The 576,716-nt window shown below is 44.4% G+C and overlaps 1 protein-coding gene across 3 annotated transcripts; it reads right to left on the bottom strand.

Moving 5' to 3' along the window:
* Window positions 1-45,668: 45,668 nt before the first annotated feature.
* SLIT2 (slit guidance ligand 2) lies at window positions 45,669-399,398 on the bottom strand. Of its 3 annotated transcripts, XM_056855201.1 has the most exons (37): window positions 399,327-399,392; window positions 398,138-398,209; window positions 345,564-345,635; window positions 181,789-181,860; window positions 165,970-166,041; window positions 154,509-154,580; window positions 150,620-150,783; window positions 147,845-147,983; window positions 135,743-135,814; window positions 135,057-135,128; window positions 132,871-132,942; window positions 129,718-129,861; window positions 129,404-129,567; window positions 128,666-128,689; window positions 123,715-123,865; window positions 118,373-118,447; window positions 116,935-117,078; window positions 109,396-109,539; window positions 105,878-106,044; window positions 104,131-104,263; window positions 100,980-101,048; window positions 99,742-99,813; window positions 99,505-99,576; window positions 97,068-97,139; window positions 95,518-95,681; window positions 87,356-87,480; window positions 86,375-86,472; window positions 82,504-82,643; window positions 71,403-71,496; window positions 61,002-61,139; window positions 60,660-60,900; window positions 59,417-59,547; window positions 52,970-53,124; window positions 51,751-52,039; window positions 47,548-47,759; window positions 46,814-46,902; window positions 45,926-46,140 (listed from the first exon to the last, which is right to left on the bottom strand). In XM_056855201.1, the coding sequence occupies exons 2-37, from the start codon at window positions 398,200-398,202 to the stop codon at window positions 46,048-46,050; spliced, it is 4,272 nt and encodes a 1,423-aa protein (XP_056711179.1). In that variant the 5' UTR covers window positions 398,203-398,209; window positions 399,327-399,392; the 3' UTR covers window positions 45,926-46,047. The 3 variants fall into 3 exon arrangements, with proteins under 3 accessions (XP_056711180.1, XP_056711183.1, XP_056711179.1); XM_056855202.1 differs by lacking the exon at window positions 46,814-46,902 and having other exon boundaries at window positions 45,669-46,140; window positions 399,327-399,398; XM_056855205.1 differs by lacking the exons at window positions 46,814-46,902; window positions 128,666-128,689 and having other exon boundaries at window positions 45,669-46,140; window positions 399,327-399,398.
* Window positions 399,399-576,716: the final 177,318 nt, after the last annotated feature.

The raw sequence follows: 576,716 nt of genomic DNA on the forward strand, positions 1-576,716 counted from the left end.
CCCCCTGCCCCTGGGTCATGTATAGGAGTCACAAAACAAGTTTATTCTGCAAAAGTTTATTACTCAAAGAAGCACCAGTTAAATCTCTGAGCTTTATCTTTTAATACTTGAAATCTCACCATAGTTTCAATTTAAAGAGGGAAGCAATTTTAGCACATTAATGTAAAACTTAGTAGACACCTTGAAGTGTTTGCACTAAGTTTAACACACTTCATACATTTTTTCTAATCCTTAGGGAAAGAAATCTTTCTATAACCTGACAGAATAAAAATACATTTCTCTCTGAGCCGTAGGCAGGGAGTTTCTGCTTCAAAATAAATTAAGCACGGCACAAACCAAGCAGATTCAAGCGCTTTCAAGTGACTTTGACCTATTTGATAAGATTTAAGTGCCTGGTGACACTCTTCTACTGAATCAACAAGTCTTAAAAGTACTTAATTTGAGTTGGACTATACCCTCAACATTTAATGCATCACATTTAGACAACATACTCCAATTAAAAAACACGTAAATACACAGCAAATATGTTTTCTTTATAGTTACATTTGACAAAGACACATGACTCCATTATCCCATCTAATAAAACAGATGAGCTGATCTGTAACTCCTGCTAGAAGCACTGAAGAGCAAAGATTATAGCACTGCTGGTGCTTTTCATAATTATGCTACTTGAACATATCTAGTCTTCACGTGAGCCTTGATCATTCCTTGTCCCCCTCGAGAGATGACAGAACAGTGTCCAACAGACAAACAAGTCACAACAGAACTAGACAGCTCCAAGGGAAGCTCTTCTTCACACCTCTCTTCAGGAAGCAATTGAACAATAAGTTGGAATTTTAGATTTTATGACAGCCAAGCTTTCCTGGTGATAAAATGAGAATTGAACATGGTCAGTTCTGTATGTACACTGGGGGGGGAACTTTATCTCTAATCATTATCTGATATACAGTGATAAACAAAATAAATTGACCTCTCTTCCCCCTCCCCTGATACTAGGAATAGCACTTTGCCACCAGAAAGAAGCAAAATAGTCATGTACACTGTGAATGTTGGACAGACAGGTATTTGGAGGTATTTGGGCTCTTCTTTGTCACATCATTAATCTAATCTTACTGATTTATATAAAATGCTTGTCCTGTTCCATTAGGAGTAGGTTTGGAATTAACAAACTTTTAACCCATCCTTCTTTGGAACAAGAGCTACTCACAGCTAAGGAAATTGCGTGGACCGGAAAGTGAAATTGTAACAGGAGATGAAGAGAGGGCAGAACTCCTCAATTCCTCAAGGGCTGCCCTTGAGACTGATCTGGCGGCTCCACCTGGTACAGAATGCGGCAGCGAGACTCCTTACAGGTGTCTCGCCCCGACAGCATATAAAGCCAGAGCTCCGTCAACTGCACTGGCTCCAGCTGGAGTATCGGATCAGGTTCAAGGTGCTGTTATATATATATTAGTTGCTTTTAAAAATATAGGGTACAAAAAAAGGAGGGGGGGAGAGGGGGAGTCCACCCTACCCAAGAATAATCCAAAAGGAAAAATGTTGCTACAGTCTGTTTGCTTTCTTAGCTTATACTAGTATACTTTTATTTTATAACTGTATACTTGTTCTCATTTTATACATTAAATATCTGACTTCCTAATAATTACCTTCCGTATGATTCTTCACATATTGTTAATACTCAAAAGAAGAGGGATAAATAAACATTTGAAACTGTGAAATCCGATTCATTTTACAGCTTGTGCTTATCTTATATCTTTTCCATTAAGTAATACTTATATTTAATATTATATTTAATTTCCAATATACTCCGTCTTATTTTCCCCTCTTAATTCTATCTTTTTTAATGCTGGTACAGCCATTAACATTTCTTTCCCCTTTGAAATTTTTTGTCAGTAAACCTTATTGCTTAAATAATCCATAAGAGGTATAGTTAATCTTTTATTTATTTTGGGTCATGAACCTACGGTATGGTTCCCAACTGTTTTGGTGCTGTTCAGCTGTCTTGTTATTAACATAATCTGTCAGTTTGGCCATTATTGCGTAGTCAACCAGTCTTTCCAACCAGGTTTGCTGATCAGGTATTGCATCTGTCTTCCACATGGAGGCTAGTAATAATCTGGATGCCGTGACAAGATATTTGACCATGTCATGGAAATCTTTGCTTATTGCTTTAGGCATCATATTTAGAACAAAATGTTTTGGGTCAAATTCAAAGTGATTATTAAGGATTTTTTCAAGGGCTGAATGTACTTTTTTCCAAAATTTTTGGACTTTTTCACAGGTCCACCAGCAATGGTAAAATGTACCTCTAACTTTATGGTATTTCCAACACAAACCTGATGACTTTTTGTTTACATGCTGAATATCATTAGGAGTTATATACCACCGAAAAAATATTTTGTGCCAATTTTCTCTGATTCTTTGGCAGGCTGTAAATTTTAGTCCTTTCTGCCAAAGATGTTCCCAGTATTTCATAGTTATATTTTCTCGAGATTTTGCGTCCACTTAATTGCACAAGTTTTAACTTGTTCCTCTTCTGTATCATATTTAAGGAGCAGTTTATAAATTTTCCCTAAAAGATGTTCATTTGAGCCTTTTATCATTTTTTTTCAAATTCCGTTTCTTCTCTCATTTTACCAGCAACCATACAATCGTTTTGAAGTCTGGAGACTAGTTGGTAATGTGCAAGCCAGATTAATTTAGGATTCTCTTCTGCCATCTCTTGCCATGTTTTGATTTTTCCTTCCTTATTCAGTAGGTCACGGTATCTGATATGACCATTTTCCTTGTTTAAGGTGCTGGTTTTGATCTTTAAAGCCTTACACGACCTGGGACCTTCGTATCTGCAGGACCACCTCTCCTGGTATACCCCCCCCCCGAAGATCTTTACGGTCATCAGATAACAACTTACTGGTGGTCCCTGGCTCTAAGAGCATGCGGCTGCCTGGTGGAATGCTCTGACTGTTGACATCAGGGCCCTGTGGGACCTTAAAGAGTTCTGCAGGGTCTGCAAGACAGAGCTTTTCCGCCAGGCCTATAGTTGAGGACAGCTGCGGGTATCATCCTCTGCTGGCCTCCCTATTCCCCCCCCCCTTTGTTCGATGTTACTCTCATTATTGGGGGGGCAACCTACTGCTTTTTGATTCCCCACTCCTCCACATGAGAGGCGGACTCTAATCTGGTGAACTGGTTTGATTCCCCCACTCCTACACATGAGGCCAGCTGGGTGACCTTGGGCTAGTCACAGTTCTCTTCTAGCTCTCTCTGCCTCACCTACCTCACAAGGTGCCTGTTGTGGGGAGAGGAAGGGAAGGAGATTGTAAGCTGGTTTGACTCTCCTTAAAAGGTAGAGAAAATTGGTGTATAAAAACCAACTCTTCTTCTTCTTTGCCCAGCAAGACTTCTGATTGCCCAGCCAATCAAATCTCCGTTGAGCAAATTTTTAAAAAACATTGTTTTGGTAGTAGCTGCCACCAGAGCACAAGGATATTTACTGTGTGAATGAAGGTAAGATGCGGCAGCCATTTTGTGTCTGCACCCACCACACTGTGTCAGAATTCCAAAGGTGCCCACCGGCCCCAAAAGGTTGGGGACCTCTGGTCTAGGAAACCCATGAGAAGGGCATGAAGGCAACAGGCCTTTTCTATTCTTTATCTCCCAGTGACTGAAATTTCCTTCTAAAGATGGAGGCTCTTTTAGCTAATGTAGCTCAAAGCCATTGATTGACTGATATTCTGTTAATCTGTCTAACCCCCCTTCCAAAGCCATTTAAGGCTGGTGGCCATCACCATATTACATGGCAATAAATTCCAATAATTATGTGTTTGAATAAATACTTCCACATTCACTTCTAATCAGTTAATTTCATTGGATGATCTTGAGTCCTTATATTATGGAAGGGGGGAAAAAAGGGTTGGATCCAACCAGCTTTTCTACTAGCAAAATAAGCAAGTGAGATTCCCCTATGCCAACCAGAAAGGCTCTGCTGGGGATCATGGGACCTGAATAGTCAAAAGCCACATGGGATGGGGTCTGTAACAAGGAAAGAAATTGGTTAAGTACTAGTGAAAGGCTGGTAGGATCCAATCCAAAATTTCTTAACACCAGGTATCGTTTTCTTCATTTCTGTCATGTTCCTCCTAAGCCATCTTTTGTGCAAATTAAAGAGCTTCACTGTCTTTTGTTAGAGGGGAGGTGTGCCAATGATCATATTGATTACACTTTGCTGAACTTTTCCCCCCAGTGCTACAATTTCATTTTGGCAGTGAGTGACCAGAACAGTATCGAGTACTTCAAATGCTGGCCTGTCAAAAATTTATATTTTATAAGAGAGCCAGTGTGGTGTAGTGGTTAAGAATGGTGGACTCTAATCTGGAGAACGGGGGTTGATTCCCCACTCCTCCACATGAGCGGCAAACTCTAATCTGGTGAACCATGTTAGTTTCCCCATGCCTACTCATGAAGTCTGCTGGGCAACCTTGGGCTAGTCTCAGTTCTCTCTGAAATCTCTCTCAGCCTCACCTACCTTACAAGGTGTTTGTTGTGGGGAAAGGAAAGGAAGGAGATTGTAAGCAGGTTTGATTCTCCTTAAAAGGTTGAGAAAATCGGCATATAAAAACCAACTCTTCTTCTTCTATATAAAGATAAATTTATATAAAGAAAAGGATATTTTATAAGGTCATCTTATTTTCAATACCTTTCTTAGCACTATATCCATTCCTTCTACTACCAACACTCCTGGAGTAAAAGTTTTCATTGTACTGTGAAACCTTGACTCGAAGACCCCAAATCAGATCATGCCATGGAGGAGAGGACTACAGGGTACCAGGCAGAACAGAGGGCAGGAGTGACAATTTCACCCCAGCTCTCCAATGGGGGTCACCTCAACCGATTCGGCTTACCTTCCCACCGTACTGTTCCAGCTTCTGCAAAGCATCTGTTGTTTGTTCTTTGAACCTCTTGCTCATCTGTCTCTTGGAAAGCTGTCATGAAAGGAAAATATACAGTGGGTTTTTCTATTTCAAACCATCCAGATCTTTGCATCCCATATTATTTACCTACAGAAAGGTCTATCAGAGTATAAACAAAGCCATGATGACACTGGCTGATAATGGGAAATCCTGCACACCATACATTTGGAGGACTGGAAGGATCTGAGTCTGGTTCAGGTCTCACCAACTAGGTCTGATGCAGCCCCAGGAGCACAATAAGGCTGCACAGGACTGCAGAGACCGGGTGGTGGAGGTGGTGGTGGCTGTGAAGAACCTGGAAGGGTGCTGGGCTGCACTGCCTTGGTGGGACTGGTGTACGAAGATCAGTCAATCTATCAATCATTGATTATGGTCACAGAGCAGCAGAATAAAACATACACTAGCAGAAAGGAGGAGGAGGAGAGTTGGTTTTTATATGCTGACTTGCTCTACTTTTTAAGGAGAATCAAACTGGCTTACAATCTCCTTCCCTTCTACTCCCCACAACAGACACTGTGAGGCAGGTAGGGCTGTGTGACGAACAAGGTGTTAATCTGCAGAAATAGCTGAGAGACCTAGAGTGGGCAGAGCCAGAAAGCTGACACTCTGAGCTCTGAGGGACAGAAAGGGATTGGAAGCTTGTAACCAGCCTGAGGTGAGGCTGTGAGAAAAGTCTAAGATTTGTAACCAGCCTGAGAGGAGGCTGTGATAGATTCTGAGCTGGGTGACAGGACTGAGAAGAAGCGTGTCTGTACTCTGAGAACCTAAGGGTTCCGCATTGGCCTATGCTGGTGGAGAACAAATCCTGTGTAGTGACAGGAGGAGACTGGGAGGGAAAGGGCCCTTTCTCAAGTCACTAGGAGGGAGTAAGCTTGAAAGGAGCTATTCCAAACACAGGGTGTGTTGGAGATATAACTGCCACAGAGGTGGGGTTTATCTTTGTGAGGATGGGAAGCGTGATTCAAGGGGGAATCACCATACTTCTGCGTTTTTCTGGGGAATAGAGGCTGAGGTCTCTCCCTTCCCTGATAGCTGGGCGGCAGAGTGACAACACCAAAGGATAATTCACAGTGGGTAGCCGTGTTAGTCTGTTTGCAGTAGTCAAAAAGGGCAAGAGTCCAGTAGCACCTTAAAGACTAACAAAAATATTTTCTGGTAGGGTATGAGCTTTCGTGAGCCACAGCTCACTTCTTCAGATAAAGCTAGAATGTGAATCCATCGGTCTTTAAGTAGAGGAACAGTATGTAAATGTGAATAGCAGGCTTGATGGGATTAGGTGTGATATGCAGAAGAGTCTGTGATGTCCAGGGGAGAGATGGGTGTGGAGAAATCAGCATTGGTAATGGGCCATGAATGCAAGGTCTTTATTCAGCCCAGGTAAATGCATTGACTTTAGTTTGAATATCAACTGTAATTCAGCAGTTTCTCTTTCCAATCTCCCTTTAAAATTCCTTTGTAAGAGAACTGCTACTCTTAAATCTGCAACAGAATGTCCTGGAAGGTTGAAATGTTCTCCCACTGGTTTTTGAATATTGTGGTTTCTGATGTCAGACTTATGTCCATTTAATCTTTGTCTAAGAGACTGACCTGTTTGTCCAATGTAGATTGTGGAAGGGCATTGCTGGCATGTGATGGCATAAATCACATTAGAAGATGAGCAGGAATATGAACCTGAGATAGTATGGCTGACGTGGTGGGTCCAGAGATCTCTACTTAAATACCAATGGATTCACATTCTAGCTGTATCTGAAGAAGTGAGCTGTGGCTCACGAAAGCTCATACCCTACCAGAAAATATTTTTGTTAGTCTTTAAGGTGCTACTGGACTCTTGCCCTTTTTGACAACACCAAAGGAGTTCTGGGGATCAGAACTGAGTCTGTGAAACCGAATCTGTGAGGGTTCTGAGGGACAGAACTAAGCTTGAAAACTAAGAACGGAAGGAACTTAACTTGTAAAAACATCTAAGCTAAAGACAACTTGAGTAATATCTGAACGAAGCCATCTATTTGAAGAAATCTTGTGTACATATGTGATTTTGTGTTTTCCCTCCAATTCAGCCTTTTCTTCAAAAATCCATCTTGTGAATACTGTACAATAAACTCCTGTTTTGTTTGTTATCTTTAAGAAGCCTCTTCTGTCAAATTTCTCTCTGAGGTAAAAACTGGTGTGGGACTGGAGGAGGAGAAAAATAATCTCCTCACAATACACTTAGGCTAACGCTTTCCCTCAGCATACACAGCCAAGCTGAGAGAGTGGGTACTAAAAAGAGTGAAAGGGGGTGCATCATAGGCTGAGAGAGTTCAGAGAGAGCTGTGACTAGCCCAAGGTCACCCAGCTGGCTTCATGTGTAGGAGTGGGGAAACCAACCCGGTTCACTCGACCGGTGAACAATATATATGCAACCTAAGTTGTGTGTGTCTGATCCGATCCAGCAGTGCCCAGTGTATTTGCTCCGGATTATAATGTGCCAAGGGGTAAAAACACGTGCTTTGCAAAGCCCTGGGAGAAATGCAACCGCAATATGTTTGCTGTACTCACACTTGAAAGCAGATTCTTGAGATGATCGTTAAGCGCAGGGCCGACCACAGCACTCAGTTGTACCAAAGCAGTCAGCCCCCTTTCAAAGACTTCACCGTCTGAATGGGCCTTTAAAATAAAAGGAAAGGGGGTGGTTATAGCCAGTTACATGCTAAGGGACATTGCAGTCTCCTGACTAGACCATTCCTTTCTTTCTTTTTTTAATTTGCCCTCCCCCGCACTCACACACAGTTCAATGCAATAATTCTTAAGGTCAAGAAAACAAAATAAAATGCAAAACCGAAATAAGAAACAGGTAGAATACACAACAGCCAATGAAGCCAAATAGAAACAAATTAGGGCACATTAAATGGGCTTTGCTGTTCAAAGGGCCAAGATCTGTAATGCGAGAGACCTGAGCTAGTCCTGATTTCCATCATATGCGGGTCACCACTGGGGAAGCCCTTGCCACAGTGGCCACTAGCTTAAGAAGAGGCAAGTTCAGCAGGACCTCAATCAGCAACCTCAGGGAGAGGAGATACCCTCAAACATCCCAAGCCACAAAAGGACTTTCAAGGTAAGAACCACACCTGGAATTTAGCCAAGGGGCAAACTGGTAAGCGGAAGAGCTCAGGCCAATCAACGTTCTATGCTCTGATCAGATGCAGCTTCCAAACACCCTACGAGGCAGCCTCATTTGCACCATTCGGCCAACCCCGACTGCTGCCTCAACCTCGTTGTCCACGACAAAGCCTGGATTCAGAAGCACTTCCTCTTCCTGGTGAGTGCGAGGTGAGGAGTCCCTCTGCCACATCACCAGGCCCAAGGTGGCTCACCAGAGCAACTCCATCCCCCATGGATTTGTTCATCCCGGTCTGGGAGGGTGACAGGCAGAGGTTTCTGAGCTCACGACTCCCCCGGGCTACAGCTTGATCCTACATGCAGAAGCTTTTAAGCAGCATTCTGTGTCGACCCCCTATCTGTCCCAGCAACCTGGTATGCCATGAGATCGGAGCTACCAGGAAAAGCAGGGCACTGCTATACCAAGGTGAGCCAAAGAGTCCAGGGCTCTGGACTCCATCCTGGTGACCTGTGCAAGCTTTTGGGATCTGTCAGGCAGAGATGGGTTGTTTGCACTTCTCTGATCTTGAGATGGAAAAGCTGGAAAAAAAGGGAGTAAATGAGACTCCCTCACATCCTTAATGAAGCGCTCCAAGTAGACATCTGGAACTGATAGAAAAACACCTTAATCCCATCAGCAAGCAGAGTTCTATTTTTTCAATAAAAATAGAACTCTGACCAGCCCTTTTGCATAGCTAATTTACCCTCCACCTCCATCTAACTTGCAGAGTAAATTAAACCAAGACATCTCCTGTCCACTCCTTCCTACCTGGGAAAATCTCCCAAACATCTTCACACATCTGAAAATCTATACTAAAGTATTTACCGGTACCTAATCAGGCAAACTAAGGTATTTTTCCATGATGCCATTACCTCATGCCGTTTTATACTTTAATATCACAGCCACCAGAGAAGTAATTCAACCATTTTTTCCCTGGCGAAGTCCATTGTTTTTGTCAGCTACCTCAAGCTGCCTCAGGGCTCATTTTTCCTATAAGTAGTGGCCTTTTTGTCATTCAAACGTGTGTGCATTTTCTTGGATTCGAGACATCCACCCTTTATTTGTGTATAAGGTCCTTTAATTTCCGAGAAATGCCAGTCCGTTTCTCTGCCCATCAGCACTGCTATCATTTGCACGTCAAATTCTTCTGATTGCTACATTTCACCCTCAACCCCTCATATCCTTTGTGCCCAATCCCTCTTCCTTTTTGTTTCTTAGGCTCTTGTGTATATCAGGTGTTTTATTTTGTTGCTGTGTGTGTGTGTTATAAAATTATTTTTCAATAAAATCCCTTAAAAATGATAAAAAACGCTTCTTTAAGAGTTTTCCAAGGAGGCTTATGCCCATAAAAATTGGTAAAAAGGTCCTGTGCCCTGCCCTCTCGCTAAGCTAAGTCTCCAAAAGCTAATTCCCTCAACTGAAATGGAGACGGTCTGACTGGGGTAACAACTGTGCATACATTTATCTGCTTCCACACATATGCTGGAGACGGTGGCTGAGACCATTTGGAACCCAAGTTGGTGAACTGTACAATAAATGGAAGAGACATACCAAAGCGGCCTTTAACACGGGAACGAGGCGAGGCAGCAGCGGGACTGCCTTCTGGGCCGCTCCTCTCACCAACAGCAGTTCTCTAAAGCCCTCCTTGGATACGAACGTGTACGGATGCCTCGTCTCTCTCAGTCCCTGCCACAATGGTACGACACTGTTACACTACATAGCCTTTGTATATTTAAAAAAAAAACATTTTTAAAATCCTTAGACTCTATGCCATTAAGGGTTTTTGTATTGTATTGTAACCCTCAGACAACACTAGATAACTGAAGTTGCACGAGGGATAGATATTCCAAATGCACTGATGCCATCTGGTGGGCCCATGAAATACAAGACTAGCCAGCAAGATTTTGTCTAGTTTTACATATCCAAACCATACAAGCCCCTCAAAAACAGTTGATTTTACAGATATATTGCATTTCTCATTTTCATAGAATCATAGAAACAGAGTTGGAAGGGGCCTCCGGGGTCATCTAGTCCAACCCTTGCACAATGCAGGAAATTCACAACTACCTCCCCCGTCACACTCCCAGTGACCCCTGCTCCATGCCCAGAAAAAAACCTCCAGGATCCCTGGTCAATCTGGCCTGGAGGAAAACTGCTTCCTGACCCCAAAGTGGTGATCAATACTACCCTGGGCATGCAAGAAAGGGCTACGAGAGCCAAGAACTGACACAACCGTTCCTGCCCTCCCTCCCATGATCTGACAGGGAAGGGAGGCGTAGAGACACAGAACACTGCTTGCTAGCTGTTCGTTGCTTCCCTCTTAATTACATACTTTAAAACCAACGGTCATTTTGGTTTTTCTTCAGTGGACTACTTAATATGATAATCCCTATTTATCCACTAAAAATTGTCTACCTCTTATTATCAGTAATTTTGCCTTTTTAAACTAATCCCAACCCCTGCCCCCCTGACTTTGCTCTCTTGACAAAACCAGCCAAAGAATTCAGGCTGTAGGCAGGGAAAATAAAAATCAATGTTTTTTAAAAAAACAAATTTAAAATCAGATTTTTAATTTAAATCAGATTTTTTTATTTAAATAGATTTTTTTTCTCAAAAAATGTTATTAATAAAAAACCTATCTTAAGATAGTTTTCTATTTAAGATACATTGTAGTCTAAAGGTTATTATGAAACAAGGATTAGTTTTTAATTATGTAGCATGAGGCTGTTTGTTCGTGCAATGTTTAATTTTTTTGGTAAATGAATTCCATTAATCCATTCACATTGTCATGCTCTTCCAGATTATTTTGTAAGATTATTTTGGGCAATTTTTCTATCTAGAAGATATTGTCACTGATGCTTGGTTTTGCAGTTCTCAAAACTCTGAATTTGTATCTGCCGAGATAACATGCCTCTTCTTTACAGCAAAAATGTTATAAAATAAACGTAGAGTTCAGAAAAATACCTTAATCTTATTGTTCCTTTGCAAATCTATCTGCATAAGGAGCTCAGTGTGAAGAGGAAGGGGCAAGCAGTAAAAATGAAAGTGAAACCTTTTGAGCAGAATACTCCACAAATCTTGGGATTTTTGTGAGTACAGTTTGAGATTTATCAAATTATACCCTCTCTGGAGAAAATCTGTAATGGCAGTAGGCCATAAAAGAGACCCAGTTTGGGAATATTTTAATGAAGTTTCTCCACCTAGGGGTAAGACAGGCATGTGCGCAAAATGCAAACACTGAAACAAAGAAATACAAGGCCTGGTGGCCCGAATGAAACTGGAGATAGTTCACCTCACAATAATTTCATCATTATCTATCTATGCATTTCTAATAGTACAACAAAATCAGTAAATTTTTGATATAACTGTAAAACTAATTAGAAAAGTTATTATTCTAAAAATGAAACTTTCATCTGGTTGTAAATATTAAAATTATACCAGCAAGAATGAGTCTTGGTGTTGAAAACCATGATTTAAATCTAGTCATACTGACTAGTAATTTAAATCATGATTTAAATTGACTTGATTAAATCAGGGGTGTTAAACATATGGCCCTTCAGCCAGATCTGGCCCCTTGAGAGCTATTATCTGGCCCACAAGCCAGCTGAGGCAGCCACCCCCCACACACTCTTGATCTGGGCTGGTGAGGAATGGCCCAGCCCAACCAAGTGACATTTATGTTATATCCAGCCCTCGTAACAAATGAGTTCGACAGCCCTGATTTAAATCAGTTCCACCCTGGCTGTAGACGACCCATATCTTTGGAAACAGCATAATTCGAGCTTCGCATTAACATGGAGAATAATGCTGCTACCACAGGCAAATATAAGGACCAACCTCTGCTAAAGTTATAAGAAGGGGGTCAAATGGAAGGGTTTCTGGGTGACAATCCCACTGCAGTTTGTGTTTAACAGAGCCATGAACCAACCTGAAATGAAACAGAAGATTAAGACACATCAATGATAAGACAAGGCTGCTTGGATTGTTACCTTTTCACTATATGCTAAAAGATGGCAAAATATTTTTCCAGTTACTAGAGCTGTGCGAGTACAGATATACGTTGCAGGACCTCTCGACATGTAATACACAACCATATTTGAAGAATTTACATAGCAAAACGGGATTTACATAGCAAAACGAGATGTTGACACTTTTAAAATAAACTGTCTTCTATCAATACCTATTACTCAACAACAAAAAAGGTAGCAAAAGAAAAGCTGCAAGTGCTAATTGATCTCTTATCAGTATTTATTAATGAACAAGAATTGCTACATGTATGCTTTATGAAACAGCAAAATAGATGTTTACTGACAGCAGCACGAAAGGTATTAATTGTAGAATAAATTGCCATGAAGAATTACAGTATTTGATCGTACTGTAATAGATCCCAATCATGTTTTTGGCAGAAAGTTAACAGGTTTTAAAGGTGATTCCTTTGAAGTCAAAACTGACCAACAGCATTCTGAACAAGAAAGCACCAGTGACAGTTTCACAGCTGCCTGACCTGGGGCAGAGTCCATGCTGACTGCAGAATTTGGAGGGAGGGGTGCCCCAGCATTACACAAACTCTTTCTGGATCAGCCCTGTCGGTTATGGACAGCCTTAGTCAAATTTCCTCTCTCTTTAAAGCAATCATTAGTTTATCTGAATTACGTTAGAAAGTGAAAACATCTTTCTTTCGTGTAACACAACCAATTCAACGATTATGTAACATTGGGGCCAGACCACCATGACAGCTGCATCAAGTGGGGGGGGGGGTTTAAATGCATGAATCAGTTGTCACAGATCAATAGGGTTGCCAACCTCCAGGTAGTACCGGGATATCTCCCACTATTACAATTGATCTCTGGATGACCAAGATCAGTTCCCCTGGAGAAAATGGCTGCTTTGGAGGGTGGACTCTATGGCATTATACTTTGGAGAATGGACTGTATGGCATTATACCCTCCTGAGCTCCCTCCCCCATGATCCATTTATCTCTGGCAAGAACATACTTTTTACAATCAAACTTGAAGAGGGGACTCATTGGGCTGCAGGAGGAAGTGGGAAAGACAACACACACACCTCGGTCACAGTCCACTGACTTGAGGATATCAAATTTATTTAATTCATTTATACCCACCTTTCTCCCCAATGGGCACCCAAGGCAGCTGGCATCATTCTCCTCTCTTCCATTTTATCCTCACAACAACCCCGTGAGGTACGTTATGCTGAGAGACTGTGACTGGCCCAAGGGCACCCAGCGAGCTTTCATGGCAGAATGGGGATTTGAACCTGGGTCTCCCAGATCCTAGTCCAGCACCCTTAAACACTATACCACATGGGCTCTTTTCCTTCGACACATTTACCCCCTTGTGGCCCCCCAGCCTCACCTGCAAGGAATGCCTCCTTTAAAATAAATGGCAGCAAAGGCCGAGGGAGCTTTGGACGGGACGCCAAACTGCAAGGGGAAGAGGAAGGACAGGTGAGTTCAGTAGTAACTACTAAAATAACAATTATCATAATATTGCTAAAACAATTTGGGCATGGCCCGGTCAACTTTAAACACTTCAAGCTCCATTTCACTCAACAGAAGAGTGAAATTGGCGCATACTTAAATCTCTAATAAAATCAGTGGACCTGAAAGTGCCAAACTTTGGCTGGATCGGGCCTTTTCTATAGTACAAATGAGACTCCCTAAAGCAAAGTGTACAGGAGCAGTAGAGACCATATTACACTTTAATGGAATATTCCATGTTGAATGCTGTGAAAGAAGCAGTCTAGGGTGCGCTTGAGGAATAGAAAGCTGTTTCAAATGCTTGTAGCAGCTGCGGGGAGGGGGAAGCAATCTCAAGGCCAATAAGCAGATAGAGCCAAACTACATGTTACATCTCCCACGTGATCACCCCAGAGACTTGTAGCAGGACACCAGCTTCAGGTTTCTCAGGAAGCACCACAGGGGATCCTGCCTCCCCCACCCCGTGCCATTTTCCCAACCCAAAATGTCCCATGTGGCATTATTTGCCTCATCCGGGAGGTGGGGAGGTGCACACGCACTAAATATTTGAATATGTAGCCCTACAGTAAAAATTCAACTGTCATTATTTTTTTAAAAAATAATTTCACAAGATGCAAACTGTTCTTATAGGGGCAGAAAATACTGGCCTGATTTTACACATTAGCCCGGGCAGTTCTTAAACCTTTTGAATTTGGAACTCCCCCCTCTAAACTTACTTTCTGGGAGCCAATTGCAAAGTGATCCCACACTAACCTCTCCCTGCCCAACATAAAACACAGCCATCTCGTAACAGTTAACACTCAACAAGTTTATGTTATATTTTGCGTGTCTATTATAACACATTCTAATTTGTACTGAACAGGGCAGTTCTCCCCCAAATGTAAAGAGTTCCCACTAAAGAACAGCATTAGTCACATCTCTATATTTACTATCAATCTTAATATTCTATATATATATACTATCATTCTTTCCAAAGCAACCAACAAGAAAACAGCCTGCTACCGTAAGAGAAGGGCTTCCTACATTATTCACAAACACTACAAGGGTGCGCTGGAAAATCATACATGGATTAAGAATTTATGGCTTGCTTTGAGGAAGAAAGAAGAGACAGTATCCTAAGGCACTTTGAAATTCGACCTGTCACTCAGCACCACACAGTTCAGAGAAGACTAGAAACGTAATGTGGCTCTAGTGTCAGCAGGACTCCATAAACAGGGACCACTGCCGTGTTAGCAGGATACTGGAGTTGAGCCCAGTGAGTTTTTGCCTTTTGCACCAGAGGAGATCTCTCGGCAGTTGGAAAGTGTGTGTGTGTTGGGAAAGAGTGCTGCAATAAAACAGCAGGCCATGAAGGGAGGTAGGAGCTCAAGACACTGCCCTTCCTTCCCACACGACTTCTGTCTTCACTAAACAACCTGGTGTGACAAGGACTGGGCTTATCTATCCATTGCAGCATTAAAAAAATGTTCTCTGATTCACTCGGTCCATATGTTTATGCATCACACACGGAAGACACGGGGCAAGGATCCATTTCACCACTCCACTACTATGCAGACTCCCCAAGTGACACCTGTACGTACCGGATCAATTGTTTTGGGATTAAGCCGGTCGCTGGGCCGGGGCTGTGGCTTAACTACAATATCAGGAGCAGTAGGTGAGGAAGAGAGCGTCTTTCTTTTCTGTGTCTCTTCTGTCTTTTCTTTCAGCCGAGAGCCTGAAGACATTCTTTTACCACTGCTTCCTGGGACACAACAATAAAAAAAATAGACAACTGGTAATAGAATTTACATCTCTCCTTAAAAATGAAAATGACTGAGCCAAGCACAGCAAAATGTAGCCTGGTGAAGACACATACCAGTTGCTCTGCGTTCACATTTCTTTGCTTCCTGCATACCTCTTTGGAGTGCTTTGTATGGACACCTACAGCCAAGAAAAATGGATTCTGGTTGGTTTCACTCAGTGTTGAGACCCCTGGTAGCATATTTTCTCAAAGAAGGTTTCGAAGGCTTGTTAATGAGATGAAATGCTTAGGGGGGTGGGCTACATCAGGAACACTACAGAAATCTGAGGAAGCTGACCAAAGGAAGTCTTCGTTAACAGATGGGTCTGGGGGAACTTTAGCAGGCTCTACACATTGTAGAGCCGCCAGAGCAAAATGAAATAAGCAAAGCTGAATGCACTACAAGCCTACCCACAGGTAAATGAGTTGTAATAACTTTTCTCATCCTGCTTGAGCTTAGGGTAACCCAGTGAAATTGATAAGATAGTAGACTCAGGCCTGACCAAAAAGTGATGCGCACAACTCATAACAAATATCACTGCCACATGATATGGGGGTAGCCACAAGTTGAGAGGGCTTTAACAATGAGATAAAGACATGGAGGATATTGCTAGAACAAGGGTTAGTTTTTATGTGCTCACTTTCTCTACCTTTTAAGGAGAATCACACCAGCTTACAATCTCCTTCCCTTCCTCTCCCCACAACAGACACCTTGTGAGGTAGGTGGGGATGAGAGTTCAAAGAGAACAGTGACTAGCCCAAGGTCACCCAGCCGCCTTCATGTGGAGGAGTGGGGAAATCAACCTGGTTCACCAGATCAGAGTCTGGTGCTCTTAGCCATTACACCATGCTGGCTCTCCCAGAAGGAACTTTCCTGTTAAGTCACTGTAGCTCTAAGTAACAGTTGCTGACAACCTGATAAAGGGAGCTTTGACTCTCAAAAGCTTATATCCCTAAAATCTTGTTGGTCTCTAGATCTCCTGGTCTCAAATCTAGCTCTTCTACTGCCGACCAATGCCCTCTGAAACTGAAAAACTACCATGTGCAGATGGTCTTTCACTCTGTACGTGGACAAGGTGGACTCATCTAGCAAAGCTCTTCTTGTGCTCTTTTTGGAGGGAGCCTTACTGAATTTACTGGGCTTTACGACTAGGTAGATGTGTGTAGTTGTGGGTTTCCTCTCCCAAGAGTTGCCAGTGTTCAAGGCTGCCAGGAATGGGCACGCTCTTCTTGCCTCAAAGCCTTTCCCATTAATTTCAAGTGTAATGAGGTCTGGCTACAATTTACTCAGCAATGGGGGGGGGAGGCTTTCTGCCCACACTCTGGGCAGTCTTATAATTCATACATCACCAGCTAAGACTTTGTTAACACCTGGCTTAGATGACAGCACTAGGGTGGGCTACAACCCACAAATGTTTCACCTTGTGGCCTCAGCTGGGCCCTGCAGGCAATACCACTGCTGTTGTGTCCTGCATAAAAAAAAAGTTTATTTAATTGATTCATTTATTCCCTGTCTTCTTCCCCAATGGGAAACATCTTACATCATTCTCATCTCCATTTTATCCTCGCAGCAACACTGTGAGGTAGGTTAAACCAAGAATACTTGACTGGTTCAAAGTCACCCAGCAAGCTTCCCTAATGGAGTGGGGACTCAAACCTGAGTCTCCCAAATCCTAGTCCGACACTCTAACCACTACACCACGTCATAATATATTATACACACACAGGTGCTCATTTTAAAAATCAAACTTAGGTAGTTTTAAAACGTGAGCACGCAAACGCATGGATACAGGGGGGAAGTCACGGGTTCAAACCTGCATTAAACCATGAAGCTTGCTGGGTGTGGTATAGTGGTTAAGGGTGTTGGATTAGTATCTGGGAGACCCAGGTTCGATTCCCCACTCTGCCATAGAAACTGGTTGGGTGACCTTGGCCCAGTCACACTCTATTACCCTAACCTACCTCACAGGGTTGTTGTAAACAGACTACGGAAAGGAGATTCCGGTTTACCATATGTACACTGCAGGGAGTGCATGGCTGTCCTGCCTTTGCCAGACTTTGACGGTGGGGATTTGCCCTGTGGAACCGTAGAAGGTTTGGTTCTTGTGGGTTATCCGGGCTGTGCAACCCTGGTCTTGGTACACAGCCCGGATAACCCGCAAGAGCCAACGAACTCTGACCGTGAAAGCCTCCGACAATATCAGAAGGTTTGCTGGTGCTGATCTCATTACGTGGCTTTAGGTTTTAAAACCAGCCGGGGTTTTTATTATTATTATTTTGTCGCCAGCCACCTTGAGTCACAGCTGCACGGCACCTAGAAATCCGGGACGCAACATCTGAATGAGCAAAAACAGAATAATGTTAGGAATTACAAATAATTCCCCCCCTTGCATGGGTTAATTTTAGAGCCATGGATAACACATGATAACACACCCAAAACCACTCCAAAGGCCTGCCCTCGTTTTCCTGTTCCAGGGAAGGAAAGCCGCGTTTGCAGCTTGTAGGCCCTTAAAATAGGACCGGGGGGGTGAAAAGGGGGGGCACCGGGGTGGCCTGAAGCCCCCCCCCCAACCGTGAAGCCCACCGGGTGACCCAGGCACAGGCCGGCGCGCCCTTCCTCCGCTAAGCCCACCTCACAGGGTTGTTGTGAGAATTACAAGGACAGAGGGTCACGCGCTCCGCTCGGGGGACTATTCTGGGAGCGACGCAGGGAGGCTTATTATGGGATACCCCTTCAGCCTCCTTCCCCTTCCCTTACCGATTCCTCCGAGGGGAGCGGGGACGGCGGCTGAGGCTCCGGGCCTCCGGCACAGCGACCGGCTCTCCGCGGGCCTTGGCGACGCCGCTCGCAACCCGTTGCTAGGGAAGGTACGGCAGCCGAAGCGGCCAAAGGTCTCCCGAAGGCGCGCGGCAGGACGGGGGAGGGAGAGACTGAAGGCTCTGGCGCCCCCTGGCGCTGGCGTCCTGCCATGTTTCGGTCGTGGTCGCCCAGAACGTAAGAACAGAAGAGCCCAAGAGAAGCCCTGCTGGATCAGACCCAGGCCCATTGTGTCCAGCAGCCTGTTCACACAGTGGCCAATCAGGAGCCTCCAGGAAGCCCCCAAGCAAGACCACAGCACCTGATAGAATAGGCCTGCTCCTCTGATCCTGGAGAGAATAGGGATGCATCATGACTAGGGTTGCCAGGTCCCTCTTCGCCACCGGCAGGAGGTTTTTGGGACGGAGCCTGAGGAGGGGCAGGGTTTGGGGAGGGGAGGGACTTCAAGGCCATAGAGTCCAATTTCCAAAGCCGCCATTTTCTCCAGGTGAACGGTTCTCTCATCGGCGGGAGATCAGCTGTAATAGCAGGAGATCTCCAGCTAGTACCTGGAGGTCAATAAACCAAAGTACAGCACGAGGCTCAAAAATATTAGAAATAGAAATGATGACAATACTTATGTCGGTGTGATAACAATCACTTCAATATATTGTGCGTGTAAACTTCATAAATGTATTAAATGTTCTTAGCATGGCATTTCCAAGTAACAACAATTCAATAAATTTCATAAATACAATAAATATTCCCATATATAATTAATGGCAGTACAAATTACCAGCATCTGTTGTTAATTGTGTGCAAAAATGCTCTAATATATAACCACAGACTGTACCAAACAGCAGCTAATATTAATGGTAGAATGCAGTTGTGAACATCCCTGTATACATGAACACATGAAGCTGCCTTCTACTGAATCAGACCCTTGTTCCATCAGAGTCAGTATTGTCTACTCAGACCGGCAGTGGCTCTCTAGGGTCTCAGGCTGAGGTCTTTCACATCACCTACTTGCCTAATCCCTTTAACTGGAGATGCCATGGATTGAACCTGGGACCTTCTGCATGCCAAGCAGATGCTCTATTGAAAGAACAGGCAAAATCACTAATAAGGCTTTTTCAAAAAGCATAAAGTAAATGATACCAATTGAAACCCCTCCACATGCTTGTATAAGCATATAAAGCAAAGGGGCCAGCTACGCTGTGAACTGAACTCTCATTACAAAGGCAATAATGCAGCTGTATTAAACGCATGCACTTGGGTGTGCCACTTGAAGCGGAAAGGAGCATGTGTGTAAGGCGTTACAAAGTTGAAATCCCCCAGCGGGGGGGGGGGGGGTCGGGAGCGTCAAAGGTGGATCAGTGACAGGCTGCAATAACAAAATAAATCACAAAAAAGGTTCGCTAAAGAAAATAAATATGGCTGCGTAGCAAAGCTGCACGCAAGAGTCCAGTAGCATCTTAAAGACTAACAAAAATATTTTCTGGTAGGGTGTGAGCTCATACCCTACCAGAAAATATTTTTGTTAGTCTTTAAGGTGCTACTGGACTCTTGCCCTTTTCTGCTACTGCAGACAGACTAACACGGCTACCCACTGTGAATTATACACAAGGAAATGTCCCGATATGAGAGTTAGGAGCTGGAAAAAGGTTGTAAATTGAAGGTGTGAGCCCGGTGAATGGTTGAAAAGCCCAAAGCAATGCTAAAGGAAGACGGAAAATGTAACAGTCTGTTGTACAAACTCTCACTTCCTGGTGGTAGAATTCTTGTCCGGGCAGTGGCAAAGCTCGGCAAAGCCGGGAATCCAGGAGGGATCCCGGGAGAAGTTGTAATGATGGAGAGTTGTGCTGGTGGAAACGCTTTTTCCGGAATAATCTTGCGCTTTCACTAAGAATTTAGCTTCATCAGCCTATGTAATAAATATATGATGCATTTAGCTATATTAAATGGTCTCTAATTATAAGACTCCTCCTCCCATTAGTTGAACAAATCATTATACATACCAATAATTAAGTTCAAATTCTCAAGAGGAACCACTCTTCCTTCTGACAAGTTTTGAACTGGTGTTCTACTAGTACTATTCTGTGTATCTTTTATATAGGTTTCAGATGAGTAGTTAATTGGTAACAGGTATGTTCTCATTGATTCAAGTTTAAAGAGCAAATGACCCAAGGTATATATAATATGTATAAACTCAAGAATAAAGAGCCTAAGCATATGAAACGATCAAAAACAGTTATACATAAATGCTATGTGTGATATTTTAACATTTTTAAGATTTTAAATATATTTTAACATATTTTTGGATTTTATAAAAAATTAAGTTTAGGATTTTTTAAAAAACACTTTTTGCAATTATTATAACAAATACACTTATACATAATAATACTACATGCCAATGTTATTTACAAATTATATTGCACATTTTCAAACATTTTAAAATATATTTAAATGATTAGGAACTCATAATAACTTTATGGAACTGCATGAGTCATAAAAAACAAGACAAGTCAAATTCTGTATTAAGTCCAGATGGATGTAATGTTTTAAATCAGGGGTGGGGAACCTCCGGCCCCCGGGCCGGATCCGGCCCGCGAGATCATTTTGTCCGGCCCCCGGCCCGCCTGCCAAGGCCGGGTGCTCCACGGCCCACCTGCCGAGGCCGGGGAGCTCCACGGAGCTAGCTGTCGCTAGCCAGGCCCTCATCGCAGCACTTCGGGCTTCACTGGGAAGCCGGAGCGCGTGCACACAAAGCTGGAGGTTGATTGGGTGATTGTGGGGGCGTTTCCTCCAAGTCTCCCTGCTTCCTGTTCCTTGCGCGCGAGAGAAAACACGTGCCTGGCCAGCTCTCTCAGCAGCCCAACTGTGTTTCCTTGCCCCCCCCCCTTCGCCCGTGCCCTACCGGCTTTTTCCAGGCGAGTGAGTGGCTTACCTCGAGTTCTTGCTGCGGCGAAGCCCCTGCCTCCATCCCCCCCCCCCGCTGCCTGCGCACTTGCCCCACCACGGCCTCGAGTTCTTGGGGCGGCAGAGGCCCCTGCCTCCATCTCCCCCCCCACCGCCTGCGTGCTTGCCGTGCCACTTGCTGAGGGTCCCTGCCCAGCGCTCCCTCTGCTTGAGCCCCTGGCCCGTGCGCTTGCTGCGCCGCTGCCGAAGGGTCCCCCGCTAGCCCTCCCCGTGCTCCATTCCCCCGGCCTGCGCGCTTGTGTATGTGCGTGTGTGCGCAAGATCCCCGGGCCGCTGGTGAGTGTGTGGGTGTGTGGGGGGGAGGCCTCCCACCCTCCCTTTTTTTTCTTTCTTTTTCTTTCTTTCCCTCCCTTCTTTTCTTTCCTTCCTTCCTTCCCTCCCCTCCCTCTTTCTTTCCCTTCCCTTCCCGCCGCCGCCAAAGGGTCCAGCTCTCCCTGTGCTTCATTCCCCCGGCCTGCGCGCTTGCTGCGCTGCCACCGGAGGGTCCCCTCCCCAGCCCTCCCCGTGTATGTGCGTGTGTGCGGAGATCCCCGGGCTGCTGGTGAGTGCTTGTGTGTGTGTGTGGGAGAAGCCTCCCACCCTCTTTCCTTCCTTCCTTTTTTTCTTTCTTTCCTTCCTTCCCTTCTTACTTTCCTCCCTTCCCTTCCCTCCTTCCTTCTCCCCTCCTTCCTTCCCTTCTTTTCTTTCTTTCCTTCCTCCCCCTCCCCCCTTTCTTTCTTTCTTTCTTTCTTTCTTTCTTTCTTTCTTTCTTTCTTTCTTTCTTTCTTTCTTTCTTTCTTTCTTTCTTTCTTTCTTTCTTTCCCTCCCTTTTCTTTCCTTCCTTCCCTCCCCTCCCTCTTTCTTTCCCTTCCCGCCGCCAAAGGGTCCAGCTCTCCCTGTGCTTCATTCCCCCAGCCTGCGTGCTTGCTGCGCTGCCGCGGGAGGGTCCCCCCTCCCAGCCCTCCTCGTGTATGTGCGTGTGTGCGGAGATCTCCAGGCAGCTGGTGAGTGCTTGTGTGTGTGTGGGGGGAGAAGCCTCCCACCCTCTTTCCTTCCTTCCTTTTTTTCTTTCTTTCCTTCCTTCCTTCCCTTCTTACTTTCCTCCCTTCCCTCCTTCCTTGCTTCTTCCCTTCTTTCTTCCCTTACTTTCCTTCCTTACCTTCTTTTCTTTCCTTCCTTCCTTCCCTCCCCTCCCCCTTCTTTCTTTCCTTCTTTCCTTCTTTCTTTCCTTCTTTTCTTTCTTCCCTTTTCTTTCCTTCCTTCCTCCCTCCCCCCCTCTCTCTTTCTCTCTCTCTTTCTCTCTCTCTTTCTTGCAAACCTCCAGGTGGTGGCTGGAGATCTTGCAACCCTAGCCTCTTTCCCCCCCTCCCCCACACCGGGAGATCTATGCCTGGTATGACCCCCGAACAATGTTATAAATGTGAAAATGGCCCTCGGCAGGAAAAAGGTTCCCCACCCCTGTTTTAAATAAATATATAAAATGTGTTTCTTGTCTGAGTAGAATTTGTTGGACATTACATGCAGTGTGAGGATGATTCTTATGTGTCCAAATGACAAAAAATCTTCAGCTTTGTGGCCTTTGGCTAGAAAATGTAAAACTAATGGAGCGTCCATAATCTTGGTATTGATATGTGAGCGGTGTCCTCCAACTCTGACTCTAATGGCCCTCACTGTATACCCTATGTACAAAAGCCCACAGGGACATACAATGGAATAAACAACTTTGCTAGTGCTACAATTGGAGAACTGTCTCAATTGAAATCTAAACCCTGTACTCAAGGAACTCATGTCTTTCACCAGGAGACATAAATTGCAAACTGAACAAGAGCCACAATGGTGGTGGCCGTTAATTGGTACAGAAGAGCTTGAAGTTGTCAAAGATTGTCTAGAATATGTCTTGAAATCAAAATGGACTAGTATGTCGTTAAAAGATCTGGTCTTGCATAGTCCAAATGTTGGAATAGTCTCGCATCCTGGAATGTATTGAATGACATGCCAGTGTCTGCGTATAATATTTTGGATAGTTAGTGTATATGCATTATATTCTATGGAACAAAAGATTTTGTTATTCAAATTTTGTGCTGAAATTTTAGGCTTGCTCTTAAGTAACTCTGTACGTTCATGTGATTCAGCACGAATTTTAGCAGCTGTGACTATGTTTAAAGGGTAGTTTTTTGTATCAAAATTGTAACTGACATGCAGCAACTGTATAGTTATCAATGTAAGTGGAATTACGTCGTAATCTTAATAAATTACTGTGAGCCAGGTTCTTCTTTAAATGTTGAGGATGAAAAGATTTGTAATGTAGACCTGATTCTCTGTGCATAGGTTTACGATATGGTTTTACAGCCAAAGTGTGTGTTGGAGTAATGAAAATTTCGACATCTAAATAAAGAATACTAAATTCATGTTTTAATTTTTGTATTTGATTCCAATATTAAATTTCAGGAATTTTGTACTTGGATTAATACTTTAGATACCCATTTATCTATTTCTGGTTGTCACAATGAATTTAGTATTCCTTACAACTTTGATACAAAAAAACTACCCTTTAAACATAGTCATAGCTGCTAAAATTCGTGCTGAATCACATGAACATGCAGAGTTACTTAAGATCTCCTGCTATTACAACTAATCTCCAGCCAATAGAGATCAGTTCACCTGGAGAAAATGGCCACTTTGGCCATTGGACTCTATGGCATTAAAGTCCCTCCCCTCCCCAAACCCCACCCTCCTCAGGCTCCACCCAAAAAACCTCCCGCTGGTGGCAAAAAGGGACCTGGCAACCCTAATGTCAGCTCTGGGCTCGCCATACATATCCCACAAACAGACTTCCAGGCAGGTTTTCCTACGAAAGCTGGTTTATTAGAAAACATACAGCAAATTGCAGAAATCGACTTGGAAACTTAGCAAGGGCACTAATGGAAGGGAAACTACAGAGATGGGTGCTATAAAGATGAAAGTGCACTTTCAGGACTAACGCTGGTTGCTAGGGCAAGAGAACATATTTTCCAGAAGCGATCAAAGTCTAAACAGAGCTAGCACTGAACAACAGTGAGACCTTGAAACACCACCTGGCCTCCCCCTTTCTCAGGCCGGTGCCTGACATTCTGCCCCCCTCATGTCAGAAGGGGAGGGCTTGTCTGGGTATAACACATGGAATTGACGGGTTAGCCGGGGGGGGGGGCGGAAACATGGTGATGAGCAACCCATTCATCGTAAGCAGGACCAAAATGTTTCCAACGAACTAAGTACTGCAGCACCCCCCAGTGAATGCAGGAATCGAGGATTTTGGAAACCTCGAAGTGCTCTCTCCCCCCCCCACCATCCTAGGCACCTCTGGGAGGGGTTCTGGATGCCACCTGAGTGAGGGTACATATTGCTTCAAAAGACTAATATGGAAAAAACCGGATGGATCCTCCTCAGTGATTTGGGGAGGCATAGTTCTACAGTTACTTCGTTAATGACTCTGGAGATGGGAAAAGGTCCTATAAACTTTTCACTGAGTTTCTTGCAAGGACGGAGGGAGCGCAGGTTTTTGGTGGACAGGTACACCAGATCCCCCACTTTGAATTCCCAACCAGGTGAACGATGTTTATCTGCCTGCATCTTGTATTTTCGCTTGGCCCGTTCTAAATTCTTCTCTAGGCTAGGCCACGTGGTTTGAATAGTGTGGACCCAATCTGTGATTTCGGCACCTCCCTCCTCCCCTGAAATATCTACATGGCCTATGGGTCCAAATTCTTTCCCATGTACTATGTAGAACGGGCTAAAACCAGTGGACTGATGCACAGCATTATTGTAAGCATACTCCGCAAAGGGCAACATGTCTACCCAATCATCTTGGTGGTAATTTACATAACAACATAAATAGCATTCCAATACAGCATTAACCTGTTTGGTCTGTCCATCCGTCTGTGGTGGAATGCACTTGACAACCCTTGCTCCACCCCCACCAATTTGAGAAAAGCTTTCCAAAACTTGGCTACAAACTGAACTCCGCAGTCACTAATTATCTTGCCCAGGAACGAGTGATATTTAAAAATCATGTGACACAAAGAAGAGGCGGGCCAATTTCGGGGTGGAGGGTAAGCTGGTGAAGGGAACCAGATGCACCTGCTTGGAAAAGAGATCTGTAACCACCCATAGTATCGTTTCCCCCCGGCTGAGAGGGAGATCAGTCATAAAATCCATAGCGATGACCTCCCATGGCCCTGCAGCCGTTTCCAAAGGCTTCAATATTCTGGGCGGCTTCCCTGTGGAATGTGTGGCGGCAGCACAGGTGGTACAGCTGCGGATGAAAGAGTCCAAGTCCGATAGCATTCCCGGCCACCAAAATTGTCTGCGGAGCAGGTGCAGCGTTTTCACAAAGCCAAAATGTCCTGCCGTTTTTGCCCCATGAGCGAGACTGAGCACCTCCCCCCTTAGTACTTCCAGCACATATAACTTAGCGTTTTTGAACCACAGCTCCCCCTGTCTAATGAGGTCGTGGGGAAAGGTATTGGCTGACTACTCGGTTTGATAGCCATGGACCAGAGTGTCTCTGAATGTATTGGGGAGTCCCTCCAGAACAAGACCGACGGGCTGTGCAAGAAAGCTTGGACGGTCCTTCGGATGTTGGTCTTATGGGAGATTCTCTTGAAACTTCAGCCGGCTGCTGTTGGGGTGGGGGGGCGAGCACTTCAGTCGGCCGTGGTACTTTTGTGACCCCAGGGGACAGCTGTTTCTGGGCGTGGGTTTGCACGGCTAAAGTAGGCAGAAGACCTCTTTGGGCTGGAGTGAAGAGGGACTCTAGGGGTGCTCTAGGTTGCTGGGGTATTGGGGGAGCTGGGATAGAGCATCCACCATCTGATTTTGTTTCCCAGGGACATGTTTTAACACAAACCGAAACTTAGAAAAGAAATCCGCCCATCGTACTTGTTTGGCTGAGAGTTTATGAGTCCCTGTCAAGGCTTCCAAGTTTTCATGATCAGTCCAGACTTGGAAGGGGGTGTCAGCTCCCTCTAGGAAATGTCTCCAAACCTCCAAAGTGTGTTTCACCGCTGCAGCCTCTTTTTCCCAAATGGGCCAGCTGGGAAACTGGGACTGGGACTGGGAAAATTTCTTAGAAAAATAAGCACACGGGTGTAACTGGCTGTCTTCCCCCAGCTGCAAAAGGCCCCCCATGGCTACCTCGGAAGCGTCTACCTTAGTGGTTCTCAACCTGGGGGTCAGGACCCCCAAGGGGGTCGCGAAGTGTTTTCTGGGGGGTCGCCGCCACTGTCCTGGGACAGCCCCTATCCCGGGCTGTCCAGGACTAACCCAGACGCCCTGTAACCCTGATCCATCCACGAGGGCAGGGAAGACCCCAAGCAGAGAGGTGAGGAACTGGCCGACCGACAGCCAGAAGGAGCCAGGCTGCAGAGACACGGCGGCATGCCGCCGCACACCAGCTGTAGCCCCGCTGCCCAGCTGAGAGGTGGGCGGGCCAGCCCTGGGCGCGGTCGCACCTGCGCTGGGCGGATGATGCGGCAGGATGTGTGGGAGGCCGAGGAAGCTCCCCTGGCTCGGCCAGTTCAGGTCTCGGAGGAGAAGAGGGCGGTCCCCCTTGAGGCCGCTACAACCACATTGTTTTTACTTTTAGCTGCGCTCGGGTGGGGCGGGAGCTTCAGCCTAGAATCCAAGTGCGCATGTCTGTAGTGTGGCTTCGCTTTTCTGCCCTGAGTCATCAGTTCTGCTCTGGCAAGGCCAAGGGGGAGAGAGTCGAGGTGCATGCGCAGTTCGGGATTTCCCCCTCGAGCACGCAGGTTCGGTGAGGCGCAGAAGGAGCGGTGACTGGCGGAGGGGAGAAAAAGGCACGAAAAGTCAGAGCGGGATAAGTGGCCCTCGGCTCTTTCCTGGCCCTTCGCTCTCGTGAGGTGATTAAATGGAGCTCCGCTTTGAGGGATAACTGCAGTTCTGTGCACAAGCAGTGTCCCAGTCACAAGAGAGGGGGTTTCTTCGCGAGAGCCCCAGCCTGCTTGGAAGAGTTTTTGGGGAGAGAGGGGAGGACAAGGAACGCAGTGCATGCTCAGAGGCACTCTTTCCTCCGTGCCAGGAAAGGTTGCCGCGCCACACAGTCACAGCCGCTGCGCAACAGGTGGTAGTACCGTTTTCTTGTTTGTTTTAAACTTTAAAATTTAAAGTAATTATATATATGGATACCTTGGACTGCCAAAAAACAAATGTGTTTTCTTTATCCTATTGAAAATGTCATTTATGCAAATTTATGCAAATGTGACGAGGGTCGCAGGTTACTTGGCAATTGTAAAAGGGGGTCGCGACTCGAAAAAGTTGAGAACCACTGGTCTACCTGAACAATGAACAGCCGCTCACAATCTTGATGCTTTAGCACGAGTTCCGGGGGGGTGCTGGAAGCGCCACTGGGTTCCGCCGCCATGGCAGGCATTTTCACTGTTACCTCTCTTCGATGGCGGTCGCATTGGGGTTGGGTGAACTCAATTGTCTTGGCAGCACAGTCTATAGTGGAACTGTGCCCACATAGCCAATTCGCCCCCAGGACCACCGAATAACGAATGCCTGGTACTATAGTGAAGTGTATTTGTTCTCAGTGATGGTCCACTCCCATGGCTACTCTGCCGGTGTGCCAGTCTACTCCCCCCCCCCCGAATGTCACTGCCATCCATTTGGGCAAACTGGATGGGCTGGGGCAGGCGCACCGCTTTAACTTTTAAGGCTTTGAACATATCTTCATTAATCAAGGTATGAGCACAACTGGAGTCTACTAAGGCCTTTACAGAAATTTGCGCCCCCCCCCCTTGTAATGTTGTAAGATAATGTCCAGGAAAACCATTTTCCCCACATCGCTCACCATTAGAGGAGCTTCGGGCTGCACGGGTGCAGTGGTCTGCGGTGTTGCTCCAGTTACCGCAGACCCAGTCTGTTTTTTGACTGGTCGAGAGTTGGGACCAGATTCAGCGCTGAGATCCCCCACGTTCCCTCTTCCTCCAAAGATGCTGTGCTGTCCTTGCTCGGGACAGCGGCATTTGTAATCCGGGCCCCCGAGGGGGCAAGTAATGGTGCATTTGTAATCCGGGACCCCAAGGGGTCGACCAACGGGGCGGTAGGACCCATTGAAGCCATCTCCGCATCGAGATTGAGAGTGGGGGGACCCTTGCGCCCGGCGGCGGCACTGCGTTTGGCAGCCGCGCTTCTCCGATGGCTTCCTCCACCTGCCCAAGCCGAGCTCTCCGGGCGGGGACTCGGGGCTGGCCATTCGGTCGTGACAAGAAGGATGCAGTGAAATGGCCCATAGCTCCACAAACGAGACACGCTCCCCTCTGGAATCATTTGGCTTGGTCTGTCGCAGGAGCAATGGGTCTCAGGGGTGGTGAAGCGGGTACTCTTGAGGCAGTTCGGTCCTATAAAAAAGGTGGTAGAGCAGCTTTTAAATTGAACCTGGGGGGAAAGCCGACAGGAGCTGAGAAGCATCCGGTTCGGGCAAACTCCATGCATACGGACAAAGGGAAAATTGCTTCAGATTGCCCACATAGAAATTACTTAGACATGAAAGGAAATGGGAAAAAAATGATGGATAGCCACTTAAAGATGCCCAAAGGCACATGCCAGGCAAGTCGAAAGAGAGAAACAGTGTGGAGGTGTTTCTATGCTAATACTAAAAGCCTGCAAGCAAAAATGGGGGAATTAGAGTGCATGGTTTTAAGGGAAAACATAGATATAGTGAGCATTACAGAAACCTGGTGGAGGGGAAAGAACCAGTGGGATACAGTCATCCCTGGTTACAAATTGTATAGAAATGACAGGGAAGGGCGTATTGGAGGGGGTGTTGCTATGTATATCAAGGAAGGCTAATAAGCTAGAGACCATAAAAAGGGCAGACTCGTCCACAGAATCCTATGGGTGACGATTCCGGGCCCCAAAGGAGATTTAGTACTGGGGATGTTCTACTGGCCCCCTGACCAAATGTCTCAGGGTGATCTTGAGATGGAGAATGAAATTAGGGAAGCATGTAAAGGAAACGAAGTAGTAATAATGGGAGACTTCAACTTCCCTCATATTGATTGGATAAATGTATGCTCCAGACAAGCCAAAGAGATAAAATTTTTAGACATCCTAAATGACTGTGCCCTCGAACAGTTGGTCATAGACCCAGCCAGAGGGGAAGCAATCCTGGATTTAATACTCTGTGGTGCTGCCGGTGACTTAGTGCGGGATGTGGATGTAGTTGAGCCAGTTGGCAATAGTGATCACAATGGCATCAAATTTAATTTAGATGAAAGTGGAAAAATGACTGGGAAATCTCGTACAATTACCTTTGACTTTAAAAGAGGGAACTTCCCTAAAATGAGAAAACTGGTAAAGAGGAAGTTGAAAGGAACAGTTAAGAGGGTTAAATCTCTTGAACAGGCTTGGGGGTTACTCAAGTCCACATTACTAGAGGCTCAGCTAGCTTGTATACCGCAGGTCAGGAAAGGTAGTAATAAGTCCAAGAGGTCACCACCATGGCTAACGGGTAAGGTGAAGGAAGCAATTAGAGAAAAAAAAGTCTTCCTTCAGAGACTGGAAGGTTTGCCCAAACGAGGCGAACAGAAGCAAACACAAACTTACACAAAGGAAATGCAAGCAGATAATTAGAGATGCAAAAAAAAAAAAAAGATTTTGAGGGGCTTATTGCTAAACACATCAAAACAAACAATAAGAAATTCGTCCCGGGTAGACAAATTAAGGATAATGTCAGAATACTTTTGGATGCATTGGAGTACTATGAACAGAATATACAACACAAAGCGGCTTTTGTTTTTTTGGATGCAGAGAAGGCCTTTGATATGGTTTCATGGGACTATATGAAAAAAAAACCCTGGAAGTAATGAATTTTGGTGAAAATTTAGAAGAGGTATTGGTGCTATATATACCAAACAATACGCTAAAATATTGGTCAATGAATCTATGTTAGGGGATTGTAATATACAAAAGGGGACAAGACAAGGATGCCCATTTCACCTTTACTTTTCATTTTGGTTTTGGAGTCCCTATGTTGTAAGATTCATGAATCAAAGGATATAAAAGGCCTAAAAATCAACAAACAAGAATTTAAAATGAGAACGTTTGCTGATGACTTATTATTGATTTTAGATGATCCTAATCAATCTATAACTAAACTGACAGAGATATTGGATTCCTACAGTAAAGTTTCAGGATTTAAAATTAATCAAGAGAAGACACAGATGATTTTTAAGAATGTTTCTGGTGTAGAACAACAACAATTTATTGCTGTGACAGGCTGGCAGAAAGCAACTAAAGTGAAATACTTGGGAATTTGGATTTCTATACAAAATGTAGACTTGTTAACCAATAACTATATTAAACTATGGGAAGAAATAAAGAAAGATATGACAATTTGGACAAATAAGAATCTGTCTCTGCTGGGTCGCATTTCAACAATACAAATGAATGAATTACCAAGAATTTTATTTTTGTTTCAGAATCTTCCTATTATTTCCCAAGTCAAGTATTTTAACATCTGGAAAAAAGACTTATTGAATTTTATTTGGCAAGGTAAAAAACCAAGGATTGCATACAAATATTTGGTTGATTCAAAAGAGAGAGGTGGACTTGCGCTTCCTAATTTTAAACTATATGCTGAGGCGGCTGCTTTAGTGTGGTTAAAAGACTGGATGGATTTAAAAATACACGATTGTTGGATTTGGAGGGCTATGACAATAGAAGCGGGTGGCATGGTTATTTGTGGTACGATAAAGTTAAAACTCATGCAACATTTCAGCAACACATGGTTAAATCACCTCTTTACAGGATATGGACTAGATAAAAACATATATTAGAAACAAGAACTCCGTTATGGATTGACACTATGCCCATTAAGACCATCTCAATGACACTTTAAAGTCTAACAAAATTTTATTCCAGTGAAAGTATATCATGACAAAGGTCCCCCACGAAAGACTGCTAAGCAAACTTCATAGTCATGGGATAAGAGGACAAGTCCTCTTATGGATTGAGAGCTGGCTGAAAAATAGGAAGCAGAGAGTAGGAATCAATGGTCAGTTCTCACAATGGCGGGATGTGACCAGTGGGGTTCCTCAGGGATCTGTGTTGGGACCGGTGCTTTTCAGCCTGTTCATCAATGACCTGGAGTTGGGGTTAAACAGTGAAGTAGCCAAGTTTGCAGATGACACCAAATTATTTAGGGTGGTTAAAACAAAATCGGACTGTGAAGAGCTCCAGAAGGATCTCTGCGTACTGGAAGAATGGGCATTAAAATGGCAAATGAAATTCAATGTGAGCAAGTGTAAAGTGGGGCAAAAAAATCCCAACTTCACATATACACTGATGGGATCTGTGCTGGCAGCGACAGACCAAGAAAGGGATCTTGGGGTGGTAGTGGATAGCTCAATGAAGATGTCAACCCAGTGTGCGGCTGCTGTAAATAAGGCAAATTCTATGCTGGCCTTAATTAGACAAGGAATATAAAATAAAACTGCTATCATACTGCCCTTGTACAAATCTATGGTGAGACCACACTTGGAATACTGTGACAAGTTCTGGTCACCACGCCTAAAAAAGGATATTACAGAGCTTGAGAAGGTGCAGAAAAGAGCAACCAAAATGATTAAGGGACTAGAGCAACTGTCCTATGGGGAGCAGTTAGGATGCTTAGGGCTGTTTAGCTTGGAAAGAAGGTGGCTAAGGGGAGACATGATAGAGGTCTATAAAATTATGCATGATTTGGAGAGAGTGGACAGGGAGATGTTTTTCTCCCTCTCCCATAATACTAGAACACGGGGTCATCTGCTAAAGCTGGAGAGCGAGAGATTCAAAACAGATAAAAGGAAGTATTTTTTCACACAATGCATAGTTAAATTGTGGAACTCCCTGCCCCAGGATGTGGTGATGGCTGCCGGCTTGGAGGGCTTTGAGAGCGAAGTGGACATATTCATGGAGGAGAGGGGTATTAATGGTTATTAGTTAGAATGGATACTGGTCATGCTGCATACCTATTCTCTCTAGTTTCAGAGGAGCATGCCTATTATTTTGGGTGCGGTGGAACACAGGCAGGATGGTGCTGCTGCAGTTCTCTTGTTTGTGGCTTCCTAAAGGCACCTGGTTGGCCACTGTGCGAACAGACTGCTGGACTTGATGGGCCTTGGTCTGATCCAGCAGGGCCTTTCTTATGTTCTCTCGCGGCCCCACCTCTTTCGCCCTGCGCTTGGAAAGGGAGAGGAGTTGCCGGCGACTCTCCACTTCCTCCGCGAGCAGTATCCAGTCTTCGAGGTTAGGCGGGTCTCGTTGCATGAACGCCCAATACAGAATCTCGGGGTTCAGTCCCTCATGGAAGTACTGTACTCGTGAAGCCTTGTTCCAATCTACGATCTTACTGGCAAGTCGTTGGAACTCGCTTGCATATTCCCTGACAGACTTTGTGCCTTGGCGCAGTTGAAGAACGGCAGTCTTAGCCTTCTTGCTCCGGAATGGGTCCTCAAAGCGTCTTCATAGCGCCCACATAAAATCATTCAGTCTGAACGGATCTGGCCCGAAGATCAAATTGTTGGATCATCCACTCCGCCGCCTCTGCCCGCAGTAGGGATGACACACACCTGACCCGACTGTCTTCAGTGGGAAAGGTCTGTCCCTGCTCTCTCATGAAACTATCCACCTGATGTAAGAAGTAGGGAGGTTCTTCTGTGGATCCATCAAAAGTAGCTCATAACTCTCTTTGGGGAGCATACGTGCGGGGCGGAAAAACGGGCCCTATAGGTTGTCTCGGCGGCACGGGCGCACTTAGTTGCCCCGGTGGCGCGGGTGCACCTGGTAGCCCCGGTGGCGCGGGGGCACCTGGTTGCCCTGGCGGGGCGGGCTGGCCTGGGAGCTGCCTTGGCGGTTGTGCTGGAACTGGCTGGACAGTCGTGGGGGGCCGAATCTGTTGCAGCCTCCCCAACTCCCACCACAAAGAACTCATTTGGTCTTGCACCTGAGTCAACTGTTCCTGCAAGTCCTGATTCCGGTACCTCAGGCGTTGGATCTCGTCCTCACCCCCCCCCCCGGCACGCCAAGCTTTGGACGCTCAGAGATTTGTATTCCATTCCCTCGTATCCCCCTCGTCCGGGTACTCCCCAACATCCTGCACAAAACTGCTACGGCCATCGGCTCCAGCCAGTCTCTGCCGGCGAGCCGTCTCCCTAGTAGTGAGAGAGGAAAATTGGGGATAGGGGGAGAACGAAGGAAGCGTCCAATCCTCCCCCTCCATGTCCGGTATCCTCACATTTTTGGGTCGTGCTCCGGATGCGACCGCCTGGGCGGCCTCAAATGCCTTGGCCTGAGCAGCCTCCAACTTCTGCAGGACGATGGCTTCAGTAGCCATATCTGCTGGCAAGTCGAGCAGACACAAAACCGCCTTGGCGGCGGCATTCTCTGCCTCCAAGCAAAAGCGGTGTCGATCAGGACTCGCCTCCCCCAACTGTTCCGCCATGAGGGGACGGGGTGCAGGATCCTGAACGTGCGGACTGTCGTCCTCCAGCAGCTTTTCGCTCCCACTTAACACACAATCTCTGGCGACCTGCCGGGTAAGCAGAGTAGCGTCCTGCTGGGCTAGGCGTGCCTCTTCGAGGAGAACGGCGAGCCAGCGGGTTTCCTCCCGGGCATGGTGCATGGCCTCCTGCGATTCCACGGCCATCCCTCTCTCAAGGGCGACCCATGGCGAGGCAACTAATCCCGCCAGTCGATGGGACTCCTGATGAGCACGGCGCGCTTCCTCCAGGAGCGATCGCTGGAGGTTCCTTCTGCGGACCCTTCCAGGGCGTGGGTGGTAGCGGGAAGTACAGCGGAAAGTTGAAAAGGTAGGGATTAGTGCCCTAATGTCAGCTCTGGGCTCGCCATACAAATCCCACAAACAGGCTTCCAGGCAGGTTTTCCTAAGAAAGCTGGTTGATTAGGAAACATACAGCGAATTGCAGAAATTGACTTGGAAACTTAGCAAGGGCACTAATGGAAGGGAAACTACAGAGATGGGTGCTATAAAGATGAAAGTGCACTTTCAGGACAAATGCTGGTTGCTAGGGCAACCCCCCAAGATAACATATTTTCCAGAAGCGATCAAAGACTAAACAGAGCTAGCGCTGAAAAACAGTGAGACCTTGAAACACCACCTGGCCTCCCCCTTTCCCAGACCGGTGCCTGACACCTAAGTCCCTGTCCTCCCCGCCAGGTGCCATCCCCAAATCTCGTTTTCTAACCTGGATCTAGCAACTCTACCCCCCATCCCCCACCAGTAGGGTTTCCAGCTCTGGGTAGGGAAATACCTGGTAATTTGGGGCTTGGGAGGGGGGATTTGTGGAGGGGAGGGACCTCAGCATGGTATAATGCTAGAGTCCAATCTCCAAAGCAGCCATTTTCTCCAGGAGAATGGATTTCTGTTGACTGGACTGGAGGCCATTTGTAATAGTGGGAGATCTCCAGGTACCACCTGGAGGTTGGCAGCCCTACCAACTGGTGGCCAGGGGTCACCTGGCAACCCTATCTCCAGGTGACCAAGAGCAGTTCCCCTGCAGAAAATGGCCCCTTTGGAAGGTAGACTCTATGGCAGGGGTCCTCAGACTTTTTAAACAGGGGACCAGTTCACTGTCCCTCAAACACTGTTGGGGGCCGGACTATACTTTGAAAAAAATATGAACAAATTCCTGTTCACACTGCACATATTTTATTTGTAGTGCACAAAAAATAAGAGAAACAATGCAATATTTAAAATGAATAACGATTTTAATCAACATAAACTTATAATATTTCATAAATATTTCAACATAAATACTTATAATAATATTTCCTAACAGGCAGCTTCCTGCAAGCTTTACTAGTCAGGAAAAGTAAGGCCATTTATGCATGGGAGGTTTTGCCTTGGATTTGCCACTCTCCAGATGCACATTTTCCCCATTCAAATTCTCAGAACTGGAAATGGAGGCTTATTGTTGAGTTTTGAGAATTTGGATGGGGAAAATGTGCCTCTAGAGAGCGGCAAATCCAAGACAAAGCCTCCCAGGCATAAATGGCCAGACATTCATCCTACCCTGTACCCCCGCTCATTTCCAAAAGCTCCAACAGCGTTTTAGCTGCTTGCATCGAACACAGGCACATAAAATTACTCAAACTTGCAGGACTGCCTGTAAAATCAAAATTTTCCCCATCCACCTTTTCGTTTAAAAATAAAATAAAAAAAAACTGTTCCGTTTTTCAGGACCCAAAGTGGATGCCAGACCAAGGAAGCGGGATTCGACACCTCACACAAAGGGGGCTGCGCTCAGAGGAGTAACTGACCTAGTAACCTACATAAATGCATATTATTTCTCCAAACGCCAGGAGGGCCTCTTCCTCCTGCCTAGAACGCGGCGCCCAGGCAATAAGGAGCTGGGGGGGTGTCTCCCCGCTTGCCAACGCCCGGGCGGGAGGAAGGGCAGGGTTGTCCCCGGCCAGCCCCCTCTCCCGTCCTGTCCCCCCCAGCTGCAGCTTCCCCCCAGGAGGCATCTCTGCTCGGGGACTCGACGATGCTCTTGGCGCTGAGCGCGGGGCACCTACCCCGGGGCAAGAGGTGGTGGTGGTGGAGGAGGCGGCTCTTCTGGGCAGCGGCGGCGGGCAGTGGCAGGCAGCCCGAGCTGGTGTGGTGGTTGGCCCGGGCCAGGGAGCACGCCCACGGCGTCTCTCCTCCTCCTCTGCCGTGCCTGAAACTGCAGCAGCGGTGCAAGGGGGGCGGTGGCAGTGACTGCAGGCCGGGCCAGAGCGCCGCCTGGCCCCCCGCTGCGGCTTCTGCTGGTCCCCAGCAGCCCAGCGCGGCTCTCTTCCACGCCTTCAGGCGGCCCAGCTTCAGCTGCCCGGCGCTGAGGGTGTGCCAGCTGCACACCACCGGCCCAGCAGCTTCCGATGGCGCCGCTGATGCCACCTCTACCTCCTCCTCCTCGGGTGGGCCGAACACCTCTCTCTTCACCAAGGTGACCGAGATGCAGTAGAGTCGGCGCGGCTCTCCTGTCCTCGCGGCTTGTCTCTCTTCCCTCCTGTGTGTAGGGAGCTGGGAGTAACTGGCCGGTTGTCACTTCCTCCCAGCATTACCTTGAGGCTGCAATTTTTTAAAGGGGCCGGGTTCAGGACCCTGACGGGCCGGATCCGGCCCACGGGCCATAGTTTGAGGACCCCTGCTCTATGGCATCAAATCCCCATCCATTTCGGTGGGAGATAGATTTGAAAGTGCTTAGCTTTGGCTGGACTCAGGTGGTTTCATATATGTTGATGTATCTACTTCATAAGTTAAAACCTTGGGACCCCTAGGAACATTAATTCTGTGAGGAGCTCGAGAGCTCTAAAATAGAATCTGCATCATCCTCATAGGGTTTTCAACATCCAGATGGGGCCTGGAGTTCTCCCAGAATTACAACTGATCTCCAAACTCTAGAGATCAGTTCCCCTGGAGGGGAACCTCTATGTTACTATACCCTGCTGAGGTACCTCCCCTCTCCAACACCCACCCTCCTCAGGCCCCAGCCTCAAAATCTCCAGGAATTTCCCAACCTGGAGCTGGCAACCGTACAACAAACTACAATTCCCAGAATTCTTTACAGGAATCAGTCTCCGTGTCTCCGTTAAAAATGGTATAAAATCAAGGTGACTACATATTAACTTTTTGCATTGAGGGCGGTGTTGCTAATGGCCATAAGTCAGCTGCGACTTGACTGCAAAAAAAAAAAAAATGTGGGAGAGAAAGTGGAGGAAAAATTAACACAAATCTGAATTGGTGGAAGTTTTACTTCCTCATTAGGAGCTGACTAAAAGTGGATTTCATTCCGTGTGGAAATAACCTTTGCTTAACTCAAATTCAAGAACCAGAAAGAAAGTAGCTAGAGCGCTTTGTCTGTTTATTCAGTTTTCAGTTTTGTCCTCTGGATGGAGGTGCAGATTCACTGTCTTATATTCGCTTTCATGTTGGTTCTCTTGTACTTTTCTATCTAACTCCTTCCTCATGGTTCTGTCAAAAGCCCTCTTACCCCAATACCCAAAGGGCAAGAAATAGAGGCAGGAGGACCAGGGATAAAAGTTTTAAATAGCTTTATTGCAGTAAGTGGAGCAACGTTTTAATCCAATGTATGAGCTCAAGGCAACAGTGCCTGGCACAAGCATTTTAAAGTCCCTCACCCCCAATTCGCTTTTGCCCTCTCCCTTTCCCCACTGGCTGAGGTAATCAGGAATTACAACTTCCCAGCCCGCCTAGCACATACATCTCTGATAAGAGCCCCCCCTCCCTCTACATACATCACATGTCTAATTAACGGCTCGTTATGCTGCCCCTGGGTGGTAAAGATAATATACATGAGCTCATTGAGCTTGCTCTGTAGTTCTTGCCTACGTAAATCTGTCCTTGACTAGCAACTAGCTACAATAAGTTTTATGGCTTCAGCTTATTTGGGGAGGAAAGGAACTGTGAGTTATTTGTGCTCCCTGCCTCATTACTATGGTATCTAGCCCTTCAAAGAAATTCTTTCCAACTATAGATTTGTGTCTGTTTGACCTAAGTTACTGATTTGTTTCCCACAGTTCCATGCCTGCTGTCAGGATACAGACTGTTAAGGGAGAAAAGAGGTTTTAAAAAATTAATTTACATATTTCAAATGTCTGACAAAGTGCTATGTGGAAAGCACATTCTGTCCCCCTTAAGACCCCCCCGGGCTTTAGGGGGTAGACCTCCTGGAACTCACGAACAAGACGTGGGGCAGAGACGTCACACTCAGCTACCCATTCATCATGGTCAGGTCCCAGGTGTTTCCAACGCACCAGGTAAAAGAGCCCCTTCCCCTTGATCTTGGAATCTAGAATTTCAGCTATTTCGAAGTGTTCCCCGGCAGACCGGGGTTGTTTTTTGACGACTGGTTCCAAGCCTCCTCCTCACTGGAAGTGCTGGAAAAGCTGTCACGGTGGGCGTTTGTAATCCGCGGCTCCGTTGAGCCGGAGGGAGATGAGTGCTACTCCTTCTGACTGGGCCACTGGAGGTTGAGAGCGTTGGACTTCCCTCGCCATCCTGTCACCTTTTGTCAACTGGGAACCTAGGAGGGGTAATCCAATCAACTCCGCCCCGAGAAAAACAGTATATCTGTTTTTAAACAGCCCATAATGTTACCTTAGGTCTTTCCTGGCATACTCGCCGTTACTCTGTTGGCTTGGTTTTGAGCAGCCTGACCACGCTCCCCTCCCGCCTCGCTGGCCGAGTCTATGGGAACACCTTGCCCTCACCTTTACTCTATTTTCTGCTATCTTAGCCTACTGGAATATGGGACAACTCCTCTACAAGATCAGTAAAGTATTCCCTCACCAATGATCCCTGCCACATTGGCAGCTGTCGCTACTCTACTGCCTTTTTATTTCTTAGACTCTCTGTATGTTTGTATTGCACCATTGAATGCTTGACTACATAAACACTATTAATTTGGAATCCTTTTGCCTCTGTCTTGATTTCTAAGGTCACAGATTACGGGCTTTGGTATAGTTGGTTGATCTCGCTATATAAATATTGTAGTTTCCAATTGCTCAAGCTAATTTCCCCATGGTGTTAGCTCCCTGAGCCCTTTCAGCATGGGAATGCCCACATTTGCCGGCGCAAACTTACACTGGCAAAAACGTAGGCGCAGCCCATGGAGCTGCATACAGCAGCTCTACAGGGGTTGGGAGAATGTCTCTTTTGGATTGCTGGCTGTGGTGCAGCAAGCTGCTTAGGAGGCGGCTTGGCTGCTCTGTCCCTGGCTGTGGCGCAGCCACCCCCCATATTGCACTGTAAATCTTTATTGCTAGATAGAAGGTTAGGTCATTAAAGTGATGCATTTGTCAAGTGTGAACTTGTTTGCAGTTTGTCCCCTCTTTGTGCCAGCACAGTTGGACTTCCCCTTTAAATGATCAGCACTGGATACATTGCTTTGCCTACTTCTTACTCCTGTGCAGTCAGCAGCATTTAGTTTTGAAGGGATTGTGAGAACTGATCACAGGATCATCTAGATTCTTGGGCAGACACCAAAGTCAAAAAAAGACATCTAAGTAGTAAATCTCAACTAAAAAAAAATCTTAAAGCAGATTAAAATCCTGTCTTTGAAACCAGTGGTAGAGGATGAGGAGTGTCAGCTGTATTAAAACAAAAACAAATTAATTCAGACACATCTAAATAGTTTGGCCAACAATCAGCTCCCTCACAGAGACCTGTGAGCAGGATGCGAACTGAACAGGCCAAGTGATGGAGCATAACTAGCACTAACCAGATCCATACCTACTTAGTTTCAGCAAAGTTGCTGAATCGTGTCTTCCAGCCATATATCTTATTTATGTACAAAGTTGAACTGGCAGGAAGCAAAGGCATGTGGGAACAACCCCAAATGCATGCAGCAGGAACACCTTTATTTTGTCTCACTGGTTCTACGTGTCGAACACTTATTATTAGAAAGAAGCTTGTGTAGCAGGGATGCAGAACAAAGCACTAATTCCTTTGGCTAAAAAAAGGTTCTGTCCCCTCCGCAGTTTCCTTCCCTAAATCAATTCTCACTGCCTATTAAATATATACTCATGAAGCTTTGCATTTAAATCTAGATCAAAATACCAGTCTCTTCTTTCTCTGTCTTAGGTAGGGGGAAATGCATCTCATAAATATCTTGCTGTACATCTTTCCCCTATCTGTATCCTCCCTTGTTCCTTTTCTGTAGCTTTTATCTGGAGTGCCCAGCTCACTATGATCTATAATGTAGTAATGTGTCAGGCACACCAAAGTAGTTTTACCTGCTGTAAAGAAGAGAAGCTGAGCACCTTCATGCTTAATTGATTTGAACGTTCCACAGAAGGTGTGACATCAAAGAACAACCTAATGGGTTTGTTACCCTCGAGACAAAACAGTCCACTTATACTAGGAGGCTGATCTTGAGCAGCAAGCCAGCAGGCAGTTCATTTTCCAAATCAATTTCTCTTGCTTAGATTAGGATTTTTTATTTTTTTATTTTTTGTTTAGGAATGGGAATAAGGGTTTTTGCATATTTTGTGGTTATTTATAGAGATATTTTCCCTTTTTTGCTTGTTTTAGTTACTTTTACTTCATATGTATTTTAAACTATTTTTATGATAAATCCTCTATACTAGTAAGGTTCTCAATATGATAACTTTGTAACTTTTCTATAACTGAGGAATTGGGCATTATGGATTGGATATCATAGAATCATAGAGTTGGAAGGGACCTCCAGGGTCATCTAGTCCAAATCCCTGCACAATGCAGAAAATTCACAACTACTGTACCTTTCCCCCACATCCCCAAAGACCCCTACACCATGCCCAGAAGGTGGGGGGGGGGAACCCTCCAGGATTCTTGGCCAATCTGGCTGGAGGAAAATTGCTTCCTGACCTCAAAGGGGTGATTGGCATTTCCCTGGCCATGTAAGAAAGGGCCACGAGAACCAATAACTGACACAACCCTTTCTGCCCTCCCTCTCATGATCTGGCTAAGTTCACAGAACCAGCATTGCTGTCAGACGGCCATCTAGCCTCTGCTTAAAAACCTCCAAAGGAGAGCCCACCACCTCCCAAGGAAGCCTGACGAACCACCCTGTCCGAAAGTTCTTCCTAATGTTTAGCCGAAAACTCTTGATTTAATTTCAACCCATTGGTTCTGGTCCGACCTTTCACACATTAACAGATCACTTCAGGATACAATGGTTCCATATTAACATACCACACCCTCATTAGCACATTATCTTGATACTTAGGACAGGACAATGATTAGCACATTACCTTTGATACTTTTTGCAGGACAATGATTCAGCTCAAACCCAACCCCTTTCTGACTATATATTACTCTTCCTACACACTTGACACTGAGAGACACTGTCCTTCAGTGTTACTCCTCTGAAGATGCCTGCCACAGCTGCTGGCGAAATGTCAGGAAACAAAATACCAAGACCACGTTCACACAGCCCGGATAACCTACAAGAGGCAACATTACAATTTACAAAATGACTTTACAGCTTCTGGTGAATGGCAACATTTACAATTTGTAATCTTGGACCTTTAAAAAAAAGTGTCCTCCTAACATAAAACAACTCCACCCCCCAGACTGCTGTTAATAATTCATCAATGTTTAAGATATTTCCTGCTAAATGAAAATACATTATAACCACCAACCGTGCCTTTTCTCCTTTCTTGATAGAAGTCCTTACAATGACTTTTAGAGTGACTATTCCCATCTTAATTCTCTTCCCCCACTCTTCCATGGGGCTTATGCCCAGGAAAGTGTTTGCATTGATTGACTTAACATTTCACTTCTCCAAAGGTAAGGAAGCAATTTTGTCTCTATCTCATTTACTTCCATTCTTACCTGCTTTCCAGTTCACTCCACAATGTGCTCATATATGAGTCACTAGGTGTTGATCTGCTTTGGAGAACGTGGTTTCAATGTGCCCTTGTAGATTTTCCCTCTCTGACATGATGTTGCATTTGTAGTTTTGCCACCCATAGGGTACGTGTTGTGGGCGGCGAAAGAAAACATCAAGACAGAACATGTACTAAGGAAGGAAGAGGAGAGACAGATGCAGGACAGTTGGAGTAAGCCGGAAAGTTGGGTGAAGGTTAGGATTTGTGAGAGGAAGTGGGATTCTAGGGTACAAGGAAGGGGGAAAGGTTATACAGGTGTAACTTGGAGATTTCAGACCATTGCAATAAAGCAAGTCACACAATTGTTTTTTGTTTCCTAGTGCATATAAAAGTTATGTTTACACTATACTGTAGTCTATTAAGTGTGAAATAGCATTGTGTCTGAAAAAGTATGTACCTTAATTAAAAATATGTTAGTCCTAAAATGTGATACAGAAACATGAAGTGAGCACATGCTGTTGGAAAAATGGCGCTGATAACTTGCTAAATGCAGGGTTGCCACAAACCTTCAATTTGTAAAAAAAAAAAAAACCCGATATCTGTGAAGCGCAATAAAGCGAACCACAATAAAATGAGGTATGCCTGTAGTTGGGCTACGATTGTGAAGGACTGAAAGGTGACTAGAGGCAGCAGGAAAGGAAATTCTCTAAACTTTGTTGGGCATGGGTGCCTGTGTGCCCTGCTATTTATCAGTCCATACCTTGATTGTACACTTCTAAGTTTCACAGATTTTTTTTTCACTTAGAGCTAGAATTTGATGCTTGCACACTTGACAATTTGTTTAGTTTAGTTGTGCTTGGCTGAGGAGCCAATGGGGCGAAGCTACCATCTGTGGGATTATGACTGAACACCTCTAAATCAGAATCCCCCCTAAGCGTAACGATACCGCAGCGCCGAGGAGCCTCGGTTGGCCTCGGATAGCTGGGCCGCCCGGCCAGATGCGGAGAGCTGTCCACCTCGGGAGTGAAGCGCGGCCGGAAGGGGGCCGCCTCTCGCCCGTAGCGCACCGCACGTTCGTGGGGAACCCAGGGCTAAATCATTCGTAGACGACCTGATTAGGGAACATTTAGTTACTTTATCTGCATAGCTTCCCGGTTCCAGTGGTGAGATCTTACTGTAAGAAGTGGATTACAAATTGATCTAATAACAGTCAAACAATACCTTTCTACCCGAGAGTCTTACAACGGAAGACCTTCACAAATGACCAAAATAACAACCCCTCCACTTCACACCATGTTACTGTGCCTCTAAGTTTGGCAACACACATGGAGACTGCACAGTATTGGAAGACTGCTAAGTCCCCAGATGTGAGTTAATTTTTAGAACTGCAAATTTAGAACAATGGGTGATCAGAAAAACTTGCATACCAAATCCAAGTATCAAAAGAATTAACAAAACCAAATGCATTTACGGCAAAACAATAATGTAGCAAAACAGTACTCCTTTGTGACATATATTAATAGGCATCTTATAAGTCTCCCTCACCATTTTAGAAAAGCCATCATTACTTTTCCTTGGAGCTAGTTTATGAAGATAACATATGAGTAAAAAACACACACACACCAGAACATTGGTCTATCATTCCCAATATTACTCACTCTGTTTGGTAATGGATTTTCAGGGAATCAGGCAGGAGTCAATCCCAGCCCTGGTACTCAAGATCTTTTTGTAACTGGATTTTTATACAGTTGGAATTAAAGCACTGTGTTGTGTATCCAACCATGCACAGACTTCAAGGAAGCAGAACTCATCCATTTCTCCCTACTGCTGCTGCCCAACGACACCCCCCCCCATTTTGTTCCTGGGAGTCAGCGGACCTTCAGGAAGAGCAGAGGAGGCAAAGTGGGAGGGGGGAATTGGCAGAAATCAGTGACCCCCTCTTCCACAAGTGGAGATGCTCTTCCATCAGAGGGATTGTGTGGCTGGATACACAGCCGCGCTGCATTTGAAACTCTTTCCCAAGCGGGTCTACTCAGCGGGGATTACTCCCAGGAAAGTGTTCTTAGGTTTGTGCTGATAGTCATGTAGGATCAGATCAGTGCTCCATCTAGTCCAGCATCCTGTCTCACACAGTGGCTGAGGAGTAACTCTGGAGGGCCAACAACAGGGCACAGAGGCCGAGGCCTTCTCCTGAAGTTGCCCCCTGGCAATAGTATTCAAAGGTTTGCTGCCTCTGAAGGTGGAGGTTCCCTTTAAACGCTATGGTTAGGAGCCATTGAGGGATCTCTCCTCCATGAATCTGTCTAATTCCCTTTTGAAGCCATCCTTGTCTTTGGCTGTCACTACATCCTCTGGCTGTGAATTCCACATTTTAAGCACTCATTGAGTAAAGACGTATTTCCTTTTGCTCGTTTTGAATCTACTGCCCATCAACTTCATTGCATACCTCTGAATTCTACCGTTTTGGGAGAGGAAGAAAAGTTATCTCTCTACTCCATGCATGATTTTATAAACCTCTATCACATTCCCCCTCAGTCTTTTTTTCAAATCTGATGACTTGTGTGGACTAATAACTGAAGCTGAAATATACCTGTGAGAATTCGTCTTCCAGTTTTTCAGCAACATATATCCTTGAATAGGGAAAATTTGTCAAATTTGATTTTTTAAAAAGTTGATGGTGTTTACATACAAGCACAGTAAATGGGTTAAACTTCCTGGAAGAATACAAATAAGAACTGGCACCGAAGTAAATATCTGTTTAATTTACAAACATCAGTAAATTTACTGATATCAGTCCAAATCAGACAAAGCCACACGGTATAACACATGTACATCTAATATTTTTCTTTTTTTTAAAAACTGGGGGGAAAACACCTTTTCACAGGGTACCCCAAGATTTACTGAAAGAAGAACACAACCCAATGTGAAGAATTTTTACCAATTTTATATTGTGATTTAGCAGCAACATAGTTAACAAAGGGAAACATTAGGGAAATAAAGTAGTTTTAATGTTTTTTGGGGGTGGGGAATCACAGTTCTTGGTAATACAGCCTCTCTCTTTTTAATTTTAAAGGTAAGGAAGTCCAAAGAAATATTAGTTTGTAAAGATCTACTTCCTAGAGTCATTTTCTACACACCAGTTCATTTGCTGTAAAGTAACGTATATTTAGGGGAACGCTCAATTCTATACACTTGCCATCTACGGTAAAGACATTTGTTCTTCTCTCATACATTACAGGGATGTAAGAGGTGACTTACTCTTTGCTACCATGAAAACTACAACTGGTAGTTGTTTCCAGTTCTGTCTGTGATACCACATGATAGGTTGATAGGGGGAAAAGAATTAAAGAACCCAGACCAAATCTATTTTACCCCAAGAGAATATGCTATGTTAGTTCTATTGCAAATATCCTGATTTTATGTCTTTTTTAAAAAAAAAACAGGAAGTACAAAAATATCAGGACAAATATAAATTAATATATATTAAAGCACTGAAAAAAAAAACAGTAAAAGGGGGTGGCCTAAAATGTTAAGTACAGTGTACTTTGAAACAATAAATATTTCTCAATAAACTGAATACTGTATAGAGCTGTTCAAAATTCATAGAAACCAAAACTCCATATTATACCTAATTTTCTCAACAATAATCTATATTTTTACCCTTAACATTTATAGTACAAAAAATTAATACTGGAAAAGGATGGATAAACACTTGATTTCTTCTTTTGCCAACATGCCCACATAAAAGTGTACATCAGAAGATTTCAGGGTTGTGGGGGGATCCTCTTCTGTCCAGGAGGTGAGATCCCCCATTTCCTCTCCAACTTGCATATCGAACGCCATACAAAACACATCACGTATATTTGTTAAACTTGCACAAGTGGATTCTTTTCACCTGCCATTCTTCTTCCTACCTCCTGGAAGAGTATGATATGGTGTTGTCAAAAGAATACAAAACCCCGCCAAAAACTACTGTTAAGAAAGTAAAAAAAGAAGTCTCTTGTTCTCGTTGATCGGTAAGAATGGAAGGGTCAAAAGTCACGTGGAAGGTGCCTGTTTATCTTCAGCATGTTATAAAGGACTGATGTTAAAAGCAGTTAAGTTTCCAATCGCTGTAGAAAGGTTACTAGGTCTTTATTTTATTTTTCTTCAATGATCCTCTTGGTCAGAAGAAGTCTCGCAGTTCAAGCACATGATTTCAATTTTTTTTTTGCAAGTGAAGAAAAAAATGAAGTCTTTATTCTCATAATAAAAATAAGTCTGTTCTGTATTTTACAATATATTTCAAATCTTTCCACTATGAAGCGTTAATTAGTCCGACATGGTCAATAAGTATACACCATTTAAAAAAAATAGACGTGGGCAAAATAGAGAGCGATTAGGAGGGGCACGTTGTACAGCCACACTTCACCACTTTCTCGACCTCATCCACAAACGACGACCCGTCCGTGCATTCAAAAGAGTATTTCCTCCTCTTGCTCCTCAGTGGCCCACAGCACTGCCCAACTGAACACCCTCCTCGGCATTCTAGTCTCGATACCTTCTTGGTCGTCTGGCACGCGGCGTAGCCTTGCTGCTTTTGGAAGTGATCTCGGATTCGTTCCCCTCGACAAGAGATTTCTGAAACAAGAAGGAAAAGAACGCTCATCAAATTACATACCTTTTAATGATATTAGTCCTACAATGGCTTCTAATGTCCACTTCTAATAAGAGGCTTCTAAATATGGTTTTGGGTGTGCATTGTGATTGCATTACGCAATGGAAAATAATGGTTTTGATACGCAGAATTAAAACCGGACGACACTTCTTCAGATCAATGTATTTTGCAGTGATGATTTATATCTAAACCATAAATATAGTATTATTACAACAAGAAAATTGGAAATGTAAATCTTTTTTTTTTCTTTATTACAAAAATACGCCTCATCTATCCTTAATGGCATAGGCAGCTGGTTCCTTTTACTGGTGGGAAGTGCTTGAGACTATATGCAATTTCATTTATTAGACCTGGAGTTAAATATTATTCAATCTGTTATTTAATAGAAGTTACATTCCACTAACTGCATAAATTACCAAGGCATAAAACCAGTTTAAATAGAAGACATCTGGTTTAAAGGCTTGACCTCCCCCACCCATTCTATTCTAGTCACATTGATGCAAAGAACGAAATAAATAAATGCCTGCTCATGAAAGAAAGACAGCAGGAGAGGAAGGAAGACAGCCTTGATAGACAAGGGGAGAAAAGAAACAAGACAATGGAAGGAAAAAGTCATCCTGTTTTCATCTATCTCACCTGTATAATTCGCTGTGATAAATCAGCTGAAGATGGGAGGTCAAAAGTAGAGTTTGTGATAAAACTAGGAGCAGAATCATTGGATTTGGCTTCTCAGTTGCAGAAGGCAGAGAAACAATAAATACAGAAAGATACAGCAGGTAAAAGGCAGCAGTTTAAATATAGCAAAAAGTCGCTTTTGAATAAAGGAAAAAAGGGGTGACAGCAAAATATTTGACAAAGAGGAAAAATCTTCCAAATGTCATAAAATGCAAGGAACCTTTTTTAAAAGGGATTTCCCCCCTCATTCTTCATAATAACGTAATAAAAAGTTTAAATTATATTAAAAAATATTTTTTCTTAGGGAAACAAGCTCTGTACAGTTTATAAAAGGTAAAAAAAGAAATGCAAAAACAAAACACACACCCTGGGACAAAGAAAAATGTACTTAGCATGAGCAAGAATGGAATGAAATGTTTTATCATCTTAAATCTCTGGATGATAAAAATGACCATTTCTATGTGAATCGATGACAAACAGAGTGGTTGTAGAAAAGAGCAAGAGTCCAGTAGCACCTTAAAGACTAACAACATTTATGGCAGGGTATGAGCTTTCGTGAGCCACGGCTCATTAAAGCTCATAGCCTGCCAGAAATTTTGATAGAGTTTAAGGTGCTACTGGACTCTTGCTCTTTTCTACTGCTACCGACAGATTAATATGGCTACCCGTTGGATCTAAACAAAGTGGTTATCTACCTTTATCGCAGCTGTCCCCGGTGTATCCGCTGCTGCATTCGCAATACGGTTTCCCAAGGCCTGAAAGCCTACATTTACCATGTTTACATCGGATGGACTGGCAGGGGTTAAACAGTTCTTCATCTTCATCACAGAGGACTCCCCCATATCCCTGCAGGCATTTACAACTGTATGAAAACGCATTGATTGGCAAGCAGGTACCATGCACACATCTACAGGGGAAGACAAGCCCAAGAGAATAAAAAGAAATTATTTATCCAATGAAGGCATCGCAAAATTGGCTATAAATGCTTTGGACTGTATTCAAAAAAGGAGATGGCGTATAGTTTTGGGTCCCCCCCCTTTTTTTAGAATGTACTTTTCCAGAAAGCCATGGCGAAGCAGTTTTGTGGGTTACTTGGTCTGCGAGGTTAGTACAAGCGTATGGCACCGCACAGGACGTTCTTTGGTTAGTGCTGGAATACTGCCACTGTAGATGTGTTATGGAAGACCTGAGCAGCATGTCACAGATACCAGACTGTGCATTCCTCGAGAAATAGGGCTTCCCCCACCCATTTGTGAGATACTGTGGGAGCACGGAATGCATAATCTGGCTGAAAGTGACTCAACTTGAAAAAAAGATATTAAAGTTTGCAAGGAGCAAAAGCCACAACTTACCTGTATTTTCCGCCCACTTCCCCACCCCCACAGAGCCTTCTATTTCAAAACAAAACAGAACAGGTCGTTTCATGCTCAACTGAAATTGCAATTCATTCATACACTATGAAGATGCCAGGGCTAGGAGAAGCTCTGATGGTTTTGGAGTTCACTCCAGGCTCTTACAACAGACCACTGCTCGCTAGTCCCCCCCCCCAAACAGAATTCAAGGTTTTTTCACAGTATTATATGCTTTTGAGTTAAAGCAAATCTGCTATATTGTTCGACATTTTGACCTGTAGCCAAAGAAAAGATGACATTCAGAGGTGGTCTTAATAATTTTGGGGTGCAAAGCAAAAGTTCAGGATGGGACATTTATTTATTTATTTATTTATTTATTTTGTGATTTGTAGCCCACCCTTCCCAGCTGAAGCCAGCTCAGGGCGGGTAACATCCATATAAAAGTATTAATACGTCAGTAATAAAAATCTAAATTTAAAACAATAAAATCTCAATTAAAACTTAAAAATACAAAATTACAGATTGTGTCTAACCACAACTAATATTGCCGGATAATTCCTGCAGGTTATCCCTCTGTTGACATTAATAATATGACAGGAGGGGGGAATAATAGGGAGGCCAGCAGATGATATTTGCGGCTGTCCTCAGCCATAGGCCTGGTGGAAACGCTCTGTCTTGCAGGCCCTGCGGAGCTCTCTAAGGTCCTGCAGGGCCCTGATGTCACCAGACAGAGCATTCCACCAGGCCGGTGCCAGGGCTGAAAAGGCCCTGGCTCTTGTCAAGGAGCACATTCTTAGGGCCAGGGACCACCAGTAAGTTGTTGTCAGATGACCATAAAGATGACCAGGAGAGGCGGTCCCGAAGATATGAAGGTATGGGGTGGCCTTCATGCTGTGCGAGGGGGTGTGGGAACCCCCACTGCTGCTGGAAGCCAGATGTCTGAGCCTCAGATGGAGCTGGTGCAAGTGTCGGCAGCAGCCTCCTCTCCCTCCTCCTCCTCCAAGGGAACAAGGCTGTAGGGGATTGGGGCCCCCATGTGCGGGGGGCCCTGGGGTACCTGCCTCAGTTGCCCATTGGCTAAGACCACTCCTAATGACATTTACTTTAGACTCAAGATTCAATTTAAGAACCAGAAGATGAACAGAATTAAAGGACTTCCAGAGTGGTGCAGTAGTTAGAGTGTCAGACTAAGACAAGGGGGAGGCCATTTGGTCTCCAATTAAAATAAGGGTAACCAGAGATTCAAAGGCTGTGCCCCCCGAAAAGCCATCTCAGTGTTCCCATCCTGTCTAGCTTGGCCTTGATTAGGATGCAAAGTTATCTCCAGATGTTTTAATCAGTCTCAAAACTGTCTTTCCCAAAGTACTGAAGAAAGATACAGTGAATGCCGAGTTTCCCCCATGAGAGTTTAAAAACAGCTTGAGGGAGGTGATTTTGAGCTGGAAAAGGACTAGAAGTTGTTACCATAAAGCCTTCATTCCCCCTCCAATCTTGGCAATTCAGCAGAGAAGGGCAGGCTTAACTGAAATTCTACATAATTTCATCAAACCTCAGGAAAGAAGGCAGACTCAGAAACAGACATTATCCTTTACCTAGTCCCTGAAAATTATCCACGACCACTCAGTAATCAATCGAGGTACATTTAGAAAAGAAGGATCTTGTTGTGTTAACATCCCTGTCAACTAAAAAAAATTCCATTCACGCTGACTTACAGCGCATTCCTGACATGCGCCGGCGGCTGTGCCCAAAGGAGGCCAGTGTAAGCCTACGCTGGTGCAAGGGCCTACAACACTGGTGTCTGGGAGGCGCACACTGGCGTTTGTGGCCCCAGTGCCGGCGTGGAGGGCTGGAAGCCAGTTTCCGGCCACTGCCACAGCAGCGCCAGGCCCGAACGCCGACGGAGCCTGCTACCGGTGTCCTGGGAGGTGTTCCTGGGGCATCACAGTGCTAGCCAGAGGGCAGGGCCGCTGTGACGGCTCAGGAACGCCCCTCGGGAACACCCTTTTAAATGGTGTATCTCCTGTGCAACCCTATGAGGGTTGCACGGGTTTTTTGCGCCGGGTGGAGGTTTCGGCAGCTGCTGCGTTGCCTCCTAAACCTGGCGCAAGCATTCCGGTCAGGAATGTGCTGTTAGTATGGACCCTGTTGGAATTAAGGACATAAGAAAAGCCATGCTGGATCAGACCAAGGATCATCAAGTCCAGCAATCTGTTCACATAGTGGCCAACCAGGTGCCTCTAGGAAGCCCACAAACAAGACGACTGCCCACAAACAAGACGACTGCAGTATTATCCTGCCTGTGTTCCACAGTAGACAAGCTCCTCTGATCCTGGAGAGAATAGGTATGAATCATGACCAATATCCATTTTGACTAGTAGCCATAGATAGCCCTATCCCTCCATGAAAATGTCCACTTCCCTCTTACAACCTTCCATGTTGGCAGCCATCACCATATCCTGGGGCAGGGAGTTCCACAATTTAACAATGTGTTGTGTGAAGAAAGACGTCCTTTTATCAGTTTTGAATCTCTCACACTCCAGATTCAGCAGACCCTGCATTCTGAGATTATGAGGGAGAAAAGCTTCTCCTTGCCCACTCTCTCCATACCATAATTTTATATACCTCTCTCATGTCTCCTCTTAACCGCCTTCTTTCCAAGTTTAACAGCCCTAAGCATTTTAACCGCTCCTCATAGGGCAGTTGTTCTAGCCCCATGCTCATTTTTGTTGCTCTTTTCTGTGTGTGTGTGTAAAGTGCCTTCAAGTCACAGCCGACTTATGGCGACCCCTTTTTGGGGGGGTTTTCATGGCAAGAGACTAACAGAGGTGGTTTGCCAGTGCCTTCCTCTGCACAGCAACCCTGGTATTCCTTGGTGGTCTCCCTTCCAAATACTAACCAGGGCTGACCCTGCTTAGCTTCTGAGATCTGACGAGATCAGGCTAGCCTGGGCCATCCAGGTCAGGGCTGCTCTTTTCTATACCTTCTCAATTAGAAGAATAGAATCATAGAGTTGGAAGGGATCACCAGGGTCAATTAGTCCTGCACAATGCAGGAAATTCACAACTACCTCCCCCGGCACCCCCAGTAACCCCTACTCCATGCCCAGAACGTGGGGAAAAAAACCTCCAGGAGCTCTGGCCAATCTGGCCTGGAGGAAAATTGCTTCCTGACCCCAAACGCGATCGGCATTAACCTGGGCATATAAGAAAGGGCCACGAGAGCCAAACACTGACACAACCCTTCCTGCCATCCTTCTCATGATCTGCCTATGTTTACAGAATCAGCATTGGCTGTGAATTGTCTGTGAATATCCTAGCCTGTTGAGGAAACAAAGCCTTTGTCCAATTTACATGTCTCCAATATATCCTCACAATAATCCTGTGAGGTAGGTTAGGCTAAGAAAGAATATTTGGTCCATGGTCACCCAGTGAGATTCACAGTTCGTGGGCTTTCAGCGTGGATTTTCCAGGCCAACTCTAGCACTCTAACTTCTACACCATACTGTCTCTCCAATAGGAATTAGAAGGCATTGAAAAACAGACTTACTTATTTCCTAGACAAGGATCATTGGTTTGCTGATCACAAAGTTGGCCAGTCCATCCTCCGTCACACTCACACATAAAGCCTGATTGGCTTGTCACGTGGCATGTTCCATGGATGCACACCTTCTTGTGACAGGGCTCACAGCCTGGGAGAATTCCAATTGGCAGCGGGACATTCCTAAAGTCTTGCAGTTCACTATTGATATACAAATTACGGATGCAGCCTTGGAAGCTGGTGCCATTTTGACCCGGGGACTGTTGCAAAGCAGCAACGTTGTTCTTCATAGGCATCCCTGGAAAACAAACAGGCTGGCCACTCCCTTGAAATGAATCATCATCATCATCAGAAGAAGAAGAAGAAGAGGAGGAGGAGGAGGAGGAGAAGTTGGTTTTTATATCCCAATTTTCTCTACCTTTAAGGAGTCTCAAAACAATCGCCTTCCCTTCCCCTCTGAAGGGAACTGAGAGAGTTTGGAGAGAACTGTGACTAGCCCATGGTCACCCAGAAGGCTTCATGTGGAGGAGTGGCGAAACCAACCCGGTTCACCAGATTAGAGTCCACCACTCATATGTAGGAGTGGGTAAACAAACCCAGTTCTCCAGATTAAAGTCCGCCACTCATGTGGAGGAGTGGGGAATCAAATCCGGTTCTCCAGATTAGAGTCCGCTGCTCTTAACCACTACACCACGCTGAAGACTGTCTTGTTTATTCCAAATAATTAACTGTAAGATAACCATTAGCAGCCATGGAGGTTGGAGCTACAAGCCCAGTTTTCTAAGAGTTGATTCAGGCAACTGGGCTGAGCAATATTTTCCCTAATCACATCATGTAATCTCCATGGACCTGGGTTGGCTGAAAGATGTAACACGGATATAACATGGAACAGATAATGGAAATTACCACCCTTTTATCATACTACGTTGTTTCATCTTGCATATCTTTTGACACATACTGAGTTTGTTATACATCGGGTCACCTGGAAAAAGAAATTCTCTGACTCCACACCCTGAAAGCGGCCATGCATCAAATCTGAATCAGCAGATTTTGACCAACCCCAAGCCTCAGTTACATTGTCAACGTACCACTGTGAAATTACTGCTGTCCAAAAGTTCACAAACAATACTGTTATTAGTTTCACTTGGAACATTATATTATCATTCATTTTCTCCCAGAATCCACGAGCTATTCCTATCTACCTTTATAAAACAATGCGTTCTCTTACCTCCTACATACAGAGGTGAGTCGAAATTCAGAGTAGATTGATAAGACAAGTTGGTGATGACTTTGGGACTTCCTCCATCAACAGACAAAGACAGAATCTGATCCATAGCCAGTAACTCAACTATGTGGAAGTGACCATCATTGATTGTCTCCACACTGAAAAAAGAGTGATGCTTAATTTTTTAAATATGTGGGTCACTGTGAGAAGATTTAAACATATTATAGCTGCACAACTAATTTACTTCAGGCAATTTGCACTCTGAAAACGTGAAGGAATGGACAATGTGATAATTCCTGGTTCCTGTCAACAGTTTTCAATTGCATACTTTATTTTTTGCAGTGAACAACTGTGGACTGTGGGCAAGGTGTTAGATATCATGAGCTGTGGTAGCCCAAGGGATTGCATTTCCTAGTTGACCAACATACTTGTCAATGAACAAATTCACATGCAGTTAAGGTCCCTGAAGCAGATGAGTTGTAGCCCTGACCCAAAGAATGTTGCTAAAGACACAGGACAGTCTAGACTCCTTCTTAGAAATGTACAGTTTTCCTGCTCACTTGGCACTTCAGGGTCATGAGGAAAGGGGGTGGTGGATTCAACCTTCACAACACCACTAGGTTTTGCCAGTCGAAACTGGGCTCCCTTGTGCTTTTATTAGCTTAAATGTATCCTTCAAAACCCCTTTGAAATGCTAACAAAAACACTGTTTTTTTTTTAATTACTAAGACTGAGCAGGTGTTCCAGACCCCTTCCAGACCCCAAAACTCCGGACCCCCTGACCCAATCTTTACCAAACGTGGGGGTTCTTGCAAGGAGAGTCCCTTCTAGCTATCCTGAAAAATTGGGACCTCTACCTGCAAAAATGCCCCCCATAAGCCATGGAAAGCCGTGGAAAGCCCCCACGGGGTTTAAATGGCCGAATCTTTAGGGAAACCCAAATTTAAAGCCGAATTCCTACCTTTACCGGTATAGGAAATTAGACATTCGGGTTTTCCGGGGGGGGGGGGGAATGGCCAATAAACCCAAACCCGAATTTCACCAAAAACAATTTCCCAACAGCCCTAGTGCCAATCACCAGGCCAGGCCTAGTTGCAAAGTATAGACTTGTGAGAGAACCTGATTTCCTCCTGTATCACCTTCCCCATACTATTTCCTCTTCCCCTCCTCCTGGTAACCTTAGGGTTGCCGGGTCTCCCCAGCCACCAGCAGAGGGAAGGGGGTAATATTGCCATCTCCATGTTGGGAACTTCCTCAAGATTTGGGGGTGAAGCCAGGGGAGGAAACTCAGTGGGGTACAATGTCATAGAGTCCACCCTCCAAAGCATCAATTTTCTCCAGGAAAACTGATCTCTGTAGTCTGGAGATGAGCAGTAATTCTGGGAGATTCCCAGGCTCCACCTGGAGGCTGGCATCCCTAGGTAACCCCCATAGCCTCACCTTTCCCTACTTCCCTGAAATATATTAGGCTGAGAATGCATAACTGGCCCAAGGTTGCCTAGTTGGTTTCCACAGAAGAGTGTTGATTTGAACCAGGGATTCCCAGATTCTAGTCTGAATTTCTAACCACTACACCACACTGGCTTCTGTGGGGTGGCTGCTGTTGAGCAGTAGCAAGCAGCTAGGCCTGGGTGAATCATGTGGTAATGAGTCACCCAATGGTTGCTGCCAGGCCTGGCCCCAATGAGTCCTCCTAGACACACATGCAGAAATGACCTTTCCTGACTACCAAACTGTCACATATAGAGCACAAATGTAGGGACATCTCTTTTAGGAACAGAAACCTTCCATGGTTGTAGAATTTGTGGATGCATGTATTTATTTAAATAAATGTATGCCTGCTGTTCTCCCAAACAATGGGTTCCAAAGTGAGGGGCAATGGGAAGTAAAATCAAAGAGTTTCACAATAATAAAACCACAATATATAAGAATAAAAACTAGACCATTAAATCAGCCTCTAAAACGTAACTCAGCACAATATCACTACCCTCCCCGCAAAGGAAACATAGTTCCCTGCTCACACCAGAGCTTCTGAATTAGGACCTTGGCCTTCAGGGGAAAAGCTAGTCCTCAAGCCAAAGCCCCTCAATGTATTTTGAAACAGGGGCTTCAACGTCTTTGGCTAGGGTCCAAAGAGCCGTGTGCCCAAGCACTTCCATGTGCACATGGGACTTCCCTGATTTCTTTTTCTAACTGCCAAGGTATGTGGTATGGGAGCTGGGGGAAAAGCAGGAAGGAGGGAGGGGCTCAGAAGTCTCATAGTGCATTCAGAAGCTTCCCATTTGGTTCTTTGGATGCTGGGTTTTCTGTGGAAGACTTAACAGCCCATTCCTGAAGGGAGGGTGTTACACAGCGGCAGGAGGCACTGTCTCCTGAGCAGCTTGCTGCCAGTACAGCAAGCAAAAATATGAATTAAAAATTATGTTTAGCAAAAACAACCCCATGGCTCTCCCCATAGAGTTGACATGGGGCTGTGCCACGATTTTGTAGGCGTATCTTGCCGACTGCACAATGGCGCATATTCGGGATGAAAGGGGTTAGGAAGCTGCCTAAAGGCAGCTCCTCCCCTGGGAACGCCCCAGGAATGCCTCAAAGGACGCCGGCATCAGCACTTGTGATGGACATATGCCACTGGGGAGGCAGCGCAGGTGAGGGGACTCACACTGCAGCTCCCCCGGGGCCAACATGAATCGCCCTGCACTGGTGTCCGTGCCAGTTTGCATGATGCATGCGGCACAGACACTGGTGTAGGGGTCACGCTGGTTCCTATGCAGCTCTGCCCCTCCGCTGCCCAACAAGAATAATACAGCTGAAGGAAGTTTGCTTTGGTTTCTTAAAATCAATCAGGAAAAGGAAGAGAGAGAAAAACAACAACCATGAAATGTCTGAAATAAATTAGAAAAGGGTGCAAGATCTGACCGAGATTGGATAGCCTGGGCCATCCAGGTCAGGATAATGAGGGAAGCCAGAATGGAGAAAGAGAGAATCAAAATGCAGCACTGATTGCTCATTGTTTCCCTAAAAATAGTTGGCAGCAACCAACCTAAATATAAATTCAAGAGGAATAATCTTTTGAGTGTTTCCAGTTGTTCAAATAAATGGATCTAGCTTCAATCTTTTATATTAGAAAAATGTGACTTGTCAACTTCTGGTGAATGGAAATATTTACATTTGCAACTAAGGATTAAGTAAAGGGTCTAACTGTTGGCACTGTAACTCACAGGAACGTTCCTTAAACGTATGCTTTGGCCATGTCCAGTCATTTGGTTTTTCTGGGAGGAAATTACTCGTATCAATTTTGTATTAGAATATTCATTGAGTTTTGAAGATACTTATACACTTCTAAACTATTTGCTCATCTCTTGGAAGCTAACAGACAGTCAATGAAAATGGACCCTCCGTGCCCTTTACAGCCAAAATATTTTTACTAAAGCACTGGAGAGATAAATGCCCACCTCCAATAAATCAGTGGATTGAGGACCTTGGAACTTTATCAATATCTGAACATGTGGCACATAGGGGACGGTTGCATATAGACTTATTTTGAGATATTTGGAAACCTTTCATTAAATGTTATGTGTAGATCTATCACCATTGTTGTTATATTTTTGTCTCTAATACACTTTTTTCATTTTCTGTCTTTTTTATTTAGTTGCTGGATTTGGGTTTTTCCCCTCATTTTTTTTTTTGCTTTTTTTTTAAGAAAGAAAAAAAAGAAAAAATGTCGAGTCACTCAGGGGGCCTAGTGCATGTGTGAAATAAACCACTCAAGACATTGATACCCATAGGAGATGGTTTCCAATTTCTCATTCCTGTTGCTCTGATCAAAAAGTCCTCTCCTTTTGGTGAAAGTAAATGAATAACTTTTTAAAAGAAATTACAAGTTTTATTTAACATTAAAGAACAATATCTTTTTTTTTGTGCACTTCAGTGTTTTTACTGGCTCTTTCATACCATGATAATGCTTTTATTCCATGTGACTGCATTTATGCTTGTGGAAAAAGAATATAGTAGCTGCACAAATCACAGTACTTTTTCAGAACTATAAGCAAAGGTATCATAAAGATGAACAGCATCTCTGAAAATACTATCTAAAGAGAATGTTAAAAGGGTGCTGTTACTGTACAGATAATACTGGATTTTGCAGAAACATTTTTTTAAAAATTCATACATATTTTCTTAGCAATCTACTAACATCTGGGGCCTTTAATATTATTGCCTAACAAAGTTTAGCATTATTTCCCCAGGGTAAGGATTTAGGCTTTTAATTCCGTTTTGCTGTTTGAAGGGAATTATTGGAAAAGCTTATTTCCAACGGGCAGGCAGCTGCTTCTAAAGTTTCAAAAATACTAGCCAAAGTGCTGACCCTTCAGGCAAGTGCAGGGTGATGGTGGAAAGATGTCGCCAACTTGCCACCCCACACACACCTTTTTCCCCCTCCCAGCAATAGGGAGGCTTGAGTTGGGGTGAGGCATGGCGATTGACCGAGGCTTATGAGTGCAAACAGAGCTCCAGATTAATCCTGCTCTGGCAATTGCCCTCCCCTCCTCATCTCCTTACTTGCTCCTTCTCTCCCTCCTCAGCTGCCCTGGTGCTCAGGATTGCTGTCCCATTCATACACTCTATCTGCCAGAGAATAAGGCGCTTGCAGGCGGGTCCTGGAGAACTACCTGACCCTTTCTTTGGCCAACTCATGTTCAAGACAGCAGCAGCCCTCTAACTGCAGTCCTTCCTTCTTGCTTTTTCTCTGGTCTCCCCATCAGCCCACAGAGTCAACTATCCGTTTCCTCCCGCATCCCAACCCTTCCAATTCCTTGGTTCCCCCCTTCGCCACCTTCCTCACCCCTCCCCATCTCCCTTAATTGCTTATATTCCCCCCCCTCGTTGCTTTGGGAGGATTTTAACCCCAAATTTATTTATTTCTTCCTTCCTTTCTTTTGCCTTGCCTTGCCTTTTATTTTATCTTTGGATTTATAACCTGCTGTCAGAGCAGCTAACATCGGGTAAAAAACAATATACACACAACAAAATATACAGGAAAAATTTAATCCTAGTTAAAATCACTAATTTCTGAAATTAAAACAGTAGTTCCTTCCATCCATCCATCCATCCATCCATCCATCCATCCATCCATCCATCCATCCAGGGGATTTTTTTTGCAAACCCAAGTTTGCAGATAATCCCCTGAAGAGTTTTTTTGCATATGAATAGTGGGGGCCACCCATGGGAATCAGATGCAGAATCTGTTAGTATTAAACACTTATTTCATTTTAAACCAGGTTAGTCTTTTTTAATATATAGCTGAAACTTAAAAAAAACAAAACACTTGATCTTTAAAATCTGACGTTCAGTTACTGGTGAACCTTTTACTGTCCATCCCAGAATCAACAATCTGAACCTGCTTCAACTTGCTTCTGCTACAGCCCAACACGAATGAGGTGGTGGCCTCTGCCCAGCTACACGGCTCTGCCCCCTAAACCTGCACTACTAGATGGTGGAGTTTGCTTTCATGTAGCTTACATGCATACACACAAGTTATCAACCCACCTACATTTAACACTAGGGCTGTGCAAAAAAACCCAAATTCAGTAAATTTCAGGTTCGGGTTTATTGGGCCTGAATTTTTTTGGTAAATCTGAAATAAGCCAAATACTCATACCGGTAAATGGGTATTCAGCTTTATTTCCAGGTTTCCCCCCAAAAAACTCTTCTCGCATAAACCCCAAAGTTTGGTAAAGTTTGGGACAGGGGGGCAATTTTATCGGGTTCCAAAGGGGTCAACTCCCTCCTCCATAGAAACACATTATTCTATGGAGAATGGGGGAAACCCCTTTGGGGGCCCATAAAATTGGACCCCCATCCTAAACTTTAGGGCTTATGCAAGGAGAGTCACCTGCAGCTATGCTGCGAATTTGGTGACTCTACCTTAAAAAGTGTCTCTCCCAGAGGTCATTAAAAAATCCCCATAGGAAAAAGCCTGGGGGAAACCGAATTCCAAAAAAGCCAAATCCCCTTTTTTTGCAATAAGCTATCCGGCTTAGGCTTGATTCCCAGTTTTAATATTTGGATTAAATTAAACCTGAAAGAAGCCGAAAAAGCCTTTTTCGGGTTTATTTTCGGTTCGGGTTTATCAATATGCACGGCCCTCTATAACACCAGTGCATACTCGAGCTCCTGAAATCATCACTGCCAGATGGGCAAAGGACAACTGAAGTCAGAAGTACCTGCTTAAAACTCCAAGAGACGGCTACAAACAAAAGCCTTTCATTCTAGGAGTTTGGCATCTAGTGCTTGAAAGAAGCCAGACTAGGCAAGCGGCATCTTCTCTTTCACTCTTGGTAACAAGGGGCTGGCTGGCCAAAATGACCAATAGCTACTAGCGTTTGGCTTCCATTTGGGCTCTACAGGCACAGACAGATGTGTTCAATATTTATATATATATAGTCTCACCTATAGATGGCAGACGTTGGATACGACCCCGTATCATAGCTGACCCTCACTCGCCCCCGATACAGTTCCACGGCTATGTGATCTTGGTCACCTTTATACAACAGGATCCCACTGTCCTCATTTGTAGCAATCTGACGATGAATCAAATTTTATGTTAGACGAAAATGAAGCTACTCACAGAAGTTTCACTGTTAAAAAAGATCTTCCTATACTATGAATGGTTAAGACTTTGTCAATGAGCAATAAAGATTCATTCAAAAAAGTTCTTCACGCTGTAAACCACTTCTGTTTTTTATCTTTATTTCATCCTGTTGCTTTGACAAAAAACAAGCATTTCTTTATCCTAGTGCCATCAATAGCTTTATATAGCAAGCTCTCTCTCTCTCTCTCTTTTTTGCTGTCAAGTCACAGCTGATTTATGGCGACCACGTAGGGTTTTCAAGGCAAGAGACATACAGAGGTGGTTTGCCATTGCCTGCCTCCGCGTCACGACCCTGGTATTCCTTGGAGGTCTCCCATCCAAATACTTGCCAGGGTCGAGGCTGCGAGTGTGTGACTGGCCCAAGGTCACCCAGCAAGTTTCTGTGAAAGAGTCGGGATTCGCACCTGGGTTTCCCAGGTCCTAGTCTGACACTTTAACCGCTATACCACACTGGCTCTCAAGTTCTCTAAACATTAGAAAATTACAGTAGAAATCCAGCAGAGTGGCAACCATTGATGGTGCACCATCAGAGACCATTTCATGTAGCACATGGAGGCAATCCTGGGTTTGCCATCAAGTATACACTCAACAAGAGCCAATCAGAGATTCCTGATTAATGTAGCTGTAGCCAAGCAGGGATCCCCGATTGGTGTAACCCTTTCTTCCCTTGCTGCTCTGCTCCTGAACTATCCCCCTTAGCCACAGCTCCACTTGAATTAGAAAGCATACACCTGGAAACTCCAATGGAGGGGCAAATCAGCAGCAGGGGAAAGAGTTAAATGCCACCCATCTCCCACTTCTCTCTTGATAATTGTCCTCCTGACATTCCTACCACTTGGCAGTGGAGAAGCGAAGGCTGGGTTCTCAGGCCCACATTCTTGGAGCCTTGAATCCAAGTTGTGGTTAATGCCACCTTAAACCCATTTCCCAAATGGTGTCAGAATGGGCTCTCTATATTTATATTTATTTATATATATAATTGGATGCGCTTGTCATACTAAGTATTTCATCCTCCGTTTGTTTCAGAGCTTCCTGTATTACCTGGAGAGTGATATTTGTCTGAGAACGAATCTTGGCTGAAGGAATCTGCAAATAGGATTCTTTGTTCACAAAGTTTATGCTGACCAGCTTTTCGCATTTATCGCCCAGGTAACCTGACAAGCACTGACAGACAGGCTCATTGGTTTTGGTGATGCACTGAGCTCCATTTTGACACTCATAGTTATCACAAGGACTGGTGCGAGGCAAAACCATCGGTGGCGAAAACTCACAGAAAAGACCGCTGGATGCAAACAAAGACACAATTATGTCACAAAAAGTCACTCTTCAGATGTAGGGGCAGGTTTGTGGCATTGCCGGTGATGCCCGCAAATTTGCTCTCACCTATACCCTTCAGGGCATATGCACGTATAACCATTCACCGCATCAGTACAGTGCGCTCCATTTTTACACTTATTGTCTTGGCAATCATCGAAGTCAATATCACAGTGTTCTCCTACGTAGCCGGGTGTGCAATCACATCTACAGGGTGGAAAAACACAAAGGTAAATGCAAGGCTTAACAATTAAGTAGCAGGCTTAAGAGCAAGATGACAGGGACATAATTCAAAACGCAGTGGTGTTTAGGGAAAAAAATAACGAGTTTTCAGGATGGATTGTGCCACTCTGGTCTTTAAACAAAAACCCTTCAGCAGCTTGCTTCTGAAAGCTGATCTATTGATTGAAGGCCTTGCTTTACATGAGAGACCACAAGTTAATGTATGTATGTTATGTCTTGTTTGCTATTCTGTCTGATTATCTGACATTATATCAAACATTCAGAAGGTACATCTTGAGGGCTCCCATTAATCATTCTGACAGCTCTTCTTGGAATTGCACTTACACACCAAATTTTCAAAATGAGCAAATGTGTAAGCCCTAAGTTTGGGAGACCCAGACAAATATAACCTGATTTTTCTTCGGGGGTTAAACATTTTCACATGCAAACACAGCTGGAACCAGCAAGATACTTTACATTAAGTTAGCATGGTCAGAAATTCTTCATCCAGAAGAAAGATGAAAAATAAGATAGAAATTCTGAGGAAGTGAGCTCTGACTCAATATAAGAACATAAGAAAGGCCCTGCTGGATCAGACCAAGGTCCATCAATTCCAGCAATCTGTTCACACAGAGGCTAACAAGGTGCCTCTAGGAAGCCCACAGACAAGACAACTGCAGCAGCATTGTCCTGCCTGTTTTCCAAAGCACCTAATATAATAGGCATGCTCCTCTGATCCTGGAGATAATAGGTATGCATCATGACTAGTATCCATTTTTACTAGTAGCCATGAATACCCCTCTTCTCCATGCACATATCCACTCCCCTCTTAAAGCCTTCCAAGTTGGCAGCCATCACTACATCCTGGGGCAGGGAGTTCCACAATTCAGTGATGTGCTGTGTGAAGAAATACCTTCTTTTATCAATGTGAAGAAATACCTTCTTTTATCAGTTTTGAATATCTCACCTTCCAGCTTCAGCAAATGACCCAGTGTTCTAGTATTATGAGAGAGGGAGAAAAGCTTCTCCCTGTCCATCCTCTCCATACCATGCATAATTTTATAGACCTCTATCATGTCTCCCCTTAACCGACTTATTTCCAAGCTAAACAGCCCTAAGCGTTTTAACCACTCCTCATAAGGCAGCCGCTCTAGTCCCGATTATTTTGGTTGCTCTTTTCTGCACCTTTTCAAGCTCTGTAATATCCTTTTTTTAGGTGTGGTGACCAGAACTGTACACAGTATTCCAAGTGCGGTCTCACCATATTTTTGTACAAGAGCAGTATGATAGCAGCAGTTTTATTCTCTATTCTCTAATTATGGCCAGCATGGAATTTGCATTTTTTCACAGCAACCGCACACTGGGTTGTCATCTTCATTGAGCGATCCGCTACTGCCCCAAGATCCCTTTCTTTCAGCCCATTCCTGAGCTGAGGCGTACAGGGATGGCGGGGAAGAGGCGCAGCGGCGCCTCTTCCTAAGCCGTTTCCCCGATGCCGTTAAACAAAAAAAAAAGCCATTTTGCGGGGTTTTTTTTGTTTAACTGGGGCTTTTCGCCCCACTGAAAATACCAAGACTATTTGAATGACAGGTTGGACCTTCCCTTCCCCAATGTAATCAACTACTGTATGTATTGTGTACGTTTACCCCATTCTTTTTTCTGTTCTAACTATGAATAAAAAGAATTTTTTAAAAAAGAAAGAAAACAGCGAGGCTGCGCCTGCTAAATAACAGGCACAGCAACGCTGTTCTGGCCACCAGTGCAAATGGCCGAAAGGGGATAGGGAGCCGCCTAACCGGCAGCTCCTCCCCCCAGCCTGCCCTGGAACGCCCCCCTGCGCTGGAGTGGCCTCTCCACGCATTGCCGGCGCCTTGGAGAGGCCATGCCAGCAGAGGGGGGAGGCGCAGTCCCGCGGCGATCAGCCGCTGCTGGGACTGGCCTTGCTGTTGGCGTGAATGCGTGTAATCATGTGATTACACGCATTTACACTGGCGGCCAGGTCACACCGCCTCCTATAGACTTTCGGCCCCATTCTCAGGGCTGTTGGTCTTTCACTGCCAGCACAGATCCCATCCCCCTGACCGGGATGGCCCAGGCTAGCCTGATCTCGTCAGATCTCAGAAGCTAAGCAAGGTCAGCCCTGGTTAGTATTTGGATGGGAGACCACCAAGGAATACCAGGGTTGCTGTGCAGAGGAAGGCACTAGCAAACCACCTCTGTTAGTCTCTTGCCATGAAAACCCCAAAAGGGGTTGCCATAAGTCAGCTGCGACTTGACGGCACTTTACACACACACACACACACAGATCCCATCAGTATACATGTGAAGTTGGGATTTTTTGCCCCAACATGGATCACTTTACACTTGCTCACGTTGAATCTCATTTGCCATTTTAATGCCCATTCTTCCAGTTTGTAAAGATCCTTTTGGAGCTCTTCACAGTCCAATTTTGTTTTTACTGCCCTAAATAGTTGCCTTGATATTCTTTTTTTTAAAATAATTCTCTTAAAATCCCCCAGAACCCAACTTCTTAATTATTTTAACTACATGATGGACATATAAACACCACTTTATACCAGAAACCCACTGACCACTATACATATCTGCATGCTTCCAGCTATCATCTGAAGCGCACCAAGCAATCCATTGCCTACAGTCAAGCATTATTCTACAACTAAATTTGTCCCAGTCCCTTAGATAGGAATTCTCCATCTGAAGAATTTACAACAGGCATTCTTGGGATTACAGTTACCCACCAAATTAAGTAAAGAACATAAGAAAAGCCATGCTGGATCAGACCAAGGTCCATTAAGTCCAGGAGTCTGTTCACACAGTGGCCAACCAGGTGCCTGCAAACAAGACGACTGCAGCAGCATTATCCTGCCTGTGTTCCACAGCACCTAATATAATAGGCGTGCTCCTCTGATCCTGGAGAGAATAGGTATGCATCATGACTGGTATCCATTTTGACTAGTAACCATGGATAGCTCTATCCTCCATGAACATGTCCACTCCCCTCTTAAAGGCTTCTAAGTTGGCAGCCATCACCACATCCTGGGGCGGGGAGTTCCACAATTTAACTATGCGTTGTGTGAAGAAATATTTTGTCTGTTTGAATCTCTCACTCTCCATGTCAGAGACCTTTTCATCATCCAGAAACCTAAGAAATTCCTCCAGGACTTCAACAATTTCCATTCCACCATCAATCAAAGCAAATCAACAAAGCCAAAACCAAACCCAGAAACAGCTTACTACAAGACCAGACCAAAGGAAACACCACTGGCTGTCACCTACAGATTGGCGCTCAAACAAGTCCAATTAATCATTCATGACCTTCACCCTACCATGGCTAATGATATTTCTGTCTCACAGGCGTTAGGTGGCAGAGGCTTTTCTTTGCTTTTATAGTCATCCCCTAACCTAAAACAATTTTTTACCTACACTGATGGTCCACCTAACAGAGATGCAGACTCAGGAACCAGACCTTTCAGCAAGCCTAGATGCCAACTTTGTCCTCCTATAGTCTCAAGCAAGATGATCACACCCTGACCTGGATTGCCCAGGCTATCCCAATCTTGTCAGATCTTGGAAGCTAAGTAGGGTCAGCTCTGATTAGTACTTGGATGGGAGAACACCAAGGAAGTCCAGGGTTGCTACATACAGGTAGGCAATTGCAAACCACCTCTGAACGTCTCTTGCCTTGAAAACCCTACGGGGTCACTATATGTCGGCTGCAACGAGACAGTCCTTTCCACCACCAACATGATCACAGGGCCTAATAACTTCAGCTATATCATCTCAGGCTCATTCCCTTGCTCATCCTCCAGCATAAATAAATGCCATCAGTTGTCAACAATGTCCTTCTGCTCTGTACATCTGTACACCAAAGAATAAATGGATACAAATATGATGTTAGCACAACTAGATACAAGTCCAGTAGCACTTCAGAGACCAGCAAGATTTTCAGTGTATGACCTTTCGAGACTCCAACCTCCCAATATCAGATATGTAACAAAGGGAGCTTTGACTCTCAAAAGTTCATGCCCTGAAAATCCTGTTTTCTCTAAGGTGGTACTGGACTTGAATCTAGCTGTTCTACCAACATGGCTGTCCACTGGGGAAAAATCTGATGTTAAAAACTGCAATATTCGGAAGCCAGCTGGGGAATATTTTAATCTTCCAGGGCCTTCTGTTGATTATTTAAAAGCAAGGAGGAATAAAAGGAGATAAAAAAAATAAGGCCAAAGCCGATGGTGCAAAATAGGTTACAATATTTTTTATTACTCAGATCAAATTCCCTACGTGTTTCACCGACAAGGCTTCTTCAGAGGAATCTGTTAGTCTTGCAGTGGTTTTTCAAAGAAGATTGTAAGCCCAGTAGCTTAAGTTCAGTTCGCTTATTTTAAAGTCGCTGTTCTTCTACAAAAGAACCTCAAAAGGGGAGTCCAACACAAAACAGCTAAATTCGAATTCCTTTATAAATTTAATACTACTTTTCCTCCACCAGGTCTTAACAAGGAAATCACATATCTCACTCACTACAGCTGATAATATCTTGCATATTCCACCCTTGCAGGTGTTAACCAGTTCAGCAATACCTCTGTAACTCCCTACTGGATCATCTTATCTTGTTTTTACTATGCTGTTTCCTAGATTAGATTGCACGTTAATCCTACTTCAGCCATCTAACAGCAGTTTCACCCGCTCTGAGTGAACTGGATACTTTTTTTGCCTGGGTCTTGTTTTAACCCTGTCTCTCTTTGTAGTTTCCCCCTGCCCTGTGCTGAAATGGGTGGGCTATTTTCTTCCACAACTGACTGTGCGGTTCTTTGGACTGTAGTAGTGTGTGTGAAAAGGATCTTGGGGTCTTAGTAGACCAAACACTGAACTTGAGTCAGCAGGGTGATGCGGTAGCTAAAAAGGCAAATGCAGTCTTGGGCTGCATCAACAGAAGTATAGTGTCCAGATCACGCGAAGTGATGGTATCACTTTACTCCGCTCTTGTTAGACCTCAACTAGAGTACTGTGTTCAGTTTTGGGCACCACAATTTAAAAAAGATGTAGACAAGCTGGAACGTGTCCAGAGGAGGGCAACAAAGATGGTGAGGGGTCTGGAGACCAAGTCCTATGAGGAAAGGTTGAAGGAGCTGGGTATGTTTAGCCTGAAGAGGAGAAGACTGAGAGGGGATATGATAACCATGTTCAAGTACTTGAGGGGCTGTCATATTGAGGATGGTGCCGAGTTGTTTTCTGTTGCCCAAGAAGGTCGGACCAGAACCAACGGGTTGAAATTAAATCAAAAGAGTTTCCGTCTAGACATTAGGAAGAATTTTCTAACAGTTAGAGCGGTTCCTCAGTGGAACAGGCTTCCTCGGGAGGTGGTAAGCTCTCCTTCTCTGGAGGTTTTTAAGAAGAAGTTAGATGGCCATCTGTCAGCAATGCTGATTCTGTGACCTTAGGTAAATGATGAGAGGGAGGGCATCTTGGCCATCTTCTGGTCACTAGGTGTGGGGGGGAGGTAGTTGTGAATTTCCTGCATTGTGCAGGGGGTTGGACTTGAAGACCCTGGTGGTCCCTTCCAACTCTATGATTCTATGATTATTTGATTGAAGTGTTTTATTTAGAAATTAGGGTCCACTGTATTGTCCTAGACTGGGTCCTCACAACAAGCTTTTTGCACTGCTCATTTGTTCATTTTCTGTGTTTAGCTGCAAGTGGAATTTATATATAAAAACAATGACCACTGGTGAAAGTCAGAACCCCTCAGAAACTCCTCCTAACCATCTCCAAAATATCAGCTTATATCATAACCCTGGAAATGCTACAATAGGGCTGTTGAATTTAATAGGGCTGTTGAATTAAAAAAATGGTTTTAATTCGGATTCGGGGTTAAATGGCCTTTTTTCCCCCGGGGAACCCTGAACCCCCCTATATCGGTGTAAGTAGGAATTCAGGTTTAAATTCGGGATTACCGAAAAATTTGGTCATTTAAAGCCATTTAAACCCATTTGCGGCTTTCCGTGGCTCGGGGGGGGGGGCATCTTTTGAGCTGGAGGTCCAAACTTTTCAGGGTAGCTTGGAGGGACCCTCCTTGCAAGAACCCACAGGCTTGGTGAAGTTTGGGTCAGGGGTTCCGAAGTTATGGGGTCTGGAAGGGGTCCCCCCATCCGCCAATTAGAATGAATAGAAGCCGGTTTCATCCCATGCAAGATTGGATTTTAAAAGGACATTTTCCTGTGTGCTTGAAGCTGGCTCAATCTGCATATGAATCACAAGGAGATTGCCTATTTTGCATTTGTATGTCTCCAGCTTACCCTCTGCAACTAGCTATTGAGAAACTGCCTTCCAACTAGCTGAAGAAAGGCTAGGCCATGGGTCTGCAAACTGTGGCTCCAAAGCCGCATGCGGCTCTTTGGCCCGTTGAGTGCGGCTCTCCGAACTTGGTTCGGAGCCCCTGCTCTCACGCCCGCTTGCGCCGGCAGCCGGCTGCGGAGCCGGCGCACCTGAGAGCGCGAGAGAGCAGGCGAGCGGGCGCTCTGTCTCTCCTCCCCCCCCCCGCCATGGAGAATGGCCGGGTCCCCCTTTCCCTTGCCCTCAATGGTTGGGAGGCTAAAGCCTCCCCTCCCCTCTAGCCGCGCGATTGCTGGGCGGGCGGCTCGGCGGTTACTGCCCCCCCCGCCTATCAGCTGTTGGGTGGGGCGGGCTTCCTTTGGTAGACCTGGCCTCCGTCTGAGTCCCATTGGGAGGCCATGTCTACCCACTGGCTTTCTTGGCGGTAGACCTGGACTCTGAGGAGGGGGGAAAGTCCCCCTTCACAGGCTAGGTCTACCAATTGGCTTCTATGGGCCTCCGGAGGCCAGGTCTACTGCCAAGAAAGCCAATGGGTAGACCTGGCCTCCCAATGGGACTCAGACGGAGGCCAGGTCTACTAATAGGTTTTTATGGCGGTAGACCAGGCCTCCAGACAAGGACTCTGGATGGGGAGGGGGAAATGGCAGGGACTTAATTTAATTTTTATCAATAAATAAGATCACTATTAAGTATGATATCAAGTTTTATTCAGTGTACCTATAGTTTAATTAAGACTTAAAACTTCAATTAAATTTTTTAAAGTTACTAAACTGTGTACCTATCTATATAGTTTAAGTTTAAGAAATTTGGCTCTCAAAAGAAATCTCAATCATTGTACTGTTGATATTTGGCTCTTTTGACTAATGAGTTTGCCGACCCCTGCCGCTAGGCAAACAGATCTCCCTGCAGTTTTAACACACTGCAACTTTTAAATCAGAAGAAGAGACCACAGACCAGGCCTAACTCTGGCCTATGCCAACTCCAGGCCACAGCAGGGATTAGAAAGCCAGAAGTCTTCTTCAGAGACCAGTGCCCACTGCCCAGCCCAGAGAAGTTCAAATCGTAAATTGCCCTGGAGGGGAGCTTTCAAAGAAAGCTCCCCTCCAGGGCAATATACAATTTGAACTTCTGACCTGGCCAGCAGAAAGAACTTAACTCCCTGGTGTCAAAGAAAGCAGGAAGGTGTGGGGGATTCCCCCGAACTTGCATAATTTAATCAGTGTTTCCTTGAAGCTGCTTAGTTCGGCTTCGGGAATCTCCAGCGGTTTTTGCCGTCGGTTCATCCCAAACTTGGAAGACACAAATCAAACTGATTTCTAGTTCGGGATCAACCGAATCGACAGGCCTAGTCTTTAATGTAGCTGCTAAACCTCTTGGAGTTTTATTCATTTACTAATTTTACAAAACTTCTATTCTGCCTTTCTGCCCTCACAAGGGCACCAAGGCAGCTGACAAATTAAAGGCAGTTGACAAAATAAACAATTGCCCTGACCTGGAAGGCCCAGGCTAGCCTGACCCTCATCAGATCTCGGGAGCTAAGCAGGGTCGGCCCTGGTTAGTACTTGGATGGGAGACCACCGAGGAAGTTCAGGGTCGCTATGCAGAGCCAGGCAATGGTAAACCACCTCTGAACATCTCATGCCTTGAAAAACCCTATGGGGTCTCTGAAAGCAGGCTGCGACTTGATGGGAAAAATAATAGTAATAGTTAAAAATAATGATAGTTATTTGAGTAACTGTGCATAGGACTGCACTGTTGACTTGATGCAAAGTAAAACTAACACCCCTTCTCCAGTTCTTAATCTTTCATCCCTGCTGATAATCAGCTATTTATTCAAACTCCAGCAAAAGAAGTAATCACACTTGAAGGAGAAGAAAAAGATGACTTTATTTATTTGTTTATTTGTTTTTGAAGGAAAGCCTCAAGAGACCTTCAGTTGTCCACATGGGACAACCTGGCACTGCAATTGCCTTTTTAGAAAAAGTGAACTACCCACAAATTAGGACTTTATTTTTTTTAAAATGGGGAAAAACAACACAGGAAATATTGGAATGCCATGGATTTCACAAAGTTATCTGGATGGTCCATAAAAAACAAGTGAACAAATCACTGCAGACAAAATGGTTTGTATGGAACCAGCTTTAGCTCCTTATGCCTAGAGGCTTACTGGTTTGTGAGTTGCCTTGAACCTGTCGGGAAAGACATAACATGTGCAGTTTAATAGACATCATACATTTGAGCCTGCCCTGAGTCTTTGTGAGAAAGATGGATCAAAAATGAATTAAACTTCATTTTCAATCCTCCCCCCCTGCAATTCCCAATTTTCCCAGCAAGTAAATGTTTTTCAAATACTTTTTGGAGGGGGCGGAGAGAATGATAATGATTTCCTACAATATTTTTAGGCTGAGATGGGCTGTGTTTGCTTTGGTGAATCCTCTCACCGGTTGTGTCCATCTCTGATGCCTTGATGGACAGAAAGTAACCACAATTTCAGAAGGTAGCTGTAGGGTTGTGCAAAAAAAAAAAAAATTCAGTAAATTTTGGGTTTGGGTTTATTGGGCCTGATTTTTTTTGGTAAACCCAGAATAAGCCAAATACCCATATCAGTAAAGGGGTATTTTGGCTTTATATCCGGGTTTACTGGAAAATTTTTTGGGTCCACTGTAATCTATGGGGATTTTTTCAAAGCTCCTGTGGGGGCATTTTTGGAGGTAGAGGTAGGAGACAGAAGCCGGAGTGACCCTTGAGCCAGCGTTAGTGCCACTTGTGCTGGCTAAACTGGCACTAACGCCGGCGCAGGACCAGTAATGCTGGCTCTGAGGAGTAGTGCGGAAGCACCAGCTGTGGGCGCCAGCACACCCTCATCGGCAGCATTTTCCCAGCGCGATGGCTTGCACTGGAATCAAAGGGAGTATTCCTTTTCAGCCTGGGAATGCTCCTTTTTGCAGGCGCTGAGTTACATCTGTAAAAGGCAGGCTTAGCCAAGTGAAACTCTATGGACGAGTTTTCCAGGGCTTGGGGGGGTCATTTTATTTGAGCTACTGTGCCACTGCAAGCTGCTCAGGAGGTGGCACAGCTACATCATTCTTGAGCCTGTCATAAGTAAAACACCCCTCCTTTTAGGACTGGGCTGCCTGGTACTACTGGCCTTGAATCTAGAAAGTAACCTTGGTTATTAGAATCCATCAAAATACAAGTTGTGCAGGTTCCCACACAAGCACAAATTAACACTCACAATTTAAAAGAGAAGCTGGTGTTTAAATGTACTCAGAATGACAACTCACAATTAGCCTAATATAATTTTGGCCACACAAAACCCAGCACATGAAACAGGTGCAGATCAGAACAGCAGGTTTCCTAAATCTACTCATCTAAAGTCCATTAAAACTCACTTTTCAAGTGTGCATACTAATTAATGATAATAAGGATGTCATTTAATTAAAGATTAGTCTTCCTGGTGATGAACCTCCTTATTGTATAATGGTTTCCAATGTGTCTTGCTAAGAACCCATCTTGTAATTACAGCTTCATAATCCAGCTTTAATTTAACATGATTATTCACTTCCTAGTCCAAGTCACTGAAAGGATTTTGCAAGGATTGACACAGAGAATAAAAACTCTCCATTCTTCATTGTTCCCACTTAATCCACACTGCTAGGAAACCGGTCACTCAACAGAGAATCTTCATGTTATTACTTGGGGAGGGGGCCGGGGGGGGGGGCTCCATGCAAGCAGAGGGAGAAATCTATTGAGCCATTCTTTGGTGATCACAACTCTCTTGAATGAGGACTGACAGCACAATTCACCCACAATGAAAACCCAGCCCGTGGCCATTCAGGAGAACAAAGGCACGATTAAAAACACAAACAAAGTAGGCAACAGAGATGCAGGGCTCACTTGTATCCTTTGGGTGTCAGGATGCACTTTGAGTCATGCTGACAGGGGTTCAGATCTTGGGCACAGAAATCCAGCTTCTCTTCACAGAGCTCACCTGCAACAAAGTAGATCCAGTCAGCAGAAGCAGAGCCCACCACAGGACCTAAGAAGCCAGATGGGGCTGCCGTTTAGTTCTACAGCAAACCACAGCAGTGCCAAGCGGCTCTTGTGACATCAGCTGGTGAAGCATTTGGCAAAGAATAATCTCTCTTGCTCTTGGGTGTAATCTTGCTTTTAACAACTTTTTAAAATTATTTTTGCAGTGACTTTTTTTTAGAATACACAACTGTCCTTTAACTTGTTTGTATGGCTCTGAGCTATCAGGTAAAGCCGGGCCAGCAAGTTCCAGACAAGGCAACCTATGCACTATTGTCCCCAAACAGTGATGATCAGAGATATGATAAATGGTCAGCCGACTTGGCTTCCTGTCCTGAAAAACTCCACACTAACAAAGGCTACAGTCCACAATAGCCATGCAGATTAGCTTTGGATTCCACATGTTAACAGATCACTTCAGGATACAATGGCTCCACATTAACATAACACACCCTAATTAGCACATTACCTTGATATTTACAGGACAATGATTAGCACATTACCTTTGATACTTTTGCAGGACAATGACTCAGCTCAAACTCAACCCCCTTCTGACTATATATATATATTACTCTTCCAACACACTTTGACACTTAGAGGCACTGTCCTTCAGTATTACTCTTCTGAAGATGCCTGCCATAGCTGCTGGTGAAACATCAGGAAAGAAAATACCAAGACCACGGTCACACAGCCCAGATAACCTACAAGAACTGGTCAGCCTACTGCTGGGCTGACCAACCGACCAATACAGCTGGATGATAAAAGCTCTCCTGATTAAACACAAATATGATGATGAAGAAGAGTTGGTTTTTATATGCCAATTTTCTCTACCTTTTAAAGAGAATCAAACTGGCTTACAATCACCTTCCCTTCCCCTCCCCACAATAGACACCTTGTAAGGTAGGTGGGGCTGAGAGTTCGGAGAGAACTATGACTGGCCCAAGGTCACCCAGCTGGCTTCGGGTGGAGGAACGGGGAATCAAACCCAGTCCTCTAGATTAGAGTCCACCGCTTCATGTGGAGGAGAGGGGAATCAAACCCTCCCCATTACCTTAAACACACAGCATATATTAACTTTTTTTTACAGATGGCTTCTTGTTTTGTTTTGTTTTTTGCAAATTTGCCATATCTCCAATCAATTTTTAAGTGACACCAGAGTCTTTCCCCTACGGCTTCTCCCCCACCCCCTTCTAGTTGCAATCTTCAGTGTAAACCAGAGGTGTCAAACATACAGCCTAGGGGCTGGATGCAGCCCCTTGAGAACTTTTATGCAGCCCGTGAACCAGGCGAGGCAGCCCCCCCAGTCCCGATCTGGGTTGGCAAGACATGGCCTGGCCCAACCAAGTGACCCTCGTAACAAATGTTCGATGCCCCCAGTGTAAACGGTCAACTGCCCCCAAGCTATTGTCAGGTATACCTTAAGTCAACAAAAGGAGAACCACCGGCCCTGTTTCAAAGAACTGTGCAGCTAATTCTGTGAGCCCGAGGGAAATTTGGCCTCAAACATTTTGAGCTGCGGTTGCCCCGTACCACTTTCTTCATAAGTAGTTTGAGATGTGACATTGCATTGGGGTGTCTGTCATTAAAGCGGGAAAAGGCCCAAATTCCACTGCACATCTATGGTATTCAGCACAGTTAAAATTAACTCTTTGGATCCAAAACCGTTACCATAAGATACTAACATAAGTCTTCATTCAAATGCATTCATAATTTATATTCAGGCCAAAATGATTCTTTGTAAACCGTAAATGAAGAAGTGCTTTCCTTAGGAGATGGTGCTCACAGACATTAACCAGCTTACAACAGATTCTGAAGAATATCTTTAGAAATGTAAGTATTAGGAACAGGGAAGGCCATAGAATCATAGAGTTGGAAGGGGCCATATAGGCCATCCAGTCTATCCCCCTGCTCAATGCAAGATCAGCCTAGATCATCCCTGACAAATGTTCATCCAGCTGCTTCTTGAAGACTGCGAATGAGGGGGAGCTCAACACCCTCCCTAAGCAGCTGATTCCAAGGATGAACTGAACTTACTGTAAAAAAAAAATCCTAATGTCATGCCAGTACCTTTCCAACCATAATTTATACCTGTTATTGTGAGACACAGGGCATGGATCATCACCTTTTAGGGACTCCTTGTTCCTTCCTATTTTAGGGACGCATTGCTCTTTCCCCTCTGATGCTATTGAGGCCAGGAGGAATCAAATGACCAGCTGGACACAAGAGGAGCCCCGTGGCACTGAGTGGTCAGCTGCAGTTCTGCTGTTAAAAGCTCTGCTGATGACCTGAAACCAATGGAAGTTGGCTATTCATTTTACCCACCCAGGAAGGATGGAAGGCCGAATCAACCTTGAGCCGGCTACCTGAAACTAACGGAAGTTGATTTCAGGTAGCCAGCTCAAGGCTGACTCAGCCTTCCATCCTTCCAAGGTGGGTAAAATGAATACCCAGCTTGCTGGGGGTAAAGTGTAGATGACTGGGGAAGGCAATGACAAACCACCCGGTCAACATAGTCTGCCTAGTCAATGTTGTGATGTGATGTCACCCCATGGGTCAGCAATGACCTGGTGCTTGCACGGGGACTGCCTTTACCTTTACCGAGGACAACCAACCCAACAAAACCACAGACCCTTCATAGCACTGGATGTCAAGACCTCTGCATCACGACAACGTCATAAACAGAAAACACAGTCTAAAGACTAGGGGTGTGCATTTTGGGGGGAAATCAGTAAAATTCAGATTTGGAATTGGGGCGGGGCACCAATACTGGTTCAGGTTTATTTCAGCGGGTTCAGGTTTATTTCCCCCCCCCCCGGATTTATGTGTGTATATTTCCTATGGGGGAACAGGGGATCTTTCTGGTGCTCCAACTATTTCTGGGTCTGGCATATTTCTGGAAATATTTAGGAATATCTGGTGCCAGCATTTTAAGGACCCCAGGCCTGTTTCCCCTCCCACCCCCTTAACAGGTTTCCCGGGCAACAGGAGGGAGAGGGAAGGGAGGCAGCTCTCCTGGCCCGGGGAAGATGGCTCTTGGCTGGCGTGAGTCTTGCCTGGCCCAGGGAAGGCAGTTCACAGCCAGCACAAGCCAAGCGCAAGGCTTGGCACAATGGCCAGTCTGGCTGGCTCCTTCTCCCTCTCTCCTTTGTGGGGACAGGTTCTTTTTCATGGGTCCAGAGAACTGGACCCGTTTTTCCAATTTTCTTGAACCCTGGGCAGTTTTTAGTGGACAGGCAGGTCCCCTGCAATTTTGGTGTCATTTGGTTTAAAAACAGCCACTTCACCCACCCACCCTTAAAAGTCCTCCTTAGGGTATAATGGAACCCAAATAATCCCAGAAAGAAAGAAAAAACAAACCCTGAAACGTGTATGCAAAAACCATTGATGAATGGTATTTATGTCCTTCCTGAAATACTGTGGTGTTGTTGTTTCAGGTGCACATCCCCAGTTCTGTCTACCCTGGGGACAGTGATAATGACATCACGGGAGCAGGTTCCAAGCCTGGGGATTCTTTGTTTCCAGAGAAAACAAGCAGTGGCCAAGAAAGCTTTTGGTGGGCCTCATTGTTGCACAAACTACGTTCCCTTAAGGAACAAAAAGGGATCTCACCATGCTTATTCCCGCTTCTGTAAGCTTAAGGATGGAGACAATGTTCTTAAAGCAGCAGCATAGGGCACAGAACGCTCACCTAATGAGACACATGAGGAGGCAAGAGCACTTTCAAACACTTCTGTGCCGCTTGCATTGGCTGCCTGTGCTTCCAGGTCCGATTTAAGCTGTCGGATGGTTACTCTGAAAGCCATTCATGGAATGGGGCCAACGTATCTTAGAGACCACCATTCCTCGCATTCTGGTATGTTTATAATAGAGATTTTAATTGTTTTGTGGATCATTATGGCTTTATATTTTAGGATATTTTAATGTGTAGGTGACATATACATATTTTAATTATATAAATATTTTAATTAATCTTCAATCAAGTACAATGATTACAGATTAAATAGTACTACTCTGGCTTGTATAATTCTAACATTATTTTTAAAAACATAAACAACAGCAAAATGCACCCCCCAATTTTATGCCAAAACATTCACTTTAAGCCATGTTCACTAATTTCGAAAAAACAACAACAGTAACTCTACGAATGCTGAACCCTTGGCATGAATACTCTGTAAAAGGACTCGTTTCTACTGCTTGAACTATCATAATATCCAATGCCTCTGTGACTGACATAATGCCTTTTTTACTAAGCAATAGGGACCCCAAGGCTACATTGTCAGTGGCAAGATTTGTTTCAGTCCTTATATCCCTCCAACACTAAATATATGCTGCTCAAGATCAATTGATCAAGGAGCTTCTAAGGAAAGGAAGGATAAACTATCATACTGGTAGACTTCAGACAGACTTGTTCAGTAGATCAGACACATTTCCATTAGTTTTGAAGCAATCTGTGTTAGAATATCAAGATCCACATGCAGAACTCTGACTGCAAAACAGCACCAAGACACGATTAAAAGAACTGGAATAATTTGGGACCAAGTGGAACAAAACATCAGCTCTTGCTGGCCATTTCAGGAGCTGAAATGTAGGCAAGTGACGTAAAATGGAAATGAGAAACCAAGGTGGTGAAAATAGGCTTAAAAAAGGCAACTGACCTTTTTCCACTTCATTCAGATTAGCAGCTTGTGGTGACAAAGACAGAAGAGACAAAGAGGCTGTTTACGTTGCCGTAAAAAAGCACAGCACAAGTAAGTTAATGCACAATCAGAGCAGCAGAAGTGAAGCAAGCTTTTATTCCCCCCCCCCCATAGCAGAACAAAACAGACACAAGAAATATGTACCGCTCCTGGCCAGAGAAAGACCGTTATTGGTAGACCAAAGGTATCTGCAGTCTTAATGGTGGATGACAATGAATAGCAGGAGAAATGATTAGATAGTCTACAGACTGTACACTTAAATGACCCTGACATTCATAAAGATTGAGGATTAAAAATGTGACTTATGTTAAGAATGTCAGACAGAGTTTTAAGGCAGCAGGAAATAATGTTAGTGGACCTGCAAGTGTTTCATTTCCAAATGTTTCACCTATGAATCTGCTCTATATGTTTTCTATGATTTTGATCTACAGAAGATTCACACAGCAATATGTTGTTCTTCACAGCTCTGAAACAGAATTCTGATAGTTCAGACCAAACGGAAGCCATGCTTTTCAACCCAACACCAGACGGTACTCTAAAGGTGTTGGTTTTTTAAAAAAAACCCACAAAAAATACAGACACGTGTATTTTTTATGAATGTATCCAGAATACAGACACATGTATTTTTTTACACATGTATCCATTTTAGCCGGAGTTCCTTGTTAGTTCTTTGCACATTCCCCGCTAGAGGGCACTAATGTTTTTCAGAAACTAAAAGAAAAAGTCTGCCAAATCTATTCAGCTAGTGTTGGAATATGAAGGAATAAAGAAGATATATGATTGCCCAGGCTAGCCCAATCTTGTCAGACCTCAGAAGCTACGCAAGATTAGCCCTGGTTATTACTTGGATGGGAGACCACCAAGGAATACCAGCATCACTACGCAGAGGCAGACAACGGCAAACCTCCTCTGAACTTCTCTTGTCTTGAAAACCCTCCGGGGTCGCCATATGTCTGCTGCGACTTGATGGCAAAAACAAACAAATAAATGAAACTTCTTATAACCCACCTCTAACGGGTCTCCCAGTGGTCTTCCATCCTAGGCATGAAGTTCCTTGGGATGAACCAAATTTATACTTATTCCGCTTTCAGCAGTACTACTGCATTAGATAATTCCAGACCATTCACTAGGCCCTTTCATTTACAATGCATATGGTCAATCTCCAGCTACCCTTTCCACTGCAGAATAGAAATAGTCCCTATGATATGGGATTAAAAACACTCTGTAGTCCTAAACACAGCTACAAAGACCCCAAGATCCTTTTTGCACACACTACTGCTAAGACAAGTCTCCCTCATCCTATAATTATGCATTTGATTTTTCCTACCTAAATGCAGAACTTTACATTTATCTCTGTTGAAATGCATTTTATTGGTTTTAGCTCAATTCTCCAGCCTGTCAAGACCATCCTGTATCCTGGCTCTGTCTTCTACCGTATTTGCTACCCCTCCCAATTTAGTATCATCTGCACATTTAATAAACATCCCCTCTATTCCGTCATCCAAATCATTTATAAAGATATTGAACAACACAGGGCCCAGGACAGATCCCTGAGGCACTCCACTATCACTCTTCTCCAAGCGGATGAGGAACCATTGTCAAGCACAGAGCCGGCTGGGCACGCTGGAACGACGCGAGCCGGCTCTGTGCGCCCCGTTCCAGCGCACAGAGCCGGCTGGGTGCGCTGGAACAGCGAGCCGGCTTTCCCCACCCGCCTCCCAGCTGGGAGGCGGGCGGGACGCACAGAGCCGGCTCGCATCGTTCCAGCGCGAGCCGGCTTTCCCCGCCCCAACGGCCAGCTTGTTCCAGCTGGGACGCACAGAGCCGGCTGAGCACGCTGGAGCAACGCGAGCCGGCTTTCCCCGCCCGCCTCCCAGCTGGGAGGCGGGCGGGACGCACAGAGCCGGCTCGCATCGTTCCAGCGCGAGCTGGCTTTCCCCACCCGAACGGCCAGCTGGGTGTGTGTGTTATGGTCAGGTGCGTGCTATGGAGCGAAAAATACGGTATGTCTACAGCACTCCCTGATCCAGCAAGGTAGTAACTTTCTCAAAAAGGGAGATAAGATTAGTCTGACATGACTTGTTCTTGAGAAACCTGTGCTGACTCTTAGTAATCAGATCCATCCTTTCTAAATGCTCAAGGACTGTTTGATGATTTGCTCAAAAACATTTCCTGGTATAGAAGTCAAGCTGATGGGTTCTCCAAGAATTCTCAAAAATAATGGTAAGAAGCTCAGAAATTACATCTGCAAGTTCTTTGAGTACCCTTGGATGCAATTCTTCTGGCCCTGAGGACTTAAAGAAACCAGGTGTTTGTGCACTACCCCAATGCCAATCCTCGGCTGCAAATCACTTCCCTCATCACGTGTTCTTTTTATGCCATGTTGAGCACCATTTCCCTCACAAGAAAAGACTGAGGAAAAGTAGGAATTGAGGAGTTCTGCCCTCTCTTCATCTCCCATTACAATTTCACTTTCTGTTCCCCACAATGGGCTTATCTTGTCTTTGTTCTTATTCTTACTCTGTACACAGGGAAAAAACCCTTTTTTGTTGTGTTCAGCATCTCTCGCTAGCCTAAGAACATACTGAGCTTTAGCTTTCCTAACACTCTTCCTACAAGCACTAGTTATTTGTTTATATTCCTCTTTGGTTATAAGGCCCTCTTTCCACTTCCTAAATGAGTCTTTTTTATTTCTCAACTCTTTAAAAAGCTGTTTATGGAGCCACCCTGGCCTTTTTAGGCTACTCCCATCTTTCCTTCTCATAGGAAATGGTTTGTGATTGCGCCTTCAGTATTTCATTTTTAAGAAACTCCCACCACTCATGAACTCCCTTCTCCTTAAGTATTTCTGAGCATGGGATTCTACCCAGCATCAGTTTAAGCTTGTTAAAATTTGCTTTCCTAAAGTCCAACCTGTATGTCTGACTACGTACAGTTTTTCCTTTCGCCAAGATTGTAAATTCCAAGATTACATGGTCACTACTACCCAGGGTGCCTACTACTTTAACCTCATCAATCAGTTCTTCCCTGTTGGTGAGAATCAAGTCTAAGATAGCAGATCCCCTTGTTTCCCTGTCCGCTTTCTGGAATAGGAAGTTGTCAGCAAGACAAGTCAGGACATGGTTTCTATTTTTCCTGTCATGGGATGAGACTTGAAGGCCAACTAGATGCCATTGCATCACTCAGTTCACCATGGGGTCACCTCTGCCAACTTACGGATTCAATTCACTTTGTGGACAAAAACCATGGGGACTCAGATCCTGATGGGGGCAATGGCACAGGGGGAAGGAGGTACCTGCCCCCCATTATTGTATGAAGAGGACCTTATTCTTAGAAGATTGTTCCCAGCCTTGCCCTCTCTACTGATGGTATCATGAAAGTCTGGGTAGAGGTATCAGGAGAGGAAGCAGCAAGGGACTAGTTGGTTGGGGGCTATCCTCTGCCTTAGACAAACCTCAGATTATGCAGTTATGGCAAGAAGGAGCTCCAATATTAGTACCCCCCCCCACTGAGCTACAGATTCTGATTAATGATTGCTAAATCATTTTCTTTTTCGTCATCCCTCTTGCCGCTTCATTTTCCAGAGGTATAGAATCTCTACAAAACAAGTCAGCAAATTTACAACAAAATGAAAACACAGAGAACAATTTTAAAACCATTCTGCCCAGCAAAACCTCACAACTTTGTGCCGACAGGCAACTAATTAAATTATGTGTCTCCAGCATCAGTGAAAGCAGGCAATCTGGCTGTGGCTGTTAATGGCATGATGAGGGGGAAGCTATTGGTGAATAAAGGGAGTGATAATACTGTGACCAGTCCACAACACTGCCAGTTTGAATAAAGGCTCACTTGAATCGCCTGCTGCCACATGAATTGGGAAACCCAGGAAGAATTCAAATAAAGTGGGCAATACCACAGGGATCATTTTGTGTTGTGTGCCAGTTAAAAGCAGGGATGTCAAACATAGGCCTGAGGGCCAGATCCAGCCCCTTGAGAACTCTTTATCCAGGTCGCGAGCCAGCTGAGGCAGCCACTCCCCCCCACACACTCTCAATCTGGGCTGGCGAGGCATGGCCCGGCCAAACCAAGTGGCATTAATGTCATATCTGTCCTCATAACAATTGAGTTTGACACACCTGGTTTAAAGACTTCATTCATAGTGTAGTTTCTCCATATGTAGTTTCATTTCGACTATTCACTTATGATTTGCCAGCAGATTGTCAAGGGCAAGGGATCCTGTGATGTTTAAACTGATTGAGATCATAGAGCAGGGCACTTGTGAAAGCAAGGGACCAGCTAAGACACAGGAAAGTATCCAGTATCTGCCATTGACCGGAAAACATATACTTAAAAAACTTAAGTCTTCAGTAGACAGAGCGTGTGTGCATGGGAGATCTCATACAAAACCAGAAAATACTGAGAGCTTCCTATATAAAAAAGGCTTGCTATCAATTATTATAGATTATCCACTAAAACCTTTCATATACAGGAGACCAATTTTTTCCATCATGTCAGATCCTCAAGATATATCCTCCCTTTGCCAAGGAACAGAACATCAGTATGTGCAATACAATGAGGCACATTTTTGGTAGACTTATACAGTGAAACCTAAACACAGCTTCAATCCACAGGGGTCCAGGCCGACAATCTTTAGAACGTACACACAGCACATGCAAGGTAGGTGAGCTGCAAGACCAGCCATAAAAGAGGAGAAGTGTCTGGCTGTCCTCAACCATGGCCAGGGCTTTTTTGACCCTGGCCCCGACCTGGGGGAACTCTCTCTCTCTGATGAGACCAGGTCCCTGTGGGATCTTAGTTGAGCAGGGCCAGCAAGACTGAGATGTTCCGCCAGGCCTATAGTTGAGGACATTTCCCATCAGAGCTGGCCTACCTATCTCCCTCCCCCGCACACCTTTTTATTATTCAGGTGGGGGAGCCTGGCTTTCCTTTCCGAGTTGGCCCAAGACCCTGAGCACCTAAGCTGAGCGCCATAAGGAAAGTCCAAAGCTGTTCAACGCCTTTAATAGGAACATGGAATAGGACATTTTGGAGGACATTGATTCATAGGGTCATCACGAGTCGGAAGCGACTTGACGGAACTTAACACACACACACAACCAAGAATTGTTGGTTTTAACCATATTGTATGGATTTGGATGTTTTTATTGTATTTCTATGATATGCTGTTACCTGCTCTGAGCCCGGCCTTGGCCAGGATAGATGGTAGGATATGAATAAAATAAATAAATAAAATAAAAAGAAACAGATTTAAATATTAATCTTAATATTAAATATAAATCTTTTTGGTAACTGTCAAACTGTCAAACGACAATCAATAAATTACCAGTGCTATCTGGATTTCTCACTGGGTGAGGATTCTTTAACTTCTGACCATTTTCTAGCTGCTACATCCCATGTGGCTGTGATTAATCTGTCACTCAGACACATGATCAAAGCACTCCTGCTGTGAGTGAGAAACCTGCTCTCTGATATCCAGACTCACTGAGGAAATGATGGACTCTTGGTTCAGATATGGACCTAATTATCTATACTTTCGCCATGTCAGTTATTGTCCTGCCTAGTACATATTTCCTAACCAGAACCACATACAGCCTTGATAAATTAATGTAAAAAGACTAACAGAACAGTATTATTAGCTCAATTAGGGCTCAGTTCCTTTAGATTCTGTATGGATAGGTGAAGTAATATGTTACAATGGAACTGGTACTTTTTTTAAACTTTGATTTATATCTTCAGCTTAGGTGCCTTTGGTCATAATTAACCAAACCTGCATACTGTGAGGGCTTTATTCCCGATTAAACAGCAGCATCCTTGCAAAATGCAAAATAATAATTACATCTATGAAAAAAACTATTATTTGGTGCAGAAGGATAACATAAGTGAAAAAAGAAAGTAAACCTGTGTGTGTGTGTGTGTGTGGGAACTCATGGGACCAGTGGCATGCATCATGGCCATTTGGGGAGGTCAACCCTGAACCTTTCCAATGGCCAAGGCAAAGGTTTAGGCCAAGATTGTAGTGAAAATGGGGCTCTTTGGAAGTCATTGTTCCGCTTTGTCAAGTTGTGCATTTTCTCACTAACCAACACGTTGAAGGAATTCAGAGGCAGCAGCTAAACAAGAGTTAAATCCTGAAAGACACTGAAAAGGCCCACTATGCCAATGACATCACAGCCATAAGGAGTCATCGGTTATAATATTCTGGCATGGAATTAAAGAGCTTCTTGAGTGTTACTCTTTTTCTTCCCTACCTGTATATTCAGGTGGGCAAAGGCAAGTGTAGTTGTTAATTCCATCTACGCAGGTTGAATTATTTTCGCAATCATTGTCTTCACAGTCATCAATATTCACTTCGCAGTGTTCACCTTCAAACCCGTCTGCACAGGCACACCTGTAAATGAGGACAGACTGCTCATTATCCAAACAAGGGGATTAGCCAGATGTAAAACCAAGAGAAAAGTGAATTCTTAAACATTACATGAAGATGTTTAAACAGACTGCACACCTTGCCAGATTACTTTGATTGTCTAATTTGCTGGACCCTTAGTCACCCTTACTTGCAGCTTTTCCTGATACCTGGTCTGCTTTCGATCAGACCTGTGCCCCATCTTTGTGACCTCTGGCTTAGTTCTTGCTGAAGTGGTAAACCTCTACCTCGTCCATTCCATTCAAGCAGGGGTAGACTGGCCCTTGACCTTACTGGGAACAGTCCTGATGGACAGTTGTCCTGGAGAGCCCTGGGTGGAAAGAAGCAAGCTCAGCCAACAGGCCCTGTGGGGGTGACTGCCATTGTAGGGTCTGGCAGGCTCCTATCCAACCTGAGGTGGTGATGATGGCGGGTGTCAGCTAGCTCTGCTGAGACCACTTGGCTTAGCTTGCACTGGTGCTGTTTTAATGGCCCTTTTACTTCAGATTGCACGTGAGGGCTCAAAGGATGGAAGGCTCCTCCACAAATTCCCCACAGATCGAAAAACAGCATGTCAGGGAGACAGCCAGGATGGAACTCTAGTCCATGACATGCTAGCTTTCCATGGGAAGGGATTTTTTTTTTTGTATGGAAGAGTAGTAGAAGAAGAGTTGGTTTTTATACCCCCAGCATGGTATAGTGCAGGGGTGTCAAATAAGGCCCGGGGGCCGGATCCAGCCCCTTGAAAGCTCTTATCCGGCCAGCGAGCCAGCCGAGGCAGCTACCCTCCTCACTTTCGATCTGGGCTGGCGAGGCATGGCGCGGCCCAACCAAGTGACATTTATGTCATATCCGGCCCTTGTAACAATTGAGTTTGACACCCGTGGTATAGTGGTTAAGAGCGGTGGACTCTAATCTGGAGAAACAGATTTGATTCCACACTCCTCCTCATGAGTGGCAGATTCTAATCTGGTGAACCAGGTTGGTTTCTCCACTCCTCCACATGAAGCCCACTGGGTGACCTTGGGCTAGTCAAAGTTCTCTCCGAACTCTCTCAGCTCCACCTACCTCACAAGGTGCCTGTGGTGGGGAGGAGTGGGGAGAAGAAGAAGAGTTGGTTTTTATATGCCGACTTTCTCTACCACTTAAGGGAGACTCAAACCAGCTTACAATCACCTTCCCTTCCCCTCCCCACAACAGACACCCTGTGTGGTAGGTGGGGATGAGAGAGCTCTAACAGAGCTGTAACTTGCCCAAGGTCACCCAGCTGGCTTTGTGTGTAGGAGTGGGGAAACAAATCTAGTTCACCAGATTAGCCCCCGCTGCTCATGTGGAGGAGTGGGGAATCAAACCCAGTTCTCCAGATCAGACTTCACCGCTCCTAACCACCGCTCTTAACCACGACACCACGCTGGCTCTCTGACACCCCTCTTTCTCTCTCTCTGCCCTTCATACTAGACATTTTCATTGCCTATTTATGTCTCTCTGCAATACCTGTGAGAGAGCCAGCGTGGTGTTGTGGTTAAGAGTGGTGGACTAATCTAGAGAACCGGGTTTGATTCCCCACTCCTCCAAATGAAGCCTGCTGACCTTGGGCCAGTCAACGTTCTCTCTGAACTTTCTCAGCTCACGTGGAGGCAGGCAAAGGCAAACCTCTGAGTGCCTCTTGCCTTGAAAACCCTAGGGGGTCGCTGTAAGTCAGCTGTGACTTGACGGCACACATACTCACGCAGTACCTGGGTAGCTTCCAGTACCACAATCTTGGGACAGGACTATCAGACAAGTATTGGATTTTTAAAATATGCCACAAAGGAAGACTTAAAAAAAAATGGAGCATTTACTGAAATAGTGAAAACTAGGAACTAAAAGAAGCTTTGTTTCAAGTCCTTGCAGAACCAGAACAGGGTTACAATGGACTGGTTCAGCCTTCCCCTTTCCTGTCCCTTTTTTCTACCCTCCCTCCTTTTCCCCTTCTCTTGTTCCTTCTCCATCCCCGATAATGTTGCCTTCCCCTGGCCTTGGGCTGGTGGGCCTCCTGGAGGTTCGGCCTTTTCAGATCTCAATCTTTGGCCAACCTCATGGCTGAGGATATTTTATAGGAGCTAGCCATTGTCAGGGCGCCATATATGTCTAAATTGGGTCCAGTTTTAAGCTTTTACTTGTCTGTTTTATAGGGCTTCCAGGTCCCTCTTCGCAATTGGTGGGAGGTTTTGGGGGCGGAGCTGAGGAGGGCAGCATTTGGAGAGGGGAGGGACTTCAATGCTATAGAGTCCAATTGCCAAAGCGGCCATTTTCTCCAGGAGAACTTATCTCTATCGGCTGGAGATCAGTTGAAATAGTAGGAGATATCCAGCTAGTACCTGGAAGTTGGCAACCCTAATGTTTTAATGTGTATATATTTATTTGTTTTTTATCTGATTTATTGTATTCGTTTGTTGGAAGCCATCCTGAGCTGGGCAGTGCCAGGGAGGGTGGGGTATAAGCTCAAGAAAAAATAAATAATAATAATCTAGTCTATATTCATGCAAGTATGGATTTTCAAACATTATAGACTGTTGCAGAAGAAATCTGTGACAGTGGGATGATAGACAGATAGACAGATAGACAGATAGACAGATAGACAGATAGACAGACAGACAGACAGACAGACAGACAGATAGATAGATATAGATATAGATATAGATAGATGTAGGCAGACAGATAGATAGATGTAAAAAGCTGGAACCTTAGTACTATAAGATTTTAGCTACTTTGGGGCAGAATCTAATTTTTAAATTGCATAACTCTTAGGGCTGTGGAGGTGTTACATGATTTAATAGTGAACAATGTTATAACCTGGATCTCAGAACATCCTTATAACATTGTCCTGCACAAACCCTACCAAAACAATGTGTTTTTGAGCATTTTTCTCTCAGTTAATTCCCCTGATACTGCGATTAGAACATTGCCTTTCCTTGCTATTTAATATGTATCAGATTAATTTCAAACAGGAAGCAGCCAAACCTTTGCCCCCAAATTTAGATGTAGGAAAATAAGGATAATTTCTTAATGAACAGGAGGATTCAAGAACATTTCTAACAAGCTTGAGGAGCAGATTAGCATGCTTACTTGAAATTATTAGATCTGTTTTATTAAAGAACTCTGTTTCATAATTCATGAAGTACATCTGGGGTAATTGTACTGTGTGATTAAATAACTCTAGATTAAAAATGCTCACAGCATGTTTATCCACTGGTGTGCTGGTTTGGCAATGAATCATTAACTCTGTTTCGCTGGGATTTACGTCTGATCATTTACAGGCCGTCTGTTGATATAATGCACAAAACAACAGCTGAATGGAGAGACTTTTCAGCAGGGATCTGAGAAGCTATTAATTAGCATAATGGAGTCAACACCATGTTGTCGTGCCCTGTTATGCCTTGACGAATAACAGTGTATTTAAAAAGAGGGAACTTTCCGAGCTTGTGAAGCTGATTGACGTTAGTTAAAGTTCCCTGAATGCTACAGAGGCCTTAAAGGAGCCTCCACTTTGAGTACCTCTGTGCTTATCAGTGTCCGTATTCCTTTTATCACTGCTTTGCTCAATCAAAGATTCATAGGATGCAGGCTTTTGTGGGGTCTCTCCCCCACCCCAGTCAAACCAGCCTTTCTAAGGCAGCAGGACTTTCTTTTCTGTGTTTCCAGATTTTTAAAAACAACAACAAACAAAAACCTACCAAAATCCATCTTTTTCACCTTCTTTTAAGTGACAGGTGCCCCCGTGTTTACAAGGGCTGCTAATACAGGCATGAATCGGAACGTCGCAGTCCTGGCCCTAGGAATAAAAGAGCAAAGTTACAAGATGGTGTGGAAGCACAGCTAACTCAATGCTGTGCATGCAAGAAATCTCAGGTTTGGTCGTGGGCATTTCCAGTTCTAAAGGATCGCCAATAACGAGGCAGGGAAAGGCCCTTCTATGCCTGAGCACTCCCAGTCTGAATACCTACTGCTGGGTAGGGGGCCTGGCTCTGATTCATATGCTGTTATTGGGGAAATGAAGTTTAAGGAAATTTAAAGCACATACAAGTTACAGAAATCATATGCCTCTGTCTCTCTTAAGAGTCAGATATTAGCTGTCATTTAGCTATCGGCAACCTTTGATTTACACACCTACAGTAGCTTTTAAAATGCTTGAATATCAAGAAGCAAGTATTAAAAATTAATGGGTCAGCTGGCACTCTGATACCCCAAACTTGAAGCAAACATGAGTTGGGTAAATGACAGCTTTTGGGTTAGTTTTAAATGTATTTAAGTTATATTTTAATATTTTATTGGTTTTATTCTTCTGGATTTTGTAAGCTGCCCTGAGCCCAGCCTTTGGGCTGGGGAGAGTCAGGTAAAAATGTAATAAACAAATAAGTAAATAGTGTAAACATTAGAAAATGCTGATTTTCACCGACATGGACATGATGATTTTTGCCAAACTGTCACATGTTATATGTTGTCAGGATTTTTGCAAAATGCCACGTCACCTTTAACTGTCTATATAAGTCTTACAAGGACTAAAAGGATTTGAGAACTCAGGAAACTGACTTCTCCATGTATCAATACATTAAAATCTGATTTTTCTAAAAGGATCTCTCTCTGCGTACTGTTTGGGTATGGCTCTGGCTCTCTCGGACCTGGGAAAATCAATACTTCTCCTTCACCGTCCATACCTTGAAACCGTAGGGGCAGGTGCATCTATAGAAGTCCACGGGGTCGTTATTACAGGTCCCATCATTTTTGCATGGATTTGATAAGCAGGGACTACATTTGGCAAGGATGGTGACATCCACTGGACCTTCAAAGAAACACAAATCCACCGTCACAAAGACACAAAAGCGGTTTCAGTTTTTTTCCGAGCCGCCTTTTCGGATTCCACAAAAGAACGCACAGTTGGTTGTCATGGAAGATGGCTAAAACTTGCTGCCAAACCGAAAACAGGTAAAGGAAGACCTCAAATGTCAGAAAAATGGAGCTACACAGTACTAGATGTCAACAAGAACTCAAAGAAAAAAGAACGTTGCAAAAAATGTGTATACAATTTATGAAAAATGAAATCCAAAATAACATTTATTGACCCAAGGACAGGAACCAGGATGCTTCTCATTGATGACTTATTCATACTTTGAATCTGCTGAAATTTTTTGGTTTCAGTAGCTATGGGCTGTGTAGATGATGAAATCGATATAGGAACTATCAGTTGGCATTCCTGTCTTTGTATTGGAGAATTATTTGCTTGTATTGAAGAATTCTTTGTAATTTGGCTGTGTGACTCTGCTTATATTTGTTAAGAATCATCACTTACTGTGAATTCATTTCTTGATGTGTGACTTTGTAAATAGCTGTTAAGTATTTTCACACATTAGGTACTGGTGTACTGAGGAACTGTCTGTCATACTGTGACACAAATTATTTTTTTATTTCACTTTTCATAAATTTATACCCAGTTTTTGCAAAATTCTTTTCCCTTGGAATTCTTGTTGTTGACCTCTGGTACTGTGTACCTTTGTTTTTCTAAAACTTGCTGCCCTCAACTGGCATGGAATAAAGAAGGCACCTAAACCCCAGAGCCATTCATGACTGTGGCAGAGCAGGGATGCTGCCGATGAATGGAGAAGAGAAGCCCTGGACTTGTCAAGACCAGCAAGCCTGAATTCTTATTTTACTCTGCCAGTTGCAATCCCAGTATATCAAGTTTACTAGAAACATTAGTTGGGTGAGGGGGAGCAATGCCTAGATAGTTGGGTCTGAAGCCACATTAATTTTAGTTCATTTAAAGCATTTGTGAGCTTGCCTTTCTCCAGGCAACGGGGATGCAACTGAATCCTCCCCCCACATTCAATAAGCCTTTCAAACTCAGTAGAGTTTCCCACATTCAGTGAGAGTAGATGCTACTGAACTTAGCAGTGTTAGCCCTCATGTTATCAGAATGGAGAAGGTGCTTCTGCATAAGGGGAGCTTTCAGTCAGCAGAGAGCTTAAACTTTAATAGGTTGTAGTTAAATGGTATTCTTTATATTTAAAAAGCCATAGACCCTTCAAATTCTGTGCATAATTAGCATATTTGACAAAGATGCCCAACTGGAATTTTCTCCTGGATGTCAAAATCAACAGAACAAGTGAGTCTGAAATGGACTTTCCATTAACCCCCCACCCACCCCAAATAGATCCATAAGGAGCCCATGAAAAAATGATGGGGTTAATCAAGAATACATTAAAAAGATGAGCAAAACTGATTTAACGATTTAACAGAAATTTTAATAAAATTCCTTAGGACCAAACACCTCTTGTTTCTCTGATTAAATATTTTTCACAAATAAAACTAGATTGCACAATATGTCTGTGGGGGGAGGGTGTAATATATTTTTTACTTTATATGTGTATTTCAAAACTTAACCACAGTGATAAGCAGGGGCAGGGTTTTCATGATCAGTACCAGGGCTTGCCTGTTACTCAGATGTCATGATTCCATTCCAAAGCTGCTAGACTGGGAGGGATATTAAGTGCAGCTTTGGGTCAGATATGATAGGGGCATCCACATTCCTTTATTCGCACATTTGTCCCCTTTCATATTGAAAGTGGATACCTAGGGTATGTGTTACTGTCACACTATGCAGCTGAGGAAAGTTGACCCTTCTTCCTACCCCTCCCCTTCATTGGGTCAGACACTCTTCTGTCCAGACCTGATCTTCCGTGGTACCACAGAGAAATTCTCGAGGCAGGGGTCAGATAAGGTGGGGCCAGGGTAGGTTCAGCTCTTCTCACTCACACACCTCTTTCAGTGTAACAAGCCCACCCCAGCCCACCCACACGTTTTATTAAACTAGAGCAGGCACACAAGCAGGCAAACGTTTCTGCCTCCATCACACCGTATCACCGTAAGAAAGGAAAAAGCTCTTAATGTTTTCTTTTCTCGATTTGCACATTTAATTTTTGCCACATTATTTGTGCTTAAGCAGACATTTGATTATTTGTGACAATCAAAGGCAGGAAAAGCAAGACTTGCAGAGGAAAACCACAAGCATTTGATTGTAAATTTCTATACCAGTAATTGTGACAGTTTTGTGCAATTTTGGGGGGCCTCTAATGCCAGTACTTCTGTCTTGTACTGATGAGTAACACAATATTAACACAATATTAAAGGAGAGATGCTTCAAAACAGCATATATTTGCAATTCTGGATCATAAATAACATGGGGGTCAGGGCCTGGTATAGTGTTCCACCAGAGAAAGATATAAAATACAAAACCAGTTTAAACAAACAAGTATTCGCCAATGGAGAGAATTCTTATTTCACAGGAATCATGTTTACTAGTCCAGAGAGAAATTAATGTTCTACGGTTTTATCTTTAACTTGAGGTGGCAAACTTTTCCTATATAAAGCACAAAGGAAGCAATCCACAATCCACAGAGCTGTGCTGTATTCACAAAATCCTGTGCAAGTTTGTCATGTGGGAAAAATCAAGCGCAGGCCATTACCCCAGGCAGGGCACCTCCACATGAAAACCAGTCCACACAGCCACAAAGATGGTTTTCTGGATCAAGATCAAAAGTCCATTTGCTTTATAAGCAAAATGCAACTGATTGTGAAAAGCAACTTCTTACCATCTTTAGCCTATCCTTTAAATGTCAGACATTTAAAAACACTCACAAAAACACCTAAGAAATTCTCACAAGACCAAAGAGACAAAAGGAAATGGAAGGGAAGGGATTTGATACAGGAGCAAGAAGGACAGATATGGGTAAGGGTAACTTACAGTGGGAAGCACAAGCCAGGTGAGAACGCAGCTGTCCATGAAAGGTGCTGGAGAAATAGCAGATTTTAAATGAGAGTCAGAAGAAAAAAGGGAGATAAATGACCGGCTGCATGTCATTGTGAAAATGTCGAAGGCAAGGACTGAAGTTAACTAAATCAAAGTCGGGAAGATCAGCATGAGACAAAGCGGGAAAAGAGGAAGAAGGAGGAGAAAGCACAAGAGAGAAAGGTTTGGGGCAGAGTTGTTGTGGTAAGATTTATCAGTAAGGATTAAGGGCTTGAAGCTGAGGTAGAAAAAACAGCCTAAAAAGATACAGAGTTAAGAGGAGAGAATGATAAATATTATCAAAGACAAGAAGCCTTTGTTGAAAAGATTTAAGAGGGCCTTTAAAGGAAAAGGTAATTGGAAATGTTGGAAAGAACTATGGTGTGGAATGGATGAAAGATTGCTTGGAAGGTGACTGAGAAAAACACTGCAGGACCAGCTAGCTTGGCTAGTTTTTCTTGTTCCTGGCTTGCCCAGCCTCCCCAAAAGGGACATCTGCTTGATAGCACCCCAGATGGGGCCCAAACCCACAACTCCTTGCTTAGGCCTTGTAGAAAGGAAAAACACAGACATAAAACATCCACTTATGAAGCCTCTAACGGGAGGGCCCTAAACTGATACCGTCTCATACCAGGGATGCAACTATGCCTTAACTATGTGCCTCATGCTAGTGATGGAATGACCTCTTATTGGTTGATGTATGGGGTTGAGGTGAGTACTCGCCTAGAGAACTTCACCTCAAGTGATGCAGATGATGGCCTGGAGTTACTCTTTGGGATGAGATAACGGAAGAGCTTCTCCCCCACTGGGGCAGAATTGACTTTGGCCTCTAAGGTTTGGATCCCTACTGTTGGGTAGATTCTACTAGGAAGGAGAAGATGCTGTTCACTGATAACTGTAAAAAGACTCCTCTTCATCATGAATGTGCAAAGGTACCTATCACTGTAATTCTTGCAAACAGCCCTGAGGCTGAGGTGCAGAAACAGCAATTTGGAGAGTAAGGAGGAGTGTGATGATAAATTAAGCAACGTAGTCTCAGGAGCTGGAGCTCTTTGATTAAGCATGCCCTGAGGAATTTGGAGATTTTGCTTCCAAGGAACTTTACTGATGATCTTGCCAGGTGGAACTGTGTCTTATGGGACATTGATGTTTCAGTGGAAAACTATGCTGCACAGACTGCATCCTTTTAGTATTGCAAAATGCGACTGACATGATCTTTAGCCCATATTTAGCACGAGGGGGAACTTTGGGACTTGTGGTAAAGAAAGAAATTACATCCCCTGGAAAAGGCTACTGTTTCCAATGGCTGCATTGATTTGGTTCCTATGGGCTTATATTTGGAACTGTTCCCTAAGCCAGTAATACTCCAGAAACAAGTAATGGAGATGCCTGTAGTTCTGCACTTTTACAGCTAAATGGTATGGGCTAACTAACTGAGAATCTCATCATAATGCTGAGATGGAGGATTTCAGAAAATTTTCATTTTGCTATTCCTTCAGAAGATCGTGGCATGCAAAGCAATTCTTAAGAGATGATGTGTTATGAGAACTTTGAACATTGTTATAGTGTAGATTTTGGTCTTAAGAGAAAGTAGCCTACTAATGAGATTATCGCTGACCACCTGGCTCTACAGCCTAAACAAAGCTGTCTGTTTTAACCATTAATGTTAAGTGTTTCTGTCTTTGCCTTTCCACAAGGGCAGACTCTCTGTTCAATAGGACTATCTAAGAATCTGCCACAGAATTCATTGCGGGCTAGGGCCTTATGTTTGGCCAAGAAGAAAAGTCTCCGAAATGCTGGGGTAGTTAAAAATTTTACATAATCTGGAAGCACTGGAAAAGTTGGAGTGATCTGCCCCCAGAAAAAGGGTGCACATTTCATTTTGGCATCACCACATAATTCAAGATGGTCCCTATGTTCTAAATCTGTGAGTATCTTACTCATTACTAAAGAGAGGTCTGAAGGAAAACTTGGATAGGGAATCTGTAAACTTGAAAGTCTTTTGTCTACTATCTTTGTCCAGGAAGACACAAAAGGGTCAAGCTCAGTCCATTTTAAAAGATCAGGAAGAAAATCCTGATCTAATAGGGAAAATATGCATTTCACCACAGCTTTCCACACTAACAGGGAGATTTCCAGTGCTGAATTTGCATTTGCCTCTTTTAACTGGAATTATTGCTAATTTAAAGGATCTGCAGATCACTCTATTTCATACCTCTGGTCTTAAGGGGAGGATACGGGTGGAAGTGGAACATGAGAGGTACGCACTGAAAAGGAAGAGCCAGCATGGTGTAGTGGTCAAGAGCGGTGGACTCTAATCTGGTGAACGGGGTTCAATTCCCCCCTCCTACAAATGAAGCCAGCTGGGTGACCTTGGGTTAGTCACGGTTCTCACAGAACTCTCTCAGCCCCACCTACCTCGCAAGGTATCTGTTGTGGAGAGGGGAAGGGAAGAGAAGCAGCTCTAAGGCTCTTTAAAGGTAGAGAAAAGCGGGGTATATGAACCAACTCTTCTCTTCTTCTTCAGAATGTAAATACTCTCAGAGGATGAACTGCAATTTTCCCATCCAAAAGGACACAGACAATGAAATTCAGTCCACATGCTCTGTGATGCGCTTTATTATGAGTTTGTTAGATGCATTCTGTCCACTTGCCCCATTACAGGAGCAAAACATTTGGCCCAAGAAAGCACTCATTTATTGCCATAAAGAGAAATGCCAGGCACGAGCTAATTGTCATTGAAAAGGACAGTATCAGGACTGTCAACTGCTGGAGTAGTCGAAGATCAATATGAGCGAAGAAGGGATTTAGGGAAAGGATCTAAGGAACCAAACAACCAGAGATTCCATATTCTTCTTCTCCAACACAAAGGAAGAGGAAAGGAAAGAAGGAATACAGATACCAAAACAACTGCGGTTACTAAAGAATGGAGTTGCCAATGGTCTGGAGAAAAAGAAGAAGAGTTGGTTTTTACATGCCGACTTTCTCTACCACTTAAGGCAGAATCAAATCGGTTTACAATCACCTTCCCCTCGCCACAAGAGACACCCTCTGAGGTGAGTGAGGCTGAGAGAGTGTGACTTGCCCAAGGTCTTCCAGCTGGCTTCATGCATAGGAGTGGGGAAACAAATCCAGTTCACCAGATTAGCCTCCGCCGCTCATGTGGAGGGGTGGTGAATCAAACCCGGTTCTCCAGATCAGAGTCCACCGCTCCAAACCACTGCTCTTAACCACTACACCATGCTGGCTCTACCTCTCCGTTTAATAAAGTACCCTCTCCCTTTAATAGAGTCTTAATTGGCTATTTAATAGGTGATGTTATTTATCTCCATGCCATAAAAACATTCAGGTGCCCATTTCTGCACATTAAACCTCCATCAAAGGGACAGGATGTTTTTCTGCAGGACAGCTGCCAACTCTAGTGAAGAATATAGCAAGGTGGTTGCAGATGTCATTTCAACAGGGTAATTAATGCACAACTTCAAGAGAGCAACAGGTCATTTAATGCTTCAGGGTGAGGGTAAGAATAACCCACAAAAATCCTCCAAGCAAACAGGGGAAGGACCAAAAGATACATGCGTGTGTAAGGGAAATTGTTTTGCTTGAATAACATGTAGGGTAGGTCAGAAGGTCTTGTCTCAAAGCAGGACATCCAGTTAAGGGCACTTTACAATCTTACCTGGTACAAGAAAACCACAAGGCCCTGGAACATCTAGACGAAGGGTACGGGTTTTGAAATGCCAGAAGTAAAAAGTGAAAGCCTGTTAGATGTGACGCTTTAAAAGAGATACTGCATATGGAATTAGGGTAAATACTCTAGGGAAGAAATTAGCCATGGAAGTACGTTCTTCACCCCACAATATTTCTACTGAAACATTTGAAACATTTCTAAAATGGGCAAAAAATAATCTGTTTAAGATCGCAAGGGGTGAGAGGAAAGAATGTCCTATCTCTGCACTATTGTTTGTCACTGCATTAAAGCCATTAGCTGTTCTAATTAGGCAAACAAAGGAAATTAACGGGATTGTAGTGGGAAATTTACACCTTAAACTCGATCTCTGTTGATGACGTTGCTGTTTTCCTAATGGATAATAAAGAACTCAAGCAAAGACTCTGATACAATTATTAAAAAATACAGTCAGGTTCATTTTCATTTCTACATGGCTGCCCTTGATAGTAAGAGTTTTCATTCTTAAATTTGAGCTTGGTGAACCCCAGGGATTCAGCATTCAACACAGTGGAAAGAAACATGTCCTGCTAGATCCCAACTGTTAAAAACACAAAGACTCTCACAAATATCTCCACCATGAACCTCTTTGCAGATTTATCATATGATCAACCAAAAAGCAATAAATGATATCAAAACAATGCATTTTCTTCATGGGGCTATCAGGAGAATGTACGGTAAAAGGATGTTAAGAAGCTATTAGTGCAAATGGCCACAATTGTAGAATGAGGACAGCTGTGAAAGCCCCCAAAGACACCCATTCCAATAAATATGGACATTTGCATATGATGTCACCCCTGGTTTGTTTGCTTTTTAAAAAAGGAAGGAAACAAAATACCATTGAACGATAATTTGGAAGAGTTAATTTCCTAGCATCTCAACTGTTAGGCACGCTACTTTCTAGAACAAATGTTTAAGTATGTGAAAGCCACGCGACCCACTGCATTTAAGCAAATGTAAATACACACAGTATTCACACAACAAACCTGTTCACAAATATGAGAAGAACTGATCAGTGATTAGAAATAGGCCTTCCCTGTTTATGGAGGATGCAGCATCCTTCAGAACAGGTAATTAGCTGTCATGAGAATTTTGGGTGAGACCGGTCCATGTATAAAGAACGTCTCTGCTTTGCCGACAAGCAACACTGTGCTGAGCATGTAGCCAAGACAACTGCTTTTGCATTTAAGCACTGTTACTTAGTAAACTATCACCACTAATTCTGGATTGCCGGGTGCGATTTAAACTTTGAAAACATGCTAAAGCAGGAGAATTAAATTAAAACAAAAACAAAAATCAAGCTGTACCTTGACAAGTAAATTTTTTTGATGGAGTGGTAAGAAGCAACTTGTCCGCCATTTCCCCAGGACCAGCGCATCGGGCTATACCTGGTTCTTTGTACTCTGATTTTACCCAGTCAGATAACCACTGCATGTTGCAGTCACAGTGCAGTGGGTTCGCTCCAATGGCGCTGCAGACCATAACAAGAAAAACAACCATTAAAAAACCATAAAAATAAAATAACCAATAATAATTTCACAGCCACACTCTGAGAGCTTAACTTAAATAGCAATGTAGAAGAAAGCATTCCAAAGCTAAGCATACATTAATTTATAAGGGAATGTGGGACTTTGGTTCACAACAGGCTTCTAGGAAAACTTTATTGCCTGTTTGATATTGTTTTTAACTGGAAAGGGTGGGACTACACAATTGAAAAACAATGCGGGAGTTCCCACGGGAGCTAGCCATATATTAAGAAAGTGAGTTTCATTATTTCATCAGAAAAAGTAGTTATGTACTGAACTGAACTACGCATGAGCTTTGGGACAGGTGGATGATATTTGATTCTACAGCTACACAGGATCTTAAACACCAAGTGATGAAGATAGAAGGACAACATGAGATAATAATACAGCATTCCTTTACATGGTAAAAAAAGAAAAGTAATCCCCTAGAACCTTTCTATGCAACTGAAGAAGTGGACCTTCTTCCAGCCATTAATCAGTCTTTCCCCCTATTTGTTTGCCTGTTTCTCATGTGACTAGGCATCTCTGTCCTCTTACACTATCAATAGAATTATGAAAGGAGCAGATCTGAGACACCAAGTAGGAAGATCAAGAGACCTACTAATCAGGGAAAAACAGATTCCCCATGCCAGGTACTATTTTGCTGCGAACTTCAGTAGAGGCTTAATGCAAGCCCATGACAGTGTGGGCTTTAAACTGACTTGAATGAATGAACAAATTATATATTGTGAGATCACTATGGAAGCCCCTACTCAAATTTTAGCAGTAAGCTCCTCCCACAAAGCATAAATGTACGAGGTTTGACATCTTATCTAAAGTCCCATTAAACTGTTTAGGTGGGCTGTGGGAGACTTGAGATGCTAATTTCAGCTTTCATTTACCACAACACACTCTGTGCATGCCCAGATATGATCTGCCCAGTTAGAATATTAACATAAATGTAGGCTTATGAACTCACAGATAGATGAATGATGAAAATTTATTTTTTAAAGGGCAGCAAGCAGATAAATACTTACCAAGGATGTATTTTTCAACAGGAAGTTACACAATAATTCAAACTCTGAACCCCTCTAATTTATTTCTTGCAGCTGTGAACATTTAGCTCAGCTTATAGACCAAATGTAAGATTTACTGCAACAGGAAGTACATTCTCACAACACAGGCAACCAGTAGCACAAGCACACAACTGCACAGCACAAAGTTATGGAGTCATAGTAGACCCATCAGACAAACTGTTTCCAGGAACAATACAAATATAAATAGTTGGAGTCTGGATGTTAACTGCACAATCAGAATATTAATGTAAATATTGGCTTAGAGACAATACTCACAGATGGGATAATGCTGAAAGATCATTAAAAGCACCTTCCGGTACAACAGAAATATCGTTGCCATGCAAAGACCTAAGCAAATGAGAACATTTTTTATTCATGGATACAAATGAAGATGAACTACTTTAATTTACAGCATCAAATGCACCCCAGTTGCTCTGCAAGGGAGCTTGAATGAGCTCAACCCCCCCACCCCACCCCCAAGAATGCTCGGGCACCTAACAAGACACCCTTCTAAGCCCACAGACTTTAATGAACTCTGCTTAGGATGGCACTATAAATCTCTTCAATCTGGGCAGGATGACTCTCAGACCTTTTAGCCACCAAATGGTGCGTCTGGGTGGAAGAAGGGTCATGTGGGAAGTTGCCATTCAAACAGCCCATCTCCCTCAGCTTCTGCAGCATGGGTACTGGGACTTCTCAAGTCATTTTGTCATTTGTGTAATTGGAGTAATGTGGGATGAAGGCACAGGGAAGGAGAACCCCATGCTGCTCAGATAGCACAAGCGGTCTGGGACCTGCGTACCTTTGGGACCGCCTCTTTTGATATGCCCCTCAAATAGCTTTATGCTCATCAAATAACCATCTACTGGAGATCTCTGGCCCGAGAGATATCTGGCTGTCCTCATCCAGGACCAGGGCTTTTTCAACTCTGTCTCTGGCCTGGTGGAACTCTCTGTCAGCTGAGACCTGGGCCCTGCAGGACTTAGCTTAGTTCTACAGGGCCTGTAAGACAGAGATGTTCTGCCAGGCCCATGGTTGAGGGCAGCGACAGTTCCACCGTCACCGGCCTCCCTGTGCCTGCTGCACCACCTGCCTATCTTCTGCATTCCTTGCATTAGCCCATCTCCACCTTTACACCTGGTGAAGACTCCGCCAGAATCAATTTTAACGGCGCCATTGGACTCTTCGGTTTAATTATTAAGATGTACAATGTTTAATTATTAAGATGAACATTGATTTTAATATATTTATTTATGATGAGATGCTTTATTTTATTTTTATCTATTTTTTGATTTATAACCTGCCCTCTATCCCCGGCCAAGGTCAGGCTCAGAGCTACTAACATCATCGACAAACATACAATATAATAAAACCATATACAGTGAGCTTAAATTTCTTAAACCAGTTCCTAGTTGCTAATTGATGAAATAATTAAAACAGTTAAAACAAGTGGTGCTCATCACAGGAGTCTAGGGCTGCAGTAGGCCTGGAGAAGCAGTCAGGACCCCAAATGTAAAATTGATAACAGCATAAAGGGGGTAGGGAGGCCAGCTCTGATGATAAACCGTTGCTGCCCTCAACTATAGGCCTGGCGGAATATCTCCGTCTTACAGGCCCTGCAAAAATCTTTAAGGTCCCATAGGATCCTGGTCTCGCTAGTAAGGGAGTTCCATAGGGTTACCAACCTCCAGGTACTAGCTGGAGATCTCTCGCTATTACAACTGCTCTCCAGCCGACAGAGATCAGTTCACCTGGAGAAAATGGCTGCTTTGGCAATTGGACTCTATGGCAGTGAAGTCCCTCCCCTCCCCAATCGCCACCCTCCTCAGGCTCTGCCCCCAAAACATCCCACCGGTGGTGAAGAGAGACCTGGCAACCCTAGAGTTCCAACAGGCCAGGGTCAGGGCAGAAAAAGCCTGGTCCTAGCTGAGGACAGCCGGACACTCTTTGGGCCAGGGACCACCAGTAAGTTGTTGTTGGTGGAGTGTAGAGCTCTCTGGGGGGTGTACCAGGAGAGACAGTCCTGCAGATATGGTGGTCCCAGACCTTGTAAAGCTTTAAAGGTTAAAACCAACACCTTCAACCTGATCCGGTGTTCCACCTGGAGCCAGAGCAGTTGAGGGAGCACTGGCTGAATATGAGCCCTCAGTGGGGTCCTCATGAGGACTCTCGCTGCAGCATTCTGTGCCTGCTGGAGCTTCCAGATCAGTCTTGAGGACAGCCCTACGCAGAGTGAGTTACAGTAATCTACCCTGGCAGTGATTGTCACATGGATCACCGTGGCTTTTTTAACTGATGTAAGCTGCCCCTTGGTTGGCAAAGGGTGAGTTTAAAAACCTAACAGAGGAACAAACAAACAAACAAACAAATAATGAGGTGGGTCTGCCTCTCCAAGTGCTACACACCAATGAATGAACTGTATTAAAACAGCACAACTCCTTGCGAATCCGATGAAATTAAATTGGAAAACTTACTGTCTGATAAAAATCCCTGGGCATCCAGACAAGCTGCTAATTTTGCCTCGGGATATGTAAGACTCGGGGAACGATAGTAAAGCCGTTGTAAAGCTGTAGACTTTTATTCTTCTGTTGTACTGAATCATTGTTTTAAATCTGGAACTTTTGTTAAATCCTGTGATAACTTTTGTTATACTGGTCGAAGACCGCAATAAATTTATATATATATATGTATATATATAAACAGCCCTACTTACAGCAATCTAAGTGATTTCAAGCCATCGAACGTTCGGGCTGGAATACATCGGAGACGATTGTAACTGAGAATTCTGAAAGCACACAAACATTACACTGTCAAACTATATATCATAAACAAACAGTTTTGAGTGCAGCATTCCAGTTCAGATATCACTGTCACACAGCCAGGTCAGCCAGAAGCCTTGTTATTAAAAATAGCAAATACAGTATCCCATAAACCTTTGTTATACACTTACAAAGTAAGCAGCTGAGTCATGTTGCTGAAGCTCTGGTTAGAAAGAGTGCTGATTCGGTTGTTACTTAAATCACTACAAAAAACAAAGTCAGAAATTCAGTCCTTCAAGACAAAACACAAATTTTAAGACATCAAAGCTTATCAGTAAATGTAGTAATAGGGTTGCCAAACTCCAGGTGTAGATCTCCAGGTGACAAAGATCAGTTCAATAAAGATTATTCCAATATTCAGTTCACCTGGAGAAAAACGGCTGCTCTGGAAGGTGCACTCTATGGCATTCTACTCTGCTGAGGTCCCTCCCCAGGCTCCACCCCCAAAATCTCCAGGTATTTTCCAACCCAGAGCTGGCAACCCTATGTAGTAATATGTAGTAATGCAGTACAACCTTTCTCAAAACATCGTTCAATTCAGACATTTACATGCAGGGTACAAACTGAGGAAGCATTTAATTTGTTTGGACAATAGCAAAAGAAATCATTGTAGTAAAAGGGGGTGAGGGAAAAGTAATCCTAAAAATGGGTTGCTCAAGGCCTTATAAACATTATTGGAGGCCAACACTTAAGTGAAGACCAGTGGTTTATTTTTTACATAAAAATGAACATTTGACCACCTGAACTCTTGACTGAAGAGAGAGAGAGAGTGTGTGTGTACAGATTTGTTGTGATGCAAATTAGTGGAAGACTGACTTTTTAAATGAAAAAAAAGTTTTGCTAATGTTGCTACATGATGTCATCTGGTGAACTTGCTTACTACGCTTATGGCTGAAATTACTTTGTTAAAAGAACCAGTAAGCTTTTCACAAAAGCGCCTGTAAAGAAGATAAGTGGTGATTCTCTTTCCCACTGTTCTCTCACCGTAACATCATTATTGCCATATAACCTCGTTCCACACAAATTGTGCCAATTTCTTTTGGTAGCGGAAATCACTTAAACACCTTGATGCAATCTAATGCTGGACTCCATCCATGCCTTGAACAAATGTGGCCAGCCATATTCCACAGTGTGTTTTGTGGGAGTCTGCAACTTTGGGAGTGGGTAATGGGGATTTCTGTCTCCATAATTTCTAATGAATTGTGCTGTGATCAGTGAACTAAAAATATATAATTTCTAAAATGCACACTATAGTTATACTTGGTAAAAGGTCCACTACATTTTTTGTTTTCCTTGAAACTATTTCATTTAACGGAAGAACAGATTTTAAATAACATCAGCAGAGGGAGATGCTCTGAAGGTTACTTACATAAGAGTTAAGTGCTTGTAGTTTGAAAGTTCTTTGGGGACAAGAGTAAATTGGTTTCCGTCCAAATATCTACAAAAGAAAAACAGAATGCAGCTTTAGGTTAACTGAAATTAATAATAGATCCTTCCACGACTACAGTTTGCAGAAATAAAGCAATAAAAGGCCCAATGCCGGATACTTACAAGTTAATAAATAAAATATAGATTTTACCCTTAACCTACAGTTTTTCTTCTTTGTTAGGATAACATGACTGCTGGGGAACAGATGCGACCAATGCCGAGTAAATCGCCAGATGCACACCTGCATACTCGGTTAACAGAAATAATTTTACCATAGTGTACCACAATTTTTTTTTACTTGATGCTCACACATCTGCTCCATCCCAGAAGGGTATTTGTTGGAAGTCAGTATTAGGGGTGTGAGTAACGAACTTCCCAAGCTGAAGATATACATGGAAATCGCTGTTTTGGGTCATTAGTGTGATTTTCTGGGATGGTATTAGGAATCCTGGATTCAGGCAGCCCATTCCTGAAAGGGGGGGGGGCAGTTAGGCTTTCCTTTATTTCAAGCATATATGACCAAAGATCTTGAGCACAGCACACATAAGATAAAAACAAAATTTACAACATTACAGAATATTAAAATATTGTAGACAATATGACTTTAAAATCTTGGGATTCATAAATCATTTTAAAATTACAAATATAACAATAAATAAATAGCTTAAAAGGGTTAGTGGTATAAATAGTATGTTGATAATATCTCTGTTTAGCACATAGTTTAACTTTATCGTGTCTTTAAAGATAGAACTATTGTCAAATATCTGGCGACCCCTCTAGTAATTTCTGGGTCTGAGTCTTCCATCAGTATTGAAACCACCCAGGGGTCAGCAGGAAGATGATGTTTTGATAGAACAGGGGCAATCCAGAGGGCCCTGGGTGCAGACCACTGATCACAAAGGGGGGGGGCAGTTAGGCAGTGGCTGGGAGCGGCTCAGCTGCACCGCCTCCACAGAGGTTTCCCAGCCGCCACACAAAAAATAATAGGCATTTTAAAAAGCAAAACAGCAAAAATTTCCCCATTGAAAACAGCGAGGCTACGCGCCCCCAAAAGGTGGCATAGCCATGCTGCAGCTCAAGGGGTGTTCCCAGGTCCAAAGGGGTTAGGAAACTGCCTGAAGATAGCTTTGCCCCCAGAAACACCCCAGCAATGCCCCCCCCCATGCCGGTGGTGGAGCCCTGCGCAGCAGCGTAGCTTCCTGGCACCGGTGTGTTTGCCCCCTCGCCAGTGGAGGTGCCACTTTATTCTGTGATAAAGTGGCACCAATGCCGGCATATGGTCACGCTTTTTGCTAAAGAGCTTCAGCAGCCCCCCCTTCAGGATTAGTGACACAAAACTACCATCCCTGACGAAATCCATGTTGTTTTTGAGTTCCCATGTTGCTAGCTGGCTACACCATTTTTATGCTGCCTTTCCACCTGATCTGGGTCCACAAGATGGCAAACATAAAAAAAAAAAACATTTAAGCAATTAGAAATACAGTTAAAAGTATAAAATAATGCAATTAAACACATAAATAACACTAGAAATAGGGCCAGTAACCATTACTTGGGGTATGCCAGACAAAACAAAAATGTCTTTAGCTGCTGGCAAAAGACACCAATAGAGGGAGACAAATGAATCTCCCTGGGGAGGGAGTTCCAAGGTTTTGGTGCCACAACAGAGAAGGCCCCCTTTTCAAGTTACCACCCATCTAGCTTCAGAGGGTGGGGGCTCCAAATGGAGCCTATGCAAGCCAACTGGCATTCCTGGCTCTCGTCACATCCTGTCCTCTCCTATTGCTCCTCACAGGGATTCCTGTCATTCATTTTAGCACACCCCATTCTGGCAGACCAGCAGAAAGGGATGGTGGGGGGGCAGTCTGCAAAAGAAGCCACTTCTAACTTTGAGAAAGGATCAAACAAAGCACAACAAGGAAGAATCATAAATAAAACTGTGAAAAGGTAAGAAATGTTCATTGTCAGTCACTGTAAGAGTAGGAAAAAGCTGACAGGGTTTTTGTTTTCTTTAATGAGCCGGAGCTCTCCTGCTAGGCTGCCGCTTGACCACCATTTTAGGAATCAGCAGAGAGAACTGAGTCTGTGCAGAAAGGCATGAAGCTGCCTTATACTGAATTGGACCTTTGGTCCATCAAGGTCTACTCAGACTGGCAGCAGCTCTTCCAGGTCTCAGGCAGAGATCTCTCACATTGCCTACTGCCAGATCCTTTAACTGGAGATGCCAGGACCTTCTGCATGCAAGGCAGAGGCTCTGCCACTGAGCCATGGCCACTCCCCTAAGGCATCTGCTTTGGGGCTCTGTAAAAGTGACCTGGAGCCAGCATGGTGTAGTGGTTAAGAGTGGTGGACTCTAACCTGGAGAACCGGGTTCAATTCCCCACTCCTCCTCATGAAGCCTGCTGGGTGACCTTGGACCAGTCACAGTTCTCTCAGAACTCTCTCAGCCCACGTCGAGGCAGGCAATGGCAAACCACCTCCGAGCGTCTCTTGCCTTGAAGACCCTACAGGGTTGCCATAAGTCAGCTGTGACTTGATGGCATTTTCCACCACCACAAAATTGACCCACTTGGTCCAATTCACTCAAAATTTTGGGTGGATGTCTTTAGATTACAGGGAAGAGTACGTTCTGTGCAAATTTGGTGGCATTATCTTTATAAATAACTGCCCCAGACCCTCATATACATTCCTCATTGAAAGTAATGGTCCTGAATTCCAAAGCACATGGATTTAAATCCTGAACCAGGAACGTCTTATCATAAAATAAGCAATCACACTACTCCCCGCCCTTCCGAAGCCTGGATCTGAAGTTATAATGAATTTTTTTTCTCAGAGCACATCCTTAATCAGTATCACTTCATGAAGTATGGTTTGGTATTTGCAATACCCATGCAGTGTGGAAGAGAAACGAATAGCTACGATTAATAGATAACTCTGATCTTGACTGTGAGGCAGTGGCTGGATATCATAAACTCATGCAGGACAGGGAGTTACAGGCAGGAAGCCAAGCATGAGCAGAACAGGAATTACCCAGTCACCCTTACCACACACATAATTACTGGCGTTTAATTCAAGGAAAAGCTTGCACTACTTACAGCTCAGTAACGTCTTTTGGGATGCCTTTGGGCAAACTCTTTAGACCTTTGTTGCTGCAACGGACTACGGTATCTAGGCAAGTGCATTCTACAGGACAGCGAGAAAGTGGAGAGCAACTGTTGTCGTCATTTCCTAGTTCATAAAAAAAACAAAAACACGTATAAGCCTTGCTCATCTGAGAGCATTTAGAGCACTTGGCTCAACCACTGTATTGCATTCTAGATTTATATGAGAGTTCTGCTTACAAGTATCCTGGCAAACAGAAAGCATAAACCCATAACTTCCAAGCCTCTATAATGTCAATTATGTTTTCAAGGACATAATGTATTCCAGCTTCCAGTATACGTATTTGATTTTATTTAGAACCTTTTAATTCCACCCTTCCTCCAAGAAGTGGGCAGGGGAGTGCACGTTGTATTTCCCTGCTCTATTATATTTGAACCTGGATCTCTTAGATCCTAGCCAACCTAACATCCACTTGATGCCACAACTGCTAAAGAAGAAATGTTTTAGCATGAATAACACTACCATACTGTTCACGGCAAGAATACTTAAAGGAACTGTACTTAAAGGAAGCACTTAAAGGAATTCACTGCCAGAGGATGTAGAAATGGCCACAACCACAGATGGCCTTAAAAGAAGATTAAACAGATTCACGGAGGGCAGGCCTATCAGCGGCTACCAGCCCTGCTTGCTGGCCCTCCAGAGGAACTGGCTGGCCACTGTGTGAGATGCTGGACTGCAAGGACCTCTGTTCTGATCCAGCAGGGGTCTTCTTAGACTCTTAGGCCAGCACAAGGGATTTTCTATGGTTTTGCTTTGAACAATTATGCATGCACATACATTCATGCCATATCACAAACTGATTAGAAATCGCCTTAATTTTAAAAGCTATTTGCTAGGTGACATGGGGGGGGGGGTGGTGGTTCTGGAAAAGAAAATCAAAAGCCTCCTGGGGCTAATTTCACAGTTCTTTTAATCAAAGTCCAGGTGGTTCTTATTACAACATATTTATGCAGTATAATACACAGTGACCCATAAGCACAGAAATAAGAGTTAGCTATGGTTAATAAGCCAACTTAAAATCCTGGCTTTCTGGCTCCTAACCAGCCATAGTTAGTTGAATGCCCTGTATTCAGAGTCACACTAACCGTATCTTAATTAAACCATGGTTTCGTGTAATGTATGAACCAAAGCAAAGACATGTGGGTTTATTTGTACTATTAGCTGCACAATTAAGTGTGAAAGGGAGATAGTTTCTTTCCATCCTGTTTCTGAATAGAAATTCTATACATCTTTGCTCAGGTGGAAGTCACACATGGTAATATAATGGTGATAGACAGGTGGAACTAGAGACAGGCCTTGGGATCACACCCTTCCTGTCCTGCTCCTGAGAAAATAAGCCATTTTACCTACTAGGGCATAGCCATGTGACCTCTGATCACAGATATTACTGGAGCAGCACAGGAAGGAAACATGAAGGTAACACTGAAAGAGGCTTTAGAAGACCACAGTAATATTTTATTTTATTATGCATTTATGTTATTCCTAATTTGCCTTTCTCATATGGACTCAAGGCAGATTACACATAGTGAGTCAGTAGAGTGAACATAATGAGACATTCGGGAACTCATGCATTAGGATATTAGAAGTCTGGAACCACCAGAAACAGAAGCATATATAAGAGATTAAAGTTCAGATCTTTGTTTCTTCATATGATATTAAAACAACGACTGCATTTCTCACCATCATCACAAGTGAAATCTTGAATGGCAACATCCTGTATTGGGATTTCTTTTAGGAAGTATGGCTTCTGACAGCGAGGGTTCCCCGTTACGATGCGCTTCTTCCGTAACCACTCTCCAAGCCATGCTAAGTGGCAGTTGCAGTTGAAAGGATTGGCTAAGAGGTTTCTGATAAGCACGTGAGAATACAGTAGCTCAATTTCAAGTAAGGAAAGCATTTAAATAAACAGGTTTACATAATAATAAAGATAGGTCTTTTTTGGCAATAGAACTGGTCTAGGGAGAAATACCAGGATACTTTTCACTAACTCTCTCGTTTCCCCTTCTTACACAAGCACATTTGTATTTTCCGCACCACAAACAATGATGATGAAATTCTCCCTCTAAAAACCTTCATGCTCCATGAAAGTTTGGGATAGCAATTCTCGGTCTGAGCTGAGAAATCTGAAATGTCTTATTTAGAAATAATTCAGAGGTGTCACAGATCTGACTTGCTGTCAGGCTACCAACTCTCGATAATACAGTAATTTAATACAGAGACGAAGGCTGATTACTTGATATTATTAGCTTTAACCTGACAACAGCTCTTTCATTAATTTGCCTCCTTGAGATGTTCATCGTTTATTTGCTCCAGAGAATAGGTTTCCCATCTAAACTGACAGCTGAGTGGATTGCATGCCAGTTATAAAAATGAATCTACCTCTACAAGTCTCAGTGCTTTTGGCATCTCCCTATTTCGGCGCTGGCCTCCTGGCAATTTCGTTATTTATAAACATGCCATCTTTAATATGTGCAAATTAGTCACTCGGTGTAATGTGTCACACTTTAGTTCTCCTCTAGGAAATTCCTGAATAGGTACCAGACATCACATTTCTGAGCATCCTGACCCTTCTGTTTTTTAATTTGTTAAATGCAGAAGATTCTGTTATGACCCAAATGGATCTACCTCAGTGGCCACATCCTATAAATGGCGTCGGGAATGCAGACCTCAGACAGCTTTGAGGCTGCTGTACTGAAACAGTCAGCTTTATTTCACCAGGCCTTCTCTTTAAACAGCTGCTTGACAAGTGATATATGTCCTGTCACCTTCTCTCTATCCTTCACCTGCCTAATTTTGCATGTCAAGCTGCCAATAAAGGTACAGGAACACTGTCATTACAAATGCGGCAATCCTCTGCTGCACGATGGGAAGACCACAACCTCTAATGTTGCTTTTCTACCTGTGTAAGTATTTGGGGTTCAGGCACCCAGCTTTCTCTTGAAACACTCTCAAAGATTCACCCACTCACATTAACTTCAGGTGCATCAAAGAGCCCCATAACCATGTAAAGAAGAGTTGGTTTTTTTATACCCTGCTTTTCTCGATCTTTAGGTATCACAAAGCGGCTTACCATCACCTTCCTTTCCCCACAACAGACATCTTGTGAGGTAGGTGGGGCTGAGAGAGTTTGGAAAGAACTGTGACCAGCCCAAGGTCACCGAGCAGGCTTCATGTGGAGGAGTAGGGAATCAAACCTAGCTCTCCAGATTAGAATCCACTACTCCTAACCACTACACCATGCTGGCTGAACATATTTTGGTTTCTTTGGAGCAGCCACATTCAGTGTCAGAACTGATTTACTGTTACTATTTGTGTGACAGAAGAATTGAGGGAAATGCAGCTTCTCGCATCATAGTGGAGAAAAGGCTATACATGACCTTTTTTAGGAAGCAGTTACCAATCTACCCAACCAGTTACATAACTCTGTCCAAATATCTGAAAATGTAAGGCATGAAGTGTTGATGTATATCTCTGGCTTCCCTCAGCTAATCTTTGGATCTGGAACTATTGGCCATTATATATCTTCTCAGCCAGACAGCAGCTGTGGGGAACTCATTTCCTCAAGCATCGCTGGGCCCAATTCTGATTGGGATTGTGGTGTGGCAGAAGGGCCTCTTTCTTCCCCACCCCATGTAGTATTTTCCGGGGACAGGAAGGGTGTTATTTGGCCAATTGTGAGGTTGCATGTACACTATTCAGCGGCCCTTGGGGCTATTTCAGCTCAGGAAAACAGTGTGTGTGTGGGGAAGCCCCTCCTCCCTCAATGCCATGGTCCTACTCCTCATCAGGCCCTGCGGTGCTAGGGGAAATAAATTCGCTACAGCTGCTGCCTGGTTGTGGGGAAAGCAAGTTGTGTCAAGGAATCCCCAACCCATTAAAAAAGAAGAAGAAGGAGGAGGAGGAGAAGGAGAAGAAGAGTTGGTTTTTATATGCCGACTTTCTCTACCACTTAAGGGAGACTCAAACTGGCTTACAATCACCTTCCCTTCCCCTCCCCACAACAGACACCCTGTGAGGTGAGTGAGGCTGAGAGATTGTGACTTGCCCAAGGTCACCCAGCTGGCTTCGTGTGTAGGGGTGGGGAAACCAACCCAGTTCACCAGATTAGCCTCCGCCGCTCATGTGGAGGAGCGGGGGAATCAAACCCGGTTCTCCAGATCAGACTCCACCGCTCCAAACCACCACTCTTAACCACTACACCACACTAGCTCATACTGTGGGGTTTGGGCCTAACTCCTCACAGTAGGTATCCATTAGTACCTCACTTCCAACTTTGGCCCAGATTTTGTCCACTCTTGCTCTGCCTGTCATCCCTGCCATTTCATTGCCCCTAGCGCCTCAGAAAAACCAGCGGACTGCATGGGCTCTTATTTATGGGGCAGGATGGTCTGGATTTATTACCCAGATCATCTTCCCATTCCAGATGTCGCTATGTAGGCATATTTCCGTACTTGTGACTTAGAAGGCAGTTATGAGAACAGCATGGGAACTGGGGTGAGAAACAAAGTATCATTGCTCGCTGATTTTTGACTGAGCCTTGTCTAGTTTCTAAGGCTGCAATATTGTTGCTCAATGCATATGTTTACTCACATTAAGGCAATGGGCTTCCTCATTCACTCCCATAACGGGAGCACCTAAAAAAACACCCCCTTCCCCATTGTGCATGCTGTGCAGCCACCTAACACTGAAGGGAAAAGGGGAAGTATATAAAGAAAGACGCTCCACGAGAGTAGCCAAGCTCTTGTTCTTTGTAGGTCTGTGGGTTACACATGAGGTGCCCCAAACTCTCCTCAAAACACATGTGTGAACCTCTGCTGATTCCAACCAGAATAAAACCACCAAGAGGAAGCAGTGGCTGTACCTGGAATGTTGTTTACAGGCTACAGCTTTTCAAGGGAAGGTATTGCCACATATAAAAATGGTGTCATGTATCTCTTTAGCAGAAAAGCGAGCCAATGAATATTCAGCAGAGATGGTTCCAAAATCCACATTTTGCCCGTGTGCTAATTAATTGGATTTTCATTACATTATGAAAACTGCTGAATAATGTGCCTGGCTTTTTTCTTTGCTAGTGGAATCTTTGTGTTTTGCTGATTGTAAAATTATATTTTAAACAGCTGGTCTTTGTATTTCCCAAACAGACAGAAAGAATGAATGGATGTTCATACAAATGTTGACAAGTACGAAGAAAAACTTACAGCGTCGAGAGGGAATGGAGGGTGTCAAAGGCACCTGGCGCAATGGTAGTGATTTGGTTGTCGTATAAAGACAGCAGTCGGACAGAACTCAGGCCAGTGAAGCTATCGTTGCTCACACAGCTAATGCGATTGCTCCTTAGCATCCTGAGAGAAAAGAATGAACTGATTAGTTGGTTAGCCTGTGGAGCAGTCAACATCATACACAACTCTTTCTATATATCTATGTATCAACCTTTAATGGCATAGGAATTACAGCTGCAATCATTAAAAATAGTTGTATCCAGATAAAATACAGTTTATATGATAATGAAATCAATCAATCAATCATAACAACAATGAAATAGGTTTACACTTGGTTCCTCGAATCCTCAAAGCAGATAAAAGAAACTTTGCTGCCTCCTCTGTAATACAGGGGCACTGATCAGCCAGGCGGAAAGCCACTTTGTCATTTGCAGGGAGACAGACAATATCCTGCATCAGCGGATCAATGTAGGTTACCCGTAAGGGCACGTAGAAAGCACAATGAAGCAACACATGAGCCGCTGTTTCTGGTTGGTCCTGCAAGCACGGGCCTGTCCTATTACAGGTAGAGATGTTCTTAAATCTGCCTCAAACAATTTCAGTCAGGAGGATGTTCAGGCGAGTTAACATAAAAACCCGACGAAGTTGTGGAGATGTTAAGCAAGAAAAATAAGTTGGTAAAGCTGTGAAAGTAGACACCAGAAGGGAAAAAAGGTGTTCTGAATACCACAGTGGCGCGCATATGAAATCTTGAATTCAGAGAGCTTAGCAGATGCACTGCTATGATTTCCTTAAGGCTCCCTAAACCTTCTTAATAGTGAGAAGAGCTCATTAAGAGCTCACTTCTTGGACTCCAAGGAGCTCTTCTGGCACACTAAGAAAAGTTTCCTACAGGAGCTCAAACAATTGCTCACTACTGCACTGAGAAAAATTTTTTCCCTTTGTGTATAGGAGCACAGTTGTGTGCTGCTAACAAATGTGCTCCCATGACTAAAGTCAGCTGGATGCTGGAGAGCCTTTGGGAGAACCCACCCGAGCTCATATGCCTTCAGCCCTAAATTGTGAGATTGTGGAAGGCGGTTCTTTTTCTCCCTGTCAGTCGTCTCCACAGACCTTGGGGAGGAAAATAAGTGGTTTACAAAATTAATTTTTTGCCAAACTGCTCATCAGGAGTCCTGCAGAGGTGGCTCTGACCCAACGGCCAGGAGTCGAACTAACTGCAAAATCCAATCTAATCAGGCGTTACAATCATCCATAGTTTTACACTACCCCTCCCCCCATTCAACAGCTTTCTACTTCATGCCAGCTCCAAAAGTACATAAAATTATGGCCTATAGTATAGCTGATTATACAAGTATGCTGGGTGTATAGTTCTTTCTAGTACACCTGGTGGGAACAATCTTTCCAGATGGAGTAGTGCCATTCAATCATTTCAAAGGATCTTAGAAGCTATCAGCTCTGCCTGCTGAGACCACAACCAATTTGATCTGAAGTCTGTCTCTTGAACCAGGACTCAGTTGTGGTAGAGAAGGGCTGCTCTTCTTTCAATGGTTCTCACTCATTGGATTGAACCCAGAGAGCCTACCTGTGCTTTCTCATGAATAGGCACCTATATGAAAACTTCATGTGTTATTAGAATCATAGAGTCATAGAATCATAGAGTTGGAAGGGATCACCAGGGTCATCTAGTCCAACCCCCTGCACAATGCAGGAAATTCACAACTACTTTCCCCCACAGTGACTCCTACTCTATGCCCAGAAGATGGTCAAGATGCCCTCCCTCTCATGATCTGCCTAAGGTCATGGAATCAGCATTGCTGACAGACAGCCACCTAGCCTCTGCTCATTTTACTCATGGGAGTCAATTCCGAAGAGCACGTTTCCCTGTGTAAATTACAAAGCATGAAGTCACTCTAAGAATCAAGATGCCCAGAGGCAATAAGGCAGACTTCTGCTTTTTATTCAAGCCCTTTCATGTCTGCAAAGGGCTGTCAAGTCACAGCCGACTTATGGCAATCCAGTAGGGGTTTCAAGGAAAGAGATTTAACTGAGGTGGTTTGCCATTGCCTGCCTCTTCCTAGAGACCCTGGTATTTCTTGGTGGTCTCCCATCCAAGTACTAACCAGGGCCGACCCTGCTTAGCTTCTGAGATCTGACAGATCAGGCTTGCCTGGGCCATCCAGGTCAGCAAGCCCTTTAAGATGAAGGCAACCCCCCCAAAAAAAACGAAAGATGCAAAATATGTCTCTCAACATCCAGCTCCAAAGAACTTGGCAGTTCAGTGCTTTTCCAGCTGATTAAGAGACCAAGGGGCAGCTACCCAAATTTCCTTTCCCCTTGAACAACTCTTGTTTGAGTTTCCATTCCCACAGCTACAGTTCCTTAGCCTAATCCATTCTTCCAAACGCTGTTTATTGTATGGAGGGATACTAGGTTTGACTTGGCTGATGATCAGAAGCGGATTTCCACACTGCAGCGATGGTAATCTCAAGACTTGTTGCCTCTATGTTGCAGCTGATGTGTTTGCTGTGTGCCTGCGTCAATAAGGCCCAGGAAAAACAGCACATTTTCACTGCAGCCAGGAAGGGGAGGGAACCGGCTTGTTACCAGAAGTTGCCAACAAATAGGAAGGCAGATTTTTTAAAAATGCTGTTGATATTTTCTCCGCTGAAAATCACACCACTTCCTCTTCTCCCAGCAGCTGGAGTATAAAGAATAACACAATCCATTCCAAAGAAAGATGGGACAGTGTAGACTGTCCAATATCCATGTCCCTGGAAAAGGTGGTTATGCAAACAGAAACTAGCACTGATGACGTTATAGTGTTATGCATGATATAGTATACGTGTTACAGGTTGAGTATCCCTTATCCGGACTGCTTGGGACCAGAAGTGGTCCGTATTTTGGATCTTTCGGTATTTTGGAATATTTGCATATACATAATGGTGAGATACCTTGGGGATGGGACCCAAGTCTAAACACAAAATTCATTTATGTTTTATATACATTTTAAGCACATAGTCTGAGTGTAATTTTAAACAATATTTTTAATCATTTTGAGTAAATGTAACCATCAGAAAGCAAATTGGCATGCTGCTGAGGGCCTGTGAGTAATGCATGCACACTGGCTGAAAAACTCTGGTTTTCACATCAGTCAGGATATCGGATGTCCGGATAAGGGATACTAATCCTGTATATAGTGAATGAGTGTATGCGTGTACATCTGTTTGTAAGAAAAAGTCAACATACATCCACTGTACAAATCAAATAGGGGACCAGCGACATGAGGTGAGTAATTCAGCAGCCACATGATGCGTCAGAAGCTATGGTCTTCTGCTAATTAGCTGATCCAAACTACAGCCCAAAGCCATTGTGGTTCAGCACAGCCTAGGAAGGTCCAACCCTCCCCCCCGCCGCCCTGAGAAAAGAGACAGGGAATCTGATCAGTGCCATCAAGTTTGAGGTACACCTGCCCTTTTTTCAGCCTGATAGTGTCTGCTGGGACTCAGCACAGTGCAATATATACATAGAGGGAGCGGCAGGGAATGATGACACATGAACACATTGTCCCGAGTTGGAGGCCTGAGGCCGGGACTCTGCCCACCCTCCGGGACGGATGCCAACAGCCCGGGAGGACCCAAGCTGCCCACTGCGAAACCCCACTAACCTGGCCAGCTGGGAAGCTGGGAAGTGACAGGCGGCATCGGGCGAGGCCGGGAGGACGTGGGGGTGCATCCTGGCCCGACGAGGGAACAGGGGGTGGCAGTTGGGCCAAGGCGCAGAGGGAGAGGCGTGGAGGCCGAGAGGGCCTCTGCTGCAGCCATGGCCGGGGAGACCATGGAGGTTGGCCTCGCTGCCTCCAACGCCCAGAGGAAGGGGGTGGGGCTTGGCACCTGGCTGCCCGCGGCGTCGCAAAATGTCACCACCCGACATGGAGGGGAGAGCAGGGTTGAAAAGCCAAGCCCCGGGAAGGGAGAAGGAAGGTAGGGTGACCGGGTGTGAGAGAGGAGATCTGTGGCTGAGTGCTGACAGCACGGCCCAGATGGGGGATAGACAAGTGGGACGAGCACGACACTGAGGGGAAGGACGGGGGGAGGAGCCCTAAATGCCCTCGGAGGGCTGGGCTAGAGGGAGGAGTACCGGGGAAACAGGCCCATAAAGGCAGAATGGGGGCAGAGGCCGAGGAGGAAGGAGGCTAAGGTGTGCTAAGCAGCTGCTGTAACACCTTATGCCAGGAGAGAAAGAGGAGAAAATGGTTCAAAGCTTTCATTCTCTAATTCTGAGGCCTGTGAAGCTAATGCCTGCTGAGGCCAGGGGCCAAGGTGGACCCGCCAATGATAGGGTGCGCTGTGTCAGGGTGCCACACACATGAAGCTGCCTTATACCCTTGGTCCATCATTGTCTACTCAGACTGGCAGCGGCTCTCCAGGATCAGAGGCTGAGGTCTTTCACATCACCTACTTGCCTAGTCCCTTGAACTGGAGATGCCAGGGATTGAACCTGGGACTTTCTGCATGCCAATCAGATACTCTACCACTGAGCCACGGCCCTGTCATTTACATCAAACAATTCCTTTCTTGCTGGCCCATGAGGTTCCTAACAGACATACTGCTCGGTTCCACTGGAAATAATGGTTTGGCATAATCAAACCATGTGAGGTGAAAGCTGTATTGTTATACCAAGCCCCTATGGGTTTTGCCATAAAAGCTTCGTTGGGGGGGGGGGATCTATAAAAACATAATTTTACATTACATGCAAATAATAAAAAGCCCCCAGAAGAAAAATTATTACACACTATTAAAAGTTAATTAAAAAGAAGGAATAAAATTAAACCAAAAAACCAGACATATATTAATTAGAATGTAGAATGAAATGCATAGTCTATACATTGGACATGAAGCAAGACAACACCTTTGTATCATCTAGCATTACATATAGCATTTATATAGCATTTTAAAAATTCGAAAGTGCAAGCTCTGGGCAAGCTGTACAACAACTGGGGGTGGGTGGGAGACTAACAGGCCTTAAGTACTGTTATGTAGAAAACGATTGTGATGGAACTGAACAAGGGAAGGGAGGGCTCAAGCCTTCCCTCTCTACAGTTTTCCTAACTTGAAACAGCCCCAGGGAGCTGAGATTTGCCCCTTTAGGGAAACACACGGGAACTGGGTACACACGGGTACATGTATGTTTTCCCCAGTGGGGCAAACAGTGGCTTCCTTGGGCCATTTCAGGTCAGGAGAACCACATGCAGGGAAAAGCTGAGCTCTGCCCTCTCCTCCTGCCAAAGTCCCTGTTGCCCTTGTACCTGATTTTTAGAAAGAAAAAAGATATTTGCTGCAAGGCCCATTCATCAGATTCCCATCATCACATGGTAGGGTTGCCAGCTCCAGGATGGGAAATACCTGAAGATTTCGGGGGTGGAGCCTGAGGAGGGCAGGGTTTAGCGATGGGAGGGACTTCAATAGAGCATAATGCCATAGAGTCCAATTGCCAAAGTGGCCATTTTCTCCAGGGGAACTGATCTCTGTTGCCTGGACATCAGTTGTAATAGTGGGAGATCTCCACCCACAACCTGGAGGTTGGCAACCCTATCACATGGTGATATAAATCCCACATTGATGCAGGTTCTGGTCCCCCATTTTAATTGTAAAGGGAACGCCCCTCTTTCAGGGCTCTTTCTTACAAACAGATGCATGTATGTACATGTACTCAGTGTAATAAGGGTCTTTCTTAGCACCTCTTCAACAACAACAACAACAACAACAACAAAATATCAGCAAGTGGCTTCCTGTAGAAAACATAGACCTTTGGGTGGCTGTTGGGCTAGCTATGAACAGCATGGTATTCTAGTTTTTGCTGTTTTTTTATGTCCAAAATACAGCATTTAAAATTCATTTGGAAGCTTCTGACCCCCTTCCCGAACCCACTTAATTATTAGATACTGAGTCTTTTGATTGCAGAAGTGTTTGGTTTTGGAACAAAGTGTCATGAGCCATTCTGAGCCCACAGGATAACAATCAAAAGAACAAATAAATACATGTCCTAAAGTAGACACCATCTGTACCGGTTCCAGTGTTATTCAGATTAGAGATGTAAAAATGGATTAAAAAACCCTTTCGCCCTTCTAGGATTGTTAAAAGAAAGTTTCCAGGGGGAATCTGGCCATTCTAGGGAGCACAGGAAAAACCTCAAATGAAATATATTCTCTTCCAGAATAAATTCAATGCTTTTAAAGACAAGGTTTTACTCACTGAAAATGTGTAATATGAATATGTTTATGTAAGACAACCTACAGCATTAGATAATAGTCATTCCTAAGGATACTGTACATATAGCCAACATATTTTCAAGGTTATGCTCAAATGTAACTAATTTTATCCACCATTAATAATCTGCAATGTGTGTGCAGATAATTAAGTATGAAATAGTTCGATGTTTTCAGTGTTATAATGTTTATCTTTTTATCCAAATATGTTGTTAGACATGTTAGATTGTGGCTAGACAGGACTTCTGTCCAAATAATTTGTGTTTTTCCTAATGTCAACAGTTATTTTTTCTTTGTCTCTCAGATGTGAAAAATTAAGATACAGGTGCTAAAGGTAACACAGGGTGAAGCAGACAGCAGCGCTCTCTCTCTCTCTCTCTCTCTCTCTCTCTCTGTAACAGGCATATTCATATACAGTTTTACTTTTAACAGGATTTGTATATTTTAAATTTCACCAATATGCCAAATAGTATAATTTTCTGTGCTGAATTATAAATGATGCTGCTAAATAAAATAAATTGAGTCATAATTGGAAAACATTACATATGTTTTAACATTACATATTTTTCCAGTTTTTTCTCCCCCCCACCCCCCCAAAAAAGAATTCCTAGGAAAAGATCATTTTGTTCATGGTTTCAAAATCTGAAGTAGTTTGAATCTCTGATTCAAATAGCTATTGTATTGGGAAGGGGGAAATGATAAAAAACATTGCATTCAAGTTTGCCTCAGAGTTAAAGAACAGATGGAAGGACATGTGCAAACCTCCATTCAAGGAGAGCCAAAAATCCAGAGCCACATCTGGTCTACATCCCACTTCCACCCTTGTGAACAGAATTGGCTTCATTTATTATACACCAAAGGCTTACACAAAATCTCTAAACCAGTAACTACAGAGATTAACTGCAAGTAGACCACATACATGATTAATGTATTTACACTACGTACATGAGAAGGGCTAAAACAAAGCTCACGTCTAGGCTATTCCCCACCCCTTAACAGAAAATTTACAAGACTGCAAATAAAAGATGCCCAAACATAGAAAGTGGGAAAGAAAAATATATAGACTAGAAAAATATATATAGAGAGAGACACTGTCCTTCAGTGTTACTCCTCTGAAGAGGCCTGCCACAGCTGCTGGCGAAACGTCAGGAAAGAAAATACCAAGACCATGGTCACACAGCCCGGATAACCTACGAGAACCAATGAACTCTGACCGTGAAAGCCTTCGACAATATATAAACTAGACTTACAATGTTTTCAGACTTTCTAGTCCTTTCAACATTTTGTGCCGGACGTTCTCTAGCCGGTTGCTGGTGAGCAGCAGCTCGTTTACACCAGACGCACCTTCAAATGCTCCTTCTTCAATATCTGTGATTTTGTTATTGCTCAGATTTCTGTTGCATATTCATGGGACCGAGGGTTAAAAGGAAAAAAATATTGTGGAAATATTTTTAAAACATACAAAAGGCAAGATTGGGCTCTGTTCTAACAACAACATTTCAAGACAGCACTGTTAAGTTTATTTATTTATTTATTTGGTTCATTTTTTTACCCCAGCCTTTCTTCCCAATGGGAAGCAAAATTAGCTAACGTCATTCTTCTGCCCTCCATTTTACCCTCACAACCACCCTGTGAGGTAGGTCAGGCTGAGATTGTGTGACTGGCTCAGCATGATTCCATGGCAGAGTGGGGATAATAAGCTAGGTCTTCCAGAACTCTGTCCTACACTCTAACCAAAGGCAGCCAGTGTGGTGTAGTGGTTAAGACAGGTGGACTCTAATCTGCAGAGCTGGGTTTGATTCCCCATTCTTCCTCATGAGTGGCGGACTCTAATCTAGTGAACTGGGTTGGTTTCCCCACTCCTCCACATGAAGCCAGCTTCCATTGAATTCTGATGGCATTTAAATGCTTTGCTATTGTGAATCCCATGGATTCGGCATTTTGGACAGCATCTTCCAGGGCCGTCACAGGCAATCCTCATTTGGCTGCCCTGGAAAGACCCTGTTGCTGATTTTTCACCCCCGGTAGATGTGAACAACACAATACAATATGATAATAATACCTTGTGCCAATACATTGTAATTGATAGTTACAGGCTGGGGATTTTTACAAATCTGAAGATCTGTACATTTATATAAAAGAGAGTTCTTTTTCATTACAGTTATTCCTGCTTTAAAAGGTTTTTTTCCCATGTAACTTTTAACAACTAGCTTCCAAACTTTCTTTGGAATAAGAAATGCAGTGAAATTAATTGGAACACATGGGATACCAAAGCAACAAACTCACTCTCACCCACCCTCCTCCATGAAAGTTTAATGAAGGATAAAGTGAAAAGCATACTTCAAATGTGATCCAAGAAGCAGGACCCGCATTTTCAGGGCAAAAGCTAGGGGAGGCTATGAAAGGTCTGGCGGCCCCTTTTTGTTTTTGGTTTTTTTGCGGCTTCAACGGCTCCATCCCTGCTATAGCCAGAGGTCACAGCTGTCCAAAACAGACTGCAAAGTGCCAAAACTGCACAGCAAAAATATCATTACTGACTGTGGGAAAGTTGGCATCAGTGGGGAAGTTGGCAGCCTCCATCTCCCTTAAGTACCTTTGCTGGTCTCCTATGGAACATGTTTCCCAAAACCAAATCACACCGTCAAAAGGAGCAAGTTGCCAATACAAGAAGATAACATACAAACTTACATTTTACGCAACTGAGGAAGCTTCTTAAAGATCCCCGTAGCCTCCAACACTGTGAATTCATTGTTGTTGAGTCGCCTGTATGAGTGGCATGCACACACACACACATATGCTGGGGTTAATGTTAAATGGTCCGGTGATTGTGGGGAAAAAAACCTTGGCAATTGTATATATTCTCATGAAGGTGTGCATAAAAATACACAGTGTGGTCAAGAGAGTTTTGCACAATGCTTTACTGAGAAGGTTAACAGTTGCTAGAGAACATAAAGTGATTGCAGATGTTTCACCAATGTTAATACTGATAAAATAATAACAATAATAACAATAACAATTATAGTCCCTAGAACCCTCAGCCTCTTAACAACAACAACAACAACAACAACAACTATTATTATTATTAAGAGGCTGGGGGTTCTAGGGACTATACAGTAGTTTAAAAACATACATAAGGCTCTGACGTCTGGTTTACATTTTAATATTTCCAGAAAAATGAAACTATTCATTTACTTCTTTTATACCCTACCTTTCTCCCGAAAATGGCTTACATTATTCTCCTCTCCTCCATTTTATCCTCACAGCAACCGTGTGAGATTGTTTAGGCTGAAAGTGTGTGTCTGGCCCAAGGTCATCCAGCAAGCTTCAATGGCAGAGTGGAGATTTGAACCAGGGTCTCCCAGATCTTGCCCGACACTCTAACCACTACACCACACTGGCTCTACATTACGCAAGGGAATTAAACATAAGAAGAGAACCAAACCAATGGGCCATCCAGTTTAGCACCCTATTTCCCACAACAGCCAATCAGATACCCCATAAGGTCCAGAAACAGGAGCACAGAGGCTAATGTGCCCCTTGTTGCTGCCTTCCAGCAACTGGACCTCGGGGATATACTGCCTTTTAACATGAAGGTTGCATTTACCCCTTGAAGCCAATAGTCATTAAAAGGCTTGGTTGCCAAACCACAGAAGGACTTGTCCTCTCGTCCCATGACAGTTTCCTCAGAAGCCTTTGGTGAGGGGCCTTGTTGAAAGCTTTTTGAAAGTACGCATCTACTGACTCAACTTTATCTCCGCGGTTATTAATACGCTCATTTAACTTCAAATGGCTCATGAAGCAGCACCTCCCTTTGCAGAAGTAATGCTGATTTTTTCAGCATGACTTATTCCTTTATATGCTTAATAACTCTATATTCAGTCATGGTTTCTACTAATTAGTGCATAAGAGATATTAGGCTAATGGGCCTGTAATTTCCTAATCTTTTTAAAGAAATGGGTGGTATTTTTTCTACTTTCACGTCCTCAGGCAGGGAGATTAATTTTAGTGACTTTACATGTTATTGCTTTACAAATTCATATTTGAGTTCCTTAAGAACCTTTTAGAATATGTCACCTGTCTCCAGTGACTTGTTAGCTTGCCCTTTGTCCACCCACTCTACAACAGGGATGTTGAACTCATTTGTTACGAGAGCCAGATATGACATAAATGTCACTTGGTTGGGCAGGGTCATGCTTCGCCAGCCCAGACTGGGAGTGGGGGAGGTGGCTGACTCGGCTGGTGACCGGCAGCGGGGTTGCCAACCCAAATCGGGACTGGTGTGTGTGTGATTGCCTTGGCTGGCGACTCCACAGCGGGTTCGCCAGCCTAGATCAAGACTGGTGTGTGTGTGACTACCTCGGCTGGTGATCCCGCAGTGGGCTTGCCAGCTCAAATTGGGACTGGGGGGATATGTGACTGCCTCGGCTGGTGACCCCGCAGTGGGTTCACCAGCCCGGATTGGGACAGGGGGGTGACTGCCTTGGCTGGCTCGCGGGCTGGATAAGAGGTCTCAAGGGGCTGGATCTGGCCCTTGGGCCATATGTTTTACACCCCTGCTCTAGAACTTTAACTCTGAAACCCTGTTTGATTCACTTCTTCAAACACCACCCAGCACCTCAAAAGGAAGGGAAGGGCAGAATAGAACAACAGAGGCTCAAGGCATTCAGGCATTGCTTAAAAAGAGTTTGGTAGGCAGAGCCTCCACATATATATTTTAACCTAGCTCTGGAATAATGCATTCTCTGACATCATACATGACCCAACAGTGGGTGAAATTGTCACTTGTGTGTCCTCACTGTGTTGGTTTTTTTTAATCCTTTTCAGCACGTGTTTTGTTCCCTCTAGTGGTTGCTTTGATATTTCATCACTGTATTTCTGGATTATTTATGAGCACTTTTAAAAGTATGGGAATGTATGGGAGAAGACAGTTCTTCAGAAACCCCAGTCCCAAGTAGGGCTGTGCAAAAAAAAAAAAAAAAAAAAGAATTTGGTAAATTTTGGGTTCAGGTTTATCGGACTCTATTTTTTTCGGGAAACCTGAAATAAGTCGAATACCCATTCTGGTAAATGGGTATTCTGGCTTTTTTTAGGGTTCCCCCCAAAACAAATTGGGTTGATTTTTGCCTATGGGATTTTTTCGAAGTTCCTGTGGGGGCATTGTCAGAGGTAGAGTTTCCAAATTGTCAGGGTAGCTGCAAGAGACTCTCCTTGCATGAACCCCGAAATGTGGTAAAGTTTGGTAAAATTCAAAATGTTTTTCTATGGAGAAGGGGGTGATCCCTTCGAGGGCCCATAACATTGGACCCCCTAACCCAAACTTTACCAAACTTTGGGATTCATGCAAGGAGACTACCTTGCAGCTACCCTGAAAATTTGGTGACTCTGCCTTTAAAAATACCCCCCAGAGCTCCTAAAAATAGTTCCAATAGAGAAAAGCCTTGGGGAAGCCGAAGGCCGAATCCCTATTTGGCTGATTCGGCAATCGGCTATCCTGCTTAGACTTTATTCTCTATTTCAATATTCAGCCCAAAAAAATCTGGAAAAAGCCGAAATGCCTTTATTGGGGTTTATTTTCGGGTCAGTAAACCCGATATGCACAGCCCTAGCCCCCAAGCCATGTAGGGCTTTAAAGGTCAAATCCAACACCTTGAATTGGGCTTGAGAGTGGATGAGAAAGCAGTGTTATTCCTTTAATATTGGGGTCATATGATCCCAGTAACTAGCCCTGACCAGCTGTCTAGGCTCCGCATTCTGCTCTAGCTGCAGCCTCCGAACAATCTTCAAAGGCTGCCTTAAGTCAAGCGCATTACAATAGTCCAGTCTAGATGTAACTAATAAACCACTATGGCTAGATTAGATTGAGCCAGGAATGGGCGCAACTGGCGCACCAGCTGAAGCTGAGCAAAAGCACTCCAGACCACAGCAGCCACCTGATTTTCTAAAGCGTCCACCGTGACTAGAAGCACCCAAGCTGTGTTCCTGACTTTTCAAGGAGAACGTTATGCCATTCAAGACAGGGGAGCTCTCCAGTCCCAGGCCTGCCTTGCGACTAATCCAGAGCACCTCTGTCTTGTCAGAATTAAGTTTCAGCTCGTTCACCCTCATCCAGCCCACTACTTACTTCAAATAATTCTAGCAAATGTAAATGCAGAAAGAAAATATAAGTAGCTGTAATCCAGAGCTTCTTTTATCATTTAACAATGTGGTGTTTTCTACATTAATACCTGATGGGTTTCCTCATTTGGAAAGGCTCTTCCAACACAGTCCCAGGGCTTGCATTTTCCTGCTGCCCTCGCCCACTAATGCTTGAGAAGAAGTGATTCACTAATGGAATGGTCACTGTTACAAAGCATACTTGCTTTCTGGTGGAACTTCATTCCCAAGGTGGAAAAGGGTTAATCCACTAGGGACTAGCAAATGGATGGTTCAACCATCTGCAAAGCTATGTTTTTTTGACACTTGCAACTGTATTTTATCAATCCACTGTTATGGACTTTCATTTATAAGACACATAGAGCATATGGGAGCATACAGAACAGATGAATGTGTAGGATTTTCCTATTTGAAATCCTTGGTAAGCCTCATAAAAATCCATTTAGAGGCTTGAGACTCTTTTATTTCATTCAAGAAATAGATCTGAGTTGTCTTTTGCCTTCACAGAAACATTACTGCAGTCCTTCTAATTAAAACTGTGACGACCTTGAGAAATGCCTTTGGATGCCAAGTCTTTGGTCAGAAGACTGATTAGTCAACTTGAAGCTGGAAGTTAGCACAGCAAAGTGTGCACAGTAAAATATCCAAAGAAAGCTTTATTGAGGATATTGGGATGGTATTGGTTTTATACATTATAGGGATTTAATAGAATATTGGTATACTCATTTTTACCAGCGTGGTGTAGTGGTTTTCAATCTCAATTTCAAAACTTTTAATGGCATAAAAAACAAAGAGAATGGTGTAGTGGTTAAGAGCAGTGGGCTCTAATCTGGAGAACCGGATTTGATTCCCACTCCTCCACATGAAGCCTGCTGAGTGACCTTGGGCCAGTCACAGTTCTCTCCGAACTCTCTCTGCCCCACCTACCTCACAAGGTGCTTGTTGTGAGGAGGGGAAGGCAATTGTTAGCCACTTTGAGACTCATTACGGTAGAGAAAAGCAGGGTATAAAAACCAACTCTTCGTCTTGTTTTCTTTTTTTAGAAGTCACAAAAAAATTCAGAAAGGCCGAATCCATCCATTGACACCAGCTCCCAGAAGGGAGATAAAAAAATTTTTCTCTCCCTTCTGAAACTTACTTTTTGAGGAGGGAGGGAAATCAGTAGCAAGGAGGCCTGGCAACTGTGGAAGCCTCATGCTTAAACTCCGACTTCCAGGCAGCTATGGAGGCTGAGGAGACTGCAATGCCTCCAGTAGATTATTGTTTTCAGTTCCACCTTGCTCAATCTACTGGGTCAGGAGAAACTGAAAACAACTAGCCTGTATCCTACCATTCTTTTGTTAGAGGAAGCCTTCAAATCGCCAGAGCAGAGAGGTAGGATACTAGTCATAGTTTCCATGCTTCCTGGTGGCAAGACATATTATTGAGGCCATTTGACTGAGGCCTCCACCACCACACAAAGCTATTCTAATGCCATCCTTTCACTGAAAGGGTAAATTTGGGTAGTAAAACAGGGAGTGCCAACTTTTTAAATGTTCTATATTACCTAGCTTGCTGGGGGTAAAGTGGGGGAAGGCGATGGCAAACCACCCCGTAAACAAAGTCTGCCTTGTAAACGTCGAGGTGTGATGTCACCCCATGGGTCAGTAATGACCCAGTGCTTACCTTTTTATATTAGCATTTTAAAATACTTTTCTTCCCCTTTTTCTTAATTGTTTAGTGCAAATTAAGCTTTAAAAATCCAAAACACATGAGCTGCAGCCTCATAAGGTCTATAATGAGCATTCCCAAATCATCATGTAAGGAACACTATTTACAATGATCATTGTGCTGGTGGTAATTCCCACTTAGGGTGCCTCTGTGGACTCCAGACTTACAGTTCGGCTGTATACTGAGGAATATGATCAGGAAGTTTGGTAAACTTTTGATTGGAGCAGTCAACGGTTGTCCCTTCACAGCGACATTTTTCAGGGCAAGCCAGGTCTGCGAAACAATCTCCACTAAGTTTGGATCTATAGTCTTCTGTGCCTGTGGATACAAAAAAGAAATCAAAATAATAAAGTCCACTGAGAGAGCAATGAAATTATTTTCTTGCAAAAGAAAAGAAAAGAAAAGAAAAGGAACAGACCAGCAGTACACACATACAAGTAATCAGGGGAAAGGCTCGGTAAATTTCATGATAACAAAAGAACACTGAGGTTTGAGAGAGGGTTAAATTTCAGAGGGCTTGAAATTTGCTGGGTGGGGGGGGAATTCATACGGTGGGATAACATTAACTGCTTGAGCTTTTCACAGCCATACTTCCTGCTGATTTAAGTTGTCAGCCAATCTATTCCATTTTACAGCTAAACACACAAAACACCACTAATTCTTGTTCAAGGTATCTTTTTCCCTGTTTCAGGATTAAGTAGATCCTTGCATCCCATTTCATTACCCTTCTTCCTCCCTCCCTTTTATTTCACTGTCCACAACCCTCTCCATAATCTCAGTACCATAAAATTTAAAGCCCTGTTTTCTTCTTCAATTTTTTTTTTTTAGAAGTGTATAATCTTGATTTAAGCCTCAGCAGCCTGCCATGCTGTAGAAAGCTGCGTGACGTTCCGTGGTGCTTGACAGAACCATGTTTTACTCATACCTCGCAACCACATGGTTAGATCAAGCACAACAGAAAATCTCGCTAAGTTATCACAACTTCATCCACTTAGGCCAAGGAAAAGCAGCCAAAGGAGAGAGAGAGAGAGAGGAAAGGAGCGTGCGGAAGTAGGAAAACTGTTGACGGATTGGCTTGGAATTCTTCTTACAGAATGTCCACACTCCCACTGCAACACCAAGGAATTGGAAACGAGACAAAAAGGGAACGCAGGAAGAAAGAGGTCTTCATCATCCCTCACAAGTTACAGAACAGAAGTAACGTTCTATACAGGAAGAAACATCTAGAAAGGACCTTGGGGGTAGGTGATAGGGGAGGAAAAAGAAAGAAAAAGACTGGTGAGTTCTTCTCGGGCAGAAGGTGCAAAGGACTGAAACTGGAAGGGACATTAAGGATTAGGAAGGATTCCGTTGTTTAGTTCACACACTGCACTTTACTTACAGCCCAAATGGTGAACTCCTGAAACAGGAAAGACAGCCAAAGAAGGAAAGAAAGATAGAGTGATCGCAGTGAAGATAAAAACCACAATGCTCATCCTTGCTAGCTTTCTGCTTAGGATTGCCAGTTCTGAGTGGAGAAACACCTGGAGATGCTGGGGGTGAAGCCTGAGGAGGGCGGGGTTTGGGGAGGGACCTCAGAGAGGTATAATTCTATGATTCTATAATCCTACAATGCCATAGAGTCCACCTTCCAGAGTAACGATTTCCTCCAGGTGAACTGATCTCTGTTGCCCGAAGATCAGTTGTAACAGTGCGGGATCTCCAGTCACCACCTGGAGGCTGGCAACCCTATCTCTGCTAGGGTTTGGGTAACCTCCAGTCTCCCTCAAGGCCATTCCCACACTCCCAACTGAAATCAATGAAACTGGGCTTTGCTCTCCATTTCCTTGATTATATGATATCCAGAGCATAATTTATCCCTTGGGGGACCCTATTTGGGTGGAAAGGTGGCACAGAAACATTTTAAATAAATAGTTTCTTAGAAGTAGCAAAGTAAAACAAAAGCATAAAACATACTGTGAGGCCATATAGTATGATGCTCTCATTTGCATTCTTCAATAGTTCACCAGACATAATATAATTTGAGGCTTCTGTTACCTTACTGACAGCCCATTCCTGAGGATTGGGCTGAAAGTGGAGTGGAGGCCACGTCACCCCGCTGCCAGCATCACGGCCCTCTTATCACAGAGTAAGAGGCACTGATGCTGGCAGCGGGGGCAGTTCCGTCGGCGCCTGTGCACTGCAGAGCTGCACAGTACTCCTCCGAAGCCGCAGCCTCTCCGGGACCTAAATCCCGGAAGAGAAATGTGGTGCCGGTGGAGGGGGGGGCGTTCCCAGGGCAGAGCTGACTGTAGTCAGTTTCTTAGGCCCCTCCAGCCCGGGAATGCCCCATCCAGCAACAGCCTTGCTGCACCAGGTTTTTCTTGGTGCAGTATTACTGTTTTCAGTGGGGCTATTTTCCCCATTTTCTATTTTTTTGTTTTTTAAAAGGCCTTTTTTAAAAGAAAAAGAAGAACAAGAACAAGAAGAAGAGTTAGTTTTTATATGCCGACTTTCTCTACCACTTAAGGGAGAATCAAACCGGCTTACAATCACCTTGTGAGGTAGGTGGGGCTGAGAGAGCTGTGACTAGCCCAAGGTCACCCAGCAGGCTTCATGTGTAGGAGTGGGGAAACAAATCCAGTTTATCAGATCAGCCTCCGCCGCTTATGTGGAGGAGTGGGGAATCAAACCTGGTTCTCCAGATCAGACTCCACCACTCCAAACCACCACTCTTAACCACTACACCACACTGGCTCTCTTTTAGCCTTGCAGCCATTGCCTGCACCTGCGAAGCAACCATGATTGTCCTTGGTGGTCTCCTATCCAAAGACTAAGCAGGGCTGACCCTGATTAGCTTCCAAGATCTGATGAGATCAGGCTAGCCTGGGCCCTCCAGGTCAGGGCTCCACTGTCTTAGACCAGAATATCTGTGCACAAGATTGACACCGTCAACTCTTTTCATTTTAGTATTTGGGTGAACCTGCAGGTTTTATCAAGTAACTTCCAATTCACAAGTTATATTCTTTCCAATTTTTAGCTGATGCAGAAGAATAACACAGGGATCCCACATGAGGACAGCTCCCTGAGATTCCTGTACTCTTAGACCCTTCATGTCTGCCCGTTAAAAGGTAAAGGTAGTCACCTGTGCAAGCACTGGATTATTACTGACCCATGTAGTGACATCACATCCCGACGTTTACTAGTCAGACTACATTTTACCGGGTGGTTTGCCTTTGCTTTCCCCAGTTGTCTACACTTTACCTCCAGCAAGCTGGGTATTCATTTTACCCACCTCAGAAGGATGGAAAGTTAAGTCAACCTTGAGCCAGCTACCTGAAACCGACTTCCGTCGGGATTGAACTCAGGTCGTGAGCAGAGCTTTGGACTGCGGTACTGCAGCTTACCACTCTGCACCATGGGGCTCTTATGTCTGCCCGTTTGTGAAATCCAAATATTATTCTTTTCACATTACCCTTTTTCTATGGTGCATACAATACAAACGTAAGAATGTAAGAAGTGCCTGCAGAATCAGACCCAGTGGTCCATCTAGTCCAGCCTCCTGGTTCACCCAGTGGCCCTGGAGGTCCACACAAACAGGATACAGAGGACAAGGCTTTCCCCTGCTGCTGCTGCCTCCCAGCACTGGTATCCAGAGTTTTGCTGCCTCTGTAGATGGAAGCTTCCTTCCACCACCATGGCGAGTAGCCATTGATGTCGCTCTCCTCCATAAATCTATCTACCCCCCCCCCCCTTTTAAAGCCTTCTATGCTCATGTCCATCACATCCTCCACTGGGACTGAATTCCACCATTTAATTACTTATCGAATAAAGAAGTATTACCTTTGAGTGCCATGCCTGTTAAAAAAATGTGCAACCCTAAACAGTGTTATACCTTTCTAAGCCCACAGACTTCAATGGACTAAGAAGGGCATAATGCTGTTTAGGATTGCAATGTAAAACTGTATACTCAAGAATAGGGAATCGCCAGTTGCGAATTTTGTTCCTTCTACCCTTGGCTTGTATTATGAAAAGGGCTTACAAAAAATTCACAATTCCTCCAACCTAAAAACTGTGTTATTTTACAGTCAAAAGCGTCAAAAGAGACTGAGTTAAACACGCCAATATAAAAGGCTGTAGCCGAGACGGATCGATAGATCACAACACTACCTGTAGTTCTTGAAAGAACAATTTGTACCAATGGCACTCAATTATTCCAGTGGGTTTTCTAGACAGCAAATTATAATTGATTTTTTTTTGTCAGTTCATGCATATGCTGTTCAATCGAAAGCTTCGTTAGACTTTTGAGTACTTTAGCCAATCAATTATGTATCACCAGTTAGGGATATCATAATGTAAGTGTATGAATCTATTGGTTTGGGGTCCCCCCATTAAGAAAGTACTGCAGTCTTTTGTCAATGGCAAAGGGGACAAAAGAAAGCTGTTTCAAAGAGCTAGAAGGCAATTTCAATCATCCATGTGGAATATGTCGAGAGAATTAGTATAGCTTGAAGTGAGATATGAGTGTGTTAACTTTTTAAAATCTCTCCCTCTTTATCAAGCATATTTTCACCTGAGATACCTACAGCCACTGGATGCTTTTGCAAAGGACATGAACATAGTTTTTGCTTGGCATTTGTGTGTGTGCGTGTGTGTGATGTCACAAACACAGGGATCAAAGGTCACAAGTGAGCAAGCAACAGTACAGACAGTCAGCAGGAAACCGTGAGTTTGGTGCATAAAAGCAAAGCAAGAACAGGTATTCCCTTTGAAAGGGTCTTTGGAGTATAGTAGCTCTTTGATCATAGTCAGATTCTCTTCATTTAAAAGCAGCTCGGGAGCTACATTTTAAACAACAAGATTAGGAGAAAAGTGAGTAGGATAAGCAAAGTGGAGAGAGAGAGAGATCTCTAAACAGCTGGTGCAACCTAGCTAGAGTGAATCAAGTCCCACTTGGACAGCCTTTGTGCTCATGGGTGAGTTGGATCTCAAGAGCTGCATGCATAGCCCAAGTAGAACTACAAACTAAAGCTATTTTAGGAGGTTTTCATTAGCGTCAAAATGCATGCATTGGTTCTATGCTTTTGGCAAAATGGGAGAAAGGAGCCTGTAGTTAGTTTACTGTACAGCCAAACCTACCTGGAATGAAATACTGTTCTTTAGCTAAATAAAAAAGAGAAAAAATAGAATATGTACCTGAATGTCAGCAAGTAAAGAATTAATTCTATTAGACTTGAGAACAATCTATGGTTAATTGCAGGTAATTACGGGTAGGGGGATGGGCTTTCAAAGCAACTGCTGATACAAGCATGGCTAGACACAAATGTACTTCGGGCCGAGATTATCCAACCCCCCCCTCGCTTTGACTGAATTAATGGTATAATACAACATGCACTGGGTACAGCTGGACACCAGATGAGAGAGGTTAGGCTGCAGAAACATGTAAGGAGGAAATGGAGTAAGATTAGAAAAAAAGCAAACAGGACATTTCAGATTGATATAAGGTTCCCTGTGTAATATGAATGTCATGTTTTCACATTTGGTTATGTTTTGAAGATTTTGCTCATATTCCAGATTGGGCTTTTGTTTTTCTTTCTTTCTTTTTTTGCTTTTAAAGAAGGTGACTGACAAGAGGAATACCTCACACCGCGTATTCAACTCCTTGCCCCACATTTTGTGCCTGGCACAAACTGCACAAACTATGGGAGCATCATGGCATCAAACGGTTCTGTTTGGGCCAGAAATGCTACAAAGGCTAAACGATTCAAGCTAAAAAAACCCGAGTTTCGCTTTTTGTTAAGAGCATCGGCGACTGCTTTTTATATGTGGAGGGAGAGGGGAGGGAAAGAAAAGGAGCGGTCAAACTACGGAAATTACCTGAACAGCGAAATTTCTTGCTTTTGATCTGGCCAATCCTTTTGTTTGCAAGACGGCGGGGGCTGGTGCAGCGAGCACCGCTGGTTTCAATGGGGTTTGTGTGGAGATAATCCGCCAGCCACTTCAGATGGCAGTCACAAATAAATGGGTTCTGAGCCAAATGCCTTTCACAAATAAAAAAGAAAAGAACGCTTTTACATGTTTGTGGTTGGTCTCTGCAGTTCCCAAAGTTTTCCCCTGTCTATTTGGGAACAGACCCCCACCCCCCAAAAGCCTGAAGCACATGGCAACCGATGGAGAATTCTAATACATACAGGGTCTGAATTGCTCGAAGTGGGGAAAAGGTGCCCTTTGCAATGGTCTGCAGCTTATTATCGTACAGAGACAGGAGGTTCAAGTTGTGGAGGTCTTGAAAAGCATCAACTCGCAGGCAATTTATCTTGTTAGCGTTTAACAATCTGCGAAACCAAAGACAATGACAACACAGATTAAGAGTTGGTTTACTGCTTCTGAAGCATCAGCGGTTTGAAAAACTTTATTTTATAGAGTTCCCAGAATTATACGAGTTGCTAAGGCACCATAAAATACATCTGTACCCAACATATGCCATCTTTCTTAAAGCTTCAATATTAGGTGTGCAATGAATGCACATAGAGAATTGCACGGGCAAAGGAAATGAGCAACATTACTATTACACCATTTTTACATGTTAAATTACCTAATCCCCTAGCTGAATTTGATTAACTAAGCCTGGTTTTAAAGCAGCTCTATGAAATTTCTGAACTGGTCATTTTTTGTTCCATAGAATACAGTGGCAACCAAGACAGCCAGCATGGTATAGTGGTTCAAGTGTCAGACTGGAACCTAGTAGATACAGCATCTGGGTTCAGGCAGGCACCTGGGGCAACAGGCAGTAAGCGTGGTCCAAGTCACAATCCAGGCTCAGCACACAAGTAGTTAGAAGTCCAAGCACCAAAGAGAAGGGCAAATCCAGAATGCACAAGACAGGTCACAGTCCAAGGTCAGGGGTAAATCCAAGAAACAAAGTCCAGATCCAGTCCAAGGTCAAACACATAGTGTTCCAAGACACAGAGCAGCGGGTACACAAGAGGTGCGGACAAGCTGCTTCCACGTTGGTTCACTCTTTGGCTGCTTTTATCAGGGAAACCCTGATCAGTAAGAGATGCAACTCCGAAAACTGTGAAGGCATCCACAGACAGCTGCCACTCATCACTGGCGGAGCAGCCTCAAGCTCTCAGGTGGAGGTTGACAGGTGCTGGGCTGCCAACAGCGTGCTACTGCACTGCTCCTACGCCTCCCTCCGAGCCCGCCTTCTCTGGTGCTCCACAGGCTCTGGTGACCCTGGAGATGAGGCTGGTGGCTGCAGTGCTGCTGTTTCAGCCTTGGGACCCGGGCTATGAGAAGGAGGCTGTGGCGTGCTGACTTTAGCCCGAGATTCCCCTTCTTCACCAGACGGAGTCTCTACCTTGTCTGGTGGGTCTTCCTGCAGCCCCCTAGGGCAGGGGCCGCCTTCCTCCATCTCCTCCTCGTCCGAGGAGGCGTTGGAAGGCCAACTCACCACATACTGGTTCAACTCTCCACTCAGCCATGAAGGTCACTGGGTGATCTTGGTGCTCTTATTGTCGTGTAGCCTAACCTATTTGGCAGGATTGTTTGCAGGAGAGTCACATGAACACATGAATCAGACCCTTGGTTCATCAAGGTCAGTATTGTCTACTCAGACCAACAGCAGCACTCCAGGGTCTCAGGCAGAGGTCTTTCACATCACCTCCTTGCCTAATCCCTTTAACTGGAGATTCCGGGGTTTGAACCTGGGACCTTCTGCATGCCAAGCAGATGCTCTGCCACTGAGCCACAGCCCCTCTCCAAGAGCTCCTTGGAGGGCAGCATAAAAATGAAATACTTAGGGAAAATGCTTTTTCTTTGGAAATCCATCTTTGAAATAGCCAAGTGGGAATCAAAAGGGAATCAAGAATTCACACTGATTCTTAGTTTCAACAACAGTCTCTCATTTTGACACTCACTTTGGAAGCAGTACGTTAAGCACAGTTGAACAGATTCCCAGAAGAAAAGAAGTATTTACCACATCCACAGTTCATTGCTGTTTGATTCCCTTCGGTATTCTGGCTGCTGTTTCTCTTCTGCCCTCAGAGTCCGCGGCCTCTTGGTTGGATCAACCCTCACTTCACTTAGAAGCACCCATGATTCACCACATCCATGGAGAGAATGGAATTAAAGGGCTTATCGGGAAAATGAGGCCAAGGGCCATGAGGGAAAAGGAGGAGGAACATGGCAGCACTAAAGCTATCTCCACCAATGCAGAACCCAGTCGAAAATAGGAGGTGCTTTTGATCACTTTTTGGAACACACACACACACACACACACACACCAGTGGGATGATGGAATGAAGCATGATATTTCAGCTGGACCCTACTTTTAGCACAGTGGGATAGATTATTATTGTTGTTGTTGTTTACAAAATTTCTATTCCACCTTTCTGCCTTCACAAGGGCCACCAAGATGACTAACAATATACACATGATAAAATCACATTTTAAAACCATTAAAATCAACTCCCCCCCCCAAAACATCATTAAAACAAATCAGAGTTTTTAACAGAGTATTTTAACAGAGTTAAAATACGTTTAAAGACATAAAAACAGCAATTAGAACATTGGTCAGGAAGGAGGGATCAGTGAAGGAATGCCAAATGAAACAGACAAAGTCTTCACCCGCTGGCAGAAGACAGTAGCAGAAGGGGACAGACGGAATCTCCCTGGGGAGAGAGTTCCAGAGCTTTGGCACCATGACTGAGAAGGCCCTCCTGGGTTGCGACCTGCTTAATCTCAGAAGGCAGGGCACCTGAAGCAGGGCCTCCGAAGATTGCTGTAGTGGTTGGGTGCGATCATAAGGAAGTACACAGTCCTTGGGGTATGCTGGTCCCAAACCACACAGAACTTTGAAGGTCAAGACCACACCTTGAATTGCGCACAGAACATATAAAAAAACTTACATTTATCTTACAAAATGTGCCTTCACTAGAGAAACAGATCTGCATGATCCAATCCACAGTTATAGGTAAACAACCTTATTCATAGTTCACTGTGTTGTCGGAATTAGACTACTAACACACCAATTAATACAAATGTTAATAAAATGTTATAAATATTAATACAAATGAAAGTGAGATATCCGTGGGGATAAAGTGTATGGACTCCGGAGAAATATATTGCAATACACAAGGGTTGTTTTTATTGCTGGCAAAGGGAGGGACTGTGTATCAAGCATATGGATGAGAAGTCATAAAAAGCTCCTGATCTTCAAAAGGCAGGTTTTCACCACCACCCAAAGTTTGGATATTCCCTGGTACAAACTACGTTTAATTCAAAGATCCCTTCTCAGTGTACAAAAAAATAAAGTCAGATTTCAGAGGATAAATACTCACAACAACTGCAGCGAGAAGAGTCCTTCGAACAGGCCTTTGGGAAGTTCTGTGATTTTGTTCCCATAAAGAACACTGTGACAAATAATAAATCCGAAAAGGTGACTGACTGGAAATGGACATATATTCATCTAGAACTGCTCTAAAATTTTACAGAACTGACACAAGCAGATCAAATTGACATGAACCACAACATGGAATTTTCATTAAAACACCTTCTATATCCACAGCAACGGACTATCCATTTTCAATCCCATCTCTTTTTATCTTGCTTTTGTTCCGATCAGTTCCTCAAAGTACTACAAATGGACTATCAGTAAAGTTTCCTAAACAACCAAATAAGATTTCCATGTATTCAACTTACATGAAGCCATGAGGCTAACGGTGAAGATGAAAATAAGTGGGGGGGGGGGGGAACCTAACTGTCTTAATCCATGTGCAAATGTTTATCCCATACAGATATGAACTTCTGCTTGATGAGCCAGGCTTGTGCCTACTGCTTCCCTATGCATGATCTCTGCATTTCCTCCGATTACAAACTACACATGAGCTTGTGCACATGATCCTACCTATGGATGTGATCTTGATACCTTCCTTCAGATTCACAAAACACAGAATGAACATTTGCACATGACTCCATGTCTGAATTTTCAGATCTTGGCAGATGTGAAATGTGGGCCAGTAGCCAAACAAAGAATTCAACAAGGCAGCGAACACACAAACTATACAACTTAATGTGTTTCTTCTTCTGTTGTCCAGACCTATACATAATTATGCAGAATGGGACAATCCATAAGACTGTGACATGAAACATCAATTTCATTACGATCAAAACCTTAAGATCAAAGCCATAAACCCCATAGGGATTGGATCTGCAATGAAGCTAAGGCAAAGGACTTGGATTTGAAAAAATGAAAACTTGTTAAAATGAAAGGGATTAAACTGATTGATATCAAAATAACTGGTCGAGGATTAGGGTACATGGGCTGTATAAAGTGCAAACACTTGTTAGAGTCACATGAACACATGAAGCTGCCTTATACTGAATCAGATCCTCAGTCAGATCCTCTCCTGCAGAAGCCGCCGGCCATGCCGAGTGCAGGCACTTGGCTTCTGTTCCCCACTCGCACGCTCCAGCGGCGGCAATGGCGGCGGCTTCTGCGGAGAGTCCACTAGCCCCCACCAATGATGTCGTGGGCTGTATACGGCTTGTGGGCCGGAGGTTCCCCACCCCTGACGTAGAACCATGAACCAATGGAGGAATACATGCATACAGATGAGGATTATGTATAATTGCTGAAGGGTTTTTTTGAAATAAAATTGTCACAGCAGTACTGCCAAAAAGACAAGCCACTGTTTCTTTGGGAGAAAAGGAAAGAACACACCTTATTATTTTTTTTAGCAGAAACAACAGAGGGAGTTCCAAAATTCTGCACAGTAGATAAATCTATTTGTGTTTCATTGGGGAAGTAGTTATGCTTTATTGTATTAAACAAAAAATTTTACTTGGGGTTTTTAGCATTTGTAAACCATGTGATCAGAAATGATTTTTTGGGGAATTATTGTTATCTGTCTATATTTAATTTATGCTGGTCGTTGACCATGATAATAAATACTACCTACCATATGATAGCTAGATACCTAACTGTATTTGCTATTTCTTTGCTGAAAACTGCAAATTCTCGAGCTATATATCAAAAAACTAATCCCTACTAGGGTTGCCAGCTCCATGTTGGGAAATACCTGGTGAGTTTTGGGATGGAGCCAGAGGAGGGCTGGGTTTGGGGAGGGGAGGGATATGCCATAGTGTCCAATTGCCAAAGCAGCCATTTTTTCCAGGTGAACTGATCTCTATCGGCTGGGGATCAGTTGTAACAGCAGGAGATCTCTAGCTAATACCTGGAGGTTGGCAACCCTAGTCCCTACCCACATACGCTTGTCACATGTGACCTGTTGTTAAATGCAATAATATCTTCTTGTGGGCTTCCTGGAAAGTATCTGGCTGAATACTGAATGCCAGACTAGATCAACCTTCAGCCTGATCTAGGAGAGCTCATCATAAGTGACTGAAGCTATTGTATAATATCAAACCCCCAAGCCAGAAGACTGATATCAAACCCACTTGCCACCTGAACCCCAGGAGAGCAAGGAACGCTGCCTTTCTTCTGAGAGATGGGAGTCATACTCACAGTGAATTGAGTGAGCGCAGGCCCTGGAAAGCATCTGGTGCAGCCTCTGAGATCTGATTATTGCTCAGATCACTAAAATGAGAAATAAGATTGCATTAAATTAATCCAAGCATACTCTCAATGCTGTCAGGCTTCATCTTCAGTGAAACAGATAAACAGCTATTTATTTTATCTTGTAAGGCACAGTTAACAGATTTAATCGTAAAAATGAAGGAAAGCTTTCTCACGTTATTGTAAAAAAAACACACACAGTTCAATACACTAGAAGCAATGCTGGAACAATGTCTTAAATGCTGACAGTAATCCAAAGCTTTAACATGTTTTACGTTTCTGGAATGGAGAAGGTTAAACGAGCGCTGAATGTTGCGCTAGCAGCAATATTGCATTGCAGGGCCATGGCTTCCAAAATAAACCCCTCCATTTAAAAGATTGCTTTTGTTAACTGAAACATAATGTACGGGCTCAGAATAATTTGTATAATAAATTGTCATAAGTGGCAGTTGTTAATACGACAAAAGAACTGTGTAGACCCAACAATCAGACACCAGCCATATCAACCAATCTGTCAGCTGTCAGACTTTCTTAAGTAGTCATGCGCTGATGGAAGGTGTTTTATACAGCCATGACCTTTAAAAAATATATATCCAAATTTGTTTTATCTGAACTCTAAAATATTTCTCACTCACATTCTTCTCAGCTTTTTATATGGTGAGAAAGCTCCAGGGGGGATGACCTTGATTGAATTTTGCTCCAACCGTCTAGCAAAGAAAAATAATATTATGAAAAACTCCAAATCATAACATAAGAGCAATCTAAAAAAATTATAACTCATGTTGATATTAATGAAAAGGAATGCTTTTTAAAAACATAGGTAATCCCCCTCCCCACAGCATGGTGAAAGATTACACCATGGGATTCAAGGGCTAGCAACTGGAAAAAAAAAACAAGAAAAAAACCCCAACAATCCTGAAACACATTTTATCATCCTGACATTCAGGCTGGTGAAAGCTTAAATTAAGCAATAATCTTATTTTACATATGCAACATATCTGAGTAGCAAACAAGAAACACAAGCTAAATCACTGGGCCTTTCTAAGGCAACTCGATTTTTAGTAGAAAACTCAAGTAAAAAATTCAAGCACGTAGTGTTGCAGACATTAATTAAAAAGTTTCCATTATCCAACTGACATGGTTTCAAATTCCTGACATGTATACTAGGCAAATTTATGATTAATGAAATGGGTAACAAAATTAATGCTTTTCATCCCCAAATGCACATTACAGTATCTCTTTTGTTACCCTTCTTGTAATACTGATACTATCGCTAGTTTCTCATGCACTCTAGTATTCCACTGGTGTTCACATGGCACATTTACTAGAGGTTTCATATTGTTGTTGGGCCACCCAAATGATAGTGGCTTGTTACAGAGTTTAGGACATCCCACAATTTAGTGTTGCCCCTGAAATACCATAAGGACATGACCCACCTACTCCAACCAGGGAATAATTGATCTTAGTTAAAATTTGAAAGTGGGTTCTAGATCATGGCACAAGTGGGGATTCAAAACCGTGTCTCCCAGATACTAGTCTTAACCACTACACCAAAGCACACCATTGGACCCTGAAGAGTAGACCACACAGTGAAGAGCTGTGTCCCTGTGAGCTGAGTAACTGACAGCGAGTATGAAGCAATGGAAAGGTGAGGGTGAGCCAGAAGTAAAACATTTTGGATAAGGTTGATCCATAGATAAAATAAAGACAGAAAAACTCAGAAGTATGAGAAGAACCCAACTGAAGTGAATAAACATTATCAATGCCATACTCCAGGGGTGCTGAACTCAATTGTTACAAGGGGTGGATATGACATAAATGCCACTTGGTTGGGTCGGACCATACCTCACTAGCCCAGATTGAGATTGGAGGGGGTGGCTGCCTGTCAGGCGGGATAAGAGCTCTCAAGGGGCCAGATTTGGCCTGCAGGCCTTATGTTTGACACCCTGCCATACTCTGTATATGTGGGGAAGTATGTATGTATAAGTTCAGATTTTCAGAAGAAATTATTGTTTGAATGCCTGTAAACTGTCAAAAAGATTGAACTGATAAATCCGTCAAAAGTTATCTAATCCTTCATTATTTCAACACCCCTAAACAAATTGCCCCTTTTCCTCAAGGCACTGTTTGTGCATTGGGCTCCTACGACACACACTGACAGGGTTTGAACACCCTTAAGACAAAGGAACCTGAAGTCATAAGAAAAAATATTACACAGCAATCCAATATTCCTTCAGAGCTATTAAGAATTTGGTTTTCTTCCTATCTGTTCTGAAGTTAAGAAACTTTCCAGTTCTATTCTGCAGGAAAAATTTGGAACCCCTACCCCCATATGTGTCTATATACATAGAGAAAGCGCTAAAACCCAGGAAAAAGAATAAAAGTTGGAGGAAGCATCTGGCAGTGTCTGCTTCTATGATTTGCTCATAAAAAAAGAAAGTACTGTGTCTGAAAATTTGCAAGACATCCTTTGCAATTTGATATTCCCAGACAGCTGATGTCTACAGGATGGAGATGGAGAAATTGTTTTGGTCAAAACAGGCTGATTTTTTTTTAAGCGAACAATTGAAAATTAAACATTTTACAATTCTCAGTGGGCTTTTGGGCTGTTTAAGGCTGTTACCGCACTAGGTATTCCCAGCGATGTATTAAGAGTTTGAAAATGTTATAAAAAATACTGTTTGCACTTTCTATGTATTCCCACCGATGTATTAAGAGTTTGAAACGGTTATAAAAAAATACTGTTTGCACTTTGTTTGGCCCCTTTAGCTGTGAAGACGTCTTCCAACCATTTTTTAGCCGTGGCATCCAAAAACCCTTTTAAAGCGATGTTTTTTATAACATTTCCAAACTCTTGATACATCGCTGGGAATACCTAGTGTGGTAACAGCCTAAATATGCATAGGTAGGCACATGTGCAAACTCTCACACGTATATAAACAGAAAGGCAGGCACATTGACACCCACGGTTACTCGGATAAGTGCTCATTTGCACTCTCTTTGATGATCTCTCTCACACTGGTATGCAACATGCAAAATTGTGGAGAGGCTTTGGCTTGGTGGTAAAGCATCCACTTGGCATGCAGAAAGTCCCAAATTCAATCCCCAGCGTCTCCAGTTAAAAGATCTAGCAGGAGATAACATGAAAGACTTCTGCCTGAGACACCGGAGAACCACTGTCAGTCTGAACAGACAATACTGGATGGACCAAGGGTCTGATTCAGCATAAGGCAGATTCATATGTTCATGCTCAGGGTATGCATATAATTCCCTGCATCCCACATAACAAATAGAGACCCATGCATTCTTTTAACTATATTTTCAGATACAACAACAAGAAGAAGAGTTGTTTTTTATATGCCGACTTTCTCTACCACTTAAGGAAGAACCAAACCGGCTTACAATCACCTTCCCTTTCCCTCCCCACAACAGGCACCCTGTGAGGTAGGTGGGGCTGAGAGAGTGTGATTAGCCCAAGGTCACCCAGCTGGCTTCATGTGGAGGAGTAGAGAAACAAATCCAGTTCTCCAGATTAGCCTCCGCCGCTCATGTGGAGGAGTGGGGAATCAAATCCGGTTCTCCAGAACAGAGTCCACCGCTCCAAACCACCGCTCTTAACCAGTACACCACACTGGTATCAGCTGGCAGCATCAGAACAGAGAAGAGAATTTTTTTTCTCCTTTCTGATTCAGACATGTGGTTGCTTGCCTGAGAACATGTGTGAAGCCAATGACTGGTTCTTACAGAGGACCATAGTGTGAACTAGTAGCTCCGTGTGGGGACTCTAAACATGAGTGGAACTGTCTATTCATTAAAATTAACAGATGCCATACTGGGAGGGGATTTAACTCAAAGACATTGGCAGAGCAATCCTAAGTAGAGTTATTCAAAGTCCAGTGAAATCATTGGGACGTAACTCTGTTTAGGATTATATTGCTAGTGTCTTTTCTGTTGCAGTGCAGGACCATCCTGCAAAAGGGGAAAATCAAAAGCGGAGAAGCAGAAGTTATGGGAATGTGCATAATACCTGCAAAAGAATGCCATAACACTTTGATAGCTGTGTTCTCTTTTCATTACCTTTTCATCTACAGATCAAATAGAAGGTGATGTGAAAGACTTCAACCTAAGATCCTGGGAAGCTACCGTCAGTTGGGGTAGGCAAAACTGACCTTAACAGACCAAAGAGCCAATTCATTATAAAACAGATTCATGTGCTCATCTACTATGCATCTCTCGTTCGGCTGGACCAAACTTGGTAACTCCACTCTATATTAAACGGATTAAACCGTAACACTTTTGGCTTAAGCGGAATCACACCCAAGACCACTTTGACAAGAAAAAGTAAACAATTGCTTACACACACCTCTCATTTAATTAACTGGGTTTAAGTACGTGTCATGCATCATGGAAACCATCAAATTAAATAATGGTCTCTTTTAGTTTTAATAGCCTCAGATACTACTGGGGAGTATTATTAATTATGAAACGGACATGCTTGGAGAATTGATTATGTAACCACTGTTTGGAGTTGGAGAAATTATTTTAATATGAAATAAATGTGGTGCAAAAAATTAATCAACTTCCACTTCCCTTCTCAACCAATCAACACGATTATTCCATTCCATTTATTTACTAGCTCCTTTGACCAAAGGTCTTGAGCTTAAGACACGATTATTTGTTATTTCTATTATGACACTGCCATTGCTATGTACAGAAGTGTCAGCTCACCTTGAAATCAATCCAATCTGTGGATCCCAACATTTATTTACCATCAGTACCTTGCTAGTCTCTCTCCATGGAAGAACAAAGTGATGTGTGCCCTGAATTTGCTTCCAGGCTTTGGAAAAACCTCCCAGATGATAGACTGGTTTGTTCCTTCATCCTTGTCTTCCAAAAACCAAGAACGTCATTCTAGCCAGCCCCAGGAAAAGTTGTTGAAAATTGCCAGATTTCTAATGTAGAGTGTAAAAGAGTAGGTGTGTGCAAATCGATAAGCCCCAACTGAAAATAAACCCGATATTAGCCAATTTGGTAAATTTCCAGTTCAGGTTTGTGTGCGTTTGTGTGACTCATGATGACCCTATGAATGAAAGTCCTCCAAAATGTCCTATCTTTGACAGCCTTGCTCATATCTTGCAAACTGAAGGCTGTGGCTTCCTTTATTGAGTCCATCTCTTGTTGGGTCTTCCCCTTTTCCTGCTGCCCTCAACTTTTCCTAGCATGACTGTCTTTTCCAGTGACTCTTGTCGTCTCATGATGTGACCAAAATACGATAGCCTCAGTTTAGTAATTTTAGCTTCTAGGGTCAGTTCAGGCTTGATTTGATCTAGAACCCACTGATTTGTTTTTTTGGCAGTCCACGGAATCTGTAACCCTCTCCTCCAACACCACATTTCAAAGGAATCTATTTTCTTCCTTTCAGCTTTCTTCACTGTCCAGCTTTCAGGTTTACCGAATGCACAAACCTGGGGAGAAAGCTGAAGCCGAATAGGTCCTGGGGGGTGGGTCATTTTTTGAGGTACAGCCCCTAAATTCACAGTGTAACTTGAAGGGACTGTTCATGGACAAGCCCCAAAGTTTGGTGAAGATTGGGTGAGGGGGTCTGATTTTATGGGGTTCGGAAGGGGTCACCCCCTCCTCCATTGACAACCATTGCAAAGTTTGTAAATGGTTGTCAATGGAGGAGGGGGGCAGCCCCATCTGGACCCCATAAAATCAGACCCCCTGACCCAATCTTCACCAAATTTTAGGGGTCATGCAAGGAGAGTCCCTTCAAGTTACGCTGCAAATTTGGGGGCTCTACCTCAAAAATGCCCCCCCAGGAGAATGTTAAATGTACTGACCTTTTCAGACTTGTTGTCTCAGTAATGGCTGCTGTCTGCTTCCTTCCTCCCTCATGGCGATTGCAAGGTTGCTGTTCATCATGGGAAATTGAGTTCTTAAGGAAGGAAGGAAGCAGCCATTACAAGTGTGGGAAAACTCAATTTCCATTATGAACAGCAACCTTGCAATCCACCATGAGGGAGGGAGGAAGCAGACTGTATGTGCCCCAATGGATTCAGTGTGCCCTTTACAATGTGTTGTATCCAGGCTAAACTGGCGATTCCCACCAATTCCCCCTTTCTGCTGCATACCATTCCTCTGGGTCACCTGTTCCCCAGAAGCAGATCAGTAAACAGCAGTGGGAAGGGGGAGCCAGGGAAGTTCCTTTCTACAACTAAAAAAAAATTAGACTGGATCCAACCCAATATCTTGTTTCTGCAGTAAGTGTTTCCTTTGCTACTTTGCTGCTGGGATCAAATACGGCTTTGATGACATCATACCGATGCAACGCCAATATTACCACACTGCAGTGGTTTTCAGCATACTGGGATCACAGGATAGTTCTGGCCATTGCAAAAAGAAACAAGACCTCCATAACAAGTGCAAGGATTAGCAAAGACGATACATCTAGTAGACCAGTACAGGTGATGATTTTACACGGCAATAAAACTGGTAGCATATCTCATGAGTATTTCTCATCTACTTTTAGTACAAATTGTAAAAACAGATGTCAAAAAATAAAGCAGATCTTAGAGAGGAGAATCACAACTGCACTGAGACAGATAGAAAGACCATTTTTTCTGTACCAAATATCTGTCAATCTTTTGACAAAGTGGGGAGGTCTCATGTTCTGCAAAAGCTTTGGGGAGCCTCCAAAAGATTTACAAAAGCCTGTTCCTCCCTCCCCCTTAACAATGAGAAATTCCTGCTTATACCCTCACTGTGTAGCACATAAAAAGATGTTTTCTGAGGCACTGTCACGAACCGCCATTCCAGATTATCGTTGGCTGCTTGTTAAATAAATTTGACCGGCATCGCTCTGTTAGGAACTTGTAACCACAGCCATCCAACCTATTTAGTTTTTAATATCCACACAAACTGTTCCATCAAATGCTACCTCAAGGGACCAGCTGTTAATGACACAAATGCCTCCAGATGCATTTTATCAGTTAAAATGACAAACACTGTCGTTACACAATTACAGAATAATGTATCATCTTTAGTCAGAAGAAAACTGTGGTTTTAACAAGAGGGACATGGCTCATCTTCTGCCACTTAAAAACAACATTTCTACTCAAAATCTTTCTGATTCTGGCATTGGGATGTGGCTGCTATAAAACACAAAAAAGGGGAAACTTGCATCCCATACTAATTGAAGTTTACTGAAAAACTAACTAGGAGTCAATAACACAAGGAAAAAATAGTATTAAGAATCCTGCTACAGAATACCTCATGTGAGGGTGTCTCTGCTGCAGCTCTCTACAGTGATCAAAACAAAATTAAGAGGAAATCTGGGGTGGCCAAATGCATACTCCATGGAGTTACAGCAGCCCACTCTAGCAAAAAAACCCTCTTGCTGTCTCTTCTTTTGATGGTTAGATTGGCTATGACCTGTGCCGGGGCTTGTTTGCTGAATGGAAAGGTCCATCAAAAGGAACCTCCATTTTCAGAGGCAACACACCTGTGGATCCTGGTGCTAGGAGCCAGCATAAGGGAAAGGCATTAGGCCTCTCTGTTTCTCTGGTTGACCACTGAGTAAAAACAAGATGCTCATTTAGATGTGCCAGTGGGCAGATCCAGCAAGGCTCTTCTTGTGTTCTGTGGTGGCTCTACTTCGGTGTAATGGACTGTCAAGTAAGGTGAGGTGGGCCCACTACTTTCGCTCTCCTTCAGAATAGCCCATAAAGCAGTGCTGTTTCTGAGGACCTTCCCCTTATTGAGTTAGTTTTGCTGTAAGCCCTGTGTTTGGCTCAATTTTATAGTAGATACGTATTGTCACACGGTATGGAAACTGTCTTCATCTGTAAGGGAACAGTGGTCGACAGACAGACAGACAGATCCTTTCCTTTTTATTTCAAGCTCATCTGACCAAAGATCTTGAGCACAAAGATAGATAGATCAGGGGTTCCCAATATGGCGCTCATGGGCACCATGGTGCCCACCGACACTTTTTCTTACGCCACCAAGTGTTTTTAGGAAATGGGTTGAGCCAGGTAGGGCTTTTGCCCAGAAAGTCTTCTGGATATTTGATTGGCTGTAAAGATTTTTTAAAATGTTGCTTTGGCAGCAGCTGCTACCACAACACAAGGATCAACACTGTCTTACTGAAGTTAAGCTATGGCAATCGTTCTGAGGCTGGATCTGCCTTCTGTGGCAGCCATTTGGTTGATGTGCCTACCATGCTGTGTTAGAACTGCAAATGTGCCCAAAGGCTCAAAAAGGTTGGAGACCCTGGAGACAGACAGGCAGGCAGGCAGGCAGGCAGGCAGAAGACATTAGCAGGAGTGCCTCCAGTTTCTATTGGACCTGCATGTGTGCTATATTCACATGTACGATTACAAAGATGTTACAAGAAATCAGAAATAATCTCCTAAAGCAGGAGTTGTACATTAATTTACGAAACCAGAGCAATAATGTTGTTGGGTTCTGAACTTCCTGTGTTCCTAAGACTTTTTAGACCAATATATAAAATAGACAGGTGATGCTACCAGGGCTACGTTAAAAAACACACACCCAGTTCTAGGGAGGATGGGTGACCTCCTGAGATTCCTGTCCACAGTGCCTTGAATACTATGGTGAAAGAAAGGCATCAGGTGAGATATTTCCTTACATCTCACACTCATAATACGGTATCCTTGAGGTACCTTAGAAATTACCCACACACATAAAATAACAAAATCAGCAGCACTGATTTATTGAACATAATTTTAAAAGAGCTGATTCTGTCTCAAAATGCCCTTCAAGGAAAACTGCTATCTGATATGTTTTCAGTGAATCTGAAAGTTACAAGGTTAAGTGGAAGAAATAGAACAGAAACCCATGAAACGACACAGCTGGTTATGTGAACATGGGTGCCCACTCCTTACCTTAAATATGTAGCAAGCTCAGTTTAAAATGCATCTCTGAACCCTGATTTGCCACAAGAGTATAAGATGCATAACTTCCCCATGCCTCCTAAACCTCTGCAGTGCTTACGTGTCACAGTGGACTATAAACAAACTAAATAACTAGTTAAAGACACTGCTGAATCTAGAACACACACTTCCAGTACTAAACCCTATCCATTAAAATGAAAAGTACTTCTAGATTCTCGAAGAAAAAACAAACCAAGTCTTGTGGCACTTTAAAAAACTAGCACATTACTGAATACGCTTTCATAAGCCAGAGCCCACTTCTCCAGATCTCCTGCAGGGTCTGTCTAGATTCCATAGGGCCTGTAAGGCATTCTGTTGAGGACGGCCAAAGCCAGTTTTCTATCACCTATTAGTAGTGCTGCCTGTTTTTGACAGCTGTCTGGGAAGACTGATTGTCAGGTGCCAAATGATGATGATTTATTCTGAAGCCTAAACTAGGATACTATTTTACGGATTGTACTTTAAGACTTTGTAACTATCAGTGCATTCCTGAAGGGGGGAGGCGAATGTGTTTAGGAGACGGTGTGATCCCTATGCGGGTGACCGTGCCACTTGCGTCATGCAAACTGATATGGACACTGGCGTAGTGCTACTTACAAGCGTTTTCTTGGCGCAAGTCCCTGCGCTTGCGTTCCAGGGGCGGAGCTGCTGTTAGGCAGCTTCCAAACCCCATTCACCCCAGGAACACCTCCCAGGACGCCGGCACAGGTCTGCTTTCCCCTATGGGGGGGAAAGGCCTTTTTCCTGGTTTTATTTTGGAGAAAAGGCTTTTTCCCCTCCGTGGCGGCTGGGAAGCCTCCGAGAAGGCTTCTCAGCTGTGCCGTCCTGGCCACCGTGGTTCGCCCCCCCCTTTAGGAATGCAATGTATGTCTTATCTCTATTGGTTGATTGTTTATTGAATGTTGTGAGCCACCCCGATCTCTGTGACCCAGGGGAGGAAAGGGGTATAAGCCTAAAATAAATAAATAAATAACTAAACCAGATGCATTAAATATTACATTAGTTAGTAGAGAGATTTATTTCTAGCAGAAGGGTGTGCATGGATGGGAAAAAGTCTTTTATATAGAGAGGCCAGGTAAAAATGAGATTTTCTCAGAAGAGTTAACGATCTACCAGGAGTAGTTGAGGACCACTGCCAAGTATCAATGAGCTGGCAATGTAAGAGGAATTGGAACTGCACAAAGAAACCTGTAAGAAGGAACTATTACTTTTTTGAAATGAAACCAAGTCCCTATTGAATCTGTCTGATATTATCTTATATATGAATTCCAACTCAACAATATCTTGCTAGTCTCCCTTTGAAAAATTTCTGCTGAAAAACAGCAGCATTCAAGACTGTTATTAAACAGCCAGGAACACTGAGATGCTCCTACAGAAGTTCTTGAATGTTTTAGTTTTTATTGACAGATTTGCATCATTGGTTCTTGTAGGTTATCCGGGCTGTGTAACCGTGGTCTTGGAATTTTCTTTCCTGACGTTTCGCCAGCAACTGTGGCAGGCATCTTCAGAGTAGTAACACTGAAGGACAGTGTCTCTCAGTGTCAAGGGTGTAGAAAGAGTAATATATAGTCAGAAAGGGGTTGGGTTTGAGCTGAGTATTGTCCTGCAAAAGTATTGTCCTGTAAGTATCAAGATAATGTGCTAATGAGGGTATGGTATGTTAATATGGAACCATTGTATCCTGAAGTGATCTGTTAATGTGTGTAATCCAAAACTAATCTGTATGGCTATTGTTGAATGTTGTCTTTGTCTGGAGGTGTTTCAGGGCAGGAAGCCAAGCCTGAAACACCTCCAGACAAAGACAACATTCAACAATAGCCATACAGATTAGTTTTGGATTACACACATTAACAGATCACTTCAGGATACAATGGTTCCATATTAACATACCATACCCTCATTAGCACATTATCTTGATACTTACAGGACAATACTTTTGCAGGACAATACTCAGCTCAAACCCAACCCCTTTCTGACTATATATTACTCTTTCTACACCCTTGACACTGAGAGACACTGTCCTTCAGTGTTACTACTCTGAAGATGCCTGCCACAGTTGCTGGCGAAACGTCAGGAAAGAAAATTCCAAGACCACGGTTACACAGCCCGGATAACCTACAAGAACCAATGAACTCTGACCGTGAAAGCCTTCGACAAGATTTGCATCAGTTTATTAGCCTGGACTAGAGTATTTCCAAGGATGCAAGCATTCCATTCAGAGTGTGACTTTCATGCCTCTCCCCTTCCACTGCAGCCAACCCCCCCCCCCCAATACTGTTCTCCAAGAAGCAGAATTTAGGGAGACATTTGGGGCTGGAGACAAAAAAAAAAAGCACTCCGCAAGAGGAAATCCTTCTGTTCATGGAAATGCTCCAGTGGATCCAAGCCATCCTCTTGTACAGAGACCGTTCAGTTTGGCCAGTTTGGCAAATGGCAGAAGAGCCATTATCACATGAGTAATGTTATTGGGTCCTGTGATGTTGCAAGTTCCTGCACCGGTGTCCCAGGAGGTGTTCTCGGGGGGTGGAGCTGCCCTTAGGCAGCTTCCAAACCCCTTTCGTGCTGGGAACGCCCCCTGATGCAACAGTGTTGCTGTGACACCATTTTTGGTGGCATAGGATCGCTGTTTGCAATGGGGTCTTTCCCTCATTTTCAGGTTTTTAAAATTAAAACTCCCTTTTTTCCCCACTTCAGTGGCCGTGAAACCTCACTGGAGGTCCCACAGTGGCGCTGCAGCCACACCATCCCCGGCTGCTGTGGCTCACAGGAATGGGCTGTTGGTCTTTAAGGTGCCACAAGATTCTTTTGTTATTTTGACTGTAGCAGACTAACGTGGCTATCCCACTGGAATTACATCTAGAAGGTACACATATGGTTGAGTCTAAGGGGGCACCCCTTGCCTTGAAAACCCTATGGGGTTGCCATAAATCAGGAGTGACTTGACGGCACTTTCCATCAACAGCAAGGGGACATCCCATGGTTGCAGAGAAGGCACAATAAATTCTTCTGTATCATGAACACTTGAACAGGTGGCAGAAATAAGAGGTGCTCTTGGTAGATCTTAGAGAACATAATGAGATAAGAAAAAAAGCTGCAATCTTAACCATACTTACCTGAAATTACAATATCCTTAAATTGATAGCATTTTTTAAAATATAAAAAATTTAGAAGAACCAGGGAACAATGTGTAACTGTTATTAGTAAGTGGAGTACAAGACAAATTAGGTTGGTTCATTCTTTGATATTCACAGAGATGATCAGCTTCCAGAGCTATCTTGTGATATTATCAGTAAATCTGCTGGGCACCTTCTCAATTGTTTTATGACCAACACAATGATTTGCAGGCATCTTCTTTCACCATGAGAACATATGGTACACCCGAGGTGGCCAAAGTTGGAGGGGAAACTAACTAAAATTTCTTGAGTATACTGAAATCTAATTATTTCACACACGTTCATTTAAATTAGCCTCTATCTAAATTAGAGTCTATGCGCCCCTGGGGTGGACTATAAATTTAATAGCAGTAAATCAACATATTTCCATTCTAAATCTGTTTTAAAGATTTAAGTCTACAACTGTGTGTTGCTGTAAGAACAAAAAAAGATTAAGTTAATCATTTGTTGGTTAACTCATACCAAATGGTGTTACTAGGACTTGGCAAATGTTGCTGCATGCACCCACGTTTGAAATGTACAATCCTGAAAGCAAACAAACAAAACTAAGGCAAAAACCAGATAAATGCAATTAATAAATATAAAGGGGAAGTAACCTCTTACGTACATTTCCGTTATGGTTTCTGGTAGATTGGTCGGGATCTCAGTCAGGCCTTTCCCACGGCAGTCGACAATGTTGTTGCTACAGGTACATGCGGCAGGGCAGTGTAAAACGCTACAGGAGGGAGCCATAAAAGACTGATGACCTGGAAACAGGAACAGATTGCTACTTCTAAAACTGCAGAATGTGATTAATGAGAAAAGGCTAACTCACAGTAATTCTATAAAGGATTGCAAAGATTACTGCTTTTTCTCTATTCCTTCCCCCCCTCCAAAGACAAATCTTAAATGTGCCTTTACAGAGCATATCAAACATACTACTACAGGAGTTTTAACATACTGTACAGTAGAAACTTGGGTCAAGGTGATCCAGATTCCACCATTAACACATTTATTTATTTATGTATTTTTAAATTTGTACTCCACTCTTTCCCAGCCAAGGCTGGGCTCAGAGCGGCTCGCATCAAATAAAATTGCAAAACAATCCGTTATACAATAAATACAAAATATAATCCTACAATTAAAACCGTAATTTATAAAATCTACAATTCAACTGGCACTCAATTTCTCGGCACTCTGGTCAGGAGCCAGACAGCGAGGGAGGTGGGGGAACCATCAGGGTCCCCAAAGCAATTAACCCAAAGAGGGGAGGGGGGAGGGGAGGGCAGCTATGATGGAAACCATTGCTGCCTCAACCGCAGGCCTGGCAGAAAATCTCCGTCTTACAGGCCCATTGGGTCATAACTGATACCTTTTATCTTCATTTGTCTTTAGCTATAGGCCTATATCTTGGCTTATAAGAAAACAAACACTGCATAATTGCTAAAATGCAGCTTTTAATTTGATAACACCAATTTATACCCATATTTGACAAAATGTGAACAGTTTGCATGCTTTAAATCTTTTGCAATCTTCAGCAACTCAATTTAGCAAAGCAACTTACTCCCTCAGATAAGCCTATAGAGTGCTTGCTGCATCCTTTATAGAATGCATGGGACCAGTGCTTGCCATATTCAAGAAATATATATAGAGAGGTACTTTGCCATTGCCTGCCTCCGTGTCACGACCCTGGTATTCCTTGGAGGTCTCCCATCCAAATACTAGCAAGATCAGGGCTAAGAGTGTGTAACTTGCCCAAGGTCACTGAGCAAGCTTCCATGGCACAAGTGGGGATTTGAACATGGGTTTCCCTGGCCCTAATGCAACACCTTAACCACTATGTGGTTCCTCAGTGGAACAGACTTCCTCGAGAGGTGGTAAGTGCTCCTTCCCTGGAGCTTTTTAAGCAGTGGCTAGATGTCTATCTGTCAACAATGCTAATTCTATGGCCTTAGGCAGTTCATGAGAGGGAGGGCATCTTGGCCACCTTCTGGGCATGGAGTAGGGGTCACTGGGTGCGTGTGGGGGGGGGAGAGGTAGTTGTGAATTTCCTGCATTGTGCAGGGGGTTGGACTAGATGACCCTGGTGATCCCTTCCAACTCTATGATTCTATACGCCACGCTGGCTCTCAAGAAATAATAAAAAAGAAGCAGCTATTCTTCTTGAGCAAATTTCTGTCTCTTCACAAATACTCCTTTCAAAAGATTTAATAGGACATAGGCAGTTGCTAGTGTTCTATACACAAACTTTGGTGAAGCATGACACTAACATTTACTGAAAATCTCACTTATAGTGCAAATATTTTTTTTTAAAAAAAGATAAACTTGCCTTCTTCCTCATCTAGTGGGTATGAATGCAGAAAAGACAATATCAGTAACAAACATTAGCTGTATTCTTATTTCATTGTAAACAAGCAAAGATAGACACAGATATGATAAAAATGTAGCAAAGATATTCTATTATCTATTCTAGTGGAACTCCTTTGAGTGAGAAAGCTTTTAAACCATAGAAAATACCAGAGCAAGAGGATAAACAGTATATAAAACAGTATATATGAAGGTCCCAATACTCATTTATATAAATTACTCTGGCACATCTTCCTGTAAACGTGATTGTTCATAGGCCTCTTCCTTGATGGATATTTATATTTTGCTACATAAAGTATGACTACTATTATGAAAATAGACATTTGATAAGAGACAACTTAAAACACTAGATGCACAGGGCAGGCAAAATTGCCGTATCTGAGGGATACCGAAGGATTCCCACAAGGCAGTGGAGTCCCCTCTGCTATCTACACGCAGGCAGGAGGAGTAATTTGCTCTTTGGGGGAAGAGGAGGCCTGGATGTGCTTCCCAAATCTAGACTTCCCTCTCAAGCCAAGACCATTAACATACTCTGCAGTATGCATAACATAACAGGTGGTGAGGGAAACCTGGATGTGGGTCTGAGAGGTGCCTCCCATCCTCCCAAATTCCAGTTGTTCTGCCTGCATCTGCTCAAGCAGGGGTGGTGAAAGAAACAGAGCTTCCTTTAACCTTTCACATGGGCACTGTGAAGAGACTGAGCCCATCTGTGCATTGTGTACTTAGTAAAGCTTGCACTAAGCATGTGTCACTGCTAGGGTTGCCAACCTCCAGGTGGCGGCGGGAGATCTCCCGGAATTATAACTGGTCTCCAGATGACATAGATCAGTTCCCCTGGAGAAAATGGCTGCTTTGGAAGGTGTACTCTATGGCATTATACCCCACTGAAGCACCTCCCCTTCCCAAACCACACCCTCCTCAGGCTCCACCCTCAAAATCTCCAGGTACTTCCCAACCCAGAGCTGGCAAGCCTAGTCACTACCAAGCTGCCTTTAATTGCAGAAGGATGCTGCTCTGATTATCCCAATGTTCTTACCACTGCAGACGAATTCTCGTTTTTGAACTTCAGCCACATTGTGACCCCTTAAGTGTGATGGGCCCATGCACTGCGTGTAGAGTCCAACCCGTGGTCGCTGTCGCAGCCAGTCCGATAGCCAAGCCAGATGGCAATCACAGTAGAGGTTGTTGGAGTGAAGTCGGCTGAATGAGTGGGGGGGGGGGGAAGCCGACATGTTTCAATTCTGAGTGGCAGATTGCTACAGATTATGCCTAAAATGTTATGCACGCTTCTTTGGGAGTAAGTCCCAGTGAACTGTAAACCTGCCTATTAAGTAAACATGCATCATAGGATCAGTATAGAAAGTTATAGTGAAATAGTTCTCATAGAAGAAATTATTTTTAACAATTTGTCAACAAATAACTCCATACTAATTTTATATTTCACCCGAAATAATGCAATGAAACAATAGGTTTGCCAATGCAAAATGTGCCTGTGACTTTCCTCTCTTTCCATGGGCAGCACATTCCTAAGGGGGGGTATTTCCATGGCAGCTGGGAGTGGCGCAGCTTCAACACCTCCTAAGAGGCTTCCTGGCTGCCGTGGAGGGAAAGAAATGTTGTAGGAGGAGTAAAAAACAAAATGACGCTGAAAAGTCCCCATAAGGGAAAGCAGGCCTACACCACCAAAAAAGGTGGCGTGGCCATGCGGTCTCTGGGAGGGGGGTGTTGCCAGGGCAAAAGGGGCTAGGAAGGTGCCTAAAGGGAACGCCTCCCGGGATGCCACCACAGGGACTTGCGCCGGTTGGACGCCAGCGAGAGGCTGCACTGGCAGGAGAGGCTGGTGCAGCTCCACGGTGCTCAGGTGCCAGTGGAAATGACCCCCGTGTCGGCATAAGTGCCCATTATCACAGGATAAATGGTCACTTACACCAGCACAAGGTCACGTCAGCTCCTAAACTGATTCAAGCCCACCTTAGGAATGCGCCCTTAATGATAAAAGCAATATATACAACTTGAAAGACAGAAAATGAAATGAAAGGAGGTTGTGTAGAGATCAACACACTGACAAGGAGATGGAAAAAGTTAATAAAAGATCTGGTTTCTAATTGAAGATTCAAGTCTGCCAAGTCATAATTAATCTCTGCAGTAACTGCCTGCAGACATCCTTCCCGTAGCTCATATTTGATTTTTGCTGAACAAGACAAAACAATTCAATACAAAACATATCCTTTCACATTCCCCCCCCCTGCTTCTTCTCTCTTTTAGTTCAATTACAGCAGAGGGGGATTAGCTGTTTTGGGCTTCAAGGGACTCAAACTGAAAGAAATGCCCCAAATTAAAAACCAAATGGAAGAGAGTGAAGGAATTAAGTCTTTTTTGGTGGGGACTTGTGCAAGGCGCATGGCTCCTGGCCAAGTTGCAAAAAGCACTTTCCCTGTGATATGGCACCAGCCAAATATATTCACTAACTTTAGTGGGGGACTTTTCCTACATTTTCATGCTCTCTCAAACTAAAGGAATACGGGGCAACTTGAGATATAAATCAACATTTATTTTCAGAATCATTTGTTTATTTTCAATAAAAGTGTTAGTCTGTTCCAAATGTTGACCGATTACAGGTTTCAGCGCCTTCTTCACACGCTAATATCCACTTGTATTATTCAAAGACAGCCCCCCCACAAAAGCCAAAGGGATGTTTCCTTTCCCGAAATGCTATTGGCTGGATGTCTTGAACAGACTGAAGTGAATCTAATGATCACCCTCCTAAATCCACATCTGCATAAGCAACATTAGAAGAAATTTTGTGACACAATGACAAGGGTGTTGTTTTGTCACAAATGGCTAATCCTGAAAACCTCTCATGGGGTCCTATCTGTCCGGAGTATATTTTTATCCCACCTTTCCTACAAGACACCTTACATGATTCTCTCCTCCCCATTTTACCTCAGTCTTGTGAAGTAGGCGAGGCTGAGATGAAGTGACTGGCTCCAGGACACCCAGTGAGCTTTATGACAGAGTTAAGAACCACTGCCCCATGTTGGCCAATCTGCTATTCATATTTATTTATTTTATTTAAAATATTTTATGCCGTCTTTCCTCCTGATCAGGGACCCCAAGGAAGTGCACATAAAACATTAGAACAATTAAAAAGAACATTACAATTATAAAATAATTCCATTAAAACATGTAAGAAAACAACACTAGAAGCAGGGAGGAGGGCAAATAACTGTTATTGGGGTATGCCAAATGAAGCTCTGAGCCCAGCTTTTGCTGGGGAGGGCGGAGTAGAAATTTGATAATAAATAAATAAAGTCTTTGTCCACTGGTGGAAGACACCAATAGAGGGAGACAGATTAATCTCCCTGGAGAGGGAGTCCCAGAGTTTTGGTGCCACAACCGAGAAAGCACTTTCTTGGGTCACCGTTAGTCTACCTTCAGATGTCAGGGGCAATTGAAGCAGAGCTTCTGAAGCTGAGAGGAGTGAGTGGGTAGGCTCATATGGAAGAAGGTCGTCCTTAAGGCATGTTGGTCCCAGCCCGTACAGGGCTTTAAAGGTTAATACCAGTACCCTGAATTGAGCCCAGAAGCAAACTGGAAGCCAGTGCAGATGGAACAAGACTGGAGTGATATGGTCCGTACAACGCATTCCAGTCAACACTCTGGCCACAAGCTGGTAAAAGGCACCCCTGGCCTTTTACCAACAGGAGGCCTGGGTCCAAGAGCACCCCCAAGCTATGAACCTTCTCTTTTTTGGGGGTGCAACCCCAACCAGAACAAGGGCTAACCCCATTTCCTGGGTCAGCCCTTCTCCCCCACATTAGTGCCTCTATTTTGTCAGGATGGTTTCACCTTTTTAGCCACCACTGAACAACAATGCCTCCCAGTCCCAGTCTCAAAAGGCTTATCTAGAAGGATACCATGATTGGGGGTTTCAAAGGCCACCAAGAGATCCAGGAGAATTAACACGGTCACACTCCCCCTATCCATCTCCCCACAGATGACATCCACCAGGGTGACCAAGGCCATTTCAGTCCTTGAAAACCAGATTGGAATGGATCCAAACAATCTGCTTCATTCAGGAATCGCTGAAGTTGGCCAGCCACCACTCACTCCATCACCTTGCTCAAGAATGGTACATTTGAGATGGACAGTAGTTATTCAGCTCTCCTGGGTCCAGAGTAGGTTTCTTTAGGAATGGACATACCACTGTCCGCTTTAAGGCAGGAGTGCCCACCCCCTATCTCAGGGAGGAAATTACTGTCTCCCAGACCCAATCTACCAACCCCCTTGGGAGATATTAGGTGCCAGAAGGGGCAAGGGTCATACAAGCAGGTGGTAGGTCTCAACCTCCCAAGAATCTTGTCCACATTCTCAGTCTGCACAAGCTGAAAGGCATCCCATACAACTGGACAAATTGGGACCAGATCATGTTGGTGCTAATACAGAGTTCAAGTTGGAATGGATGTGGCGGTATTTAAGCAAAATGATTGCAGCATCCCTCCAAAGATTTTTTTTCTGAAGGCAAACCATTGTGAAATTGCCCTTCTAGTTATCTAAATGCCCTTCCATTTCCCTTTGTGTTCATCATCTCATCTTTAGGAGGCACCTACAGCACAAAAATGGAGGAATGATTTGTTTATGTAGGAAATTAATAGCTTCAGGCCACTAAATCCCATCTTGAAGGAGTACTGAGTATTACCAAATGGTCAAACCTGCAAAATATGTTCCCCACAATTTAAGATATAATCAGATTATTACTTTATTTAGAGGAATATACTTTGGTCACATTAATACTAATATCACTACTACTAACAATAATGCTGTAACAGGTGTACATAATTTGCAAGTATATGTTGTGGTTTCTTTGTCATCTCATCTGACTAGATTTTTTCAAACTCACAAGAAAGTGACATACAACTACTTACAAGGTTCTGAGTTTGGGCATGTGGTTGAAACTTGCCACGGAGAGTCGTGTGATGTTGTTATTGTTGAGAGTGCTGCAAAACATTAAAGAGAGACACAAATGGTTCAAAGTACTCAGTAGTTCTATCAGAATCCAAATACGCAACATTCTCTGTAGAATACTGAGTTCAACTACTGTAGGTACCAGTATCAATCAAAACAGGGAATAACAAGGCACTGCAATAGAAGAAGAATGTGGCACCATACTTTTGAAAGTAAATTTAAAGGTACTGCTAAAGAGGCCTGGCCTACTTAGATTAACATTTAACCTTAAACAGATAAGTGAACATGCCATTGTGTTTGGAATCAAGGTTGTGAGCTAATGCTCAATGATGCAATAATGTTGAGGCTGCTGGATACAAATGAGGAAAATTAATTTAAGCAGTTAAACTTCAGCTGAGGAAATAAGGGCAGGTCACACACCTCTGTACTGGATTACACGAACAGCCTTCAGGAAGCTGTTTTGGTGTTAATAAATTCAGCAGCAAACATTAGTAAGAGTGCATTTATCCACAATTTAGAATGGTGTTTGCATTGTGTGTGTGTTAAGTGCCGTCAAGTCGCTTCCGACTCATGGCGACCCTATGAATGAAAGTCCTCCAAAATGTCCTATCTTTGACAGCCTTGCTCAGATCTTGCAAATTGAAGGCTGTGGCTTCCTTTATTGAGTCAATCCATCTCTTGTTGGGTCTTCCTCTTTTCCTGCTGCCCTCAACTTTTCCTATCATGACGGTCTTTTCCAGTGACTCTTGTCGTCTCATGACGTGACCAAAATACGACAGCCTCAGTTTAGTCATTTTAGCTTCTAGGGTCAGTTCAGGCTTGATTTGATCTATAACCCACTGATTTGTTTTTTTGGCAGTCCACGGAATCCGTAACACTCTCCTCCAACACCACATTTCAAAGGAATCTATTTTCTTCGTATCAGCTTTCTTCACTGTCCAGCTTTCTTACCCATACATAGTAATAGGGAATATGATGGCATGAATTAATCTAGTCTTGGTGGCCAGAGTCACATCCTTACACTTCAAAATCTTTTCTAACTCCTTCATGGCTGCCCTTCCCAGTCTCAATCTCCTTCTAATTTCTTGGCTGCAGTCTCCCTTTTGGTTGATGGTGGAGCAAGGAATAGAAAGTCTTGAACAATTTCAATTTCCTCATTGTCAATCTTAAAGTTGTGTAATTCTCCTGTAGTCATTACTTTTGATTTCTTGATGTTCAGCTGTAGTCCTGCTTTGGCACTTTCTCTTTTAACTTTTAGCAGTAGTTGTTTCAAATCTTCACTATTTTCTGCCAATAATGTAGTGTCATCAGCATATCTCAAATTATTAATGTTCCTCCCTCCAATTTTCACTCCACCTTCATCTAAATCTAATCCAGCTTTACTAATTATATGTTCTGCATATAGATTGAAGAGATAGGGAGATAAAATACATCCTTGTCTGACACCTTTGCCAATTGGAAACCATTCCGTTTCTCCATATTCTGTTCTAACTGTGGCCTCTTGTCCAGAGTACACGTTGCGCATCAAAACGATCAGATGTAGTGGCACACCCATTTCCTTTAAAACCAGCCATAGCTTTTCATGATCCACACAGTCAAAAGCTTTGCTGTAATCTATGAAACACAAGCTGATTTTCTTCTGAAATTCTCTTGTACGCTCCAGTAACCAGCGTATATTTGCAATATGATCTCTAGTGCCTCTTCCTTTTCTGAAACCAGCTTGAACTTCAGGCATTTCTCGTTCCATATATGGTAACAGCCTTTGCTGTAAGATTTTGAGCATCACTTTACTTGCATGAGAAATTAATGCGATGGTCCGATAGTTGCTGCAATCTTTGATGTCTCCTTTTTTGGGAATTGGAATGTAAATGGATTGTTTCCAGTCTGTGGGCCATTGTTTTGTTTTCCATATCTGTTGGCATATTCTTGTCAAGATTTTGATGGACTCCGTTTCTGGGGCTTGGAATAGCTCTATTGATATCCCATCTGCTCCTGGTGATTTGTTTCTCCCGATTGCTCTCAATGCAGCTTTCACTTCACTTTCTAAAACTGTAGGTTCTTCTTCAAAAGATTCTTCTTGGAAAGAATCTTTTATCCTTTCATCTCTTCTGTATAGTTCTTCAGTGTATTGTTCCCACCTTTTCTTTATTTTGTCCTGTTCAGTTAATGTATTTCCATGCTGATCTTTCAGCATGCCTAACCGTGCTTTAAATTTCCCTTTGATTTCTTGGATCTTGTGGAACAGATCTCTTGTTCTTCCTTTTTTGTTGTTCTCTTCCATTTCTTTACACTGGTTATTATAATAGGTCTCTTTGTCTCTATGTGCGAGTCGCTGGAACGTTGCACTTAGACTTTTGATTCTATTTCTGTCACCTTCTACTTTTGCTTCTCGTCTATCTCTGGCAATTTTAAGAATTTCCTCAGACATCCATCGAGGTTTTTCTTTTCTTTTGGCTACAGGAATAGTCTTTGCACATTCTTCCTTGATAATATCTCTAGTTTCCACCCATAGTTCTTCAGGTTTACATTCACTTGAACTTAGTAATGCAAATCTGTTCCTTACATGGTCTTTAAACTCTTCCGGAATATTGCTTAGATTGTATTTTGGTGCTATGAATGTTTTGGTGTTTTTCTTAAGCTTTATCTTGATTTTTGATATTACCAATTCATGATCTGTACCGCAGTCGGCTCCTGGTCTTGTTTTGGCCGAGAATATAGAGCTTCTCCATCTTCTGCTTCCAATTATATAATCTATTTGATTTCTATACTGGCTGTCTGGTGATATCCATGTATACAATCGTCTAGTTGGTTGCCTGAAACATGTGTTTGCAATGAACAGATTGTTGTCTTCACAGAATTCTACGAGGCGTTCTCCTGCTTCATTCCGTGCTCCTAGCCCAAATCTGCCAACAACATTTGATTCTGCTTTGTTTCCTACTTTTGCGTTCCAATCACCTATGATTATCAGCATATCTTGTTTAGGTGTGTGATCAATTTCTTCCTGAACACTGGCATAAAAACTTTCAATTTCTTCCTCATCAGCATCTGTAGTTGGGGCATAAACTTGAAGGATGCTTATGTGGATAGGCTTTCCCTGAAGTCTGATTGATATTATTCGGTCAGACTTTGCATTACCGTATATACTCGCGTATAAGCCGAGTTTTTCAGCCCAAAAAAAGGGCTGAAAAAGCCGAACTCGGCTTATACGCGGGTAAATACGGTAGGGGAGGGGAGGGGGGAACTTACTGCCATCACCGCCGCCATCGCCCGCACACCTTTCCCCGGCCGGCAGCAGTCTTCCTGGGCCGGCAGGAGGCCGCCGCCCAAGCGCCCGGGCGCCTTCCTCCGGCCGGCAGGGGCCTTCCTGGGCCATCAGGAAGCCCCTGACAGCCGCGCTGCCGCCACCCACGCGCCCGGGCGCCTTTCTTCAGCCGGCAGGGGCCTTCCTGGGCCGGCAGGAAGCCCCTGCCGGCCGCGCCGCTGCCGCCCACGTGCCCGGGTGCCTTCCTCCGGCCGGCAGGGGCCTTCCTGGGCCGGCAGGAGGCCCCTGCCGGCCGTGCCGCCGCCGCCCACACACCCAGGCGCCTTCCTCCGGCCGGCAGCGGCCTGGAGGGGCCTCCTGCCGGCCCAGGAAGGCCGTGCAGCCGCCGCCGTCGCTGATTCACCACCTCTCTGGGTGAGTAGGGGGTTCAGGGGCTCTTCCCCCTCCCCCCCTTGGATGGCACTGGGGTCGGGTGAGTTGGGGTGGGTCGGGAGGGCCCGGGAGGCCAGCGGGAGGGCGACCTGGGGCAGGGGCCCTGCGCTCTAAAATGGCGGCCGCCATTTTAGAGCACTGCATTGCCGGTAAAGGGAATTTCTTATTGACCCTCGGCTTATATGCGGGTCAATAAGAAATTCCCTTTTCTGGCCTCAAATTTGGGGGGTCGGCTTATACCCAAGTATATACGGTATAGCTCCTGCCTGCCTTTGCTACATCTTGCCTCACTATTAAATCAACTCAGTTTCTTCTCTTTTTGTCATTCCCTGAATAAAACACTTTGTAATTTTCTGATTGCATTACTGTGTGACAAATAATTCAACAGGTCACTTTGTAGGCACTTACTTGCTAGCGCAGCTAGCATAAAGGATGGAACACAAAGGTAGGTTGGGTCAAGGCCTGCAGAACAACATGAAGTAGCCTGGAGCGAACACAACGAATCATCGGAGGATGGAGGAGTGTTGCTTCTTTTAGAAAGGGCTTAAGTGTGGTCTAGTGGTTAAGAAAGGTGGATTGGAGCAGTGGACTCTGTGCTGTGGTTAGCCACTCCTTCCTACTGTCCGATGTGGTATTGGAGGCTCCCAGATTGGTAATTTTGGAGGACTTCAATATTAATGCCAATGATACCTCACCAGGACCCTTCCTGGTGTGCCTGTGTTACAACTGACATCCAGATCAAGGCACATTCTTGATACTTCATCAGCAAAAAACTTGGCAAGAATATCACAGCTAACTGTCTCTTCCTGAGACAATAAAGACTCAGATTTTGGCGTCAGTAGTTTCTGAGCTATCTTGAACCATGGGAATTGTTGTGAACAAGCTGATCCTTACATGGTTTTAGCAGCTAAGATCCAGAGTACTAGTAGTGGTCTTCAATGATCTTGTCAGCATCCATCCATTTTGACAACTGGGTTAAATGATGCGGGCCTCTCTTTGTTGACCCAAACCTAGAGCCAGCATGGTGTAGTGGTTAAGAGCAATGGACTCTAATCTGGAGAACCGGGTTCTCTTCCACACTCTTCCACATAAACGGCAGACTAATCTGGTGAACCAGGTTGGTTTCCCCACTCTTCCACATGAAGCCTGCTGGGTGACTTTGATCTAGTCACAGTTCTCTTCGAGCTCTCAGCCACACCTACCTCACAAGGTGTCTGTTGTAGGGAGAGGAAGGGAAGGACATTGTAAGCCGGTTTGATTCTCCTTAAAAGGTAGAGAAAATTGGTATATAAAAACCAACTCTTCTTATTCTTCTTCAAATCATTCCTCACAGATCAGACTCAAAGGGTTGCTATTGGAAACAAGTTATCATAATGTGGGACCTATCTTGTGGGGTTCTGCAGGACACAATTCTATCTCCTATGTTTCTCTGTCTCTATTTAAAGCTCTTAGGACAAATCATTTGGACCTTTGGGGTTGGTTGTCATCAATATGCGGGCAATATCCAGCTCTATAAATTCTTATCCAAATCCCCTGGTGATGTGGTAGAGGTCCTGAATAACTGCGTGGTTGCTGTGGTAAATTGGCTTCGAGTGAACAAATTGAAACTAAACCCTGAAAAGACAGAGGTAATTCTGGTTGGGAAGGCAGAGAGGAAATTGTGCTCCACTCTTGATGGAGTCCAGCTGACCCTTGCTGACTTACTTAAGAGCCTTGAGGTTATACTGGACCCAACGTTATTACTGGAAAAGCAAGTTAATGCAGCTGCAAAAAAGACTTTCTTCCAACTCAACCTAGCCAAAAAGATGGCCCCTTACCTTGATACAGCTGATCTGGCCACCTGGATCCACGACTGTAATGAACTTTACATTGGTCTCCCCTCAAAATCAATTTGGAAACTCTACTTAGTGCAGAATTCTGTGGCTCAGCTATTATCGGGAGCTACTTGAAGCATGCATAATACTCCTCTTCTGCACCCACTCCACTGGCTGACCATCAGTTACCAGACTCAATTTAAGGTATTGGCTATCACATACAAAACCCTTCATGTCCTCGGTCTCTCTTATTTGCTGGATCATCTCTTCCCCATGCTCTGCCATGTCTCTTTCACTCATGTCAGCAGGGTGTTCTGCGGGTACCAACCTGCAAATGGGCAAAACCAACAACTGCCCATACTCGTGCCTTCTCCTTTGTGGTCCCCACCTTATGCAATGGTCTACTTGAGGAAGTCAGGAAGGCTCCCACTCTCCCGGCTTTCTACAAACTATGCAAAGCTGAATGATTCAAGAAGGCTTTCTACGCAGGCAAAAGGGTTATACTGAACAAAACAATTCATAAAGTTACTTGGATAATTTATTAGAGACTGGTCTACAATACTCTGTATAGCTTGGTGAAACTAGGCTCCTACTATGTACGTTTTGCATTATTTAATGTGTTATGTTAATACTTATGCTTTGCTTCAGTTCTGTTTTTTTACTTCTGGTTGTTTCTACAACCCTAATCTTATTGCATTGGTTATTGAATTTCCTATCCTGTCAACTGTATTGACTCATTCTTTGTAATCCACCTTGACTCCAAGTGAGAAAGGAAGACTATAAATAATGTAAATAAATATTGTTATGCTTGGAGGATGTTATTTCCCAAAGTTATCTGACATGCATCCTAAGCAGAAATTTAAGCAATATCAGCCATTTTTATAAGTGAAATAGTCATGGTAAATTACTGGAGTTAACTGTAGTTTATACTTAAGATTTCAGAATACAACATAAAGAATAAAGGAACAATCCCAGCCTGTGCACTGAAAATCTGTAACAAAGTGTGCCTTAATTTTGAAAGTGACAGAATTATTTATTGCAAATAATGGCACCAAATTAGGCTGCTGAGACCTAAGTTTTAGAAGACCTCAAAAAAGATTGACTATTGAGAGAATGATGGAGGGAAGGTGGCATGATATAGCCCAATCACATCAGATCCCGGAAGCTAAGCTGGGTCAGCACTTGGGAAGGGAGACTTCCAAGAAAGACTCTGCAGAGGAAAGCAACAGCTAACCACCTCTGCTTCTCACTTGCCTTAAAAGCTCCTTGATGGGGTCACTATAAATCATCTGTGACTTGATGGCACTTCATTGAGAGAATGCATCCAAAACCGAAATTAAGGGTGTTTGCTAGCCTCTGCTGATGCTTACAAATGTTGCTCGTCTGCAAATAGCCCATGTTGTTCATAGGTGCTTCAAAGAAAAACATTTGAAAAGTTTCCCAACCTAATAATCTAGAGCAGAGGTGTCGAACTTAATAGTTACAAGGGCCAGATATAACATAAATGACACTTGGTCGGGCAGGGCCATGCCTTGCCAGCCCAGATCAAGAGTAGGGTTGTGTGGCTGCCTCAGTTGGCTGGATAAGAGCTCTCAAATGGTGGGCCTTATGTTCAGCACCCCTGATCTAGAGACTGCAGTGGATCAACAAGGGGCGCTGCCTAAGGCTGCTGTCCTTGGCCATCCCCTACCCCACACTACATCACACCGCATTGGCCAAGACCTAGAGTAGAGAACACTCCTTCCCTTCTCATGGACCAAGTACATTTAAATACAGTAGAGCAAGGTGGTCTTATATAGTGGTGCTTCCCAAAGATGTAAGAGTTTGGGAAGCCTTACCCAGCATAAGCAGATTGCTGTTTAAAGGTCCTGGACAATGAAGAGGGAAGGAGCATTATCTGCTCCTCTGGATGGGGATGGAAGTACGGGCAGAAACAAGGGAGCAGCAGTCACCCCGAAAAACCTGCTGCTTGAAGCCACTGCCTCGCTAAAGAGCCAGCCGTGACAGGCTATTTAACTGGCCCCCAACTCACCAGAACGTTTGCTTCATGTTCAGTTGACTTCCAGGCTGATCTCTATGAAGGGGTTTTTCTCCCTTATCAGCTAGCCCTGGTCTTTTTAAGATTCCTTCCCACCTTCAGTGTGGGGAGTGGTTAAGGGCGGTGGACTCTAATATGGAGAACCGCGTTTGATTCCCCACTCCACCACATGAGCGGCAGACTCTAATCTGGTGAACCGGGTTGGTTTCCCCACTCCTACACATGAAGCCTGCTGGGTGACCTTGGGCCAGTCACAGTTCTCTTCGGGCTCTCTTAGCCTCACCTACCTCACATGGTGTCTGTTGCCGGGAGAGGAAGGGGAGTGTAAGCTGATTTGATTCACCTTAAAAAGTAGAGAAAATCAGCATATAAAATCAACTCTTCTTCTTCTTCTCCTGTGGCCTATAACTCTGGTCATTCACCTCTAGCACATCTAGTTCACATTTGTGACAAGATTATCTACTGAAAGCTTGTGGTGGGGAGCTGGCAGAATGAGAAAAGTCTGCTTTGTGGTGATTCTTGCTTTGAGTGGGCTTGATAAGCTTCTGATCCCCTTGTAGCACTAATCGTCCCTGATCATGCCAAATTGCAGCAACGTCTGCAAGCCTCAGGAGATATGGCACACACTGCATGCCCTAGTTTGGGATGAGCGAACTTGTTGCTATGGGCAAGAATTTTGAAAGAAAACATAAGTAGCTAACTATTAAAGTTAACTTTAATTAATATGAGAGTTGCAAATTAATGGAACATGCTTGTGATTGTCACAAGCCTAAGCTCTTAATCAAAATCTTTCTTATTAGAAGAGCACAGAGAGCAGTTACAGTGGTTTGCACTTACGAATGTCCCTAGCTTAATGAGCACAACTTCGTATCATTCGGAAAATCTAAACACAACTATCTCATGACCAAATATGCAAGATTTGTTTTCTCAGGGCATTTTGCTAAAGAAAAAAGGAACAAAGAGTTATTGAAACAATAATCATTTACAACTGACTTGGATGAAACAGCATTTTGAATTAATTTCAGTGGTTCTGTGAATCATCAGTACAACTTGAGTATCCCTTATCCGGACATCCGATATGTGGACTGACCTAAAAACCGGACTTTTTGAGCCGGCATGCATTACTCACAGGCCCTCAGCGGCATGCCAATTTACTTTCTGATGATTCAGTGTACACAAAATTTTTTAAAATATTGTTTAAAATTACAGTCAGGCTATGTGTATAAAGTGCATATAAAACATATATAAAACATAAATGAATACTGTGTTTTGACTTGGGTCCCATCCCCAAGGTATCTCATTATGCATATGCAAATATTCCAAAATACGGAAAGATCCAAAATACGGACCAAGCAGTCTGAATAAGGGACACTCAATCTGTACGCCTCAATTTTACATTGTATCTGCCTAAATCGTTTTTTCCTTAAGTTCAACTGATGTATCTGAAGTGAGGAAACAAACCCAACACACAGTAACTAAGTGAAGAACTCCAAGAAAATAAAAAAAGAAAACAAAACAAAAACAAGTATGTGTTGTGAGAACTAGGGAGCTCTCTGTGGCAGAAGTCCTATTGAAGTCTATGGGATTCTTCAACATGTTTTGTGAAAGAGGTTTTATCTGTTTTCACGAGGCCGGTCTAGTCCCGCAAACTGGTTGCAACAGAACATGGAAACAGCAGTGAGATGCATGAGACAACAAGCCTTTTTCTCAGTTAACCTGTTTCATTCAATTCAATGGATAATGTTTACCTCCGCTTCCACCCCCTCTCGCCACATATTCCTGTAATGTGTTTAAACTTACTGAGTGTAAGCAACCTCACATTTATGTGCCTCGAAATATATTTCCTTTTCATCATTTTCAGTTTGGCGGGCGAATTTAACAGCATTGTGACAGTTGCAGAAGAGTTATTTTTCTCTCTGCCATTTTTCTACTGTATGACTGATTTTTCCCATACAGAAGCAGCAGCAGTGGGGGGAAGGAATGATTCTGAAACACAATGGCATGCACAGGAGAGATGCGCTGGCAGAACCACCACCGAAAATCCTTCCGAGTCATCATTTTCAATTTCACTGAGAGGAAATACTCTCCAATCCAAAACCATTCCTGTTTCTTCTTCTTTTAAAGAAATATACAAAGTCTGTACTAATAATGACACTATTAAGCCTTCAGGGAGCTGCAGATAATGTTTAAGTGAATTTAGAAGGTCCACAACCATGTTACAAATGCCCAGAAATGTAAAATACAGATATTCCAAGCACACTGCACTATACTGTCTTTATATCAATAATACTATCTGTCAAACAGAAAAACCAAAGAAATGTAACTTTTCAGGGACAAACTTCAAACTGTTTATCAAACCCTTGTGAAAACACGATGGAAAGGCCTTACTTGATTTCCCATATGTAGGATTGTGTGAACAAGTTCCATTAACTACCATAAGGTTAAAGTTTTATATAAGCAAGTGAAAGTGTAAATTTGTTTAACATCGTTTTCTAAGAGACTATTACAGTTTTTGGAAAATGCTGGCATAACAATGTGGAACACAGAATATCACCATTCATATAATCCAGGTATTTTTACATCAAACTATTGTTCTTAATTGTAAAATACTATCCTGCCCTTGAATAAAGTTCAGTTATCATATACAATTATCTTGAAACATTAATGGCAATAACTGGGCTTTACCATTCTTCTTGAATGGTGATTATCTCTTAAATTGCTAAACAATTATCAAGCGTTTTCCCTCTAGCTGAGTATTCTGGTTCCTTTTACTAAAATAATGACTTTCTTTTTTTAAATGGTTTCCTGAGCTTCCAAGCTAACAACAAATAAGCAAACTGAATCTTTTTTTCTACAAAATTAATTTATTTTAATGCCTCTTGATTATATAAAAGAAGGGTAAAGCACACCAATGAACAAAGTACATGCCGGGACTGTTACATACTGACAGAGAACATGCAATCTTGGTTGTTTGAAAAGATGCTCCAAAGGAACAAGCAACTGGGACTGTGAAATATTGCATGATTCCATCGTGTGTCTCCATAAAAATAAAAATAAAACATTTTCTTCACCATACTTACTGTTTGATGTTGATGTGCAACTAGAGATTGTTTTGCCATCACTGATGTTCTATTAATCGACACTGGAGAAGCACATATAAAAGGGCAGTACCAGGATAGTAGGCTTTTTACACCAAGAGACAGGTGGCATCTCATTGGTACTGAGATCTGAAAACCACTTACAATGCCATCCTATGCAGAGTTACTCCAATCTAAACTCACTGATTTCAATAGGTTTAGACTGGAGTAACTCTGAGTAGGATTACAGTGTCCTACCTGCTTATGTGGAGAATAGTCCTGTTGGCTTTCCTCAAGGTTATTGTACAGTGAATAGCTTGCTGACAGGACTTTAGGAACCAAAATCATTAAAAGAAAGAAAGAAAAGAAACTGAATATGGAAAGTCACATATATTGAAAACACCACATTCTGTTCTAGAAAGTTAGCTTAGTGGAAGCTGCTAATATGTATTCAAGGTTATGCATTGTGTTCAGCAAAATATATGTTTGAAAGCAGGAACAGAACTGTGTGGCATATGAACAATGGAAACCTGGTTTTGCAAGAACAATAATAAAAGCTTTTATTTTTTATTTTTAAAGAGAGTTATATGTCCTTAAATTGTATCTGGTGAATGTGGTGTTCTTGTTAAATATGGAAAATCTTCCCTCTCTCCCCTTGCATTTGTAACACATTGAAGTGCATGGATTCTCAGGAATCTTTTCATTAGAGCATTTTGACAGTCAGAGCTACAGTACCAGATTAGCTTCTGCATTTGGACTTCCCTGCTTAAAAAGTAAGAGAGACAAGCAATTACTTACAGTACTTCCAGATCGCGGAGAGCCCTAAATGCCCCATCTTCAATACAGCTGATCTGGTTGTAATCCAGTTGCCTGTTAAACAGATTAGGAGGTAATGCATGAAAGAGATGAAGGGCTGGCAGTATTACGGGTAAGAAAGGTTCCTGAAGAGATGAGGCTTGAGAGCTAGGCCACACGGACTGAAATGTACTCCCCAAATACACTCATCTGCTTAAGAATGTCACACGCCATTCTGGTCTTGATGCTGCCACAGAAATCTCTTTTTGTTCTGAACTGTGTGCGCAAAAAACACGACAGCTCTGGGAAAGCTCCAGTAAATAATAACCGCACCTTATATTAAATGCCAAAGGAATGCAATTTCATTACATCAAGAAAAGCTATCCATTAAAAGCTCTCAGCGTCATCTCGCTGAAACAATTTCATTAAGGTAAAGGGCTGTAAATCACTTAATGTCACATGCATCCCCTCAGTGACCTAACAGAATCCATTTATCAGAGAAGCTCAGCTGCATGTTAATTTCACTATCCTTGGCAAGAAAGAGGAGGAGAGACCACCCTTCCTTCTTTCAAAACAGCTTCCTTCCAGAATGCCACATTCTTGAGCATGTACAGATGATGTGTTACATTTTCCCATAACTTGCAGAACAAAACCAATGCATATTCTAGTTCATGAAAACAACCCTTGGCCGGCAATTTTTGCACAATTTGTGTTCTTTCTGATTCTATGCAGATCGGACGTAATAAAAGGAATTCTGCACATTAAGATCAGCAGTGCTATCTCCATACATTATTAATCTTCAAGTATTAAGATATGAAAAATTTACACTCTGTGTTCGGAAGAATATTATTACTTTCTCCAACTTAAGGCAATGGTGACAGCTTCATTTGTAATGGAGGGGTAGGTGTGTGTGCGCAGCAGCCGATACAAAAAAAAAATTATTGGCCATCTGAATGAATGAATGAATGAATGAAAAACCTTTAATGGCATAAGTAATATTACAATTGTTACAGAAGGTACATAAAATATGCAGTCATTAAGATAAAAACATAGGCCAGTAAATTCCAAAAATAGAAATTACAAACTTTGGGCTTTTTGAACTTTCATCACATCCACTAGAAAATTGGCAACATCTACAGTAACCTCCGGATCGGAAGCATTTAATAAAAATTGACGTTTTCATTGACGGGGTGTTTCATATAGAGGGCAGACCAACAGAATATGATCAATTGAGTCCAGGGAATAGGTATCACAGGGACAAGTCCTTTCCTGGATTGGTATTTGTTGATACCTTCCATATAGCATCCTTGAAGGAAAGGCATTAACCCTAGCGAGAGAGAAGGCTCTGCGGAGGGGTGGGATGTCCAGAGTGTGAAAATCATGGGGAATATTGTTGGTTAAATTCTTGAGACCCAACATTGCTGGGGAGCAGACCAAGGGTTGAGTGGGGAGTAACGTCTGACGCTCCATATCCAAGAAACGCTGTTTAACAATTTTAAAAATATGGGCCTCAGTAGTTAAAGCCAGGTCTTGCTCAGAGACTTCAGATGATCTTATTTTAGACAGAATTAGACAATCCCAGGAGGTATTATGAAGTTCTTTTAGCAGCAGAGACATCAGAGATCCAAGCTCTGTTCTAAAAAACAGTCTAAGCCAATAACGAACGATTAGCAGCCATGCCTTGGTTTCACACAAGCTTTGACCAATTTCAGAGGTAATAGCATAATAAGAGACACAGCGAGGGAGACCAAGAATTTTTCTAAAAAAGTTAGCTTGAATGGATTCTAAGTCCCGATTGAACGCATTGGCCCAGATAGGTACACCGTACAGAATCTGGGGTAAGATTTTGGAGTTGAATGCCTTAACTGCGGTGGGGACATGCTGGTTACCCTTATAAAGAAAGAAGGACATCAGTTGGTTTGAAGAGATTCTCCCTAGTTTGGTAATCCTGGATCTATGAACTGCCCATTTAAGGTTATCCGGGCTGTGTGACCGTGGTCTTGGTATTTTCTTTCCTGACGTTTCGCCAGCAGCTGTGGCAGGCATCTTCAGAAGAGTAACACTGAAGGACAGTGTCTCTCAGTGTCAAGTGTGTAGGAAGAGTAATATATAGTCAGAAAGGGGTTGGGTTTGAGCTGAATCATTGTCCTGCAAAAAGTATCAAAGGTAATGTGCTAATCATTGTCCTGTAAGTATCAAGATAATGTGCTAATGAGGGTGTGGTATGTTAATATGGAACCATTGTATCCTGAAGTGATCTGTTAATGTGTGAAATCTGCATGGCTATTGTGGACTGTAGTCTTTGTTAGTCTGGAGGTTTTCAGGACAGGAAGCCAAGCCTTATTCATTCTTAAACTCTCTTCTTTTCTGTTAAAGTTGTGCTGTTTATGAATTTCAATGGCTTCTCTGTGTAATCTGACAAAATAGTTGGTAGAATTGTCCAGTCTTTCAGTGTCTTGGAATAAGACCCTGTGTCCTGTTTGTGTCAGTACTTGTTCAGCCACTGCTGATTTCTCAGGTTGGCCAAGTCTGCAGTATCTTTCATGTTCTTTTATCCTTGTTTGTATGCTGCGTTTTGTGGTCCCGATGTAAACTTGTCCTGAAAACCTCCAGACTAACAAAGACTACAGTCCACAATAGCCATGCAGATTAGCTTTGGATTCACACATTAACAGATCACTTCAGGATACAATGTTCCATATTAACATACCACACCCTCATTAGCACATTATCTTGATACTTACAGGACAATGATTAGCACATTACCTTTGATACGTTTTGCAGGACAATGATTCAGCTCAAACCCAACCCCTTTCTGACTATATATTACTCTTCCTACACACTTGACACTGAGGGACACTGTCCTTAAGTGTTACTACTCTGAAGATGCCTGCCACAGCTGCTGGCGAAACGTCAGGAAAGAAAATACCAAGACCACGGTCACACAGCCCGGATAACCTACAAGAACCAATTAACTCTGACCGTGAAAGCCTTCGACAATACCTTCAACAATATTTTGCCCATTTAAGGTTATAAATAATTATAATTAAAAGTAATGCCGAGATATTTAAAACTCTTCCCCTGTTGGATTTTGGTCTGACCAATACGCCAGCTGGTGGGCAACCATTTTTTTGAAAAAACCATGACATTAGTCTTAATTAATTTTAAGAAGATTTAGATGACAGTATTCCTCAAACGCACTTAAGTAGCGTTTGAGTCCAATTTTAGAGTAGGATAAAATAGTGGTGTCATCGGCATTTAAAAGAATAGGAACGGCTTTGCCTCCCAATTTAGGAGGGTGTCCATTAATAGGCTCTAAAGAACAAGCCAGGTCCGACAAAAACAGATTAAAAAGAAGGGGAGCAAGTATACAACCTTGCTTCACACCCTTATTAAATGGGATCTTATCAGTAAGGCCATCTAATCATATTGCTGCTTTTTTTTTTTTTAAGTCCCCGTGGGACTGGATCTTGCTGGCCTCTAAGTGCCCAGAGCACAGATACACACTCACACATAAGAATTAACCTGTTTTCATCTATTTGTGTATTTATCCTACACTCATAAATTTATTATCAAAAATGTACACCAATGAGATTGAGAACCTTTATAAACCCACAAACAAGGTACAATTCCTGAACATTCCTCTAAGAAAGCCTGAAATCTATTTATACTCAGTACTAAAAGCCACTAGCTTGAAAGGTCCTTTCTCCCTAAATAAGGGTGTAAAAGACTGTATACTGAGTTAGTGTTACCACTGCAATCTACAACACTGCTAAACTGAAACGCTTTGATATATTCTGGTTTAAGAAGTGACCCTATTCTTGCTTCCAAAAAATTGCCCATAGAAGCAATAGGATTTACTACCAAGTAAATCTCTTTTGGACTGCGGTATACTTCTCATTCACTTCATGGAGAAAAAATTCGCCCTGAGTACCTTAGCAACACAGCGTCTGCTACTCAGACATCACAATCGATCCTCAGTTTATTAGTGATGGGTACAAGACTGGTTAAATGTCCAGTTTGCTTCCTTTGCCTTGAAGATGGTAGTCTCTAACTCACTCCTGTTAGCTGTGACGTCTAAATGTACTCTTAACAAATTGGGGTTAATCCCCCCCCACCCCAGTAACGGAGATACTTAAAACAATCGGACCAGAATGCAGCCTTAGGCAGTATAGTACCTTAGGTTATTGCCCAGAAAAATGGTACCTATATATGATTGTAAGGCTCAGTTGATATAGCCCGTTATAGAAGTGGGTTATACATCAGCTTAAAGCCAAATACATCAGTTATACATCAGCTTAAAGCCAAATATCCCAGTTTAATTTAAAGGAACAATATTAAAATCAGATAGATAATATGAAGCACTGACCCGCTACTTTCACTTGCCTAGCTCCCCTACCCCACAGTGATCTTAGTATCTCCTGTTTCCCTCTTCTTATTTTTTCTCTTGCTTCTCCTTCCACAAATCTGTTCCACCAGTGTTGGCAACTTCCTTCTGGTACAAAGTCTACGACAGCACCTTGTACCAGAAGGCAGGGATCACTGTTAGTGGAACAAATTCTTGGGATCTAACCCTATACTTGGAACTTCATTCCAGAACACCAGCGTAACACTGCCTGTCTTTTTCCTATTCAACCCTGTCCTCAAAGCTCATCTTTTCTGTAAAGACTTTAGCCAGCCCCCTTCATCCTCACTGCAGTGTGATGGAGTGATGAGTTGAAGAATGTGGAGAGCTGTGTTTGAATCCCTGCTCAGCTCAGTTACCCTCTCTCGGCCTAACCTACCTCACAGGGATACTATCACGATAAAATGGAGGAGAAGAAGGGAACCATATATATTGCCCGGAGCTCTTTGGAGGGAGAAAATTCAAATACAACAGGTGGGCAGGGAGATCCCCTTTTGCAACTCAACATAAATATGTCCAGGTTGTAAACTTCATGGAGGCAGGTGTTACCCTAAGTAAACAGTCTCCACTTTGGTTGGGGGAATCAGCTGGAGACAGAAAGTGAGAGGGGCTAACTAGGATCGATAACCTATGTATACCAAAATAGTCCTGAGTGAAAACTTTCAAATGAGCAGGCAGTTGTATAATAAAAAAATGGTTTTATTAAAAAATAAGAATAGTAAAACAAGAACTATATTTTAAGCAATCAATATATGCACACAAAACATACAAGAGCTGACTAACAGAAAAGGGAGGAAGTTGGATAGGGTTTCAGGGATGGATGATAGTTACCAGTCTTGAAGCGATGTCCAGGGAAAGCAGCACAGGAGAGGAAATCAACCAGCATTTCCAGGAGCAAAAGGAAGAGGCCACACGCACGTGGGGGTGGATGCAAAGATCCAGAACACCATGAATGGCCAAAGAACCAATTATTTATAACCCAACATGGGTCCTGGGGCGGTATGAGGTAAGCTGGCAGGAAAGCCAGAGAACAAAGAATTGATTGCTTTTCTGAGATTCCGACAAAAGGGTAGGAGAAGCTTGATGAGACGTCAGGACCCAAGGGAATGCCTGGACTGTTCTCCTGAATACTGGCTGATTGCTGGGCATGGTACAGAAAGGGTAAGTAAGGGTCTGCTCGGAGTGCTGATTAAAACACCTTAGGGTGGCACAATGGGTAGGGTTGCCAACTGCCAGGTAGTAGCAGGAGATCTCCTGCTAATTCAACTGATCTCCAGCCGATAGAGATCAGATTGCATGGAGAAAAATGCCCGCTTTGGCAATTGAACACTATGGCATTGAAGTCCCTCTCCTCCCCAAACCCCGCCCTCCTCAGGCTCCGCCCCAAAATCTCCCGCCGGTGGCAAAGAGGGACCTGGCAACCCTACACAATGGGGATTAGCTAGCCCTATTGTCCAGCCAAGCACACCTTAGGGCCAGGGGAAAAGTTCAATGGCCTTTCTGCCCTGGCCTGGCACACAAGATGGTTCCCAAAACCCTCTGAGAGACATCCATTTTGTGTCTTGCTCTTATGTCGTGTCTTGTTCTTATGCCAGTCTTTGGCCCCTGTGCCTCCATGGCACCCCTTAGTGGGAGGAGAGGTCTGACTGCTTACACAGGGACCAGTGTCCTTGTTTTGCGCTGTGCCCAGTGAATTCTATCCTCCTTGCTTCTAGTTGTAACCAGCAATCAGAAGAAATGAAGTTCTTAATAGTGAACTAAAGGAGACACTTTGAATGGGAGATAATCCTTTACTTGGCTGCATTGTATTGTGAAACCTGAGTGGCCTTGGCGGCTGGGGGAAGAGAACAAAAACAAAGCTTTTCTTTCATACAGGGAGGGAAAGCATATGTCCAAGGACTATCTGGTTTATAAAAACACTCTAACATGGTCAGTACGATCCAGAAGTTCTCCTGCAAATTTCACTGGGACTTTATATGATAACTTCTTTTTTCTTCACTGTACCATATTATTTGTCTACAAGAAACAATCATTTTCTGGACAGTACAGTTAATCACTCTGGCACAATGTTTGTGTTGCAAAGCATTTTTTTTGTAAAACACACACACACACAAACCCAAATAACATTCGGAAGCACTTTCCGTTTTAAGTAATTAAGGGCATTTAACAATTAAATTAATAGGCTTTTTATTTTAAGGGGACAAAAATAATATCTCCAGTACAGTTCTCTAACCTCCGGAGCAATTTATCAAAGCCATTTAAATTAGTACAATGGCATGAAATGTTATCCCCTGACACAACACAAAAGAGAAATTGTTTCCAGACAAATTGGTAAAATCTTCTAATGCCATCAAATTTGCCTAATGCAGTCTGCAGGTTAATCCGTAAAAGGGTGAGCTGTATGTTGGCCCATATCTTATTATCCTTAGCTGTCAATGTATAAATCAGTGCTGACACGGCTCCTCCTAAATCATCCATATTATACACAAAGGGAAAGATTTAATGGCATAGAAAGCACTTGAGCAAATCTTGTCCTACAAGACCTGAAAGGAAGATCGCCCCCCCTTAAATTGGCAGGAGTTCAGGTGCATCTGACAAATAGGGGGAGGGGTCTTTCTTTTAATGGTGTTCTCCAAACACTGCTGTAGTTTGAGCTGGTTAGCAGTTCTCAAACTTGCTTCTTTCCCATAGTTATTTTTTCTATTCACCCTGGGATAAAACTTGGCACAAATGGTTTTCCTGGCAGCAGGGGCACTGATTAAAGGGCTTGTTCTTTGTTTCACATTCTTTGAAGTAGTGCAGAATACCGGCCACAGGTCGTCCCCCCCCCCCCAAAAAAAAAAGTCTGCAGAAACTGAATTAGTCAGAAAGGGAATTATTCTTGCAAAATCCTGGCCGCTTTCACATGCCTCTGTGACATCCTGATTAGACTACTGAAACCCGCTATATGTGCCAAACTAGACATTACTTCTGATGCGAGTTGGGTCAGGGGTTCCTGTAGCATGTGCAGCCCTGTAGCGTGTGGAGGCCTCCTGCAGCCGTTTCAGCTTGGGAAAGTCATGCAGGAGGGAAAGCTGAAGGCCCCCCACACACACACACACACACCGCTTCAGACTGCCGAGCCAAATCTGGGCCCAGTGCTCTTGGGAACATAAGCTCCCTGACATCAAGTCTATGTGTAAAAAGAGCACAGCCAGATTAGGGGACCTCTGACCCAAACTGCATCAGAGATAACATCCAGTTTAGCCCTATATGGGACCAGTATGAAAGCAGGCTGGAAAATTTGACTGGTGCAAAATACGGCAGACAAGAATGACAGAAGCACTCAATGGGGTGAATTTACAATACCAGTAGTTCACAAACTGCACTGGTTTCCACTTGGTTCTGGCTGGGCTTGCTGGGATGTGTAAGTTTTTGTCTTTAAAGTCCTAAATGGGGAGCCAGTGTGGTGTAGTTGTTAAGAGTGGTGGACTTTAATCTGGAGAACTGGGTTTGATTCCCCACTCCTCCACATGAGCGACAGATTCTAATCTGGTTTCCCTACTCCTACACATGAAGCCTGCTGGGTGACCTAGGGCTGAACACAGTTCTCGCTGAACTCTCAGCCTCACCTACCTCACAAGGTGTCTGTTGTGGGGAGAGGAAGGGAAGGCGATTGCAAGCCAGTTTGAGACTCCTCTAAAGGTAGAGAAAATCAAACTCCTCTTCTTCTAAATGGTTTTGGGCCAAAGTTCATCTCCACCCGCTTGAATTGCCCAGAACCCGACTTCAGCCAACACTGCCCAGTTGCAAAAGAGTCTTCACTACCAGAGAGGAGACTGGCAGGCACACATGCCAAGGTCTTTCCTGCTGTTGCCACCATGCCATTCCTGTCTGGGAAGTGAGGTCATCCTCTTTGCTTTGGATCTTGGTAAGGAATCTATAGAATTCTTCATTCTTGGCTGTATAGAAACCGACAGATACTTTGTTTACACCCATCTTCTGAGATCACACTTCTTTACAACAGAAGAGTGTTATACTCTATCTTCACTGCTTTTAAATTTATTATTTGCTAGACCGTTGATACTATATGTTTCACTTGATTGTACGATTTTTTATTTTTATTTTTTACTTTCTGTTCTTTTAACACTTATTAGTCCACATCTATCACAGGATGGCTCTTTGGGCCTGAGGAATGCTTAAAAGTCTGCTGAGTGGAGGGGCAGGAATACAAGCCAGCATGTCGTGGTCTTTGTTGTTTCCTTCTCCTTGCAAGTTACTTAGCATGTTCTGAAGAGCAGAAAGATGCCACCATCCTAAACTATCCAAACAAGCAAATAAGAGTTATTGGACCTATCTCTGGGAATGTTGCCAGAAGGCCACTGCAAGCCTGGCCCATGCTGAACCAAGCGGCCCGAGGACAACTCAGTTCAGACCAACATAGCAACAGTGGGGATGGATGGAGGTGAGTCTTCATCCATTGCCATCATCATCATCGAAGTCTGGCTCTCAGTACCTGAAGGGCTGTCATATAGAGGATGGTGCCGAGTTGTTTTCTGTTGCCCCAGAAGGTCGGACCAGAACCAACGGGGTGAAATTAAATCAAAAGAGTTTCCGTCTAGACATTCAGAAGAATTTTGTAACAGAGTAGTTCCTCAGTGGAACAGGCTTCCTCGGGAGGTGGTAAGCGCTCCTTCCCTGGAGGTTTTTAAGCAGAGGCTAGATGGCCATCTGTCAGCAATGCTGATTCTATGACCTTAGGCAGATGATGAGAGGGAGGGCATCTTGGCCATCTTCTGGGCATTGGGTAGTGGTCAATAGGGTGTGTGGGGGAGGTAGTTATGAATTTCCTGTACTGTGCAGGGAGTTGGACTAGATGACCCTGGTGGTCCCTTCCAACTCTATGATTCAATGAGGACCCTGTGGCATTGCCAGAACCACAGGGGTCACTTGGCTTAGCTGGCTTCAGGGCTATTTGATGCTCCTGAAAGTGATTTACCAAGCCCCTCTTGGTGGTGGTGGAAAGTGCCGTCAAGTCTCAGCTGACTTATAGTGACCCCTGGTGGGGTTTTCAAGGCAAGAGGTGTTCATTTTGTTTTGATACTGTAAATGCCAATAAAGGTTCTGTATTCTGTAAGAAGTGTTTGAAAAGATTGCCTCCGCATCACGACCCTGGTATTCCTTGGAAGTCTCCCATCCAAATACTAGCCAGGGTCGACCCTGCTTAGCTTCTGAGATCTAATGAGATCAGGCTAGCCTGAGCTATCAAGCCCCTCTTACATACCATAAAATGTTATGTTTTACAGGTTGAGCAAAGTATGTATCACTACAGTGTCAACCAATGCAAGCACTACAAAATTTCAGGCAAATATAGTCAGAGGAATCACAGCACTGTTCTCATCTGTGATCCTGGCTCGTCTACCGAACTAGCAATTTCCTGCCAAATAGCAGCCAAGACCAGCAGTGCTCACAGAAGGGGACTTCGGACTTCTGATCTCCCACGGCAGCCTACCATGCCTTTGGAACTCCTGCCCTCATGGATTGATGAGGGTGACGTGGGGGTTGCCAAAGGGGTAAAGGTCTGGTAACAATGAAGTGAGGGTACTAGCCTGAATCTTTGGGGATCCCTGTCATTCTGTATGACTAACATGCAGTCAAGAGTCTGGATGTGATCCTGGACGCCTCCTTAATAGTGGAGGCACAGGTAGTAGCGGTAGCCAAGGTGGCCTTTTACCACCTCTGCCATACTAGACAGCTGGTGCCTTACCTTTCCCGTCCTGACCTAGCCATGGTGATCCATGTGACGGTCATCTCCTGTATTCCAATTGAGTTCTAATACGGGTTCTTGACTGCTTCCCCCAGGCTGTTCCTGGTCCTGTGCACTGACAAGTGATCACCCATTCGATTTTAGCTTACAAATTACTCATTTTAAACAGTATATTTTGTTTTTTGTATATTCTTCTGTATATTAATAATTTTTAATTATTAATTGTTTTTATGGCTTTTATTGATGTTAGCCGTATCTTCGGATGGGATACAGAGCAGGTTCTAAGACCAATAAAATGTTATATATATTATATGTTATATAAATATATATTATAGTTTCAGGAGACAGAAAAATCTGGAGTTAGAGTCAGCTTTTCTTGGCTCTTTTAAGAACCTATTATGATTATCTGTTCAATATTTCAGATCCCAAAAGTTAAAATGCCTGCAATCCTAAGGACACTTTCCAGAGAGTAAACCCCATTGAATAAAATGGAACATTGGACTTGCTGTGAAGATTCATTATATCGGGGAATAGAGGAGAACATTTTGGAACATTTAGGAGGATTGCCCAACTTAGAACTCACTACCAAAAAAGCCACATTGGCTGAAGCAATAGAATCCATCTTGTCATGTCTAGATGTTCCAGAATTTCCTCCTCTTCTTAAGAGAAACTGGGACTTTCTTTTCCATAAGACAGCCAGAGTGGTGTAGTGGTTAAGAGCGGCAGACTCTAATCTGGTGAACCGGACTGGTTTCCCCACTCCTACTCATGAAGCCTGCTGGGTGACCTTGGACTAGTCACAGTTCTCTCAGAACTCTCTCAGTGCCACCTACCTCACAAGGTACCTGTGGTGGGGAGAGGAAGGGAAGGCGATTGTAAGCTGGTTTGAGACTCCTTAAAGGCAGAGAAAAGCAGGGTATAAAAACCAGCTGCTTCTTCTAAGATTGATGCACGGTTTTCAGTGCACTGCCACCATCTCAGGTGGCAAGTTATGCACAACAACATCCATATATGCAAACACCACTGAAATCAGCAGAACTGATTGTCGTGTGGTTGCAAGCAGAAGCGCAATTTTGCTTGACATTCAGCTCAGTCCTAAACAGTTATCCCACCAAAGTCAGTGGGGTTAAAAGTGTATAACTCTGCTTACGCTGGCACAGTAAAAAAAAAAAAAATTCTGATGGGTAATGACTGTGGCATTTCCTTGTTTTCCTTCTCTATCTATATGTACAGTAACATGATACTGCGGTAAAGATGTATCTTGATCCAAGTAGGATAAGCTTATTTCATCAGATCTGCATTTTGAGACCATGTATGCAAGGGAGAGAATCGCCTTCAATCTTTTCAAAGTTTCAAGAATACCTCTGGCAGCTTTCCTCAAGGACTGTGCAAGTGAAAAGAAATTCACTCATGCCTGGCACTGCTCACCATACTTCTCAACAAACAGTGTCATCTGTTCAAAACTAGGGATGAGAACAAATTTCAAAGGCTGCCTCTGCAGGACTGCCTTTCTCAATGTACTCAACTGTGACAGCTTCATTCATCTGAGCAAGGCCTTTTGAAGGAGCTGCCCAACAAGTAAGTTGGATGTGTGCCCATTCCTGAATGCTCTGGTGTGCCCCCCCACACACACACCTGGCGGAACAACCTGTCTGAAGAGGTCAGGAACGCTTGCACATTTAGTCTCATTCCGCAGAATATGCAAAGTCAAACTTTTCAGGAAGGAATTTCCATGAAGGGGACACTGCTGTAGTTTGTAATGTTTGTTCCACATTTCAAAATGGTTTTTATTGTATTAATCACTGGCTTTTAATTTCTGTAATCTGCCTTAAATCTCTGTTGCAGTTTCTCTTCCTTCTTATCACACCTTCCCCATTAAAACTGACACCCTTTTCGAAGTTATAATTGTGGTCAGTGGTATACAGATGAAATTAAAACTGTGTGTATTAAAATGGGATAAAACTATGAACAACAGGTATGAAAATTAGGCAACATATGAAATCAAAAGGTAGCCACATGTCCATATTACCTCATCCCTACCCAAAACATCATGGGGATTTTTATTCCATTGCTCTGAATGGATCAGTAATTTTGTCATATAATTCCTGACTTTAATTTCACATTTCTGTCCCCTAATATTGCTGTATATTCAGAGGTCCATGGAGTTTATAAACACTTGGCATGCCACAAATAAAATACTATAATTACTGTACAAAAGCTAGTATTTAAAAGAAAAATGTAAGTGAGGCACAGGTGTACTTTTAATCTTTGTTTTTGTAACTCAGGAGTAACTAGGTATCAATGGCAGTAAATCCATCAATTTGGTAACCTTGATTTTTCTATTTCTTAATTAAGCTTATGCCTACAATTCCACATCTCATGGGGAAAGTGGGTACGAGCTTGAACCTGTAAATTGTAAATGCAGTTCTCACAGCAATTCTGCCATGCATTCAAGGACAGGAAAATAAAAATCAACCAGCCTCTCATTTTGTTTATTCTGCAATGACTATCGTTAATGTCTATAATTTCATACTAACACACACTCACACACTGTGTTGTTATAACTCCATGACTGGGGGTGGCACCCCTATAGGACTCCTCGGGGCTGCAGAATGTGGTGCGGCCGCAGGAGCAGCCACGGGGAACAGTGCAGAGGCTGGTGGCAGTGGGGGAAATGGTGCTGCTGTGGAGGCAAGCCCCACAGAGCAGAGGGAGGAGTGGATGATGGCTGGGGAGGTGGGGGCAGGGAAGTCAGGCCAAGGTCCCAGTCTCCCTACCGGAACACAATGGGGGGGTTTGAGCTGCGGCCTTCTTGGGCACAGCTGGGCTGACCACAGGGTTATTTGAAAGTTGCTGGGAGGGGAGGAACAGCAAGGGAGGGCCCACAGTAAGCCCCTCCATTGGCCCAGGGGCATGGCAAACTGGAAGCCCTGACCCAGTGGCCAATGGGATTGGAGAACCTGGGGCTGTCCCATCCCTGGGATGGACTTTTAAGAGTGAGCCTGAAGGGCGCGGAGGAGGAATAGTGAGGTTCCTTCTAGGAAGCTGGTGGAAGGACCAACATGGTGCTGGGGAGAGAGAATCAGGTGGAGACAAACCCCCTCCCCCTCGCTTTATTGAGGCTGCTAAAGGGCCAGATCAGCAAGAAAGGAGACCCTGGAGAGGGCAGCGGCGCCAGACCCCGCCCCAGAGGACCTGAACATGGACACTCCCAAAATGAGTTTACATTATTTAGATAACAGCTGGTCTCTTGAAGCCTATCTTCTTGATTAAGAGCATATGTATACACATGAATGGCATGTTACTCCCTTATTCACTCTAACCCTAATCCTGTTGGTTTACCAAATATTCTCAAGTATCTTAAAGTCAAGTCTGGTTTGCATTCCTGCCCACCGATGTCCAGGTACAACAAAGACAAGCAGGCTAAATCTGAAATGTGAGTTTCCTGAGGTAAGTTTCACATGGTTTAATATGAACTATGCATTTTCTGAAGAAAGACGTTAAAAAAGAGAGAAGTGAGAGGCCTTTACCAAATTAATACCAAAAGCTACATATGAAATACTGTAATGATGATAATAATATTATGTGAAACAGCGAAGTGTGAAATGTGTATCAATGAAATTCATAAAGAAACATTCAGTATCAAAGGCCAAAGATGAGAAGATCCTGACATTCACAATAAGGAGAACAGAGGAAAATGAATGGTTACTCCAAAATAGTAAGGTTGGTGTTCCAGCTGGGCAATTTCTCAGAACCTTAACTAGCAACTCAGGTAATAATAGTGGTGCCACCTTCCACAGCCTTCAGATAGCATTAAAACTGTATCTTGTTGGACATGAACAAAATGGAGTACTGTCAGTATAAGAGTACCCAGAATCACTACTTATTGCTGCTTTTTCTTTATTGTTAGGGGAAAAAATCTGAGTATCTGTAAATTCAGATGGATAAAGAACTCTTATACAGCTCAAGACGCAAAGGGTCCAAGATTGCCACCAGGATTTGTAAGTCACTGGTATGTGTCTGTTCTACATACTACATGCAATACTGTGATTTCTCCCCCCAACTTAAAACAAAACAACACAAAACACCAGAATGCATTCACAGGAATTGCAGTTTAAAGGGGGAGACAGCCACGGCAGGAGAAAGGGCTTTTCAACCTTTTCCTCTTATGCTGCTTTCTGCCACTCCAAATCACCACCACCAATCTGCTTTTACCTATGCTAGAGAAATCTTGTGAGTATTCATTAGAGGTCTCTAGCAGACTTGGAAATCAATTGGAGCAGCAGTTTTCTGTGGTAAAGAGGCAAAGGAATTCTAGTCTCTGTTCCTGTATGCAGGTTTCCCCCTTTAGTCACAGCTCCTATGGCTGCATTTCTCTTAAAGAATATCTGGACAAATTATCCCTGAGCTCCACCCTTAAATAATACCAAAGGTCATTTCCCACTAAGGTGGCAAACCTGCATCTCAGTTGTACCATTTCATTCTGCAAGTGGGGAAAATCACAAAACGCCTTCTTACACATAGCCCCCCCAAAAATTCTACACAGAGAAAATTATCATGTCAATGAGAAGGCTACAGGGAAACATTTCTGATATTTAGTTTTGTACGTACAGGGACAAAACTACGTACGTACAGCTTTTTTTCTGTGGAGGAACTTTTAATCATGTGGAGCCCCCCTCCCCCCGTATATACCTTTAGTCTGAAATAATTACAGCCCAGAAATTTGGCTATCAGCTCAGCCCCAGGGCGTCTGGAAGGCTGGTAGCCAGAATCAGGCTGAAGCTGGGTGGACAGAGGTATGGTCTTTGGGATCACAATCTAGGGGACCCTCAGAGATAATGGGGCCAGGTTGTGTTCATGGTCACAGGAACCCACTGAGGAAAGAACAAAACATAATTTCATAGGGCAACAAAGTGATTCTAAGAGTTCAATTATAGTTCAGAATCTGTGCCCCCTTCACCTGTTACACACCTATAAGTGTAACTATCTTGTTTTAAATATCAATTTACATTATGAAACCAAAGTTATGAATGCATAGTCGTGGGGCACACCAGATGTCAGTATCAGGCAAGGTGGCAAAACTTCTTATTCCGAAAGGCATATGTCTATGTATTATGTTTTGATGTAATAACCCGTTCTGATTGGTAGCTGGGGCTTTTGAAGATGTCATCAAGATGACCAAAGCCAATTTTTCCTACCTTCACTAATTTGAATGATTAACTTGTGAACCATGTGACCAATTTAAAATTTTAAAGCACAGTTGGTTTAACGCTATTAAATTCTATTACAAATGAATAATACAAATAATGCCTCTATCTATTACCGTTTTTGTGATATAAGACATAAAATAAAAGAAAAAGTCAATTTTTCCACATTTTAGTAAGTTTATGGCATATAGTGCTTTACCTAATCCAGATAGTCACCTGGAGTATATTAGGCAATTGCAGCTTATTCTTTTGCCTTTCCAATGAGCCAGAGAATGAAGAAACTCATTTTGAGCTCCCACAGTTAGGTACATGAGAACAGGTCCATTTTTATGTCATTTCTATCAGATGTAACTGGATAATAGATAACTCTGTGCTACTGCAAAGAAACATAACAGAGTATGTACCTAAGGATACCCAAATTTATAATAAAAAGTGAACCATCTGAAGTCAACAATGGTACTTACAGGTTTTTAATGTCTACAGCGCCCCGGAAAGCCTTCCTTGGAATGGCATGAATCTGGTTTTCACTGAGGTCTCTAATTAAAAAAAGAAGAGGGGAAAATAGAGGATTTAAGCTTGGTTGCTTCTTATACTTTTACACAGCATTAAAAGGATCTTCTGTAAAGGACTCTGCTTCAAGAAATTGTATTCAAGTTAATCCAAATCACTGTAATTCATTCTCCATTTCAAATTATATTAATTTTCTTACAATGAAGTATTTGTTATCCACTACAAAGAAACAGCCACTTCTAAAAATATTGTTTAAGTTATATAGCAACAAACACTTCCTTTAAAAAAATGCACACATTCCAGGTAATCCTTACTCAGAATAGCACAGTTGGAAAGGAATGGGAATTTCAGAAAATGCTCAAGAGCTTGGGTTCAAACAAGTATTCAGTTTTTTTTTTCATGTCTGTATTGTGCAGAAAGAGACTTCAAAATAAGTAAGGGGAGAAAAACACTGAACCCAAGTGAGAATTAAGTTTGGTTTGGCAGTGTGCCAGACTTGATTATCCAGAACTAGCAGATAGACAACAGACAGGGAGGGGGGGAATCTATGTTATCCACCTAACAAATTCCGTTGGGGTTTTTAATTTATCTCCAAAACAGTAGCTACCCGAATATACACTACATTCTACTCCATGCTATAAGGTTGCCAGCTTCCAGGTGGGGCCTGGTTATCCCCCAGAATGATATCCAGACTACAGAAATCAATTTCCTCGGAGGCAATGGCTGCTTTGCAGGGTGGACTCATAGCATTATACCCCACTAAAGTCCCTCCCCTCCCCAAACCCTGCCCTCTCCAGAAATTTCCCAACCTGGAGTTGGCAACTCAAGAGACGGTCCATGTGTAGCCCCAATCTTTGGTGTGATTTTTCTTTTACTTTACTGAGCTAGGCAGCAAGCTCGATTGAGCACCCTTGAGGTCTTATACTCCAACCCAGGAAGGACACCAATGTCCAGTCCTGGTGACCCTTTGTGGCATCCATGTCTTAAACTGACCATTTAAAGTTTTAAAATATGAGGGGGGGCACTGTACATTTTGCTCGTGTTTTCCATATTCTTGCTAAAGCAGCACCTGGGAAACACGGGCGAAACATGCGGAAACATGCGGGGAGAGTGAGGCAACCCCTGACAGTCTGGAAAGGCATGCACAATCAAAATGAAGCACTGGAGCAGTCGGCAGGGTAACCGCAAGGGAAACAGCCCTGCGTAAACGGCCAAGGTCTCTTGCATGCATTCAGCAGGACTACTAATATTTCTTTCCCGACGGCAGCTGCTTCTTTTACTTCAAAAACAACTTCTGAAATTTACAGTGCAATCCTGTGCAGAGTTACTTCGGACTAAATCCTTTGAGGTCAATGGGCTTAGACAAGCGTAATGCTGCATAGGACTGCATTGTTAAATCTCCTACTTTTTGGAAGTGGCTCATTGGGCGGCACAGCCATCTGCTTCTGACACGGTGCTTGCCATGTGATCCTTTGGGTGTTGACAGTTTAGTTGTAATTAAGTGAAATTAGATAGTAATTGTCCTTTGTAATCCACAGGATAAATGGGAGATTTGGGATGCAGTCTGGTGTTTGGGGATTAAGCCTCACTGAATTTGATGGGACTTACTGCCAAGTAAATATACCCAGGACTGGTCTGAATGGCTCAAATCTTTATTGAGCCATCTAAGAAAAGAGAGGGCTTTTAGCTACCCATTATTTCTCGCCCTCATTTTCCCTTACAAATGGGAAATTTAACAACTCAACTTGTTGGTATGGATACCACAGAGGATTCTGCATATTTAGAGTGATATGTGTAATTAATGATACATCATTGCTGAGCACCCCCCAATTAATTTATAAATTGCCAGTGAAGTATTAGAACTGTGTACGTGTAGAAATACTTTTAACCTCTAAACCAGGGATCTGGCCCCTTGAGAGCTCTTATCCAGCCCGTGAGCCAGCCGAGGCAGCCACCCCCGTCCCGATCTGGGCTGGCGAGTCTGCTGCTGGTCACCAGCCAAGGCAGGCCCCCCAGTCCTGAGGTGACAATTATCAAAGACTGTTAAATAAAATAAAATACTAACAGCATGTTCATGAGTCTTAAGGGTGAAAGCCCTTACGAGGCCAGGAAGGTGCTGCGCTGGCGTTTGGGTCCCCTGCGGCGGCGTCCAGGCTACTTGCGATGGTGTTAGTGGCCCGAACGCCGGCAGAAAGGCCCAGACATTGGTCTCTGGGGACTGCCGTGGCAGAGCCACCCTGGGACGCCGACGGGGCCTTCCGCGTTTTCTCCAGGTTGAATTGATCTCTATCAGCTGGAGATCAGCTGTAATAGCAGGAGATCTCCAGCTAGTACCTGGAGGTTGGCAACCCTAGGCCCAGCCCGACCAAGTGACATTGATGTCATATCCAGCCCTTACTCCAAATGAGTTTGACACCCCTGCTCTAAACTGCTATCTTTTAAAATTTGGAATGTCCAGACCCTGTCTTTAGGAAACTCTTTTGACCAATATGACACTCCAATATTTCTCTGACAGCAAATAATGGAAGAGGAAAGCTTTATTTTATTGGTAAAATGATAGCAGTTGAGAAATCTAAGCCAATGCTCTCGAGAAGATACATACGCCACAGATACAGCTTAGTTTGTACTAGGACTGAACAGAAATTTCAGCAACATGCTGGTGAGTTGTGATTTAACTTCTATCGTACTTAAGTAACCCTGCAAATGGAATATAACTTACAATACATTAAATTCCTTTGGATGAAACTGCCACATAAAAGCCATTTGATTTAATATGCATGAATGTAAGTGCCATCAGTTAATCTCCAGACAGGTTTTCAGGCATACATTTTTATTTACAGGGAAACTCTGCTGATCTCAGCACAAGGCAAATCATCCTGTCACAGGACCCAAGGGTAAGCATGATGTTGAACCCGCCCTCCACCACACCAGCACTGATTCACACAAAGCAAGCTCATGTTTATTTTATTAGAAGTCCCTGATAACATCAAAATGTAGGGTGCTTAACCTCACCTGTACCTTGTGCCCTACATTCTTCCGGGAATTGGTCCTCAGCACCCCCTATCAATCACCTGCTCTGACTGCCCTTCAAATCCAGAATGTCCCATCTGGCTCATCCCCCTGCTCCCAGGGCTCTATCTGGCTCACCCACATCTCTCATTTGTTTCCGTCTCCTCCTTCCATCTCTGGGAACCCCGCATTGGCCACTGTCACCTGGCCTCCACCTAGGGTTGCCAACCTCCAGGTACTAGCTGGAGATCTCCCACTATTACAACTGATCTACAGCCGATAGAGGTCAGTTCACCTGGAGGAAATGGCCACTTTAGTTATTGGACTCTATGGCAAACCCCAGCCTTCCTCAGGCTCTGCCCCAAACATCTTCAGATACTTCCCAACCCGGAGCTGGCAACCCTACCCCCTCCTCCAGATTTATGCCATGGTGGGAAAGTGAATGTTGATGCCCACTAGCAAGGCACAAAGAGTTGCTGGCATCTTTGCTATCAGAGTGCAAGGGGATCGAGAATTTTTGCATTAGCCTTCTGTCCCCTTCAGACTCCGGCAATTCTTCTTCCCTGTGCCATCAGGCTGGGAACCCGCTCCTCACATGCAGCCACATCCTATCTTTTGAAAGTGGAAATCAGGCATCAATTTGTGAAAAGCTTAGCCAAACGCTCCTAAAAAACCAAATATGGTTTGAAAATGTGAATGCAATATAACATTTTAATCACTTAATTCACGTATATGCTTCTGCCAATGCAGTAGAGACAGTTTACAACAGAAGATACTAAAAATAAGTAACAGAGACAGAAGGAAAGACAATAAATCGGCCAAATCTTCTCAAGCCATTGGTTGAATTGACTCTGCAAGAAGTAAAGGTGTGAGCCCACTGACCTTGGTTTCTCTTCTCCTCATTAATCTAATTAGGATTTGAATTTTGTTCATTTCAGTCTACGTCCAGATAGACATTACAGAACCAAAATCCTTAAAATGATTGAGAGCCTTGGAGTGTAAACATAAACGGTCAGAAAGAAATTACAGTGCCTCTAGAAAAACTGTGTTCTTCTCTACAACCCTCCAAACACGATGATACATTTCTCCTCAGAAAACACCCCCAGATGGCAATTTCTGCTTAGGTGACAGATCTGCGGGACACATCCTGAGCTATCTTATTTATTTATATCACTTATTACAGTCCTGTGTGCTGAGAGTAAGCAGCAATCCAAAAAAGCTTGATGCAATCCTGGGAACTGCAGCGGTGCCACGGCACCTCCACAGAGGCTTCCTAGCCACTGCGCCGGGGTGTGTGTGTGTGTTAAAAACAATAAAATCTTACAATAGGGAAAACATCCCATTGCAAACAGCGATGCTGCACCACCAACAATGCTGGCGTAGCAATGCCGTTGCGTTAGGATGCGTTCCCAAAGTGAACGGGGTTAGGAAGCTGACTAAGGTAACACCTTCCCCCGGAACGTCCCGGAAATGCCTCCCAGGACACCAACGCAGAGACTTGTGCTGGAAGAACGCCGGTGCGAGGACGCGCTGACATCTGAGGGCCACACTGCCGCCACAGTCCAAGGGGCCCGTCGTAAGTGGTCCTAAGCCGGAGACCGTGCCACTTTGCACGGCACAAGGGGCACACACACTGGCGTAGGGGTTATGCTGGCTCCTAAGAGCCAGGATTACACAGGAATAGTGATTTATTTATCTTTTATTTAAAATATACGTAAGCTCACCCTTCTTCAACTACAGCTAGAAATCAGCTGTTTAATAGAATTCTAAAGGGTTCTGTGTTCATTGCTCAACAATCCATGCCTACTTATTAGAAGATATCCAGATTTAGACGTTGGTGGACTTCTGGGGAACGGTTGTTCATGGCAGCTGCTCCCCAGCTTCTGAAGAATGTTTTCCTCCTTGCCTTGTTCATTTTTTTCCTTAATTCATGAAGGGATCTATTATGAGGCTATGCTTGGTGGACAGCAGAGATCTCAGTTTTGAGTAGAGGACGCAGTGCACAGTCACACAGTAGGATCCCAACATTGAAAATATTTCTTTAGATCTAGGAAATTCAGATCTGAGAGCTCATATATTCCATTGAGATTTAACATCCTCCTCTAGCCATGGCTAACTGGGCATTTCTGGGAATTCCACAAACAGGGCTTAAAAACTAGAACCTTCTTCCACCATCCGCCCATTCCCCATCTCTTTGAATTTACAGGTGTGCTGAATTCCTTATCTTTAACTCATCCTCACTGAGTTTACTGGCAACGGCACAGAACATTTTCACCCTCCCGGCCATTTACGCTGAGGAAGACTCAGGAGGCAGTGTGCCACAGAGTTGTAGTCACCTGTCTGCAGTAGGCTGGGTGCTAATTCACCTATGAAACCTTGTACAGGGGGTCTCCTTTTTACGGGGAGCCAGAGATGTCGTAGTCACTGCAGTTTTCTCCCACACTCCTTGGGTAATCCAAGAAGCCCATATGGGATGTGTCTCTGCCGAAGCACCGAACCCTGCTGGCACTACCCTTTCCAGAAACTGAAGCAACACTGGTATGGTTAAGTGCTCCACAGGGGGTTCAGTGTGGTGTAGAGAGCCAGGGTGGTGTAGTGGTTAAGAGCAGTGGTTTGGAGTGGTGGAGTCTAATCTGGAGAACTGGGTTTGATTCCCCACTTCTTTACATGAGCGGCGGATGCTAATCTGGTGAACCGGGTTGGTTTCCCCACTCCTATACTTGAAGCCAACTGGGTGACCTTGGGCAAGTTACAGCTCTCTTAGAGCTCTCTCAGCCCCACCTACCTCACAGGGTGTCTGTTGTGGGGAAGGGAAGGCAATTATAAGCCAGTTTGATTCTTCCTTAAGTGGTAGAGAAAGTCAGCATATACAAACTAACTCTTCTTCATCTCATCCCATCAACCTATGGCTTCTCACGCCACTTCAGTAGCTATCTTACTACCAGAATATTGTATGAAAGCTACAAATAAGGAATTTTTGGGATTTCCCTAGAAGGGACACAAACAGGTCAGGAGGGGTTCTGAATCAGCTTGCAGGCCTCACTGCTGGAAATGCTGGCTCCCATTTTCTCCTCATATGAATGATGAAATTAAGGCCAATTTAACTAAATAGCAGAGAGCCAGTGTGGTGTAGTCGTTAAGGTGTCGGACCTGGGAAATCCAGGTTCAAATCTCCACTTGCGTCATGGAAGCTTGCTGGGTGACCTTGGGCCAGTCACACACTCTCAGCCCTGAACCTGGCTAGTATTTGGGTAGGAGAACACTAAGGCATACCAAGGTTGTGACGCGGAGGCAGGCAATGGCAAACCACCTCCGACAGTCTCTTGCCTTGAAAACTCTACAGGGTCACCGTAAGTCAGCTGGGACTTGATGGCAACCCTCCCCCACCACCACCACCCCAATTTAATATCAAGAGCCTGGATGTACGACCAGTTTCCTAAGCCAGTTTGATTTGTCCTTTTTTTCTAATGAAATACAAGCAAGAAGATGTTAACACTGCTGTTTTACAAATTAATTAGTTAATAAATAGAGATGATACAAAGGTTTTGCATAAAAACTACTTTGTATTTGGATTAATGATGATACTGTTTTGCATTTAAACTATTACTGCATAGTTTGTAAAAGGTAGTATACATTGTTTTATAGCAGTACTGATATCTTTCTTATTAGAGCAACCTACAAGCAGATTAAAAAGGCACAATTGCTAGATGTTATATATGATTTAGTAGATGTACATATCTGGGTATTTCTACTGTGAAATAAACAGTAATGTTTTAAATCAGGATTTTATATTCTGTACTCATTCAATATATACAGGGTTTGATGAACACATTGTGCACATTTCCATATGTATTTTTATAAACTTTATGTGGAGCGTAATAGTAGTGAATCACACGTAATGCACCAGCTCTTAGCAAATGAAGCCAGGCCTGCATTGCGGCTATTTTATTACTCACCACTGAAGACTTCCAGTTGAATATGCCATTTACCTCTCAAAGCACAAAGTGTTATTATTTTAATTGTATAAATGGAAATTGCTGCATGCAATAACTATATCATGCACTACTAAGGTTGGATCAGTATTCTTCGTCCTGTATAGCTAAACCATCATTTACTTTAAGGCAATAAATCTTTTGTAGAAGGCAAACCGGCCTTTAAATTTAATTACCGGTAATTTTATTTTTCCTCTATGGTTTAACCTCTCTTAGAGTCTGATCAGTTGTATCATAAATCTATAATGCCATCCAATGCTTCACATCCTCTATGGTGCAGTGAAGAATGAATAACATTCCTTTGTTTTCAGAGGGAAAAGGTAGAAAATCAGAGGCAAACTGTCAGCGCAGAATACACACTTTGAATAGTTATTTCATAATATGTAGAGTATAAAGTAATAAACAATACACCCGTCTACATTAATCAGCCAAATAAAATGCATCAAATTACTCCCCTAGGTCGAGTGGCATCAATTTACACAGGCTAATACTGACAACAGTAAGACTCTTAAAGTTTTCCTTATTCTTCATTGACCCTGCTCTGTGTGTTAAACAAGAAGAGTTGGTTTTTATATGCTGGCTTTCTCTATCACTTAAGGAAGAATCAAACCGGCTTACAATCACCTACCCTTCCTCTCCCCACAACAGACACCCTGTGAGGTGGGGCTGAGAGAGCTCTAAGAGAGCTGTGACTAGCCCAAGGTCACCCAGCTGGCTTCATGTGTAGGGGTGGGGAACCAAATCCAGTTCTCCGGATTAGAGTCCACCGCTCCAAACCACTGCTCTTAACCACTACACCATGCTGGCAACACTTGCAGATACAACACGTACAACCCCCCCCCCCCAAGAAGTCAGAATACAAATGGACGGGGTCATATGTTTAAATTTTGTGCACCTCCCAACACTTAAAAAAATCCCCTGCTCTGTCAATTATGACAGAGAGATTATGTCACTGATGCCAGATCTCTCAGGAATATGCTGATTGTCCTCTCAGGTAATACTTTGTTTAGAATAAATGGTATGAAATGAATGAATGAATGAATGAATGAGAGAGACAGAGAGAGAGAGAGAAAGAGGGAAAGAAAGAAAGAAAGAAAGAAATCCCACTACATCCCTTTATAGCAGCTTGCTGAGGGGTGGGTGAGACATAAGTAAACAGTAAGTAGTATGGAACTCCTCCAGATTCTGGTACCCTGGAACTATACTAAGACATGGAATGGACTTCTCAATACATCATGTGTCTCACCTGCATTCTAAAGCGGAACTGTTGCAGGAGAGCAAAATACATGATCTATCTGAATATGCGCCTTGAGTGCAATACAATTGCTGCATTTAGACTGCAAACTTAACTGTGGGCATGTCAGCATGTGCACAAACCCATCTTGCTGGGTGCGCACAGAGCATGATCAAAGGATTCCAGTTAGAACCAGTGGCTCATGACATATGAATACCAGAACTGGTTTCTCACAAATAACCAGGATTATAAACTTGGAATAAATTCTGGTCTAGAATTCTAGCTAAACCAACATGCCTGTATTTGTACATCATGAATAGACAGTTTGTTTCTAATCAAGATTTGTTCATTAGAATTTAGCTACCTGTTTTACCATCTGAGCATTTCCTTTCCAAAAGAGACTCTTGGTTCTCCCTTCCTCTGAATTAGCTCTGATTTGACTGAGTGGGGGAATGATTAGTTTACGACGTACTTCCTCATAAAAAGAGCACCTGACAAAACATGTTCTATCGACTCCAGTTCGCTGGACTTACAAAGGCACACCCATTCTGTTCCTGGAAGCCTCTTAAATCGACCTTCTATAATCGCCGATGGTAAAGCGGAGCATCTTGCTAATGTAAAGGCTTTCCTTTGCTTGGTCAGCTCGAAGAAAGATAGCTAGTCAGCTGGTGCTTGAATATATCTGCTTCTGGCGGGAGCCATAAACACTGGGGAATTCGTGAGCTCATTTTGGCATTCCATATCAAAGAGCCTTTGCCTAATTATACACCTTGCTTGATTACTATTTAATTCCAACAAGGAGTGAGGAAAGAAGCCAAGACCTTAAATTTTCTGTTCGGTCTGTTTCCACCACCTAGATTTAAAATTATCATGGATAATTTTAATTTACATGGTGTAGTGGTTAAGAGCAGAGTAATGGTAGGAGCCCCTCTGTTGCCCCATGCACCTTCAACCAGAGATAGATGGAAGAGAGGCCAATCCTGGATTCCATCTTTAACATGCCTGTCTCTGAGCATATCCACGAATTCGATATGCAACTAGGAACTTGAAGTACTGCCCTAAGAAACTTAGACTGAACTCGCTCCAGCGGTGTATAACTAGATGAAAGTGAACTCAGAAAAGTCCCATATAACATCTGCGCCACTGACTTGGCCTGAAACAGTCTTAGGGCTGCAGGAACAAAGCAGACTCTCCTTGCGCAAAAGAATGTTAATATATTGTATGACAATTTTTCCGCAAGGTTTGCCACCTGTTTATAGTGTTCCGACCGTAAACCATTCGCCTGAAAAGTTACCCCTTGGGATTTGATGGTCCTTACCTGCTCAATTCTTTTGCCATCTATAAACCAGGCTCCTATCCTTCTGTGCGTGCCAAAGGCCACCACCTTGGTTTTTCTATCATTTATCGTAAGCGATTCCCTAGCACAGTAATCAGCTAAGCTGGCCAATGCTCTTTTCATACTGACCGGGGTCCTCGATAAAATCACAACATCATCTGCATATAGGAGGATCGGAATACTTTGGTGAGCCAGCTTGGGAGGATAATGAATAACATTTGGACTACAATGTATTTTAAACAGAAAACTATATTTAGATAGATTTTTCCTCAAAAAGCATTTTATTTTTAAAAATCCAATCTAAATAAAAAAATCCAATTTAATTTAAAAAATCTGATTTTTAATTTTTTTAATCATTTTTTTATCCACCCTGCTTTCTTTTGATGCAAAGAGCTTTCCCCTGCCCTGACACGGGAGGCAATTTGAGAAGGAAAAGCGATTTGTGCTGGTGGAAAGTGCCGTTACCAGCAGGGCAAACCCACAGGATTCAGACCATTCAATTTCAATGTCAAAACCTTTATTGGCATAACATTCAGACCATTCTCTACCCTGCAGACGCGTGCCTCAGAATGAAACAATTGTGTGTTTGAACCAATGCCACCACACTTCCATTATGAAGAAAGGAAAGGAATGATGGGGTAGGGGGTCTGGAAAAGAACAGAGACAGACAACATAGAAATGGGGGAAGAAAACTATTTTAAATACGTTCGTATAAGAAGCGTATCTTGGCCGTAATATCAGTTTCCCAAGATGAAGTACATTTGGAATAAAACAAGTCCAAACGCTTACATCAGCGGCTGCTAATTTTACTGGCTGCTTTTCCAATCCAGAGCAGTGACAGGCCAACCTCTCTTATTCACCTCTGCTCATATCTGGCTGGTATGGTGAGCTGCAGACTTGTGCGCTGTCTTGCTGGGGGTGGGTGGGGGTGGAATTGGCATGTTCTCCTTCCTACTTAGTTCTAAAAAGGGCTGGCTAAGTTTGAAAGGTTTCTCTTCAGCTATGAGAACAGCAAAGGATGAGGGGCTATGATAACCATCTTCAAGTACTTGAAGGGCTGTCATATAGAGGATGGTGTCGAGTTGTTTTCTGTTGCCCCAGAAGGTCAGACCAGAACCAGAAATCAAAAGAGTTTCCATCTAGACATTAGGAAGAATTTTCTAACAGAGCGGTTCCTCAGTGGAACAGGCTTCCTTGGCAGGTGGTAAGTGCTCCTTCCTTGGAGGTTTTTAAGCAGAGGCTAGATGCCATCTGTCAGCAATGCTGATTCTATGACCTTAGGCAGATCATGAGAGGGAGGGCATCTTGTCCATCTTTTGGGCATGGAGTAGGGGTCACTGGGGGTGTATGGGGGAGGTAGTTGTGAATTTCCTGCAGTGTGCAGGGGGTTGGACTAGATGACCCTGGTGGTCCCTTCCAACAATATGATTCTATGATCTACTGGCCAAATCAGTCCCACTGACCACAGGTACCTAGCAATATTTCACAATGCACAAGAAATAGACAACAGGCAGTGAAACCAAAGAGGGGCCATGGCAATAAAGAATTGATGTTACAAAGTGTAAGGAGGGTAGCTGTGTTGGTCCACGGCAAAAGAGCTAGATTCAAGTCCAGTAGCACCTTAGTGATCAACAAGATTTTTGGTGTATTAGCTTTCGAGAGACAAAACTCCCTTGTCAGATACCTGATGAACAAAGATTTAACTCTCAAAAGCTTATACTATCAGAGCCAGCATGGTGTAATCTGGAGAACCAGGTTTGATTCCCCACTTCTTCACATGAACGGCAGACTCTAATCTGGTGAACCGGGTTGGTTTCTCCACTCCTACACATGAAGCCAGCTGGGTGATCTTGGGCCCATCTACCTCACAAGGTGTCTGTAGTGGGGATAAGAAGGGAACAAGATTGTAAGCTGGTTTGATTCTCATTAAAAAGCAGAGAAAGTTGGCATATAAAAACCAACTCTTCTACTTTTCAACCTAGCTCTATTAATGATACAGTTATCCTGGAAGCGAAGAAGGGTTTGCCATGGTCAATACTTGGATGGGAGACCCACCAAGGAAGATTGGGGTTGGTATGTGGAGGAAGACCTCTGCTTGTCTCTTGCCTGGAACACTCCATGGATGGTATCATCACAAGACAGTTGTGATTCGACAGTACATTCTTCTTCTTATAGAAAAGAGCATCTTCTAAGGAAGGTGCAGAAGGCAAATCTCCGCTATGCCAGGGACCAGGCATGATAAAACAAAGCAAGCCAAGCTACAAACAATAGAGACAGAAGTTTATATGGGGGCACTCTTCCCATCAATCCAGTTAAGCTCTAGGAATCCAGTGCTATGCTCGCATCACAACCAGTCTTTGGCTCTGGAAGCCATGCTTTCTACAGCCAAAGCACAGCTCTGCACAGCAGGAATGATTTAGGATAGTGTTGTAGTAAACAAAACCAGTGCTCATAATGGAGCAATGCAAGAAACATGTACAAAGGTGGGGGAGGAGGAAAGGCAGGGACAACTCTCTAACGGATTACACAACACATGATGGATTTTAAAAGAAGAATTGATTTTTATATGCCGACTTTCTCTACCTTATTTTTTAAAAGGAGAATCAAACCGGCTTACGACCCCCTTCCTCTCCCCACAACAGACACCTTGTGAGGTAGGTGTGGCTGAGAGAGTTCGGAAGGAACTGTGACTAGCCCAAGGTTACCCAGCAGACTTCATGTGGAGGAGTGAGGAATCAAATCTGGTTCTCCAGATTAGATTCCACCGCTCTTAACCACTACACGAAGCTGGCTCTCTACCTTGTTTGCTCCCCAAAAGAAGCAGATACCATAATGTAACAAGACATACTGCTTTTTAATACAAATTCAATTCATTTAATTCGTAAATAACCAAGTCTGGACAAGAAGGCAAGAAATGTTGTACCTTCTCTGAAATACTATTATTTCTCATAGTAAAATATTTGAATCTTCATTTGTCCTGTAAATAAATTTACAAAGTACACAGCACACCTAATTTTAAGTAGGACTTTGAACTCTGAATTAAACCTCTTGGCTGGACCATTGAGGGCCCCACTAAGTGCCCCATAAGCAGCTGTTTGCTGCTTGTTCCTCAGTTCACAAGTCATTCGGTTGTCAGGCCTATTTCACAAGCCCACCTGAGACGTGGATAGGAAGTAGCACCAATTCCAGCATCTCTAGAAGACTCCAAAACTGTGGTTCTAGAAGACTTTGAATCTAGAAGACTCCACAACTTTGCTAGGCTGTGTTCTTTGGGTGAGTCCTGTTGTATTCCTTGCTGCCTTGATTGCTTTGCCAGAATGCTGATTGCATTTATCTAGGAATTTTTTCTGCCCACATTTTGAAATCCTACCTGCTGCTGTATTGCAGCCATATCTGTTTGCATCCTTGGAGTGCTGGTTTCCTCTTTCATTTCTTCTGCCCCCTTGCCATCAGCCTTGATTAAAGCCTGTTTTGCAGCCTCACGGTGCTGATCCAGGATTTGTAGAAAGGGCTAAGCATTACCACTATACTCATAAAACACACAGTTCGTTCTCAGGACATTTATACTCACTGAACAATTTTCATTTCATATACATTGTGTGCATCCTTTTTTTGCCTCCTATCAAGTCATTTCTTGATTTGTTTGTTCTATTGTTTGCATCTACCGTATTTTTCCATGTGTAAGACGTTTTTTTTCTTTAAAATTTTGCCCCAACATTGGGGGTTGTCTTATACATGGAAGCCAGCCATTGCCGCTGGCCCTGCCCATCAGCTGTCGGGCGGGGCCAGCAGCAACCGGTTTGAACGCCAGATGCCGGCTGGCCAGGGCGACAGGACTCTTTCACCCCCATATATAAGACGACCCCTATTTTTTCTTAATTCTGGGTTCAAAAAAATAGGGGCCATCTTATACATTGGGGCGTCTTATACACGGAAAAAATATGGTATATATCTAATAGCCAAGTGTTGGGTGATTTGAAGGTATCTAAAACCAGTGTGGTGTAGTGGTTAAGAGCAGTGGACTCTAATCTGGAGAACCAGGTTTGATTCTCCACTCCTCCACATGAAGTCTGCTGGGTGACCTTGGGCTAGTCACAGTTCTTTCTGAACTCTCTCAGCCCCACCTACCTCACAAGACCCCTGCTGTGGGGAGAGGAAGGGAAGGAGATTGTAAGCCGGTTTGATTCTCCTTAAAAGGTAGAGAAAGTTGGCATATAAAAACCAACTCTTCTTCTTCTGAATAGATTGGGCCTACACTGACAGAAAACAGATTTTCCTGCAAATTTGAGAAACACAGGTTTTGAGAAAAACTGAAAACACTGAAAAAATACACTGAGGGGTTTAAATCCCCCCTTTCAAGAGCAAGCACAGAACAATGCACCCACCTCCTCCATTGATGCAGGACTTGCAGAACCCCCCCCCCCCCAGGGTTGCCATCCGCCAGGTAGTAGCTGGAGATCTCCTGCTATTACAACTGACCTACAGCCGTTAGAGATCAGTTCCCCTGGAGAAAATGGCCGCTTTGGCCATTGGACTCTATGGTATTGGAGTCCCTCCCCTCCCCAAACCTCGCCCTCCTCAGGCTCCACCCCAAAAACCTCCCGCCAGTGGTGAATAGGGATCTGGCAACCCTACCCCATTTTGCTGCTGAGTCGGCTTCTCCCCCACCATCACCGGAGTCACTGCCAAAAGCAGGTGGCCCTCCATGGCTGCCAGGCCCAATGCAGCTGCCAGCCCGCCTCCCCACAACATCGCTGCCGTGCTACCTGCCCCCCCACATCGCCGCTGTCCCCCTGTATTATCACTTGTATTATCTACGTCTAAATATGCCAAGAAACAGAACCATCTGTAACTCAGTTAAACTGATTTACCAGGATTTTAGATGAAATCATGCTTAAATTTGAATACTTTGGCTGGGCAGATGCAAAGAATCTGCCAACTGACATTTGCAAGCCAACTGACATTTTTCGTCTTTTCTCACAACCTTTAAATCACATATTACCTTTATTGAGTGATACTGGATGCACACTTGCGTGTTTGGGCACAGCTACACACAAAATTTCAAATTACTTTCATAAATATACATTCACTGTTTTTCAGTTAGCTACAAGCCCATCAAATTTCATGCTGGGGGATGGGGGGAGGAATAAAGAGGACTTAACCCTTTTCCAAACCCATCAACTCTATACCCCTCTCATATCCCCAGCAGTAGAAACTGGCTTTACTCATATATGGTCTGCAACAACAGTTGTAATGACTAGAGTAAGGGCTGAGGTCAAGCCTGCTCATCCATTTGGGGAGCAATCTTGTGTGATGGTGGTACCAACATTATTGCTACTAATGAAGCAAGGGGTAGAAGAGACACTGCTTTGTCAAAGTTTGCCCTGTGTGTTTGTGTGTAAAGTGCCATTAAGTTGTAGCCAACTTGTGGCAGCCCTGTAGGGTTTTCCATGCAAGAGATTAACAGAGGTGGTTTGTCGTTGCCTTCCTCTGCATAGCAACCCTCATGGGTTGGGTATAGCTCCCTTTGCTCTGTTGGTTTCAGCCTTCAAGCTCAGGCAAACTCCTTTCCCAAGTGGCGTCCAACCCAGTCCCTTCTCCACTAGTAAAACTGGTTTGTGCGCTGCTCCTCTGCTGCACGGAGTTGTGGTCCTCAACCTGTGGAGGGTTCCACTGTTTGGAGGGGAGGGTGAGAACAATGTTTCAGAGAAGGAGAAGATCCTACAGCAGAGACAGATTTTCTACCTAGCTGGGGTATCATAGCCATTCCATGCCTGAATCTGGAAGCTGAACAGAGGTAAAAACATGTGGAAGCTTCTGGTCACAACAATTATTTCTCCTTTCTCCTTCCTTGGCTGGTTGGTTTTAGGAGGGAGGCAGAGGCCTTGGTCTTAAACAGGATCCAGGACTTCAACACTGGAACCCAGCTTGAAACCATCTGGGTAAAAATTAAGGGAGAGAAAAATAGTGATGTCATTGTGGGGGGGGGTATGTTATAGACCCCCAAGCCAAACTGAAGAGTTAGATGATGCTTTCCTGGAACAGATGTCCAAACATTCAAAAAAGAAAGATGTAGTAGTAATGGGAGATTTCAATTATCCTGACATCTGTTGGAAGGCTAAATCTGCCAAAACAACTAGGTCCGACAAATTCCTCACTTCCCTTGCAGACAACTTTATAGTCCAAAAAGTGAAAGAAGCGACAAGGGGAACAGCCATTTTGGATCTGATTTTAACCAATTATGATGACTTGGTTTATGGGGTAGGAGTGGGATCTTTAGGTGGGAGTGGCCATGTTCTCCTAGCGTTTGTTATACAGCAGAAAGGAGAAGCAAGAAATAGTCAAACATGTACTCTAGACTTTAAGAAAGCTGATTTCAATAAATTTAGGGAACTACTGGGGGTGATCCCGTGGGTGAGAATATTGAATGAGAAGGGAGTACATGAAGGATGGGAAATTCTTAAAAGGGAGATATTGAAGGCGCAATTTCAATCAATTCCCACGAGGAGAAAAAAAGGTAGAGGTTTGAAGAAACCAGGATGGATGACTAAAGAACTTTTGGTTGAGATAGAATTTAAGAAGGGCACGTACAAGAAATGGGAAAAGGGAGAAATCAACAAAGAGGAATTCAAACATGTAGCCAGTACATGTAGGGAGAAAGTCAGGAAGGCTAAAGCGCAGAATGAGCTCCGGCTAGCCAGGGAAGTTAAAAACAACAAAAAAGGTTTTTTTGGTTATGTCCATAACAAGAGGAAGATCAAGGTAATGATCGGGTCATTGCATGGAGAGGACGGTGAGTTATTAACAGGGGAGGCAGAAAAGGCAGAATTACTTAACCTCTTTTTTGTATCAGTCTTCTCTCAAAAGGGGAATAGTGCTCAACCTGGGAATAATGGAGCAGAGGATGCAATAGGGGAATTACAGCATAGTATAGACACTGGGATAGTACAGGAATATCTGGCTACTCTTAATGAATTCAAGTCTCCGGGGCCGGACGAACTGCATCCAAGGGTGTTAAAAGAACTGGCTGAAGTGATTTCAGAACCACTGGCAATAATCTTTGAGAATTCATGGAGAACAGGAGAAGTTCCAGCAGACTGGAGGAGGGCAAATGTGGTCCCCATCTTTAAAAAGGGGGGGAAAGAAATCCCAAACAATTATCACCCAGTCAGCCTGACATCAATACCAGGTAAAATACTAGAGCAGATAATTAAACAGACGGTCTGTAAGCACTTAGAAAGAAATGTCGTGCTCACTGACAGTCAACATGAGTTTCTCAAAAACAGGTCATGCCAAACTAATCTCATATCTTTTTTTAAAAAAGTGACAAGTATGGTAGATGAAGGGAATGCTGTAGATGTAGTGTACCTTGATTTCAGTAAAGCCTTTGATAAAGTCCCCCATGATCTTCTTGAAACAAAGCTAGTAAAATGTGGGCTGGACACTGCTACTATTAGGTGGATTGGTAATTTTGGTTGACCAACTGAACCCAAAGCGTGCTCAATAATGGCACAACTTCATCCTGGAGAGGAGTGACCAGTGGGTTACCACAGGGGTCTGTCTTGGAACCAGTACTATTTAATATTTTTATAAATGACTTGGATGATGGAATAGAGAGCATGCTAATCAAATTTGCAGATGACACCAAGTTAGGAGGGGTAGTTAATACCCCGGAGGGTAGGGTCAGAGTTCAGAATGACCTTGATAGACTGGAGAGCTGGGCCATAAGCAATAAAATGGATTTCAGTAGGGAGAAGTGTAAAGTTCTTCACCTAGGCAGAAACAACATAAGGCACAGGTACAGGATGGGATAGAGTTGGCTTGACAACAGTACATGTGAAAGAGATCTGGGAGTCTTAGTGGACCACAAACTGAACATGAGTCAACAGTGTGATATGGCGGCTAAGAAGGCCAATGCAATTCTGGGCTGCATCAATAGGAGTATTGTGTCTAGATCAAGGGAAGTAATACTACCACTGTATTCTGCATTTGTCAGACCTCACTTGGAATACTGTGTCCAGTTTTGGGCTCCACAATTTAAGAAGGATGTTGACAAGTTGGAGCGTGTCCAGAGGAGGGCGACCAGAATGATCAGAGGTCTGGAATCCATGCCTTATGAGGAGAGACTTAAGGAGTTGGGTTTGTTTAGTATGGAGAAAAGAAGGTTGAGGGGAGACATGATAGCCATGTTTAAATATTTGAAGGGATGTCATGTTGATGAGGGAACTAGCTTGTTCTCTGTTGCTCCAGAGACTAGGATACAGAGTAATGGATTTAAACTAATAGAAAAGCGATTCCACCTAAAACTTAGGAAGAACTTTCTGACAGTGAGGGCTGTTCGACGGTGGAATGTGCTGCCTCAGAGGGTGGTGGAATCCCCACCTTTGGAGGTCTTTAAGTAGAGGCTAGATGGCCATCTGTTGGGAGTGCTTTGATTGTGGGATCCTGCATGGCGGGGGGAGGGTTGGGGTCATTGGGATGTGGGGGGAGGAAGTTGTTAGTTTCCTGCATTGTGCAGGGGGTTGGACTAGATGACCCTGGTGGTCCCTTCCAACTCTATGATTCTATGATTCTATTGCCCCTAGTGGCCCAATACTCAGATCCTTACACACAGTGGGATATACATGCATACTGGGAGATATTGTGGGTGCGGTTTCCAATAAAGCAAATATTGCAATAGAGTGAGTGACGTGATTTTTAGATTTCCCAGTGCATATAAAAGTTATGTTTACACTATACTGTAGTCTACTGTGTGCAATAGCATTTTGTCTAAAAAAAACCCAGTGTACATACCTTAATTAAAAACTACTTTACTGCTAAAAAATGCTAACCATAATCTAAGCCTTCAGTGAGTCGTAATCTTTTTGCTGATGCAGGGTCTTGCCTCAATGTTGGTGGCTGCTGACAGTTAAAAAAATGCAATATCGGCCAAGCGCAATAAAGTGAGGCATGCCTGTACGATACATGTGTGGGGGGAGGTGGGAGGATTCTGTGCTCTTGCCAGAAGAAATGACCGCTACAGAGCTAGGAAGCCTGTAAAGTAGAATGAGTTTAGAAGGGTGGCCCAGCTCAGGAAGTTATTGAGAAACACTGCTGTAGGAGATTTCTATATCTCAAGGCCATAACTGGGGGAGGGGGTGAGGAGGCATGCAGAGAGGGCGACAGAACTGCCTCTCCTGCCTGGCCCATTCCTCTTGTAGGAGACACAGTTCTGCCGCCCTCTCTGCATGCCACAGGGGTGGCTGCCCCCCCCCAGTTATGGCCCTCCCATAACTCTAAGCAGCCATTAGCATGGCTGCTGCCCACCACTGTCTGCTCTCAGCCATGACCCAAGAGACACCATTTGCCGAACAAAACACTAAACTCTGTTCTTGAATTTTGGAGGGTTTGCTTTATTTTGTAGTCTTCACATAGCAAAGTTGCTACAAGAATACTAAGTCTTTTATCTATTGAAGGGTCATGTTTAATCCTGGTATAAACTAAGGCATCAACACTAGCGATTTCCAGAGCAAGAATAAATTCTAAGCTGCAACGCATCCAAAAATGCACTTACAGTAATTTGCTCGGCATAATATTAGGCAGACAGAAAATATTTTTCATTATAGGAAATTAATTTCCTGAGCAGATTCACCACTCATATTACGAAAGAGTACAATGGTTCAGCATAACAAATGGTAATTAGAAAAAATAAAATGGAAATACATCAGGAACTCACATGTACTTCATTCAAGTTCCTGAAATCATGCTGTAAAAAAATGCGTGACCTTCCTTAGCTACCTTTCTTACTTATTTAATGTGCAATTATAAACAACTATTAAGTTAGAGTAGCCAAAGGTTATCTATGGGGGGCGGGGGAGTCCAGATCCTTTAGGGATATTCCAGGAACCATTCCTAAAGTTTCAGTTTGTACTAAGTTGTTTTCCTTTGGGAGATGAAAGAAAGGCAGTCAGACAGTATTTTAAGCAAAGTATTTTAAGCAAAGCACTGAAGAAAAAATTAACTCGGGTAATTCACTACTCTGAGATGTGGTGTTGACCGACTCACTTAGACGGCTTTTGCCCTGCAGCACACATAAGCCTCACAGCCTGGACAACTAAAATGGAAATAACTTCAGCACGGCTTCTAAGTGTAGCCCCAAAGTAGTTATTTTAAAGAAAACTGCCCTTGAAATCCCTGGGAAGAAAAACAAAATGAATGCTACATCTCCTGCAGAAAAAGTCAAGCTGACAGCGGCAGTTGAGTGACAACTATTGACTTATTGCTGTCTTGCTACTGTACCTGCAGTTCCTCTGATGATTAGTAAGATAACAATGTGGTGGTGGAAGTGAGAAATACTGTTAACCTATAATTGTGTGTATGGTAGGAGATAACTTTGACCTTTGTGGACAGAACCTTAACATTAAAAGTTTCAAACATTGCTATTCTAGCCAATGTATCCGGATGTTTACAGGCTTCAGTCTTGATGTTACTACTATTCTAATGACAGAATCGCTGAGGGGTTCACAATGGCTTAAATGTCTGTGCATTAGAGGTATTAGAGGTATCAGAGGACATTCTGACACAGGATACTAAACCAACAAATCACTTGTTCGAATAGGACTGCGCTTGGGCCTAGATAATGACTGCAATCATGGAGCCTAGGAGCTGGGTCAGAAACATTAGGTCCATCGACCTTGAAGCAATGACCAGATTTGCTAAACTCTTTATCTTTGCCACTTTTCCCAGTGGGAAGAAGAGCTCAATGTGGATGGAGTCCTCATTCACTCCTAAGTGAGTCACCACCTGTGACCGGATCAACTGGCTCTTTTCGATGTTCATGTGGAAGCTGTGTGACAACAGATGCTGAATGGTGGACTGCACATCCTGGGACACCTTCTCCACTAAAGAAGACCTGATGAGAAAGTCATCCAGGCAAAGATGAACATGAATACCTTGGGATCTGAGGCTTGCTACAAGGGAAATCATCACTGCTGTGGAACACCCTTGGGGATGATGCTAGTCCAAGGGGCAGGACCTTAAACTGGTAGTTAAACCAGGCCTTCCCATCTCTAGTCTGATGAGGTAGAGGGGTGCCTGAAGAGCCATGCCTCTTTCTGCCCTGAGACTGGTCTCTTCTGATCATCTTGTTATGAAAAATGTTGGTCGGCCACTCCTGAAAAGCCACCAGGGCAACAAAGGCATCCCCAACCCCGTCCTGAGGGGCAGACTAACCACTTCCTGATCAGTTTGCATTAATGCTGAAAGGGAAGTGGTAGCTGATGCAGACTGCTGGAAACTGCAAAAATAAGGCATGGTGGTTTTGGCGCCAAAATTCTTCTCGCAGCTGACAGCAGCACTTTTGGTTTCAGCCTGATGCTCTACCGCATTGCTCCCAGCGGCAATTTTCTCTTCTGTAGCCCTCTGTTGTTGGGCATGACACCCCTAAATCACCTTCTAGCATGCTGGCCATGACGGCCGCTGGCCGTTTAAAATCCAGTCAATTGAGATACCAATGACATCGCTGCAGGGTTTTCCGCGTGAGTCACTCCAGCAGAGGTGGCAGCAGGAAGGTCGAACAGCGAGGGGTTGTATTTTTTTTAAATAAGACAACAGAGGAAAACACACTATAAAGGAACATGGAAAAGAAAGATTACCTGTGTGGCGAAGAAAGCCGAAAGACAATCGGAGCTCCTTCTAAGTCCCGCGCTAGCAGAGAAGGCAGGAAAAGAACTGCAGAGGGGCAAAATCCACACAGGCTGGAAGAAAGTGACCTAATGGAGTACCCGGTGTCCGGATGTCCTCCTCTCTTCAAATGAAATGACTGGATCAGTGTCAGATATATAAATTGAACTTATAGTGTGGGACTAATTAGGGTGCAGCGAAATGGAGTTCACAAAAGAGGTCAGACTGGAACTGTGTGCTGATAAAGCTAGCACATAGAACATCTGGGATCTGGTCAGGATGATGCCTGCTAGCCCTGCTCCTTTATCCCATGCACCCCCTGTAACATTTTGGGTCGTTCATGAAGAGAAGCCAATGTCCGTTGGCTCCAAACAGAATTTTTTAAAAAAATTAAGGATAGGGATTGTGTGTTTAGGATGAGTTGATGGGATGTGTGAAAGCTGAGTACAGTGAGGAGGTGGGGCTGGACGATGCAATTATGACTCGTGAGACCAGTGGTCCATCTAAGTCCAGCACCTTGTTTAACACAGTGGTCCAACTGGCTTTCCTGGATCAGGGCATAGAGGTAAAGGCCTTTTCCTGATGTTGCCTCCTAGCACTGATATTCAGAAGCTTGCTACCTTGGACTATGGAGTTTCATTTTAATCGCCATGGCTACTAACCACTGATGGACCTATCCCCCATAAATCTGTCAAACCCCCTTTTAAAGACATCCATGTTCATGGCACTCACTACATCCACTGGTAGTGCAATTGGTGCAGACATAAGTAAGAATACTATAAAAGAAACAAGAGGTGTTAGAGGTGGGCTCCAATGTGTGTGTGTTAAGTGCCGACAAGTCATTTCTAACTCATGGCGACCCTATGAATCAATGTCCTCCAAAACCTCCTATCATTAATATCCTTACTCATGTCTTGCAAACTGAAGGCCACGGCTTCCTTTATAGAGTCAAGGCATCTCATGTTAGGTCTTCCTCTTTTCCTGCTGCCTTGGACTATTCCTAGCATTATTGTCTTTTCCAGTGGCTCTTGTCTTCTCATAATGTGACCAAACTACAATAACCTAAGTTTAATCATTTTAGCTTCAGGCTTGATTTGATCTAGAACCTACTGATCTGTCTTTTTGGCAGTCCACAGTATCCATAAAACTCTCCTCCAACACCACATTTCAAAGGACACTACATTCTTCCTGTCAGCTTTCTTCATTGTCCAACTCTTACACTTATACATAGTAATAGGGAATACGATGGCATGAATTAACTTGATCTTGGTTGCCAGTGATACATCCTTACACTTCAGAATCGTTTATAGCTCCTTCACGGCTGCTCTTTCCAGGGCTCCAATAAGGTGTGGAATATGGCAGAAGACAATTGAGGGGAAGTACCGTATATACTCGCGTATAAGCCGAGTTTTTCAGCCCAAAAAAAGGGCTGAAAAAGCCGAACTCGGCTTATGCGCAGGTCAATACGGTAGAGGGGGGAGGAGGGAGGAGGGAGGGGGGAACTTACCGCCATCACCGCTGCCGGGCCCGCGCACCTTTCCCCGGCCGGCAGCGGCCTGGAGGGGCCTCCTGCCGGCCCAGGAAGGCCGTGCCACCGCCGCCGCCGATTCGCCGCCTCTCCCAGTGAGTAGGGGGTTCAGGGGCTCTTCCCCCTCCCCCCTTGGATGGCACTGGGGTCAGGATGGGTTGGGGTGGGTCGGGAGGGCCCGGGAGGCCGGCGGGAGGGCAACCTGGGGCAGGGGCCCTGCGCTCTAAAACGGCGGCCGCCATTTTAGAGCGCAGCATTGCCGGTAAAGGGAATTTCTTATTGACCCTCGGCTTATACGCGGGTCAATAAGAAATTCCCTTTTCGGGCCTCAAATTTGGGGGGTCGGCTTATACTCGGGTCGGCTTATACCCGAGTATATACGGTATGTGAATTCAAAAACTCAGGAATAGGTCTTTGTCTGATATAGCAAACCATTTTTGAAATCTCTGGATTTAAGCTTATTAAGCAGAGCAGTGTGAACAATGTTGGGGGGGACTGAGAAATGGAAGAGTCCTCAAAAGCAATATTGAATATGGAGAATTAAGTTCCATGGATTTCAAAGGATTGAGGACATAGAAGAGAAAATGCTGAAATTTCTCCCACATTCAAGTTTCTATGGTACTTTCTATCTTGTACTCACCATTAATTCTAAGCCTTATCAATCTCATGCTTTTCACATGTGCAGTACACGGTTCTTGTCAGACATGCACAAGCCAAAGGAATGATATAAAAGTGCCCATAAACTGATCTAGAGGGTGTAGTACAAACTTACTCAGTTCTATTTTGAAAATTGACATATGGTCCCCACATGCTCTTTTGATAGCATGAACCTGCCCAGCACAGATGTAGGCTTAGATTTAGCCCTAGGGAGATACAATCGAATGATGGATAGGAACAAACTACATTCATGTCTGTATTTTTAAGCTCCACACAAGACAGTACTTCTACATTTCCCTGCCACATTTCTTAAAAGATATCAAGATGCTGCAGGATTGTGACAAGCATATGATAAAATCTAATAGCATAGGACAAACTGCTTTTCGACATTCAACACTCAGTGGATGGAACGTTTTGAGAATTAATTGATCTTCTGGCAAAACCAAAAGAAAATTAAATTACAAATTGGAACTTTTTCATTGTGGGGAGGATTTAGAAAAATAAAATGGAAAGAGATGGAAAGCTTTGTACAATTAGAAGCAGCAGGAGCGCTGCTTTCCCTGTGCCGTTAAATCACATCAATAAGCTTGATCTGTCAGAAGAGTTAGCAAAATGCACTGGTTAAAACTGTTCCCAATTTACTTAGCTTCCATAAAAGAAAATACTTTAATATTATTGAACTCATAAAAACGCAGCCATAATACTACTGCTGCAAATGGCTACATTTTCTAAAGAGCCACATATCCAATATGCCTAAGAAAGTATTCATGTCCCATTTCACACACTTCATTTCTTGGCATGCAACTTCCTATTTTAATGTTTAACTAATGTGATTTTTCCCCCCATTTCATCTAAGCAGTGGTTTTTGATCCATCATTCTAGGTAAATTCTTGCAACTACCACGTATTTGTGTTTTAATATCATTGGCTGTGAATTCAGTATTTTGATTGTGGGCGTTACACTCAATTACATTCTGAAATGATTGAATACTACCACAAAAGTAAACTTTTAAGAACACCAATGGCTGCATGTAGAGAATTATCCAAATACATTTTCAGCCCTGCTCCCCTTTCCCATTTACTACATTTTTACTACCTTTACCTTTAATTATATTTCTAACTTGCCTGTCTTTCACTCAAGGCAACTTGCATAGGATTCTGAGGTCATCTCCTACCTAAGTCCTGTTCAGGCCCATTCAGCAGGTTTGTGACATTATTTTCTGTCCAACCCTGCCCAGGGACCCAACGTTCAGACACAAACAAACCATCAAGAAAAAATAATTCCAAAGAACTTATTTAATTTGGCTGACAGGGCACTGTACATCCAAGGATACAAGACAGGTAAGCAATATGCTCTCCCCCTCACCATCCATGGTAACCAAAAATTCAGATGGAAAACAACATGAGAACAAACATTTACAATGTTGTCATTTTAGGCACTATGATATAGCCACTCCAAAAGCAAGTATGAGGCTGCCGATCAGCAAAGGACCCCCACTCCTACAGGTCTTCCAGTCTTGCTTTACATAGGGCACATAAGAGGGGAGTTCCAAAATCCTAGGCCCTATGCTTTTCTATCAGGTTGGTTTTCTCAGTCAACAAGGGAGGCCAAAAGATGTAAATACCCAAGGTGTTCAGGGTTTAGGAATCCTCTATGCCAGGGGGTGTCAAACTCATTTGTTATGAGGGCCGTATATGACATAAATGTCACTTGGTCGGGCCAGGCCATGAGTACCATAAAATTTAATGCGATGTACAGGAGATACAAACTTTATGGAAGACACAGGCAAAACCAATTAATGATATTATTTTCTACTTTATTTTTTACTTAAAATACAAACATGCTTAAAACAATAACACTCTTACAGTATTTTCTTTTATTTAACAGTCTTTTATCATTGACGGGGGGGGGGGGCAGCTGTCTTAGCTGGTGAATCCACTGTGGGCTCGCCAGCCCAGTTCGGGACTGGGGGTGGGGGAGGTGGCTGCTTCAGCTGGCCCGCAAGGCCATATGTTTGACACCCCTGCTCTATGCATTCCATTTTTACTGTATTTATTTAAAATGACTTTTTTTCCTTAGCAATTGCAATTCTTTAGCAATTCTGTTTGATTAACAGAAGGGAATAGCATGGAGTGAAAAGGGAATAGCATAGACCTTAACCATTTCCTCACCTGCCAGGCCTGAGCTCTTTTCCTCTTGCTGGGAAAAACTTAAAAGGCACGTTAAAAAACATAAAAGAGACAGCTTCCTTCAATGGGAAAATGGAAGGGGGGAATAGTTAGGGTTTCCCTTTTGCCACACCATTCTGCTCCTCAATCAAACTAGTAGAGTGGCTGTAATTCTAAAGGAAAGAAGCGTCATTTAAGATAAACACAGGGCTGTGCAGTTGAGCTCTTTGTCAGTACTGGGTACCATACCACGCTCTTTAGTAAGACAGGATACAGCACTGGGCTACATGACTACTCATGGCAGGCCGCCTGCGTTAAGCAGAATGCATTACAATAGGCAAGGAATAGATGGTTAATGTGCATTTCTCTCACTAGGGGGAGCTGTTGAAAAATATTATTCATAACCTCATTAGCAGGACCTGGGTTATGTCTGTAATTGCAAAAGTCACATAATTTATGTAATTATATTAATAAATTTCTTTAATCTTTTGGAACTGAAAATCCAAAGAAAATCCTTGCAAAAAAAAACAGAGTAAGCCCAAATGGCAAAAGGCCTATGAGAGACATAAATTTTGGATACACAGAAACTGTTTCTAACATATGTGGATAGCTCCATATGTATGTGGAAAACAGCTAATGTACGGCATAGAGTAAAAAGCTGTGAAAGAAAAGGAACAACACTAGCCTAATGAAACACAAGTTCCTTCCCCAGCTTGTTTTGTCCATCTGCTGCCGACAGCTAATGCTCTGTCATACCCAGCAGTACACATTGACATCACATCACAGTTGCTGCTTCTGAAAACTGACAAAGGACTGCTCCATTTTGTACTGAATACCTGCATGCCTGAATCAAAAAAATTTAAAATGGCCCCGTTTCCCAAATCCATCTTTGCTTCTCAGCAAACCTAGAAGGAGGGAAGGGTGAACAATCTATGCTCTTTGATGCATGGCTGTTTCACTTACTGTCACCCCTCCGACTATTTCAGGACTTTGTGTTGATGATGCATGCCGTTTCTGACCATCAGAGATCACCTCGGTGTCCCCTTGCGTTTCCCCGCCTTTTTGAAATCTGAGATAAAACAGGCCTCAGAAAACGCGGGCCAAATGCGAGGAAACGCAGGGGGAGAGCGAGGCGACCTCTGACGGTCAGAAACGGCAGGCATAATCCACACAAAGACCTGAAATCATCAGAGGGTTGACAATTAACACATGGGTGGGACAGAGGAGTTTGCTGGGAAGAGACCAGTGACATTGTGAAGGATAATGGTGTGTGTGTGTGTGTGTGTGTGAGTGAGGAGACAGCCAGAAGCTGATGCAAAGATCCATGCAAAAAAGAAACTGAATGATATCCATTAAGCACAAGCCATTTTCAGTGAAAGTGAGGACTCAAAAACGAAGATAGAATACCCAGTACTTATAGTTTTCAGCATCAGCAATGGAGTGTTTTGATCTACTTTTATACTTTTGTTGCATAGTGAAACCAAGTGGTAACTGATAGGTTAAATCCCCTTCTTCCTTCCCTGCATGGCCCCAAGGCAAACTGAGGTTGCATGAGCCTGCAATTTATATATTATTCTCTCTCTCTTTGGTTCCAAACATCACTTAATAAAAATTTAATAATATATACATTAGTGTTTAATTCGTACAGGCCTTGCTCGCTTATCTAATTATAGCTATTGTATGTAACAATGTAACAATGAAAGCAATGGGACTTCATTAATGAACTCTAGCTGAGTGGGGGCCACACATGTTTGAGTGGCCACATTTTACCTGTTTTTTGTTTTTTTTGCAGCATGGACTACAGGGCTGCCTCCACCAGAGACAATTTTCTGTGTAGCTCTCTCTGCTGCTGCGAATGCAGAGAGGCATTTGCTCCGACAAAAGAGCATCAGCAAAGCAGTTTCCCCTATACTTTACTTGAATCAGGCCCTTCAGCTGCCGCAGCACTGGAGGACTTTTTTTGTTTAAAAATTGCTAGATTTGCTAGATCACCATAACATTAGAATGTTATAACAATCTAATGCAGCAATGTACTAGTTCTCAGCTTTCATTTTTTTAAAATAAAAATGTTAACTCTATAGTCCTTTCTTGTTGTGTTGTTGGGAAAAATGTGCCTTATAGAATCATAGAGTTGGGAGGTACCACCAGGGTCATCTAGTCCAACCCCCTGCACAATTAACTAGATATAACCTTATAACTCCAGCATGAAAAGGGCTGTAGATTTACTTTTTATGAAATGAACTCTGGGAACTAGTACATCAGTGAAATAGATTGTTACAGTGCTACAGCAATTTAGCGATTCCCATTTAATTTTTTTTTGCAAAGCCTAATTTTTTAAAAAACGTTGCTTTGGTAGCAGCTGCCACCACAGTGCAAGGATCTTCACTGTGTGCATGAAGGTACGTTGTGGTACGCTGTGGTAGCCATTTTGTGGCTGGCTCCGCCTCCTTTGGCAGCAATTTTCCTTTCCCAAGATTTAACAGCCACTGGCTATCCATCAACCACATCACACCTGAAAAAAAGGGGGGGAATAATTTTTTCCCCTTATTTTTACCCTATGGTGCTAACTTCTAGGAAAGTCTTCTTAGGATTGGAGCCTCAGACATCGTCATACGGAAGTAACAATTATGTTTTGAATGAACTTTCTGTCCACTAATACCTACTATTCTGTCGTGGTTGCAATGCTTGACCTGGGTCAGGAAGACCAGCACTTGAAGCAGGACCCTTACAGGGTGGCCTTGGGAAGTACCTTGTTCTCTTTTAGCACAACCTGCCCCACATGGTTGTTTGGAGGGGGGGGACTGGATAACCAGCCTGAGCTCGTTGGAGGAAGGGTAGGATATAAATATGAGGAATGAATGAATGGTTCTTTGCAATCTGTGCCTGATCTAGTTTCTCACACTCCAGTACTTTCAAAATACCACATAACCAGCCAAGTGAAAGCATAAAGATCCTTTTCATACAGCTTAACTGATAAGAGAATAAATGTGCATTCAGAATGCCACTTGTTCCAACTTTATATGTACATTTCAGCTTATTTAGATCATAATAAACTTTCTCTTACATAGGCTTACAGTAGATCAATAGCTGAAATGCACAATTTGCCCCAACAGAAAAAATGTCTCCCAAGATACATTTTCCAAAAATATTACGGTAGGATTGCCAGCTATTGGCTGGAAAGCTAAGTGAATGCAGCAAGCACAATTTGGTTTGTGCAATAAAACGGCATAGCCCAAGACAAAAGAAAAAGTTCTATTAAAGACATTGTGCAGAGGACATTTTTCAGTCCCTTGTTGGACCCAGTCTAGTATCAGAAATGTTCAATGTTGACTACTTTGGGCCTACCTGGCCCGAATTTTATTTGCACTAGAGCAAAGAGGGCAACTTTATAAGAGACAGCTGGCTCCGTGGTGTCTGCAAGGAGAAACAGAACTTTCTCCATTACAGTACGGTGATCTACTTTGGCCAGAAGTGTCCCTAAAAATCACTGCCTGAGAACTAGATATATACGCTTTCTCTCCAACAGACAGATTTCGTAAGAGGCTAACCCATTGGCTTTGTCAGCGTTCGGCCCACCCAGGCTCCAAGCTCGACGTGGCCTCAGACCAAGACTTTGCTCTTTCTCACCCATACCAAACTTGCACAGAGAGATGCTGCTCACCAACCCCATCCTTCCACATTGTACAGTGCCATGAGATTAACTTCTCCCAAGTTCTGGGACTGTGTAGCCAAGCAACTGGTGATGGGATGCGTGGCTGGTGCCCTCCCAGTGAGGCACAGACTGCCAGTCATTCTCTCGACCTCCAGAGCAGGCCGCTGCCCCTGAGGACATGGAGGCTGGAAGCTCCTCCACCTTCCTCGTCCCCTCCCTGTATGGGCTCCAGCCTCTCAAGGGGACGTGGCCTCCCCAGACAGGGCCTGCCCTGACATCCAGGGTGTCCAGAGCCGTGTCTTGGTGGCAGTGGAGCTGGCGTGGGGTGGAGGTTGCCCCGCCACTGTGTCCACTTGCTCCCGGGCCCTGACTCTAGCCCTAGCTGCCCAATGGCCTCTATTGTCGCCGTGTCGAAGCTGGCCAGCACCTGGGAACATTTCTCCTGGGAGAGTGCGCTTCAGCTGCTGACCAGCTCCCACGGTGGCCGCATTGCGGAAGGAGAGGTGGAGAGGGCATGGTCTGGCGTCGCTTTGCGAAAGGGAACTTCCGAACTGCAGAAACTGGGACAGTTTGGAGCTGTTTGCCTGGCTGTTTGCCAGGGTCAGTGGCAAGCAGAAACATCCAAATATAGAACCAAGGTGAACTGAGAGCAAAAGACATATGGAGTCTGCCAAGCAAGGTACAAATGACTATTGGGAGATCTGAGACTCAGGGTATACAGTATGGTCAGATCAGGTAGGCAGAGCAAAGCACGCCACACAATCTGGGGGGAAATTCTGGCTTCCAGTGTAGGGCTTGGAACTGTATATAGTACAAATACTCCTTTTTTCCGTCAGCCTTGGAAAAGAAGAGATTCCAGGTGACCTCAGTGGGGGGTTTCCTGATTGGCTGGAGGTATGGCAGAGAGAATTCCCAGAGCCTAGGAAAAGGACAAAATAAGGAAAGGAGCTCTCAGAGGAAGAAGGAGGTGAGTTGGGGCTGGTTATCTAATCAGAATGCGGAACACTAGCCGTCACTCTCCGCTGTCCGATCTTGAGTCATGTCAGAAGAGGCTTATAAGCTATAAACACTCATGTAACCTGAGTTGTTCGTTTAAAAGAAATGTTAACGCTAAAAGAGTCGGTGTGTCAAAACGCCCCTAGATAAATTGCTGGGAAGTCTTGACTAACAGACTAAAATCCTGGGTGCTAGATGGATCTGCATCTCTCTGGGCCGTCATTGTGTTTCCTGTGAGTTATGATAGAATCAGACTGGATATACCCTGCCTCCTGACAATTCTGTGCCTCTGTGCAGAAAAAGGCATGAAGCTGCATTTTCTGGGGCCCCAAGATATATAAGTGACAGAGCTGAGCTGGTTGGGGAGGAGGCGAGAGAAAGGCCAGTAATTTTTTTTCCATGCAGGTTGTTTAATGAGGGGAGGCAAGAGCTTTGAAAGGTCAATATCAGATGACTAACATTCAGATGAGACAGGACATTCCTGTCACAGGGGATTGGGTGTCTTGCCTAAGGTTGTCAAGTAAGCTCATGGTTGAGGTAGAATTTGAACTTGGGATTCCTGATTCACTGGTCATCAGTTTAGCCACTACACATTCACAGTGAACTTTGCAAAGATGAAAAGGGACAGACAGGCGCAATTTTGCTTAGGATTGTGCTGTGTAATACTGTATTGGATTCTGTTTTCAGCATTTCAACCACAGCAGTGCAACTGTCCAAGTCCAGGAAAAAAAGTCCAAGATATTCTACACTCCTACTACTTTACTTAAATCCCTTAGTACTTCTTTTTTATTGTGTTATTATTCTGTATAAGTTACAGAGGCATCCTAAGCAGAGTTAACATGCTTCTAATGCTATTGGCTTCAACAGACTTAGAAGAGTATAACCCGGCTTAGGATGGCACTGTTACAAGCAGTATTTAAAAACTAAAAGACAGGGTTTTCCCAGACCTATTTTTAAATACCTGAAACAGAGTTTTTGGTGTCCCAGAAATACTCCCACTTGCTTATTTTCTTTCCTTGACATCCCTGGTGGCCTGGTTGAAAAAATCTAATAGTCTGAAGTAATGAATGAATACTGTAGGACCTTTTCATAATGCAACAGTTGATTGAGGCCCTGTTGATCAGCCTTAGCTAATTTCCCACACATTTTGTCACTCGTTTTGTCCATATTTTCTCAGAATGGTTTTGCAGGCTATATTGTGGGGATAAGTGGTTTAATAATTATCTTGTTTAAATCCCCTTACAACACTTCTAATCCTATTAGTTATAAGAATGTGTGAATGCTGATTGCACAGTTGTTGTTGTTGTTGGTTTTTTAAAAAGGAGAGGGAGGAGGAGGAAGAATCCCAAATGGTGTAATATTCGAGCGCCTCTGGTTAATTCATCTGACCAAGACTTATATGAACATACAAGGCCCCCGACAACCTCAGTCTATCAAAAGAAGACAAGATTTATGGTTTATGGTAAGATCTTGTTTTCCTCGGGATAGTCTTAAATGCTATCGAAGAATATCCAGGCTGCAGCATATACTGCTAAGCCCTGGCGTTAATTTACAGCTGGAACTCTCTCGCCCCCTCTTTTTGTAATCGGCAGATTAATGAACAGAGTGGCACCAGCACAATGCCACAAAGAAGCCATACTAACGACAGGAAATGAACTAATATTACAGCCCAATTCTATAGATTCTTCCAGTCCCGGCCCCTTTCATCAAAAATCCTCGCAAGTCTTATTCAAGGCCTCTCACCCTCACTCCATCTGCTGAAGCTACTGGAGCGGTTGCCTCCTGCTGTCCAATGTTGAGTGAACTTTAATCTCTTTGCCTATTTTGTTCACGCAAAGGAAGGAGCCAGGGTCCTGCTCGGGTGGGTGGGGGGAGCCAGTAGTCACAGTTGATGTTAAAGAGCATGAAATTCATCTGACTTTCATAAAAGATGAGCTTGGCCCTTCCATTCCCAGTTTTCCTAAACCTGCTGCTCTGGGGACAGCTATTCTGTCTTCCAAAAACAAATATTTGCTTTCCTGTGGATGGATGCAGCTTCCTAGGAGCATTCCTTCTTTTTGCCTTTTTTAAATTGTAAACCCAGTTGTTTCTGCCCAGGAAGAAGTGTTGTGGTCTTGGGAAAGAAACACAAAGTTTTGCAAAATAAAGGTTTTACAAATGTAAATAGATACTGTTAACATTTGAGTAATGCACTCTGCCTAAATGGTTGCCATAGAAGCAGTTCTCTGGAATTCTCTTAGAGGGACCAAGAGATTTATCTCAGACTTTCTGCAAAAATGTGACACTGAGATGCTAAAAATCAGACTTTGGTGTGACTGCAAAGAGTAACCATTACTTCCCTACTTCATTGTTTTTTGGCTTTTTCTCCAGATGATACACATTGAAAATTTAATTTTCTTATCAACAGCTGCCTCTTCTTTGTGATTTGAAACCATGTTTCCATCTATTTAGAAAAGGTACTTAAAAACAACACCTCCATAGGGTGCAGCAGTTTGCAACTTGCTTTCTCTCTGGTATTGGGCATACTTGAGATTTTGCTTGAATCAATCTAAGAAATTTATCATTCTAAATTCCATAAATATGCCCCAAAGTATAATTTTATATTAGCCACATTATAAATTATTCATGTTATGCTGTCAAAACAGTAAAATAAGCTTAGGTTTCATGAAAACGTATTGTGTACATATTTATTTAAAGTATTTTTTATGCCCAATCTTTCCCCCAACACGATATGCAAATATTCCGAAATACGGAACGCCTCTGGTCCCAAGCATTCCGGATAAGAGATACGCAACCTGTATCATTCAAACAATTATATTTTAATTTCTCACAACATGTACTGAACAATAAGACCTAGCCCCAATCTGCCATCTTCTCCAATGGTCCTGGATACTCTCCTCAAAAGCACACTTCTGAAAACTCTGTAATGCCACCAAGCTTGGTCCCCTGTCATTTTGGGGAGAATATTCAATTGTGTAAAAACCCACAATCCTAAAAGCTCTGGTGTGAGCCACAGCTCTTTCCACTACAGTAAAGGGGCGACAGTCCTTCAGGTACGGGGGCTTTAAATGCAAGCAAGCGGCGGCAGCAGCTTCATTTGAACTTTTAAAAAGATTATGTGCACCAGAGGGGGAAGCTGCTCCTCTTGTTATACTTCACTGCTTCAGACATTTTTCTCCCAGCCCCTTTCTGTGAACTGGGCTGAGGACAAAAGAGCATGAAGCAATGTAGCCTGGTGGTTCAATCTCCCTGTTGCCCACGCTCCCCTTTAGATGTAAAAATTAGACCTCCCACCCACCCCACCTGCCCCTTTATGCATCAACAAGACAGACACAGACAGAAGCAAGCAAATGTGATGGTCACCAAGAGCCAGCGTGGTGTAGTGGTTAGGAGTGGAGGACTCTTATCTGGAGAACCGGGTTTGATTCCCACACTCCTCCACATGAGCGGCAGACTCTAATCTGGAGAACCAGGTTTGATTCCCCACTCCTCCACATGAGCGGCAGACTCTTATCTGGTGAACCAGGTTGGCTTCCCCACTCCTTCACATGAGCGGCGGACTCTAATCTGGTGAACCGGGTTGGCTTCCCCACTCCTCCACATGAAGCCAGCTGGGTGACCTTGGGCTAGTCACTGAACTCTCTTAGCCCCACCTACCTCACAAGGTGTCTATTGTGGGAAGGGGAAGGGAAGGCAATTGTGAACTGGTTTGAGTCTCCTTAAAAGGTAGAAAAAATCGGGGTATAAAAATCAACTCTTCTTCTTCAATCTAGTTTGGTTCCCAAACTACCCGATTTTAATTTGCAATGGCTCAATAAAAATAGGAATATTAGTTCATATGCTGAGAGTATAGAAACCTGCTTCAGAACATCATTTTTAAAATCCATAATTTATATTTTAACATTCTAATCAGCCACACAAACAAATGGGGAAAGTTCCAAAAGGACAGTTCACCCAGGAAATTAGCATGCCAAGGACAGAAATGGTTATCTGTCCCTTGTTTACAAAGTTGTATAAAGGCAATATTTTGGTATACAAACACTATGCAACTTCAGATAAATGCTGCAAAACATTCAGAGAATCATCAAGCCTTAACAGAAACAACAATCAGAACAACAACAGCAACAATTTTATGGGGTGGTTAAATTGTTTTATTTTTATACTGTGATTTTACTGTATTTTATGCATTAATTATTATGTTGTCATATATAATAATAAATAATAATAATAATAATGGTATAGAATGAAGGCACACAGGCCAATAGCTCTGCAAGCCATAACCCGATCTAATCCTCAACAGATCAACCAATTTTTATTTGTTGCGATCACAGATCACCCAAGGCTAACAATCCTCAATTGATACTGACAAACGGCGAGGGCTAAATTGGAGTCATTAAGTGGGAGTAATGATAGACCGGCCACTTTAGAATGGCAGCAATTTCTAGATTAGACTTAATGCCACACAAACACTCTTCTGTTAAGGAGAGACCTCCCCAAAGCAATGCAAGCGCTTGTTTGGCCCCAGTGCCTCCTGAAAATGTGGCAGGGAGCCTGAGAACAGGGACTCGTCAACAGCCAACATTAGCAGTCTGTCAGAAAGACAGAGATTAATATGAGAAAGCTGCTAATGCTGCATTTTTTATTTTGGCCACCTAGGGGCACTCAAAGGCTTGGGAATGCTGTAAAAATGTTCTGTAACATTTATCCATAAATGAAGGGGGGAACACTCTCTAAATGCCACGTTTTGTTACTATTACTTAACTAGTAAAGTAACATATTTTATCAGCTATTTGCAGTTATGAATGTTAGCAGTACATTACCACCCTCTGTCAATTTTAGTTTATACTCCAATCTGCCAATGGTTCCCTCATATCAAGATGGGTTTCAGAAAGCTTGAGGAAGTGAACTCTCTATTCCCAACTTAGCATCTTACTTTAGTTCATTTTAGGTTTTCCTCTCATCACAGTTGTACCACCTCAGATTTGACTTGTGGGTGGCTGAGCAGAGACACGCACACCTGAAAGTATTGCCACCTCAAAACTGTGCTCCTCATCAGAAGCATACAGTACAGAGGGGAGTCTGTGCTAGCGTACAGATATAAAATTGTCCTGCAGGAAGCAATCTTCATTTGAACCCCTGCCATAGATTGACGTCTACATTATTGAAATCACCTAGAAAATCTTCTTCCTGTTTCTTCCAACTTTCTGAGGACTGACCGATTGGAAGCCTACCCTGTCGTCCTAGCTGTGGCCCAGCCCAGCATTAGCAAATCAGTCTCTACAATGGTCATGCCTAGTGCAGGGGAAAAGGAGGATTCTCACACAAGGACAAGGGACCGTTTGCTCAGTGGTAGAACGTCTGGTTGGAATGCAGAAGGTCCCAGGTTCAATCCCCAGCCTCTCCGGTTCAAAGAGCCAGGCACTAGGTGATGTGAAAGACCTCTGCCTGAGACCCTGGAGAACTGCTGCCAGTCTGAGTAGACAATACTGACCTTGATGAACCAAGGGTCTGGTTCGGAATGATGCAATTTCTCACGTGTTCAAGAGCCCTGTATGCAAATTACTATGAATATGAGAGGGCCTGTCCCCACCATTAACCTGCATGCATTCAAGTCAATGTCTGTATGAGATCAGGAACACTGGTTCCAGGGTCCCCAAACATACAGGGACAGCCATATACATGCAGATGCTCACCCAAATGGGTGGATATCAGGAGAGGAGAATGAATGTGCAATACTGCTCTCAACACATGCAGCCATATGTGAACAGGGCTACACTTACATACACAAATGTAACATGTGTTAAGCTTCCCTCATATCTAACATAAATGTATGCATGTGAAAATTAGGCATCCTGCTCTTCAAAGTTCTTTCCCATCTGGATGTCACTGTACTCATGGTTTTGCAGATTGGCCAGTTTGGAAGCTCAGGTATTACACCCAGGATTATACTACAATCGACTGACTTTAAGTGATTATTTTTGCAGGCAAATTCACCCACAGGTTCTATTGCAGGCTCTCTTCCCACCTTATATTATATTTATATTTAAAGTACCATGATCAATATTAATCAAGTTGTAATGCTTAATCCTAGTTCACAAGAAAACCCTGTTTTATACTCCTTCATTTAAGGCTTACACAGTATGCATATTTTGCCCTTGTTCTTCTTCCCTCCCTGGTTAGTTAAATAGCAGAAGGCAGAGCTCTACATTCCCATGTGGTCAGCCTCACTTGCTCAAAGTCTCAGCGAATTCTGAAATGCTCCAATAGTTTTTAAGAGAACTTTGCCCTGTGGCTGTTATTAACTAGCCTTGGATGCACGGACCTTTGCTGACAAGTTCTTCATGTATTGAGGCTAAAAGAATTGCTACCATATGCTTTCGGCTTTTAAAACTTGCAATGCAAATGCTTTCGATCTTTTGCTACTTCACTTAGTGCAAAACTAGCCACACATAAACTTACCACATAGCCATCACCTATGCACTAGGTCTTTTCTGCAGTATTGATTGTTACCCCTGTAGTTCCGCTGCTGCTCATTTGTTGTGAAAGATTCATACTGACTTTCTTCTCAGTAGTATTTCTGTTGCAGGGGAGTTCCACTTTTCAAGCATTAAAGTCAGAGAAGAAAGAAAAAAATAGCATGAAGCCAATAGCTGCCAGGAGATTTATTGAAACGGCAGCTTGCATATTTTCCTTTCTTCATTCTTTGGTTCAGCACTCCTTCTAACTCCAGCTCCAGCTCTCAACTTGAATAACTTAGGAAAATGTGATTTCTCACCACCCCTTTCCCCAGAACTGTGCAGCTTAGAATACTGTAACAAGGTCGTACCATTTCAGAATTGTGCCATTTTAGAATGTAACTCTAAATTTAATCTTTTACTTTTAAAAATCCCCTTAAAGAAGAATGTGGGTGTTTGCCATCAAGTCACAGCTGACTTATGGCGACACTTGTAAGGTTTTCAAGGCAAAAGTTCAGAGGTGGTTTGCCATTGCCTGCTTCCAAGTGGGTTGAGAGAGTTCTGAGAGAACTGTGACTGGCCCAAGGTCACTCAACAGGCTTCATGTGGAGGAGCGTGGAATCGAACCTGGTTCCTCCAGATTACAGTCCACCGCTCTTAACCACTACACCACACTGGCTCTCTAAAGAAGAATGACGAGCCGTAAACAGGAGCAGGGTATTCAACTAAGAGCAAGGCTACCTGCCTCTTCCGGTGTATCAAATGCGATATAAGATACTGGTTAAAAAATCAATGCTGGGACAGTTATTGGAAGGTCCTCACTCAACACTATTACCTAAATGCCCCTGTGATGGTCCCCCCCACCCGGTGTATAAAATGTGTGTGTGTGTGTGTGTGTGTGTGTGTGTGTGTAATTTTTTAATTATTTTTTAGGGAATACAAAAGGGGGAAAAGGGAAAAGGGGAAGTTTAGCATCTGTTTGCAATAAACAATGTTATCGCAATCAATAATAAACGTACTTAATACAGAGATTTGCTGCTGCTAATTCAATATATTGGTTTCTAATCTATTTTTGTTTGATGAAAAAATAATCAAATATATTTTTAATGATGTCATTGAAAATAAACTATGATATATTTCTCTAAAGGTTATCATGATTAAGGTAAACCAAATATGTTTATAGATATAAGAAACATCTACTCATATAGAAGGGAAGAGAGATTAACTGGAATCAAGTATTGAGGACATATACATGTACCATGGTAACCATTTTTCATTAAATTGTTCAACACTTTGAATGTCATCTAAATTCATCAGATAAGTCATTTTAGCCATGTTTGCATATTCCAGCATCTTTTCTTTCCATTCGTCTACTTCTGGTAAAGTCGTTTGTTTCCATCTCCTTGCAAGAACAACTCTTGCTGCAGTTGTGGCATATTTGAGCAGGTCTCTGTACTTTGTTGATGAGTCTGATGGTACTATGCTCAGTAAGAAAAGTTTAGGATCCAAGCTAAGTTTTATGTTGAGCATTGCCTGTATCTCACCTCGAATCTTTTTCCAATATATTTGTAGTTTCGGGCATGTCCACCAAACATGAAAAAAAGAGCCATCGGTTTCTTGACATTTCCAACATGCCCCATCTTTCGCTTGTTGTATATGGGAAATCATGTTGGGGGTGATGTACCATCTATAATACATCTTGTACCAGTTTTCTTTTACTTCTTGACTTGCTGTATATTTTAGTTCTTGGGTACATTGTTTTTCCCATGTTTCCATAGTTATCATTTCACCAAAATTCTGCATCCATTTTATCATGTTGACTTTGACCTGTTCTGTTTCTGAATCATATTTCAGAAATAACTTGTAAATTTTCCCTAAGAGATGTCTATCGTTCTTTGTTATAATTGTTTCAAACTCCATGAGGTCTCTCATAACTCCGGTTTTTAAACTGTCTTGTTTGAGACAGGATTTTAATTGAAAATATGTCAACCAATTGATATTCTTATATTCCTTATGAAGGGCTTGGTAGCTTTTTATCTCCCCTTGAGAGTCCGTCAATTCTTGATAGGTTACATAAGGCATGTTTGGAACAACATCATCTAAGTATGCTTCTGTTGGGGACATAATTGATGGCGGAGAGTGACTTATTCTCTTTTTATATTTATTCCAAACTTTCAAAAGTGCTGGTTTAATGTCACAATCTTCTAAGGGTTTTCTTGATTGAAGATAGAATGTTGAGGTCCATAACACCTTGTGAAAACCTTGTTGTAAGTCAGCTCTTTCTAGTGTAATGTTTCTGTTCTTTTGTTGTTTGATCCAATCTGTTACCCATGTTAAACACGCAGCATAATTTAAGATTTGGTAGTGCTAGTCCGCCTCTTTTCTTGTCATCCTGCAAAACTTTAAATCTTACCCTTGTTTTTTCTCAATTCCAGACAAAGTAATTTAATTGTCTTTGCCAACCCTCTATCGTTTTGTCTGTGAGACTTAATGGTAAGAATTGAAATAGGAAGTTGAGTCTTGGCAAAACATTCATCTTGATTGTGGATATTCTTCCTAGCCAAGAAATATTCATCTATTTAGGTCTTTGTCTATTTGTCCCCAGACTCTCTCATAGTTTGTTTTCAATAGCAGTTTGTTTTGTGATGATATGTTTATTCCTAGATATTTTATCGGATCTTTGGTTATTTGGCAACCTATTGTTTGACAGATTTGTATCTCTTCTTGTTTTGAAAGATTAAATGACAATATCTTCGTCTTTTTTATTTAGTTTGTACCCAGAATATTGAGCAAATCTATTGATGTGGCAATGTAGATGCATAATCGAGTCTGTTGGATTTTGACAGATTAAAACGTCATCTGCGTAGTTTTTGATCTTGTGTTCTTCTTTTCCACTTAGGAGACCTCTGATTTTTGAGTCAGTTCTTATATAGTTTGCCAAAACTTCCATTGATAGATCAAATAACAATGGAGAGAGCGGACATCCTTGTCTGGTGCCTTTTTCTATTTTAAATTCTGATGAGAGGATTCCATTGATTAAAAGTCGTGCTTTTTGTGTAGAATATATGACCTTGAATATCTTTAGGAAGGTGTCCCCAAAACCGATTTGTTTTTAAAAGTGCATTATAAAGTCCCAAGAAACATTGTCAAACGCCTTCTCTGCATCTAGAAAAATCATTGCCGCCTTTGTAGATTTTAATTTTATATGTTGTATGGCGCTGAGAACTAATCTGACGTTATCTGTATAAAATGTATATAGATGTATTCTGACCCAGCTTAGGAACCTGAGGAACTGAAAAACCCTTTGTTGGTATATGTCAGAAGATGACACACAAGAGGCTGGTATTAATTCAGAACACATATACTGTTTTATTTCACTTTTATGGGGAAATGGTCAAGTCAGACTATCAGGGAGCAAAAGAAATGAGAAAAGCTTCCTATAACTGTATGCACTACAAAGTTTGCACAAAAATGTAGCTATTGTATTCTATCCACATATATTTATAACTGTTAAGAAAAATCATTTAGCTGTCACTCCTTAGATACAGAGACATACGCTTGTTTGACACAAAATTTCTGAAATTTGTAAAGGCAGGAACATGCCCACAGGTTGCAATTTTCCTTCTTTAACACTTGATAGGGGTCATCCCTTTCCCAAGGAGCTATCTCCATCAGGGAAGGGCTACCGATTTAACGTCCCTCTTTCAGGATCATCCTGGATCCTATACTCTTCTTCTCCACTCCCCTCACCTTCCTTCCTAACTGCTACTCTCAGATGCCACTCTCCCAGGTCAACAGTAAAATTCTTTTTTGAACCCCCATCAATCAGGGTTCTCAGACCGGTATAAGGGCATCTTCCGTTAGCTGCCCCCTTTCAAGATGCAGCCACAGCAAGGCCACTGGGGAAAATCCTCCAGTTACTGAGAAGAATTTCATGAGAAACTGGATATATGATGTAGTGCAACCCTGAGCTCACTCACTAATCTAAATCCATTAATTTTTGTGGGTTTGCAGAAGAAAATTAAAAGGCAAGACGATGAGATAACAGACTGCAGACTAAATATATCATGAATGTTAAATTTAAAAGTTAACCTATGAGGCTCTATGGACTTATCATTGAGCAGTGAAGTAGAATGACTTAGTGAAACATATTGGATCTTTACAGATTAAAATATAATTAAGCAGCACTCAGGTATTTAATTAGATGTTTAAGAATCAGTATGTCATGGCAGATTCAATTAACATGTCAATAATATTTAGCGGAATGATAATTGGTAAATTGATATCAATTTGAGTGAGATTTGAGATAGATATGAGGTATAATTAAAAACTTGATGTTACATGGATATTGGTTCATTATTATTTTGTTTATTTAGGACATTTATATACCGCCTTTTACTTGCAAAAAGTACCCATGGCAGCTAATTCAGTGACATGTAGGCCCAACCTGAGACGCTGCTGCATTAATCTGGAATAACAAATTATTTCCTGGAATACTATGGGCATCCCGAAAATCCTTAGCACTTGCCTCATGCTAAAGACTTTATAGTTGCATGTCACAGCCCTCCCATTCATAGTCTTGAATTGGGAGTACAAATGTTCTTATAAATCAGGTGTCCCCAACATGGTGCCCACTGAAACCCATTCTGGTGCCTGCCAAGTGTTTTTAGGAAGTGGATGGAGCCAGGGAGGGCTTTTGCCCAGCGAGGCTTCTAATTGACCACTGGCGATTTGATTGGCTGTGCAGATTTTTTTTAAATGTTGCTTTGGGAGCAGTTGCCACCATAACACAAGGATCTATACTAGGTTAGTTAAGGTGTGACTATCATTTGGTGGCTGGCTCTGCCTCCTGTGTAAGGTTGCCAGCTCCAGGTTAGGAAATATCTGGAGATTTGGCGGGTGGAACCTAAGGAGGGCAGTGTTTGGAGAGAGGAGGGACTTCAATACTAAAAAGTCCAATTACCAAAGCGGCCATTTTCTCCAGGAGAACTGATATCTGTCGCCTGGATAGCAGTTGTAATAGCGGGAGATCTCCAGCCACCACCTGGAGGCTGGCAACCCTACTCCTGTGGCAGCCATCTTGTGGCAGCCATTTTCTTGCCACGCCCATCGTGCCATCTCAGAATTCCAAATGCGTCCACAGGCTCAAAAAGGTTGGGGACTCCCATTCTAAATGAAGGACACAGTCAAGTCTGAAAATTTGGAGGACAACCTTGTGGGTTTGTTGCACCCAAAGAAAACTGGGAACAATGGGACTGCCCTCCTCAAAACACCTCTGCAGTAAGGTAGGCTGCAAAATAAGTGACTTTTGTTCAAGGTCTTCATACACAGTCCCTGCTTTCCCAAAAAAATCTTTTAAATCAGGGCATTTGTTAAATCTTAGCAGTAAATATTCATTTTTTTTTTCAAATTTCAGGCAACACAAAATACATTCTTCACAAATTAGTACTGGTTGTGTTGACTTGTGTCTCTTTCCCTGTGTTTTATGTTCCATGTGTGTGTTCATGTTGCTGTACCTTAAAAATTGGAAAAGTTGTTTTGCTGGGTGAATTGCCGACAGCAATATTCATTAATACCCACCACCAGCAATGAAACATACCTACTTAATCTGTGAATTGATCAGGACTTCCCTTGAGAAATCTGGTCAAGATTTTCTTCTGGGGTTAGGCTGAAAGTGAAAAAATTGCTAGTATCGACTCAAAAAATCTTTAAACAAAAAAGTTTTTAAAATTGGGGAAAATAAATAATTAAAACACACTGGTTAAAACAGTTTTTAAAAAGAACACAGATCAAAAAATCTAGTCTATGCATTAAACCCCAAAGCAAATACATATACGTGATGAGTATAGTGATTGAGTTTACCTAAGAAATATTCATCATACTGATCTCATTTCCACGCACTCTATGGCTGCAGCATACAATCCCATATCAACTACATCATTAGGTTGTTGAGATTAGATACAAGACCAGCACAATTAAAAAGAATTAGTATCTACAGAGGAAAGAAAAGCACCCACACAGCAGAATTCCTAAATCGTATATATGCACATATATCCTGCAAAATATCGAATGTAGTGGTACTCATGAAAGCCAGCATGGTGTAGTGGTTACAAGTGTTGGACTAGGACTGGGGAACCCAGGTTCGAATCCCCACTTGTGCCATGGAAGCTTGCTGGGTGACCTTGGGCCAGTCACACACTCTCAGCCCTGACCCTGGCTAGTATTTGGATGGGAGACCTCCAAGGAACACCAGGGTTGTGACGTGGAGGCAGGCAACAGCAAACCACCCCAGAATGGCTCTTGTCTTGAAAACCCTACAGGGTTGCCATCAATCAGCTGTGACTTGACGGCAAGAAAAAAAAAGTGGTCCTCTCTCAGTGGCTTGCAGAGAGCCACATTCACATTGACCGTCCACCGAAAGAGCCACATGATTACTTAATGCCCTGAGCATTACGTGCCCTAAAGCAGGGGTGGAGAACGTCAGGCCCGGGGGCCGTTTAAGGCCCGTGAAATTATTTGGTCTGGCCCTTTGTGCGTGCTGGCAGATCTCTAGCTCAGAAGGATCTAAGACTGGTGATCCATCCCCTCCCGCAGACAGGAATAGCCTCTATTCAAGGCAGATGTGAGTTTGTTTTGCCAAGAAAAGGAACCTTTTCCCCCCTTGCAGAAGAGTTGTTAGCTATGGAGCTGCTAGGACTGCCCAAGAAACTGTTGTAACCCTTTCTCACCCGGGCCATGTAGAAACGTATTGGTTAGCTAATATTTAAGTTGATAATTTTGTATGGCCCACAATTGATGTTATAAATATCCAAATGGCCCTTGGCGGAAAAAAGTTTCCCCACCCCTGCCCTAAAGAGTACAATAGGCATATCATTATAGCCTTTTTAATTACCAGAGTACCTCTGAGCATGGAGGGTTACCATTCTTGAACCTCATGTAGTCTTTGCACATCTTAAGCAAGGGGAAGGGCTTCCCTCTCCAATGTCCTGGTCTCTCAGTTAACCTGTGGAACTCCCTGCCCCAGGATGTAGTGATGACTGCCAGCTTGGAAGGCTATAAGAGGGGAGTGGACATGGTCATGGAGGAGAGGGTTATTCATGGCTACTAGTCAAAATGGATGCTAGTCATGATGCATACCTATTCTCTCCCAGGATCAGAGGAGCATGGCTAGTGTATTAGGTGCTGTGGACCACAGGCAGGATGACGCTGCTGCAGTCGTCTTGTTTGTGGGCTTCTTGGAGGCACTTACCTGGTTGGCTACTTTGTGAACAGACTGCTGCACTTCATGGGCTTTGGTCTGATCCAGCATGGCTTTTCTTATGTTCTCATGAGGTTCAGTAGCTCAGGGGAGAGAGGTGGAAAGCCAAGGCACCTGGTGGAGAATAACATCTCCACCATCCCACCTGGCCAGCTTGCTCTTTTCCCAGGTGGCTGCCACATGATGGTGGTTTTACTCTCTCTTTGTAGCCAGTGTGCTCTCTTCTTAACAGCCACCCGGGTGACTTTGCCATAGCCCAGGCAAGGTCACAGCTTGCTTGTCCTCCAATCCCTCTGGCAGCAGCTATTTCAAGGTGAGAACCACCTACCAACCACAAGCCCTACCAAACAATGGCCCTGACCACGTTCCCAGAACATGGCAGAAGGCACATATTGGAAAAGTGTGCTGAGGAGAAGGAGAAGAAGCAGAAGGAGAAGAGGAAGAGGAGGAGCAGCAGGAGAAGTTGGCTTTTATATGCCGACTTTCTCTGCCCCTTAAGGGAAACTCAAACCGGCTTACAATCACCTTCCCTTCCCCTCCCCACAACAGACACCCTGTGAGGTAGGTGGGGCTGAGAGAGTGTGACTTGCCAGAGATCACCCAGCTGCCTTTGTGTATACGAGTGGGGAAACCAACCCGGTTCACCAGATTAGCATCTGCCGCTCATGTGGAGGATTGGGGAATCGAACCCGGTTCTCCAGATAAGAATCCACTACTCCAAACCAACACTCTTAACCACTATACCATGCTGGCTCTCTTGTCCTCCAATCCCTCTGGCAGCAGCTGTTTCAAGGTGAGAACCACCTACCAACCACAAGCTCTACCAAACAATGGCCCTGACCATGTTCCCAGATCATGGCAGAAGGCGCATATTGGAAAAGAGTGCTCAGAAGAGCCACTGGTGGCATGTTAAGGAGCCCCATGTGGCTCCCGAGCCCCTGAATATCACTAATCTAATGTTTTATTCTTTTGCAAAAACCAAACTGCAGAACTTTTTCCAGATATTAATTTAAGTAAAAAATGCCTCTAGCTTCAAAAGCCAAAAACCAGTGCATTTAGATAGATAAAATAGATTAGATAGATAGATAGATAGATAGATAGATAGATAGATAGATAGATAGATAGATAGATAGATAGATAGATAGATAGATAATGGATGGAGAGATTCTTGAGAACAGGTGGGGTCTATTACAGTGTTATTCAGTGTGTTTTTGCTTTTTATTGCATTTTATGGATTATATGCTGGAATGCACTTCGAGCATAAGTAGAAGCTAGGTCTAAAATTTTGAATCAAAACCAGTTCTTCTGAGGTTTTAAAAATGTTTCCTTTCTTGGAGACTGTACCAGTAAGCAAAAAGAGACGTGATTTCCAAGAGAAGAAAGCTTTTTAAAATTTTGAATTGTTTATTTTTGTATGTTGAAATTGTGGATGGTGCTGCTGCAGTCGTCTTGTTTGTGGCTTCCTAGAGGCACCTGGTTGGCCACTGTGTGAACAGACTGCTGGACTTGATGGGCCTTGGTCTGATCCAGCAGGGTCTTTCTTATGTTCTTAAATTCCAGGCATAAAATCAGAAAGCTATGGATCCAGCATTTTCAGGTTCTGTGGTTCATTAACCCCCTTTCCCCCCTCCCCCACACATTACTGTATAATTTTATACAACTCTGGCACCATTGCCACATCAATTAAGTATGTGTTTTGCAGGCCTGTGTCAATTAATTTTGGCTTTTTGCCTATCAATTAATTATATACCACCTGCCCGATACCAATTAATTCTGTTCTTCTCTCCAACCACCACATCTGTCCCATTTTCACTGCAATTTTATATTGCTCCCCTGTGCATAGTTACTACACCTGAAACGCCAGTGATTCTATTCTGCTCTCTCCTAATCTGGGAAGAAGGGACAAGCTGCAAGGAGTGAATGTTTTGCTTTCTCCTGAAATTGCATAGAAAGAGGTAGAAGTTCAAAACAGAAACCCCAACAATAGTTGATCAAATAGAAGGTGAGGGCAACGCTGAACCTTTCCAAAAACGTGTTCTCTCTGTCACACATACACACACTTCATGGATCCCAGCTCTCCTCTTCCTTCTGGAAGTGACAATGGTAAGATTTTCTTGTAATGTTCTTTATTAATTCTGCATTTTTAATTGGCTGTTGGAAGCCACCTTGGCCTCTTGGAGAATGGTGGCGTATAAGTTTTTTCAAGTAAATCAGAAAGTTTGGGCTGGAACATTATGGGAGAATATTATGTAGGAAACGGGTAATCAGAAAGCCGATTCTATAGGACATAAATTGTTTGTCCTTCCAGATCCCTGAAAGTAAGCCATGAAGGTCTGAGAGATTTATGAGATTTAGGAAGGCCCACGTTCTGATCTCATCTGTGCCAAGTACTCAATGGAGTCCTTGACCAAATCACACTCAACCTCAGCCTCACCATCTATAACATGGTGGTTGGATCCAGACTACATTTTCCATCAGTGGAACAGAACTCTCCTGCCTCCCAACTCCCCTGTCAGAAATGCTACTCCTTTAGCATAGGAGACCTGAGAAATGACACAACAGGAAGGTCTGCAGTGGCAATAGGTGGAAATTGTCAATTTAGTCTGGATCCAAACTAGGGTTGCAAGGTCCCCACGGTCACCAGTGGGTGTTGGTGGGGTAGGGTTGCCAGATCCAGGTTAGGAAATTCCTGGAGATTTGAGGATAGAGCCTGGGGAGGACAGGGACCAAAGCGTCCGTTCTCTCCAGGGGAACTGGTTTCTGTAGGCTGGAGAGGAGCAGTAATTCCGGGGGTTCCCCAGGCCCTACCTAGAGGCTGGAATTCCTAATCCAACCCTAAATGTGGAGCACTTAGAACAAACTAAAGTGCAAGTGTTATTTTATGCAATATGTTTTGGTATTTCATTCTACAGCTAGGCAGGGAGCTATTATTTTGACTGTGTGTTTTGTTTTTCTTGTGATGGCTTGAATAGAAGCAATTCCATCTTATCTGCAATACTGTGTTTGTAGTTCCTAGACAACTGAGGTTGCCACCAAGAGCAAACTGAAATCCAGAACACACCAGAGACTTTTAAAACATGTTTTGCAACTTTCATGCTTTTAAGGGGTAATTTATAGTTCAATTAAATCCATTAACATATTCTTTGTAACATGCTTATTTACAGAGTCCAAAGATAAAAACAGAGACAAGAAGAAAAATGGAAAACATCCCTTTTTTAAATTAAAAAAAATCTTCAGAGATAAAAACAAGGCTGAGCAGAAATATAAGTGCCACGGGCCAATTTAGATGTACTCCTCAATGTCTGGAGCATTAGAAATATGCTGCTGGCCTTCACAGCCCCCACATCTATTTCCATTCCTTTCCCCTTCTCTCTTATTTGGCATTGTTTCCTGTGATATCCAAAATAAGTGTAATTTGCATATAAGTTGCAGGTAGACAATAGTTCTCCTGAGACACATTTAATGGCTTGCCAAGAAAAGGAAATTTGGGAGTGAACCCTAGAGTGCAAGAGGACAAACAGAGGGAGGAGAGCCCAAGGTTCAGGCACAAGCCTAGGAGAGCGTGGTTTAGTGGTTAGGATCGGCAGACTCTAATCTGGAGAACTGGGTTTGATTCCCTGCTCCTCCCCATGCAGCCAGCTGGGTGACCTTGGGCTAGTCACAGTTCTCTCCAAACTCTCTCAGCCCCACCTACCTCACAAGGTGTCTGTTGTGGGGAGAGGAAGGGAAGGTGATTGTAAGCCGGTTCGATTCTCCTTAAAAGGTAGAGAAAATCTGCATGTAAAAACCAATTCTTCTTCTTCAAGTTAGTTCCTTAAAGACTGTGCAGATTAAGTTTTCTGCAATGGAAAAATATACTGAAAGGTGATTATGGAGAAGTTTGTGTTTTCCATAGTTTGGAAAGAGTGCCTAAGAAAAGAATAAATAAGAGAATCTTGGGGACACTAAAAATCATATTCTTTCCTCAGGGCTACATTACTGTTCAGCCACTCTCAGCCCTGACCCTGGCTAGAATTTAGATGGGAGACTTCCAAGGAATACCAGGGGCGTGACGTGGAGGCAGGCAATGGCAAAACCACCTCTGAACAGCTCTTGTCTTGAAAATCGAACAGGGTTGCCATAAAACAGCTGTGACTTGACGTAAAAAAAAAAAGAATGTAAAGTGTATAGGCTGTTTAGAATTTGCTCCTGGACCACAAAACTGTACTGTTGGGGGAGGGGAGGAGAAGAACAGCAGACAAATCCATGCCATTGCCCCAAAATAAGTGAAGTGTGCGTTCAGTGAAGATTAATACTATTAAGATTAATACTACTAAGCCCTACTTTGCTTGTGGTCCACTTACATGAGGAATGTAGGAAAACTATATTAATGAGAGACCACAGCTATTTCTGTGAGCATGCTTTACTTCAGATTTACAAACTTCTTTTCACAGAGGTAGGTCAAAGGCTTTCCATGAGCACCCCCTTCCTAGTTCCTCACATGAACTGCATAAGCAAGCATGAAGGGAGGTGACATCAACAGATAAACCTAATGACTAAAAGGAGGAGGGGAATCCAAAATGGTGTGAAATAATAATGATGAAAGTATCCCCACTCTCCACTCCCACTGAGTGAAATTTAGAGCTGATTCATGATATGCGAACTTTGAATATACCTCCAATGGCGAATATGGAGACAATCACAACCCCCTTGTATTATACTGTTTGGGAAAACACCAGGGCGCTGTCTTAGATCGACCACTACTCCCCAATAGCACCAACCCAAACAGTAAGCCTTGTTCCATGTTCTGAGTTGCAACTACTTACAATAAAGACGGACAAATCAATTGTAAGAGTAAACATTGTAAAGACAGAAACTTTTATGAACAGGAGACGAACATAGCCTCCTTCAGATGGAATGAACAGGAGTCTCACAGCACCTTGAAGTGCAGAACAGGTGAGTGAAGAGTACATTAATACACCTTATAAGTGGATGAAGAAGAGTTTTCACCAACATGTGTTGGGGATTGGTGGGGGCCTGAGGCAATGATCCCTGGTGTGATAACAGGGGCATTACAAGAATTACAAATACAACACTGCTTTCATGTGCAAAATGTAGGAGAGCGTGCTTCTGTCCAAATTTTCCATTAACTTAATACTATAATTGGCTATAAGCCTGTATTGCTTCATAAGCTAAGCGACAGGATAAACAGCTGTCTCAATCATCCAAAACAAGTAGCAGTCTTTTGAAGGTTATACGACTTCTGACTTTTAGTTCCTCTTACTTGAGATGGGGCACCACTGATCCAAGCAATTCCTTAGTCAGCAAGCACTTGACTTTGGAAACAACCATAAATCTGTTGCTAGCAGAATAAAACTGTTCATCTGCTAGGCCAAGGTACCAAAGCAGATGAAATATATCCAGTTTGTGCTGAGCTTTCAATATTAGGATTGCCACGTACCAAAGTTTCTTCAATAAAACAGGATAAAAACTTTGCATCAGGGCTTCAGAGTAACATGCCGTAAAAACTCAAAAAGGCATAATGCAGCACTATCAAAGACTTTAAATGCATACTCTTCTTACAGGTATCCATGCAAACATGAACATGGAATAAAGTTTCAATTAGTTAGCATACCACCTTGGCTGCCTTTTGAGTACCGATATTTCAGCACAGAAAGCAAAACAAGTGAGCCAAATAAATATAAAGCAAAGTGACTTTTGAACAACTTTGTGATGATTTAAAAATCCAAACTGAACATGCTGTTTGACTACTTTAGATTTAAGGGTTGTGCTTCTAGCCTTCAAACATTAAACCCAGGCACAGCATCCCCACCCCCCCAGAGCAATTTTCAAGGCAGAGACTTGTTCTGATATTTATTTGACACACATATCCTGTTTGTTCAAAGAAACATTCTTGAAACAGCTTATAATGTTCAGTAAAACAATACCACTGCATAAAAAACAAAATAACAAGTGTAACTAATAAATACATGCTGGAGCAAAAACCATTAAAAGCCACTAATGAATGTGCCATAAAGTATAAAACCCTTAAATGTTTAAAAAGCATAAAAGCAGAACAGCAATAAACACTATTTATTGAATCGGCAAAGACGAGAAAAGGTTGAGGAAGGCAATGACAATTTATCAAAAAGTTGGTAAAAATCAATCAACCAAAAACCAAAACAACAAAAGCTGGGGGAAATCAACAAAAAATCATCTGTTGCATGAAAGGTTGGTAGCTGATGAACCTCTCAGGAGCTACAATATAGGCCCTGTCCCTGGAGCTCAACCAACTCACTTATGAAAGGGGGAGGGGCATACAGAGTATTCTCTGAACAATATCCTACAGGCAGGCCAGTTTATAAAAAAGAAGATTAAAGTACCTGGTCCCAGACTTTTTTTTTTTACATCAATTCACAGCTGAATTATGGAGACCCTGTAGGATTTTCAAGGCAAGAGATATTGGGAGGTGGTTTGCCATTGCCTGCCTCCACACCACAACCCTGGTATTCCTCGGAGGTCTCCTATCCAAATACTAGCCAGGGTCAGGACTGAGTGTGTGTGACTGGCCCAAGGTCACCCAGCAAGCTTCCATGGTGGAGTGGGGATTTGATCCTGGGTTTCCCAGGTCTTAGTCTGACGCCTTCACCACTACACCATACTTGCTCTCTGGTCTCAGACTATGTAGGCCTTTATAGGTAATAACCACTACTGTGCAAACTGACGGTCAGTGTAACACTTTTAAACTGGAAAAAATATGGTCATATCTTACGCCTGCAAGCAGTTATGCTGCCTTATTTTGAACCAGGTGAAGCATCCAGATAGTCTTCAAAGACAATCGCACATAGACCACATTACTGTAGTACAACCTGCATGAGTATCTCTGGGGAAATCATACCCCAAGAAGCTATGGCAGCAGCTAATGCTGGCTATAGGTGCTCAGCGCAACATAGAAAACCTGCATCTCTACCCACAAGCTCCAATCTAAAAGCACCCCAAAGCTGCACACATGCTCCCTCGGAAGAAATTAAATCCCGTCCAGAACACAGAGATTTCACAACATCCCCTCAGGCCTTGTCTACTAACAGCACCTTAGTATTATCTGGAATAAATTCAGTGACTCTCCACCACCACATTCAGGTTTTGGTTCAGAACATCTACTGTCTTACCTGACTCAGCTGAAAGAAAAAACAGCTGAATGTTATTGGCATACTGATGACAATTCATCCCAAATCCTATGCCAACCATTAAAAACCTTATTTTTTTAGAGACTTGATGCCAATCAGGAGTACAGTCAAATACACTGACCACCAGATGATTTTTAAAAAATTGCTAACTATTTGTAACTTAGAAGAATGACATTTATTGTCCAGGCTAATCCACTGGGATAGCATCTGAATGCAACTGCTTAGCCCACCTTCTACTAGATTTACCAGTATATACTCAAGTATAAGCCGACCCGAAGATAAGCCGAGGAACCTAATTTTACCACTGGGAAAACTTATTGACTCGAGTATAAGCCTAGGGTGGGAAATGCAGCAGCTACTGGTAAATTTCAAAATAAAAATAGATACCAATAACACAGTAACACAGTGTGTACACAACGCAGTGTGTATATTATGAGCCCTAACACGTGCTCCCCCGCCCCCAGCCACGCCCCCTCATCCTACGCCGTGCGTGCGCTCCCCCACGGCATCGGGCGCCTCCATTCTTCCCCCCCCTCCTCCTCTTCCATCCTCGCCGCTCCGTCTTTTTTCCCCCTCAGCGGCGGCGGCCGCCGGAACTCTCTGAGGAGGAGGAGGAGGGGGTCGGCGGAGCCCCTCCCCCCACACTGCTTTCCCGCCTCATAACCGCCGAAGCCCCCCCTCCCAGCTGGAGAACACCCGCACTGCACCGGAGAACAGGTAAGTGGGACCCTCACTCGAGTATAAGCCGAAGGGGGCTTTATCAGCATAAAAAAATGTGCTGAAAAACTCGGCTTATACACGAGTATATACGGTACCTGAGGCTAATGCTTTTCCATTAGGTATGATCTTATAACGTTGTTAGGATGGATTTTGCAACTGAATCTTGGTTCTCCCCACCCTCCCATTCAGACCACCAGGTGGACTGAATTCCAGTCTAGGGGGCTTCCAATATGCCAAAAGGGTGTAGGGATGTGAAAGAGATGCATTTAAATTCCCCGTCTTCTTGAGACTGAGAGGGAATCCTTCTTCCTAATAAAAGTTTTGTTTGTTGATTTTATTTATTGGAGCAGCTTTAAGTCACTTTTCTCACCAAATGGACCCAAAGTAGATCACTGATATTTTCAGATTACAAAAGTAAACAAAAACAAAGAAAACCAGACTGGCTATGTTACCTGAATTAGAGTGTCTCCACTTTGGTTGGGGGAATTAGCGAGGAAACAGGTCTATGTGAAAGGTTGGGTAATCAGGATCTTTGCAGCCTTTGTATACTAGGATAAGCCCTTATGGAAAAACCCCAATAAAGAAAAAGTTTTTTTCCTAATGAAATAGAGTTTCATTACAAAATGATTTCAAGCACACAAAATAGCCCGCACTCACAATTCATACAAGAGTTCAGAAGAAAAAAGGTGGAAGGGTGGGATCCTAGAGTTAAAGTTCAGGTGATAATTACCGATCTCAAAGAGTGATGTCCAAATCAAAGCAGCGGTATAGAGGGGGAAACAGCCCGAGTCTCCGGAAAGCAGGCGAGGGACTTACCCGCAAGTGAGGGATGAGTGTTTGAATCCAAACACACACACAGAATGGACGGCACGAGAGCTAAATTTATACCCAGAAGTGGGTCCTGGGGCATTATGAAGTAAATGGCAAAGAAAATGTTACCAGGGACAAAGAACTTGATTGCTCCTCCGGGAGTCTGAACAAAGAGTTCTCATTTGTTAATGCTTGTTTTTCCTATCACTTGCCTCTCTGTCAGATTAAGTTCATCCTTCCTTTCCCACATTTCAGACATGACGTGCCCAAGGCCTCGCTGCCCAAATATTAAATTGTATTCTTTTTTTAATTCAGCAACTTGCCATGTTAGATAAACAAATTATATTTGGTTCTAAATTTTCTCATTGGTTCAAGCAGCTTAAAAAAGAACCACAAAAGAGCTTCCTATTTGTCCAGTATTACATTCCACAAACTTAGATTAGGTTAGCCTTTACAACATTTGTTTTCAATCCATGCTAACAAAGCAATATACCCAAATACCTGTGACAAGGCGCTTATGTATCTGCGGAACTTACCAGGCATGTCTACATAAAAAGAGAAAGCCACCTTTTCCACCATCAGCTTTAAGTTGCTGTGGGGAAGGACTGGACAATTCTAGATTACACTCTAAACTCTCAAGGAAGGCAAGATGAAACCCAACAGGCCCAGTCAGGATCACAAAGAACATGCTCAGAACCATCTGTATGGACAAGTCAACGTGGGAAGAATTCCTTGACAGGAGAACAGCTGTGCAATAGATCATACAGTTTCTGAATTTTGACTGCACAGTATTCCTGATCAGCCATATTGTGTTCTCCCTCTACAATTTCCCATCACATTATAAACCGAGTTCCCCTTAAACCAGAATTCGAATTATTTGAATAACTTGGCTATTTCCCAAGCTGTTCTGTAAGGACACTAAGCCACCTGACAGAAATATGTGAAACTTTCAGAATTATCTTGACAACTCAAATTAGCAGCTGAAGAATTTGGGAAACGATCAACATTAATGTCCACCTCTGACAAGGATTAATTAAGATTGAGTACTTCGCTCAGGAAAGGGAAGACCAAAACAATGGAAAAAGCAGAACAGACACCTCAGGATTTCTAACAGACCCCTGGAGAGGTAAATGTAACAATTAAGGGAAGTGAATAATTGATAAAAGGACGAAATGGAATCATAATTAGATTCAGTCCCTGAAACATGAAGACAGAGCAAAAATATTTCATTAATGTGGGATATAAACCATTCATCTATTTACCAGGGAGAATTCAATCAGCCAAGTAGCAACTTCCTGAGTGCTGTTTTGATATTTAGCACTACAGGCTACCTAGTAGCTAAAATTTGTGATTAGGGCAAAGTTTTAAAAGTTGTTTAGTACAGAATATTAAAGCCTCCACAGATTGCACAGAACGAATGTTCTGAGCATATGAAACAGCTACTTGAACTTGTCCTGGACTGGAATTGGAAATAAAGGTGGTTAGCTCAGGGATTAGTGTGACTGAGGCAAGGCAGGTTCAGAATTTGTGCCCGAGTAGATATCAAGACAGAGTTGCAAAAGAAGAGCCCCTACGATACTACTTTTTTTATTCCTACAATTCCTAACTTCACATATGTGAATTTCACTTTGATTGGGTTTAATCAGCTTCCAAGACAGCTTAGAATTCTTGGAAGCCTGTTTGACACTGAAATTTTGTGTAAGGGCTATAAGGAGATGGGAGTCTGAAAATGTAGCCTCATTTGACTCTGTTCATAGACTGAGGCTCCATCAGTGCTTTTCTCCTGGAGAGAAACAAGGAATCTTGAAACACAATTGTGGTGAGCTTATTTCATAAACTTTGGAGAGCAGATACCAGAGTTCATTGTGGCTTCACTGGACCCAAGAAGTAGAGCTGTTGATTCGGTAAAAACCGAACTAGAAAAATACCCAATAAATGCAAATTCGGTAAATTTCTGGTTCGGGTATACCGAGTCAGTAAAATCTGGGAGGTTGGCAAAGCCAAATTTACCATTACCAAATATTCGGCTTTCCGCAGCTCCTGCGGGGGCATTTTTGCAGGTAGAGGTCCCAAATTTTAAGGGTAGCTTGCAGGGACTCTCCTTGCAAGACCCCCAAGTTTGGTAAAGATTGGGTCAGGGGGTCCAAAGTTATGGGGTCTGGAAGGGGTCGCCCCCTTCCTCCTCCATTCAAATGCTTTGGCTGATCTTTAATATGATCTTTCCACTGTATCTGAATGGAGAAGCTGGGCTTTAAACGGTGGGTGGGAAAGTTCGCCCGGTGCCTTCATAAAGATACAATGTGATACACTTTGTCTCTATGGAGGTGTGGGGTGAACTCACCCACCCTATAAAGCCTGGATTCTCCATTCAGATACATTGCAAACATCATATTAAAGAGTCTGAACACAGCCACTTTGCCAATGGATTTGAATGGAGGAGGACGGGGCAACCCCTTCCAGACCCCATACCTCCAGACCCTCTGACCCAATCTTTAACAAACTTGGGGGTTCTTGCAAGGAGAGCCTCTTCTGGCTACCCTGAAAATTTGGGGCCTCTACCTATAAAAATGCCTCCCAGGAGCTGTTGCCACCATTGAGAAGCATAAGAAAAAAATTTTTTTGCACAGCTCCTTTGGAGGCATATTTGCAGGTAGAGGTCCCAAACTTTCAGGGTGGCTTGCAGGGACTCTCCTTGCAAGAACCCCCAGGTTTGGTGAAGATTAGGTCAGGGGGTCCGAAGGTATGGGGTCTGAAGGGGGTGCCCTTCCAGACCCCATAACTTCGGACTCCCTGACCCAATCTTAACCAAGCCTGGGGGTTCTTGCAAGGAGAGTCCCTGCAAGCCACCCTAAAAGTTTGGGACCTCTACCTGCATAAATGCCTCCCCAGGAGCTGTGCAAAAAAACCCCATTGGATAAAATAGGTGGGAGGGGAAGCTGCTTCTCACGCCTAAGTATGATACCATGGGAGGTTTTGCCTTGGATTTGCCACTCTTTAGACTCACATTTTCCCCATCCAAATTCTCAGAACTCAACAATCAGCCCCATGCAGAGTTTTGAGAATTTGGATGGGGAAAATGTGCATCTAGAGAGCAGCAAATCCAAGGCAAAACCTCCCATGCATAAATAGCCAACGAGAAACAGTGGACCCCCTGACCCAATAACTCTGGACCCCTGACCCAATCTTCACCAACCTTGGGGGTTCTTGCAAGGAGAGTCCCTTCAAGACACCCTGGAAGTTTTGGACCTCTACCTCAAACCCCCCCCCCCAGGAGCTGTGCAAAAATTTCCCTATTCTTTTCAATGGTGAGAAAATCTTGTTAAATACTTCCTTGTTTGCGGTTTCACACTGTGGGCGCGGGAAAGTTCCCATGCCTACAGTGGTACCGCAAACAAGGAAGTCTTTTAACAAGATTTTCTCACCATTTAAAAGAATAGGGAAATACTTGCACAGCTCCTGGGGGGGCATTTTTTGAGGTAGAGGTCCCAAATTTTCAGGGTAGCTTGGAGGGACTCTCCTTGCAAGAACCACCACATTTGGTGAAGACTGGGTCAGGGGGTCCGGAGTTATGGGGTCTGAAGGGGGGCTTCTCCCATACTAATGAATAGGAGCCGGCTCCTGTTCTTTCTAATGGGAGGATGGGGGCGACCCCTTCCAGACCCCATACCTCAGGACCCCCTGACCCAATCTTCACCAAACATAGGGGTTCTTGCAAGAAGAGTTCCTCCAAGCTACCCTGAAAATGTGGGACCTCTAGCTCAAAAAATGCCCCCCGAGCCGTGGAAAGCCGCAAATGGGTTTAAATGGCCAAATGTTTCGGGAATCCCGAATTTAAACCCGAATTCCTACCTATACCAGTATAGAGGGATTCGGGATTTCCCGAATAAAGAAAGGCCATTTAAACCCGAATCCAAATTATACCGAATTTTTAAAAACTCAACAGCCCTACCAAGAAGAGCAACTGATTGCCAGTCTTAGCAAGAGAGGCTTAAGCAATCTTTTTTTTCTAGTCAGGAAATTAAGCAAGTTATTACAGCTTCCTTCCCATGTCCTTCATAATAGTGATTCTCACTCATTAGCTGGAACAGTGGAAAGCAGCTGACTTTTTACTCTTTTTAAAAAACTTTTACTGAGCAGTTGGGTAGAGCAGTGGCTGCACACTTAAGAACATAAGAAAAGCCCTGCTGGATCAGACCAAGGCCCATCAAGTCCAGCAGTCTGTTCACACAGTGGCCAACCAGGTGCCTCTAAGAAGCCCCCAAACAAGACGACTGCAGCAGCATTATCCTGCCTGGGTTCCACAGCACCTAACATAATGGGCATGCTCCTCTGATCCTGGAGAGAATGACTAGTATTCCTTTTGACTAGTAGCCATGGATAGCCCTATCCACCATGAACCTGTCCACTCCTCTCTTAAAGCCTTCCAAGTTGGCAGCCATCACCACATCCTGGGGCAGGGAGTTCCACAATTTAACTTCCCCATAGTTTTCTGAAGACCTACTTTGAAAAATAGAAGAAAGCTTAAAAGCACTAGCTGGCTTCATATTCAGACCATACCCTAATTTCTAAGCAACCCTATTGTTCTTTGTCATCTTTAGCTGATGGGAAGCATCAGGCCAGCAGACACTGATTTAGTAAATTGGCCAAACAGATACATAGTTTTAAAAACGAACGAAACTAGAATATATAATGCTCTCCACAGATCAAGTAGTAGTACTTACAGAATGGATGCAATTCAAACGCATTAGTCGACACATCAGGAGGACAAATGATCATCATGAAGGAAGAGAAGCTAGTGCACCTTCATTTACTGCAAGAGTATACCAAGCAAGGCACTATTTTAGAAGGCATAAAGTTCCTCACAGGCACTGAAGAAGTTGCGATTTTTTAGCAGAATGAAGCATTCTGCCTTCCAGATGGAAAATTTCTCTTGTATTAATATTGGCTCTGGGGGTTTAATTACTAAAGCACTCTGATGTAAGGCAGTCAAGTCATGTTGAGGAGTTACAGACCTGAGAGACATTAAAGAGGATTGTTGAGGAGTCTGGGCACCCAGGATTTTAAATAGTCAAATGAGCCCATAAGGCTATTACAGACTGCCTGGATTAACCTAATTTCCTAATACCTGGAAAAAATACCCATGGTGCAGAAAACAGTTGCACTTACCTGTAACTTCTGTTCATTGAGGTCTTCTGTGCAGACACACATGGGACTGCGCCTGTGCGCAGGCCTGCCACCGGCCTGATTTTTCTAGCTAAATTGATAACCACTAGGGGGAGCTCCCCTCCCATCGCCAGTATGCTGTACCCCCCCACGTCACATGGCTAAGGAAGGAGTCTCCCCCTGCCCTCCCAGTTCTTGACCGCCGCTGTGAACACTCCTTCCTTGATGCTGTTACCAGTAAGTGAGCTCACAGCAGGGCCGGAGGGAGGGATGTGTGTCTGCACAGAAGTTCTCAATGAACAGAAGTTACAGGTAAGTGCAACTCTGTTTTCCTCTTCGGTCTTCAGTGCAGCCCCACATGGGATTATAGCAAGCTTACCCATGAAGGAGGTGGGTAGCGATCTTACTGGAACAGTGCATGCAGCACAGCTCTCCCCACCTCTGCGTCCACTCTTGTCTGTAGATCCACAGCATAATGCTTAACAAACGTCTCTTCTGACGCCCAGGTGGCCACTCTGCAGATGTCCCGGAGCGGCACCCTTCGCTGGAACGCCGCTGAAGAACCAAGGGCTCAAGTGGAATGCGCCCTGACCCCCAATGGGCAAGGCTTCCCTGAAGACCTATATGCCCCTAGTGCCGCTGACACCACCCATCTGGATATCGTCTGTGGTGACGTTGCTTTCCCCTTCTTTGGGCTCCAAAAACAAATAAAGAGTGATTTAACCTTTCTGAAGTGATTGGTTCTCTCCAAATAGTAAAGTATTGCCCTCCTAACATCAAGGGAGTGCAGAGCTCTCTCTGCCTCTGATGTGGGCTGGGGGGAAAATACCGGAAGGGATATGTCCTGGGCCAAATGAAAACTTGACACCACCTTGGGAAGAAACTCCCAGTTAGGGTGCAAAGTAACCTTGTCTTGAAAAACCTTTAGGAATGGAGGATCAATCCTGAGAGCTGCCAATTCCCCCACTCTCCTGGTTGATGTGATTGCGACCAGGAACGCCAACTTCATGGAGAGATGGCTCAAAGAACAGGATCCCATGGGTTCAAACGGGGCCGAGATCAACTTTGACAATACCAGAGGTAATGACCACTGTGGGGCTAGTTTTGGCCTTGGGGGGGTGAACATTCAATAGGCCCTTTAAAAAACGCTTCACAAACGCATGGGAGAATAACGTCTTTCCGTCAATACCCACATGAGAAGCTGAAATAGCGGCAAGGTGTATCTTTACTGATGACACCTCCAGGCCTCTTTGCCAATGACAGGAGGTAGTCCAAAACTTCTCCTATCCCACATGTAAATGGGGATAAACCATGCCCCTGAGCCTATACTTCAATTCCCTTCCACTTTCTCTCATAGGATTTTCTAGTGGAGGGCTTCCGAGACTGCAAAAGTACTTGATGTACTGATGCCGACAAACCTATTGTCTGAGGTCCACTAGCCATGCTGTAAGGTGTAGGTGGGCTACCTTGTGATGCCCCACTCCCTCATTCCAGGAGGTCCGGCGATTCTGGGAATTCCCATTTGTTTGGCCCTGCTAACTTCTGAAGCAAGGGGTACCAAACCTGTTGAGGCCCTAAAGGGGCTACCAGTATGATCCATGAGTGGTCTGCTATAATCTTCCCTAACACCCTGGGGAGTAGGGGAAATGGAGGGAAAGCATAAAAGAGCCCTCCCTGCCAACTGATCTGGAATGCATCGCCGAGCGATCGCAGGTCGTGCCCCGCTATGGAACAAAACTGCATAGCTTTCCTGTTGATCCTGGACGTGAACAGGTCCACCACTGGGAAACCCCAAGAACTGAAAATTGGCTCTAGGTAATGAAAACGGATAGACCATTCGTGATTTGTTTGGAAACACCAGCTGAGGCGATCTGCCAAAATATTGTGTACCCCGGCGATGTGAATTGCCCTGATAAACATGCAGTGTGACAATGCCACCTTCCAGGTGGCTAGCGCTTCCCTTGCTTGTTGATATAATACACCACTGATGTGTTGTTTGATTGAATTAAGACACACTTGCCCCGAAGCATATCTGCAAAAGAAGTTAAGGTAAACCTTACAGCTCGAAGTTCTAACACATTAATGTGGAGGTTACATGCCTCTTCTCCCAATTGTGCTTGAACTGAATTGTCACCCATGTGACCTCCCCAACCTAGTCTTGATGCATCCATCGTCACCATTACCTGTGGGGACCAACAACCAAATTGTCTGCCTGAAAACAAATTGGTATCCAACATCTACCAGTCTAGTGATTTTACTACTGATCTGGGGATGGAAAAATGTGATATTGTGAAAATCTCCCAGTTCAAGAATCAAACTTTCTGATGAACCAGTTCTGGAGATCCCACATAGCTAACCTGGCCATCTCAACCACCGCTGTTGTGGAGGCCATCACACCCAGTAGGCACTGAACTGTTCGGGCTGACTGCCATCTAGATCTCCTAGCAGCACGAATCAAACCCCTGATAGCTATGGCTCTTTCTCTAGGTAGGAACGCCCTGGCCTGTCTAGAGTCCAGGACTGCACCCACATATTGAACCTTCTGGAGGGGATGAAGCTTTGACTTTTCCCAATTTATCAATAGACCAAGATCCGCGCATGTGCAGATCACTAAGTCCATATGCTCCCTAAGAACTGTAGCTGACTCTGCCATCAGCAGCCAGTTGTCTAAGTAGGGGAATAAACAGCAACCTTGAGTCCTTAGGTGTGCCATTACTACAGTCATACATTTGGTCAATACCCATGGGGCTGTAGCCAAACCAAAGGGTAGTACTGTATACTGGTAGGCATCTTGTCCATATCTAAACCTTAAGTACCTTCTGTGGTCTAGATGGATGGCTATATGGAAGTATGCATCTTTTAGATCAACCACTCCAAACCAAGAACCTTCTGGAAGTAGCTCAATAACTTCAGGAAGGGAGACCATTCTAAACTTAGAAACCTTTAAACATTTATTGAGTTGCCGCAAATCTAAGATAGGCCTGTATCCCCCATCCTTTTTCTCAATCACGAACATCCTGGAGTGAAAACCCAGGTCCGCGTGGTGATCTTCTACTCTTTCTACTGCTCATTTCGTCAGCAGATCCCTTAAAGGAGCTGCCAGTTCTGGAAGGGGGTTATCCTGTGCTGAATCAACCTTGGAACAAACTGGAACTTGTTTAAATTCTAACCGGTAACCAGATGCTATAATCTGAAGCACCCATGCATCAGAACAAATCTCGGTCCATTGGGGATAACAACGGGCCAGCTGACACCCAAAGGGCTTCTCCTCCAATGGCACCGAATGGAACAGTCAGAATATCTGATTGTGTCCCTGCTCCTTCTGGTTTTGTTGAGGGGGAGGATCTAGATCCTCCCCTGCGTCTACCCCCTTGCTGCTGATATGAGGGGTAGAATTGCTGCTGTGGAAAGTATCTCTGTTGAGGATACTGCTGGAATGATGTTTGAGGGTGTTGAAATCTATTCCCTCTGAAGTATGATCCGTAGGTTTGATGTTTATATGGAGGTTTATCCTTGACCTGGCCATATGGCAGAACTCCATAGGACCTTGCAGTCTTCCTCTCCTCTGTCACATTCTTCAAGAACTTGGTGATTGAGGCTGCAAACAGGGTCTCTCCCTTGAAGGGAAGGTCTTCTACTTGAGCCCTTGTGTGTATTGGAAGGGCTGTGGTTCGAAGCCAGGCATGTCTCCGGATCGTCACTCCCACCGTTAGAGACCTGATGGCTACTTCAGCGGCATGTCTCCCAGCAGGTATCTCCTGCTTTGACAACGTAGCAGGCTCGGCTTGGATCATTTGTACGGGAGCCCTAAATTCTTCTGGGATGCACTGGAGGTGTGCAGCCACCTTCTCCCATAAGAATAGCTGGTAGCTTGCCATTATTGTTTGGTAGTTAGCTACCTTAAAATTCAGTGCTGATGCTGTGTAAACATGGCGATCTAGTGAGTCCAGGAGTTTACTCTCCTTATCTGCTGGAGATGAGTGCTGGCCTATCTTTTGCTTGGCCTGCATCTCTGTCGCCATGATCGAAGATGGTGGGGAGTGTGTAGATAGAAAGTCCGCAGCACCAGGCTTTATTCTATAGATGCTCTTCAGCCTTCTGGTGGAGGGGGGAGCAGATGCAGGTCTCTTGCAAATGGTCTGCTTGAGTTCTGAGAGTCCCTCTAAAACCGGGAAGGCTGCCACTGTAGGAGTTTCCGAGCGCAGTCTACTCAGGATCTTATCCCTGGGTTTCTCCTGGGATGTATGAATATCTATCTCTAAGGCCTCTGCCATATGCATCATCTGCTCTGTGTGCAGTCTGATGTCATCATTGGACAATGTGGGACCAGGTTCTATCCTTCTGTCCTTTGGTGGTGTGCCTGAGAATGTATCGGAACCGAAGGTGGACGGTTGATCTGCCTCTGGTTCTAACTCATATTCTGATAACTGGTTACAACGGGGATGGAAACCAGCAACCGGAGGGGGAGCGGAATGGAAACTTTGCCCTGCTGCTCTCTCGAATTGATGGATCCGACAGAAGTCTATCCAGTCTTGGTACTGAACCGGATCGAGGGGCTGGGCTCGAGACATTGGTTCCACTGTTGGTTCCAACATCATCTGTATTTGCTCAGTTTCATCTGCAAATAGCATGTCTGGGACCACATCCGAAAATGAATGGGATGGTGAGCTTGACAATAATGAAGAGGTTCGGGTGGTATTTGCATCCGTTACCACCTCATTAGCCTTCTGTCGCTTAGAGGTGTCTCTGTGTTTGCTCTTGTCCCGGTGTTTTTTAGGAGCAGGCTCTGCTGCCTCCCCCCCTTCTCCTTGCGTTTGGGCGTAGCTTTAGACGGTTGCATTGCAGCCGATGGCCCCTCCCCCGGAACAGAGGACAGAACCGAGCCCGGAACCGAGGGCTTGACAATCGGGTGGGTCATGGCCGCTTCCCCGCCCTTGGCTGAATTGGGCAAATGTGCTGAGGGCGGGCCTGCTATAGCCTCGTGATCAGGGGCCGTCATTGCCTGCTTCCAGAGGGCCACCTTGAGCCGAGCCGCTCTGTCGCCTCTAGCCTTGGGGGTGAACTTTGCGCATATTTTGCAAGCTTGCACATTACGGGATTCACCCAGGCATAACAAACAAAGATGATGCTCATCTATGTGAGTTATTTTTGTGAGGCATCTTTCGCACTTTTTAAACAGGGCTTTTGAGGCCATCCTATTCAGTATTTCTCAGCTGCAGCCGACTACCAGCGTTGGAGTACTGTATCCCCGCGAGAGGATCACGGACCGTCACACGCCTCAGTTCCCTCCTCTTTACTATAAACAAACTTAAATTATAAAGAAAAAACCTGTCTCTTCACAGTGAACGTCGCTAGAATTCAACCCGACACGGCGGCGGCGAGAAAGGAACTGGGAGGGCAGGGGGAGACTCCTCCCTTAGCCATGTGACGCTGGGGGGGGGTGCAGTGTACTGGCGACCAGAGTGGAGCTCCCCCTAGTGGTTATCAATTTAGCTAGAAAAATCAGGCTGGTGGCAGGCCTGCGCGCAGGCGCAGTCCCATGTGGGGCTGCACTGAAGACCGAAGAGGAATGGTACTGCATTCAAAGCTCTGCTCAAAACCTGAGTTCGATCCTAACGGAAGTCAGTTTCAGGTAGCCAGATCAAGGTTGACTCAGCCCTCCATCCCTCTTCTGAGGTCAGTAAAATGAGCACCCAGCTTGCCGGGGGTAAAGTGTATACGACTGGGGAAGGCAATGGCAAACCACCCTGTAAACACAGTCTGCCTAGTAAATGTCATGAAGTGACATGATGTCACCCCATGGGTCAGTAATACTCAGGGGACTAACTTTATCTTTTGATACCTGGAAAATCAAAAGTCACACTCTGTCCTCTCCCTATGTATATAAATCCTCTTGCTATGTGGTCACACTACCTACAGAGACAAATGTCCATTTAATATATTCCCTATGCATCTGTTGAATCGTCATAATATCTGTCAAGGGACCGCAAAGCACACTTTTGGAGAACTTTGTGTGCATAAGGGGTCACCTCTCACTAAAGCTTGTTTATGAGAAGGACTGCTTTCTAACAGAGTCCATTTGGACAGGTTTGATCCAGGTTCAGTCATGGACCAGGTTCAAAAGCCAACATCCTCAGATGGATCACTTACGATGCAAGATATGTCCTGAGTGGTATTAGAAACAGTAGTTAGGCAACTTCCTAATGTTCTGGGATGTCAAAGAACATACATACAACATATTTTAATATATGATCAATTAATGCAGAGGGGAGTAGAAGCAAGAACACTAGTCCAACCCTTTGCCTACGTGAAGGCATTGTGCACGATACATGTGGCAAATGTGCATGGGGGGGAGGCAGTACAATCGCTCCCCCTCCACTTGCTCTGGCCCTGTACACCAATATGTCACGGCGATTTTTGTCTTAGTAGATTGAAACTTCCTGGGCAAATGTTTGAGTGCTGCCATTTTTTATGTCTAATTTATGTCCATTTATCCTTTCACACAGAGACTGGCCTATTTGTCTTATGTAGCCAGCAGGAAGTCATTCTTGACAGATAACTGAATATATCATATTGGAGGACATGCAAGTGAATGAGCCTCCGATGGTATGGATGACATTATTAGGTCCATATTAGTGTTGCTTGAGTTGGCATCTGGGTTTCTTTGCAAGTCCCTCGTGACTGACCTAACCTTTAATCTCTTTTTTAAAAATCCAGTCTGAATGATTTCATGAACATATGGGGCAATTCAGAGTACCCCATTACTAGCATGCGGTAATAAACAGTGGCAAAGCTAGTTTCTTACAGCCATTTTAGCCAGGATAGCATCATGCTCGGTTGTAGATAAAATACTCTATTGCCTTTACATGCAGGTAAAAAATAAGGAAGAAGAGGAAGAAGAAGAGCTGGTTTTTATATGCCAACTTTATTTACCTTTTAAGGATAATCGAACTGGCTTACAAACTTCTTCCTTTCCTCTCCCCACAACAGACACCTTGTGAGGTGAAGTAGGTGGAGCTGAGAGAGTTCGGAGAGAAAAACAGTGTTGCACTTACCTGTAACTGTTGTTTGTTGAATGGTCTTCTGTGCAGGCACACATGGGGACTGCGCAGGTGCAGGCCAGCCACGGAGATGATTTACAAGCTTCTGGAAGACTTTGCTCCCTTGGAACATTCCCCTCCCCCCGTCCGTGACCAAGCCCTAACGGCTTTTCCCGCCCAAGGGTCACATGATCGGGGGGTGGGGAGCACTCTTCCCTCAGTTCTCCAATTGCCACTGCGGGGAGTACACTCTTTTACGATGACAGCCCACAGCAGGGAAGGAGGGAGGGATGTGTGCTTGCACAGAAGACCATTGAATGAACAACAGTTACAGGTAAGTGCAACACTATTTTTTTGTTTTCCTGGCTTCTGTGCAGCCCCACATGGAAGAATAGCAAGCTCACTTACTGAGGAGGAGGGTGTGCGCAGGTCACCGAAATAATATTACAAGTTCAATACTGCTTTTCCCACAGCTGCCTCCGCTCTCGAATCAACATCGATGGCATAATGCCTGATGAAGGTCAGAGGCGACGACCACGTTGCCGCTTTGCGGATCTCCTTGATGCTGCTTGAGGAGAAGAACGCTGCTGAGAAGAGGTACTGGTGAGGTTGCGAGTGCTGGTAACCCCAAGAGTGGCTCCTAGTAGGCCTACTAGTATAAAATCCCTGGGGCTGTTAGTTGTAAGGTCTTGGCTTAAATGAGGGACCTGTTTGCTGAGTGACCCCCAGCGACTTAGCGGTCACTTTCTGTTTCCTGAGGTTGTGCAAAACCTCGACCTTCTGGTGCTTTAGTATCGGAGGGCATATCTTCCACCATAGCCTTAACATCCGGCGTGAGGGATGATGCCCGCAGCCATGAGTGGCGCCACAATACTATGCTTGATGCTATGGCTCTACCGGAACATTTTTTCAAAAGTTTCTCCATCCTATCAGTGACTCCTTTAATAAATGGCAAGAATACCTTTCCTATGGGAGACTGTTTTTCCTGAGTTTTCTGATTTTTGTTTGGTTTAATGGCCCTTCTGATTTCATTTCTGGAATAGCCGTTTGCTAGCAGTGCGTGATTTAGATGATTAATTTCTTCCTTGAGAAACTGTGGTTCACAGATCCGTCTTGCACGGTCCATTGATGTTTTGATTATTCCTCTTTTCTGTCGGGGGTGGTGGTTGGAGTTTTTGTGTAAGTAGCGATCTGTGTGAGTTGGTTTCCGGTAGACCTTGTGACCTAACTGAAAGTTTGTTTTACGGATGACAAGGGTGTCAAGAAATGGGAGTTTACCCTCAATTTCCTTTTCCATGGTAAACTGAATGTTTGGATGGATATTATCCATCCTCTTCTTTCCCCCCAAACAAGCTATCAGTGTCTATGTATCTAACAGCGCATTCCTGAGAACTAAGGGCTGTTAGATAGAGAAAGCCCTTAGGAGTCCAGGAATGCGCTGTGCCAGTGTCCAGGGCCCCAGCACTGTCGTCCGGGCTACTTACACTGGTGTTAGTAGCCCCGACACAGATGCGAAGGCCCAGACGCCAGTCCCTGGGCACTGCCATGGCAGTGCCACCCTGGGACACCGACAGGCCTCCTGGCAGTATCCCAACGCCATCAAAGGAGGTGTTCCCAGGGTGTTCTGGTGCTGGGCTGGGGGAGAAGCCGTCGTTAGGTGGCCTCCACAGCCCTTTCGGGCCAGAAATGCCCCTTTTATTTTTGGGTGAGATACGCCACCTAAAAGGGTTGCCCGGATTTTCGGTGCCACAAGGAGGTTTTGGCAGGGCCAAAACCTCCTTTGGAAGCAGCGCGGCTGCGTTGCCTCCAAACAGCAGGCATTCCACTCAGGAATGTACTGTAAGAGTCTGACAATTGTCCTTAAACACATTCATTATGTAGCTTCTTACTCTTCTTTAAAAACAGGATCTTTAATATTAAACAAATATGTTTAATATTAAATATATTGATATTTAATATTAAACATTATGCAAGGAAGAAACACATATGGATGAATCAGCAGCAGAGAACTGTAGAGAAGTGTCAAATATCAACTAGGGACAATCCCAAGTCAAAGAACATTTAAAGAACTGAAACAAAGGGATATTGCTGCAGGTACACGCTCTAGATTAAGTCTATGCCTGAGTGTATCCATCTCATAAGACTGCAAGTTCAAGTGAGATCACACAGTATTTTAAAAAATCATTCATAAATTTCATTATACAAAATCTTCTTGATCCCTATTCATCCATATAATTAAGAAATAGGCACTCAATCGAGCATGGCAATTTAATTTGCCTGAGAAGTGAGATATAAACACTGGTCCACAAAAGGTTGCCAGTGGAAACCATAAAAATAATTCTGGTCTCCATCAGGGAAATCCTGTGGGTCTACTCCGCCAAGGAACAGTATGTTTTTTAAAGCCACCTATAGCACAGGGAGGTGGATTACACAACTGTCAAAATGGCACCAAGTTAGTAGTGGGAAACAGCAGCAATATCATGGGTGGGACAAGAACCTGTGCTTTAGAGCCCATTCCTGAACGGGGGGTGAAGCTCCTTGGGAGCCGATGTGACCCCGTTCTGGCCTGGGTGCCACCTTATTCGATGCTAAGGTGGCACTCGGACGCCAGCGTGTTTGCCCCCATTCTGGCGTAGGTGCCAGTGCAGCCACACTGGCAGGGATTTCTCAGAAGGGAAAGCCTACACTGGTGTGAGGGGTGGTGTTCCTGGGGGCGGAGCTGCTTTTAGACAGCTTCCACAGCCCTTTCACCCCAAGAATTCCACCTTGAGCGATGGTGGGGCTGCACCACCTTTTTGGTGGCACAGCCTCGCTGTTCCCTGTGGGGCAGTTCCTCCTGTCCCCCTGCATTTTATTTTTTAAATGCCTTTTTTTCCTCTGCAGTGGCCGGGAAAGCTTTTAGAAGGCAGCATGGCTGCGCTGCTCCCAGCTGCTGCAGATCCACCACCCCCCTTCAGGAATGGGCTGCCCGACAGGCACCTTGCCACTTGCTGCCCCTTATCTGTAAAATACATTTAAAAAGTAGCATATAAAGGAAGGGGGCATCTACTTTTTGAAGCAGAAAGGCTGAACTTCAAGTGCTATGGTGGAAAATTATTGATATGAAGTCCAATCAAAATCTGCAGACATAAAGTCAAGGTATATTTTTTTATAATGGGATGGACAAAACAACTCTTGACATGTCCCATTTTCAGCCCTTTGGAATGGTGCATAAATTTCTTAATTGGGATTCTCACCACTGATTGCTACCCTGACCTTCAGTGCACCCCAATGACTCACTGCAAATATAAACTGGTTTCCTCCTGACAGGGTGATGCAATCAAAATATTACAATCTAATTCTGCCACTGACAACATGGGTGAACCAGCATTGTGCTCAGTGATTTATTATATAGCAGAACACTAGTGAGTTTGCATGCGTTATTTGCATTTCCACCCTACTTCCCCCTGCCCCGTTTCTTCTTCTTCTTATGCTGACTTAAGTCTCCGTAATGGTCTGCTGAGAGGTTTCGGAGTTGTGCTGGATAAAATGCCTGGGACAGCGTATTGAAGCTTTGTGCTTTGCACCTGCACGGGGCCCCCAGACTTTCTGAAGGCCTTGCGGTTCAAGTGATTGTGTTACTGAAGTTAGTCATCTGTATCAGAATCACAGCAGACTTTTTCATACTGTGGTCTCTCTCTGTGTCTCTCTCTTTTTGTTGTTAATTAAGACAGTACCCAAAAAGAAGTTACTTATTCAGTCATGAGGGCTGAATGCTCCCAGTGGGCAGCCTTTTCACAATTCAATGTCCCTGATGGGATCCAAAGAGGAAATGAAACAACAAATTGTGCTCCTGATGATCTAAGCAGAAGCTGCTATTCCACAGGGAGCCCTGCTAGATGAATTAGTTTATCAGGCTAACAGAATAGCAGTCCAGAAACCAAGGCTCAAAAAGGTGAAACTCGAGGGTTGCTCTGAAGATTGCCTCCACTTCTTATTGTTTAGAAATGGCCTTTATTCTGTAAAAAGCAGATTGAGAGAGTATACAAAGCAGGAAAAGGTTAAAAAAAATGTTAACTGAACTGAACCACTGAATGCATTCACCTGGGTTGCCAGGAATTAGTTCATGTTTACAGAATCCCCCTGCTTTTGGACAAAAGCATTTTTTACCTGGCAATGTGAAAAAGTTACCTAGATTGGGGCCTCATTCACTCAAATAAAAGCCAAATGTTCGGATACATCCCCAAGAAAGGGATTGTACATATTTCCACAAGAGTGAAAAATAGAAAAGGCCATGCACCTGAAACAAAGTCTACCTTAGAACAGCTGCTAGGAGTCTAGCAGACAGCAATCCAAGCTGTACCTCTGCATGGATACAAGAGAGGGCTCGTTCTATACATACTGGAATCATTTTCTGGTTAGGCCAAGGATGCTTGCAGTAAGAAACAGGAATTATGCATCCCTGCTTGCAGAATGCAGGCTGCACCAAGAATGACAGAATGATGCTTAGCCACATGGGAATGTCAAAACTCTGGGCAATTTCTCAGCAGAAAGAAAAGTTGAAGTTTGACGTAAAGAACCAGAAAATGTGGAAAAATATGTTTCTGTCAGTTCTTTTCGAATGACTCCCCCCCCCTCTCAATTTTATCCAATAGAGAAATTAGAAAATTTTCAGGAGCACTGAAAATACTCCTATGAAATATTGTTTGATATGAGTGAAAATCTTTTCATTTCTTCAAAATGTGTAGCATGGGAGATTGTATGCAAGGCAGCACTGTCTACAGCATTAGATAGTACTAATGTATACTGCAGATATACATAACATATTGTCAGTGATATGCTAACTGTTGAAATATGAATAATTTTGGCAACCATTAACACGCTTTAATGTGTTTGATGATAACCCATAATTAAAAACTTCACTGTTTTCAATGTTTTCAAGTTTAAGTGAATATCAAAATACGCTGGTGGCCCTGTTGTGACTCTGTAAGGCTGTTTGTTTCCTAATTGCAATTATTTTTCATACCCTACAGATGGAAAACACCAGGGTGGATAAAAATCAATCAATAAAAATAATAATAATTGGATTTTTAAAATTTAAATCAGATTTTTAATAAAGTGCTTTTTAAGAGAAAAGCTATCTAAAGATAGTTTTCTGTCTAAGATACCTTATAGTCCAAAGGTTATTCATCATGAAATAAGGATTAGTTTTTAATTATGTAGTATGAGGCTATATATTCATGCAATGTTTAATTTTTTTGGTAAATGAATTCCATTAATCCATTCACATTAATCCATTCACAGTGTCATGCAATTCCAGAGGTTTCTGTAAGATTATTTGGGCAATTCTTCTATCTAGAAAATATTGTCCCAGATGCTTGGTTTTGCAGTTCTCAAAACCGTGAATTTGTGCCTGTAGGGATAACATGCCTCTTCTTCACAGCAAAAATGTTATAAAATAAACATACGAAGTTGAGAAAAAAGACCTTAATCCCATTGTTTTTTTGCAAATCTATGTACACATGTAAGCCGGGGCTCCCTCTTCTGGGCTCTTCCCGGCCCCCACCATGCTGCTCTTGCTCCCCAGTCCCTGTTGGGCCAGCCTCAGACCAGGCAGAGACGCTGAATAATGACTCATCTAGGCCTTCCCACTGGCATTGAGGCCACTAACGCTGGCGTAAGTTGCCCAGACACCGGCGTGGGGGGCCCAAACAGCGCCTTCCTGGCCTCCTAAGGGCTTTTACCCTTCAGGCTCAGGAATTTATATTTATATTTTTAAATTCCATAAGTATGTAGGTTGCCAGCCTCCAGGTACTAGCTGGAGATCTGCTATTACAACTGATTTCCGGCGGCACAGATCAGTTCTCAATGGCCTCTGGCAACTGGACTCTATGACACTGAAGTCCCTCCCCTCCCCAAGCCCCTCCCTCCTCTGGCTCCACCCCATAACATTTCCAGGTATTTCCCAACCCAGAGCTGGCAGCCCTATAATTATGCCAAATACTATAATTTTAGATGCTAAATTACTGTTCATGCATTTTATCTTATTAAGGTAGATGGAATGAAGAATTGCATATATTTCAATTTTTCCAACAAATGCGGGGCGGGGGGGGGGGGAGACTGTGTCCTATGGCTTCAAAATTTCTGGATATTTTACATCTCTACCAAAGCTGTGATTATTACAAAAATTCAAACAGGATTTTTAGAGATGTATTAAACAAAACACAAGACATTAACAGCACATTCTTGACCTTTATGGGCGAAATCCCTTAGGAGGCCAGTATGGTGCTGCGCCAGCGTGGGGGGCCTCCACGCCACCGGAAGTGGCCCCAACGCCGGCAAGGAGGGCCAGACGCCGGTCGCCACCACGGCAGCATTACCTCACGATGCCGGTGGGGCCCTCTGCCAACGTCCCACCTGTGTAAAGGCCCACGCCAGCGTCCCAGAGGACATTCCAGCATCCCGGGAGGCGCTTCCAGGGCGTCCCAGGGAAAGGACCTGCTGTTAGGCAGCCTCCTGTCCCCGTTCGCCCCAGGTATGCCAGCGGCGAGAAGAGCAAGGCTGTACCTGCTTTTTTAGCAGGAGCAGCCTCGCTTTTCTCAATGGGGCAAAAAGGCCCCATTTGACCCCCCAAAAAGCCTCTAAAAAGCTTTTCTTATCTTTCGGCGGCCGTGGAACAGCTTAGGAGGTGGTGCTGCGATACCTCCTCCCTGCCATCCCCGGCTGCCGCCAGCTCAGGAATGGGCTGTTAGTCTCCCTGACAGAATTAGCTAGCAAGCACTACAGGTGAGATGAAGCCATGACACACACGCGAGTACTGATGGATTTGGGAACATCTTTTGCATAACCAATTGTCAGTTCAGGGGAAGGAAGAATTTCCAGGAATCCATCAGTGCTTGCAGAATGTAAGATACTTTTGCTTATTTGCTAATAGAGACACATATACACATGAACACATTTGAAGTGTGTTTTAAATACACAATGCAGTTAAGTATTATTGCTTTTCATATATTTCAATATAGTAAAAGTATCCTGAATTTCTTTTAAAAGAGTTATTTATGAAAAATTGAATTTATGAGTTAAAACATACTTTGTGTGTGTGGGTGGGTGTTAAGTACCGACAAGATGCTTCCAACTTATGGCAACACTATGAATTAATGTCTTCCATTTTTCCTAGCATTAGTGTCTTTTCCAGTAACTACTGCGAAAAAACAATGTTATTTTGTGCTTCAATAATATCCCAATTCCGCATCATGCAACACAAAGATTACTAAGAATGAATGTGGCACAACTGTGACAGTTTAGGGCCATATCTTCCCTTCCAGACATGACAATTTAAAAAAATATTTTTTTCCCTATTTCCAAGCATCAAGGTTTCTGACTGATATGTCTAATTATGGGCTCTGAGAATTCAGAGTAGGTATCATTTTGTTTGTTCATTTGTTTGTTAGCCTATATTCTACCACTTAAAGATTTTCAAAACTCCTCATTCACAATCCGTATGATCAGGCAGGAACGAGCCCTTTAAAAGTGTCCTCTTGGCATTAAATATGAACAGCAAGGCCTGAAAACTAGTTTTTTATGTTAATTTGGTTTCTACTTCTTTCTATTCAGATTCAATGTCCAGCCTTGATACAGAGGTCTTAAAGGGGTTAAAGTAAAATACCTTCTGAACTGTGTTTCTATACAGCAGTGGTATTGAACTAATTTGTTACCAGGGCCAGATATGACACAAATGTCACTTTGTTGGGGCAGACCATGTGTACCATAAAATGTAATGCCAGATATAAACTTTATAGAAGACATAGGCACAGCAAATTAATTATATTATTTTTTACTTTACTTTTTATTTAGAATACAAACATGCTTAAAACAATAACACTCTTACAGTTCCCCCCTTTATTTAACAGTGTTTGATCATTGACCCCACAGGGGCGGGGATGGGGGGAGTTGCTGCCTCGGCTGGCTTGCGGGCCGGATCCAGCCCCCAGGCCTTATGTTTGACACCAATGCTACAGAGCATGTAGCTCAGCTCACACTGCACAATTGGGTGCTATTTCCTATGCAACCAACTTACCTACAATGCACTTGTTCTCTCTCTCAAAAAAAGAAAAGAAAAAAAGAAACAGAAGCATGGCATATTTTGGTTTGCCCTGTACTGATGGAGCTGTGAAGTGACAAGGGATGGATGTCGCTGCCTCTAAGCAGAACTAGGATAAGACAGCCTTCTGATCTATTGCAACTGTGGAATTCTAATAGCTAGACAGAATTCATAGATAATAAAAGGGACTTCTAGGTGCACCTCACAGATATATTATTTTAACACGACCATTCTGGTCGTTAACACCAGTTTACTGACATTTTACAAACAGTGAGAATTGGGAATGACAGGTTGAGGGCCTTCCTAAGGCCAACCAATGAGACCATATTCTAAAGTTCACTTTGAAGTAGGGCTGTCGATTCAGTTCCATCCGACAAGAAAAACAGCCGAATTTTCCCCAATTTGGCGGTTTCTACTTTGGATGGAACCGAATTCAAAAAAGGCGGGAGAACAACGAGCCGAATTCGGTGAGTTCGGGGCAATCGCTGAATAAATTCGGCAAATTCGGGGGCTCCAAATCAGCAGCATAACAATAAAGGCATTAAAAACACATTTGCGCCTTTCCACGGCTCGGGGGGGGGCATTTTTGGAGGTAGAGGTCCCAAACTTTCAGCGCACCTTGAGGTGACCCTTCTTGCAAGAACCCCCAAGTTTTGTAAAGATTGGGTCAGGGGATCCCGAGATGTGGGGCCCGGAAGTGGTCTCCCCCCAAATAGCTCACAGGAATAAAGGCATTAAAAACACATTCGTGCCTTTCCGCGGCTCTGGGTGGGCATTTTTGGAGGTAGAGGCCCCAAATCTTCAGCGTAGCTTGAGGTGATCCTTCTTGCAAGAACCCCCAAGTTTGGTGATGATTGGGGCAGGGGGCAAGAAGGGTAACCTCAAGCTACACTGCAGGTTTGGGGCCTCTACCTCCAAAAATGCCCCCCCAGAGCCACGGAAAGACGCAAATGTGTTTTTAATGCCTTTATTTCTGTGGGCGATTTTGGGAGGGACCCCTTTATTATGAACTGAGTGGCATTTCTTCAATTCAGGCCCCTTGGATGCCTGGTAGCATTACCTCAGGCAAGACTGCTGTGGTGTAATAAACAATATTAAAGGTGATGCAGAGTTTTAAACTCATTTGACTAGCTCAAATGTTCGTGCAGCTATTTTTGTTGTTGTTGTACTGAACTAGTGTTGTTTTAATGATGTTTTAACTTTGTACTACTGGTCAAGGACCGCAATAAATTATATTACGAAGAAGGTCCCTCTTCACCACTGGTGGGAGGTTTTTGGGAGGGAAGGGACTTCAATATCATAGAGTCCAATTGCTAAAGCAGCCATTTTCTCCAGGTGAACTGATCCCTATGGGCTGGAAATCAGTTGTAATAGCAGGAGATCTCCAGCTAGTACCTGGAGGTTGGCAACCCTATTGTAGATGGGGGCCGATAGTTTGCTAGTGGGTGGAAAGGAGAGAAGGAAGCAGAAAACGGGAAGAGGCTATAAGGACTGCCAGGAAAGGGAATGAGGAAATAGTGGGGAGGGGTAAATGAGATGCCCTCCCTTGCAAATCCGAGTGGGTCTCCCACTTCTGTGTGCGTAAAGATATGAAAAATAATCCTGACCAATATTTTGCCAAGCCTTTGGAATAATACCAGACAATGAGAGTTAAGAGTTACTAAAAGTTATATCAAATACACTAAGCAAAAAGTGCATACTGAAACTCAGTTATTAGTACTGATTAATTAATAAGAGAATATAAATGAGATAGCAAAATTAAGCTTAATTATAAGGTGAGTAAAGGATCATGTGAGTGAAGGATCTTATATCATGTAAGTGAAGGATCTTATATTAAGCAGAATATTTACAATGCGACTTAGTATAGTCAATTATAAGGAAGACTATAAGATGGGAACAAAATTGGTTATGTCCACCCTGAGAAAAGTCTGTTATCAATCAGTTGTAGATTTCAAGTCTGTGGTGTTTATGTATTGTACTAAAACCCTATTATATGTTGTAGTTTTGTTTGTATAGAACGTATGATTATGAAACTTGAAAATAAAAAATATTAAGAAAAAAAGTTACTAAAGTGAACTACTTCCTTTTGGACCTGCTTGAATAACTGAAGTCACTCCAATTGTTGGTATTTTAATTTATTCTTTTTGTTTTGTTTTAATTCTCCTGATCGTTCATAACTTTATTTTAATTGAGGCACATCAAGAAAAGTGGATGATTGTGTCCTCATTTGCTTGAGGCCATCCACCTTTGCAATGTTAGACCTTGATCTTTTCTTTATAAAACTCCCTGCTGACAAAGGATCACAGTGGAGGAGAACACAAATGCTTTTTCAGGAGCACATCTTGTTATTCTTTCTTTTTTGTTAAATCACCTTGTGGCTGTAATATTTGAATGTTCAGTCTACTGACAGTCAGTAGGGACTACAACACAGATGTGCTTTGTTTAGCTCCTCACGGATTCAGTGCTGAATACTACACACACACACACACACATGCAAAACCCCTTAAGCTTCACATTCAGATTTATTAATACAGCAAAGCCATTAAAATATTAATATCAATTACAAGGTAGAATTAAAAGATACAGTATCTAAAATTATGGGATATATAATTCTTAAATAAATAAATAAATTAGCTAAAAACCTCAGATTAATATAACATTTTCCATTTTAGGTTAGATTGCCAAGCCCCCGTTTTGTCTGACGAATCTTGTATATTGTAGCACAGAATTTAGCTACTTGTTTCATTGTCTGGGCTGACCCTTCCCATAGGAGATTCCTCAACCTCCCTGTCTCAGAGCTCACCAACCCCTTAAGCTTTAGTATTTTACAGAAGTCTGATGTCCCTACTTTTCTCTAATTCTTTCTCTCTGTGGCCCTCTAGACAGAGTACTTTATGTCACTGTACAATCTATTTATAGAAGAGAAAGTACTAAAAACTAAAAATACCACACCTGCCGCTAGTTTCTTTGAACAAAGCTAAGAACTACACAAATTTTACCTTCATAACCTAAAATTCACTAGCTGAATTTACCTAAAAATTATATCCTATGTCACAAAGTCTTCCTTTTCTGTGAATAGTTTTAATGAAATGCTTGAAAGAAGCAGCTCTGACAAGTAAGAGTGCCTTCATCGTTTCCACAGAATAGCATTCATGGTTTTAAGTACTCTCAGATTGCTTTTGTTCTGTATGCTGGGTTTAAAAACTATGATAAGAACCTGTGCCAATGCCTACTTCCAGTCATTTGTCTTCTTTCACAAGGTCAAAGTTTGACCTTGAATAAATTCTCATAATCCTTTCACACCCCACAGTCTGTGGAATCAGTATGACATCATCAACCCACAGCGGTGTGCCAAGCCTTGGCCAGAACCTAGAAAGGTTGTGTATGGGTGGACAAAAGTCCTGGTACCCTCCTGGGAATCTGAGAAAGATCCCTGGGGACTGGATTAAAAAATTGTCATTGAAATTTAGATGATTTCAGATTCTGACATGCAGAAGTAGTTTCAAGGCAGCCCAGTCTTGGGCCTACGTTCACACATTCTCTCCTTCGTACATGTTTACCTTTACGTAAGTACCTATAAAACAGGCACAGCTAAATCATTTCCCCTGTATGTTATAAATGCCACATCAAATTAGAATTGTAAGATCCCTCCTGGCTTGCATTTGAAATATATGTTGTCGTGGTGACATCAGAATGTCATAACACTAATAAAACAGTCATTATCATGAATTATTTTGCCCTTTTGTGACAAAAAGCCATTTTGTGACAAAGAGCCATACAATGTGAGCACCATCATACAAGTTTACCCAATTCACACTATAAAGGTCTTCGCATAAAAAATGTGACAGAGGACATTGAGAGAGCAGGCAGAAATGACCGTTTTAAAGTCATCTGTTGTGGGAAGCAGTAAAGCCATGTAGGGCTTTGTTGTGAATGGAAAGTCCCTTCCAATGAGCCCTCTAACCCCACAGAGAGCAGACAAGGGCTGGCTGGCTGCCACCACCCTGGTTCAAAAGCTTGACTGAGAAGTTCACACTGCATCCTCTCTACCCCCTAATGTAGCTCCCTCTCTAGAAGGCGCATAAGGCTGAGTATGAGATGTGAAGAACTCAGGCAGAGTAAATGAAAACAACTAATTTATTAACCAAGTGCTGTACCAATTGACTAAATAACAGATGTGAACATGGAGAAGAGTTAACACAGGATATGCCGTTAGGCTGACCAGATCTCCAGCTGTTTACCTGCTGTCCTCACCACCACTCAGCAGGGTGGTGATGGGGAAATGGGGTAGTCATTGCATCAGCATCACACTCTAGAATCCCCTCAAACTCTATGGTAAAACCACAGAATTAGGGAATAGGGAATCCTAGAACATCACACCAACATAGTGATGTCAATTCCAGGTTTCCAGTGAAAGTGACATCACGCCATTGCACAACGTCATTTCTGGAAATCCTTCTTTAGGGAGATTCTCTATCAGTGTCTTTGGCCAGCAGATGAAGATTTTTTTGTTTCGTCTGGCATACCAGCAATGATGGTATTTGGCCCTCCTTCTAGTGTTGTTTGCTTGTGTGTTTATAATTGAATATTATTTTTATAAATAAACAAAATATAATATAAATATATTTTATATTAATATTCAATGTTTTTAATGTTATGTTTGCTGCCTCATAAACCCTGATTGGGTGGAAAGGTGGCATAAAAATATTTCAAATAAAATAAAATACAAAAAATGCTTTCTCCCAAGGCTCCTCCTCCTCACTAGCAGTTGACTCCCCTTTCCCCCTCTATTTCTCCCAGTCCACTCCTGAGGCCTGGAGGGTGCTTCGGTAGGGTTGCCAACTCCTGGTAGGAAAATACCTGGAGATTTTGGGGGTGGAGCCAGAGGAAGGCAGAGTTTGGGGAGAGGAGGGACTTCAATGCAGTATAATGTCATAGAGTGCAGCTTCCAAAGCGGCCACTTTCTCCAGGTGAAATAATCTCTGTCGCCTGAAGATCAGTTGTAATAGCAGATTTCCAGCCACCGCCTGGAGGTTGGAAACCCTATATAAGAGAAAGGCTGCCTTGAGGCCTATAGGCCATTCTACTTCTCAGCATTGGGCCTTGGATCATGACATCATCAAAGACTGAGCTGTGTATTAAGGCTGCATAATATTAATTATTTGTAACATGCCAGACCTTTCAAGAAGTAAAATGATGCTGACTTTATCCTCTTGCAGGAGTGAAGAATGTGATAAATAGAACATGAACCTGACTGAGGCTACACGGTTAGCTCATAGCTTACGAGATTTAACCATCTAAAATTTATTCTGAATTCCGCAGGCCTATACTGACGATGGCAGCTGTTAGCAGCAGAGTCAGATGGGACTCGGACAAGCCAGAATAGCCTTGTGAAGCAGATTAACTGAGAGTAAGTAAATATAAAAGCAAAGCCAAAGTAACCAAGATGCAGAGATTTTTCCAGATCCCCAAACAAAAGTAAAGCTAATGCTATAGCAACTTGCAGAAAACATTTTGTGAATAGCAGATGATACAAATAAGGTACATTGCAGCAGACAGATAAAACCATACAGTAAATGATTTACTGTTTGGTCACTACAATCAGTCAAACCTGAGAGCACAAGACGCAGAGCTATCTAGGACATTCAGAGTCAAGAAAAGGAGTAAAAGATTATTATTAGATGAAGCAGAAATTACAAGGGTTTTTCATCTTGGCAAGTATTTGTCAACCACTAACCAAAAAAATAAAGGCAGTAAGAAGAAAGCAACATCCTAAGTGCCATTTGCCATTAAGCAAAAAGAAATTTGAGAAACCACAACACATTTTGAAATTGTCCGTATATTCCAAAGTTTTTTTTACTTCCTCTCCTATCTCCTTCCCATTCCAGGATATTAATCCATGCAATATTTAGCAAACATGTGGATCTTATCGGTGGGTAATAGCAAAATATGTATCCATGCACACAGAGACACACTGCACCAAGATCTATGGCGATACATCATGACAATGGCACACAAATGCATGCTAGAGCACACCCAACATATTTATGTATCTATCCAAACACAAATTTCTAAATGCTGGTTAGCGCAAGTGTACAAAAATCCAGGTTTCTAAAATCATGACTCAGTGTCAGAATTCTAAAATGTTAGGCCTTCTGTTTAAAATGTCTAATAAAGTTATTTTATATTATGGGGAAACAAAGGAAAACAGAAAAGAAACGCATATGCCCTGCCAAGTTTTATTCTACTCCATATTTAAAAAATTCCTAGAACTGAGAACTGCCTGCACCTCACTTGTTAAGGCTCAGTTCAGTATCTTTTCTCCTGCACAATCACTTGCGCCTCTCACGCTACCTCTGCTGTTTGATCCAGCCATTTCCTTCATCAAGAATCTGGCAACAATTCTTAAACTAACTACAAACACGTATTCAACCTTTACAGAAAAGAAATTCCAGAACACGCTTTGCAAAAAAAGAGAAAATATGATCATTTGTAAGAGGATGCTTAGTAAAATACAGAATATCTGAACAGCGGGCTGTGATTTACCTGGAGGATATCAGAACTTCTCCAGTAGAAACACATTCTGATATTTTCACTTTGTCGTACAAGTTCTCTCTGCTTATTTAGGAAAATGGGACACACTGAAATAGGAATTTCTTGTGAAATATGCTTTCTAATGCAGCTATTGGATTCAAAAGGAAACCATTTGCACCTTTGAAGTGAGCTCAACAATTTGGAAAAATGCAGAATAACTGGATATATGGAAGTTCTCAAAACACCGTTAGAAGACAAGGCTTTGTATTCTCTTTTTCACCCAACTTTCCCAGGACTACTTTAAAATAATATCCCCATCCTCCTTCACAGTAATCCTTCCACTGTCTAGTTGTTTTCTTATTTTGTCACTTATGTGGCCTGGCTGCTTCCAACGAAGGTAATTTCTCATCCCCCAAATTCTAAGACACATATACACACAAGTCTCTTCAGACAGGCACTTACTATTCAAGTCCTAACTGATTGTGCATAAAACCATCATAAAGTCTCAACTAACTCTCATGTGTAGACCAAAAACTTTATGAACAAGAAAAACTACAAAACCTACGGAGCAGGCCTGTACTTTTAATTAGTTCAATACCAACAGCCCAAAGAAAACAGCAGCACTTTTTACAAAACACATTACAGACATAATCCAACAAGAACATATTTTAAAATGCCTCATTCTGAATAGCCACCTTGAATTATTCATCAAAAAACAAAGCGTAAGTCACTGCACAACCAAAGCCACTCTAAGGAAAAACTCTTTTCCGCAATTGGACTTAGCCTTCCCCTAGCCTTCTTTATTCGGCGAAAGGACCGCTTTCCAAGTGGGGTGGGGACACAAAAACACTCTCTGCAGTGCTATTGCATGTTCTCCTAAATTTCACAGGCAAAAAATAAGAACATTCCTGTCCATGTGAGTGGGTGGGCCTCTGGGTGGAGTATGGCAATCTTGAAGTTTGGTCTGGTGGCCAAGGCTAAGAAAAACAGGGCTCTCCTGGCTGGAATGAGATACATGGAAGACAAGATGTCACAAGGTAATGTTCTTTAGATATTTTGAACTCAGACCCCTCTTACAAGTCACCCTTCCTTTTTGACCACCCCATCTCGGCACCAGTCAGCCAAGTGCCAGAGTGGTGTAGTGGTTAAGAGCAGTGGACTCTAATCTGGTGAAACTGGGTTTGTTTCCCCACTCTTCCACATGCAGTCTGCTGGGTCACCTTGGGCTAGTCATAGTTATCCCTGAACTCTCTCAGGCTCACCTATCTCACCCTCTGCAGTGCTATGGGGAGAGGAAGGGAAGGAGATTGTAAGCCAGTTTGAGTCACCTTAAAAGGTAGAGAAAGTTGGCATATAAAAACCAACTCTTCTTCTTCATCATCTACTCCAAAGGTGAGCATGTAGAATTCCTGTCACATGTGAGGAGTCTACTGCTAGGTGAGGAGGCAGCATGCCTCAACTGCCCCACGTCTTTTCTTGACTACATTTTAACTTTACTTAATAATGCTGCACTCGCCGATTTTTGTATTTCATAGCCTTCTAGAGTTCCTATGGATTTGGGAGTGGAGCCTGGGGGAGGGAGGGAACTCTGAAAGGATATAATTCCATAGAGGCCACTCAATAAAGTTGCCATTTTCTCCAGGGAGACTGATCTCTGCAGTCTGGAGATCAGTTGTAATTCTAGGAGAACTCCAGGCCCCACCCGGAGGTTGGCAAATCTATGGCCTCCTTACCCTTGCTGCTTGTAACTTGTTTCTTCATTCTGTGTATTTATATATTCCCCCCTATATATATCTGTGTGTGTGTGTGTGTGTGTGTGCGCACACGCCAGTTAAGGACGCACAACATGAAGCTGATGAAGTGGTTGCTAGTCTACACATCTTTATGATACAATAAAAATTTGTTAGTCTTGTAGGTGATACAATAGTTGTTTTTGTGTGATGTTTATCATGTTCACACTACGTTTTTAGGCACATGTACTTAACTTCTTTTAGACATATACACCTAAAAATGTAATGTGTGGAGCATCCCTAACAAGACTAAGTTTATTATTTTTATTTCATTAAAACTGAGTACATATTCTGCAGCTTTGGAACATGCCATAATCTCTGCTTTCTATCTAAAATATGTGCAATAAATCATGTTCAGAGTTCCATGACAACATCAAATTCATTTAACTACATTTCCATTTATCATCATGAGGCTAAGCAGAAATCTGAGTGTCAACAATACTTCAGCGTGCCTCTTGCATGTAGGAATGTTTGGAGGGTGACCAATTTGCAAAAGAAACTGTGCCTCTTTCTCCTCATTAACTTCAATACCGACATAGCCCTGCAGTGCAATGATAACTTTTTGATGTATTTTTAAAAATGTTTTCTAACTCAAAACCACCTGTTAGGCTGGAACTGAACTCAATGGAATAGAAATCCTCTGCCAACAGTTGTCAAAGAAACTGTGACATACACACAAAGGTTCCAATACTTGTCATACTACCCTTTTGCCAACTCAGAATTGGTAGAGTAAATGAAAACAAAATCTTGTGGTTTATTGTTTCTGTTTCCAAAGTGTTCACAGCACATTTAACAGCCCAAATTAAAGTGGCATAAAGTTAGACTGGCCGGATCTGGATAGCCCAGGCTAGCCTGATCTTATCAGACTTCAGAAGCTAAGCAAAGTCACTCCTGGTTAGTATTGGATGGGAGATCACCAAGGAAGCCCAGGATTGCTACGCAGAGGCAAGCAATGGCAAACCACCTCTGCTTCACCTTGAAACACCTGCAGGGTTGCCCTAAATCGGCTATGACTGGACCCCAAATAAAAAATCAGCAAGACCATACAGAAGTTTATTTTGAGAATGTCAGTTAGCCAAACACATATAACCTGGGCACAGGAGCTAGTTTAATATCTTCTGGGACAAACATATTCTCTCACATAGGTACATATTGAAGCCCCTGCCACTGGATTGTGAAGCATGGTAGAAAGATAAGACAGCCAAGAGAAGGCCATTACTTTTCCTCAATGTAAGACAAAACACTGATTTCAGTATTAAACAATCCACAATGCACAGTCTGATCTGACCAAACATTCTTGGCTCCCAACTAGAAATAAACAACTGTCAGTAGTCATTATTGTGCAACTTGAGGAAAAATTGATGACCCGATTCTTAAGGTTCACCAATGTTATATAATAAAATTTCCCAACTAGCCCAAAATTTCCCAACTAAATTTCCCAATTAGTTTAGAGGCAATAAAAAAGAGGCACGCAGTGAGAACGGAGCCTTGATTATTTATCGTGAAGACTCCTTCTCTTCTGAGGCAAAGGTGTCTTGAGCTGTGGGTTATTTTCCTTGCTTCATCCGGGAGGCAGGACCTAATTTTTTAATTTTCTGTCCCCACTCGGCGGGAAAATAGCCTATAGAGACTCAGTTACAGTCTTGCCTAGCTTAATAAGACAGGATTGATTAACCATTCCAACAACATATGTAAAGACAGAAAACACCCACAATGATAACACTGGAACACTAGAGCCAGAGTGAAACGAGAAGGACCCAAAGGAACTAATAAAACTGCGTAACTTATTCAGGAAACTTTCTTATAAGATCTCCTGAACATTTTCTAACATAGTCGGAAGGTTCAACTGTAAATTATTTCCCAGGGCGGACAAGACGCCTTCGCCTCAGAAGAGAAGGAGCCTTCACGGTAAGTAATCAAGATTCCGTTCTTCACTGAGGCTCAGGCGTCTTGAGCTGTGGGACGTACAAGAGCTCCCGTGTGGGTGGGCTATGAACCTTCTTCTGCCACGTGTTGTAACACTCTACGACCAAAGGCCGCTTGGGCAGAAGACCAGGTATGCACCTTATAATGTTTGATAAAGGTAGAAACGGAAGACCAGGTGGCGGCCCGGCATATCTCTTTGACTGGAGCTTGCCTGTCGAATGCCGCAGTGGTGGCCGCACTACGTAGGGAATGTGCAGTGATGCCGTCAGGGACGGTCACCCCTGTGGCCTTGTAAGCCTCTATGATACACTGTTTGATCATGTAACTAATTGCTGCTGTTGACATCCTTTTTCCTTTGTTAGGATTGGTAATCCCAACGAACATGTTGTCTGATTGTCTTACATCGGAAGTTCTGTGTATGAAAATGCGTAAGGCTCTACGCATGTCCAACGAATGCCAGGATCGTTCCTTGGGGCAGGAAGGTTTGGGGCAAAAGGAGGGAAGGTTGGTTTCCTGTGACCTATGGAAGTGGGAGTTCACCTTTGGACAGAAAGTGGGGTCTGGTGTAAGAACCACTTTATCTTTGTGGAAAACACAGAGACCCTTGCGAATCGAAAGTGCCCTGAGTTTGGACACTCTTCGGGCCGAGGTAATAGCCAGCAGAAACAATACTTTCATTCGTAGGTATTTCATGGCTACCGAGCAGAGGGGCTCAAATGGGGCTTTAGTGAGTGCCTTGAGAACCAAATTGAGGCTCCAGGAGGGAAATCGATGAACTACTGGTGGCCGAGTCAGAGTGACTCCCTTTAAAAAGGCGATGATGTGCCTATGCCTAGATGTAGGGACCCCTTCTATGAATGGGATAACTGTGGCCAATGCTGCAACCTGTCGCCTCAAGGTGGATGCAGAGAGTAAGTCGTACGCCCTCCTGGAGGAACTCCAGTATCTTGTGGAGACCCGGACAGATGGGATCCACCCCCTTTCCTCTAGCCCAGCGGACAAACGCCTTCCGTGAGGTGTTATAAATGTGCCTGGTAGTGGGCCAGCGCGCCTCTAATATGGGGGTAACCACGTCAGTAGAATATCCCAAATCTAGGAAAGATCGCCGTTCAAGAGCCAGGCGGTCAAGCAGAACCATTGGGGGTCTGGGTGTATCAGGGGCCCCTGACGCAGAGTTCCCCAATGGGATGGAATTCTCCAAGGTTCCTAACATGACAGCTGGACCAGTGTCGTGAACCAGGGTCAACGGGGCCAGAATGGAGCTATCAGAAGAACTTTGGCCCTTTCCGACTATATTTTTCTCAGGACCTTGGCTAGGATGGGCAGTGGGGGAAAGGCGTAGAGTAACCCCTGAGGCCATGGGCTCAGTAATGAGTCTGTGCCCTCCACTGACGGGTTGTGATACCTTGTGAAAAATCTTGGGACCTTGAAGTTTTCGCCAGAGGTGAACAAGTCTACTGAGGGAACACCAAATTTGATAGTAATTTGTCGAAAGGCCTCCTGATCCAAGGCCCACTCTCCTTCGTCTACGAACCGGCTGCTTAGCCAGTCCACTTCGACATTGAGAGTGCCCTTGATGTGTTCTGCTCGAATTGATTTGAGATTGAATTGAGCCCATGAGAAGATCTCCACTGCTTCCCAATGTAGGGAGGATGACCTGGACCCTCCCTGTTTGTTAAGTGAGCTTTTGTCACAATGCTGTCTGTCCTCACGAGGACATGTCGTCCTCGGAGGAGTGGTGCAAAAGCTCGGAGAGCGAGTTTCACTGCTCTCAATTCTAAGCGGTTGATGTGAAGCTTCTGCTGGTGACCATCAACCCTGAGTTATCTGGTTGTTTAATGTGGCTCCCCACCCCTCCAGACTCGCGTCTGTAAATATTTGTGTTGGTTCCTCGTGGATGTACTGAGAGGACCGCCGTAGATTTGAGGGCTGGGACCACCAACGAAGACTTTTCCTGACTTCCAAGGAGATCAGGATAAGTCTGTCTCTCTTCCTTGCGATGTCCATGTGAAATGGGAATATTAGCCACTGGAGCGGCCTGGAATGAAAGCGGGCCCAAGGTACCACCGCTATACAGGCTATCATAAGGCCCAAGAGCCTTGCTAAGGGCATCAGCCTGGCTGATTGCAATTTTGCTATGGAAGACGCCTGAAGTATGATTTTCTGCATCTGCTCTGGCGGGAGGGAAAGGGAATTTTGACGTGAGTCTATCCGGACCCCAAAATTTACCATGGATTGGGAAGGCAGAAGTGAACTTTTGCTGAAGTTGACCAGGTAGCCATGTTCCTGTAGGACATGGGACCACCCTTGCCGTGTGCAGAAGAGATTGTTGTCTGGAACTGGCACAGATCAGGATGTCGTCCAGGTACGGATGCAGCTGGATGCATTCCTGTCTGAGGGACGCACTGAGTGTGACCAGGATCTATGTGAATAGGGGCAGAGGCTAATCAGAAGGGTAGGGCCCTGAACTGGAAGTAGGAATTGCCATAGGCGAAGCGAAGGAAACACCTGTGAGAGGGATGAATGGGGACGTGGAGGTACACCTCGGTTAGGTCCACGGCCATCATGAAGGTGCCAGGGCGCAGGGATTCCACGATGGATTTCAGAGTTTCCATCTGAAAATGTTTGTGTGCCTGTTTACATATTTTAAATTTAGGATGGCTCTCCAGTCCCCGTTCTTCTTGGGGACTATGAAGAATATAGAATATACCCCCTTGCACCTATCAAGAGCCGGGACCTGCTCTATGGCTTTGATTTGTAGTAAGTGTTGAATAGCCCTTACTGTCCTGGTTTGTTTTTCCCTTCTGAAGGGAACCGGGGATCGCAGAAAATGATTCATTGGCCACGACGTGAACTCCAGGAGGTAGTCCCTGGATAGAATTTGATTTACCCATAGATCTGGATTTGAGGAAGTCCACTTGTCGGTGAAGAGCTGGAGTCTCCCTCCCACTTTTATTGGGCTGGCGTCACTGGGTGTTACTTTTGGGGAACTTATCCCCTTTCTCGGGACGGGACTGTTGGTTATTGGGTCTTTGGAATTTGCCGCCCCTACGAAAGGAGCGTGAGGTATTCCATGAACCCTGCCTATACTCGGACCTGTATTGATTTGGGGCTCTTGAAGACAGAAAGGACGGATATGAAGGAGTCCGATTCTCCTTCCGCATTTGTTTTGGTAGGGCCTGTTTTTTGTCTCTAGTCTCGACTAGTATCTTATCCAACTTTTCACCAAACAAGCGGCCTTCCTGAATGGGGTAAGACATTAGAGTGTTTTTGGCCCTAAAGTCAGCGGGCCATGCTCGCAACCACAGTGCCCTTCTTATTGAAGTCACTGAAGCCATGGACCGTGCGACGAAGGACATAGTGTCCAGAGAGGCATCGGCCATTATAGTGATGGCGTTGAGGACTCTCTCGAGGCCTCCTATCACTCTGCGGTTGTCAGGTGGAACCAGCTGGGTGAGTTTTTTTAACCCATAGGTATGATATTCTTGCAAACATGGATGTGGTCGCACTAGCCTGGATAGCGAGGGCCAAAGACTCATGCACCTTTCTGGCTAGGGAGTCAGATTTTTTTGTCCAACTGGTCTCTTAATGTCCCCACCCTGTCTTCAGGGACTAGACCCGGGGCCTGCAAGTCCATGATGGGGGCATCCACCAAAGGGACCCTGAGCAGATTCATAGCATGCAGTGCCAGATTGTACATTTTCTTTACATTGGGGGGGAATCTGCCTTCCTGAGGAAGGGTTGTCCCACTCCTCCTAAACTGCCCTTAAGAAAAACTCCGGGAATGGAACAAGGTTGTTGCAGGGCTGCCTTCTACGGAAGCACTTCTCTATCCCCTGTTTTAATTTGGGTTGGGATCCTCAGAGCATTCCACCTCCTCATTCAAGTCCAATGCCAAAATGGCCTTGGCTAACAAGTCCTGATAGACCTCCCCAGAAAACAGCCTGCTTTGTTGTTCCTCCTGTGGAGTTGACTCGTCATCTGAATTGAACTCCCCTTCTTCTTTCTCCTCCTCTGAGTTGAGGGCGGAAGTTATAGACACAGCTTGAGAAGTCTGGGACTCAGTTACATTTGCCTGTAAGGCAGCTTGGGAGACCTGTGTCTCGGCAGCATTTGCCTTTAAAGCTGCCTTGGTGGGCCATTGATTAGAGTATGAGGCCGCCTGGTTCACAGGGAAGCCATTCCCCTCTCTAAGGTTCTGTGATGAGGAGGGGGATTCGCAGGGCCAAGGGAACGGAGGCAACGGAGGCAAGCGCATTTGGAAAGCCTGAAAGGCTTGCCATTGCCTCTGAAGGGCAAGGTTCACCCAGTCATCTGCCTCCTCCCGGGTAACGAAACGATCTGCCGCCTCCCCTGAAAGGGGGGGAAGTAACCAGCTCCCGACTGTCCCGATTGTGCAGGGAAGCCCGCCGCCCAGGGATAAACCGGGGGGGGGGCAGAGGGAGCCGCGCTGGTTACTTGCGGTGAACAGACGGGCATTAGTTTCCTGGCTTTCGATCCCGCTCCGAGCCTTCTCTTTCGGAAGCCCTGAAGCAGCGGCGCAGCTTTGAGCAGCGGCGTGGCTTTTCGTGCCTTTTTTGTCTTCGGCTATGCTGCCGCCACTTTTTTGTTCCACTCCTCATTCTCCGGCTCTTGGTTCCCTAATGGACCGCCAGCGCGACCACTGGGAGAGACGGAATCTGTTTGGGCGGATTGGACCAGCCCTACTTGATAATCCTGCTTAGACAGCAGGTTGGCCTCAAATGGCGTCCGCCATGTTGGAAAAATTCTGAAGAGGGCTTTGAGGACGAGGTAATCACACACACAAGAGGAGAAAACACAAAAGGAAGGTAAGGGTGGGTGTAGGGTGGAAGGTAGACAAACTAGAGCAGGGGGGGAAACCTTTTTTCTGCCAAGGGCCATTTGCATATTTATAACATCGTTAGGGGGCCATCCCAGGTGTAGATCTCCTGGTGGGGGGGAGAAGCTAGGGTTGCCAGGGTGGAGCCTGAGGAGGGTGGGGTTTGGGAGGAAGACTGCAGCCATACAGCCAAATGGCCAAAGTGGCCATTTTCTCCAGGGGAACTGATCTCTATTGGCTGCAGATCAGTTGTAATAGCAGAAGATCTACAGCCACCACCTGGAGGTTGGCAACCCTAGAGGAGGCTATGCAGAGAAGGCTTGGAGGGTGCCTCTGCTCCCCCAGGTCTTCCCCCTCCTCCCAGGTGGGAGGGCAGCCAGCGGTGGGCCCAGACAACCGAGGTACCAGGGGGGCGCAGCTTGCAGCCTGCGGTCGATCTGCGGGGGAAGGAAAGAAGGAAAGAAAGAAGGAAGGAAGGAAAGAAGGAAAGAAAGAAGGAAAGAAAGATGCAAGGAAAGAAGGAAGGAAGGAAATAAAGAAAAAAGTAAGGAAAGAAAGAAGGAAGGAAGGAAGGAAGGAAGGAAGGAAGGAAGGAAGGAAGGACAGAAAGAAGGAAGGAAGAAGGGAAGCAGGGAAAGAAGGAAGGAAGGAAGGACAGAAAGAAGGACAGAAAGAAGGAAGGAAGAAGGGAAGCAGGGAAAGAAGGAAGGAAGGAAGGAAGGAAGGAAGGAAGGAAGGAAGGAAGGAAGGAAGGAAGGAAGGAAGGAAGGAAGGAAGGAAGGAAGGAGGAGAGAAAAAAAGAGAGAAAGAGAGAGGGGGGAGAAAGAGACAGAAAAAGAGGAGAGAAAGAATAGGAGAGAGAGTGACAGAAAAAGGAAGAAAAGAGAGAAAATCCTTCACATACACAGCCGGCTCCATGTGACCGGGCTTCAGCCTTTCCACCTCCCCCCACTCCACAAAAGTCATCCACCTGATTGGCTCCCACATGCATGCTCCGCCGCCGGGAGCGGTTGGCTTTTTCCTCTTCTTCCCCCCTCCCTCAGCGGCGAGAGAGGTTTAAACTGTTGTGCCGTGGTGTGCAGGAATGCTTCGCCTTCCCGGCTCGGGGGAAGCGTCTTTCTCCCTCCCCCCTCCTCTTGCCAATTAACAGCTGACAGTCGGGGAGAGGGGGTTTAAAGGGGCTGCAGCGTTACTGCACGCTGCGGCTTCAGGGAGGGCCGTAGCAGGGGCCTGGAGCTCCCGAGGGCCACTGAAAATTGCCTCGGGGCCGTAAAATTGCCCCGCGGGCCTGACGTTCCCCATCCCTGAACTAGAGGATCAGACAGCACCAACGCAAAGCCTGCTCTAATTCACTAGCACAGAGCTGTGCCAGCAGCCTGGTCCCCCTTTCAGAGACAGGACGGAACTGGGTCTCTGTAGGCTATTTTCCCGCCAAGCGGGGACAGGAAATTAAAAAATTAGGTCCTGCCTCCCGGATGAAGCAAGGAAAATAACCCACAGCTCAAGACGCCTGAGCCTCAGTGGAGAAAAACAGAGTCTCCAAAACAGAAAGTCAAGACATTTGGTCGGCTATGGAACGTAACAAATTGGGTTGTGATGTCCACCAAGAGCTGTCATGTTTTCTGTTTTTGGGAAGGAACTGTTGTTAGCATGCATACATAAGAGCAGAAGTTATCTCTTCTGCAACAACACCAAAATAGTTTCTTTTGAGTGTGATCATTTTATTTGTACTTCTCTCTGTGTGTGTGCATTCTGGAAGTACCACTTTAAAAGAACCACCGATTCCCAGTTACACACCAGTAAATATTTCTGGAAATGTAGAAACTGAAAATTCAGGATAGAAAGATTTCCTAAGCAACTATAAAACCAATGTAGTACTGAGGATATTTCTAAAGCAGCCATCTGGTATTTGCTGTCTACCATCAGACATTATAAAGAAGGACACTTTTGCCTTACCACCTTTGGCAGGCAAATTCTCCAGCAAGTCCCCTTGTTCTGGAGCCAGCTCACTTGATTCCCACCAGGGATGTGGAACAACTTCAGTATATCGTTTTCCTGTCTGCTATCCTAATCACTAACAGGAAAACAGAGACTACACATTCTGTTGTCTCCAAGATCTGGGAGAGACTCCTGTACAATGGGAAATACTTTTGCAGTTGTTCAAAAAAGTTGGCTTTTATATGCCGATTTTCTCTACCTTTTAAGGCAGGGGTGGGGAACCTTTTTCCTGCCAAGGGCCATTCGCACATTTATAACATCTTTCGGGGGCCATACCAGGTGTAGATCTCCCGGTGGTGGGGGGGAAGAGGCTATGGTTGCTAGGTCTCCAGCCACCACCTGGAGGTTGGCAACCCCAGGAGAGGCCACACAGAGAAGACCTGCAGGGCGCCCCCGCTCCCCCCTCCCAGGTAGGAGGGCAGCCAGCGGTGAGCCCCAGAAAACGAGGCACCAGGGGGGCGCAGCCCACAGTCGATTGGCAAGGGAGGAAGGGAGGAAGGAAAACAGAGAAAGAGGAAAAGGGAGGAAGAGAGAGAAAGGGAGAAAGAAATGGAGAGAGGGGGAGAAAGAAAGAAAAGGACGGAGGGAGACAAAGAAAGAGACAGAAAAAGAGGGAGAAAGAGAGGGAGAGAAAGGGGAAAGAGTGACAAAAAGAGGAAGAAAAGAGAGAAAAGCCTCCCCCCCACACACACATACCCGCGCATGCCAGCCTGCGCGACCGGGCCCCAGCCTCCCCACCTCCCCCGCCCACACACACACACACACACACCCGGCGGCGCATGGAGCCCCAAGCAACCGGGCCCCAGTCTCCATGCCCTTCCCCCCAGAGTCCATAAAAAAAAACCAAGCCCAATCAGCTCCCGCATGCATGCTCTGCCACCGGGAGCCACTGGCCTCTCCCCCCCGCCCCGCTGCTCAACAGTTGACAGGCAGCGAGAGGGGCTTACAATGTGCCGCAGTGTTCCTGCATGCCGCGGCTGTACAGGGCAGCCTTGAGGGAAGTGTCCCTCCCCCTCCCCTCTCGCCGACCAACAACTGACAGTCGGTGAGAGGAGGTCCAAAGGGCGCTACAAGGGCGCTGTAAGCCATGGCCCCAGGAACACCTTCGGGGAGAGCCGCCCTGTGCCCCGCCTCCGCAGCAGGGTTCCCGGAGGTCCCGAGGGCCACAAAAAATGTCCTCGGGGGCCGCATATGGCCCCAGAGCCTGAGGTTCCCCACCCCTGTTTTAAGGAGTTTCAACGCGGCTTACAATCACCTTCCCCCTCACAATAGGCATCTTGTGAGAAAGGTGGGGCTGAGAGAGTTCTGGGAGAACTGTTACTGGCCCAAGGTCACCCAACTCGCCTCATGTGGAGGAGTGGGGAAACCAACCCAGTTCAACAGATTAGAGTCCACTGCTCTTAACCACTACACTACGCTGGCTCTTGCCACTTCTCCATTTTAAAGCATGGCCTTCCCTTTCCCTCAAACAATTTGCAGTTGTTCAAAAGAGAACCTCTATTTTTTTCATTAAGGAAGGCAACTGAGATGATAAGTGCAGGTGACAGCTGATTAAAACACTAGACAATACCATGATCAGCTCTTTCCAAAAAGTTCGATTCCCAATTCCTTGCCTGTTGTTGCTCTTGTCTGTTTTCTAGTACAGGCAGTATTATATAGTAGTATAGTGCTGAATTAATGAAACAGCTGCTTGTCTGTTGCACCTGAGCCTCATTTCACACACATCTGGCTGGCCTGGTCTCAGCAAGAGGGAGATTCTAAGTGCACCTGCCGACCCCTCTTATTAATTAATTTATTTTTATTAGATTTCTATCCTGCCGTTTCCTTAAAAAGTAGAGCTCAGGGCAACTCACATCCAACATTAAACATCCATAAAAATTACCATATGATATAGTAAATAATTAAAATCTTCAATTAAACTTCACTGGGATGAGTGGAAGTTGCTTCCAACTAATAGGCAAACGTCTGCCATAATGGCCTTATTTACTATCCTGCTACCAGGTATTAAGTGCTTAGAGTGGGGGGTTGCCAAGACAATGCAGCAATAATTCTACCATTTTATGAAGACATTAATCAGGATTACCTACTTAGAGGCTCTTTTTAAACTGAGAACACGACCATCCTAAAGAGAGTTACACTCTTCGGCCTTGTCAGACATCAAATCTGGTGGTTTTTAAATCAAACCTTGGAAATTGATCAAGACGATCTAGTGAATCATGAGCAGAGCTCTGCTCACAGAAAGGGGTCTCTCCCACCTCCCCCTAGAGGCCTTGAAAGTTGGCTCTTGGGAGCTCAGAGCCTAGGGAAGCACAGGTGACTTCAACTCAACAGGGAAACTTGAAAAAATTAGTGAGTCACACCCCTTCCACCTCAAGTTTATTAATACGGTTGACTGACCAATCAAGTGCCAACAAATCAAAATTTCCAGACACAATAGTTTTGCACCGCAGAATCAAAGACTGCCCGTACATATAAAGGTGTAAGGTCAATATAAGCAAACCCTGGTTAAAATTATCACCTTAAAATTGATAAAATTGTTAAATATTCTAACTATCATTCTCTAATAAAGCTCTGCGTATTTTAATAGCAACAGCGCAGAACTTGGCAGTTTGGAGCGTAAACTGAGGGTCTTCTCCTAATAGGAGCTTCTTTGCCAAAAGCTCAACTGACTCATCAGGGAATTTATCAGGGGGGAAATAAGCTTTGATCTAACATCACGGTAGAATGGGCAACATATCAGTGCATGTTCGATGGTTTCAATGTTCCCTGTTCGACACGGACATAACCTCTCTGATCTAGGGATCTTCTTATATTTCCCTTCTATAACAGCCAATGGTAGGGCCTGGCATCTGGCAAGGGTAAAGGCCTTCCTATATAATAGACTCAAGATGATAAAAATAAGCTGAGTCAAATGCTGCTTTAAGGTCTATAAATGCTGCATACAAAGCTGTTGGACCCTTAGAGGAATGTTTTTCAATTAAATGTTGTAAAATCAGGCAGTGGTCTAAAGTAGACCTGCCCTCTCACCCCTTCCACCTGTTCAAGGGGAACTTTGGATCCAATCCAATATATTAAGGCTGGAACCCTATGCACTTTTACCTGAATACAACACTTAATGGATTAACTGCACAATCCTAACCAGGGTGGGGGATAGGAGCCAGTGTAATCCCTGTGCTGGCATTAGTACCACTTGCACTGGCTAAACTGGCACTAACGCTGGTGCAGGGCCAATAACGCCGGCGCCAGGGAGCAGAGTGGCACAAACTCAACGGCAGCATTTTCCCAGTGCAAGGGCTTGTGCCAGCGTCAAAGGGGACATTTCCTTTTGTGTTCTTTTTGTCCCGGGAACTCTCCTTTTTGCAGGTGATGAGCTATACCTGCAAAAAGACAGGCATAGCCCCGTGAAACTCTATGGAAAAGTTTCATGGGGCTTGGGGTGTTTTTTTTTTTTTTTCATTTTATTTTAGCTTCTGTGCTGCTGCAACTTGCTCAGGAGGCAGCACAGCTATGCCGTCCCCGAGCCCGTCGTAAACACCCCTCCTCCATTAGGATTGGGCTGCCTGTCTTATTTAGAAGTCCAAATTCACAGAACGAGGCTGCAACAGTGCAATCCTAGACAGAGTTACACTCTCCTCAGTCCATTGAAGTGAACAGGCTTAGAAAGATGTAATCCTGTTTAGGATTGTACTGCAAATAACCTAGTCCCCAGACTTCCTTTCACCCTTTTGTCGCAACCAGCCCCCTAACACAAGCGGTGTCTACAATAAGACATTAATTTAGAACAGGAAAGCAAGACATGCTTTTCTAATATGGAAGGGCATTTTTGGAAACTTCACAATAACATTTTCAGTCATTTGAAGAGCTATTCTTCTGAGCCCTGAGGCAGTATGATGATATGGTCAATACTGAAATATTATCATTCATGGAAGAATTTGTATTTCCTATGGTCTGCAGACCCAGTCCAATTGCCATACAAAATGAAATGATTAACAGAGCTTTTCATAGCTATTATTTAATCATTGTACTCACACGAAGGAGAACCAGTGAGACAAGGATAGCGAATATATGCATACTTCTTTTTCTTTATAAAATTCATCATGCCGCATCCTCCTTTTTTCAAACCCCGTTCGTGTTTCATAACGCCGCACACCAGTGCACAACCACAATTGCCCTATTCTTTCTACATTCTGAAGGACATAGATTGAGTCTATCGAGTAATCTTCTGGCATTTTTTAATATTACAGATAGCAAAAGAAAAGACCACACTATGATCATTCAACCATGTAATAATCCTTCCCAGAAAATCTCTAGAGAGATAAAGATAACAGAAACTAACCTTTAGAAATCAGACAGGGGACAAAGCTATCATAATAATTCCAGTTAAGTTCAAATGCTGAGTCTTTAAGGGACAGGACACATGGCATCACTCTGCAAATAAAGCAGCCCTTTCCCTCATTCTTTTATTTATTTTAATATGGGCAGATATAATCTGCTGCTGCTATTTAAAGTCTACAAGAAAAAATGAAAAAAAATTCACTACCTATGTTAGATTCTCTGATATGTCATAATTCCTTCAGATGATCAAACATGAAAAGCATACCCCAGGACCCAACTAACATCTTGCATGTCTACATGTGTATACATACAGAAGTCCCCTTCACCATGGCTTCCAAACTGCAGCAGGTTTGGATTTTTTCTTTTGGCGAGTATCCACACTAACAGTGTCCTCCAATCATCCACTTTATAGGTTTCTCAAACCTACTTTACTACCGTCTTTTCAGAAAGAACGCAATCCAAGTGTCAGCTCTGGGGGTTGCTTGACAAAACCCACAAATCACCCCTAGGCAGTTCTTCCATAGAAAGATGATTTATTGAGAAATATACAGTGAGATGCAGAAATTGACGTGTGAATAAGCAAGGAAACTAATGGGGGGAAAACTCTAAGGATACAGAGGATATATAGTAAGGGTGAGCCACCCATTCATCGTAAGCAGGACCAAAGTGCATCCAGCGAACAAGGTACTGGAGCGCCCCCCTGTGGATACAGGAATTGAGCATTTTGGAAACTTCGAAGTGCTCCCCCCGATGTTAGGTACCTCCGGAGGAACTTCTGGATGCCATTTGGGCGAGGGCATATGTCGTTTCAGGAGGCTGATATGAAACACCGGATGGACCTTTCTCAGAGCCTTGGGGAAGGAGAGTTCTACAGTCACTTTGTTGATTATTCTAGATATGGGAAAAGGTCCAACAAACTTCTCACTAAGTTTCCTGCACGGGCAAAGGGATCGGAGGTTTTTTGTGGACAGGTATACTAGATCCCCCACCTTAAAATCCCAACCAGGCGAACTATGCTTATCTGCCTGGATTTTGTATTTTCGTTTAGCCCGTTCTAGATTCTTTTGTAACCAGGGCCAAGTGGTTTGAATGGCCTGAACCCACTCTGTAATATCGGCACCTCCCTCCTCCCCCGAGATGTCAACACTGCCCAGGGGACCGAACTCTCTCCCATACACTGCGTAGAATGGGCTAAAACCTGTACACTGATGCACAGCATTATTATAAGCATATTCGGCAAAAGGTCAACCCAGTCATCTTGATGGTAATTAACATAACACCGTAAATAACACTCCAAAACAGCATTTACTCATTCAGTCTGCCCATTGGTTTGAGGGTGGAAAGCACTTGACAGCCCCTGCTCCACCCCCACCAATTTGAGAAAAGCCCTCCAGAACTTAGCAACGTATTGAACCCTGTGGTCCAAGACCACCTTGCGTTGAAATCCGTGATGTTTGAAAACATGTGACACAAACAAGTGGGCCAATTTTGGGGCGGAAGGCGTATGAAGGAGTCTAAGTCTGATCGCATTTTAGGCCACCAATACTGTCTACAGAGCAGGTGTAGCGACTTCACGAAACCAAAATGTCCTGCAGATTTCGCCCCGTGAGCAAGCCCCAACACCTCTCCCCAAAGCGTTTCAGGCACATATAACTCGGTGTCTTTAAACCACAGCCCCCCCCTTAACAAGATTTGCAGGAAAGGCATTAGATGACTGTTCCGTTTGGCAACCCTGGGTCAACGAATTTCTGAAGGAATCAGGTAGACCCTCTGGGAGAGGAAGTGGGGAATCCGGAGGCTCCTCAGGAGTAGGACCCGACACTTCAGACTGCTGTGATGGAGGAAGGGGGCGAGTGTTTCACTAGGGCGCTGCACGTCCACAACCTCGAGGGAGTGCTTGGGCACGGGTCTGTATGGCTAACGTAGGTGTCAGACCCCTCTGCGCTGGAGTGAAAAGGGACTCTGTGGGGCGCTCCACTTTGCTCGGGTATTGGGGGAGATGGGATAGAGCATCCGCCAGCTGGTTTTGCTTCCCAGGAACATGGTGCAGCACAAAGTTGAACTTAGAAAAGAAATCCGCCCACCTTACTTGTTTGGCTGAAAGTTTGCGAGTCCCATAAGGGCTTTTAAGTTCTTGTGATCAGTCCAAACCTCGAAGGGGGTGTCTGCCCCATCTAGAAAATGACTCCACACTGTTAAAGCATGTTTCACTGCGGCTGCTTCTTTTTCCCATATGGGCCAGTTCAGCTGGGATTAGGAAAACATTTTGGAAAAATAAGCACAGGGGTGTAGCTGGCCATCCTCCCCCCACTGCAAAAGCCCCCCCCCCCATGGCTACCTCTGAAGCATCCACCTGAACGACAAAACACTGGCCACAATCCGGATGCTTCAACACAGGGTCAGAGGTAAACAACTGTTTAAGTGTGTCAAAAGCCCTTTGACACTCCGGCGTCCACTCCACCTGAGCGGATGGCAGGGTTGCTGAACTCACTTTCCCCTTGGTTTTGAGGAGGTTGGTTATGGGTAACACCACTTGGGCGAAGTTGTGGAGGAAACCTCTGTAGAAATTTGCGAACCCAAGAAATTTTTGGACTTGCTTCCGGGTCGAGGGCAGCTCCCAGTCCACCACTGTTCGCACCTTTTCGGGGTCCATAGCCAGTCCCTGGTGCGAGATTATGTATCCCAGATAAGTCAATTGGTCTCGGTGGAACTTGCACTTGGAGACCTTAGCATAGAGTTGGTTCTCTCTGTGGCAACATGCTCTTTGTAAGTATTGGAGTAAATCAGAATGTCATCTAAGTAAACCACCACTCCTTTAAACAATAGGTCATACAGGATTTCATTAATTAATTGCATGAAGACCCCCGGGGCGCCTTTTAATCCAAAAGGCATCACTAGGTATTCAAACATCCCAAAACAACTGGAAAAAGCAGTCAGCGGCTCATCCCCCTCCCTGATTCTCACCTGATAATATGCTTCAACCAGATTGGTGAAAATGCGCCCTCCTTTCAGCTGACTCAGTAAATCAGAGATCAGGGGGATGGGATACACGTTGGTTTGGGTGACTGCCCTGAGCCTGCAAAAGTCTATGCACAAGCGTAAATCACCCGTCTTCTTTCGTACAAAGAAGGCTGGGGCGCAATTAGGTGCAGTGGAGGGTCGAATGAATCCGAGAGCCAAATTTGTGTCTAAAAAGTCTCTGAGCACAGACTTCTCCTTGGGGCTCATTGGATAAATCTTACTCTTGGGTAATTTGCCTTCCCCTAACTACCTCAATAGCACAGTCTGTCCGGCGGTGGGAGGGTAACACATCACTCTCTTTCACATCAAAAACATCAGCAAAGTCTATATATTTGTGAGGAAGTTGGGGGGGGGGTTGGAGGCGCCGTTTGGTTATGCTGCCATGGCTAGTGTTTTAACCGCTAGCTCCCTGCGATGACGGTCGCACTGCGGCTGAGTGAACTCAATGGTTCTGGCTGCCCAATCAATAGTGGGGCTATGTCCATGCAGCCAATTCACCCCCAAGACAACTGCATATCTTATGCCCGGTGCTATAGTGAAGTGTATCTGTTCCCAGTGATGGCCCACACCCATGGCCACCCTGCCGGTACGATGGTCCACTGCCCCCCACCCGAAAATCACTACCATCCATTTGGGCAAACTGAACAGGTTGGGGCAGACGCACTGACTTTACCTTTAAGGCCTTAAAGATGTCTTCATTGATTAAAGTACGGGTGCAACCAGAATCTACTAAGGACTTAACACATATCTGGGGACCCCCCTCTTGTGATGCTGTAAAGTAACGTCTAAGAAAACCGTGTCCCCCACTTCGCTCACCATTAGTGGAGCTTTAGGTTGAACAGGAGCAAGGGTCTGTGGTGGCGCCCCATTCACCGCAGACCCGGTCCGTTTTTTGTCAGGTCAGGGGATGTCAAATTCAGCGCCGAGGTTTTCCAATATCTTCCTCCTCTGATGAGCCGGGTCTGCTGTCCTTGCTTTGGGCGGTGGCATTTGTAATCCGAGACCCTAGGGGCCGGGTAGTGGGGCGGTGAAATCCATTGGAGGGACTTCTGTGTCGAGGTTGAGAGCAGCCGTGGTGGCATAAATCAAAAATGTTCTGTGAGTAAAAATGGTATCCGGTGTCATACTTAATAGCATCATTTCAGGTGTTTTAGGAATATTTTGTTGTAAAATCAACCTTATTTCATTACACATCATCTCCCAAAATTTCTCAGCTTTTTCACAAGTCCATCATATATGATGAAAAGATCCTATTTCTTTATTGAATTTCCAACAGTTTGGTGACATTGAAGCATATGATTTTGCTAATTTCTTCAGTGTTAAATACCATTTATACATCATTTTGTATATATTTTCTCTTAGTAGTTGCAAAGATATAAGTTTCAGATCTCTCGTTCAAAGCCTTTCCCATTTTTGTAACATTATATCATGACCCAACATTTGTGCCCAACTAATCATGGTAGGTTTTATTCGTTCTTGTTCACAATAAAGTTCTAACAATAATTTATACATCTTGGAAATAAGATGATCATTTGTATCCAGCAAAAGTTTCTATAAAGTTGATTTAGTTTTAGAAAATCCTGTTTTCACATCCTGTAAAAAGACCGAGTTTATTTGATGATACTGGAACCAAGATAATAAGTCTTTAACTTCTTCGTATTCTTTTAGTGAGCATTGTGTACCTTCCCATTTTAAAAGATCCTGATATATTACAAATTGAGCTGGTCTTAATGGGCATAATGTCAACATTTCTTGAGAAGAGATCCATAATGGAGTTTTTGTTTCTAATAAATGCATATCTAATCCATATCCTATAAAGGGATGATTTAACCATATGTTGTTGAAATGATGCATGTGTTTTGACTTTATCGTACCACAAATAACCGTGCCAACCACTTCTATTATCAAAACCCTCCAAGTCCAATAAATGTGTATTTTTTAAGTCCAACCAGTCTTTCAGCCATACTAAAGCAGCCGCCTCAGCATATAGTTTAAAATTAGGTAGTGCAAGACCTCCTTTCTCTTTTGAATCCACCAAATATTTATATGCAATCCTTGGTTTTTTACCTTGCCAGATGAAGTTCAGTAAGTCTTTCTTCCAAGTATTAAAATACTTTACTTGGGATATTATAGGAAGATTCTGAAACAAAAATAATAATCTTGGCAATACATTCATTTGTATTGTTGAAATGCGGCCAAGCAGGGACAGATTTTTGTTAGTCCAAGGGGCCGACACACATCTGACCTGACTGTCTTCCGTGGGAAAGGTGGGTCCCTGCTCTCTCATAAAAATGTCCACATGGTGCAAAAAGTAAGGCAGCCTTTCCATGGACCCGTCAAACGTTGCTTGTAAGTCTCTTTGCGGGGCGTATGGGGGTGTTGCGGAGCAGGCCATACCGGTTGCGGCGCGGGTCCCCTGGGTGCCCTGAAACGGGGGCACCGGGCTGACCCGGGGCAGGTTGTCCTGGGGTTGGCGTTCCTGGCTGGATTGGTTGCCCTGGGGGTAGCGGGGGCGATGCAGGCTGTTGTTGTGCCCGTTGCAGCTTGTCAAACTCCCGCCACATAACATCCATTTGATCTCGCATCCGAGCTAGTTGCTCCTCCAATGCCTGGTTGCGATCCTGCAGACTTTGGATTTCATTCGTGCCCCCCCCCCCCCGTTTGTCCGGGTCGAGGCTCTTGGACATTTGTAATCCAATCACCGAGGTCTTCCTCGGCCGGGTAATCCCCAACGTCTTGTGGAAAATTGCTGGGGTGATCAGCTCTCGCCAGCCGCAAAAGACGAGTCATCGCTCTGTTTAGGAGGTCGTAAAATGAAGGTAGGAAGGGTAAAGACCAATCATCCTCATCCCTGTCAGGTCTTGCAAGAGCTTTGAGCCGCACTCCAGACGTGGCCGCAGCGTGGCCGCTAGCTCGGCGGCCCGAGCATCGGCCGCTGCAGCGAAAAGTTGTTCCGCCTCCTGTTGCAGCAAGAGGCTACAGTTATAATGGTCCGCCCATGGAGGCTCATGAATTCTACTGGATTCTTGAATGTTCCAGGGGATTTTAGGATTCCAGACATATGTTCTGTTGAGGCTATATTGGAAACATGGAACGTGAAGCTCCTTGAAGTTATTGACAAGATTGCCCCTCACCGACTTCCCCCGACCATGGAACAAAACTCAGCCCCCCAGTTTACCATGCAGCTGGGTGATATAAAAATGGTTGGAAGACATCTAGAAAGATGCTGGCAGAGAGTTTGTAGTAAATCTGACAGATCATGCTATGGAGCAGGGGTGTCGAACTCATTTTTTACGAGGGCCGGATATTACATAAATGTCACTTGGTCGGGCCAGACCATGTGTAACATAAAATTTAATGCCAGATACCGGAGATAAAATTTTAAAGATGACACAGGCAAAGCCAATTAATGATATTATTTTTTCCTTAAAATACAAACATGCTTAGAACAATAACATTCTTACATTATTTTCTTTTATTTAACAGTCTTTGATAATTGACACCTTGGGACTGAGGGAGGTTGCTGCCTCGGCTGGCTCATGGGCTGGATAAGAGCCCTCAAGGGGCGGATCTGGTGCCCGGGCCTTATGTTTGACGGCAGCAAAGAAAGGTTACTTCTCTACTATTAAAACATCAGCTAGTTCATGTTCACTCCAATTGTTCAAGGTCGCTCAGCATTTGCTGACGCCTAAATCTAAGCCTCTACTGTTCCAGGAACAGACAATTAGCTATGATACTTTAGCCAAGTTCTTTGCTGATAAAATATCAAGAATACACTCTGATCTGGATGTCTGTTATAACAGTTATACCAGAACAAAGGCCTAATACACCACTCAGTTTCCATGATGGATGCAGAGAAGATCCTGGGATCTGTGAAGGCCACTGTGTGTGTGTAATGTGCCTTCAAGTCGCAACCGACTTCTGGCGACCCCTTTTGGGGTTTTCAAGGCAAGAGACTAACAGAGGTGGTTTGCCAGTACCTTCATCTGCACAGCAACCCTGGTATTCCTTGGTGGTCTCCCAGCCAAATACTAACCAGGGCTGACCCTGCTTAGCTTCTGAGATCTGACGAGATCAGGCTAGCCTGGGCCATCCAGGTCAGGGAGTGAAGGCCACTACTTGTACCCAAATCTCCTGGTGATGCCGCAGAGGTACTGAATCACTGCCTGGCCACTGTGGTTAACCGACTAAAAGTGAACAAATTGAAATGAAACCCTAGCTGGGAAGGAGGAGGCCTTGAAGGACATTGTTCTCCCCACTTTTGATGGAGTTCAACTGACCCTTGCTGACTCATTTATAAGCCTTAGGATCATACTGGATCCAGCTTTATTGCTGGAAAAGCAAGTTAATGCAGGTGCAAAAAAAAAAAAGGCTTTCTACCAGTTCAGCCTAGCGTGTAAGATTACCCCTTACCTTGATATGGCTGACCTGGCCACCTGGATCCAGGCCGCAGTTAACATCAAGACTAGACAATGTAAAAGTGACCTAGGCAGAGAAAGCCCTGGCCCTGGTTGAGGCCAGCCGGACACTCTTTGGGCTGGGGACCACCAGCAAGTGGCCCAGCTATGAGAATGGCCCAGCCAGGACAGGTGCATGATTTCAACATCCCGACTTCAGTAGCAATCTCAAGTGTTGCAATGCACTTGTTTCTGTATCTTTAGATTTTATATTGATTTCTTATAAAATAACCTGGTATTTAAATATTAAATGCTGCTTTTGCTCTTGCACATACTGCAGTTTCATTTCCTGAACAATATGCTCAGGATGCAGAAATTCAAAGGAAATAAACTTTTAACATTAGAAAACAAAAACTGCACTAATCCGGCCAAAGCGCTTTTTAAAACATGCCATTGATTTTGTTTATCTTAATACTCCCACTGAAATCAACGAGTATTAACTTTGGCTAGATTGCACCTTTTATTTGCAAACACAATGGAGAGCTACTGGAACTGCTTTTTCTCTGCACTACAGAAGTCTATAGTCAGTGGGTACTTAGTACAAGGGAACAGTGTTTTGGGAATCAAAATACTATTTCAAAACCTACAAAGTAGAACTAGGAAAGTTGAACTAAACTATATGGAAACTTAAAGACTTCACAGATTGCTATTAGTGGAACTAAGGAAGGCAATCCGATGTGAAACCTCAAATACAAATGGGCTGTAGACCAAGTTTCCTTCCTAACAGAAGCTAAAGGACTACATGCATAATTTTTCACTGTAATTTTCCACTAGACAGTAAACTACCAATTCTACCTTAATTAGATGCTACTTTCAGAGTATTTTATTATCCTTATATCTGCACAGAACCCTCAGGAGTCTCCCATCTAAATTTCTGAACAAGTCCACACTGTCTCAGTTTCACCTGCTCCCAGAACATTCCCTGGGCCCAAACATCTAAACTGAAACACTTGAAAAAATTTCTTGCAGCTGCAACATCCCTCCATCTACAGTATGAATTGACAATACTGGACTTTCTTATATACGTTTCATTTGCCTTGTTGTGACCTGAAGAATCCAGGAGTGGATATACTTCAAGTAAGCTCATTTAAAACAGGAACATTCCCACATCAGCTTCTGAAAACAGGGATGTGAACGGAACCTTGGCTTACCTGTGAAGGTTCCTTCTACACTGAGGGAGGAGTACATCTTCATCAGCGGGTTTTGTCGTTTCTATGCTCAGGGAGGCAGGATCCAAAAAACCTTTGCTTCCTGTCACATGTGCTAGGACCGCCCTCTGATATCCAGTTCGAGGACTTCCATAGCAGAATTTTTAAAAACAGAGACAGATGTGCACCCAAAAGAACAAGGAGCAGCCACTGCAAAAAACACAGCTTAAAACCAAGAATTAGTAACAAGTAGAACATGAAAATACTTTATTCTAATTCCCCTTATTTATTATTCCTATATATAACGTATTGTTTTCCCATTTTAATTTTTTTTTTAATTCAGCTTTATCTGGACACTTGACATTCTTCATCTTGATCCATTCTTCATCTTGATCCATTCTTCACCCTGGGCGGGCAAGATGTACTCCTCCCTCAGTGTACCCTCACAGGTAAGCCAAGGTTCCGTTCTCCCACTGAGTTCGGAGTACATCTTCATCAGCGGAGTACATCTTCATCAGTGGGATCTTCAAAAGCTGACGTTCACTGGGAGGGAGTCTTCATTGATTATTTGATACAACATTCTGGAGGACTCTCCTGTCGAATGCCATGTCGGATGAAGAATAGGCCGCGTCAGATGAAGAATAGGCATTTATCTTGTAGTGTCTTATGAACGTAGAAGGTTTCTTCCATGGATGCATGGCCATCAAATGCTGCTGAAGTAGCAGCGCTGCGGACTGAGTGAGCAGTAATTCCTAACGGCACTGGTATGTTGCTAAGTTGATAGCACAGCTGGATACACTGTTTGATGCACTTGCTGATAGCTGCCTTTGACATTTTGCAACCTTTATTGGGTGATGAAATAGAAACGAATAAAGACTCCGAGCGCCGGAAAGGTTCCATCCTTCTCAAAAAGATGCGTAAAGCTCTTTTCACGTCCAGAGTGTGCCAGTTCTTCTCCTTTGGATGAGAAGGCTGAGGGCAAAAGGATGGAAGATGGAGTTCCTGTTGTCTATGGAACTTTGAATTTACCTTCGGGATAAAGGCCGGATCTGGACGTAGTACTACTTTATTAACGTGGAAGATGCAGAGGCTTTTTCTAGATGACAAAGCTGCCAGTTCCAACACCCATTAGGAAGAGAACTTTCATCCTAAGGTGACCCAGGGAAGCCTCCCGTAAGGGTTCAATTGGGTGTCGAGTCAGAGCCTGGAGTACCATGTGATGTCTCCAAATCGGAAATCTATGAATTGTCGGAAGAGAGATAGCCGAGGCTCCTTTCAAGAAAGTGGCTATGTGGGGATGCCTTGACATTGGGTAGCCATCCAGTTGGGGAACAATCGTCGCGATCACTGTCACCTGTCGTTTGATGCCTTCAGCCCTTGAGCTAATCCCTCCTGGAGAAAGTCAAGTAAGTTGCCAGTGGAAATAGTCACTGGATCAGTATGTTTTCTCCCACACCATCAAGTGAAGGCCTTCCAGGAAAAATCTTATATGTGCCTGATGGATTGTTTCCTGGATTCCAACATGGTGTTGATGACCTCTGAGGTATAGCCCGTCTCTAGCAACCTTGACCTTTCAAGAGCCAGGTGGTCAGCTTTAACCAGGCTGGATCTGGGTGTACTAAGGGGCCCTGTTGGAGAAGGTCCTGGACTGGAGGTAGGGACCATGGCTCCTGTATCGATAGCTTTCTCAGTGTCGCGAACCAAGGTCGTCGGGGCCATCGAGGGGCTATGAAGATGACCAGGGCCCTCTCTTGTCTGATTTCTCGTAAAGCTTTGGAGATCACTGGTAGAGGTGGAAATGCATAAAGGAGACCTCATGGCCACAGGGACAAGAGTGTGTCTATTCCCTCTGCCCTTGGATGCATAAATCTTGACAGGAACCTTGGGAGCTGGTGATTTTCGCCTGTTGCGAAGAAGTCCATGATGGGTCTTCCGAATTTCTCCGTTATTTGAAGGAAGGTCTCTCTCTTCAAGGACCACTCCCCCTCGTCCACCTGCTGTTGGCTGAGCCAATCTGCCTGCTCGTTTAGTACTCCTCTTATGTGCTCTGCCCTGATGGACGCCAAGTGAGCCTCTGCCCAATTCAGAATTGTTATGGCTTCTGCGTGAAGGGAGGAGGAATGCGACCCACCTTGCTTGTTTATGTAAGCTTTTGCTGAGACATTGTCCGTTCTCAGCAGGACGTGACTGTTCTCGATTCTTGGCTGAAACTCTATCAAGGCTTTCCGGATTGCCCGTAACTCCAGCCGATTTATGTGGAGGTGACTCTCTTCCGGTGTCCAACGACCCTGTGCTACTTGTTGCTGCAAAATCACCCCCCAGCCTTCCAAGCTGGCATCGGTGAAAATCTGGATTGTGGAGATCGGGAGATAATTCTGGCCCTTGGCTAGGTTGTGGGACCTGGTCCACCACCTTAAGCTGTCCTTCACTTATCTCAGGACGGTGAGGTGTGGGTTCCTTTTTTGAGTTATCTGCAGTTGTAATGGCTTTAGAAACCATTGCAGGTCCCTCATGTGGAGGCGAGCCCATGGCACCTTGCCAGGGTGTGAGAGGTTTGGAAAGGACAAAAGGAAGAAGAGTAAGAGGTCTTACCTTCTTTCCTTATGTATTTTGGCAAGGCCTTTTTCTTGTCTTTTGTCTCAACTAGTATGTTCTCTAGTTTAGAGCCGAAGAGCCGATCACCCTCGAATGGGTATCCCAACAGGATGGATTTGAAATCGTAATCAGCTGACCAGGACCGGAGCCAAAGTGCCCTCCTAGAAACTGAGCAAACTGCCAGTGCCCTGGCCGGCATAGTCATGGAATCAAGAGTGGCGTCCGCTATAAAATTTACTGCTTTCAGAACTCTGTTAAGACCACTCAAAACCTTTTTATTGTCTTGTGGAGTCAGGTCAATTATTTTTCTGATCCACATGATGGATGCCTGAGACACCAATGCTGCCATAGCCTATGCTTGTACGGATACGGCCGAAGCCTCATGGGCCTCTTTGATAGCATAATCAGCTTTTCTATCTAGAGGGTCCCTGATGTTGTCAGCCCCATCCTCAGAAAGTAAGCCGGTGGATTTCAGAGCAGTGACTGGTGCTTCAACTAAGGGAACCTGAAGGAGGTTAGAAGCTCGGGACTCTAGATTATACATTCTTCTAACAGCAGTGGGGAGCTGTCTGTTAGAGAGAGGCTTCTCCCATTCGTTTTTGAGAAGGTCTTCAAAGTATTCAGGAAAAGGCACAGCCCGGGTATGGGTCCTCAGTCTGGTGAAGAATTCCTTCATGCCCCTAAACTTAGCCTTACTTTTGGAAGCCTCTGAGTCCTCATCCTCATGAAGATCTAAGGCTGCCAATACCTTGCTCAGGAACGCCTGATAATGTTCCCCGGCAAATAACCAGGATTGTTGTTCCTGATTTTGAGTCTCCTACCCCTCCTTGTCTTCTCCTGAGGAGAACTCGCCCTCTTCTCTATCGCTAGAAGAGGGAGAAAGGGACCTGTTCCTGCTGGAAGAGGACAATGGTGCCTTCCTTGCTGCCTTAGTTGGCCAGGCATGGCGTGTGTCGCTGGAGCATCCCCCACATTCTGACTCACAGTGGATGGAAGCCCTGGAACCCGGGGATGAGGCTCTGGATCTTGTGATGTCCCCACAAGAATGGTCGCTAATTTGGGCAAACTCCTCTCTCAATGCCTGCAGCATTATATTTATCAGACTTAAGTTGGCCTCCCCCACTTCCGCAATTAAAACATGAACATTTTCAACATTACCCGGGGTAGTCCCAGTCGCAGCCAGCATGACTGGGATCAAGTTCGCCCTCGTAACCTCTAGAGGCCAAACGGAGAGCTGCGGCGGCCATCTTGTCCGTGCACGTCTTTTTCGCACCATTTTGAACGTCTCCCGGCTGGACGCTCCGTTTTTGTGCTGCCGCCTGCTAATCGGGCCGATTCGCCTGTTTCCCCCCTTCACGGCTCTTGGACGCAGCTAGGGAAAGCTGTCGGGGGGGGGGGAGGAGTCCTTCAACTTGCTCCTCGTCTCCTGACATTAATTCCTCTGAAGCCCTATCTCCACTCTCAGACATATTGTAAACGGAGGAGGGGAGAGGGGAAGGGGAGACAGAGGCAAAGATGAGGGAAAACAGTAGATGCTAGAGGAAAAGGCTGCTGGGTGCACACAGACCAAGAATAGGACTAAGAAAAAACACAGAAATAAAGTTAGACAGGAATAATTATTGAAGTGCTAAGGCTAGGAAAGAAGGTTTGCCACAGAGCTAACCACAAATGCTGCTTCTCCCTCTAAGGCAGGAAGAGAACTGGATATCAGAGGGCGGTCCTAGCACATGTGACAGGAAGCAAAGGTTTTTTGGATCCTGCCTCCCTGAGATAGGAACGACAAAACCCGCTGATGAAGATGTACTCCGAACTCAGTGGGAGAACACCTGTTTGCTTGACTCTAGAAACACATACGGCGGTATCAGTGAAACAAAGTGATTGTAATTGCAAACATTCCTCCTTCTCCATTCTATAACAAAGCTAGCTATAAAGCTATGGGGTAAAGGTTGTCCCCTGTGCAAGCACCAGATCATTACTGACCCATGGGGTGACGTCACATCCCAACGTTTACTAGGCAGACTATTTTATGAGGTGGATTGCCGTTGCCTTCCCCACTCAACTACACTTTACCCCCAGCAAGCTGGGTACTCATTTCACCGACCTCGGAAAGATGGAAGGCTGAGTCAACCTTGAGCCAGCTACCTGAAACTGACTTCCATCTGAATCAAACTCAGGTTGTGAGCAGAGCTTGGATGGCAGTACTGCAGCTTACCACTCTGCACCATAGGGTTTCTTAAACCTATGGAGAAATAAACATTCCCACAGCACCTGACTCCCACACTTCCAAAGATATCGCAAGCATTTCTTCATTTTGTGTCAGGAGCAACGAACAACAGAGTGCAAGCATCACTTCCCAAAACCAGGGTACAAAATGCAGATCTGAGCACATACTGAAATATTAAGTGGCAGTCCAGAAACAGACAGAAATAATAATAAAAAACCTGACTTTGTACAGAACACATTTCACTCACCACCAAACAGTCACAACTCATGCTCTAAAATCACCAATGGGGTCAGACTCTACCACCTCTCTACTTGAAAGTTGCTGAGACATCCTTCCCCCAGCACTGGAGATGACCCAAGAAGTACAGGTTGAGAATCCCTTAACTGGACTGCTTGGGACCAGAAGTGGTCCATATTTTGGATTTTTCATATATTGGAATATGTTGGAATTTTTGCATATACATAATGAGATATCTTGGGGATGGGACCCAAATTCATTTATGTTTTATATACATTTTTATACACATAGCCTGAATGTAATTTTAAACAATATTTTTAATAATTTTGTGTACATTGAACCATCAGAAAGCAAAGGTGTAACTATCTCACCAGAATACCCATGTCAGCTGTTAAGCAAGAGCGACAACAAGCAACAAACAAACTAACAACGGCAGGCTTTCAGTCTCCACCTACGATGCAGTGTACACTGGATTTTATTTTTTTAGGTGAGAGAAAACATTGAAAGCAGGCAGCATGGATCTAGAAGAGTCCGGTGATCTTCGTGATCTCAAAGGTTTTACAATAAGCAGTCACCCAAAGTTTGAATACCTTGACAATCCAGTGTCTCACAGAACAACTGAAAACTATTACTGTTTCTGCTGATACGAAGCGGGTTTTCCTAATTACAATCTGACAGCCTCTTATTGTCCAGGACTGAAACCATATTGGGCTTGAGATCTCATTTTTTGGGTTTCCCTCATCTTACAGAGTCAATTTTTAGCCTGAGTAGTTTTGTTGTTTATTTCATGTTAGATAAGCCCAAGGTAACTCTGAATGTTAAATATTTAATAATGTATTGTGTGCTGTATTTTGATAAGATATGAAGGGTTAGAGAAACATACCCATAAAGCTTTTCATTTGTTACTAAAATGTAACTTTTATTAACAATTGTCATCCAGTTTTGTGGCGTTTTATTTTTTGTAACAGCCATTGGCCATATCCAATAAAAACTGAACTGTAAGCTAAGGGACCAGTCTGAACACCATATGACAGAATTGGTGCATAGATACTTAATCCAGAAATGTTACTGTTTAGTCAAGAAGTGTAGAGGAAGCAAAATGGAACAGTCCTCTAAAAAGGAAGACAATATCTGAAAAACGGCCTTCTTCCTTCAAATGTACAGAAGATCATCTGCTTCCTCAAGCTTGCTTTAAAAAAAACCCTGGTTGGTCCTCTTTTCAAAACTGATCTACTGTAAGCATTCTTTACGAGAAAAATTAAGGTTGGCTGGACTGTGTTATCTGACATCAAAATCTAACCACACATTTCTGTCAAATTTACATTCAACATATAGGTTTCTGTTTCTGAGCAATGCAATAGTTTCTTTTCTGAAGTCACAACGTTAATGACTTCACAGGCATCAATTACAATTGTTTGGCAGCTGGTACAGTGTTTGTTTTAACTAGACAGACACGCAAGCTACAATGGACAGCTACATGTCTGCGTTTAAGAGGTCAGTGGTTTAGTACCACAGAGGTCACCAGAAAAACAACCACACGTAGACCTCCATTCTCAGAAGCCTTAAACATTAGGCCAGTGTGAGTTGGGAGGCAGGGGGAGCGGACTGGAAAAGGAGGGTTTCCAAGCAACCTCACAAAGTTAAGTAGCCTCAAGCAACTTGAACAATAGCGGACGTTGGCAGCGCTCCATTAAAGGGAAGCCTGCACTACCCCATTGTGGCTCTACCCCCGGTGGCTAGAAATATGGGCCACATAAAACAGGATAGAAATCAAAGGCAAAGTAACCCGGGGCACAGGGTGTACAAGGTCTGCAAAATTCGGTAGTACTATTTAATACTCAGAAACACCAAATGTCGTAAAGACCAGAAGCACAGCATTATATAGTTCTCTGATTTTTTTTATAAATGAACAGTGCTTGAAGGTTTATACATGCAGATTAGACATGTCTCAAAACATGTCTCATCCTCCTCGCTCATTTTCCCAATGGAGCATTGACATTTTTCAGCAACAGGGTATTACAAATCAACTATTTTATGCAACTAGTATACAAAGGGCCAGGACTTCTAGTTTTAGTTCAACCCACCTTGACCTACTCATGCTATTTTATAAAGATTACTAATCAGAACAGCACAGAAAACCACTCTGGGAGCTAAGCGCTTGGTAGGCAACAGCTAACCGTATACCTTGTATGTAATTAATAGGCTTAGAATCGCTTACAAGCAATGCCATGGTGGATGGCCCATATTTTTTATGGGCAACCAATATTCTGTTTTTCATTTATAACCAAACGTGAAATATTTGTTTTACACCAAAAGAAAAAATAATTGAGTAGGCAATTCTAAAGGCACCGAATGAACTTCAAATTAATTTTAACTTCTATGCATTCTTTCTCTGTCCCTGAATGTCTCCATAACTTGACATTACTTGATTCACAAGGTTCTAGCAGGGGTCCAGAGAATATACAGATCATTCTATCGAAAAACAACGGGGGGGGGGGGGGAATCATGTCTGAAAAAAGAGAGACACTTCTATAAAATTTTGCAGTTAATCATAAGCTCCTTAACAAAAAGGCTTACTTTCACCTTCAAAGCTACACGTGAAGGGTACACATATGACAGGAATTCTTGAAACACGATTTCAGTTTCCCCAAAGTTAAATTATATACGTTGGAATATAGTTTGTAAAAATAATATGACATACACAACACATACTGCAGTTCAAAAGGGCCTATTTATAAGGCTGAGATTTAAGTAGGGCCATTCCTAGCTCCCTGAAAGCATTTTCATATCACACCGTCTCAGATAGTCTAGAAACAAGAAATGAGAGAAAAGGTGGGAGGCAGAAAGTAATAATTAAAAACATCAGTGCTTTCCCTTCATCTCCCAGCATGGAATGGAACCAGACTTTCTGTCATGCTCTGATAAACAGAGAAAACACTGAAAGGCACAAATTACTGCAGTCAATTGCTGTGCAGTAAAAGCAATCTATAGATAACACAGATCAATTTACAGGCCAGGGCTGAAGCATTGTCTATTTACTAGCAGAAGTAGTGTTAAGCAGTATGATTTAAATATTCACTCATCTAGAAGAAACACGTTACTTTGAAGATATGTGTAATGCTTATAATCACGCACCTGTTGCCAACATGGTTTTTCAGTGGCTCAATTTACAACCCAGGACATTAACCCGGAATTTCCACGCACGTGTAAAACTAGGTTTTCTCAAAATCCACCTGAAAGCGTCACAGTCAAGAATTTCAAAGTTCTATCATGTAGAGACTTCTAAACTCTCCCTTGTGCTAATTTCTGCAATTTTCCAAAACAGGATGTGTTTCACTTTTACGAGAGAAGGAAAACCGGAGATTTGGACCCAACTGACTAAAAAGAAAAAGACGCCCGTGTTTGCTCTGTTATCACATTGAAGCAGATGGTGCCAGTGCGTAATTACGTTTCACCAACCTGGCTCGGGTCTGATGAGTTTCTATAGTTTCCACCATTATTTAACTATTTAGGTTGTTTGCAAACCCCATTTAAGGTGGCCGAAAGACGTTTTGCATCGTGCTGCGCTCACTCAGGCAAGCCGCTTCAGACAAGTTAAAACTAATGAGCGGGGAGGCATCCATTTGTATAATAACATTTGGTAAGGTTGCTTGCGCTACCCCCTCCTCTGCTCACAAATCAATTCTCTTAAACATTAGACACAACTCATTTTACAGTGTCCTTTCAAAAATCCACGGGGCTATTGATTTTTGTCCTGCGCCCATGCCTACTGAAATTGGTCCCTGGCCCAGCTTAGGACTGTCAGGTTGTGTCAGGAGTTTACAGCCCGTGTTCACTGGAGTGCTCTTAATCCCCCAAGGTTTACTCAAATGTCACAGCCATCTGGAGGAAAAAGAGGATCCCCACTGTGTTCCACTGACCACCGTCTTCTCTCTGAACTGAAGGATGACAATAGAAATTAAAGCGCCTGCCAAATATTGTATTTGTTCTTTTCTAGGAAAACAAAACCAGACAAAAGTGGATTCTGGCATTACTAACAAAACTGACGAACACCTTCATTAGGAGTTGTGAAAACTTCAAATTATCGTGGCATCCATGGAACTACACAGAGTGCGTTTATGCAATAGATGCATATTGCGAAGTCGTTTTTAAGAAACCTATCCAGATGTCTTTTTAGAAATTTGAAAAACAAGAGCTATGAATCTGATTTGTTTCCCTCTTTCTGTTTTTGAGCTTGGTCAGCTACCCGGGGCCAGCAGCTGCTTTGCTCAGTTCAACCTTGGATTTATTTTGAGGGCGCTTTGCGAAGACAAGAGGAATGTAAAGGGTGCAGGTAGCCATGCTGGTCCCAAGCAAAACTCAAAAAGAAAAGTCACATAATTGCTTGTATCAGGTCCAAAAACAACAACACAGCATGCAAGCTTGTGATTTCTCCACACCTCTTCATAAGCTGTTAATACACAAAAATGGTGAGGGGAAAGGTGCTTTAGAAATGTGTCCCCACGAGAAAATAGCAAATAATATTACACATCTTCTTGCATCTGATTAAGTAAACTCTAACCCATGAAAGCTGACACTGGAATAAATTCTTTTACTGTGCATTCCTGAGGGGAATGCCTGCGCCGGGCTTAGGAGGGAACGTAGTGGCGCTGCCGCCTAAGGAGGTTATAGCCCTGCCAAAACCTCCGCCCAGTGCCAAAAATCTGTGCAACCCTCATAGGGGTTATAAAAGGTGGCGTATCTCGGCCTAAAATGCCGGGAATGCCTCTCAGGATGACAACGTGGACTTTGCCAGTCTCCGGACACTCCGTCGTTGGCCAGCCAGCAGCCGACATCCAGGCCTTCATGCCAGCATTGGGGCCACAAATGCAGACATACGCTGCCCGGACACCAATGCTGTGGGCCCTTGCGGCGGCGCAGGCCTTTGCCAGCCTCCAGAAGACTTCCATCCTGGCTTCTGTCGCAGCTCAGGAATGCACGGTTAGTCTCTAAAGTGCCACTGGACTCTTGTTTTGTTACACATTTCTCTGTTCCCTTATTCCATTTTCTGATCCAAGTTTTAGATCTCAGATCAGAAAAATTAACTAGCGAAGCACACACTGTCGATTCCAGTCTCCACTGCTTTATCTAAGGGGACTGCCCCTTAGCAAAGGATTGCGGGGACTAGAATATCTTCTCCAGGCCCTCCCCAAACACTATTGATTAATTTCTACTTAATAACACACTTTAATTAAAGTTTAAAAAAACAAATCAAAGTAACTCATTACAATAATTTAACCTTAAATATACTTTTTTTTGCCATCAAGTCACAGCTAACGTATGGCACGTTTCCAGGGCAAAAGACGTTCAGAGGTGGTTTGCCATTGCCTGCCTCTGCATCGTGAAGCTGATATTTCTTGGAGGTCTTCCATCCAAACACTAGCCAAATACTAGCCAATACTGCTTAGCTTCTGAGATCTGACAAGATCAGGCTATCCTGGGGTTATTTGGTCAGAGCTAAATATACTTACCAACACCTTAACTTACTAAGTATGATTACAATTCATATGTTGAATTTTCCCTTTGAAGTTTACAGGACTAAGGAGTGGCGGCATCTGGCATCAGAGGTCACACTTTTCCTCCAAGGCTATTTCAACCTTCACCTTTTCCATGGTCCCCTCCATCTCTCGGTATGTAGAGATGCTTCCTGATTTGCACTGCACTCAAAAGGGCCACTCTGCAGAAAGCGCCCCCCCAACGTGGAATCCATAGGCACCATGGCGCCCAGTGACATCTTCCCAGGCACCCACTGAGAGTTTTTAGAAAGTGGGCAGAGCCAGATGGAGCTTCTGCCCAGAAGGGCTTCTGAGTGCCCCCTGGAGGTCTGTGCAAATTTTTTAAAAGTTGCTTCAGCAGCAGCTGAATTACTGAAAGTTATGTGTATGCAAGAAAAAAAATATATTTTAAAAATATGTTCATTTAAAAGGGCACTCTTTTAAACAGAGCGTCTGCCTGAACTGTTGAGTGGCTTATGGGTGGCTTGCTCCCTAGGCAGAGGCAGAGGCACATGCCTTCCCCAACCAGCAGGAGGCACAAGACTTACGCAGGACATTCCCTCTTTCCTGTGGGCAATTTGCTCCAGTCACCTTGTTTGTGGGCTTCCTAGAGGCCCCTGGTTGGCCACTGTGTGAACAGACTGCTGGACTTGATAGGCCTTGGTCTGAACCAGCAGGGCCTTTCTTATGTTCCTAAGAATTAAGGAAAAGATAACCTTTTGATAACAACTTTTTTTGTGTATGCATCAGTGCTCCAACTGTGCACTTTAAAACAGAAACAAACAAAAAATCCCTGTTACCTGCTGGCTAGGTGTTGCTTTGTGTGTATGTGTCGGTGCTCCAGCTATGTACTTTAAAAAAACAACAACCCTGTTACCTGCTGGCTAGGCAGGTTCAGTCTGGGAGGCTGGAAAGCCTCTCCTCTTGGTATCTTTGCAACATCATTCTGTCCGTAGCTACAAGAAGATGATTATTGCCTCTCCATGGAACTTCAGAAGAAGAAAAAAATACTGTTACAGTGACATTATTGTTTTTAAATTAACTCTATTTATGTAAAACATTTGCATGCTACCTCCTCACGGATTTGTTCAAGGAAGCTCACAAAACAAAAGAAAGAGTCACTGAACATGAAATCATTAAAATTAACCACCATTTAAAAACTTGACAATCAAATCCAGAAGCGCCAAAGCATGTCAAGTCAGTGAAAATACTGGACTGTCTGGGTTAATACTGGACACTTGGCAACCTTAGCACCTACCCTTTCAGGTGACATGCCAAAATATTTCCTTTTACCAGTGCTTTTATTGCCTCAAGGGAGAAGGCGCTGCTCAGGTGAGGTGCTACCACTGCAAAAGCTCTGTCTCTGGTTACCACCCATCTCACCTCTGCAGACAGCAGGGCATATGAGAAGGATTTCTTTAACTTGCAGGCTGGAAAGGAGGCAGTCCTTTTATGTCCCGGACTCACACTGTTTATTGCCTATGTTCTTTCAAATGGCATAATATTATAAAAACATAAGAACATAAGAAAGGCCCTGCTGGATCAAACCAAGGTCCATTAAGTCCAGCAGTCTGTTCACAACATGGCCAACCAGGTGCCTCTAGGAAGCCCCCAAACAAGACGACTGCAGCAGCATTGTCCTGCCTGTGGTGCACAGCACGTAAGACAATAGGCATGCTCCTCTGATCCTTGAGAGAATAGGTATGCATCAGGACTAGTATTCATTTTGACTAGTAGCCATGGACAGCCCTCTCCTCCATGAACATGTCCTCTCCCCTCTTAAAGCCTTCCAAGTTGGCAGCCATCACCACATCCTGGGACAGGGAGTTCCACAATTTAATTATGCATTCTGTGAAGAAATATTTCCTTTTATCTGCTTTGAATTTCTCACCCTCCAGCTTCAGCAGATGACCCCGCATTCTAGTAGTATGAGAGACAGAGAGAAAAGCTTCTCCCTGTCCACTCTCTGCATGCCATGCATAATTTTATAGACCTCTATCATGTCTCTCCTTAACTGCCTTCTTTCCAAGCTAAACAGCCCTAAGCGTTTTAACCACTCCTCATAGGGCAGTTGCTCTAGACCCCTGATCATTTTTTTTTTTTTGCTTTTTTCTGCACCTTTTCAAGCTTTGCAATTATAAATTTGGTGGACCTTTCCCTTGAAATGGTATACACAGACTGAGGGTATGTTTCTTCTGGGGAAGCCTACAACAGAATATACCAAAAAGGTTGACAAGCTAGTTAAAAATGTATGAATGTATGAGGGGGAGTAATTGTTGGAGGGGGAGGTAATTGTCAATTTCCTGCATTGTGCAGGGGGTTGGATTAGATGACCCTGGTGGTACCTTCCAACTCTAATGATTCTATGACTTGAAAAATCAAAAACCTCTCTTCCATTAGCTTTTCTGACTGAAAACAACAATAACATTCAAACAGGTACTCCCAAGATCAAATTCAATCTATATAAGGCTCACGGCCAAATTCACATAGTCCTTTTTTTTAATCCAGCCATCACCACAAGGCAGGAGCCTTGTAGAACTGATCTGGATGTAGAAATATTCATTGTCTTGGTAACTATAATAGTGCTTGAATTTCTTTTAAACTGATTAATTAATTCAACTTATACTGCACCTTCCTTTCCCAAGGAAAATTCAAGACAACTCTCCGCATCAACACAACAATAAAACTGCAGCATAAAATGTAACTACTGAACAGATTCTGTTGGCTTGGCCATTCTATTGCCGCTCTGAGCCTGGTCTTGGCCAGGGAGGGCAGGGTATTAAATTGAAATAATATATGGCTAGTATCTTCTATAACTATTAGAAAATTCTTTAAAAATACTTTGAAGAGGCAGCCGTCAACCCTACCTGCCCAAACTGGGTCACAGACTCAGGCTTAAAAAGTTCTGGGCTGGAATCTCTTCCAGAACTCACTTTGGTCTACAGGAAAGCACCTTGTGATTACTTGATGCTACCTTCTCCAGGCAGGGAGCTTTGCAAAATGAATACATAAAATTGCTGGGAATTAATAAAAATTGAAAATTTTTATTATTATAATATTTTGTTAAGGAAAGGCTGCTGGCTATCACTAGTGTCTCATTCTCTGAACAACGATATTTCCAGGTACCCCAATTTCATTAGTCAAATTGTAACATGCAATTTCATAGTGCAGAGCAATTAAAAATCCAGATGCGTTAGGTTTTTTAATGGATAGAAATATTCCGTTTCTCAGGGAAAGAAAAAATTAGGAAATGTTAACCATAGACACATCTTTCACTAATGCAACTGCTGAAACGGAGTTTTAGAACGCAAGTCACAAAACATTCCCACTATCGCTGAACTAAGCCATATGCCAGTGGCAGAAGTAACATTCTGACTGCTATTTTCTAACGGGCAGCATATAAAAAGCGTAAATATTTTGCCTTTCAACTTAATAACTGTGTGGAAATACTCTGCCTGTTCTTTTTTTTCACAATCACTTTAGGGATTTGAGAAATGCCAGTAGCAGGTGCTAAGCTGTAACTTGCTCTTTGGTCTCTCTATTTCAAACTGAATAATGGCAATCTCACATTCAGCTGTTTCCTTCGGCATTATTGGTTTTCCCTCCGAACACACTTAATTTGCAGTTTTACTTCATGAGGTCATCCAGGATGGAAAGTGATAGGAGCTGATCAGTGTTTCTGAATTCTTTATTATATCTATGAGAAACAGCATACCTTTTTTGTAAGTGAATTCACTACCTGTAAGACTTAGAGACACATGTTGGTGACTACTTTAATTACTGTATCTACTCAAATGCAAGCCCAGAGTTTATATCCGCACCTCAGGTTTGCCATCAAAGGAGGGTGGGTTGTCATAAGTTCACAGACACGTTACAATAATGTCCAATATTTTTTATTTAAAAAAATGTGTGTAACATTTTTATAAGGATGTAGTCTTACATTCATCTTACTTTTGAGTAAATGCTGTAATCTTTTTCAGTTTGCTTTTCCACCCCCCATGCCCTACTTTAATAGAACCTTCAATAGAACGGAGAGTACCATCAAGTTAACTTGATAAACATTACACGATGCCAGCGTGATGTAGTGGTTAAGAGCGGCGGACTCTAATCTGGAGAACCGGGTTTGATTCCCCACTCCTCCACATGAAGCTTGCTGGGTGACCTTGGGCTAGTCACAGTTCTCTCCAAACTCTCTCAGCCCCACCGACTTCACAAGTCTGTTGTGGGGAGGAAAAGGGAAAGCAATTGTAAGCCACTTTGAGACTAGGGTTGCCAGGTCCCTCTTCACCATCAGTGGGAGGTTTTTGGGACAGAGCTTGAGGAGAGAGGGGTTCGGGGAGGGGAGGGATTCCATGCCATACAGTCCAATTGTCAAAGCAGCCATTTTCTCCAGGTGAACCGATCTCTATCGTCTGGAGATATTGTAATAGCAGGAGATCTCCAGCTAGTACCTGGAAGTTGAAATCCAAAATAACCCCATGCGTATTGAGTGTGGCTCACAAAAAATAACAGCACGTGACTCAAATTTAAACTCTATTGAATAAACATGCAATGTCATATAATACAATACAAACAACAACCTCACTCTGTCTAGTAACCCGATACAAGAAAGACAAAACAACCCCCAAACCAAAATGTGATGACAAATACACCCCTTTTCAACGTCCAGAGCAATTGCTGAATCAATGCTGGTCGTCAAGGAACACTGTCCCCAATCTTCAAACAAGGAATCTTCAGCTAGTAAAGGGTGTCACTAGCTCTTGGATAATGCACGGTCCAATGTTTCAAAAAGCAGTCATGTCGTTGCGGCAATTGTGCAGTTCAAACAGACCGGACTGGCCTGGCCGGGGTAGCCAACCTATAATTCAGGCAAAAGCAATGGTCGAGTCATTGTGGCAACTGTGCCGTCCAAACGGACCGGACTAGACTGGCCGGGGTAGCCAACCTATAATTCAGGCAAAGGCAACGGAACGTGTTTCCTAGGTACTTGGTCTCACGTTTCACGACAAGGCTTATTCAGAAATCTTCCATCTAACCTCCGAGGGTTCTCCCAATTATTCTGCAACTTCAAATTGTCCGTTTGAACGGCATAATTGCCGCAATGACATGACAGTACCTGGAAGTTGGCAACCCTATTTCAGACTTTTTAAACGTCGAGATAAGCATGGTATAAAAACCAACTCTTCTTGTGTTTTTGGTGGAAATGTATTTATCACATTTCTGAGATCTCAGTCATTTGGTGGGAGATGGAAAAGGGTTTAAAAATGTAAAAAAGTGTTTTCTTTTACTATGCTGGTAACTTTTTAAAAGATATCTTTAGTGCACCAGGAGTGGAGAAGAGCAGAGTGAGTATAGGGAAGGGATTGTGGGCTTTGAAAGCCTCAATATGGTGCTCAAAGGAGTGGATTTTAGAGGGTGTGCGGTTATAAGTAGCTGGTGGAGTCGGTGCATTGCTGTAAGAGAAACCGGTGCTCAGGGTTTAATTAATATACCCTGGTTCTTAATGCTAAGTGTATCGAGGGAGGGGAGAGGAAACTGCAGAAAACCACTCTGCTTGCTATTCCTGTTTAACAATTTTGGCCACAGATACACTGGCTTGGGTCCAGTGATGCACAAGCAGAAACATAAAAGGACTTTGCACAGTTCGGCTTGTGCAGGATCTTGTGTTACACCCAGCGTTTTTCTTCTCTTGTATTAAGGTGTAAGTTGGTTGCAGAAGCAGTAACACAAGGAATCACAATAGGTTTGACTTGGTGCTACAGGCAAACATGGTCTTTGTCTTGCATTCCTGCATACAACATCTTTAGTGGGGCTGCTCTGGCCCCATCACCATTTTTTAACCCCCTCCCTTCCTCATTTGCCTGCTGGCTGGGTCCACCGACAGCTTTGAAGTCCACGTGGTGAGCCCAGCCTTCAGCTCTGCGCCACATATTTTTCAGGTTCGGGTTTAATAAAGCTGAATTTTTTTTATCATCCGGAAAAAGCTGAAATAAATATTCTCTTTTCAGATTTTTTTGAAAAATTCTAGATCTATTCAACCTGAACCCAAAAAATACCAGGGGGGGGGGGGAGAATGGTGCACAGCCTTAGTTTAGACCCTCAAGTGGCCCATGGAGCCCCTCCTGAGATGCCATCCTTAGCTGCTCTTTGGAAGGATCCACTGTATAGAGAAGCAAGAGTGCCACGCTTTCTTCCTGCTTACGTTCATGCTGAGAACACCAGGAGGACAGCGAGGTGAGATCACACATTGATGGAGAGGATTCCTCCACAGCTTTGGCCCTTGGCTTGCTCCAACTGCTCCAACTTCCTAGTGCATGGCTTGCGTTTCCTGTCCCCCCTCAGCTCTTTTGGTCTGCTCCTGGCCTGCATGACTCTAGTGTCATACAGATTTCTGCCATGAGCCTGATGTTCAGTAGTTCCCAAAGACTGGAAAGTCTGAATACTACTGTTCTGCATGGTATAAATGAAATACAGTGCATATATATGCATACAAGAGAGCCAGTGTGGTGTAGTGGTTAGAATGCTGGACTAGAATCAAATCCCTGCTCCGCCATGGAAGCTTATGGGGCAACCTTGGCCAGTCACACTCTCAGCCTAATCTACATCACAGGGTTGTTGTGAGGATTAAGTGGAGGAAATGTGAACAATGTAAGCCACTTTGGGTTCCCACTGGGGAGAAAGGGGGTATAAATGAAACTGAAATAAATAAATAAATAAACATTTTACATTTCTTGCTGTTTTTCTCATTTGGAACTAGGGTTGCCAACTCAGGGTTGGGAAATTTCTGGAGATTTTTGGGCAGAGCCTGGGGAGGGTGGAGACTGGGAAGGGAGCTCAGTAGGAATGTGATGGCAGAGTCCACTCTCCAAACCAGCCATTTTCTCCAGGGTAACTGATCTCTGTAGTCTGGAGAGCAGTGGTAATTCTGGGAGAACTCCTCTGCTTTCCACTTGAGGCCCATTTGAGTCTGGACTGGGCTGGACCCCACACCTTTAACCTCCAGAATGTGCTGTTGGACAGTACTGTCCCTCTTATGACATGTTGGAGGGCATGAAACTAAGTTTATTTCACCAATGCCAACTTAACACAGCAGTCTAAAGAAGCCTGAGCCTGTTTCAGGGCAGAGATTTCGAGAAACAAACGGAAAGATGTAAATTAGAGCAAATTAGAGTAAGTGCAAGCCTATTCTGTAGGAACAATGAAACTTGTTAACATATTTCACAACACAAGAGAAGTGTGCTCTTACATAAGCTTTTTCTTTCTTCTTATGAGAAGGACGCTTTGGAGGGCTTCCTGCATTTCCGTTAGGGAAAACTGTATTTGAACTTCAGCTTCAATCTCAAAATTAAAGGCATGCTAATATTGTGAAGTATCTTCTAACTCTTATGTTAAACCAGGGAGCTAAATTCCTTTTCTTTTCTTTTTTAGTTTCTCCTAGGGTATTACCATTCATATACAAGGGTTAATGGCAAAAGGTGGTGATTGTTTAAAAATTCGCATTACCAAAGTGGATTACGTTGCCTCTACCAAGGGGATCAACAACGTAAGCTTACACTAAGCCATTATTTCAGAAACAAAGCTTTCATTTTAAGCCTCTGGAAACAAGCATAAAATGGACAAAAGGAAAAATTCTTCTGATGAAAGAACAAGGCAAATACTACATGCTTTTCATACAGACTTACTTTGCTATGCATTATGCATGCAAATGGACAAACAGTCTGCTCCAAAAAGCTCATCATGAAACATCTGACAGGATAAGCAAGTTAAAGACCTGGAGAAAGATAATTGAAGGATGCTGCAAAGCACAAAGGAAGTCTCCTTTTCTCTTAGGCCTGGCAGACACAGCAAATATATGTACTGTTACTTAGCAGGGAAGGTCAAAAATCATTTAATGTCAATGCGTAAAGACCAGATGTGATGTCAAGAACCAGTTCAACAGCCTGAGCGGTATTTCTCGACTGTACCACTCCAAGGTACAGGTAAAGGTGTTGCATATTTGCACACAAAAAAAGCAGTTTCTGCATGCTGAAAGGCAGCATTAGAGAACAAATTTCAAGTGACCCTCCCCTCTGATTTGCCAAGGATTTGTTTTTTCCCCCATGTGAAAAAGAATGAAAGCATGCAAACCCCCACATCGCCCAAATGTATACTCTCACAGGCTGCAGTGGCATGGTCTAGGAAAACTCTACCATTTGGTTCTGCAGAGTAAACTGCATATGTACACTCAAGAGGTTTGGGGGTTAAAAAGGGGGAGGGGTGGTACTCATAGCAAAGGTAGCACCAATTTCCTCACTTTCCCCCATTAGAACTTGGGAGAGCCCCCAAGAAAGGTGCCCGTTCTCAGTATTGGTATCATCACTACAACCCCCCCCCCCCGGCCAAAAAAAAACCCTGCATATACTTTTCTTATTTCAAGACACATAGATCTGTAATTTTTTGTAAATTTATAATACATTTTTAAAAGACACATAGGTTCATATTGGATCCTGCCTGAAGTGGAGGGGGGAAATTATGATAGAACCAACTGCTGTAAAGGGTCTCAGATATCCCGGGATTATAAAGAGCAGCACTGTAAGACTGCTTGGACCTGTAAGTAGGATATTAAATTGGCATTACATTTTGTCATTTGCACACGCACACACACACACACACCACACACACACCCAAGCCAGTGGCAAAGCTCCACCTAGAGTTTTCTCTAAACTCTTCATGGGAAGTTGAGGCACCTGCTAGGGACAATGATCCCCACATCTGAGGGGTGTAGGAGGGAAGTCTGTGTGCCCTTATTTTCTCCTGCTCCCCAGCTGCATTGGTCAGTACCAGAAGGCAGGGCTAGTGTGCTATAAATCTAATCTAGATTGCATTACTATAATGCACTCTACATTGTCCCGAAGACTGTCTGGAAGCTGCAGTTGGTACAGAACACTGTGGACAGAGTGTTGACTCCAGTCTTGTTCCATTTACACTGGCTTCCAATTTGCTTCCGGGCTCAATTCAATGTGCTGGTACTGACCATTAAAAGCCTAACCCTGTATGGCCTGGGACCAACATACCTTCAGGACCACCTCCTCCCATACGAGCCTAAGCATTCACTCCAGTCATCTTTGAAGGCCCTGCTTCAGTTGCCCCCGCCATCTGAGGCTAGACAGGTGGTAACAGAAGAAAGGTATTTCTCTGTCCAAAACTCTCCCCAGGGAGATTCGCCTGTCTTCTCTATTAGTGTCTTCTGCCAGTAGGTGAAGACTTCTTTGTTTTGTTTGGCATACCTCCAATAACGGTTTATTGGCCTTCCTCTCTAGTTCTGGTGTCATTTGTTTATGTGTGTTTCTGAAGTATTTTATATTTTAATGTTGTTTTTAATTGTTCAAATGTTTTTATGTTTGCCGCCTTGGGGACCCTGATCGGATGGAAAAGCAGCATTAAAATGTTTTAAATAAATAAATGAACTCCTGTTTTTAAAGGTCTCGGTGTCCTCCGGCATCTGTCCTCTAACCATGCTATAGGATCGAATGTGCCCTGCATCAGTCTTTGCATCAAGGAGGAACAATCTACTTTGGTTTGCCTTTTTTTAACCTTTTAAGATTAACACTTGGAGAGCCTGGCTTTTAGTAGTAATGGTTAGCACTTATACAGTGCTCAGCTCACATTCTCAGTAATCCTTACAATTGTCTTGAAAGGCAAGTCACCTTTTCCCCATGTTGGCGGGGGTGGGGGCGGCAAGGGGGAATTTCTTTGCCTCAAAGCTACTTGATGAGTTAATGGTTAGGGGAAAATGTGAACTGGACTTCACAGCTCATACTCCAAAGCAGGTGTACCCAGAAGTAAGTCCCATATTAGTCAATAAGGCTTACTCCCAGTAAAATGTCTTTAGGGTGGCAACTTAAACCCTCTAAAACATGAAGATGTTGTTCTAATCAATCCAAGTTCAGCATAGGCTAGGGGTGCCAGGTCTCTTGCCAGCAACTGTCCTTCCCCGCTGCCACTCCAAGGAGTGGCAGGAGACTTTTTTTAAAAAAAGGTTGGCATCCTGTGAGCCACTATGTCACTTCTGGGTTTTCCCCAGAAGGGATGTCGCTCCCTATGTCCCTGCCCTAAGGTTGCCAGCCTCTCCCGCTATTACAACTGATCTCCAGGTGATAGACAGCATTTCACCCGGAGAAAATGGCTGCTTTGGAAGGTGGACTCTATTGCATTATATCCCATAGAAGTCCCTCCCTTCCGCAAACCTCACCCTCCTCAGGGTCCACCCCCAAAATCTCCAGGTATTTCCCCATCCAGAGCTGGCAACCCTACCCTGCCCCCAAGCCTCCCACTGGTTGCCAACCTGAGCCTGGCAACCCTATGCCCTTGCCTGCTGCCGCTTCCCTAGGCCCAAGTTGTCATCACAGCTTTCAACAGCTCTTTAAAAAAACACAGAGAGAGAGCTGTCAATATTCAGCATTAACCATTATCACATGTTAATTTAAATTAGACAGATTAAAAAAAAGACAGAGTGAGGTCACACTGGCTTAAAATAAGCCTCAAAGCTACATGAAATTTACTCCCAGTTATATTTCTGAAGATTTCCTTTATTAATCACTACAACAAAGTCTCAGAACTCCTGCCCCAATTCTTGCCTGAACCAGATTTTCACTGCAGATCAGTGATGCTCCAAGGCTGAAACACATGCATCTGATCTTCACAACCAGCAGAAAAAGCATCCTACAGAAATGCAAGTCCACTAGCAGGCTGACTGTTGGTTTTCCATGGGTGTACCAACCCGGAGATATAAATAATCTAGAATCACCTGTATGATGGGAATGGACAGAAGTACAAGTTCCGTGCAGCTTTTCTCCAAGGCGCCAGGTGACAGAGACAAAATGCTGCCCGGACATTCAAGTTTCTGCTTCCAAGATACTTAAAGTCACATTGAGTTTTTCTCTTTCACAATATTGAGTTTCAGCTTTGAGCTCTCCCCATAAGCAATATTAAACCAAGCTTATTTCTAACACCATATTTGACCCCTCACAGCTCAATTCATTTTTGGTAAATGCATCAAACATGCAAAATGGCTCTCTTCAAAAATAATCCTCAGACAAACAAAAGGGGTGCTTTTATTCAACTAGACTGCCAGACCAATCTGCAAATGCTATCTTATTACACTTACCATAAGCTGTGAACTATTATTACACCTCAAGGAGGTACGTATTTTTAATATAGCTATTTCAGTACTGTTGAACTGTAATAAAGATGCTTCCTACTTATCTAAATTGGCAGCTTGGTTTGTTTTGCAGCCAATATTAAAAATGTGCAGCACTATATTTATTTAAAACATTTATTAGCCACCTTTCTCCCTTACAGTGCTCAATGTGGCTTACAATATAAGTAAAAGACTTGATATAGTAATATAAGTAAAAGTACAATATAAATAAAAAGGTAAAGGTAGTCCCCTGTGCAAGCACAGTCACATCCCGACGTTTACTAGGCAGACTTTGTTTGCCGGTGCCTTCCCCAGTCATCTTCCCTTTACCCCCAGCAAGCTGGGTACTCATTTTACTGACCCTGGAAGGATGGAAGGCTGAGTCAACCTTGAGCCGGCTACCTGAAACTTACTCCCATCGGGATTGAACTCAGGCCGTGAGCAGAGCTTTTGACTGCAGTACCGCAGCTTACCATTCTGCGCCACGGGGCTCTTAACAATATAAGTAAAAGACATGAAATAGAAGAAGGAGAGTTGGCTTTAATATGCCAATTTTCTCTACCTTTTAAGGAGTCTCAAAACGGCTTACAATCGCCTTCCCTTCCTCTCCCCACCTTGTGAGGTAGGTAGGGCTGAGAGAGTTCAGAGAGAACTGTGACTAGCCCAAGGTCACCCAGCAGGCTTCAAGTGGAGGAGTAGGGAAACCAACCTGATTCATCAGATTAGAGTCCGCTGCTCATTTGGAGGAGTGGGGAATCAAACCTGGTTCTCCAGATTAGAGTCCACACTGGCTCATAATAATACAGTACATAATAATACATAAACCAAAATTTAAAACTAGCGGGGTAAGATTTCTTCTGACTAGCTCTCAACAGAAGTCATCCACCAAGGTGACCAAGGTATCTTTGTTCCAACCAGCCTGAAGCCAGGTTGAAAGGGGTCCAGCAAATCAGACTCTTCCAAGAGTCCCTGGAGCTGAGAAGCAACAACCTGTTCAAGCACCTTTCCCAGGCATGGAAGACTGGAGACTGGCTGGAAGTTCCCTAACACAATAGGGCTCAGGGAGGGTTTTTTCAAAGCAGGTCTAATCACTTCTTTCTTGAGCAGGGGTGGCACAGCTCCCACCCTCAAATAAGGATTTATCACTCCCCTTACCCACTTGATTGAGACTGAGAAGGGCAGCCATGAAGGAGCTAGAAAAGATTCTGAAGTGTAAGGATGTGTCACTGGCCACCAAGACTAGATTAATTCATGCCATTGTATTCCCTATTAGTATGTATGGTTGTTAAAGCTGACATTGAAGAAAGCGGATAGGAAGAAAGTAGATTCCTTTGAAATGTGGTGTTGGAGGAGAGTGTTACGGATCCTGTGGACTGCGGAAAAAAACAAATCAGTGGGTTATAGATCAAATCAAGCCTGAACTGACCCTAGAAGCTAAAATGACTAAACTGAAGCTATCATATTTTGGTCACATTATGAGAAGACGAGAGTCACTAGAAAAGACAGTCATGCTAGGAAAAAGTTGACGGCAGTAGGAAAAGAGGAAGACCCAACAAGAGATGGATTGACTCAATAAAGGAAGCCACAGCCCTCAATTTGCAAGATCTGAGCAAGGCTGTCAAAGAGAGGACATTTTGGAGGACACTGATTCATAGGGTCGCCATGAGTTGGAAGCGACTTGACGGCACTTAACACACACACACACACACTCGGCCAGTCTTCCTCTGGCATCTTTTATCAGCCAGGAAGGGCAGGGGTTGAGAATGCAGCTAGCAGGTGTCACCTGTCCATGCCATGAAGTCCTGAGCCACTCCTGACAGCTTGGTCTCAGCGTGGATGTTAAAGTCACTCAGGAGTACCAGTCTTGGGGTTTCCACCAGCACCCCTGAGGCAGCTCAGGTAGAACAACAGCTGGGCGGCCGAGTGGACAGTACACCAGCAGAATCCCTACCCTATCGTGGACACCCACCTTCAGCAACACACACTCAAAACTGGCGTAGGTGCTTCAGAAAATGGATGGAATCCCAACAGACCACTGCAACTCCACCGCACTGTCCCTCTGGTCTAGCCCATTGCTGTATAGAGAAACCTGGAGGGCACAGCTGGGTCAGATTTACACCCCCAGCTGCATATAATCAGTTATCTGTAATATATGCCAGATCACCCTGTATGTCCAGGATTAAACCTTGAATGGTCATAGTTTTTTCCATTTATTGACCTGGAATCCAGCGGCATGATGTTAAGCCCAAAGGGCCACGCCTTGGTGCAACCAGTTCTCTATTGGTTGGGAGGTAGACTTGAAGGAAGTGTGGCCAACCAGAGGCCAGGCCTCCTTCTCCTGGAACAGTCAATCTCCCTCTGCCCAAGACCAGGGGAATGTCAGCCACCCCCCAGGTCACATATCCACCAGCTATTCTCCCCATAAGCTGAAGACTAACCAGTCCTACTCCCCCAACTGCCTAACAAGCCCTGTAGTGCACCCACTATCACTGGCTCCCAACAGGATAAAAGGCCCTCGTGTCCCCCTAAGTGACTCCCCCTTTTGGTGTCATTCCTTTGGTGGTGACCCCACTGATGGTGGTCCCACCCCTGCAGGAGTCCAGGATTTAACCCGGAAATCCAGGGAATAGTGTTGATATGAGCCGGGCAGGAAACTGCTGACTCAGGGGCTTGCGCCAGCAAAGAAACACAGACCTCAATCAGGAGTCCCACTGGTAAGGTCCTAAGCAATAACAGAATACATCTGGATGCTCTGGCTGACCCTTCTCCCACCAGACAGACAGTTTCTGGACTTCTTCTCTTGGCTGGGGTGTAGATATGCACTCAAGACATGGTGTCTTCATTTCCCCCTCCGCCCCATCTGTCAAATTCTGACTTTGGGGTGGATATATTTGATATGTTTACTTCCTGCCTGTTAAGAAGAACACCTGATGCACACTTGTTGAGTGCCAAAACTAACTGCTTTGCCTTTCCACACAGCAAGATTTGTGCATATTGTACTGGACCCAATCAACCTATGCTATTGCAGTTCTCTTTGTGAAATGGTTGAGATGAACCCTCTTCCCTGGAAACCCTGTTTTCTGTCTTCTCATCTTCAATTAATATTGGAAGGACCAGCATGAATAAGCCCTAGAGATAAATACATTCAGTAGTTTCATCAGAAACTACTGAATGTATTTATCTCTAGGGCTTATTCATGTAAATCTGTTTTGGTGAAGCCTACCACTACTAGAATTGTTTTGTTTCTAAAGGCATTCATGCCTGAGGCTTCATTAGGTATTTCATCAACCTGGAGATCAGAGCACTGTCTTCTCAAACTACTTTGACACTCAGCAGCTCAGTGGTAGAGTATCTGCTTTGCATGCAGAAGGTCCCAAGTTCAATTTCCAGCATCTCCTGTTAAAATAAATGAATAAAGAAGAATTGGGTAGTCAGTGATGCAAAAGACCTCTGCCTCAGACCCTGGAGTGTCACTACCAGTATGAGTAGACTATGCTGACTTTGATGGACTGATGGTGTGACTGTGTAAAAGGCAGCTTCACATGCTCCATGTGTTCTTCCACAAAATATCAAAATCTCCTGTAGTGCCACAAGATCTGAAAACTTTCATCCAGATCCAGGTACGAACAAAGTCCAAACATCCAGGATACGGATACTTCATGGAGCTCCAGTACATATTAGATCAAAAGAAGGTCAAAGATTAACAACAATCACTTCCTAGTTAGAAGGCATGTGTCTGGCAAGGCATCTGGACCTGCGATTCTTCAGATTCTGAAGCAAACTGATCAGGAGGCGGCCTGGCTGCGCCGTCCCCAGGTGTGCTTCTACTACCCCCCCCCCTTAGGATTGTTCTGTAAGTGTGGTGAGTGTAGTTTCAAACAAGGAGGTTTGGCGTCCACCCCTGTCAAAATTCACAAGCCCGTAAAGATCATGAAAAACATGGAGGACTTTGCGCCTCAAGAAATACCTTCAAAAGATATGCCCCTACTGAACAATAATGTATGTGACTACTTAGTGTGTCTGTTCATTACAAAATTCCCACAGAGCAGCAACAAAAATGTGCAAAACTGGGGTGTGGGGGAGGGGGAGGTGATAAAAGGCAAAGGAGCCTATGGCACATTTTGCCTGCTAATTAAAACGAATGTCAACAGTCACTGGCACCAAGAGTTTAATAAAAAATCAGACTCTGGCTACTTCCTGAGGCTTATACTGCCTCTACAGCACTATATCTCAGCATGATGTCAGGTTACAACTAGACTGTTTAACCTGCCAATCACCTGTCACTCTAACTGGCTTTTGTTCAAACAACCCAAGTATCCAAAGGCTATTTCAGCCACTGAAATAATTACGTTTTTGAACACTTAAAATTAAAATTGGCACATCTTGCAAAACTCACACATTCTGTTTACTAAACATGGAGAAAAAGGTGTCACGGTTACTTCTTATTGTATATTGGACTTGTGCATTTAACAGCTACTCAAGTAAACCAAATGAGTGTTTGATAAAACCTGTTTATATTGTTACCTCAAATATTCCTAGAGCATGGTCTTTACCTAGACTTCTTCAGACTGCTACAAGTAATTTACTATTTCTCTTCCACAGCCACAGAATACAGATCCAAACAGTTACACACCTGGAGGCCAGGAAAGCAAGGAGGGGGGAAAGAGACACACACACTTTGTCTTCTGAAGTGAACCTCTCCTATTCCGGACAAGTTGAGTAAGCAGCTGGCTGTCATGAGAAAGAGCTGATAGTGGAAGATGCCACTGCAGACACACCAACCCCTCAGCACTTGCAAGATTCTGGCCAGGAAAACATTTTTCTTTTAAAGTTCCATTTCTAAATGGTATCTTATCTGAACTTTCTCTCTGAATGGGCAAGACTTTTAGGAGCCTGCAGTGTGTCACAAAAGAATCAGAGAGATAATCTGTTCCATTTATGGGCACACCATCCCAGGAAAGGAATGCCCAACAATACGCCAGTAGAAAGTCAGATCTTGGGAAATGTTACACCTTTGAAAACATACAGCAGCCATGGGGCACCCTAAAAGACCAGCACATTTTTATTCCAGCATCAATTCTGTGAACTAGAGCCCACTTCCACAAAAATTGATACTGAAATAAAAATCTGTTAGTTTTTAAGATGTCTCAGGGCTCCTATATGTTTTCATTGTGGTAGACTAATATGGATAACACTGCTGGAATATACTTAAGGAGATTGTTCGTGGAATAGAGTTTACATTTGTCCCTGTTACTTTCACATGCAGGCTTTGTACAGCAAACTTATGAACTCCCTTTATAGCCATGCACAACTAATACTATGCTGGAGACTTCTGTTGAGAAAAAGGACATAAATTACCTTTAAAAAATAAACACACCCAAGCAGAATGGTGGCAGGAGCATTTCCCCCTTACTCTACATTTGATTCTCACACCGAAGACTCATCAAAATTCATATCATGAGACTGTGAAATACAGCTGAACAATAAGCATTTTGGTTAAACTTGTGCTGAATCTGCTAGTTTTCAAACATCCATCACCACAGGTCATAAGGAACTGGGGAGAGTTAAAGCAATGCCTTTGCACAGCTTTGGCAGAAGTAGAAAGAAACCTCATGGCCACTGTGTTGTGTGAATGCATATACTGCAACACAAATATGAAGGGATCGGAACATGATACATTTGGTGAACAAAGAAGTCACTCTTATTACGTCCACAAGTTGCATTAAGTGAGGGTCTAAACAGACGCTAAGAATTCCTTTTTGAAACTAAAAAGTTAAATACAGCTACCCAATTTGTAATGGGGCTGTAGAGTTAGAGAGCTCATCTCTCCCCTTCCATACAGTTCTCTCAAAGTAAATTCTGCCCCCTTCTCAGGTACTGCTTTCCAAAGGCCAGATGTACTTTTCTTCTAGGAATAAACAGCTGCTTTAGAGGGAGGGAAGGCTATCTGCATTATGGAAATGAAATTGGGAGGGGAGAGATTAAACTCATCCATTGACCAAGTCCAAAAGAACCCAGAGCAGCAACTTCTACTTAAAAAGAAAAAGTAAAAAAAAAAAAACATTTAAAGAGAGATTAAACGAAAGAGCTTCCAGCATCTTATCTGTTTTGGGACTAAAGCATCAGGCTTTCAGAGGATCACTGCAAGAAGCAGTGTCAGCCCTGGTCTCCCTATGACCCTGTGCATCATCTCTGATCCTCCAAGGGTCCTCCTGAGTGAACTCTCCCTTCCAAGGTGTTTCAATACCCATGGCTCAATTTCAGTGGTGGGCTTCCCTGAGGTGGTGAGGAGAGGACCTCACTTTAGCCTCCTTTTCGGGGCAGGGTGGGTGGGTGGTGGAACGCAAAGCTTTCCCTTTCAGGCTGGCGTAGACAGCTAATAAGCATGGTAGCGTTTGAGAGTGAATTGATAATTAAAACCAAATAATCTATTCAACAATAAAGCAATTATTTGTTGCCTGATGGTCAGCCCTAAGACACAATTGTCTGAGGTAAAGGCAGGATATAAATACTTGAATAAATGAGAAGACAGATAAATTCTAGGTGGCTTCTATTACTGAGCTTCCCTACTTACTCTTTCTAAGAAAGGCATATTAAGGCAGCTAGACCCAAGCACACAGATGGGTGTTTTTGTGTCACAGGAAGAGAAAGAAGCAATGAATGATGTCCTATTTGCAGTATTTCATACCTACAAGAACGTGGCATGTCTTTCAGATAATTCCTTCACAGTTTCCACAATTGTTATGTAAAACATGATGCAGTTACATACACCCTCCAGATGCGTTAGCTTTGAGAATCAGTGTTTCTGATCCATATTGAGAACATCAACTTTTTCTCCTGTTCTGTGAAATCTGTGCATTGACCCACTGTACAACTCCACCAAGGGAATGATTATATAGCAATATTTTCTGTGTGTCAAACCGCTATGAGGTTAACCCCCTCCAGAGCAATGGTATACCATTTAGCCACCTATGGTTATTGTGACAAGCCTGTTTTTTTCCCACTGAGAGTATGTTAGCAGCCTCTTAAGATTTCTTTGGATCTAGGGTTGTTTTAACCTAGAAACTTTCCCCTCTGTTACCAGGTGTCCTAAAGGCAGCATGTGTATAGGCTTTGGGTTCGCTACTGTGAGATAAGTATATGTAGACTGCAAGTAGGCGATCACGGAGGCAGGTTTTGAACAGAAACAACAAAGAAGATTTATTTATTTACAGGATAGTCTCAAGGAATAGAATAGCCGCACAGGTCTCCAGGCAGGAGAATCCTGGCTGAGGCACATACATTTAAATCAGTTATGGCTTTAGGCAGCAGTGAGAATTTTCTTTAGTGCTTTCAGACACAAACGGGCTATTACTGATTAGCCACTGGGCTGGATCCTCTCACACCCACACCAGCCTGCCCTTTCCCCAAAGTCAGACTAAAAAGAGCCTTGAATTACTTACCATGAAGGCTCCTTCTGGTCTGAGGTACTGTGGGCGTCTTCAGCTCGGGTTATTTTCCTTTCCTTGCTTGGGAGGCAGGAATCAAAAATACTAGGCCTTCCTGTCTCCCAGGGGGAAATGACCCCCTCCTTTCTGCGCACTCCAGTCGTTGAAGAGCATAACCAAGGGTAGGCGGAAGAACCTAACTGGAAATACCTGAACTTCCCTTGCATTAAAACCGTAGGGAAACAATTGGCAACAATTGACAACAGTTGATAACAAGAGGTAAGGTACGAACTCCCGGGAAAGGGCAAACATAGCACAATGCCTGCCCCCTGACTTATCAGCATTTGACTGGTAGAAGCGGGGAGGTCTAGAATTGCGGCCGTCCCTTCGAAAGGAGCTTCTATATGAATTCCAGGAGCCCCTCCTGAAATCGCCTCCTTGGAACCTTTGCAGGGTATGGGAGGAACGAAAGGAATGGGAAGATGCCCCTCTCTGTTCCTCCTATAGCACTTTGGGAGAGCTGTTTTCTAGTCTCTAGTCTCAATTAAAATGGTGTCCAACTGGTCCCCAAAGAGTTTTCTACACTGATAAGGGAATCCCATAAGCTCCATCTTGGAGTGCGGGTAGGCCTGCCAGGGGCGTAGCCAAAGGGCCCGTCTGGCAGCTAGTTGGGTGGCCGTGGCCCTAGCTGAAAAGGAGAGCGTATCCAAGGTGGCGTCTGCTTAAAAGGTGACAGCTTTTAGCACTATAGCAGCTCCCTCTGATGCTTTCTTCTCTTTATCAGGAATAAGCTGACTGGAAGTGGGAGCCAAGGTGTAAAACCTTCTAGCCGTTATAGGTGTCTGCTTGCTTGCTAGGGGCTTATCCCACTCAGCCATTATTAAGGATGTGAAGTATTCAGGGACCGGGATGACTCTAGGAGGCACCGAGTGCTTATGGAAAAATTCCCTGGAGCCCTTTGAGCTGTCTGAGAGCTGAGCGTCCTGGGTCTCAGAGAGGTCCAATGCGGCCAGGGTCTTAGATAGTAATGAGGAGAAATCCTCCTGAGGGAAAAGCCTAAGCTGTTTTTCTTCTGGAGGTGGGGAGTCTGCTTCCCCAGGGGAAAGCTGTCCCTCCTCCCAATCCTCGTTGTCAGAGGAACCTGGAGAAGAACCGGCCCCCAAGTGTCTTGAATGAGAAATTCTCTGTGAAACATGGGCTTTATGGGAGTCCCTTTCGCCCCTAGGTGGACCTCCGTGGTCCCTGCTGGAGCTTTCTAAGGGATCCTGGGAGAGAGTTAAACCTTTAAGTAAAATTACTCCCTTCTCCTGCATCAAATCTCATATTTGGCTGATATATTCTGTAGATGGTATGATAATAAGGCTATTCTTCCCTCTCCCCATACTAGAATTAAATGACAACAAGACATATCATGCTATTAGCACTGGGTAACTTGCAGGAATGCAGTTGGCTTCAGCTGGTCAAATATCCTCCCAGATCAACCATGACCATTCCCACATTACAGATGTGATGCTAAAATGTGAATCGGCTAATGCTCAGAGCCCTCTGCAATGATACCCGCTAAAAGTTTCATGGGAAATTACCTAAATAACAAAGAAAAAGGAAAGCAAAAATGATTGTCATCAGATTCAACCAAGTATTTAATAACCTTTTCATATGCTACTGAAAGGTTAGACTAATGCACACAAGCTTAATCAGAAGGAACACCACTTTGTATTCTTAGTTTGATTTTATGTACTGCAGAGCTAAGTGGGGGGAAATAGAGGAGTTCCCAGCCTGCTCTCAAATAGGCTTTATTAAGTACTGAGAACATTCACAAATAGCCCCATTCTTAAAGGGTAACAAGTTCTCAGTATTCACTACGCATAGGGGTATTCTTCATGGATATTTGCTGCTGCTTCGACGCTGTTTTGCGTCGGAGGCAAATTTTGGTTATTCACTGCAGAGCCGTGTTTTCACTCACTGAGCAAAATAAGCCGGTTTAAAAGAGAGGCAATCCAAACCACTTCTGAGCCGTACTTTCCAGTAAAAGAGCGTTTTTTTGCTCGGATGCCCATGAAGAAATGTTTGCTTCGCTCCCCGGGACGTCTCCTTTCTCCTCCCCCAAGAACGGTGATTGGCTGGGGGAGTTGCCACTCTAACAGCATCGCACCGGCAGGAGGGAGACCCAGAGCAGACTGGCTGCCCCTCTGCAGAAGGGTGATGGGGGTTTTGCCGCTCTCAGGATTCCCCTCCCCAACACACACACACATAGGATCGCACCGGCAGGAGGGAGACCCAAAGCAGACTGGCTGCCCCTCTTCAGAAGGGTGACGGGAGTTTTGGCTTGGGTTTGCCGCTCTCATGGTCCCCCCCCCCAAACACACACACACACATAGGATCACACCGGCAGGAGGGAGACCCAAAGCAGACTGGCTGCCTCTCTTCAGAAGGGTGACGGGAGTTTTGGCTTGGATTTGCTGCTCTCATGGTCCCCCCCCCACACACACACACACATAGGATCACACCGGCTGGAGGGAGACCCAGAGCAGACTGGCTGCCTCTCTTCAGAAGGGTGACGGGAGTTTTGGCTTGGATTTGCTGCTCTCATGGTCCCCCCCCACACACACACATAGGATCACACCGGCAGGAGGGAGACCCAAAGCAGACTGGCTGCCTCTCTTCAGAAGGGTGACGGGAGTTTTGGCTTGGATTTGCTGCTCTCATGGTCCCCCCCCACACACACACATAGGATCACACCGGCAGGAGGGAGACCCAAAGCAGACTGGCTGCCTCTCTTCAGAAGGGTGACGGGAGTTTTGGCTTGGATTTGCTGCTCTTGGGATGCCCCCCCGCCCAACACACACACACAGGATCATGGGAAGAGTGGGCGGGATTAGGCGGATTTGGAGCGGTGAGTCATGAGCGGCAGCAGACGTAAGCAGCGCAGAGAAGTGCGCTGTTTCTCCCGTGAAAAATTGGGATGGGGGGAGAATCTGCACTGCCATGAAGAAGCTATTTAAATCAGTTTATTATTTGCTCCGGTTCGAAACCGAAGCAAAATCCACCGTGAAGAATACCCCATAGACTTAACATCACTTAGGACAAGTAAACGGTTTTCCACAAAGTCTTCCACAAGATGGAGCCTTCCCTCGAGACTGAGTTTGAGACTCATTCATCTATATGCTGAATTATTATGCCAAAGAAGAAATATGGACAAAACACACACACACACACACACACACAGAAATCCCACACAAATTGCTGGTGTGGAAAGGGAAATATAATGGATTTATATTTTATTTATTAAAGGTTATACCCCATCCTCTTCTAAAAGGCTGAAAAATTCAATATACAACATAGTAAAAATATTCCACTCCACAAGACCAAGTGTGGTGTAGTGGTTAAGAGCAGTGGACTCTAATCTGGAGAACTGGGTTCATTTCCTCACTCTTCCACATGAAGCCAGCTGGGTGACCTTGGGCTAGTCACAGTTCTCTCTGAACTCTCTCAGCCCCACCTACCTCACAAGGTGTCTGTTGTGGGGAGAGGAAGGGAAGGCGAATGTAAGCCACTTTGAGACTCCTTTCGGTAGAGAAAAGTGAGGTATAAAAACCAACTCTTTTTCTTCTTCTTCAATCACAGCACAGCCCAAAGTACAAAGTCCGTAAGTAACAAGACCAACAGCTGATAAAAAAGATTAAGAACGCATTCACATTGCTTTGTAGCACAGATAGCAACCATGCCTAAATTTGTCCTGGAAATGGATTATCAGAATGAGAACATGCACAGGGTTTTCTGATGGGGGCATCAAGTTGGATCTCTCAGATTTATCCTGACGGTGGTGCTTTCCCCCAGCACAAGTAGCCTTCCCCTTCATGTTAAGGAGCTCAAGGCTTTTTTCCATCAAGCAAAGGCTTCTTGCCTTGGAGAAAAGTGTTGACACTGACAGAGCAGACCCATGGGATCCAACCTGCTCTCCAGACAATCAGGAAACATTCTTCTTCACTCTCTTTTTCTCCAGGCTCAAGAACAGCAATCTTACTGCTTTCAGCCAAACCTTAAGTCCTATAAACAAAGCCAGCCTTTACTCCCAAAATGTGCATTTCAGCTAGTATCACTCCCGTGATGGTGGTGGTGGAGGAGGAGGAGAAGAAGAAGAAGAAGAAGAGTTGGTTTTTATATGCCGGCTTTCTCTACCACATAAGGAAGAACCAAACTGGCTCACAATCACCTTCCCTTCCCCTCCCCACAACAGACACCCTGTGAGGTAGGCTAAGCTGAGAGAGTGTGACTAGCCCAAGGTCACCCAGCTGGCTTCATGTGGAGGAGTGGGGAAACCAACCAAATTCACCAGATTAGCATCTGTGGAGGAATGGGGAATCAAACCCGGTTCTCCAGATCAGTCCACCGCTACAATGGTAGTGTTACAATGGTTAGCATCACCAGAACGGGCAGCAGATTTAGTGCTTAGGTCAGCACTGTGTGGGGTCATTTTTTCCATCTGAGTGAATGGCAAACCCCTTCTCTTGGGTACACCAATACATACACATTTTACATAGGTGCAGAACTATAACAGTGATATATATATCACACACACACACACACACACACACACACACACAAAGCTGCTTTGCACTGAATCACATCAAGGTCAGCAGTTTCTATTAACATTGGCAGCGGCTCTCCAGGGTCTCAGGCAGAAGTCTTTCACATCACCTGCTACCTGATCCTTTTAACTGGAGATGATGGAGATTGAACCTGGGACTTTCTCCATGCAAAAGAGATCCTCTGCCATGGCCACTCCCCCCAATACTATGAAAGTCAAACATGTCCCAGTATGGTGAACAGGGGAGGGTCTTGCTTTTGCCAACGAGGATCCTCTAGAGCTTTTTTTTAAGACTCCCCCTCCCTGATTCCTGTCATATGCAAGTTCTTCATCCACACAAAATCTGACCACAACATTGGTGAGTATTTTTGTTAGTGAGAAGGAAAATTTCCTAGAACAACTAAGGGCATCATCTGGCATGTTGTGCCGATGTGGGGCACAAGAATGGTTGTTGCGAAGGGGCTCCCCCTCCCTGATTCCTGTCATATGCAAGTTCTTCATCCACACAAAATCTGACCATGGCATTGATGAGTATTTTTGTTAGTGAGAAGGAAAATTTCCTAGAACAACAACTAAGGGCATTATCTGGCATGTTGAGCTGATGTGGGGCACAAGAATGGTTGTTGCGAAGGACTGTCATTGTGTGGACCTGCTGGATGGCTACAGAAGACTAGCTATATATATAAACCTCTAAATATTTTTTGCTTGCAAAATCTCACAGGTAATATCTAGCTGCAGTTGAAAAGTGGAAAGAGCAGGGTAAACGGGTACTGTAAAAAAAAGGGATGAAACTAAACGGGACGCACTGAGGTGATGGAACCAACAGATCCTTGATGTAGACTGTTACGTCACCTGCAAACATCTCTCTTGTCACAAAGAGGGTCCGGCTGGCCTCGACCAGGGCCAGGGCTTTTTTTTGCCCTGGCCCCTGCCTGTGGGAATAGCCTCTCCAGTGAGACCAAGGCCCTGCAGGACCTCAAAGAGTTCCACAGGCCTTGCAAGACTGAGCTATTCCACAAGGCTTACGGTTGAGGCCAGCTACCGTTTCTTTATAAATGCTGATCTCCCTCTTACTGGAGATGGGCAGCCCATTCCTGAGTCTTTCGGCGGCCGAGGACAGCATGGCCGAGGAGCCGCTGCGGCACCTCCAAAGAGGTTCCCCAGCCTCCGAAAGGCTTTTAAAAGCCTTTTTAAATTTTAAAACAAAAAAAACCGGGGCATTTTCCCCCATTGAGAACAGTGAGGCTGCGCCAGGAAAAAACCTGACACAGCAACACTGTTGCTGGAGGAGGTGTCCCCGGCCTGTAAGGGGTCAGGAAGCTGCCTTCTGGCAGCTCCGCCCCCGGAATGTCCCCGGGATGACGGCATGGGGTCTTGAGACGGCAGGACAAGTGGCCCTGTCACTCTCGGCAGCACAAGTGGCCCGGGCGCCAGCATGGCCACTTGCACACCTCCTGAGCTCTTTCGGCCTCAGAGTTCAGGAACGGGCTGTTAGTCATCTTGTGGGGGCTTAGTCACCTGCTTGTCTGGCTGTAACTTTATGTTGCAATTGGGGGGGGGGCACCATCAGACACTTCTTTGTTCTGTATTTACCATTTTTATAGGGCTATTTTAATCGTTGTTTTTAACTGTTGTTTTTAAATGTTTTTATTCTATTTTAATGTATGTTGTAATACTATGTAGCTGCTTTGAGCCCAACCTTGGTTGGGGAGGGTGGGGTTGAAATTTAATAAAATAAATAAAGCTGCATGAGTATAACAATTCAGATGCATTTAGATATGAACATTCTGCTCAGTTCATGTCATTTTATTATTTTAAACAGACACAATTACATCTTTAACTCTAATTTAGTAAAGGAAGTCCCATTGTAAGAATTATGTATGGAAGTTGCCGCTGTTTCAGAATTGCTTACCAAGAGAAAGAGAGGCACAAGTTGCTCATTAAGTGAGCGGGTAATTATTTTGTTATAACAGCTCTTATTGCTTTAGGGAGGCCAGGAGAGACTAAGATTAGACTCAGACTCCTAATATATTCTGCTGGCTGAGCTGAGCTGCTCAGTCCTTATACTTCTATCTTCTGGTATGTTTACAAGGTCTGGAAACCAATCTGGACATGCCAACAGGTGCTCCAATACTCTTGCTTCAGGACATTTAGGCTGTTTCCCTTTGTGGATTTCTGCTAGTGGTTTCACCAGTCTTCCTTCTTACTTAACAGCTTAGGCCCAAGCCCAATCTCATGGAAGTCAACCTCACCGTAGCGTAGTGGTCAAGAGTGGTGAGCTAGAATGTGGGACATGAAGTTCCAATCCCCACTCAGCTATGAAGATCAAAGAATGTGATGGTCCCAAGGTCACCCAATCATCTTCTCAGAGCTGATGTGGGAGCAAAATACAGGATAGGGGAACAGTGTATGCCCCCTGATCTCCACACAGGAAGGGTGGAATAACAATGTGATAGAATTAAGTTTTCCTGAAACCATACAAGACCTCACATGAAGGGCATGTAACCAAAGATAACTTTCAAGTAACACTGCTTTTAATTGGAGAGCTAACAGCCAATTAAATCAGGGGTGTCGAACTCAATTGTTACGACAGCTGGATATGATACAAATGTGATTTGGTTGGGACAGGCCATGCCTTGCCAGCCCAGATCAAGAGTGGGGGGTGCTGGCTGCCTTGGCTGGCACGTGGGCTGCATAAGAGCTCTCAAGGAGATGGGGACGGCCCGTGGGCCTTTATGTTTGACACCCCTGACTTAAAATTTTCACACTGAAATCAATGAGACTTGATATTACTTAGCTGTGGCTGATTTATGACCAATGCAAAGCTAATATAAGCTTATGTTTTCCCCCATAAAGAAAATCTAACATCTCCATGATACTTTGAAGTTTTCATGACTTTCCAAAAATAGCTCATTTTATTATCTGTTTAGAGACAAGGTGCTGGAAAATGCTTGTCGGATCTTTAGTGTACAGTATTTTTAATATATGTATAACATGAATATAAACCCATATAAAACTGGGTACAAATATGTCTTACTATATTTATACTCCACTTTTGGTGGCTTACAATTCTAAATTAAAGCAAGCATAATACAATAAAAGCCAATTAACCTCCTTCCAAGAAAATGCCTTCAATGGAAACAGAATTAAAAGTCTTGTCAAATAAAACACCGACTCCTAACATTAAAGATAGCAACCCCTCTCAACTCCACAAGGAGCCCCATCCTACAAGGTAGGAGCCCCTACTGAGAAGAGATGGGTTCTGGTAGATACCAAGCTGGCAACCTTAACTGAGGGTAGGGGGAGATACAACCAGAAGATGACAGAAGGCCATAACTAGGACACTGAAGAGAGACAGCCCTTGCCTTTTAAAGGTCATAACCAGTCCTTTAAACTGAACATTGAAACAAACTAGCAACTAATGCCACTTTTTTACAGTAGGCAGGATGTGTTCCTGTCAGTTAGAACCTAACAATAAATGAGCAGTCACACTCTGAGCCAGTTGTAGTTACTTGGTTGTCTTCAACAGCAGCCCCACATAGAGTATGTTACAGTAATCCAACTGTCTCACAAAAGCATGCATTAGCATAGGCAGGTCAGCTGAGTCTAATAAAGTAGAGAGATAATGAACCAAATGCAGCCAGTAGAAAGCATTCTTGGCCACTGCACCAACCTGCTTTGAAACAGCAAGTCTGGATCCATGAGCAACCGCAAGCTCTTAACCTGCTCTGTATATGTGATCTTAGAGGGTCTTATACCTATGAAGCATCAGCCTTCCTGACCAGAATTACCTCCGCAGTGTCTGAATTCAGCATTAGCTTGGTTCTACCTTTGCCGCTGGACCATGGCCTCAAAGACTCGTTCAGAACCCAGATGGATGGATCTGGAGACTTGGATAATGAAATACAGACCTGGGTATCATCTGCATACTGATGACACCAAATCACAAATGATCGCAATCAAGGGCCTTATATAAATACTAAAGTGCATGGGTGACAATTTGGAGTCTTGGGATAGCCACAAATCAGGTCCCAACAAGTGGGAACTGTCTATGTCAGAAGAGGCAAAAACGACTGAAAATACCGAAGAGCTGCTCCCCCAATATCAATTGCATATTCCAACTGATGGATAAGAATGGTGATCCATGTCAAAGGCCACTGATAAATCTAACAGGACAAGCAGGGATGACCAAGCCTTCTTGTAGTCACAACTGTTTTAAATCCAGGCCTGAAACCAGAATGAAAAGGAAGAGTGTGTGCAATATAATAAACTGACCAAAAACGAAGCTATGTTTCAAATCTTCTTTGGTTCATTTCATAAGGTTGACCTCCTTACTTTCCTTCCAATATCCCTAAAATTACCTAAACTTTTCTTCTACAACAACGCAGCCCAGCCTTGGCCAAATGAATCTGGTTTCACTGCTCAAACAGCCAGCTGGGGCACAACATTGTCAGAGAGTGGCACATGAGAGGAGAGGAGGCATGGCTTGCCATCGACTTCTAGATATGTGCTGTTGCCACCTGACTCTGAGTCCAACACAGACTGCAGAGGGCCTGTACGCTTGGTCCCAGCAGGGGCAGCACAAGAGGAAGGCACTTAGGGTGGTAAAATGCCTTCCGTAAGTCCTGGGTCAAACACAAAATGAATTCATTGAAATGTACCTCCATTACCAGATGAGTAGTGAAGCACACAACTGTTTCCAACTCAAAAGCATTTTCCTTGTCTCTGTTGCTAAATACTGCTAGTCCAATCCAAGCAATCAGACAAAAACACAATTCCATGAATGTTTGTAAATGTTAGCTATATCCACTGTGGATGTCCCTGGAAGTTCTGCATGCCAGAATAAGAATTTACCCTAGTCAAGGATGGCATTTCAAGGTTTGCTTCTAGGTTTGCCGTTACGAGGGTTATCATGTCACAACGGCATTCACAGGAAAATAGAGCTGTAAGGGACCTCAAGGGTAATCTAGTCCAACCCCCTGCACAATGTAGGACATTCATAGCTAGCTCTACCCCCCCACACACACACACACTCCCCCAGTGACCCCTGCTCTATGCCCACAGGAAGCCAAAAACATCCAAGATTCCTGGGCCAATCTGGTATATAGGAAAATTCCTTCCTGACCCCAAAGTGATAACCCTGGAAATATAAGAAAAGGCCATAGAAGCCAAGCACTGGCTCATCCCTTCCTGCCCTCCCTCTCACAATCTGCCTGAATTCATAGTGAGTCACAGAATCAGCATTGCTGTCAGATGGCCATCTAGCCTCTGCTTAAAAACCTGTCTCTTCCATTTAACTCTAGCACAGTGCCCAAGTTGCTGCCACCACCATTATTCCCTCTGGAACAGCAGACGCACAGCACCAGGAAGTCATTATTCTTTTTTTCTCTTCATGGCACTGTGTGTTAAGAAATTCCCCTGTGTTCAAAATACCAACTAGACTTTATTTCATGGTATCAATTATGCATAAAACATTAGAGCAAATGGTTATTTACATATTTCTCTTTACAGTTCTTACTTTTTTGTGAAAACAGTTTCTAGAATGTCCCACTTTCAATATTAAAGCACTGCTCATTGTCAGTCTTCCACAAAAAGCATTAGCTATTACTAACCTATTTGAAAATGAACCTTGGATTACTCACCATGAAGGTTCCTGCTGCTTTGAGGTACGGAGGAATCTTCAGATTGGGTGATTTCCTTCACTTGCTCAGGGAGGAAGGAACCAGATTTCACACTTCCTGTCTCCTGAGGGAATCAGTCCCCTCTTCAGCTCCAATACTTTCCGAGCTCTAAATGCTAACAACAGACACGAAGGAACCATAGAGATCACAAAGGAGAGTCCCTAACATATAACAGTGTGATAAAACAGTTTCAAAATAACAAAGTTAGTATAAGAACAGACAGAATAGATTATGAAAAGGCCATGGCATTGAGCCGGTCACTCTATCCTGGAATGCTTAATAGCCTCCACGTTTCTTAAGGTTTCATCTTTTTTTTCATTGCCTCTTCTTGTTTGCCTTTATCTTCTTCTCATTCTTCACATACATCTTCTGGGCGGGGAAGATGTACCTCAGCGTAGAAGGAACCATAGACCCTGGTCCAGCTGGTCCTGGAAGGTCACTCCCCAGCCCAAGAGGCTGGCATAAGTGAATAACTGGATCGGGGGGGGGGGTCATTGAGGTACTGAAGACCCATGGAGAGGTTGACTGGTTGGCACCACCAACTAAGGCTTAGTCAGACCCCTTTGGAAAGAATGGGGTTTTTGACCTTTTTTCTCAAGATATCCTGCTGGTAGAGTCTGAGGAACCATTGCAGTGATCTTGTGTAGAATCTGGCCCATAGCACCGCCAAAATGCAAGGGATCATGAGACTGCAGCTGAGCGAGGGCCAGGAAACGAACTGTGGACAACCTCTGCATCTCCCTGGCTATGGCTATCAGCTTGGATACCTTGTCAGGCGGGAAGGAAAGTGTACTCGGGGTGATTTCTATTAATACTCCCAGGTGCAAAAGATTTTGAGAGGGCTCCAGGTGGCTCTTGGCTCCTCAGTCATTGGGGCTCCTTGTTGGAAGAAAATTCCCCTTCCTCTCCATTCTTGTCACATGAGGAGATAGGGGACAGGCTGCAATGTGAGTATCAGGGGGGTTGGGCTGCATTTGTGGGCCATCTGTTCCCTTCGCAGCTCTGATAGCGATCGTGAGCTGAGCTATCTCCTTCCCTGGGTTCTGGCTGCAGAAAATAGGGTGGGAATTGGGATCCACACATGAAGAGAGCTGGGGAAGGAAGCTGAAGCACCTGAGTCCATCTGCAAAAGCACTACTTATGAGCTCAGCCAGCTCTGTCTTCTAAAGGGAAAGCCAGGGAAACCATAAAGGATGTTACATTACCAACCGCTGCTGTGCCCCAAACACCAGTCTGAGGAGTGGGCTGATCTCCAGCAGCAGATGAAATGGCCCATGGTGTGACTGAACTAAGGCTAGGAGCCTCACAGCTTTTGAAGTTGGGGGAAGCTTCTTATTTGTGCCTTTTTTGTTAGTCGAGATGACTTTCTTACATTTTGAGGTGCCAGATTCCTCCTCCTTGTTCTGCTCCATGCCCCACTCCTCAAAACCACCTGAGTGGTTGCAGGAGGGCTTGTTGTGGGGCTGTGTGGTTGCTATTAGCAAGCCCAGGTCTAAGTCCTCTGGCAAGATATAATTGTCCTCGAGAGCATCCGTCATCTTGTTTAGGCGGGAACAGAGCCTTGCCATTGCCAGGGGCAAGAAGGCAGTGAGAAGAACTTTTAGGGGGACAGGACAGAGACAAAAGAAAAAGCACACAACAAAAAAAGGGAGGAAAAAATGGAATAGGAGGTAATGGTACAGAAGGTAAGTTTCCTATAGGCAGACTAACAGCAGCAGAGAGCTACACCGAAGCTACTCTCCCTAAGCAAGGCAGGAAACGAACTGGAACTGAAGGGGGGGCTGATTCCCTCAGGAGACAGGAAGTGTGAAATTTTGTTCCTGCCTCCTTGAGCAAGCAAAGGAAATAACCCAATCTCAAGATGCCCTCCTCCTCAGAGCAAGAATGTTAGATGTAAAATCAACTTTGTGAAAACCTTTTCTAACTAGACACCAGAAAGCCAAATGTGTGTGTAAAGTGTCGTCAAGTCGCAGTCAACTTATGGCAACCCCTTTTGGGGGTTTTCATGGCAAGAGACTAACAGAGGTGGTTTGCCAGTGCCTTCCTCTGCACAGCAACCCTGGTATTCCTTGGTGGTCTCCCATCCAAAAACTAACCAGAGCCGACCCTGCTTAGCTTCTGAGATCTGATGAAATCAGGCTAGCCTGGGCCATGCAGGTCAGGGCAGAAGGCCAAATAGGATGAGTTAATTTGACAAGTCATACAAATATCAATTAAAAAATTGGCATTTGGCTTTGCAATATCTTTCTTAGTTAGGCATGAAAAATTTCCAGTGTTTGACTTCAGGCATTCTAAGTTTAAGGCCACATATTCCTTAAAGTTATTGTAAACATTTTTTAATCCACATTGGAATTTAAAAAAATAATAATGCATGTTTTGTTTACAATGTTTCTCCACATCTGCCAGCTTATACGAAAGCGGGAGGCACCTCTTTCAGTTTCTTCTGTACAGGAGACTTGTGAGGCAAACACATCATGTTTAGAAATCCTAAAATAAAGAATAGCCAGGAACACACCTGGCAAGCAATCCACTGAATATCCTTGTTGCTACCCAAGTTAAAGAGGAAGGAGGGGAAAGGGTTCCTATTTTCAAGATATGCGAATTGTCATTTCTATTTCAAAATCTTGTTCTGACAAGTCCTACAGGAACATTATTTCTTCTTCACAAGCTGCCTCTTTTAAAGCTGAAATCACCTACCCTTTGTGTATCACATAGCTATTTTATATGTTTATTAAGAACCAAACAAAGAATGACAATAACAACAACCACAACAACAACCACATAGACCACTTATGCAAAAAACAGCTCTATCCACATTTCTCAGATTGTTGCTTATTGAAACTCTTATACCAAAGGCACCCCATTTATTGGAAATGTCCTGCATGTTTTCACCAAACTATCCCTCAAGGGCAGTGAATCACTTAGGGAAGCCTCCATGTGAACCAGGCTAGAAGTGCCACCATGATTGAGAAAATGGCTGCTGACCATGATCATTTGGATGTTCATATCTACTCCACCCAACATGCTGGAAGAATTGCTTGGAGGAAACAAGATATTGGTGCATATGAGAATCTGATCTTAGTATGAGTCTAGTATGCACATTAAATTAGACAAGTGGGGGCTCGCATGAAACTTGCAGGGAGGGTGCATCCCTCCCCTCCTTTGCTTCCTTCCCTCTCCCCCCTTTTCTAACAATCTTCCCTGTCTGTTTTTTCTCATTCCTTCCCCTTTTGTCAATCTTCCCTGTCTCTATTTCTCCCCTCCCCTTTTCTGAAAATCTCCACCCTTTCTCCACCTCCCCTTCTCTGTCAACCTACTACCTCTTTATTTTGCTCCCCCACCCCTTCTCCATCAGTCCCATCCTCGTCAACCTAACCCCCCTCTGTATTTCCTGGAGTTACTCTACTCTGGGAGCCACTCTGGGTCCAGACTGGCTTCTGGATGCTGTCAACGCTGCGGCTGGGCCCGGAGCAGATCCAGCATCCACTGCTGGCAGCTCTGAAGAAGAAAAGTAAGTGAGCTGGTTGGGGGGGGGGGATTTAAACCTCCAATGAATTTTTTAAAGATTTTAGATTTTCTGCAAACCTGGAGGGTCCGGCAAATTTGCAGGAAAATCTTTTTCGGGTCACTGTGGCCCCAATACATGGATTTAGATATCCACAAATGGGGGACACACTTGAGAAACAGATATACAGATATTATTGTCTTATATACACCTAAGTATCATATTGTGATCTCATCTCCACTTATAAAGACTGCAATTTTCCCTTTCATATGCATATCCTTTTCTGTTTCTGATACCTCAAATACATGGCCAACCCATTAATTTCAAAAATGCATTTGATACTTTTTTCTCTAAATGTCCTCTCAGTGGTTTTGTATCTTGAAATAGTCTTGGATCCTAAGATCAATACCTGAGGAGCCTAGGCTTCCATGCAGCCAAACATTTAGCAAAACAAAGATTGTTCGACCAGAGTGCTCAAACTGATGTTGGATTGGTAGGCACCTGGATAAAAATGACAACGAAGCACAATGGTGTTAGCATGGTTGACCTGTATACTAATTGCTCCACGGTTTCATTTTGAGATATGATTATGGATATTAATTTCTTCTACTAAAATGTGTGAATATTTTTTGTTCCTACTTTGATGGAATTGTGTCGCTATGACTTATTCATTGATGCAATAAAGACTGGCTGCATAGCTTAGCAAACTCAGAAACACCTAGGCAACATTGTTTGCTTATCAGTTTTAATATCACCAACCGCATCCCTGGCAAAGCAAACCATGTTTAATTACTCCAGATTTTACAGGACTGGTGTTCCCAGTTCAGAGTGGATTGACGGAAGTCACTGATTTAAATTAGCCCCCTCCCCAGGCCAATTTAAACCACAGATTTAAAACCATCTTTTTTTCTTGGTTGGCTGAAATAATTATTTATATTTTTCCAGTATCAGCCATAAATGTACAAACTATTGAGCTATATGGCAACGAGCAAAGTTGTTCCCCACATAGATTTTTTGTTTCCAAAGCCAAGAAACCTGTCAGAGTTTAAGAGAATCATCAGTTATGTGAGATTATGTTTGCATTCAGTTTGGATTTTATCTTAAACCCCGCTATTTTAAGAGACACACTTATGACAGCTGAAACCTCAATACAAATTCTTTAAAAAACAAAAACAGAGAGATTATCAATTTTTAGCCAACACATACAAAGTCTGAGGAGTTATACAAGAACAGGCAAGAAGAGAATAGATGCCACTCATATTTCTCATATGTAGCAAGCTTCCAACTGACTTATTGTGAAATCTGTCTGAATTATAATGTTCTTTGTTCAGGAAAGCAGCTGAGTATGGTGTCTTCAGTAATCAGTGCTGCAACTAGTAAAATAATGGTTCCTTGTAGAACAAGGTATGGGTTATTCCATATGCATATTGTTTTGTTGTCTCTTGGTGAAGAGCTCCCTGCTTTAAAGGTGCTAGGATTTACATTTCAGAATCAATTTGGGGCTTGCGCCTGTTGGATTTTCAGCTTTTCCTAGTTTGTGGTGCTGTATCTGTGGAATGTGAACTGAGCAGCAATTATTATATTATTATTATTTAGTATTATATTATTATATAATTATTATACAATTATATTATTATATAATTATTATATTATATGATATTATATTATTATTATAAAACAGTTATTATATTAGCATCGTAATCAACAACTACCAGAACACAAAAGAAAATGGAAACGCAGGCTTACAACCTAACAAAAATGCAAAACAATTAACTGTATGAGTAGAAAAAGAATGCCAGCATTAAAACCACAGAACCTTATTTACAAAGTTTGAGCCGATGACTTTCTTTTCAACAGGAGAAAAGAACCAGTAAGGGATGATACCAGAACTGAAGCAAGTGACGTTCCAGACAAAAAACGAATTTAGAAGAACATGAACATAAGAAGAAGTATTATAACAAGTCAGACCACTGGATCACAGAAGTCAGTATTATCGACTTTCACTGAAGTGACTCACCAGGACCTGAGGCAGAAGAAGTCTTTTCCAAAATCTGCTGCCTGAGGTCTTTTAACTGGAGATGCTCAGGACTGAACCTGGAACCTCCTGCAAGCAAAGCATTGAGTCACAGAAAGCCCCTGTGACGGAATGGACTTGCAAACTTTCCCTGTGGGGGCTGGTGCGCAAGCTAGGAGCCCTCCTGTCTCTCACGATGCAATGTGGCCGGATCATGGCCAGCGCGCAATCCAGGGGCCTTCTTTCCTCTCCCCCCCCCCCCCCCGCCATTCCCACTTTCAGCTAAACACTTCTCTGGGCACATGGATTCCCTGTCCCCCCCCCCCCCAATCCTGTTTATCATTAAAGGTCAATGGGTTCCACACCTATAGAAAGCAGAGGGAAGCTTTGAGGAAAGCGCTGCCTTGCCCCCCCCCCCCCCCAATTTGGAATCTGACTGTTCCCAAAGCAGAACAGAGCGAGGGTGGAAGAAAAATGGAGGAGACCAGAGGGACTGGTGGTTGTTTTTTGCGCTGGGGCTGGTGAACCGCACCAGGTAACCTGCTGGGCGGAGTTGGGGCGGAGCTGGGGGCAGGCAGAAACAATGAGCCTGTTGGAAGGGGAGGGCTCCTGCAAAAGGGACAGACCAAACCGTTGTCAAATACAGCATACCTTGTTCCCATGAAAAACCAAAACTACAGATAATTGACGGGGATAAATTGCGGCCATGAAAAAAACATTTAAATTGTGTGTTTTTTTAGTCCGTGGCAAAACAGAAGCAAAATCTACCGTGAAAAATGCCCCTTAGAAACTAGGCTTGGGTTTCTCCCCCCACCCATTCCTTTTAAGGAGCTCCATTTTGTTTTTGGTTTTTAAAATGCTTTTTGACCTGGCCCTTGGGTTTCTGGTGGGGTGGTGGGCAGACTTCTAAGCACTACAGCCAATTACGAAGTAACATTTCACGGGGCGGAAACTCAAAAGCTTCTTGTTTTGAGCTTGGAGACAGCTGGTGCATGGTTTTGTGAGAAGTATGGGTCTAGCAAGCAATGAACCTCAGGTAAAGCTCCCATGCATAAGCAACCTCAGAGTACACATCCTGCACTCTGTACCTGTGTTGCTATTTAGAGATTCCATAGTTGTCACACCTCCCACTACAACCTAGTGTAAGGGAAATCTACTGCAACTTTGCGATTTCAAGCTACTGTACTGTGGGGATGGTAAGCCTACCCGCTGCCACTCTCCACTACTGAACTTCAGTTACCAAGACTGAATAGGCATGGGGTGTTTTCAGAGACGAGGCTTAGAGTATTCAAAACATAGGAAAGTTTTAAAAGAATACACATGGTCTGTTCAAGCATCCAGGCTGAGCAAGGGCACAAAAAAAAAAGTAAAAACACACAGCCCCTACACTTGGTACTTATCTTCATGATGTTTACTGCCCACTATTACTTGAAGCTGCAGTAGTCTAAAGTTCAGCATTAACTCAGTAACCATGTTTGAGACTTTGCTCCATTGTCTTTTACTGCATGGACAAGATGGGAGTCCCCAGGTAAAAAACTCAGTACTTGTCCTGCCTTGGCCAGATTCATTAGCATAACCAAGAGCTTGAGTACTCAGTGCTTGGACCTTGACAGCGCCTTCCTGCAACCTCCACCTTTCTGCCAGCTACAAATTTGCAGAAGAAGAGTTGCTTTTATACCCCACTTTTCTCTACCATAAGGAATCTCAAAGCAGATTACAACTGCCTTCCCTTCCCTTCCCATCCCCACAACAGGCACCTTGTGAGGTAGGTAGGGCTGAGAGAGTTCGGAGAGAACTGTGACTAGCCCAAGTTCACCCAGCAGGCTTCTTGTGGAGGAGTGGGGAAGTGAACCCAGTTCTCCAGATTAGAGTCCGCTGCTCTTAACCACTACGCCATGCTGGCTCTTACTGCCACTGGGTTCCTGAGCACGAAGAGAGTACAGTCATAGTAACTGAACTATTCGGATAAATTTTAGAGTGGAGGGCATTTCTTCACAGCCCTACAAACAGAAACACCACACAAGCACAGTGATATTTACCATGGAATAATCAGCTACACTATGGAGTAACGCACTGTCTGCAATGTTTAACACAGATGAGCCTTTACTGAGCTTTACCAACACATGAATATCAACCAACCCCTGAGTATTGGCCCTGTGTCATCTGACCTCAAGGGCCTTCCTGTGAAGATATTTTTGATCACTTGTCCTTTAATGCTGAAATATTACTTCATATGCGGGAAAACATGAACGCAAGCCATGAAGAGTTAAAGCTTGCCGAAGACACTACACAAGAGTGATTGCATTTGGCATAAGTAAAGAACCACTACAGCAGATGAAATGCCAAGTTTCCTTCTTTCAGAATACCATTGCTCAGATGCTTAGTATTCAATTCAGAAAAGAATATCCTGTCAGTTCTCTCTCAGCATGGAACACTTGAAGCGTAACACATAGACCTATGACTCTGGATGGCTTTCTTGCCTCTAAGGCAACATTTCATCCATTCATATCTCACTTCAGTAATTGGACTCATACCCAGCAACAACGCTGCAGTAATGTTTTCGATGGCATTCGGTAATTCCTTTCCTTTTCCCTCCTTCCCCATCTAAAACCAAATGTACTGATATCACATTCAGCACAAGGAATGTTTCTCATTTTTGCATGCAGGCTTACTGTTGTGAACAAACTGAATTGAAGGATTTAAGCAAGCCTCCAAGTCATTCTTTCTGTTTCACTGTTTTGCAAATCCCCCTGATACCAGGGACAGTTCCTGACGACAGCTGATATTCCCAATTATAGTCTGCAAAGAAAGGTATGTACAATAGATAAGCGTGAGAACAAAAACACAAGTGAGAAATGAACATTGTAATAATCTTCACTTGATAAATTTGAATTTCGTAGTGAAAATGCAAGGTTGTTGTAGAATCTTTTCAATACTGACTTTCTACATGGAAATATTTCAATGGGAGGAAAGATGTCAAAGCAGAGCTTAAATGGACTGGCACCAGAAGTACATTTCCAACTAGTATGGTATCTGTAGCGACTCAAAGAGAGCCGGAAAAACCCCACTTCCAAACTCAATATAGCCTGTTACTCAGGTTGCCAACCTCCAGGTGGTGGCTGGAGATCTCCCGCTATTACAATTTATCTCCAGGCAATAGAAATCAATTCCCCTGGAGAAACTGGCAGCTTTGGAAGTTGGACTTTATGGCATTATACCCAGTTGATGACCTCTCCTCCCCAAACCCTGCCCTCCTCAGGCTCCATCCCAAAAATCTCCAGGTATTTCCCAACCCGGGGCTGGCAATCCTACCTGTTACCAGGTAGCTATATGGAAGCTACTACCTGAGCTACTATATATTACTTACTATCCTGCCATACTTTTGTAAAGATTACAGAGTTAATCCTGGACAATGTCTATAACACTCAAAAAAGACATGAAGGAAGGAAATAGGGATCATATCTATTTGTCCTGTCCCCCAACATCTATGTGGAATTGTGGAACTCCCTGCCCCAGAATGTGGTGATGGCTGCCAACTTGGAAGGCTTTAAGAAGAGAGTGGACATGTTCACAGAGGATAGGGATATCCATGGCTACTAGTCAAAATAAATACTAGTCATAATGCATACCTATCCTCTCCAGCATCAGAGAAGAGTCCCATGAAGTGCCCCCAAGGACTGGTTCATAAATTACATTTCCCATACCCATGATCTTCCACATGAGCACATGCACTGTTACATATGCGGTAAAAAGGTAAAGGTCCTCTGTGAAAGCACCAGGTCATTCCTGACCCATGGGGCGACATCACATCCCGACATTTACTAGGCAGACTTTGTTTGCAGGGTGGTTTGCCAGAGCCTTCCCCAGTCATCTTCCCTTTACCCCCAGCAAGCTGGGTCCTCATTTTACCAACCTCAGAAGGATGGAAGGCTGAGTCAACCTTGAGCCGGCTACCTGAAACCAACTTCCATCGGGATCGAACTCAGGTCGTGAACAGAGCTTTGGACTGCAGTACTGCAGCTTATCACTCTGCGCCACGGGGCTCCTGTTACATATGTGGTACAGGAGTATATTTTTTGTACGTACAGATTGGGAAGCCACTGCATAATCTGCCACTTCTAAGGGATTCTTCTAACCAACTCCATGCACGACTAAGGATGTGCAGAAGGTCTTAACACATACGGTTTTAACACAGAAAAAGATAAGACAGTAGACTGGCCCTAAGAAATTAAACTACAGTAAAAGCAACAACAATCATGAAACAATCCAGTGAGGTAGGCTAAGCTGGGAGAGTGTGGCTGGCCCAAGGTCACCCAGTGAGCTTCCATGGCATGAGCGGGGTCTTCCATATACTAGTCCAACACTACACAACTACAAGGAACAATCACTACACCACTACAGGGAACAACACAGTGACAACATTATCATATTAGGTACTTACAGATTGAAGATAAAGGAATTATACATGTTCATATCCTGCTTTAAAGAGTCCGAACATTTTCTTCATTCATCTCATCAATCATACACCGGCTATCTCAAGATCACTTCAAATCCTCCAAAATTCATGCGCAAGATGCACTTAAGAAATTAGTGTGAAATTATGTGCAAGTAGGAACATGTCCCTAGCCAGATCTCCACACCTTTCTAAAGGGGCCTATATCACCTTTTAAGAACTACTGGACGTCATTATCCAACATATCTTTCACCTCTGCAATCTGCAAAATGCTTCCATTTAAATACACTGTACTTTTAAAGTACTGAAATAAGCTTGGGGAAAGCAATTTGTACAGTGGAAAAATAAGTAAAAGGTAAAAGTAAAGGTCCCCTGTGCAAGCACCGGGTCATTCCTGACCCATGGGGTGACGTCACATCCCGACGTTTTCTAGGCAGACTTTTGTTTGCGGGGTGGTTTGCCAGTGCCTTCCCCAGTCATCTTCCCTTTACCCCCAGCAAGCTGGGTACTCATTTTACTGACCTCGGAAGGATGGAAGGCTGAGTCAACCTTGAGCTGGCTACCTGAAACCAACTTCCGTTGGGATTGAACTCAGGTCGTGAGCAGAGTTTGGACTGCAGTACTGCAGATTACCACTCTGCGCCACGGGACTGTTGGAAAAATAAGTATGCATCATTAAAAAGATTAAGATACACAGAACCAGAGTGATCACAAGTAACAAGGAATACACTAATATATCTAGATATATTTTGGGGCACGGGTATAAAAGGAATACAGGACATTGAACAGGGTACTGGATTAGAACAACGTCCAATGGAGTTGAAGGTCTAATTTCTGCTTAGTACTCCACATACTGACAAAAAGCACTAAAAATACCGTACTGTCCGGCGTATAAGACGACTTTTTAACCCAGGAAAATCTTCTCAAAAGTCGGGGGTCGTCTTATACGACGGGTGTCGTCTTATAGGGCGGGTGCTGAAACTTCTGAGCCGGACTGGAGAATCTGCCTGGGGAGCCGCCTCCGCTCTGTCCATGTCCGCCGGAGGAGGGAGGGGAGGCGAGCCCGGCGAGGGCGCTCGCTGCCCGGCTGGGAGTCGGAGCCAGGCGCGCCGGGGCGCAAGGAGGGAAGCGCTCGGCCACGTTCCGGCGGCGGCGCAAGGCAGGCAGGCAGGCAGGCGGCTGGCTGGCTGGCCGGGGCTGGGGCAGCCGCTCTCCCCGCATCCTTCTCCGTCTCCTGGCTCCTGCCCACCCGCTCCGGCGTCGCGACTGCAGCCGCGCTGCGCTCCAGCCCAGACTGAGGGTGGTTCGGGGCTGAGCGAATGCAGGCGGGCTGCGCGCTCCTCCTCCTCCTTGGCCCGCCCTGCCTCCCTCCCTCCCCGCCTCCCTCCCCGCCTGCGTATTGGTGCGTCTGGCTCCGCTCTTGCAGCGCGGCCAAGAATGTGACCAACTCCCCAGGCGGGGCTCTTCCAGGAACAGGCGCCACCTCCCCCCAGCCCGGCTCGGCTCCCGGCCCTTGTGCAAAAGGCGAGCAAAGGGGGGCGGCAGGGGAGCGTGTGAGGGGCGGGCCTCGGCTGCGGAGGAGTATATCCCAAACTCTATATTTTAACTGGAAAAGTTGGGGGTCATCTTATACGCCCAGTCATCTTATGTGTTAAGTGCCGTCAAGTCGCTTCCGACTCATGGCGACCCTATGAATGAAAGTCCTCCAAAATGTCCTATCTTTGACAGCCTTGCTCAGATCTTGCAAATTGAAGGCTGTGGCTTCCTTTATTGAGTCAATCCATCTCTTGTTGGGTCTTCCTCTTTTCCTGCTGCCCTCTACTTTTCCTAACATGACGGTCTTTTCCAGTGACTCTTGTCGTCTCATGACGTGACCAAAATACGACAGCCTCAGTTTAGTCATTTTAGCTTCTAGGGTCAGTTCAGGCTTGATTTGATCTATAACCCACTGATTTGTTTTTTTTGGCAGTCCACGGAATCCGTAACACTCTCCTCCAACACCACATTTCAAAGGAATCTATTTTCTTCCTATCAGCTTTCTTCACTGTCCAGCTTTCACACCCATATACGCCGGACAGTATGGTAAATTGTTTACAGCTGTGTTGGTCCAAAAGCAAAACCCCAAAACCAAGAATACAATCCACGTAATGCCTTGTATTTATTGATTTTACTTTATTTATACCCCACCTTTCTCCCCAATGGGTACAAAAGGTGGCCTACATTGTTCTCTTCTACTCCGTTTTATTCTCAGAACAACCCTATGAGGTAGGTTAAGCTGAGAGTATGTGACTGGCCCAAGGTCACCCAGCACACTTCCAAGGCATTTTATTAAGACCAACCAAATGGCTAAGCCCTTATAGTATGGACACTGATAGATGATGTTATTTTGCAACTCTAGAAGGACTTCATTCCAATTAATTCCTAAAATGTTCAGGTAACATCTTTTCTTTTCTGAGCATCTTCTTGCCAACTGTTGCTCTACACAGAATCATGTAAGTCTTGTTATGTTTCAGGTTGTACTAGGTCCATGTCTCTTTCTGACGGAGGATTATGTGACAGAAATGTTATAGATGGGGTTGTCTTTACAAAGAACTCGTCTGTATAGATTACTACATAGAAACTACCCCTTTAGCTCTTCTGTAAAAATTCTGACACCTTGCTGTCATTTGTACCTAACAAAACATCATAATTTTCCTGCTTGCTCCTATATCTGACCGTTTAAAACAGCTCTAATCATCCAAGGAGAAAGACTGCTTTTCTACCTGATCCCAAATCTGTTAGAAGTTTCTCTTGCAAACACAACATGACCTTCATGGATTATTTTAAAAGCAGAACATAATGTTGTGAAGCAAGGACAAGATCTTACTGCCTAATACCAGTGTTTCATAAAATAAAATGTGTGTTTTGCATTGGAAACTTCTGACCTTGAACTTTAGAGTCAGTTTGACCTGATGTCTTGTCTCAACATCATACATAGATAAACCATACCTATTCGTCTAAACCGACTAAATTAATAATGAACTGGGGTAGAACAAGACATATTTGAACAAATATTCTTACACACAACAATAAAATACACTGCAGTCTTTTTCAAATTCAGTACTCTCCAGTTACTCCTGTTATATATTCAGACAGTGGAGTCATTTGCATAATTAAATCCCAAAATGGGATGCCGCACTTCACTTGCAGTCTTTACATGCCAACTAAAGGTGCACTAAAATCTGCAGGTTTGTAAGCACGTACTATTTATCTACGGCTTGGTGCAATCCAGATTTGATTACACTGCCAGTTGTCTTTTGGATAGCTTTTTCTCCACATTTCATGCTTTTAAAAAAGTCTGGAAGCTATACCAGCTTTTACAAACTATTTGCAGTGTGTTATTGTGGGTGGATTGGTGGATGGAGATTCAAACCTACATTGAGCAATATTCATTACATTAAATGCTTTAGCTAGAATAATACTGGCTAGTACACAAGTGTGACATGGTGTTGTTTTGTGGGCAGAGGGAGTTTGACACATTTGGAAAGGAGCTGGTAGCATGGCTGTGGTGCAGACAGGCTTACCTCTTTGTTTACTTTCATGCTGCATTGCTACCTGACTTAGCCCATCCCTGGGGGGGGGGGGGTATGCCGGCAGCCGTGGACGGCACACCTGGGCTGTCCCTGTGAGGTTTCGCAGCCGAAAAAGGGAGGAAAATCAATTTAAAATTAAAAATCCAGAAAAGGGCCCCATTCAGTTTAGCAAGGCTGCACCAGCAAAATAGCTGGCGTAGCAACGCTGCAACGTGAGGGGGCATTCCTGGGCGGAAAGGGGTTAGGAAGCTGCTAAAGGCAGCTCCAGCCCCGGGAACACCTCCCAGGACGCCATGACACTACACTAGCACTATCTCATACTTGGATTTGTCTCTTACAGCATGTTTTCCAGTTCATGTGCATTCTCAGTGGTGGCTTCCAGCTTGTGGAACAGCCTGCCTGAGAAGGCCAGGAAGGCTCCTACACTTCTGTCCTTCTGCAGATTGCCCAAAACAGTAGTGTTCAAGTTGGCATTTTTAAAAAGGAGATTAGAACTGTAGCTGAACCGAACAGCTAGGGAAGGTATCTTTATAATGGAATAAAATTGTAGTCCACTGCAATTATTATTATAGGTATCACTTGCTTTTACCGCATTATCTTCACATAGCTTTCTGTATGTTTTATAGTCTACCTGCCTTAGACTGTTGTTTGCAGGGTTCTCTAATTCTGTAACCCTAATCCTATTGCATTGTTCATCGGTTGTCCTATGCTGTTTGCACAGTTTATATCCTGTAATTTGCCTTGGTTCTAAATGGAAAAAAATGGACAATAATAAATAAAGTAAATAAAAAGGTTTGCCCGATGTGCATATTTAAAATATAAAAAACACTAAAAATGTAAATATTAAAAAGCACTCCATGCTTTGATATGATGAAGTGTCATTGTGTACAGAAGCTATTTGTGGTTTGCATAATGGCCTGTAAACAAAAAGCATTTGGATAGCCAGAAGTTTCTTCCACACAAGAGGTGAGAACTGATTTGTATAATACAGAGTAGATATGCATTTCCTTGTTGATTTCTTTCTTTCCTTTTTGCAAGCCCAATACATGGTATATACCACAGCCAATTTAAGATTCTGTTCCTCATAAGCAGAAATGTAATCCTTAGGTAAATGTCTGTGCTACAGAAATCTTACCAAACTACAGATTTATAAAACAGGTTAGGAACTCATCCAGATAATTATTTTAATAAAATTTTCAATTTCAGTGTTTGTAAGACACTTATCCTTTATACATATACTTCCTCCCAAAACACACACAAAATCGTAAATGCATACCAGTAATTAACAAGTTGACACTATTTGGAGTGTTCTACAATCAAGTATCAATGCCAGTTAGGCGAGCTGTCTTGCTTGACTAAATTCATAAAATCTTCCATAGCTATACTATAATCATTCAAGTATTACATGGATGTTAAAGCCTCCACGGAAACAATAAAAGCTGCAAAGAATTTCTAGTCCCCCCCAGGTGTTAATTAAATGATCGTTTAATACAGAGATGTAAACACAACATTTTGATTTACTGACAGCACAGCCCATTATAAATCCAGGATAATAAAAGTCCTGGTGTTAATACTCTGAACCTCGTTCCCACAATACTCTAAGATGCCTTGTCGTGTCTAAGGTTAAGCATCTAGACACAAAACAAAGACTGCGCCACTCAACTTCCAGTTCAATTTTCCCATCGCCCAGTGACCTAGGTAACACTTGGAGCAATAAAGAATAAATTTAATTTCTCCAGCATTTTGTGAGGATTAGGAGCAACTGTTGGCTAGCAATGACTTTTTATCCTTGGATTCCTTCAGAGTATTCTCCCAGCTCTAAAAGGAAATTCTGATAGTTTAAGACACAGAACAAACAGAACTTTAAATTAGGGTTTTTTTCAATCAATTGGAACAGTTGGAGGGGAAGCAATCAACTTTCCTTTGAGAGCTTCTCAGCTATTGAGTTACTAGAAAGTTTAATCCCTCACTACTATCATGGCTTGCAGTTAAAAGTCCTTCCATCATTCTGTTTTCATTTCCTCCTTCTCTTTTTTATTTTATTAATCAAGATGACATGAATATACATAGGTGTCCACCTAGTACACGCTGAGCTTCATGGTGCCTCTTGATAATATTTCTTACCCTGTTTCTAAGCCACATAGTGGTATTTCCTGACTTATGCACTTATAATTACTTCCTTAACTGGGATTTAGTTTCCCACTTAACTGCGGCTTAAGAGGTTTCCTATATCACAGGATATCATGAAGTTAACCATACAAGAACTCAGTGATTGAATCAGACTGATAACAAGTTGGTTATTGCGAGAGAGAACAAACAGTACATTACTCTAAGCTAGGCGGTTGGCAAACTGCTTGGGAAGACACTGTCAAGGCAGACAGTGAAATCCTAAACAAAACTACATCATTCTAAGCCCACCGACTTCAATGGACCTGGAAGGGTATAATTCTGCTTAAGACTGCACTGTGTCACCTCTACAGAAATGCTGCTTGTATTCATTTTTTTAAATAGTCAGCCCACTCTCAGGATAAATTCAACTAAATCTTTACCAAAGCCCACAGCTTGAAATTACTATGAATTTCCATTACAAACACTTAAGATTCCACCAGAGTTAAATTAAAAGAGGCACCTACACTCAACTAATTTGTGTTTTCATCTCTTTCAGAGCATTCAAAATTAAGGTTGAATGGGACAACAAAACCCATGCTGCAAGTACGTGTTAGAGACTCAGGGCATATAGCTTTGCTTGTGGCAAATGCTGCATTATGCAATTCTAAAAGGTGGTTACATTTTAAGGATTTTCCTGTAATGAAGAAAACGTCTTGCATCTAATTTCAAAACAGAACTGCTGGAATAACAATGAAAAATACTATTTGGGCAGTAAGAGCATTAAAATTAAGAAGACAATTCAAATCACACTCCTACTACTAAGATTTTTTTTCAGGAGACATCAAATTACAATAGAAAACCTCACTTTAGTTGCCACATAATATCAAGTTATTACTTACTAGATGTTAGCTACTATTTTTGAACAAGACAAAAATCAGACCTGAAGTTTTGTTTTTGTTTTTTACATAATCAGGTAGAGAATCTTGACAAGTCGTCTGCTGACACAGTTACATAATATTATGCTGAATTCCTGGTCTAATTCATTCCATGTGTAAAGAAATATTTATTTTCTGGGCCAAGAATTATGATGGGTTTTGTGATTTTTGCGCCATTTCAATGCAACAAACTGCAATCTTATGCAGGCATTATAAAAAATATATATTTTAAAAAGCTATATGTTTAAGTCATGTGCCAGCGTCAACAATTCCCACATTATAACTTCCATTCTTTTAAGAAAAATGGCAATGCACACCAATCTAAACTACTACATCAATAGTAAAACATCAGGAATCGTTCTTTAGAGTGATTTAAAGATCCCTACTTGTTTTGCTATGGAAGATGGTCAGCATATAAGTCATAAACCAAACATCCATTTAGTTCAGCATCCTGTTTAAAATAATGGGAGGCAAGATGCCTCTTGGAAGTCCACAACTAAAGTAGGACAACAGTCAGTCTTCTGACTAGCTACTAAAAGTAGCAACACTTTCCAATTCCAGCAATCAGCAAAAGATTGCAGGATGACATGCTGTTTCTTTTGTAATATTTATTTAAACTAAAGGCTGTTGCACAAATCAGGCTTCTACTAATGATCACATTGCTACTGAATTTCAATCCAATTTTCCAGGGTTTGTTTCTTTTAAGGGCAGAAGAATACAATATAAATTTCTCTTTCCTTTTGTGAAACCCCACTTTAAAAATCAAGGAAAGCAAAATTATCCAAGGACAGGTTGCTCCAAATATCTGTAAATGTCCACACATTTATATAACAAGGTAATGATGAAACTATGTCACTAAAACTCAAAAAATACCTCATTATAAACGATACTAGTAAATCTATAAACAAAAGTGATATTCTAGTGTTACATTTATGTTCTGATAGACATCTCTTCTTTTAAGCCTACAGGCCTAAAATACACATGTACAGAAAAGTCGATGTCTGCCAATTACTTCTTCTGTCAACCGAATAATAATTTGTGAAAGGGGAAGACCAATATTATACAATTCTACCACTGGATAGTTCTTCTCCACACTCTAACCCTCCAAGCCACCTGTTTGCGCTTTGAATAAAAGTACTGCAGAAACTTAAAGAGGCTCCGTCTCAGAGTCCTTTAATGGCAAGATTGTCAAGTCAGACTGAAATGGAGGATCAGATGAACATACGGAAACTTTATTATCTAACAGATTTACTCATAAATCCTTTCTGGCTGTAATCGGTTTACAGAATGAAGACACCGACAGAACTGTGCACTGATTTTTTTTTTTTTTATTGATGCTGTGCATTTTGCAGCACTTATTAAACAACCCATATGCATGCAGCTATTTCATTCTCCCCTTCCAGACAGAGGCCACTTTAAAATAAAGACAAAACATCCAAGCATGTGACAACGAAACAGGTATTAATGGCAACCCTCTAAACAACAGGCTCTCTCGCTCTCTCTCATATAAAAACAAGATACAAGAGCCATCAGAAGAACTTCCATCCCTTTTGCCTCAAATATCTTTAGCGTTCCCAGGAATGCAAGCCAGCGGTAGCTATCATGGTAAGCTCACTAGATGAGTAATGATGTCGATACAACTGGACAACGGTAACCGTAGCAACTGTAACCTGCAATTCCTGCGTAACCATTGTTGGATTTATTGTGGCAGAGGCCAAAGAGGCCAGGAGTAAAATGAAGCGGAGGACTATGGTGTCTGACACATCTAGTACCCCACACTTTAATCAGAGCAAGCAGAATTTAATTCAGGAGGAATTTTGCAAGTGATCTCCATGCAAGTTTCGGACATTTGTATTGGGCTATAAGAACAGATGTACTGAACGGACCAGCCAGGGTATCAGGGTGCTGTCAGATTATATTTAAAGCCCTTTCCATCTTTTTTGTTAAAGGCTACTGGAAACTAAACATCAGTTACAGGAAACAGAATGACGTTTTTAAAATATTTTCGGTATCCGCTTTTCGGTATTAACAGACTTATCGGGATATCAATTCTGAAGAGCTGCCACTCTGAATTGGCTGATAAACTACCGCTAACCCCCACCCAAACAGTAAAGCCAAAACATGCAGCATTGTGCAAACAGGGCTCAGTATTCTTTCAAAACACAGTATCTATGAAAGGTATCCTTTAAAACCTCGGCGCTTGGGAGCCAAAATTAGTACCCTGCAGCAAACAGCAATCAATGAACTGTAGTCTAACCAGTCAAATTAAGTAGTCAAAATCTATTTGCCTCAGATAAGAGCTCAGTCGGGCTGTAATGGTTTCCTGCATTAAAGATGCTGTTGCTGATGCTGGATGTATTACCATGTGGGTCACTAGAGACAACACGTGCCATTCCAAGAAATAAAAAAACTTGTTGAACAAGCGATACAGAAAACCAGCAGAAGAATTACCTAACTGGGCCTACAAGCAGCCAGAATGCTGCAACGATATCCTGAAAAAATTGTATTCTGAAAACTCAGCACAACCTGGAATCACAACGGCACACTACAAGTTACTACTACCACGTTTTATAAATGGTACCTACGCTTGCAGTAGGGATGTCATTACTCTACGTTGTAAACCGAAGTTGGCTTTGGTATGGTATTTGAGGTGAGGGGGGACAGGTGATGGAAGGTGCATTTTTATATGGAAACTTCTGAAAGTAAGAAATCTAAAGCAACTTTCCCCAACAAAGTAAGGATATTGGGTAAGAAACATGTTATCGGGCAATGCCTATCGCTTCCTATTACTTGCACTCCCCGATCGGTCATCAAGTGCTTGTAATTTTATGATGCTGACCGGTAGCTCACAAAGAGCTGGTATTATTTTACAGAGTTCTCTTAATGGGTTGGATAAACGGAAATGCTATTTGAACTAGTCATGTGCTCCGGCGCACACAGTTGCAACTGCGCTTCTGTTTCCGAGCAAACATCTCAACTTGCACACGCAAGGCGCTCTCAACTTGTCCAGAGAGAAATTGGAGCAGACAGCAAAAAAGGGAAGTATAACTGGCCTCTGGTGGCACCCAAGCGTGTCTAATCGTATTTCATATAGCCCACACCTTCTTTTCTTCCGTGTTGCTCTTCAGGCCGCACAGGAACCATATGTGTGTCTTCATGTAGTATCTCACTTACTAGCAGCAGATGTCAGGTAGTTATTGCAGAAGCGTATTTTTCTAAGTCCAAAAGATTTACAGCATACATAATAGGAGGAAAATGCTAGCTAACTTTTGCCACATTGGCAATCTATAAACGACCCATTTTGCCTGAAGAAATACAAGCTTATAGCTATGTAGGCAAACCGCTATTATATTTACTAAGGTGTTCTAATTCTATAATGATACACTTCTGGTGCCTAAGGGGTATTGTTAATCAGACCATAACAGTGTTATATTATCTAACCAGCTGTCTCTTACAGTTCACATGGATTCTGCTCATCTCTGAAACAGGCCAAACCAATGAATGGAATTATGCATTTGGTCTTGCACGCAGTTGAGTGGCCAATGTTTTTGGCTATTTAACAGTCTGAAACTAGCTGAACACGGTAGTTGCAGTAACACCAGATACAAGCTCTTAAGCTCTTTACAGATGTACGGATGCAGCTATAAGAACAAGAGACATAACAAATGGTTTAAATTACAAGCCTATAATATTTTACGTACCTATGTCTGAATACCATAGTTAGACAGGCAAGTATTTTTCTCAGTGCAGGTATCTGAACCTCAGAACATTTCCCAAATGATATGCTTTGCCTAATTTGTTGAGCTTTCTATGTCTGTCTGTAAATTTACAGTATTTTATTCTGGCAAGCTTTTAAAAAACTTTGGCAGGGAACCAAAAAAATGGCATAGCTAGTAGATTGTGCCAAGGGCATTTTGGCCTTCTGTCTTGAACAATATTCCCACCATGCCACATAGCAAACCTCTCTGAAAACTACAAGAGTTTTCAAAAGCTGTTTATGGGCAATTACCCTTCTAAGGAAAAGGTGTTGCTTTTGAGCCAACATTAGATTTAAAAAAAAAAAAAACACCTTCCAAAAGCAGAGCCATATTCCATATCAAGCTGCTTTTGAAAAGTCACTTCATCAACTTTTTCGGGCTGTTGAACTCACTCTACCATTCTTTGGATCCACAAAATTCCATTATCAGAAACCTTTTATGGAAATGACCACTGATTTTTAAATCCCAGCACGCACCATACATGGAGAACAATATAATCCAGTAAACCACGATCAGACACTAAAGAAAGGGCAATATTCTCTAAACCACTTCTACTTCAACATGGTGACTCCTTTCAGTATTACTATACACAAAGAGAAAGAAGAAACTCAAACCAGTCTTCCCTCCAGAATTCAATCCAAGTTGTCATTAGGAAGCACTGGAAGAAAACGAAAGGAAAATCGAGATTCCCTCTAACCTAGTTTCAAAATGTAGGTCAGTCCGCTACAAAAGTTCAAATCTTACCCAACGCCACAGAGGCAATCCAAAAGGAGAACTCACACATTGTTACAGGAAAGAAAAAAACCAAACAAACAGGCATTGGAGGTGCATTGGCTCCAGGAACAGACAGAGCAGCTACTTAAGAACATGTTTTATTTAAAACTATAAGTGCCTAGAAGCATCAAAAAGCCTTCCAAAATTAACATGGAATTACATCTACTTACAGCCTGTAGAGCTTTGGGGTCCCAAGGAACAACAATTCAGAAAGCAGTTGAAGATTATTTCTGTTTAGCCGCCTTCAATGAAAAAAAGAAAAAGAAAAGGAAGTTAGGAATAAAACAGAGAACAGCAGACGCTTCCATGAAGTACTACTATTCACCTGGTACATTTCTATCCCGCCTATCGTCTAGATTGAGAGTGGGGGGGGGGACTTTCTTGGCTGATGAGCCCACAGATCAGGACTGGGGGGGGGGGGCTGCCATGGCTGGCTCACGGGCCGAATAAGATTGCTCGAGGGCCTGGATTTGGCCCCTGCCCGTATGTTTGACACCCCTGATCTAAGGAGTTCAGGGTAGCTTACATCAGTTCCCACACTCCAATTTTATTCTCTCAACTATTTTTAGATAATATGACTGGCCGAAGTGATTTCATAGTAGAGCCAGGATCTGAACCTGGGTCTCCCAGATTTCAGCTCAGCACATTGACCCCTACATGACACTGGCTGTCCGGATAGCAGAGGTCCATATTGCTGGTAACATAAGTCAGGACGCAATGGGTAATTTAACATTTTTATTCCTACATATCAGCAATCAATATGCATGAATGTGTTAAATTCCAGGTTTCCATTTACTCTTCCATACCAACAAAAAGAAGTTTGACAGCATAAGCACTGAGCAGAGAGATCATTTTCCAGGCAGGCTTTTACAATGACTCTTTGCTCAAGGGGGAAAGGATTGTGGAAGAGGGCAATCAATCCGGTTATAACAATTCCTCCTTCAAGAAGCAGTTCCAGGTAAATTGACGTGAACCGTAGCAATCAAAGTTTCTAGATAGCTTTACAAAAACACTAGCAACATCTTCATCATGATGACCAGCAGGAGAGACACATCTTGCATACGACCCATAGTGTATCACTGGAGGCTAGATACTTGGACAAGTTTAACTACCATTCCAATGGTGTTCAACGTGCATTATCTATTCTCTCCCTTTCCCCCTGGAACAAATGGAAGCTACAAGTTGTTAAAGGGGTACACCTGAGGGTGCCATTAAAGCAGGACATTATCGTTGTTGTTGTTGTTGTTGTTAAGAAGAAGAAGACTTCTACCCAAGTAAAAAAATTAGCAGCATGAAATTAGTAGGAACAGGGGAGGGGAGAAAGCTCAAGTTCTGAGACCAGAGAGGTTAGGTGAGCATGCACTAGATTCGTAACAATTTCAGGGAAGGAGAACCTTGAAATAATGACATATAATAATGTAACAAGGCAACACAAATCTCTCTTTAGTTTGCAAGCACAGCTTTGGAGAGTTGGGATGGAAACTCTCATAACAATCAAATAATAGTAGCATCAAATGCTCCTTATTTTCCTGGACAGCAAGAAAATCCAAGGGTAACACTATGAGACTTTGTCCCACCCTGGAAGGTAAAATAATCCAAAGAACCACATTCATCTTTGAAAATAAATCACACTGAGTTCAAGTACACTTACCCACAAGTATCACAGTCACTAACCGTACAGTAGATTCTCAGAAGCACCATTTCCACAAGGCTGAACACACACCCCAAATAACATAACTTCAGCTAGAAACTCTAGCTCTATGACCTTTTCTTCATTCAAATCCCAGAATGTACCCCAAACTGTTTCTTTACCGCTGCCCTTTGGGGGAGCAGCTCAAACAGCCCAACCTACAATAGGTGGCACTACACTTCAAGAAAGCATCCAGGAGAATTAACATTCTGTTGTTAGAGTCACTGGCCACCCACTGAGAGGGATGAAAAAAGTCAAATGAATATGAGAACTTCGCCTTTATATAGCACTTTTCTGCTTAGTTTATACAGTTGGGACGCTGGATTAGCAGGTTATCTGGCTTGTGTCCCACTTGCAGGAAGCGCCCAATGTCACTTCTCAGCCAACACATCTGCAACGGTGGCATGACCACCTCCCACTTACAAACACGTATTTTCCCTTCAAATATTTCACATATTGAAACTTATTCCTTTGGTGTTTCTGTGTGTCTTACGACAGCGTGACCTGATATCTATTAATGGCTGCCAAGTCCACATCAATCCATGCATGCACATTCTTGCATGTCCCTCCCTACACTGTCCATAACACATCTGTTCAACAAACTACACAGAGGGGGTACAGCTTGGGGCTTGTTACACCTGGTGTTCCTAGTACATGGTAAATACTGATAGCTAAAAGGAAAGGCAGCCAACTGTCCCAATCAGAAATAAATTTGTGTAATCTATTTGAGCCAGTGTGGTGTAGTGGTTAAGAGCGGTGGATTCTAATCTGGATAACCAAGTTTGATTCCCCGCTCCTCCGCATGAAGCCTGCTGGGTAATCATGGGCCTGACACAGTTCTCTCAGAACTCTCTCAGCCCATGCTGAGGCAGGCAATAGCCAATCATCTCCCAACGTCTCTTGCCTTGAAACCCCTACAGGGTCACTATGTTGGCTGTGACTTGACGGCACTTTACACATACACACATACCTGTAGAAAAGAGCAAGAGTCCAGTAGCACCTTAAAGACTAACAAAATTTCTGAAGTGAGCTGTGACTCACGAAAGCTCATACCCTACCAGAAATTTTGTCAGTCTTTAAGGTGTTACTGCACTCTTGCTCTTTTCTACTGCTACAGCAGACTAACACAGCTACCCGTCGTGATCTACACACATACCTATTAGCTATGGCACAATTTAAAATAGTCAGTAGAAAAACAAGTTACTTGTGCAGGGTTCCAAAGACCTAGAATCACGTTTATACTGGGTTGCAGATCATACAACTGCAGTGTTACCATACCAAGAATGCACAGCCCAAGTTTATACTACACTAACATGTTAACACCGCTCTGTAGGGACTGGCAACCTGGTATAAACATGATGCTGATTGCATGGAAGCCTACATTGAAAAGGAGCTATTTTTAAAGCCATACCTGCTGTCTTGTTTAAATCATGTCTAAGTCTTCCAACCCCCTTTTGGACACCCACCTTAATGTGGTGAGGGGGGCTGTGCGTGACAGCAAAGCTGGGAGCAATACCGTACGGGGTCTAGACTCTGTCAAGAGACTAAACTCCTAGCAGAGTCATCCAAGACAGAAAGGTCACAGCTGAGACACCAGACGAAGATGCGTCCACCCACTTCAGGGATCAATGGCCACATCTGCAGAAGAGAACAGGCAGTTCCAATGATGATAGGGGCAGAGGAATCCTTGACGGTTAGCTACTGGGCAGCAGGAGTAGTGAAAGGTGACACTGGCAGAGGATCTTTCGTACATAACGGCAGTGCCACTACAGCTAACCCTGGTTAGTACTGCGCAGAAGAAGGCAATGGTAAACCACTTCTGACCAACCCTTATTTTGAAAACCCTATGATGAGACAATCCAAAATGAAAAAAGATGGGACCCACAGGTCGGATGGCACTCAATCAGTTACTGGGGAAGAGCAGAAGACAAGTACGAGTAGCACTGTTTTTAATGACATGATTGGGCTAAAGCCGAAAGGATGTTCAGTGGTTGACATGAATGGATGCAAAAGGAAAGTCCAAAGCTGTTCAATGCATATAATAGGAACATGGAATGTGAGAAGCATGAATCAAGGTAAGCTTGAAATTGTAAAACAAGAAATGGAAAGTCTAAACATTTCGATCCTGGGAGTAAGTGAACTAAAGTGGACTGGATTAGGATATTTTCAATCAGAAAATTACAAAGTGTTTTACTTGGGGAATAACAAAAACAGAAGAAACGGAGTTGCTTTAATAGTGAGACAAGATGTAGCAAAGGCAGTCAGGAGCTATAATGCAAAGTCTGGCTGAATAATATCAATCAGACTTCAGGGAAAGCCTATCAACCATCATTCAGGTTTATGCCCCAACTACAGATGCTGATGCGGAAGAAACTGAAAGGTTTTATGCAAGTGTTCAGGAATAAATTGATCACACACCTAAACAAGATCATAGGTAACTGGTACGCAAAAGTAGGAAACAAAGCAGAATCAAATATTGTTAGCAAATATGAGCTAGGAGCACAGAATGAAGCAGGAGAACGACTCATAGAATTATGTGGAGGCAACAATTTGTTCATTGCAAACATGTTTCTGGCAACCAAATAGACGATTGTATATATGGACATCACCAGACGGCCAGTATAGAAATCAAATAGATTACATAATTGGAAGAAGAAGATGGAGACTTTCTATTCTCTCTGCTAAAACAAGACCAGAAGCCGACTGCGATACAGATCATGAATTGTTAATATCAAAAATCAAGATAAAGCTGAAGGAAAACATCAGAACATTCATAAGCCCCAAAATACAATCTAAGCAACATTCCTGAAGAGTTTAAAGATGATGTAAAGAACAGATTTGCATTACTAAGTTCAAGTGAATGTAAACCAGAAGAACTATGGGTGCAAACTAGAGATATTATCAAGGAAGAATGTGCAAAGCCTATTCCTGTAGCCAAAAGAAACGAAAAACCTAGATGGATGACTGAGGAAACTCTTAAAATTGTTAAAGATGGAAGAGAAGCAAAAGTAAAAAGTGACAGAAACAGACTCAAAAGTTTAAGTGCAGTGTTCAAGTGTCAGATAGGGCTTCTGACAGCTCCGGTCCCAAACAAGATGGTTTTCCCGCAAACAAGATGGAGTTCTCCGTGCACTCCTCCCCCCCCCCCCGTTTTGCACACAAGTTCCCGCCAGGGATTTACAATTGTATTGGGACCCACCCGTGTAAATCTCCAATCTGATATCGGGTCCCGCGCACAAAGCCGAGAGCTCAGCCATCTCCTCCACTGATTGCTCTTAATTGTTTGTTTCAGTTTTACTTAAGTCGTTACCGGCAGGAAACGACTACATTGTCTCTTTGTTCCTGTAACCCTATTGTATCAGCCCTATATATATGTATCCTCTCCCCCCCAGTCATGTATTCCAGCCTTGCTTGTCTCCTTACTGAAATCATTGACTTTCGGAATAAAACTTTGAATCGCTGCTCTGCCTAGATTTGAGTTATATTGCGTGAAACGCCGTGCATTTGCTGAAGCCTGACATCAAGCAACTCACACATAGAGACAAAGAGAACTATTATAATAACCAGTGTAAAGAAATAGAAGAGAACAACAAAAATAGAAGAGAACAACAAGAGATCTGTTCCACAAGATCCAAGAAATTAAAGGGAAATTTAAAGCATGGTTAGGCATGCTGAATGATCAACATGGAAATACATTAACTGAACAGGACAAAATAAAGAAAAGGTGGGAACAATACATGGAAGAATTATACAGAAAAGATGAAAGGATAAAAACAGTGTTGCACTTACCTGTAACTGTTGTTCATTGAGTGGTCTTCTGTGCAGGCACACATGGGGACTGCGCAGGCCAGCAATGGAGACAATTTACAAGCTTCTGGAAGAGTTTGCTCCCTAGGAGCGCTCCCCTCTCCCCATCAGTGACCAAGCCCTAACGCCTTTTTCTGCCTAAGAGTCACATGATCAGGGGGTGTGGGGAGTGCGCTTCCCTCAGTTCTCCAATTGCCACCGCAGGGAGTACATTCTTTTACGGTGACAGTCCACAGCGGGGAAGGAGGGAGGGATGTGTGCCTGCACAGAAGACCACTCAACGAACAACAGTTACAGGTAAGTGCAACACTGTTTTTCATTTTCATGGCTTCTGTGCAGTCCCACATGGGAGAATAGCAAGCTCATTTATTGTGGAGGAGGGTGTGCGCTGGTCATCAAAATAACGTGCTCAATACCGCTTTCCCCACAGCTGCCTCAGCTCTTGAATCGACGTAGATGGCATAATGCCTGATGAAGGTCACCAGCGACAACCACGTTGCCGCCTTGCAGATCTCTTTGATGCTGCTTGAGGAGGAGAATGCTGCTGAAAACGCTTGAGCCCTGGTGGAGTGTGCATGGAGGTGAAGAGGGCAGTCTGTCCCAGCCGATTGGTATGCCATCCTGATGGCGGACACCACCCATCTAGAAAGGGTTTGAGTGGAAACTACTTTACCCTTGTTTGGGCCCTTAAAAACAAATAGAGATTATTATTGCCAAGCAGTTGCAGAGATTCCTGAATGATGCATCGGCATTGGACCCATCCCAGTCAGGCCTCTGCCCTGGCCATGGGACGGAGACTGCTCTGGTCGCCTTCACAGACTATCTCTGTCGGCAGCTGGATCAAGGCGGGTTGGGGCTGCTGATATTCTTAGGTCTATCAGCAGACTTTGACATGGTCAATTACGATCTTCTAGACCACTGCCTCGCCGAGGCATAGCCCTTCAATGGTTTCGCTCTTTTCTCCAAGGTTGGGGAGAAAGAGTGGCAGTAGGTGAGCAGTTATCACAGCGGCACTCTTTGGTGTGTGGGGTGCTGCAGGGTGCAATCCTCTCCCCCATGTTGCTCAACATCTTTATGCGCCCTCTTGCCCAGCTTGTCAGCAGTTTCGGGCTGGGGTGTCATTACTACGCTGAAGACACCCAGCTTTTTCTGTTAATGGATGGCCATCTGGACTCCACCCCGGACACACTGGCCAGGTGCTTGGACACCGTGATTGGATAGTTGAAGAAAAGCTGACTGAAATTAAATCCATCGAAGACGGAGGTCCTTTGGCTCGGCTGAGGCGGCCTTGGGGCGGGGGTGCTGACTCCCGACTCTTGACGGTGCGCAATTAACATCTGCACCTGCCATCAAGAGTCTGGGTATGATCCTTGATGCCTCCTTATCTATGGAGGCTCAGGTCACAGCCATGGTCAAGGTGTCCTTTTTCCATCTCCACCGGGCCTGGCAGCTGGCGCCTTACGTCTCCCACCCTGACCTAGCCATGGTGATCCATGTGACAGTCACCTCTAGACTGGATTACTGTAACTCAGTCTACATAGGGCTGCCCTTGAGACTGACCCAAAGGCTCCAGCTGGTGCAAAACACTGCAGCTAGGCTCCTCACGGGGTCTTTGCCACAGGATAATATAACATCAGTGTTAAAACAACTGCACTGGCTCCAGCTGGAGTATCGGATCAAGTTCAAGGTGCTGGTTTTGACCTTTAAAGCCTTACACTGTTTGGGACCATCGTACCTGCAGGACCACCTCTCCTGCTATGCCCCCCAGAGAGCCTTACGATCTGTTAATAGTAATTTACTGGTGGTCCCTGGCCCAAAGAATGTGTGGCTGTCCTCAACAAGGGCCAGGGCTTTTTACCTGGTGGAATAGTCCTGGTAACATCAGGGCCCTGCGGGATCTTAAGGATTTCCGCAGAGGCTGTAAAATGGAGCTACTCCGCCAGGCCTATAACTGAGGACAGCCACAAGAAGAAGATTCATCTTTACTTGCCTCCCCATCTCACCCCACTCTTGAAACCTGTGGGGGACTGATCTGCTGACACTTATCTGCTGTGGCACCTAGGTATAGTTATGGCCATCTGATTAGAATTTTAATGGTTTTAATTATTACGATTTTAAGGAGGTATATTGGATATTTATGTTCTTAATTGTTGTTACCCACCCTGAGCCCGGTTTGCTGGGGATGAGGGGAGGTTATAAACTTGAATAAATAAATGACTTTGTTCTTTCTAAATAAAATAACAATGTCCTGCGGACCCCTCTAGAAGTCGAGGCGGCAGATCCTGATGTCAGCCTAGCCGGCGAGACCGATGCAGAATGGTCACAATTCGACCTCGACCGTTCTCTGGTCTACTTCGACGCCCCCGGCGCCGAAAGATTGCAGCAAATATTGGACCATCATATTAATTTCTCACACAAGTAAATTGATGCTCTAAATCTTACAACAGTTACCATATATGGAATGAGAAATGCCTGATGTTCAAGCTGGATTCAGAAAAGAAAGAGGTACTAGAGATCATATTGCAAATTTACGTTGGTTACTTGAACACATGAAGCTGCCTTATACTGATTCAGACCCTTGGTCCATCAAAGTCAGTCTTGTCTACTTAGACCTGCAGCGGCTCTCCAGGGTCTCAGGCAGGGGTCTTTCACATCACCTACTTGCCTAGTCCCTTTAACTGGAGATGCTGGGGATTGAACCTGAGACCTTGTGTATGCCACACAGATGCTCTACCACTGAGGCATGCCCCCTCCCATGCCTTCAGTCCCTGTGAGAAAGGGGGACTAGAGCATACGAGAGAATTTAAGAAGAAAATTAGCTTGTGTTTCATAGATTACAGCAAAGCTTTTGACTGTGTGGATCAAGAAAAGCTATGGCTGGTTTTAAAAGAAATGGATGTGCCACAACATCTGATCGTTTTGATGTGCAACCTGTACTCTAGACAAGAGGACAGAATATGGATAAATGGTTTCCAACTGGCAAGGGTGTTAGACAAGGAAGCTGTCCCGGGACGGCGCCTCCCCCTCCCAACGACCTGGGCCGGCAGCAGCAGGCCACACTTACCTGGGCACGGGAAAGGCTGCCAGCCAGCTGGTCCGAGGGTGGCAGGGGTGGCGCGGAGAAGCAGCATCGGGAGTGGCGGCAATGCAATGGTGGTTGCATCACCTGGCTGCCCCGGCAGCGGAGGCGAGGGGAAAGGGATCGGCCCAGCTCAGGCCAAGCTGGGCAGGCGCGCCAGCTCCTTCCTCCCCGCTGTGGGCTCAAGAGGAGCCCTGGCGTCTCCAAGAGGAGTGCTTTCTGGCACCCCTCCCATTGACACTCAGCAATTGAGTGGTGGGTGGGCCCGGAAAATACTGCGCCTCCCACGGCCGGCACAGGAAAAGCCGGTGGAAGGGAGAAAGGGAGACGGGCCAGCTGCAGACCCTAATAAAACCTCCTAGGGGCGTAGCCAAGGGAGGAAAGGGGCTGAAAGGGGGTGGAGCCTAAAGGGGAAGGATATTTAAGCCCGTGGGAGCGGAGGCTGAGAAGGATTGATGTGGTGGCCAGCTTGGGCTTGCTCTGTGGTGCGGGAGCAACCCTGGCAACATCAGAAGGGGAAAACAGCTCTGATTCCCTTTCTGAAAGTGGGGCAGGGCTTCACAGATGCATTTTATCTCCTCATTTCTTCAATCTGTATGCAGACCATGTCATTAGGAAAGCTGGATTAGATTTAGATGAAGGTGGAGTGATAATTGGGGGGAGGAACATTAACAATTTGAGATATACCGATGTTACTACATTACTGGCAGAAAATAGCGATGACTTGAAACGACTACTGCTGAAAGTTAAAGGAGAAAGTACCAAAGCAGTACTAAAGCCATCATATTTCCTATTACTATGTATGGGTGTAAAAGCTGGACAATGAAGAAAGGTGATAGGAAGAAAGTATATTCCTTTGAAATGTGGTGTTGGAGGAGTGTGTTATGGAAACCGTGGACTGCCAAAAACACGCAAGCACATACACACAAATCAGTGGGTTATAGATCAAATCAAGCCTGAACTGACCCTAGAAGCTAAAATGACTAAACTGAGGTATGACGACTCCCCTCTCCTTGCTACCACTATCTCCCAATAATGTTTTTGTTCTGAGGGAGAGATTATATTCTCTCCTGGTTAGTCCCCACTTACTTTGTTAGCCAGAGGGTCTTATGTGAAGATTATATTCTCTCCTGGTTAGTCCCCTGTACTCTGTTTTATCTCAGAAAAAGAAATGTGACACCAGAGGCTTCTTAAAGTTAACAAAGATAACAGGGAAATTTATTAAACAGTATTCAAAAATGGATTTTGAGGGAAAACACCAAAACCAGATATATATATTTACAAGATTCACTTCAGAGGTGGTCAGATTGCTTAGATGGTTCAAAACCACACTTCTTGGATACAGTTCACAGCTTCAGTTCATTAATTAATTTCAGTTCTTAGATTTTCCAACAGATGTTCCTTTACCAGACTCTGCTGCTAAACTATCAGGAAAGGTAGAGATCAAAATCCTCTCTTTCCCAGAGAACACAGAAGTGTGGGGAATCCTCCTTGACTCTCTTTTCCTGTTCTCACTACCGAACTACCCCACGCCAGTGGCAATAATCCCGTCACACACCCCTGTGGCTGGAATATCTCCTTCTCTAGAGCCTGTTCCCTCTTTTCGACCTGAGAAAGGGCCCTTTGCCTCCCATTCTCAATCCTGTCACACCACAGCTTTGGTTATTCAACAGCTTAAACCAAACTGAACCCTCATGTTCTCCGAGTCGTTCACAGCTTCTTCTCACGCAGGTTGCCCATCTTAGAATGCTGCCTTTCCATCAGAACTCAAGAGTGCCATCTTTTTGGCTCCCCCCACTCCTTGTTTCTTAGCTTCTTCTGAAGGTTAACCCCTCGTCCGTCACATGAGGCTATCGTACTTTGGTCCCATTATGAGAAGACAAGAGTCACTGGAAAAGACAATCATGCTAGGAAAAGTTCAAGGCAGTAGGAAAAGAGGAAGACCCAACAAGAGATGGCTTGACTCAAGAAAGGAAGCCACAGCCCTCAATTTGCAAGATCTGAGGAAGGCTGTCAAAGACAAGACATTATGGAGGACTTTGATTCATAGGGTCGCCATGAGTCGGAAACGACTTGATGGCACTTAACACACAACACAAGTCTTCCAAGCAAAGCAATCCACCACTTGACCCTCACATGGGAAAACAGCCACCTTATGGGATTTGATACAGATCAGATTTATTCTTGGATGTCTGGTCATCTATTGGCAAATCTTGAGGACTTCAGAAATAACAGTGGTTTTCAAAGGATATGAGTTAACCGCACAATATGATTGTTCTAATTAACATGGTTGAAATAGCTTATATTTTCCTTTTGAATAAAGTATTTAAAAGTTTGCTCTCGTATTATGGCATATGCTGACTTTACCGAAGCACAAGAGCTGTTCCTGTTACAGATCACAATGACAGTGGAAATATCTCATTTTGTCAAGTACCAAAACACTATAAAAAAGTAGGTGTACTGATCAACAATTGTGCAACCCTAAGGAAATAATCTCAGTACATAGCCACCAATGTTTTTCACTCTATAGTATAGTTCCTTTGAAATAATTTTCTTTACCTTACACACTATTTTGACATTAACATGTGTACAACAACAAAGTTATAGGTTCTGAAAGATAATAATTAGATTTATACAAACCTATAACTTTGTTGTTGTACACGTTAATGTCAAAATAGAGTGTAAGGTAAAGAAAATTATTTCAAAGGAACTATACTAAAGAGTGAAAAACATTGGTGGCTGTGTACTGAGATTATTTCCTTAAAGTAACAAAACACAGCATACCTATCATCTAGAAGAATACAACAGCCCCCTAACACATAACTTCGAAGAAAAAGTACCCAGATCAAATGCAACAAGTGAGCAAGAAATTTCTGTTTATTACCGTATATACTCGGGTATAAGCCGACCCGAGTATAAGCCGACCCCCCAAATTTGAGGCCAGAAAAGGGAATTTCTTATTGACCCGCGTATAAGCCGAGGGTCAATAAGAAATTCCCTTTACCGGCAATGCTGCGCTCTAAAATGGCGGCCGCCATTTTAGAGCGCAGAGCCCCTGCCCCAGGTCGCCCTCCCGCCGGCCTCCCAGGCCCTCCCGCCCCACCCCACCCCACCCCAACCCCAGTGCCATCCAAGGGGGGGAGGGGGAAGAGCCCCTGAACCCCCTACTTACCGGGAGACGCGGCGAATCGGTGGCGTGGCCTTCCTGGGCCGGCAGGAGGCCTTTCCAGGCCCCTGCCGGCCGGAGGAAGGCGCTTGGGCGCGTGGGTGGCGGCGGCGCAGCCGGCAGGGGCCTCCTGCCGGCCCAGGAAGGTCCCTGCCGGCAGAAGAAAGGCGCCCAGGCGCCTGGGCGGCGGCGGAGCAGCCGGCAGGGACTTCCTGCGGGCCCCTCCAGGCCCCTGCCGGCAGGAGAAAGGCTCCCGGGCGCCTGGGCGGCGGCAGAGCAGCCGGCAGGGACCTTCTGTCGGCCAAGGAAGGACCCTGCCGGCAGAAGAAAGGCGCCCGAGCGCCTGGGCGGCGGCGGAGCGGCCAGCAGGGACCTCCTGCCGGCCCCTCCAGGCCCCTGCCGGCAGGAGAAAGGCTCCCGGCGATGGCAGCGGTAAGTTCCTCCCTCCTCCTCCCTCCCACCGTATTGACCCGTGTATAAGCCGAGTTCGGCTTTTTCAGCCCTTTTTTTGGGCTGAAAAACTCGGCTTATACACGAGTATATACGGTATACTAATAACTAGTCCTGAGGAAAGATCCTGAATTGTTTCTACAGTCCAGTTCTTCCCAAGGCCAGTCTAGCTACTTAAAAGGAGAGAGCGTTGAAATTATACTAAAAGGGAATTTTTTAAAAATCACACAGAGCATATACTCAGTCCATTCATTCACTGGCTCTCACAGCCTGTTCTGTCAGGAGTCTTCCTCTCAGCATCTGTCTCCAGTCGGCTGCTGGGCCTCACCAATTAATAGCTTTGGGGTCTTTCAGAGATGCATTGCTTCACCAGTTCAAACAGTTCTTTGCAGGCCCATACCAGAAATGTTATGGGGAAAGGGCATCATGCTACACTCTGTATTCCATTATGCTAACTACTTAAATTGAATTTTAAGTGTTTATCTACACTCAAAGGGGACCACTAAATGGATGTACCCTCTCTGATGCGAATGGAGTTTCCATCCAAAGTTACCTAACCAAATGGAGTTACCTAACCAAATAATTTTGCTCGTCATAATCTTATTTCTGGCAGTAATAAAGTGGTGGGTAACTGAGAGTCTAAATAGTTGGGGGAAATACAGAAGAAGCAGAAATGGGCTATCCTGAATAACTTCACAAACTGAGTGTTTGAGAAGAGCAAAATATCAATGTGGTTTCTGCATAAAACTAAGGGACGTCATCCAGCAATTCTTTATTCTGTCTGTAAATTACTGTATGTTCTCTATGAGAATTATGTCTCATCATGTTTTTCTGCATCATGTTAGCCCACATTTCTCATTGAGATTCAAGGCAGATTATAACATTCCAAAAACAATTCAATCAGACATCATATGACATCCAACAACCAATGTAGTAGTACTAGGGTTACAGAATTAGAAAACAAAGCAAACCAAAAACTGTCTAAGGCATGGCCACAATGCAGAAAGCAGACCACAAATGCCTAAGATAATGCAGTAAAAGCAAGATGATACACTCATTAAACATTGCAATAGATTACAATCCTATTTTCTTATAACATTTTCAGATTTTTTTAAAGGAGCTTCTTATAGGAATCAAGAGCTATGACATCTCAGACAGTATAAACTTAAAAAGTAAAAATGGGCTTTTGGCATTGTGAATAAGATTAGCGTGGCACACCATCAGCTATCTGGAAAAAGTAATCTGCCTGTCACTCTAGGAGTTCTTCATTGAATTAGTCGAGTATCTAGAGTAGTCTGTTTTTAGCAGATGTTACAAGGCATAACACTGAAGTAGGATTCAAAACTGTGCTAGGAAAGGTGGGGCAGATTACTATTAATCATGGGCTTTCTGTATTAAAAGGGGAGGGGGTTCCAGATCAGCAATTGCTGGCAAATCTCTTATTCCGGCCTCAAAATGTATCCTTTAATACCAGGTAGGCAAGTAGATGTGTGGGATTACTGTGCAGTAGGGAAAGATACCCTTTATGTAATCAGAGTATTGACTGTACAGTCATGGCATTCAGAGCAGAGATTTTCCTTGGCTCATACTTGGCAAAGACCTTTCTTCCCTGTACAGAGATGCAGTGAAGATCATCTGGACATTAGGGCCCCTCAGTACTTTGACCCTATGCACAGTTAGAGATTCTGGAGTTAAAGTCAGCCTGAGCTTCACACCTCTTAGTTACTGGCCTTTATTCCAAATTTTGGGGATGGCAAGAGGTTAATGTCCTGACCTGGATAGCCCAGGCTAGCCTGATCTCAGCAGATCTCAGAAGCTAAGCAAGTACCGGTATTTGGATGGGAGACCTGGAAGGAATACCAGGGCCGTGACATGGAGGCAGGTAATGGTAAACAACCTTTCAATGGCTTTTGCCTTGAAAACCCCATCAGGGGTTGCCACAAGTCAGATGTGACTTGGCCGCCTCAGTTGTCATTTTAAACCCACTTCTCTAGAGGTTCTTTTTTTAGTTGTCCTTTGGTTCCCACAGCAGCTAAGGTGAGGTCAACAAATTACCGACTAAAATGCAAGGTTTTGGCCCCACCACTTCCCTCAGCTTCCCTTTAAAAAAGCAGCTTCCCTCCAAAAAGCTACCCCATCACACAGGCAAAATAATCGTTCTACCCGAGCACTTCCATGGAAGCCTCTCCAAATTGCCATAGCAGCTAGACAGAACATCGGTGCTCAAAGGAAAATAATGGGACAGTGTGCCAGCAAGGAGGGCAGCAAAGCCAAGCCACCTGGAAACAGGGGAGGGTTTTCTGCATACTCTCAAAGCATACAGCAAAATATTCATTTGTAAATTAAAAAGGAGGATGACCCCTCCACCCCCAAAAATCACAGCTCAACAAACACTGCCAAGGGTAGTTAAATATCCACTTAACTGGAAGGGAAATTGGCTTGATCCAGCCCCCTATAATTATCCTGGAAGGGAAGATTACACTCCTGCCTGACTCTTCTCAGTCCAGGATAGGGTTGCCAGCGCCAGGTTGGGAAATACTTGGAAATTTGGGGGGTGGAGCATGAGGAGGGTGGGGACGGGCTTGGGATGGGACGGACTTCAGTGGAGTATAATGCCATAGAGTCCATCTTCCAATGCGGCCATTTTCTCCAGGGGAACTGATCTCTGTCACCTGGAGATCAGTTGTAATAACAGAAGATCTCCAGCCACCAACTGGAGGTTGGCAGCCCTAGTCCAGGATAGGTTTTTTAAAACTAATGGGGGGTGTTAACCATGATTGCAGAAAATTGTTTTATCTTAGTTAGCATCATTCATGAGGACTCTAAAGAGTAAAGGGAGCAATGCTCCTACCAACTTGCAATATTCTGGAATAGTTGGCCAAATATATGCAGCGAGCTGTTTGTTCCCTAACTCCAGTCTCCCCGCGCCCAAACTCTCATATACAACACAAGAAAGGGGAGGTAAATATATCCCCCCCAGTATGAGAGCCAGTGTGGTGTAGTGGTTAGAGTCAGACTAGGATCCAGGACACCCAGGTTCGAATCCCCACTCTACCATGGAAGCTTGCTGGGTAACCCTGGGCCAGTCACATATTCTCATCCTAACCTACCTCACAGGGCTGTTGTGAGGATAGAATGGAGAAGGGAAGAACGTTGTAAGCTTCTTTGGGTCCTCTTTGGGGAGAAAGGGGGGTACAAAGGTCCCAGACCATTTAGGGCTTTGAAGGTTAAAACCAAAACCTTAAACCTGATCTGGTGCTCAATCTGGAGGGAGTACAGCTGGCAAAGCATACTGATGACATCCCAGCCTGAAACTCCAGACCAGCTGGGTGAGGAGGCGCATACAGATGTTAAACAACATTGGGGAAAGGACTGCCCCCTGCGGGACCCCACAATCCAAGGGGTACTAGGGGAACAACCTACCCCTTAGTGCCACCCTCTCTCCCCAACCTTAGAGAAATGAGATCAGCCACTCCAAGGTTGTTCCACATATCCCAGTGTCAGTGAGGTGGTGAGTCAATAGATTGTGATCGATCACGACAAACACTGCCATCAGATTGAGAAGCACCAGCAGCGCTGACCCACCACAATCCAGCTGTCTCTGAAGATCGTCCATGAGTGCTGTCTCCGTCCCATAACCAGGCCGGAAGCCAGACTGGAATGAATCCAAGGCCGATGTGTCCTCCATGAAAGCCTGGAGCTGATCCGCAGCCACTCTTTCAGGAAAGTAAAGTTGGACACTGGGTGGCAGCTGGATGGATCAGTGGGATCCAATGATGTCCTTTTCAAGAGCAGCCTCACCACCACCTCCTTTAAACTCCCTGGGAAGGACCCAAACTAAAATTTCCCTTGATGTACTGGGTTGAATCCTATAGAGAACTTCTGCAGATAGAAGGGGAGAATTCAGCCTATTCCCCTTCTGCCGCAGACCTCAGACTTCCCCTCCTTGTGCTTTCCTGTGGTCTCATCATTAGGAGCATTATATGGAAGGGGGGATTCTGGGCTATGGCAGGAGAGGGGAGGCAAGGAAGTCACAATCCACTGACAGAAGTCCTGCCATCAGTGGAAAAGTTTGGTTGGATCCAAGCCAATCATTCTCAAGGAGAAAGAGTACTCATCGATACAAGGCAGTTTGGTTCTCTTTTTAATTATCCTTAGATTAAACAGCAGTTAGCAAAACATACCAACACTGTATTACCCTCTCCATTCCAAATTACAAGTCATGCTATGGAATTTAGCCTCAAACTACTTTTTCTGAAGTTCCAAGAAACAGGATTATTGGAAACTGAACACCACAAGTGCCCCACTGATTTGTGAGGCCATTTTACACACTTCTTTCCTTCAAGACCTGAAGGTCACAAAATGTGCTACAGTCATCATTCCATAGTTAATTGACATAAATCTGAAGTGTCAGAGGATTCACCAAGAATGGCACCATAAGCAATTTAATTAATACATTTAGAGCATGTCAGGAGGAGGGATAATTCCATCATCTGGTGGTGTCCCACCACATAGATCTAACTTAACGCAATTTAATACAATTCCACAGGGCCTGTAAGACTGAGATGTTCCATCAGGCCTATGGTTGAGGGTAGCGGTAGTTTCCATCATAGCTGGCCTCCCACCCTTCTCCTTCCTCCTTCTCTTCCATCGGATTTTTGATAGGGGACCCTGATTCTTCATCCCAGGCTGGATGAGGTCCTGTGTTGCTGAAATGAGCACCTACTTATTTTAAATTCAGAAATGTTCGTTTTAATTTAGTATTGAATTTTCTTGTATTTTATTGTTTTATGGTGTTTTACTTGATGTTAGCTGCCCTAAGCCTGGCTTCGGCTGAGACAGAGGGCAGGATAAAAGTCCAAAAATAAAAAAATAAATTAAAAACTCCATAGAAAAGTAAAAATATGCTAAAAAGTTGTTGTTCTCCCTTCTAATCTGAGCCCTTTTAAATGTGCAAGAGTAAAAAAAAAAATCTCAGACCACTGGGAATTCCAACACAACTAAATTTTTTCTTCATAAAGCAACTCCCAGCCTTAAAAAGTTAAGAGAGGCAGACACAGAGGACTTTATCAATCTGCTAGCTTCCTCTGGGATACTGGAAGTGGAGGACTGCAAGTTAGCAAGGACAGTCAATGGGAGCGAGTGCAGATATTTTATCATCAGCATACAGATGGTGCCGAGTTGTTTTCTGTTGCCCCAGAAGGTCAGGCCAGAACCAATTGGTTGAAATTAAATCAAAAGAGTTTCCATCTAGACATTAGGAAGAATTTTCTAACAGTTAGAGTGGTTCCTCACTGGAACAGGCTTCCTCGGGAGGTGGTGAGCACTCCTTCCCTGGAGGTTTTTAAGCAGAGGCTAGATGGCCATCTGTCAGCAATGCTGATTCTTTGCCCTTAGGCAGTTCATGGGAGGGAGGGCATCTTGGCCACCTTCTGGGCATGGAGTAGGGGTCACTGGGGGTGTGGGGGGGAAGGTAGTTGTGAATTTCCTGAATTGTGCAGGGGGTTGGACTAAATGACCCTGGTGGTCCCTTCCAACTCTATGATTGTATGATACAGTGATTTAATGGAAGCCTGCATCTCACTAGAACAACATAGACTTTGCATGGCCAACATTCACTTCCCTCGATCTTCTATCTGAAAAGAATGGTATGACATCTCTGCTCAAGACTTTCAAAATCTGCTGAAGAAAACTTTAGTCAGCTAAAATGGACCCAAAGCCCGTATGTATTTATTTGATATATTTTAATATAGCATTTCTGCTAATGGTAAGCGAGGCAGTGCCACAGCAACAATAACACATTTTTAAATGGAACCCAGAAGAAAGCAAACCAAATCAGTGGTGGCTAAAAAACAAGGTAACAACTAAACCCACAGCAACACTATTAAAAACAGACAGTAGCTCCAAACCTGCACAAAGGGGCAATTGTCTAAATAAAAGCAAGCTGAAATAAAAAAGTCTTTGCCTGGTGCAAGGAAAAATACCAAATACAAGGAAATGGGGGGTGTTATGGCCACACTTGCCAACAGGCAAGATCACCTTTCTTTCTTCTAAAGATAAAATGGGAACTCTTCAGCCTGACGTGCCTCCACATGGAAAAGTACATTGTTCACTCACCGAGAAGGTCCTTTCCACTCTGAAGTAGAAGGGCATCTTGAATCTTGGGTGTTTCTCGCTCCATTGCTAGGGTGAGGCAGGACTAACTAAACAACTTCCTGTCTCCTGGGCGAGGAACGCCTTCACTTCCAGTTATTCTACAGCAAGCATGAGAGACAGGGAACAGACTCACAACAATGAGTACCAGAAAACATTAACTATAACTTTAAAACTATTAAACTGAGACCTTCCAGTTCTTGTAGGTCACGCTGGTGTGAGTAATTCCACCCTCGGAAGATGATGTACCTTCTCCTGGTGGGCAAGATGCCCTTCTACTTCAGAGCGGAAAGGGCCTTCTCGGTGAGTAAACAATGTACTTTTCACGCTCTGAAGGAAGGGAATCTTGAATCTTGGGATGTCCAAGAGCAATTACGCAATGGGTGGAAAGTTCAGTCATCATCATCTTCCACCACATGTTGCAGGATGAGTCTTCCGAAGGCTGCCTCAGCCGATGCCATAGTGTTGATCCGATAATGCCTGATGAAGGTAGACACGTCGGACCAGGTGGCTGCCCTGCAAATCTCTTCCATCAAGGCTTGTTTAAAGAGAGCGGCTGAAGTGGCTGCGCTCCGCAGGGAATGTGCTGTGATGCCTGACACAACTTGAAGACCACTAGCTAGGTATGCTTCCCTGATGTATGACCTAATGGTGGAGCTTATGGCCTGACAGGACATACATGAGCCTTTATTAGGAGCAGAAATGGAGATGAACATGAATTCCGTTTTCCTAATATTTGCCGTCCTTGAAATATATATATGCGGAGAGCTCTATGTAAGTCCAAGGAATGCCAGCTCCTTTTGAGTGGATGGATTAGGGCAAAAGGATGGCAGGTGTAGTTCCTGGGCCTGATGAAAGGAGGAACCCACCTTGGGAGTGAAAGAGGGATCTAAGCGCAGTACCACTTTCTCCTTATGGAAAACACACAAGTCTTTATGGATGGAAAGCACCCCCAGCTCTGAAACCCTCCTTGCCGATGTAATAGCGACTAGAAATAGTGTTTTCATCCTCAGGAATCGCAAGGGGGGCTCCTTCAGTGGGTCGAAGGGGCCTTTGGTGAGTGCGGACAGTACAGTGCTCAGTCTCCAGGTAGGAAACCGATGTACCACCGGAGGGGTAGATTGGATCACTCCTTTGATAAAGGCTTTAATCTGTGGATGAGACGACAGAGGAAGGCCGTCCAGCTCTGGACACACCGAAGCGATAGCCAAAACTTGTTTCCGCAAGGTTGCCGCTCTAAGGCCCTGCCGCACTCCATCCTGGAGGAATTCCAGCAGCTGTGGGAGGTCAGGCGAGGTAGGGTTGATTGTCTTACGAAGGCACCACCATGAGAAAGTTTTCCATGTGTAAATCCTAGTTGTGGAAGGGTGTCTGGCTTTCAGAATAGTCTTAACCACGTCCTCTGACAGACCAAGATCTATAAGCCTAGACCTTTCAACCTCCACGCGGTCAGTTGAAACCAGCCTGGGTCTGGATGATTCAGCGGGCCTTGTTGAAGGAGATCCCAGGTTACTGGTAGATGCCATGGCATTTGAATGGATAACTCCATCACGGCCAGGAACCATGGCTGGCGCAGCCAATTGGGTGCAATCAGAATTACTTCTGCCCTCTCCGACCTTATCTTCCTGATGACCGTCTGAAGTATGGGAAGCAGAGTGAAGGTGTACATGAGGTCCGGAGGCCACCAGCTCAGGAGAGCATCCACCTGTTTGGCTTTCAGATCGTAGAATCGGGAGAAGAACCTCTTTACCTGTCGGTTCTGTGATGAAGCGAAAAGGTCTACAGCGGGTACTCTGAATTGTTTGAAAATGGCTTGGAATATTTGTGGATTCAACATCCATTCCCCTTCCTAGATGAATTGGTGACTGAGCCAGTCGGCTTGGGTGTTTAGAATGCCCCGGACATGTTCCGCTCTCAGAGACAAAAGATGTTTCTCCACCCACTCCATGATGGCTGACGCCTCCTGATGTAGGCACGAGTAGTGGGACCCACCCTGTTTGTTTATGTCGGCCTTGGTGGCCACATTGTTCGTGCAGATGAGTATGTGTTTGTTCAGTAGAAGCTTGTGAAATCTGAGTAGTGCTAAATGAACCGCCTTGAGTTCGAGGAGGTTGATGTGGAGCGAAGCCTCTGACTGACTCCTTACGCCCTGGGCGTAGTAGCCTGCTACCGTGGCCCCCCATCCCTCAAGGCTGGCGTCTATGAATACCTGTAGCAGTTGATCGTGGATATAAGGTTGTCTGGCTGTCAGGTTGGCGGTGTCGGTCCACCAGGATAGGCTTTTCCTGGTTGCCTGGTTCAGGATAATGACTGTCTATTTTGTGAGTGATGAATAATTGAAAGGGACGCAAGGCCGTCTGAAGAGGCCGGGAATGGAATTGGGTCCAAGGATTCAGACCCAAGCAGGAGGTCATAAGTCCCAGAAGGCTCGACAGTGCCATAAGGCGATGACATGGTGCTCTTGCGGTGGATTTGGCCACTGCCGCAATCTTGCATGCCTTGTCTGACGGAAGGTGTACTGAGTTGATCGTGGGGTCTATGAACACTCCCAGATGTAAAATTTTCTGTGTTGGTATAAGCAGACTTTTGGCTTTGTTTATGAGGAAGCTGTATGTTTCCAAGGCGCTGACAACCCGATTAGTGTGTTGGATAGCTAGATCGAAAGAGGGCGCACATATGAGGAAGTCGTCCAAATAGGGATGATTTTGAATCCCTTCCCCCCGTAGCATCACCACAATGGCTACCATTACTTTGGAAAAAACTCTGGGGGCAGATGTCAGGCCAAAGGGCAATGCCTTGAATTGCAGGTATAGATCCATGTAACAGAACCGCAGAAAATGCCGGTGGGATGGATGAATGGATATGTGCATGTAAGCCTCTGTAAGATCTATGGAGGTCATGAATGTGGCTGGTCGCAGTGCTTCCACGATGGTTCTGAGGGTCTCCATATAGAAGTGTTCGGTTTGTATGGAACGATTCAGGAACTCTAGATCTAGAATTGCTCTCCAGTCACTGTTCTTTTTGGGACCATGAAGAACACAGAATAAACTCCTTAGAGGCGTTCCAGAGTGGGCACTTCCTCTGTTGCTCCTATTTGGAGCAGATGAGAGATGGCCTTCATAGATCGTTGATGCTTTACCGCACTGCGGTAGAATGGTGACAGGATCAGGCGATCTAGAGGTTTGCGCTGAAATTCTATTAAGTAACCTTGTTGAATCAGTTGCAGTACCCAGGCATCCATCTGCGATTGGCGCCACTGTGGAAGGGAAAGCTGTAACCTTCCCCCCACTACAGCCGTCCTGGCGTCACTGCTCATTTCCTTTGGGGAACTTGTCATGTTTGCCTCCCCTGAAGGACTGTGACTGAAAGGGTCGACTGAATCTATTGAAGCGTCGGAAGGAACCTCTTTGAGAGGACCACTGAGGACGTCTCTGATCCTGTCTGAATCTCGATAAGTTATGGTAGGATCGAAAGGACTGAAAATGTTGGCCATAACAAGTATCCTTCCTTTGAGACTTAAGAAAGGTTTGGTTCTTGTCCTTAATTTCAGAGAGCATCTTGTCCAAACACTCTCCAAATAATCCCCCCCTCGTGGACTTTTCTGGAAAGGAACGCCATCTTCCTATCCAGTTGGTCCTTAACAAATCCTACTCCGTCTTCGGCAAAAAAGTCAGAGGACTGAAGTGCAGTAACTGGTGCATCCACAACAGGCAGCTCCAGCATCTCCATAGCTCAAGGAGACATTTCATATAGCTTTTTGGCTCTGCCAGAAAACTGTTTATTATGTAGAGGCTTGTCCCATTCTGACCTAATGACTTTCTCAAAGTATTCTGGCAGTGGGACCTTAACTGACTGGGCATCACATTGTGGAAAATATTCCTTAGAGCCCTTACGCCTGGATTTGGGTTTGGACTCCTCAGAGACCTCAGCCTCCTCTGATAAATCTATGGCAAATAAGGCCTTGGCCAAAAGGGCTTGAAAATCATCAGGACAGAGCAGCTGGGGCTGCTGTTCCTGCATAACTGGGAGCTCTTCATCAGATACGAACTCTCCCTAATCCTTATCATCAGCTCCTGAGGCCATGTCTACAGAAGAGCAGTCATCCCTATTGGGCTGCTCTTGGAAGTTTTGCACAGATTTCATAGCCGCTTTAGTTGGCCATTGTCTGGAGGTGCCTGCCATATTACCCTCAGGTTCCTCCCGGAGAGGGTCTGATACAGCTGAATAAGCTGAGGAAGCTGCCAGATACCCCTGTATATTAGGCTGGTAAAAGCCCTGACCTGGATGGCCCAGGCTAGCCTGATCTCGTCAGATCTCAGAAGCTAAGCAGGGTCAGCCCTGGTTAGTATTTGGATGGGAGACCACCAAGGAATACCAGGGTTGCTGTGCAGAGGAAGGCACTGGCAAACCACCTCTGTTAGTCTCTTGCCATAAAAACCCCATAAGGGGTCGCCATAAGTCGGCTGCGACTTGATGGCACTTTACACCACACAAAAAACCCTTGTGTTGGACAAGCCTGTTGAAAAGGGAGAATGAGAGCCTGAAGCCTCTGAAAGTGCCTCTCTAAGGAGCCATCTATCATTGAATCCACTTGCTCAAAGGTAGGATGTTTTGGGGGGGCACCCTTCATCCGAAAGGGGTGGTACATTACCCTCCGTTGTCTTCTGTGCATCCAAATCCGCTGGCACGACAGAGTATCCGGCGGGGACCGTGTAGGTCAAAGTGGAACTCTGGATAAGATGGCGCTTGCTACTGCCTGCTTTTTTCCCTCCATTTGTCTTCGTCGTTTTGGTGGCTTTTCCATTCAGCTTAGAAGGCTTGCTGGGCTCCCTTTCCGATAGCCCGCCAGAGCGGCTAGTGGCAGCGGCTGATTTTAGTGCCAAATCCTGGTCTGCATCGAAAAGGAGCTCGATCTCCTCCGATGCAATCTTTGCAGCAGCCATTTTGTGTCTCACGGCTATCCCGCGGCTACTCTAATCTTCCCGCAGCTCAGCTGTTAGTCGGGAAGGAGCCTGGGCGCTTCCACTCCACATTCACTCACACAAACAGGAGGAGGGGAGGAAGGGGAAACGATTTCGGAATGAAGAGAAGGGAAAAAACAAATCCTTAGACTACTTTCACTTTCTGTCTTAGTTCCAGCTATGGCTGGACGTGCTCCCCCAGCGAAGGCAGGAGAAGAACTGGAAGTGAAGGCGTTCCTCGCCCAGGAGACAGGAAGTTGTTTAGTTAGTCCTGCCTCCCCCTAGCAATGGAGCGAGAAACACCCAAGATTCAAGATGCCCTTCCTTCAGAGTGGGAAAGTCCCAGTAGCACATCATGGGATTATTGATTTTCTTTATGTTAGCTCTGTCAAACATCCCATACATTGATTATTCCACATAAATAGGATCCGTTGCCAACCTTCAGGTGGTGGCTGGAGATCTCCCACTATTACAACTGATCTCCAGGCAACAGAGATCAGTTCCCCTGGAGAAAATGGTTGCGTTGGAAGCGGGACTGTATGGAATTATACCCCATGGAAGTCCCTCCCCTCCCCAAACCCTGCCCTCCACAGGCCCAATCTCCAGGTATTTTCCAACCCGGAGCTGGCAATCCTACTTTCAACAGACAGCGAACACAATTTAATTTTAATGTTATGTTTTTAAAGCTGCTTTAGTGTTATAATTTAAGCTGCTTATTTCAATTGTTTTGTGATTTTAACTCTGGGGGAAAGTTACAATTCATTTAATCACTTTAGCAGTGCTGTATGTTGCTTTCAGCACAAAGTAGAAAGCCAACTGGGGAACTCTACTCATACATAAATAACTTTGCTGTCATGAGTGGGAAAAGGAGCAGAGATTCTCCAGTCTGCAGTTGAATGAAGCCCGCTAGACAAAGGCAGCATTCTCTCCAATCTTCCCCAGAACCCTTTATAGTACCTCTACCTAATATACCAATTCAAAGGACTGCAGAGCCTGGATAAACTGAAAGCAGCCACTCTCTTAACCGATTCCATCTCCAGAGATAATCTAAGGGAAGAGGGCAAGTGAGCATCTCCTATGCCAGAAGCCTGCCCAGTGGGAATCTGTTCCCAAGAATGCCAGGGTAGCTTCAGCTGTGCATTTACTACATCCAACTACGGGGATTTGTATGAGTGATACCAAGCAAACACTAATATGATCAAATCCACATCCAAAGTCACTTTATGCGAGCCCTTTCATGTGTGCAATGATACTCAACTGCACCATCTAGAAACACACAATACACAAGCATTTTGCACATGCCATATCACAGAACTAGCAAGCACTGATGTATATCAAAAAACTGGAGAGTTTTTTTAAAAGTTATAAGACCAGATTTAAATCAATAGCTGCTAAGAAATACCTTAAACTTGATATACTGAAGGAATGATTTCTCAAAGAAATTATATAGGAATATAGCTAAATTCACCTCTCTCTGAGGAAACATAAAGGATCAATCCCTCATAAATTTCTCAAAGAACCTTATGGACACTGGAAAGCCAAGGTGTCTTATGAAGATAAAAAAAATCTGAGACCAACAATGCAGTAGAAATCATGTTAATATTTTAATACGCCACACTGTTTTCTATTAACTGGAAATTTATTTCATTCCAAAATATAAATTTAAATATATAAATTTAAAAGCTATATACACAATGATAGTTTTCATTTGCTCGGTCTGTTTCAGACTGAGAACATTCTAAATTCAATGAACAACAGACAACTGAAGATTCCACATTCAATAAAAAAGCATTATTCTTTACAACAGCAATACAGAAATGCTTATTTTGACATTTTGTAATGGCACTAACTACTAATTTAAGTTGTTAAAAAAAGACAGCATCCAGCAAGCAGAGTCTCAAAGAATGAGCACAAAACAGATGTGGGAAAAACAAACAGCCCTCCTGTCTTGGAATTTCTAAAAAGGTCTGCAAAGAGCAAACAGGACTTCTCGCCGCAATTTGACTTCTAGACCTGCTAAAGACAGTCCCATGAGAACTAGACTCAGATTAATTAAGTGCATGGCTACAAGTGCTACACTTAGCACAAAGTACACAGGATCTGTAGCTACACAGCCTACAGGCACACTCTTCTTCCACAGTTTGGACTAGAAGTAACCTTACCTGCTTCGTGTTTCATTCTCTGAAATGAAACATGATTAGATTTCTGATGTTTTACACTAAGAATGGGCGATGAGCAATTGTTTGAAGCATTTCCGCTTGAATATCTCTGGAATTCTCCATGTTATTTTAGTGCTGTCCCTACAAGGTTCTCACACTTGCCAGTTACTTTACAGTGGCGTTCATTTAGCAAAATTAACCAGGGCTCTGAACAATATTAAAATGTACAGAAACTTTATTTAGTACAGAGAGAGCTTTGCTACCTTGGAATATGAACAAGAACTGCAAAGTAAAGTATTGGTACTAAGCATTTGCAATTGTCAGTAATTTGCAGATTTTTCTAGAGGAAATGATTATCCCTTCTAATTTAAAAACACTACACCTGGCAGAGAATAATACCTGGATTTCAGTCCTTTAGACATCTTTTGTGGCAACCTCTATTCTAATATTTTCTATTCTGCTGCAAGCAGAACCTTTGAGGCAATATGTAAACACAAAAAGCTCTAAAGCCAAACTAAGTACTTTAGTAGTTAATAAAAATGTGCTCATAGAAATGCAAGTATAGTTCCTATAATTTGGGGGGGGGGGTAATATACATTCTTTTACTAACTGATAAGCACCACAGACTTCTTGTCCCACACCCTTCTCACAAAGAATGTGCAATGGGCCTAAAACTATGCATGCAAGCCAGAAGAAAAAAGGTTTGCCTTATCCCTGATTAACAAAGAGCAACCACTTTCTAACTTTTCCCTCCAGGCCTGTTCAAAAGCATATTCTCTGCTTGAGCTCATTACCTGCCTTCAGACAGAAACCTGAAAGCATTAACCCTTGGTTGCTTTTCTTTTTGGAAAAGCAAGAGTTATTTTGTGAACTGAATTGTCATACTAATATGTGTTCTGTAATTTTACATTTAAAAAAGCAGCTGTAGAATGCCTTGAACCACGAGGAAAGGCAGGATGTATTTTCGTAAATAAATATAAATAAGTAAAATTTTACACATTTATGTTCTGCAGCTGCTAAACCAGGAAGTGGTTCCAAGGTGGCTTACAAATAAATGACAGTTCATAATTTTAAAAATATCGAATTGGAAAACATGCTTCATATCAATGTTCTGAAAACATCTATATTAGATCACTGCAACATGCTTTACACTGGACTGCCTTTGAAGGCAGTTTGGAAATCCTGATTTGTTCAAAAATTCAGAAGCAAAATTGCAAAATGATAAGCCATCACTGGGCTGGTTTTTTACTGTGTGCCAAGAACAGTTTTGATTTTAAGCCCTAACAGCCTAGGATGAGACTATCTGAAGGCAGAAGAAAAAGAAGAAAAAGAAGGAGGAGGAGGAGTTGGTTTTTATAGGCCGACTACCTTTTAAGGAGATCAAACCGGCTTACAATCTCCTTCCCTTCCTCTCCCCACAGCAGACACTTGGTGAGATAGGTGGGACTGAGAGAGTTCACAGAAAACTGTGACTAGCCCAAGATCACCCAGTAGGCTTCATGTGGAGGAGCAGGGAAACCAACCCAGTTCACCAGATTAGAGTCCACCGCTCATGCGGAAGAGTGGGGGATCAAACCTGGTCCTCCAGATTAGACTCCACCACTCCTATCCACTACATTATGCTGGCTTTCTAAGAACCTGCCTAGACATTAAAGTCATCAGAGGCCACAGTAGTAGGCCTTTGTTCTGTAGTGATGCCTCACTAATGCAACTCTCTACCTGCAGCAATTCACCTGATATCTGCGCTTATGGCATCTAATGAAGACAGTTTTATCAACTGAGATAGTTAATGATGCTATGTTGGTAGTTTGCTGGCTTGTACACTTTTTTATAGTCACTGTATTTAGTAATTTAGTCCATAAATTGTTGTATTTCGTTAAAATATTAGATAATCCATAGATTACCGGGGGGGGGGGGAACTAACTGCAAACCCATTTCAGGAACTTCACTTGACAGGCTGTCTAAAAATATTTTAAATAACTAGGTCCTGACCTGGATAGCCCCAGGCTGGCCTGGTCTCAGCAGATCCCAGAAGCTATGCAGGGTCGGCCCTGGTTAGTATTTCAATGGGAGACCTCCAAGGAATGCCAGGGTCGTGGACACGGAGGGAGGCAAAGGCCAACCACCTCCGAATGTCTCTTGCCTAAATCAGCTGTGACTTGATGGCACAAAGAAAAGGGTCATCAATAGGACTTGTAACTATAAATATTAAAAAGGAAACCAAGTGCCTTTTTGGGGGGAGGGGGACAGAACACAAATTTCATTACTCATGAAAAATATAAATTATGGAAAAAAAAACGTGCCCTTTCTACAACTATTCTTTTTCAATGTAAAATTACAGAACACATATTAGTATGCCAATTCACAACAGAACACTAATCCTATGCTGTAAATACTTGGTGCAAGTCTGTGTAAGCTACTTCAAAGCAAAATAGCACATCACAGTAGCCCTAGGTGATTTGCTACTGATATTTATTCTCTTCAACATTAAGCTGCCTACCTGGAAGACTTTGGGCCAGCTTTAAATTGAAAATTGAGATGCAGACAGATATCTGAACTTGCACATTTAAACTCCTAGCTCTAGCTACCAAAAGCCAGGCCAAACCACATGTTTTTAAGGAGCTCAGGCTTCGACAACACTGCAAGGAAGAAATTATAGATAGATACTCCCGCCCCCCTCCCATCCTGTAAAAAAATCCATGTGGTACAAATACTGTGCACTGTGAAGCATGCCGATCACAGTGGAGTCCAATCATGACATATGGGCTTGGCTACAAACAGCAGTTTATACCAGGTAGAAACTGGTAACCATTTGCTACAGATGGCAGTGATTAAAAGTAGCAGTTTTACTGTTAACAACGATCGAAGACAGCCTTTTCATTAAGCATTACAGCCAGTACTGAGTCTTTGAGGTCCAACACACTTCTGCACTCAGAAATCACAGTTGCTATGAGATACAGACGTCTACTACCTCTAAGCTTCTTCTTCAGACATACACATCACCCCGAAATTTCCTAAGTGAAGTTGCTTGAACTTCTAAAAGCCCGTGCTTTATTACGGCCATTTATGCAGGGCTGTTTCCCCGCAGTCACCCCTGCCGACTGATCCAGTGCTTCATTTTGATTATGCATGCCTTTCCTGACCGTCACAGGTCGCCTTGTTCTCCTTGAGTGTTTCTGCGCATTTTGCCAGTGTTTTCCGGATTCTCACTAAAACAGCATCTGGAAAACACGGGCAAAATGCACGGAAACGCGCGGGGAGAGCAAGGCAACTTCTGACGGTTGGGAAAGGCATGCATAATCAAAATGAAGCATGGGAGCAGTCGGCAGGGGTGACTGCGGGGAAACAGCCCTGCATAAATGACCTAGCTCTTTACTTCTGTATCTTAAACCCATTTTTGGCACGTTTGACTGAAATAGGAGGGACGTGTCCAGTTGCAGCCCTGTGATAATTCAGTGTGAGTGAAGACATTCCTCCCCACACATTATCTTCAGTTTCCATTCACATGTGTCCCACAGCCGGCTCCAGATTTTGGGGAGGAGCCCTCGGGAAGATGCTGTTTGGTGGTCTCCAATTAGACACCACCACCTAAGCAAAATACAGCTTCTCTTTCTCATTGTAACACAAATAGAGAGAATTGGACTGATTCTTGCTACTCATTGCTCACCCAAACTGGTGGCCAAGGCAATTTAGTAGTGGGAAACAGTACCCAAAGACAGAAACTTGTCCCCTCATTGGCTAGGGCCCAACTCTCAACCCTGCAGAGAAGGAAAGCCGCTTAAGGGTCTACTGTGGCCCTTCCCTTTACTAGGGATTCAGCAGCTGCCTGAGGATACCAACATCCAACACTGGCTCTAGGTGTTCCCTGGTGGTCCCTCTCCTGTCGCTATTTTATGGCTTAATGGCATCTAGGCTGTATCGTTCTACACACAACATTCCTAGCAGATATCTTTTGAGGTCTAAATTAAGAGTTACATGCTATCTCGTGTATCTTTTCTTCACTTTAAGGCAGCCTCCAAAGCCAGCACCCTGTTAGATGCTTTTACTTTTTCCACTGAAGATATTCCAACCTGCTTTCCAACCCAAGATAGTGGTAGGGAATATTCACAGGGCAAAAAAAGACAGAAGGAAAACAGTTGGGAATGAGGAAACAGTTGGAAGGGATCCATTCAGTTTGTCCTCAGGTTCCCATTCAGTTCATGCATAAGATGTCATTCCACCAGTGAGGAAGTGTCTTCTTCCTGGGAAACAGCTCCGAGAAGGACCAGCTGGAAAATCTACCCATGCTAAGGAAACCCTGGCTTTTTTGATGGTCACAGAGAGACTCCTATGGGAGTGGGAAAGGTGTGAAGGGATGGGCAAGAAAGGGAGGAAACTCTTTTCCCTCCCTTTGACCCACCTATTCTACCTTTCCTGCATACATTGGAAGCCCGTAGTTTATATCTCAGAGCCAGAGTGGTAAAATGGTTAGTGTCCTGTACTAGGATCTGGGAGGCCCACGTTCAAGTCCCCACTCTGCCATGATGCTCCTTTGGCAACGTTGGGCCAGACAGGTCACAGCCAGGCTGGGATAAGGTCATGATTTCCTGCTTATTTTTCCGCACTGAACTACCAGCTGCTCCCCAGTTCAGCTACCTAAATGCAAAGCCACACCAAAACTGAGGAAGGAGCACAAGGGAAGGCTGAACCAAGCACTGGAATGTACACTGGGAGTGCATTTGATTGAGTGGCACATTAAGCCAAAACCATTGCCAAGGGTCACGCCTCACTCCTGCCTCCAAACTCCTCCCTTGTCGTAGACTGCAATGAAGGAATCGTGGTTTAGTTACCTGTAAAACATGCATTCCCCTCTGGATGCACACCTTAATGTGGTGAGGGGGTTTGTGTGTGTCAGGGAAGCTGAGAGCAATACCGTAAGGGGTCTAGACTCTACCAAGAAACTAAACTCCTAGCAGAGTCACTCAAGACAGAATGGTCACAGCTGAGACACCAGACGAAGATGCATCCACCCCCTTAAGGGATCAATGGCCACATCTGCGGAAGAGAACAGGCAGTTCCAATGGGGATGGGGGCAGAGGAATCCCTGAAGGTTAGCTACTGGGCAGCAGCAGTAGTGGAAGGTGACACTGGCGGAGGATCTTTCGTAGACAACTGCAGTGCCACTACGGCTAAACCTGGTTAGTACTGCGCAGAAGAAGGCACTGGTAAACCACTTCTGACCAACCTTTAGCTTGAAAACCCTATGATGAGACAATCCAAATTGAAAAAAGATACAGTGCTGGAAGATGGGACCCCTAGGTCGGATGGCACTCAATCTGCTACTGGGGTAGAGCAGAGGGCAAGTACGAGTAGCGTTGTTCTTAATGATGCGATTGGACTAAAGCCGAAAGGACGTTCAGTGGTTGACATGAATAGATGCAAAAGGAAAGTCCAAAGCTGTTCGACGCATATAATAGGAACATGGAATGTGAGAAGCATGAATCAGGGTAAGCTTGAAATTGTTAAACAAGAAATGGAACGTATGGACATTTCACTCCTGGGAGTAAGTGAATTACAGTGGACTGGATTAGGACATTTTCAATCAGAAAATTACAAAGTGTTTTATTCAGGGAATGACAAAAAGAGAAGAAACGGAGTTGCTTTATTAGTAGGGCAAGATGTAGCAAAGGCAGTCAGGAGCTATAATGCAAAGTCTGACCGAATAATATCAATCAGACTTCAGGGAAAGCCTATCAACATAAGCATCCTTCAAGTTTATGCCCCAACTACAGATGCTGATGAGGAAGAAATTGTAAGTTTTTATGCCAGTGTTCAGGAAGAAATTGATCACACACCTAAACAAGATATGCTGATAATCATAGGTGATTGGAACGCAAAAGTAGGAAACAAAGCAGAATCAAATGTTGTTGGCAGATTTGGGCTAGGAGCACGGAATGAAGCAGGAGAACGTCTCGTAGAATTCTGTGAAGACAACAATCTGTTCATTGCAAACACATGTTTCAGGCAACCAAATAGACGATTGTATACATGGACATCACCAGACGGCCAGAACAGAAATCAAATAGATTATATAATTGGAAGCAGAAGATGGAGAAGCTCTATTCTCTCGGCCAAAACAAGACCAGGAGCCGGCTGTGGTACAGATCATGAATTGTTAATATCAAAAATCAAGATAAAGCTTAAGAAAAACACCAAAACATCCATAGCACCAAAATACAATCTAAGCAATATTCCAGAAGAGTTTAAAGACCATGTAAGGAACAGATTTGCATTACTGAGTTCAAGTGAATGTAAACCTGAAGAACTATGGGTGGAAACTAGAGATATTCTCAAGGAAGAATGTGCAAAGACTATTCCTGTAGCCAAAAGAAAAGAAAAACCTCGATGGATGTCTGAGGAAACTCTTAAAATTGCCAGAGATAGACGAGAAGCAAAAGTAGGTGACAGAAATAGAATCAAAAGTCTAAGTGCAATGTTCCAGCGACTCGCACATAGAGACAAAGAGACCAGTGTAAAGAAATAGAAGAGAACAACAAAAAAGGAAGAACAATCTGTTCCACAAGATTCAAGAAATCAAAGGGAAATTTAAAGCACGGTTAGGCATGCTGAAAGATCAGCATGGAAATACATTAACTGAACAGGACAAAATAAAGAAAAGGTGGGAACAATACACTGAAGAACAATATAGAAGAGATGATAGGATAAAAGATTCTTTCCAGGAAGAATCTTTTGAAGAAGAACCTACAGTTTTAGAAAGTGAAGTGAAAGCTGCATTGAGAGCAATCAGGAGAAACAAATCACCAGGAGCAGATGGGATATCAATAGAGCTATTCCAAGCCACAGAAACGGAGTCCATCAAAATCTTGACAAGAATATGCCAACAGATATGGAAAACAAAACAATGGCCCACAGACTGGAAACGATCCAATTACATTCCAATTCCCAAGAAAGGAGACATCAAAGATTGCAGCAACTATCGGACCATCGCATTAATTTCTCATGCAAGTAAAGTGATGCTCAAAATCTTACAGCAAAGGCTGTTACCATATATGGAACGAGAAATGCCTGATGTTCAAGCTGGTTTCAGAAAAGGAAGAGGCACTAGAGATCATATTGCAAATATACGCTGGTTACTGGAGCATACGAGAGAAATTCAGAAGAAAATCAGCTTGTGTTTCATAGATTACAGCAAAGCTTTTGACTGTGTGGATCATGAAAAGCTATGGCTGGTTTTAAAGGAAATGGGTGTGCCACTACATCTGATCGTTTTGATGCGCAACCTGTACTCTGGACAAGAGGCCTCAGTTAGAACAGAATATGGAGAAACAGAATGGTTTCCATTGGCAAAGGTGTCAGACAAGGATGTATTTTATCTCCCTATCTCTTCAATCTACATGCAGAACGTATAATTAGGAAAGCTGGATTAGATTTAGATGAAGGTGGGAGTGAAAATTGGAGGAACATTAATAATTTGAGATATGGTGATGATACTACATTATTGGCAGAAAATAGTGAAGATTTGAAACAACTACTGCTGAAAGTTAAAAGAGAAAGTGCCAAAGCAGGACTACAGCTGAACATCAAGAAAACAAAAGTAATGACTACAGGAGAATTACACAACTTTAAGGTTGACAATGAGGAAATTGAAATTGTTCAAGACTTTCTATTCCTTGGCTCCACCATCAACCCAAAGGGAGACTGCAGCCAAGAAATCAGAAGGAGATTGAGACTGGGAAGGGCAGCCATGAAGGAGCTAGAAAAGATTTTGAAGTGTAGGGATGTGTCACAGGCCACCAAGACTAGATTAATTCATGCCATCGTATTCCCTATTACTATGTATGGGTGTGAAAGCTGGACAGTGAAGAAAGTGATAGGAAGAAAATAGATTCCTTTGAAATGTGGTGTTGGAGGAAAGTGTTACGGATTCCGTGGACTGCCCAAAAAAAACAAATCAGTGGGTTATAGATCAAATCAAGCCTGAACTGACCCTACAAGCTAAAATGACTAAACTGAGGCTATCGTATTTTGGTCACGTCATGAGACGACAAGAGTCACTGGAAAAGACAGTCATGTTAGGAAAAGTTGAGGGCAGCAGGAAAAGAGGAAGACCCAACAAGAGATGGATTGACTCAATAAAGGAAGCCAGAGCCTTCAATTTGCAAGATCTGAGCAAGGCTGTCAAAGATAGGACATTTTGGAGGACTTTCATTCATAGGGTCGCCATGAGTCGGAAGTGACTTGAAGGCACTTAGCACACACACACAAAACATGAATGTACTTGCCTGGTTAGCTGGAGTTAGAATCCTGGTATGCGGGGTTAACTAATTCCCGTTAACCTAGGGGCCTGCGTTTATATGTCACTGGTAATTAGAGGGTGCTTTAAACCAAGATTCTTTCATCACACTCACGAGAGAAGGAAAGTTCGGGTGAGGCCAAAAACAAAGATATTTCATTCCCGAAGAATGCAGGTTTGCACAGCAGTCTCACATACTTTCTCCTTGCAACCCACATGCCAAACTAGCTGGCACCTACTGGGAAAAACACAGAATTGTTGAGTTCCCTGTTCCCCATTTTTCCTACAAGGCTAGAGGGTTTCCCATCTATAGCTGAGACCTTCTCTTGTTCTGTCCAGCTGAACTGTTCAATTAGCTGTCTCAGATAAAATCACCAGCACAATAATGGCAAGTGGATCCTGAACTGAAACCCAACATTAAGAAACTGTCGACAGCTGTCGAATCTGGAATAATAACACAACTGCTCCTTCTAAAAGCCATTCTTGTAATCTACGCATGTGCATGCACACACAATCCTACCTAATGCCTTTGGCGAAAAAGTGCATTGCACACCATTACATCATGAAAACGAGACTACAGGTCTAATTTAATCTTTCGCCTGCATCCATTATCATGATAGGGAATACGATACTCGTTCCCACTGCTAGGGTCGTGACCGTTACTATGAAAGTGCCCACCATTAATTTCCCTTGTGCGGTGACCTGAATCAGCATTCTATGCTATGTCCACATCCAGAACCGTGGATGGAAGATGAGACAGTTGAAGAAAGGTGGAAATAATCTCCTTTCTTACTAGGTTTAAAAGATATTAACTGATGGTAGTAGAAACGGAACTCGCAAGTTTCCACCTCGCTTTGACTGTGGAATTCGAATGCTCATCGGCAGTTCATAACCGATAGGCATTGTTCATTCTGGTAAAAGCAAATTCCCAGTAACAGCTGCTTGTGGAGAGTCATCCATGCATGGGTACTCTTTACATAAAGGAATTAAAATGCTAAGGGATACAAGAGTGTTTTAACTAGAATTCTATGGGATTTTTTTTTTAAAGCTCAGAAATGCTTTGCCATAATGCAGTTGTTTTTCAAATTGCAGCAGTGAAGTTCAAGCTGGCACTGGAGTCCTAGATCTTTGTTTGAAAGGCCAGCGTCTGGGAACTCTGACATTCTGTTAGACAGAAACTGGAAAGGCTAAAATTTAGTTAAATCAGAGACTCAGTAGAAAACATCATGTGATGCCGGTTTGGGCAGAACTACAGGAGAATTGGGATCTCTTGGGTCCTGTAATGCAATAGCAGGTGCAAGAAGTTAAACAGCATCTTACAGGCAAGAATGGAGGTCTAAAAATCTGGCAGACTTAAAAAAAATTGTTCTTACTCTTTTGAGAGGTCCCAGAGCAGGAAATGTCAAGTTGTAAATGTGATAGAGCTGTACCTGCGTGGTCTTTGACCTCCTCAAATTACACCAACAACAGCTGCCTAGCTGTGCCAACCCAAGTCGAGTAACCTTGAAAACTCCAACTAGAACAAATGTTATGTTGAACAACAGCCTGGGGCAGATCAGTAGATTTGGAGATGCCAGGGCAATCCGTACTACAACTCCACCACATGAAGGGGGCAAGCAAACTTTAACAGTAAAGCAAGTAAAGCCTCAGATAAACCTTACTCTTAACACAGAGCAGGAAAATCAAACAAAGGCTGTGATAGAGGCACACTGGAAAGAGCCGGCATGGTGTAGTGGTTAAGAGAGCGATGGACACTAATCCGGAGGACCGGGTTTGATTCCCCACTCCTCCACATGAGCGGCAGACTCTAATCTGGTGAACTAGGTTTGTTTCCCCACTCCTCCACATGAAGCCAGCTGGGTGACCTTGGGCTAGTCACAGTTCTCTCAGAATTCAGATTAGCAATATCAACAGCCTCACAAAATGTAGAGAGTGATACCAAACTGGACAGGAAATGAGCAGTTAAGATTTACCCCAAAGGGATGGGCAGGTTGTAAATATTAAAAGGGGCTCCCAACTGAATTACTGAAAATGCACCATTCATTACTATTATAACATTTGTCGTAATATCAGCAGCCTACATAATTGCAATTTTTATGCTAATTTAATCCTGAAGAACCAGAAACACACTACTCACAGTTCATTCAACAGCTACTGAACACCAAGCTCTTCTCTTCCCTACATTAACTCACTCTCCTTGGCTACATTAGCAGCTAATGAGCTTTGTTCGGGGCAAAGGCTGCAATGGAGATGGAGACACAATGGAAGATGACTCCGTCAGCTCATGGGCGTTATGAGCAGCCCCAGTTTCTCCAGTCCATGGGTGTCAAACATAAGGCCCAAGGGCTGGAGCCGGCCCCCCGAGGGCTCTTATCCAACCCGCAAGCCAGCCAAGGTAGCCACACACCCCAGTCCCAATCTGGGCTGGCGAGCCCGCAGCACACTCACCAGCTGGGGCAGCTACCCTCCCCCAGTGTCAATGATAAAAGACTGTTAAATAAAAGAAAATACTGTAAGAGTGTTATTGTTTTAAGCATTTTTGTATTTTAAGTAAAAAAATAATATCGTTAATTGGCTTTGTCTGTGTCTTCTATAAAGTTTTATATCTCCAGTACCTGGCATTAAATTTTATGGTGCACGTGGCCCGGCCCAACCAAGTGACATTTATGTCATATCTGGCCCTTGTAACAAATGAGTTCGACACCCCTGCTCTAGTCTACACGCTGCCACAGAGGGGGCGGGGAGGAGATGTCCCTCTTCTCCTCCAGTGCTACAGATGCTGGCCTGAACATTCTGCCATCTAGTGGTCCACCTGGCAAATGCCGGATGCCCCTGAGACCTACTTCAGACCCAGAGCTCAACCTAGCGATTGAAAACCTCATGGCGCGCACTGCAGGTATTTAACCATTTCTTCCCCAAGAAAATGGGGGGGGGTGGATTTTCATTACTGCATTATGGGTGGGCTTTGGGAATGGTCAGAGAACTGAACAGCAGCATCTATAAGAGCAAAAGCAGGTTTTCCAGGAATATCATGGAGTAACTCAGGCCTGCCACCCCACTCAATTCTTTCAAGCATTTCATCCTTGTTGCAGGAATCAATGCTTCCCAATGAACTCACACACAAGCTAGCAGAAGCACTCACTGTCAGACAAGTTTTCTTTTTTAAAAAGTCACTGAGTGAAGCTGTGCATTCTTTCATCTGTCTACTACAAAGCTGAAACGTCCACCTACTTTTCCCTCGGGTTTTTGCTACTCATCCCTTCCCCATGCTCAGCTGCCTATCCTTACACAGCCTGTTTGTATGGGGGGGGGGGGGGGATTGGAAAAGTCACTGCAGCTAGGCCTGCTTACAAAATCTTCCACTGCCAATTCCCCCCCACCCACAAACACACACACACAAATATGTCAGGGATCCACATTACCAGAAGTGTTAACTGGAATGGAACTCCTTGTCAGAATCCCGAATGCTTCCACCGTTGTATTTCTGGAACAGGCACACAAAAAGCACACAAAAACTGATGAACTCTGTGTGTGCCCCCAAAAACTTTTAATGTGTATTTTATGCTCTTCTGCATCATCAAAAGATAGAAACCCATTCACAACAAGTTCATGGTGTGCTACCAAGTTTGTTCCGTGGCACACAAGGGGTTAGCTGAAAATACTGTGCTTCTAAGAAAAGGCAACAAAACAAATGAAATAGTTTTCTTTCAGGGAAGCTATTCAGTATTTTAAGATTAAAAAAATAAATAAGAACTTTTGTTTTAAAAAATTTGCTATCATATTCCACAAATATCCCATTCTTGCTGGATGGTAACCCAAATTATAACAGCAGAGCAGAATTCAAGAAGCCCGCACATCCCCTATGTTGTGCAGTGGCAGAAACTGTTAACCTGAAATCATACTCAGCAAAGGTCGAAAGCAATCTGGATTTTTATTCAGATGAACAGCCAGCTATCTCTGACCCAAGTATTTGTCCGACCAAGATACCGCTCCAATCTGGATTGACTGGATGAATGTTTTTTTGTAAACATCCAAAAGACATCACAAGATCTACTCACTCACTCCATCATCTAGTCCCATTCAGGTACCTTCAACTGTAAAATCAGCATTATCAACAGCTCTAACAGTGCTTACCAATAATACCTGAAGATCTTGCTGTGACCCTGCAGAGCACATTAACTTTTCATCGGTAACGTCACACAATTGAATGCTGTGTTACAGCTGGTTACACAGGGGGTGACTTCCATTTGTCTCTCTCAGGAATACTTCTACAGGTATCCCTGGCTACCTGTCCTCTTTCTCCATCTGCCTGGAGCTATCTCTACCTGCATTTCCTGGCCTGAGATAAGCAATGAAAATAGAACCGCACACAGAGCCCCATATTTGCTCTGTAAAACTGGAAAGAGACTCAGCTAAGCAGCTGCCATACCACTGCCCTATATTAAACCCAGGACAGCGCTATGGATTCACTAGTGCTATTCTCGAAATCATATTGTTAGCCTAGTAAGCAACATTGTACCTGAACTCATTCTTCACATAAGATAACACGATACCTGGGATGAAAGCAACCTTAATCACCTACACACATGAACACATGAAGCTGCCTTATACTGAATCAGACCCTCAGTCCATCAAAGTCAGTATTGTCTACTCTCCAGGGTCTCATGCAGGGGTCATTCACATCACCTACCTGCCTAGTCCCTTTAACTGGAGATGCCGGGGCTTGAACCTGGGACCTTCTGCATGCCAAGCAGATGCACTGAGCCACAGCCCCTCTCCCTATGTCCTCTCATGACCCAAAGCATACAACATTTCGTTTCTGTAACTCTGAATCAGGTCTACTACTGTCCATGGAGCTGCTGCTGAGGTCAATCCAGATCTTCAACTGGACAAAATCCACTGACTGGAGAGAGTGTGACCGTATTTTCACACAGCTCCATCGGTTAACAACACAGTTCCAGGGGCAATGTAAGTTTCTGTTCCTTCTTCTCTTCATGACAAGGGACCCATGCCAGCTTCAGTCCACCCAGGAATCTCTCCTGGTTGTTCCTCTGCCCAAAGTGATTAGATCAGTTGCTGCCAGATCGCAGGCTCCCTCAGTGATGGCACTCTCTCCTCGTGGCATAGCCTTGCAGAGATGATCAGGAAGGTATTTGTGATGGGCAGGACAAACCCAAGCTTCTGATTTAGTGATAAGTTACATATTTTAGCTAGCAGTTCCGCGATTTTGCATTTCAGGCTTCTAGGAACTCTCAAATTCCATCCAGTACAACTAAGCTTGTTGCTTAGGGCCAAACAATTTGTTATGTTTTGTAACCATTTGGGTCCAGGTTACTGAATGTGAATCACTTTCCTTACAGCCACAGAGCAGCTGCAGGGAATGAGATTTCAAACATACACAGAGGCCCGATCCAACTCGGACCACAGTATAGTGGGAAGAGGGACTCCTACCTGTCCCATGCACCTTTTTCCCGAGCTGAAATGGCCCCAAGAAGGAAGAGTTATTGGCCTCATTTTCACACTGTGGTCCCAACCTTGCAAACCTGCAGCGTATTATGAGCGTGGTTATGTCCCCATTACCTTCTGCATTTAAAACAGATCAGCGGCTGATCAGGTATGACATCTATTTCAAGCATCCTTGTACACCTTTCTCACGTAATGGGCTCCAGCTTCCTAGCTAATTTATTGAGCTACTTTCTGCCCATGTATGCAAACACTTTTACTGGATGACAGTGCTGCAGGAGGCAAAGAACACAGTACTCACAAGCGACAAGATCTTTGGCTGACTCAGTTGGGCTCATGATTTTGATACCAACACACTACCATTAAGCCAAGACTGCCACCATTTCAATCTCAGTCCAGAACTACCAACATCTGGTAGTAGCATATACACAAACCAGGGTCAGTTCCATGTTTTGGGAGTCCCCGGAAGAGAGTGCCCAGGGGTCCCCTCCTCTGCCCACCACCAGGCCTCCCGCTCATGCCTCCCTTCCCACGCACCCACCCACGTGCCCTGTGCATTCCCTGCTGCCCATGCTCACACTCGCCTTCATGACTTTTCTTCAGCTGCTCTGTGTACTGCACATGGTTGGGAGAGTCGCCACAGCCACTATCATGAGCACCACTGCTGTACATCACCTGCACATACTTCACCAGCACAGCTGGACCGCAAGGGTAGCCAGCAGTGTTGGTAGCAGAGCACTAGCAGGTGAGCAGGATGGGGAAGGATAGGTGGCAGGTGGCACACCTCAGGAAATGCTGACACCAACCCTGACATGAACTCCAAGACAGGAGGGGGAGGAGAAGGAAGAGCAAGAAGAGGAGAAAGAGGAAGAAGAGGAGAAAGAGGAGGAAGAGGAAGAAGAAGAGGAAGAAGAAGAAGAAGAGGAGGAGTTTGTTTTTCTCTACCTTTAAGGAGTCTCAATGCAGCTTACAATCTTCCCTTCCCCTCCCTTGGGAGGTAGGCAGGGCTGAGAGATTTCTGAGACAACTGTGACTGTTACCCAGCAGCATCATGTGGAGGAGTGGGAAATCACACCCAGTTCTCCAAATTAGAGTCCCACAACCATTATGCCATGCTGGCGTATAATCCAATAATCCTTCATTGTAACCAAATTCTGCCTTTTTCACCTAGAATGGGTGTCAAGCAGTAACAAACCTACACTATATGACCTTGGGCACGTACACCAGAGAGAGCACTCGTTCTGTAGAAAACTAAATGGATAACATTAATTGCAGCATTCAGAAATTTTATTTTTAAACTCTGTCGAATTCTTTACCAGAGTTCAAACTCTTTGAGGAGCAAGAGCAATTCATCTGGAGCCTATACAATAAACCTAACTATACTGTGTGACTCTATGATTTTCTAAATACAGCTTTAACCAAAGATGTGATAGATATGGACAAGTCATGAAAGGTGTAAAAATAAATTACAGAATACTATAGTACTCTACAGAGCATGAATTATTTATTTACAAACACTTTAATCTCACTTGCAAAGTTCATCTAGTCACTTAGGGCCACTTCAGTTTGGGGGAAAACAAACAAACATCTAAGCAAGTTTACATTGCAACCCAGCTTAATCCCACATACTGCCAGGCACCTGAGTTCTGAGCATTCTCTGCCCAGCTGCTAAAATGTCGTCATTTCCCCTGTTAACTTCTCAGCCATACAGTTTATAACCATCATGCCTAACAACTGTAACAAACTAAAACCAGCACAAAACACACCAACTCATTTAATACAACCACAAGACAGATGATACTGTACAGACTGTGGTCCTCATGCTTACTTCAACAAAAGCCATTATTTCTTTAAAAAGGAATTTGTAATGCCTGGTGGGGAGAAGACAGAAAAGAAGACCCTAAATCAGCTTCATTAAGCCTAGCCAGTGTATTGGTTAAGAGTGGCAGATTCTAATCTGGAGAACCGGATTCGATTCCCCACTCCTCCACATGAGGCCAGCTAGGTGATCTTGGGTTAGTCACAGTTCTCTCTGAACTCTTTGAGACTCCTTTCAGAAGAGAAAAGCGGGGTATAAAAACCAACTCTTCTTCTTAATAGTTAAAACATCACTAAGGTCAATCGCATTAATGTGTGCTTAGATATAAATTGTATCTTTCATTCATCGGTTAGGATCCACCCATATATTTTTTTAAAAGAGATACATTTAGCTCATTTCCCCTGATCCAAAGTCCCAGATGACAATAAAGCAATGTAAGTTAAGTATAACACATAGGTATGTGGTCTACAGAATGGGGGGGGGGGAATTGAACAATTTTATACTGCAGTATTTTAAGGCTTAATGCACTGCTAGAAACCATGCATGGGTGCTTAGATGCACAATGGGATTCAAGCTCCATCTTCAACAGCACATCTATGTATGATCCAAGAGCAGAGATGAAAAGGCTCAGGAAGAACACCAGAAAAATTAGCACAGAATTTCTCTTCCCCTCCCTGTAGACACTTTCAGCTTTTCTCATGAAAAATAAAATCTAGGGGGGGAAGCCCTCATATTTTCACTTTTAGACTAAGTAAAATATTTAAGGCAATATTATTAAATATTGTTTCAGCTGCTCTTTACTCCCTCAAAATGGTTTCTAATATCATATAAATAAATACAGTTATTTGTTAATCATAATTCTGGTATAATGTAAAGCCATATACAGTGATTAGAAAACATTTTTGTGACTTCTGCAACCAGTAAGCTGATCTTCATTTGTAAAGATAGATAGCAAATCATGAAGTGAGCTAACAAGTACATATAGGCCATTAATGCATAGTTGTTTCCTCACGGTCACCCCAACGACTACTTCGGGGCTTTGCCTTAAATATGCATGCATTTTCCAACTGTCAAAGGTCACTTCACTCTCCCCGTGCATTTCCACATGTTTTGCCCATGTTTTCTGGATTCGTGTTTCACCACCATCCAGAAAATGTGGGGGGAAAGCACAGAAAGGCGCAAGGAGAGCAAGGTGACCACTGACGGTCGGAAAATGCAAGCATAATCCAACAAAGCCCCGAAGTAGTCGGCGGGGTAACCATGAGGAAACAGTCATGCAAAAACGGCCATACTAGCCAGCATAGTATAGTGGCCAGTGCTGGATTAGCATCTGGGAGACTTGTCTGAATGTGCATTCTGCCAAGGACACTTGTTGGGTGACCTTGGGCCAGTCAAAAATTCTCAATCTAAATAACTTAACAGGGCTGTTGTGAGAATAAAATGGAGAAAGGGGGAATGTTGTAAGCCATTTCAGCCCCACTGGGGAGTAAAGTGTAAATGAAGTAAATAAATAGATCCAATTTGTGAAAATCTTTAGCTTTCTGATGTTCGTGGGAATAAAAATGCAAATTCAGAATCTCAAGGGAGGGGCTTTGGCTCAGTGGTAGAGAATCTGCTTAGCATGCAGTAGATTCTAGGTTCAGACCCTGCATCTCCAGTTAAAAGGACCAGGCAGTAGGGGCTGTGAAAGACCTCCGCCTGAGACCCTGGACAGCTGCTCCCAGTCTGAGTAGACAGTACTGATCTCGATGGACCAATGATCTGACTCAGTATAAAGCAGCTTCAAGTGTGCAAACTATTGAAAATTCAGAAACAGATTTATCACTGACAATACTACCACCTCAAAAAATACTCCCTTTTTAGGAGACAGTATGGATTTAATACAAAACCGTTCAGAATTGCCAAGGCATTTACTGTATGTTGTCTATTTACAACAATATACAGTGCTGAAGAGTTCAGTGTGCCTTTTCCCCAGAACACATACACATTGCGAAGAACACATTGCGTCTCAGGATGCTACGTCCACAACCAGTCACACCCCTTCTAAGCAGCCAGGCACACTCAATGCACCCAGTCACAGAACCCCCCGGCCCCAACATTACAGAAACCCCAGCCAAAGCTCCCAGACAACAGGGCACTCCCAGACCCCTGTTGTGCACACCCAGAACATGTAGCCTTCCACCTCTGGTGGTAGGAAATGCACTGAGAGAGCACTCAACACCACAGAGGGAGCAGGTAAAGGTTGCTGCATTTTCCGAACACCTCTCTGCTTAGAACCCTTAGAGGTACACACATATCTTTGTTACCCGAAATGCTCTTTGAATGGGGAATTAGCTGAGCAGATCGGTAACTTTAATATTTATTTATATAGCGAGATCAACCAATGTATACCAGAGCCCATTTCTGTGACCATAGAATAATGACAGAGGCAAAAGGATTCCAAATTAAAAGAGTTTATGTAGTCAAGCATTCATTACAACAACACACACATACATTCAAAGAGGCTAAGAATAAGAGGTGGTAGGAAGGGACTTTTGCCATGTAGCAGGCAAAGGAGGAAATATACTGCACCGTTCTTGTAGAGGAGTTGTCTGTCCTGAATTCCAATAGACTAGGATGAGGGAAAAGGGGTCGTGGGGAATAAACAGAGGACAGGGAGAACTCCCTGTGTGTTCAAGCATGAATGCCCACTCTGGCAGAGTGCTAGGCAGTATGGAGAGGAAGTCTTAAGGGATCGTCTGGACTTTCGGGTCCTCAGTTATACTCTTCCAGGGGGTGGGGGATAATTGGATTATCCAGGTGGTTCCCAGTGTGACAAAAGGTGACAAAGGGCCTTAATGGTCGGCTGCCTGGGTGGAGTGGTGACAATTTGGAAATCTATTCTAATTCCAGTGACTTGTACAATCCCAGGAGAAACCAGGGAGTCTCGCTGATGAGCTTAATGATCTAAAACAATAGGTGCAGTCTTGTTAACGTCCGGGGATCATTATCTCAATGTCTCTGAATGGCTTTGCTTAAGCAGTCCGATGATGCAAGGGAGGGGGGTGTTGGTGCAGGCTACATGCCTGGACGTATTCCCTGCAATATGGCCTTCACTGGAGCAGGATACATAGGAACATGGATGCCCTCTGGTTCGCTGGAGGGACTGCCTTGGTTGCTGCTCTTTGACTGCCGGTTTTGCGGGATGAAGAGGAGTCCTTTCCGCGGCGGCATAGGCTTGCCGCTTGGTCTGGAAAGGCTGCTGTATGCATCTGCCGGGATTGCCATGACCAGTCCAGAAGATTGGCAACCCGTTAGGCTACAATTTTGGACACAGACACGCCATTCCCCCAAGGCAATGCTCCCCACACAAGTAAGAAAGGATGACAAATTACAGCCTAGCAGCATAGAATCATAGAGTTGAAAGGGGTCATACAGGCCATCTAGTCCAACCCCCGTTTAATACAGGATCAGCCTAGATTATCCCTGACAAGTGTTTGTCCAGACTCTGCTTAAAGACTACCAGTGAAGAGGAGCTCACCCCTAGGTAGCTGATTCCACTGTTGAACAACTCTAGCTGTAAAAAAATGTTTCCTAATATCCTTCCAGTCCACATTTTAAACCCATTATTGTGAGTCCTATCCTCTGCTGCCAACAGGAACTGCTCCCTGCCCTCCTCTAAGTGACAGCCCTTCAAATACATAAAGAGAGCAATCATGTCCCCCCTCAACCTCCTCTTCTCCAGACTGAACATTCCCAAGTCCCTCAGCCTTTCCTCATAGGGAAGTGATGGCGAACCTTTTAGAGACCGAGTGCCCAAACTGCAACCGAAAACCCACTTATTTATCGCCGAGTGCCAATGCGGCAATTTAACCTGAATACCACCCCCAGAGGGGGCCCAGAGGGAGAGGCTAGGGTTGCCAAGTTTCTCTTCGCCATGAGTGGGAGGTTTTTGGGGTGGCGCCTGAGGAGGACGGGGTTTGGGGAGGGACTTCAGAGCCATAGAGTCCAATTGCCAAAGTGGCCATTTTCTCCAGGGGAACTGATGTCTATTGGCTGGATATCACTTGTAATAGCAGATCTCCAGCTAGTACCTGGAGATTGGCAAGTAGTTCCTTAGTGTTTTCTCTCTACATATCAAGACAAATGGAAAGGTGTTTGGAGGATGGCTTGTGGGCACTTCAAAGGTGGAATAGGACTGCACGCCCCTCCGCCTGCACAGACCCAGAGGGCACCGGTGAAGCCGCTGGAGGGAAAGAAGGAAGGAAGGAAGGAAGGGGAGGGAGAGAAAGAAAGAAAGAAAAAGAGAGAGAAAGGGAGAAAGAAATGGAGCAAGGGAGAGAAAGAAAAGTAGGGAAAGAAAAGGACAGAGGGAGACAGAGAAAGAAAGAGGCCATTTATGCACGGGAGGTTTTGCCTTGGATTTGCCATTCTCCAGATGCACATTTTCCCCATCCAGATTCTCAAAACTCTGCATGGGAACTTACTGAAGAGTTTTGAGAATTTGGATGGGGAAAATGTGCATCTACAGAGCGGCAAATCCAAGGCAAAACATCCCATGCACGAATGGCCAGAGACAGGAAAGCCTTCCCGCTTCTCTCTCTCTCACACACACACACACACCTCCTCCCTCAGCAGAGAAGGGGGGCGCGCACGAATAGCCCGCAGTGCACGGGCGCCGGGAGACCCTTCCCTTCCCGCGGAGGCTCAGCATCCTGCCCCGCTGACAGCTGCCCCCGACCAGCCTGGCCCGTCGCCAGCGAGGGAGGGGAAGGAGGCGACCCAGAGCCTCCGCCTGACTTCCCGCCCCGCGGCTCGCCAGCCAACAGCCCTGCCACCGCGCCCTTCGCCTGTGCACGGGGCTGGGCCCCCCCGGCCACCTCCCACGTGCGCGGGTTGAGCAGCAGCAGGAGGAGGATCCCCCGCCCGGCTGGGCCTCGCCGCCACCGCCTCCACCCACCCCTTTCAGAGTGGAGCTCCGGTGGAAAGGAGGCCCGTCTGGCGCAGAGGGAAGGAAGGAGGGAGGGAGCCCAGCCTAGCTCACTGCCCCTCTCTGCCTGCCTGCCTTGCCCAGGCCCCTAAGCCCCCCGCCCGGAGGGGATCTCCCACCTGGCCGGCCTGCCCCAAGGGGGGGATGCGGTGAGAGGCGAGCAAAGTGGGGCAGAGGGCGCCTCCTTCGCGCCCACCGGCCAGCCACGCCCCTCTGCCCGCACAGGCCCAGAGGGCGCCAGAGAAGCCGCTGGCCATGCCAAGTGTGGGTGCCCGGCTTCTGTTCCCCGCTCTCCCACCCGCCTGGCCGGCCACGCACGCTCCCTCCAGCGGCGGCAATGGCGGCGGCTTCTGTGGGAGAGTCCGGGGGCCACCGCCAGTGATGTCGGAGGTTCCCCACCCCTGGGCTACAGCCTCCCCCATCCGGGGAGGGGCAGAGCCGGAAAGGCCAGCGGCTTGGAGGAACCACGTGTGCCGGCAGAGAGGGCTACGCATGCCGGAAGTGGCACGCGTGCCATAGGTTCGCCAACACTATCATAGGGCTTGCTCTCCAGGCCCCTGATCATCCTCGTCGCTCTCCTCTGCACCCATTCTGTCCACATCCTTTTTGAAGTGAGGCCTCCAGAACTGTACACAATACTTTAGATGTGGCCTAACCAATGTAGTGTACAGCGGAACAATGACATCCTGCGATTTGGATGTTATGCCTCTATTGATGCACCCCAAGATCGCATTAGCCTTTTTTGTCAGTGCATCACACTCGCTACTTATATTTAAATTCCCATCTTTAAAACAAAACCTCTGCAATTGTCTCCTCCCACAGTCGCCCCCCGCATTGCTCCATGATACTCACACATGAACATGCCTTAACATGATTCAGACCATTGAGGTCAGTATTGTCTACTTAGACTGGCAGCCACTCTCCAGGTCCCTGGGCCCAGATAATATGCTCTAGTACTGGAATGACAGTGCCCAGAGTGGAATGAGGGCTACTGGCACTGGAATCACTGCTCTGAGGGTTGTCATTACAGTCTCAGAGCAGTTTATATGGTCCCTGGGACCATCATTCCACTCTGGGGGCTGTCATTGTAACTCCAGAGCACAGATTCCAATCCCAGGGGCTCTCATTCCACTCTGGGGGCTGTCACATCTGGGCCCAGGGCAGGTTTTTCTCAATCCTTTCCACATTTTCACTACAACTTCATTGCAAGTCTATGGGCATTCCTGGTTTCCATTATATCCAATGGGTCTTCAGGCAGCAGGACTATCCCCCTGTTCCCAATAGCCATTTGTTTTAGTTCATCCCTTCTTTTGCAGCAGCCCCCCCTTCCCTTCCCACCGGTCTGCCATAGTTTCCTTGGGGGGAAGTCTTTTGGGAAGACTACAGTGGCTGTTTTTTTAACCAAATGGCATCAAAATTGCAGCAGAGTGGGTGCTGTTTTTCTTCTAAAGAACCCCCAAGTTTCAAACAATTGGACCAAGAGTTCAAATTCTACGGACCCCTGAATGAGCTGCACCCAGCTCTATTTTTCCAGCAATAGTATTTACAAAGAACAAAAGGGCTCCACCCCCAACAAATTAGCGAGCGAAGGAGAACAGCAGCTCCCTGTAGCTTGTCTCCAAAAAAGGGTGCTCCATGCGCCTCCTTTGCAAGGATCTGATTCAAAGCAAGACATGCTGTTGCCCAGGAAATCAGTGGAATCAAAGAAAAATATGAGTGCATGCTGCTTTGCTGGTAACTGCCCAAACTCAAAAACAAACACAGATTTTTTCAGGGAAAGGGGTTTCGTTATACGAACAACACTGGATTTGTACTACAATTCCAGAAAATCAATGGACTGACCTAAACCAGCCATTTCTGTGTATACCTTCAGCTCAGCAATTTTGTTACGCACACCCCTAGAGGTGTCTTCTCAGCTTTTTCTTTTGAAAAGGCATGGTAGGGGATCTAACCTGGGTCCTCTTGAATGGTAAGCCAATGCACTACAGCCCCACACAGGGCCCCTCTAATACTGGTCTATATGGCTGAGTCCTACGTCCCACTCAAGGGCTACGAGAAGGGAACATACAGGCAGGCCTTGGTCCCCTTTGGGGGTAGGGTCTGCTGATGTGGTGTAGGGCATCCTCTGAAATGGATGTCTGGGTTCTATTCCTGCTTCCTCCCCCCTTTGCCATCAAAATTTGTTGTTGCTGATGGCAGGATGCCATCAGATGTACTATGTGAAGGTCCCATGTTTATCTACTGGGGTTGAGACTGACCCTCCATCTCCTGTTTCCCACTGCAGTGCTCTGACTGAGCTACCAGCCACCTATAATGTCACCTCCTGTAACTCTGCCATTGCAGCATACATTGTGTGTGTGTGTGTGTGTGTGTGTGTGTGTGTGTGTGTGTGAAGTGCTGTTAAGTCACTTCCAACTCATGGCGACCCTATAAATTAATGTCCTCCAAAACATCCTATCGTTAACAACCTTGCTCAGGCCTTGCAAACTGAAGGCTGATGCTTCCGTTATTGAGTCAATCCATCTCATATTGGGTCTTCCTCTTTTCCTGCTGCCTTCAGCTTTTCCTAGCATTATTGTCTTTCCAGTGATTCTTATCTTCTCATAATGTAACCAAGTTATGATAGCCTCATTGGTCCTTCTAGGACCAAAGCTTCTAGGGAGAGTCCAGGCTAGGTTTGACCAACCTCTCAGGAAAAGTAAATCTAAAAGCTGGTTTGACACAGAATGTTACTCTGCAAAGAACAACCTTGTAGCAAAATTCAAACAATATCAACTAAGTAACTTAACCAAGATTCCTCCTGAGATCAAAATCCTAAAACAGCAGAATAAAAATCTTCTAGACGAGAAAAAAAGAAGAGCACAAAGAGACTCTTGGTCCCAACTGATTCAAGCCACCAAGTCAAAAGACTCAACAACTTTCCGGCACCTAATTAAAGCAGATCTGCATATAAAACCCTCAAATCCTGGATGTTACACCTCTCCTGGTCTCTGGGAGTCCCATTTCGGGGCACTTTTCTCTTCAACAGACTGCCACGGCCCCCCGAAGATTCAAACACAAAACCTTCCTGATTGGCCTCCGGTAACGGCTAAAGAAGCTAGCAAATTAATAAACCAACTAAGACCTGGAAAGGCCCCTGGATGTGAAATGATAACCACAGAGATGATTAAATCAAACGCTGACTGGTGGGGCCCACTGATTTGTCTTCCTGAAGGTCCATGTATCTGCCAAACTCTCCTCCAACACCGCATTTCAACACCATGCATTACTCACATGAAATCTCTGTTCCTCGCAAAAACCTTGTTCCCCTCAACAGGGACTAAAATGTGGTGTTTGTCAGTATGGTACTGCTGTTATTCTTTGCAACTTCTCCAAGCAGGGCACATTATCTAGGAGTACTAGATGCAGGCCTCCTACATGGAAGGTCAGCAGTCTTCATGGTATCATGTAACCTGCCCAGCCCTGACCAGTAGTGTCGTTCCCACTGTATTTGGCTGCCACGGGATTTGAAGGGAACCCTGAAATTTGTGACTGTCAGAGGCTGCCTTCTGTTGTTTATGCCACGGGAAAATTATGCTCGGAGAGATGCCGTGGTCTCTTCCTGGAAGCATGCTTGTGTACGGTGCAAGGGAGGAGGAGGAGGAGAGGCAAATCCCGTGACATCATCAAAGCAAGCTGAGTGTGCTGCACAGAAAGCAATGATGCAGAGGCACCAGCAAGCACTAGGGTGACTGGGAATGGTGGACGAGTTGCAGGGGATGCTGTATGATTTATCACATTCACATTTGCTTCTAAATGTATGCTTGTTGCTACTGAGAGAACATAGAGTCAGATCTACATGACGTTTACGCATGTAATACACAGCAGGATTGTAAAGCGGCCTGCTCTGAAAACGTTACAACATAAGGCTAATCTACAACAAACTGATGAACTACAAAACATGTTAAAGCAAATGACATGGCAATTTAATACATCAAAAGGAATGTCATTGTAGCTAAACCAGACTGCTAAAAGATATAGAGCTTGATATTAAAACATTCTGCATGCTTACACAAAGCACTTGTTATGCCCTGTACGTGATGAAGGAAATGTCTGATGAGCGCATCAATGGATTTCTTAGGAAATACTGTTGAATTCCAGATTCCACAAAGATGAACTGGCTGTCGGACAACAAATGCACCTCCATCGGACGGGCACAGCAATTGCCAAGAGGAAGTTCAGGGTTTCCTCCCAAATACTAAATATTTGCTCTAAGCCAACGGTTGGGGATGGTTTTTAGAGATCCTAAACAATTAGGTTTCAGTCAAAATTATAATCCCTTCTTCCACCAGAACACCTAATTTGAGCCTTCAGCTAAAAAGAAACCTGCGACACCGCTAGTATGACATGGATAGAAACAAAATCTTGACAGTTAAGAAAACTGACTCTGCTTATTTGAACAACTTTTGAATCTCTTTACTCATGATACTGGGCAGCTGCCCCCTCCCCAAAAACTCCAGTTACTCACACAAAAGCATGCGCATCCATACTTTCATTGACACTGATTTTGAGAAGAGGGAAAAGGAGGTAGTTTCTGACATACAACGTCTACCCCTAGAGCCAAACTACACACAGTGGCAACAAACCTGTCTCTTTAAACAAGGCCCACAAACCTCACTCACATGTAAAGCCAGTGTGTAATGTCCAAGAACTAAAGTAGTGCAAGGGCCTTTTGTGTTCAAGAATCCTCCCAGCTGGGCCCTCTTCCAGCATCAAAACCTGGCCAAGGAAAAATAACTTCTGGGAGATGGGCTGCAGGGGGGAAATTCATCACACACCCTTTTCCCTTTGTGTCACACCCTAACCCCCCCCCTTTATTTACATGCAACTTTTAAGTCATCGGCCAATTATCATTTGTTTTATATAAAACGGATAATGATTTTATGCTAGGTTCTCCAAACACACTGGAAGTAGACATAGCTTAAACATAATTCATACAGAAGTGTTTAAAATTTAGAGCACAAGGGACAATCCCACTCCCCCCCTCAACTGAAACAAAAGCACTTTTTTGAGCACGCAATTAGCAGCACAATTGATGAGGTATGCTTACTACCAAGTATGGACTTACACCCAATAATGTCTATGTACAACTCACGGGTCTTAATAGCTTCTTAAAATGTACAAACAGTTCAACTTTACAAAAGTCACTTTTGAAAAAAAATCTGGAAAAGTCAATTTTCAGAAATCAATGATAGTATATTTCCAGATAACATTTACTGCAACAACAAGCTCTTCACAGATGTGAACAAGAACTTCAACTAATGGCAATCTTTGGGCGAGTAACAAACTTCACCCTTGAAAGCTAGCAGGAAATCACACACCCTGTTCAAAAGAACCCTGATCCACCTACTCTGATTTCATAGCATCAGTACGGATCTTCTAAGGCCCATAGGACCAAGACAAGTGGAATCCAGCTGAATTAGGTTCTAGTACTCAGCAAAAGAGTATATTATAAATCTCAGACGGATATGAACAAAATATATAAAATCCACGCTTAACGAAACACACATTTCAACCACCTTTAAACAGCATGCAAAGAGCAGCATCATGCAAAGCTTACCATAGCACATGACTAAAGCCTACAGGACATATTTCTTCAAATGTCTTTTTTTCTGTACAACTGAAACAGAAATTCAGCCTGCTCTTTCTTGTGGCTTTGCCAATCTATAACATGATGATCCAATGCTTTTCAACATTGAAATGGTATTACTAAAAGCCCCTTGCTACACAGAAAGACGGTTTTGAGGGGGTGGGGGAGGGAGAAGAAAACAGATGCCCTGGTTGCTGTTGTTTTTAATGCAGCCTAACAAAAACTCTTTAAAAAAGCAAGTTTTCAAAACTTATAGGAGTAAGCAAAGAAACTTGCCGATGTTGCCAGTTAGCACACATACTCAAGAACTGTACCACAAGGAAGTATACCAACTGAGAACTAAATGTCCAAAAATCAATACAATTGTGTGTGTGGAAGTACTTTCCCCAAGCACAAAATATTGCAGTTGGGAGTGCCAGAAAAATACAATATATTCTAACCCACACAACAGAAATAAAACATTCAAAGAAGCATAGACAGGGTGCAACAAACAAGAAAAAAAACCAAGCATTCATTGTTCAGTAGCTCAGGCCTTTAGTCGTGAAACTTTTTTTATTGGATTCTCACTGACCACCACAGGCTTCTATGTTCTTCTCTTTGCACACAGTTCGATCAACCCACGATTTGCAAATCTCTTCATATTGCCTTTAACTAATGATTTTTAATCTTACACAAGTTTTGCTTTTCTCTGCCATACTGGGCGTAAGAAATCCAAGCAAGGAGCAAATATTAAAGACTCAAATGTAGATATTGTTAAAGTTTCATTGGAGAAATAAATGGCACCCACAACTCATATTGTCGTTGAAGCATTCAATGAATGGCTGCGAGTCCACAAAAATTATTGTCACCTTTCTATTGCTGCAGCTGGCAAGTTAGTCTCTTTGCATCCATCAGTTTTTAAAACCAGAATTTTCGAGTCAGATTTTCCACCTAAGGCGACTATCATCAGGAGCCAACTGCTAAATTTTATTCTCTCTTTCAATAAGAAATCCAAGAGTGCGAACAAATCCCAGTGGTTTTAACCCAGAGTAGAAAAAGAGGAAGGGAGGAGGACTTTATACCAACTTGTGTCATTTTTAGCATTATTAATAATAATAAATACTTACAGTCTCTCTAGCTCTTTCAGGTCTTGGAATGCTCCCCTCTCAATGGTACTAATCTTGTTTTCCATGAGCTGACTGCAAATCAAAGTAAGAGTTTTTAAAGACGCTAGTAATCAAACATTGATTAGCACCTGTTCTTACTGCATTTCAGCAATGGGGAAATACGCAATCGTCTCCCCTTTATTAACTCGGTAATTCTCACTCTAGCCCGAGACTTCACATCCAATTTAATGTGTTTAAGACCTGTCACCTTACACTCCACTGTGACATATGTTCAAGCAAAGGAGGGGGGAATACCCACTCCATTCTTAAAAATGAGACTTTAAACCTGCTCAAGGACTTGAAGGTCAAAGGTGAGAAAAATAAACTCCTTACCTAAGGAACAAGGAAATAAGCTACTGTTTAGATCACATGTTAAAAAGCATTACAACTTTGTTAAGAGTTTGGGGGGGGTTAAAGTCAATTAATTGTTTTTCAAGGGATGCAATGAGAAAACGTTTGCACAAAAAAGTTTGCTAATCTTCATTTTTTAAGGATCCAAATTAACTGGCTAGTTATTTCCCAATTTACAAGCATTTCCTATTACTTAAAAACATTTTCTGTCATTAAAAATGACACTATGCTATTTTCTTAAGTCTCCCATAACAAAAACATATCCTGCAAAAGTTACAAAGCAAGGGAGATTACATTAAAGAATGTCTCCATGGTTAATAAAACTGCCTCGGGAGTTAAAATCAGCACCATCAGAAGTTGATATAAAAACAGAGTTATATCCATAACATTTTTCTCCTTGGTTGTGGAGAAAGCCAAAAACTAAGAGTTAAAAATGTATTTTCACATACAACCCTAGGGCAGCAATGCATTCAAACAATTATTTTCAGTTAGTCCATTAAAATATATATCTCCATTTTTTTCACAAGGCTTGCTAAAGTTTATTTTGCCGTATTTATAGATTTGAGGAAAAGAATAAAGCCACAAGTGGCTAAAACACAGAATTGCCACTGTGGCATCCTTCCAAACTTTTATGTCATCTCCCCACTGCTTTTTCTCATGCAGTGTAAGTTTAGATGCTGTTATCGCCGAGGTTAAGTAAAGAATTAGGCTTGTTTGTTAAAGAAGTTATTTTGCAGAGGGCTTTACATCTGCGGCACAGAGTAATAACAGATAAACACACACACAAAACTCAACTTACAGAACTCGAAGGTGCCGTAGGCCAGCAAAATCAGTCTTGGTGATCCTTGTGATATTATTTCCATTAAGATCCCTAAGAAGAAGAACATGTTACTAGTAAAATTAAACGTTCCACAACTGCTGGCTATGTTGTTTGGCTTTAGCCTGAAACATTTCATTAGAACAAAACCTTTATCACATCTGTGGATCAGTGCTCAGCCCTATCTATCTTGATGTGAATCCCCAAAAGTGACAATCATTACACTCTCTCTCTAAAAAAAAAAAAAAGTACACCCTCCCCCCCACAAATCTTGTAGGTATAATCAACTGGGGGGGGGGATTCCAAGATGTTACACCAGTCTGTCTGACTTAGATGATATGAATCATTACGTTTCAAAACTAGTTCACTGCATCTTAACTCTTAGCTTGACGGCTTCATGAATACAGGCGTGTAACAGACATGAAACCAAGACGCATCTCTATTCGCTTGTTTGGAAAAACAGTTCCAGAGCCCATTGAGATCAGGGGAATTTTCCCAGGCCCACTTGTCCGACGATGCGTCTGGAGAATACCCCTTCAGACTAGAACCACTATAAGCTTCCCCACGGCACCCCACCCCCATCATCAGAGGAGAAAATGAATCAAGGGGCAGCCAGGAAGAGGCCTTATAATATCTTTGACAGCGTTCTCGGAACTGCTCGTGGTTTCTCAAAGACCCTCATCGGTTCCTACAACTCGGTTGCACTGACTTGCCTAAGTCTCCTCGAGGAAACATTTTGGGAGTAAAAAACACCATTATCCCAGTTCTGCATTCTCTCTCAACAATCCCACATTTGTGTTTTTAAAAGATAAAGTCCTTATTTAACTCTGGAAACCGTGTTTTAATGATATCGTGCCAATGATATTGACGGTATATAAACGTCTGTCTGAATCAATTCATTAGCGACTTGATCTGGCGTTTTAGTTCAGGATCTAAACTTGTCCATCTTTGGCCATTATCAGTTAATTAAAATACAAATAGAGTAGCTTGACTTCAGTTTGATTGCATGGTTTCAGACAAGTTTATGGGAAAGTGCTTCACACAGAAATGAACCCTAATTGCCATGTAAGTTATCTGGGAAAGATCTTAGAGGAAGCAGCACTTCCACTGAGGAGAACAGGGAGGAAACTCAAGTGATCTACACAGATTCCCCCCCTCAAGTTCAAAGAATCACCACTTTTGTTTTTAATTTAAAACAAAAAAAGTTAATTTTAGCAAAAATGCTGAAGACTTTCAATTTAAAAAACAACAAAAACCATTAGGATGATTTTGGAAGAACATCCTTAAATCTAATAGTTACCTTGTGAAAGATTTTAATAGACAAGAAATAATGGCTTGACTTGTTTAATTTATAAGCATTCCAGTAAGTACCAGAACACCCTTCCTCTTTACACCTGAGGTGTAACTTGTGGACAATTTCGGGATTCAAGCCCACCCAAAATGCCATGCAGTGAACACAAACTGAGAGGCACAGACAAGAAGAAATATTTAGGATACTTCTAGCCGTAGTATTGCAAACCAGCGTCATGACTGTCTTCTAAAAGAGTGACAATCCATGCCAGCAACTTGCGGGAACTTTACAAATAGCGAGGGAGGAGGAAAGAGAGAGAGAGAGAGAAGTGAGGATCTCACATTGTAGGGGATGGATTTTATTTTATTTTAGCACGTTTGCTATTTCCCTGCTCCTAGAAACCCTTTGCCCTGACCCGGATGGCCCAGGCTAGCCTGATCTCGTCAGATCTCAGAAGCTAAGCAGGGCCGGGTTAGTATTGGGATGGGAGACCACCAAGGAAGTCCAGGGCTGCTGTGCAGAGGGAGGCACTGGCAAACCACCTCTGTTAGTCTCCTTGAAAACCCCAAAAAAGGGGTCACCATAAGTCGGCTGCGACTGGACGGCACTTTGCACACATGCACACACACAGAGAGAAACCCCTTGCAAGATTAAAGTGCCATGTAACCCTGTGCGTGCCAAGGTCAGGCAACCGCGGTTCCTTTCCCAAGCCAAGGCCCTTGAAGGGTCGAGCGAGGCGGGCCGGGATCCCCCTGGGTCAGCCGGCCTCGGGGTCCTTCCAGGCCCGGCGGTGGCCAGACGCCCCCTCCCATGAAGTCGGCCTGGACACCGGCGCAGGAGGCCGCTCGCCCCCAGCATCGGCAGGCGGCGGCCTCTCCGTCCATTGGGAGGAGGGGAGAAGCGGGGGGAGAGGGAAGCGAAGGGGAGATGGGGTCGGGGAGGTGGGGGGAGAAGCGCCCCCGCCCGCACGGTCGCCTCCTGGCCCCCAACTCCCAAGCCGCCGCGTGTTCGGTTCCCCAGCCAGGGCTCGGCGGGTTGGCCGGCGGCGCAGCCCCGCGCGCCTCCTCGCCTTTCCCCCGGCGGCCCTTCTTAGGGACGGGACCTCCGGCGACCCCGAGGGCGAGGGGCCCCTCCCGAGGTCTGCGCGCTCCCCCCTCCCGAAGGGACCAGGCAGGCGGGATGCCAACCGAGGCCGGGGCGGGGCGGGGGGCTCCCGGCTGCAGCCGGGAGAGCGACCCAGTGCAGCCCCGCTGCCCAAGGGAGGCGAGCGGAGCCCCGGACGCGGGCAGGGGAGGGCAGGGCAGGGGGCGACCGGAGGGGAGGGGAGGGGAGGGTCGGGCGACTTACAGCCTCTCGGTGTGTCGGGGCAGGTTCCTGGGCACGCCGCGCAGCGCCCGCCCGTGGCAGTCCACCGTGCTGCCGGCGCAGGAGCAGGGCGGCGGGCAGGGCTGCGGCGACGCCGGCCCCAGACCCACCGCCAGCCACGCCAGCCCCGCCAGCCACAGCCGCATCGCGCCGACGACGACGGAGCCCGGCCGCGCCGGCCCCGCGGGGCAGGGCAGGGCAGGGGCCGGGGGGCGGCCGCGCGGGGGCGGCGGGAGAGGCGGCCGGGCAGGGGACAAGTTTCCGGGGCCCCGAGGTGCGCGCGGAGAGCCCTCGCGGGAGCCCCCGAGGCGGGCGGGCGGGCGGGCGGGCGGCGTCGAGCCGGGTCCGCGGGCGAAGTCGGCTGTCTTGGCGGCGGGGCGGAGCGGAGAGGCAGGTCCCGGCGGCGGCGGCGGCGGCGGCGGCGGGGGGGGGGGGCGGTCTGGCCCTCCCCTCCCTCTCCCCAAACGGCGAGGCCAGCCCCGCGCCCTCCCTCCCTCCCTCCCTCCCTCCCAGCAGCAGCAGCAGCAGCAGGCGGATCCGGCTTCGGCCCCCTCGGCCGGGCTAGACGCCGCCGCTCGGCAGCCGCCCGCCTTCCCCGCCTCGCCCGCCGCCGCCTGCGCCCGACTGCATTGCGACCACCCGGCGCCGTCCGCCGCGCGCCCCCCGCCCCTCTCCTCTCCCCTCCGCGCCGACGGGCCGGGCGAGCGGCAGGAGGACGGACGGACGGACGGACGGCCGGGGCGGGGGCGCCGGCGGAGGTTAAATGGCATGCCGCCTGCGAGAGGGGGGGAGACGGGAGGGGAGGGGGGAGCCTTGCACCGCGCGCCGCCCCGGCCCCGAGGGCGCCCTGCCCTCCCCCTCCTCTCCTGCAAACTCCCCAAGGCAAGTTGGGGAGGGGGCGAGGGGGAGCCCCACTAGAACTGCTGGCCGCTTCCCCCCCGCCCCTGCCCCTGCCCCTGCCCCTCGGCGGCTGCCAGTCCCGCCGCGCCGAGCCCGATCCTGGGGAGGGGAGAGGCCAACGCCGCCCCGCCAAGCTGCTTCTCCCGCAGCAAAGGTGTCAAGGTGTGTGTGTGGGGGGGGGGGCGTTGCGGGAGCCCGGGCCGCCGCCGCCGCCGCCTCGGGAAAGGAGGGGGGCCAGCCCCCAGGGGGCGGCTGGAATCATAGAGTCGGAAGGGACCCCCCAGGGTCATCTAGTCCAACCCCCTGCCCAATGCGGGACGTTCACAACTACCTCCCCTCCCACCCACCCCAGGGACCAGAAGGTGGCCAAGATGCCTTCGCTATTGCAAGAGATCTCCCACTGTTACAACCGATCTCCAAGTGACAGAGATTCAGTTCCCCTGGAGAAAATGGCCGCTTGGGCCACTGGACTCTATGGCATTGAAGTCCCTCCTCCTCGCCAAACCCCGCTCACTCCAGGCTCTGCCCCAAAAATGTCCAGGCAATTCCCAACCTTGAGCAGGCAACCCTAGGGCAAAGCTTTGGCGATGGAGGCCTCCAACCACCCATGAGAAGGAAGAGGTGCCCGAGAAGGCGGGAAAGGCCAGCCCTCGGCCTGGGGACCTCCACCGGCGCCACCCTAGCCAGGTTGGTTCCGATAGGCTCAGGTCGGCGTCCTCCGGTTCCTCAGGGGCTGACTTGAGGCCCATGGTGGGAACGGCCTACCTGGAGCTCACAGATTGGCGTGGCTCCCCTTGATTTCCCTGCAAGTAGAGAATCAGCACAGCAAGCAGAGGATGGGTCAAGGTTTCCTCCCCCTCTCACTGCCAGCTTTCTGCTTGCAATGAGTTGTGGAACTGAGAAGCAATTTCAAAAACCGGGCTAGGGTTGCCAACCTCCAGGTGGGGGGCTGGCGATCTCCCAGAATTACATCCTATCCCCAGACTACATAATTCACTTATGTATGTGTTACTTATTCATTTAAAACATTTATCCCACTTTACCTGGAGAAAATGGCTGCCTTGAAAGGTGGAACGCACGGCGTTATACCCAACTGAGGTCCCAGCCCTCGATAAACCCCACTCTCCCAGGCTCCACCCTCAACTCTCCAGGTATTTCCAAACTTGGAGTTGGCAACCAGGTTCCCTACTGCGTGACATGGGGAGGTGGGGTTGCCAGCTCCAGGTTAGGAAACTCCTGGAGAGTTGGAGATAGAGCCTGGGGAGGACGGTGACCTCAGTGGGGTATAAGGCCATAGAGTCCACCCTCCAAAAAAGCCATTTTCTGCAGGGGAACTGATCTCTGTCTTCTGGAGATGAGCTGTAATTCCAGGGGATCTGGAATTACCAAGACTGGCTGCCAATAGTGGAAGGCTGTTTTGGTCTCACCTGTGATCGGCCTTTTCTTCCAAGCGAAGGGACCAGGATTGTTTCAGACTTTAAACCGTCATCTCAGCTGCAAGATGGAATGGGTTCACTGCTGTGCAGTAAGTTTTGTGGTGAGCAAGTACAACTCAGGGACCACTAAGGCAGGAGTTGTATGCAAATAACAAAGGAGATTTCTTTATTGAGAGCCAACGTGGTGTAGTGGTTAAGAGCGATGGACTCTGATCTGGAGAACCGGGTTTGATTCGCCCACTCCTCCACATGAAGCCAGCTGGGTGACCTTGGGCCAGTCACAGTTCTCTCCCAACTCTCTCAGCCCCACCTGCCTCACAAGGTCTCTGTTGTGGGGAGAGGAAGGGAAGGCAATTGCAAGCCGCTCTGAGACTCCTTAAAGGTAAAGAAAATTGGAGTATAAAAACCAACTCTTCTTATTTATTTATTTATTATATTTTAACCCGCCCTTTCCCAACCAAGGTTTCCAAGAACAGATCAGCTGCACAGGTCTCCAGGAAGTCAAAGGAGAAACCTGGCTGAGGTTTACATTTAAACCAGTTATGGCTTCAGAGAGTAGTTAGAATTGTCTTTAATGCTTTCAGACACATACAGGCTTTTACTGACTAGCCACTAGGTTGCATCCTCTCACGCACACAGGATGCCTCCCACACCAGCCTGCCCTGTCTCAAGAGTCTGCGCGAGGGCTGCTCATTACTGCAGACAGGCCTAACAAGAGAGTATTCTGTCCTCTCCCAGAGGTAGAGCTCAACCCCTCTGGCCCGCTACCAGGCAGAGCTACCCTTCAAACTTTGGCTGAGCCAGACCCAAAACTACCATGGCCCTCTCCTTGAGGCAGATCTAAACTATCGCTGGCGTGCTTCCCTCGAACATTTCGGAAAGGTGACGGGATGCTGGAGCAGCTGTCCCTTAAGGCACAGCAGAGTGGCTGTCTTCCCCTTCAGGGGCAGGGCAGCCTCCTGTCCGTCACTGTCCTTTTGATGAAAAAGGCATTGCAAGTAGAAAGCTAGCAAGGAGAGGCAGTGGAATCTTTCTCCCTCTTGCCCTAGGTTTCTCTGTGTGTATATTTTATGTGAAAGAACATTCAAAACCAGAACCCGAAGTCTGTTCTGCTACCATATCTGTTCTGTTCTGCACGTGTCAATTGGGTCTCTGCCCTGCAAGAGAATAAGGTGGTAACATTGATGAGCCAATGGAATGGATTGCACCAGGTCAGGCTACAGGTGGAATATTCCATGTTTAAAATCTCCCTGCAAAACCAGCAAAGCAAACAAGGGATGAAAGCTTTCTCCTGCTGTGTAATTTTCTATTTGCAGGGAGTTCTTGATCCACAGGGGCATGTACAAATGAATTCTTCCATCTCCAAATTTCTACCACTTCATTCTCCTGCCTGGGCAAACTGGGGAGGGGGGAGCGTCCCTATCACTAGGCAGAAGCTTGGTATGGTTAAAATCTCTGCGGCTGGCCTGCGCGTGCACGGATCCCACGTGTGCCAGCACAGAGGCCATGACAATGTACAGAGTCTTTCCTGGGTCGGAGTCCTAGGCTTAGCCTATGTAGGCACAGCCCTAACTGGGTGTAGACTGGCTTTCAAGTAAGGGAACTGGGACTGCGAATGTCTCCGTTTTAACAAACCTGAGGCACAGTCGTTTGGCCTCCTGTTCAAAGCTGCTTCTCCTAGGAGGCTCCTCTGTTTCTTAAGCTTTCTTGCTAATATGCAAGGAGTTTTGCAGCCCCGCTCCCTGGACGTCTCAAGAGTTCCTTTCACGGAAACATTCCCTGTTCTCTCTGCACCCTTATGTATGGCAGGCCTCAGAAAGAGGCAGTAGATCAGACTGCACCACTTTGGGGTGCAGGTTATATACCACATCTGAACACTTTCCTGCATAAAACCGAGTAGGAGCCTTGCTGATTGGCTGCCTAATTCCAGCTATAACAGGGCAGAGAAGAGGAATGAGGTGGGGGGAAAGTCTCCACTGGGAGAAAGAAAAAGGGATTTTTTTGCAATTGAAAATGGTAGAGGAAATTTTGTAGAGAGGAGTAGGGCCAGCGTGGACAGACAGGCTCTACGGAGGGGCAGCATGATGTAGGGGCTAGAATTTAGGACGATGACCCCTGGGTTCAAATCGCTACCCTGCCATGGAAGCTTGCTGGGTGTTCGTGGGCCACTTACTCTGACCTACCTCACAGGGTTGTTGGTAGAGTAGAACGGAGGAGAGGGGAACGATGCAGGCTGCCATGAGCTTGGAAGAATGGTCAGATAAAAAAGTACTATATAAATAATAGACATAATGCTGGTCTCTGTACTGGGCTGGGAGAAAAAGAAAACAGAATCCACAAGATTCTTGGACCAAACTTTGCAGCCCCTTGTGACTGGATGCCTTTATTCTGACTACAGTAAAGATTTTAAAAAATAATAATAACACATCTAGAACTTAAATCTTTCTAATTTATAACCGTAAACATTTTGAAAAAGGCATTTTGGCAAGGCAATTAGCTGTTTTTTTTGGGGGGGGGGGAATTCGCTGTCCTCTGTGGTCCAATCTTTCCTTTCCCTAGATTTAACAGCAATTGGTTTTTCATCTACAATTTCACACTTAAAAAGGGGGGATGGAATGTATTTTTTTCTTGACACTATAAAGAGAAAAGTTGCCACATCTCACGCAATTCACCAAACTATGACAGCAGATAACGCAGTATCCACTTCTCAGAAAGTGTCTTTAGCTGTTTTATACAGGGAGTAATATATTTATTTCATGCAATATTATTTTGTGAACATGTTAATGTGGGCTAGTAGGGTTGCCGACCTCCAACTAGCTGGAGATCATGGAGAAGATGCTCCAGAAACACGGCCTCTCTTCTCAAGCCATATTGGCATTGGGACACCAAAAAGCCAAGGAAACAATCAAGCAGAGACTCTTGGACCAGGCCCTTCAATCAGATAGGGCTCAGATTCATAAATATTCACCCATCTTGCAATACATCAAACCTTTCCACCCTGCAGATTACCTTGGATTCCTGGAAGAATCCAAATATCGAAGGGCCTTTACTCTTGCGCGTTTCAACGCCTTACCTTCAGCTCTCCTGGAAGGCAGGTATCTCCGTACTCCCTTTCATCAACGACTATGCCCATGCAAAACAGAGAAAGTGGAAACAACACAACATGCTCTGCTGCAATGTCCCTTCTACAACGACATAAGATCGCAGTACAACGGCTAATTGAAAACCCTTCCCCATAGAACATCTTTCCTCCTCTTCAAATCATCCTTCCCAGAATCATCAACTTTTATTATTTTATTTTATTATTTTAAACCTAACTTTGATTTTTATTCAGAGCTGATATTGTATCGAAATAAAACTTGATTGATTGATAGCTGGAGATCTCCTGCTACTACAACTGATTGCCAGTCGATAGAGATCAGTTCACCTGGAGAAAATGGCCACTTGGGCCATTGGACTCTATGACATTGAAATCCCTCCTCTCCTCAAACCCCGCCTTCCTCAGGTTCCACCTCACAAACCTCCCGCCAGTTGCGAAGAGAGACCTGGCAACCCTAAGGGCTAGGGAGTCTACTTGATCCAGAAAAATGGGCATTTGTGTTCTGCGATAATTTTATTGTATCTCCCTCACATTTCGGCTGAGTCACCGTGTCAATCAGAAAGCTCGTCTAAATTTATGGATTTTTAACAGGCAGAAATAGTCTAGCAAGGAAATGGTTCTGTTAAAGGGTATCTGGAAGAAGCAAGGTGAACAATCAAAAGCTGAATCTCACTATTCTGATTTTGTTCTGTTTTTTCTCCCCAAAGCCACCGTGGCTTTTTACCCAACAGTTCAATGGAGTGGACCATGATAGAGGACAGACTTGGGCTGTAAATACCTTTTTGGAACTTTGGAGCGGGAAGGTTTCTGCTATCTATACTGAAAGTTTTGTTTTTCAAAATATATCAATCATTAGAACATAAACCAGAAATTTCTTCTCTCCCCATCCCCTCCCATAAATGCTTATTTAGACCTTGAATCTATGTTGACTCTCAAGAAAGCTTATCGGTGTAAATTTTATTTGTTCAGCTGCAACAATTTGGAATTTTTTTGGAGTGATGTTAGTATTCTATCACTTGCTGAATTTGAATGATTCAAGAACAGTTCCTCAATCTGCATAATTCATTGAGAGCTATAGCCTATTAACAATCTGAAGATGGGCTAGACATGTTTTGGGGGAAGTGCTCATAGCAGCCTTTAATGTTCAAAGGCATTATTATAATGCAGTAGGAGTTGGAGACTACTAGGTAACCTCCTTGGAACCCATTTGTCTATCAATTGGCATGACTCTGATTACCATGACAACATGGGGCATCCACGTTGTGCTGTTTCAGTGGCAATTATTTTCAAACGTAAAATGGGGAGAAGTGGAAGATGTATTTAGCAACACACATGTTGCATGGCTACTTCGCTCTACCCCTTGTGTGGCGCCATCTTGCCCAGTTGCATAGAAATCACAGATGTGGGGAAACTCAGGGGGAGAGTGAGGCGACCTCTGACGGTCGGAAAAGGCACACATAATCAAAAGGAAGCCCCGAAGCAGTTGGCGGGGGTGACTGCAGGGAAATGTCCCTGCAAAAAAGGCCCATGAGAGCAGAAGACTTTCAGTATCACTTAACAACTCATTCAAAGAACTCTGAGCATGCCTTCTGTAATTGCCTCTAGCAGCCATTCAGATTGTCTGTATTTGTAAAAGGTAGCATCTGAAAGATATATGAAAGACTAGAAACTAATTAGTCAAAGCCAGAAACTTGTTCCTGTCATGTTCTTCCATTTTATTTATTTAGAACATTTATGGATTACCTTTCTCACTGACTCAAAGTGAGATTTACACAGTGTAAATCAATAAAATCTATATTAAGAGACTTCTAATAAGCAATGTACTAAGACTGTGATTACAGAAATCTGAATAAGCATAGCATATTGACATGATACTAATTCACACTTTCCCCTTGCCACATCACTACCAAAGTTGAAAGATCAACGAGGCATCGGAATATGAAGGATTAACATAATTTCCTTATTTTATTCTAATGGTAATTTTTCTGTTTGGATTTCCTTCTGTAACTATATCAAAGAACAGAATGCATTTGCTGTGAAATTTTGATTATTGGATTTTTGAATGCATCTCCCTAAAGCTATGAAGTGTTAGGCAAGCTGAAACCCATTGCTCTTTATGCACTGCCCTTAATTATGTGGAATCTTACGTTGAAGCTAATTATGAACATTTATTTTAAACTGTACAAGAACAATGTAAACCTGATGTAATTGAAATCTCCAAGATTATACTGAGCTTGTCTATCTGAAGCAGGAAAAGGATGCTGGTGCCAAGACTGTGTAGAATCTGTCTCAGGGGGTTTGGCAGGGAGGGGGGCAGCGAGCTCTTACAGGCATGGATGTGAATTGTGAAGAGAACCGGTGTGTGTGTGTGGAGGGGGGGGGAGTTTAATGGGAGACTGGTGACAGGGCTAGACAAACAGGCACTATCTAGGGCAGGAAAGATGCTGGGTATGTCTGCCAAGATAACAGCTTCAGGAGGTATAGAGACCGTAGATATGGTAAAGTGACTCCAGTTACTTGCTATAGCCTAAGGCTGTGTCTACACTACATGTTTAAACTGATTCAAGCTTCCAAAGCATGCAAGAATCTGTACATTTGGGAATTTGTACATTTGGAAGAGTACTTAGAATGTTGCTGGGAAATTTTAGTCTCAACTAAGTCATCAAAGCTAAGATTAATGTACAGCTTACACATGCAAGTAGATCTATATTGTTACAGATACTATGACACCTTCCTTTGTTCCAGTTAAGCCTTTGGTAATAACCCATGATGAGAGCGTGGTGTAGCAGTTAAGAGTGGTAGACTTTAAGCTGGAGAACCAGGTTTGATTCCCCACTCCTCCACATGAAACCTGCTTGGTGACCTTGGGCCAGTCACAGTGCCCTCTGAACTCTCTCTCTGCCCAGGCAGATTTGGCTTCCAAATTAACCAATGCAATTGAACTTTTATGCAGCCTGCACCATGGCTTAACCAATCTTGCTCCTTTACCTGCCGTTTGATTTCCCTTCTGCTGTTTGCCTCCTGGTGGAATGTGTGGCTTATCCTCAACTTGTTCTCTCACAACTGTTAAGCTTTCCTCACTAAAATTAGTAACCAACTTTTCACTGTCATAACTAATGGTCTCTGCTCTGCCGCCCTCTTCCTTGATCTCTCCTTTAATACAGGTTGCAGGTGGAGGATCCCAGAAATGCTCCCCTATGCTGGAAAAAACCTGCAAATTTTAAAAAGAAGCACTGAGAGCAAATAGAAGTGGCAGAACTTTACTTTCTGCTGGGCATTTTCAATGCAAATATGGAATCCACCACCTGCCCTCTGAAGTGGTGCAGTCCACCTCTAGGTTCTGCTGTCTGATTCTCAGGAGAATGTGTCTGTTTTCAGCTTGGTATTTTTCTAACCATTGGAAGAAGAAGAGTTGGTTTTTATACCCCACTTTTCTCTACCGAAAGGAGTCTCAAAGTGGCTTACAATCACCTTCCCTTCTGCTCCCAACAACAGACACCCTGTGAGGTAGGTGAGGCGGAGAGACTTCGGACAGAGCTGTGACTAGCCCAAGGTCACCCAGCAGGCTTCATGTGGAGGAGTGGAGAAACCAACCCGGTTCACCAGATTGGAGTCTGCCTCTCATGTGGAGGAGTGGGGAATCCAACCCAACTCTCCAGATTAGAGTCCACTGCTCTTAACCACTACACCACACTGGCTCTTCAATTGTTCAGTGTTTCTACTGAGATATGCTTGGCATGGCTGGGCTTTCCTCCTATCAATTGAGGTTCCTCAGATATTCTTCTTTGCTCTATTTTCTTTGTATAATGCCCTTGGCAAGCCACACCATATCCTATTGATTTCAGTGCCATGACCCTCTTTCTCCTTCCATCCTGCATCTCCAACTGCAAATCTGCTATTTATGCTTTAACGTCTCATCTCTGTCTCACAATCAATATGCCCAAGGCATAAATTTTCTCCTTTTCATTCTTCCCAAGATTCCTCCTTCTTGAATACTGTCTATATCCATAAATACTTGTGTTTTATGGTCATTTTCTCCCTCTCCTTTTCTCCTCATATTCACTTTCTCACGAAATCATGATGTTTCTCCCAGAACAATATAAATTCAGCCCTTCCTCCTCCAGATACATTTCTGATTTACGTTCTTCCTTGCCTACAGCAATCTTCTTCTTTCTACTTTTCCTTTACCAAATGTCAGTCTTATCGTCTCTGTCCAGATCTCTGCTGTTCAAAATCTGTGATAATTTTTTCCAATTATGTTATTGTTTTAAATTTGTAAGCTTATCTTACATAAACACTTTGACGCTGTTGTGTTGTGCAATTGTTCCATTTCTAAGACCTAATCAAGTAAATTTGTCTCAGCTTCTTTTTTTTAGATATGATACACTTCTTTAACAAAGTAATAATTGCCTGTCTCCTGTGTTGACTTATAAGACATCTCAGGCATTGCATTCAGATTTAAATGTGTTTGCAATTATAACTTGCTCAAGATAAAATCTTTCATCACTGAGTTTTTCAGCAGTATTCTAGTTAAATGCCAACAGCTAAGGTTTTAAATGTAATTGGGGCATGATCTTTGTAAGTTTATGGGTTAATATCTATCTTGATTATACTCTTTAATAATAGCTTAGAGCCTAACCTCCTTTCCAGTCATAAAAAGGGGGAGGTCTATTTTTGACAGTTCTCCTCTGACTGTAGCCCCCTCACGTTGACCCCCCATGATGTTTCTGTTAGTCCACTGACTCATGGACATACAGTTGGGAGAGGGATAGACTACATTGGGAAGGGGGAGCTAGGAAATTTGCTGTCTATGCAGCACAGCTGCTTTCATACCACATTGGATCCAACTCACAGTGGCCCCACCAGAAATACCGCATCTGGTAGCTAGGAAATGCACCTGTTTACATGTCGCATACATTTTCGTTACAGTGGTTTTCCAGAACAGTAATACAAATCCAGGGTATAACAAAAAAACCCTTCTCCGAAAGAATCAATGTGTTTTTTGGTTGTTTTTTTTTTTTAGTTTAATGCTTACCAGCAAAGCCGCATTTACTCATATTTTTCTTTGATTCCACTGATTTCCTAAAGGCAGGCAGAAACCATTTTGCTTTAATTTTGACGTCATTTGGTTGAAAAACAGCCACTCTAGCTTCCCTGAAAGTCCCCCATGGGAAATAATGGCAGACCAATAGGAGGGGGGGGGAGTTCTGCGAAAGAAGGTATGTACTAAAAGGATGACAATAATGCCTACTGGGAACAGTGTGGGAGTCCTGCCACCTGAAGGTCCATTGATATATGATGGAAATGAGGAATGCCAATTGACTTGCATGGGCTACACTGGAATACATTACAACACACAAAAGTTGCAATGAAAATGTGGAAAAGATTTGGAGAAACCTGCCCTGGGCCTGGAATTATAGCTCACAGAGTGGACTGACAATCCCTGGGCCTAGATAGGCTACTCTAGAATGATAGCCCCCAGAGTGGAATGATGGTCCCAGGAGCCATATAAACTGCTCTGAGACTGGAATGACAGCCCCAGAGCAGTGATCCCATTGACAGGGGCCATCATTCTACTCTGGGTGCTGCCATTCCAATCCCAGAGCATTTTATCTGGCCCCAAAGACCATCATTCTACTTCCAGAGAGCACCATTCCATTCTGGAGGCTGCCATTCAAGGTCCAGGCTTCTCTGTGCCATCACAGTGAGTTTCCAGGTGATAGTCCTGAACCTCCTGGGTAAGATTGGGGCGGCTCCAATGATGGGGGTGGGTTTGCATTTAAACAAAACCTTTTATTAAACATAAACTACATGTATTAAAATATCAATGTTCTAGACAGGGGACCTCTTTAAGGACTTAAATGCGTCTTTCAATTGCAAAAGTGGAGGTGTTATGATATAATATGAAAAAGCACTCAAGCATATATGGAAGGATACATTTTTGGAGTTATAAATATATGCAGTTTTGGCAATATTACTACTTTCAACTATTAAGAAACTACAGCTGGCAGTGGAGAAAATCTTGGTACATCATACAGTATATTTTACTTTAGTTTACTTTAATGATGCTTCTTGAATGACCAATAGGTCTTAAGCAGGACCACACTAAAGCACAATGGCCAAAATGTTTAAAATATTCCCCTTATCCTTTAAAATAGGCAGCCAGTATATATATAAATTTTGCAGTCTTTACGATCTTCGATTTGTATGTTATTTTAAAAAATTCAGAAAGGGTAAGTACCTTCTTTCCATTATCAAATGACTCAACCAGTCTCTGTCTATCAATGAAAAAAAATGACTTATTGTTCCTATACTGCCAGAACCACAAGGGCAATTTCTTATTCTAGTAGATCATTTCAATGTGGTTTATTGTATGAGTTTTATTTAGTAAAGAATTACATTGTGTTACCTTTGGGTATCAATGACTCCTTTCATCTGCCATAAAAGGTCAAGATTTCTTATGTGAGTTAGAGGCACCTCTGGAGGTAATAGATGTCTCTTGCACATGGTGGTCAACAAGAGATCTCCATGCTCTCAGCAATGTGTCATTTGGGAATTGCTAATGGCGCCTACATCTTCTTCCATGTGACTGGGTCCAGCTGAGGCACTTGTCCTTGCAGTCACTACCCCAGAGGTGGTTTGTATAATCTTGTCTGCCTATTACCAGAAAGACAAGCTCAGCTCTCAGTATAACTTCATGTCCAAATAGTTCTTATTGTGACCGGATAAGACTATTTCTGTCCAGATAATGTACTATTTTGTTTACTACAAAATTTTTGCTTTCTATTTTCAACATTTATTGTTTTCTACCTCTCAGATGGCAAAAAATGCTAAGATGGCATAGAGTGCAAATGCATATGATAAGATGGTGTAGAGTGCAGGAATTTACAACTCTAACTCTCTAGTATTTAAGTATATTTGCAGTTTTGTTTGTTGAAAACTAACATATCTGTCCTAAATAAAGTTACACACTTCTAAGTCTGATGAATTCAACCCTGGCCTGGATAGCCCAGACTAGCCTGATCTCAGAAGCTAAGCAGGGTCAATCCTGGCAAGTATTTGGATGGTAGACCTCCAAGGAATACCGGGGTCTTACACGGAGGCAGGTAATGGCAAACCACCTCTGGGGAAGCCCATTCCTGAGCCTTTCAGCGGCTGGGGATGGTGTGGCTGAGGCGCCACTGCGGCATCTCCAAAAGGCTGCAAAAAGGCTTTTTACATTTTTTTTAAAAATGGACCATTTCCCCCCATTGCAAACAGCAAGGCTGTGCCAGGAAAAATCTGGCGCAATAACGCTGTTCCTGGAGGGGGCGTTCCTGGCCTGGAGGGGCTGTGGAGGCTGACTAACATCAGCTCTGGCCCAGGAATGCCCCCCACACCGGTGCCACATGTTTCTTTCAGGATTTAAGTCCCGGAGAGACTGTGCCGCCCAGGGAGGCACTGATGGAACTGCCCCAGCTGCCAGCGTAAGTGCCTCTTATCACAGAATAAGAGGCACTTACACTGGCAGCAGGGTCACTCTACCTCCTAAGCCCAATCGCCCCCAACCTCAGAAATGAGCCCTTAGTCTCTTGAAAACCCCACTGGGGGTTGCCATAAATCATCTGCAATTCAACAGCAAAAAATAATCCTGCACATCTGTTCACGGACTTCTAGTCTTGTGTGTTTGTTATTTTAATTAATTAAACATAAATTAAACATTTGGAATTTGCCTTACTTGTAAATGGATTACAGCGCATTCCTGACCATTAAGGGCAAAAGCCCTTAGGAGGCCAGGAAGGCAATGCGCCCGTGTTGGGGCCAGGAATGCGTCTGGGCTACTTATGCCAGCGCCACCCCAGGATGCCAGCGGGGCCTTCTGCCAGCGTCCCACCGGCGTAAAGGCCCCAGCTGGCATCCTGGGGGGCATTCCGGCTCCCCGGGAGGCGTTCCCAGGGCGTTCCGAGGGGAGGAGCTGCCATTAGCCAGCCTCCTGTCCCCATTGCCCTGGTACTCCGGCAGCGAGAGGAGCGAGGGTGTGCTAGCTTTTTGCTGGCGCAGCCTCGCTTTTCTCAATGGGGTGATAAGTCCCCGTTTGACCAAAAAAAAGCCTCTAAAAGGCTTTTGTGTGTGTTGTGGCCATGGAACAGCTTAGGAGGTGGCACAGTGGCACCTATCTATCCCCGGCAGCTGCCGGCTCAGGAATGGGCCGTCAATTTGTGATTATTGTGTCTTAATTGTATGATGGGAGTTTTCATGGCTATTCTTCTGAGTGAATTATGTATTGTGATGACAAATTGTATCCGCTCTTATACATCAAGGGCCACTAAAATCAACCCAAGTTTCTCATGTTTCCAAGTACAAGACTGAACCCTTAAGCTTCATGAGTACCACTGTCCTGAGACCGACCCACAGCGGGCCAGATCGGGTCTTCCCACCCCTGCCCTTGTGGCACAAACCCTACTCATCCGAGAGCCGACGTGGGCAGGAAGAGATACCAGCGGGGTGGAAGCCAGCCCTGCCCGAGCTTCAACGCTCCTTCTCTCTTCTCCAGGCTCAGATGGCCAGAGGGAGAAGGAGCCCATGCCGCCCGACAAGGGAAAGAGCGGCAGAACTGGCAGAGCTGGAGCGGCAGAGATGAGGTGGCCAGCTGAGGTGCGGCATCTTCTGAGGCCCGACAGCCAGCTGAGAGGTGGTCGGGCCCGCGCAGGGCGGGCCGGCAGCGTCTGGAAGCACGGTAAGAAGGGCTGGGGAAAGCCCTTCCCATGCCCTTATATGGGCTCCAGGGAGGCGACTCCATGGCCTGACTCTATATAAAGGCCAGCACTCTATATAAAGGCCAGTGGAGCGGAGGCCGGGGAGGAGGAAGGCCACGGGTCTGTGTGCAGGCTGGAAAGAGTAAAGCAGTGTCTCTGTCCACCTCTGGGGGAGAGCTCAGCTCAGACTCCCCCTCAGAGTGGTCTGAGGCCGAGAAGGCACCTTCGGCTCCAGCCCTTCATCCTCAGAAGGGGTCAGAGGTGGGGTCCCTGGAGTCAGGGCCTCACAACCACCTTGCATGGAAGAAGCTGGACTGGAAAATTTGGAATGTACTCATACAAAATGTCCAGTCCAAAGAAGGTTGGGAAGCATGGCAGAAAAGCAACGTGGCTATCAAGAAATCTTGTATGGATAGCATGCCCATAAAACAACAAGAGGTAAGGAGAAGGAAACGTAGCGTGGAAATATGTATTGAAATAGCTTGCATATGCTGAAGTAAAATCAAACACTCAAAGTCAAAAAATGAGTTGGAAAAGCCAAGAAACTGCAAGAAAGGATACTGGAAGTACATTAAAACACAAAATGTAAACAAATCATCTGTTGAGCAATGAAGAAGGAAAGATACATTATACATTCACACACACATACTTCCTTTCTGCCCCTAAGAGGGCCACTATCAAAGTAACTGAACAATACATTAGCCCATGCCCTTTTGGAATGCCGCTTTTACGAGGAACTTCGATCGCACTATATTTCCCCCCTTTTAATATACAAATCCAATGCCTCTGTGACTGACATAATGCCTTTTTTACTAAGCGACAGGGACCCCAAGGCTACATTGTCAGTGGCAAGATTTGTTTCAGTCCTTATATCCCTCCAACACTAGATATATGCTGCTCAAGATCAATGGATCAAGGAGCTTCTAAGGGATAAAAGGAAAGGAAAGGACATGTGTGTGTGTGAAGTGCCATCAAGTCGCAGCCGACTTATGGCGACCCCTTCTGGGGTTTTCATGGCAAGAGACTAACAGAGGTGGTCTGCCAGTGCCTTCCTCTGCATGGCAACCCTGCTATTCCTTGGTGGTCCCCCATCCAAATACTAACCAGGGCTGATCCTACTTAGCTTCTGAGATCTGACGAGATCAGGCTAGCCTGGGCCATCCAGGTCAGGGCGAACAATACATACAGAAACAAAAATACCACCACCCCACACACTGAATAGCGGAATTAATTAGAAACAGAAGTAAAAAAACAAAGGACTGCAAAAAGGGACAACTTGTAAGAAAGGAGTTTCATAAACATGATGTGTGTTCAAAGTGCCGTCAAGTCACAGCCTACTTACGCAGCCTACTTACGGCAGCTCAGGAGGGTTTTCAAAGCAAGAGGTGGTTTGTTGTTGCCTTCCTCTGTATAGTGACCCTGGAATTTTGTAGTTATCTCCCATCCAAATACTAACCAGTGGTGACCCTGCTTAGCTTTTGAGATCTGATGAGATCAAGCTAGACTCAGCCATCCAGGTCAGGATTCATAAGCATGATGTTACTACATAAAAATTACTGATTTTGGAATGCAGGCACCCTTGGAAAAGGGCTTCTGAGGACGACGAAGAAGAAGAAGAGTTGGTTTTTATATGATGACTTTCTCTACCACTTAAGGGAGAATCAAACCGGCTTACAATCTCCTTCTCTTCCCCTCCCCACAACAGACACCCTGTGAGGTAGGTGGGGCTGAGAGAGCTCTAAGAACTGTGACTAGCCCAAGGTCACCCAGCTGGTTTCATGTGGAGAAGTGGGGAAACCAACCCAGTTCACCAGATTAATGTCCATCGTTCATGTGGAGGAGTGGGGAATCAAACCTGGTTCTCCAGATTAAAGTCCACCGCTCCAAACCTCTGCTCTTAACCACTACACCACGCTGGCTCTCCTGTGGATAGGCATAAAAGTGGATAAACCTGTGGATAGACATAAAAGGACTGTTACCAGAAGCAGAGACATGATTCCTGTGGAAGAGGAAATGTTGGCAGGCTTAGTTGCTTATGTAGGTGTGGGGAAAAGCTGAGCCTCAGTATGTGTTCTTGGAGCAGAATCTGACTGGGGTGTGCCATCTGAGTGGAAGCTTACCTGTCTTAAGGGGAAAAGAGCAAGAGTCCAGGAGCACCTTAAAGACTAACAACATTTCTGGGAGGGTATGAGCTTTTGTGAGTCACAGCTCACTGCTTCAGAAGCAATGAGCTGTGACTCACAAAAGCTCACACCCTGCCAGAAATTTTGTTAGTCTTTAAGGTGCTCCTGGACTCTTGCTCTTTTATACTGCTACAGACTGACATGGCTACCCATCGTGATCCACCTCGACTAAGGGGAAAAGTGAGAGTGTTCTTCCCTACCTCTGTGACAAAATTTGGGAGAGAAACAGTTGCTAGGAGCACCGGAGTTTCTTTTTCCTTTTCCTCATTGTCTTCACTTCTTTTCTTGATATATCCTTGGTAGTGTATTCTACACCCCTTCATTCTGTTCCATTTATCCATCACCATCACAGCCCCAGTTTTATTTTATCTGTCTACAACTGGTTTCCCCATTTTGTTCAGAAGTATATATTCACCCCAAAAGTTATGCATTGTGGTATTACGGGATTTTCATTTTAAGCAACTGTTTAAAAATACTAAGTTGTGGAGTATGCTGAAGAATGCGGAGGGGCCATTTTTCAAGGTGGTTAAGTATGCAGACAGGAATGGCAGAACTGCATAAAGTTGTGATTGAGTTGTCAGCCCCACTTCATGTGTAAGACACATGGATGCCTATAACACTTGCTAGCTGTAATTTCATCTGACAACTTGGTTTTTTTCCCCTTTGGTGCATTTGAAATCATAAAAAAATGTCCTAGAATAAAACAAAACAAAAAAATATGCCATTGGAACCGATGAATTAGGGCTACTATGCAAGGGAAAGTTATTTGATTTCAGGTTTTTGTCACTTGTTGATGTTACAACATATCCGGAAACAAATTTTTTTTGCACCAGACACTTGTGTGAGGAAATTGCTATGCTGAAAGACCTATGATTGGTGTTATTAATTTACATCTAGCCACACAGGATATAAGGTTTATAAATTTTGGATAAAATACCTTGTAAAGTGCATTTCTGGATGTGTTTTTAATAATCATGTTTTGTATAAATTGACCACTGAGGAAGGCCCAAGAGGCCGAAACGCGTATGGTCTATTGGTCATTTATATTTTGTATATCATCAACGGTGTTGAATATTTTTGTAACTGTTTATACTGATGTTTTTAAAAATGTAATCTGTATTACGGGCCCAGTGTTTTAATCCATTTTATTGTGTACACCTTGTGATGAACAACACCCCCAAATCAACTGATAGCATAGAATAGATGCAGATTATTCCCAGACTGCTGTTACAGTACTTTCTGTTGCCCCTTCCCTCCCAATGATGCTTCTGCATCTGTCACCCTATGGCTGAGACGGGAATTGGTGAGGCTCAATTCAGACAGCCTGCTGAATTGACACAGATGGCAAAGATGACAGTGTGTGTCAATAGCTTATTTCTGATCCTCTGTCTGGAAAATTGCCAGAACTGAGCCATTGGGTTCCTCTGTCATGTTGTTTCCATATGTATAAAGGGTTGGCAGCCCTCCTGCTTTGGCAGGAGGCTTTCTGCTGCCACGTTGCTTTGTCCACTGCTGCTCAGAGTGGCAGTGGAAGAATTTTTTCAAATTGGTGACAGCACGTGCACCATGACATCACTTTGGGGTAAAACCTAGAAGTGATGGTGGGTATCTCTAGGAATTGTCTATGGTTCTACTTGCTATGGCATTTGTAACATATCTTGACATGCCTGCACATCTAACACTGTAGGGAAAAGCATCACTCAGAGGCCTTATGAGGCAGCTACTATCTGTTAATTCTGGATCTAGTCAAAATGAATACTAGTCATGATGCATACCTATTATCTCCAGTATCAGAGGAGCATGCCTGTTATATTAGGTGCTGTGGAGCACAGGCGGGACAATGCTGCTGCAGTCGTCTTGTTTGTGGGCTTCCTAGAAGTTGGTAGGATTGCCACCAGCGGGAGATTGTTGGGGTGGAATCTCTCACCCTCCAGCTTCAGCAGATGATCCCACGTTCTAGTATTATGAGAGAGGGAGAAAAGCTTCTCCCTGTCCACTCTCTCCATACCATGCATAATTTTACATACCTCTGTCATGTCTCTCCTTAACCGCCTTCTTTCTAAGTTAAACAGCCCTAAGCATTTTAACCACTCCTCATAGGACAGTTGATCTGCCACCCTGATCATTTTGGTTGCTCTTTTCTGCACCTTCTCAATCTCTACAATATCCTTTTTGAGGTGTGGTGACTAGAACTGTACACCGAATTCTGTGATTTCACCATAGATTTGTACGAGGGCAGAATGGTAGCAGCAGTTTTATTCTCTATTCCTTGTCTAATTATAGCCAGCATGGAATCTTCTGAGGAGATCCTGGGGCAAAAGCAGATGGATATGCACAGTTTGTGGAGATTTGTTACTTACTTCATGCTACGGTTACTGCTGCTTGTGTTTGGTCGTTTTGACCTATTAAACAAAGTTCTTCAAAAAAATAATCTACTGTTCCATCAAGCAGAGCTTCTCCTTACTTCTGCAAAGGAGAGTACAAAGCAACTGTGGAACAACTTTGAACGGTTCTGGACTGGTCACAGACAGTCATGACAGCAAAAGACTTAGATTTAGAGAGTCCTACTGTTCCTAGGTGCAGAAAGCCTGTACGACAGGTTGATGCCAGGTGTGATCCTCACCAGTTTCAATCTCCTGAGGATTTCTACAGGAAAATCTTTTATGAAGTCATTGATAATATCTACAGCAGTTTACACAATTGCTTTTCCTCACATGTGTTCCAACACATGAGCAAAATTGAAAAGTTTGCCATAGGAGATTATGATAGATAAGATGATGCATTCTAAACTTTTACAAAACTGACTTGGATGTTTTTGGATATTGCAAGGGAGAGTTAAGTCAAACTTTTAGCTCTTTGTGATGTGATTGATCTATTCTATTCAGTGGAAAACAAGGAAATATCTGCAACAGCTACTACCAGTATTAGCTAAACGTATCAGTATTAGCTAAACTACCAGTATTAGCTAAACTTATCAGAATAGCCCTTACCATACCTGTTTCCTCCTGTGCCTCAGAAAAAACCCACCCTCCAGTAATCCCTGGCCAATCTGGCCTAGAGGAAACTTGCTTCCTGACCCCAAAGTGGCGATCAGCACTACCCTGGGCATGCAAGTAAGGGCCACAATAGCCAAACATTGATGCAAACCTTCCTGCCCTCCCCTAAGGTCAGAGAATCAGCATTGCTGACAGACAGCCGTCTAGCCTCTGCTTAGAAACCTCCAAAGATGAAGTTTAAGTACAGGTTATTTTGAATTGTTACATCTTAACAAGTGGGTTGTAACTAGATGAAGCAATCTGTTTAGGTTTAGTCATACCAATACATGCCAACTATTGGGGTGGGGAGGTGAAGGGAAATTGGGAAGGATAGGTTGGATATGACAAGAGAGGATGCTTGTGGGAACAACAGGATGAGGTAATAGGGGGTTAGGAGAATATTTGATTTTACTGTAATTTTAAAAATGGAAATAAAGTCACAGTTTGCATTGTTCATTAAAAGTTACAGTTGTATTTCAGCTGTTTGAAAATCATTTGTTGAAGCCCCCCTAAATTTCTGGGGAGCCCCCCTAAATGTTTGGGGAGCCCCTCCCTAAATCCCCTGTGGCCCTGCCTCCATAGATAGTGGCAATGGAGGCCCCTCCCTATGATGTCATAGTAATGCCTCTGGTCCAGCCCCAGCCCCCCCCCCCCTTCAGGAAATTGGAACGTCTATGCCCCTGGGCGTGAGAACATGTGGGATGCGTGGCATTCCATGCACTGTGGTGTCACTTCTGGGAAAACCTGGAAGTGACGGCAATTAGAACCATAGACAATTCCTAGAGATAGCCACTATCAATTCCAGGTTTTCCTGGAACTGCTGTCAAAGTGCACGTGCTGCCATCAGCTAAAAAAAATTTCCCCCACCACCGCTCCAAGCAGCAGTGGACAAAGCAACTTGCCAGCAGAAAGCCTCCTGCAGTAGCAAGAGGGCTGGCAACCCAAGTTCCTGCTGTCTTGGAACCAGGAAGGAGATCCTCAAAGTGAGAGGCATGAATGGACGTGAAAGGGGATGAAGGTGGATTTGCTACTTGTCTAGTTTCATTTCAGTTTTAGTAATATAAAAGTTACATTTTTCCCCTTTGGAAAACCTCTTGGATTAAGTAGGATACAAATTCAGCTCAATAACTAAAACAAGTTTCATGCTTTGAATCTGAGATTTGCAGTGCAATCCTAAGCAAAGCTATACCCTTCTAAACCCACAAAGTCAATTGACTTTGAAGGGTGTTGTTATGTTTACAAAACCACTGCTACAATGGCCCAATTCAAGCATTTTGAGGACTTAAATTAAAATGATGTGTGCATCACTACAATGGGTTCTATCTGAGGCTGTCAGTCAAGACTGTCTGGAAAGTGGAGTGTGTTTGAAATGATGCTGCCTGCCCATTGACAAGAATAAGCCGGAGGATGCATTTTACATCCATGCTTCAACACATGCACCAGTTGTCTGTATTTTTCCAGGTGCAATTTAAAATGCTGATTGTGACCTTCAGAGCCAGACACAACCTGGGCCCACAGAGTCTTTGGATGTATCTTCTTCCAGATGCCTTTATGTATTGATTAACTGATTCATTCATTCATTCATTCATTCATTCATTTATACCCCTTGTGGCTCAAAGCAGCTTATTAAAATAGTTAAAAACATTTCCACTTAAAACCAGAATAAAACAACAAACCCTAAATCTCTTCTTCCCTCCAATAAAAGATGCCTACCATTCAAACCCCCTCAAATAGGGTTGCCAGGTCCCCCATGGCCACTGCAGGGTTAGGGTTGCCAGATCCAGGTTGGGAATCTCCTGGAGATTTGAGGCTGGAGCCTGGGGAGGACAGAGACCTCAGTGGGTCACAATGCCATGGGGTCCACCCTTCAAAGCATCCAAGTGAACTGATCTCTGAAGTCTGGGGATGAGCTGTAATTCCAGGGGATCCCCAGGTCCCACCTGGAGGCTGGCATCCCTACCCTCAAAAGCCCTGGCAAACAAGCCAGCCTTGCTTCACCTCCTGAAGATCTCGAAGGGAGGGGGGAGTCCATTCTGGAGAGCAGGAGTCAGAGTGGATAGGATTGCCAGGTCCCTCTCTGCCACCAGCAAGAGATTTTTGGGGTGGAGCCTGAGGAGGGCGGGGTTTGGGGAGGGGAGGGACTTCAATGCCAATTGCCAAAGTGGCCATTTTCTCCAGGCGAACTGATCTCTATAGGCTTGAGATCAGTTATAATAGCGGGAGATGTCCAGCTAGTACCTGGAGGTTGGCAACCTTAACAATGGAAAAAACCTAGGACACTGGTTGATGCCAAAAGGCCCATTCTAAGCGGTGGGATATCCAACAGATGGTTGCCTGAAGATCATAGTTGGTGCACAGGGACTTATGGAAGGAGATGGGCCTTCTCACTGGGACCCCCTCGTGAGGCCCCACACTGAAATCAAGTATAACACCACTAGGAACAAGACATCCTTATTAATTGCCCCAATACTGTGAAACCTTCAGTCATGGCTCACTTTGTCTCTTTACTAGACTTTGTTTGAGAACTGGTGTAATAATGATTACTGATATTCTGATGCTCTGATTTAGATTTGTTGATTCTTCTTGGTCCCAGGGGCCATATAAACTGCTCTGCGACTGGAATGACAGCCCCAGAGCAGTGATCCCATTGACAGGGGCCATCATTCTTTGGGGTGCTGCCATTCCAATCCCCAAATCTTCTTACATGGACTGGCCAAGCATCCACCTTGTCCATGCAGTTACGCTCCATTGTCTGACCATCAGCCAGGCTTTTAGTTGACACAAAATTTAATCCAGCCTTCACAACCACTTCAGTAAATTAAGAGAAATACTTACTACCAAGATACACACACACATACACACACACACATACAAGGCAAATCCCTTTATACTCTGGAAACAAAACTCCTGAAGCATTCCAGAAGGACAATATTCTATCCCTATGTCTGCAGAAACAGAAAAACAAAATAGCATCCCACATGAAATATTAGTAAATAATCTACTCCTCATTTTATCTGATTTTCTGGAATGCAATTCATGTATGTGGTTCTTGTCTGCAATGATTTTACTTGTTTGTTGGGGAGTGGGTTTTTTTTGGTTCATCCCTGATTTTGTTGCTCATTTGGAACAGTGTGTGTAGTTCTGGTCACCGTTTCTCAAAAAGGACATTGCAGAGATGGAAAAAGTACAGAAAAGGGCAACCAAGATGAGTGGGAGTTGGAACACCTTTCCTACAAGGGACCTTTCAGTTTCTGGGACCTTTCAGAGTCTGTGGCCTTTCAGTTTAGTAAAGGGCAGAAAAGATTGCATTGCAATTACAGCTCGGCCACCCAGCTGGGCTATCAACTTATTAATCAGTCCAGCCCTACTGCATTTAAAAGTGCCTGTTTTTCTCATGTCAGAAAGCTGATATTTATGCATTCAGAACTGCTTTTCATAAGGGAATGACAACATTCTCATAGGAGAATGACAACAGAAAAAAATCATTTAAGTGGAATGTGCAAATCTGGCCTGAGGAATACAGTGACAGTAGATGTGATAATAATGACAATAAAGGTGTGCGTGTCACCGCTTGGTAAGACATGTGAGCTGAGTTTCAGAACCATTGTTTAAGCTCAGTGGTGGAGCGGAGGAGGCACAGTGGAAGTACTGATGGTCAGAAATCTGCCTAGGAGTCCAACCAACGGATGGCATTGCCCTGCCCCTTAAAACTCAGCTTGAGTTTTCGCCCTTTGTGAATCATTTCCTCTGTTGCCTGCATAGAAAAGCCCTCTTGAATAATTCAGTTTTGCATAGTTTGTGGAAAGCCAGGAGAGTGGAAGCCTTCCTGATATCCTCAGGCAGGTCATTCCATAAGGTGAGGGCCAACATGGAGCAGGCACATGTATGGGCAGTTGTACATTTTGCCCATGTGCAGGTTGGCACATGCAGAAGACTTTGCTCAGGTGAGTGAAGCTGTCATGGTGGTGCAGAGGGGGAGAGGTGGTCTCACAGATATAAGGGTCTAAGGCCATGAAGGGCTTCGTGTGTGATAGATAGTACCTTAAATCGAGCCCAGTAACTGATGAGCAGCCATTGGAGTGACTGTAGAATGGGAGTGATATGCGTGCTCCATCTAGCACCTGATAATAGATGAGCCGTGGCATTCTGCGCCAACTGGAGTTTCCAGATTTTGAGGGGAGACCAATATACAGTGCATTGCAGTAGTCTAGTCTGGATGTCACCATGGCATGCATCTAGGTGGCCAGATCAGCCATATTAAGGTAAGAGGCCATCTTATGATCTAGGCTGAGTTGGGAGAAATCCTTTTTTGCAGCTACATTAACTTGCTTCTCCAGTAATAATACTGGGTCCAGTGTAATGCCATGGCTCTTAACCAAGTTAGCAAGGGTCAGCTGAACTCCATCCATAGTGGGGTGCACAATATCCTGCAAGATCTCCATCTTCCCAGCCAACATTACCTCTGTCTTTTCAGGGTTTAGTTTCAATGTGTTCACTCTTAGCCAATTTACCACAGCAGCCAGGCAGCAATTTAGGACCGCTACTGCATCACCAGGTAGGGTTGCCAGCTCTGAGTTGGGAAGTACCTGGAGATTTAAGGGGTGGAGCCTGAGGAAGGTGGGGTTTGGGGAGGGACTTAAATGGGGTATAATGCCATAGGGTCCGCCTTCCAAAGTGGCCATTTTCTCCAGGTGAACTGATCTCTGTCACCTGGAGATCAGCTGTAATAGCAGGATATCTCCAGCCACCACCTGGGGGTTGGCAACCCAATCACCTGGAGATTTGGATAAGGATATATAGAGCTGGGTATCATCCACATATTGATGACAACCAACCTCAAAGCTATGAATGATTTGTCCTAAGGGCTTTACATAGAGGCTGAAAAGCATGGGGGATAGAATTGCACCCTATGGAACTGCACAAGTTAGGTCCCTCATTGATGATCTGTGAGGAATGATTTGCACCAGTTTAGCTGGAAAGAGTGCAACGGTAGTGTGTGGGGCACTGTGGAGACTTGGACCCACAGAAGAGCTTGTGACCTGATTTCTTCTGTACCATTCCACTCTCATGAAGACAACCAGCAGAAGAAGCACACTCTGCCTGGAAGGATCCAGTAGGAGCTGCTCAGGGCAGCCAACTGAAGGGCCCAATAGGATCTGTCCTGGATGTATAAAGCTTCTACTTCCAGACTGGATCCTTCACTTTGAGCAACTTATCCATAATAGGCCTGCTAGGTCAGCTGAACCTGGCTACTCATCTCAGCCTGTTTTGAACTTGTACCTTGCCTCTTCCCCGGACTGCCTTCCCAACTTCTTGCCCTGATACTGACCATGCTTGTTTGACACCTTATAGACATTGCTACATGACTGTTTAGCTACATAACCCATGACTTGACTTTGGACTATGTTCTGCCTAATTCTCCATGCCTGATACAGTTACAGCAGAGTTCAGAATAACTTTTATATAGAAGAAGAAGAGTTGGTTTTTATACCCCGCTTTTCTCTACCTTTAAATAGTCTCACAGCAGTTTATAATCACCTTTCCTTCTCCTCCCCACAACAGACACCTTATGAGGTAGGTGAGGCTGAGAGACTTCGGACAGAACTGTGACTGGCCCAAGGTCACCCAGCAGGCTGCATGTGGAGGAGTGGGGAATCGAAAATGGTTCTCCAGATTAGAGTCCACTGCTCTTAACCACTATACCACACTGGCTATATTCAGCAAATCATAGAATGTGATGGTCATATAACACCCCCACTTTGCAATCCAATTTTTCTCCTTTTAAATAATAAAGTCTGTTAGACTGATTCAGGGTGTTACACTTCACAATCTACACCCTTCCCTACACCCATGCCAGAATGTTCAGATGTGAGGCGAAATTATATTATTTGAATAGGCAAATCTTCCCTGGTCAGAGTTATTATTGATCAGGACAGCTTATCCTCTGTTTATCTGTTTTCCCTGTAGTTTATTTTACTGCTTATATTATTCACTGAAGAGATGGAGAATGAAGCAAAACAACAAGTTTATTTAACTACTCAATGTAATGAAGTAACTGTGAACTGGGTCTGAAGAGCGTACACATGTACAGTGGGAAATCTTTGTGAAGCTTATAGTCATGAATAACACAGTAGGTACACTTTTCCCTTTCCTACTAATTCACTAAAGTCTCTACTGGACTCCCTGACTAATCAGGGAACCTTCTAAACTCTCCCCCTAACATTCCAGTCTTCCTCCCACTCAAAGGCTATAGGAAGCAAACTCTTCCTTGTCCATCGCAGTGACTAACAAGGAAACCTTAAAATGAGTCCGTCCCTGACAAACATTTAAGTAATCCTGCAATTCTCAAAAAACATCAGCAACATTTCCTGGGAAACCAAGGAGAGTTTTTTGATGGGACTTGCCCTCTTCTCTAAAGCTCTGTGAAAATATCATGTCAGAATTATGATGCATCTGAGAAAAGAGACCTGCAGGGTAGTCCAGAAGAACACTGAGAAGTTGCAGAGGAGGACAAATTGCAAGATGCTGAAAAATGATCCAGAAATATCATAACCATTTCAACACTCACAAAGGTCACAGAAATATCTTGGCTCAAGATCCTACTGAATCTTGGAGTCTACATAAAGATACTGGAACACCCATAAACAATCCTGTTTCTCATTTTGGAATAAATATGTTTTTTCCTCTATAAACACACACACACACACACACACACAAAGGTTATGCTAAGTTGTAAAAGAGCTGCACAAATTAAAAAAAAAACAAAAAGTTGGTTATTTTTTTCTTATGCAATTAAAATTATTAAGACATCACTATCATCAAAGTGGACTTCAAAAATCAACAAAATAAGCATTACAAAACACATCTCTTTTTTCGATCAAGTCACAGCTGACTTATGGTGACACTAGGGTTTTCAAGGCAAGAGACAAATAGATGGTTTGCCATTGCCTGCCTCCTTGTCAGCCTGGTATTTCTTGGAGTTCTCCCATCCAAATACTTGCCAGGGTCAACGTTGAGAGTATGTGACTGGCCCAAGGTCACCCAGCAAGCTTCCATGAGGATTTGAGGATTTGAATTAAGTTTCCTAGGTCCTAGTCCAGGGGTGGGGAACCTTTTTCCTGCCAAGGGCCATTTGCACATTTATAACATCATTCGGGGGCCATTCCAGGTGTAGATCTCCTGGTGGGGGGAGAGAGACTAGGGTTGCCAGGTCTCCGGCCACCACCTGGAGGTTGGCAACCCCAGGGGCGGCCATGCAGAGAAGGCCTGGAGGGCGCCCCCACTCCCCCGCTCCTCCCCCCTCCCAGGCGGGAGGGCAGCCAACGGTGGGCCCGAGCAAACGAGGCGCCAGGGAGGCACACCCAGCTGTTGATCGGCAAGGGAGGAAGGGAGGAAGGAAGGAAAACAGAGAAAGAGGAAAAGAGAGAGAGGGAAAAAGAAATGGAAAGAGGGGGAGAAAGAAAAGGACAGAGGGAGACAGACAAAGAAAGAGACAGAAAGAGAGGGAGAGAGAAAAGCCTTCCCCCACACACCTGCCGGCCCCATGCGACCTGGCCCCAGGTTCCATGCCCTCCCCCCCCCCGAGTCCACAAAAGGCCCCACGAAGCCCAATCGGCTCCTGCGCGCATGCTCTGCTGCCAGGAGTCGCGGGCCTCTTCCCCCCCTCCCTCTCGCTGCTCAACAGCCGACAGGCAGCGAGAGGGGCTTACAGTGTGCCCCGGCGTTCCTGCACGCTGCGGCTATAGGGGGCAGCCTTGGGGGAAGTGTCCTTCCCTCTTCTTGCCGACTAACAGCTGTCAGTCGGCGAGAGGAGGTCCAAAGGGTGCCGCAGCGCCCCTGCAAGCTGTGGCCCCAGGAACACCCTCAGGGAGGGCCGCCCTGTGGCATGCCTCCGCGGCAGGGCCCCGGAGCTCCCAAGGGCCACAAAATGTCCTTGGGGGCCGCATACGGCCCCGGGCCTGAGGTTCCCCATCCCTGTCCTAGTCCAACACCTTAACCACTATACCAGTGGTTCCCAACCTTTTTTTGACCAGGGACCACTAGGACTTTTTTGTTCGGTGCAGGGACCCCAAGGTTCAAAATAAAAATTCCAAGAATTTGAAAATAAACTGTAATCATAACTGTTAGTTAAACATTAAACAGAATAAAATTTGAATGTATATTTTTATAATAGAGAACTTTTAATTGAAAATATTAATGTATTATGGGTTTATAACTTTGTTTTGTGAACCTTAATTTAGTTCTCGCGGACCCCTGGGGTCCACGGACCCCTGGTTGGGAACCAGTGCACTATACCATGCTAAGAGTGTGCAATATTGCAGTAATCAGAAACGTCAGTACATATCTGTTTACTAGCCATGTCACAAACATGTTAAAATAGTTACAAAATGAAGATGCTGTACATTGTGTAACTGCTGTAAATGTTGTCACAGGGAAATATAGAATGTACCTAATCGTTTACTTGATAGCTATTATTAGGAATACTCTGCAAACTTTCAAGACATTCAGAACTCTTCCATAGGCCTAAATATTTAAAAATGCAGTAAGACAATTTTTGCGCCGATCATCCTAAAGGCATCATTTCCCTTGCTCTGTTTTATATTTAATGACATTTCCTCCTATGAGTCTTTCTGAGTCTTTTGATCGTGTCTTCCTCCAGGGTCACAAGCAGGAAAGATGGATTGCCAGCCTCCCGGTGGCTCCTGGAGATCTCCCAGAATAACACCTGATCTCCAGATTACGGGGATCAGTTCCCCTGGAGAAAATGGCTGGATTAGATGATGAGCTCTGTGGCATCTCATCCTTCCTAAACTCACTCCCCTTCCTAAACTCTGCCCTCCCCCTTCTCCAAGAATTTTCCAACCCAGATTTGGCAATGGTAGAAAAGATGCTGTTGGAAAGTGGAGATGGAGGTGTTTGGGCAGTCTGAATGTTTTCACCAGTAAAGGAAGCTCATGTCACACAGATATTTGGTGATATTTGGGCACTATGTTTTCTTTGCTCAGCCAACCAAACATCTCCCTGATATTATCCTGCTGATAGAAAACATTCACTTCAGAAAATATGAACTGGCCCCCAAGGCAGACTCTTGCTAAATTAAAACACTCACACACACATGCACACACATGCGCGCGCACACACACACTGTAGTCTTGGTAAGATGTTCAGAATCCCGGAAGAGAGACAGAACTGATGTAGTTTTGGATACCACCACCAATCTTGGTTGTTTTGATTTAAGAGCTCCCCTTCTTCTTTAGTCTCCTTTGAGGCAACAAGTAGGGTTACCAACCTCCAAGTACTAGCTGAAGATCTCCTGCTATTACAACTGATCTCCAGCCGATAGAGATCAGTTCACCTGGAGAAAATGGCCACTTTGGTAATTGGACTCGATTGCATTGAAGTCCCTCCACTCCCCAAACACCACCTTCCTCAGGCTACACCCCAAAACCCTCCCGCCGGTGGTGAAGAGGGGCCTGGCAACCCTAGCAACAAGGGTCTTTTATGCATGTCTGTTTCACTTGCTGTCACCCCTCCGACGACTTCAGGTCTTTGTGTTGATTATGCAAGCCATTTCCGACTGTCAGAGGTCGCCTCGCCTGCGTTTCTGCGCATTTCCCCCACGTTTTCAGGGACCTGCTTTACCTCAAATTTGAAAACGCAGGCAAAATCTGGGGAAATGCAGGGGAGGAGCGAGGCAAACTCTGATGGTCAGAAATGGCATGCATAATCAACACAAAGATCCAAAGTCGTAGGACAGGTGATGGCGTGTGAAACAGCCATGCATAAAAGATCCAAGAAAGTACTACCTCTGTCTTTGAGGAAGTAGATTGCCAATTAAGACCTTTCTTTGTATTCCTCATGATATTGTTATTTTCATGATGTCATTCCATTCTCTACAAACCAGCCTAGCAGAAGCCATACATTTTAAAAGATACAGAACAAACAATAGATATTTGTAAAAAAAAGCTAGTAGGCATATGCATTCAGAAATCCATCAGAATCCTTGCAATGTCAAGCTATTAACATGCCAACAAATAGATAGTTCGGACTGATCTTTGTGCCGCAGCAGAATTTGTCTGACATACCAAATCAAATTCAGAAATTCCACCAATAATCTCTGGAAGAACACTACTAATTACCCTTTTCAGCTCCCTCTGGAACATTTCTTAACTTCTTCACTTCATTAATAATTTCTTTAATCTTATATTCTTTGATTTAACAATGTGTGTGTGCGCGCGCACCATCAATAAACAAAACTAACTCAATATTTGTAACTTTCAACTCTCTATGAATATTTTTGAAATTGGTTTTTGGTTCTTTGCAATGTTTTCCATTCTTGCTGGTTAAACCTTTATTAACTAGTTTCCAGTTTATTTTTTAATATATTAATCTTCTCTACAGTTATGGTTGTGATCCTAAGAACCCTTTCCTGGGAGTAAGCCCCACTGAATAAAATGGGATTTACTTCCAAGTATACTTGCTTTGGATTTCTCCTATATTAAGTTTCTCTTCTTTTTTCTTTCTGCTTTGTCTCTAACATGCAATTTCTTATTTAGAGTTTTCCCCTTCTCATCTAACAGATGTTCCATTTTTCTCCTTTTTCATTTCAAAGACCACTATTTTTCTTCAAATTTAAGGGAATTCACTCATAAAAACAACTCTGATTACATCCAGAGTTAAGATTGTACTGGCAGAACTCTTCTCTTTTTGTTCTCAAGACTTGCCAGTTTTCCATATACTCATATTGCCAAACTATGTATAATTTTTATGATGAATCTTATACCTCTAAAAGCATCTATCCACTGCCAAAACTCTCTTATATTGTTAGCAGATCATAATACAATAACTTTACCACATTGTTTGTACCATCTGGAAGGCAGGCAGGCTGATAAATACGGAGCGGCACAGAGAAAAATGCTTTCCCCACCTAGCAAACTTGGGGGCGGGGGGGAATTCCCATCCAATAAAGAAGAAGAGGAAGAGTTGGTTTTTATATGCCAATTTTCTCTATCTTTTAAGGAGTCTCAAACCAGCTTACAACCTCCTTTCCTTCCTCTCCTCACAACAGACACCTTGTGAGGTAGGTGGGGCTGAGAGAGCTCTAAGAGAGCTGTGACTGGCCCAAGGTCACCCAGCAGGCTTCATGTGTAGGAGTGGGGAAACCAACCTGGTTCACCAGATTAGAATCCGCTGCTCATGTTGAGGATTGGGGAATCAAACCTGGTTCTCCAGATTAGAGTCCACCGCTTTTAACCACTACACCATGCTGAAGCTTTTCATGTTGAAATGGGCAGCTGAAGCTTTTCCTGGCATGGAGATAAAAAACATCACCCAATAAGAAAACATCTCATTATGCTTCTATTAAAAGGATAGTAGTTCCACCACCACCACCAAGACAGTTGGAAATCCTATCTCCATTCCCAGTAGAAGACAAGACAGAATCAGATAAGACACATAATAAATGTGATGAAGCATCTGAGATAGGCTTACCATAGGGTTGCCAACCTCCAGGTAATAGCAGAAGATCTGCTCCTATTACAACTGATCTCCAGCTGATAGAGATCAGATCACCTGGAGAAAATGTCCGCTTTGGCAATCGGACTCTATGACATTGAAGTCCCTCCCTCCCCAAACTCCACCCTCCTCAGGCTCCACCCCAAAAATCTCCCGCCGATAGCAGGAGGTTTTTGGAGTGGAGGTGGGGGGGCAGGGGTCACGTGCGCCTGGAAGTGCTTCATCAATTCCGGTTTACACCTGGAAGTGCTGCATCGGAAAGGGCCTGTTGGAATGCGGCACTTCTGGGTGTAAAATGCACCACGAGGGCCCGTTTTCCACTCAATCTCCCTTTGCGATTCGGCGCTTCCAGATGTAAACTGGAAGTGATGTGTCGCCGTGTGCACGGGTTGCCCACCGACCCTCAGCTTGGTCAGCGGGCAGCCAGGTGGATTGGCGGGGGTTTGCCGGCCGCCACCGCCTGGCACTTGACAACCCTAATCTGAAAGGTTTCTACATGAGAGACCATGGAGAAGTGTTTTACTCTGCTGGTTGGGGGCCAGAGTAGGAGGGGGGGGCTCACCTTCCTGCTTCACCTTTCCCAGTATGCCTGTGAACAATACCTCAGCAATGGGAAAGGGGTTGTTCCTTCTCCCTGGTTCCCTCTCTCCTTCACCCTGGTTCCCTTTGAGGACAAGACCTGATCTCCTTCCCCCTGGGCTGTTACTAGGCAGGCCTTATAAAGGAATACCGGGGTGGGACTTCCCCAGGCTCCCACCAATGTGTCCCAAGCATGGGGTGAGTGGCCTCCTGGCCAATAGGCTCTTGTCCATCCTCCAAGGTGGACAGAAGTCTCTGTAGCCCCTTGTAGTCAGGGCTAGGGCCCATCCCATATTTCCCCAGTCTGTTTCTGGCCAGCTGGGGCTTCTACCTGCTCCTGGGAGCCCCCCAAGATTGCCTTCCACTCCCCCAGTTTCCCAATGCTGCCCAACTACCCTCCGCTGACTTCTCTTCACCTTCCCTCCCATGTTCACTTTCTGCCAGCCAAGAGCAGTTGCCTTAGGCTCCTACTGCTAGGGTTGCCAGCTCCAGGTTGGGAAATACCTGTAGATTTAGGGGGCAAAGCCTGAGGAGGGCCGGGTTTGGGGAGGGGAGGGACTTCAATGTCCAATTGCCAAAGCAGCTATTTTCTCCAGGTGAACTGATCTCTATTGACTGGAGATCAGTTGTAATAGCAGGAGATGTCAAGCTGGAGATTGGCAACACCTAGTGAGTGGGGAAGTCTGATTTCAAACCAAGATGGAACATTCTGGTGAGGAAAGTTGAAACTGGCTGTGCTTTGTGATGCTTGGTTGCTTGCTTTCAGCATTCTCTCCCAGGATTCGATACCAAGAGTCAGCTTTTGAGAACATAAGCTGCACCCAGAACATAAACTGTCTTGGCATTCTGCAAAAGTAAGAGAACATATTTGCTCATTCACCAACACTCTCTTGGACCACTCGGCAGGCAACAGCAAGCGTGGTGTAGTGGTTAAGAGCAGTGGTTAGGAGCAGTGGACTGTAATCTGGTGAACCTAGTTGGTTTCCCCACTTCTCCACATGAAGCCAGCTGGGTAGGGTTGCCAACCTTCAGGTACTAGCTGATTTGGCAATTGGACTCTATGGCATTGAAGTCCCTCCCCCCCAAACCCTGCCCTCCTCAGGCTCCATCCCAAAAACCTCCCGCCGGTGGCGAAGAGGGACCTGGCAACCCTACAGCTGGGTGACCTTGGGCCAGTCACAGTTCTCTTAGAGCTCTCTCAGCCCCACCTACCTCACAAGGTGTCTGTTGTGGGGAGAGGAAGGGAAGGAGATTGTAAGCCGGTTTGATTCTCCTTAAAAGGTTGAGAAAATTGGCATATAAAAACCAACTCTTATTCTTCTGGGCATTCTGCAAAAGTAAGAAGAATGTATTTGCTCATTTACCCACACTTTTTCGGACCACTCTGCAGGCAAGAGTGTTAATTGTCTCGAACTGAGAACTTTTTCTCCTAGCTGCTTGAATGTTCACAGTGAGGATCACTCAGCAGGTAGGAATGTTAAGAACCATCTCAGACCAAGGGATGGAACAAAATAAAGTTACAGCTGGAGTTGTGTTTCCCATCGAAAACTGGAAAGGATTTTAAAAAGAAACCCAGTAAACATAAAAATTTTAAAAGAATAATTTATTTTTGGCCATCGAATCACAGCTGACTTAGGGCAACCCATAGGGTTTTCAAGGCAAGAGACATTCAGAGGTGGCTTGCCATTGCCTGCCTCTGCATTACGCCCCTGGCATTCCTTGGAGGTCTCCCATCTAAATACTGGCTGAGTGTGTGTGACTGGCCCAAGGTCACCCAACAAATTTCCATGGCAGAGTAGGGATTCAAACCTAGGTTTCCCAGATCCTAGTCTTACACCTTAATGAGTACACTATGCTGGCTTTCAAATAATAACATACAAAATAAATGAACTTAATTTTTTTTTCTGTGCATCTCCCTAAAAATCTTGGCTTGGATTGCATGGATAACTGCCAATGCAATGAGTGGTAATGATGATTTTTGCTGATTCTTCCCTCCGGGGGCAAACCTCTGATTCTACCCTCATACTGTTCTGAGGGTTCCATATTCCCAGGAACAGCAAGAGAGGAAAAGAGAGGGGGAGGAATTTGCAGATATTTTTTATACAACACAAGTTCTTGTATTTTACTGATCTAAACCTGCTTCAGTACAGAGGGGGGATCCTCACATCTTATTGACTTGGGAGGTGTGTGAAAAATTTCCCCAAAAGCTTCTTCTCATGAAAATTCCTCCATGCCCAATTTGTACCTTTCATGTTCTTACAAGTTTGCAGCTCTGTTCTTATTGTTAATTACCCTACTGAAAAATCTTATGTTCCTAAGCGACAACCATGAAGGGGTACAGAGGAGAGATGAACAGGTCCCTTTCTGCCTTAGAATGTGAAACAATTCCAACTTCCATGTCAAAACTCCCTAATTTTGTGGAAAAAGGCTAACCGTGCATTCATGAAATGCTGGCGTGCGGGGACGGCAGGGAAGAGGCACAGCCGCGCCTCCTCCTAAGCCGTTTCCTGCATGCTGCCAGGACTAAAAGCCCTCCCTGGGAATGCCCCAGGAATGCCCCCCCACGGTGGCACTGCAAGTCTGCACCATGACCTGCGCCACAGGGAGACTTTGCCGGCGGAGGGGCGAGGTGCAGCTCTGCGGCGCTTGGGCACCGACGGAACTACCGTCGCCGCCAGTGTAAGTGTGTCTTGTCCCATGATAAGATGCACTTACGCTGGTGGCAAGGTCACACCGCCTCCTAAGAGGATTCACCCCCTCAGGAATGCACAGTAAGAATGTATCACGAAGAAGAAGAAGAAGAAGAAGAAGAAGAAGAAGAAGAAGAAGAAGAAGAAGAAGAAGAAGAAGAAGAATGGGTTTTTATATGCTGATTTTCTCTACCTTTTAAGGAGAATCAAACTGGCTTATGATCTCCTTCCCTTCCTCACCCCACAACAGACACCTTGTGAGGTAGGTGAGGCTGAGAGAGCTCTAACAGCCCATTCCTGAGAGTTGCAGCGGTTGGGGACAGTGTGGCCGTGTTGGTGCTACGGCACCTCCAAAGAGGTTTGGCCACTGCAGCAAGGGGGGGGGAAGGGCTTAAAAAATTAGAACGGGGGGGGGGGAAACTCCATTGAAAACAGCAAAGCTGCAATAATTTGTATAAAACCAGACAGATGACAATTGCTTACTAGTTATTCATAAATTGCTGCTGTGATGGTAGCTTTTGTTTTTATATTAATATTAAATTTAATTAAAAATTTAAAAAACCCACAGCGAAACTGCACCAGCAGAAAGCTGATGCAGCACTGCTGTTGTTTAAGGTGGTGTTCCCAGGCTGAAAGGGGTTAGGAAGCTGCCTATCGGCAGCTTCGCCCCCAGAACCCCCCGGGAACGCCTCCCGGGATGCCAGTACAAGGACTTGCACAGGCGGGAGGCCGAGTCGGCGTCCAAGGGCCACACTGCTGCAGCCGTCCAGGGGGGCCAGCACAAGTGGTGCTCTATCAGCGTCCGTGCCAGTTTGCACAGCACACGTAGGAGTCACGTAGCCTCCAAAGGCGATTTGGCCCCCAGCCTCAGGAATGCACTGTAAGAGAACTGAGAATGGCCCAAGGTCACCCAGCTGGCGTCATGTGTAGGAGTGGGGAAACCAACCCCCTTCACCAGATAAGACTCTGCCGCTCATGTGGAAGAGTGGGGAATCAAACCCGGTTCTCCAGATTAGAGTCCACCACGCTTAACCACTACACCCTGGTGGCTCTCCACTCTGCTGGTCTCAGGACAGTGTCTCTCTATAGCAGTGGTTCCCAACCTTTTTTTGGCCAGGGACCACTAGGACTTTTTTGTTCGGTGCAGGGACCCCAAGGTTCAAAATAAAAATTCTGAGAATTTGAAAATAAACTTTAATCATAACTGTTAGTTAAACATTAAACTTAGAATAATATTTGAATATATATTTTTTATAATAGAGAACTTTTAATTGAAAATATTAATTTATTATGGGTTTATAACTTTCTTTCGCGGACCTTAATTTAGTTCTCGTGGACCCCTGGGGGTCCACGGACCCCTGGTTGGGAACCAGTGCTCTATAGCCTGGGCATGTGTGTCTGTGCAGGATCTTGCTTTTGTGTTTAAGAAAATTCTATTTCTACTCATGGCACACAGTTTGTGTTTCCTTTGAGGAACACATAGGGAAAAGATGCAGTTTGCCATTATGTCTGGCCCAGTCATTTTTATCTTCTTCAAACACTCTATTTTGGGGGGGGGGTATAATGCTCACTCCGGAGCATTTTAGTGTATTCAGAATTCTGTTCTGGAATTGATTGGGAGGGCCCAGGCCTCCTTTTCAGTCAAATGTCTGCTAATTGCTTCAGTGCCTTGGGTTGTACAGCATATGTCCCCACAAAGAAGCACCCATATGGCTGCCGTGTGTGTCCTCACACTCTGTTGACACATAACAGAAAACAACAGACTTCTCATTAAAATGCCCGGCCCATAGTATGATTGAAGGCAGGACATAAAAGGGATTGTAACTGGCAACTTCGTAGCTCCATGCTTGTCACAACTCTACGTCAACAGGAAATGTACTTTTGGAAGGGTTTTCAGTAGTTGAGGGGGAAAGACTGTCTGAATGGCAAGTAAACATACACTTATTTTGTTCTGCATAATGCCAGGTCAGTCTTAACCAGACAGGCTTACTTTTCAACACTCAGCCTGAAACTCTAGAGAGCTGCTGCCAGTCTGAGTAGACAGTACTAGCCTTGATGGCCAAGTGTGTGATTCAGCATAAGGCAGCTTCATAGTCTTAGGAACAAAGCGTTAATAATTAAATCCTGGAATTTGGGTCCTGTGTTTAGTGGAGACAGGAACTAGGTGACTTAGTTATTTCCTAATATCTTTCCTCCAGCCACTCTTTATCATTACAAAAATTACACCCCAAGTACTGCTACAAGAATGCAGGAAGTACATTCTAATTGTGGCTTGTGTCTCATGCGTAAGAATGAATATTTATTATTTTCAATTTTTCATGCATTTTCCCACCCTTCCTCCATGGAGCTCAGGGTGGCATACATGGTGTGCCCCAGGGAGCCAGCATGGCGTAGTGATTAAGAGAAGTGGACTCTAATCTGGAGAACTGGGTTGGTTTCCCCACTCCTACACATGAAGCCAGCTGGGTGACCTTGGGCCAGTCACAGCTCTCTCAGAACTCTCTCAGTTCCACCTACCTCACAGTGCCTGTTGTGGGGAGAGGAAGGGATTGTGATTGTAAGCTGCTTTGAGCCTCCTTTCGGTAGAGGAAAAAGCGGGTAATAAAAACCAACTCCTCCTCCTCCTCCTCCTCCTCCTCCTCCTCCTCCTCCTCTTCCTCTTCTTCTTCTTCTTCTTCTTCTTCTTCTTCTTCTTCTTCTTCTTCTTCTTCTTCTTCTTCTCTCCATTGTGAACCCTTCTCCATTGTGAGGTAGGTTAGGCAGACAGAGAATGATCAGCCCACAGCATGTTCCAGAAAAAGAGGTGATCTAAACCCAGGTTTTACTCATCTTAGTCCAACACTCTAACCACTGTACCACACTGTCTCTCTGACCGTACCAAACAACCCATATAATATATGTTGAAATGCTGAGTCTGTTTTGTTGTTGTTGTTTTACTTGTATCATGGCTGTCGTGTTTTCGTAGTGGAACAGCTATGTTATTTGATGGATAAGCAACTGATCCTGCACTTCTTTAAGTCTGTGTTTGTTCTGAGGAAAACTGCATTTTCATGTGCTATTAAAAGGCTAATACTAGGGATTAGGGTTGCCAACTTCCGGGTGGTGTAAGCCCTTGGCCCAATCGAACCAAAAACCACATCAGAGACAGTCAAGTCCAAAGAAGCTGGTTTTTACTGGTCAAATAGGTTAACAGAGCAAAAAGAAAAGGTGACAGCAATGAGGCTTGCTGGCTTGAACTTGGTAATATAAAAGCATAGAAAAAAGCAAGAGATTACAAATCACAAACAGAGCTGAGTTCCCAGAGCTTCAAACAGAGTTCGGTATGCACAACAGTCCTTGAGTCTGGTCGGTGGGAAAATGAAACTAAACACATCAACTGAAACACATCAGCTGAGACACAGGCCTGACAGGTGGTAGCTGGAGATCTCCCACTATTATAACTGATCTCCAGGTGACAGAGATCTCCTGGACAAAATGACCACTTTGGAAGGTGGACTCCATGGCATTATACCTCAATGAAGTCCCTCCCCTCCCCAAACTCCACCCTCCTCAGGCTCCACCTCCAAAATCTCCAGGGACTGTCACTGCAATTAAATATTGACATTTCCCAAGCTGAATGGCATGTTAATGAAATTCTTCAAATTTAAACAAAAAGTGTGAGCGATTCCCCAAATGTTTGTGCAGCTTGAGCCTACCAATGTTTACCCAGAAGTAAATTGCACAGATTTCAATATAACTTACTCTAGGTTTGCCAGCCTCCAAGTGGTAGCTGGAGATCTGGCAACCCTGACGTACTCCAGTGTCGTTTTGGACAGGCTGTACACACTTACCTGAAAGTTAGCCTTTTTTAATAACGTGCAATTCATTTCTGAGTAAACATGCATAGGATGGCACTGCAAAGTACGGTATGCTATATTGGCACTGGTTAGGGTAGCCAGCTCCAGGTCGGGAAATATCTGGAGATTTTGGGGGTGGAGCCTGAGGAGGGTGGAGTCTGGAGAGGGGAGGGTCTTCAGTGGCATACAGTCCAATTGTCAAAGCAGCCATTTTCTCCAGGGGAACCGATCGCCTGGAGATCAGTTGTAATAGCAAGAGATCTCCAGCCACCACCTGGAGGTTGGCAGCCCTAGCACTGTTGCTTTAAGGACAACTCCGGGGGCTCTCTAGAAAGGAGAGGATCAGGTCTTGTGACCATAACTGGAGGAGGAGTTGGAGTTACTGAGGCCTAGTTGCGGCCTGTTCTGTTAGCTGGCTGTTGTTTTCCAGTAAACATTGTTCTTATGCCCACGACTACCTCCAGCACTGATCCTCCCTAAAGACCTATCATACGGAAGACCAGGATTTGTGCGATACAACTGGAGTGATCCAGGGCACTGTGCACATTCATTTCTCTGGATGTTTGTTCCACCTCCAGTTGAGATTCAGTTTCAAGGAACAAGGGGTATTCCATGGAGTCCACCTTCCAAAGCGGCCATTTTCTCCAGGTGAACTGATCTCTGTCACCTGGAGGTCAGTTGTAATAACGGGAGATCTCCAGCCACCACCTGGAGGTTGGCAACCCTGGTGACTGAACATGGAAACAACCAATCAGTGTTTGCTAAGCTAACTTGGTCTGCACGCAGGAAGAATGAGTTTCCCTTGAGTATGATCCTCAGGAGAAGATTGTATGTCTAAACAAACTCAAGCAAGTACACTTTCTCCAAGGACTCAGGACTCAAATGATGTGTGTCCATCTTGACACAACCCCGGTGTCATGCGACACAGCCTCCTTTGTGGAGACATCTTTCAGTCAGAGCTCTCTCACATGCAGCACAAGGTGGTGAGAAAGGATGGCTGAAAGAATCATGTTTCCTAGGGTTGCCAGGTCCCTCTTCTTAACCGGCGGGAGATTTTGGGGGCGGAGCCTGAAGAGGGCGGGGTTTGGGGAGGGGAGGGACTTCAAGGCCATAGAGTTCAATTGCCAAAGCCACCATTTTTCTCCAGGTGAACTGATCTCCATCGGCTGGAGATCAGTTGAATTAGCAGGAGATCTCCTGCTACTACCTGGCAGTTGGCAACCCTAATGTTTCCTCTTTATGCTTCTGCTGTATTTTCTGCAATGGGTCAACTTGTGCTTGGCTTTCATGTGGCGATGCGTGAATTCCAGATGTGGAAAGAGCTTGTTTATCTCTCCATTGGTGGGATGCATTAATTCTCTTTTCTGCACTTTACGGGAGGCGCATCAAAAGACACAGTGCAAGTAATTCATGCTTTCTCTTTTGCTGCTTCCTGGAATGTGGGCAAGGCACTCTGAGTCAGTAGTTGAAATGATTTGTCAGACAATAGGAGTTATGTGCAAGTGAAGGGAAGCACATGGCCAGGGAATTCGCTCGGTCTTGGGCATATATGTCCCAGGGGAATTTAGAGCAGAAGTAATTCTGAGGGAGGCGCAAGAATGAGGCAGGACTTTCACAGCTCTGAACTTTTTAAAGTTAGGAGCAACCTACATAACATTCCAGACTGACCTGCAAGTTGAGTCATTTGGCTGTTGAACTGAATGACAGTGAATTACACAAAACTGCCCATTTTTAAAAAAGCTAAAATTTATTAGATTTACCCTGTTCTATTTGTGATGTGTAGGAACACTCCCATTACCTATAACATTAAATCACAATGTCGTCAGTATCTATGGAAAGAAGAACACATTCATGAAGTTAATGTGTTCATGTGTCAGTTTATTCAACACCAGCGGATTGGGAGTCCCTCTGAATAATATTCCTTAGCTGTGCCTGGTAGCTTAATACAGCTAGAAATGAACTCATGCATTTAGTTCTCAGAACCATTGAGGGCACAATGGCGTTTTCATAGTGGCAAAAAAGTGTTGTGTAGTGGTTAGAGTGTCAGGCTAGCTAGGGCATGGAAAACCTGGGTTCAAATTCTTTCTCAGCCAGGAAACGCACTGAGTGACCCTGGGCCAGTCACTCTTTCTCTCAGAATAGCCTACCTCACTGGTTTGTTGTCATGGCAAAATGGAAGAAGGCAGAATCTTGTAAACATCTGGAAATCCATGGAGGAAGGGGAGGCTAAAAATGTGATAGGCAGTGAGTGAGGGTGGTGTGAGAGTCTAGAGAAACTTAATTAGGTCTCTTGAGACTAGTTGACACTGAGGTGGTAAACTGGCATAGCTAGGAGTTATCATTTCAGAATGCAAATAACAGCTGACACAAATGAGCAAAATATGCATGTAGAAAACTAGCTTGTCAGGGAGCAGGGTCCTCTTTAGCCTACCGTCTGACATGGTTGTTTTCTTTATGCAGGAAGGCAAGCACTGTTTTGCAAACAATTGACTAATTACAAAAAAATGTAGCAGCTTGAGTCCCAATATATACACACATTGAAAAATTTCTAAACTGTGCTAATCTCAGTCTTTAGAAGACACCGGTTAAAATCTCTGCTGCTCTTTTAAAAAAATATATCTTAGAGGAACAAAAGGAAGAAACCCACTTTCTTCCCTTAATTTTTTTTTACCTTGATGTAACTTCAAAGAACCATATTAAAAAATCATGCACCCAGTTGCACAGAAGCCTTTCATTGTCCAAAGAATAAAACGTTATTTCTACTCTAACTAGCCCCTCTTTTAACAAAACGGCACAGAGGTTTCACGGCCATCCCTCTCCCCTGCCTTTCCAAATGTGAGTCAGGGTTTGCCAAAGCTCAACACAGATAATCTCTGAACATCAGAAAAATCACCATGTAGCTGTAAGCAATCTTGAAAAGCCTTAAGATAAACTCCATGCAGAAACAGTCCTCCTGGTTCTTTTCTTTTAAGGCAAATGCAGTTTCAGCAGCAAACACAAACAATTAAAGAAAGAGAAAATTCCCTTTCCCCTACAACCCAACTCAGGGCAAGGAAAAGGTAAATAGGAAGAGAAAGGCCACACAGACAGAGTGCTGACAATCCACCAGTGTTCAGTCTTTGTCTTACTTGTCTGGGCCTTGACTGATGCCAAAAGAATCCCAACAGCAGATCTCTTTACAATATAAAACAGGAAGTTTCTGGCAGGGCTTGATCATTGAACAACAATTCCAGTCAGTGCTGAACTCAGTGTGTGCTATATATATATATATATATATATATATATATAGTTTAATGCTAGATTTATGCCAGACTTATGCAAGGCTACATGTTGCAAATCTGGGGCTCTGGGCCACCAAAGGGTCTCCTGGGGATAATTTCTTGTCGCCAACAGTGACCAAGCAACCTGATAAGGAGGAGAAAGATTTTATCAGGTAATTCCCTCACCTGCACTCTGAAGTGTTAAAGCACAGGCAGAGATTTATCAGCTCAGTGAGAACTCGGTCTTTGCTGCTGACATTGGAGAGAGAACCTTTACAGAGATCAAAGAGCATGAGCCTCTGGCCTATTGATGAACAGATGTTTCATGGTTGGTTCTCTTGACGCAAACAGTGGTGTATCTGCTGGCCATCCCTCAGTTCATGGCCTGCCATGTGCTTGGTTTGTGAAATTTTGCTAGTGTGAATACACGTGGCGAGGATCCATACCCAATCCTGGCTCCCAGATGCATGTAAGGTCTGCTAAGATTAAATGATGTGTTTTTCATCTGCATACAGTTGTACAGGTGCAGATGTACAGGTGCAGATTAAATAGTTTTCATGTGCCTGTGAAAATGCAATGTGTGAAAAGGTCCTGATTAGAAGTGCTTACGCGCAAGCAATGGGCAGGGATGTGGAATGGTAGAGCATAGCCCAGTCTCGTCAGATCTGGGAAGCTAAGCAGGTTAGTACTTGGGTGGAAGACCACCAAGGAAGACTTTGCAGAGGAAGACAATGGCGAACCATCTCTACCTAATCACATGCCTTGAAAACCCTATGGGGGTCTCCATACGTCGGCTGGGATTTAATGGCACACAAACACTCAAGTGCAAGCAATTACCTTAACGTTCCATGTACAGGAAACAACAAGTCTGTGGTTCTATGTAGAGTTAAATCTGTTAATTGCAGCTGTTAAGATGAGTTTGAAGACTGAACTCTCTTTGAACAAATATTATATGTATATATTTATTTATCAAGTGTGCCCCCCATCTGAGGATATCTAAATCTATGGATCGGGCCAACACTAACCATAGACGTTTAACTATAAACAGATGTTTCAGCAAACTTGGGGGACCCTCCAGGTTTGCAGAAAAACCTGACATCTTTTTAAAAATTACATTGGGGGTTTAAATCCCCCCCAATAAAAAAAATGTTGTATGTGTAACCGGAATATTTACCTGAATATTCCCCCCCCCCATGCTTCCTCTTAGTCTGAAGAGGAAAAAGCTTCACAAAAGCTCTGATCATTCTACCTTGTATTAGACAAGGCAAACAGAGGGCATTTAATAGAGGGCTAAGGTCAATTATTAGATACAGTCAGCACCAAAGGTCTTACCGCAATTTGTTATCTTTGAGGAACTAACCAGCCCTCCAGCCTCAGTGAGATAAGACTGCAATCTCATTTGAGCTACAACGCTCTTCAAATAAGAGTTTTAAAACTGTAGGCCTATCTGATGGAAATGAACACGGATTTCCATAAAATATCAATGTTTTTGTGCAGTCTTCACAGCAGTCCAATAATGACATGATCCAGCACCCCTAAGCATGAATATTGCCTCAGCGTTTATCACTTACTGTGCCAAACATTAATATGACAAAAAAATACTAGTGTCCTTTTTTATGGTGGCTTTACACTCTAATAGGAGTACTTCCCTTTTCTTACATGCAATCACAATTAACAAGGTACCGTTTTTTCACCACAAAGTACCTTTCCGGATGTAATAAGTATCTGAGATTGCTGCAAGAGTTCCCTGAGGCTATGACCTTGAGATGACAGCCACCTGTAGAAAAGGCAGGATCTGCTATTAAGGGGGAGGCAAGTTTTGGTTTTTTTTACACTGTCAGCTTCTGCCCAGCAAGCTGCCTCGGGGCTAATGTCCTGTTGTTTTCTTTCAGACTTGCAAGGAACCATCATGGGACGTCCTGTCAGGAAAGTTTAAATCATAAGAGTGCAATCCCCCCTCCTCACAACTGAGCCTGCCTTCACAGGGAAGTCAATCTAGTGCTAATGGTCTGTTTGTTTTCAGCAGTAGTGGGAAGCAGTGCAGAATACCGGCAGTCTCCAGATTCCTGACTGCCGTTCCGGGCTACACCTCCATCACCCGGGGAAGTGGAAGAAGCCACCACAAAGCCAAGCTGCTCTGCCCAGCATCTGTGCATCTCTGGACCGATCCAGAGCTCTGCAGAGGTGCCTTGTTGAAAGAAATGGGGAGCTACGCCTTGGCAGCTCTATCCGCTGTGGCCTCCCAACTCCTTCTCCTGTTCACTTCCCTCATTGGCTTATATGCCTGAGGAGGTAATGGAGTGCCCCGTGGCCTGTTTATGAAGAAGAAGAAGAGTTGGTTTTTATACCCCTCTTTTCTCTACCTTGAAGGAGTCTCAAAGTGGCTTACAATCACCTTCCCTTCTCCTCCCCACAGAGACACCTTGTGAGGTAGGTGGTGCTGAGTGAGTTCAGAGAGAACTGTGACTAGCACAAGGTAACCCAGCAGGCTTCATGTGGAGGAGTGGGGAAACAAATCCAGTTCTCCAGATTAGAGTCCACCGCTCATGTGGAGGAATGGGGAATCAAGCCCGGTTCCCCAGACTAGAGTCTGCCGCTCATGTGGAGGAGTGGGGAATCAAACCCGGTCCTCCAGATTAGAGTCCACTGCTCATGTGGAGGAGTGGGGAATCAAACCTGGTCCTTCAGATTAGAGTCCACACTCCTAACTATTACACCAGTGGCTGTCACTTCTGGCCTAGCCGTTTCTACTTCTGGCTGGTCTGATGAGCCACCACCCAACCCTTCTGGGCTGATTGTGCCCCTCACGTATGTATTTGGGAACCCATCAATTAATAGGAGGTTGAAAGGAAATGTAAACAGGATATTTCAAATTTACATCAATGTTATTGGTTACAGATCTCTCTGAACCATAGAATATTATCTAATATTGCTTTGGATCATTTTAGAAGTGCATAATTTCCTTTACTATTCTTTACTCCAAGCTGTAGATTACAAAGGTATGAAAAAGATCCCAAGCATTAGGACAGATTGAGCAAGTATTTTACTTAATAGGTTTAGGATTCTTTAATTTCCAGGAATATATTTTGTGATTTGTTCAAACTTGCTTTTAAAAAATCAGATAGTAAGCTAGATACTATAAGCTGAGCGCTAAATCACTCTACTGAAAATTGACTCTGAGAAATTGACCAGCTGAGTGCTCATTGAAGGTGGATATGTTTTGCAGCCAGATCAGTTCACATTGTGAAGTGAAGTACCTTTTTGAGATGCTACGGAATTTCTCACCTCTGTTGCTTCACCTTGAAAATGTCCGTTTTGATTTTCCTTGACTCGAACCCATGACTTTGTATTTTTGTGCCATATTCTGTTCCCTCGTGTCAAATGTCTCCCCATAAAATACACACCCTTTCCAGTGATATATATAGAAATTGTGAGCACTGAGCAGTGGGATGCTCGAATATCTGCTAGGTTATCTTGTGCTCTGTTCACCTAATGCTAACAGAGACCTGATTTGTTTGATAGTTACGTCAACTGTAAAAACGGTTAATTAGATGGCAGTATCAACAAACAGTGCGATTTGATGTAACTGTCTTTTAACTATGCCATAAAGGGCACTTTTTAATATCTCCATACCTTTTGTACCCTTTTTGTATTATGTTTTTATGCCAATAAAGGAATGATGATGATGATGATAGTTAAGACCTGTGTTCAGATTCTTTATTCTGTCATTTTTTTGGTTTCCATTCTTTTCAGAAGGAAGCAAATATATTAATGGCTGTAACGGGGGATGTTCAGACACCTGCTGGTTTGGCTCCCATAATGTTTGTCACGGACAGGGAGCTGATTCTTGACTGACAGTTCAACTTATCATCGAACCCTTCAGCAGGTTGCGTCACTGTGTTCCTTCCTAAGAGTAAAGCACAGCGCAGCTGGCATTTCACCTGTGTGCTTTCTCACACAGACCAGTGGAATTCTGCTCTCCCCTTACTCTGTTGCTGTTCTGCTTGACACACTATTGTTTAAATAGACGGTTCAATCAGTCACAAATCATATATATCATCTTGTGACTGGGTGCGGTGGAACACAGGCAGGATGGTGCTGCTGCACTCGTCTTGTTTGTGGCTTCCTAGAGGCACCTGGTTGGCCTCTGTGTGAACAGACTGCTGGACTTGATGGCCTTGGTCTGATCCAGCAGAGCCTTTCTTATGTTCTTATGTTCTTATTAATGCTGTGTTTCAAAAAAGCCTACTATCCAGCATTTGACACAGTCATCTGTAGCAATCTGAACAGTGGCCAATCTGTTTGGATTGGTGGTATCTTCACAAATGTGCAATTCTGAAAAAAACAATGCAAACCTGTTGCGTAGTTTGAATCCAATTGAGCAGATCTTCCGATTGGCTCAGATCGGACTGTCACAGTTGAACAAAGTAAGCTTAATCATTGCAGCACAAAAGTTGTGGCATCCCTATGTGTCATTTTGTAATTTCACCAAATGTCTATTAAATTTTCAGGGACTGGAAAGTTCACCATATATAGGTAATAAAATTCCCACTTGCCGAGCAGGCACAGGGAAGTGCAAATTGGTTTCTGAGTTTTTCCTCCTTTTTCTGGCATACTCAAGCAAGGAGTAAGGAGCAGCATTGAAGGGTTATCTATATGACAATAAAATGGAGACTTAAGGAGACTTAATTGCCCTCCCCCAACCTTATCTCATTATACTCAGTTGATTTCGGCATCCCACCCACCCCCCACCCCCCGTGGTTGACTTCTGCTATGGAAACCTGGCCAGAGAAAATATATTTGTAACATCAAATTAAGATATGGTAGAGGACAGGTCCTAAACAGTAGATTCTGTGGCAGTAGAATAACAACATAACTGTGCCCTCCCACACTACCACCGCTTTGCTTTTCCAATAACAGGAAATTGCCTGTTCTGTTTTCATACTGGAGCCAATAGCAGCTGAGATGAGTGAAGCTGGTCTTACACAACATTAGCACTGTTGAGAGAGATCAGATCCTGAATCAGTGGTACAGAAAGATGACATGATCCTTCTTTACCACTGATTCCAATGTAGTTTGGTGCATTCTATAGGGTGTGTGTGTGTTAACCTATCTGCCTGCCTGCCTGCCTGCCTGCCTGCCTGCCTATCTATCTATCTATCTATCTATCTATCTATCTATCTATCTATCTATCTATCTATCTATCTATCTGTCTGTCTGTCTGTCTGTCTGTCTGTCTGTCTGTCTGTCTGTCTGTCTGTCTGTCTGTCTGTCTGTCTGTCTGTCTGTCTGTCTGTCTGTCTGTCTCTTCAGTCTGCAAAGCAAATGAGCTTCATATCTGCGGGACCGCTTCTCCTGGTGTACCCCCTGGAGAGCTTTATGCTCAACAAACACCAACTTACTGGTGGTCCCCAGCCTGAAAAATGTCTGGCTGTCCTCAACCAGGGCCAGGGCTTTTTCAGTCCTGGCCCCGGCCTGGTGGAACTCTCTCTCTGAGGAGATCAGGGCCCTGTGAGATTTAATGCAGTTCCACAGGGCTGTAAGGCCAAAATGTACTGCGAGGCCTATTGTTGAGGGCAGCAACAGCTTCCATCAGAGCTGGCCTCCCTCTCTTCCCCTTTCTTTGCTTTATATTTCATTAGATCATTGAAATAGGGGATTCTGGCTGCTTTCTTTGGGCTGGCTATTGCCCTGTGTGCCAAACTGAGCGCCTATTTGATTTTAGATTCAGAACTGTTGGTTTTTAAATTAGTATCTAATTATATTCTTGTATATATTTATCTGAGGGTTGTGAATTGCCCTTGGTCAGCTTTGGTCAGGAAGAGGGCATGTCCAATCAATCAATCAATCAATCAATATTTGTTGTATGAGGGGGAGACAGAAACTTAGTCCCGGTATCTATGGCAACCCCCTTCCTCCACAGCCTTGCCTGCTTGCTAGCTAGAACAAGTAAAATGCTACCCTCTGTCATCCCATTGCCTATTGATGAAGGGGATGCAGGTGGAAATCCAGAGTTATGCATTCTTCCCAGTCTGCACAGCCCTACCTGCAAGTGGGTATATTCAAAGGTTTCCCATTGCCTAGCCAGTGCAACCTCAGGCAATGAACTAGTTAATGTAAAGAAGACTTGTGCTCACATAGAAACCTGCTCAAAGCCATTAAAAGAACACCATGACTATGGAAATGTTGTGCGTACAAATGCCAAATGGGACAGTCTTATTAATGGGGACACTGGCAAACTGTCCTGGTTGGATAGTGTCCCTGTGAAACACAAATCTATTGAGTCACTCTCTTTGCTCCCATCCCTTACTGTTGCCTTGGAACTGGAAAGAAGACAGTGATGTGTCACTTCTGGACATTTCTGATTTTTACTGACTATTAAAAATAATTGCAGTCAATTATTAGTTGTATTGATGATATTAATGAATGCACATAATTTTATTTGGACCTTGATCCAAATGCACATCCCAATTATTTAGGTGCCCTGACCTAGATAGCCCAGGCTAGCCTGATCTCATCAGATCTTGGAAGCTAAACAAGGTTGGCCCTGGCTAGTATTTGGATGGGAGACCTCCAAGGAACACCAGGGTTATGACATGGAGGCAACAATGGCAAACCACCTCTGAATGTCTCTTGCCTTGAAAGCCCTATGGGGTTGCCATAAGTCAGCTGTGACTTGACAACCAAAAAAGAAATTAGGTATGATTATAATAACCACCAAAGGTGTGCATAACGGAAATCCTGAGTTGAACATATTCACGAAAATCACTGTTTTGGTCATTACTTTGGTTTCCTGGGACAGTATTAGGAAACTGGGATCCTTAGTGAAATGAAACTACCATCCCTGAAAACCAGTGTTGTCTTTGAGTTTGGGTGCTTACCAAGCCAGCAGGAGCGTCTGCACACTCACCATGTTGTTCTTTGATTCTGCTTGTTTTCCAATGCAATGGCATCCTTCCTTCCAATTGGATCCAGCCAATCACCTCTGCTGCCAAGCTGCAGAGAAGGAATGTTTAAGGTGGCTGCATTGGCTCGGCGCTTACCATTTTCCAGTTGTTGCATTGCCTTCTGTGGTTGATGGTGTGGCCTTCTGATTAACACCTTGGCAAGGACATATCATAGGAGCTGGCCATTGAGACAGGTGCCATCTTCATTAAATTGGGGGTTTAAGTTTTAATTATATGTTTTAAACACTGTCATGTTTATGTGTTTTATGGTTATTGCATTATCTATTGGGAGCCGCCCTGAGTCTGGTGGTGCCAGAGTGGGTGGGGTATAGGGCTGTTAACAAAAATTCAGGAAAATTCAGATTCGGCAAAATCTGGCCCGTTTTGATCCGGGAAGTGCCGAAGTCCGAACTCCCCCACTTTGGTTCCGTGGAATTCGGCGCAAGATTTGAGTTCAGGAAAAAATTTGGCTGAATAAAGCTGGCAGTGGGGATCAGTTTAAAGAGCAACCCGCCCGCCTTCCCGGAGTTCCCAGGAAAGCAGGCGGGTGGCTCTTTGAACTGCTCCGTGCTGCCAGGGCTGGCAGCGCAGAACACTTTAAAGCCCCCCGCCCCCCCTTCCCGAGGCTCCCAGGAAAGCGGCAGGTTGGGTCTTTAAGCTGATCCGCGCTGCCAGCCATGGCAGCACAGATCAGTTCAAAGCCCCCCGCCCCCCTTCCTGGGGATCCCAGGAAAGCGGGTGGGTGGCTCTCTAAACTGCTCCATGCTGCCATGGCAGTTCAAAGACCCACCCGCCCCCCTTCCCGAGGCTCCCAGGAAAGCAGGCGGGTGGGTCTTTAAGCTGATCTGCGCTGCCAGCCATGGCAGCATGGATCAGTTCAAAGCCCCCTTCCCCCTTCCCAGGGCTCCCAGGAAAGCGGGCAGGGGGTCTTTGAACTGCTCCTCGCTGCCAGCCCTGACAGCGCAGAGCACTTTAAAGCCCCGCTCGCCCCCCTTCCTGAGGCTCTCGGGAAAGCGGGTGGGTGGGTCTTTGAACTGCTCCATGGAGATTGGGGGGGAAAGGGAAGGCGATCCTGTCCCCCGCCGGGTTGAGCTCTCTGGAAGGCAAGCTTGCTTGCCTTCCAGAGAGCTCTTTAAAGGCGGGAATTTTTTCCATGGTCCCCTGAACTTGCCGAGTTCGGGACTGCGGTTTCCCGCTGTTTTGCAGTTCGGCTCCATCCGAACTGAAAACCGCCGGATTGGGTGGAATTCGGCTGTTTTCCAGTTTGGATGGAACCGAATCGACAGCCCTAGTGGGGTATGAATTTAATAATAAATAAATAAATAAAGCTTCTTGCCACCTTGTTTTCAGGTAGTACTACTGAGGCATAGCTTTTACCAATTACTTTATGCATATCATTTTGTATTTATTTCTATTTCTATCAAATTAAATGTACTTTCAAGGGATTAGTGATTTGCCTTCAATTTTTCATGTTTGCATTTGCAATCAGAAACTAACTGGAAAAGGGGGAGTTAAACGGGAGTCAAATACATATGGCGGGAAAGGCAAAGACAAAGACATGGGAGGAACGAACTGTGCTGTTTCCTGCCTCCAAGGCTGCCAAAGCAGGTTCCACATGACATCACGTCCAATCCTAGTCTCACAGCATGCCGTCACACTCTGTTGATAGAGTTGTCAAGTATGAGGCTTTGAGGTTTTAGGATTTTAGCCTCCTTCTCAGAGTCTCTGGGAGAAGGGGGCAAAACCAAAGGAATACATTGTTTTCTCTTTGGTTTGAAATGCTGTGCCATTCACTTTTCTAATTTATCACCATGAGAAATTGGTTCAGTTTGGCTCCACCCTTGAGCTCCCAGGATCCGTCCTCCATTCCTCGGCTCTCTCTCAGCCATGTAAAACTTGCACAGTTCGCTCTGTGCATTTGGAATGCTTTCCAGGAACAAAGTGTTTCCATTTCATTTATATTAAGTGCAGCTTGATATAAATTTTCTTTGCCAGCAACTGTTACTAGAACTCTTGGGACAGTATCATGCTATCGGTTTATAAAATAACTCTCCATGGGAACAAATGGAGTCTTTGATTTTGTTTGCTTTAATAGTGAAATAGATGAATAGATTTCTCAATCCCTTAGGCCTTTAAGCACGTACATTGGTAATATACCAGCTACAGAGGATTTAAAAATAAATTGTGGTAGTCCCTAGTTGATACATTGCTAGAACTAACCATCTGCCTAATAAAATGTATGAATACATGTTGTTCATTTGCAGGAGAATTTATGGTCAACCTTCATTTTTAAAATGTTTTTGCTATTAGTTTTTTTTTTTTTTTTTGTAACTATGGTATAGCTTCTATTGGCATTAATGAGAGAGAACTAAACCATTTTAAAAACTGCCTTTGCTTTCTTCTATTCTTCGTTTTTAAAAAGCGACACAATGTTAATTAACAGAATAAATGCTTGATTAATTCAGAGAGTGAGGAAAATATTACACTCGAGCATTTACTAAATGTTAGCTTACAATGGTGTACATGTAGAGATCTGGATTTATTGATGTATCGATTTAGAAAAATTATTTATTGATTTTGAAAATGGATGTCGCATCAGTCTAAAAACTACTCAGTGCATCTTATGAAATAAAACAAATAAAAGGAACATTAAAATAATCCATAAAAGAAATTAAAATAAAAGCTGAGATAACAATTAAAAGTCTGGATAAACAAGAATGTTTTGACCTGGCAACTGAGTGTCCGTGGAGTAGGCATCAGGCCAGTTTCTAGGAGGAGGGCATTCCAAAGACAGGGCATGGCCACTAAGCAGGCCCTGTGTCTAATTGCAGCCTGCCTCACATTTGTGGTTTGGACACAGAGAGCAGGCCATAAGACAAAGATCTTAACTGGTGAGCAGGTGGTATCTTCCAAGTAGTAAGATAGCCCCCTCCCATGTTTCCCTGAATTTCTGCTTGGACACAGACACATGGGAAGTGGAGAATTAAGGAATACCAAAAGAGCTGTAATTAGTTCTCCAAAGCTGCATCTACACAATACTGGACATTGTGTTGTCATTGTGCTATAGCAATAATTCACAGCTGGATTTTCCTATGTGGGCAAGCCAGCCAAGCTTGCAGATCACTGCTCCGGTGCAACAGTGGCACAATATCCAACAATGCATGGATGCCGCAGGGTGATTTGCAAATGGTTGCAGTGTTGCTTCTTCCTGTGCCACCAGGGGTAATGTCGGCACTCTTGGGCCACCAAGCCAGCATCAACCTGTTTCAGAAATGGAGGCCATGTTGGCATGGGGAAGAGCCTCAACACAGATTCTGTTCACATGACCCAGAGTTTTCATGGTACCACAGAGTTGAGGAAGAGAGTGACAACTTTCATGATGCCTGGATTATAAAAAAATGTGCTCTTACTGAAAAATCCTGCAGAGAAAGTTTTGTGGTACAGATAGATGGGCCATAATGCCTACCCCATCTGGTTAAAAGCCATCGGCTGGCAGTATCTTGCTTTAAACTGCTTCATTCTTTTGCTTCTTGTAGCTATGTGAAAAAGAAAGTACGCATGGAATCAAGAGTGCTATCTCTCTCTGGGGCATTTTTCATGGTAGATTTTGCTTCTGTTTTGCCACGGACTAAAAAAAACACGATTTAAATGTTTTTTCATGGCCGTGATTTATCCCCGTCAATTATCTGTAGTTTTGGTTTTTCATGGGAACAAAGCACGCTGTATTTGACAACGGTTTGGTCTGTCCCTTTTGCAGGAGCCCTCCCCTTCCAACAGGCTCATTGTTTATGCCTGCCCCCAGCTCCGCCCCAACTCTGCCCAGCAGGTTACCTGGTGCGGTTCACCAGCCCCAGCGCAAAAAACAAGCACCAGCCCCTCTGGTCTCCTCCATTTTTCTTCCACCCTCGCTCTGTTCTGCTTTGGGAACAGTCAGATTCCAAATTGGGGGGGGGGGACAAGGCAGCGCTTTCCTCAAAGCTTCCCTCTATTTTCTATAGGTGTGGAACCCATTGCCCTTTAATGATAGACAGGATTGGGGGAGGGGCAGGGAATCCATGTGCCCAGAGAAGTGTTTAGCTGAAAGTGGGAATGGCGGGGGGGGGGGGGAGAGGAAAGAAGGCCCCTGGATTGTGCGCCGGGCATGATCCGGCCACATTGCATCGTGAGAGACAGGAGGGCCCCTAGCTTGCGCACCAGCCCCGATCCAGCCAGTGTGCATGGCGGGGGGGGGGGGAGAGGAAAGAAGGCCCCTGGATTGCACGCCGGCCATGATCCGGCCACATTGCATCGTGAGAGACAGGAGGGGTCCTAGCTTGCGCGCCAGCCACGATCCAGCCAGTGTCCATGATACAGCCACAGTGCATCGAGAGAGAGGAGGGAGATAAGAGCAGGCTTGCCGCCACTCTTCAGAAGAGTGATGGGAGGGAGTTTTGCCTTGGGTTTTCTGCTCTCAGGATGCACATTTTCCCCATCCGAATTCTCAAAAATCCCCCCTCCCCGCTGGGATAGAGGGGCCACAGCCCCTTCCCTTGAACATCCCCCCACGGGTCCAGCTGCCCTAGACTGAGCTGCCACCACCACCAGCGCGCGAGGAGCACATGGCGTGGCCCCGCCGGTCTCCCCCTGGAGCCGTCCGTCCGACGTCCCCCTGGGCTTGGAGGTGTGGGCCCAGCTCCAAGGCCCATCCCGGGCGAGGGGCGGGGAAGGCGTGCGGGGACGGAGGGAGAGAAGTGCCAGGATTCTAGGCAGGCAGGCAGGCAGCCATAGGGGCAGTATTCTTGTCCGAGCGCAAAACTCCCCCAGCCAATCACCGTTCTTGGGGGAGGAGAAAGGAGACGTCCCGGGGAGTGAAGCAAACATTTTTTCATGGGCATCCAAGCAACAAAACATGGGTCCACAGGAAAGATCGTCTCAAAAGTGGTTTGGATTGCCTCTCTTTTAATGCGGCTTATTTTGCTCAGTGGGGGGAAATACAGATCTCCAGTGAATAACCAAAATTTGACTCCGACGCAAATTAGCGTCGAAACAGCAGCAAATCTCCGTGAAGAATACCCCTCTGTGTGCTTGTATGCATGCAAAGTGAAGTGGCTACCTCTCCATATTCAATACATCTAACATTTTGTACAACAGAACTGAAGTATCTTCCATGTCAATAAAAATGTCCCACTGCCTACCACTTTTAAAAATCACATTAATCCTCTTGTTCTTTGTAATAAGAAGTCATGTTCTCCCAGATGTAAACAGGCATTTAAGAGCCAGTGCCATATACTAACAGATGGTGTCCCATCTGGGGTTTAGTAATTGAAAAGACATTGCTTCAGCTTGTTAAAATAAATATTAAACTACCTTAGTCAGTTTTCAGGAATCCTGGCTTTCAGACCTTGGTATGAGCCACCAGGAACTTGAGGGGCCCTTCCTGTTTGCTACATTTTATGCCCCATCCCATAATATTAAGGGGATATTTAACAATGAAAAGTGTGTGATCTAATGTGTTTAGGAAGAGAGTGCCCTAAAATTAAAATGAAATAACTTCTCATATCTGTTCTATTGTTGGAAACATTTGACTATTGCATTATAGACCCCTGAATTCAAGGGACCTTAACCAAGAATTTGCATAATGGATAAAATATGTCTCATGTGGCCATTAGTGGCTTCAAATAGAAACTATAACCATTTACGCTCTGGTGCACACAAATCTGCCTTATATTGAGTCAGACCTTTGGTCTATCAAGGCCAATCTTATCTTCTCTGATAGGCATCAGCTCTCAGGCTCAGCCTTTCATAACACCTATTACTTGATCCTTTTAACTGGAGATACTGAGTAGTGCACCTGGAACATTTAGTCATGATGCATACCTATTCTCTCTAGGATCAGAGGAGAATGCCTATTATCTTAGGTGCTGTGGAACACAGTCAGGATAATGCTGCTGCCGTCGTCTTGCTTGTGGGCTTCCTAGAGGCTCCTGATTGGCCACTGTGTGAACAGACTGCTGGACTTGATGGGCCTTGGTCTGATCCAGCATGGCTTTTTTTGTGTTCTTATGTTCTGCATGCAAAATAAATGGTCTACCATATAACCACACCCCCAACTATGACAGCTCAGAATTAAAACCACCCGGCCATATTTTTCAAAGTAAGGATGACTACTATTTTTCACTTGACAGAGGTTCAAATGTCTGCTCAACAATGGAGTCTGATGGCAGAGCTACAGCTGAAATTTAACAGTCATTTCCAAAAAACAATTCTGTGAAAGGGATTATGGAACTTTTATCACAAAATTCTCAGCCCCAGCCTTTTGCCAGGCAACGGGGATGTTGACTCTAGGATAGCCAAAAGAGACTTTCACGTAAAGACTTCCTGTCATCTCTGCATTTTGCTGGCATGGAGTTTAATCGCTTTGCCAAACCAATCAGAGACTGGGTTTAAGACTATCCTGTTAATCTCACCACAAGATTTAATCTGAAATGAGATACCGTGTTTCATCCTGTTTTCAGTGCCATGGATACCACCTATGAAAAGAAGGCTTAAAAGAAGAGCTGTGTGGTTGGGGTGACGAACGTTAAATAGTAGCACAATCCAATCTGATGAAGGTGTTTGAAAAATATATTCTTTCAGATAGCTACTGCTCAGGTTGGGTAGATATGAATGAGAATAAAATACAACTTCTCAGCTTCTCCCACTTAGCAATATGCCATCTTGGGTTCTTGGGAGGTAAAGAAACCCTTAAACAATGGATTTGGGATACAGCTTCTCAGGCTGATAAAGCGTGGGCACACCTCTATTCAGCGGTAGGGAATCATAAGCAAATGTTTCTGCCACGAACTCCCTTTACACTTTAGAATTCCCCAAATAACACAGAGCTTTCACCCTAGCTTTTTTAACTGCCTGCCCTCAGATCTCCTGGAAATTCTCAACATCTGTGTTCCTGCCAATTGAATGCAGTCGAAACAGTGAAACATGTGTTTTTGTATTGGCCATTTTATAAGGACATCCGTTCCCCATATCTCACCCTTATTCTATCTAAGTTCCCAGGAAGATCTGGAAAATTCTACACATATCTTCTCCTTGCAGATCTCTCCAGTGAGACCACCCCTACAGTGGCCAAATTCTGTGCTTTCCATAAGAAAGTAGATCATAGAATCATAGAGTTGGAAGGGACCTCCATGGTCATCTATCCCCCTGCACAATGCAGGAAATTCACAACTACCTCCCCCACACACACCCAGTGACCCCTACTCCATGCCCAGAAGATGGCCAAGATGCCCTCCCTTTCATCATCTGCCTAAGATCATAGAATCAGCATTGCCGACAAATGGCCATCTAGCCTCTGCTTAAAAACCTCCAGGGAAGGAGTGCTTACCACCTCCCGAGGAAGCCTGTTCCACTGAGGAACTGCTCTAACTGTTAGAAAATTCTTCCTAATGTCTAGACAGAACAGCTGGCATTTCAAAATGTGCCCAAAACTGAACACTATACTCTGGGTGAGGTCTAACCAGAGCAGAGTAAAGTGATACCATCACTTCAAGTGATCTGGACACTGCACTTCTGTTGATACATCCCAAGATTGCATTTGCCTTTTTAGCTACGGCATCACACTGCTGACTCATGTTCAGTGTTTGATCTACTAAGTCCCCAAGATCCTTTTCGCACACACTACTGCTAAGACAAGTCTCCACCATCCTATAATTAAGCATTTGATTTTTCCTACCTAAATGCAGAATTTTACATTTATCTCTCTTGAAATGCATTTTATAAGTTTTAGGCCAATTCTCCAGCCTGTCTAGATCATCCTATATCCTGGTTCTGTCTTCTACCGTATTTGCTACCCCTCCCAATTTAGTATCATCTGCAAATTTAATAAGCATCCCCTCTATTCCTTCATCCAAATCATTTATAAAGATGTTGAACAACATAGGGCCCAGGACAGATCCCTGAGGCACTCCACTAGTCACTCCTCTCCAAGTGGATAAGGAACCCTCAACAAGCACTCTTTGGGTGTGATCTGTCAACCAGTTACAGATTAACCTAACAGTAATAGGCTCTAAATCACATTTTCCCAATTTGTTATCAAGAATATTGTGGGGAGCCTTATCAAAAGCCCTACTGAAATCAAGATAAACTATGTCTACAGCATTCCCCTGATCCGGCAAGATAGTAACTTTGTCAAATAAGGAGTCCCTGGTTTCTTAGGCAGCTTTCCTCCCCGGCCGTAGTGGCCAGGGACACTGGGCAGAGTGTGGCAGAGAAGGCTCGCACACTGGGGCGCCAAGGAAGCCGCAGAGATGTGGCAAAGCAAAAAAGAAAACCTGCACCACCGCAAAACACCTGAGCGGCAGTAGGGCGGGGGGGGGGAGTGAAACCAGTTGGCTGGAGACTAAGGTAGGAACAGGAGGGGGCAGGAAAAGCCTCACGTCGGCACTTCCAGTTATACTGTAAGTGACGTCATTGCGTAGATGACACTGATAGCTGCCCCCAACCCCGCCTCCCTAAATCTCTTGCCGGTTGCAAGGTGGGACCTGGCAACCCTAAATGGAGGGAAAACTCATGCATAACTCCAAGGAACAACCGAGACAGACCGGGGGCAAACATGAGTACCCATGCATAAACGACCATGGATGCTATTTCAGACATGGAGAACAAAGGACAGAATAGAAGAGTAGGACTGAACAATTTGCAGGGGCTGCCTCTATGTACCCTCTGCCATACATTTGTTTACTGTAATTCCAGAACTGTACAACACCGAAAGATATGTGGTGTTGTGCAAACAGCTAGCTGATCCTGGTGAGCAGGTCTTCACAAGCTGTTGGTAACTTGAAAAAAAATAGGAGTGTTGAGTGATTATAATTCTTTGTTGCAGTAAAGACAGAGGAACTGAATCACCCCAGCAATGGAATGGGGCAACCCTTGGCCTTGATATAAAAAAATTCCCTGTGTAACTAATCCCATATGTCCCAACTTTGAAACTGTGCACTGTCTGAGATTTCACAGCCTCTAAACAACGTCTTGCTTCATTGTGGAAATGCGTGCAGTAAAACAATAACACATCCAATAATATTATTTGTTCTTTCCCTTTCCTTAAGTAGAAATACATTGATTTTATTGCAGTTGATGAAGAATATGACCATAGTAAGCATTCACAAAGTATTTTGATATTTCCCTCCCTTTTGAAATGAATATTGTATTCACTTTTGACCAATATTCAAGACTTTTGACCAATATTAAACTTTTGACCAATATTAAACAATTCCCCATCTATCCATCCTTCCACACTTACTGTGAAATCCTGTGCAGAGTTACTCAAGTTTAATCTCATTGATTTTAATGGGCATACTGGAGTATCTTTCCACAGTATTGCGCAGTCAGCATCCCCCCAATTCCTAGCATGCCCTACCTGAGCCCACTTCATACAAAGGGCTAAACCCTATGCTGAAGACCTCCTCAAGGAATATGAGGGAGAAAAACATAAAAGAACAAGCAAAGAGAAAGCCAAAGGTGGGAGTAAATAATACATAAGCCCCCACCCTGAAACAGTTCTTTGTTCACTGTCATTTTCCTTTTCCCTTCATCTTGGAGGGAGCAGGCCCCTGATATTACTGAAGCATTCCATCGTGTGTGTACATTAACCCTTCCTCCCCAGTTAAGGCAGCTGTTTTGATAACTCAAATTTCCAATCGCATGCCGAATAGCACCCTCCCACCTTGTGGCATGGATCTCTTTAAATACTTGACAATTTTTACATCTTTTGTGGGGACAAGTTCGAGAATAATTTGGTGCTCCGCGCTGGGTTGATACATGATTTCCACTTCCTCACCTTATCCTCTTATCCCATCCTTTGGTTACAACGTATTTCTTCATCTTTTTTCCAAACCAATTGTAACATCTCCCTGCTCTTTCAGTATAATTGTTCAAAGCATTTTAAGCATTTGTAATACGTATTTCCTAGAATTGGTAATGTGGAATTCTTCCTCTTGTAAACATCTCAAACTCCCATCCGTACCTAATTTTCCAACAACTACTTTAGGTACACATTTAGTTTGACTAAGGTTTAGGGCTTTTCATCTCTCTGGTTGCAGCCATCTTTCTTTCACTGATTCTGAGTTTTCCGTGTTCACAGATTCTAAAAAAGGACCTGTGTTAATCTTTTACAGAAGAACCAACAAAGAATCCTGCCATAATTTACTGATGAAATGTGGCCCGTGGCCCGTGGTCACTTGAAGCAACTGATCACGTGGGCGTTAACCCACAAACACTCCTCCAAATGAATTTGTTAGACTTCAAGATGCCACAGGATTCTTTGTTGATTTTGAACTATCAAACTTGGAAATGTCAAAAACATACACAATCCTTGCTTAACAACACTTACCTTTATAGTCCTGGATGTGCCTGTCATTCAGACCGAGAGGTGGGTGTCTGACACTTTCCTGTAATTATTTACTTGGCATTTCTGTCATTCACATCTGTCTAGCCATGTTATATTAACAACTCGCTTGCAAATGTCATCCTTTTTTCCCTTTGTTCATTCGTAAGAAGTGTTTTCTCTTGATTTAGGAATTTCTGTAGGTCCTTTGAAAAGACAAGAAAGGACCATACTACATAACAGTACTATGTAACATTTCAAGATTTTTTAAGCAGTGCTATGCAGTCTTTTCATGGGGCTGAGTTTTCAGGACAAAAGTTGCTCTGGTGGCGGTGGGGGGCAATCTCCAAGCAAAAGGCATTACCCTTTATAGGGAAAAGATATTGCACAGAGCCATGCTTTACCAAGTGACTGTATTTCTTCCATGTAAGGAGGTACAATTTTAAAGAAGGGAAACATTTTCACCAGAAAGATTGCTGTAATGGAGGTACCTCTTTTTCACAGAAAGCAAAAGGTTTAATTAAAGAGGGATCCTTGTTGAGGGTATCCAGTGGGATCTAGTTAGTGCAATCTTGGGAAACGTTTCTTTCTCATTTCTAAGGACCATAGCCCATGTAATAGAAGGGACTGATTCTGGAATGAGTAAAGCTATGGGACTGAAAATCATTTTCAATACTGACCTAACTCTGCAAAGGAACAATAATTGAACTCTAGTCCAGAGAAGTATACTTGAGAGTTCATTTTGAAAGACACTGGTCACTGGTGAAATTTCAGTCTGGATATTACTTTATTAGCTAGTAAGTGGAAGCATAACTGATTCTTGCATCCACTATTAATGTAACAGAGAAATGCTCATTTTGTCCAGATCAAGTAGACTCCCTAGCCCACATTGTTTTAGCATGTTCACAAAATAATACTGCACGAAATAAATATATTACTTCCTGGATAAAACAGCTAATGACGCTTTCTGAGAAGCGGATACTATGATATCTGCTGTCAAGTAGAGTGGTGAATTGCATGTGAGATGTGGCAACCTTTCTCTTTATAGTATCAAGGGAAAATTAATTTTCATCTCCCCCCATTTTTAAAGTGTGAAATGGTAGATGAATAGCCAATGGCTGTTAAATCTAGGGAAAGGACAAGTTAGCCTGTAGAGGGCTGCCAGCCTGTCAGGAATTTTGTTATTATCATAATTGAAAAGATCTGATTCATACTTTTTCAGAATGCACGGTTAAGTCCCCATCCTGTGTAACAGTCAGATGTGAGTTGTGCATTCTCCTCAATTCCTGTGCCAGGGGTAGCCAATTTGGATTAGGGTGGTGGTGTGTGTCAAGAAGGGACCTCAGCCTTCCCAACCACATTGTTTTCCTGACACGAAGCAGTCCTAGGGGGCATTATGTGGTTCTTTGGGGAAACCCATGGGTTTCTCCAAGGGGCCAAATAGTGCCCTTGGGGTTATATCAGGTAGGAGAAATGCCCAAGAGGAAGGCTGAAGCCCTGTGTGTAGGAACTGAAACCCTACATGTCTGACCGTTACCCAGTATAAGGAACCTAGGCCCAAACTGTACATGCTGAAATGTGTGAAGCTCTCCTCTTTCCAAGACACAACCGTACCCAAGAAGGCATTCTTTACTTCTTGATTTAGGGGAAGGAGAAAAAAGAAACAAACAAAATAAATCTTTGCTATGTTTCAGAAGATGGGGACACATTCAAGATCCAAGCCATTGAAAGTTTTTTGAGCTGCCTTAAGCCCTATTGAAATCAGTGTTGGGTTATGCTGGCCACAACCATACAGTGCCTTTAATTTCAACAAGACTTACAGTTGAATCCTAAGTAGAGCTGATTGCGATGGATTTAGAAGAGTGTAACTCTGTTTAAGATTGCCCTAAGAGACAATTTTCTCTGGATTGTAGTTTTATTTTATAAAACATCTTGTGCTTTCCTAAAGTTCTTGTTCATATTTCTGCTTAAAAAAATAAATAAGATGACACAGATATTAAAAGCTTTGTTTCCCTTTCACATTCCATGTCTTCTTGTTACACCTATCTGTGTTAACAACACTTATCTCTTGTCTCTTTCTGCCTGTCTCACTTTTCCCGTGTGTCTACAGCTCTCGTTGATCCATGGTTGAATTTTACCTCTGATTGGCAGCAATGCCAAAAGAATTACTCCGTGTCTTTTTCCCCACAGTCTCTAGAGGAGATGTCTCAGCTTTATCTACAAAACTGCAGATTCCTGCTCTTTACCGTTATATCTGCGTATCTTTTCTCCTGCCCTCTAAATTACCTTATCATTGAACTGTCTGGACCTCCTTTAGTGTTACAATTCCTTTTCACATCAAGTACCACATTTTTCCTTTCAGCTGATAAAAACATGACATAAACAAATTGTTGGAGGTTAAGGAGAAAAAATATTTCCTCTCTCTTCAGCTGGAGGGAAGACAATTCTATTAGAGCTGTTTGAAGAGACTGCATCAAAATCTGGTTGCTTGCATGAAGAACAATGGTAAAGGCCTATTTCACTTATGTATGAATAACAAAGAAAATTGGTTGCATGTAAGTCTTTGTAATTAGTACCTAGTGATTTTCCTAGTGCTGGTTACAAATTTTCCCCTCAATAGAGTGGCATAATGTGTTGGTAAATGGTCTCCAATCAGACATGGATTGGTCCTAGGGAGAGGCAACAGTGAAATTCAGGTGGTGGTAAGAGTGGCCTCAAGAACATAAAAATGTAAGAAAAGCCATGCTGGATCCGGCCAAGCCCCATCAAGTCCAGCAGTCTGTTCACACAGCGGCCAACCAGGTGCCTCTAGGAAGCCCACAAACAAGACGACTGTAGCAGCATTATCCTGCCTGTGTTCCACAGCACCTAATATAATAGGCATGCTCCTCTGATCCTGGAGAGAATAGGTATGCATCATAACCAGTATCTATTTTGACTAGTAGCCATGGATACCCCTCTCCTCCATGAACATGTTCACCCCTCTTAAAGCCTTCCAAGTTGGCAGCCATCACCACATCCTGGGGCAGGGAGTTCCACAATTAAACTGTGTGTTGTGTGAAGAAACACTTCCTTTTATCTGATCTCTCACCCTCCAGCTTCAGCAGATGACCTTGTGTTCTGGTATTATGGGAGAGGGAGAAAAGCTTCCCTGTCCACTCTCTCCATACCATGCATAATTTTATACTTCCAAGAAGACAAATTTTATACTTCCAAAAAGACAAATGTTTTGAGAAAGCACTGCAGAGAATCAAGATAATCCACCGCAGCTCTGCTTTGGGTGCAACTCTCATGGCTGCCCATTTGAGATATAGTTCCTCTGTTTGTGGAACACCTTCCTGAAAGCTTGTTCCTTTATCAGGTTCAGGTGCTGGCCCTAGACATTCTATTGTTACTTACACCTCCGGTTAATTTTGTTCAATTGCTCCAAATTGACATTTCTTGTTGTACATTGTATACATTGATTTTGTTTCTGTTTTACTATCTTAGGGTTAGTTGAATTATGATTTCATGCATTTTATCTGGAAACTACAGAAAACTATAGCAGGGTGAGGTGGATTAGAAGTCTTCCAAACAAATAAATCACATGTTGTTCCAATAGCACCATCTTTTGCTGTTTTAAAGAGTTGCCAACCTTGAGGGTAAGGATTCGGGAATTGAAATAGGGGAGTTTAAAAGCCCCATGGCACACCAGAAAGTCATTTTGCAGTTCATCCACTGTATTTTTGTTGATAAAGTAGTGTACATTTAACTAGTTGCCCATAACGAATATCAGTTTCCACAAATGTTTTGAGAAATAACTTGGAAGTAGCTAGGAGCTCATCAGAATGAGCCTGATCTGGTAGGAATTTCATTTAGTGTGATATCTTGTCCCATTGCAACATGTCTGAGATTTTCTCACATTGCACTATAGAAACAGCAGTTCCAAAACACAGTGTGAATGACCTGTTATTCTGTCCCTTATGTAATTCTGCAGATACACAGAAGAAGTGAATTTAGAGCATTTATTTGTGAAATGAAATGGTCACCTACTTTCAGCATCTACAGAGGCTCAGAGAGTAGAACTGAAAAGTTGTTTTATTTTTTAAAAACTTACATTATTTAAAATCTTTTGTGATATTCCTGTCCTGTACAATTTTCTCATCCTGATTTTAGAATTGTGCCATTCATAGGTGTATTTTACAGGGTTTTTTAAACAACAAAAATGAATTGAAAGACTAAAATAAACACAGTGAGAAGATCTTTTAAGGTCATATCTCAGATATGTGTGATTTATGAATAGTAAATCACATGCACACACACATTCATTTTAAAAGACAATAACCCAGAATCATTACAGTGATAATAGCTAACTGTAAAGAGGGAAAACTCTATTCTGTATAGGAGTTGGGTCATTGATTTCAATGGAGTCAAGATTGACAAAGGGTTGAACAGAATAATTTTTAGAACAGAGGATGTTCTCTGCATGCCTGGCTGGCAGAGGACAGAGTACAATCAGAAAGCTGAACAGGAGGAGAAGGAACAGACCAGGATGGATCCAAAGCAATACCAGTGGAGTGAAGCTAGGGGCGTGGGACTTCTCTGCTTTCTTTTGCTGCTTTCTTTTGCTGTCGAGGCTCCCAAAATTCTGGTCCTCGGGTTCAAGGGATCTTCAGGAACAGCATGGAGGGGGGCAAAGTGAAGGTCTGTATAACAGGAAAGGGAAGAATTGGTGACACTTGGCTTCCCCCTTCTCCACCAATAGTAGTGCCGTATTGCTGGTGAAACAACACATTTGGATCCAACCATCAATGGCTTTTGGCCTTCCCCTAGTAATTTTGCTAACTACATTCTTTATCCAGCTGGTGTCCCTTGATATGGTATGCCTCATGACCTCTGCGTTTAGACTGCTCGTTTGTTTGAAGTGCTGGTTACAGAGGATATAAGTGGAAGAAAAAAGGAGGGGAATAAAACCCAACCTAAAAACAAAAGCTGGGTACCCAAGGTTGGGTGAAAGGAATATATATATAAGTCTATGTATAACCTAGTAAAGTTTTACTAGGATGATACCTTCACACATAGTATTTGAGAGACTTATGCTAACCAATATTACAACAGTACTAGGGCTGTCCATTCGGTTCAGCCTGAACCGAAAAACAGCTGAATTTCCCCCGATTCGGCAGTTTTTCCATTCGGATTGAACCGAACTCAAAAAAGGGGGGGAAACGGGGAGCCGAATTCGGTGAGTTCGGGGTGTTCCTGAATAAATTCGGTGAATTCGGGCCCTTTAAACAGATCTGCGCCTTCCAACTGGAAGGCGTAGATCTGTTTACCCCCTTTAAATCTGTTTACCCCCTTTACCTCACGGCCGGGAGGCACATATCTGTTCCACACCCCCCCGCCCGCCTTCAGGGAAGCCCCCTGAAGGAGCATGGGGGGCCCTATAAACAGATCTGTGCCTCCTGGCCGGGAGGCACAGATCTGTTTAAAGACCCCCCCCCCGCGCGCCTTCAGGGAAGCTCCCTGAAGGCGCGTGGGGGGGAGATGTATGCCTCCCGGCCGGGAGGCACAGATCTATTTAAAGGGCCCCTGAAGGCACGCAGGGGCCCTGAATTTTCCCCTGAACTCCGGATCTCGCCCGAATTTTGGGGCTCCGAAGTGGGGGAGTTCAGATTTCGGCACGGCCCGAATCAAAACGGGCCAAATTTTGCTGTATCCAAATTTTGGTGAATTTTTTTTCAACAGCCCTAAACAGTACTACTACTGCAGACAGACTAACACGGCTACCCACTGTGATTTATAAGTATTACAACAAGAACCTATTATACCAGATGTTTGAATAATTGAGAATAGAATTTACAACATATACACATGCCTGGTTGGGTTTGAACTGTTTGTATTTGTATTTGTATTCATTAATGTATTTCTGTAAATGTGTGCAGGTTTACAAAGGGTTTTAATTAACCACTGATGAAGGCCCCATAGGCCGAAATGCGTTTGGTATGTGGTTATAGTTATCAACCTCAGGAAATGCCATTGTGCTATTTTAATGCTTTTAAATAATTTTAACTTTTATATAGTACTCCCGGCCGGGAGGCGCAGATCTGTTTAAAGGGCCCACCCTGCGCCTTAAGGGAAGCCCCCTGAAGGCACGCAGGGGGGTGGTGGATCAGATCTGTTTAAAGCCCCCCCCCCACGCTTTCAGGGAAGCTCCCTGAAGGCGCGGGGTGGTGGTGGTGGAACAGATTCGTGCCTCCCGGGCGGGAGGCACAAATCTGTTTAAAGAGCCCCCCGCGCGCCTTCATGGAAGCCCCGTGAAGGCGCGCGGGGGGTGAACCCTGAATCTGCCGAATTTATTCGCCAAAGACCCCGAAGTCGGCAAATTCTGCTCCCCTGTTTCCCGCCTTTTTTGAGTTTGGTTCGTCCTGAACTAAAAACCACCGAATCGGGGGAAATTCAGCTGTTTTTCGGTTTGGGACGAACCGAATCGACAGCCCTAATGGCAAGCCCTAGTCTGAAAAATGATTTAACAGATTTGTTGAAAGGCTACTTCGGTTTAGATTCCCAAAGATACGTTAAAATAGACAAGGCTTTCACAGTGAACAGTAAAATAGCTAGGAAAAAATTCTGCCTAGGGATATCCTGGTGAAATTAATAGAAACTAGTACTAGAAATAAAATTCTGAATTTTTTTTAGATCAAATCCTGACTTAAAGATAGATGGACAAGAGGTGTGTGATGGACAAAGGGTTAATCTGTAGTAGAAGTTGAGAGACAAGGAGTCTGCAGAGCCAATGGGCTCACTCTCGGAGTTCTGAGAGGAAGAAGGAATTCGAAGATTGGTCAACCAAGAGTGAAAAAGCTGTGAATGACTGAGAACCTGAGGGTTAAATTTGACCTAAGCTAGTGAAACACACAACCTGTGGAGTGACAGGACTGAGATTGGGAGAGAAAGGGCCCTTTCTCAGGACACAAATAGGGAATTAGTCTCTGGGAAGGAGCTATTGCATTCACAGCGTAGTGTGAAGGGATTACTGCCACTGGTGTGGGGTAGTTCAGTAGTGAGAATAAGAAGAGAGATTTTGGTAAATCTCCATACTTTTGTGTTTCACTGGGGAAAAGAGATTGAATGGTCTCTCCCTTCCCTGATAGCTAGGTGGCAGAGTCTGTGAAACTACATCTATAGGAGTTCTGGGTAGGGCTGTGCAAAAAAACCCAAAAACAATTTGGTAAATTTTGCATTTCGGTTTATTGGGGCCATTTATTTTCAGTAAACCCAAAATAAGCCAAATCCCCATACCGGTAAATATGGGAATTCGGCTTATTTTCAGGTTTCCCAATTTTTTTTTTTTAGCCATTAGAGTCCATAGGGAACTTTTGCAGCTCCTGGGGGGGCATTTTTGCAGGTAGAGCCCCCAAATTTGCAGTGTAGCTACAACGGATTCTCCTTGCCTGAACCCCTATGTTTGGTGAAGATTGCTTCTGGGGGTCCAGAATTATGGGGTCTGGAAGGGGTTGCCCCCATTCTTCTCCATAGAGAATAAATAGCGAAGTGGCATGGTCAGAATCTCTTTTGTGAATTTCGCTATGTATCTCTATGGAGGAGCAAACATTCCCACTATTGAAAGCACACACACACACACACACACACACACACACACACACACACACACACACACGGTTTTAAGCTTTCCCTTCAATTCAGTTTCCCCTCAAAATCTATCTTTTGAATACTGGTTAATAAATGTCTCTGTTTACTTAACTTTAAGAAGCCTCTGGTGTCATATTTTATTCTGAGGAAAAATAAGGTGGGGACTGAGAAGGAGAAAAATAATTTCCACATACAACATTCTGGCAAACAGCAAGTAAGTGATTCCCCCCAGGTCCTCTTGCCAAATATCGGACTGGTTATTTCAATTCAGTATGTAAACTTCAGTGTTTCTTACCTCTGCACATCCTAGTGATGCTCACCTCTCCTGTATGCCTCTTCTTATTCTCCATTTTCTTTTCCCTCTCCTAGTTCTCTCTCTTGTAGTCTTCAACCCTCTGGATTACTACTTCTTCCAAATCATCTTCTCCAGGCTATTCTGCCTCCTTGGGCTTGCTGTACTCTTAGGACGTGCTTCTTCTATCCTTCATTTCTTAATCCGTATGTTTTCTGCTTGCCCTGTCCTTCTTTATGTATGTTTCATACCTCTGTGTCTAGGACAGCTTGACTAACTGCAGCCACCACAAAATCCCTTTGTATATCACAATACATATAGGAGAGATTGCAGAACGTGGTTTTGAATCCTGAGTCCAGTATACTAACCATCGAACAAAACTGGCCCAATTAAGTCTTTTATGCAGCTTGTCTACTTTTAAAAATCTTTGTATGTTTATATAAAAATAAAACAACAGTGTATAGCTGTATTTTTCAGAGACCGAATTAGACGGCCCAAATGCAAGACATTAATATAAATAATCTAACCTTTTTTATGAGATGCACTCAATGTTTTCACATCTAGCTCAGTTTATTTGTCAAGAGGGGTTAAATATGTAGATGAATGATTGGGAAGCAGACTTTGCAAATGTTTATGTGATGTGATATGGCTGTTGAATGACGCCCACAGAGTCAGCTTGGCATTATTAAGTACACCCAGAATTTTTCTGTTTCAGGCTTGCAAACATGTCTTGCTATAACTTGAAATTTTCAACTGTAAATTACTTCATAATAGTTTATGCATGTCTTAATCATTCTTTATATATATACTTATTATAGAACATGTATTCTATTTTTTTAAAAATTTCATATATATGGAATGGGGCTGATCCTGAAACGGGCATGCATTTTAAACAGACTTATGCTTTCGTATTGTGAAAAAGAGCCCTAAATGTTTAATCCAATCTTGGATTTGGAAGGGATTTATTCCCAGTTTCTCCACTGTGATTACATTAGGTCTTCTGCTAAATTCTGTATTCAAAGGTTTGCTGTTAATATAAGCCCCCCCCCCAGTAGTTTGAGCACTTTCAGTGGAATCTGTACCTGACCAATAAGAGAGCAGACTAAGCCCAACTTTTCATGGATGATTTTGCTGCTCTTTTGCCGTGGAGCAAAAAAAAAAAAAAAAAAAAAAGCGATTAAATTTTTTTTTCATGGCCACGGATCATCCCCGTCAATCCCGAAGTAGTTTTGTTTTTTCATGGGAACAAAGCAGGCAGTATTCTACAACGGTTTGGTCTGCCACTTTGCTGGAGCCCTCCCCTTCTGACAAGCTCATTGTTTATGCCTGCCCCCAACTCTGCCCCAACTCCACCCAGTGGATTACCTTGTGCGGTTCACCTCTGTAGACACGGCCCCAGTGCAAAAAAACAAGCACCAGTCCCTCTGGTTTCCTTATATAATTTTTCTATTTACCATGCTCCCCGTTTCCCCCCACCCCCATACTTGGCGACACTCCCCCCCTTTCCCAGACTTTGACAGACGGTCATCGTTGTGGCCCCCCCAGTACAGCTCTGGCCGTCCAGTGCCAGGAACTTCTATCCAAGAGGGCTGGCAGCCTTGGGGGCGAGCCTTGGTGGCGAACGCTCAGGAGACCAAACCGCTCGACTCCACTTTCATGCAACCGAATGTATGGGGAGTTTTGCCTTGGATTTGCCACTCTCTGGATGCTCTCTGGATGCACACTCTCCCTTCCCTTCCCTTTGCAGCATGCCGATCCGCACACTTTCCCAAGATTTTCATAGTTCCTTTGTTCTGTTCTTTTACCAGGTTGTAGATGTACAGGATGCATGGGGGGGGGGAGAGGAGGGAGACCCAGAGCATACTGGCCACCCCTCCTCAGAAGGGTGATGGGGGGGGAGTTTTGCCTTGGATTTGCCACTCTCAGGATGCACATTTTCCCTATCCAAATTCTCAAAGCTCAACAGTAAGTCTCCAAAGCAGAGTTTTGAGAATTTGGACGGGGAAATGTGCATCCAAAGAGTGGCAAACCCAAGGCAAAACCTCCAATGATGCATAAATGGCCATACACTCTCCCTTCCCTTCCCTTTGCAGCATGGCGATCCACACACTTTCCCAAGATTTCCATAGTTCCTTTGTTCTGTTCTTTTACCAGGTTGGGGATGCACAGAATGCATGGGAGGGGGGAGAGGAGGGAGACCCAGAACAGACTGGCCGCCCCTCCTCAGAAGGGTGACGGGAGGGAGTTTTGCCTTGGATTTGCCACTCTCAGGATGCACATTTTCCCCATCCAAATTCTCAAAACTCAACAATAAGCCCCCAAAGCAGAGTTTTGAGAATTTGAATGGGGAAATGTACATCTAAAAAGTGGCAAACTCAAGGCAAAACCTCCCATGCATAAATGGCCAAACACTCTCCCTTCCCTTCGCAGCATGCCAATCTATCCTGCCTTGGAGGGAGGCTGTCCCCTGGGCGTGATCCCCTAAACAGACCCCCCCCCCGCAAGAATGAATGACCGGGCTCGCTTAGGTTAGCAAAGCCGCGGCACTCGCTCTCCGAAGAACAAAGAGCGCGATCTGCAGCAGCTATGCACCGCCCGGCACTCCTATGAAGAGGAAACGCACACATCTCCAGCCGGAAGACTTCTGTGGCGGTGGAATGGTGGCCTGCGATACTTGTCGGAGCACAAAACTCGTCCAATCACTGTTCGCTTGCGTGGCGAGTCACGGGGAGGGAGGAGAAATTTGACTGCATGGGCGGGGAGAATAGATCCAACTCCAGGGAGTTTTTCATGGAAATTTGCAACAGAAAGGGCAGGACAAACGCAAAGATCAAACCAACACAGGTTTGAGATGCTGCGGGGATGCTGCAAATTTTGTGGTCAAATCCGGAACAGCCATGAAAAATCAAAAATTAGAGCGGCGAAACAACAGTGAAACCGCAGCAAACCTCAGTGAAAAAATGACCTAAGAGTAGAGCATTGGTGGGATTTAAACATACACACACAATACCCAGTTGGAATGAGAAGAAAGCGTTGAGGAAAGATAATTAAGGAAGACTGGCAGAGTGTCACTAGCTAACTGTATTGGGGCAAAGAAGGCTAGACTAACTATGCAATCCAAAGCAGAGTTAAACTCTTCTAAATTGATTAATATCAGTGAGTTTAGAGGGGTGTAACCCTGTTTAGGAGTGCACTATAAAAATACCTTTCCATGCTGGTTGTAGAACTGAATCATCTCCAAAGAAAACAAGGCTTGAAAAAGACTGGACTTAAGTCTGTTCAGTGATTTCTGTTTGGAAATCTGCGAGGTTGTTGTTGACTTTAGTGTTCTATCAGCAAGTATAATAAGGAAATGTTAGTATATATAAGTTTCAAGGCCTTCCTTGGGGTGGATGTTGATTCTATTGCCTGCCTGTCTCTCCCGAAGCAACCAAAAGATATGTGTGTACACTGCAGTAGTAATGCTTTTTGGAGGTTTCCTTGCCTTGAAACATTGTACAATTGTACATGCCTACAGAGTTCCTGCCCAGTTTAGTATAAACCTTGAAAAATGATTCTGTACTTTGGAACAGTCCAGCAACACACACCCAAATTGTATTTGTTCTTGAATGCTTGCAGCAAAGAAATAACATGAGAATAATAATGCATACACTGATCTAGTTTGATTGTTCCTATTTCCCATTCAACTAGATAGCACATCTGAATGCTTTCCTACATATTACGTCCTTTGTGGAAAACTAGTGCCTCGTGGTTCTAGCCTAGCCTTTAGTCTCATGTGCTAGCTTTCCACATACAGAGAATTTGATTCCATAGTGGAGAGCAGTCAGACACAATGACCTCAGCATTCTGACGTAACACAGCCAGAGAAGGGAAGTCACATGCATGCTTGTACCTGCTCTGCTTGGAGAGACACATTCCCTCATCACTAAACTAAGGATCAAACCCATCTGCCCTGCTTCTTGTTTCACTAATTAAAAATGCTAAATAGAATAGGTAGAGTAGAATAGGTATCACAATGCTAGAATAAGTATTACAGTAAAGCCTAGTTAATGAATGCCATCTGGTTCTCCAGAATAAGTAGGGTTGTCAACCTCCAGGTGGTGGCTGGAGATCTCCCACTATTAAGACTGATTTCCAGACGACAGAGATCAGTTCCCCTGGAGAAAATGGCCACTTTGACAATTGGACTGTATGCCCTCCCCAAACCCCACCCTCCTCAGGCCCCACCCCCAAAATCTCCAGGTATTTCCCAACCTGGAGCTGGCAACCCTATCCATGTGCCTATGCGATTGCATGACTTTTCTTAATCAGATGGTGCCTTCCTTCCTAACAAGGAAGTTTAATTAGTATTATTAGCCAGACAGAACTACATATAGAGAGAAATAAGACTTGTGGTGGGCATCTCATTTCCCCCTCTTTTGACTCTTCCAATATTTCCTCTTTCCCTTACCTCAGTGGTTCCCAAAGTGGGCAGTACCACCCCCTGGGGGGCAGTGGAATTACCTAGGGGGGTACTAAGAGGCAAGAAGGCAGCAGGGGGTGCTAGAGGTGGGTCCCTTCAACTAATTTACAACAGATCAAGTTATGGCACTATGTTGGCAAATTTGGTGGAAACTATCAGAATTTTTTCCAGACTTTGAAGAGCTGGTACCATTGGATCAAGTTCATCAGTTTTGCTGAATAAATTTAAACTAAAAAGTTTTAATTTGATTTTGAATGGATGTGCAATTAATTGTTACTGTTTTGAAATTTTATTGTTATTATCTTCTTTAGTGCGTTATGCAAACCCCTATTTTGAATAATGCTTTTTACAGGATAGGGTACACTGGGGTTGAGTTTGTGGAACCAAAGGGGGGAGAGGCCTGAAACGTTTGGGAACCACTGCCTTATCTGATTCCTTCTCTCTCCCCCCCTCAGCCAACCTACCCATTATCTGCCTCCCTGTCTTCAACTTTCTCTCCTTCTCTCCCCCGCAGCCTCTCCCCAGAAAAAGTCTGTCTGAGCTGTGTGATAGCTGTGGGGATAGCCCACACTGTGTGGTGGCTGCCACTGGGCCAGACTGAGTTATGTGGGTAGTGAGCCTCTGGTGTTTGCTGCTGGGCCTGTCCCTGGCAAGTTCTTCTACATCATTGGACATAATGGGGGAGTTCCTGGGCCATTTTGACCTCCGAGTTCATGCTTGCTGCACCCCATGGCTTTGCTTTACAGTTAAAAAGTAAGGCCAAGGCTAATGGTGCAAAATAGGGTAGAATATATTTTATTACTCAGTTTAAATTCCCTAAAGTCCCTATGCATTTCGTTTAAGGGAACTAGTTAGTCTTGCAGTGATTTTCCAAAAAGAGTACAAGATCACTTGCTACTACTGATCTTGTACTCTTTTTGGAAAATCAGTGCAAGACTAACAGTTTCCCCTGAAGTAGCCTTTTGGTGAAACATGTAGGGAATTTTGGGAATTTTAACTGAGTAATAAAATATATTTTAACCTTATTTTGCAGCACTGGCCTTGGCCTTATTTTTTATTTCCTGGTGTGGCCTTTTTATTTCTCCTTTGCTTTACTTGGAAGGTAATGGATACGTGTTGTGGTTACCTAGCAACCTCCAAAATGGCCACTGAGAGCTCAGTGGATATTCTTTTCTTAAAGCTACAGATGTTGTTTCTGTTGTTTTGGGGGAGTTTTAATCTCCCATTTTTTAAAAATTCAGATTTTTCTGCAAGCCTGGGACTACCTTCAGACCCCCCTCCATGTCCCTAGCTCCATTTTATGGATCTGTTGATCATATCCTCTGTGGTGTAGTTCAGAATTACATATATAAGATAATCAGCTAAAAAGGACACTTCTCTACCTTGACCACAATACCAGAAAGTTCATCCACTGTATCTATTTTTAGATCCCCAGCCTTTTTTTCTTATTCACAAACTGTTGACAACTTTGATAAAATGCAAAAATTTCAATTTTAAAAGCCCTTACAAATTAAAATTAAAGCCATTTAGAAATAGGGCCATGAAGGTAGGAGGAAGAAGGAAAGGTTTGTTTATTTAGGAAATTTCGATGGCTCCTCTTCAAAGTCTGATCAAGGTGACTTAAAATTAAAATCACTACAGCATTAAAAACAATGACAGCCAGTGTGGTGTAGTGGTTAAGATGTGGGAAACCCAGGTTCAGATCCCACTCTGCCATGGAAACTTGCTGGGTGGGCCAGTCGCACACTCTCAGCCTCGACCCTGGCAAGTATTTGGATGGGAGACCTCCAAGGAATCCCAAGGTTGAGAGGCAGAGACAGGCAATGGCAAACCACCTCTGAATGCCTCTTGCCTTGATATTTTGTTAAGATCCAGTTGTTCACCTAATTGTTCTAGTTGTTTTTAACGTATTGTTTTTAATGTGTGTGTGTGTGTGTATTTTGTCATCAAGTCACCTACAATTTGGTGAACAACTAGATCGTAACAAAATATCTTATTTTCTCCAGTGACCATTTAAATTTGAAAAGTGAAATTTGAAATGTTCACCAAAAATTCTGAAATAGGAGTGTTTAAAACTTGTTGAAATCTCATTGACTTGCTTCACATGAAAGCTGACCAGCACGCGTCAGTTTGTTTACTCAGCCAAGCAAAACCAATGTGTGTGTGTGTGTGGGAATCTAATTCTGGAATGCACAAAATGCAGAAACATATTTGGGTTTCCTTTCCCCAGCTTATTCACATCTATTATGCAAAATGCAGATTTATCCACTTACAATTGGGGTGTGTGTGTGTGTTTTTTTTAGCAAATGAGGGATGATATGCAAATTAGGGCTTTCCTTTGGATTATGAACTGCATAGAACCCATTTAATTAAAATAATTGAGGGCGCCCAATTGCTCAGTGTTCCAATGTGTAGAATAATGTTTCAGTGTTTACCAAATCTGGAGAGGGGGCATCTTCTTCCCAGAGCCTGTTCACACATCCTGTACAATATCCTGTGGTAAAGAAACATTCAGCCAATACTCCTTCTGCACTGCAAAAATGGGAAGGTAGCCAAGGTATTTCAGCACTCTCCAGCATCTCTGTCATTATGCTGTCCTTTTATTATAATTTCTAGGTCTAAACATTACAATCACACATTGTATTTCTGTCCTGCAATGGAATATGTAGCACAGTTAGTACAATACACAACTAACAAGCCAAATAAATAAGTGAGAAACCTAATATAAACTATAATAGCTCAATAAAAGACATGCAGAGAGCCAGGATCAACCCTTTAAAACCTGCCTATTAAGGAAGGTTTTTGCCAGTCTTCCAAATGCCATAAATAAGATGTGTCAGGCTACCCTATTTTAGGATCATTCCACACAGGGATTTTTCCCTACCTGGAAATCAAGAAGCCCCTGTATTACTATGGATTGTATACATGACACAAATCATGCCATTCTCAGGGATTTCCTCTTTAATCTGGAGGAAAAAACAAACCTGTTTTTCTCTGTCTGACAAAGGAATGTCAAAGGGCTGGGGAGGGCATGCCTGTCTGAACCCCTCCATTCATTACACCTCCCAGGAGAATCCAATAGGGCTGTTGAAAAAAAAATCAGTAAAATTCGGATTCAGCAAAATTTGGCCCGTTTTGATTCAAGAAATGCTGACGTCTGAACTCCCCCGATTCGGATCCATGGCATTCGGCGCCAAGTTCCGAGTTTGGGGAAAAATTCGACTGAATAAAGCCATTAAAAACACATTCATGCTTTTCCGTAGCTCTGGGGGGGGGCATTTTTGGAGGTAGAGGTCCCAAAATTTCAGTGTAGCTTGAGGGGGCCCTTCTTGCAAGAATCCCCAAGTTTTGTAAAGATTGGGTCCCGAGATATTGGGCCCGGAAGGGGTCCCCCCAAAATCGCCCACAGGAATAAAGGCATTAAAAACACATTTGTGCCTTTCTGTGGCTCTGGGGGGCATGTTTGGAGGTAGAGGTCCCACAATCTCAGCGTACCTTGAGGAGACCCTTCTTGCAAGAACCCCCAAGTTTCGTTAAGATTGGGTAAGGGAGCCTCGAGTTATGGGGCCCGGAAGGGGTCCCCCCATCTGCCCATTGGAATAAAGCCATTAAAAGGGATGTACTAAAATGAATGACAAGTCAGCCCATTGGAAGCAATGGGAGAGGCTGCCCAGCCCATTGAAGATAATGGGAGAGGGGAATGTCGGTTGACTTGCATTGACTCCACTGAAATACATTACAGGGGATGTACTAAAATGAATGACAGTGTCAGACGTGGCCTGGGAAAGGCGCCCAGTGGTTAGGCCAGGTGGTGTTTCAAGGGCTAACTGTTGTTCATCTCTAACTCTGTTTAGTCTCTGATCGCTTCTGGGAAACCGTGTTATCTAAAGGGTTGCCCTGGCAACCAGCAATCGTCCTGAAAGTGTATTATAGCACCCGTCTCTGTAGTTCCCCCCCATTATTGCCCGTGATTAGTTACAAGTCAATTTCTGCAATTCGCTGTATGTTTCTTAATAAACCAGCTTTCTTAGGAAGATCTGCTGACATTAGGGCACTAATCACCATTACCTTTTCATTATTCCGCTGTGCCTCCCGCGCCCTGGAAGGGGCCGCTGAGGAGGACCTCCAGCGATCGCTCCTGGAAGAAGCACGCTCATCAGGAGTCCCATCGACTGGTGGGGTTGGTCGCCTCGCAATGGGTCGCCCTTGAGAGAGCGTCGGCCGTGGACTCATGGGAGGCTGCGCACCATGCCTGGGAGGAAACCCGCTGGCTCGCCGTTCTTCTCGAAGAGGCGTGTCTAGCCCAGCAAGATGCTACTCTACTTACCTGGCTGGTGGCCCGGGACTGTGTGTTAAGTGGGAGTGGGACGCTGTTGGAGGGGTGCAGTCTGCACGCTCCAGATCCCATACCTCGCTCCCTCATGGCGGAGGTGAGTCCTGATCGACACCGCTTTCACCTGAAGGCAGAGTATGCCGCTGCCAAAGCGGCTTTGCGTCTGCTCGACCTGCCAGTGGAGACGGTTACGGAGGCCATTGTCCTGCAGAAGTTGGAGGAGGATTTTGGCTGCTCCGTGCCCTTGGACTTTGCGCAACAGGTATTGCCGCTGCTCGCTAACCGCAAGGAACTTTTGCTCTTGTTGCAACAGGGAGCAGAAAAACCTTTGTCCGAGGCGGCCGCTGCCCTTGCCGCCGAGTTGGCGGTTGCCCAGGCCGAGGCTGCGGCTGCAGCGGCGGCGTCCGGAACACGACCCAAAGGTGTACGGATCCTGGACATGGAAGGGGAGGATTGGACGCTTCCTTCGTTCTCCCCCTATCTCCCGTTTTACTCTCTCCCCACTAGAGACATGGCTCGCCGGCAGAGACTGGCTGGAGCTGACTGCAGCAGCAGTTTTGCACAGGATGTTGCTGTTTACCTGGACGAGGGAGATATGGGGGAATACAAATCTCCGAGCGTCCCAGGCATGGCATACCGGGGAGGGGGGCGAGGACGAGATCCAACGCCTGTGGTAAAGGAATCAGGACTTACAGGAACAATTAACTCAGGTATACAGCCACTGCCCGTGCCACCGAGTTGGCGGTTGCCCAGGCGAGGTTGCGGCTGTGGCGTCCGCATCCGGAACACGACCCAAAGGTGTACGGATCCCGGAGCCCAGAGCTGACAGACAGGCTAGCCCATTGGAAACTACAGGAGCGGCTGCACAGCCCATTGGAAACAATAGGAACCAGCCAGAGAGAGACTCACTGACCCACAGTTAACTCCACACAAAGTTGGCAACCAGTGAAAACAGTAGAAAGCACAGTCCCACACAGAGGCAATCAAGCCCACCCCCCAGCAGAACAGGTAAACCCACCCCCTTTTGGCTTCCCCCCCTCTCTCTCTCTCACACACACACACACACTCTCTCTCTCTCACACACACAGAGAGAATTCCCCCCCCCCCCACATACACACACAGGAAAAATTATAGAGAATTATAGAGCAAAGCCCCCAAATGGGTCTTACTGTGGATATCTTCTTCTCTTCTATGAGGAGCAGGGACTGGGAGGACTCAGGAGTAATCCTATCCAATACGATTCTAGCAGACTCACACACACATACTCTCTGGCACAGGAGGTTTTGCCTTGGATTTGCCGCTCTCTAGATGCACATTAAGGATTGCCTGCTCCCATTCATTCCAATGGGTGGATTGGGGGGACCCCATAACTCGGGATTAATTGCCTTTTAGGCAGACCCCCAGGCTGGGGTAATAGTACGGCCCAACTCCCAAGGCAACCACCAGACCAGACCCCCGGGCTGGGGTAATGGTACGGCCCAACTCAAATGTGTTTTTAAAGGCTGTAATGGGAAGATGGGTGGGGGGACCCCTTACGGGCCCCATAACCCGGGACCCCTTGCCCCAATCGTCACCAAACTTGGGGGTTCTTGCAAGAAGGGTCACCTCAAGCTACGCTGAAAGTTTGGGGCCTCTACCTCCCAAAATCCCCCCGGAGCAGCGGAAAGGTGCGAATGTGTTTTTAATGCCTTTATTCCTGTGGGCGATTTTGGGGGGGGGACCCCTTCCGGGCCCCATAACTTGGGACCTGATGCCCCAATCATCACCAAACTTGGGGGTTCTTGCAATAAGGGTCACCTCAAGCTATGCTGAAAGTTTGGGACCTCTACCTCCAAACATGCCCCCCCAGAGCCGCGGAAAGGCGCGAATGTGTTTTTAATGCCTTTATTCCTGTGGGTGATTTTGGGGGGACCCCTTCCGGGCCCCATAACTCAGGACCCCTGCCCCAATCGTCACCAACCTTGGGGGTTCTTGCAAGAAGGGTCACCTCAAGCTACGCTGAAAGTTTGGGACCTCTACCTCCAAACATGCCCCCTCCAGAGCGGCGGAAAGGCGCAAATGTGTTTTTAATGCCTTGATGGTTATGCTGCTGATTTGGAGCCCACGAATTTGCTGAATTTATTCGGCGATTGCCCCGAACTTGCTGAATTCGGCTTGTTGTTTTCCCGTCTTTTAAAAATTTGGTTCCATCCGAACTAGAAATCGCTGAATCGGGGAAAATTCAGCTGTTTTTCGGTTCAGGACGAACCAAATCGACAGCCCTAGAATCCAATGATTTTTTTTCAGGCTTCAGTTGCACAATTTTGAATGTGGTTGTTTTATAAGCTTCAAAATGGGAAGACTGAGCACATCTCAATTTGCTTTCAGAAGGTGTTAATATATGTGATCTCATTCCTTTTTGTTTGCTGTCAGGTCACAGTTGACTTATGGCAACCCCGTAGGATTTTCAAGGCAGAGGTAGCTTGCCATTGCCTGCCTCTGTGTCACGCCCCTGGTATTCCTTGGAGGTCTCCCATCCAAATACTTGCCAGAGTCAAGGCTGAGAGTGTGTTACTGGCTGAAGGTCATCCAGCAAGTTTCCATGGCAGACTGGGGATTCAAACCTGGGTTTTCCAGATCCTAGTCTAACACTTTAACTATTACACCACACTGGCTCTCAATCCTGACCGATAGGAAATTCAGTATAAAGTTGCATTGCCTGGTTTCTATCGAACATATAAAATATGAAATACCATTCCATGTCAACTATTAAGTACAAAAATCAAGAATCACTGGATGCCCAATACAGATATCTGTGAGAGTTCCCGACCTCCCTGTGCAAATTCCATAAAACCTCTTGCTCAGACTGTCATGCAGAAACAAGGATCTTTATTGAAAGCTTCAGGTGGTACAAGTCTTACACTGGTAAAGTTGCAAGTGACTACGGATTCACAAAGACAGGATTATAACCCCCTACAGGGGAGCAGAGGTCAAGCATATGTTATGGGAAGCAATAACTGTGCATGGTACAGAACATCAAAGCAATTAGGGCGCTTGTTAGTACAATCTACTCTCCAAGGCCACAGCCGATGGAAGGGAGTCAGAGAGAGCAAGGGAGGGACGTGGGAATAGAGGATAGACATTCCAACCTGGGCCCTGTCAGACGCCGCGCCTGAACCAAGGGAAGGCAATAGACCTGGACTGCTTTTACGAGTCCTAGAAGGAGGGGGGGAAGAAACAAGGGCAAAGACACACAGACCCTCACATTCTGCCCCCCTTAAGGCCCCCCTCCCCCGAGTCCGGGCGGATGAGGCTTGTCAGGATAGGCAGAGTGAAACTCTCAAACCAAGCGGGGAGCCGCCACATGGGGAGCAGCTACCCACTCATCCTGGGCGGCGCCCAGGTGCTTCCAGCGGATCAAATAGAACAGTTTCCTCAACTTAGAGTCCAGCACTTTAGAAACCTCAAGTCTCCCGTCTTTTTCTTGACAAAGAAGGCGGGGGCCGAGTATGGAGCCTTAGACGGGCGGATAAAGCCCCGCGCCAGATTGGTGTCCAAATAATCTCGCAGCACCGCCTTTTCATTAGGACTCATGGGGTAGACCTTCCCCTTGGACAATTTGCCATCCCCCACTATTTCGATAGCACAGTCCGTTTCCCGGTGGGGGGGCAGTTCGTCGCATTCCCGCACGTCAAACACATCGGCAAACTGGGAGTACTCGTTGGGAAGTTGGGGCAGTGGAGACCCGACAGAAGGGGCCCCTACGAGGGTGGCTGCGGGGGTGTGCAGTACTCGGTCTTTATCATGAAGTTCACACGGGGTTGCGGGGAAAGGTGAGCGTCCGCTCAACCCAGTCTATGGAGGGATTGTGCCCTAGCAACCAATTCATCCCTAACACAATAGGTGCCACGATGGGGGCAATGGTAAAATAAAGGCGTTCCCAATGTTCCCCTATAGCCATGACGACTGCTGCGGTGCGGTGAGTTACAGGTCCCCTTTTAAAGTCACTGCCATCCATCTGGGAAAAACGGATGGGTTCGGGTAACCGCTTTCGCTTAACGCGCAATAGTTGGGCAGCCTCTTCCCTCATCATGGTGCGGGCACAACCCGAGTCAACTAGGGCCGTAAACTCTAACGTGGGCCCCCCTTTTGGCAGTGAGAGATTGACCTTTACATACACATTGTCCTCCTGAGCGCTTACCATTAGTGGAGCTCCTTGCACAACGTTCGGAGCGGTCTGCTGAGGAGCCCCCCTTACAGCAGACCGACGGTGTTTTTTGCCGGCAGGTCCCAGTATACAGTGAACATCCAGCGATTACATGGCAAATATATGACATCAAAATTCTCAGAATGTTTGAGAGCAAATTTGGTTGCACCCTGCTTGAGGGCAGGTACCATATTTTTTGCTCTATAAGACACACCTGACCATAAGACGCACCTAGTTTTTAAAGGAGGAAAAAGAAGAAAATATATATATATATTTTTAAAGACCCACTGGGTCTTTAAGAAAATATATTTCTCTTCTTTTTCCTCCTTTTTCCTTCTCTTTCCCCACTGCCCCCCTTCCCGGGACTCCCAGGCAGCGCAGAGCAGTTTAACCTCCACACACACACACACCGCGCTTCCCTACCAACAGCTGAGAGGTTATTATGGCCAGGGCTGGGTGATTACTGCACTCCACTTCCAGTTTCCTAGTCCTGCTCTGTGGAAAGTGCGCACTGCAGGGCTAGGAGGAAGACTCCAGCCTCCCTTTCCAGGCTGCAAGCCAGATTGGGACCAGTCAGGCTTGCAGCCTGGAAAGGGAGGCTGAAGCCTTCAAAGCCCCACTGTGTGCACGCGCTGAGAGATCAGAGCGTGCGCACAGCGGGGCTTGGGGGAAGGCTCCAGTCTCCCTTTCCAGACTGCAAGCCCAATCGGGACCAGTCAGGCAAGCCTGATCAGGAGAGGCGGTGGGTTTTTAAACTGCTCCTCCTCACCCCCCCCCCCCCGCTTCCCAGTCCCGAGGCTCAGCTGAGCCTCGGACCAGGAAGCGGGGGAGGTTAAACTGCTCTGCGCTGCCTGGGCAGGCAGCACAGAGCAGTTTAAAGACACCCCCCCCCCGCGCTTCCCGTTCCGAGGATCTGCCCAGCACCTGAGCCTCGGGACCGGGAAGCGGGAGGGGAGGTTAAACTGCTCTGCCCTGCGCTGGGTGGCTGGGAGGGGCCTCCCAGCTCCAGCTGGTGGCATCCCAGCCGGCTCCTGGGGCGGGCGGCGCTGCATTCGCTCCATAAGACGCACTGACATTTCTCCTCACTTTTGAGGAGGAAAAAAGTGTGTCTTATAGAGCAAAAAATACGGTAAATTATACATAGAGCAGACAGTGCTGTTGGCCATATGATTGTCTTGCCATTTGGTTGAACTAGAATGAACCCACAACCCCTCACTTGCCATAAGAGTTGTCTTGCCATTTTGGTTGAACTAGAATGAACCCACAACCCCTCACTTGCCATATGAATGGTCTTGCCCTTTGGGTTGAACTAGAATGAACCCACAACCCCTCGCTTGCATGCTGGTGGAATACAGCAGAAACCGTTTAGAGAAATTAAAGCTCCTGAGCAGACGATCCGTTCAAGTTGCATGCCGGCTGAGGGTGACCCAGATAGCTGAGGGACAACATGGAAGCACTGTTACTTCAACGAACTCTGACAAATATGAGTCAGATAAGGTGGCAACGGCCATATTTTGTTCTGCTCATTTTGTGGTACAAATACATAGCATGAGAGTTTCTCCTTTGAATTGCCTCTCCTCTTGCCATTTGAATAATGATCAAGCGCTCCAAGAAGAAACATGAAACCCATAAAATAGTTACACCTGTTTTTAACTAATTTGATATTTGGGTTGAGATGCATATTTCATGAATTTAAATTCTGGCCCTTCAGCTGCGGCTAACATTATTCCCTATGGGAATGACATAGTGGATCTCTATGGAATACATTTCCTGCATTACGCGAAGAAAGTAACTCCATAATGTCTGGATTGCTGGCTAATTACAAGCCAGATTTATCTATTAATATATTGCTTGTGATGAACCTGATCCTGTTTCCTGCTCTAATCTAAGAGTCTCATTAATATCAATGGGATTCTTCTCTCAAGAGGAAGGTTGGATCAGGTTGGTTATCTTGTTTTTAATTTTATTTCTTGGAAATATCTCTCAAGAAACATTTAAAACATGCTTTATAATTCACCTTTATGACTTCTGCTGCTTTGTGAGGTTTTTCTTCGGAATTAAAACAATGCATGTTTATTTTACCTAAAACCTATTCATTTTGCTAACCCAAAATCTTTTATTTTAAAAAATGTCTACAGTATATTTTAGAGATAAATCCAGTTCTACAGGAAAACAAAAGAAGGAAATTCTCTTTCTGCATCTTTTGTCTCTATGTTTTTAATGGGCTTGATACAGTCCATAGTAAGAAGGGGGGAAAGTATCTTTGACTGCATCCCTGGTTAATGCAAGTTAACTAAGCAAGCATGCTAAATTATTAAATTTGGTGAATACATTGTGCTTATTATATTACTTACCCTTGCAATGAACTAGAGAATGAATGTGGTCATTCCAGACTGGTTAAATTGGAAATATATTTTATACAGATGTGTCTGGTGTCGTTTCCTGGCTGCAGAATAGCACACAAAACCCATTAGTGTACAAATACTGGTTTATATTACAGTACACATTTAAATCTAATTTTCCTTTTTGGTATTCCCTTTCAGGACTTTTTTAAAAAAAGGATGATTATGGTTCTGGTTTATCCTCTGCTATTTTCTTCTCCTGCAGTGCGAACAAATGCAGTATATTTGAAATATTAATCAAACAGAATTTACTTGCACATGCTAATTTATACACACCCATGGTAGCATTAAAAAGGGGAGGGGTTAAGAAAGGAAGAAGATATAAAATAGATTCTGAAAATTTAAGTTTCCTTTGGCTTATTTAGTCTTTTCAAATGGGAAGACCTTGTTTAGCACCCTGACACTCTGATTACAGGCATATTTACTCTGAAGTAATAGACACTGATCAAATCATGCCTGAACTGCCCCTAGAAGCTAAAATGACTAAACTGAGGCTATTGTATTTTGGTCACATTATGAGAAGACAAGAGTCACTGGAAAAGAGCGTCATACTAGGAAAAGCTGAGGGCAGCAGGAAAAGAGCAAGACCCAACAAGAGATGGATGGACTCAATTAAGGAAGCCACAGCCCTCAATTTGCAAGACCTGAGCAAGGCGGTCAAAGATAGGATATTTTGGAGGACTTTGATTCATGAGTCGGAAGTGACTTGATGGCACTTAACACACACACAATAGACACTGATGTCAATGGAGGAAAGGACCCCATTGGGGAGAAAGGTGGATATAAATGAATAAAACGTGATTTATCCATGAGTAAAGACCTATGACCTATGTTACATTCTATTCCATCCATGTAAACAAGCAGTCCACCGGCCAGGGGTATCAAGAGCACAATAACGGTGGTCACCATTAGTGTGTGGAATTTCCATGTAGGCAGAGCTTCCATTCATGCAAACCAGAACCCTGGAGAAACTAGATTCTGGTTAACTTGAATGAAATCTACATGTAGCCCACTTTACAGGAAAAGGCAAATCATGTGCATTGTAGGGACCTGTATGCTCCCAATGTGCAGACTGTGTGTGTGTGCCCAGTTCACGTGAACTGCAAAGAACTTCTGTGGGGGGTTTATATGCCCAACTGCAGCCTTAATTAAAATACCCCTTTTAAAATATGCTAAATATGCAAGTCTTTTTTTCTGACCAGAAAAGAATAAAGGGAAATCATCTTGATAGCCCAGTTAGCTTGGGCTCATCAGAGCTTGGGGATTATGCAGGGTTGGCCATGGTCAGTATTTGGATGAGAGACCACCAGGGAAGACTGGGGTTGCTATACAGAGGAAGGCAATGGTACCCCACCTCTGCTCATCTCTTGCCTTAAACACCCCATGGATAGGGTCACCATGAGTCAATTGTGACTTGATGGAGCATTCTTCTTCTTGATTGTTGAGAAATTTACCTGTAACATCTGCAATGCAGACATTCAATAGGTGAAACTTTTCCCAGCTTGGAGATGTTGTGATGGAAAGCTTCATCTGCATTCTAAGCTGCTGGTATAGGTACAATAGCCCTGGCAGGGTTGCCAACTACCAGGCAGAGGTTGATCTACTGTGAAACTAATGAAGCTTAAGCTTCAGGGCCCCTAATCCTGGAGGGGCCCCCGAAGCAATTTTTTTTTAATGAGTGAATTTCTCAACAAAATCCATGGAGTTTTTTGTGATAGAATCATAAGCCAATGGGTTGAAGTGCATAATATTGACTTTAGAATATGCTCTAATACCCATTTCATATGGTCTCACAATGTCCCTGTAATTGGTCAAATTTCAAAATTTTTCTTGGGGGCTTGCAGTGCTCGAACCCCCAGAGGTAAGGGCTCACCGGGCTCGCCAGAATCTATTCATAGCCTACACTTTGGCAGCTGGATCCTCAAATCCTTCGTTGGTGCTTGGCTTAAAAGTTCTATAGCTCAGCCCTTAGACTAGAGCCAATCGGAACCATAAAAAGACATCTGAATTCTCAATTCAGGCAGCACTCGTCTCACTTATACATTTAAACACCAAAAATCATATTTTCACCTCTTTATCCTAACATGCGCCCTCTGATGACCTTCTACCTCCCTATTATTTATTTATTAGTTAAATAAATAACTTTTATTAAATAATGTTAAATTAATAACATTCCCAGTCAAAGCTGGGCTCAGTGCAGGTATCATGATCCTAGGCCTCAAGTGTGGCCTACAGGCCCTGTGTGTGTGTGTGTGTGTGTGTGTGTGTTAAGTGCCGTCAAGTAGGGCTGTTGAATTTAAAAAAATTCGGTATAGTTCGGATTTGGCTGAATTCGGCCCGTTTAGATTCGGGATATGCTGAAGTCCGAACTCCCCCGCTTCGGGTCCATGCAATTCAGCGGGAATTCAAAGTTCGGGAAAAAATTCGGCCGAATAAAGCCATTAAAAACACAACCGCGCCTTTCTGCGGCTCTGGGGGGGGCATTTTTGGGGGTAGAGGTCCCAAACTTTCAGCAGAACTTCAAAGGATGTTTCTTGAAAGACCCCCAAAGTTTTGTAAAGATTGGGTCAGGGGGGAGCTGAGATATGGGCCCCGAAAGGGGTCCCCCCACCCTTAATGTGCATCTCTGAGCAGAGCTTGCCGCCCATGCACAAAGCTCCCAGCCCCGACAAACAGCTGAGAAGTTTGCAAAGCATTGCAACACAACTGCAAAGCAACATGACAGCAACACCTTTGCAACTGTGCAAAGCAACACCTGACACCTGGGAGTTTGCAAACCATGGAAAGGGACAGAGGCAGCTAGCTATGCATAATGAGCAGGAGGGGTGGAATTTCCCCTTTTGCATGGGACTCCAAATGCATTCTTTAAGTCACCATTTGAAAACAAGTTTTGAGCAAGCATCCAAATAGACCTAACCGCTCTTATGAATGAGGGAAAACCTGAAGACACACAACTGAAACCCCCCCTCAAACCAGGGAGAGAGAGACTCGAGGAGGAATACACACCCCAGGCAGAACCGGCAAAAGCCCCCTTTGGCTCCCCCCCCACAGAAACTGCTCCCTCCCCACACACACACAGACTCTGCTTCCCCCCCCCACACACACAGGAGAAAAATTATAGATTAAAGCCCCCAAAGGGGTCTTACTGTGGCTGTCTTCTGTTCCATCAGGAGGGGCTGGGGAGGACTAGGTAATCCAAGACGATTCCATTTAGGCACGGGACGTTTTTCTCTGGAGATGCATACAGGATCCCATTCATCCCAATAGGGAAAAGGGGAAAGGGGAAAGCCCATATCTCGGGACCCCCTGACCCAATGTTTACCTTTCCTTTCCTTTTATCCCTTAGAAGCTCCTTGATCAATTGATCTCGAGCAGCATATATCTAGTGTTGGAGGGATATAAGGACTGAAACAAATCTTGCCACTGACAATGTAGCCTTGGGGTCCCTATCACTTAGTAAAAAAGGCATTATGTCAGTCACAGAGGCATCGGATTTGTATATTAAAAGGGGGGAAATATAGTGCGATCGAAGTTCCTCGTAAAAGCGGCATTCCAAAAGGGCATGGGCTAATGAGTCAATAGAGCCAGAAGAGCAAGGGCAGATCCTGTCTGAGTATGGTATATTCAGAATTCTGCCCTGCATTACCATAGAAGGGTTAGCATTCAATCTAGCCAAGCAAAAAGCTCTACAGAGACGAGGAGTTGTTAGATTATAAGTATAGGCAGGCAGACCATGTGGAGGGGGTATTCCGAAGAACTGGGATGAACAGACACCACGAGCACGAAAAGTAGTGCTGTTATAATCGAGCTCTTTAATGCGCTTTTTAATTTTGGCAAAAGCTTCAGTTTTCCCAAGATCTGATAACATATCCTGCGAGAAGCCCAACAACGCCAGTTTCTCATGTAAGATTTTTTGCCATGAGGATTTAAAAGGGTCATGCTTCAGAGAAGCTGATCCAGTGTTTACAAAACTTGGGTGGTCTCTTAAGAAGGCTTGTCTGAAGCTCTGCTCAAAGTTTGGGATCTGCACCCTCAAAAATGCGTTCCCTGCAGCCACGGAAAGAGAAAAGGGGGGGAGCCGATATTTCTGCCCCCACTGAACTCATCTTTACAAAACTTGGGTGGTATCTTAAGAAGGATTGTCTGAAGCTATGCTGAAAGTTTGGGGGCTGTATCCCCAAAAAAGCGCCCCCTGCAGCCACGGAAATGGAAAAGGGGGGAGAGAAAAGGGGGGGAGCCCATATCTCGAGACCCCCTGACCCAATGTTTACAAAACATGGGGGGTATCTTAAGAAGGCTCATCTGAAGCTCCACTCAAAGTTTGGGGTCTGTACCCCCAAAAATGTGCCCCCTGCAGCCATGGAAAGAAAAAAGGGGGGAGCCCATATCTCGGGACCCCCTGACCCAATATTTACAAAACTTGGGTGGTCTCTTAAGAAGGATTGTCTGAATCTCTGCTGAAAGTTTGGGTCTGTACCCCAAAAATACGCCCCCTGCAGCCACAGAAAGGAGTGAATGTGCACAAGCACGCACACACACACGAGGATTTCCCTCTCTCTCTCTCTCCCCGGCTGGGCCGAACATCAGCTGATTCCTCCAGTACTCAATCCTGACTGATTGGCCAGAAGAAGACCCAGCTTGGCCACCGATTGGCCGGGGAAGGAGAATGCTGCTTACTGACGGTTATGCTGCTTACTGCAGCCCCGAATTGGCCGGATTTATTCGTGAACTTCCGAACTCGCTGAATTCGGCTCCCTGGTTGCCCGCCATTTTTGAGTTCGGTTCGTCCTGAACTAAAAACCACCGAATCAGGGGAAATTCGGCTGTTTTTCAGTTTGGGCCGAACCGAATCAACAGCCCTATTGTCAAGTCGCTTCCGACTCAGGGTGATCCTATGAATGAAAGTCCTCCAAAATGTCCTATCTTTGACAGCCTTGCTCAGATCTTGCAAACTGAGGGCTGTGGCTTCCTTTATTGAGTCCATCCATCTCTTGTTGGGTCTTTCTCTTTTCCTGCTGCCCTCCATTTTTCCTAGCATGACTGTCTTTTCCAGTGACTTTTGTTGTCTCATGATGTGACCAAAATACGATAGCCTCAGTTTAGTCATTTTAGCTTCTAGGGTCAGTTCAGGCTCGATTTGATCTAGAACCCACTGATTTGTTTTTTTGGCAATCCACGGTATCCGTAACACTCTCCTCCAACACCACATTTCAAAGGAATCTGTTTTCTTCCTATCAGCTTTCTTCAATGTCCAACTTTCACACCCATACATAGTAATAGGGAATACAATGGCATGAATTAATCTAATCTTGGTGGCCAGTGACACATTCTTACACTTTAAAATCTTTTCTAGCTCCTTCATGGCTGCCCTTCCCAGTCTCAATCTCCTTCTGATTTCTTGGCTGCAGTCTCCCTTTTGGTTGATGGTGGAGCCAAGGAATAGAAAGTCTTCAACAATTTCAATTTCCTCATTGTCAACCTTAAAGTTGTGTAATTCTCCTGTAGTCCCTAGGGAGGCCTATATTAAAGTAGTTACCAGGCCTACATCTCCCAGGTACCCTCTGAGCCTTTGGACTGGTGGAAGAGGATTTGGAGGGAAGGCTCGGGCCAATCGGGGGTAAGGGAGTGATGCCTGGAGAGAAGGAATAAAAGGCCTTGCCTGAAAGGGGAGGGGGTTCACTCCTAGGGAGCAGGGCTGGGGAGAGGCTGCTGCAGACAGAGGAATCCCTCATCCAGGAAGGGGTGCGTTAGCCTGAGGCCTAGTGGCAGGAGACAGCTAGGGACAGGTGAGTTAGCCTGAGGCCTAGTGCCAGGAGATGGCTAGGGACAGTAAAGATAGAAATGTTAGGGTTTTTATTTGTTTGATTGCCTGCCTTTACTGGTTTTGTCATCCTATTGTGGCTTGAGTTATTATTATTAGACCTCTTTAATAAACTGTTTGGTATTCTGCCTGGGTCCTCACGACCCATTTGGTCACCTAGAAAGTACACCCTGTTGGAAGAAGCAGCTGCCAGGGGCAGGGAGGGTGCTATAGGCCTTCCTGAGTTAGGCCCACACCAGAGTGGTGGCAGCTACTGAAGATCCCATTCCTCTCCTTTACCTGAAAACAAGTAACAACAATCATAATAAAATCATATATATCTAAAATGCATAAGTAATCAATAAAATCCATAAAACCATTCAGTACAATTAATACAGTTAACAAGATGGTACTCATATAATTACAGGGCTGTTGGAGGCCTGGCCAAGCAGCCAAATCCTTATATCAGAAGTCCCGAGGCGGAGGAAGGCTGGTAACAATGACAACCTATGGTTGCCCTCAGTTGTAGGCCTGGTGGAATAGCTCTGTTTTACAGGCCATGGGGAACTTCTGAAGGTGCAGTGGGGCCCTGATGTTACTCAGAAGAGCATTCCATCAGGCTGGGGCCAAGGCTGAAAAAGCACTGGCCCTGGTTGAGGACAACCACACACTTTTAGAGAATGAACCAATACTTTTCTCTGTGTATTGATGTGATGTGACTTTCATTCCTCTCGCTGAAAGTGATGTGACTTTCATTCCTCCCAATTTTCTATTTCTTCGTTTTTGGTTAAGTTTTTTATTATCTTTGCTAGTGTTTAGTGTTAAAGATGTATAGGTCAAGGTGTGCTTATAAACTTGGTCCATAGTTAGCGTAGATGAGATTTTTATGTGTTTATTTCTACTGGGTTCGTTAACCAGCAACTAATGCTTCAGTTCCCATATTTACCAAGATAGTCTTGTTTTTTATATTTTGCTTATTCAGTTGAGTTTCTTGGAAGTGGCAGACCTGGCTTATTTCTCATTTATTGAATTTCTAGTGGTAGAATTCTTTGTAGACATGTGGGTCATGTCAAGGGTAATGCCTTTACAATGGTTGACCCGAGTCTTTCTTCTTCATGGCATCTTCGGTCCTCTCCAGTATCTATTGAGTTTTTATATAACTATTGTTTTGCTTCTACATTTTTTATTCACACCAGTGACTGACATGTGAGATAACCCAGTACAGCAATTTTAATCAAAATCTGAGATGTAGTAGTTAATTTTTTTTAAAGTTGTGGTGATCTGCCATAGAACAACCCCATTGAAGAAGATAACAGCAGTTACCTAGACCTCATTGCTGGTGGGAAGGGGCTCATTCTATCGCCCATTTTCAAGGACTCCACCCCATCACCTTGTTCTCCACCATTTAGGCCTCAAGGTCCTTGCAAGGACAGCAAGGCCCTTTTGACCTTGTTGGATGTTGCTCTATTGTTGCTGTTTGTGAAGGGGCCCCCATCACACTAGAAGCTTCAGGGCCCCCAAAATGTAGGTCCGCCACTACTGCCAGGTGCTAGCTGGAGATCTATTATCTTCAGCTGATAGAAATCAATTTACCTGGAGAAAATGGCCACTTTAGCAATTGGACTATATGTCATTGAAGTCCCTCCTGCCAGTAGCGAAGAGGGACCTGGTAACCCTACCTGACAGACTAAAGTGGAAAACACCAAATTGTATTGCAATAGTCCAGATGATCCAAGTAAGTTTGTTGAACGACACATGGCAGTCGGGTAAGAGGGGATATAAGGAAACATTGGTTTGATTTATTTGATTTTTAGGCTGCCCTCCCTGACCAGGTCAGTCTCAGGGCAGCTTACAGACCTTAAAAACAATTCCAACAATCCATACAATTAACAATCTCTATATAAATACAAACCAGGCACCCCTAGGCTATAGCAGCAGTAGACTCAAAAATACATATAACAATTACAATAACTAATAACCAATAAAAGGTGGGAAAGAAAAGAGAGGGGAGGGGGAGGCCAGCTAGATGGAAACCGTTGCTGTCCTCAAACATAGGCCTGGCGGAACAGCTCAGATTAACAGGCCCTGTGGAACTCCTTCAAGTCCCACTGGGCCTGAACCTTGCTGGGCATAGCATTCCACTAAGCCGGGGCCAGAGCTGAAAAGGCCCCGGCCCTGGTTGAGGACAGCTGGATGTTTCTTGGGCCAGGGATCACCAGCAGATTTTCACCAGCCAAGTGAAGTGCTCTTTGGGGGGGTGTACCGAGAAAGGTGGTCCCGCAGGTACAACACACAATTAAATGCACAATATCTAATTCATAGAGAGAAAGGAGGACAATACTGAAGTAAAAAGGAGGCACTAGAATAGAATGAAGATTGAGGATGAAGCATGCATTAACTTGGTTGCGGAAAATCCATCACAGCACAAGACCCCTTTGCTCTATATTGAGCCTGAAATAATTCATGGTTAATAAGGCACATTTGCTTCTCCAGCCTGCCATGCTGTAGACAAGTGGCATAATGCCACACAGGTGAGGCGTGATGCCATACAGACCACCCTCCAAAGCAGCCTTATGCTGCAGGGGAACTGATCTCCGTAGAGAGATTAGTTGTAATTCTGGGCTATCTCCAGGACCCACCTGGAGGTTAACACAAACAAAAACCAATGCTGCAACAGCCAAGCTAAAAAGAATATAAAGCAGCATGGAGGCTCAAATTGTAACAAAATATATAATACAACATACAAAGACGAACCGTAAATCCTTACATAATGCCAATGGGAATCCACAAGTGTGAAATTAAGCACAATAAAGTGTACAGTCCAGCTATATATACACATAAATGTCACAAAGGACACAAATCTAACAACAGAAAACAAGAATTCCATCCTAGGAAAAGCAAGACTGAACCCTTGGAGGTCTATTTGCAGATTGGAGGTCTGATATTTTGTGTGAATTAACAATGGACAAGCTGAAGAAGGTTCTTCGAAACACGCTTAATTGTCTAGAATTCATGTTCCTGCTCTGTTGGATTCTATGCTTCATATGGACTATGTGCTTTTACTTTGTGATGCACACATGTTGTGGATTGGACTTCTTGTTTTCCATTGTTAGATTTGTGTCCTTCGTGACATTTGTGTGTATATATAGCTGGACTGTACACTTTATTGTGCTTAATTTCAAACTTGTGGATTCCCATTGGCATTATGTAAGGATTTAGGGTTCGTCTTTGTATGTTTATTATATATTTTGTTACAATTTGAGCCTTCATGCTGCTTTATATTCCTTTTAGCCCACCTGGAGGTTGGCAACCCTAGCATCCTGTCCCTTTACTGGGGGCTTTGTTGGATGTTGTTTACTGTGCATTCTGTTAAAGGGTGCAACTCCTGTGGCTGTTTTTCCTTTACAGAATTCCTTCTTACCCCATGGCCTCTGTACCCATATCCACTGTGCTATCTGGCAGCAGGGGTTTGCCTATCTCCCTTACAAAAAGGCAGTCCTGATCCTGAAAACAGAGGGAGAGCTCACATTTTCCTGTTCCTCTCCCAGTACCCAATATTCAGGAGTTTGGATAGCATTGTAATGGTATAGCATGGTGTAGTGGTTAAGAACGGCAGACTGTAATCTGGTGAACCGGGTTGGTTTCTCCACTGCTGCACAAGAAGCCTGCTGGCTGACCTTGGCAAGTCACAGTTCTCTTTGAACTCTCTCAGCCCCACCTATCTCACAAGGTGTCTGTTGTGGGGAGAGGAAGGGAAGGTGAGTGTAAGCTGGTTTGAGACTCCTTAAAGATAGAGAATATAGAGGTATAAAATTGTCATCGTCATCGTCTTCATCTTCCAGTGTTTCAACGGGGCAATGCAGCTGTTGTTCAGCTATACCATTTGCAAAGCAGTGTAATGCTGGAACTAGATAACTAGATAACTCTGCCATCCTTCTCAAGAGTAAGCCCCATAGATATTACTAACAGGATTAGGCTGTTAGTATAGTGGTCCTATCTTATCCTTCACTGGAAAAGACAATAATGCTAGGAAAAGTTGAAGGCAGTAGGAAAAGAGGAAGACCCAACATGAGATGGATTGACTCAATCAAGTAAGCCATGCCCTGCAGCTCACAAGACCTGTGCAAAGCTGTCAAGGATACGATGTTTTGGAAGTCATTAATTCACTGGGCTGCCCTGACCTGGATGGCCCAGGCTAGCCTGATCTCATCAGATCTCAGAAGCTAAGCAGGGTCAGCCCTGGTTAGTATTTGGATGGGAGACCACCAAGGAATACCAGGGTTGCTATGCAGAGGAAGGCCCTGGCAAACCACCTCTGTTAGTCTCTTGCCATGAAAACCCCAAAAGGGGTCGCCATAAGTCAGCTGCGACTTGACGGCACTTCACACACATACAATTCACAGGGCTGCCGTAAGTCAAAAGTGACCTGATGGCTAGGGTTGCCAACCTCCAGGTTATAATTTATAAAAAATACTCGGATTGCACAAATAGTTAGTCAAGGAGAGCAATCACTATGGCTATATACAAAACCCATATGAGACCAAATTACACAAAATGAATTTCTTATTAGTGCTTTGTTTCTTCACAAAACAATATATATCCAAACTTGGATGTCAGTACAATAAATTTCAAAGTATACAAAATTAATATAGATCAAGACAGGCTTCCGGTAACTGTCCTGTTTCATGTAAATACTTTCATCAGTTGGTAAGTATTCAGATAATAAGTATAAGTTCATATAATTATTTAATCCTCTTCTTTTTGTTTCCAGATTTCTTGCTGGAGAAATTGAGGATTTGAATGCACAGTGGCGATCCCACGGTGTTTCACAGACCTAAACAGCATTATAGCCAAAAATCATATATAATAGAACCAAAGTGCAAGTACAAATAGTTTGCCAAATTATACAATGAATAAATAAATAAATTACTTACAGACTACTTTCCACGTCTTGTAAATAATAGCTGATATTACAGCTTATGGTATCTATATCATGATGGGATACAGTGGGGTGGGTGACTACAGTATTTATAGAAAACGCCAAGTATTCATGATTAATCATTACAAAAACTTACAAAAAGGCAGAATAATCGCATGCCGAGTTCAATCCATTTGGCGCAACCGTATTGAAAAGTGAGATGAAGTAAGCCTCTTTTTGGAGAATAATCTTATCTATATTTTCTCTATGGAAACGTTTCTTATGAAATTGCCAAAGGGCAAAAAACCTCAAGTCAGTGTCATTGATGAAAATGCGTGACAATCGGGGCTTCTAAAATAGAATTCCGAATCCTCGATCGGTGCTCACCGATCCATATTTTCAATGATCGATTGGTTTTGCCTATGTAGAGAAGTTGGCAAGAACATAGGACGGCGTAGATCACATTTTCTGAAAATACGGATCGGTGAGCAATTTCTCCAGCAAGAAATCTGGAAACAAAAAGAAGAGGATTAAATAATTATATGAACTTATACTTATTATCTGAATACTTACCAACTGATGAAAGTATTTACATGAAACAGGACAGTTACCGGAAGCCTGTCTTGATCTATATTAATTTTGTATACTTTGAAATTTATTGTACTGACATCCAAGTTTGGATATATATTGTTTTGTGAAGAAACAAAGCACTAATAAGAAATTCATTTTGTGTAATTTTGGTCTCATATGGGTTTTGTATATAGCCATAGTGATTGCTCTCCTTGACTAACCTCCAGGTTATGGCTGGAGATCTCCTGTTATTACATCTGATCTCCAGGTGACAGAGCTCAGTTCACCTGGGGAAAATGGCTGCTTTTTAAGGTGGGCTGTATAACCTTGTACCGCACTGAAGTCACTGAACCCAAACCCTACCCTCCTGAGGCTCTACCCCCAAAATCTGGTTTTTCCCAACCCTTTTGATGGCACAACACACACACATTCTTTCCATAAACCCCACAGGAACGGGTGATCGTGGATGCAAGCCTGAGGACACTTTTAAGGAAGTAAGTCAAATTATATAACATGGGACTTATTTCTGAGTAACTTGCTTAGGATTGCTCCCTGTGCCATTAAGCTGCAACCAGTCACACTTATGTGGAAATAAATGTCTTTGCAATCACATAGAATTTAATTCTAAAGCTGCACATATGCCACAGTTCTATGGGAGGCAGACAAGGAGGACCTGGGGGTCTTGAAAACCTCTGGTTTGAAGAAAAGCAAGGTTCTAGCTATCATGGCTGTAAAGATATACTTGAAAGCATGTGAGTGGAGAGAAAGGCCTCCAATGCCTGGAATAGCTCTTTGCATGACCCCATGACAAGCAAAACTAAAATAAATGATCCCAAACGGTAAAGAACAGAATAAATTACGCAAAATAAGAAAAATGCAAGCTTGTTCTATTAGCATAATTGGTAGAAGCCACCAACTACAGCTTTTCCATTGATGTAGAGTTTGTATAGCCCTAGGGTTGCCAGCTCTGGGTTGGGAAATACCTGGAGATTTTGGGGGTGGAGCCTGAGGAGGGCAGGGTTTGGAGAGGGGAGGGACTTCAATGCCAAATTGTCAAAGAGTCCAATTGCCAAAGTGGCCATTTTCTCTGGAGATCACTTGTAATAGTGGGAGATCTCCAGCCACCATCTGGAAATTAGCAACCCTATATAGCCCCAATTACAGAACTTAAGCCTTCTTTGTGGCAAAGAATACCACCCTACCCACCCTGAATCTGTGTTCCCATCCTGAAAGGGACTTTTTGCAAAGCAAATAAAGTGTCTTCGTAACAAGTCATGATTTTCTGGAGGGCCGGTGGACTTTTCTGGACTCACCAGTAATTTCTTTTGAACTGACGTCTTTTGATGAGGGCAGCAAGCCTGCTAGTTGGTCTTTTTGGTGCCTCCCTTTGAGATTCCTTTTGATATCGGCACTCATTAGGCTAACCTTTTAGGGGCCGTTCCATCACACACAGCCATTTGCATACAGGAATGTTTGTGTAGGGCTCGTGCCCTTGAGACAGATTTGGATATCAAAGTGGACACTGGAGGCAATGCCTGTCCCTTTGGCGATCTCTGCTCTTCAGAGACTGCGATACCATTTAGTTTAATTATGTCAGCAAAAGAGGGAAAATTCTGTGATCAATACCGGGATCTTTTGATCTTCTCAATTGATCCCGGATTCATATATATATGCAGATTTACCCAGCTTCTTAGCTGTAGGAACAACATTATACATTGTAAAAAAAAAAAAAAAAGGAGATTAAAAAAAGAGGTGTTCTTGACACCACCATTTTATACTGCAGGTTTATTTATACACAGCCTGTGATGTTCAATAAAAATATCAACTGCTAGAAGGAGGAGTGGTTTATTTTCTTTCAGACTGGAAGAGGGAGAATTTGATTTTGTTAAGTGTGTTTATATAACATTCTCTCGTGGTTGCTGAATGGAATTGTTTTAAGTGTTATCTGTGTTATCCCACCATGTTGAGGAAGAAAAACGGGATGCCAATCTACATCTAAAAATGAAGACTTTTTATTCTGGCAGAAGGATACCAGCTGCTGCTGCTATCAGGATTCTTGGTTTGCCTTGCATATTCAGCCCTTCCTTTGCAGCCACTTCAGGCAACCCAAGACCCTTGAGGCCAGAGGGCAAGACTGGGCAGCTGACCAGGCCCCACAGGTATTTTGAAGGTTTACTGAGAGTAATCTGTAGTGGTCCCTTGTCTTCCTTTCTAAAGCTGGAGAGACCAGCTGGGACCATTTAGAACTGTAGGGATGCCAGCCTCCAGGTGGGACCTGGGGAGTCCCCTGGAATTACAGCTCATCTCCAGACTACAGAGATCAGTTCCCCCCTGGAGAAAATGGCTGCTTTGTAGGGTGGACTCTAGGGCATTGTACTCCACTGAGGTCCCTGTCTTCCCCAGGCTCCATCCCCAAATCTCCAGGAGTTTCCCAACCGGGATCTGGCAACCCTACCTTCCTTCTGCTTCTGGGCAGAGAAAGAGGAGGAGCTGGGCTGGTAGCTTATTGCTCCAGACAGCCTCCAGGAGGGACCAAGAATGAGGAGGGAACCGTATAGTGGTGAACACAGCAGAAGATCCTGGGACAATGACCACAGCAGTGCTTCCAAGGAAGCCTCTCTGGGAAAAATCATGGTGTGCCAAGAAGACAGCAGCAATTAATCCACAACAGGCAAGAAGACAAAGGTAAGTTATGCATGGGTACTTTCACTCACGTTCACCCCCCCCCCCGTCTGTCTCAGTTGTTCCTTGGAGATATGCATGAGCTTTCTGCCCATTAGAGATGACCTCGCTGCCAGCCCTGACAAATCCCAAGATTCCCCATCCCTCTAGTATTCCAATTCTTCCATCTCCCCTGAGCTCAGCCTGCTTGAAATCCCCATGCATAAGGCAAAGCACGGGACACAGAAGCTTGGGGGAGAGATGTTTCTCTCACAGAAAGAACAACAGCCAATTACAAAGCATGTTAAGAGGTGGGGATTCAAATGCTTCCTGGAAATTATTTCTGAGCAGAAGAGAGACAATCTGAAACGAGGGTTGGGTTTCTCCCCCCCCCCCATTCCTTTTTTTTTTTTTTTTTTGGTTTTTAAAATGCTTTTTGACCTGGTACTTGGGTTTCGGGGTCGGGGGGGGGGAGACTTCTAAGCACTGCAGCCAATTATAAAGTGGCATTTCAAGGGGTAGGGACTCACAAGCTTCTTGTTTTGAGCTTGGAGATTGCTGGCGCATAGCTTCGCGAGGAGAAAGTGTGAAGGAACCTCAGGTAAAACTCCCATGCATAAGGGAGCAAATATGCTGGTTCCTGTATTGTCTTTTACATGAGATGCAGTCACTGACCATGAACACAATCCAGCCGTTAAGTGCCCTGTGACAGTCTGGAACCTTCGATTCAAAGCTTTCCAATGTCCCCAAAGCTCCTGCCCAATACATGACTCAATTTAACATCTCCAGTTTTTGTAATCTTGAATTATAATTCAGTCAAAAGCTTCCTGGTGCTGTTTAGTCAGTTCTATAGTTTTCCCTCGATTACTCTCAAGTACTCCTTTATCCTCCCTTGTAATCTTTTGTTTCCTGTAAAGAACCTATTTGATGCTATGGGCAAAAAACTGTATAACTAACCTGGCTTTAGCACCAGTAGTGAGAGTCTCTGATACCGGCTGAACTGCAGAAGAAAAAAGAGGGGAATAGAACCCAACCTGGAAAGCAGAAGTTGGATACCCAAGGTTGGGTGGGATGAAAAAAATATACATAAAACTATATAATTTATTAGAAGTGCTATATAAGAATTACAATTATTTAAAAACTGTTAAAATAGCACAGTGACATTTCTTAAGGTTGACGTCTGTCACCACAAGCCAAATGTGTTTCGGCCTATATGGCTTTCCTCAGTGTCTATTTAAATCATATAAAAACATACACACACATTACAAATATATTTGCATGTACAGGCAATATACAACAGACCAGGCATGTAATAGATTGTATATATTACCAATTACACCAACATCTGGTGGTATTGTCTTAGGTTTTTATGATGGGCTGTATATGTCTCCCGCATAAGTTGTGTGCAAGTATCAACCTAAACAGTGTTGAACTGTTTGAATAAGTTAATACTTGCACACAACTTATGCAGTCTTTAAATAATTTTAATTCTTATATAGCACTTCTAATAAATTATATAGTTTCATTATTTATATTTTTCTTCTTCATCCCACCCAACTGGGTACCCAACTGGCTGAACTGCAACAGGCTGCCAACACGCACTGTATCCCTTCTTTCATCTGATTTCTTTGCAGAATAGGACAAGTAGTCTTTGTTCTCCCCCAATCTATCTCCCCCATCCCCCATTTTCCACACCTTTAGCTCAAAGATTAACTCTTGCTCCAAATTGGAAGAGCTCTGCTGAATGTTTGTTAGTTAGTTAGTTAGTTGTTAGTTGTTGCTATATTAATTGGGATAAGGAATGTGTCTGTGCTTTGGTTTAGTACTGCTATTATTTGCTTAGGATAAGTCCCCCCACTACTGCATCAAATCCCTCAATAAACTCTCTGTTCCTTTTAAATCAGATCTCTGCATTCCCTTTCCTACTGTAGACTTACTTCTCACAGCCACCTCTTTAAGTAAAAGAGCCAGTTTACTGTACCCTGCACAAACACAGAATGTATGTTCACATGTCTGAGGGGGCGTGTGGGGTACAAACAAAATAAATAAATGCCCCCATCCCCCGCTGGTGGACAGGGGTCCTGGCAACCGTACAGAACTGAATTATTGTTGGGTGCTAGGGAACTCTCTTCCCTGGAAGTGGAGGGGGCAGACTGCAGATCAAGCAAGCTGAAAACTGGAGTGTGTCCAGCTTACAAGGATTGCCAGGTGCCTGTTGAAGGCAGAGGAATTCCTGCCCCTGCCCTCCATTGGCCACCCCTGCTTCAGTGAGCAGTGGGAGGAAAACTGCTGACATTTTGATATCACTACCAGGTGAATACCCAGTAGTGACGTAATTCCCCCTATAATGTTCTAGGAACTGACCAAATCTCTGTGGTGTTTACCATAGAGTTTTGGAGATTGCTAGATGGGCAGGGGCATTGCATCAGAAATGCTTTCCCTTCCCTGTCCCCACCTCCAAACAGTTCCTGGGGAGTGTCGATATGGGCCTGGTATCCCTTCATACAACACTGTGGAGCAGATCCCTGCAGGAACGAGGAATACTGTGAATTTTGCAGAGAATATGTTTGAATATGTTTGACAGTTGAACATATCATGTTAGACTGTGGTAATCTGACATGAATCTGACTGTGGTAATCTGACATGAACCAATGGCTGGGTCTTTTTGATTCAGGACCAAATGATTCCAATACTTGTTGAATAAGCTTGTTCCAGGCATTGCAAAACTTTGCATGTGCAAAAGACTGTTGATCCAAAAAGATCAGCAGCCATCAACATTGCTAAAATACTTGCTTAGACAAAAACTTAATGGCAGGACTTTTTTTTAAAAAACAGCTTTTATTTGTAACTGATTTATAGGATTTTTGACTGCTTTAACTCTCTATTTAAATAATTGCCTGCAGAGCAGAGCAACAGAACAGTAAGGACAGAGGAGGTGGAAAAGTAGAACTTCAAGATTAGATTACTGCAATGTGGCCTGCGTGGGGCTGCCCTTGAGAAGTGTCTGAAAACTTCAGTTGGTACAGAATGTTGCAGCCCGGATGTTGACTTCAGTGGGTTTTAGGGACCTTATCACTCCAGTAGTCCATCTACACTGGCTCCTGATTTGTTTCCATGCACAATTCAAGATACAGGTGTTGACTTGCAAAGCCCTAGAAGGCAAATGGGATCCTGGGCTGTATCAACAGAAGAATAGTGTCCAGATCACAAAAAGTGATGGTATCGTTTTACTCTGCTCTGGTTAGGTCTCACAGAGGGTTTTTTTTTTCACGGAGGTTTGCGGCGGTTTCACATCTGTTTTACCACGCTGCTAATTTTTGATGTTTCATGACCGCTTTGAATTTGGCCCAAAAAATTGTGTCATCCCCGCATCTTCTGAAACCTGTGTTGGTGCGATCTTTGATTTTGCCGCGTGGTTTTTGCTGCAGGGCTCCATGAAAAAATTTCCCTGGTTCGCATCAATTTTCCCCACCCACGCCGGCTGATTTCTCCTCCCCTATGAATGGTGATTGGCCGGGGGAGTTTCGAGCTTGGGCAAGAATATAGCCCCTTTTGCTGCCTGCCTGCCTGCCTGCGTGGAGTCATGGCACTTCTCTCCCTCCCTCCGTCCCAGAGGCAGGCAGGCAGGCAGGAGCCCGGGATGGGCATTGGAGCCGGGCCCACACCTCCAAGCCCAGGGGGACGCCAGACTGCTGGCTCCAGGGGGAGGCCGGCGGGGCCACGCCATGTACACCTTGCTCGCCGGGGGGTGGGGGCAGCTCGGTCTAGGGCAGCTGGACCTGCAGGGGGGGTTGTTCAAGGGAAGGGGCTGTTGTGGGGTGAGGTAGTTGTGAGTTTTCAGCATTGTGCAGGGGGTTGGACTAGATGACCCTGGTGGTCCCTTCCAACACTTATTATTCTATGATTCTAAGGTTTGGGGACAACATACCTGAAGGACCAAGAAATCCCTTAAGAACCTGCCCAAGCACTATGGGCATCTTCTGTTGCCCTCCTTCAGGTGCCCCACATTATGAGATTAGGCAAGTGGCAACCCAGGAGAGGGCCTTCTCAGTCAGGGCACTAAAGCTCTGGAACTCTCTCCCCAGGGACATTCGTCTGTTTCATCTGCATCCTTTTGTTACCATCTTCCACAAGCAGGTGAAGGCTATTTTGTTTTGTTTGGCATTCCCTCACTGATCCCTCCTTTCCTAACCAATGCTTTTATGTTTTGTATGTATTTTAACTCTGTTTTTAAATTGTTTTAATGATGTGTGTTCAGAAGCGAGATTGATTTTAATAGTTTAAAAATGTAATTTAATTATGTATGTTTTAAATCATTAGCTGCTTTGGTGGCCCTATTAAGGGAAGAAAGGTGGGATACAAGTTCTGTAAATAAACAGTTCTCAGTTATTTGTTCTCAATTATTTGTTCATTTTTGCATGCACAAATAGCCAGTTCAGCTCTACCATTAGGAAGAAATATGAAGAAGCAAATTACTGAACAGGCATGAACAAAGCAATGGGCAAACAGTCAATTGAAATATCAGTGGCCAGACAGTGACTGAGAAACAGGAGGTGAGCCAAACTATGGGTGTTCAAGCATCCCTAGCAAGAATGTGCCTGGCAAGTCTCCTGACTGATCTGCTTATACACTGATAGTTCAAATCAAGGGTTGCAGCCTGTGTCTGGCAACAGGTGGGAGCTTGTGGGGGGGGCACCTGTGTTACTTGTTGCATCATGATGTGACTTCCAGGGAAAATCTCGAAGTGCTATCATATCACTCTAGGACTCACCAGACACTCTATGGTAAAAAAATAGACTTCCCATTGATTCCTAGAGTGATGTAGCATCACTTCCAGTTTTCCTCCAGAAGTCATGTTGTGCTATGTGTGACACTGGCAGTTAAAAAAATTTTTTTTTCCAATGGCTTGGAGTGTCTGTGGGCAACAAGGGGAGTCAGCAGGAGGTTTCCTTCCATAGCAAGAGGCCCAGTAACCCTATTAGATCTCCTGCTATTAATTTTAACTACATGTCTTAATCACTTCTGACTCCGCTTTCAGCTCAGTATTTTTTAAATTAATCTTTTAAAAAGTCCATATTGCCTTTCTGCTGTTCATAAAATATGGGTTCAGACATAAAAGATGGTAAAAATGCCTAAAAGTTACAATGAATAACATGGGCCAGCAGCATATTAAAAGACATTCTGTAGTTTAAAAGGAAGTTAAAAACTTGTATCAGTGAGAGGAACCATAAAACATTAGATATCCACTGATCTCCTCTAGCACCTTCTTGTAGAACAATGCAGAGCAAGGCATTAGCAGACTGCCTCTTGCATCAGGGAAGGTGCCTGGCATAGGAGGAAGGTGTCACTGTTAGCAAAAAAGATCTTTGGGATCAAACACAAGAGGTGGTTCTATCTGATTTTATTAGCCTAACACAACAAATGTCAAACCAGAGAATCCAAGCCAAAGCAATTTAAGAAGGAACACCGTGGCAAGCCCAACAAAAGTCAAATCAGAGACTCAAGACAAAAGTAATTGAAGAAGAATAGTTTGTTTTTATACCCCGCTTTTCTCTACCTTTGAGGAGTCTCAAAGCAGCTTACAGTCACCTTCACCCCCCCGCCCACAACAGGCACCTTGTGAGGGCTGAGAGGGTTCGGAGAGAACTGGGATCAAACACGAGGTGGAGCAAACTGATTTTGCAAGCCTAACAAATCACATGTCAAAACAGAGAATCTAAGCCAAGGCAATTTAAGAAGGAACACTGTTGCAAGCCCAACAAATGCCAAATCAGATTCAAGACTAAAGTAATTGAAGAAGAAGAGTTGGTTTTATACCCCGCTTTTCTCTACCTTAAGAATTCTCAAAGCAGCTTACAGTCACCTCTCCTCCCCATAGCAGGCACCTTGTGAGGTAAGAGGGGCTGAGAGAGTCTGGAGAGAACTGTTACCCAGCAGGCTTCAGGTGGAGGAGTGGGGAATTGAAGCCCATTCTCCAGATTAGAGTCTGCCGCTCTTAACCGCTACACCATGCTGGCTTTCATAGAGGTGGGAAGATTAAGGCTTTTCCTGGTGGCTGTGCCCCTACCCCATCCATAAATTTGAGATCCTGCTTGGATAAGAACCTGCATGCATATGGTCCCAACTTGGGATCCATAGCCTCCATTTTTGCTGGATAAGACTGCTGGGAGACAAAGTGGGGGCCAGTAAGAGAGTCTTTAGACCCTCCCTCCATGCTGCATGGAAATGAATGGTGTCACAGGGTTCAATCACCAGAATGCCTTCTCACTTCTTGCTCTGCCTCCAGTATTCATGGGTGTGTGTGTGTCAAAGCTGATGGTATATGTGTGATGTGTGTGTCAAAGCTGATGGTACCATCAAATACTTGATGGTAGCAAATAAGAGCCAGTGTGGTGTCGTGGTTAAGAGCAGTGGTTTGGAGTGGTGGACTCTAATCTGAGTTACTTGATGCCAGGGATATATACCATGGGGGGGATCTGGATACCAAGGAGCTGAAAAATATTGGTGTTCTCAGTTAATCAGGTTCCAAATATTGGTTTAGTATTTGGATCCTCCCACCCACCCCAGGGTTCCAACATTTTTTCAGCTCCATTATTTCCTACTGGGAATATTTCCAGAGGACTAGAGAAGCTATTTTTGATCACATGGCAACAAAATTGCAACATACCTGGTGGTGCCTGTCCCCTAAATAACCCCCAGGTTTAATGTGAATTGGACCAAGAAGTCCAATTCTATGGGCCCTTGAACAAGGTGCTCCCACCATTCTCTGTTGTTTTCTATTGGGGAGGAATTCCAAGCTTTCTCCAGGGCAAAGAATAACCAAACATAAAAAAGCAACCAAAGCAACCATTGGCCAAAAACAACCCAATGCAAACAGGACCAATAAACCCAAGAACCAATGCAGAACCAGGGAATCTCTGCAGAAGCACAGGACGATTTGGCAAGCCTAACACAACAAGTGTCAAATCAAATAATCCAAAGCAATGACAAACCAGAGAATCCAAGCCAACCTGGTTTAAGAAGGAACACTGTTGCAAGCCCAGCAAATGTCAAATCAGAGAATCAAAGCCAATGGCAAACCTGAGAATCCAGCACAAACCAACTTAAGCAACGAACACAATGTTGCAACATGCAAAACCAACAGAACTAATTTCAAAGCACAGAATCAAAGTCAAACAAACCAGGCAAGCTGATACCAAGCCATGGCAAGAAGATACTTACATAGATACACAGCAAAATCAAAGAAAAAACAGTCCTGGCTCCTGATATTCCCAATTACTCCCAAATATTTCTGGAAATTTTCAGGACCCATTTACTGGTATCCTGGAAAATGCTGGATACCACCCAGACACCTGATTATATCCAGAAAATACCGATAAAGTATTTTTCTGTATAAATTTGGAGCAGAACTATCCAAACACATATCCCTACTTGATGCTTGCTGTCAGTCCCGTCCCCTTCCTTATATCTTTTTATTTGCACCCTGGCCTCAATCCAGCCATGTGTATGTTCAGAACCTTTTTCTAAAAAGCAGAGATTGTGTCAGTCAGCTGTTCAAAAAGGAAGGAGGAGAATTAAATCTCTTGATCTTCTCAAGATAGAAGCAATTCCTGCATTCAGAGAGATCCAACAGCAGAAATAGGGGAAGAAATGCAATCAGCACCCACTTGTGCATGCAGGCCCTCATCCACCTGGCCTGCCTCTGTATGCATGTGACTTTTCTGGATCAGGCCATTCATCAGGACTCTTCACCCACAAACCCATGTCTAACAGGCTAGGCAGCTCAGCAAGATTCCCAAATGCCCTCATTTTAAAAACCTGACTTGGTGCACAGACTTAGTTCTTCACGCTACCTGGAGGAAGCTTTATATTTGGGTTTCAGCCATACCAGACTGTGATCAGGATCATTCTCATCATCATTCAGTTTGCTTGCAATCAACAGCCTGCTTTCAACTTGCCATTCTTTAATTTGATCATGGCTTTAATATTGATTCACACAGATGTTTGTCTGCTTGTTTCCCTCATTTTGTTCCATGGATTGCAGTTGTTGTTGTTTTCTTTTAATGAGAAAACTAAAGTTCCTTAATTACTTCTGCCACACTAGAGGGAAACAGGCCACAATCAAGTTCAAAGGCGCACGGGGGGCGTGGAATAGATCTGCTTCTCCCGGCTGGGCTTGTAATAGATCTGCGCCTCCCGGCTGGGAGGCACAGATCTATTTAAAGGGCCCCCCCCCGCGCGCCTTCAGGGGAGTCCCGGAAAGAGGGGCGGGGGGTCTTTAAACCCCTCTGTGCTGCCTGCGCAGACAGAGCAGAGGGGCTTGATAACCCACTGCCCCTCTTCCCGGGAGTCCCGGGAAGAAGGGCAGGGAGTCTTTAAGCCCCTCTGCCCTGCCTGCGCAGACAGCGCAGAGGGGCTTGACAACCCACCGCCCCTCTTCCCGGGAGTCCCGGGAAGAGGGGCGGGGGGTCTTTAAACCCCTCTGCCTTGCCTGCGCAGACAGAGCAGAGGGGCTTGACAACCCACTGCCCCTCTTCCCGGGAGTCCCGGGAAGAAGGGCAGGGAGTCTTTAAGCCCCTCTGCCCTGCCTGCGCAGACAGCGCAGAGGGGCTTGACAACCCACCGCCCCTCTTCCCGGGAGTCCCGGGAAGAGGGGCGGGGGGTCTTTAAACCTCTCTGCCCTGCCTGCGCAGACAGCGCAGAGGGGCTTGACAACCCACCGCCCCTCTTCCCGGGAGTCCCGGGAAGAGGGGCGGGGGGGTCTTTATACCCCTCTGCCCTGCCTGTGCAGACAGCTTAGAGGGGCTTGACAACCCACCGCCCCTCTTCCTGGGAGTCCCGGGAAGAGGGGCGTGGGGTCTTTAAACCCCTCTGCCCTTCCTGCACAGACAGTGCAGAGGGGCTTGACAACCCACCGCCCCTCTTCCCGGGAGTCCTGGGAAGAGGGGCGGGGGGTCTTTAAACCCCTCTGCCCTGCCTGTGCAGACAGCGTAGAGGGGCTTGACAACCCACCGCCCCTCTTCCCGGGAGTCCCGGGAAGAGGGGCGGGGGGGGGGGGTCTTTAAACCCCTCTGCCCCCCCACGCCTTCACGGGCTTCCCTGAAGGCACGTGGGGGGCCCTTTAAACAGATCTGCGTTTTCCAGCTGGAAGGCGCACATCTGTTTAAAGAGCCCCCCATGCGCCTTCATGGAAGTCCCGTGAAGGCCCGTGGGAGGGGCTCTTTAAAGACCCTCGCCCCCTTCCTGACTCTTTGAAGTGGTGAGCGCCGCCTGGGCAGGTGACGGCCAGCACTTCAAAGACCCGGCTGAATTTTCCCCCGAACTCCGGATCTCCCGCTGAATTTGGGATCTGAAGTGGGGGAGTTCGGACTTCGGCACGGCCTGAATTTAAAAGGGCTGAATTTCGCCAAAGCCGAACTTTACCAATTTTTTTTTCAACAGCCCTATTCACAACAAATTTAACACCTGGCTAGATCAAGAGGACATAATTGTCGATGAACAAGCAGGCTTTATAGAGGGTAGGTCTACTTTAGACCACTGCCTGATTTTACAACATTAAATTGAAAAATATTCTTCTAAGGGTCGAACAGCTTTGTATGCAACCTTTATAGACCTTAAAACAGAATTTGACTCTATTTCTAGAAACAGACTCTGGAAAAAGTTAGAATGCTCCTTTATAGATCGAAGGTTCTATACTTGATCCGTACTCTGTATGATAACACCCCCTTCAGATGAGATGCAGCAGACAAGGGCACCTTTCAAGAGTAGTAAACACCTACAAAGGAGTGAAGCAGGGCTGCATTCTGGCTCCTAAACTGTTTAATTACTACATCAACAACTTAGTTAGCAATGTAAAAGATCCTGCTTTACACCCTCCAAAGCTAGCCCATCGCGATATCTCTGTCTTACTCTATGCTGACGACGTGGTTCTGCTTTCCAGGTCCCCGGTGGGCCTTAAAAGAGCCATGCAGAGGCTATCGCAATATTGTTCTGTTGAACAACTAGACATTAATTTCTCAAAGACAAATTATGGCCTTTGGCAAGCGCCCTAAAGTATGAACATGGAGCATTGATGGCCACAAAATAGACCAGGTACTCAAGTTTAAATACTTAGGAGTAGTCTTACAAGCTCTAGTTCTAGAAAAGCTCACAGTGATTATGCAGCAAAGAAAGGGCAAAAATCTGCCTTAAACATCATTAAGTCTTTAAGAACTAAGGGAGGGCATTATTTTCCAGCCACTCTTAAGCTTTACCAAGCGAAAACACTGGCATAACTGACATATGGGACTTTACTTGGGCCCCCTTCATCTACTTTTGTCCCACTGGAGCGGGTTCAATCTAAATTCTTGAGAGAAGCCCTCCATTTACCTTGTTGCGTATCAAATGCTACTGCTAGACTGGAGGCAGGACTGGCAAGGGTGGAGGCAAGGGTCTGTACTGCTTCCATTATCCTTTGGTTCATATTAAATCTTATCCCTCAAGGACTGCTACCCCTGCTTCTACAGGATAAGTTCCAGTCAACATGGCTAAAGATGGTCCTTAATAAAGTGGCCTGCCTGGGCCTTTCTCCACCTACCCTGTTAGCCATGGGCGTAGATGAAGCATCAAGTTTCTTGAAGCAAAGGGTAGAAGACATTGAATGCCAGACAGACCTTGGAAAATCACCATTTCCCCGAGTACCTGATAAATCTAGATACTTGGTCTCATCTGCAGCTTATTTTTATCATCTTGAGTCTATTAATTATAGGAAGGCCTTTACCCTTGCCAGATGCCAGGCCCTACCATCGGCTGTTATAGAAGGGAAATATAAGAAGATCCCTAGATCAGAGAGGTTATGTCTGTGTCTAACAGGAGACATTGAAACCATCGAACATGCACTGATATGTTGCCCATTCTACCATGAAGTTAGATCAAAGCTTATTTCCCCCCTACTTGGTAAATTCCCTGATGAGTCAGTTGAGCTTTTGGCAAAGAAGCTCCTATTAGGAGCAGACCCTCAGCTTACGCTCCAAACTGCCAAGTTCTGCGTTGTTGCTATTAAAATACGCAGAGCTTTATCAGAGAATGATTGTTAGAATATTTAACAATTTTATCAATTTTAATGTGATAATTTTAACCAGGGGTTGTTTTTATTGACCTTACACCTTTATATGTCTGTGATTCTGCGGTGCAAAACTATTGTGTCTGGAAATTTTGATGTGTTGGCACGTGATTGGTCAGTCGACCGTATTAATAAACTTGACTTGACTTGAAATCAAGTCTAATGGTCAAGCACACAGCATTCTAAGGAGCGTCACACCAAGGCTGTGCACAAGTTGTTTCCATACTAGTTTACCCTTCTCTGGCTGCTTTTATTGGGGAAACCCTGGTCAGGCGCAGGTGCAACTCTTCAACCTGCTGAAGCATCCACAGACAGATGCCACTCATTTATGGCTGGGCGGCAAATGTGGCTGTCAGCCCCAATCCAGTGGTGACTCAAACTCACAGGCTGAGGTTGACTGGTGCTGAGCTTCCAACTGCTCACTATGGCACCGCTTCTGCGCTTCCCTCCGAGCCGGCCTTCTCTGGCATTCCAAGCGCTCTTGGTGATCCTGGGGGTGAGGCGGGTGGCTTCAGTGCTTCTACTTCTACTTCAGCTTTGTATCCTATGCTGCGAGACTGAGGGTGTGGCATGCTGACTGGCCTGAGACTCCCCCTCTGCACCTGATGGAGTCTCTGCCTTGTCCAGTGGATCTTCCTGGGGCATCCAAGGTGTTCTCCATCTCTTCCTCATCCAAGGAGGCATTGGCAGGCAGACCCTTGACATAGAGGCCATTTATGCAGGGTCGATTCTGCTCCTCCCTCAGTGCTGATTTTTTAAATTCAACCTTTAAAATGACTATTCATGGTCCCGATGCAAGAGGAGAAAGTCAAACAAATTCAACCCCCCAGTTGCCTGCTCCTTTGTTCCTTCATTTGCATAGCCATTAGCAATAGTCGTTTGCATAGCTAAGCCGCGGCTGGGATGCTGCATGCTTCCTTCAGTGAACACTTCGATGTGGGGCGGAGCAAATACAAAAGGTTCCATTAAAGGGGCTCTTAAGAAATGTGAAGCAGGTATGCACTGGCTTCGCAGTGACATCTAGAATGATGGTTCAGTGTGAAGAAATTTAAAAATATGCGGGGCACTTCAGCCTGGAATGCGCTGCTAATTACCAAGCATAAATGGCCAGAGACAAAAAGAACTATTATAATCAGCAGTATAAAGAAACTGAAGAGAACAATGCAAAAAGAAGAAATTTGTTTCACAATATCTAAGAAATCAAAGGGGAATTTAAACCATGGTTAGGGATGTTGAAAGGTCAGCATGGAAATACATTAACTGAGCAGGAGAAAATAAAGGAAAAATGGGAGTAATACAGTGAAGAACTATACAAAAGAGATGCCAACAAATATGGAAAATAAAACAATGCCCCACAGACTGGAAATGCTCAATCTACATTCTAATTCCAAAAAAGGAGACATCAAAGACTAAAGCAATTATAGAATCATCGGATTAATTTCTCACACGAGTAAAGTGATGCTCAAAATCTTACAACAAAGACTGTTACCATATATGTAATGAGAAATGACAGATGCTTGAGCTGGATTAAGATAAAGAAGGAGCACTAAATGTCATATTGCAAATTTTACATTCATTTCTGAAGCATACAAGAGAAGTTCAGAAGAAAATTGGTTTGTGTTTCTTAGACTACAGCAAAGCTTTTGAGTGTGTGGATCATGATAAGCTATGGTTGGTTTTAAAGGAAATGGGTGTGGCACAACATTATTTTGATGCACAACCTATGCTCTGGACAAGAGGCTACCGTTAGGACAAAATATGGAGAAACAGAATGGTTTCAATTGGCAAAGGTATCAGGCAAGGATGTATTTTATCTCCCTGTCTGTTCAATCTGTATGCAGAATACATTAGAAGGTAAACTGGATTAGATTTAAAATTGGTGGCAGGAACATTATCAATTTGAGACACCACATCACTGGCAGAAAATAGTGAAGACTCGACATGACTACTAATGAAAGTTGAAGTAGAAAGTGCCAAAGCTGGATTATAGCTGAACATCAAGAAGACAAAAGTAATGACAATTGGGGAATTACACAACTTTAAGGTTAACAATGAAAAAATTGAAATTGTTCAAAATTTTCTGTTCCTTGGCTCCATCAAAAGGGAAACTGCAACCAAGAAATCAGAAGGAAATTAACCGTGCATTCCTGAGATGCCAGCATGCGGGGACGGTAGGGAAGAGGCACAGCCACGCCTCCTCCTAAGCCATTTCCCGCACGCTGCCAGGACGAAAAAAGCCTTTAAAGGCTTTTTTAATTTTCAACGGGGCTAAAAGCCCCATTGAAAACAGCGAGGCTGTGCCTGCTAAAAAACAGGAGCAGCAAAGCTGTCCTGGCCCCCAGCGACCGAGGCTGAAAGGGCATAGGGAGCTTCCTAATGGCAGCTCTGCCCCCGCATCCTAGAAGATGAAATGACTAAATCAAGGCAATCCTACTCTGGTCACATTATGAGAAGACAAGACTCGCTGGAAAACACAATAATGCCAGGAAAAGTCGAAGGCAGCAGGAAAAGAGGAAGACCCAACATGAGATGGATTGACTCAGTTAAGGAAGCCACGGCCCTCAGTTTGGAAGACATGAGCAAGACTGTTAATAAGAGGGCATTTTGGAGGACATTGATTCATAGGGTTGCCATAAGTCAAAAGCAACTTGATGGCACTTAACACACACACACGTGAATAAAATTCATATATATTTTGCCACAGAGTAAGAAATGTGGCAAGGGCACAGCCGTGCATGCACTCATCACAATGCTGTATTCGTGACTATGGGGCCATGGTCAAGAATGTGAAGAATGTGGCAAGGGCACAGCCGTGCATGCACTCATCACAATGCTGTATTCATGACTATGGGGCCATGGTCAAGAATGTGAAGAACAATATTCAAGAAACATTGGAAAACACCAAACAGGGTGGAAGGAAAAGCTCTGGTGCCAGGGAATTAGGGAAGGGATATAAAAAACTGACCAGACCTGGATGATCTGGGCTAGCCCGATCTTGTCAGATCTCAGAAGATAAGCAGAGTTGACCCTGGTGTAGTACTTGGGTGGGAGACCACCAAGGAAGTCCAGGGTTGCTACACAGAGGCAGGCAATGGCAAACAACCTCTGCATCTCTTGCCTTGAAAAACCTACAGGGTTGTTGTAAAGTTTGTTGTGGCTTAATGGCACTTTCCACCACTATTGAGAGTTGCAATTGTGATCAGGCCTTATGGCTCAGTGCTAGCTGTACCAGTGCTATTACGAATCTCCTCCAGAGCAAGAGTCCACATGGCTATAGATATTTTCTTACTCTCCAGTTTTTCTGACCAAATGCAGCTACTTTTTTTTTTGCAGCCCCACATTTTCAGACTAGAGTTGTGTTAATGACTCATAGTTTAGATAGCTTCGAAAAGGAGGATAAAGTACATTCATGGACAATCAGTCTATCAATGGTGATCAGCTATGATAGCTAAATGGAACCTCCACAAACAACAGCAGTACACCTCTGAGTCCAAAATATTTGTTTTATTCCTTAGCTATTTATACCCTGCTTTCCTCCCTTCTTCCATTTTTTCCCTGTGAGGTAGGTTAGGCTGAGAGAGAACAACTGGGCTTTTGCCCAGTGATCTTCCATGGTAGAGTGGGGACTCAAACATGGATCCCCTATGTCCTAGTCCCATGCTCTAGCCACTACATCACACTGTGTTGGGGAGAAGTGTCAGGAGAGGGCTGTTTACTTTCTACCTTGCTTGTGAGCTTCCCCGATTTTGGTGGAAGAAAGATTCTGGACTATATGGAGTTTTGATCTGGTCTCACCAGACAGTTTCAATGTTTCCTAGCTGAAAACGTCCACATGTGGCATAAGGAACTAAAACAAATAGTCTACACTGACAATGTTGTTGAAGCTGAATCTATCTGTCTATCTATCTATCCAAATGCATATATACACACCAAGTTGCAACAAGTGGAAAGCTGCTTGTAATCCTTCTGTCCTTTGCTTATCCAAAAAGCTTCTTCTTTTCCACTTATCCAGTTAATCCCACAGTTTAGCCAAAAAAACCCTCTTTTTCAAACGCCACTTAAACTTGTTAAATGACAGCACATTTTGCCAACACATCATGTGCTAATCTCCCAGAGATTTAAAGCAGAGAAGCAAAAAAGCCAAGGAAATTGCAAGTGTTGTAAAGCCTCCAAGGGACCGGGGCTCATCTCCAAGGTGGGCTTGTAATGAAAATTGGATGAGATCCATAATAAACAAACCACCTTGGATCTGATTCTGTATGTAGAAGGAAGTCTGCCTAGAGGTGCTGAGCTGGATAAAATACCACCCCCATTTCTACCCTGACTAGCCTGGTCTCTGTCAGATCTCAGAAGCTAAGCAGGGGTAGCCCTAGTTAGAATTTGGACGGGTGACCTCCAAGAACTACCAGGGTCATGACGCAGAGGCAGGCAATGGTAAACCAACTCCAAATGTTTCTTGTCTTGAAAACCCTACAGGGTCGCCATAAATCAGCTGTGACTTGATGGCACTCACATACATTTCTGGTGAAGAATCTGGGAGGCACTGGTGTTAGCCAAAATGCCCGGTTACGAATTATGATATGGGGGAATTAGCATTCCATAACTGGCATGGGACATAACTTAAGCAGGATGCAACCTTTGTCTACCAGAGTCCATACCATGACCAGGAAATGAGTCAGAAGCAATGGAATTAGGTTTAAAAGAATTTTTCTCAAATTATATGTTCACACACACATACAAAAATAACATACACACACTCAGCATACAGAGTCTAGGAATTAAAGGTGTTAGAGTAGAGATATTTGCCAAGTGGCAGGCCCTCGGAAGACGGGTAATACTGCATCTGGTCCAGAAGCAGATTTCCGAGGTTCCATGTGGCTAGCAAGGAAAAGGGGAGCGGGGGAAGAGATTCTCGTGGCTTAACCAGCGAGGCTGGGGAGCTGTGTGGTCTGGCATTGCTACCCAGACCGACAGAATAACAGCGAGTGTGTGAGGGAGAGAAAGAGAGCCCTCTTATGGCTCAAAACCTACCCCAGTTATACTCTTTTGGGGGTGGGGGATGATGGGCTTACCCCCTTGTGGTTCCCGTGGCAAACAAAAGGTAGACAATAACGTTAATGATCGGCTACCGGGATGGGGTGATGGGCGATTTAGATGGGCTAACTAGAACCTATGGACTTTGCGCAATTCCGGGAGGTCCAGGAGACACTCGTTGATGGGTTTATTGAATTAATACAAAGGCGCGAACGGCTGCGTCCAGGGTGAATCACTTCCTGGTTGCCTGAGGTGCGATCTCTCTGATGCTGATGCCTCGGGGGCTTCCGATAGATTGTTAGCAATGCAGATGAGGCGGGGGGCTGGCTACATGTCTAGTTGTTCCTTGCAAAATGGCATCTGTTGGATACTGGGATGGGATTGCAGGAAAATGGATTCCCTACGGTTCACTTGGAGGGATCGTCCTACCCTAGGATCCTTGGTGCCTGTCTCAAGGGGTGATGCATGAATCTTTCCCTTTGCATTTAGGGCTTGCTGCATGTCTAGAACGGTGGCTACACATGTTGCTGTGGTGGCCAGGTAACTTAGTTCAGGAGAGGGCCACTGCCAGGCTTCACTGGGGGCTAAATATTTTGGGAGGTAACAGGGCTCTCTTTTGGGCAAGCAGGAGGTAGCTTGGGATGTACTGTAATTGTCCTTGTATAGACAAGGTGGGACCTACAATTGGTGATGATCCATCTTTGAGTGCTTAAAAGGTCTGTGGTGCTTCAGGGACATTTCAAGAGATGAAGGGAAGATGAAATTAAACATCTGTCTTTGTTTACTCAGACAATTAAAAGCTGAGGAATATCTTGAGAATAGGCTGTGTTTTGGCAACAAACACAAAGCCAAGGCAACCCAAACTGATTCTCAACATACATAAGAACATTAGAAAAGCCCTGCTAGATCAGACCCAGGCCCCTCAAGTCCAGCAGTCTGTTCACACAGTGGCTGACCAGGTGCCTCTAAGAAGCCCCCAAACAAGACAACTGCAGCAGCACCATCCTGCCTGTGTTCCGCAGCACCTACATTGTGCAAGTTATGCCCATGAACACGACAAGACTCACTTTGCAGAATTTATTCTGCTACCCAATAGCAAACAACCTCTGTCCCTCTCTTGCCTTGAAAACCCTATCAGTCACCATAATTCTGCTGTGAGTTGGTGGGTTCCCCAGCAACATATTTCCCATACCACATCTGAACTGACCATACAGCAGTCTAATTTGCAAATAAAGAGACATTCTCCAGTTTATGAAAAAATCGGTGTGTTCATAGCAGAGAGATATAGTAAGGAAACTGTTCCACCCTTGAGCAGGAGACTGAATTTTGTACACATTAGTCTACTTCTGAATAAATGCCACAATAGCACATGAGGTCTAGTTTCAGGTCTCTCTTCCAGAGGCAATGAGCAAAAATGTACAACATATGACAGAAGTACAGGAAATTATTCACGAGGTAGTTTAGTAAAATAATACAGTTTCTTTATCACACACACACACAGAGGTGATGAAAAGTACTGTCAACTAGCAGCTGAGTTATGGCAACCCTGTAGGCTTTTCAAGGCAAGAGAGTGACAGAGGTGGTTTGCAGTTGTCTGCCTCTGCATAGCAACCCTTGACTTCCTTGGTGGTCTCCCATCCTCATAAGAATAACCAGGGCCAACTCTGTTTAGCTTCTAAGATCTGACAAGATCAGGGTACCCTGGGCCATCCAGATCAGAGCATACATACATATATACATATACATTTCTGGACCTCTTTCTGGACTTCTTCCAGACCTGAAGGTTCCTTACTGCAGGTCTAGAATGTTTTCCTTAGTGGAAAAGGTTTGCAGAGAAGATACTTGAGAATCCTCGGAAGATATCTAGATAATATCCAATTTCTGTTGTTGTGCTGTGGATCTAGAGTCATGCAAGGTCTCATACGTTCCCACGGATGTCAACTGCAACAGCTCTTTTCTTGATCATGGAGGTAGGATCTGAGCTCTGACGCATTCTCTGCCAATCTGTGAGATTTATAAATACTTAGACAATTAAATAAAACCTTAGAGGTATCAAAGAGCTTCAGTGTAAATTTGACACCAGATGTTTAAAGTTCATTGGGCAGAGATTGGTTTTTGTATCACTCAAAAGCAGGGGGACTGTGAGCTCTAGCCCTGTGGCAAACCATAAACAGATTCCAGCAGACGGCAAATCCACGAAAGTGGTTTTATTGGTTATCATCGACAGGTTTCAGAAGCCATATTCAGAAGGACACTAGTAAGGGGCAAAGGCAAGGTGCAGAGCATATATGGAAAAGCAACAGGAGATAACTGGTAACCCAGGCAACCCCCCTCCCAGAGGCAAGAAGGAGCACTTGGCAACAGTATGGGAATTGAGGAAGACTAAACACGGGGCACAGATTGACCTTGGACAGAACAGCACAACAGCATCTGGGAGCAGCACAATTGCACTACCGCATACCATTCTCATGGCTTGCTCCTGACATTCTGTCCCCCTAAAGACCCCCCTCACCCTCCCACCGTGGGTTTGTGAGGGTAAGCTGCATGAAATTCTTGTACTAAGCGGGGGACAGAGACATCACAGGCGCACACCCATTTATCCTGGGCGGGACTAAAATGCTTCCAGCGGACCAGGTACTGAAGGGTACCATAGCGAATGCGAGAATCCAGTATTTTAGCTACTTCAAAATGCTCCTCCCCCCCCCACCATTTCAGGAACTTCGGGTTGTGGTTCAGGATGCCATTTTTGGGAAGGAACATACGGTTTTAAAAGACTGACATGGAACACAGGATGGATCCTCCGTAGGGACTTGGAGAGTTCCACAGCCACTGGATTAATAATCCGGGAAATGGGAAATAGACCCACATATTTAGCACTGAGTTTATCACATGGGCGGGTGGATCGTAGATTTTTGGTGGACAGATAGACAAGATCCCCCACTTTGCATTCCATACTGGAGCGATGCTTATCAGCCTGAGCCTTGTAACGCCGTTTTGCTCACTCCAGATTTTTAACCAGCCATGGCCAGGTTGTTTGAATCAAACGCACCCATCCATCCACATCAGCTCCCCCCTCTTCCCCAGAAATATCAATATGACCAGAGGGGCCAAACTCTTACCATGGACAACCTGGAAAGGGCTGAACCCTGTGGATTGGTGAACTGCATTATTATAAGCATATTCAGCAAAAGGCAACAGATCTACCCAATCATCCTGATGGTAATTAACGTAACAGCATAATAGCATTCCAACACTGCATTCACTCGTTCAGTCTGACCATCCGTTTGGGGATGGAAGGCACTAGACAGTCCTTGTTCTACTCCGACCAACCTGAGAAAAGCCTTCCAAAATTTGGCCATGAAATTTGAACCCCTGTCTGTGATTATTTTGCGTGGAAAGGAATGGAGACAAAAGACATGTGACACAAAGAGGCGGGCCAATTTCGGGGGGGGGGGAAGGGATACCTGCACAGGGTACAAGATGCACCTGTTTTGAAAACAAATCAGTAATTACCCAAAGAACTGTCTTTCCCCCACTAGGGGGTAGGTCCGTCATGAAGTCCATTGCAATCACTTCCCATGGTTTTGAGGGAGTCTCTGATGGTTGTAAAAGTCTGGGCGGTTTGCCTTGTGATGGTTTGGCCGCTGCACATATGGGGCAGCTGCGGATGAAGGAGTCCACATCTGATCGCATGCCCGCCCACCAAAAACTGTCTCCGTAGCAAATGCAATGTTTTGAGGAATCTGAAATGTCCGGCGTTCTTGGCGCCATGAACCAAACCCAAAACCTCCCCCCGCAATGCTGTCGGAACATACAATTTAGAATCTTTGCACCAAAATTCCCCGCGTTTAAGTAAAGTAGCTGGGAGGGTTTGCGAGGACAGTTCTGCTTGATAACTGCAAAGGAGAGTCTCCTTAAAGGAATCAGACAGTCCTTCCACCCCCTCCGGAGAGGAGGCAGTGGGCAGCTTGACCGAGGACGGAGTCAATACAGGTGTAGGGAGCGACTGAACGGGGCGCTCGGGTCCCCGCAACTTGGGAACCATGACTGGCAGTTGCTCAGGGGGAGGAGGAAGCAAGGCGAGCGGTGCTGTCGGCTCAGCCGGGCGTGGGGTTTCCCCCCCATTGAAGGCGGCGGCGGAGGGGATCGGGTCTGAGACCGGGTTTTCACAGCCAAAGTGGGCAACAGACCTCGTTGGGCAGGGGTGAAGAGCGACTCTGTGGGCCAATCAACCTTGGTGGGATATTGGGGAAGTCTGGATAAAGCATCAGCCAGAAGGTTTTGCTTCCCTGGTACATATTTTAGGACGAATCGAAACTGGGCGAAGAAGTCCGCCCAGCGCACGTGTTTCGCGGACAGCTTGCGAGCCCCCGTTAGGGCCTCCAGATTTTTGTGATCGGACCACACTTCAAAGGGCACCTTAGAACCTTCTAAAAACTGCCTCCACACTGTCAGGGCATGCTTTACTGCAGCGGCTTCCTTTTCCCAAACGGCCCAATTGAGTTCGGATGGAGTAAACTTTTTAGAAAAATAAGCGCATGGATGCAGGTGCCCATCCTCCCCCCGCTGTAGGAGTGCACCCCCCCATCGCTACGTTGGAAGCATCTACATGTACTACGAATGGTTGATTGCAGTCCGGGTGCTGCAAAACAGGTTTGGATGTAAAAAGCTGCTTAAGACTATCGAAGGCAGCTTGACACTGGGGGGTCCACTCCACCCGGGTGTTGGGTAAGGTGGCTGTACTCCCCTTTCCCTTAGTCTTAAGAAGGTTCGTGATGGGTAGCGCAATTTGAGCGAAATGTGGGAGGAACGCTCTGTAAAAATTTGCGAACCCGAGGAATCTTTGGACCTGTTTACGAGTAGAGGGTGGTTCCCAATCGAGCACTGCTTGCACCTTTTCAGGATCCATAGTCAGTCCCTGGTGTGAGATAATGTATCCCAGGAAAGTCAATTGCTTCTTATGGAACTCGCACTTAGATACTTTAGCATACAGCTGATTGTCTCTGAGACATTGCAACACTTCCCGAACCAAGGCATTGTGCTCATCCATGGTTTTAGAGTAAATGAGAATATCATCTAAATAGACCACCACTCCTTTGAACAGTAGATCATGGAGGATCCAAAAGGCATCACCATAAATTCGAACATTCCAAAGCAACTAGAAAAGGCAGTCAGAGATTCATCCCCCTCCCGGATTCTGACTCTAACAAGCCTCGACTAAGTCCAATTTGGTGAAAATGTGTCCCTCCTTCAACTGTCCCAAGAGATCAGAAATGAGGGGGATGGGATAAGCATTCGTTTGAGTAACAGCATTGAGTTTTCGAAAGTCAATACACAAACATAAATCTCCTGTTTTCTTACGTACGAAGAAAGCCGGTGCCGAATAGGGCGCAGTGGAGGGTCGGATGAAACCGCGAGCCAAGTTCTTGTCTAAAAATTCGCGGAGCACCGCCCATTCCATAGGACTCATCGGGTAGATTTTACTTTTGGGCAGTTTTTCATCCCCCACCACTTCAATAGCACAGTCCGTAAGGCGGTGTGTGTGTGGGGTAACTCATCACACTCCTGCACATTAAATACATCTGCAAAGTCCTGGTAGTCGAGTGGCAATTCGGTCGGACTGGAGGTGTCTGAGACTAGAGCAGGAGTTGGTTGGATTACGGTTTTAACGGCCACTTCATATCGGTGCAATTCACATAGAGGGCTATTGAACGTTAAGGTCTCAGCTTCCCAGTCTATGGTGGGACTGTGCCCTTTGAGCTAATTTGCTCCTAACACCACAGCATATCGAACATTGGGCACAATAGTGAAGTTGATTTGTTCCCAATGGTGGCCAATTCCCATTGCCACCCCGTGAGTGCGACGGTCGACTGCCCCCCCTGAAATCACTGCTATCCATTTGAGCAAAGTGAACAGGTGCCGGTAAAGGGACTGACTTCACTTGGAGTGCCTTAAAGGTGGTTTCGTTAATTAACGAGCGGGCATACCCTGAGTCTATTAAGGCTTTAACTTGTAATTGAGGACCTTTTCGATAATGTCGTAATATCACATCTACATAGACAGTCTCTTCTACTTCACTCACCATGACAGGAGCCTCGGGTTTTGCAGGAACACCTGCGGAGGTCTGCGGTATCGCTCCCTCTACCGCAGACCCAGTCCGTTTTTTGGCTGGTCGAGGGGAGACTCCAAGTTAAGGGCTGGGGAGTTCCAGTGGTCACCCTCCTCTGAAGACACGGAGCTACTCTCCCCAGGAGTAGTAACTGTAATCCTGGACCCCGACGGGTCCGCTGGCGAAAGATCCATTGCCACTTCTCCGGCGTGTAGAGCTGGGGGTACTTTTCATCTTGGAGGGATGTCCGCTCGGCTGCGGTGCCTCTTCCCCAGGCGCGTCCTCTCCCGCGAGGAGTCCCATCTGGCTGGGGAGTGGGACTCGGCAGCCCCGGGCATGATGGACAAGTGGCAGCGAAGTGACCCATGGCACCACAAACGAGGCATGCTCCCCTTTGAAACCATAATGTTCGGTCTGGTGGAGGTAGAGCCAGCCTCTGCGAAGCTTGAGGAGCGGCAGGTTTGGGAGGGTTTTTCTGGCTTCCCCCCTCCCTGGCTTGCCGGCGGGCAAGAGAAATAAACTGGCGGCAGCTTTCCACTTCTTCCGCCAGTAAAATCCACTCTTCCAAGGTGGCTGGGTGTATGCTGCATACTGCATGTATGCCCAGTTTAGAATCTCAGGATGCAATGCTGCTCTGAAGTAGTGCACCCGGGTGGCTTCAGTCCAGGCCACTATTTTATTAGCGAGTCTTTGGAACTCATCCGCAAACTCTTGGACTGAGGAGGATCCTTGATGGAGTTGTGGGAGGGCCGCTTTGGCCTTCTCCCCTTGAAACGGGACCTCAAAATGCCTTCTCAACGCTCGCATGAATTCATTAAGCGACCGTATGGAGCGGGCTCGGGTATCAAACTGGAGGACCATCCATTCTGCAGCCTTTCCAGTATAATAAGTATAATAAGACCCTGACACAAACAGGACACAGGGTCTTATTCCAAGACACTGAAAGACTGGACAATTCTACCAACTATTTTGTCAGATTGCACAGAGAAGCCATTGAAATTCATAAACATCAGCACAACTTTAACAGAAAAGAAGAGAGTTTAAGAATGAATAAGGCTTGGCTTCCTGTCCTGAAAACCTCCAGACTAACAAAGACTACAGTCCACAATAGCCATGCGGATTAGCTTTGGATTTCATACATTAACAGATCACTTCAGGATACAATGGTTCCATATTAATATACCACACCCTCATTAGCACATTATCTTGATACTTACAGGACAATGATTAGCACATTTCCTTTGATACTTTTTGCAGGACAATGATTCAGCTCAAACCCAACCCCTTTCTGACTATATATTACTCTTCCTACACACTTGTCACTGAGAGACACTGTCCTTCAGTGTTACTCCTCTGAAGATGCCTGCCACAGCTGCTGGTGAAACGTCAGGAAAGAAAATACCAAGACCACGGTCACACAGCCCGGATAACCTACAAGAACTATCCCTCCTGGTTTAAATTAACTGCAGATGAAGCCAATAGATGATGGTAGAAAGATCTGCTTTGTTGTATTACAACTACTAGAAGTTGTCTTAAAGGGACTTTTTTGTCTTATAAAATAAAATGGAGACTTATACTGTTGTTTTTGTTATTTATTTCTCCAATGCTATCAGTATATATGCATCATTGCATAATTTTGTATGGGAAAGCAGTAGGGTTGTCAGTTTATCTCTGGGGCAGTCGATCTCTCGGCAGGCGATCTCTCGGCTGCCACTAAGCTGGGTGGCAGGAAGAAACGCCTGGGCAAAACAGGGGGGAATTGGCATTCCCAGTGTGATGATGTTGCTTCCAGCACAACCCAGAAGTGATGTCAGCATGCCAGGTGATGCCCTAGCATTCAACTAAAACTCTATAGTTAAACCATAGTGCTTGGGGGAAATGATAGAGCATCACCCCAGGCACAATTATGTCACATCCAGGTTGTACTCTTAGTTGCCCTGACGGGGCAACAAGGTCAACGTACACATCTAATAAAATAATAAAAATAAAATTGAATAAAATTATAAATAAAAATAAACATAAAATTATATTATCAACATTCTTAACACTACATAATGTACCTTCAAAATGATATTGCCTCAATGACTTGAAAGCATGTTATTGACACCTTCCACATCACCTGTCCCCAAAGTATTGAATGATTTAAATCTTGTATGCACAACTGGGCATGTTTTTCTGACAGATAACGAGAAACACATTCAAGTACATAACAATTACCATCCACGGTTGCACAGAACATAGTCATTGTGGTAATTACAAATATCAAGTTGATATTGGATGGATCATTTCCCCCTGTGAAACTGGTTAAATTACTGATTGGCGTTCAAATAATACTTTTATAAAGACACAGGGGTTTGGATCCTGCAGTAAATCTCTGCTGATAGAGGGAATTTTGGTCAGTGAAGCAGGACTTCCTTCTCCCTCTGTTCCCACTGTATCCCAAAATGCATCCCAAAATGCAGCGTTTAGGGACAGATCTTCCCAGAAAAGGCATGAGGGGGGAGAGCATAAGAATATAAGAAAAGCCCTGCTGGATCAGACCAAAGCCCATCACATCTAGCAGTCTGTTCACACAGCGGCCAACCAGGTGCCCCTAGGAAACCCACAAACAAGACAACTGCAGCAGCCTGCCTGTGTTCCACAGCACCTGATATAATGGGCATGCTCCTCTGATCCTGGAAAGAATAGGTATGCATCATGACTAGTATCCATTTTGACTAGTAGCCATGGATAGCCCTCTTCTCCATGAACATGCCCACTCCCCTCTTAAAGCCTTCCAAGTTGGCAGCCATCTCCACATCCTGGGGCAGGGAGTTTAACTATGCAGTTTAACTATGCGTTGTGTGAAGAAATGCTTCCTTTTATCTGTTTTGAATCTCTCACCCTCCAGCTTCAGCAGATGACCCTGCATTCTAGTATTACGAGAGAGGGAGAAAAGCTTCTCCCTGTCCACTCTTTTATAGGTCTCTATCATATCTCCCCTTAACTGCTTTTTTTCTAAGCTAAACAGCCCTAAGCGTTTTAACAGCTCGTCACAGGGCAGTTGCTCTAGCCCCCTGATCATTTTGGTTGTTTTGGAGGTCTCAAGACAGATGTGGGACTGGGGAAAATAATCCCCATCCCATTAATGCAAACTGCCCACAGGATCCAACCTATAAATGCTTAGTAGTCATTTAACAACCTTTAAAGAAGGGAGAAAGAGGAACAGCAGCAGAAATCCTAGATGCGGCAGATCAGGACTTTTTTTTTTTAAAGAAACATTTTAAGAGGAGAATTTGCCAACCCTACCCAAAACTTCACCTTCACCCAAACCAACTTGTAGTGGAAAGGGAAAGGGAGAATGCATGGGGAAGGGGTATGCAGTGGTCTTGCTTTCTGCTCCTCTCTCCTGACTTCCTACATCACACATATGGAGGAGATGGATCCTTTCCATAATTGTATTTTCCTTTCTTTCTACTCCTTTGTTTTGCCACTCTATGGGATTATACCCCAGAGAGGTCCCTCTCCTTCCCAAACCCCGCCCTCCCCAGGCTCCCCCCCCAATCTCCAAAATTTCCTAACCTAGAGTTAGCAACCTTAATTGCAATGCTTATTAGTTTCAGCTGGGTAGCTGTGTTCATCTGTAGTAGTAGAACAAAATTCGAGTCCGGTAGCACCTTAAAGACCAACAACGTTTTCTAGGGGATAAGCTTTTCATGAGTCAAAGGACTGCTGACGTCAGCTATGACTCATGAAAGCTTACACCATGGAAAATTTGGCTGGTATCTAAGGTGCTACTGGGCTCAGAGATTTGTTCTGCTGTGTTTATTGTATGTTTCACCTTCATTTTATGGCACTGGATTCTACCTTTGTCACGCCTAGATATTCCCCCCCCCTTTCATTGTTGTTGTTGTTGTGGTTTATACTGTCTTCCAATTCAGTAATCTTAGTCTGACAGTATTTTTTATCAGATCTCTTTTGCTGTCCAATTGAATTTTAAAAAGATTTTGTAATCCTTCTTGAGTCTCCCTGAGAAAAGCAGGCTATGAATGAAGTCAATAAAATAAAATACATTTCTGAGAGAACATTAAGGCTTCATTATATTAGTAATTCCCATTTGAATGAATCAATCCATGGAAATACATCCTGATTGTTCCAAGGATGAATTGTGGTAATTCCACTGCCTCCCCACTTTCTGTTAGGTTACATAAGTGTTGTGGTTAAGTGCGGCAGACTCTAATCTAGCTAACAGAGTTTGTTTCCCCACTCCTCCACATGAAGCCTGCTGGGTGACCTTGGGCTAGCCACTGTTCTCTCTGAACTCTCTCAGCCTCACCTACCTCACAAGTTGTCTGTTGCGGGGAGAGGAAGAGAAGGTGACCGTAAGCAGTTTGATTTTTCTTTAAGTGGTAGAGCAAAGCGGGTTATAAAAACCAACTCTTCTTCTTCTTCTTCTTCTTCTTCTTCTTCTTCTTCTTCTTCTTCTTCTTCTTCTTTATAATCTCTGAATTTCTCATTAGCCGATAACTGTTCTAGGACCTCCACTTAATTTAAAACAGCCCAGCCTTCAATAAGAACTGATGAAGTTATGATAATGCTAATAAGATCACTTCGCTAGCCTCTAAAATGGAATGTTGTATACAGCAGACGTTGCCCCAGAGGAGGATGAAAAAGGCCACTTGGAAGTTGACAGCAGGTTCAGCTATTTTCCATGCTACTTTGCAAGCCGGCTAAAGAGAGGTCCATTTTTCTGAGGTATATCCAGCAGGGTGAAAAGCCAGCCCTTCCCACCAGCCCTTTGCTGGAGAAATATTGGGGTTTTCAGGCATATTGATTAGTACAGCTCTTGCCTTACAACTTGAAAGAAGTGGGGTCACAGAAAAGGTGAATAGGGGAAAAGACAGACCTGAAAAGGCTTTGGAGAAATGCAGGTTAGCTGGATAATTTCCGAGTAGATGAAGCAAGGCCAAGCAAAGATACCAGGAAATCTAACGAGCCGGAAATGAATGATTCATTCTGAAGGCAAAATAAATGTGTCCAGGAAACAGTCAGTGATAAAAGGGCAAACTCACTACTTCTGAATAAAACAGTAGAATATACGGTGCTCTGTACAGAGCCAAAGAGCGACACTTGAGACTAGCAAATCTTAGAAAATGGATATTTGCATGGCTTTGGAATCTCTTGGCCCTGGTTTCTCCTGGCCATCTTTACACATCTCACTCAATATCATCTGCAGTCTTCAAATGTTGATGCAAGCATCGAAGGGTGAGCTTGCTTCCAATTCCCATCTGCTTTCACCAAGCTCTGGATGGATTCTTTTATTCTTGCACCCAGGATGTCAAAAAGTTCTTTTCAAACTGGGTTAAGGGCCACAAAATGCTAAATGAGGTTGTGACTGGGGCCTGGGGGGTGAGGTGAGCTGGGGTACCTGCAATGGGGAGGCCTGGAGTAAGCGAGGTGGGGTCTTGACTCCATAGGCTGAAATAAAGATGCCCACCCACAGAGGCATCATGCCCTTACATGTTTTGTAGAGCAACTGTATTTGAAATACTGTGTGCAAATCTGCTTGTCCTCCCCATTTTTAAAGATTATCTGAGAGCTGGTAGAGTAGGGATCCCCGATGTGACATCCACAGGCTCCATGGGGCCTGCCAGGACTTCCCTGGGCACCTGCCAAGCTTTACAGAAAGTGGGCGGGGGCATTGTAAGGCAGGGCATCTTATTGGTTGCCATTCAAATGAAAGGGTTCCCCACAGCTGCAATAGCAGCTGCAGCCACCAGAAGATCGAGAGGTCTGGTAAACACTAACATTTTCCTTAGTCAGTGTGTGGTTCCTGTTAAGTCCACGTGGGGAGGACACATGAGGTCGGAGACGGAGTTCCAACGGCAACCGCTTTATTGTGAACAAGAACAGAACTGAACTACAGTGGTCAGACCCCCCACTTATATGCCCCCCTGGCCGCCTGCGGCCACTCCCCTCCCATACCGTGAATGGGGGGGGGAAGCAACCCTAGTGGCCAATGGGCATGTACAGACTTAGGAGCCTCGGAGAACCGCAAGCTCCACAGGTTTCCCCTGCTTACTGGCAACATACTTATATACATACACAACACCCCTCCACCCTAAGTTCAAGCGATCCTTATAGCACACAGAGTCTTTCAGATGGCCTGGCCTTGACCGTGCCCGCTGGGAGAGGTGCAGTGCTGGGACGGGGGTTGCCGGCCGCTCTATAGTTGCTGGGCTGGTTGCGGTTTCTCCTGCAGCTTGGTCTTCGGAGGTGTCCGCCACGCAAGTCGGGGGCTGGTCCCTGGGTTGCTCTGCCCCCACTGTCGCAGCGCGTTCCTGTTCCGTAGCGATGGGAAAGGTCGGTGTCTCTGGGGCTGCAACTGATTTGGGCATGTCTGCGGGGTGGTGGCGCAGTTGGTCAATGTGTCGCCGCAAGACCCGCCCTTCCAGAGTGGTGACCCTGTAGGACACCGGGCCTGTCACTTCCTGGACCGTGGCCAGGATCCAGGCTAGGCCATCGCTGTAGTTGCGGGCATAGACCGGATCCTCCTGCTCCATGATCCTGGGGGTGGCAGTGGATTTCCTGGCCACAGGCCACTCTGACGCTACATCGGGGTGCAGTTGGTCAAGCAGGGTCTTTGGCTGGTGGCCCATCAGGAGTTCCTCGGGACTCCTGCCCATCGCTGTGCAGGGCGTGGTGTGCTGGGACAGTAGTAAATTCACCAGCCGCATGTCCCAGTCCCCGTAGACAAGACGCCCCAGTGCATCTTTGATTGTCCGCACCATGTGCTCCGCCTGACCGTTGGTGGCGGGGTGGAACGGCGCTGAGGTTACATGGCGAATTAAGTTGTTCACCATGAAGTCCCAGAATTTGGCAGACGTGAATTGAGCCCCATTGTCCGAGACCACTGTGTCTGGCAGGCTGTGTGTTGTAAAGATCTGGCGCAGCAGTCGGACGACCACTCACGAGGTCATGGAGGAGACGGCCACCACTTCCAGCCACTTCGAGTAGGAGTCCACAACTATAAGGAAGGTCTTATCCTGGAACGGCCCCGCAAAGTCGATGTGAATATGGGACCAGGGGGTGTGAGTCAACTCCCAGCGATGGGTCGGTGCGCGCGGCATCTTGGGACAGGACTCCTGGCAGAGTTGGCATCGCTTAACCCATTCCTCTACTGTGGCATCGATGCCTGGCCACCAGACGTAGCTTCTCACGAGCACCTTCATTCGGACGATTCCCAGGTGACAGGCTTGCAGGGCCTCCAGGACTCTCGTGCGGAGTTTCATTGGGATAATGACATGACTACCCCAGAGCAGGCACCCCTTGTGCATGGACAGCTCATGCTGGTGGGCAGCAAATGGTTTGAATTCCTCCTCTGGCCGGAATGACGGTCACCCCTTCCCCACCCAGTTGAGAACTCGGGCGAGGAATGGGCAGCAATGTCCGACGTGTGGAGAGGCAGGGTTTCCAACAGCAGGACGTTGTAGGCAGGGGCCGGGTCGGGACCGGACCCCTCAACAGGCAGACAGCTGAGGGCATCCTCATTGCCAATGCTCTTGCCGGGACGGTGCAGTAGCTGGAAGTCGAAGGCGTTCAAGAAGATCAACCAATGGAGCATGCGGGGAGACAGGATCTGCGGCATCTGGCGATCCGGCACGAACAGGCCAAGGAGCGGCTTGTGGTCGGTGACAATGGAGAAGGGCTGGCCGTACACATAGTCATGGAATTTATTTACACCGGCCACGATGGCAAGAGCCTCCCTGTCAAATTGAGCGTAGTTGCGCTCCACCGGAGAGAGAGTCTGGGAGTAGAACACGATTGGGGCCTCTAGACTGTCGGGAAGCTGGTGGCTGAGGACAGCGCCGATGCCATAGGGTGAGGCATCGCAAGTCAAGACAACCAGTAGCCGCTCATCAAAGTGCACGAGCAGGCTGGAGGAGGAGAGAAGGCCCTTGGCGGCCTCAAAAGCACGCTGTTGCGGTTTACCCCAACACCACGGGGTAGCCTTGTCGAGCAGCTGGTGCAGGGGCTCGGCGACAAACACCTTGTTGGGCAGGAAGGCGTGAAAAAAGTTCAAGAAGTCCAAGAACGCCTGGAGTTCCTGCTTGCACCGGGGCGGGGGGGGGGGGCACTGTGGATGGCCATGACTTTGGCGGGCATTGGGTGGATTCCATCGGCATTGATCAGGTAGCCCAACTGGCACTTCTCGCGCTTCACGGTGAGACCAGCCTCCCTGAAACGGCCGAGGATGTGGCGTATGCACTCCAGGAGTACAGCCTCCGACCCGCTGGTGACCAGGATGGTGTCAAAGTGACCCCGAACTGCAGGCGAGTCAACCGGAATGCGCCCAGGTGTGTGACGATAGTCTGAGCATCTGCGGAGTCGAAGTCGATCGGTAGCTGTTGGTAAGCCTAGGCAAGGTCGAGCTTCGCAAAGACACGGCCCCCTGCGAGGGAGGCCAGCAGGTGGCTGACAATGGGCACCAGGTAGGCGTGACTCTGGAGGGCCTTGTTTATGGTGCATTTATAGTCCGCACAAATCTGGATGTTCCCATTGGCCTTCAGCGGCATCACGATCAGCATTTCCCACTTTGCGTTGGGAACAGGCTTTAGAACCCCCTGCGCGACAAGGCGATCCAGCTCCCGTCGATCCTGTCTTTGAGAGCGAAGGGGACTCGGCGGGGCTTGAGGCAGATGGGCGCGGCGGTGGGGTCGATATGCAGTCAGACTGGTGGTCCCTTGTAACGGCCCAGTGGAGCATTCCACTCATCCTTGAAGTCGGACCACACGGAGCTGAGTTGCGCCTGGCTGACATGATTCACCCCCACCAGATGGATCCCCAGAGCCTGGAACCACTCGAGCCCCAGGAGGCTGGAGCGAGGGCCGTCAACGACGACCAGGCGGGGGCGTTGCGCGAAGTGCTTGTGCCGGACGTGAACGAAGTCGACGCCCCGGACGAGCACCTGACGTCACTGATAGTCAGTGATGAGGATGCCCGTCGGCTTTAGTTTGGGAAGCTTGGTTATGTTTTTTCAAAAGTTTCTCCATTTTATCAGTGACTCCTTTAATAAATGGCAAGAATACGTTTCCTATGGGAGACTGTTTTTCCTGATTTTTCTGATTGAAAAAACATAACCTACAAACAGTGTTTAAACCCACCAAGAAACTACAACAGATGCTACGATCAGCAAAAGACAAAAGAGACCCCCTCACCTCTGCAGGAGTATATCGTATACCTTGCAGTTGTGGACAAGTTTACATTGGGACCACACAACGCAGCATACAAACAAGGATAAAAGAACATGAAAGATACTGAAGACTTGGCCAACCTGAGAAATCAGCAGTGGCTGAACATGGACTGACACAAACAGGACACAGGGTCTTATTCCAAGACACTGAAATACTGGACAATTCTACCAACTATTTTGTCAGATTGCACAGAGAAGCCATTGAAATTCATAAACATCAGCACAACTTTAACAGAAGAGAGTTTAAGAATGAATAAGGCTTGGCTTCCTGTCCTGAAAATCTCCAGACTAACAAAGACTACAGTCCACAATAGCCATGCGGATTAGCTTTGGATTTCACACGTTAACAGTTCCCTTCAGGATGCAATGGTTCCATATTAACATACCACACCCTTATTAGCACATTATCTTGATACTTACAGGACAATGATTAGCACATTACCTTTGATACTTTTTGCCTGCCACAGCTGCTGGCGAAACGTCAGGAAATACCAAGGGCTGATTCACATGTTACAAAGTCCATGTGGTTGACACATCTAGAAGTTCTGCGCTCAAAACATTCAATTCGGATTGGAACCGCAGCATGTGGGAGAGGAACTAACACTGTCCCCTTTACCATTTTCCTAACCTGAAGCTCCCTGAGGGGCCACTCTTTGCTTCACTGGGGAAACTGGCAGAGGCTGACTAGACTTGCAGACTATGCGGCTCTGGGTAAGAAGGTGAAGGACCTGGGGGCGCAGGTTGTGTTTTCATCAGTTCTGCCTGTAGAAGGTCATGGCTTAGAAAGGGAAAGAAGAATACTACAAATTAATGACTGGATGCATAGATGGTGTCATCAAGAAAGGTTTGAATTTCTGGACCATGGCATATGCTTTCGAGAAGAAGCTCTTCTATCGGGAGATGGTTTGCACCTCACAAGTGTAGGAAAAATGTGTTTGGTGAGAGCCTCGCAAACCTGATCAGGAGGGCTTTAAACTAAATCCTATGGGGGTGTGAGACAAGAACTTAAAGCCTAGTATGCTGACAATAATTGGAGACAAGAACAATAAAGATTTGCAGGGAGTGGCATGTATGCGAGGAAACAAACTCACAGGTAAGTACAGAAACAAAAACCTCAGGGCACATAAACCACGGATTCCGATGTCTGTACACTAATGTGCAGAGTATGGGAAACAAGCAGGAAGAACTCGAAGCCCTAATACAGGAAGGGGATTTTGACCTAACAGGCATCATTGAAACTTGGTGGGATGTCACTCATGATTGTCAGATTTGACTGGTGAAATGTCAGATTTGACTGGTGAAAACTGTACTGGGGAAGAGTTACACCCTTTCTCATTCCCTACCACTGGTCCAATCTGAATGTGGGCCACATGCACACTCTAGTGACATCTATGAAAAGCTTGAAAGATCTCATTATGGTTCTTCTAGGGTCATTTCTCTCTCTCTCTCTCTCTCCCCCCCCCCCCCAATCCCATTTAGCATACGGGCACTCTCTGAGATCCAGGGTTGGCAGAACCTTTCTGCCAAGTATGTGCTTGATTGCAAAACTGGGTGTGCTGCTACATACTGTGTGGAATTACCTTAATTGTTTATGCATGTAAACTGCCTTCGAAGAGCATTTCAAACCATTTCCATATGGGCACATCTAGGCAGAGATGGCTTTGTTTTCTTCTCCCCATATCCTATCAGACACCCAAAAGTAAAGGATTTGAAATATGCTTGTGGGGCTGACAGGATATTTCAACAGCAGCAGTCCACCACAAGATCATTGAGAAATGCCCAGAATGTTTATTTGAAAGGCATGAGGTTATGATAAATGCATCAGTGTGTTGTCATTTTTTATCAACATCCCTTATTGTTAACCATCTGGATTCCAGTACAGAGAATGCATCTTTTGAACTGTGTGGAAGTCATATATTTTGAAATAAGAACCATGTTAAATACAACAAACATAATTGTTTGTCATTAATGGAACAAAAAAATTGGAAATCAAGACAACTCTCCTTACCTTCCCTCCACCAGCACCCTATGTATTATTATTATTATTATTTTTAAATCTATGAACTTCCTTTTCTTCTTGAAAGGATTAATTATACTCAGGGAGACCTCTAGAAGTCTGGAACTAAATCAGACAAGTACTGAAAGGATGAAAAGATTCTTCCGTTTGTTTTGAGTTTTATCCAAACTATAATATAAAATGTATAAGAATACTGTTCATTTTAGCTGTTGACTGTGCATAAATCAATAACTCTCAATTCTTCCAAGACTTTTATGCTTGCTGTTCTTTCATTTTGACACTGTTGTGGAAAATAGCAAAAGTCTGTAAATTTTGGGGAAGGGCAGTGCGAAGTTTTAGATTTGGAACTTGAGGATCAATCACAGGGGAGTAGACACGGTCTGTTACTACAAATTTTAAAAGATTCTTGTGACATCTGCCAACTAAGGGCATAACTGGCACGGTGTAGTGGTTAAAAGTGGTGGACTCCAATCTGGAGAACCGGGTTGGTTTCCCCACTCCTCCACGTGAATGGCAGACTCTAATCTGGAGAACAGGGTTTTATTCCCCATTCCTCCACATGAACGGCAGACTCTAATCTGGTGAACCGGGTTGGTTTCCCCTCTCCTACACATGAAGCCAGCTGGATGACCCTGGGCTAGTCACAGTTCCCTCAGAAAATCTCTCAGCTCAACCTACCTCACAAGATTTCTGCTGTGGGGAGAGGAAGGGAAGGCAATTGTAAGCCTTAAAACTCCTTAAAGGTAGAGAAAATAGGGGTATAAACACCAACTCTTCTTCTTCTTCTACACGATATGCCTGATATGTGTTGGGGGTGGGCGCATGACTGGATTTTCAGTAGGATATACATCGGGGAAATTCACCTTATGAAGCTCTTGTTCACTCAAAACAAGGGAGTGCTGCGAGGTGGTGAAAGGGGGTCATTAATTCATAGGGTCTCCATAAGTCAGAAGAATTGAATGGCACTTAACACACACAGTATTGGTAATTTCCTGAGTGATGTTTGAAAACAGAGAATGCTTGTGAGTGCATGTGAGTGTGCATAAAACAGAAGAATGGGCTGAAGACCAAGGTTACAGTGTTCCGGCCCTAGAACAGTTTGTTCAGTTCTGGTGTGACACACGTGATGCACTAGTTAACCTCCTAGTCAGGCCTCTCCCTCCCCCTAGCCAGCACCACAAGATAAGGGGAAGCAACCCCGGAGCAGCAGAAATGGTTGGCACTTGATGATCCTGGCATAAACCTGGCAGAAAGGCAAAGAAAGAAAGGGCAGGGCAGACCAGGATCCATGATACCAGGTTGTCATCAGCCCTACAACTAGGGTTGCCAGCCTCCAGATGGTAGTTGGAGGTCTCTCGCTGTTGCAGCTGATCTCCAGGTTCACCTGGAGAAAATGGCTGCCTTGGAAGGTGGACTCTATGGCATTATACCGCATTGAAGTCCCTCCCCAAATCACCCAGGCGCCACCCCCAAAATCCCCAGGTATTCCCCAGCCCAGACCTGCCAATTCTACCTACAACAGAAGGAGCAAAGATGGACCAAGGCAGAGGTCTAGCTTCGACCCTGCTCGAGCACATGCAGAAAGGCTTGGCCCAGCCAGGATGAGTGGGAAGCGTGAAGGAGACTTTATTAGAATGAAAAGGTAGTTTCGGGAAAGCTTTCAATTTATTAAAAGGATCCTGGCCTGGGACTCTCCTTTTGTCTACTGCTGATGCAGAATCCACAGGACTGGCTGCCTCTCTGAAGGTCTGATGAAACCTTGGGTAGCAGATAAACAGGCCACAGGTGCAATTTTGTACCTAACAAGGCTTCAGTCCAGGGCCAGGCTTACTTAAGGACATTCTTTTACACAATGGCCAACATGTAGTCCTAATAGCTACGGTTGCCAGGTCCCTCTTCACCACTGGCAGGACATTTTTGGGACGGAGCCTAAGGAGGGTGGGGTTTGGGAACTTCAATGCCATAGAAACCAATAGACAAAGCGGCCATTTTCTCCAGCTGAACTGATCTCTATTGGCTAGAGATCAGTTGTAATGGGAGATCTCCAGCTAGTACCTGGAGGTTGGCAACCCTAGTAGTGGATGTCTGGCAACTGGTGGGAGATGGGGGGGTGCATGCAATGTAACATCACTAAAGTATGCCACAGCTTCCTAGGAATTGTCAAATTCCTAGAGTGACATGACATCATTCCTGAGTTTTCCCCAGAAGTGACATCATGCCATGTGTGATGCTGGAATTAAAAAAAAAATTTCTCCCGCTGCCACTCCAAGCAGCAGTGGAAAGAAAGGATTGCCAGCAGGAGGTCTCATGCCATAGTGGGGGACCTGGCAACCTTATGCTGTAGAAGGCCAAAAAGCAAGGCATAGAGACCAAGTCTTTCCGCTAGGGTTGTCAGCTCCAGGTTGGGAAATACCTGGAGATTTTGGGGTTGGAGCCTGAGGAGGGTGGGGTTTGGGGACAGGAGGGACTTCAATGCCATAGAGTCCAATTGCCAAAGTGGCCATTTTCTTCAGGGGAACTGATCTCTGTCGCCTGGAGATTAGTTGTAATAGTGGGAGATCTCCAGCCACCACTTGGAGGTTGGCAACCCTACCTTCTGCTGATGTTGCCTCCTAGCATTTGCTTTCAGAGGTTTAGCGCCCCTGGATGTGGCGGTTCCCTTCAGTAGCCATCGATGGATCTCTCATCCATGAATTTGTCTAATTCCCTTTTAAAGCCATATATGCTCTTGGTCCGCATTATGTCCACAGGCAACAAATTCCACAGTTACGCTGCTAGTTGAGTGAAGAACTACAAGTGCTCCCATGTTCAAGTTTTATGGATTAAGAAGACTTAAACAGTTTTCCAAGGGGGATTGGACAATGTTGCGGAAGAGAAGAGGGGTGGTGTTAGCTGCGATGGCTTAATTTTTGAAAAATTATTTATTAAAAAAAAAACCCGAAAAAGGAACAAGAAGCTCAAAATCCAGGAATTTATAAAAAAGAAAAAAGGGGAGTGGAACATATACAGAGAGTAGAAACAAAAATATAATAACAGTGGTGGCAGATGTACACAAACATTTCTGTAAAAGTTTTTCCGATATCTAAAAAGAAGTCCACATGCAATTTTTGTCTACCTGCCATGCGTTCAAATATTAATAAAGTGGTAAGGTCCTCAATCTGCTACTGCAAGTCTTCTGAGTCACTTTCAAAGGACAAATGCACAGGACAGGTGTCAAAGCCAGGCTTCTGGAAGGAGCTGGCTCTTATCAAGTGGTAATCCTATCATCTGAAGGCTTTTATCTTCAGTTGAGAGGGGAAATGGGCAGGTTAACATGACAGGTTCTCTCAGCAGGAGAGCTTGTCAAAATAAAAATCTTTGTACTGAAATCCACATGGAAGTGCAGCTTGTCACAGATCCAGTGTTTATAGATCGGGCCTTTGGTCACTTGATTCACAAGGTCAGACATTTCCAGGTGGGGCCAGATACTCGGCATGTGGAGAGGGATATTGTCTGAATGGGAAGCCTCCAGGCAGAAGAAGCTAGCCACCCCTTTCTAAATTTATTCCTCACCTCTTTTGGGTACTGGGCAAGTACTGGGCAACTTTTTGGGTACTTAGTCAGCAAGATTTTCTGTATACCTGAAAAGAAATATTTCGTTGTAAAACAAGCTACTGCTCTTTAAATGGAGATTTAAATCTGCCTCCATTTACAGAGCGGTAGCTTGCCCAACCTGGAGTTGGCACAACTAGCACTGGCCAGATGGTGCAACCAAAAATATCTGGAAGAAACCCTCTCTGCCCAGTGACTAAGGCTGAGTCAAGGGCTTTTGTCCCAATTTGATCACTAGGCCTGGAAACTTTGTTAAAGGGTACCTGGACAGCAATCCTAAGCAGGTCTACTCAAAATTCTACTCAAGTCTATCTACTAGGCTTGCCAACTGCCAGGTGGCACCTGGAGATCTCCCACTGTTAGATTTAGAGATTTACAGCCAGGTCATGTGAGGCATTTTTGCGGCTGCAAAGGTAGATGTGTGGCACATCCCCTTTGAAATGCCCTGTCCATTGAGAGCCACCTGCTGCCTTCCTGACTTTCTTCTAGGTACCAGGGCAAAACATTTTTTAAGAACCAAAAAGGTTAAAACAAGGTGAATATGGGCTCTATAGGTCAAAAACACACATATAAACCAATATAGAAATACACACACACACACACACACACACACACACAAAAGGGTTTCCTTTTCTCACATGAGGATTATAAAGCACAGGCCCTTTTCTCTACTCACCATGAGGCAAGCAAATTAAACATAAATTAAAAGAGATTTACATAAGTCAATCGTTTCTTGTATTGGGGGAAACTCTAACCAAAGGACAGCCATCTCTGGTGACTCAGGTAATCCAAATCACAGCCCTTTTTCATAGTGTTTCTTTCTCTTTTCACCATATTATGGGAAGCCTCAGATAGTGTTGCCTTCTCCCTCAATAGCTGGCCAGTCAGTAAGCAAGATGAGGGAAAGAAGGAAATGTATGGCTGAATTTGAGATCCCAGAACCAGACTGGCCAAGGCCCAGAACCACTATGTCATGAAAGTCTATATTATTGCATATCATTTCCAGTGATATTTGCTGTTTTCTCCAAATATATTAATAATCCATATGCTCTTGCTAAACAACAGTGCATTACGCTGTCAGTAGAAGGAAGAATCGAAATAGCTTTATACATGAACCTACGTTTTGTATGGCAAGAGAAACAGGATTGGGTGATGTGTTCCTCTCCCCTGTGCCATAGAAAAGCTTTTGCGGGTAATTTATTGGACACTCTTGGTAACCTATATAGGTAATTATAATCATTTTATGGTTATCGATTTCTTTTGCTCTGAATTTAACAAACCTTTAAATCTTTATGTTGGTTTTGCCAGCCTTGCGTTTTTGCAGCGATGTAATCTAGCAGGAAGTGAGGACTCCATGGAAGTGTGGTACTCGGATGACCACCAAGTATGATATTTTAAGGTTATAAACAGAAGGAAATTAAGAGGCGATTGTGTAGCCACTCTTTCCACTTTTCCGAGCTCTTAGTGCTGTACATGAAATGAAATTTGCAGAATTATGTTTGAAGACTCCCATGCTTATGAATGTTCAGTGTGTGTTCATCAAATATTCTACATCAAACTTCCATTATATTATAAATTCTTACCTCATTTTTCTATTGCTTTAAACCAAAGCTCCGGAAAGATATTTTCCCTTAGTTCCCCTTCCTTGCTTCCCAGAAGCACAGCTGCCAAACACTTGCTGTTCTTAACAAGGGTGTTAAGAGTTACATACTTATCTGAAGAACCATATGTGAATTAGAACTGGCCAGGCATCTCTGGATTTCAATTCTCCTCTGCTAGATGTGTGGAAAGATTTCAAATCTGTCTGTATTTATAAAGTAGAAAAGAGCAAGAGTCCAGTAGCACCTTAAAGACGAACAAAATTTCTGGCAGGGTATGCTTTTGTGAGTCACAGCTCACTCCTTCAGATACCCCAAAAAGGGATAAAGAAGAAGAAGAAGAGTTGGTTTTTATATGCCGACAGTCTCCTTCCCTTCCTCTCCCCACAACAGACACCTTGTGAGATAGGTGGGGCTGAGAGAGTTTGAACTGTGACTAGCCCAAGGCCACCCAGCTGGCTTCATGAGTAGGAGTGGGGAGACCAGCCTGGTTCACCAGATAAGAGTCCGCTGCTCATGTGGAGGAGTGGGGAATCAAACTCAGTTCTCCAGATTAGAGTCCACTGCCCCTAACCACTACACCATGCTGGCTCTCATTATACATTATAAAGAACATCCAATGTGATTTCCAATACCAGACAGAAGTCTGGATGAGTTCTGCCACATAACTACTCTTGGGTGGAATTTTGAGAACAATGAATGGGCCCCACCACAAAATGGCTGCCACAAGGGCTTTGGCCAGTCATGAAATATTGGGACAGGCCAAGCCAAACATCCTCCTATGAAGGAGACAACTGTTCCAAACCGGGTGCTCCCTGTGGATACAAAGTTGGTGCCTCTTGGACTGTTCTGAAGCACCCCTCGTCCAATGAAGATGAGAAAAGGTAGGCTAGGCTTTGATAGCTTCTTTGTTTTAGGAAACAGATGCTTTGTTGAAGAAGCAACTGGGTACCAGGAAACACATTGGTGGGCACCACAGCAACCAATGGTTGAGTTGGAGATCATTGAGCTGGACTACTTACCAGTAGGGGTGACTGAGTGATCCAGATTTTGTTTTTTATATTTTTGTGCTCTGTATACATAGAGCTTGTTTTTATGCACAGTTTATTTGATACCATTTTTCTAAATATGGTTGTTTCCCAGGAATCAGTTACTTTATTGGAGGTGCTTTCCCCTGGTGGAAAAGAACCTTTTCCTCATGGAAGATGCTCATAATGTAGACCCCTCGTATAAATATACAATGCTGATTTATTGATACATAAATAATGCTAAATATGAACATGTTTAGGTATGAGGGTTCAGAAAACAGTGTGAAACTACAAGTAACAGATTTGATTTGAAGAAGGGGGAAGCAAAGTTGAATCAGGGATTTTTTTGCTTGAAACTGCAGGGATAAGACATTAAAAATATTCCTGATTATCACAACAAATTGTGTCCCCCCCCCCTTCATTACAGGGCTCTTGAGTCTTTACAAAGAACAGGATAGTCAGCTGGTGAAGCCTTTCCTATCAGTTCACCTGCGTGTTGAGGAGAATTTCTCTGGCTCCATTTCTTTCTATTGAACATCATTCGAAAGCACAGATGCCAGGCCAGAAAATGCTGGCAACCCTCTTGAAATCTTGTTAATGACCTCTGAGAAGAGAATGTCTTCTGCAATATTATGTCTTGAAACACATGCCTGCTGAAAGTAATGGGGCTAATTCTTGAGTAAAGGTGCAAAGAACTGGGATGCAAATATAGTGGGCAAGGCATACATCTTGTTTCAGCATTGCCAACTCTAAATTGAGAAATTCCTGGAGATTTGTGAGTGGAGGATTTGGGGAGGGAAGGGACCTCAGCAGAGGATAATGAAACACAAAGCAGCCCATTTCTCTGGGGGAAATGATCTCTGTGGTTTGGAAATCAGTCGTAATTCCAGGAGTAGGGTTGTGCATATCGATACACATGAACTGAAAATAAACCCAAAATTAGCTGTTTCAGCACTATTTGATTTTCAGGTAGACTGAATACAAAAACCTGGGAATCTGCCTGAAGCTGAATAGGTGATTCCCAAAAAAGCCGAACAGATATTCACCTTTGCTCCGATGAATGGCTCTGTGCTTTCTCCCATTTTTCTATCTTTTGACTGGTTTTGTTAGCGCCCCATAGTTGGTAGGGGTCATGTAATCAGAGCCAACTTGGTCTGACCAACCACCACCTTTCAGTGGGTTAATCTGGGTCAAGCATAAGGGTTATTTAAAAGATGGGGCTCACTCAGTCCCGTCCAGAGGGATCTACCCTCCAACTAAAAAGACCCGGCTTCGACAGCTGCTCACACCACCAGGCTTCCGAAGGAGACTTCCGCACCTGTGCGGATGAGCAATCTCCTTCAGAACAGCTCCCATGGTTGAGACTTCGGCTGGCTCCAGTATCACAAGCCCCCCACGAAAACCCTGTTTTCAAAAAAGAAGGTCGCTCTAAGTAGTGGCTTTGTTTCCCCACACTGTGACCATCTCTTGAAAACAGAGTTTTGATTACTATAATAAAGGAGTGTTCACAGGATGTCATTTGCCACCAAAAGGAATGTTTTCTGTGCCTTATTTCTTTTGCATAGCATGATGCCCATGCAAATTAGCTTCCAAACTGAAAGGAAAGGCTTATTTAAGCCTTTCCCCTCAGTTTGGAAATTTATTTGCATGGACATCTTGCTATGCACCCCAGATATGAAAGCAGCCCCAGACTTGGAGGCGCCAGCCTGCCAATCAGCTCTTTCTGCCAGTCCTTGGTAATGCTGAACTTCTGAACCTAAAAACCGATGGACAGCTCAGCTCACAAATGCCTGGAGGATGGGGGCAACCCCTTTGCTGGCCCATAAATTTGGACCCCCTGTCCCAAAGTTCACCAAACTTTGCTGACAGTCTAAGGAGAGTCCCTTGCAGCCACTTCAAATTTGGTGACTCTGCCTCCAAAAATGCCCCCACAGGAGCTTAAAAAAAAATCCCTATAACTATAATGGGCCCGAATTTTTTTGGTAAACCCAGAAATAAGCCGAATACCGGCTTATTCTGGGTTTATTGAAAAAAATTGGGCCCAATAAACCCAAACCCAAAATTTACTGAATTTTTTTTCTTTGCACCACCCTATCCAGGAGCCCTCTAGCCCCCCCTGGAAGTTGGCACCCTAGCTGTATGTTCAGCCACATATCAAGGGTGATAACCACTTCAACCTATCTAATTTTGTGTATGTTTGTGTGGCTTTACAGCAGAGATAGGGTTGCTAGGCAACTGCCCACCAATCTACCAGGCTTCTCCAGAGCAGGGATGGCACATGCGTGTGCCCGCGTGCAATGTCATCCCATCACTTCCGGGTTTACCCCCAGAAGTGCCGCATCATACGTTAGCACTCAACCCCTCCCCTCAAACGCCAGCATGTATATGATTAAATGTATTCCTGAATGAGGAGCTATTTAAAGATATGACTTTTCAGTAAGCAAAGTCCTTCATAGTTTCCTTTTTTGACAAAATGTCCAGGCAGAAGTCATGTTTTGTGGTATAGTTTTCTGTTTTAGAAAAAAAAAAGTAGGCACATTCCTTAATTTTTTACATTTGCTTTCTTGGAATTGCATCCAAGTTTCAAAAATCTATTAACAAGTGCAGTTAACTGCTTTTGTTTAAACTAATTTTACGAGACCCCACAGACAACTTTGTGATTAAATGTATTCTTGTTTTCATTGCTTGTGTTTTCTTTTATCAAGCGTACAATTTGAAAATGCCGATTCAAAAGGGCACGTTACAGAAAGTACTGACATCCACGGCTTCTTTGTGGTCAGAAGGTCTCTAAATCTGAACAGTTTTGTGTTCAAAGCTTTGTGGATTGAGGGAAAGATGAAACTGGAAGATTTGTTTTTGTAACATGGGAAGGGTTCATGGAAGTTCATGGCAGAAAGTTTGGAGTGACCACTAATACGTATGAAGCAGATCCATTTCCTTTCAAAAACAAAACAAAACACAACCCTCACCAATGCTTTACAGAAATCTCGTACAGTAGCCAAACTAAATTAACTTCCTAGCATGTAGTCCCATAATTTAAATCAAGCTCTCACTATGGTCCAGGTCAGTAAACTTGTTCCAGAATTAAAAGAGAAAAGATGGATCACAGTTTCCTCTTTTCCCTAGAATGTTCCAAATTTTCACCATGTTTGGTTGTATGCAGAATATTCCTGAGAAGAATGTCAAAACTCTACTTTTCCTCCCGTTCTTTTAAACTGGCTTCTTTGGAGGGCATAAAAAAGTACATTCCAAATTGCTCTTTATGCTAGACCCACAGACTCGTTGGGGATTTCCAGGCTGAGTTAAATTCACTCTCCAGCTCAGGAGCAAGTTCTTCTAAAAAATTTAAAAAATATAAAATAACATGCACAGAACAAGCAGATTGTGCAAAAGTTCCTGGGAAGCTCTAAAACAATATGGGGAGGAGTTGTGGCTTGGTGGTAGTCTCTGTATGGAAAGCAGAAGGTGCCAGCTTCAGTGCTTGGCATCTCCGGTTAAGAGGATCAGGCAGTAGGTTATGTCAGTGATCTGCAAACCATGGCTCATGAGCCGCATGTGGCTCTTTGGCCCCTTGGGTGCGGCTCTGCCCCTGGGCGCCATGCCTGCTGCTTAGTCTCCCCCGGGGCCCGGGCGGCCGCGGTTCCTGCCGGCACTTCTCCTGTTGCTGCGACGGCCGGTGGGCGGCCGCCCCTCCCTCCTCCTCCAAGATGCCTCTGCGCAGGCGCCGCCTCTCCAGCTCCTGCCCAGGGCTCAGCTCCCCCGCGCGTGCGTGGTCACAGCCTGCCCGCCCCAGGCCGTCAAGCCCAACACTGGTCCCAGCACCGACCCACAGGGGAGGGGGAAGAACCCTCGGACCCCCACTCGCCTGGAGAGAAGCCTGGAGAGGCGGCAAGTGGCAGCCAGCTAGAGCCGCCTCCCAGCACCCGGGGGGCGGGCTCAAGGTCCCGACAACCGCCGACTGGCCCGCTCATCAGCTGGCGAGCAGGAGAACCGGTCCGGGCACACCACGCCCGGCCGACGGGGCGCTGCAGTGGCTGCGACAACCCCCGGCCCCCAGGCTGGCCCACCAGCCGGGTCCCCGGGGAGAGGCCGAACATCAGCTGGCAGGCGGAGGGGGGAGCGTGATGGCGGAGGGAGGCGCCGGGGAGACAGAGGGGTCGGCGCAGCTCCAGTCCCAGCTCCCACCGGGAAACAGTTGGCGGGACGGTGGGGGGAACAGGCGCAGAGAGGAGACGCCTGAAGGAAAGACGTACCCCACACAAGATGGGCTGAGGGTGGGCGGAAGAGCCAGGGGAGGGCAACAACGAGGCCCCCACCCTCTGAGACAACTCTCCTGGCAAGGAGAGGAAGAGGTGCGGGGGAAGGGAGCTTTATAGCCTCCAGTTGAGGGAAAAGGGGGCGGAGCCTAGGCGGCTCTCAAGGGAAATCTCAATCGTTGTGCTGTTGATGTTTGGCTCTGTTGACTGGTGAGTTTGCTGACCACTGGGTTATGTGAAGAACTTCACCCCAAGTCCCTGGAGAGCCACTGCCAATCTGACTAGACAATACTGAGCTTGATGGACCAATAGTCTGTTTTAGTATAAGGAAGCTTCATGAGTTCATGTGTATGTTCAGTTTCCATACTCTTGTGTTGCTCCACAGTAAGCTGGTCCATCAATCTACATGAATACATGAAGCTGCCTTTTACTGGGTCAGACCATTGCCCCATCTAGGTTAGCACTGTCTACTCAGACCATCAACAGCTCTGTAGGTAGAGCTAGCATGGTGTAGTGGTTAGGAGCAGCGGACTCTAATCTGGTGAACAGGGTTTGATTCCCCACTCCTCCACATGCTGGGTGACCTTGGGCTAGTCACAGTTTTCTCAGTACTCTCTCAGCCCCACCTACCTCACAAGGTGTCTGTTGTGGGGAGAGGAAGGGATGGAGATTGTAAACCAGTTTGATTCTCCTTAAAAGGTAGAGAAAGTCAGCATATAAAACCAGCTCTTCCTCTTCTTCTTCTAGAGTTGCAAATAGAAGTCTTTGACATCAAAGAAGCATATTGTATATGAGCCAGTAGCTGGAGGCACATTTATCTCACTTAGAATCACCCATGGTTGCTCAGCCAAGGGCAAACAAGATTTCAAATATTATAATAGAATACCAATTAATTGTCTCCCAGCAATCTTCCCCAAATGCTTCCTAAAATGTACTTGAGAGCCAGCATGGTGTAGTGGTTAAGAGCAGCAGACTCTAATCTGGTGAACTGGGTTGGTTTCCCCACTCCCACACATGAAGCCAGCTGGGTGACCTTGGGCTAGTCACAGTTCTCTCTACCCCACCTACCTCACCTCGCCCGTTGTGGGGAGAGAAAGGGAAGGAGATATCAAGCTGGTTTGATTCTTCTTAAAAGGCAGCGAAAGTCAGCATAAAAAACTCACTCTTTTTCTTCTACTACTTATTTTAATGTTAAGTATTCTTCAGTAACAATATTGCAATCTCCAATGATGTGTGGATGTGTGGAAATCCATGCTTTACTGGATTTCATAATAAAAAAGTGACAAGACTCAGCCTATCCCACCACTCCAGGAGTTTACAACCTAAATTTGACCGTGAGGAGTACAACAAATAGAGAGAGAGATGAGGGGTAGAACCACAGTTCAGTGGTAGATAGGGCTGTTGAATTAAAAAAAATTCGGTATAGTTCGGATTCGGCTGAATTCGGCCCGTTTAGATTCGGGATATGCCGAAGTCCGAACTCCCCCGCTTCGGGTCCGTGCAATTCGGCGGGAATTCAAAGTTCGGGAAAAAAATTCGGCCGAATAAAGCCATTAAAAACACAACCGCGCTTTCCGCGGCTCTGGGGGGGCATTTTTTGGGGGTAGAGGTCCCAAAATTTCAGAGGAGCTTCAAAGGACCCTTCTTTGTAAAGATTGGGTCAGGGGGGGCTGAGATATGGGCCCCGAAAGGGGTCCCCCCACCCTTAATGTGCCTCTCTGAGCAGAGCTTGCCGCCCAGCACAAAGCTCCCAGCCCCGACAAACAGCTGATGAGAGCAAGGGCAGGGCAGGTGCTAAGAACTTTGCAAAGCAACACAACTGCAAAGCAACACCTTTGCAAACATGCAAAGGGCGGGGCAGGTGTGAAGAATTTTGCAAAACAATACAACTGCAAAGCAACACAAGCACGCAATGCAACACCTTTGCAACAGTGCAAAGCAACACCTGACACCTGGGAGTTTGCAAACCATGGAAAGGGACAGAGGCAGCTAGCTATGCATAATGAGCAGGAAGGGGTGGAATTTCTCCTTTTGCATTGGACTTGGGACCAGGCAGATGCATTCTTTAAGTCACCATTTGAAAACCAGTTTTGAGCAAGCATCAAAATAACCTAACTGATCTTATGAATGAGGGAAAACCTGAAGACATAAAAATGAACACCCCCCCCCCTCAAACCAGGGAGAGAGAGACTGGAGGGGGAACACACACCCCAGGCAGAACCGGCAAAAGCCCTTTGGCTTCCCCCCCCCCACAGAAACTGCTCCCTCCCCACACACACACAGACTCTGCTCCCCCCCCCCGCACACACAGAAAAGAAAAATTACAGATTAAAGCCCCGAAAGGGGTCTTACTGTGGCTGTCTTCTGTTCCATCAGGAGGGGCTGGGAGGCTGGGTAATCCAATATGATTCCATTTGTATCCAATATGAGATCCATATGTATGCATCTCTCGAGGGTGATCCATTCATCCCAATAGGGAAAAGGGGAAAGCCCATATCTCGGGGGGCCCTGACCCAATGTTTACAAAACTTGGGTGGTCTCTTAAGAAGCCTTGTCTGATGCTCCGCTGAAAGTTTGGGGTCGGCACACCCAAAAATGCGCCCCCTGCAGCCATGGAAAGAAAAAGGGGGGGAGCCCATATCTCGGGACCCCCTGACCCAATGTTTACAAAACTTGGGTGGTCTCTTAAGAAGGCTTGTCTGAATATCCCCTAAAAGTTTGGGGTCTGTACCCAAAAAAATGCGCCCCCTGCAGCCACGGAAAGGAGCGAATGTGCACAAGCACCCCCGCACACACACACGAGGATTTCCCTCTCTCTCTCTCTTTCCCCGGCCGGGCTGCACATCAGCTGATTCCTCCAGTACTCAATCCTGACTGATTGGCTAGAAGAAGACCCAGCTTGGCCACCGATTGGCCGGGGGAGGAGAATGCTGCTTACTGAAGGTTATGCTGCTTACTGACAGCCCCGAATTGGCCGGATTTATTCGTGAACTCCCGAACTCGCTGAATTCGCCCCCCCCCGGTTGCCCGCCAGTTTTGAGTTTGGTTCCTCCCGAACTAAAAACCGCCGAATCAAGGGAAATTCGGCTGATTTTCAGTTCGGGCCGAACCGAATCAACAGCCCTAGTGGTAGAGTTTCTGCTTTGCATAAAAAAGTTCCCAGGTTCAATCCTTGGCATCTCCAGTTGAAAGTATCAGGTAGTTGGTGAAGTGAAAGACTTCATCCTGGGACCCTGGGAAGCCACTATCAGCCTTTGTAGAAAAGGCTGATTTGATAGACAAAGGGTCTTCATGGCCATTTATGCTTGGTAATTAGCAGCGCGTCCCAGGCTGAATTGCCCCACATTTTTTTTTTAGTTTTTCATGGTGAAGCGTCGTTCAGGAAGTGACTGTGAAGCCAGCACATACATGCTTCGCATTACCTACGAGCCCCTTTAACGTGACCTTTTGTGTTTGCTCTGCCGCTGCCAGGAAGAATCCACTGAAGGAAACATACAAAATCACAGCTGTGGGTTAGCTATGCAACCGGCGATTGCTAATGGCTACGCAAACAAGGAGCAGATGAGTGTGTGTGGGGGTGGAATTTCTCCTTTTGCATTAAGACCGTGAATAGAGGAATGCCTGTGCTGGTCTTTGGAGGCAACGTGGCTGTGCTGCCTCCAAAGGAGGTTTCGACCCCACCAAAACCACCTCCTAGGGTTGCACGGGAGATGCGCCACCGAGGTGGCATATATCACCAAAAATAAAAAGGGGGTTCCTGGCCTGAAAGGGCTTTGGAGGCCACCTAAAGGCAGCTCCTCCCCCAGCCTGGCACCATAACGCCCCGGGAACGCCTCTCAGGATGCCGGCACGGCCTTTGACGATGTTTGGACACTGCCAGAAGGCCCTATTGGCATCCCAGGGCGGCGCTGCCACGGCAGAACCCCATGACTGGTGTCCTGGCCTTCCCGCTGGCATTCAGGCCACTAATGCCTTCCTGGCCTCCTAAGGGCTTTCACCCTTAGATCTCAGGAATGCGCTGAAAGTCTCATAGAAAAGATGTGTTCTGAGGAGTGATTTGAAGGTAAAGAACAAGGTGGCATCACATGCATATACCCTAGGACTATTTAAGAGACCAGGAGAACTTAAGGAGGCTGAAAACAGTAGACTTGGCAGAGCAAAGATCACAAGAAGAGGTATAATGGGAGATAGGAGATGCAGGATAGGTTGAGGCCGTATGCAATGTCTACACTTTATCAGGACTGGGCCCTCTCACATGCTATCCCAATCAGCTGAGCACGGGAGAGACCCAGGAATTCTGTACCAGGCTGCAGGAACTTGTGGGCCCATCTCTTGGATGTGGAGGTACCTACCGTGCCACAAGATTACAGCAACATGCTTGATCTATCCTATACATTTTCCATAAGTTCCCTGCACTTCAGCTCACAATTAGTGACAGCGTAAAAAATTTACCTGGGACATTATTTTGGAAATGCCCCAACAGATGTTGTTTGTAGTTATTATATATTTTTCAAAGTATATAGTTTTTTTTCTCATTTCTTGTTTGCTACTCCAATCAAAAAAAGCCCACGAAAGCTCATTGCAAAATGATTTATTCATCTCCCAAAGAACTCACACGCAAATGAAGATGAATAGTTAAAAAGTAAAGTGTAGAAAGATAGTAGGGTAAGACAGCTGTATATCTTAGCATGCTTCTGCTGACCTTTCCACTGATAGCCATTGTCTGTAGTTAAGGAACTGGAATAAAACTTTGGCAAATGGGTGTGCACCATCCATTCTGGTCATGAAAAAACAGCATTGCTGTAAGATGTTTCTAAATGGTTGCACGTGCTAATGGCTATGCAAACAGGAACGAAGGAGCAGGCAAGTGGGGGGGTGGAATTTCACCTTTTGTGCTGGGACCATGAACAGGCATTTTTAAAGTCACATTTTAAAAAAGAGCTGTGAGTGACCATGCAAAAATGGCCATTTTCTTTGCTGTAATTGACTTCGCCATATGTATTTGCAGTGTTCATGAACGATCCCTATTTTGTAAACTGTAACAACCACCTACGGACAAGGGCTGATAACAGGAGCCAGCCTCTGGTCAGGTACACTTGCTGAGAGCAGATTTAGAAGAAGAAGAGTTGGTTTTTATATGCTGAATTTCTCTACCTTTTAAGGAGAATCAAACCTGTTTACAATCTCCTCCCTCTCCCCACAACAGACATCTTGTGATGTCGGTGGGGCTGAGAAAGTTTGGAGAGAAGTGTGACTAGCCCAAGATCACCCAGCAGGCTTCACGTGGAGGAGTGGGGAAACCAACCCAGTTCTCCAGATTAGAATCCGCTGCTCGTGTGGAGGAGTGGGGAATCAAACACGTTTCTCCAGATTAGAGTCCATTGCTCCTAATCACTATACCGCACTGCCGTTATGGACCTTGGAGTGACATTACAGGCTGTTTTTCTTAAAGAATCCCACACTTATGGCCACTGTGGCCTAGATCAAGCCCTTTAGATCTATCATAATTGCTGGAAACAAAGACTATCACACCATTATTTGAGTTAACCCTTCGTCTTTCTTAAGAGCACCCCCCTTTTTTCAGCACTGGCAAAATGCCCAGGCATATTCAGACCCATTCTTCCACCTTAGCAATGTGTGGAAGAATTTTGTTCATAGCTACAAAGCTTTTCCTCAACCAAAGTTCAGATAAAGAGCTGCCTTTTGGTAAAACTGTGATTCTGTCAAGAGATAACTGAAAGGGCAGGGTGCGGGGTGGGGGAGAGAGCAGCATTCATGCTTCCTCACTGTTCTGCTGGATGCAACATTTGAGCCTTGTTATGAATTTTAATGGACTGTATTCTTAGGGTTTGGAGACAATATTCTCCGTGAAAAATGGCATCCTGTACAGAGGGCAGACATGTTGTCGGTGTTTCATCTGCCCGTCCTGTCTTGTAGGCTTTGCTAAGCCAGCTTTTTTTTTCCATGCTGACCGTAGCAGACAGAAATAATTACAAAAGAGTGTGTGAATTACGCGATTTTGAAAAGAGAGTGCAGGGGAAAAAATGGCTGAATTTGCAGCGCCAGATGGATTTTTGGAGTGTAAACAGCAGAAGGAGGGCAGATAAATTGATAATAAGTGGTGTTACAACGAGAAAAGCGTGCGTGAGCAGCTGTAGTCGAATATGTTTTGCACCAAGAAAGGGTGGGGGATCCGTTTATGGGGTTGCTTTACTTCAGGAGTCATATATGTGGCTTCTGTTCATGCTGTCACGTGAATAAATATATAAAAGCAGCACAGTTGCTTTTAACACCAATTTAGCATGCTTTTCACAGGCAAACCTAATCCAAGTTTACCAAGAAGCACTCATTTTGGTTAAGCGGGGCTAGCATTAGCATACCACAAACATAGTGGCTGAGCCATCCTTGCTATTTACCCCCCCCCTTCTCCAGCTAGCAAAATTTACTGCTGCGGCTTCTATTATTTCCAGATGACAGAACAATTGTGCTGAAAAGTATGGGAAAATATAGTTAAACTAATGGGTTCCCTGCCAGCTAAATCATTCGGAATAATTGAATGTGGCTTCCACATTATCTTCTTGTTGATTAAAAAAGCCCCCAACAAATTCAAGTATTCAAGTCTCTTTAAAGAAATTCTCTAACGAACTAGTGTCTAGAAAGGCAAAAAAAATACTTGATGCGCATAGTCTCTCTGGCATCTCTATTTCCAGGATTGTCACAGACAGTGAAGTCAAACTTCCACTGAATGGGTCACCCTTTGTGTTGACAAGATTCTACCTAAGCAGGTTGTTTTCATCTCCCTCTCTATATAAAAAAAAGCTCAGATAGCCTCTGGGTAAATTAAAATTTCAAATCAGAATATCTTGACAGTAAAAAAGGAAAATCAGAAAAGAGGCCCAAAGGAAATTAAGACACACTCTTATACATGAATGAGATTCAATAAGAAGGGAGACGTTGGCTTTAATTAGTAGATTTTCTTATAAAGCATCTTTGATAAAAGATAGCATGATGCCAAATCTTTGGGAAAAAGGTTCCCCCACATTTTTAATTAGGATTTTATCATTTCATTGCTGGTTAATGAGTCTGCCTCCCCTAACTAAGAGAGCCAGCATGGTGTAGTGGTTAAGAGTGGTGGACTCCAATCTGGAGAACTGGGTTTGATTCTCCACTCCTACACATGAAGGCAGCTGGGTGACCTTGGGCCAGTCACAGTTCTCTCAGAACTCTCTCAGCCCTACCTACCCCCCAAGGTGCCTGTTTTGGGTGGGAAAGAAAAGGGACAAGATTGTAAGCCGGTTTGATTCTCCTTAAAAAAGGTAGAGAAAGTCAGCATGTAAAAACCAACTCTTCTTCTTCTAACTGTAATGGATCAGTAGGCAAAGTCCATTTCCCTACCCTGCCAATTTGGCTTTTTTATTTGTTTTCTCAAAGTTAGGCAGATTAATTTCAATCTTCTCCTGTTAATTTTTTTTGTAGGATGGGGATGACCCAACACAGACCTAGTGTAGAATGGTGGTTGGAGTGCTAAACTAGGATCTGGGAGACCAAGGTTCGAATCCCCACTCTGCCATGGAAGCTAGCTGAGTGACCTTGGTCCAATCACACACTCTCAGCCTAACCTACCTAACAAGGTTGTTGTGAGGATAAAATGCAGGAGTGGAGAGAAATGTAAGTCACTTATGGAGAAAAGCAGGGTATAAATGAAATGAAGTAAATAAACATTACTTCTGTTTGGTGACAGGAAATACATACACTAACAGCCCATCCCTGAGGCCACAGGAATTAAACAGAAACCATATACCTCTGCTTCAGAATTTATTGTAAGATACCCATGGTCCTTCAAGCTCAGTATTCTATCCAACATTTCACCATGCATTATATTTTAATTAAGTTACAGGTTAGAACCATATGGAAGCACTTTAGTTTTAAAATGTTAGCATGCACGTGGGCGCACACACACACACAACCCTGAAAAGCGTACCATGTGTGTGATTAGGACACTATATACTTAGTAAAGCCATTGCTTCACCTGCTAGTTTTCTGTAAGTTTTAACCTCTTGGCCCCAGTGGGAATAGAATCAGTTTGGCCCCAATTTGAGTGATGTAATACAGCCTTTCAAAATGGGAACCCCTCTTCAATTTGGATGCTCACTCTGCCTAAGTTATTCAATGCAATGTTGACATGCTGTTTGATGTCTGTGAATTAATTGCAAAATAAGTGGAGCGTGTTTGTTTGACTTTCAGGGGGTTAAGGACTCTGTATTCCTGTGGCCTTTCAAAGTTGAAATTGCTAACATTGCAGTTTTGTTAGTAGACAACAAAGAGGTTCAAAGTGAAAGAGCAAAAATACAAATAGCTAATCAGCAGGGTTGCCAGCTTCCAGGTGGTGGCTGGAGATCTCCCGATTACAACTAATCTCCAGCCAATAGGGAGAAAATGGCCGATTTGGCAATTGGACTCTTTGACATTGAAGTCCCTCCCCTCCCCAAACCCTGCCCTCCTCAGACTCCACCCCAAAAATCTCCAGGTATTTCCCAACCTGGAGCTGGCAACCCTACTAAACAAGCACTCTCAGAGAGCCCTAGCAAAACTAACCTTAAACTAAGGCTAAGCTGGCATTCAAGTTTCAATTTTTTTTTTTACAAATTGCTTGGTTTCTTCATTAGCTTGCTGAAAATATTTTCTATGGCAAGATCAGAAATGGCAGTCAACCGGAAGTGGTGGTGGTGATGGGAATCAAAGGAAATGGATAAAGGTCTAGGAAGGATGATCTTTCTTGTCCCTGTTGAAAATCCCTTTTTAATTGTTCTTCATTGTGCAAATGGAATCTGGGATTCGTCATTTTCCTTGCATCACTTTTCCTATGTAGAATACAATAGGAGTGTCAACTCGCAGTTTGCAAAGTCCTGGAGAAGACAGCCACTTTGGAAGGTGGACTCATATGGTATTGAACCCAGCATGGTATAGTGGTTAAGAGCGGTGGTTTGGAGTGGTGGAGTCTGAACTGGAGAACCGGGTTTGATTCCCTTCTCCTCCACCTGAGCAGCAGACTCGAATCTGGTGAACTGGATTTGTTTCCCCACCTACACATGAAGCCAGCTGGGTGACCTTGGGCAAGTTACAGCTCTGTTAGAGCTCTCTCAGCCTCACCTACCTCACAGGGTGTATGGTGTGGGGAGGGGAAGGGAAGGTGACTGTAAGCCAGTTTGAGTCTCCCTTAAGAGGTAGAGAAAGTCGGCATATAAAAACCAAATCTTCTTCTTCTTCTTCTTCTTCTTCTTCTTCTTCTTCTTCTTCTTCTTCTTCTTCTTCTTCGAAGTCCCTCCTCTCCCCAAACCCCTCTGTCTTCAGGCTCCACCCCCAAAATTTCTAGGTATTTCCCAGCCTGGAGCTGGCAACCCTATGGGGGATTTAGAGTTCTCTCACAATTACAGATAACTGAGATCAGTTCCCCTGCAGAAAATGGCAGCTTCAGAGCACAGAAGTATGGTACATAGGTTAGCCTTGTGGTTACTTGCCAAGAACAAGAATGTGTCGGCATGATGAGCATGCACAGACAATGACCCATTTGCTAAGACTGTAGCCTGGAGGTTTTGTTGGGAATATGGGCAGGGTGAGAAGAAACAGTGGGTAGAACACAAGCAATTAAAGCACCAGATAAGCTCATTTTATTTGCCACGAACGCCTCTTGAAACTTGCCCAGAAGGGAAAGAATCCTATGAATATTTGGTTGCAGAGATGGTGTGCTGGCATCATTAGGATGAATCAAAAGGGGTTTTCTTTCATTGCCCTTAGTGAGAATGTTTCTGGTTCCTGTTATTAGGAACAGTGCAGCGGCGAAGCGTGCTCACTTCCATCCCAGTTCTACTGTTGAGTGGTATATCTAGTATGACAGGACTTAGCTCAAGGAAATCTTCTCTCTCAGACCTGTTGGGTGATTCCGTCCTCCATCAATGTGATCTTAAACTATCTGACAGACGTGTTGACGGAAGGCCACTCCTGTCTCTTGGTAAAGGGAAAGGTTTAATAGTATGGAAGTTTTATCTGCCTGCAAATTTTGGATGTCCTTTTACATCAAGACATTCTCCCTTCAAGCATCTTGACACCAGCGTGGCAGTGGGTATAGGCTTATTTGTGACATTTGGAGAGCAAAGCCTTCAGCATCCATGTCAGTTTTGCTAGATGTTTTAGGAACCATTCAGAGATGCTTCACACAAACAGGCTTTGGGCCCTGATCACACACACAAAACAAAACAAAATAGGACACCAGTGGTTTTTGACCAGTTGGGTGGGAACGGTAAAAAGTCCAACTGAAGTATTGCTGACACAAATGGTTCACCATGGCAAGTTCTTCACTTCCAGTTATTTTACTGTGGCCCCATGTATCAAGTAGGGGTGAACAACTTACTCCCATTGCATGCCTTTACTTTCTGGAATTTGTTTGCACTGCATTTTAATTCTGTTATAGCTGGGAAAATTTCTAAAAAACTTGCCATACCTTTCAGTCACTTCAGTTCATGGATACCTTTCTCAACTCCATGTGACCAATGTGCACATGTGTATTGATCATCGCAATAGAGAAAACCTGAAGATTCTATTTGTGCAGTGTTTTATTCAGGCATATACCACATAAAGCTTCTCTTTGTAACATTTCTGGAGTAACACAAGTTTGTTACTTGTGACAAACAAAGAATAACAATACAATCATACATGTAATCCCTCCAAGATTGCTTTGTATTTTTGTGTGTTTTATTAACATATATATATGCAATCATGACATAGAGGCAGTGTTGTTGTTAGCGGCAGCAGGGGGGGGGACACTAGGGGTACAACATTCCCAGAGCTCATATTGGTCTAGGACTTAAGAAGCCAGGCAGCTCATATGCTTCGTGTTATTTTGTTTGAGAGTAATGGAGCAGTTTGATCTCGACAGGCTGGAGAATTGGGCTAAAACCAATAAAATGCATTTCAACAGAAATAAGTGTAAAGTTCTGCATTTAGGTAGGAAAAATCAAATGCATAATTATAGGATGGGGGAGACTTGTCTTAGCAGTAGTGTGTGCAGAAAGGATCTTGGGGTCTTAGTAGACCAAATGTTGAACATGAGTCAGCAGTGTGATGCGGTAGCTAAAAAGGCAAATGCGATCTTGGGCTGCATCAACAGAAGTCTAGTGTCCAGATCACACAAAGTGATGGTATTGTCAGGTTCTCCAGCCAACCCGGGCAATTCCCAAAAAGCCAGACTGTCAAGTCAGAAGCAGGTAAACTTTATTGAAGAAACAACAGGTCAAGATAAGGCAACTTGCAGGCTCAAAGCTGCTAATGGCGAGCCAGACTACAAGGCATAACTTAAAGCATGATTACATCCCTGGTGCAGTATCAAACGGCCTGGGAAAGGAATAATAGATAACGGGGCCTGGCAGGAAGGAGGGAGAAGGGAGCCGAAACACAGTACTGCTTGTTAGCCGCTCCAGGCCAAGGCAAAGGGAGGGGGGAAGGGAACAGGGAATGGGAACAACAGAGTAAATGAACAGCAACGGAAATATGCCAACACTGGCCTAACTCATGTCAGGAGCCTGACCGCTTGTACGGGCCAGCCCAAGCACGGCTAGGAAAGGAATCAGGAGACATTCAGTGAAGACTCAAAAGACAACCTCTGACATTCTGACAGGTATCACTTTACTCTGCTCACCTCACCAAGAGTACTGTGTTCAGTTTTGGGCACCGCAATTTTAAAAGGATGTAGACAAGCTGGAACGTGTCCAGAGGAGGGCAACAAAGATGGTGAGGGGTCTGGCACTACGGGCTAAAAGGTCAACATCCCTTGGCAACCCCGAGATAAGCGGTTCCCAGGAAGACAGACTAAACAATACCACAGCTGCAGAAAAACAGGACGAGCAAAACTACACCTCCTACCTGCGTTGCCTCCTTCTTGGCCAGGCGTGGAGCGGCCGGGGAACCCTCGGGCCGGGAGGGGCAAGCAGCAGCAAAATGTCCCATTCCGTTGGAAACCATTGCCCTGCTATGTAAGCACCTCGCTGTCTCCGCCGTCGGGGCGGCCATCCTCCCTAGTGGTCGAGAGCCCCCTCTCGGGACTGCCCGCTCCGGCCATGGCCCCGAGTCTCGTGCTTTGCGTTTTTTTGACAAGTTCAGTAACTGCTGCCGGTTTTCCACTTCCACCGCCAGCAGAATCCACCCCTCAAGATCAGGGGGGTCTCCTTGCATGAAAGTCCAGCAGAGGTCTTACTGCTGGACCATCCAGCTCTCTGCTTCCCCTTCCAGCAGCGAAGCCACGTACCGTACCTGACTTTCCTCCAAAGTGAAAGTGCCCCCCTGCTCTCTCATGAAACCATCCACTTGAATCAAAAAGTAGGGGAGCTTCTCCCCTGAGCCGTCAAAGGAGGCTCGCAACTCCCTCCGTGGAGCAGATGGCAGAGGCTGGGCCGCCGGTTGACCCAGAGGTGTGGGCGCCTGCGGTGCTTGCGGTTGCTGAGGTGACAGTGGCGCCAGTTGCTGGGGCGGCAGCGGTGCCGGTTGCGCAAGTTGCGCTTGACGCATTCCGCCCACCTCTGGCCAAAGTCTCTCCAGCAAGCCCCGCAAAGTGGCGACCTGTTCCACAAGTTCCTGGTTTTTGGTGCTGGAGGTGCTGATAGTCCTCCTCACTCTCCCGCTATTGCTGCATCTGGCGTTGGAAGCCCTCTTCCCTATCCCGCCAGTCCTGCGTCCGGCAGAGTCCCACGCCCCGCACCGGAGACTCCTCCGAAACTCCAGTGGCTCCCATCCTTGAGTCAGAGGGGAAATCCCAGAGCCCCTCCTGGATGCCAGAGCCCGCTGCCTGCTGCCGGGTAGCCACACTAGAAGGCATCCACAACCGGGGAGACTGCGTCCACAGTCACGCAGGAAAATCTGGAAGCCCTGAGACCTTCCCAACTGCGCCCTTGGGCTTATGTTCATCCGCTGGCAACTCCTCATCCAGAAGCAGCGGTTTCTCTGGCTTCCCTTCCGGGATAACCGGCTCCGTGATGGGTCGCTCGGTATCCTCCGGCTCACCCGCCATGGCATTGGAGGGGAAAGCGACTCCGCAGCCCGAAGAAAGATGAAGTTTGGGATTACCAGCCTAATGTCAGGATCAGGCGTCTGTCCCTAGCATCCCATAAGCAAACTCACCCAGACAGGTAATACTTTATTAAGAGCAAAAGCAGTAATACTTTATTAAGAGCAAAAGGACAGATTAAAGAACTGACTGCCTACAGGCAGGTGAGGCTGGTAATGGCAAACACAGGCCAGTTTAAACAGTTTGTTTAAAGGCACTGCAGGCTAAAAAGTAAACATCCCTAGGCAACACCGAGATAAGTGGTTCCCAGGAAGACAGGCTAAACAATACCACAGCTGCAGAAAAACAGGACGAGCGAAACTGTACACAGACATTTACAGGCATGAGAACCAAGGTCTCGACATGTAGCCAGAACCTGGCCTAACTCATGTCAAGAGCCTTACTCCAGCTAAAAAGCGAAAGGCCTGACATTCTGCTCCCCCTAGGGGGCCCCCTCCCTCCCAGCAACCGGGTGAGGTTTTTGGGGGTAAGCATTGTGAAACTGGCGAACTAGAAGGGGGGCAGTCACATGGTGCTCAGCCACCCACTCATCATGACTAGGACCCAAGTGTTTCCAGCGAACCAGGTAGGAGAGCACTTTATTGCGGATCCGGGAATCTAAGATCTTAGAAACTTCAAAATGTTCCTCCCCCCCCACCAACACTGGGGGCTCGGGAGCAGGATCAGGATGCCATTCTGGTGCGTGCACGTATCTCTTTAGCAAACTGATATGGAACACTGGATGGATGCCCCTCAGGGACTTTGGAAGGCTGAGTTCTACTGTGACTTCATTTATGAGCCGTGAGACTGGGAAGAGTCCCACATACTTCTCACTGAGTTTTTTACACAGGCGTGGGGAGCGAAGGTTTTTTGTGGACAGATATACCTGGTCCCCCACCTTGATGTTCCACCCCGGAGAATGGTGTTTGTCCAATTGTGCTTTATACTTGCGCTTGGCCCGTTCCAAATTTTTCTGTAACCAGGGCCAAGTATTCTGTATCACACTCACCTAACCAGCCACTTCAGCGTTGGCGTGCTCCCCCGAATGATCCACACTCCCAAACGGCCCGAAGTCTTTTCCATACACTGCCTGAAACAGGCTCAAACCAGTGGACTGATGGGAGGCATTATTGTAAGCATACTCAGCAAATGGCAAGAGATCCACCCAATCATCTTGATGGTAGTTTACATAGCAATGCAAATAACACTCTAGTACTGAGATGACACGTTCAGTCTGACCATCGGTGATAGACACTGGATAACCCTTGTTCCATCCCCACCAACTCAAGAAAAGCTTTCCAAGAGATCACCTTGTGCGGAAAACTGTGATATTTGAAGACATATGATATAAACATTTGAGCGAGTTTTTGAGTAGTGGGAAGTCCTGTGCAAGGAACCAAATGAACCTGTTTAGAAAAAAGGTCTGTGACCACCCATAGTACTGTCTTCCCCCAGCTGGGAGGAAGATCTGTGACAAAATCCATGGCAATAACTTCCCAGGGAGCCGAAGGTGTTTCCAAAGGCTTCAAAAGTCCGGGAGGCTTCCCCACCACCCTTTTGGCTGTAGCGCAAGTGGGGCAACTGCGAATAAAAGAATCCAAGTCCATTCTCATACCTGGCCACCAGAATTGCCTGCGCAAAAGATGCAGGGTTTTAACAAAGCCAAAATGCCCCGCCACCTTGGAACCATGGCCCTGATCCATCACCTCCCTCCGAAAAGAAACAGGAATGTACAGTTTATTTTCTTTAAACCAGAACTCCGCCCGCTGAGTCATTTTGTCAGGCAGACTATTTGCGGCTCCCTCTGCCTGGCAGGCTTGAGTCAAGGCAGTTTTGAATAAGTCCGGCAGCCCTTCCAAGGGAGGGGACTCTCGTGCTTGGGAGCGAGTAAGAACGGCCAGGCTAGGCAATGTCCCCTCTGCTCAGGAGTAAATAGCGAGTCTGTGGGACGATCCACCTTGCTTTGATACTGGGGGAGTCGAGAAAGCGCATCTGCCAACTGATTCTGCTTGCCAGGCACATGCTTTAAGACAAAACGGAACTTAGAGAAGAATTCGGCCCAACGCACTTGCTTTGCCATGAGTTTGTGCATTCCTTTTAAAGCCTCTAAATTTTTATGGTCTGTCCACACTTCAAATGGGACGTCGACCCCCTCTAGGAAATGTCTCCACACCGTGAGAGCACATTTAATTGCGGCCACCTCTTTTCCCCAAATGGGCCAGTTTAATTCAGACTGCGAATTTTTTTTAGAAAAGTATGCACAGGGTTGAAGCTGCCCCGCTTTCCCCACTTGCAGTAATGCTCCCCCCTTTGCTACATCGGAAGCATCCACTTGAACAATGAAAGGTTTCTCACAGTCAGGGTGTTTGAGGATAGGCTCAGAAGTGAACAGTTTTTTTCAGAGTGTCAAAAGCTTGCTGACATTCTGGAGTCCAATTCAACCAGGAGGAAGTGTCAGGAGCAGGCCATGAGGATGGTATGCGGTAGTGTGATTGTGCTGCTTCCAGGTGCTGTTGTGCTATTCTGTCCAAGGCCAGTCTATGCCCCGTGTTTAGTCTTCATAGATTCCCATACTTTGGGAATCTCCAAGTACTCCTTCCTGCCTCTGGGAGGGGGGTTGCCTGGATTACCAGTTATCTCCTTTTGCTTTTCCATATATGCCATGTACCTTGCCTTTGCCCCTTACTAGTGTCCTTTTGAATATGGCTTCTGAAACCTGTCGATTCTAACCAATAAAACTGCTTTTGTGGACTTGCCGCCTGCTGGAATCTGTTTATGGGTTTGCCGCAGGGCTAGAGCTTACAGGAAGGCAGAGTCGCCGAATTCCCCTTCCCCTTCATTTTTAACAAATCCGTAATGGGTAACGCCACTTGTGCAAAATTGTTGAGAAACCCTCTGTAAAAATCAGCAAACCTGAGGAACTGCTGTAATTGCTTGTGTGTAGCCAGCGGCTCCCACTCCAACACCGCCCTGACTTTCTCAGGATCCATGGCCAGACCTTTGTGCAAAATCACGTACCCCGAAAAGGTAAGTTTATCTTGATGAAACTCACATTTGGACCATTTTGCAAACAACTGATTGTCCCGGAGGTGTCTCAGTACCTCTTTGACTAACTTCACATGCTCCTCGTAAGTTTTTAAATAAATCAAAATGTCATCTAAATACACAATCACCCCTTTAAAAAGTAAGTCATGCAACACCTCGTTAATCATTTGCATGAAGACACTAGGGGCCCCACTAAGAACGAAGGGCATGACCAGGTATTCAAACATTCCAAAGCAACTAGAGAAGGCCATTTTCCATTAATCTCTGTTCCATATTCTAATGTGATAATAAGCCTCGACCAGGTCCAATTTGGTAAAGATGTGACCTTCCTTCAGTTGGCTGAGCAGATCTGGAATCAATGGAAGGGGGCAGGCATTAGTCTGGGTGACTGCACTGAGTCTACGGAAATCAATACATAAGCGAAGGTCTCCTGTTTTCTTACGCACAAAAAAGGAGGGAGCGGAGCAAGGCGGTGACGAGGGTCAGATGAATCCGCGGGCTATATTTTTGTCCAAAAATTCCTGCAACACTGACTTCTCCTTTGGACTCATGGGATAAACCTTCCCCTTCGGTAGTTTGCCCTCCCCCACCAGCTAAATGGCGTAGTCTGTCTTTCGGTGGGGAGGTAGAACATCACACTCTTTCTCGTTAAACACATCTGCAAACTGGGCGTACTCTCCAGGTAGTTGGGGTATAGGATCTCGATTTCTCGAAGCCATGGCAGCACACCCCCGGATGACCACCTCTCTCCAGTGGTGGTCACACTGTGGCTGGGCGAAGGTAATAGTCTGGGCCGCCCAATCTATGGTGGGACCATGTCCTTGTAACCAATTTGCTCCAAGTACCACTGGGTACTGGATGCTAGGAACGATGGTGAAATGGATTTGTTCCCAATGAGTCCCAACTCCCAGCGCCACTCTGCCCATGCGCCGGCTAACTGGACCCCCCCTAAAGTCACTGCTGTCCATTTGAGTGAAGTGGATGGCTTGGGGCAAGCTCACTGCTTTCACTTTTAAAGCATTAAAAGTATTTTCACTGATCAAAGTTCGTGCGCACTCCAAGTTGACTAAAGCCACCACTGAAATTTGCCCCCCCTTGGGACTTTGTAAAATAACATCTAAAAATAAAGTCTCTCCCATATTGCTCACCATCACTGGAGCTCCCCGCTCTTTGTCGGAAGAGGTCTGCTGCAAAGCCCCAGTTACAGCAGACCTGGGACATTTTTTGGCTGGTGACTCCAAGCCTCTACCTCCTCCGAGGCTGACGAGCTGTCCTGGCTTGGCACGGGCACATTTGTAATCCGCGATCCCGTTGGATCGAATTGTGTGGTACGCTGTTCCTCTTGGGTAGTCGGTGTGAGGTTGAGAGCAGAGGGTCCTCGTCTTCTGGGAGCCACACTCTTCTGATGCTCCTTGCCTCCTACCTGCGTTGCCTCCTTCTTGGCCAGGCCGGGGAACCCTCGGGCCGGAAGGGGCAAGCAGCAGCAAAATGTCCCATTCCGTTGCAAACCATTGCCCTGCTATGTAAGCACCTCGCTGTCTCCGCCGTCGGGGCGGCCATCCTCCCTAGTGGTCGGGAGCCCCCTCTCGGGACTGCCTGCTCCGGCCATGGCCCCGAGTCTCGTGCTTTGCGTTTTTTTGACAAGTTCAGTAACTGCTGCCGGTTTTCCACTTCCACCGCTAGCAGAATCCACCCCTCAAGATCAGGGGGGTCTCCTTGCATGAAAGTCCAGCAGAGGTCTTACTGCTGGAACATCCAGCTCTCTGCTTCCCCTTCCAGCAGCAGAGCCACGTACCGTACCTGACTTTCCTCCAAAGTGAAAGTGCCCCCCTGCTCTCTCATGAAACCATCCACTTGAATCAAAAAGTAGGGGAGCTTCTCCCCTGAGCCGTCAAAGGAGGCTCGCAACTCCCTCTGTGGAGCAGATGGCAGAGGCTGGGCCGCCGGTTGACCCAGAGGTGCGGGCACCTGCGGTGCTTGCGGTTGCTGAGGTGACAGTGGCGCCAGTTGCTGGGGCGGCAGCGGTGCCGGTTGCGCAAGTTGCGCTTGACGCATTCCGCCCACCTCTGGCCAAAGTCCCTCCAGCAAGCCCCGCAAAGTGGCGACCTGTTCCACAAGTTCCTGGTTTTTGGTGCTGGAGGTGCTGATAGTCCTCCTCACTCTCCCGCTATTGCTGCATCTGGCGTTGGAAGCCCTCTTCCCTATCCCGCCAGTCCTGCGTCCGGCAGAGTCCCACGCCCCGCACCGGAGACTCCTCCGAAACTCCAGTGGCTCCCATCCTTGAGTCAGAGGGGAAATCCCAGAGCCCCTCCTGGATGCCAGAGCCCGCTGCCCGCTGCCGGGTAGCCACACTAGAAGGCATCCACAACCAGGGAGACTGCGTCCACAGTCACGCAGGAAAATCCGGAAGCCCTGAGACCTTCCCAACTGCGCCCTTGGGCTTATGTTCATCCGCTGGCAACTCCTCATCCAGAAGCAGCGGTTTCTCTGGCTTCCCTTCCGGGATAACCGGCTCCGTGATGGGTCGCTCGGTATCCTCCGGCTCACCCGCCATGGCATTGGAGGGGAAAGCGACTCCGCAGCCCGAAGAAAGATGAAGTTTGGGATTACCAGCCTAATGTCAGGATCAGGCGTCTGTCCCTAGCATCCCATAAGCAAACTCACCCAGACAGGTAATACTTTATTAAGAGCAAAAGCAGTAATACTTTATTAAGAGCAAAAGGACAGATTAAAGAACTGACTGCCTACAGGCAGGTGAGGCTGGTAATGGCAAACACAGGCCAGTTTAAACAGTTTGTTTAAAGGCACTACGGGCTAAAAAGTAAACATCCCTAGGCAACACCGAGATAAGTGGTTCCCAGGAAGACAGGCTAAACAATACTACAGCTGCAGAAAAACAGGACGAGGGAAACTGTACACAGACGTTTACAGGCATGAGAACCAAGGTCTCGACATGTAGCCAGAACCTGGCCTAACTCATGTCAAGAGCCTTACTCCAGCTAAAAGGCGAAAAGCCTGACACCTATGAGGAAAGGTTGAAAGAGCTGAGTATATTTAGCCTGAAGAGGAGAAGACTGAGAGGTGAGAGGATAACCATCTTCAAGTACTTGAAGGGCTGTCATATAGAGGATGGTGCCAAGTTGTTTTCTGTTGCCCCAGAAGGTCAGACCAGAACCAACGGGTTGAAATTAAATCAAAACAGTGTCTGTCTAGACACAAGGAAGAATTTTCTAACAGAGTGGTTCCTCAATTAAATAGGCTTCCTTGGGAGGTGGTAAGCTCTCCTTCCCTGGAGGTTTTTAAGCAGAGGCTAGATGGCCATCTGTCCGCAATGCTGATTCTATGACCTTAAGCAGATCATGAGAGGGAGGGCATCTTGACCATCTTCTGGGCATGGAGTAGGGGTCACTGTGAATTTCCTGCATTGTGCAGGGGGTTGGACTAGATGACCCTGGTGGTCACTCCCAACTCTATGATTCTAGTTGTTTTGATGTTTGTTGGTCCTTGATAGTTTAAATATCACAGCTTTAGTTACGTGTAGAAAGTTCCTTAGACATCCATAATTGCTCATTTGTTTTTGTTTTTTATAAAAAAATTATTTTTATAACATAAAATAAAAATAAACAAACACAATAATAATAATACAAAACATTTGAACCCTTTGCTTGAGTTGAAGCCACAGCAAGTGCTCTTCCACCACATGAAAGTACTTGGTATGTTTTCCATTTCAAACAAAGGGTTAAAGTGAGGAAATCTGCATTCCTAGAGAGAACTATCTTCTCAGAGTTATGCCTTTGTGCTAGTTCCTATGCATGTTTTCTTGCAAGAAAATACAACTTTGCTTAGTGATGCTTACTTTTAATTATGTGTGCTTAGGGTTTTAGTGCTTGTTTGCAATGAGATCATTTCAGCGATGTATGAAAAAAAAAACACTCTTTATTCTGTGCATCCTGAAACTGAAATAGATGTGTCTGTACTGTCTGGTTTGGCCTCTGCCCTATATAGTCACTCAAGCATGGTGCAATGAATGCAAAGTTCTAGGCTGAACTCAGATGGCATCCGTAGGCTTAAGCAGCATATCCGTCTGAGGACCTAAAAATATGAGGCAGATAGGAAGCTGTCCATGTAAATATCCTATCTCCACACATCATCTACATGAGGAACTGGTATTTCCATAACAGGGTTACCTAAGAAGCGTTAGTAAACAATCAAGAAGAAAAAGGCTGAGAATTAAATGAGTTATAAGTGGGAAACTCACAAAGGCTTGCAGAGGGCATCTCATTCCTCCCTACTAATTTTTCTGTTCCCATCTCTGAAAGTCTACATGGCCTTTTGTGGCTTCCTTCTTTCCTTCCCACCCACTAGACAACCTACCTTTATCTGTCCCTCCTGTCTTCGGTTTTCCCTGCTTCCCTCCTGCTGGCAGCCTCTCCCTGGAAAAACTGTGGCCTGGGTGTGTAGTGCTGGCTGCAGGCCCAGTTAAGTGATATTGACTGTTGGTCCAGGGCCAGTTGCAGAGTGGGGAACCTGGAAGTGCTTGGTGCACTTCACTTTCCCCTGTACCCTCCTCCCCACACTATTTCCTCTTTCCCTCCTCCGGGCAACCCCCATACCCTCACCTTTACCTGCTTTCTTCTCTCCTTCCCAACCACTCACCTTTTATCTGCCCCCCATCTTCAGCTATATTTATTATTTACTTACTTCATTTATACCCTGCCTTTCTCCCCAACTGGGACCCAAAGCATCCTGTATCATTCCCTGTCTCCATTTTATCCTCACAACAAGCCTGAGAGGTAGCGAGAGCGCTGAGAGTGAGTGACTGGGCTAGAGTCACCCATTCATGACAGAGTAGGGATTCAAACCTGGGTCTCTCAGATCCTAGTCTGATACTCTTACCAGTACATCACACTGGCTTCCATGTGTTGGCTGCTGTCATATAGTAGTGAGTCACCAAGTGATAGCCACTGGGCCTCAGAGACAGAAAACAAGGTGTGATGGTTGGCATATTGTTGTGGTTGCCTAGCAACCCTCATAATGGCCATTGAGGGCATTTTTTTTCTTAAAGGTGTAGGTGCTGCTTCTATTATTTTGGGGTGTTTTAACACGCAAATGTCTTTTTAAAATTTTTTTCTGCAAACCTTGTAGGAAGATCCATCTTGTCTGTTCCTGGCTCCAGTCTCCAGATTTAAGTATTCACAAATGGGCCTATCATGAAAACTAGATCTATTGATAACTATTGATATCAAGCTGAAGTCCAGGTAAGTTGCAGGTGGAGGAGAAGAGATGGAGCAAAGATCTGTGGAAGGACCAGGCACGAGAAGCTGAGGCTGTTATCTCCTGCTGACTCATCTTAAAGAGACAAAGAAGTTCTACAGGTGGACTTGGTGGCCCTTGGTTCAATCCCCACAGCCCCAGAAATTGATTCCTACATTCTGTGATGCAGAAACAATGAAAACAGTCCTCCTCATTTCCCACATATTCCCATATATATTCCCTTTTTTTGTCCTTGAATACATTTGAAATAATTTCATTTCTTTGGGTTAATGGCCCCCTTAGGCAAGACTGTCTCCTGGAAAGGAAAACGATGTATGTGTGTGTGATATGTATTCTGAACATTATGCTTGAAAAATCATAATGACAATATAAATGTGAGCTAGCAGCATCCTGAATCTGATTAGTACGTTTTTCTGAGCCATTACATTATTGTCAGCACAAAAGTGAACATGCTGGATTGCAGTTTAAAATTCTGGAACTTTGAAGCAGTATCCTACAGGGAAATAGAGACAGCAAATAAAAGAAGACATCATCATCATCATCATGAAGTTGATTTCAACATCTTTAGAGCCACAGAAAAAGGTGCCCACAGGCTGGAAAAGGTTGAGAACCCCTACATTAGCTGTTTGAGTGGCATGCAGAGGGAGGGACATGAAGCGTAACACCTCTGGGCATGGTGCAGGCTAGGATACTTGAAGCAAGCAGTAATGGTGGCCAAGTTTGTAGTTGGGTGGGGTTAGAGGCAGCGTGTTAGCAGCAACTCACACTGAAAGACTAGTATGATGTTTTTGATGGCACAGATCAGACATACATAAAGCCTCTGTTAATGTTAGATGCCTTCTGCCTTCATCCAGGGGTGAAAGGGAAATCAACAGGATTGTTCTCCACAGTAGCAAGGTAAAAAGGAGTTGACATTTCTGAACCCCTTGCCAATTTCATTTCATTTTGTCTTCAGGATTTAAAATCTTGGGAGTTGTTTGATCATTTTCTCAGGATGCAGACCTGTGAGCAGACCTATTTGAGGATGCTGCAAGACAAGTCGGAGGAGAGAAAAAGGTGCCAGATGGCTCTCTCTCTCTCTCTCTCTCCCCTCCGTCCCACCCCTTCCAGGTCTCTTTAATAAATAGTTCCTCCACTATTTTATCTTCAAGGCTTTCTGTAACAAGGCCTGGAAAACTCTAGATTCTGCTGCCTCCCTTCCATTATCAGGTCTTTCTTGCTATCTAGCTGGAAGCACAGGCTCAGGGTTCCCCCCCCCATCACTTTCACCAGGCATCAGGGAGGGGAAATGTCATAGGAAATGGTTGGCAAATAATACAGGGAAACAGGGTATACTTTGACAGTTACCACATTGCCCTGTGAAGCATTTGTAGTGTGTGCATCATCACTCCCATGGTGATGTACATATAATATTTTGATTCCCAAAAGGTTAGTTTCCCAAGTCATAGCTCTGCAATGAGATCCCCCCCCCCCCAAATCACGTTCTGCACAGGTTCTTACAAGTTTTATTGCCTATGGAGGATCTTTTGGGGAGCTGGAGTGGCTGTTTTTCAACCAAATGACCACAAAATCGCAGGGGAGTAAGGACTACCTGTCCACTCAACATCAACCAAATTTTAAGATCACTGGACAAAGGGTTCCAATTCTATGTGCCCATGAACAAGATGCCCCCAGCCATCCTACTTTGCAGAGGGGAAAAGGGCCCTTCCCCTCAAATGAGGGAGGGAAAGAGAGTGGCAGCCCCCTGCAGCTTGCCTCTTAAGGCGATTGGCTGGGAGCGCTCTGTTCTCTTCCCTTGCAAGGATTGGAAAGGAGAAATGCCACTGCACAGGAAATCAGTAGAATCAAAGAAAAAGGTGATCACATGCTACACTGCTGGTAAGCACCCCAAACTCAAAAGGGGAAAAAAAGGTTGTTTTGAGGAAGATTCCGGGAAATCACTGTACCTTCACAAACCAGGAATTTCTGTGTATATCCTTGACTTGGGAATTTTGTTGTGCACACCTCTAATCATTACTACTTTCTGCTCCCCCCAGCAGCCCTTTGTGACCTCCTCATCTAGGGATGATGAGATTACACACACGCTGGCGGCGAGGTCACGCCGCCTCCAAAGAACTTCGGCCCAATTCTCAGGAATGGGCTGTGAGTAAGCTTCTTGGAGCAGTAGCCAACTTATTGTGCTTACATTATTCTGTAAAATTCCACACTTATCAGTTAGTGAAAAATAAATTAGCTATTGATTTAATATAGATGTGAGTCTTCAAGGACCTGCCCTGGTAATTCATGCTAATTACGTACAGATAGAGGTGTCTTTAAAAAATGCAGCCAAGAAAGAAAACAGAGAGTTCATGTGTTTCTTTTTACATGACAAGAGATTTTCTTCTTCAAAGAAGATTCTTCTTCAAAGAAAATCTTCACAAGGGTGGAATGAAGAGCCTTGCTAGATCAAAAGAAAGGTCCATCTAAGGTCCGTCTACTCCAGCATCTTTTCTCTAGCAAGGGGTGGTCAGGTGCTTTCAGGAAACCCACAAGCAGGATAGAAAGTTCTCTTTATCTGCCTTCTCCAGACCATGCATAATTTTACAATGTACCCTTCTTACAGTGAAAACCTAATAGAGCTGGACTCTGTTTAGGATTGCATTTGCCATTCATCTATTTTTCCCATAACCAAACCATTGATGTAACATACGGACTCCTTCCATTATCCAGCCTAGCATGGACATTCTCAACCATTTGGCATAAAATAAGGTTTCCCAGGATACTTTTGCCAAGCCTTTTTCAGAGGTTTGGGCCTCTGTAACATACCACCCCACTCTACAGTCCAGACTGACCTCCTGGCCGAGATTGCATGTTTTCCTTCTATTTCTACATGTCTGTTTCAGCCACATTCTTTCTGCCAGGTTATTGCAGAGAAGCCATGTAGCTGCAGCTTCTCACTATGTGACTCTCACTATGAGAGTCAGAGTGGCGTAGTGGTTAAGAGCGGCAGACTCTAATCTGGAGAACCGGCTTTGATTCCCCACTCCTCCACATGAGCGGTGGAATCTAATCTGGTGAACTGGGTTGGTTTCCCCACTCCTCCACATGATGCCTGCTGGGTGACCTTGGGCTAGTCACACTTCTCTCCAAACTCTCTCAGCCTCACCTACCTCACAAGGTGTCTGTTGTGGGGAGAGGAAAGGAAGGCAATTGTAAGCCACTTTGAGACTCCTTTTTTAATTTTTAAAGTTTTATTGAAGTATGCAGAATATTACAGAGTATGTCAAAATATACAAAAAATACAAAAAGACATAATATACAAAAGAAGAAAAAGTGAGATATAAAACAATACAGAAACCGATTTCCAGCTCTCCTCATACAGAACAGATTATTATATATCTTATTTCTTTTGTGAATAACTTTGATTTTATCTGTTTTTAGTCAGTTTCAGTTAGCCGGCTCAAGGTTGACTCAGCCTTCCATCCTTCCGAGGTTGGTAAAATGAAGACCCAGCTCTCTGGGGGTAAAGGGAAGACGACTGGGGAAGGCACTGGCAAACCACCCCGCAAACAAAGTCTGCCTTGGAAATGTCGGGATGTGACGTCACCCCATGGGTCAGGAATGACCCGGTGCTTGCACAGGGGACCTTCACCTTTAATTATTATTTAGCTATTTTCATCTTAGTCTACTGTTTAATAAATTTAGGTTCTAAACTCTAAGGTAACTTTTTAACCCTAAAATATTGATTTATATATACTGACTATACCTTCCAGTCTATATCAAAGTCGGAAACCCAACTATCTTCAATATATTTACTTAACTTGGCTATCTTGGCCAACTCCATAACTTTCTGATGCCATTCATGCAAGGTTCTCTTTTGTTCTCCAGTTTTTTGCCCATACAATTCTTGCTGCTGTTGTCAAATATCTAAGGATAACTCTCAACTGTTTTTCTAATGCCCAATCTAAGATACCCAGTAAATATATTTCCGGTTTGAGTGGAATTTTTACTCCCAGAACTTTAGAAATTTCCTTGTGAATATCTTCCCCAAAATTTTTCACTTTGCTGCAACTCCACCATTGGGGGAAAAATGTTCCCACCTCACTTTGACATTTCCAACATTTTTCTATTCCTCTTTCATTCTTCTTCATCTTTGATATTTTTAAAGGCATCAAATACCCTTTATAATGCATCTTATAGTAATTTTCTTTTATATAATAGCTGGATGAAAATTTGAGGCCCTTTTTCCATATATATTGCCAATCCTCTAATTGAATATTATGTCCCAAATTTCTTGCCCATGACAACATAAATTCTTTGACAATCTCATTTTCTGTATCTAATTTCAAACACTCCTCATACATCTTTCCAATTAAATGGACATAATCTTTTAGCAATTAATCTATTGATGTGGTTGATTTTAATTCAAATCCGTATTCTTTTTTATCTTTAATATATCTGTCCCTTAATTGGGCAAAAATCCACCATTCATTTAGTTTATCCTCTTTTTCCAACATTTCCAAGGTTTTTAGTTTATGTACTACTCTGTCCTTTTCAGTGGTTTCTAATAGTAAGTCCTTATATGTAAGCCAGTGTTTTTCCGTACCTGTCCTACTCTTAAATAGAGCCTCATATGGTGAAAGCCATAAGGGGGTCTTATCCATTAATTTCTATATCTATTCCACATCTTACTTATTGCAAATCTCAGTATATGATGACAAAATCTTTTATTTATTTTTTCTTTTCTATACCAAAGGTGTCTGTTGTGGGGAGAGGAAAGGAAGGCGATTGTAAGCCACTTTGAGACTCCTTAAAGGGGGGGAGAAGCGGGATATAACAACCAACTCTTCTTCTTTCCTTCCACCTCATCCTCTATCTATATTTCCAATACTCTATTAAGGGGTCAGATGCTCCATTTTCCAAATTCACAGCTGGTAAGATAAATGCAGACATGAGTGGCTTGGACTGCAACCCCCGCTTGCTGACTCAAGACCCCATGTTGTATAGATGCATTGGCTTTCTAAATTAGGAATACTGACAGTGGGATTGGTTTCAAATATTTAATCTTTTTAGGAATTAGTTCCTGAGAAAAAGCTTGCTGCCTTAATGAACTCTGGACAAATTAGTTTTGATCAGCCTTCCAAGAATTGTATTTATGCACTTATAAATATTTAGACAGCATGTTTAGTGAGTTTAAATAAATACGCAGCTCCAGTAAACTAATAAAATGAAAAGATGGATGGGATCATTCTCTTCATTTCCTTGAATTTTAGTATTCATTCTAAAACTCTGTTTTATTATAAAAATTCAGTTTTAATAGCTGTTCTAAAATACATGGCCTATGCTGTCTGTCTGCTTTACCTTGCTTGGAAAGGTATGTGCATTTGAATGCACATCTCCACCCATACTCTGGCAAAACTAGTTACACTTAAATACCTTTTTAAATGCTCTGGTATGATAGGTATGTTACCATTCATATTTCAAAACAATATAGGAAGTTTTTTTTTAAGCTTGTGAGGAAAGAAAATCCATGCTTTTCAATTCATGCAGTCCAGGTGTTTAGATATATGGTTCCTATGGCTCTCAATGTAGACAAACAACACATTTTGTTAGAATAATCAGCAGAATTGCTTCTGTTTTTCAGCCCAAAGGGCTGAAAAGGGCTTTGTGCCTGATCATATATTTTTGCATTAATAAATTAAACTTCAGAACTAAATATGTTTTAGTTCTTGTGTCAGAGGTGAATTGTTTCCTTATGTCCGAGCTATCTGGAAGTTTGCTTTCACAGATGGACAAAAGACAGTCGCCCTTGATAATGCTGAACTGGATCTTAATGATCTTGACTCATTCTTGGATACACTTTTTTCCTTTCAGAGGAGAACAATTTTACTTCTATGATTTAAAAGCATTTTTTTGCCCAGCGATTAGATACACAAATGGATAAAATCCAAAAATCCATGAACATAAACCATGTAATATCTTCATTAGTACCAATTGGGTCTGTTATATATAGAGTACAAGTGGATTGTGGGTCGGAACCATGGGAGAAATTATGGGATACAAATAGGGGAGGCGTGTACTGAATACCCATTAAGAGTAGGGTCAAGTAGGGCTGTTGATTCAGTTCGGCCCGAACTGAAAATCAGCCGAATTTCCCTTGATTCGGTGGTTTTTAGTTCGGGATGAACCGAACTCAAAACTGGCGGGCAACCGGGGAGCCGAATTCAGCGAGTTCGGGAGTTCACGAATAAATCCGGCCAATTCAGGGCCGTCAGTAAGCAGCATAACCTTCAGTAAGCAGCATTCTCCTCCCCCGGCCAATCGGTGGCCAAGCTGGGTCTTCTTCTAGCCAATCAGTCAGGATTGAGTACTGGAGGAATCAGCTGAGGTGCGGCCCCGCCGGGGAAAGAGAGAGAGAGGGAAATCCTCGTGTGTGTGTGCGGGGGTGCTTGTGCACATTCGCTCATTTCCGTGGCTGCAGGGGGCGCATTTTTTGGGGTACAAACCCCAAACTTTCAGGGGATATTCAGACAAGCCTTCTTAAGAGACCACCCAAGTTTTGTAAACATTGGGTCAGGGGGTCCCGAGATATGGGCTCCCCCTTTTTTCTTTCCATGGCTGCAGGGGGCGCATTTTTGGGTGTGCCGACCCCAAACTTTCAGCGGAGCATCAGACAAGGCTTCTTAAGAGACCCCCCAAGTTTTGTAAACATTGGGTCAGGGGGTCCCGAGATATGGGCTCCACCCCTTTTTCCTCTCCCCCCTTTTCCATTTCCGTGGCTGCAGGGGACGCTTTTTTGGGGGTGCAGCCCCCAAACTTTTATCATAGCTTCAGACAATCCTTCTTAAGAGACCACCCAAGTTTTGTAAAGATGGGTTCAGTGGGGGCAGAAATATCAGCTCCCCCCTTTTCTCTTTCCGTGGCTGCAGGGGGCACATTTTTGGGTGTGCCGACCCCAAACTTTTAGCGGAGCTTCAGACAAGGCTTCTTAAGAGACCACCCAAGTTTTGTAAACATTGGGTCAGGGCCCCCCGAGATATGGGCTTTCCCCTTTTCCCTATTGGGATGAATGGATCACCCTCGAGAGATGCATACATATGGATCTCATATTGGATACAAATGGAATCATATTGGATTACCCAGCCTCCCAGCCCCTCCTGATGGAACAGAAGACAGCCACAGTAAGACCCCTTTGGCGGCTTTAATCTGTAATTTTTCTTTTCTGTGTGTGTGTGTGGGGGGAAAGCAGAGTCTGTGTGTGTGTGGGGAGGGAGCAGTTTCTGTGGGGGGGGGAAGCCAAAGGGGGCTTTTGCCGGTTCTGCCTGGGGTGTGTGTTCCCCCTCCAGTCTCTCTCTCCCTGGTTTGAGGGGGGGGGCTTCATTTTTATGTCTTCAGGTTTTCCCTCATTCATAAGATCAGTTAGGTTATTTTGATGCTTGCTCAAAACTGGTTTTCAAATGGTGACTTAAAGAATGCATCTGCCTGGTCCCAAGTCCAATGCAAAAGGAGAAATTCCACCCTCTCTTGCTCATTATGCATAGCTAGCTGCCTCTGTCCCTTTCCATGGTTTGCAAACTCCCAGGTGTCAGGTGTTGCTTTGCACTGTTGCAAAGGTGTTGCATTGTGTGCTTGTGTTGCTTTGCAGTTGTATTGTTTTGCAAAATTCTTCACACCTGCCCCGCCCTTTGCATGTTTGCAAAGGTGTTGCTTTTCAGTTGTGTTGCTTTGCAAAGTTCTTAGCACCTGCCCCGCCCTTGCTCTCATCAGCTGTTTGTCGGGGCTGGGAGCTTTGTGTGTGGGCAGCAAGCTCTTCTCAGAGATGCACATTAAGGGTGGGGGGGACCCCTTCCGGGGCCCATATCTCAGCCCCCCCTGACCCAATCTTTACAAAACTTGGGGGGTCTGGCAAGAAGGGTCCTCTATCCCCAAAAATGCCCCCCCAGAGCCGCGGAAAGGCGTGGTTGTGTTTTTAATGGCTTTATTCGGCCAAATTTTTTCCCCGAACTTTGAATTCCCGCCGAATTGCACGGACCCGAAGCAGGGGAGTTCGGACTTCGGCATATCCTGAATCTAAATGAGCCGAATTCAGCCAAATCCGAACTATACCGAATTTTTTTTAATTCAACAGCCCTAGTCTGAAGGCCAGCCAGGAAGGATGATGGCACCATTCAGCCTAATGGCAAATTCCTCTTGCATGCGCAACTGTTCCCACGGAGGAGAGAGGTATTGCTCCTTGCATTTAAAAAGCAGCTTGTTTATTAAAAGCAATAATTTTTCAGTGAATTATTCATCAAAAAATTCATCAGTATCATCAATGAGCAATTTTTAAAAACCCAATTCAAAATAGCCCTTGCATTCTCAGTGCAATTCCTTAACTGATGTCACCAAACAGTTTCCATTGGAAAGGACGGCTGCTATACTTGGTGGCCTGTTCCATCTGTCAGTGGTTGACCATTTGGAAGATATAGAAGTCTCCAATCATGGGCAGTCATTTTTAACATGCCTATGGGAAAATTCCTATCTTAGCCAGAGGCAGCGAATGGCTGACTTAGTTCTTCAAGAATGTGCGTTGACAGGCTATCTAAATTTTGCAGCCTTAACTGTGAATATTCTTATATCATCTAACCCTCCTTTTAAAAATATCATCTAACCTCCTTTTTTGGAATCCTCTTTTCTTCCATTGGGGAATTCTTCTGTGTTGACTGAATCAATATTGCTCTCCGGTAGTGACAAATTGAGTGCTGTTAACTGACAACCCAGCTGCAGAGTTGCCTGCAAACTCAGATATCAGAACCATCTGGTTCCTGCAATGTGTTGAAGTTTAAATTATCGGCTATTCCCAACATCCTTTCTTTGGAGATCGTGATCTTTGACAGCACATCAAATTTATTACCTGTAAAAAACAAGTTCCATTGCTCAACTTGCTATCATCTTTAGTGGAGAGATAGATGCAAGATCTTCCTTCTACAAGGCTTAGAAAAGAAAGCAACACTTGTTGAACAATCAGCTTGGGGCCAGTTTATTTATTTATTTTAGTGTATTTATATCCCACCTTTTTATTTGAAAGAACAAACTCTTGGTACTCAGGTAGTATTTGTGCTACCACAGTCCTAAGGTACATGAGCCCCTCTCTACATGGTTGCCTATTGATATGAATAAGCACCCTCATGGTTGGAGAAGACCCATGCTAGGAAAGCATTGACTTTTGAGATGTTTCCAAGAGGTGAGTATTAATCACAGGTGTTCCTATTCATATGAATTGATAACCATATGGTGGTGGTTTATCTGAGATTGCAGAATCAGCCACAGCACCAGAATAGCAAGTCAAATCTGCCTTTATCAGTGTTAAGTAGAGAAGGTGATAAGCACAATGCAAGTTGTCAGCCTGTTACACAGAACTTCTATGCCTGAGGATTCCTTGGATCTGGTTATGCAAGTTGCTTGTAAGTATAAATCACGTGGAATGGTGTTCTCCACAATTGTCCTTTGTATTTCTAAATACCCAGAGGATCATGGAATATTCATCATGGGAGAGAAGACACTGGATGAGGTTTATGATTGACAGAGACATATGTAAATCCCACAGAAACTAGAGCTACCATCCAATTAAAGAAGCCTTACAGGGAAGTTCTCTCCATGTGTGCTTCAAAATAATCCTTAGTCATTTCAATGGGATTTACACCCAAGTTACTGTGGACTGAAGCCTTATTCAATTAATCACATGTGTTTTAATATGCTGATTGACTATGGTTACCCAAAGCTGCATATGAAGGAAAGAAATGTTTTAAAAACAAAAACCATGATTTCTTTGATGCAGGTGATGTGTATATGCTGGTGTGGGAAAGGAGGAATGCATATTGAACAATGACACCCCATTTTTGTAAATACGTGTTTTAAAAATAACTGAGAATGTTAAAATGAGCTCCTGCCCAATCAATCCAAATATTCCAAAAGAGCTAACTGACTAAACATTGAAATCAGTGAGGCAGGTTTTTCCTGGCTAACAATCCATAGATTTCATGGGAATTTAGACATGGCAACTAGGATTGCCAGCCCCCCCCCCAGCTACAGGTGGGGGAATGGGGAGTAGGGTTGCCAAATCCAGGTTGGGAAACTCATGGAGATTTGGGGATGGAGGGCAGGGACCTCAGTGGGGTACAGTGCCATAGAATCCACCCACCAAAACATCCATTTTCTCCAGGGGAACTGATCTCTGTAGTCTGGAGATGAGCTGTAATTCCAGGGGATCCCCAGGTCCCTCCTGGAGGCTGGCATCCCTAATGGCATCTGTTCTCTGGATTGGATGCATAAACTAAGAAGTATCTTCCCCTTGTCTCATAAAAGGTTTGTTTGCAAAATAGTATGTTAAGAGGTTGATATAATGATAGTTCTTACCTGGTAAGGCCTATAGCATGTCCTAAATGGCAACTATCATTAACATTATCATTAATTGGTCTTATATCCTTCTCTATGTCCCAGCTGAAGCTGGGCTCAGAGTGGCTAACCATCATAAAACATAATACATATGTATCCAAAATGTAATACATTAATATATTAATTAAAAAGTTGGTCAATGTATCATAAAATCATGATTAGTAAAATTGATTGCCACTAGGGCTGTCGATTCGGTTTGGCCCGAACCGAAAAACAGCTGAATTTCCCCTGATTCGGCGGTTTTTAGTTCGGGATGAACCGAACTCAAAAATGGCGGGAAACCGGGGGAGCCGAATTCAGCGAGTTCGGGAGTTCATGAATAAATTTGGCAAATTCGGGGTATCAGTAAGCAGCATAACCGTCAGTAAGCAGCATTCTCCTCCCTCGGCCAATCGGTGGCCAAGCTGGGTCTTCTTCTGGCCAATCAGTCAGGACTGAGTACTGGAGGAATCAGCTGCTGCACGGCCGGGCCAGGGAGAGAGAGAGAGTGAGAGAAATCCTCGTGTGGGGGGGTGCTTGTGCACATTTGCTCCTTTCCGTGGCTGCAGGGGGTGCATTTTTTGGGGTAGAGACCTCAAACTTTCAGCGGAGCTTCAGACGAGCCTTCTTAAGAGACCCCCCAAGTTTTGTAAACATTGGGTCAGGGGGTCCCGCGATACGAGCTCCACCCCCTTTCCCTCCCCCTTTTCCATTTCCGTGGCTGCAGGGGGCGCTTTTTTGGGGTGCAGCCCCCAAACTTTCAGCATAGCTTCAGACGAGCCTTCTTAAGAGACCCCCAAGTTTTGTAAACATTGGGTCAGGGGGTCCCGAGATATGGGCTTTCCCCTTTTCCCTATTGGGATGAATGGGTCACCCGATGCTGTATGCATCTCCAGAGCGGCAACCTCCTGTGCTTAAATAGAATCATATTGGATTACCCAGCCCCTCCTGATGGAACAGAAGACAGCCACAGTAAGACCACTTTGGGGTCTTTAATCTATAATTTTTCTCCTGTGTGTGTGTGTGTGTGTGGGAAAGCAGAATCTGTGTGTGGGGGGAGGGAGCAGTTTCTGTGGGTGGGGGGAAGCCAAAGGGGGCTTTCACCCGTTCTGCCTGGGGTGTGTGCGCCCCCTCAAGTCTCTCTCTCCCTGGTTTGAGGGGAGGCTTCAGTTGTGTGTCCTCAGGTTTTCCCTCATTCATTAGATCGGTTAGATCTATTTTGATGCTTGCTCAAAACTGGTTTTCAAATGGTGACTTAAAGATTGCATCTGCCTGGTCCCGAGTCCCATGCAAAAGGGGAAATTCCACCCCCTCCTGCTCATTATGCATAGCTAGCTGCCTCTGTCCCTTTCCATGGTTTGTAAACTCTTAGGTGTCAGGTGTTGCTTTGCATGGTTGCAAAGGTGTTGCTTTGCAGTTGTGTTGCTTTGCAGTGTTGCTTTGCAGCTGTGTGGCTTTGCAAACTTCTTAGCACCTGTCCCGCCCTTGCTCTCAGCTGTTTGTCAGGGCTGGGAGCTTTGTGTGTGGGCGGCAAGCTCTGCTCAGAGATGCACATTAAGGGTGGGGGGACCCCTTTCGGGGCCTATATCTCAGCCCCCCCTGACCCAATATTTACAAAACTTGGGGGGTCTTGCAAGAAGGGTCCTTTGAAGCTCCACTGAAAGTTTGGGACCTCTACCCCCAAAAATGCCCCCCCGGAGCCGTGGAAAGGCACGGTTGTGTTTTTAATGGCTTTATTCGGCCGAATTTTTTCCCCGAACTTTGAATTCGCACCGAATTGCACGGACCCGAAGCGGGGGAGTTCGGACTTTGGCATATCCCGATTCCAGACGGGCTGAATTCAGCCGAATCCGAACTATACCAAAAAAAATTTCCCAACAGCCCTAATTGCCACACTAAATCGTCACAGGGGCCCACAGTGAGCCTGGGGGAAGCAGTCAGAGTTAGAATGCTATCAGATAGAAAATTATAAGGGAGGCCAACTATGATGGATACTGTCCTCAACTGTAGGCCTGGCAGAACATCTCAGTTTTACAGGCCCTGTGGAACTGCACAAGATCCCACAGGGCCCTGGTTTCACTAGAGAGTCTACCAGCCGTTGCCCTGGTTGAGGACAGCTGGACACTTTCCCTAGTCACTATGAATTCCTGTTCTTCTGAGTCACTTTCACAGTGACATGTTAAAAATTATATTCATTTGAAGACATGAATTGCTCACAAATAGAGTAGCTTCATGCTTGTTCTTCTTAGCACAGAATAATTTTCTGAACTGACTTGTGAAATAATAATTCAGTAGGATTGCTTTGCTAGAAATGATGTTCCTCCTACAGAGAAGATTGAAAAAGAACCAAAGTCTCTGGAGAAGAGACACATTTGATACAGGAAGCTTTCGATAAGTCCAACTCCTTGGCAATATGGGAATGTTCTCTACTCTTGATTTATTAGTCTTTTGTCCAGCCTTGACTGAAATGAGTTGTCAGGGGACCAGTGTTTTACTTCTGAGATTATTCCATGGTCTAATAAATGTAACCGTCAAGAAGATTTTATTGAAGTACACAGCCTTTTCCCTTTCTTGATGTCATCCTTTTTCTGCACTCTTAAAAAATGTACATGGAAGACCTATTTCAGGAAATAATTTCTTCCTTATGTTCCCCCAGTTCAAAACATGTATGTATCTTTCATGTTAAATGACATCCATTTTATTTCTCTTGTGCTTCTTCTCTTCAATGAGTGTTACCTGTGTGCATGATTGTGGGAGGGTTCTCTGATTAACATTGTAGAATTCCATGTCTTTCAAATGTTCTACCTCTGGGGTAGACAAAGACTTGAGGGCCATGAATCCATGAGGAGCTACCATGAGATTTCACATTTCTGATGATTCTAGGTATGAGCTTGGGGAGGAGACATGAGCCTCTAGGCCAGTGTATGGATCATGTTCTGGAAAGGGAAGAGGTCTTGTGGGTGTGTGAGAACTTTTTCATTAAAATGCAGTCCTTGGACTGCTAAACTTGGAGAACTGCTGACCATGGAGATGGAAAGAAAGGCGTATTACATGTAAAGTGTTCCCCCTATAGCTTCACATTTTGGGGGAATATGAGTAGTAGGGGTGTGCAAAAAAGAAT

This window comes from Euleptes europaea, chromosome 9 (assembly GCF_029931775.1).
Source record: "Euleptes europaea isolate rEulEur1 chromosome 9, rEulEur1.hap1, whole genome shotgun sequence".
Classification (NCBI taxonomy): domain Eukaryota; kingdom Metazoa; phylum Chordata; class Lepidosauria; order Squamata; family Sphaerodactylidae; genus Euleptes; species Euleptes europaea.

Coding starts and splice junctions, on each gene's coding strand:
- SLIT2 (XM_056855202.1), bottom strand. CDS start 398,202: ATGGAAAACAAGATTAGTACCATTGAGAGGGGAGCATTCCAAGACCTG. Junction 129,862..132,870: donor CTCTTCTCGCTGCAGTTGTT/GTGAGTATTTAT, acceptor TTGGTTTCGCAG/ATTGTTAAACGCTAACAAGA. Junction 86,473..87,355: donor CCTGCCCCTACGGTTTCAAG/GTATGGACGGTG, acceptor TTTTATTCCTAG/GGCCAGGACTGCGACGTTCC.